The 519,511-nt window shown below is 45.5% G+C and overlaps 1 protein-coding gene and 1 non-coding gene across 4 annotated transcripts; both read left to right on the top strand.

The window, feature by feature from the left end:
* The first annotated feature begins 46,509 nt into the window (after positions 1–46,509).
* LOC129387747 (defensin-like) lies at positions 46,510–375,281 on the top strand. Of its 3 annotated transcripts, XM_055077258.2 has the most exons (6): positions 46,510–46,677; positions 210,400–210,507; positions 298,446–298,580; positions 372,780–372,848; positions 373,389–373,448; positions 375,103–375,281. In XM_055077258.2, exons 1-6 carry the CDS (start codon positions 46,569–46,571, stop codon positions 375,219–375,221), a joined length of 600 nt encoding a protein of 199 aa, XP_054933233.2. In that variant the 5' UTR covers positions 46,510–46,568; the 3' UTR covers positions 375,222–375,281. The 3 variants fall into 3 exon arrangements, with proteins under 3 accessions (XP_054933233.2, XP_072142479.1, XP_072142480.1); XM_072286378.1 differs by lacking the exon at positions 210,400–210,507 and having other exon boundaries at positions 46,520–46,677; XM_072286379.1 differs by lacking the exons at positions 46,510–46,677; positions 210,400–210,507 and adding an exon at positions 234,179–234,230.
* Positions 253,868–253,951, top strand: TRNAL-UAA (transfer RNA leucine (anticodon UAA)). Its single transcript has one exon. It is a non-coding gene; the product is annotated as a tRNA-Leu (tRNA).
* Positions 375,282–519,511: the final 144,230 nt, after the last annotated feature.

Genomic DNA, 519,511 nt, shown 5'->3' on the forward strand with positions numbered 1-519,511 from the left:
AGAAAACTAGGAAGATACCTATAAAGAAAGGGATTAGACAAGGAGACAATCTCTCCAATGCTATTCACTGCGTGCTTGGAAGAAGTATTCAAACTATTAAACTGGAAACGTTTAGGAGTAAGGATCAACGGTGAATATCTCAGCAACCTTCAATTTGCAGACGACATTGTCGGGTTGAGCAACACTGGGGACGAGTTACAACAAAGACAGTATAGGAGTGGGGTTGAAGCTTAAGATGCAGAAGACAAAGATAATCATCAATAGCCAGTCAACAGTTCAGGATCGCCAGTCAGCATCTGCAGTCTGTGAAGGAGTAGATCTACCTAGCTAAATTACTCACAGGGGACCCTGATCAGGAGGAGAAAATTTACAGAAGAATAAAAATAGGTTGGAGCACATTCGGCAGAAATCGTCAGATCCTGACTGGAAGCTTACCATCATCATTGAAAAGAAACGTGTAGAATCAATGGATTCTGCAGGAGCTAATATATGGGGCAGAAACTTGGAGACTGACAAAAAGCTCGAAATCAAGTTAAGGACCACGCAAAGAGCAATGGAACGAAAAAAATTGTTAGGCGTAACGTTAAGAGACGGGAAGAGAGCGGTGTAGATCACAGAGCAAACAGGGACAGTCGATATTCTAATTGACATTAAGAGAAAGAAATGGAGCTGGGCAGGTCATGTAATCGTAGGTTAGATAACCGGTGAAATTGTGATGAAATTAAGAAATTCGTAGGCGCTAGCTGGAATCGGTCGGCGAAGAACAGGGGTAATTGGTGACCGCAGGGAGAGACCTTCGTCCTGCAGTGGACATAAAATAGGATGATGATGACGGTTATTATTATTATTATTATTATTATTATTATTATTATTATTATTATTATTATTATTATTATTATTATTATTATTATTAATGCGCAACCCACCACCCCATTTCAAAGGGGACGCTAACAGCATCCATTTATACATCCGATTACAATGCTGTTCTTAAAATCGGATATCTTGTCGGGGCGTGAAGTTAACCAAAGATCGGTAAGCCGATTGGATATTGAAGCCCACGGTAAAACTACAAATGAAGCAGCGCAGGGCGACATCCGCTTGGGCTCTTTTGAAATCCGAGAACCGCAGAGCAAAATTAGTTTTAAAGAAAGGCTCGGGAACATGGGTCAAAATAATTGGGCGGCTGTTGTGCAGAAGCATATCTACCAGAAAAGCGTAGACACAGAATAGAGGAAGAGTCGAAGAAAGCTGGCAACCAAGTGCAGGGTAACTTAATGCGTAAATAGACAGCCGGGAGCCATCAAAAATAAAGTGAGAGAGAACAGAGCGTGAACTGGATGCAAATACTTAAAACGAAGAAGACCATGGAGAGTAAAGAATAAAATTACAAGAGAAAATCTATATGATTACACCAACGGAAGTGTCTTGCTATTCGAGGCTCGGGCTTTTTGCTTATAAGGCCAGAAGCTTAGCAAATATTCGCAATAAGATGAGGCATGCGTCCACTGCAGCAAAAATCCTGAGACCATTCAGCACATATTAATGGAACGCGAAGGTATTCACCGAGTGGGACGCGTAGGTAACGTAAACATGCCAGAAGCGCTATCATTTAATGTGGGCGGAAGCATCAACCGGTCAGCAGTCGAGATAAGCCAGGTACATTTACACTATTGATGAAAAAAAAAGCAGGAAAGAGCTTAATACGACCGGAGCTGCTACAGGCATATGTAGCGCTCAAGGCAGACAGAGAATTTTTGAGGAAGAGAAAGAAGATTAAGGAGATTTACTATACGAACAGGATGAAAATCCTGCATAGCATACCTGATTGATTCAAGCAGCCTTGGTGGCTACTTGTCGCCCGTAGTAGAAGTTGGTTGGAGTAGCGCGTCTGCGTGCGCATACACGTGGGCATCCTCGCCGCGCGTGGAGGCGAAAGCGGCGCACAGGCCTCGGTGATATCTACTCAGTGGCCAGCTGAGAATCCCTCGCGCGGCGTGCTGCGTGAAGGTAACGAACACCGATCGCTACACTCTAAGAAAAGTCTACGCCCTTTGAGTCGCATCTTGCCACACAACGATAAACGTCATATGTCTTGTCCACATTTCCGTTCTTTAAGGCTGCGAGCCCGGCACTTCGCAGTGACGAGCGGCATGCGCGTTATCAGCATGACATAGCTTTGCCGACAGGAAAGTAGCGGGCGCGACGTTTTTAAGAAAGGAAACGCAAGCAAGGCAGATGACGATTATCATTGTGTGACAGATATACACCCCAAGGCGTGTAAATTTTTTTTCGAGGGTATACTCGAACGAAGCGCACCCGCCGTGGTTGCTCAGTGGCTATGGTGTTGGGCTGCTGAGCACGAGGTCGCGGGATCGAATCCTGGCCGCGGCGGCCGCATGTCGATGGGGGCGAAATGCGAAAACACCCCTGTACTTAGATTTAGGTGCACGTTAAAGAACCCCAGGTGGTCGAAATTTCCGGAGTCCTCCACTACGGCGTGCCTCATAATCAGAAAGTGGTTTTGGCACGTTAAACCTCATAATCTTTTTCTTCGAACGAAGCGCGACACAACGCCGCTCCGCCAGCGTGAAATGGACGCCCACGCTGACTCTTTTAGTGACTTGCGCAGTCAGCGTGACCGGCAGCGTTGGACGTGCTTTCGCGCTACCGGAGCGGGAATAGAACACGCGCTATCCAACGCCGAAGCCATTCCAATGTAGCTGGACCAGAGGGCATCGCGCGCTAGCTTGGCTCGGCCGCAGTGTGCTGGCCTACGGTTCTGGTGCACCGAAAGGAGCGTGCTGAGTTTGCGGCTCGGCCGAACGAAAAAGGCCCGCGCTCGCCGCGCTCTTGTGCGCACGCGCTTTGCGGCAACAGCTCATCACCGCGCAGCTGCTGACGGGTGTTGAACGCGCCGAACGTGAAGGGGAGATAGAGGCATATAATCGGCATTTAATCGCGGAATCATTTGAACAACTATGTGCACCGTGCCTGTCTTCTTTAGCGTTAACATTGCTTGACAGTTTCATTTTTATTACTATTACTATTCCGATATTATTATTATTATTATTATTATTATTATTATTATTATTATTATTATTAGTAGTAGTAGTAGTAGTAGTAGTAGTACTCGCTGTCATCGTTCCTTTCCGAGCTTCACCTTGTTGTGTCATACTTACACGCATTGTTAAATTGCCCTTCTCATTTTCCTTTTGTATTTAAATTGCACTTTGTTGTATATCGCCAGCCCTCAGACCTTAGGGTTGTTCCTGGGCACGTTAAGTAAACACAAGAGAATATTATTATTATTATTATTATTATTATTATTATTATTTAAAGAATTTCTTCAGCATGTTACTACGACAGCTTATAAATCGTAATACAGTGTTATAATGCCCTTCTCCTTGAGTCTTGATGACCGTACCTTGTGAAGCTGCATTAAAAACCAATGGGATTTCGGAGCAATGAGCCGGCATCTGGTGATACGTTCTTGTCTTTCTATTGGATTTGCCACATCTGACAGACGTTTCTGAGCAAATAGCACTAGGTCGACAAAGTGAATTGATATGCGCGTGTTCTCCATGCCTTATTGCGCTAATGTTGTTTTTTGTGCACGTATATGTACCCCCAGAAACTGGTCTACAACTGGTTTCTACCTGCAAAGGCCTGTGGGTTCGCTCAAAATTATAGTTAAAGCTACTTCGCTCTTACCGCTGCTTTGTTATTAGTGAAATTTTGCAGTCAACTCGTATTCTATAGTCCGGATCGCTCAGTGTAATACTTGGCCCGTTCCTTGCCTGGGGGTTTAAGAAAAAAAGTTCTAGCAATTGCCTTCGTCTATTGCGAAACTAGCTGCTGCCTAGCGGACGCTAGCACAAACTCTTGTGTCGCCACCTATCGGCAGCGGCAAGAAAGCAGCCGTTCCGGGAGGGCTCTTGCGTTTTCCATATAGGAGCGGGGAACATGTAAAGACTGCATACGAAGATCTCCGACGTACACTTGCTGGTCGCCCGGATGCAGTGCGCTTGTTTTCGACGTCGAGGAAAGCGACGCGCCCGTTAGCTTCAATCCTCTATGGGGAATTCAGCTGTGCGTTGGAATGACCTTAGATGTCCCAGGAGATGTGCGATGGCTATTCGACAGATAATACAAGAACGGTCGTTGACATCGCGTTAGAATAGTTTTGGTGCAGGCTCGAGCGTTTCCAGGGCTGTTCCTTCCAGGTCTTACAATGCGAGGTTGGCACACACCACGGAGACCGACGCTCCCATTGCTGTCTTGAACAGCTCTCTGCAGCATGTATCCTTTGAAAGTGAAATATCCGTTGCCTAAGCGAAACTCCACAAAGCGGCACAGGTCGTCGACCCCGAACGGGGAGTGCGCGAAGGTAGGGAGGGGTCGTTGCTTAAGGCTTTTCTGCAGCATTCAATAGAATCAGTATAAACGATTATGAATAAACTTTCAATGATTAGGAAGCAAAAATCTGTCACATCTCTACAAACTCATGAGCAACTCGCAGGAGTCAACGACTGCCCGGAAAGAAAAGGGGGAAAAATAAATAAAAGAGCTCAACCTTGCGGCGTCTACAGAAATGTATGCCAGGACTGCCAGGCGTCTTATATCGGCGAGACAGGCAACTAGGCAAATTAAAAATTTAACAAGATCCATCTTACGATGGCTGTCGATCTCAATGCGATTAGGATTGAAGCAAAGTAGCGACAGCCCGTCTTGGTGAAGGCACCTTTATTAGCAATTTGTAGCGGGGGCAATGGGCTTAGAATATTAAGCGCATTATTTCACGCATGCGCTGCAGCGTCCCCGCAGAACACGGCGTGCACACCTTCACAACTGCGACAAAGGAAGCTCCACTAACCGCGGCCTCCCAGACGCAACCAGTTTGTTCCCGCGCTGGCAATGTAGAATTACGGTGCAGCAAATCTGCTTTGAATCAACTACAGCACGACTGCAAAGGCGTCTATTTTAGACGTAACCCGCTATACTAGAGTGCATCGCGCGCTAGCTTGGCTGGCGGGCAGTGTAAGTTGCAAAGACATAGGTTGTTCTCCGATGAGAACAACATATGCCTATCAAACATTGAGTTGCAATACCCAAGCTGCTAGAAAACTTGTGCAATGATTGACAAGTTTACTTTGTTATTTGCAGTGGCATCGTGCATAAAATGTTATCTGGTGTTTCTTGGTCTTATTCTATTTAACGCTCACTCGGACTATTACTATTCTTGTATTATTCGGTTTATGCCGCTTTTGCAGAAGTCCTGTCCATTGTCAGTTACATGTACCAATATGTATCTCATGTGCACTAAAAACTAAGTGTTAGTGTATGTTTTTGGGCGCATAGACCCGTAGTCAAGCCTGTACCGAGCCTTTTTTCGCTGCGCCTCCGAGAATCTGGGGGATGTAAATAAACATTTGATTTGATTTAATGCCTTTATCTATTGGCAGCTACAAGAGCGGTCGTTCTCACTTTTACCAGCTGGGCATTGACTTGTAGAGTGCTCGCAGCAAGTCGATAGAGGGTAAAAAGAAAGATGCCATCAATCTCTTCCTCCCGATGGGCGTTCGTGCAGTAGCGCGCTATAAAGCGTCGGATCACTTGGCTTGAGAAACGCGTGTGATGCGGGTTCGATCCGGCTTAGCACCGGAGATAAAATGTATTTTATTCTTATTATCTAAAGGCCGAAGAAAACAGACAGACACGGAAACGCCGACCAAGAAGTGGGCGAAGTATCCAAAGAATGGTAATCGCATTAAACGAAGGCTACGACAGTAACGGAAAGAAGCGAAATGACACATTGCATCAAACATAAGGAATTAACGTGGATGAATGGATGGATGCTATAGGCAACCTCTTTGGAACGGGGCGATGGGTTGCACCAACAAGTTTTTGGTATTATATTGCGTAATGTCCTACCTGTGTTATAAAAAAGAAAAAAAAAACATAGGAAGAATTGCCATCACTAAATTTTATGGATCCCTTTTGGGAATTTTCTTTTTGTACGCCTACGCTGTTTGTCGTTTGCCCGCTTTCCTTCCACCAATCTTCCTATTGCATCTTACAAATATCTTTTGCGGACATGTTCACGTTCCCTCTGCTGTCACTGAACTCAAGGGCTTCAATGAGACCAGAGGTGCCTAAATCGAGCGCTCGGCAGACATCTTCATATTATAACGAAAATGGCGGGACACCGGCAGTATGACGAGAATCCTATGACGAAACTGAAATGACGACTCTGGAACCACCACGACGGAATCATGACTACAGTATAACAAAAGCATGACGATGGCCGTAGGTTGACGACGCGATGTCCTCGATGGCATGAAAAAAGCGACGCAATCGCGATTGAATCACGACAGCCTGATTACGATGGAATGACGTCGATGAAACTGCAAAGGCGGCATGACGATTAAGGTATGAGGACAATTTGATCACGGTTCAGAAATAATGGCGATTGTACGACACAGTTGCGAGAATAACATGACTAGAACGGGATGATCATGACTGTATGACGACGATGGAACTACCATGACCCCAAGGACATACTTTTGGCATATTCGGGTGGTCGTTGGAGAGAACTCTGGTCGCCCTACGAAGGTAGTGAAAGACAGGTTTACAGAAGCAAGACGTAATCCTGCTTCCTTATATTCAGTGGACCCCACTTATGGTAGCGGTAACGCTTAGTTGCTCTTTTAAATGGCTTTTGTAGGACAGTCAAAGCGCTCTGAAACGACCCCTCGAATATGCCATTAGTGGTTCAAGTTAGTAGAAAACAATTGGATCACATGGCGTAACACAGACAGACAGACAGACAGACAGACAGACAGACAGACAGACAGACAGACAGACAGACAGACAGACAGACAGACAGACAGACAGACAGACAGACAGACAGACAGACAGACAGACAGACAGACAGACAGACAGACAGACAGACAGACAGACAGACAGACAGACAGACAGACAGACAGACAGACAGACAGACAGACAGACAGACAGACAGACAGACAGACAGACAGACAGACAGACAGACAGACAGACAGACAGACAGACAGACAGACAGACAGACAGACAGACAGACAGACAGACAGACAGACAGACAGACAGACAGACAGACAGACAGACAGACAGACAGACAGACAGACAGACAGACAGACAGACAGACAGACAGACAGACAGACAGACAGACAGACAGACAGACAGACAGACAGACAGACAGACAGACAGACAGACAGACAGACAGACAGACAGACAGACAGACAGACAGACAGACAGACAGACAGACAGACAGACAGACAGACAGACAGACAGACAGACAGACAGACAGACAGACAGACAGACAGACAGACAGACAGACAGACAGACAGACAGACAGACAGACAGACAGACAGACAGACAGACAGACAGACAGACAGACAGACAGACAGACAGACAGACAGACAGACAGACAGACAGACAGACAGACAGACAGACAGACAGACAGACAGACAGACAGACAGACAGACAGACAGACAGACAGACAGACAGACAGACAGACAGACAGACAGACAGACAGACAGACAGACAGACAGACAGACAGACAGACAGACAGACAGACAGACAGACAGACAGACAGACAGACAGACAGACAGACAGACAGACAGACAGACAGACAGACAGACAGACAGACAGACAGACAGACAGACAGACAGACAGACAGACAGACAGACAGACAGACAGACAGACAGACAGACAGACAGACAGACAGACGACGTCCGTCCGTCCGTCCGTCCGTCCGTCCGTCCGTCCGTTTACACCTAGACATTGCCTGAAGTAGGCAAATTTAAGAACGCTGATCACATTAAAACGCGGGCGTACAGTGAGTGCGGTTGATGACTGGTACCGTTTCCTTCCTGGCGGAAGAGCGCACACTGATCTGCGCAGCGTACAGCAGCTGTGTCGTGGCCTGCCTGCCTCGACTTTCCGATAAACTGACAGACGCCACTGACCTAAAATTTGCATAGGGCTGCAGTTTTTGTAGTCTTCAGCCTTATGGAGTTACAAATAGCATATCCGGGCCTTATCCGCTCCCGACTATGGCGCGGGCCTGACCCGAGTCCGGAGCCCTTAGGTCTGCTTACCTAGGCCGTTACCTAATTGCTTACCTGGTCCGTGGACTGGGCCAGTCCCGGGTTCTCGTGCCCAGCCCGGGCCCGTGCAGTGCTCTAAATTCCGAAGCCCCACATTTGTTTGCTGGCGTAAGAAACAATTACTGAAACTTAGGAGTCAGGACATACCATTGCAGTACTGATCTTCACACGCAATTAGCATTATTTGCTTACTTCAGGCGTTTTGAGCCTATCTATCGTGTCTATCCACCTAGGCTCTTGCGCCGACACAATGGCCAAGTTGTCTTACAGCTTGGGTTGTGACGTCATCACGGTTGTTCAATCATCGTCATTCAAGCTTTGTTATCTGACTCTCGTCATGCCGTCGTCGTCACGCTTTTTACGGCGAACCAGCGGGCCAATTTTTCTAATAGTTTGGACTACTAGGTATGTGCTCGTGGTGTTGATGCTGTCATAGTCGTTGCAACATCGTCATTCTAGCTTCGCCAACTGCCTCTCGTCATGCCGTCGTCGTCACCTCATCTTCGTCAGGCCATCGTCGTCATACAGACTTCGTGGTACGGTTACCATTACGCCGTTGTCGTCGTACACTCGTTGTCATCCGATTGTCCGCATATGTTTTCATGCCATCCTCATCGTTGTGTCGCCATCATACAGTGGCCGTCATGCATTCGTCCTCACATTGCGGTCGTGATTCCGTCGCGGTCATTCTGTCGTTGTCATTCTAACATCGTCATCCAACTCTCGTCGTACCGCATTGGCACACCGTTATCATCATCCCATTGTCTTCCTGCCGTCGTCCTCATACTGCCTTCGTCGTTCCATTAACGACCATCCGTCTTCATGATTCTATCGTGGGAATGATGCCGTCATTCAATCGTCATTATGCTGCTGATGTCATGCGATCGTTGTCATGGCGTCGTCTTCAGACAGTCACTATCATGCATCTATTCTTATATTGTCGTCACAATGCTGTCCTCGTCATGTCATTGTCGTCATTCCAGCTTCGTCATCGGGTTGCCGTCATACCGTCGTCATCAAAACATCGTCGTCATACACCCATCGTCATCCAATTGTGCTCACGTGTGAGTCGTCATGCTGTCATGGTTATACCAACGTCATCATTTATTGGTCATATGATCGTCATCATCGCGTTTTTGTTATACTACCTTTGTCATTCCATCGACGTCATTCCTCCTCTCATTCAGTAGTCGTTAGTGCATCTGCGTGGTACAGTCGTTGTCTTGCCGCCATGCTGAAGCGTTACTATGGCAAGTGAAGGCCATAGCAACACGGAAGGATACCGGCTTAGGCGACATATAAGCAAACCAACTGTAGTCCCAGAATGACAACTACAGATGTCAAACAAACTTGAATTCAGAAATATGGTCGGTTGCTACACGCTAGACTGCTAATCGCATTACTATCGACATTCACCGGGAGATGAGGCCTGCCGTAGCTTTGTTAAATGTTCTTTTTTTTTCACTGGAATCATTGGCTTGATGTCTTGATGCAGCAACCTCGAGGTCACTTACTGCCCGTTGCAATACTTCATTATTGGTGCTGGAGATCATGTATGAATTAAGAATAAAGAATAGAGTTTGAATAATCCGTGACACCCCCATAAATTTACGTTGGGTAGCGTTTATTTGCGTGACCAATTGGTTACACTAACTACTTACGGCGTCAAGGTCAAAGAAGACTGTGTTGATATCTTCACACTTTATTTATTTCTCTCTGTAGAGAAAGAGAGAAGGGAGGAAGGAAAGGTAGGGACGTTAACCAGACTTTTGCTACCCTACACGTGAGCACAGGATGGGGGAATGAAAGAAAGAGAGAGAGAAAGAAAACATGAGTCTTGAACGCACTTTCACGTGCACTTAGCTGTGTGCAGCATGCCTACAGTCGAGCGCTCAAGCCTGTCACCTTCAGATACTGGAGTAGCGCTTGAATAGCTTTCTGGGCTGATGAGCTGTGAGGGTAAGTTATAGATCACTCAACGACCAGATAACAGATGAACATTGAAGAATTTTACTTAATCACACTATGGTGTCGTGCTTACAATATCAAGCCTAACGTGCTTGAGTGGCGGGTAAACGAATCAAAATAGACGGATTTGTTCTAATTCTAAAGATATCGAAATGGAAACTTGCGGAGAGCATTTACGGCGTTTCACCTTTCCTCATGTTATGGCCGTGTTTCTTTGCTTTTAAAACAAGACATTGTTGACAGATACTTAAAATACTGTGTCATTTTCAGTTTAATTTATCCACTGAGTCGATAGCCGTACAATTAGTGAATGTTGATGACACCAGCACAGCGAAAGAAATTAGAAATTGCTTCCCCGCAACACCAAGTCAGTGTTCTGTTTGGTAATTATGATCTTCTGTTTGGTAATAATACCGCGTTTTTTCCCCTATGTTCATACGTAATACGAGGCACATACTAGGCATCCCCATTGTCCTCGGTCAGCTAAACCAGGCAACGACTTCATATGTTTAGAAATGGCGCACGTTAGGTCAGACCTGCATGCAAAGATTCATTCGTGTCGGCTAATTCAGGTGTTATACTCATGTTTTTAGCCGCGTTGTGAGAATGAGAATTGAAATGAACTCCGGGGCTTTACGTACCAAAACCACCATTTGATTACGAGGCACGCCCTAGTGGCGGACTCCGGACTAACTTTGATCACCAGGGGCTCTATAGCGGGCCACTAATGCACGATACACGTGCATTTTTACATTTCACCCCAATCAAAATGCGGCCGCCCCGGCCGGGATTCGATCCCGCGACCTCGTGCTTAGCAGCGCTACACCATGCTAAGCCACCGCGGCGGGTAGGGAGAACGAGACTTGTCACTGGCTTCCAATGGGGCGAAAATGTGGTTCAAGCGTGCATACTTTGCAAAATCATAAGCAGGCTAAGTTTTAAGCTGTGTGTTAATATCACTGGCAATTAAAATTCCTTCTGCAACTGTTCGACAGAAACAGCTTCGCTGAAAATTTTGCAGAATATTGTTAGGTCGTACATAGGCTGTGCGTTTCTTAGATTCTCAGGATGTACCTTGATAATATTTCAGCCGTATATTAAGAATAATTAGAGAAGAACAGAACGTCTGTAATGCATGTTGTAACGTAGCGTTTTGCAATTATACGTTGCAGACTGAGGTAGCATCTTTTAAGCTATTTAATCTAACAGTTATAAAATTACAGAAGTAGGCCTTTAGTAATTTTAGCTAACCAGACGCTCTTCTGCTTAAAACCCGGCCTTCTGCGTTTCTTCACTCTTCTTCCTTCCAAAGCAGTTTTACAAACATATCCTACCAACAAGTCTATTATTCTAACATGAACTTAAGGGGAAACCTGCCGTGGTTGCTCAGTGGCTATGGTGTTGGGCTGCTGAGCGCGAGGTCGCGGGATCGAATCCCTGCCACGGCGGACGCATTTCGATGGGGGCGAAATGCGAAAACACCCGTGTACTTAGATTTAGGTGCACGTTAAAGAACCCCAGTGGGTCGAAATTCCCGGAGCCCTCCACTACGGCGTGCCTCATAATCAGGAAGTGGTTTTGGCACGTAAAACCCCATAATTTAACTTTTTTTAACTTAAGGGGACGTTCCAGCTGGGAGAGCTCCTATCTTAGTACATCGGAAATTGGCAGTCGTACTTCAGAGGAACCACCGCCCCAAACCTGATCAGTTATCTTGAATTTAGAAGGAAAAGTTAAAATGTGGCAGTTTCTAAAAGCCGTATTTTATTTAGACTATCTACATTTATACGTAATTCTTTAAAGATTGCAAAATGTCAAAAAACGAAACCTCAAGTATACAACTCTCTGCCTAAGAAACTAAAAACAATATCGCAATTCTGTAAACTGCACCTTATTATACACCGAAAGCGGACAGCAACGATATATCATATACGTCATCCTGAAATATACCACTAATTTGTGAATGCTGCAATTGAAAACCCTTGTAAACATTGTAAAAAAATGCTTCATGCTTCTTTTTTTTTTTGCAAGTTCACCAATTTCCTGGAAGTTTTGGAAAAAAATTTCTGATATGAATCAAATTCTATTTGCTGATGTTACTGTAAGTTAGCTTTCTCTCTTAAATGCTACAAATTTTGTTCAAATTTGTTCAGCAGTTTTCTCATAAGTCCATTACTGCGTTTACATGTATTTGAGTAGCGGGCATCAGAGATAGGCTCGAGCTAAAGCTTCCTCTTAAGCAATGGGTCACGCGGGTTCCATAGGAAACCCATGAAACAGAACCCTAAATTATACGCAAGCCAGTGGTCATATTTGGGCACAAATAAAAAGAACACGCTCAAGAAAAAAAAAGAATAATGAACGGAAGTTTCGGGAGAACCCTTATCTCGGCCAGACATCCCTCCGGAATGCCGACGAGCTGTCTGGCCAGGTGTCTAGCAAATCGTCGATTCATCGACGAGCTGGCCGTCTTCCCGATAACGCTGATACATAAACGCACTCGTTTCCAAGTGCAGAGGTGAAGCAACAGTGTCAGGATGTGCTTTTTTGTATTGTGTTTTCTTTAGTTATGCGTCGTGGCTTACGTCATAGCGGAAGTTTCGAATTATATAGGTTGATATGCCCAGTGGTGGCGAAATAGTGAAACTGAACGAATTGTCCCTATTTCCTGCACAGGTGCAATGGCAGAGCATCACGAAAGTGCAGGCAGTACAGGTCCCGATATTGAACGGGAAACGACTTCTGTCATCAAAAAGGAGAAAAAGTTATCGTGTCACCTGCTTCTCGAATCATTTTGCATACAAACTACAGAGCACGCGACAAACCTGACACGGGGGCCTCTCCTTGAGTATACCCGTACGCATTGCGTCATTCGGCACGTATATAACGATGGCCGCAGCGCACCTCGTTCATCGTGCACGAGGCACCCGTATTAGGAGCCCAAAACGCAAAAAAAATGTTTTCTTTTGTTTTTCCATTGGCAAGTGTACGTGCTTTCTTTTAAACCAATATATCGGTATAATGCGTCGTGTTTTCCTTTGCTGTTATGAATTCTTGCCACGTGCTTACTGTCACAAATTACGTCAAGCACGTTTATCCATAAGAAAGGCGGTCACTGACCAAGCCTCGGATTACAGTCACAAGCCCATGTGTCGTATTTAGGGCCGGGACAGTTGCTTCGACGCTTATCACAGTGTTCTAAGCGTCTTCTATTGAGCAATACAGGGATGTGACCAGAAGGCAATACGTGATCCCTTTACCTGCCCCCTTGGTGTTGCTACGGGTGCTACTCGTTTAACAGCTCATTGCATGCCGTATAGCTGTGAAAGCAAGGTGGACCCTTTGTAGCAATCTAGAGATTTTGTTTCTTTTCCACGGATTGACATCAAGCCCGTGAAAGTAACAGTGGCGCAATAATAAAGACACACAGCATGCTGATGAACGCACAAGGGAAGGGCTATTTGCAGAGCTGAGCCCAGACCAATGATCGTCCCTGTGCACCAGGTTTGAAAACCAGGGTTTCGATGTTATCACCTTTTGCTTATTTGTAGTTTTCGTTAGGCAACAAGCACGTAACAAAGGTAAATCAATCCTTCGTCGTGGCTGAGAAAAGAGCCAAGTCCATGTCGTTTCGTCTCTCACGTAGCCAGAATACGTAGCGCGTAGCGATATAGCGGTGGAGCCCGAATACTAATGCTGCGCTAGTTTTTCGTAACATCTGTCTCCTGCTTGACAGTCAGGAGGAGGTGCCTCCTTAGGCTCTTTTTAGGTACGGTGGTAAGATAATTGAATGCAGCAGTTGTAAATGAATCGATTTTGTATGCCAAAATTGCGTCACTGGCGGTGAACTTGAACAAGAGATGAACATGCAGAGATTAGAAGACAGGTTCACGCGCAAACCGCCATCTCACTCCTCATGCTATTGGAAGGACGTTATAATTATTGAATTTACTGTTCATCCCTATAGCGCACCCTAACAATGGTCCAAGGTGTTCGATCTCTTGATTTGGAAAGATTGAAATGTGGTTCGCTAGGCACATCTCACAGATTATGAGGGACAGCATGTGTCTTTCTCCACAGTTCTTCAGATTACATTAAAATTATGCAAGTTACAATTCAGAGTGAAATTCAGCTGCCATGCCACAAAGCTTGTTCCGCTAAAGTGCATTAAGCAAATTGCTGATTACAGGCACCGATATAACAAGCGTCAATTACACTTTTTGATGTCACGACGAGAAACTTTGTAATCTCAGTGTAGTCGCTATGCGAAAACAATTTGTTGAGAGATTTGAAGAAGTCAGTCTATGAAATAGCCGGTACTGCAACCTGCGCATACCTACACGCTTTTAATTGAGCAGACGTTACATACGCCCGGTAATTACCTCCGCATATGATGTGCTATTCGCAAAGGCATGCTTTTGATCTAAAGCCAGTGCGTGAATCTTTAGCACGACTTTTCCATGGTGATGCAAGACGAACCCGAATATTGTCCTGAATTCCAATAGCCGCGGCGTTACTTTATGTTCCTGTCTCGTTTCCATGATTATAGTCGTGTCCGCTAATGTGACGGGTATCCGCAGGGCTGATTACAGAAAGCAATAAAGACAGGAAAGATAGCCAACCGCGATTCTCTATAATTTCCTCCGACTTGAGTTTTACATCTTTCTGCAGTGACCTGATTCCCTAATGATCTGTAGCTATTCAGCCTCAAGAAATGATATCTCAATTATCCCTCTTTCTGTCTTTCCAAAGCCGTCCATTAACACTCTTTCTTACTGGCTATACAGTAGAGCGAAGAAGGCTCTTTTAACACGAGGGAGCGTGCGCTCTGTAAAAGAAAAGAATAGGAAAGGAACGTTCCTTGCAGTCTAGTCACTGACCACGAAAATGAAGATCAGATCTGCCAAATCCGATATTATGCTTGCAATGCCAATATCTCTAAAAAGGGTCAGTCCGTACATTAAAAGCACCAATACATAAACGTGTACACAGTGTTTCTTGTTATCTTTTTCGCTTTGCCCTATTTCACTTCGTATAACTTTCTATTACTCCGGCACGAAAAAACAAGAGCTCTCGTTCACAACGAGCATATTTTGTCTTAGAGTCACGGTAAGTGGTTTAAGTAAAGGGAAAATGAAATTTATAAGAACAGTTTGGCGTGACAGGGAGAGGGGTTAATGGGATAAGGAGAAATACACATACAAATATACAATGTAACAAGCATCAACAACACGGAAACCAAGGGCAAAAAGGCACGTCTCTTTCGGTACCGGCCTTTTCTGACTTTGTCCCCCGAGCCAGCACGCATTAGCTTGTTGATGGATATTCGTTCGATCGCGTAGTGCCATTGGCTCCTCCCTCTATTTCTTCCCCCTAGTGCAAGAACAAGCAGAAACAACTTTGCAGGCTACGAAAGTTGGCAGAGCGTGTGCAGGCCCCTGTCACGGTCTTTCCTTGCCTTTATCAACGCACGCTGTCCTCAGTACGCGGAAACGCGAATATGACTGGAGAAAGTGTCTACAGAGAATGAAACAATACCCGTTTGACTCGCAACACTGACATTGTTTTCTGCAGTTAGAAAAAGAAAACAAATGGGTAATAAGCATACCTTGGCTCCCTTCGCACAGCGTTTTGTTTGGCTGCTTTCTTGGTCGATGGCGATATATTGGCACGTTACCAGTAAATTGACTCACTCGCTCAGTTCACTTCTTCTGCACCACCTCGGTGGGCCCGGTCTCATAGGAATGCTCTTCCAAGCCAGGGCGCTTAATATGGTGACGTTCCCACCGGGTTTGTACCTCCTGTGGAAGCTTCACTGGTGCAGTGCTGCGAGATAACGCTAAACATTGCGCTGCGCTCAGCCTCGGCCAAACCGTGGCTTCGCGGAAGGCTCGCAGCCATCTCATCGACGATGACGTGAATGGTAATATATACGAAAAATTGCTTGTGCGTTCGATTATGCACATAAAAACTTGCACATGGTAGTGACTCTGCCATAACCTGCTGTCCTACAACGGCCAACAATGTGCCAGATGCTTGCTTCAAATGAGAAATCGTTGAGAGAGAGAGAGAAACCTTTATTTGTGTTAAGGATAGCCACCTTCATCACAGGGTGGTGCCCCTATAGAGGACTCTATTGGTGCCTTATTAAATATTCGAGAGGTTCGTATTTGTATCTGTGCTTCCTCGGGGCGAATGTTCAGAACAACCTCCAAAGGCTCTCTGGTTGCCCGGTCACGAAAAATTGCTCCGTAGACAACCTGAATCTTTTCGGCCTAGGGCCTGTCGGTCTTCAATGTTCACCCCGTGAGCTCCCTTTTATATCGCTCCATGATACCTCCCTGCACTTCCCTCGTATACGGGTTCTTTCGCTGTCACGTACTGCGAACAGTAGCGCTGGTCGCAATCGACGCTGACCGAGTCCACTTTGTCACTGTGCCTCGAAACCCTTCGCCCCACTCAACGCTTCGCTCAGGGGCCTCGCCTTTCTCGTAAGGAGTTTTAGAAATAGCGAACCTAAAGCCAGGAGATGCTACTGGCCAGGGGAGACACCGAGTGCAAAGGAAGTACTAAAGAATGAAAAAAAATATACTTTCCAAGGAATTGGCGCCTTGGCTTCTGCAAACACGTACGCTTCGGAATGCCATTTCTAAAATTCCTTAATGAACGATGGTGCACGAGGCAGTTGCGAAGCGTCGTCAAGGACGTGACAGGAGTTAAACGATATACTAACAGTGCTTTGCTGTTTGTGATGTGCAGCTCTGCAGACCACCGCATTTTTTTTTGTCGCCCTTTCTGTAGAGATTTCTGGTCGATATTTGCCCTCTCGTTCACTCCTGAACCTGACCACATTCGATCGCGGAGGACTCCCTGCTTTACCGTGCCTGGTCAGCGACCTCAGGCCGATCGGTTTCGCGAGAAGCGCTCTTTGTGCAGCGCATTGTTGTCGGTGTCGCTTGCGCCCCTGTGGAGGCATGACGAAAGTCGGCTTCCCAAAATCGTTCCGCTGGGCGCTATTGCAGCACCCGCGATTGTTATCGCAGACTACACGCCACTAATTCCTTTTCTGCGCGGCGTTTCTATTGTGAACCCCGATTGTTTGCGTTTCATCACTGCCTGCAAACTGTGCGAGAGATTGTGCCATGTTCCAGCTGGCGCTGTTTTGGTTTCGTGGTACAGGGGATTGTTATTTAAATATATATATATATATATATATCTTCTCGCCGACATTTTGCAAAAGCCATATCTGTGGCACAACTCGTGACCAATATTTTTACTGACCAATATTTGCGATTTACTTTTGCGGCTGTTTGCTCACGGCTTCGTCAGTGGCTGGTGCCTGTCCGTACGGAAAGCAGTGCGGGATGTTACGCAAGAGCAACTTTTGCTTCATGGTGTGCTGTTAGATTTCGGAGATGAGGTAGCACGACGTCCACGCGTTTGTTATCTGCTGCAGTCATTACCGTAACAATGACCCGGCCGTTACCAAATGTTCGATTGGTCGGCTTTTCTGGGGTTTCTTTCTCATTTTTTTTTTCTTGACTGATTTGGCGTGTCGGCGTTTTTCCATAGCAACCGCTCCGACACCATGCTTCATGGAAGCCGCTGATTTCTGTCTGTTCCTATGTTTCTTTTTACAACGTCGCATGGCTTCTTTTTGCAAGAAACAATCGTGCGTGTCATTGTGTACCGATGCTCATGTTTAATAATAAAAGCGAGCTCACCTGGTGGTTGAAAACGTTAAGTACACTATAGTCCACTGTTAAAGGGAACACAAAATTTCTATATCGAGACTCATTAAACCCTAGTTATGACACGAAAGCTTCGCCGATATCTCTTTCTTTATCAATGTGGGTTATCTTATACGTCAAATCAAGCCCATTCTTTGCCACGAACATGATTAGGCATTCAAATTAAGTTTGTATGAGTATGAATTAGGTGTTTCTATATTGAGCGAACCACGCTGTACATTTCCTTGCCTGCTTATAGTGACATAAAATACTCAGCCCGTGTAACTGTGTTTTCAGTTCAACTACACTTACTCGAAGATCTCGACTTTGATCTCATATTTTTAAGCTACCTTCAATTATGCGTCAACAATACCCTTTTTTAATTGAAATGATAGAAGATGTTGGCAAGCAGATCTGGCGCCGGCTACCCCTTGCCTCATAAACAGGTGCTGTATGTTACACAAGTAGTTTGCTACACTTCTATGCATTGATCGTGTCAAAAAATATTACGAGAGCAGGAAATGCCTACACAATGGCATCACAATATAACAGCTAAATGCACAGTGACGTCAGAAAGAAACTCTCGAATGAACAAAGCGGACAAGTATTACAATATCGCCCTACACACAGAGCTACATAGAATGACAACTTGCACATTCATGAACAAAAGGCATTCTGCATCCGTTAGAACGACACGCTTTATTTGGCATTCGAATGATTTAATAAACATTCCGCAATTGGCGTATGAGTACTCCGCCATACAATATTACACTTCCTCGGGACTATTCCTCAGAATTTGTTTTTTTTTCTGACGCTCTATCTTTATCAAACTAAGAAACGCACAGTCATAATACCAGTACCATCTTCACTATTTCGCCAGAATGTTGCGTGGGAGGCGTTCAGGGCGAGGCATACATTATTCATTATTCTGTTTCCCATCTACCGCTTTTCTGCAAAACGGGCCTCTCTTTATCTTCGTTGTGTCACTTATTCGTCACAAAGAAGTTACATAATAATAAGCTTCAGAACTGTTGGCCATAAAGAGGTGACACTTTTCGGAAAACATTACAGTGCAGAATTCCGGCCTTTGTCAGTTTTCGGATAATAATGTTGACTGCCTGTTACGAGACGGGCAATGTAATAACTGTGGCACACCTCACAAGGCAATGTCCATTTTTATTTGCGAATTCGTCTTTGACTGCCAACTTATTAGTCCCGTTTTCATGCCCAAATTCACCGCTGTGTGCTCGAAATCTACGATCAATGGTGAGAATTTCAAACTAAATAATTGGCGATTGCGTTTCGATCACGAAAACCATTTAAAGGCACACTAAAGGCAAATATTAAGTCAAGCTAAAGTGATAGATTAGTGCTCGGGAACATCTAAGGCGTCAATATGGTCGCGAACAGAGCCTTAATAATCGGGAAATTGAGGTAAATGCTGGACATGATTAGAAACTCCCCTGGGACATTCAAGTACTTGTCCGTTGACGAAAGCACTCCTCAGTTAAATTCTGTCACCGGTACTCAACCACTCGCTGCACAAACCACCCTTGTATTGTATTATAAGACGAAATAAAATGCTGCTTGTCCAGTTCTATTTCACTTAAAGAAAAAACTAATTGAAGTAAACCTGGCAACAACGCTGGCAGTCGAAAGGTTTTGTTTTCGTTCGACTCCGCGCCACCTACGCTTTCGCGTTTCAGTAGTTTTCGCGCAGTGCCACGTTGGTTTTGCTGGCTCGCGAAGGAAAGGAAACAGAAAAGCAGAAGCCAGGGAGGTTAACCAGAATAACATCCGATTGGCTACCCTACACCGGGGGAGTGGGAAAGGAGAAAACAAAGATGACAGGGAGAGAGAGGAGGGAAGGAAAGAAGGAAATTAGCGGTGAGTTCACTGACGCGTGTGGTCTAATAGAATTGAATTGATAATCACAGACGTTCACACAAGCCCGTCGTCCTCAAAAAGCACAAAAGCGCCGACGAGCGATGGGGGCGGTACTTGCACAAACTGCAAGGAGCAGAGAATTCAACTTCCATGGGATGTTGCGGTATGCCCGAACGGTCCACGCCACTTGACCAAAAAGCAGCCGCAGCAAGCCGCAGCAGCGAATCCGCCGCTCTATCTTGGCTCGGTACCGCCGTCTGTCGGGCGCCGTTTTACTCTCCGACGGCAGCAAACGGCGGTGATGGCGTATGCAACGTCATCACTCCGCTGGTTGGCTGGCGGGAGTGAATTTTGACAAAGGTATTCTGACCTTTCAGATGCACTTTTCTCGTTAACTAAGTATTTTCTTGGCACGAAACAAGCGTTTCGAGGTTTCTGGAATGGTACTCAAACAGTCCACATCGACTTAGTATTTGCCTTCAGTGTCCGTTTAATTCCGCACAGTTTTTTTGTTAATTCGACATCTTCACTGCTTGGGCAAAGAGCAGCACCACTCACAAAGGCACTGTCACAAAAAACTGCTAGGAAGATTAGCATTCACAGTTTTACTGAACTATTGAACTATATCGCTCGCATTGAAAGAAGTCCCTCAAACCTCTTCGTTGATAATTCTGCCAAACACTGGCATATATAATAGTGTGCATTACCAGTGCTGAATGGAAATGTAGCTTCTTGCTCGCGTGTAGCTCACTTGGTTTTCTTTTTTCAGGTATTAGTCATTGTTTTGTATAGGATCACTATTCTCTCAGTTTCAGTGAAAGTGAACTGCTCTCGATCAAGTGAATGTGCTGGTGTGCAGATTGTTAACGCAAATAGACTGTACGTTTAATTCAATCGATCTTACACATCTGGTTTTTGGCTGAGGTCGGACTAGCCTTTTTCTTTTTCTCTCGCTTTGTACAAGAGCACACACAGAGTTGCTTTTTTGACAGTGCGTGAAACATCAAAGACCCTGCCCGGAAAACCATTTAAAGAACGATTGAGAAAACACATGCCATCTTTTTTAACTAAGTGAAGTTCTGGTATTTTTGTTCTTTAAGGCACTAGCACAAGCAGGACACGATCGCCTTACTTCCTTATTAGTACTGATTGGTCCAGTACATTAATACGCGTGCAGAAGAGGCGCGAAAATGGCATTACATTGCTAATACTCTAAATTTTAATGTCATTTGCGTGATGCCACACCGACAAACCTACTGTAACGTCCTAATGACATTCTTTATTTGCTGCGCTTACTAGAACTCATTCCACTGAGACATCAGTGCTCTCGAAGCATACCTTCCGCAGTACCGTGTAATTGGAGTATTTGAAACACCATCTATTATATATAAAGTAACATATATACATAAGTTCTTAACTGCGATGCTCCTGTCAGGAGTTGTACTCGGCGAATGGCTTCGGCGTCGCAGGCACCATTTTTTTTCTTGGCTTCAGAATTGACATGAAACTGCCGATGTTGCTAGGGTCGATTACAACACTGCTTAAGGCAGCAGCAAGCTCAAGTTAACGGTACCATAGTATGCTAACTTCTACATTTCACCATTCATGAAGGCAGAATAAACTAGGAAATCAATATTTATCTTTTAATGAGCACCCAAAAATTGATTACTTCAGAAGACACTGTCATCGATATATGCGTGTCAAATTTCGTTAAGTATGAACATGTGGCAGGTCCGCCCCCAAAATAAGAACGCCCTTACGGAATTTAGGGCATTTACCTTTGAATATCATTTATTGTGCTTGTGTGGCGCATGTACAACTCCGAACTTACGACACAGGTGGTATTGGGCTTTGTTTTAGTTGACAGCAGCAGGTTGCCACTTCAGCTGAGCCGCTCGACAATCGTTAGGAGGTGAAACCTGAAGCTCAAAATATCTGGATTTCGAGCATCGTCAGCAAGACACATTCTTGTAGCAAACAATGTCATTCCTGCTGCCGTGCCTGAGAATCAGACAATTTGTCTCCAAGGCTTACATGGCGAAACTAATAGATTCCACAATTGATAACTGATGAGCGTCAGGCATACCATTCCATTTCTTCAGATATTTCTTCAAATGCCAGAATGAGAAATTAAGCAATACTGGCATGAGCCAGTTGCATCTGGCACCGTTGCATAACCCCTTCCCCCTCACATCCTTTTCTTTTGTACTACACTCTGTGCTCTTTTGTTAGATCTATTAAATTATTGCTTTAATAAAATTTCGAGCCCAATATGGTTACAAGGAACCTATTTCCTATTAAGGGATACAACTAGCGCATGGTAATCGCCACCTCGAGCATGTTTGCTGAAATTTGTGCATAAGCTATAATAATGTAACAAAACATTTTCTAAAAACAAAACACTCAATTTCTTAATAACTTAGGTGATGATTCTGAACGGGCACGTTGGGAGATCTGTACTGTATTCAAATATATGCATCTAGTTATTGTTATTCCGTAGACGCAGGTGTTGAGACAGCTTTCTGATTTTTTTAGTGAGCGCAGAATGTCGGTTGTCTTTAGTTACGGCTCTCGTAAACCAAAGCCGTTGGACCCGGAGAATAAACCCGCGGCTTCCTTAGTTTGAAACGAGAGAGCATTTGCGCTGGATATCTGATATTCGCAGCTACTAACTGCTCTTACCGGTTCGCATCCTGCACTGTGTGGGCTCTGTCTGCTAACCAAATAAGTTGCCTTCCTACCTCGAGGGAATCGCATACAACGACGGGCTTCGTTAAAGGACGCCCGCTAATCGATTAACGCGCATCATTTTGTTCCACCTTTCCTTATACTTAGCCACCTCAGCCGTCCGTGGTGCGCGTAACTAACTTCCGGGTAATCATCACTGCAGGAAGCGCCCGAGGGCCAAGGGAAGCGTTGGCAATCACACAGGCAGCGAAAGGGCGACAGTCGTTACAACTCTTTCGCATCTTTATACGTACACTATACGTATTAGAAAATAAGGGTTCATTTTCTTACTAACTTCCTCGGGCTTAGCGGCCCAGCAGAAATCTGTGTAGATTTTCGGTAAAGATAACGGCCGCTCTTCGGACATGACTTTTTCAGATATCACACGAAGAAAGGCGTGACCACTTCATCAAAACAAAAGTATAATACTGCAAGAATTTTCTTTTTTTTATTGAGCTGCAAATTTCTATGGCATTCTTTATAACTGTGAGAGCTGGGGAATAGTTGGGAATACCGTTCTGGAGTGCCTTGCGCCAAAGGCAGCCTTCCGGACTAGTGGTATAATGCACATGGTGTTGACAGCGACTGGAATTGTGGTGGTATGTGTATATGCTCACACTATCAATCAAGTGATAGAGAAATGTGCAGAATATAACCAACCCTTATATATAGCTTTCATTGATTACGAGAAAGCGTTTGATTCAGTCGAAACCTCAGCAGTCATGGAGGCATTACGGAATCAGGGTGTAGATGAGCCATATGTAAAAATACTGAAAGATATCTATAGCGGCTCCACAGCCACCGTAGTCCTCCACAAAGAAAGCAACAAAATCCCTATAAAGAAAGGCGTCAGACAGGGAGATACGATATCTCCAATGCTATTCACAGCATGTTTACAGGAGGTATTCAGAGGCCTGGAGTGGGAAGAATTGGGGATAAAAGTTGATGGAGAATACCTTAGCAACTTGCGATTCGCTGATGATATTGCCTTGCTTAGTAACTCAGGAGACCAATTGCAATGCATGCTCACTGACCTGGAGAGGCAAAGCAGAAGGGTGGGTCTGAAAATTAATCTGCAGAAAACTAAAGTACTGTTTAACAGTCTCGGAAGAGAACAGCAGTTTACGATAGGTAGCGAAACACTGGAAGTGGTAAGGGAATACATCTACTTAGGGCAGGTAGTGACCACGGATTCGGATCATGAGACTGAAATAACCAGAAGAATAAGAATGGGTTGGGGTGCGTTTGGCAGGCATTCTCAAATCATGAACAGTAGGTTGCCACTATCCCTCAAAAGGAAAGTGTACAACAGCTGTGTGTTACCAGTACTCACATATGGGGCAGAAACCTGGAGGCTTACGAAAAGGGTTCTGCTGAAATTGAGGACGACGCAACGAGCTATGGAAAGAAGAATGATGGGTGTAACGCTAAGGGATAAGAAAAGAGCAGATTGGGTGAGGCAACAAACGCGGGTAAACGACATCTTAGTTGAAATCAAGAAAAAGAAATGGGCATGGGCCGGACATGTAATGAGGAGGGAAGATAACCGATGGTCACTAAGAGCTACGGACTGGATTCCAAGGGAAGGGAAGCGTAGCAGGGGGCGGCAGAAAGTTAGGTGGGCAGATGACATTAAGACGTTTGCAGGGACAACATGGCCACAATTAGTACATGACCGGGGTAGTTGGAGAAGTATGGGAGACGCCTTTGCCCTGCAATGGGCGTAACTAGGCTGATGATGATGATGATGGTGTATATGCTATCAAGTAAAAACAGCATAGTGCCATCTTGGTTGATAAAACCAGAAAAAGAACTATTCGAAATCCTAACGGCTGGCGCTGAACACACGGAGGAAGTTACACTGAAACATTACGCCATAACGTCATGTTTCGCACGGCGATGGACTTGCCGGATTTTATGGAGCTATGATCTGGTTTGATTTACCACTTAGTGCTTGAATGGCGCGACTTTCTGAAACTGTAGGAGAGGCTTTACCTAAACCATCCGAACACTATATGAGTTGTTTTCAGTGCTTATACGCAGTTTCGTAAAGGTGATAAATACTTATGCCCTATTTACTTGCATTTTTTAGATCCTTTGTGTGCAACAAGTGAGGACTGCCGCAATTATTTCACACAAGCACAAGAAAGTCGTTTCATGTCGGAGCCCAAAAGTTCTCCAAATTTGAGTTAACCATAGGATAAACGCCCTCTAGGAAATATTTGAAACTTTAGGGCTTGTCTTGTCCAACAATAATCATTTACTTTGCTTGAATTTCCTTTCTTTAACGTTGTGCTCCCGGTACTATCCTATCACGAACAGCATGCACACACCAGTGTTTTCCGACAGGAAACTGGCGAGTTCAAAGTTCTGAATAAGGGATGTGTACTAGAGATTGATGACGGTTATTTTCGTGGACAATATAAGCCCCAAACGCTGTAAAAGATTTTAAACTGGAGTCACTCTCGCATATAGGGGTGTCGAAAGTACAGAGAGAGTGACGGGGAAGGAAAAGAGAGACAGAGAGAGAGAGAGAGAGGCAGGGATATTTAACAGAAAAATAAAGCTGCTTGCTAAGCAAAACTGGAGGACGGAGGAGTAGAGGGAGGTCAAAATAAAATAGGCAGTGATTTCATTGTAGTTGTCTAAGTATGCGTAAGCATTGTGCCACCAGCACATTTCCACACAGCCCGGTGTCCTTATCAATTTTATCAAACTTATTCCGACCAGTATAAACGCTTCTCAGCCCTCATCGGTCGTTAGCAACCCCATCGGAAGAGATCCGACCCTTACCAACCTTTATCGGTCCTTATCAACCTTATCAGAATTGCTCCGATCATAAGCCCTTATCGCTCTTTAGTACCTTATCCATCCACGTTGAACCATAATTAACCGTGGTGGGACCCATGTAACCCATCATCACTCATTATCGTCCTTATCAAATCATTGACTGCTTGTGTGTCTGTGTTGCGCGGCGCCAAGCGCATAAGCTCTCAGAGGTTAGTGGCATTTCGGTCGGTGACGGAACGGCCATAACAGAAGGCTCATTTCATGACACCGAAATGCATCGGGGATCTGGCATGTTTTGTGTTCAATTTTCGCAAAATCGGGAGAGAGAGAGAGAGAGAGCAAATTATAAATGAAAGGTAGGGAGGTTAACCAGGACTGAGCCCGGTTGGCTACCCTACACTGGGGAAAGGGAAAAGGGAACAAGATTAAAAGAAGAAGAGAAAATCCACTGGGGATATCGTTCAGTCTCTCAGTCCGGATCACAGACGCTGACTCAATCCTGTAGCTTTCAAATATCGCAGCAGTGCTTTTGTAGCCTTTTGTAGCTGCGATATGCGAGGCCATGGTCCCAAGATCTTGTTCAAGGTGAACGGTTTTCTATCTAACTGGTTGAGAGCTGTGCAGAGATCTTGTCTTTCATTTTCAAAAGATCCACAGTAGCGCAGTAGATGTTCTAGAGTTTCCTCGACACCGCCGGCGTTGCACTCGGCGCTATCAGCCATTCTAATCAAAAACGTTTACGCATTCGTGAATGCGACGCGCAAGCGTAAGCGGCACAGCATTGTTTCCTCATTACGTGGAAGCCCTGGTAACAGCCGCAGTTGAATGGATGGATCGAGGGAATGCAATCGATGTTGAGTGAAATCAGGCGTGTGCCACTTCTCCAATGTCATACGGTGCGCTAGTTTGCCTAAGTGTTGGGCTGCGTCAGTCCGCGATAAAGGTATAGAAACAAGGATTGCTCCTTCGTGTGCTTTCCTAGCAGCTTCGTCAGCGAGGTTGTTGCCGGAGATACCGCAATGGCCAAGTAGCCACTGAAACACGACGTCGTGCCCTTTCGCGATCATGTGATGGCGCATTTCTCGTATCTCCGGCACGAGTTGTTCACAGCACCCGCGACGAAGAGATGACAGAAGACATCGTAAGGCCACCTTCGAATCGCAGAATATTGTCCACCGATTAGCCGGTTGGCTGTTAATATAATCAACGGCACCTCGGAAGGCAACAAGCTCCGAACCGGTCGATATTGTCAAGTGAGAAATCTTGTATCGGATGCTTAGTCATCGTGATGGTATAACCACTGCCCCGGAGGAGCTGGTCTGGGTGGAAGAGCCATCCGTATGTATGTGGACTCGGTCAAAGTAGAAAGTATGCAAACAATCCAGAGCTGCTTGCTTCAAGGCCAAGGTAGGCAGGTCGGTCTTCTTTTTTATCCCTGGAACCGTAACACGCACTTGAGGTTGTTTTAAACACCGCAAAGCTGATGTTGAACGTGCTGAGGGTGTGAAGCCCGATGGTAGGGAGGCACGATGCTTGCTGACCTTGTTGGAGAAAAACGCCTGTGGTCGTCGTTCTGGCAGCCAGGCAAGAGAGCTTGATCGCATCCGTGATACATGACGAACATGGGCCCTAAGCGTGTCAGTGCTGATGTAAGTCGTGATCAGATGGTCTTGAGCCATTATAATGGTTCCTGCTGTTGGGGCGCTCCGCGGAAGGCCTAGGCAAACACGTAGTGCCTGTGCTTGCACGCTCTGAAGTTCTCGAAGATTTCACTTGCATGTTTTAGCAAGCACGGGAGAGCTATAGCGTAGGAATCCCATAAAAAGTGCTCAATATAACTGTAGCATGGATCCCACTGACGATCCCCATGTTTTGCCGGCGATGAACTTGAAGAAGTGAACAATAGACGTGAGCCTCTTCTTCAAGTACCTGAGGGCTCCAAGAGAGGTCCCGGTCAACAATGACACCCAAAAACCGATGATATTTCTTCTAGCATATAGGCTGGCCATTGATGCATACCGGATAACCAGACATCGCTTTTCGCGTAAAAGCGACTAACGCACATTTTTCTGTTGAGATGGTAAGGCCTTGCGTGTCAAGATAGTCAGATGCCTGTGTTGCTGCTTTCTGTAGTCTTGCGCGAACCTGCAGGCGAGTGACCGCTGATGTCCAGATGTAGATGTTGTCGGCGTAGATTGAAACACTCACTGTTTCCGGTAGGGATTCAGCCAGCCCAAGAAGCGCGAGGTTGAAAAAGAATAGGGCTTAGAACAGCACCTTGGGGAACGCCTCGGCATGTGTAGTGGTCGGTAGTCGGACCATCTTCCGTACGCACGAACAAGGACCTCTGTGTCAAGTAGTTTCTGATCCATCCATATACTCGCCCTCCTAGTTCAACTGTCAAAAGTGCATCTAGAATGGTTTGATGGGAAATGTTGTCGTAAGCGCCTTTCACGTCAAGAAAGAGTGCTACTGATAATCGCTTCCGAGATTTTTGCTGTTCTACAGATGATACTATATCGATGACACTATCAATCGATGAACGGCCTTGTCGAAATCCCGCCATTGAGTCAGGGTAAATTTTGTTGTGTTCAAGGTACCATTCGAGACGCATGAGGACCATACGTTCCATGAGTTTCCCGACGCAGCTGGCAAGTGCTATAGGCCGATACGATGCCAGTTCTAGCGGTGACTTTCCTTTAGTAGCGGTACCAGGCGGCTGCGTTTCCATTCCTATGGGACGACATCATCTCGCCATGAACTATTAAAAAGGCTGAGGAGTTCTCTTCGTGCTTCTTGACCTAGGTGGCACAAAGCAGTATATGTTATGCCATCGAGCCCTGGTGAAGACGAACACCTACAGAGCGCCATAGCAGCTTCTAACTCTTCCATAGAGAATGGAGCGTCCATACATGTATCTCGTGGACCGGGGATGTCACCTAAAGTCATGTCAAAGACTAAAACTGTGCCGCCGGTAACTTTCGCACAATATTCTTCCGCAACTTCAATCTCACGGCGGTTTTCATAGAGAGCAAGGGCGATGAAAGGGCGTCATTGCTGGGTGCTTGAGCTAAGACTGCGTAGGGTACGCCACACACGGGATAATGGCTTGCGGGGGTCTAGTGACTCGCATAAGCATTTCCATCTTTGATCCGCTAGCTTATCCATTCGGTGCTTTATCTTCTTTTGCATGCGCCGAGCTTCTCTGAGGTCAAGAATTGACTTTGTGTGCCTGTACCCCCTCTCAGCTCGGCGACATTGTGCACGAAGCCTTTACAACTCAATGTCATTCTCTGTATGCTTTGATGAATGTGTGAAGCAATGCGTGCAATCTTGCATTGTGTCTCCAATTATGTCTTCTAATTTGCGTGCGATATGTTTCTTGTATGTGTCTTCTACACGAGCTTGAAAGGCTAACCAGTCAATTTGGCGAGATACAACTGGTAATGCGGCGTCTTGTCCATCCATTCTCACATAGGTCGGAATGTGATCACTTCCATGGGTTTCAATCCAAGGAAACAATTATACATCACCACATTGGATCTACTTAACACAGACTAGGGACTATAACGACGCCCTCTGCAAAACTTGTAAGCAAAAAGGTACGCTAGACCATATAATATGGTAGTCTGCTGGTTCCCCAGGGGCCAAGGAAAACATTGGCAGTAGAAAAGCCTGGGAGGTCTCGCTCCAGAGCGAGGCTGAAGACAACCAGCATCGAGCAATCCGCCTGGCCGTTGAGGCCGTGAAGACTCACCGTCCTCAACGCGCGGGGACTGCTTCGTCCTCCGCCCCTACCTACGTGTATGTTAAGAGGCGGGCACCCCAGCTCGGTGGAATTATATTCCAACATACATAAAGATCAGAGGAGTTGAGCAACGCTCTTCTACTGTCTTGCTTATAGTTGATTGGAAAAAGTTTAAGAAGGATATGGATGACGCATGTCGAGAAGGCCTTTCACACACTATCCAAGATGCAGTCGCAGAGACATTGAAAACATCCATCTGCTCGCTCACAAGGTCAGCAAGGCGAACAGACTTGAATATGGAACTGGAGAGGCTTCGTGCGGAACGCCGACGGGCGGAGAGGAGGTATCGGCGCACGAAGTCCGTCTTGGATCTGAGGGCTTCACGACGCATACAGAAGAAAGTACAGCGTCGTATAGATAAACTGGATGACAAGCGATGGAAAACTTTCTGTCAGTCGCTTGATCCCCGAAAATCGCTCTCGCACATATGGAGAACTGTTAGGGGACTTCGCTCATCTCCGCATCAAAGGAAGCCCTTTGCTGCTCTGGCCCTATACAAACTCCGCTCGGAACTTCAAGTGGCTGAAGAGTTCTGTGCACGGATTGCTGGGTCCGCGGCCACCATTACTGACGCAGCATTGAATGACATCCCTGAGGCACGTGTACCAGAAATGAACGTGCTCTTTTCACTCGAAGAGCTCGATGCTGCGTTGGCGACCTGCAGGCGTTCGTCGTCACCAGGACCTGATGGCATCACGTATGCTGCCTTATGCCACCTTGGACATGACGCACGTGATGAGCTGCTCAGCTACTACAATGAGTCTTGGCAGAACGGCGCCGTTCCTAGACAATGGAAATCGAGCCGCTTGATCCCCATTCTGAAACCTGGAAAGTCTCCACTTGAGCTCTCATCATACCGTCCGATTGCGCTTTCGAGCTGCGTCGGTAAAGTGATGGAAAGAATGATTCTTGCTCGCTTGGAATGGTACCTAGAGCGATTCAACATCTATTCGGACGCCATGACGGGCTTTCGTCGAGGTCGCTCGTCCATCGACAACGTCATTGACATCGTAACCTGGGTCCAAAATCAAAAAAGCCTCAAGCGCCTATCAGTGGCACTTTTTCTAGATATTAAAGGAGCATACGACAACGTCGCCCATGAGGCCATACTGAACTCGCTTGAGGCTGTTGGAGTTGGTGGCCGGATGTATCAATGGATTCGGGACTATTTAACTGAGAGGTGCTTTTTCTTATAGACTGAAGACGGCCGAACTTCGGAACATTACATCAGGCGTGGTGTGCCGCAAGGTGGAGTGTTGAGCCCCATTCTGTTCAACCTCGTCTTGGTAGGACTAGCGGAGTACCTACCGCGGTCAGTTCACGTTTCAATATACGCCGACGACATTTGCATCTGGGCTTCTGCGGTGACTCGACCTCAGGTACGAGCCAGGCTTCAGCGGGCGGCAACCATGACGGCGTCTTATCTACGAGAACAAGGCCTCAGCGTGTCTACTGAAAAGTGCGCATTGGTTGGCTTTACGCGCAAACAAATGTCATCGTATCCTGTTTCAATCAATGGTCAAGCGGTATCCTATTCTAAGACACATCGTTTCTGGGTGTAATCATTGACCGCAACCTCTCGTGGAGCCCTCACTGCGTCTATCTAAAGAAGAAATTGGTTGCCATTGCTCAGGTCTTTAAATTTCTCTGCGGCAAAAACTGGGGTACACCAGTATTCTATGATGCAGCTCTACAGGGTACTGTTTCTCGGACTCCTACGTTACAGTCTACCAGTGTTGTCAAATGCATGCAAGACGAACTTTCGCGCCTTGGAGAGCATACAAGGTCAAGCCCTACGCACGTGTTTAGGGCTGCCTCGGTGCACGTCAACAGCAGCAACAATTGCCATCGCTGGGGATCATATGATCCAGACACACGTAGTGTTCGACTCTCTCAGAGCGCACATTCTCCATCTGTCAAGGATCCCCGACCATCATTTGACCTCCCTACCAGCCGAAAGACCTCAAGCGAGCTTTTCACGAGTGATTAGCGCTCATCAAGAGTGCATACCGTCATCTTTTACACCGGCGACAAAGCATTCATCTCCCCTGTGGTGCCTACGACAGCTTCAAGTGAATTTTGATATTCCTGGAATTACAAAAAAGTCCAATCATCCATCGCCGGCTCTGAAGCAACTTACGCTCCTATTACTAAACCAGACGTATCATGACCACATACATATATATACCGATGGTTCGACCTCACGTGCCAGCTCAACTGCCGCATTCATCGTTCCAGCCAAGAACGTTACAGTTAAATTCAAGTTGTCGCACACGACTACATCGACATCGGCAGAACTTGCAGCTCTCCATGCCGCTATGATGTACGTCACCGAAGAGCCAACAGAGAAATGGGTCGTATTTTGTTACTCTAAGGCAGCCCTTCACAGCATCAAGTCTGCATTACGTCACAGAATATACGAGCAGATGATATCTAACATCAGGGAAGTGCACCACCATGCTCTGGAAAGACGGCACACCATTACATTTCAATGGATTCCTGCTCACTGTGGCATTGTCGGCAACAACCTAGCAGACAAGGCTGCCCGGTCTGCCCACGAAGATACCCAGACGCGTTCAATACCTTTGGCGAGGTCGGACGCTGCCAGGGAACTTCGCCTACATGCACGCAAAAAGTCGCAAGATCTCTGGAGTTCAGGTGCCTTCAACTGCCGATTATATAAACTGGACCCCACGCTACGGCTACAAGTGCCATCTAGCCTTTCCCGCGGTGAAGCAACCTTGCTGTACCGCTTGTGGCTGGGAGTAGCGTTCACAAACTCATATTCCTTTCGTTTGGGAATGGCCGAGAGCCCGATGTGCGATTCCTGTGGGTGCGAGGAGACCATCGAGCACCTATTGTGTACCTGCCCCCGCTACGATGTACAGCGCCTCCCTCTGCGGGAAACTTTGCACCGACTAGACTTACGACCTTTCACCGAGTCAAAGATACTCGGACCGTGGCCCCACCCGTCGCTGGCACGAAAAGCGAATCGTGCATTACTGCAATACTTGAGGAACACCGGTTTAAGAGACCGTTTATAGTGTCCCTGTGCATAGTGTCCCGCCCACACGTACTCAGTGCCCACTCTCTCCCTCTCTCCTTTATTATTCCCCTTTCCCCCACCCCCAGTGTAGGGTAGCAAACCGGATACTCTTCTGGTTGACCTCCCTGCCTTTCCAGTCCTTGCTTTCTCTCTTTCTCTCTCAATCATTCAATCCAATCAATATCAGTGAACCGCTGCACGCTCGAAGTCAGGCAACGTGACACGAAAGTCAAGTCAAGGCAGCTGCTGTACGTTGTTCCTAGAAGAAATGTCGGGCTTCCATCGTTTAGAAGACACAGGTTGTGGCCTGATGCAAATGACATTAGTGACCTGCCCCTCAAATTTATCCTGGAGCTTCTCCATATATGGTGGTGAGCATTGAAGCCCCCTGTTATTATCCAAGGACCGGGAGTAGCAGCCATAATATCTTCTAGTCTTTTGCTATCAAACTGACTTGTTGGGGATAGGTATACGCCAATAAAAGTAAAAGACAGCCTCTTCTTTTTCACAGTAACACAGAAGTATTTTTTACCGTCGTGTGGCGCTACGGGTTGGGAAAAATACGTAAGGTCTTTGCGAATGTAAACCAGGACTTTACTACTACGGACACACATCGTTGAAACAAAATGTTCATATCCTGATAGTCTTATGGAGGCTGATAAGTTCGGTTCACAGATAACCAGTATAGGAAACTGGTTGTCAAACACGAACTGTCGCAACTCCGAAATACGTGACCTCAGGTCTCTCGCATTCCATTGGAACATGGAGGCACTTCTGACATCATCGCGGAGCGATCGCTGTTGTTGTCGATGAGCCATGGTTTTGCTGTAGAAGCTCTCAAGCACTGGACTTCTGAAGGCTCGCAAGAACCGGATTGATCGCATCCAGCACTTGCAACGCACTTCGAGCTGTTGGTGTCTGTAGCTTGTCCAGAACAACCCGAATAGCACTCATCAGAGAGCTGATCATGACAACAACTTGTTGATCCTGGTCCAAAAATTCATCAGGAACAGACGAGGTATCCCGTGCTGTAGAGTGAGTGAGTGAGTGAGTGAAAAACTTTATCAGCTCTAGATTCGCTGGTCTTCTGCGGTCTTCAGATGGAATCGTCCATCTTTTAGCACAACGGTCGGTTGCCCTTAGTCCAGGGCTCCGCTGGATGCTGCTGCCAGTTGTGCTCGCCGAATCAGACCTTCTTGGTCGACCTGGCGATCGCTGGAGAGCACTCCCTCCCATTGCTCCGCACTCGGGTTTGGTATAACGGGTACCACGTCTATCTTCTGGCATGCCCACGTTATGTGGTACAGCGTGGGTGTTTCGTGGCACCAGGGGCATTTGTCATTGTATAGTGTGGGATAAATTTTGCTGAGTACGTGTATGTTCGGGTACGAGCCCGTTTGTAGCTGCCTCCACGCGACAGAGTCCTCTCTGCTAAGGGAGCTGTGCGGTGGTGGATACCGCTTTCTGCAGCCCTTGTAGTAATTGATTATTGCCGAATAGTCTTGGGGTACAGGTTCGGTCTCCTCGAGGTCGCCTACGTTGGATGCTCGGTAATAAGTGTACCCTCGAGCTATCCTGTCCGCCTCTTGGTTCTCTGCCACTCCCGTGTGTCCCGGCGTCCATACTATCGTATGCCTAATTGGTTCTTCTTTTGTTTGTCGTTCTGTTATGTGGTCTCCGGAGCGGAGTATGCGGAGTGCTCCGTGCCCTATTCTGCAGCGTAGGTAGTTGCGGCACGCTGTTTGCGAGTCTGTAAGGATTGTTAGAGACCGTTTAGACCGATAGCCCTCCGCTGCCGCTAGAGCGACGGCCGCTTCTTCAGCCTCGACTATCGTACAGCCTTGTAGTGATGCGCTGGTGATCTCGCGTAGGTTCGAATCGATCACCGTTGCTACCGCGTTGCTGTTGCTCTGACCCGCTGCTCTGGCGTATGTGGTTGCGTCCACATATACCGTCGTTTCTTGGGGTGCTAGGGTCTTTTGTAGGTATTCAGCCCTCACTTCTCTGCGTGCTTTGTGTAGGTTGGGATCCATGTTCCGGGGTATGGGTGCTACTTTTAGTGTGTTGCGATACTCATCCGGAATTGTTTCGGTCCTCTGTATCTCTTGAAGTTGATCGGCGCAGCCTAGTTTCTTCAGGAGCTCCCTGCCAGATGGGGTCTGCTGTAGTCTGCGTTGTTGGGAGACTAGTTGCGCCTCTTTCAATTCGTCGAAGGTGTTTTGTAGTCCTAAGGCTAGGAGCTTTTCGGTTGAGGTGTTCTGGGGAAGGTGGAGTGCGGTTTTGTAGGCTTTGCGTAGAATCGCGTCCGCCTGTAGTACCTCACTCTTGATGGGATTGTAGTATGGGAGGCTGTATGCCACTCGGCTGACGACCAAGCTTGTGACCAGCTTCAGTGTGTCCTCCTCTCGCATGCCGTGGCGTCTGTGTGAGATGCGCGTGATCATGCGGGCCACTTGTAGGGTGGATGCCTTGAGTAGGGCGAGGGTGTGGGTGCAGCGTTGGTTTGACTGTATCCACATCCCCAGGATTCTGATGAGCGTCCTTTCCGGTATCGGCTTCCCCTGGAGGTAGACGTTGAGCTTTAACTCGTCGCTGGTGGGGACTGTGCGGTTTTGCTTTCCTCTCCAAACTCTCAGGAGCTCGGACTTCTCAGTGGAGCAGGCTAGCCCTCTTGCCCTGACGTAGTCCTCTACGCAGGTGGCTGCCTCTTGTAACTTCTCTTCTTTCTGTCTGAGCGAGCCTGTGTTAACCCAGATGGTGATGTCGTCGGCATACATGGCATGGTGTATGTCGTCGATTTCATTTAATTGTTTTGCCAAGCCAATCATTGCTATGTTGAAAAGCGTGGGGGAGATGACCGAGCCTTGAGGCGTCCCTTTGTTTGGAGTAAGGAACTTGTCTGATCGGAGCCCTCCGAGGCCAATCGTTGCCGTTCTGTTTGAAAGGAAGGCTTTGACGTAGCCGTAGACTCTCCTCCCGCAGTTCAGGTCGTTCATGCCCGTGAGGATAGCCTCGTGGCTTACATTGTCAAAAGCCCCCTTGATATCCAATGCCATTATTATATTCTCCCCGCTCCTGGGGACGTTCCCGAGTACTTCTTCTTTGATTTGAAGCAGTACGTCTTGGGTGGATAATTTTGCTCTGAATCCAAACATGTTGTGGGGATACAGTTCGTTGTCCTCCATGTACTGTTGTAGTCTCAGCGTCACCACTCGCTCGTACGTGCTGTAGAACTCTGATTTCGCTCAGTAGAAGCATGTAGCCTCGGGAGTGCAGGCCAAGCGTCAGCAGCCGTGCTGTTCGATGCATGTGTTGTCCTCCATGTACTGTTGTAGTCTCAGCGTCACCACTCGCTCGTACGTGCTGTAGAACTCTGATTTCGCTCAGTAGAAGCATGTAGCCTCGGGAGTGCAGGCCAAGCGTCAGCAGCCGTGTTGTTCGATGCACCTGTGTCCTTTGAGCTGACTGCGTTTGCCCTGGGCGGAAGAGCGGGTGGTAATGTACGTGGCTGGCGTTCTGCAGAGGCTTTGGAGGTTCTTGATCGACGTCGGCGACGTGATCGTCGTCGCTTAATAGATGCGGCTGCTTCTCGGTGAGACAAGTGGTCCCTAACCATTTTTTTCAGTATTGCCATTTCCTTTCGAATCAAAGGGCATTCCTTCGAAGATGCATCGTGAGAGCCGCTACAATTTGTGCACTTCAGCATATTGGCCTCACACATGTTATTGGAGTGGGGCCCAGTGCAGCGAGAACAGACGGTAGTGTTATTGCATACACTGCTCACATGGCCATGCTTCATGTATTTCCAGCACTGTAGTGGTTTTAGTATAAACGGGCGAACTGCGTGTCGAAAGTGACCCACTTTTACATGCGATACGAGGGATTCGCCTTTAAATATGATCTTAACACACCGTGAGGTGCCGAGGCGAAACGTGTTTGTGATGATGGTGTTTTTTGTAGCCGGCTTCATTAAGATCGACAGGTCGGAGTCGACGATGGTCTCGTCAACATCGTAAATTGCGCCAGTACTGACTTGTTTGCCCAGCAGAATATGAGGGCGGACTTTAATCCCGTCAAGTTCCGTGACTTTGCGCAAAGAATCCAACGCAGCTGTGTGTTCTACGTCAATCGCTAGGACGTTCGTACGGGTGTTCACTCTGATGTGTTTGATTCCATTCGGAACAAGCGCCTCTAGATGTGAAGACACGGCTTGCCTGTTGAGGCGTCTCAGTTTGTCAGTGGCGAGAATGAGCGCGAACAGGATGGTGAGCTCCTCGGTATTGCGCGAAGATCTCATGGTGGACTCACTCGAATTTGATGATGCGCTTAGAAATCTTCGCTTTGCTTTACGACTCCGCACCAGTTCGAAGGTGTCGTCACAAAAATCTTCACTGCTGACACAGTACTGCATCGCGTCGTCGCTGTCAGCGTCGCTCTCGGTGCCGTTGCGCTTCCTGGAGTCAGCCACTGCGGGCACTGCCGAGTCCGGCGGACGCACGTGAAATCTCCATCACAGTTAAGGAGGAAACAGCTGTTCAAGGCAGAGTCTAGGAAATTCACAAAATGAGTAGAGCTGAAAGACTCGGCGCTCTGCCTGGAAGGCACTTCGTCTTCCTAATGCCTAAAATGCTCGAAGTCGGCTCTACATTGCTTTCATTTCACCATCAGCAAATCTTTCAACAATGCCTTCACAGAAACTGTTGTCCTTTCACGTTTTTTTTTTTTTTTACATTTCTGTACAACACATTTATATGGTTCAGATATATCCACCTTCTGCAAGCCTGCTTTTTTCGCCCGGTTGGCTTAAAATTGGAACCTATAATATTTGTCCTTGATCTTATATGTGCCTGCTTAGTTCACATTTATAATCTCGTGCTTACCACAGGAGTGTTTCCGCAGAGAATAAAAACCGCTAAGGTAACGGTTATATATAAAGGTGGAGACAAGGGCATTTTAGGTAATTATAGACTCATAACAATTTTGCCGGTTTTTTCAAGGGGCTGCCAAAAAACTTATTTTCATTCGACTGTCTAAGTTTTTTAATAGACATAAGTTTATTACGTCGTCACAGTTCGGCTTTCAGCCAGGCCTATCTACCGAAAGTGCCTTACTTTACCAAAAGCAATTGATTCTAAGGAATATGGAAGCAAAGAAACTTACCCTAGGAATGTTCCTAGATTTCTCCAAGGCATTTGACAGGATATATCATGCTACTATGTTAGAAAAACTGCAATGTTATGGAGTCCGTGGTGTCATTTTAACTTTAGTCAAAAGCTATTTATCTAATCGGCAACAGTGCGTCTCAGTCAACCGAGAGCTATCATCACCCATGAAAGTAAAAAATGGGGTACCTCAAGGATGCATATTGGGACCCCTGTTATTTAATATTCTTATTACCAATATTGTACAAATTGACAGCTCTGTAGATTATGTAATCTACGCGGATGATACTAGTCTATTTTTTTCGGGTGAAATGGCTGATGACCTCATCGTGTCTGCAAATGAAGTGCTAAATAAAATATAGGCATGGACTATAGCAAATTCACTACATATTAACTGCTCTAAAACCAAGGCTGTATTGTTCCGTGCGAAATCGAAATTATACGAAATGACTCTCAAGCTAACCCTTAATAATAACGAAATTGAAATTTCATAAACTGTTAAAACTCTCGGTGTTCTCTTCCATGAACATGTGGCATGGAATCACCATACGGAATACATTAGCCATAAATTTTGCAGAGTTTTAGGCGTGTTGCGTCGGTGTCACAATATATTACCTGTAAAACAAAAACTATTATTATATAACGCTCTTTTTTCTTCGCATTTACACTATTGTCATCTGGTTTGGTCCACAGGCTCTAAAGCATCATTAAATAATCTGGTCGTGCTGCAAAAAAATGCCCTGAGGCCTATTGAAGGTGTATCGTATAACGCACACACCGCTTCATTATTTATAAAGTATAGAATTTTTCGAGTGAACAGTTATTAAGAATACAAGCTCTTGACAACTTTTAAATCAGAAATACGCAGAGGAGGTACCCTCTTACATAAGTTGGCCGATTTGCAACCAAATCCGGCCAGTCGCCTCACCCGACATACAGAGAATTGGTATGTACCATAGTATGTAGTACCATGGTATGTAGTCCATAATTAGTACATTTCCATGTACTAATTATGGACTACAAACATTACATTGCTGCCTTCCGAGTTTACTGAACAAATGGAAATTAACAACTGAAAGTTTACGTAATTTGTCCAATACTGATATACTACATAGAATGTGCTGAATGTCCTATTCATGTAATATCAGGTCACTTTTGTGATGGTTAATTAATGTCATGCAATTATCTCTTCCGTTGTTGTTTAATGTTTTTTTATATATTTCAGAGTTTTATTTCGCTTTTGCTCTGACGGGCCACATGTGTGTTCCTTTTGTATTGTCGCTCTCCGCTGCCTGTAATTTTGTAATGAAATGTTTTCCGGGTGATGGGGCCAGTCAAGCTGTTAAATGCAGCTTTTTCCCATCACACCTAAACACGTCCATGTGCACCTTCATGTACCTGCCATGTGGTTGAATAAACTCAAACTCAACCTCAAACTCAAACTCAAAGCACTTGGCTCGAAACGAAGTTTCGAATTTCACCCCCTCTAACGTTATTCCTCTCGGATTTATTGCTATTTCTTATATAGAGCGCATCGTATTACGCGTTATGAACGGACAGACAGACCGACGGACAGATTTCCTGGGTAAGCGCATAAGAATGCTTACGTAATAAAAGGAAGAAAATAGAGACAGGCGAGAGATCCCAGCTCCCTTTCCTCGACGTCCTCTTCAAGCGCGAACAAATAGATCGTGGTTCAGCGTGTTCAGAAAGAGTACCCACACAGGTCGCTATTTGCATGTCAATTCTTTGAACCCTGCCTCCCACAAGAAGTCTGTAGTCGCCACACTTGTGAACCGCGCGAACAGGATCTGCAAAAAAAACCGGAAGACGCCACTGCTGACATACAACACTGTGATCGGGATCTCTCTGAAAGCGGCTTCCCTGACTCGTTTGTGTGTTCCGCGGAGCGCCAGCTGGCACTTCCTGCACGCACCGGCAGCGCGAGTCCCAGGAGTCGTGCTCCTGTGCCGTATGTTCCTGGGATCAGCGAGCACTTGGTGCCTGTTCTACGTCCCTACAGCGTGCAAGTTGCGCATGGGCACACATAAATGTTAGGACACTCCGTACTAAACATTAAAGACAAGCTACCGAAAGAAACATTTCCAGGCGTTATTTACCGCATTCCATGCGCAGTCTGCGATTGAAGTTACGTCGGCGAGACAGGTAATTTACAGCAAAGACTGAAGCAGCACATGTACAGCGTAAAAAAGAGGAACGTATTTTCGAATGCTCTCGCCAAACACACAGAAGCGACTCGCCATGAAGCAGGCTGAGACAACGCAAAGATAATGAAAATAAGAAAAGAACTGAGCTTCTCGGCTTCTTGAATCCCTGACAATACAGACCACGTAGCGCACAATTAATCGCAAAGATGGCAACTTGCCCCACGTGTACACACGTTGCTTACGTCACATCTTAAGGCCTACGTGGCCGGATCATTTGCGCCTTCAACTTTATTGTAAGCAAGGCTACCGTGCGGGAGCCGAAACATTTTTCCTTTTATAAGCTTTCGTGGTCGGCGTCCGCTTTTAACTGTTGTCAGGCGAGACATACACGCGAGCACAGGCTCAACAATACATTCAGTTTGGAATCCTTCACTGAAGGACGGGGCTGAGGTTGGGAGGGGCAGACGTAAAAATATAAAAAGAAAATAGAGAGCGCGAAAGAGAATACCGAGACACAATGTACACAGTTACTGCTGTTCACAGCACACGATGACAGTTAACGCTATGTCAATGCTAAAGTAGCTTGTGTGATCTTTTTCCCTCCTTAACAATGCATTCGTAGGCCTTTGTTGCAACGGCTTGCGATTCCGGTATTCCAGCGTGGGCGTTTATTACAATGGTATGTGATCAACGCGAGCAAATGCAGTCACGCAGGGTGGTCAATTGCAGTCAAATGCAGGGCAGTCACGCAAAACTTGTTCAAGGGTCTCCTCGCTACCGAAGTTATCGCTAGAACCTCTGTCGGGCCTTCCAATACGAAAGATAAAATATTTTGTAGAGGTTACTCCTATTCACAGTTTATAAAGCAGGACAGTCTCGCGACGGCGGAGTCCTTGTGGAAGGGTGAGTTGTGAGCACTCGATTTGTTGTTTTTAAGAGTCCGTTGAGTTGAGAAGCATCTGTGCACGAGTGCTCGAAAGCGCGAGCTGGCAGCAGCACAGAAGGAAGCTGTTGTAAGTGAAAGCAGAGAATGTAAATAAATATACAGCGAAGCTGCCCAGCAAGTCAACGTTTCACAATGCGATCTTGGGCACTTGCCTTTCATTCGCCGTTCGGCAGACAACCCGCTGCTTCCCGACTAGTAGGGAGAGTTCGTGTACTTAATATATCGCCGGAATTGCGAAAAAACAAAGTCTTATATATTCCCATAGCATGAACACGGATGGGGAAAAAAGCATCCACACTACCAACAAGCAACTCGACTTAGCTCTTTGAAGAAGTCGACAGGAGGCTATCTGTAAACAGAGCACACCGGTCTCTCACGGTGAGTTAGCACTTCATCAATCAGCTCCTGTCCTGCCTCATAAGTGGCCGCCACTTCTCTACTCCATCTTGTGCCACCCTGAACAGCAGCTGCAGGCCTCTCTATCTCCCCACTGTGGAGCTGCGCTGTGTGAGAGGAGGTTGATTTCGAAGTTTTGGTCCAAAGCTTCGTGTGTGCTTCCTTCGACAGGAGCAGCAAAGTGGCGAATATTGCAGCTCATGTCTGTTTTCTTTGCGTGGGATGTAAAATTTTGTTGCCGGCTTATGTTTGTCATACATTAATAAAAAAAACTTAGAAGATAACATCAGGCTCGGAGAGATATGTACAGGTTCCCAGAGAAATTGCGTCGAATGAACGCGGAAAATGCAGGCATCCTTAAAGTATTGTTTATATGTGGAATGTAGAGAAATTTCATGTGGATTTCTTAACTTACTGTGGTTTAGGCTGCCTTGATAGCTGCGTTGCTGAGCATCTGTCTCCATGCCTGATTACAGAGGCGGAAATTTTGGACATATTGAACCATCGCCTCTAGCCGCCGCGTGGTGGAAGTTGAAAGGAGGAAACCACTCTTGCCCAATGTCTAAGAGGCAACAAAGTGCATTCTAGTGAAGGACGTGGTTTATACATATTTAACCGAACGCTCATACGGTTTCCTGCGGCCAAATTTTCTTTACGGAAAGAACATGAAGTTTGAAGTACAGGAGTTTGGAGATCTCCAAATTTTGCGCAGAACAAATTAATTCTTTAATTAAGCAGTAAAACGAATAGAATGGAGAATGGAGAACTACCCATTAAACAGTGGAAAGAAAATGCCTTCCTACATAGTAGCTATTAAATGATCTGATATCTTCTGAATACGCTTTGACTGATTTGTTTACTCATCACCCTCCTTCGCAAATGCTACTAATTTCTTTCACATCCCTTTTCTACAAAAACTAAATTGTTCTTTCAAAATTGCGATTTTCACGTGTCCAATATTGGGTATTTATTAAATGATATTAATTTTATTGTACTTTTGTTCAAATAATCTGCTGTGAGATATTTTAACATGCGTTGTGTATAACTGATCTGTTTGGCAACTTTTATTTTCTCCTTTGCCTGGGCAGTGGAGAAATTTGGGCCGCATCTTGCTATTTTATGTAGTGTTTCTTATCGCTAACAATGCGTAACCATGTGCAATGGCCACCACTTGCACTGTGGCATAAATTATAGCAGCAATGTTCTAGGCATCCCCCCCCTTACTTCCACCCCGTGCAATGCCCAATGGGCTTTCCGGGCATTGAAAATATTTTTGTAAATGTGGTTTATGTACTCAGCGTTATTTGCCTTTAAAAAACACACAGTTACTAAAATGACCTGTTTTACTATCTCTGAGGAAGGACTGCGCACTGTTAACAGCTGGTCGTTGCAGTGAAAACTGTAAATTTTTCAACACGATCGACAGTGAGGAACGAGTGGTATATAGCTGAATGTATATATGGAACCTAAGGCAGTATGTCTAGCGTGTTTATTTCGGCATATTACTTTTTGTTATTATTGTTATATGCATGACTTAGCCGCGAAATGGGTAGAAGGGACAAATAACACCGTAAAGATGCGTCGAAAACATTGCAGCTATGGAAAGAAGAGAAACAAAACTCATATTTCTAAACTAGGCTTTCACAGAAAAATAAAGCAAGGAAAGGTAAATGCATAAAGCGGAAGCTTTGCGCAAATGTTTTCCCCTGATATTTGGAATCATTAGTTCAATATAACAAACACTCGTGCCGCGTTCCATTACTGTCCGGACCTGCCTGGTGAAAATCGACGTCTGCAAGATGAACGTTAAGGTTCGAAAGTTCTCTTTTTTTTGTTTGCTCGGAACTTTCTCCTGACTTAGATCACTCACTGCAGTAAGAAAGGTCGACAAGCCTAACACCGTGTTTACATTGTCGTTCCTTTCTTTTTTTTTTTTTTGAGCCTTCACGAGAGACCTCTTCGAGGAAAAGAAACAACTAATAATACAACAGTAGCGCGCAGATGAAGTTGCTCACTAAAGCATGGCAATATTGCGCAAAGTTTCAACAAGGTGAGGTAATACAGGGTAGCTGTGGGATGGTGAAATCAATGGCAACTATTTTTTAGTAGAAGCTGTACCACAGTGTGAAATATTTTGGATGAAATAGGCCTTGAACCGGCAGTGCTTAACGCTCGAACGCGTAAGGGAATAGGTACGTCACTTTTATAAAGATAACACGAATTAAATGCACATAATGAGCCCACAATTCATTGGTCAAAGTAATTACGTAAGAAAAAACAACAAATACTTCCCTGTTTTGAAAGTCGGCACAGCCGTAAACTGATTGAGAGACTGGCTCAGGAAATGATAAAATTTATTCCGTGCATTCACGACAATACACATTTCGCTATTAAGTGACGCTGTGCGAAGTTTCGCGTAAAATGGAAAGAAGGGGAAACTTGTGTGTTGCTGTGCAGTAGGCCTAACGTAACGAGAACAAAGCGCCAATTTGAATTTTTCAAATGGAAACCAACTGATGACAATATTATAACCAGGAAATATACTTATATACAATAAAATACTCTTAAATATATTATGGCTCTGAAAACAGAACACATTAAGAACGGAGCAAGAACTAGAACAACTGAAGAATTACATTCAAGACTATGGAATCGCAAAACATTAATGTAACTCAAAAGTTTCAAAGATAAAGTCTTGAGACGCAGGGGCTTTTTTTAAATTATTCAGGACATAAACCGCTTTAGCAAAATAGCTTTTCGCAAAGTCGGCGTTTGCGAAGTGGACGCGATTCGCAGAACTTTAGTTGCACTGAAAAATACTGCAATCAGGTATTACTCAGACTCACCAAATTCTTTCAGCCGTTTCCCTCTTCTTTCACTTGAAACTCAAACTTACCGAAATTCTACTCAGCCGACTCACACAAATGCAGATTCGCCAAAATTATATTTAGCTGGGCTCTCCCAAACTCAGCCTGCGGGTGGTTCTGTGTCTGAGTGGGTCGACTCATGAGTGAGTTCACTGACCTATGCTAACAGCCACTCTTCAGGTGACGGCCCCCCTTTTTTGTTCTGTTATCTGTTGTTACTGACTGCCAGATATTGTTTTTATTTTCTGCGCATACGATGGGGAGCATCACCAAAATACTTTTTTTTACTCTAAATCTCCTTGCCTGTCAGCTTCGCACGTATAACACGGCCGAAACGAGGGTCAACAAATGGGGTGCAACAAGGGAGGCGTGTGAAGAGATATGCTGATCAGCCTGTATGATCGATCGGCATCGGAGGTGTCTAGTTGGCAGAGGCTGGCGTGACGGCGGCAATTGTTACCGTGTGCCCTATTTGCATGTCACTGCTTGCAGTGTTTGCATTGCTGCACAAAATTTACGAGTTTACTTTCGTGACCAAGAATAAGGCCGTGTCGAATGTTGACCCGTCGCCGAGATATCGCAATGCACCAGCAGCACGTGGAATACGCAGGACAGAAAAGTGTTCTGACACCATTGATGTTGCAATGGTCCTGTCACGATCTAGAAGCCGTGGGAAAAGAAAGCGAAACAAAAATTAAACAGTAGTTCTTCCTACTCAAAAGTTCTATGTTTGAAACGAAGCTAACTGCATCACGACACATGTCTTATTCCTTAGATGTGAAGCATGCGAATGACCACATAGAAAGAAAAGCTCAAGAAAATCAGAGCAGGTTATAGCACGCAACAATACACATGCGTACTTGAGCGCTCAAATGGAACGGAGCTGAACGACACCTAAGTGTTAGGTTTCTGAATTCCTGCATGTGTGAAAAATGAGTCACAGAAACCATAACTCAAGAAAATACATGTAATGCTCTCCTTCAAAACAGACGTATCGCATGTCGCCCTCTCAAGGCTGGATATTGTATCTCGACTTAAAGCGCAGTGGTATGTAGCCTCTTGAAGTAGTTTTTTTTTAACTACGAGGTAATGAGGCACAAAGCACGAAATAACGGCTTGGTTACCGTCAGGTCTTTTGCATAAGCCGTGTACAATGTGGTCCTATCTTCAAGGGGAGTACGGTAGCGCGATTAAAAGACGGGAGAAAAGAAGACACATAGGGACACACATCTATCCTGGTCCTATCTTTTTTTTTAATTTCTGGGGGCTTTCCTTTAAACAACTCCTTTCTACTTCATCATCATTATCAGCCGATTTTTTATGTCCCCTGTAGGACGAAGGCCTCGCCCTGCGATCTCACATTACCCCTGTTTTGCGTTAGCTGGTTAAAACTAGAGCCTGCAAATTTCCTAAATTCATCACCCCACCTGATTTTCTGCCGTCCTCGACTGCGCTTCCCTTCCATTGGCGCCCATTCTGTAACTGTAATGGTCCACCGGTTATCTACTCTCTGCATTACATGGCCTGCCTATAGGAATCTTTTTTTCTCTTATAGTCAACTAGAAGATCGTCTATGGCCGTTTACTATATATAATCCACACCGCTTTCTTCCTGTCTCTTAACCTTGCGACTAACATCTTTTTTTTCGTTCCATCAGTCTTTGCGTGGTCCTTAACTCTTTCGAGGTTCGTTGTTAACCTCCAAGTTTCTGCCCCGCATGTTAATGCCGGTGCAACGGAATGATTGTAGAACTGTTTTCTTAATGTTCTTTTATTCTATTAACTCTCAGTCTACGGGAAACCACATGTCTAACATGACTGCAGTCATCTCACTTTTAACGCGAACAATTATGATTCACCAGGTTTAGCGTCAGAAAGCAGCAATAACGTTATGGAAGATGCGACGTTTTGTCGAGAGCATAGGACTAAGTTCCGACTTTGTCGAAGTCCTTGGATGCTCCACGAGTACAGCCTATGAGCATTCTTCCATTCCACCCCTTCGAGACATGGCCGATGCAGCCAGTAAAGGAACACGTGACCTCACGCTCAGCAGCACAACGCCATAGCGACTCAGTAGCCGCAGAAGTGGCAGTATACGAAAGAGAACTTCGAGAAATGTAAAATATTCAAATCAAATTCACGGAGCGGGGTAGTTGTACAGAGTGTTGATTGCGCTATCCTGGCAGCAGCCTGGCCGTAACATCGACAGATACTTACAAAACACCTTACACTTGACGTATGTGACGTATGTCACCTTTTGTTCGTGATTTCAGTGCTGCTTCGCCAATCTACTTGATTGCATACACGACAGTGCTAACGTTCACTGCAAGATAACGTAGGCTGCTTGAGTATCACGCCCTAGCTCCCCATTGGGAGCTTTGTTTGTGGGTGCATCTGCACCGCAAGTGGAGCTCGTTCTTTACTTCATAAACACTACTCGGTGCTATTACTGTGAGCTGCGTCATACAAGCGGTGACCTTCTTCAAGAGCAGATGCACAAAAATTGGTTTTCGAGTTCATCGGGCCTTCAAAACCACAGTGCAGGATCACTGGGAGTGCCGTGTGCAGGCGCACATGGCGCTCCCAGTGGTTTCAGTTTCGGTATTGGCAATAAAGCGTCGCCACGACACTAGTAGCCAATGTGAAATTCCGTAACTTTTTCATATGTGGCTCTATCTTTTCAAGCCACATAACAATAAAGTGATGCAGTTATGTGTAGAAATAAAATGTGTTTTCGGCTATTTTCTTTTTTGGCGGGCTGTATCTTTATGTAGTCGCTTCATTTCTTGGGCAACGGGCGGTGCTTTCGCTCTTATCGCTTCGGCTGCCGTTCTCTTCGTAAGCTCCTGCCTCTGCCTATGCATGTGCAGGCTTGTTTCGTATGCTCTGCAGTTAAAAAGTTTTTCTCTGTGGCCGCGGACGTTGCGGCAATGTCGGCAATATTGAGGAAAGGGCCCAAGGTGTGCTGCGCGTCTGTATGGTTTGGCAACTCGGGCAGGAACAGCAGGGCAAAATTTTCCGTTTCGCGGCGGACAAGAGGTAAGCACACTTTTATATGCAGTCGTTAGGAAGAAACAAGCGTTATCCTTATCAAAACAGCTATAGGACGAAACGAAAGGCCTTCCGCGGCTGCTTTCTAGTAAATATCTTTTTTTGGTTTGGCGCGGCTCATTTTTTCTGCGGTATTGTAAGAAACTGAAGCTACTTGTTGACAGTTGTTCACGAGCCAATTGATGCTAGCTGACGCGTGGACAAAAATTTCACTTTGGTATATGTTGGTGCTTGCTCGTCATTTCTTTGCCACGAGTAGAAAACTTGCTGTTTACATCTGCCGGAGATATTTGAATGCTCGCTGCACAAAATGGTTAAGCTGGAGAGCATTCTGGTGACCAGTTCTTTGGTTGTTACATTACCGTCTTTATGAATGCAGTAAAACAAATCAATTACGTAGCAGTCATTGTTTGCGTTTTGAATTACAAGAAGTTCGAGTTGCCTGCGCGATGGCCAAGATGCGCTTCTCCTTTCAATCTGTACCTAGAAAAACTTTCGTTTCCTTTAAGCAGAATTACGATACCTACTCTTGCCCTTGGGCTCTTCGGTGAAGCATTGCTATTCTATCACCAATGTTTTTGTCTTGGTTCCGCTTTATCTTTCTTGTATATTCTTTATTTTTCATATCGTTACTGGTATAGCATGGCCGCATTTTCCTGCGCTTACAGCTTTTGATAACACTGTCACTGCCCTCATCTGACGGACCGATGATTTATAGAAAAAAGAAACACCAAGAAGCGTTACTGCGCAGCATCTGGTAGACATCGCGGAATTATCAGTCTGTCATCGTGACATATAAAGGCCGTTTCTTTTGGTGACGTCTTCAGTCGCGCTCAAAGATGCCACAGCGGTTAACAGTGGACGAAAGGAGGGAGCTAATGGGCTTAAGGAATGCATCAATCTCTCAAAGGAAAATTGCTGCCGTGGTAGGCCGTCCACAAAAAAAAAAAAAACTACAAATCGCATCTGGAAACATTATTTCAGAGAGAACCGTATAGCGAATGCACCTCACGCTCGCAGTCCCAGGAAAACGACTGAAGACGAAGACCACCTTCTCGTAGTTTCAGTCATCCAAGACCCCTTCATAACAGAAAAAAAAAAAAATTCCGAGCAGCTCGGTGTTGACGTCAGACTGCCCGCTATCCGAAGGCGACTTCATGAGGCTGGACTGAAGAGCCATGTCGCCGCATGAAAGCTTGTTCTTACGGTAGCTCACCTTCAGAAACGGTTGGAATTCGCTAACCGTCGCAGAAACTGAACAACCCACCAATGGCAGCAAGTGAAATTCAGTGATGAGTCCACGTTTTCCACTTGGAATCAGCACCTTCGCGTCTGGAGGGTCGTCTGTTCCCGGTAAGACAGGCATGCGCATGCCTTTTGAGCATTTTGAAATTTACTTCCTTTTTTTCTTTCCGGCAGTTACGACGAGAACAACGTCCGGAGCTTCACTGCCAGCGGACCTGTCTCCGTAAATGTGTGGCATGCCGTGAGCTACGCAGGTCTTGGCCCGCACATTTCAAGGAGGCTGACAGCTGAAGCCTACAAAGAAATTTGTGACACCGTTTTCCTTCCGCATGCAATTAATGGACCCTTTCCAGATGGCTGCTTTATTTTCAGCATTACGGGTGCCCCGCACACACAGCATCTGTTGTGCAGGAGTACCTGAACAGCAATGTCATCGCACAGCTGTAGTGGCCGCCTCGGAGTCTGGACCTCAACGTAATTGAAAACATTTCGGACATTAGGAACACCAATCTGGCTCGCGGGCATCTGGAAACAGGGAATCCTGAAACGTTGTGGCAAGCAGTGGAAGCAGAATGGAATCGAATTCGTGAAGACGCGGCAATTGCAGAGTCGCTCTACGTATCATTGCCCAGAAGTATTGAAGAGCTACAAAGACAAGGAGCGTACCCTATCAAGTACTGAAGGCATGTCGACACAGTTCTGAAGCTGGCAGTATCAGCAGACCTTAGGTTCCATGTTAGGGGCAAGTGCGAAGTTCCTGGAATAACTCTTCTTGCAATAAATAAAGTATTCAGAACTGTTATGCCCTATTTCTTCTGACTCTGTAAAATCAAATTTTGCCACTGCAGGCAAATAGTAGAAATGAACGGCAGGGTTAAACAGTCAAACAGTTGATAATAGTATAATAGCGCATTTGCAACATAAGGAAGGCGCAGTGGATGTGACCCTCGTTTTCGTGGACACCTGAACCGGGGAGGGAAAAGAAGCACAGAGAAATTGCGTAGTGGAGGGTATAGCGGAACAGTTATGAGGGCACTTGTCACTGTTTTGTGCTGCTAATGCGTATGTGTTGATAGGACATGGCATATATGAGTAATTGATATTTATTCAATTGACTTAGGCAATACCAATTATGAGTGCTCAGTAACCGCCATCCTTCCCATTTGCACCACTCTCGTACCTCCCTAACAAGAGTAGCAGACACCGTGCTTCACTTCGCTGTATTTCTTGCGACGTGCACACGCGAAGTCAACTGTGTGCACGGACAACGACCTCTCGCTGCTGGAGTTGGAGGAGCAGGCATTCAACTGCATGTAACTTGTGCCAGGAAGTCGATATTTCTGCGGTTAAGCTTAGCGGCGTCAACACGCTAGCCTCCCCATCGGTGGCCGCGTCTCCCGTCATGATAGATTCCGATGCGGTCGTGGACGGGACCACCCTCCTCGGCTCCAAGGCGGTCATTGACCTGACCCCCCTTCGCGGCCTTCTCCTTCAGGCGCTTGAGGGAGTATCCCACCTCAGCGATGCAGTGGCGCAGCTGCGGAACGATAACGCGCGGTCGCGCAGGGAAAGTGAGCAGGCACCCGCACAACAAGCGAAAGCTATGGGCGCTCTTCAAGCCGAGGTGTGCGTTCTACAAGACAAGCTTACCAAAGAGCGCAAGCCGTCATCGCCCACTGCTGCCGCACCGCCGGCGCACCCGTCCAAGGCAACGACGTATGCTGTGCAGACGGCTTTGTCGAAGACCGCTGACCATCTGCCACGCTTACCTCCTGCCCTGGATCGGCCTGCTTCGTCAGAGGCTGCCACTGCTGACCAGTTGCTGTACCTACCGGCTTCAGTGGACCAGTCACCTACCAGTCAGCCAACGTTGAAGCGAAAGTCAACACTCAGTGCTGGATGCTCTGACACTGCTAGGATTGTTGCTGCTTCTCGTTCTGAGCGTCATCAGGCTATCTTTGTGACAAAGCTTGCGCGTGACACCCATCCCTTACAGCCCGCCGCCCACCTATAAGCACTTGGTGCAAATCCCCTGTTCTGCATGCGACTAAAAACCAAGTACGATTGCTACGCGTCATTTTATGTGTCTGTTGATGAAGACCGCTATCAGCGTCTAAGGGATCAATCACTGTGGCCGCGCTCTTGCTTTTACAAGCCGCTTAGAGGAGAACCTTACGATACTATGATATTTAAAAATGTTCACCGAGATGAAAAAAAGGATCAGTGATGTGAGCGTTTTCTATCCTAATGTTCGCAGATTACGCACAAAGGTCAACGAATTTTTCCCCAATGTCATCTCATCTTGTTTCCCCATCATTGCCTTAGCATAGACCTGGTTTTGCCCTGAAATATCTCCTAGTGCATAGTTGACGCAAACTTATCAAGTTTTCCGAAGAGAGCGTAATCCTTCTTCAGCGAAATCAAAGGGCTGTGGGGTCCTGATTGCGGTCAATCAATCATTCAGATCTTTTCAGCGCCTTGATTTAGGACGTGCAACGGAATGTGTTTGCGCGGAGATTTTTTGGTGCTGGCAGTAATAAGCTATTAGTATGGAATTTCTATGTTGCGCCTCATATGAATATTGAGATGTACATGACTATTCAGCCGCTATTAAAATTGTTATATCAGCCCACGCTAACCATACCATAGTCATAATGGCCAGGAAATGCTCGACGTATTAAAATCGACTAACTGGTGAAATTTCAACCCATTCTTTTTATGTGCCAAGTGCAACTCGTTACTTGATCTTATATCTTTTACATCTCTGTGCCGATTTAACAATATTTTGAATTCTTGTGGCAATGTACTAGACCTATGCCTTAGTAACGCAGAAGCTGTGAATGTGTGCTATGGCGACTTTCCCCTTGTTAAGCCAGATAAATATCATCCTCCGCTTCATATTTCATTGCAATTCGCGATACCTAGTAGCAGGAGATTAAAGGACACAGCACTACCTCGGTTTCTTAACTTCTGAAGCCTAGATTGCGTGGGTCTTTACCACTACCTTAATAATGCAGACTGGTCTTCAGTAGTAGAACTAGGAGATGTTAATGACTAAGTCACGGTATTCACGAATATTATTCACGATGGAATGTAGAACTTTACGCCATTAAAGGTGCTAAAGGCTCTAAATTTTTCCACTGGTATTTTGTTGAACTGAAAATAGATTTGAAGCTTAAACACCCTGCTCACAGGAAGGCACAGCGTAGAAACCAGGAACACTGACAGAGAGATCTTAAAATTTACAGGGCACTCTCTAAACGTATTTACAAGCGTGATAACTCCATATATATAGCACGTGTGGAAGCTAGTACTTCTAAAAATTCAGAGTATTTTTGGAGACACGTTCGTGAACAATCATCCAACAATACGCAATAATATACCTCTCTACTCAGCGGCGAGAACCAACCTGTTCCAGATGTCGCCGGCACCTTCGCTTTATGCTTCGGATCTGTGTACGGTGAAGGGTACAGTGACGGAGCTAGTGTGCTTTCAAATCACCCTTTCCTGGATTCAAGTCTATGGGTCTCAGAGGAACCTGTCTTTAAGATCATCAGACGCTTAAAACCGGCGTTTTCATGTGGTCCTGGCGACATTCCACCTGTTTTGATTAAGACGTATGGGTCCTCGCCTGTTCCAGTGCTTACTTGTATATTTAATTATGCTTTAAAGACGAATATATTTCCAAAGGCTTGGAAAATTGCGTGGGGGGGTTCCCGTCTTTAGAGAGAGAGAGAGAGAGAGAGAGAGGAAAGGGGAAAGGCAGGGAGGTTAACCAGAGAAAAGGATCCGGTTGGCTACCCTACGCTGGGGAGAGAGGGGAGGGGGCGGTAAAGTGGTAACAAAGTAGAGATAAGGAAAGGAAGGAGCATAGAAGCACAATCACAATCGGTCACTGTCACCGAATACTGTCATCGCACAGCACAGTGACACTTGCAGCACTATCACCATCTGTTCAGGCTACAGCCGCCTGTCCAATTCTGTCGCCCTTAAAAACCGCAACAGTGCCCTCGTCGCCCTCTGCTGCGATGGCTTATGATGGCGGTATTTTAAAATAAGTTCCTCTGTGAGAGGTCTTTGGTCAAAGCGCGCTATAGTGGTTGCGAGTGATTGTCTCTATAAATTATATCGAGGACAGTCACAAAGAAGGTGTTGAAAAGTCTCCTCGTTACCACAGTCCTCGTACGAGGCGTCGTCGTAAGTAAGGGGTAAACACTGCTGCGAGTATCTACAAGCCTATTTATCTCCTATGCGCAGCATGCAAATTATTCGAGTAATTTGATCGTCTATTAAACATACTATCATTCCTCTGCAGCACGAATTCCTATCGGGATGCTCCACAACTACCAACCTCGTTAGCTTCATGATGCATGCCTCTCAAGCAGTGTGTAAGAGAGGACAGCTGAATGTCATTTCTTTTAACCTCAGTAAGGCGTTTGACATTGTATGCCACAAAATACTCCTTCAGAAGTTGGCACAACTTGATGTACACCACTCTGTCATGCGCTGATAAGACGGTACTACACGACCGGTAAGTGCTACGTTAGCATAAATGGTGCGTTGTCAGAACTTTATGCGGTCAGAAGTCGAGTTCCTCAAAGTTCTGTACTGTGCCCTCTTCTTTTCTTGCTGTTTATGAACGTTTTAGTAGTCATTCAAAGCTCTTCAATTTTGTTATATGCTGATGACGCGGAACTTTCCAAAGCGGTAAAGAAATGGTAATGCTTACGCCGCTCTTCAGAAGGACATTGTGAATTTAGCGTCATGCTGTGCTGGAAACAAGCTTGTCATAAGTGCATCCAAAACGAAAGTTGTTAGCTTCACGCCGAAGACTAACATGATTTTATTTCCCTGTAGCGTTGAAGACGTTCTTCTTCCAAGTGCTCAGGGAACAAAGAACCTTGGAGGGGACTTCGATAGCTCTCTGAGTTTATCGCCCCAAGCACAACAGACCAGGCAGCGTACACTACGAACGCTCGGCACAATATATCTGGTGACGGGAGACTTCAAACAACCTGGGCCATTTATAACTTTATATAAGAGCGTATGCCTTCCAGCTCTTGCGTACGCCTCCGTGGTTTGGGGCGGCACTTGTAGGTCAAATTGTGAACTTCTCAAATATGTGCAAAAAAAGTTCCCATCTATATTTAAACATTGAATCTGTCAAAAGCCTTCCATCTTCATGGAGTTATAATACAGACACTCACGTTGCCTACCCTCAACTGTAGACGCAACATAGTGGATGTTCTTTTTCTCCACAAGTTAATACATGGAAAAATCTGCTGCTCGCAGTCGCTTTCTAGTGTGCGCTTTTACATTCCGCAGAAAGGCACAAGGAAACAGCGCGCCATAAAAATTGTGGGGTTTTACGTGCCAAAACCACTTTCTGATTATGAGGCACGCCGTAGTGGAGGACTCCGGAAATTTCGACCACCTGGGGTTCTTTAACGTGCACTTAAATCGAAGTACACAGGTGTTTTCGCATTTCGGCCCCATCGAAATGCGGACGCCGTGGCCGGGATTTGATCCAGCGACCTCGTGCTCAGCAGCACAACCATAGCCACTGAGCAACCACGGCGGGTAAACAGCGCGCCTTTCAGCCTTCAGATTTTTGTTACCATCTATCTAGAGTGCAAGCGACATATAACGCCCATTCAGAGTGTTTGGATGTCTCCAAACCTAATTTTAATATTTTCCTGAAAGTAGTTGGAGAAATTTCAATAACTGAACAAAAACTCTCATATATGTTGTGTATTCCGTCATTCTGTAATCTTCTTTCTCTTTTTCCACTACTGCTTTTTATTCTCTTGGTGTACACATTTTATGCTCTGTTATAATGTGTATTTTCGAATTTCTTTTTATGTGTGCGCGCGTGTGTGTGTGTGGGCGTGCAGTGTTGTGTCCAGTGCGCCATCACCAAGACACTTGAGGTTGTTTCTGGGCACTTTAATAAAGGCACCTTTGATTAATTTGATTGAGTGATGATTATTAAGATAATAGGAGATTATGTTGGGGAATCGACATGGGACCGTTGTAGCAACCGGCCGGTTTATCATGTGGGTATGTATGTATGCATGCATGCATGCATGCATGCATGTATGTATGTATGTATGTATGTATGTATGTATGTATGTATGTATGTATGTATGTATGTATGTATGTATGTATGTATGTATGTATGTATGCATTCATGCATGCATGCATGCATGTATGCATGTATGTATGTGTGTATGTGTGTATGTGTGTATGTGTGTATGTATGTATGTATGTATGTATGTATGTATGTATGCATGTATGTATGTAACTGTCATTTAACGTGCCTTGAGAAACCAGAGGATAGAGCGTTGTTTATGGGACGACTTCACGCTCTGTACCGCTCGTGCATAACGCCGAAAGAAACTTTAGAACTCATGCCATGCCTTGCTTAGCCGAAACACTCGCCCAAAGCCAAGAGGCGCGACCTTCTGGCATGCTAAGCAAGCAACTTTATTTCTTCTCGCTCTTTTTGTGAGCAGCCTCGTAAGATGTATACGATCGCTCGAAGTCACTGAATGTTTCATTACCGGGCGCGACAGGCCACGGTGCACGGCCTCTAATTAAACTCCCGCCGTCGGACAGCATACCTTACGACGAGAAATTAAAGTCGATTTATCTCTCCTGATCCAAATGGGCACCAGCATTTTTATTCTACTGGCTATTAATATTCCTGCCGCGTGTCCCGGGGCTCCCTTCTCCCCCTTTTTCTTTAATTGCTTTAGGTCTTCCTGGCCGTTATTATTTCTACACTTTTACTTAGTCTTTCATACACGTCTCTGTTGTGACTGTCTGTATTACTCTATCGCCTGGTCACAGCTGGTCGTACGATGTCTGTTACGTTAGGCTTCATCTGTTCGACACTGCCATTGATGTTGGGACTGCTTTTCCCAATCTTTCCTTTTTCTTTTTATTCAGATAGGCTGTTATGGTCTCACTCCCGTGGTCGTTTTGATGTATGCCGGATCCGCCGGAATCTGTCCCTGAAATCCCAGAGGGAGTTGCTAGGACGTTATCAAGTAACAAAAAAAAAATCACTTTGCCCAGTAATGTCTCAGAACACCGGACGCACAGATTGCCAGGCGAAGATCGTACCTCTGAGCCACGCCGCCAACACTGCAGTAAATAGTACTGTGATTGGCTAGACGTGAACGGCACGGTAGGAAAGAGGGGGAACAAAAAAGGTCGTGTCTGTCTACTTTTTCACCATTGGGGAGCGCCACCTAGAGGGAGAGAAAGGAACAAATTAAGGTCAAAGAAGTTAACAGGAGAAAAAAAAGTATCGTTTACTACCCTGCACGGGCAAAAATGGAAAAGAGAAAAAAGATAAAAAAAGGGCAAAAGATGAGTATAGGAGCTACCTAAATATACAATAAAGGCTTCAACTACTGACTGACTTTCGCAAGGTGCGCAAAGCGCACAAAAATTGCCAATAGAAAATGTTCGTGCTATTTGACTGACTTAATGTTTCTTATCGAAAGAAGATTGCTCGTACCACATCTGGGAATATGTTGCATCAGGTACCACAGGAAATGGCAAGACTTACTGCGCAACACTTTAAAAAATACGGTGCCAACTATCGTGGCACCGTTTCGCGTTATGGGCGAAACATTTTTTTTCATCCGATCGGTTTCTTAACCTGCATGCCTCGTACTCATCATTTTAGTTCAGTTCAGTTTCAGTTCAGTTTATTGTCCTTAAAGACCCCCGGAGGGGGTATTACATAAGGGGTGGGTTTAACATGAGTTCCACATTTGGTACACTTCATAAGTTATATTCAAAGTGATCAATCACACGCTGTAGGAATGAAGACAGGCAAGTGATGCTAACAATGTCAGCAGGAAGGCCGTTCCAGTCTTTAGCTGCTCGAGGAATGAATGAGGCGGAAAAATGAGTGGTTCGGGCACGCGGCCGTGCGACTTGCTGCGGATGACTGGTGCGGTGAGAGATGCGTGCCGCAGGAACGATGTATGGCGCATGATGAAGGGTACTGAAAAAGAACTTGGGACAGAGCTCAAGACTAGCAATGCGTCGGCGATTAGATAGTAATGTTAGTCCGGATTGTGTTTTAAGGGCGGAAATACTGACATCATATGAATATTGTGAGTGAATGAACCTAGTAGCGCGGTTCTGAACCGATTCAAGTGAGGTGATAAGGTATGTTTGGTGCGGGCTCCAGATGGCAGATGCATATTCAAGTTTTGCCCGAACAAGGGACTTGTAGGCAAGCAGTTTTACGTTTTGAGGTGCCTGGCGGAGATTACGTTTTAAAAAACCTAGTGTTTTATTAGCAGACGATATGATGTTAGAAATATGTTTATGCCAGGACAGATCATTGCATACAGTGACACCTAGGTATTTATAGGCATGCTTCTAATTTGGTAGGGAAATACCAGGGGATTACTGCTACGAGTGAAAGACATAACTTTACATTTTTGTACATTAAGTTTCGTTAACCAATCGTCACACCATGTTAGTATGTTGGTGAGGTCTTTCTGCAGGGCTGTTTGATTGCTGGTGTTACGTACAGTTCGATAAATGGTGCGATAATTGGATAAACGTGTGAACGCCAAGCGTTCGCACGTTTGACGACAAAAAAAAAATGCATGTTAAATTAAATTATGGGGTCTAACGTGCCAAAACCACTTTCTGATTATGAGGCACGCCGTAGTGGAGGACTCCGGAAATTTCGACCACCTGGGATTCTTTAACGTGCACCTAAATCTAAGTACACGGGTCTTTTCGCATTTCGCCCCCATCGAAATGCGGCCGCCGCGGCCGGGATTCGATCCCGCGACCTCGTGCTCAGCAGCCCAACACCATAGCCACTGAGCAACCACGGCGGGTAAGAAGCATGTAGGATTCCTTTTTTTATTATTGCGGTAGCAATTATATGGACACTCCAGGCGTATTTCTGCCATCGCCGTGAGGTCCCACATGAGTGAAAGCGTGTGAGGGTGAACCGGCAAACGCGGTTCGCTCTCGTGTGCCCGAGCGAGGAACGCGGCCCGGATGCGTGCCCTCTCCTGTGGCGCGCGAGACAGGGGGGTGAGGCGAGGGTAGCTTCTCCGGCGGCTACTACGCTGCCTCGATGTCCTCCTCGCCCTCCCCTTCGTACAGAGTAGAGACAACCGCAGCGTCTACTACGGCATTGGACACGTGAATCGTGGACGCCGTAGGGACGCGTTGCCGGTGTTCGTGTGTCTTGAAAGCGATCTGCGACGTGACTAAAGTGTGCGCCCACTAGAGTGTACTGGATTCTAGTACACTCTAGCGCCTACGCGGGCATCATCTTCAAAGCGATCTGTGATGTTTGCAGAGTGCGCTTGGTGCCGGTAGCTTCGTATGCGCTGTGCGTTCGACTTTTCGTTCGTGCTGAAGCGAGGCATGCATGAAGGTCAATTCGCTTGCTGCTGCCGCGATGCCCCACCCCACAATTTTCACAGCCAGTTTCCGTGCTCATCAAGTGAGATGGCTCCATGTTTACCTGTGCACGCGTGACACCGAGCTGGTTAACTTAGTTAAAACATTTGGACGGGCTAGTTGGTTTGAATCAATGGTAGCATGTGGAAGCGCGTCTGAACAATTGAGGACGTAGGAAGAAGCAGACACACAAAGATAGCCCTGTCTCTGTTTGTTTCTTTCGAATTTCTCGTTGAATCACGCTTACACATTCTGTCATTGTCAACTTAGTTAGTAAGCGAATGTATACAAGTTTATACGGCTGATAAAACTACTATCTATACTTGTTACAGCTATCTACTAATTTGCTCTCGCAATCGGTGCTTCGTCTTTCGGGGGAAATGCGATTTTCTTTTTTTTTTTTTGCGTTTCAACGTAACAACGCGCTCCTCCGGCTGTGCTCCCGTAATCCCTTGGGGAACCTGTCGCTGTCTAAGATGCTAGCTAAGGCTTAGTCCTTCTTCATGGAAGGCAGAATTTAATTTCACTGGGCTGTAACACTGCCCTGCCGCCCCTGTATAGAACTTACCCACTAACAGAACATTCGCGCATTTCGATTCTTCAGATTCGCTTTGGAGGAACTCGCTCGTGAATATTCATGACCTGGTCCAGAGTCTTCTAAATATTAGCCGTACGTGACGGCAAGAATAATAAGGTAGCCATGCCGCCGCCCGTCGCCGTTCTACCATTGGCATCAACGCTGCGGCTGTCGTGACACACGCCATCGCTGTAATCTATTTTTGTTTATGCGTACCTCAAAGGCCCGAAGGCATTACGTGAGGTGTAGTTATGACAATGACAGTAATACTCACACAAACACCTTGTTCCGTCCGGTGATGCTTTACGGAACTTCAAACAATACCGCAGCGTATAGCCAGCTACCGGGAAAAAGCTTCTCATAACATCAACTCCCGTACTGCGTCGGATTTGCATAATTTTTTTCTTCCTGTGCTTACATTTATTGTTTCTCTAGAATTATTGCGGCTGTTCTGTTTGCCAGTTCAGCCATCACGGCTATTTTAGACGAAGTGAAGAGTTTATTTCTTGAAAACAGTTCATAAGATGCTGCCAAAGCTTTGTAAATATTGGCGCGAAGGTTCTCGTTTGGTTTCCTATTATTACCATGTTTTTGCCCTTCTGACTTCCCTGAAAGGTCGTGGTCTAGCACGATGAAACTTATGTGGCAGCGAATCCACGGTAGAGACTGTGCTCCTCGTTTTCTTGCCAGCTTGTTTCGGTTGACGCACTCTGTTGTGTTGTCTGTGTTCCCGCTTGCGGATACTGATGTGCATGTTCGGTCTTCGTAAACCTTAAGATGTCGCAGTAAAGAATGAACAATTCAGGCAACAACTTGATTCGGGCGGGTTGGTTCATCTTGAAGGGTTATTGACGCAGCGCAGTGGACGAGTAGGCAAAAAAACACACACAACAACACTAGCGGCGTTCTTTTCTTTCTTCTTCCTTTTTTGATAATAGGATAAAGCCCTGTGAAGGAGAAATCTGTAGTGGCAACAACTTGCCTTTGGGGGCTCATCCCTTCGTGCTGCTTTAATACACCTTCAATTGAACATCAACCAACTCTCCCAAACCAAATAGTTACTACTACATATTTCTTTTATACTGGACTCTGTCCTATCATAAAAGAGAGGAAAAAAAGTCAGTCCTAGTCCTGTTGTGCGTTTTTTCGTTCGCGTCCAATCGCGCTGCTTCAATATACCTTCAGTTCGGGGAAGCATCGTTGGAAAAGCTTTGTGACGTTACTGATTTATTTCTATGACACAAGCATTTTTATTTACGCACATAGAACAGTTTCGCAGTACACTAGGGGCAACAGCAGTCGTATAAAAGATATGAAAAATATTTCATTGACGCGAAAGAAAGCGATATCTGGCGGTATATATATATATATTATTAGCGGCTGCTTTTGCGCAGCTGACAGAAGGTACTCGAAGAACAATAAGGTGCAGCTGCCTCATTATGCAGAAAAGAAAAAAAAATAATGAGCAGAATCGTGCGTTTCGCAGCGCCGTTTCCGCCTGGTTGGGCACTCTGATTAGGAAACTAATTTGCTTCGGCGCTTGCGCATGCGTGCTCGATTTGTTGCTTACCTCCTTAAGGCCTCGCAACTAATTTCCACAATGTTTCACCAATTTGAGCTTTGTGCCACAGGCGTCCTTTTCTTTCTGTTGATTATTTAGTTATTTTTCACTCTTCAGTAAATATAGCGAATGAAGTTGCGTTTGTGTGACAATGGTCTCCGGACTCGCTAATGCCACGGCAAACAAGCGCAGGTATATATGATTCTGTATTCACAAATAGCAGCACAATCGCTCCGCAAGCTATTAGGCTTGGTTTTCGAGGTTTAGATAATGATTGTCTTGTACTTTGATGAATGTAGTGTTTTGTGGCGCAAGGGCCAAGTGTGGCCAAAAGCGCCAGGCCGATGGTAATGCGTTCGCAATGGAGCTATGAATAACGAAGGGCAGATGTTACGGTGGCTGTAAAGGGGCCTAAAAACAGTCGCTCTAAAGTGCATAAAACTTATACAAGGTAAAATTATGCCGATGGTTAATGGGCTGTACAATGAACACGAAATACACATTGTGAGATAATGATGATATAGTCAAATATCTCACAGATATACTTTTTGCAAGAAGCACTACTGCCTTAAGAGGAAGCTTTAGCTTGGGCCCAACTCCGACGCGGCCTATTCAAATACATGTAAAACGCAAGAACGTTTTTATGAGATAACCCCTGGACCGATTTTAATTAAATTTGTTGCATTTGAAAGAGCAAGTTAAATTCTAGTGACTGTTGGAAGCGCAATTTCTATTTAGAGCTTCAATTTTCTTAAAACGATTTTCAAATACTTGACCATTTGAAAAAAATAGAAACACGAAGTCATAGCTTTGCATTAAGAACTGATATCGCGGTTCTGTAAAGGGCGTCCATTAGATCATTCAAATCGGGCGAATTCAATGTCATTCTACATCTTACGTGAATTTGTTACATGGTTTACAAGGGTATTGTAAAAGTTTTATTTCCCTATTACTGAATTCTTTATATTCATGTGTAACATATCAATTTTGTTCGCTTTAGATGTTCTGTTAGATGCAATTCACTGAATTGTATTATCATTTTTCGTTGTTGAGTTACAGAGTTGTAAACTTGATAGTTTCATTCTTTGAAAATTTTCGATTTTTGCCAATTTCTAATAAAAAATTGACGACTTAACTCAAAAATTCGCAACCAACAGTCACTAGATTTTAAGTTTTTCTTTTAAATACAAAAACTTCGTCAAATTTGGTGCAGTGGTTGCCGAGAAAAACGAATTCTCCTTTTACATGTATTTGGCTAGGAGCACCCGAGCTAAAGCTTCCTCTTAACAGAGTCCTTGGGATGCAAGTGCCTGTAGGCGTGTGCTATGCAAGTGAGTGAGTGTCAACTTTATTATTAGAAGAAGTAAGGGATAAGGGAGGCTAAGCTACGTAGGCTTCCAGGTTGTGCTTCACGATGGAGTCTTCAGCTCGTGCCAGGACCCGTGTTTGGATGTCTCGGTCGGTGCTGGAGAGAAGGGCCTCCCATTGTTCGTCGGTGGGAGGTGGCGAGACGAGGTCGGCGGGCGGTGGGTCTTTCGGGCAGCCCCAGAGGATGTGGTTTAAGGAGGCAACGTCACCGCACAGGCAGCAGCGTGGATCAATGACACCAGGGTGAATGTGCAAATACACTAGGGGGCACGGAAAGGTGCGGGTCTGGAGGCGACGCCAGGCGATCGCGGACCGCTTGGGAAGACTGCCATGTGGGGGTGGGTAGGCGTACCGTTCGAGGCGATAGTGCTGGGTAATGTCGTGGTAGGTGACCAGGGGCTCCGGCACCGGGGCGTCCGACGCGGAGGGGCCCACCGCTCGGTCAACGAATCCTCGAGCGTGTTGGTGAGCCGACTCGTTGCCGGGGTGACCCGAGTGGGCGGGGACCCAGACCAGTTCAATGTGACACGGTTCGTCCTCCAGTAGAAGTGGGCGAAGGAGCCGTAAGGTGGTAGGCGAGACGAGACCTCGGGCGAAATTGGAGATGGCGTGCTTGGAGTCGTAGAGTATGACGCTGGCGTCGGTCGAGGTGGCGGCTAAAGCGATGGCCGCCTCCTCAGCCTAGACGACGTAGGGCGTTCGAACGGTGGCGGCCGTGATTGTCGGCCCCGAGGGTGGCGAAGAGGGCGAGACGGAGACGACTGCGAAGGCGTCCCCGGGCGAGGCGTATCGGGCCGCATCCACGTAGGCGATGGCTGGGTGGTCGGCGTACTTGGCGTGAAGCATGGCCGCACGGGCTTGGCGACGGGCGTCGTGGTGTCCCGCGAGCATATTCTTGGGTAGCGGCTTGATGGAAAAGGCTGCCCGAAGAGCATGCGGTAGTGATACCAGGCCTGGCGGGTGAGAAGAGGTGTCATGACCGATGGAAGAGAGGATGTAGCGATGTGCTATGCAAGACTACCATCACAGCGGCATCCTCTAGAAAGAGGATGTGTTATGAACTTCTGGTGCTAAAAACTTGCAAGTCGACTTCGTTCAAGAAAACCAAAACTACGTTGGCGTCAAAGAACGGTTCTTCACTAAGAAACATTGCTGGATGGAGAGAGGTGTGCTGGCGATATACAAGAGGAAAATGTCTCTTTCTCTCAGCTTCGGCTTCCCGACACTCCAGGAGGACGTGGAGAACGCTCACCCTTCCACCACATCTACCACACGTCGGAGGCTCATTTCCGGTCAGTAAAAAATTGTGTGTGTCATAGGTGTGTCCTATCTTGAGTCGACAGAATAGGACATCAATTCGTTGTGTTTTCGTTTTCTGGGGCCAGTAACGTAACTTTGGCTTAATCAAGTGAAGCTTATTCGTAGTTTCCATGTCCCACAAGCGTTGCCAGTGACTTCGCAGATTCTTCCGTAAGAGAGGCTTCAGATCTGTGACAGGGACAGCAGCCGTAGGAATAATAGCTTGCGAGGTGAGTGATCTAGCCATTTCGTCGGTTAGTACATTCTCCTCGATGCCTCTATAGCCAGGTACCCAGCATATAATGACATGCTGGTTAGATATATACGCTCTACAGAGAATGGAATAGAACTCAGTAAGTACAAGGTTTTTGTGTTTACAGAGTGACTTCAAGGCTTTTACGACGCTGAAGGAGTCTGTAAATATAATTGTTTTTTGAAGATTTGATTTTCTTATATGTTTCACAGCCAACAATAGTGCATGGGCCTGAGCCGTAAATATACGTGTTTCAGGGTGTAGTACACCGGATTCCGAGAAGGATGGACCATGGCTGCGTAGGACACCCCGGCATGCGACTTAGAAGCGTCTGTGTAAAACTCTGTGCACGAGTACTTGCACTGGAGCTCCAAGAAATGCATTTTGATATGTGTCTCCGGCGCATGTTTAGTGATCTCTACAAAGGATGTGTCACACTCTATCAGCTGCCACTGCCATGGCGGTAACAGTTTCGTTGGAGCCATAAGACAATGTTCAAGCACCGGAACACCCATTTCCTCACTGAGGTTCCTTGCACGCAGAGAGAACGGTCTTCTCGCTGCAGGTCGCTCATTGAAGAGTGCGGCATTGGTCATATCGTTTATGCATGAATAAGAGGGGTGTTCGCGGTTAGAATTTACTTTGAGGAAATATGTAAAACTGCTATATGATCTCTGAAAATGGAGTGACCATACATTTGCTTCTGCATAAAGGCTTTGTACGAAGCTCGTCCTGAAGGCTCCGACCACGAGGCGAATTCGTAAATGATGGGCAGGATCCAACATCTTTAAAACACTTGGTGTAGCGGACTGATATACTATAGCGCCGTAGTCAAGACGTGAGCCGACAAGACACCTATACAAGTTCAAAAGACATTTCCTGTCACTGCCCCATGTTGTACTTGATAGAAGTTTCAATAAGTTCATTGTTTTGAGGCACTTAGCCTTCAAGTATTTAATATGCGGGATGAATGACAGTTTCGAGTCCAATATGATGCCGAGGAACTTGTGCTATTCCTCTCTTATTCGTGAAAATAACACAGGTACTTTTCTGTGGGCTCAACCTAAAACCGTTTTTTTTTCAGCCCATTTTGCCACTTTATTTAAGGCATGCTGGACATGTCGTTCGCAGATGGTTAAGTTGCACGATTTAAAACCAAGCTGCATATCATCTACATATACAGAGTATGACATTGTTCGTGGGATAGCCATGCCCAAAGAATTCATTTTCACAATAAAGAGTGTGCAGCTTAGCACACCACCTTGTGGAACACCAGTTTCCTGGGTGAGGGACCTTGACAAGGCACGGCCCACCCTAACACGAAATGTGCGGTTAGAAAGGTAACTTTCAATGATACTTAACATACTCCCACGGATACCCATAGCGGAAAGGTCTCGAATAATACCGAAGCGCCATGTGGTGTCGTATGCTTTCTCCAAATCAAGAAATACGGAGAGAAAAAGCCGTTTGTGCGTGAAGGCATCCCTTATATTTGCCTCAATGCGTGCAAGGGGATCTGCGGTCGACCTACCTTCTCTGAAACCACATTGGTAAGGATCTAGTAGTCTATTGCTCTCAAGGATATAGATTAGGCGCCGGTTTATCATCTTTTCAAAGAGCTCGCAGAAACAGCTTGTCAAAGCGATAGGCCTATAACTACTAGTTAAGGACGGGTCCTTACCTTGTTTGAGTATCGGTATTATTACAGCTTCTTTGCAAGAAGATGGAATATACCCAGTGGCCCACATGAGATTAAAAAGTGAGAGGAGTGTTTTCTGTGTTTCGGGATGCAGGTACTTGACCCTTTCATATATGATACGGTCACCACCTGGTGCTGAGCTGTTGCAACAAGCAAGAGATGTTTTGAGCTCAGCTAAACTGAACGGGCGGTTGTAATCTTCATTTTGGGCACATTTCCGATCAAGGGGCTGTCGCTCTGCGCGTTCTTTGAACTTCAGGAATGACTGTGAGTAATGCGATGCACTGGAGATATACTCAAAGTGTTCACCAAGACAGTCTGCCTGGTTTTCCAGGCCATCTCCTTGGGTACTTACTAAGGGCAGGGAGTTCGTCTCCCGGCCTTTTAGTTTATTCATCCTATTCCGCAGTTTTGCCTCGTCTTTCTAAGTATTTATTCCACATATGTACCACTCCCAGCTCTCTCTCTCTCTCTTCGCATGTCGACGTATTCTCCTGCCTTGAGATTTGATTTGTTTGAAATTAATATGGTTTTCAGCTGTTGGACATTTGCGAAGCAATCCCCAAGCTTTGTTTTGATTTTTGCGTGCTTTTCAACATTGGCCATTCCACCATGGGATGCGATGGTTCTTTGCCAGTCCGTTAACTTGTTTAATGCACTTTGTTTAATGCACAGTAGCTTGTTTCGTCCCTTCCTTTTGTTTTCTTTCTTTTTTTCTTGTAAAACACACCGCTAGACAAGTATGAATCTTCCACCAAATAACGCCGCTGGCTGTAGTGCTAAACGAGATGTAGTTAACTAAGTAAGCTTAAAATTTATAGCAAAATGGTAATTCTTGATTACAGCATTCCTCAGAAAGGTTAAAGAGCGTGTAAAAGCAACGGCAGAAACATGACATATACTGGAGCCTTGTGACATCCACGCTGTAGTTATTAGATAGTTCCAGATTAGGGTACCCAAGCATTGTGGCCACCACGCATGCAGCGCCGTTAATGTATAATCGCGGTTGCAGTGACATTTCTTCAAGTATAGAACCAACTGTGAAAGGTCAAATAAGACAGATACCTTTTAATAAACGATAGTTAATTTACACGCGAAAGTATCTGTCTACCGGAACCAAATAGTGTACACGTGCGCAAGTTGACACTGAAATGAGCCGATGCGATCCAAAATGCATCCAATACAAGAGAGCTTCTTTTTCGTATTTGACCAAACATCGTGGGCATGCGTGATGGTGAGAACTATATCTGAAATTAAATTATGGGGTTTTACGAGCCAAAACCACTTTCTGATTATGAGGCATGCCGTAGTGGAGGACTCCGGAAATTTCGGCCACCTGGGAGAGAACTATATCTGAGGCCTTTCGCTGGAGGCCTTCTCGATATCTGGGGACTTCTTTCTAGGGACTTTGCTCAATCCCGTGTAAACACCTCTGATACTTCCGTTCAAACGGGATCCTAACCATCGATGCAGAATCCGTAATGGCTAAGCGGCGGTTCTTTTCGTCAGTGAGCAGACTGAGTCACTGTGGCTTATGGACCATAAGGTTTGCTGCTTCGCAATGTGTCTTCGGCACTCTGCCAGTGCTCGCCCCGCTCGTCGGCGGCGGGAGAAGTGCTATCGGCGTGAAATGAAACGTGCACAGGGGTGCGCGTGGCCGAATTAAGCATAACTGGAAGGTACAGTGACCAGTCATCACCATTGACAGGCGCGCACAACCAGTTCCCCCTACACTGCGATATTGTTACGGGGCTGTCGCGAGTATAGAAAGACTATAATTACAATATATATATATATATATATATATATATATATATATATATATATATATATATATATATATATATATATATATATATATATATATATATATATATATATATGTTGACGACGTCAACAGGCGCACGACGCCTGTTGACGTCGTGCGCGATTCGCGGCTGAAGCCATACTTCGCTCGCAATTCTTCATTACCGTGCGCCGAGATGGCGCTTCGCCACCCAGGGGTCCTGTTACGCAAGGATGAGAGCAGAGAGAGGAAGAACAAGAATCGGCGATGCTGGCTGCTGCCTGTTGTTGGTGGTCTCCGCCTGTATATATATATTGTAAATACAGTCTTTCTGTACTCGCAACATACCCGTAACAATATTTTCGTTTCTGTTCTGGTTCTCTTTGATTTGAAAAAGAAAAAAAAATAATAAAAGAAAACATAATCTGAAAAAGTTGACGACCCTTCCACTACTATGAAAAGCGGTGCAAACGAATCCCGGAATCCGCGGCTCTTCGTTATCGGAACGAACAGCCTCTTTTTCGAGCGAGTTGCCGGCGGCGTTCATCAAATATCGCCTGCTCTTAGGCGACCGCACAATGTGCGGCCCACTTCCGCTGCCGTTCCTTCAACACAGCCTGCTCTTCAGCAGAACGAACCAAACGTGGCCTCCCCATCTGGCTGCCGGGCCTGAACTGCGGGGCCTGAACTGCGGGGCCTGAATGGCCGGGCCCGAATGGCCGGCCCCGAACTGCCGGCCCCGAACTGCCGGCCCCGAATTGCCGGCCCCGAATTGCCGGCCCCGAATTGCCGGCCCCGAATTGCCGGCCCCGAATTGCCGGCCCCGAATTGCCGGCCCCGAATTGCCGGCCCCGCATTACCGGCCCCGCATTACCGGCCCCGAATTGCCGGCCCCGAATTGCCGGCCCCGAATTGCCGGCCCCGAATTGCCGGCCCCGAATTGCCGGCCCCGAATTGCCGGCCCCGAATTGCCGGCCCCGAATTGCCGGCCCCGAATTGCCGGCCCCGAACTGCCGGCCCCGAACTGCCGGGCCCGAACCGCCGGGCCCGAACCGCCGGGCCCGAACCGCCGGGCCCGAACCGCCGGGCCCGAACCGCCGGGCCCGCACTGCCGGGCCCGCACTGCCGGGCCCGCACTGCCGGGCCCGCACTGCCGGGCCCGCACTGCCGGGCCCGCACTGCCGGGCCCGCACTGCCGGGCCCGCACTGCCGGGCCCGCACTGCCGGGCCCGCACTGCCGGGCCCGAACTGCCCGGCCCGAACTGCCCGGCCCGAACTGCCCGGCCCGAACTGCCCGGCCCGAACAGCCCGGCCCGAACTGCCCGGCCCGAACTGCCCGGCCCGAACTGCCCGGCCCGAACTGCCCGGCCCGAACAGCCCGGCCCGAACTGCCGGGCCCGAACTGCCCGGCCCGAAATGCCCGGCCCGAAATGCCCGGCCCGAAATGCCCGGCCCGAAATGCCCGGCCCGAAATGCCCGGCCCGAAATGCCCGGCCCGAACTGCCCGGCCCGAACTGCCCGGCCCGAACTGCCCGGCCCGAACGGTCGCGCCCAAACGGTCGCGCCCAAACGGTCGCGCCCGAATTGCCGCGCCCGAATTGCCGCGCCCGAACTGCCGCGCCCGAATTGCCGCGCCCGAATTGCCGCGCCCGAATTGCCGCGCCCGAATTGCCGCGCCCGAATTGCCGCGCCCGAATTGCCGCGCCCGAATTGCCGCGCCCGAATTGCCGCGCCCGAATTGCCGCGCCCGAATTGCCGCGCCCGAATTGCCGCGCCCGAATTGCCGCGCCCGAATTGCCGCGCCTGAATTGCCGGGCCTGAATTGCCGGGCCCGAATTGCCGGGCCCGAATTGCCGGGCCTGAATTGCCGGGCCTGAATTGCCGGGCGCGAGGCGGGCACGAGGCGGGCACAAGAACACGCGATCACACCATTTCTTTCCTCTGGAGGGAGGGCACGCCTGTGAGTGGCTCGCGCTTTGCGTTGCGTCTACTACTTCATACATATAAAAGCCCGCTTTAAAAGGCGCGGATGATGAACCGACAGTGGTTGAATCAGTTAGCATGGTGGTCTCGCAACCCGGATGTCAGTGTTTCAAATCCACATCCGTCAAGCAATTTTCATTTTCGCGCGCTTGGGTTTCATTGTACGGCAATGCCAACAACGAGGCCGACACGAGTGAGGCAATACAAGCTTCGCTTGAAAATTGCTGTATAGGGCGAGTATTATCGCAGAGTGCGGCGAAACCCTACGCGCTTTCGGCGTCAAATGAACCGCGGCGCTTGTTGTGCAGTTTGCGCTGTCATCGTCACTGCACCGTCATCTCTTGTCGCTCATCTCTTCTCGAGAACCATGAAGAGGAACGAAAATGTAGCAGTATAAGCGGGAGTATCATGGCACAGGGCGGTCAATTCCATTTCTGTGCGCCAGTCAATGGTTATGGCTCGACGATGCGCCCTTTACCTTCACTTGTACTTTCGCCACGCGCTCCGCTGTTCGTGTTTCTGTGACGCCTATAGTAGGTGCCACATGGGCACGCTCTGCGTATGTGTCGCCCAGCCATGAGCAAGAACTTACTTATAACCGGAGACGAATTATCATCAGCCTATCTTTATGTCCACTGCAGGACGAAGGCCTCTCCCTGCGATATCCAATTACCCCTTTCTTGTGCTAGCTGATTCCAGCTTGTGGCAAATGAATATTTTACAATAAAAGAAGCCCACCCCTTCCCCGCATGCCTCGCTCCCCTTGGTAGGAACCCTCCGTGTTAGACCTGGTGGTGAAGCTTAGGTAAAGAACAATTACTGCAGAAGTCAAAGGAGAAAATAATATAACAGGGCAAATAAAAAAAGAACGCAATAATACATCGAACATGTGATTCCAACTATAGATATCGGAATCACGAGCGCAGCGCTGTGACCGCTATACGCCAGAAAAGACGTAGGGAGACCATGTTTATTTCGCTGCATTTATGCACTGTCACCTAGTGCAGCTGGGCTAGGGACAAACGAAGCAAAGGCCCAGGCAGGTACACGTTGCGTTCTGCGCGTGCGCAGTGCTCCGTTCTTATTTCTTGCATACGCAAGCTGCATGTGTGCATTAATCTTAAAGCTTCTATTGCAAATAACTTGCGTCTGTTGCACAGCTGTGGAAATGTGATAACAAGAGATCGTATGGAAGTTCTTGCGTCGAAGTTTAGAAAGAGAAAGAAGATGGATATTGCATGGCTCTTGGAGAGGTTTCCCTGGTGGCATGGTACTCCAGATAGGTAAAATGAAAAATGAAATTATACGGACAGTGCACGTCACAGGTACACGACCTACACAAACTGGTTCCTACAACCTACACAAACATATACTGGTTCCCGGCACACTTAGGACCAAAGATCGGCGACGTCCCCAACCTTAACGAGGCGGCGCACGAGGCTGCGCGCGCGCTTACAAACCGCGTGGCTTCACCCGACCACTCGGAGAACAAGGGCGCCCCCACTACATACAATGAGATCACGAAACACTACTACCTACAACGTAGAGAGTATAGTACGCCACACCGCACGCTCACTCGAGCTCACGCGGTTACACTCAGAATGCTACAAGCAGACACATACCCCGCGCAAAACAGACTACACAATTACATGCCTGAGCTCTACGACAAGTCTTATTGCACCAATTGCAATACATCCCTTAATGTCTATCATTTACTCTGGCCGTGCTCGCAAGCTCACATAAACTTGGAACAGGACATGCGCAAGTTTGAGGAAGCAATCCGGAGCGAAGAACTAGCTCCCCCAACTATGGGCCATCCAGCAGGTCCACGACGCCGCCAGGAAACTCAACCGCCCGGTTCCGTCGTGGGAGACGCCCACTCTATGAGAGCCCAAAGCTCTCGTGGCCGGCAGGACCTCGAATAAAGTTGATTTCCTTCCTTCCTTCCTACACAAAACACATCACAACACTCACACAGACTAAAGTACTTCACTGGGACTAGTCTCTAAACAAGGTTAAAAGCGCTTTCATTGCGCGAGATGCACATACAGCGCTCATACAGCACGCACCTGCAGCACGCTCATGTACAGTCGCGGACAAAATATTACGGACCATGAAATCTAAGAAAAAGCTGAATATCTCCGCAACCTCACAACGCAATCTGGTATTTGCATTTTGGACCTCGACTAGAATATGCTAACAACGTTGTCGTGGGCAGTTTTACTGGTTACTGCTATAGGCTGCTCGGGAATTGAACGTTTTCGGAGATCCCGTGGTCCATTTTATTCTGTCCGCGACTGTACATACAGCGTTCATGGGTCAAGAATATTAGTGTCCTGCTTTAGCCATTGTAAGTTGCAAATGAAATTCAAAGATAGACGCTCATCACTCATTCAGTAGATGTTTATTTCAAACTGTTGATTCACTGATCATTATTTATCTGGAAAAAGTCTGGCTCGAAGACCTATAGAAGCGATTGGATTAAACATAAGCGAGAGGGGGAGATCACAAACAATAGGATCTTTTCCACGCCGCGCGTGCTAAGTACCAGTGCGACGGCAGCGTTTCGCCGGCTTGACCATCGCCGTTGGGCAAAACGTCCTAATGTGCCGCTCGACGTATTTCTGTGGGATGCCTTTGTAGCCGGGGCACTCCCACAAAATGTGTTTCGTCGTCCGTTGAGGGTCTGTGCGGCACGTCGAGCAGGTGACCGCGGGGCGGCAGCATAACAGTATGGCGAGTCTTCGGCTTCGTCTACTTCTTAGCTGGATTCGTACAGCTCCTCGCTCTTGTAGTCCAAGGTGTTACGGCAGGGTCCCTTCGTGTAAAAGCGCCACTTGGCTAGCAATTCCTACGTCAAGACGTAGCCAGTTCGTGCCTTATGGACTAGTGCTTGGGCGCCGCATGCTAGGTTTGGTAGTAGCGGGTGCTCCTTCGTTGGAGTTTATCAATCAATCAATCAATCAATCAATCAATCGATCGATCGATCGATCGATCGATCGATGAAAAGGTTAATTGGTTATTTATTATATAGCAGTCATTTATTTACCGTGCCCAGGAACAACCCTAAAAACAGAAAAACAAAGACTGATATACACAACAATAACAATGACAATAATAATAATAATAATAATAATAATTTTCATAATAACTATAATTTACCAACTCATTTGCTGGTGTACTTCTCGTGGAATATTCCCTGTCCGGTAAATCGGGTAGCAGTAGCCGATCTGCCAGCAGCGGAGGCTAATTGAGGATGCTCGCAAGTGTTCTTGCAACTCGGCTGGTTGCTTTTGCTTCACAGAGGTAATTTGCTTTCATACACTTCGGTTGATCGATCCGCTCTCATCTACCTTGAACTTCATACCCAAGCCTTTACTACACCGCGACGGTGGGTCGACGAGCGCTGTAACAGGCTTGCTCGAACACAGTCACAAGAACGAGATCCTTGTCACCACTGACCTCTGGTAAACTGGCCTCTGACATGGCAATTAAGAAGCCCAACTACACAAATATTTTGCACTTATTGCTCTACCTCAAAAAAGAATAGAAAAAGTCAAGCAGGGCAGATTAGAAATCGACAATGGACGAGTAGAGCTCTGTACAGTCAAGTACCTCCAATCTTTGTGTCAATAATCAACGCCATGAAAGCCGGTCAGGAAAGTGGGTGCCGCATGTCGCTTCACTGTAGTCGACAGCTATTATTCAGTGTCCGCCTTATCAACAATGACAACATTTCTCTGTTCGCTCTTTCGTGCTCACATATGTGCCGACTATAGACTCACAGGTTTCCCATCGCTGTGGCTTAGAGCCACCGTGGTCGTCAATGCTTTGCGGGCTTTTCTTGTTTTTGGCACTATAGCGACTGATTAATGCTCCTTCAGACGGGGCTGTTGCGGTGAAGCGATAAACATGCCCGATAAGTCAATGAAGTCTCCTCTCCGTCGGTGTAGGGCTTTAGAATATTGTGCTGTATTGCGCTTGTTAACTTTACTGCAAGTACATCATTTGGCTTCCTGTATGAAATATATAACGAATCGCGTGGTGATAAATACTCAGATTAGCGGGTGGAAATCTGACGGTGCAGTCGTTAAAGCGGCGTGGGAATCATAAGTAGTAGACGAATTTCCTTGAAATCTTCTAAAGGCTTTTTTACGACTTCGATAGCACAGCATAATGAAACTCATTATTTTTTTGCTCTTTTTGGTCACGTTCTGCTCAGCAACGACCTTTCAACGTTTCTTGAGCTACTAAGTATTCCAGGTTCACAATTAAATTGTTTTAAAACAGACCTCAATGACACAAAACACTTTGGTAGTTGTGATTAAGTCTACATGTTGTTGAATGAACGTGATATTCGTACTTTAACATTCACTGCAAATCAGAATCTTCATATTTTCGACAACTTTTGTTTGTTTTACGACTTTAGAGAGTTGGAAAAATGATAAGACTGCACGTAAGTGCATTAATAAGCCTTTGAGGCCAATGTAAAAACTTCAAAGAAGAAATTTTATTGTGGAGGTTGTTTGAAGTCAGAAGGATGAATTTTGGACAAATTTATTTAGTACCTCTATTCGCTGTTGTTTCTTGGCCACGATAATAAGGAGCACGCAGATAATGACACCATATCTCAATCAATCAGTCAGATACATATTTCTAGAAAAGTAAAAGCTACAAGAGAAAAATGTTATCGCAGCTGCACTTGGCAAGAGTTGCCACGTCCTAAGTCATCGTACTTGTTTAAGATTATTTTTGTCGCTCCTCATTTACTGACGAGAGCATGAAAAAAAAATAGGCTACGGAAACTCCAGTTATCCGGAACATCAAACATAAACGTTAGCTACAAAGAATGTCAGATAAAAACTAAAAGAAAAACAGAAGCAAGATCTGTAGAAAGAAGCAGATGTCGGAGAAATAAGCGCATCAACTATGCACAGTGAAAAAATTTCTACATTTTCTACAAATTCTGAAAAGCATTAGGGTAATCACACTGTATTCACACAAAATCTCTTCGACAGTAACAGTAAGGTTACAAATATAGTCAACATGTCCCATGCATGTATACACACTATACACACTTGAGCACATGTCTCGTACTTTTATGCTTGAAAATGCAAAACAAAGCATTTGCGATAAGTCACATTGGGCTACACTGTTAAGGTGCTACACGGACGACGCGTAAAAGGTTTTCGCAGTCACTGAGCAGTCCCTGTCTTTGTGCAATGCATCTGGCGCTCTTAGGCGAAACTCCATGGAGCAACACAGGCGCAGCGGTTGGCGAAAGTAGCGTTTCGCTGACGTACGCCTAAGTGCATGATCAAAATCAGGTACAAAATTTGCCGCACACCGTCGGCTGGCGGAAATAGCGGCCACACCCATAACACGTTCCGCCGAGCAACGCCACGCAGCGCAACTTGCTGTATAGGCTCAGGGCAAGCTGCCGTTACAGACGCGCTGAGCTTTCCTTTGATAGGATGTGCAGCCCGGGACTGTGAGCATGTGAGCAGCCTCAGTGCGCTGTGTCCCGCGCTCCCAGCGATGTTGGCTTCATTCCACGGACTGCCTTTGCTCGCCTGTCATCATCATCATCATCATCATCATCAGCCTGGTTACGCCCACTGCAGGGCAAAGGCCTCTCCCATACTTCTCCAATTGCCCCGGTCATGTGCTAATTGTGGCCATGTTGACCCTCCAAACTTCCTAATCTCATCTGCCCACCTAACTTTCTGTCGCCCCCTGCTACGCTTCCCTTCCCTCGGAATCCAGTCCGTAACCCTTAATGACCATCGGTTATCTTCCCTCCTCATTACATGTCCTGCCCATGCCCATTTCTTTTTCTTGATTTCAACTAAGATGTCATTAACGCGCGTTTGTTCCCTCACCCAATCTGCTCTTTTCTTATCCCTTAATGTTACACCTATCATTCTTCTTTCCATAGCCCGTTGCGTCGTCCTCAATTTAAGTAGAACCCTTTTCGTAAGCCTCCAGGTTTCTGCCCCGTACGTGAGTACTGGTAAGACACAGCTGTTATAAACTTTTCTCTTGAGGGATAATGGCAACCTGCTGTTCATGATCTCAGAATGCCTGCCAAACGCACCCCAGGCCATTCTTATTCTTCTGATTATTTCACTCTCATGATCCGGATCAGCAGTCACTACCTGTCCTAAGTAGATGTATTCCCTTACCACTTCCAGTGCCTCGCTACCTATCGTAAACTGCTGTTCCCTTCCGAGACAGTTAAACATTACTTTAGTTTTCTGCAGATTAATTTTCAGTCCCACCCTTCTGCTCTGCCTCTCCAGGTCAGTGAGCATGCATTGCAGTTGGTCCCCTGAGTTACTAAGCAAGGCAATATCATCAGCGAAGCGCAAGTTACTAAGGTATTCTCCATTTACTCTTATCCCCAATTCTTCCCAATCCAGGTCTCTGAATACCTCCTGTAAACATGCTGTGAATAGCATTGGAGAGATCGTATCTCCCTGCCTGACGCCTTTCTTTATAGGGATTTTGTTGCTTTCTTTATGGAGGACTACAGTGGCTGTGGAGCCGCTATAGATATCTTTCAGTATTTTTACGTACGGCTCGTCTACACCCTGATTCCGCAATGCCTCCATGACTGCTGAGGTTTCGACTGAATCAAACGCTTTCTCATAATCAATGAAAGCTACATATAGTGGTTGGTTATATTCCGCACATTTCTCTATCACCTGATTGATAGTGTGAATATGATCTATTGTTGAGTAGCCTTTACGGAATCCTGCCTGGTCCTTTGGTTGACGGAAGTCTAAGGTGTTCCTGATTCTATTTGCAATTACCTTAGTAAATACTTTGTAGGCAACGGACAGTAAGCTGATCGGTCTATAATTTTTCAAGTCTTTGGCGTCCCCTTTCTTATGGATTAGGATTATGTTAGCGTTCTTCCAAGATTCCGGTACGCTCGAGGTCATGAGGCATTGTGTATACAGGGTGGCCAATTTTTCTAGAACAATCTGCCCACCGTCCTTCAACAAATCTGCTGTTACCTGATCCTCCCCAGCTGCCTTCCCCCTTTGCATAGCTCCCAAGGCTTTCCTTACTTCTTCCGTCGTTACTTGTGGGATTTCGAATTCCTCTAGACTATTCTCTCTGCTATTATCATCGTGGGTTCCACTCGTACTGTATAAATCTCTATAGAACTCCTCAGCCACCTGAACTATCTCATCCATATTAGTAATGATATTGCCGGCTTTGTCTCTTAACGCATACATCTGATTCTTGCCAATTCCTAGTTTCTTCTTCTCTGCTTTTAGGCTTCCTCCGTTCCTGAGAGCTTGTTCAATTCTATCCATATTATACTTCCTTATGTCAGCTGTCTTACGCTTGTTGATTAACTTCGAAAGTTCTGCCAGTTCTATTCTGGCTGTAGGGTTAGAGGCTTTCATACATTGGCGTTTCTTGATCAGATCTTTCGTCTCCTGCGACAGCTTACTGGTATCCTGTCTAACAGAGTTACCGCCGACTTCTATTGCACATTCCTTAATGATGCCCACAAGATTGTCGTTCATTGCTTCAACACTAATTTCCTCTTCCTGAGTTAAAGCCGAATACCTGTTCTGTAGCTTGATCTGGAAGTCCTCTATTTTCCCTCTTACCGCTAACTCATTGATCGGCTTCTTATGTACCAGTTTCTTCCGTTCCCTCCTCAAGTCTAGGCTAATTCGAGTTCTTACCATCCTGTGGTCACTGCAGCGCACCTTACCGAGCACGTCCACATCTTGTATGATGCCAGGGTTAGCGCAGAGTATGAAGTCTATTTCATTTCTAGTCTCGCCGTTCGGGCTCCTCCACGTCCACTTTCGGCTATCCCGCTTGCGGAAGAAGGTATTCATTATCCGCATATTATTCTGTTCCGCGAACTCTACTAGTAACTCTCCCCTGCTATTCCTAGTGCCTATGCCGTATTCCCCCACTGCCTTGTCTCCAGCCTGCTTCTTGCCTACTTTGGCATTGAAATCGCCCATCAGTATAGTGTATTTTGTTTTCACTCTACCCATCGCCGATTCCACGTCTTCATAGAAGCTTTCGACTTCCTGGTCATCATGACTGGATGTAGGGGCGTAGACCTGTACAACCTTCATTTTGTACCTCTTATTAAGTTTCAGAACAAGACATGCCACCCTCTCGTTAATGCTATAGAATTCCTGTATGTTACCAGCTATATTCTTATTAATCAGGAATCCGACTCCTAGTTCTCGTCTCTCCGCTAAGCCCCGGTAGCACAGGACGTGCCCGCTTCTGAGCACTGTATATGCTTCTTTTGGCCTCCTAACTTCACTGAGCCCTATTATATCCCATTTACTGCCCTCTAATTCTTCCAGTAGCACTGCTAGACTCGCCTCACTAGATAACGTTCTAGCGTTAAACGTTGCCAGGTTCATATTCCAATGGCGGCCTGTCCGGAGCCAGGGATTCTTAGCACCCTCTGCAGCGTCGCAGGTCTGACCGCCGCCGTGGTCAGTTGCTTCGCAGCTGCTGGGGACTGAGGGCCGGGGTTTGATTGGTGTGTTCATATAGGAGGTTGTGGCCAAGTACTGCACCAGGGTGGCCAATCCTGCTCTGGTGAGGGAGTGCGTTACCGGTTCTGGTCACCGGGATCAGGCCCCACTCCAGGCCTGTTTTACGCAATTTTATCAACACGCGGTTTTTTTTTTTTTTTTAATCCGGTGGAAAATTGCGCGGCACCGGGATTCGAACCACGGACCTCTTGCACGCGAGGCGGGTGTTCTACCTCTACGCCACCGCTGCTGACTTGAGCAGCTGACTGAGTCAGCTGCTCGCCTGTGCACAGCCGATTTTCCAGAGCACTGTAGAGAGCGCGATAGCGATGCCATGTGTCGCGCGGAGGTTTCGGCGTTTGTGCGTCTCCGCCGCCCTCCCAGCCGCAGTCACGTTCCTCCTTCAGCGTCCCTTGCTCGACAAATTTTCGAGCGCGTCGCTGCGTAGATGTATGCGCGGTTACGTGTCCGTGCCTACTCGTGGCGGGGCATTGCGTAACGGAAAACTGCGAGCTTGCATTCCCGCCTGGCCTGTCACGCGCGAGTTTAGCGTTTTCGACGCCTGTGCCGACTGCGAGTATCTCTGGGTCCTGAAACTGCACCTTGGCCTGTCTCAGCAGTTCTGTGCAGTGAGCTTAATGTGCTTCCTCCTCCTTCTCCTCGTCTTCCTCCAATTTCATGCAGGTCAAAAGGCAATAGTTGTTCTTTAGACATACGGCTTCTTTTATCGATTGTTAGTTTCAGCTTTGAATGCTTTGTTGAGATAAGGTAGAGCTAAGCTGAACGCTTCAGTATTTTGATGACGAAAGTCCACTCCGTCACGCTGCTTCTGGACACACTGTGCAATCATTGAGATGGGTGGGAAAGTGGACGAAGCATCTGTTATCAATATACATGCGTTTAGCAAGACCGCCTATGCAACCGAACTCGAAGCAAAGGCAACCAAGCAGCCATGTATATCGCAAGTCTGTTGCATTAACATATTTCTAGATGTTGAGCTCGATTGTTCAGAGAGGTGGGCATTACTTGCACGAGAAATCGCAACACACATTTACCTAATTACCAAAAATGCATTAATTAGATTCCTAATTAACTAAGGGCACATATGGCAATTTAAGAATTATAGCCGGTGAGTTTTCAAGTCGTATCCACGTGTAAGGAATTTCCAGAATGACACTATAGTTTGGAGATATGCGCCATCAATGTCGCCGTCGTAAAAAAATGCAGCGTTGTTCCACTTCTTTCACAAAACCATCTGTTATGCATTGAAGCTCAAGTGTAACTGGAACGCCCATGTATTTCGTCCCCCACCTTGAAAGATGATAATAACGAAGGCATGCGCTTCGGCGGACCAATCATGCGACAAAAAACGCGCTACAGACAACATTTCTTTCATTTACGAAGCACAAGACTAGGCAGTAAACTGAGTTTACAGGGGACATCGTAAGAATGTGCATGATATTCTTTCTAGTTGCTTATCTCTTCCAATACGGCAGCCTTAGTTTCAAGTGTAAAGTACAGGCTTCGTAAGTAAGGATTACAAAGAACGATGTGCTCTATATGACGATTCCCCAGTGGGGGAGTTTCCTCCAGAGTTCCCCCCCCCCCCCCTCCCCGATCGGCAATCGGCCGAATTACACATGGTTAGCAGCATTCAGTAAGGAAATGAAATATCGGATACCAAACGTACACGAATGAGGGTGACATCCTGTGTAATGCTTCTCTGGGTATATCGACGCACTTCAGCTGCATGCACGCGCTGCCAGAGCCACATGCACATATTTTTGTGTGGGGAATGTTTTCTTTCTTTTTTCATTTATTATTATTATTATTATTATTATTATTATTATTATTATTTCTTTGTTCGTCGGTCTCCAACTTCGGACATTTCGGACAAAAATTTGACCAATACTTCGTGGCGCGTTCGAAATGATCTTTCATGACACGTTGCCTAGTTATATCTGTGTGTTGACTGCATATGCCGTGTTTTTTTTTCGTATTGACGACTGCAACCAATGAGCACGTACATGTAGACGGGCTGATCTAAGCGACCGAGACTGCCGATGCGAAGTAGTGAGCATTTAGACCGAGCTCTCGTAGTGAGGCTAGCAATGTGCTGTGTAGCTGTATATAGAGAGACAGCGTGGTTTCCATGGTCGACGGCAGAGGGGTTTAATACGCCTCGGCTTACAGTGCTGGCCCATCGAGACGGATCATTCGGAGTACCGGCAATGATCTGTTCGTGCTGATTCCCCGATGCGCTTTTCCTCGTGGCAGGTAGTTCCTCCAACACACTCTAAACCACAAAAATATATTTAACTCTAAACAGTTCAGACAAGCTCACTTACTTCGGTCTCCATCACATCAAACGAAAAAGATAGCAGTGAACTGTCACAATCATTAAAGATGACAGTGTGATTACATTTCAAGGATCTAGCAACGGCGTCTCCATTATATGTGCTTTTTTTAAGCGTAGCTATTAACTTGCAGCGCACTGTTTTCATTAGGGCTTTTTCACGTGCGTCGCTGGTGCCGACATTTCATGCATTCGGTGGATAACGTAGCGTCCTTGCTAAATATGTGAGCGTGGTTGACTGGAGCACGATGCACCGGCTTTTAGCTACATCCACGTATTGGCCTGATGTCACTCGTTGTCGAGGATTTACTGTGAACAAGTCTGTCAAGTAGGTCGTCCTGTACGTTTTTGAAAAAGTTGTCGCTTGTCTGTAAGTTGCAGCTGTCGTCTTTCTTCCACCCTCCTCCATGCCTTTTTCGCTTCGTTACTCTCTCTCCATGTCTCTCTTCCACCTTGCGGTGAATATGTCTTCGTTATTCGATCAAATTTTTTTTCGACTTTAAATGAAGAATGAAATTATGTAAGAGGGACATTGAATTGTGTTTCGATAGATAGTCAAAAAATGTGTAGAAGTAGAAACAAAATATAATGTCAAAATTATGAAGTGATTCAACTATAGTTCAAGAAATGTCTGCGTGCAATATACGGAATGTTTTATTCCTTATCAAGTAGACTTCCTTATTATTATGTCATTAAAATTATTTTGTTTTAACTATAGCGCAATAAGAATTTTGCATGGCCTAGCAATTGCAGTGGACTGACCGGATGGGGAGCGTTAAGACGGATATGGGAGGAACGCTGCCTTGCAACTGTTTTCGCATTAGAAAACGACAAATATGGCCCGCACGTATATGAACATGACTGTAGAAAGATAAATGAAAACTAGAAGAGATCGTGCACTGTACCTTTACACATATATTCAATCACTTTTTTTTTTATTTGGGTAGGAAAGGCTGCTTGTTATGCAGCAGCAGCTGCTGTAGTCGATTTATGGGAAAGCGTCGATGATTAGCTCGTGTGCTGCTTCGTGGGGTGAAATAACTCCTCATATCTGCAAGTGACTGCTGCTACATAAGCCATCCATCCCTCACATTAAAAAAAAAAACAATATATATCTGTCTATACAGCTTCTTTGTGTTCTACTTACTTTCGTTTTACTTTCGTTCCTGCGGTTATGCAATATAGCTAAGTGGGATTACATGTTCTTGTCGCTTTCCAATATATATACAGTTTTAAGACAGCCCTCGCCCTGCGTTAGTATTCACTGTCGTGCACGCATCGTTACTTAGCGCTGTAATTTCATAGCTTTGAATCGGCTCCACCTTGCCGCAGCTTTTCATTTGCTCGCTCCCGAGAAAGATATGCTCGTCCGTTAAAATAAATATCATTTGGTTATCAGCAAAACCACAGTCGCCATATGAAAGTTTTTACCTCTCCCTTGCAGTGGTCTCAAAGGTCGTCATCAAGATATAATACTTGCACGGCGCACGCGCTGTGCCACTGCCTAGTTCACCTCTCAATTGCCACTACCGCACTCTGTAGTTCCAGAACTTATATAATAATAATAATAATAATAATAATAATAATAATAATAATAATAATAATAATAATAATAATAATAATAATAATAATAATAATAATAATAATAATAATAATAATAATAATAATAATAATAATAGTACTAATAATACTACTACTAATAATAATAATAATAATAAGACGCCCTTGCACGGGGATTTCGGTGGACAATAAAAATTCGAGGAAGCAATACTTTCTAGGAATACTTTCTTCATGGCGTTCCCCAATGTAAAAAGTGCTAACACTGGACACTAAAGCAATTATACTTAGTTACGAAACCCGCCAATTTTATGAACACATCTATTTCCTTAGCCAAAGATGGTAGAACAAATAATTGCGAATCCTATGAACTTCCAACTTGAGATAGAGTTCGAGCAGGGTTAAATTTCGTCACTATTTGGCCAATACCTTCCAGTCCAACAACGTAGCCCTTCGACTTGAATTTCCAGAATAAACTTTAAGAGCCCGGCAGGAACTTTTCTGTCGTTAGTTCAGCACAAAATATCACTAAGTTAGCATGTGTGTTAGCTTGCGACATAGCAACTAGATCAGAAGGAGCGCAAACATTCCTCCAATTCCGCAAGCTGCTTTCAATATAAATCTCACCTCTCTGGTCTCTATCGCAGGGCAAAACAATTGGAAGCTTTATGCCGCCATTATATCACAGTGCAGACGCCGATGCCCGTAATATATTTGAGGGATTTTTTCTTGCGCAATGACGACACTTTCTTTCAGAAACGTTTATTTGAGTGGCGCAACACCACTCGGACAGCATCCCGAAGTACTTCAACCACAGCGCACGGGCTCGAATCAGTCGCGTTTCTAATGCAGCCGCACAGAGCCCCGAAGTGGCTTTTAGTGCATTTCTTCAACTCACCATCGGCACGTCCGAAAGGGATTTCAGTCTATCTTCCTGCATTTCGCGACATGTGTTCTACGATAAGAAAATCTGTTGAGCGTCTTGCACACAGCTCGTGTGCCGCATATTTCAACTCCTATTCGAGACGTCTGCATAGCACAGCACATCTGCACAGCAATGACAAGAGCTTACTCTCCGTGGCAACTTTCTTGTATAGCCCACTACCAATATTTCGCTCTTTTCTGCTCTCTTCGAGTGCGTTCTCGGCGTCGGTTGTTTCAACGGCGCACGTTCTCCGAGGCATAAAGGCGGTATTACAGTCATTTGCACTTCGTTCCCCATGAAGAGATGGTCATCGACCCTTATTTAGTCGCTTCTCATGGGGTACCTCTGTGCACAGCAGATCGAACAGAAACACCAGAAATATTTTTGTAGCGTGTTCCGTCATCTTAGCGTCCGTCATATTACCAGTGTAGTGTTCGAGTGTGTCGGAACCTTCAAGGCATTACGCGCCGTTTACTCTGTATGACTGCTCCTGATTACACAACTATACCCTCCATTTCGCACAAACTTTGGCCAAGATGTAATCACATATTTTCTTCCTTCTTTTTTGACATAAGTGCTTTAGTCATCGTCCCAAATTAAACGCACTACTCCTCTTTCTTTGCTGCAGCAATAATCATCTGCATATAGTGGCACGTTTCTCGCTTCTTTAATGACCGTGTGAACGCCACTTGGTCGCAGTATACTTACTCCACAATGAATTTAATGCGTGTGAAGTTTACCCATAAGAAGTATACATAACTGCTAATAGCAAGCTACGTTGAAGAAGCTCCATTCACGCGCATTGAATGCTACTACGACGTACACAAATGTTTGTTAAACCATACTGGCTTAGCCACAGCGCGTGTCTCACAGAAATTTATCGTTAGGGTCAATCCACTGACATGTACTTTTTTACTTAACCATGGTATTGCGCAGCTCGCACTGTGATAGTGGTAACTGCCCGTAAAAATTGAGCCAATTTCATCTCATTATGTATGTATATCACGCATGAGGTGTATTCGTGTGTTTACGTGCGCACGATTGACATTGCAACAGTGAACACTGTAACAGAGCAAGTGCCATCAGTGTTTCTTTGGTACACGCTCCGTCGATTTCAATCTGTTCTTAGGGTATCCTGCAGCAAAGCACCAGGTCCAGAATTAGATTCCCGACCGCGGATAGGGTATTCTAAGAGGTGCGGAATTCATAAACACCCCTGTACTTAGATTTATTTGTACGTCAAAGAAGCCTAGGGGGCTCCGAATTGATCAGTAGCTTGCTACACCGTCCCTCAGGGTCTACTAGGAGGGTTTGGAACGTTTAAAACTTATTTACTCAATCCATAATCTCAACAAACATACGTACTCACAAACGAGGTTAAACATGTTCTGGCACGGAAACTGTATACATTTCACGCCGGCTCCGTAAACTTCGAATGACTGCCGGCGCTTTTTCGACTGGACCCACAATATTCACATCTCAGGAGAAGCAGGAGGATACAAGGATCCCTTGGACACCTAATCAACCACGTGGGCAATTTCCAAAAGTCATTTCCAACAGTTTGCCACGCCGACAGGGAAGCCTAAGCCCAACGATAGCATCCCCGTCACCATGTATCACCAGCTACGACGGCTGACGGGTTGAGCCCAGCGCCGCGATCAGAGCCGGAGAAAGCCCCTCTGCCCTGCTCTCGCAGAGCATTAAGGCTAAACATGGAGGTTGTAAGTGGAGAGGGCTAAGATAATCAACCAGAATAGTAGTACCAAGGCCACTGGTTCGAAATTAAAAGAAATCATCGCAGTGATAAAATACCACTTCAGCGAGCTAACGAAACTACTTGGAACAAGAAAAAGGGCAATTGGCAGATCCGACAATTATTCGCTGCAAGCGGCATGCCAAACTTAGCAGTGCACGACTACAGGATCATTATTTGAGCAAGAGGCGGACTCAACGTGACCGAACATGGTACAGACCGCATCTACCACGGCGCACGACGTGGTACAAATGTTCAACGTACAGCAGATGAAGAAGATAATCTTTGCTTCAACCAGTAGCAGAACATTATAGTCCTCAGCACACCATCGAAAGAAACAGCCATAAAATACGTCGCAGTAATAACCATTCTGAGCATTAGCAGCAAGGAGCATGAAGCCTATGCCTATCACATGACATCGGAGAACACCTCGAAAGGAGTCATTCGACCGATGAAAGCCCGTAAGACATCGTTAGGAATCTGGTCACTCCCCGTAACCCCAGCGTCCTCTACGCCAAGCGCGTGGGCAATACAAACAATGTTATCGTCGATGTTGATGGATAATAAATCCCTAGCTATGCCAACTACTAAGCTGCGCTTGCTCGACACGCACTTAACACGAAACAATTTGACATCTGTTACGAATGCGGAAGACTTGGACACCGAGCGGACGCATGGCCCAATCCTACTGACAAAATTAGCTGGATCTGCGGCACCAATAATCCAAAGCAAGACCAGCAATGCAAAGCGGAATGCCAACTATGTAGAAAAGACCAAACGATGCCAAGAAAGGTACTGGATCCCATACCTCTTCAAAAGACGAAGATGGGAACGTGCCCGGAGGGAGGAACAACTGGAATACGACAACTAAGTCGGCAAACAAAGAAGCCCAAATACAGCCTTCAGGAACAGGAGCCTGAAGCAGATTATGTTCCGGCAATCCATCAAGGTCAAGGTGCAGACCTCGCAGTGCCAACCCTGCCAAGCCACTCCAGGCCATTGGAAATAGCAAGGGCTCCACCGGCAACCGCACCACCGGACCCGCAACACAGGCGAGCTGGGCTGACGTGTCTTCCAGGGCGCGCGCAGAAGCACAGGCTGCACCTGACACGAGAAATAGAGAGTTAGAAAAAGAACTAGCAGAGATGAAACAAATGATGCTACATCATCATCAGCGCATTGTCCCTCCAGAAGAAGAAAACAGTAGTCTGCGGAAAGAAAACAGTACTCTTAAAAAATGGGCGAGGTATCACATCACGTAGTACTGAGGACAAAGAGGCAGATATGAAGGAAGAGGTTAACACGTCAGCCAAACGCAAAGCCGCAGACGATAGCCAGACGATAACAGTTAAAAAGACCAAGTCGGGTAAACCGCTCGAGAAAAGACAGGATGAACTCGAAAGCAAAAATTGGCATTCTAGAAAGCGAACTAGACATCATAGATACATACTTTAAAGACTTGGGCACACAAATTACCCAGCAAGTTACATAGGCGATCATGACGCAAATACAAAAAAAATGTAACACAATCGCTAAAAAATTTGCCGGAATTGAATCTCGTATGAAGACGTGAGGACCACAAACCAGTGGAGGAGGCCCCATCAAAGCAACCAGTAAACCATATAATAAACCTTTGACAGCTACGGTGGAGGGAACCGCAGAACTGTAACTGCCACCACGGATGGACATGATAATTATGCTACTGGCAATGGAATTGTCGCGGACACAGTAGAAAATCATTCAAATTACATCTAATTAATAAGGAACATCCTGATGTCATAATGCTACAGGAGCCACACTGTATTGCCAAATTATCCGGGTACAGCTCATTCTGCTGTGCCGAAGGGGAGACGAGAGCTGTCACCACTCTAGTCAAACATATATCTATAGCTACATGGCCCTTCAGCATGATACAGGCGTTGCGGATGTAGACAATATAATAATCGAGTTGATACCTACTAGAAAAAACAATCAGAGCCCGTTTGTCATTAATGTTTATAGTAACCTAATCAACAAATAAATAAATAAATAAATAAATAAGACCGATTTCGCATTGTGCATCTACGAGAATAGAATCACAGCAGTGGGCAATCAAATCTGCGATTTCGCTGTCAACAGCATAATGCTACAGCCGCGAAATCCACGCATAAGATGTTCGCCGCTGTTTAGAAACGTGCCTTGGGTTAGGCTTGTGATATAGCCGCTACATAATGCATCTTCCATTAGACCTTTTCAGTTGTCTTGATACCATGTAACATTGTGTCATTGTGTACACGACTTAGTACACAACTCCGTGTATTCTTGTTTTCCCATCGTCGTTCTTTGCAGGGCTCAGTTAAGGGCTGGCTGCCCTTATGGTATCTGTGCAGATGGCCTTGTTTGGGCTAAAAACCCCAACTATAATGTGACCAATCACCGTTGTCCTACCGCATCCATCTGCCGGCGAAAAAAAGGAACTAAATTTGCCTTTTTCAGTTTGTTTAGTTTCTTTGGGATAGTTGTGAGCCTTGTTTGCACTTGTGGGTGAAGTTCAAGGAAGTTGTCGGTGATGCGAACATGCCCAGAGTTTTCAAGGCAGTTATGGCCCAAGGTATAAAATAAATGTGCTGTAAATAGAGCTGAAGCACTCAATGTAAAGTTGTATAACTACCCAGGACAACAGGCATTGTTTGCAATGCCTAAGGTCACAGTTAGAGGCTCAATAGGCGCATAGTATGGATACGGTGTGAAATAAGGCGTTCACTTTAAGGCCCTGGTCGTTCGCTTTTGAGAAAAGGATACAGTGGGCGAAAATCACTCTACAGGAGCAGGCCATAAGGCACAACTGTATATTAGGAATGCGCTAAATTAGGTATCCTGGTTACACCTGTTGCATGCTTAAGTCTATATTGGCATCAAAATATATTTTATATAAGGTAGAGTTTTAAAGTTCTTACGGTGGAAGTACAGCAAGTGACACGTTTACAGCTTGGTCGAGCCGTTACACAGCCGTATGTGCTTCACTTTAGGAAAAGTTAATCATGGAGGGAGATTTCCTTGGAAAAGATTGGCAAAGCAGAGAAAAGTTTCCACACAATGTTCCTCCTAAATTTCGAACAAATACGTTCTGGTCTCCCCTCTGCGCGTCTTGCCTGTATGGCCGAAGATGCAGTACTGCAGGTACCTGATTGTCAATTGAATGCAAGAGCGGCTATTATATATTCGTTCTGCCTGTGCCTGCCGCGGACGACTGAATGCACTGCATGTTGGCAATCTGCTTTCGCCCGTTATTTGTAGCGTGTGCGAACATCCCTTATGTCTTCGCACGCAGCTCGGTTCTAGTTACTTCGTCTTATGACCATTTCGAGAGGGCGAGCAGTTATGTGTTGCGAAGACCTTCGAACCACAGCAGCCATACGCAACTGAAGTACCTGATTACATACGGTTTATATGTGGCCTCTTTGTATGAATATCCTCGAGTATACCTGCCCCTGTGACACCCAAACGTTTTAACCGTGTATCGTTTTAATTCGTTTTCCTCGGATCTTCAGCTACACGTAACATTACCGCAGGGTTACCCCGACGTGCATGGACTTTATTGTACCGTCTGCGGTTCGGCGTCAAATTTAAAAATTCATACACATTGCTCGTAGGAATGGCTGGCAACCCCACGTGCAACATATCCAGCTGCGACGAGACGCTCACATACGTTATATTTGTCCACCCGCGCTGTATTGCCGAGAGGCCTATCATCTAAACAGTGCTGGACAGACTGGATAATTGTCCACTGTCAGAATAATACGTTTTACGGCAGTGCTCTCAGAGGAACTCCAGCGCCGAAGGGTATATGCGCGCTTGCTCAGGTTCCCGAGGTCTACGGGCCTACAGGGTAGATATTAAGAACGATGCCTTCTACCGCTCGTAGTGTTCGAACTTTTCTAGCGCTAGTCTCTCTTTCCTTCCCTCTAGCCTCTCTTTCTTTCTTTCTTTCTTTCTTTCTTTCTATCGCCTTAACCCTTCCCCCGCGCACAATAGCCAACGAGGACTATTACTGATTAACGTCCCCTCCTTTTTATGCATTTCTCTCTCTCTCTCTTTCTCTCTCTCTCAGGCGTTCATTAGGATCAACAGATAGCAAACCACCAGAAACACGTATTGCATGCTTCTTTAGTGTGTATTTTTGTACTATGCTTTTTCTTCTACTGCAAATGCCTCTGTACCTGATTGCCACGCGTTCAGAGCTCTCATTTAAAACAACGCAAAATCGTATGTTTACCCACGCGACATGTTGCGGCTGCTTACGGTTGGATATTTCTCTTTGGGCACTTCGTCTTTCTTTTGTCGTGCACATTGCACAAAATAGTTACGCCAACCACCTGGTAACCAGCTACTCCTCTCTGTGAAAGGTACTCTTAGAGATTGCTTCTACAAACGGCACTTTGCAGCGTCTATAGAGACCAAAAAAAGAAAAGCAGGGTCGTCACCGGTCTACAATGAGAGGCACATTGCGTGGCGGAAATGACGCGAGTTCAGCAGGTGTTGTCACCTCTATTTGCGGATTGCGAACTGGTTTGTTTTTGAGCTTCCAACGCCAATTGGATTGGCGAAAACGATAATAAGTTAAAGATTTATCCGGAATCCCACGTTGACTATATATATTTCTTTGTCTTTACGCATACAAGCGCCCAGCACAACGAACCCGTGATTCGGACGAGGCTGCAATTGGAAACTCGAGCCTCAATTCAATTCGGATTGATAGTTTCCGTGTACCGCCCGGCAAGAGCTTTTCTCCGGATCGTCTCTGGAGATGCAGAGCTGTGATGCGGCCGTGCTGAAGAAACGAAAGAACCTGAATGCGTGCTCGACGCTCGCAATTGTTGCGCTGGGAAGGTAGGTCTAGCAGGCGAGCGAGGGGCGTACTGTGCCAATCTGCATTTTTCCCATTCAATCCGACCGGAGGAACCCGTAACCACCAGGAAAAGCGGAGCGAGCGCAGAATGCAATCTAGGCCCGGCGTGGCGGAGCGCAGCAAAGTGCACTAGAGCCCACTAATGTGGTTCGGTGGTGTCGTGAATCTCTGTCTTTTCTCAATGAGAATTCTTTGCTGGCAGCATTTGCAGCGTAGGCATTTTTTTTCAACCTAACTGGGTGCGAGCGGCGTCTCTTGTAACGAGATTCGTGCGCACCGGGAGAAGTAAAAGCTCGAATGGCGGCATTTGAGTGAGCGTCGGAAGTAAAGCTACTGTTCTTGGCGTTAGTTCCCCGTCCTTCAGGATTAAAGAATTCACGATTGAACAATGGGACGCGAAAAGTGAATGATCTTTCTTATGTCTTGTTTCTCTCGACTGAAGTATATATCGGGTGTAATGCGGGCATTTGTGTAAAGGTCATCAGAAGGAACCCTGCTGTTTTGTGCATTGATTCTGAAGTGCCTTACCCTTCTTTATATATGCATAAACGACTAATGACTTAGCCACTAAGATATGCTCCTCCGTAAAGTAATTTGCAGATGACATCGTGATATACCGTAAAATAGTATCATGCAGATCTTCAGTGTGACGTATACAAACAGTGTTACGGCATGGTGTTATTTTTTGTGATAATGCAACTTATGTTTGTATATGTACAGTAAGGAGATTATCTCGGCATCTCAATGATTTTGTACCACGTAACTACGTTCTTAACAATGCTCTCGTCACTCTGGGGTTCTTACGTCCATGCATATATGGGTGTTTTCATCTTTAAATTTAAAGTTACGCGGAAAAGCCGCATCACTAATAAAATATAGTGCGTTACACTGCCTTAAAATTAAATTTTCAGTCGTCCTTCTAGTCTGCAATTCAAGACCGTCCACTTAATTTTTTTCTAACTGATCGAGGACAGCAAGTGTCATTTTATAGCAGTTTAATCGTGAGAGGAAACTTTACCTCTGGATTTGGTTTAAATACATCGCGATGGAGAAATCATTTTGCTCGCCATCAAGTTCACCGAATTCGATTAATTTTGTTGAGTTTACAAGAAAGATATACAGTCTAGTGACAGTAATAAAGACATTTTTTGATTTAGTTGTCAATGTTTTTACAAGAATTGCTAGAAATTTCATAGTAGAGAAAAGAAACCTCAAGTCACAAGTTTTCAACTCTGTAATTCAGTAAAAGCCACAATATCAAAGTTCTATAACTTTCACATATTAGCCCCTCTTAAGTAGACAACATTCATATACGTACAATGATCGCAAATATACCACTAATTTTTTGTGTGCGGGACTTTTGCGACGCCCTCGTAAACCATTGTAACATATTCACGGAAGTTGTAAGCTAATATCTAATTTGGTTGAACTAGATGCTTTAACACGTGCAATTTACATAACTGCGATATCTATTGTTGGTTCAGAGTTACAGATTTGCAAACTTCGTGAATAAATTTTCTTAACTTACCGATTTTTCGACCATTCTTGTATGACGTACGTTTGCCTTGTAAAACAAAATTGCTTGTCCTAGAGATCAGGCAAAAGGGAGAGGCAGGCGCCATCCTGATGCAGCCGTGCAGATTTATAGGACACGGAGAATGTGTACTCTTGTAAGCGTAAAGTTCAGCAACCAAGACGGTTACTTTGGTCTTTTAGCAGGAACAGCGAACATAAAGCGTAGCAGATAAGGGCGGAACTGGGCAAAGCCTCAATGAGAGCAAGGTACTCGCGTTTGGTTATAGAGTAGACAGAGAGAGAGAGAGAGAGGAACGGCAGGAAAGTTAACCAGATGGAAGTTTCCAATTTGCTACCCTGCACCGGGGTGGGGGAAGTAAGGGTTGGAAAAAGGGCAAATAAAGAGACATAAGAAAAGAAGAAAAACACGAAAAGGAGCATGTAAAAGGAAAGGCGTTCCGATTGCAGGCGTTCACAGACACCGGTCGATATCAAGGCGCGCAGTAGGGCTTTCACGGTCTTCTGGTGTGATGTTAAGTCTCGTCGATGTTGCAAAAGTTTTTCTTCCGACAGGGGCTGGTCATCCAACTGGTTGAGCACGACAGAAAGCGATTGTCGCTGCACTCTGCCCAACGGGCACTGGCACAGAGCGTGACGGCTTGTTTCCTCGTCACCGCAATGGCCACATGCTGCGGTGTCGGCTATCCCTATGCGGAACGCGTAGGCAATGGTAAACGCGACGCCCAACCATAGCCTACACAATAGAGTCGCGACTCTTCGGTTAAGTCTCGGTGGGAGACGAATGTATAAGGTTGGATCCAGGGTGTATAAACGGGTGTGCATAAAATGTGGTTCACTCTGATCTGATGTAGTGCAGTGGCGTGCAAGTAGGTGGATCATCCTTGGGGGATATGTCCTTGACAGCGGGATTAATAGGTGGTGGTCTTCTACACCAGGTAAATGATGTGAGCAGCTTGATCGGCACGTTTATTGCCGATGATACTAGTGACTTCGTAGCTACTGAAAAATTACTTCGTGTCCTTTCTCAGTCAAGTGACGTATGGTCTATGCAATTTCGAACACCATCTGTCCATACGGACTGCGCCGTAAGGATGTCAGCTAAAACAGCAGTACTGTCTTCGAGTCGCGGAAAATAGACCGTTTGTGTGTTGTTTCGTCATTAGTAAAGTGTAGTGTGACTCGAGGCGCTGCGAGGTTATAGAATAATTCCGCTCGCAGGCTAAGAGGAGGCTGCTGGCGTAAGGGATTACGTGATTTGCGTTCCGCTGACATTGCAACAAGATACCACTAATGCCATGACCACTTGCATCTGTGCGAACTCCCGTGTAAGCAGATGGGGTCGAGATGACCCAAAGCGGTTGGATATATGAGGCCAGCAGTAAGCGTTGAAAATACCTGAGCTTGTTCGGACCCCCAAGAGGAACTTCTCAAGCAGATCAGTGAGAGCACAAGCAATGTCGTCAAAGTTCTTAATGAAACGTCGAAAGTATGCATACAGCCCCAGGAGACCTCGTATATCAGCGTACGAACTAGGAGGTGCAAACTCGCTGACAGCGTGGACTTTCTGCCCTGGTTAGGCCGTATACCAGTAGCGTCGACCAAGTGGCCAATTACTCCTATTTGGCGAAAGCCGAAATGGCAAATGGCTGAACTGAGCTGTAGGACGGCCCGTCGAAAGAGATCAAGCATGGCCGAGAGACGGTGATGTCTCTCAAACGTAGGAGAAAAGCCAATCACGTCATCAAGGCTATATATGAATCTGGAACATTTAAAACCGCGCAGAAGAGAGTCAATCAAGCGTAAGAACGTAACAGATGCATTACATAGTCCGAAAGGCAAGACTTTAAATCATCAGAGGGCCATCTGGAGTCACTAAAGCCGTCCTCTCGCGATCGGTTTCATCGAAAGCAATTTGCCAGTAACCAGAACTTAAATCGATCGAAAAGAAATACCTAATAGCATGGAAGGAATCCAGTGTGTCATCAACACACGGAAGAGGACACATGCCTTCTTTTGTTTCACAAAAAAGGGCTGGTGACAAATTTGGCTGGTGGTGTTCCTCCGTGCGGAAACGACACTGTAGGACTCAGCGAGAGGGGACAGCGAAAGAGATTTCCGTTTGAAGCGGCAGTCAGGGCATGGTCCGAGTGAAGAGGACCAGCGGCTGCGGCAGTGGCGGTAGATCGGGCCGACCCGAGAGCACACATCCGGAGTTCGCCACTCAGATGGGTTCCTCTAACGTTGGTTTGAATTTGGTCTTGGTACCGCAGTTACGGCAATGACAGAAGTGGTAGCAATGAAACGCTGGCCGACTTCAGGCTACGTGTTCACATTTGAAATTTCTTGGTGGACCACTTCAATGAGCGAGATGGTTAAGTTGTGCGCCTGTGGACCGTGAGTGCGTGAAGCCATGGCCTCCGGCTTGCGACGGATGACGATGGATGACATGTGTCAGACTCAGTGGTGCTGGCTCTTGATGAAGCCTCGGTAGGTCCTCGCAGGCGGAGAGGGCAGCCGTATTAGGAAGACGATCGAACCGTTGTACAATACATTTGCTCTTAGCTTGCTAGAAGCGCGGGCTATCCCTTATGGTTAACTCAGCCGTTGCACAGCTCTTGCAAAGAAGCCGATTGAATGCATCCGTGATGCCCTTTAAAATGTTCCCGACTTTATCTGCATTTGACATATCCTTATAGACTTTTCGCCAAAGAGCCAGAACGATCTGAATGTACGAGTCGTAGGATTCCGTGGACGTCTGGGGACGAGACGCGAGCTCTTTCTTGACTGCTAACTGGCATCCAACAGGTGTTCAGAAAAGATAGCGTAACGTTTCCTTGCTTGTGTGCCAAGTCGTAAAGTCGGTTACGTTTGTCTCAACTCACATCTTTGCGGTCCCTTGCAAGAAAATATAACATTGGCCAACATAAGTGTGGTATCCCATCTGTTGTGGTTGCTTACGCGTTTGTACCACGCCAGCGATTTTTCGATGTCGTTGTTGCCGGTGAAGGTTCCGGAGCCAAATGAGCAGGAGAGGACGACTTGCTGCGCTCTCTGAGCGGACGGTTCAGCGTCGTTAATCGTGGCCGCAAAATTGAACTTTTTTCTTCTCTCAAATGCAACAAATTAAATTCATATCGCTACAGCGGTTGTCTCATCAGAGCATTTGTTAATTTTGCATCTAGTTGAATTGGGGAATCGCTGTTTTCCTTGGGCGTACGGAATTGCCATCGCATATTTCGCCTCTCCGCTACCACCTGTATACAGGATGTGTGTATTTCCACTAAAGTGGCCGAAAACAAAAGCTTTTGCACTTAGATATGCACTGTTAGTGCTCATATTTCGCACAAATATCGCATCTTGGAGTTTACTTCGTCCAAGAAAGCAACAAATGTCAACAAACAAACAAAGTCAACACGCGGCAACCCTGCCAGAGCGTCTGCTTTTTACACGTGGACTCCGAAATTCGATCTTTCTGCGACGAAATTTGGGTAATAACAGTGCCTCGATAAGCGCAAACTCATTTTTCGAGCGCTGTAAGCGAAAGTTGCACGTCCTTGTACAAAGACGGAGCGACCAGCTGGCACAAAAAAAACTTGCATTTCAGGACCTAACCACCTTCCCGCCACCGTTCTCTCCGTTATCGATGTCAATGCTTTCAAGAGTACCGTTACTACCAGATTTATGGAATCGTACCACGGTGTTTCGTTTATGTTTCGTTTACCTCAACCCCATCTCTCTGTAAATTATTGACCTTGGGCCTAAATGAAGAGATCAATGAAATGAAATTGAGGGCGTCGGAGAGGGGGAGGGGTACGACGGAGAGAGTTTCACTTCACTGCATGCCTTATGGAAACACTGTATCCATTAATTGAACACGCCGTGGTTACTTAGTTGCTTTGGCATTGCTCTGCTTAGCATTAAGCCGCGGGATCAATGCAGCCCGCGGTGGTCCTATTTCGACGGGGGTGAAGTACAAAAACGCCCAGGTACCGCGCATTCAGTGCACGTAACAGAGCCCCACGTAGTCAAAATTAACACGGAGCCCCCACTACGGTGTGCCTCATATATCACGTTTTTGGCACGCAAAGCCCTAGAATTTCTTCTTCGTCACGTGTACTGAGCCACAGGAACGTTTTCTCAGTCAGGTATTTGCTAAACCAATCTCAAACAATTGCGCGGTAAAAATAGTCATCTCATATAGGATTTTTCGGTGGTTGCACCACGAATCATTTTCTTTATAGCGCTGTTGTATGCCTGATTACATTAACCTTCACTCTTTTTCCTCCCTTTTCCTTCTTTTTAGTTTCTTAGTAATGGTGTTGGAACGGCTGCTGCAAGCTTCGGCTATTTAAAGTTTAGAGCCCCATGGTGAGATTTTATTTAATTCATGCATTTATCCGGCAACAGTGCCTACGGTGCTCTTTAAGCCAACTCAGTCTGATCACATTAACGTCGTGTACTTCGTTTTCTCTCATTATTTAGAGGCGTAGATAAACCTCGGACGCTTTCGAATACGCAGGCCGCCACGTTTATGTAATGTTTCTTCTGTTGAAATTACCATGGCTAATTCATTGTCTTTGGCATTAAAATATGCTTCCATAAAATGCGATGAAAATGGTAAAACAGTGAAAAATTGATGATAAATAACGTCTACTACGTGTCTTAAGATATTTCACATAAATTAGATTCAAGGAGGTTCTTAGAACTCAGGTAGACAAAGGTCAGACAATCTATGTGCGATATCCACCATGCCTAAAGCTGAGATATTGAAGGCGCACTTAGACGCCAGCACGTGAGATTTCCGTCTATAGAAATGTCAGTATCAAGGCCAGCATCTGCAGTAAGATGTCATTACTGCAAAACGCAATAATAGCTTCCGCGCGCTAGATCGCAGTAATGCCGCCTCCCTCCCCCTCCCCCTCTCCCCCACCAATACAAGGTTCGCCAACTGTGACCTCAAAGTTCACGTTTCACTTTTGCTTTCCGCGATCTCAAGTGCTCTCAAACTTATGTCTTGTTCAGTACCACGTTCTTAATTAAAATTTCGCTTGGTGTTACCCTGCATGCTATTCACCATTTGACTTTCTTTCATATGCGTCCTGTCGTTGGTAAGTTTAACGCGACAGCGTTAAGGGCCACGTTTTGCATAAAATTAGCGTCGTCGTCTTGCGTCGGACATCGTTTAACGAAAGATCATTCCGTACCACAAACACACAGGCGCATGGCGAAGAGGCATTACTGAACTAATTGAATTCTTCAAAGTAAGATGGGTCAGAAAATTTGTAAAGTACAACCTAAGCAAAGCCTACAAACATGATAGCGTCGGATTGTGATTTGAATATACGAGAAAACAATTCTATTAGGCGGAATCTCAAAGATAAACCTCTATTACGGCGTTTCTACCGTTCATAGAGCGGTGCGCTACGCTCGGTTCGTTGAAACAACACTATCGAGATGGCCCTCGCCTTCACATATCCGTGCCCCACGCAAAAGGCGGCGTTTCTACCAGAAAGCTCGCCTCTTGCGTAGGGCACGGAGAGCGAAGAGAGCGAAGTGGTTAGAAATAGAACAGCAGTTAAAGGACGAAGAAGTAGGTGCATACGCGCTATGCGAAGCACATCTTAGGGATCTAGAACACTCACCGTTTATTGAGGGCTACGTCTGGGAAGGGAGAAACAGAACAACAACGGAGAGGAAGGGAGGACGAGGAGGTATGCTGATACATCAAAGAAGAAATTGGCAAAGAATAAAGTCCACTTGCAAAGAACATTTCTGGGTATCAGGTACAATTTCTGGTAAAAAGACATGGCTAGGAGTAGTTTATTTAGGGACAGGGGACAAATGCAGGCAAGAGAACAAGGATCTAGTGAAGTGTCTCAATGACGATATAAAGCAGTTTGGAGAAGGTGCCGATATTTGTCTTCTGGGTGACATGAATGGCCACATCGAGGATCTGGATGGATACACAGATTGTAACGGGAAGTTGATGCTAGACATCTGTGAGCGACACAACCTAGTTATAGTAAATAGAGAAACTAATTGTGAGGGACAAATCACGTGGGAATCACGTAACAGGCAAACGACCATTGACTACTGCTTAAGGTCGCAGGGGATGTATAGCAAGCTCGCAATAATAGAAATAGACGAAGAGGGGAAGTACAGCCTCGGAAGTGATCACAAGCGTATTAGTCTACAGTTGGGAGCCCTGCTCAAAAGAGAAATGCAGGGAAGTCAAAAAGAGTACGCCACATTAAATGACGAACAAATAGCGCAAATAGCGGCCGGCATAGAGGAAGCAATAGAGAAACTTCCTATGGAAAAGTGGGCTTATAATCAGTTAGAACTACTCTTTAGTACAAAAATAAAAGAAGTAAAAGGAGTAAACCGCTGGAGAGGAAAGAGGAAGCCGCGAAGCTGGTGGAATAAGGAAATTGAACAACGACGGTTGGCATCACGGGAGCTCAGAGAAGCAAAGAGGGCGCAGTTATTTGAAGAGGAAATAGGCCAAAAATGGGAATCTTATCAACAAAAAAAAACAAGGGCAGGTCCTCGTCCAGGCTAAAATAAAGCAGTCCTCTGATCGTTGGCTGGCTGAAGTTCACGATGCAACTAAAGGGGGGTGAAGAAAATTCTGGAACCATATAAGCTGGCTGGGTAATGCGAATCACAGTAAGCAGGAACAGATTCACGATGCCGAGGGAAATTGTTTAGAGGAAGATGACGCTGTGAACTACATTGGTTCAGTTATAGCTGAGTCATTTAGGAAAGACAATAGGGTAATCGCCTCAAATGAGGGAGCAACACAGGATAGCACAATAGAAAACAGCTTAGAATTGACCAATCTTAACTGGAAAAAGGCGGAAGCCTTTTGGAGGCGCTTATTCTGATACTAAAGTTATTAACCAAGGTGTACCACGAGGCTCCATACTAGGTCCCTTATTATTCTCTATGTATATTAATGATTTACCCACTTGTCTTAAGTCGGCACATAGTGTACTATATGCAGACGATACTACTATCTCGTTGCGTAACAATTCTTTAAGAACCTTAATCCTTAAACTAAACAATGAGCTTGACCATATTGCTGCTTGGTGTTCGTCCAATCAATTAATTATCAATCCTTCAAAAACTCAATTCATGATTTTTCGATTTAGCCAAAGAATACTACCTGGCTTGCCTGAGCCAACTCTAGATGGTCATCACATTCCCGTCTCCGACTGTGTATCATTTTTGGGCATCAAATTAGATTCTTACCTTAAGTTTTATCAACACATTGCCTTCATTAAGCAAAAGTGTACCTTCGGTATTAGAGTATTAATCAAATCAAGACCATACTTCTCTAAAGACGCATTATTAGCATTATTATTTTGCCTTCATTCACAGTCACATTAATTATGGCATTGTTTCCTGGGGAAACACATATAGCTATCATATCTCGTCTATTCAGCACTTACCAAACCAAGGAATACGCATTATCACTAACAGTGGGTTTTTCACGAGTGCTACTGTGTGAAAATAACATCCTTGTTGTAACGAACTTGTTGAAATATCGTCTAATAATTATGTTTTATAAATTACTTACTAAACAGCTCTCATACCAATTCATTCATTCCAGGCTCCTCATCAATAACTATAATACCAGGTTTGCACTTAACTCTAATTTTCTACTACCTATGGTTCATTCTAACTATGGAAAATTGATATCATCATTCGCTGCTATAAAACTGTGGAATGGTTCAGTTCAGTCGAGACTAGAAGTAAATCAGAGAGCTGTTGGAAGCTTAGCACTAGGTTCCCACAGGAAAACCACAAACGAAGCAGTACAGGGGGATATGCGCTAGGCATTGTTCGAAGCACGGGAAGCTCCGAGTAAAATCCTATACGAAAAACGCCTGAGGAAATTGGACGATAACAGGTGGGCAGCTGAAGTATTTAAATACCTATACGGAAAGAGCGTTGACTCACAATGGCAGAAAAGAACTAGGAAGCTAGCCAGTAAGTATGCCAGACACGAGGACGGAGAAAGACAGGGCATTAAACGACAGGTTAAAAACGTGGAAGGCAAAAATTGGATAAATTCAATGGAAAAGATTCATAGTGTTGAACTATATATCGATACTGGAAACAGCAGATCAGGGAGGAAGCGCTTTATGATAACTCACGAAGCAGTGCCCTACTCTTTGAAGCTAGGTCAGGATGTCTTAGAACACAGAGCTATAAGAAGAAATTTAACGAAGAAGACACATGTACTGTGTGTGGTAAATCTGTAGAAACAATAGAACCCCTCATACTAAAATGTGATTGTATACATCCCCATGTCGATGCGGGCACCGTAACGCTTCCTGAGGCCCTAGGGTTCAGAGATAACGATAGTCATGTAAATAAATATGCGGTGGAAATTAGCGAAAAGGAATTGGAGGATTGGTGGCTCAAAAGCAGAGAGGTGACACAAGGTTAACAGTGTAGAAAGACGTAGTTAAAGAAAATGGCGAATTTTAATGACTTACAACACAGTTAAACAAAAATAAAAAGCTGAGCATGGTGGCAACTGCCATCCCCCCGTTTCAAAGGGTACGCTCCCACCTTCCTTCCATCCTTCCTTCCTTCCATCCATCCATCCATTCATCCATCCATCCATCCATCCATCCAATTATGAGCATTCATATCTCAATTTCTTGCCCTATTGTTTTTCTATTTAATATCACCCACGCTGAAATTCTTCAGCGTGGGTGATCCTCATTGAGCTTAGCGATAATAGATGTGCAACCGAGGTTCTTTTTTTTTTTACATATTCAAACGTGTATTCTTATCTGGAGCGCAGTTTTTCTTACACATTCCCTCACGTTCATCTTCGGTTCGCAAATATTGCGGCGAGTGCTGCGACGTTTTCCCTCGATTCTTTCTTGGCTCTAAATGACGACGATTTTTTTTTTCTTTTTCAATGCTCGCCGCGATCGGTACGGAGCACGTGCGCGCATTTACGCCACGTGTCGCACGCCATCGTCGACTCTGGTAGTTTGTGTTGTCATTCTTCTTCGCGAATGATCCCTTTCTCCGTTCTTTCCTTTGTCTTTGCGCGCGGTTCTTTCCATAACCTGTGTTTCACAGACGTCTTGCTTCTTTCCAGGCTACCTTTTCCGACTTACAGCTCCGATGTCTTTGCGTAGTTTTTCTGCCAATGTTGCTGCTCGCATATGGGACGTATACTGAATGACAAATATCGACGGTGTTGCCGCCACGCCGGAACCGACGTGGCATTTTCGCTGAAGAATGAAAAAAGAAAAAGAAAAGCCATCTCGCGTGATGTGCCCATACGTGAACGTTTCCAGCGTTACACAAGTACGCCCTGCGCTACGTCTGCGAAGGTGCACCCTCATGCACACGCTGGAAGGGGGAACACAGAAATGCTTTTTATCGGCGATCAACTAAACGGCGCTTACATGTCACCTCTGAGGCGGCTTTCGTTCCGTATCCTTCGGAATGTTTACGAAAAGCGGTTCCTCGAAATCGAGATGAGGCTACGGTGTTTACTTTCAACGCCTCACGGGAAGAATGTTCAGTTCAAGGTCGCCACTCGAGCTTATAAAAGCATTACCTCGTGCACGAACTGTGCATGTCAAATATGTACTTTGCTTGGCTGAAACATTTGTAAATATGTTTTGATAGGTACTCTCTATTTAGGCAGCTTGAAAAAGAAAACATTAGTGTGTCACGATAGGGAATGGAAACAACCAATGTACTCGTGTTTGGTCATTCATATTTGCTTGTAATTGACCGAGAAATATAAGGGGTGAAATGAGAGAGAAATATAGAGAGGGCAACCAAAGGTAATTCTGGTCGGCTATCTGTGTATAGTGGCAAGGTATGTCGGGTTTAAGAGATGAGCTGACATAAAAAAAAAAAAAAAACGGCTACGCAAGTGCATACGTCTGTGCCCGTTTGTCAGTCGACTTCCTGCAACATTGAAAGGGGTCCTGTTTATCGTCCCAAAACTGCGCAGACGAGATTATGAGGGCGGCGCGCCTAGTGGGCCGCTTCGAAAAATTTCGATAATCTGGGATTCTTAAACGCACCCCTGAGTGTAAGCAGGTGATCTTTTTTTTTATTATCGTCATTTTCGCCGCCATCAGGAACCTAACCCGCGTCGTCGGACTCGGCAAAACGCACTAGCCACTGAGCCACAGCAGCGGCCCAAACATTTACAAGCATTGTAATACGTCTGACGTAGGAACACCCACAAGATTCATGTACCGGTGGGAAACGTGCATCGGCATACGGAAGACGACGCACCAATTCGTGTCGAACTGAACGGGACTTCAGAAGTAAAGCCTTAACGCGAGTTCTCTCGTGGGTTGTGCCAAAAGAGGCCTATGGCAATATTTGTGCGTTCGCTTTACATACGCCCAATTTTGCCACATACAGACTACCGGCGCCTCTCTATAGTGGGCATGATAGATGGGGACTCCTGTCTCCTCTCTCTGTTTCTCTCTATCTATTTTCTAAGAAGGGTGAAGCAAGCTCCGAAGGAGGTACGAGCGATTACGTTTCGTACTGGAACTTTGGGAGAAAGAAAATATCTAAAAACATGGACGAATCTTGACAAGAAAAAAAATAGAGCGCCAATTATGTGCATTGCCATGGCAAAGTCACGCGAACAGAGAACGCGTTATACATTCATGCCGTGCTCAGTCATGTGGGAGCTACAAAGTTCTTGATGCCACAAGCACAGTCGATGCTACTTGCATAACATACTGGCAAAGAACATAATGTCAACGATCAGGTTTTTGCTAGTCTATATATGTAGGCACTGAACCTTACGCACTCCACGTTTGTGCATATCTGCAAAAAATATACGCAGATGCTATATTGTTCTTTCAGTCGTTACTTGACACTTTTTTCTTAATATTACGTTGTTTGTGGTTGCACTCTTTCCTCGCATTTCTCGAAAGTTTCTTGAGGAGTTCCACAAAGCTGCATGTTCTTAAGGCGCCGATAACATTGAGCGTGGTGAGCATCCCCACGTGTGCGCACGCCCGCAAAATGCAACACATGATCTTAATACATCTATTTGGACGCGCATACAAGACCACGCTTGTGCACATGCACTCGTGCACACAGTCGGCTACTGTGATAATTAGGCCTATGCTCAGCGAGACTGCAGCACACCTGAGCGCTCTTTGTCACAGACATTAACGGATAATCTATAATCTTTTCACGCACTTTTGTATGTTCGCGGGGCTGCAAGCATTATTCTGGGTAGGGCCTTTGCATGTACGATAATTACTAGCACGCTACATTCATAACCATAACCGCTACCTCTGGTTATATCCGGGTCGGCCGCGTAGTCATGTTTATTCAGGCAGCTCAATTATGGAAATCGTAAGCTTTCGTTACGTTAGCTTTCGTGTTCTCAGAACGGGTGCGCCGATGCCACATATCCATGGTAGGCGAATAAACGCGGAAAGCGTAATAGGGTTAGTACCGGCTATCTCGTTTATCGCTACCTGCACGGAGACGAGAATTAAGGCTGTCCAACGCAGTGGCATACAGATGCCCCACTTCGTTTGTCGTCGCGAAATTAGGGAGCGTCACTCTCAAAGTGAAACGGCCAACTGTCGCCGAGGTGTGTCCGCTAACTCGCTCGCAGCGCGGGCGTTGAGGTGCACAACTTTTAACAACCTACCGAAGTTTGCACCGCACCCGTCCAAGATTGCTAAATGTTGAACTTTCTTTAATTACTCTGATGGTAATAGCACTTTGCCGCGTTAGTCTGACACGCGCTCACTACTGCCACAGGAGCTTTAGATACTATATCAAGACATTCAATAACATTATTATTATTCATCAGATGTAGCTTAACCGATGGTGATGCTACAGGCAACGTTAGCCTGGTAGTCTGGGTCAGCAAATCGCTGTGATGGGCGTCTCTTTCTCGGTCACGAAGAAATCTCACTGGATATCTATATTAATTAGCTCTCCAGCAGAAACTCAAGAAGAGGGCGCGATAATATTTTGATAACTTTCTTCACTACGTTCCATGCATGAAAGCTACACTCTTATGCATGCTTGTGACGAAACATTTTTGTCAAGCAGCTTCGTTTCAACACAGATACGTTGGCATGACCAGGTGTCGCGATCCGTGTCGCCTACTTGTTTGCACTCAAAGCAACACAGAGAAGCAGCACACACCAACTTCTACGCACATGTTGGAGTGTAGCCCAATCTTGTTCGTACTCTGTACAGTGAGCTGCATCTTCCGCAGCTAAGCGCCTTCAGAATTCACTGCTGGTGCGGCGGTGTGCAAAGTGTTGAAACTATATAGCACTTAATTATTTCCTTGGAAAGTATGTGTTTCAAGCGTGTTTATTCTCTCTTCTCTCTCTTTGTATAGTAAATTTCATTTTCCAACACTGTCTTTGATGGATTAGAACTGTTCTCTTCCGCTCACCATTTCTTTCTCAACCACACTTCGTTACTCCTTAGGCTGTCTACTTCCATCTTTCTATCCTGACACCATTCTCTCTCTTTTGTGCCTTCATGCCCTCGGCGCTCTCACCTTTCTTTTAATTCATATTCTTTTGTATCTTTCTCTGCTCTTTATTCTTTCACTTGCTTTTCTTTTCTCTCCTTTTTCTTTTTGTTGAGCATTCATGTACATGAGTGCTGGGGTGCCCGCTTTCTAGCATTGACTGTAACTTCCATCATGTTTCTTACTTTCTGATGTTGTTATTTTTTTCTCATTTTGTCAGGCTTATTTTCGCATCAACCCCTCTTTTATTCTTCTCTCTTTTGAGACTGCTTTACTGGAGGGTGTGCCCCAGCAGATGTTTTCACTTTCTTTTGCGTCGCACTTTTCTAGTGTGACCCTTTTCGTACAGCAAAGGGCACATCAGCCAGAACAGTACACACATAGCTCCGTGTGGAGCATCGAGGAGGGGATGCCACTAAGGCGGCGCAAGCGCAAAAAGGAGGTGGGATGCCAATGGAGACGGAGAAGCCTGACAAAATGCCCGCCGCGTGGTCTGCGAATTCCGCCTCTGGCTTGGCGTCCTTCGGAGTTCATGAGCGGGGCCATTGCTGGATCCGCTCCACTGACCACTAATTCGGGGCCCTGCACTCTTACCGCGGGTCACGCGCTGACTGTTTTGGTGACCAGTACTGGAATGAGCGTGCCTCGCCGGTCTGCTGGACATTATTATGGGTTCAGCTTTTTTGCGAGTGCTTCCCCCCCCCACACACTATAATAAAGATAAAAAGTAAAAATACAGCAGCACGTGATCTGAGAGAAAAAAAGAAAGCGCTGAGAGACGCAAAGAGATGTCACAAGACAGATACAGAGAGAAAGAGCAATGAGCAAAGGAAAGGTTAAGTTACGAGAGTAAGGCAACGAGGTTCTTGGTTATCGCCTGGTTCTGATGCCACTGAATTTTTATTGATAATTTCTAAAACAACCTTTTTGTGTTTATTCATGCAAGACGAACATGTTCTCCGTTTATTCCTCGACTGTGAACTTTGTATGTTTAAACCGGCTTGTTAGTTCCCTTATTTTACGAAATGAACGGAGATATTGCGTCGCGCCTGCTTTTCTTTTTCAAGTTTTGGTTTCCTCATTCCATTCCCTACTCAGATTTCAATTTGTCGCATATCTATCATATCGCACACGAGCTGTGTCTCTCGCGCCTTCTATGAGTCGATAGAGAGTTTTAGCGTGTCCGGTACTCCGGTAAACACAGACAGGGCCTTGTGCCAGAGTGGTGGGAGGAGTAACCATGAGCGGCCCCAGTGGTCCAGTAACTTCGTAGTGAAGTCACTGAATCATGATACGATTGCACCGATACGAAAATTTACACCGCCAGCGCACTTGGGATTACTGCAATATTAACTCTGTATGTTTTGTTGAGCTCCGCTCCACCAGGTGACGCTACCACTCCGGTCACTCACATTTACTGCCTTTACGTCTCCGCTCACCCGGTATTCCGCTCGATCCGCCTGGACTTACCGGAATACCAGGCGTGACAAAACACTCTATTTTGTGCACAAAGTTAAGTGGAGACGTTTTCGGATAGCCTTAAGACTCTATAGTTGAGTGTTTAAGCTTAAATATTGGCGTTCACACAGACTGAGCAAGATATTTAAGTGCACTCTAAAAGTGCACTTATACACAGGTTACGCTTTCGGGCTTCGTTTACTGGTTCTAGTCGTGAGGGCGACTCATAACAAGAAGGCTGGCGTGTAGTAACAGCTGAATTTAAATATATAGGGTGTTTTTTAGTTCGCTGAAGAACTTGCAAAGCTTCACGTGACATGTCGAAGCTTTAGCGACGTCTGTCTCCTCTACGCTTTTAGATATCTATAGTTGCATAGTCTCTTACGTGCGCGCATCTCTAATTCAGGCTGAGTTTACCATTAGCATATTGCACTTACTTGATTGAAAAGGTGGCTTGCTGGGGAACTTCCACCACCCTTAATATGAGCCGCTATATGGTGAAACCGCATAACGAAATACTTCATTGAGACGCTTCTATTACATATGCGCTTCTTATAGTATCGTAAGTTTTTTTAGCGCTAGACAGTCGACAGGCGATTGCGCATGGAGCTACGAAAATGTCGCCGAGCGTGCATCATGTTTACTATAGGTAATTCTAGGGTCGTATTCGGGGCCAGTTTACACTGAGCACAACCATTAGATCATCTTACATCTTCTCTTAAAGTTGAGTTTTGTTTGCCTCTTTCTTCGAGTTTTCCACTGCACTGATACAGCTGCTGCCTGGTACGCGTGTCGGTAGATGGTCGAGAACGCGTATAACTTACGGTAGGCATTATCAAGCCCTTAATATGAGCTCACCACTGTCATTAAAAAGAGAAATGAACAATCATTGCATTTTATCGGTGCTAACATATGGGGCAGTGACTTGGAGGCTAACAAAGAAGCTTGAGAAAAGGTTAAGGACCGCGAAAACAGCGATCGAATGAAAAATGTTCGGCGTAATGGTAAAGGACAGGAGGAGAGCGGTGTGAATCAGAGAGTCGACGAGGATAGCCGATATTCTATTTGACATTACGAAAAACAAAAAACTAGAACTGGGCAAGCCACGTAATGCGTAGCACAGATAACCGGTCGACAATTAGAGTTGTAGAATAGTGCCAAGGGAAAGGAAGCGCAGTCGAGGACGGCAAATAATTTGGGATAGTTAAATTAGGAAATTTGCGGGCGCAAGTTGGAATAGGCTAGCGGGAGACGAGGGCAATTGGAGATCGCTAGGAGAGACCTTCGTCCTGCAGTGGGCATAATTATAGGCTGCTGCTGGTACTGCAAGATGATGATGATGATGACGACGACGACGATGACGACGACGACGATGATGATGATGATGATGATGTACGGGCCAGACCACGGAAGATAGGTCTATGATACCTGTCCAACGAGAACTACCTCTGCATCACCACAGTGCCCTCTGGAGCTCCATAGCTATTGCCTCAATGTCCTCTGCAACTGCCTGGCCGTCGACACTATGCCCTCTGGACGGCTGTACTTAGGCGTGAGCCCCCCAGTAAATAATTGAAGAAGATGGAGCGCTTACGTTTGTAATCAGGTGCGACAGCCTAAAGAAAATATTGCTAAAATAGTAGTGAGGAAATAGAGAAAGGAAACAGAGAATTGATAAAATCAACGTCGACACAATACGGGTGAATAACAACGTTGCCACTCTTCGCTCATGTCACCTTGTATTTGTACTAAGTGGTCTTGCTTTTATACATGGGATGATCGCAAGAGAGTGGAAAGGCTCCATGATAAAGCATGGCTCGTTTGGGACCACACAAAAAAAATGAAACGGTACTACTAGACACGGCTAAAGTTGAGGACAAACTGAAAAAAAGAAATTAATTCTATGTATGTTTCATTTCAGGTACGGCTCATTTCTGTTATTTCGGAAAAATAAACGGGGTGCATGTTTGTCCATGCCTACAGCTGAAAATCCTGCTGACGCAAAGCTGCATTAGGGCACCAGAGCGTCAAGACGACAACACGCAAGCAAGTTAGCACTTCAGCCACGATGCGATGCCTCATGTGAGGCAAGGACAGTGCTAACGTTCTCGCACACCACCAACAATGGCGCTCAAGAACGCATCGAGCGAACACGTCTCGCTGAGTGTCCTGTGCACTGCGTAAACAAAATCAAACGGTATACGCGAGAAAGCATTTACCATAACCTCACTAGCCGTCGTGCGCCGTGAACGTCACCACCAAATGTCGCCAGTATAACGGAAACAGCTCAGAAAGTTTCTCTTTCGTCGATTACCACAGTGCGTGGGTTCTGCTTCCTTTTTTTTATTCTTTTGACGGCGAAGTAGGCACGGTTCACCTAGGTATTTTATGTCGAACTTTGTCGGGGATTCATTGCTATTATCTTGACCTCGAGGCTGGCTTTGTTGCATTCATTATACGTTTGTAAGGAAACCAGCTTTACATAAAAACAGAAACTGAGTTTTCGTTCACTTAAAAGCAACCAGCTTGCGTTAGCCTTGGCACTGACAAAATTTCAGATCCTCGTGATTTTCTTTATTAAAAACAGCTAATTATATCAAATATAAGATATTGCATGCTCAGCAGCAAGTTTCTTGCGTTGAGCAACGTGCCACCACTTTTCTTCTTGGCGATGCAGTTATGAAATTGTGAAGCGATGGTAAACGCAACATCGGTATGCAGTATATTTTGTTCCAAGATTGCTTAAATCATCTCTCTGAGAAAACTGCATTCAGTGACAGTGTGTGAGAAATTCTTAGTGAAAAATTGTGACAGCGAACCTTTAATCTCAATGACACCCCTGAAATTTACACAGTGATTCATCTGACCCAACGTTTGGTTCCTGCCACCTGTAATATGACTGCGTACTGCTATGGTCAGCATTCAGCTAAATGAGCCGCTGATGTTCCGCTTGGAAGAGAGAGCAGCTTGAATGCCGAAATGTGTGGGATAAGACTGTCCCGAGTATTCCGGCACTTTAGTCGGAGCGCCTTCAATAAAATAGCCGCGTTATCAAGGAACGCTACTTAATCAGTAAGCATAACCAAATCAGTGAACCTAATAGAATGAATTTATTTCTATCTTTCATGATTGAATAGATTTCTGTTCCTGAATTTAGTATATCCGTACTGTGATCCCTACGTATATCTTCGTCCAAATTCGCGAAATTGCTCTAAGGTTATTGCGCTTTATAGCTTCTTCACAATTTCTGATAAGCAACTTTCTGTATTATAGAGTAGTTTATCTATAGCTTTCTCAGAAAAATTGCTATAACGCTGTACACGACAATAATGTTTTTACGTTTTTTTATGTCGTTCTAGGCGGCATCTCGCCTTGTTTTATTTAGCATTACTGTTTTGTGAGTGTTCTACTCATGTCTTTGTGTTAAAAATAGGTCTAGCAGCAATGAACCCACAAACTGCATCGCGGCTTCATGTATGTGTTTGGAACTCTATATAAGCGTATATGCAAAGACGCAGTGTGGTACAGCTTGTGTTCGCCTTTTATCTCTGAATGTTCATGTGTGTATACGACGCTATGCTTCAGATTTTCCGAACCTACGACGTTGTTTCTTCTTATGATAGAGTATATATTTTTAAACATTCTTACTACTAGGGGGCCAGATGTAGTCGTTGCCATTAGAGGGGGAAAGCATCTCCTTCTTTTGTTTTCTCTTCCATAAACATGAGCAAGAGATCGCAGCTGGAAATATTAAATAAATTATAGCAAGCGTAACTGTTTGCATATAAAGAAGGATGAGATCCACGTAGCATCCGCGAAAACTCACCACGTCAAAGTGACGTGTACGCGTCGAGCTGCTTGATTATTTACACGTGTACATGTTTATCTTTCTCGGGTGACGCGCCTACATGGTTTAGAGCTTATGGGAATGTTATCGTTGATTATATCAGTTTTGTATATCCTCGCCGAACCTTGTGTGGTCAGATTGCATGCACGACGTGAATCGTGTAGTAGTTTCTGGAATACACGCGGGTACTAGCGAATGCACTGGAACCTTCGACGAGAAATGTATAAAAACCGACGCGCTGGACCCGGCAGATCAGATTTTGACGATTGCTGACTCTGTTCGCTGCTATCGCTGTGCTTTGAGTGTAACTTGCTTTTGTGGGCATAGATTCGCCCAATGAAAATTTTGTTTGGTCATTCGCAGTTTTGTGAATGTTTTCTTCACCGTCACTACTACGCGACATTACGCCGAACAAAAGGAATTTTTTCGGGGGGGGGGGGGGTGGAATAACCGCGCACTACCCCTTTCTGAAAGGAATAAAATATAGTTGCCCGCCGATCACTGTGGCACTCGCTTCTTGGAGCGGCCGGGCGTAACGAGCGAATTTGTCTGCGTACAATAAAAGAAATTGCATGGTACTATAACCTTGTGGAGCCCTTCTACGACATCGCTCTGCCAACTCTTCTTCGCTGAGTATCCGTTTTACTACCATTTTCTGTGGCACTCCACGGCTATGCGTGCCCATCCATACCAAGCTAAGCAAAGGGGAGCGGACCAATCTCAGACGCCGGCACTACCCTCCTTGTCCGGTTATCTACTTTCACTTTTCCATAAGTCGGACACACAGAAACGCTGTCATCTCCTGCGCTCTCCTAGCCTCTTGGTAGCCAATTCGAGAAGAAAGACCTGCAAAGTTAGGCAATGCTATTTGCTTTCAAAGAAAACAAAGGAGGCCTCCTATAAGCGAGGAGAAGCGTTTGATTGACCAGTTCAAACAACGCTGTGGGTCATTCCCCGATCTTAGCGTTGGTGGCTACGCAAATTTGAAGTCAGGAGATTGGAATGAAGTCAGAATGGAATAGTATTACGTTTTCAGGCGTGCTAAAATTGCACTTTTGTAGCTTTTAGTCTGTGGTGTTTTCCCCACTTTTGTTGTATGGGAAAAATATAGGCAATTCTCAATTTTAAGTTACATGGTCCATGGCCTACGCCTTTGTGCACTACTACATTTCATGATATATACTTATTCAATGGTTGTCGTGCGACGAGTCATACTTAAAGTGCAGTTATCTCAAGCCGTTCGTTGGCAAGTGGTTGTGATTTCGTCTGTCGATACAAGAGCAGGTCTGGCTCTAGAAATTTTCTAGTACTTCGTACACCCACATGCTATCAGTTTCCAGAAAAAACTCAAAGGAATTGCCTTAAAGAGATTGTGCTTACTTGAAGGAAGGTTGGGTCTGCAAATGACAGGATGCACGTGCTTGACATCACGTACGAACCCCAGGACTGATGTTGGTTCTCCAGGTATACAAAGATTTCGTTCTTTTTGGAATAATTTTGAGCACAAAATTCCTCGCCCTGTCAGCCGCATATAAATGGAGAGAAATGGTAAAAAAAGGAAACGATTCTGTAGTGTACGGTAAGGAAATCCCAAGGGGTCAAACTTTAGTCGGAGCTGTCCACTATGGTCTACATCATAAACCACTGTCTGGTTGCAAAACGTGAAACCCGTCTCTTTTTTTTTTTTTTTTTTTTTGCCGACTATTGCCGATTTTTGCCGATTGAATTAACATCTTATTGATTGGAAATGTCTGAGAATACCGTACATAGAAATGCTGTGTCTTCGAAGGTTTACATAGTACTGCTGCTTTATTCCACTCGCTATTTATGAACATTATTCAGAGTCGCTTGTTTTATACTGTTTTGGGACAGAAGACACAAAAAATATGAAGATTGCGAAATACCTTACTGTGATCTCCGCAGCTCCGCGGCAATCTCTATAAAGTCTCCCATTGCTCGACTACGTGTAATATTTTTCTGAGAAGCGCCAATGTATATGTGCCCTTTCCATACAGATGTTGCGAAAGAGACTATGGATTCCTGACGACCACGGGAGAAATTATTATTGACAGATTTTTATAATAATAAACATTAGCTCTGTGTTCTCTCGCAGCATTTGTCTAGCACCGGATTTTTATACACAACGCTTTAACCAACTCGCCCAAATAATTTTCTTGAAGCACTCGCATGTCACCTCTCCGCCTATGTGCTTCCTATACTTATGATGAGTGCAAGCGCAAAATTCACGCTATAATCTGAAGGCTACGAAGCACTTCGAAAATTTTGCAGTCATATACTTAGTTTTGGTTCAGCCTATTCATGATAATTTGAAGAAAATTAATGCACACAGAAGAAATCCGTTTGACAATGGAGTGCGTACACACACTCGGTATGCGCATTCTCAGCCTCACTGATCAGCACCATAGCAGCGCATTACTTCTCTAGAGCAAGAAGTTGAAATGTTCTGTTCCATGGATGTGACACACGAAGCCAATATTAGTAGTTCTCTGTCGAGCTCATCCAATAACGAACGAATAACAACAACCTCTCCCTCATATGTCACAGCTTAGAACAATGCAGATTCGCCATTTGCATTTGTCATGCTGAATGAAACTTCTGAAGCCGCCTAACATTTATTCTTTTTAAGCACTTCAATTCAGCATCACGTACGGTCTTGAAAGAATAACACTCTGTATTTCTTACTCAGCGAAAGCTCCTGTTATTGTTCCATAGGATACATTATTAAGTTAATCTCATTTGGATGTTCACTTTCATTATGCTGCAGAATACGGCGATTCAGAACACTCAGTCCAACATCGGCAGTTACTTCGTTCTTTCATTAGGCCACCTTTGTTCAGTACAACGCCATTCATTATGACTTTCGCTAAGCTAGGTTAGTGTTCTGCTAAATCCAACGTCTCCTTTTGACTAACACTTTCCTCTCTCTTGGTTCACATTTTGTTTTTGTATTTTGTTTTCCGCATACAGATTTTGAGAGAAGAAAAGCCAAATTAGAAGAAAATAGGAATAACCTATACACTTCATTTCCTCCTCTGTTTATTCCCTTTTTGTCCGCTAATGTCTGATAAACAAAGAACAGAGCCATCTTCCCACCTGTGAAAATAGTGCATTGGCAGCGCATCGAGGCACTCCAAAACAAGGCAGCAAGCCGAATACAAAAAAAGAATGCGCCAAAACTAGGGAAGATTTCGATGAACAAGTTGTACAAACCCGCGAATCCCTGTCTGGTCGATGTTTTGATTACCCTTGATTTTTAGCTCTAAACCCCGGTCTCATCAGCATAACATAGACATTTACTTTTGTTGCTTTCTGTGTGTCTTATAAATAGCTAGGGCGATTTCGCACAGTTGCGAAGTGTTCTAGTAAGGGTAGGCGCCGTTGTACAGGTTACAAAGAGTAACAAAACGTTTAAAAAGGTTGTGAATGTAAACACGCTACTGAAACTTGCTAAAAAAAGCCACTATAAAGCAGAAAAAGAATCGGGTATTCTACACCAGTCCATGGTTCATTATAATGCACCCTCGCTGGAACAATTCTTTATAGGCCCCGCAGCTGTCGGCTATAACAAATGCATCCATTTCATAGCACAACGACCAGCACTCATTGCAAGCACTTGAAGAGGACAGATGACTGATCAAGAAGAACATTGCAAATATCCGTCGAGGTAGTTTGTTTAGCCCCGATTCCAACTTCCTACATTCTCCTCCAAGCACGCATAGATGGCGTTCTCATAGTCTTCGGAGTATTTCAAGATTGACGTTTTTCTTTGTTGTTTCTGTCGCATGCATGCCGGAATGAAAACCAAAATCAGACAGATAATCCATCTCAGGATTAATGTCGTCGTCAATGCGATTAGCATTGTAGCAATGTGGTGAATTACCCTACTCTCACCGCCGAAACGCATCAAGTATGAACTGTGTACCGCAGCTGGGCTCCTCCATTGCGCTTCTGCCTGGACACGCTGCGCCGTCTAGTGGCGCCACCTCGAAGTCAGCGTGAGCTGCGTGTCCGAATATATATGCAGACAAGAATGTCTGAATATATATGACGTGGCTCCGATTACGGCCAGCACTGAAGAAATGCTCAAGGATACTTTTTTCGTTAAAAGGGACGTATGGGCGAGTTGGTAAGCCATATTTGAAACAGAACAGCGTGGTTTTGACGAGGACAAGCAGGGAGAAACGACACGGACGAGCGCTGACTTGGAACTGAAGTTTATTGCTTGGAACGAAGAATATATATGAGCTCCAACCAACAGTAGAAAAAAAAACATACATATATTCACAGTCAATCATACATGCCGTACTTAACAAGGGAGATAACTGTAATCATCATATCCCCCCACCCCGATAAAAATGCTAGTTCTTTGGACGTAATCGATAAGGAGGGGCTACTGACGCATGTTTCTTTTGACCAGGCGACGTGCGCTGCTTCGATGATTTCACGCGTTAGTTGGTGACTATGTTTTCTTAAAACTTGTGTTCCAGCGAAGTCAGGGTGGCAAGCCCTGCTGTCGCAGTCTCTACAGTTGATTCCAAGATGCCCTTTTACAGTATTATGCACATTGTTGTTGTGCTCCTTCAGGCGTTCATTAAGGCATCTCCCCGTTTGACCGACATAAAGCCTGCCACATGACAACGGAATGGCGTAGACAACTCCCTTTTTACAAGAGACGAATTGATTTTCATGTTTGATGCTGCACTCTCTTGGAACGAAATCAGTATTAACCATTTTGCACATCTTCCCAAGCTTATCCGGCGCCGAGAACACTACTTTGACACGTGCTCTGTTAGTTAACTTTTTATTCTATGGGAGATATAATGAATGGTAGGCACTGCAATGGTTTTTAGTTTTTCCTTTCCTGTCATCGAATCTACCCGTTGTTCTTTTCTGTTTTTGCTCAAACTACTGAGGATAGTTGCTGACACTGACACTAGCAGCTGCATGGGATAAACAGTCTTTACCAGACGATCTGTTTGATTATTGAAGCTATCTTGCATGGAGAGCATGTATGATTTGTTAAGCGCATTGTGATAGCATGATTTCGCCACTGCTCGTTTAAGCAGCTTAGAATGAGATTGCGTAAAAGGTAGCAATGGCTTGTTGCTTCGTGGTTGGTAAGACCAACACGTGTGATGTTGCATTACTCTGAGATTGATATCCAAAAATCTTATGACATCGTTTTCTGGCACTTCAGTAGCTACTATGAGAGCATGAAGGCATTGAACAAAGGTGTCTTTGATCTGCGTGAAGACTGCGTCAAATTTTTCCACACTTGTGTCTCTAAGAACAAGAAAGTCGTCTACATAGCGAAAACACTGTAAAACCTTTGACCCTTTCAACTTATCTTGGAGTCTTCTATCCTTTTGTGCTAATAACAAGTCACTAAGCACGGGAGCTATGCATGAGCCTATGCAGACTCCCTGTTTTTGCAGGTAAAACTCGCCGTCCCAGGAAATGAATGTAGAACTTAGGTACACTTGAAGTAGTTCTAAAAAGCCGCCGACGGATACGCCGGCCTTGTTTAGGAATTCGATTGATCCTTGTCGATCAATACATTCCTCTATAGTCGAGAAAAGCTCATTATGCTTTTGGTTGGAGCTCATATATATTCTTCGTTCCAAGCAATTTTCAGTTGCAAGTCAGCGCTCGTCCACGTCGTTTCTCCCTGCTTGTCCCCGTCAAAACCGCGCTCTTCTGTTTCGAATATTTTTTTTGTCATTTAACAGCGGCACATGCTCATTGAACTAAGTTGACGTTAAAGAGGTTGATTGAAGAGCGGCACATACCTCTTCATCCAAGTTGATGTGAACTGAAAACGGTTAGACGCAGGCAGATACCAGAAAAGGCGTGACGTATCCTGTATAAAGGCTAATCGAATTAGATGTTACTCCTTGATTGCATGAACTGCGATAAAAAGAAGGCTTGCATCTGTTCACTGCTCGCTTTCTCTTGGATAGTTAGACTTGACTCCTCGTTTGTTGTGTTTTGCTTTTAAGCCATTTAATTTCCGAAATAGAGTGCTACTTACTACTTCCGCGTAAGCTGTTTGCCAATAGTGGCATGTGTCACTGTGTAGGAAAATATGCGGGACTCAGTATTTGTTGAAGTTGCTTCCAGGTGCACATATCATGGATTATGAGTCAACGTACTCAGTATTCCCCGCGTACACGACAATGGTAATAAAATTTCACACCTAGCAAAAGGAATCACAATCAGAGGAGGTTGGGATTGGCAGCATAATATCCTGGACGTGATAAGAGTTAGATGCCTTGCTGCTCAGGACAATTAAATGTGTCGAGCAAAGCGGCCCGTCCTCAGCAGATATTTGTTAGCTTTCAACGTGCAGATTATGTCGTGTTAACAGGTGGGATGTAAAATTTATGCCATTGGAGCTTATCTTGTCAAAGTTTTTGTTTATCAACTCGAAGAGCCAGGCTACTAGGTTTACTACATTTTTTATAATTTTAGAAGGTGCAGCCTGCCTGGTAGCACGCAACAGTCAACTGTATCCTACATTTTCGTTTTGAGTACCGTCGTAAGTTGAAACTAGAAGTATTAGTCTATTATGTGCTCAAAAAACTGTGCTGAAGTAACCTTTCACACACGTCAGTGTATAGCTTCTTATGTTGATTATTTACTTGTTGCTTTATGTAAGCGACTGTTACTCCAGTAAAAGACGAAACGCCCTTACACTCAGATTTTGAGGAATCAAACATAAAGTTAACTGGATTTGTGAAATTATTACTAATAAGCACGATGCCTACTCAGTATGCAATTTTTTTCCTGTCCGCTACCAATCCGGATCTTTTTGTTCATAACCTGCAACCTTATCGTACTACTGTTTTTCTAGCTTTATACAAGCTTTCCTTTTCTATTCGATAATAGCATGTCTTTGATGTCCCGACGGGAATATCCTCAAAAATGGGATTTCATCCGAGTGGAGTGGGTTTGATTATTCCGTCAGGCTGTGCTATGACGAACCCTAGCCCTAAGCCTGCTTGGTGGCTGCTGCGCATATCCTTTAAGGATATTCCGGCGATGTTCCATTTATATGAGCGATACCATTCATTCACCTTAGAGAATTAGTTTCAGAAGCAGGTATGCCTTATAAAGATTATTGTGGCTTTTACTTGTTTTCTTGGGTCATGAAGCCGAACAAACGCTAAGGGCGTGTGCTTTCAAACTCATAGGCTGAGCGACCTCGGACACATCGCGTGTTTCTTTCCTTGACTGTAACATTCATCAATCATTTCTTTAATTTGGTACTGTGTGAGGTTTTTGCACGCCGAATAGGTGTCACAGTTCGCAGCCATGTAGGGTAAAAGTTAGGTGCCTAATGATTCCACCGCAGCACTAAGAAAAATTTGTCTTACTTGCACACATGTATACATAGTTCTCGAATAATAGCGGTGGATTAAACTCGCGGTCATATTCTGTTTGCCAGTGTTGACATCGCCGAAGAGCTTACACCTAGGCGTTATTCAGACGGCGGACTTCTTTTTATTAAGTTAAGCAGTGTTCAACATTGTCATCGTTAGAGGTAGTGCACTTTTTGGGAAATACTTCGACACATCCTGAGATTTCTGGCGTAGCTGTGTGCCAAATATGTCAAGAATGCGTAAACATGAGCCTTGAAATACGCCTTCAGCGACGAGACGTCCTTACTACAAGGCCTCTACATTGCAGGCTACCAACGCGCGTAAATCATCCTTAAGGGTTACAGACTTCAATGAGTCGCTTTTAAGCTACATCGAGTTTAACTAGTGGCGTGCCTCGCGTGTGCTGTGTCTGGCTTGAAGCGCTTTTCCTTTCTCTCGATTTTGCTGTCATGCCTTACCTCATATATAAGACTTGGATTATTCTGTAGCTGGTCTTTATAAGAAACTGAGCACACCATGATTTCAATGCGATTAGCATTCTTTGCCTGCTTCAACCGTTTCGAGCCTATTCATCCATTCATCCATCCATCCATCCGTCCGACCATCCATCGGTCCATCCATCCGTCCGTCCTCCTACGCCGACCCAGTGGCCCAAGTTGTCTACCCGCTTGCGCCACGAAGTATGTTCACGTAGTCATGATGCCGTCGTGGTCGTTCCATCATCCTTACTCCATCTTCGTGATCTGACTCTCATCATGTAATTGTCGTCACGCCTTCTTCCTTCAACTCAGTTGTCCAAGTTGTATCACAGCTAAGGCCGGTAGGTATGTGCTCGTGGTCCTGAAGCTATCAGTGCATCGTCGTCATTCCAACTTAGTCATTCGCTTGTCGTCATGCCGTCGTTACCCCATCGTCGGCATACAGTCGTCCTGCATTCGTTGTCACACCGCCGTCGTAATGCTGTCGTGGCCTTTCAATCGTCGTCATTCCAGCTTCGGGATCTGACTCTCGTCATGCCACCATCATCCCATATTTACTCCGACTACGTGGGCCAAGTTGTTTAATAGCTTGGGCCGCTATAGGTGCTCTTGGCCGGGATGCGTCGTGGTAGTTGCATCGTAATCTTTACAGCTTTGTGATTCGGCTCTCCTCATGCCTTCATCGTCAGTCTATCTTCATTAGCAGTCATCCTGCATTCATTGTCGCAACACCGCCGTGAGGCCTTCATAGTCGTTTCATTCTCATCCTTCTAACTTCGCCATCCGACTCTCGTCAAGCCTGCGTCGTGCCGCGATTTTCGCTAGAGGGTCGTTGTCGTAGCATTTCCGTCATCCCATCGTCCTCATACTTAAGTTTAACCATCGTCGTAACTTCAGTAACGTCATCGCATTATTCTCATGCCGTTGTCATCATACCGCCTTCGCCGTTCTACCGATGGTAAACTTTGTTCGTCTCTTTATTGTAATCACACTGTTGTCATTCAATCTTGCTTGTGCAGCCGACATAATGCTATAGCGGCAGTGCCATCGTCGTCCCTCTAGCTTCGTCATCCGACTCTCGTAATTCCATCGCCGTCACCTCGTTGTCCTCTTACATGCTTCATAATACATTCGTCGTCACGCCATTGTCATCATACACTCGTCGTCATCCTCATTCTACTGATACTGTTGTGATGCCAGCGTTTTCAAACGGTCGTTGTCATGCATTCGTTGTCATACTGTCGCGGCTATTCCATCGCGCGTTATTCTAATTTCGACATCCGACTTTCGTCATGCTCTCGTCGTCGCGCATCATCATCAAACAGTCGTTGTCATGTCGTTGACTTCAGGCCGTCGTTTTACTGCCATCTTTATTTCAGTAACGTCATCCCAATGTCGTCTTGCCTTCGTCGCCATATCGCCTTCGTCGATCTATCGACGGCATTGCTTGTTTATCATTATATCGTAATCAGGCTGTCACGTTTCTATCGTGATAATGCGGCCGTATTCATGCCATCGTTGTCATTTCATCGCCGTCAGACAGTCACTATCATAGATTTACTGCCATAGCATCATCGTCATGCTGCCGTAGTCGGACTTCACCGTCACTCGTCATCTCACGGTCCTCATGTCGTCTTCATCTCACAGTCGCCGTTATACCACCGTCATAATTTACGAATAGACATCTCATGGTCGTCATGCCGCAGTCATTGTACCTCCTTTGTCGTTACATCGAAGTCATTCCTTCTTGGACATTTCAACTTCGGCAGTGCGTCGGCGTCACGCCGCCATGCTCATCGGCGACCTTGGTAAGCGAGTATCATAGGCAAAGTGGGAAGATATTGAAGTACGTCACATATAGCCAAGCAACGACAGCCGAAGAATTACTACTCCACGTGTTAAATAAAGCTGACCTCAGGAATAGGGTGTGCCGCACATTGCTGGAATGCCAATCACTGTAACGTCGACAGTAATGATGAGATGAGTTCTGACCAAACTATTATTTAAGTGAGGAAAGCTTCACAACAAGGACTGATATCTGTGGCTGGCTGTCTTTATGTAGTGCTTGCCCCCAGAGTGGCGTACGAGTGTGAGTTGTGTCAACTGTAAGCGCAGTCCTTCATCATGGACGTGGGCCACCAATAGCTGTCTCACACGAACACTCCCCGCGGCGCAGAAACCTTGGCGCTTTCTTGCTTCATCTCTAGAATTTCCAGTGAATGGGTTTACACCTGACGCCCACTGTGAGTTTGCACATCCGACAGATATATCTACGGTTATCAAATGAAATAGAAAGAAACGTTTATTGAGAGAGAAAGATTGTCGTGCTCCAAAGTATTCTCACAGTGTGTGTGAAGTAGAAGTTGGCAAGGTACGCTTAATGCAACATTCAGTTCTGGTTTTTCATATCATGCCTGCAGTATGTTGGTTCCTTCTGTTTTGGCGGTCTCCATCTGTTAAAGGGAAAAAGGGTCATGCGCTTGCTTGCAAGTAGCATCTGTCCTGAGCACTATACACGAGCTCCACTCAGCGCCAGTTAAGCAACAGCAGATAACACGCTGGTGGCCAGACTGCAAGGTCATACCACATTCCGTGTTGAAGGGCGCGCAATGCAGAACAACGCACCGAAGAGCGCGTGCAACGAGATTCCAAGCTCCAAATGGCCCGAATCCCAACGTCACATTTCGTCCTTACTTCTAGCGCATCTCGCGGCAAAAACACAGTCCTGAGAGCCAGGGAATTTCCGCTCGCTGCCTAAGAACCAAGGTTTTCTAGCGAATGTCGACGCAGCGGAATGCTAATCACTGCCTGCCGACGCAGCACACGGCAGGGCAGCAGAAAAGCGGGCGGCGAATGATGTTGCGCTTGAATGACCTTCGCTCTGCAGGGCCTCACAAAAGAACGTGCTTTGCATGGAAGACCGGTATTCCTGCGCATTCTGTGTTACGGCTTCTCTTTGCGCACTTACATGTCCCACATCTCATCCCACTTGGTTGGTTCATTTTCTCTGGAACTGGAGAGAACGGTCGCAAATGTAGCCTTGAACTGCCCGACTGCCATTCAGCAAAAAAGTGCCTCGCTATTTTGCGAGCATGGCTGCGAACACGGTAAAATTTAATAATGCCAGATGGCGTCCCTGCTTGGTGGACACGCGAAACGTTCTCATGTCTCTGGCACGCTACGTACCTCCACCCCTCACACCGACAACTTGACCCAAATTCCGGGGAATAGTTTTTGAGAGAAAAGATTCGGGCGCACGGTGTCATTAAATGAGCTTGTTTTATTAAGTCTTGTGAATGACTTGGTATTTGACCCATTATTTAGGGACACCCTCTCTAAAGGCAACCCGGAAAGGAGTATTACTTTATGATATTGTAATAGTAGATCCTTCTTAAAAGAAATAAACAAGTCAATTTGGCGTGGCTGAATTTGCCGCTACATAAACCCGATTTTAATTTTTGACGAGCATAACGCTGCTTACGGTAGAACTGATGCTAAATGAATCAATGCCCACATTGTCACATTACCCCTCCAAGTCCATTTCTTCCGTACCAAATCGTAAACTTGCGCTCTTGTATAGCAAATAAAAGAATAAGACGATTATTTATATTAAATAATAGAGTAATAACTATTTTCACTTTTTCATGGTGGAGTGTTCAAGAGAACTACATCTGCGATATTATTACAAAAGTACTATTTTATTTACTACTTACATTTGTATTAAAACATCATTGCTATACTTTCCCAGACAAAAGTTGAACGGACGATGTTCCAGAATACAATCATTCCTGTCTTTAGCTTAATGGCTTGTCATGAGTACTAGGTTCTTTGTCGAGGTCACAGCGCCAAAATAATGGTATCAGTTGCGTATTTCCTTTTCGCAGAGAGAAACAAGAAAAGAAACATAAACGAAACAGCGTAACAAAATGGAAGCTACCGCAGAGTTGAGATAACGCCTGTCCCAGGCCTCACGCGAACACTCCACGATGGTTGGCGGCAAATAGCTGCGAGCTATTTTACTCCAATAAGGATATCACAAGCGTAAGCCTAATGTTTGATTCGACGATTCGGCAACACTGAATATGAAATTGCATCTGCAGAACATTTCTAGCTGTGTTTGTTATCGTTTGTAAGAAAATTTGTCGGCGCGGCTGAGGCGGGCAGGAAAAGAGCTTGTGCTTAACAATATTCGCGCCTGCTTTGCTACAGCAGCCTATGCTTCAGGAAAACGCGAGGACAGTCCAGTCGATCAGTCTGCAAATGAAGCTAATCTATAAGGTCACACTTTTTCGTAAAGGGTTGTAACTACATGTGTTGAACTCGTGCAGTACGCGGGATGTGTTCGGTTTTAGTACACGCATAACCTGAAACCCAATGAATTTGAATGCGAAAAATGTGGGATAAAGGATTGCTTTTAGTAAGGAGTATGAGAGTTTAGCAGAATTCAGCCCGTTTTAACTCCTTTCCATAGGGCAGTGTAGCAAACGAGAAGAGCGGCTATTCAACATTCCCACCTTGCTTCCTGTGTTTCACTTTCTCTGAAGATGTTAGCCTGGCTGATGGCCTGACATGCTGCTCCAGGTACCAGGCGGAAATTATGGGATAAACAGTGATTACGCAAACTTAAGCAGTACTTACACCGACACACAGATAACGCTTTTTGAAAACAGTGCTTTTCTACAGAAAATAAAGCAGCGCTTGTATGCATCCTTGCTGAATTTTTCCATAAGTGTTTATTTCTTCTGTCAGTGGAGTCAGCATTGATATAAAAAAAAATTCACCGATGATTACAATACTCCATAACGCAAAATTTGAGTGCAGCTTTATACGTGCTTTATTCACGCGATATATTGGCTGGCGTAGACAATCTATCTCGTGCGGCGCGTTGCATACGGAGAGAAGTGAGGCGCGACTGCCTCGCTAATCGGGAGAGGCAGCGCGTGCGTGACGCGTGGGCGCGAGTCCCCGCTTGCAGCCGCAGGCAGACCTTCGCTCATGCAGCGCTGTGTTTTCGTATATGGTATCGGTGAACAACATTACCACAATTAGTGCATGACCGGGATAGTTGGAAAAGTATGGGAGAGGCCTTTACCCTGGCAGTGGGCGTAACCAGGCTGATGATGATGATGATGATGATGATGATGATGATGATGATGATGATGATGATGATCGGTGGACTGGCTTGCCGCATACCTTGTCGATGGCGTCATCGGCGAACAGACAACGCGCGCTACTCTGGCGCCATCTGGTAGCGATCGTCGCCGCAGAACACGTATTGCGCGCAGCCACACTTTTCTTATGCATTTGCCGTACCATCCTGCTCCGCTTTCGTCCTCGCGCTCTCTTCGCTATCGCAGTCTTTCATCCCCACTGCGCTACGCGTTGTCTCTTACATCCTTCGCTGTGCTCATTCTCTCTGTTATGCCGAGCGACGCTACGCTCAGCGCAGGAACGGGCGCCTAAGAGCTGCGCTCTAAAGAATGTACATGGCTATGTTCGTATAGAAACAACAAAAGACTACCACAATGCTCTTTGTACTTGATGCATGGCTGACCTTGCCGCACTTAAGCTTACAGCCGCGGCCAGCTGATAACTTCTTATCAGGGATGTAAGACACAATGAACGTGCTACAATTTTCATATCACGTGCCCAATCATGCCTCTTCAAGTATGCACGACGCCGATAGAATAGCTTATGCTGATTGAATTAGTCTTCATTGATAGAGTTATAAGTGTAAATTTGGGCAGAATATTCATAGAATAAAATAGCGTTGGTGAATTACCGGATTGAAATAGGCAGTGCAGGCTGAAACGAGGCCTCAAAGTCGTTGAGATATTTTCTAAATTGTGAGTGCATCCACCACTATGAAAACGGTAAGACCTATCCCATAAGTGTGACAGAAGCACGACCTCATATTGCAAGCCCATGTTGCATGGGTGTCGTAGCTGTATATAGAAGCTTTTGTACCAAAGGCCACATCACACACACGCTGTGAAATTCTGAGAACACCTCTTGGCCCAAGGCAAAAATATTAGAAAACTGGTGACTGAACCGCGGAGACAACCACAAAGAAATGAAAACTCAGTTTTCCACGTGGCAGTATCTTGTCCCATGAGTGCCCTCGAGCGAACCTGAGACGTAGCTGCGATTTAGATTTTAGAGAAACAGGATTCAGCCGGTATTCTCAAGAGGCCTCCACACGATATCGGTGCCTTTGAGATTCCTTCAATACACGATCCTGCTCTTCGGAGCGGAAAAGCACGCTTCCTCTGAACAGCGTCCATTCAAAGAAAAATACCCTGAGGCATGGTGCGCAGGCCTCTGTTAAAATAAGAAAAAGAACAATGTGAATGTATGAAGAACATGAGCACACGCAGAGCTTTGCTTAAGCCTTGCATGTATGGCGGTCCGGGAGAGGAACAAAAAGGCAAAGTTTACACGTGGTAGAATTGTTGTTCTCCTTCCTTCTCTTAGCATGCATGATTAGAGGATCCAGTCTGCACAGAAATAAAACAGAGAAAGTGCCTATATTCGGCCATCCGTGTCTTTATGTCCATTATCACGATCCGCCAACATGTCTTTTACAGCGTAAGCTGTTATGGTCTCATTCCAATAGCCGTTCGGTTGGCGATGTTGTTAGCCGCCGGCACCGCCGCTGCCGGTATCCGTCGCAGCTATCGTCAGGCTCCTCCTCACTGTTGGGAATAGACCAAGGAATGGTTGGATTATTTGAGAACGAAAACGATTAAGATGTATAAGAATGCTAGAATGAAAAACGTGTATAGCATACCTGATTAAGTCAAGAAGGCTCGGTGACTGTTTGTCAGGGCCCCGTTTCAAAGGGGATGCCAATAAACCATCATCATGAGCATCGTATCGTGCCACTTGTCAAGCGACCTGAGATGCACGCCGCGTAGCGTCGATGCTGGCGCACTTTGGATTGAAGTTGCATATTAATGCACCAGGTGGCACGCCGTGTAGCAATTGTATACGTAGCGGTACAAGGTGGTTTGTGCTTCCGATCAGGTATGTGGCTCCTGCTCAATATGGAAGATCGACGAAGAAATGGATGGATTGTCTTGGGGAAGACAAAGAAGATGAAGTATACAAAAATGCTAGAATGAAAAACATGTATAGGATACCTCATTAGATCAAGAAGGCTAGGTGACTGTCACCGCCTTGTTTCAAAGGGGATGCCAATAAATCATCGCCATCATCATCAACATCGAATTGTGTCACTTCGCGCGATGTGACATGCGCACCGCGCAGCGTCGATACGTGCAAGCTTTGCATCGCAGTTGCGTTGTATTCCAACAGCTGCCCCAACATGTAGCAGATACATGTAACAGTAGCGTGTTGCATGTAGCTGAAGCTGCTTAACGTAATCAGGCTAGTTGACTATTTGTCACCGCCCTGTATTAAAAAGGGATCGCAATTAATCATCATGAGCAGCAGCATCAACAGCATCATCGTCAACAACGTCGTATGATGTCACGGGTCAAGGGATGGAACATGTGAGCTGCGTAGTCTCGCTACCTGTGTTTAATGGCGCCTCTTCAGAAGATACGAACCGCTGCTGAAGAAGCGAATCGCACAGCTAAGCGCGTGGTGCAACCAGGCAACGTCGGGCTGAGCAAGCCGCTGTGCAGAGAGCAGCACAAACCGTAGCTCGCCGCCCACGCCGGGCGGACAATGAAACCGAAGCAGACTTCGCCGCGAAGACTCTCTAGTGCGTGCTGCCGAAAATGTATCTCCTATGGAACCGCTGCTCCAGCTTAAGCTGTCACTGTGCTGGGTGTGCCATGCAGGCCTCTGACACTTTTTTTTTTAAAGAGGCATGGAGTACTTTCGGGAAGACAAGCCCCGTCATTTCTGTAACCATGCATCAAAGAGAGAGGATATCTAACATTCAATTATTGAATGGACAAATATTGGGGACTTGCAAGACCTATGAAGATAATATTGTAGTCCGAAATTGTGGTCGTGCCATGAACATCTCGCTTTTCCTGTAAAGTTTAGCATAGGTCAGTTTCTACTGTTACTGCATAAAGCAGTTACAAGCTAGTAATTCTGTTCTCGTTTCTTCTTCACTTCGCTTAAGGTGAACACGTTTAAGACTGTAATTAATAGACAGAAACGATGAACTGCGCTCTTTTAGCTACAAAGGGAGTCATAAGTATAGTGCGACTCCAACAGCAATCTTTGAGAGAAAACGCTGTAGTGCCTTTAATTGTAATGGTTCAATTTTGCAGCGGGCCAGCTTCACAAAAAGTGGTGCATGAAATTTCATATTTTTCACTAGCAATCAATACATTTTATTACGAGAGTTTCAACACAAAATTGTGCGGAACAGATCTGAGGACGTGTGTTACTATATCTAGATGTTAACTGCGGTGCAACACTTCCCATGCCTGTTCTTTATATATTCGACGTAACTGCCTTTGCTTGTAACGTTCTGAATGCTCCTTGATGGTACAAGTTATTGGCTAAATGAGAACGCTGGAATTCAAATATATTGCATTGACAAGTTAGGTTTTAAACAGCTAGAATCCCACAAGGTTGCCCGAAACCATAAGCAGAAAATTTCTGCAATGTTTCGTGATGCTGCTAATTTCTCCTGCTTGATCAGTGGTCATACCGGTGGCGCAAGCAGATATTGCTTGTATTTTGCTTTTCTGTTTTCAGCATGAACCTTTATAGAACTATACTTCTTATTGCGATAGCAATTATATAGACCTGGTGATAATAGCCCAAAACGTAGAAGGGACACGAGACGAGAAGATGACCCCACAAGCGCTCACTTTCAAAAACGTTTATTTGAAATAAAGACGGCTTATCATACACTTGCCCACACGTATCACAGACACGTCATTGCATGACGTGTCACGTTGTGACACGTTGTGACACGTTGTGACAGCATTCACGTTGTGACAGCATTCACGTTGTGACCGCATTCACGCTGAGATAGTGTCTGCGGCAGTATTCGTCTGCCTCCCAAAGCAGTGGAGGATGCCCTACTATTTCACCAAAACTGTGGTGGGAGAAGGGGCGCCCAGAGACCCTCGCAAATCTCTATTGGGCCTCCTTTCGAAATGAGACATATATAAACAACAAAGTGCCAGGCCGTGGTACACCTCTGCCCATTCCAAAAACAAGGGTGGGTTTCTGGAGGTACCAGAATTGGAATCCAGTACCTGCCGCGTACGAGGCGGACGCTCTGTCATTTCACCATCACTGCGGTGCTAAAATTATATGATGCGCGCGGCTAGCTAAAGTGGTGTGTTTGTTAGTTCATCTCTTAAAGGGGCACTGATTTTCTATTCTCCGGTTTAAATTTATTGCACTAAATGAAGGTCCTAGACATCTAAGCCCTGGAAAAATATGGAGACAAGCGTCATAACGCCGTTACGAATTTATCATTATAGCTTTTCCACAGCCAGTTTCAGTTTAGTTCACCAGGAGGATACTGTGTCGTGACGGCACGACTCAGTATGTGGTCACGGAGGAGCAGGACATTGCCATTTTTCGACACTCGCTCCGTACCGTCGTCCGCTATGCCACTTCCTCGGCAGACACAACGAGTATAGCAGCGTACGAACCGATCGAGTGATCCGGAGCGATTGTCAAAGCATTGCAATGTCTTGTTGAGTCCAGAGCCTTGTACTTTATCTTGCGCACATGTGAGCCGGACATTGTGTACAATCGTGGTCTGATGTGTGAGTGTGTACTTTTGGGATCATTATTCCCCAAACCCACCTGCGGATGCTTGTTCCATGTATGTGCGAATGAAAAAAAGGTTACTCCACGAGATCAACAAGGATAAAAAAATTCATATTTTATATACCATTGAATATTTTATATTTCTTGCGCATATCACTCGGTAGCACGAAAGTGAATGTGGCCAAATGGAGGAAATCTTAGGAGGAAAAAAGAAATCTTAGGAGGAAGAAAAATGGAAAAATTCTTCAGTGTGGAGGCGCCTATTTCATGCACAAGGCATTCTCGCAAATTCACAACAATGTGAAATACAATATATTACAGCTGCAACGAATGCATTTTTGTCTGTAAAACGTAGACGTAAAGAAGGGTCAGCTAGCACAGTTTGAGGCTTCTGTGCAAAACGGGAGTGGTTTAGAATAACTGCTTAATTCGCTACAATTTTCAAAAGTTGCTATATTTACGATTTTTTATCAACTGAACCAACCCGTGTAGCCTTCTGAAATTTGGTGTACTGTGAGACCTTAGTCTATTAAACATGAATATTGTTTCTATATCACAAGTTACTATTTCTTTAAATTCGCCGCAAATTTGCAGTTTCTACAAAAATGAACGCTATTTAATATGAAAATAAAAATAACCCCATCGTAACTTTTTCTTACAATCTCGTAAGCAGCTGTTCACAGGCACTTCAAAAAGAATATTAAAAACATGTTGCATTATTTTGCTTGTAATGACAATATAGGTGGTAGAAATGAGAGCTTCGCCAGAATGCCGCAAGGTACGAAGAAAAAGGCACATCGGGGTAAAAAAGAACGTGCATAAGGCTCTGACTTGCCTAAACTTGACCATGATTGCAAGAGCAAGGCAGCTCTTGTAGTTTTAGGCAGCTGGCAGCTGCAACTATCTGCCAGCTAACCCTGTGATAACCAACACCATTGCCACTCCCACCACCGCATGTTAGCTTATATCATGACGTTTATATAATGACCAGTACGACATTTTTAGAGGCATTTACCTGCCGTACATACTGTTACCTGTGTTCATTCACAGAGTTAACCGTTAATTCTGTAGCACAGAAAGAACTACAAACCTTCATTAACCGAAGGAACAAATTATCTACGCTGCAAGCTCCGCGCATATGCTGTTAAATAAAATGAGCCAAGTGCATTAACATTGGTCCGACTTCACTTCACGCTGTTAGCCATGCAACATATCTTGGAGTAGAACTCGACAATCATTTGAACTTTACAACTCACATATCTTTATTAACCCGTAAAGCGGCATATGGTATCAGAATACTAATCCAAGTCCTCCCCTATTTTCCTGTACGTATATTACTTTCACTCTACTACGCATTCCTTCACAGCCACATCTCTTACTGCAATTTCTTCTTGGGGGCAGTACCTACGTAACTCACTTGGCGCCCATGCAACACACACAAAACCAAGCTTTGAGAATAGTCACTTACAGCCATTTTTCATCTAGTGCCTTGCCATTACTCCGCACATATACTATTTTGTTAGTAGTGGATTTAAATAAATGCTCTCTTGGTGTCCTGACGTATAAATTTTGTCAAGGAGAATTACCAATTTCGTCGATAACAAAAGACCAAACCGCACATTTCACTGGCCCTCGATTTTTACACTCTAATAAATGCCTGCTACCGAAACCAACGAATAACTACGGCAACCCAACTGCGAACATTTTGGCAACATCAATATGGAATTCACTACTGCCCTCCATTAATTCAACTCCTTCCATTCATTTATTTAAGAGGAAACTTCGTCGCCACTTGTTGGGAAAGGGATTGTTTTGTTTATTTTATGCTTCTCTATGTGGAATATTATTCCCAGGATCTACCTTTTGTGTTTATACTTTGTTGTTATTACCATGACTTCACTTTCTTTTTTAAATACTTTTTGTTTCATAGGATTGCTACTACTGTTACCCGCATCAGGTGTACTTTTTCTACGTATTTATTGTTGGAAGTCCTTCCCCGGTCTTCGACTATGGGACCTCCTAGAGGCACTTTTTATGTACACAATTTCAATCGCATCAATAAACTGAAACTGAAAGGTTGTGTTGACGCTTCTTTATTCGCATTAGAGCGAGTGAGTATTGTACTAAACGCACTTTTGTGCATAAGTATCAACCATAAGTGCATAACCGCCTTTCTATCGCAATCGTGGTCAAGTTTCGGCAAGTCAGAGCCTTATGCACGTTCTTTGTTGCCCCGATTGCCATTCTTCTTGGCAGCTTGCTGCATTCTGGCGAAGCTCTCCTTTCTACCACCTAGATTGTCATTACAAACAAAATATTCCATCATGTTTTTTTTTTAATATTCTTTGTCAAGTGCCTGTGACAGCTGTTTACGAGATGTTGAGAAAAATTTACGATGTTTATTTTTTTATTTTGATTTTTAAATAGCGTTCATTTTCGTCAAAACTTCACATCTGAGGCGAATTGTATAAATGGTAATTTGTGATACAGCAACAATGTTCAGCACAATTGCTGAGTAGTTTAAGGTCTCACAGTACACCAAACTTCAAAAGGCTACATGGGTTGGTTTAGTTGATAAAAATCGTAAATATAGCAACTTTTGAAGATTGTAGCAAATTAAGCAGCTATTCTAAATCACTTCCGTTTTGCAAGGAAGCCTCAAACTGTGCTAGCTGACCCTTCTTTAGGTCTACGTTTTACAGACAAAAATATATTCTCTGTAGCTGTAATATATTATATTTCACGTTGTTGTAAATTTGCGTGAATGCCTCATGCATCAAATAGACGCCCCCCCACTGAAGAATTTTCCTATTTTTTCCTCCTTAAGTATTCATTGGGCAAAGAAGCCACATTCGGTTTCGTGCTACAGAATGATGTGCGCATAAAATATGAAATATTCAATGGGGTCTAAAATATGAATTTTTTTACCCGTGTTGATCGCTCGTGGGACCACCCAAAAATTATTTTCTTGGCGGATATATACTCCCCGAATATTACTTATGTGCGCTTTGTGGCCTTCTTTTACCTCGCCAACATAGTTGCTTTGACAGAAGTAGCAACAGCAGTTCATCGTACGAAGTGGTGTGGGCCACAGAGCCAGAAAGCTCTCTAATCGGCAACATGTACGGTTATGTCAAAGATCTCCCGCAAATAATTCAATGTAAATACCTTGTTCAGTTTGACTGGTTGGTGCACTTTGGTGAGCAGCGAATCTTTGAGAGCGCGACATAAGACGCACAAGAACAACAGCACAGAGCATTCTGTCCCTTGGTTCAAGTTCTGTGTCTTGTGTCGTATATTTAAAAATCTGCTGTTTAATTTGTTGTAGATTGTAAAACGCTTAAATCTTGCTCTAGGATTACTCGTTGCGCATGGGACGGAATAAATTCTTTAAAAAGAAGGGGGATGGGGAGAGATACAAATGGCCTCAGTTTTTTTAATACAACATTCCCATACTAAGGAATCACAGAACTTGTTAGAGAGAGGTTTACTTGTTCAGACCATCATGCTGCGCACCACGAGCTTTATTGTTCTAATAGGTCTTGGTGTTATTATCCAAACGTCAATTATAACCAAGAAGATGCGGGAGGTTTAATGGTGTAAGGTGACAGAATAAATATGTCGGGGCAAGAGGCAAAGTGTATTTTCATTTCTATAATTTGTATTTTATGTCAAAATGGCGCCGATCATCCTGACATATAAGGCCAATTAATATCATCTTGACATAAAAAACACTTGCCTTGCCTTGCCTTCCCTTGCCTTGTTTTTCTCAGAAAAAATAAAATACCAAGGCAACTCCCCTTAGTGAATCCTTGGCACCAAATTGATGCGTCCACATTCCTTGTTCTCCTATATTTTGTGTGAGCAATGAGGAAGCGCCATGGTAAGAAAAACGCTAGGATGGACACTAGGAGAAAAAAAGCCATGACGTGCGTGGAGCGTACGGTAGGCCCGCTGAAGAACTGCAGCATTCTTGACTAATAGCGCCTATGTAAAGCGCATTTATATATAAGTCGATCGCCTGCAACAATGCCGTTTAGATAAAAAAAAAACTCGTGCCTCAATGCCATGAGACTTGCAGTCGCATGTTTACGACGGAGTCCTCAGGCGGTGCTGCCTGTATATACTATACGCGCCAATACCACAAGAAGTAGGGGAAAACTTCACAGGACGGTTATGAGTGTGTAACTATAATGTTTAAGCTGTAGCTAGGGGGTGGGCTGGGCGTTTTCGCTTAAGGTATTGAGTTTGCCGAATCGTCAGGTGGTCTGAAGGTGCTGCTTCTTCTATAACATTTCAGTGTAATATATCTTTTATGGCATTATGGTTTCAAGTACAACGCTCTTCCCAGATGCTCGAGTGCTCGCCGGCTTTTTAAGCATGCACAGGCGCAGCCAAAGGCGGTATGACGAAAATGGGATGATGATTCTGAAATGACGATGATGACACAACGTAAAGAGCTCGCCGACGATGGCATCGGGACAAGGGAATGACGATGAGTGCATGACGACGATAGTGTGATGGCGATGGCCTGATGACGATGGTGGGACGATGACGGCAAGATAAGAATAGGATGACTAAGTTGAAATGACGACGATAGAATGACCACGACGGCACGACGACGACGATATGACAAGTGCATGACGACGACTGTATGAATACGATGTATTCCCGACTAAGGCACGACAACGGTGTTATAATCACGACTGAATGAGGGCAGTACGATTACAATAAAGTTACGAAGAAGGAACGACGACGGGCGCACTCGGTGGGTTTCACCGCCCGTGGATGGATGGATGGATGGATGGATGGATGGATGGATGGACGGACGGACGGACGGACGGACGGACGGACGGACGGACGGACGGACGGACGTTATGAGCGTCCCCTTTGCGACGGGGCTGTGGGCTGCACCATCAAGCTCTTCCTATTATACTGCCCAAGGTCCTACCTAGGTTAAACAATAAAAAAGTAAAAAACTATGAATTACCACACCCAAATTTTCTGAGCCCCTATTGCGAACTGTGCTTTCGTACGTCTCCGCCTTTTGTCGTTTCTCTGCTTTTCTTCCACCAATCCTCCGATCGCCTCTTACTAATGTCTATTGCGGACATGTTTGCCTTACCACTGCTCCCGCTGAACCGAAGGGCTTTAAGGAGGCCAGTGGTGCCTAAATCGACCGCTGGGTGGACGTCTTCACATTCTAATAAAACATGCTCTGTCGTTTCCCTAGCCTTACCGCAGCAAGCACATGCTTTCTTCCTTCTTATATATCGCTTTATAGGTGCGTGTTCTAAGGCATCCCGATCTCGCTTCAAAAAGTAATCAGCTTCCCTTTGAGTTATCATAAATGGTTTGTTTCCTGATTTCGTTTTTTCCTCTTATGTAGTTACTCATGGCAGGTTTCTTTTCCATTGCCGCCACCCCTGAGATTAATTCAGCCTCTCTGACTTTCAGCTTCACCTTCTTTGTTGCTGTGTTGCCCACCCTACAGGCCACATACTTGCTGGCAAGCTTCCTAGTTCTTTTCCTTCACTATGAATCAATGTTTTTCCTGTACAGATACCTGAACACTCTCCCAGCCCATTAACTTTCTTCCATATTCCTCAGCCTTTCTTCATACTCAATTTTACAGCAAGCTTCCCTCACTTCAAAACTAGTCCTGCCTATATCACCCTGCACAGCTTCATTTGTAGTCTTCGCGTGAGCGCCCAGTGCGAGGCGACCCACTGACCTTTGGTTCCCGTCAAGTCCTGATTGTACCCCTGATTGAAAGCAAACAACCGCATTTCCAAAAGTAAGTCTTGGAATCATTGCACCTTTCCACATATCTTGGAGGACCTCGCACCTATTGTATCCCCACAGCGCTCTGTGCTTCATTATGGCTGCATTTCTCATCCCCTTTACCAATATCGTTTTTTCCTGTGTTTCCATATATACATTGCTTTCGTTTATCCATATACCAAGGTATTTATATTCTGTTACCCGAGGTATTCCTTGGCCCTGTATCTCCACTGTCTGTTCACTGTTTTCATTGAATACCATAACACCTGATTTTCTAACACTAAATTTCAAACCTAAATTGTTGCCTTCCTGTCCACAGATATTAGCCAGACGTTGCAAATCACTTTGCTTGTTAGCTAGCAACACAATGTCGTCTGCATAAAATAAACCTGGGAGTTGCTGCTCTATTACTGTACCCGCCTGTTTATATGAGAGATTAAACCCGATATTACTTCCTTCTAGCGCCCTCTCCATCCTCACCATGTGCATCATAAACAGCCGCGGGGATAAAGGGCACCCCTGCCTCAGTCCCTTGTTGATATGAACTTTCTCCTCGCTCCTCATCCCTCTTCATTCAACGCAAACGGTATTTTCTAGGTAAATCTCTCTCAAAAGCTGTAGACAATCGTTACCTAAGCCCTCCCCTTCCAGAATATCCCACAAAATGTTGCGGTCTACGTTGTCGTATGCTCGTGTAATGTCTAAAAAGGCCACATACAACGGTCTGCTTTCTGCTTTTGATATTTCAATACACTGAGTAAGAACAAACAAGTTATCATCCAGACACCTACCTATTCTGAAGCCATTCTGAAGCTCTCCCAAAATGCCATTATTCTCTGCCCATGCTTGAAGCTTTAATTTGATTTCCTGCATTGCTAGCCTGTATATTACCGATGTTATGGTCAACGGTCCATACGAGTGAATTCTGTCTTTCTCCCCCTTGCCTTTATAAATTAAATTCATTCTACTTTGCCGCCAACTGTCTGGTATTCGTCTATCTTTTAAAGACTTTTCCACTGCTTTCACCAGAGCTTCCTTACTTTTTGGTCCTAGTTAATTTATCAGCCTAACGGGAACGTCGTCTAGCTCTGTGGCTGTGCGCTTAGGAATTTTCTCTTCCGCTTTCTTCCAGTTTAAATTTGTCATCACCAGCTCTTTTTCCACTTGGGTCTCTTTCATGCTCTTTTTTTCTTCAAATACAACCTCGTCATTGCCTTGGAAAGATTCGGCTGTTATTTTTCGGATGTAATTTATTGCCGCTTCTCCTTTCAGTCTGCTTTCATCTTCGTCTAGGATATGTTGTTGCATGTTGTTCATTCATTTGTTTTACCGTCTGTCATCCTTTTATTTAACTAGTTTTATTTTGCTGACGATTTTGTAGTGGCTCTTAGGCTTTTGTTGTTTTTTGACGCAGACGCTGTTCTTAGACCTTTATCGTTCATCATCACTTCTGTCCATTTCATTGTTTGTCGCGTGGTTCTTTTTTCGCGCGGTTACATGTTCTATCAATTTTTAGGTGAGTGACTATTAGAGATTTTAGTTTTGACGCAGACACTGTTCTTAGACGCATTTTTCATGCTATTTCCGTGTTATTCGTTGGTCATTATTCCCATCGTCGTGCGGGTTTTATCACTGACTGGGTCTTAGGCGTTTGAAGTGTGTTATGTTGTGGTTAGATTGGTTGGTAGTGAAGTGTAGACGGTACTTTTATGTCTGGTTTTTTGTCCCCGTTGGCGTTGAAAAAAAGGCTGTACTAGATCAGTTGGCTCCTGTGCTGATCCACGTGTGGTTCTTGTTTGCTCTGTCGATAGCTGCGCAGATAACATTCCTGAATGGTCGATAGATTGCTGTGTTATTTTTCCTTCTAAAGTTTTGTGCGTGACTCGGCGTGAATGACCTACATAAGGCAGGCTTGTTGCGAAAATAAACTTAGTTGTGAGTGGCGCCCGTCTTGTCGTTTGTGTTCTCCTTCCTAAGTCCTGGTCTTCTGCGCCTTGCCTTTACCTACTTGAAGCAGGCAATACTGTAGCTCACTATCGTAAATGACCATTACCCATTTGTCAGAGGTAGAAAACACCTCGCGTTCCGCGCTCGGCTTTCTGAGTTCCAAAAGGCCGCCTAACCAGGTAGAAAACAGTTAAGCAGCTTCCCCTTTAAATAAGTATAACTAAAAGTATGTAACGATCTGTTTCATAGCCCACACCACAAGATCCCTCTGCTACCGCTGTTACAGTGACGAGTACTTTCCCTTCTCGAAACGTTAATTGATATAACCTGTTGGTCACGTCAATGCTTTATCTTCTTGTGGACCTCTTTCTTCTTCAGGTCTCTGCTAGGGTTGCATGTTCCAAGGAAACTACAACGCGCATCTTTAGATGTTTCAGTTCTTTGACGCCTTCTGTCAGAGTGGTGCGCCCTCACATCAATGATATTGGATTTGTACGATCGTTTTTTTTTTCTTTCTTTCTTTATTGGATGAGGTGAGTAACTCCGTAGGCTTATCGGCGAAACAGAAATAAAGACATATTATTGTTGCGGATGACAGCCATGAGTATGATTGGTGCCGCACATACTGCATGGGCTCACACCTGGCACATATTTTCAGTGACGAAATAAAATGCAAGGTCGGAAGAGAGAGAATAAAGGCCCCAATCACCTGGTGGCGTTGCAGAGAGCCTTTGTGAGCAATAATATTCAACTTGGCTTACCGAAACGCTGTGTAATAGAATATATTTCCTCGTTAGTCAAATAAAACAATGATACTTCAGGCACGAACGGCACAGACAAAGCGGCACAGTACCTTTCGGCGCCCGACCACACGCCAGTGGCATTCGAGGCATGGCGCAACAGCACATGGTACAGTGACAGACCTCGTGCTTAGGGTGCTCACATCTCGCAAGAAGCTTTGAAGAGAACCAGACAACTTTCAAATTATATACAAAATACAGCATGCATGTCATTCCTCCTCATGAATCTTCGCCACTTGGAACGGGACTTCCCAAACGTGGACAACAATCTTGCAAATAAAAACATATATAAGAATGGTGTGAGATACACAAAAGGGAGTTGCTGCTGGAGAGATCCGGTGCTGAATAAGCAATGGATCTGTTTCCATTGCAACCGTTCTTTTTTGCAACACAATGCGTCGCTCACCGGTGATCGCCGACCCTGGGCTCTTCGGCCTATGAAAGTGTGCATTCGCTTTTTTCGCTTCTCGTGGCAAGCGCTTTGTAAGAGTGGACTGGCACATTGCAAAAGTAGACCTCTTCTATCTGACGGCATCGGTGCTCTCAGATCTCTTGAGAAAGTTCTCAGCGTTGCCGCAACATGTGCCAAATACGTATCTCACGCCCAACGACAGGGCCTGCACAACACAACAGCAAATTACTCAGAGAGATCTTGTGCTGTTACCACTGCAATGGCCTCTATAACCACGGCCACGCCCACCTACGTGTTTCGTAAGTCCTGGCGTAAGTCCTCAAGGGAACCTGGCCGTGAAAGGAAGTTATTTCCAAACCGATATATCGAAGCCATCCCTTGCAGTGAAGTCTCGCATTGTCGCCTGGTGTTGCTTCCCGCGACACCCGAACTTCTTATGTCCTTGAGGCCTAATGTCTCGAGCCAGGCCACTCTTTCTTCCAAGCGAAGTTTTACTCTCCCAAGCATGGTTCGCACTCTTTTGTCACATCCATGAGGAACGAGAATCACCATGAGAATGTTTCTCAAGAGGTCAGCTTTCGTAACACCATGAAAGTCCTTCATCCTTACCACCAGCATCCCCAGCGTCAGCGGCAAAACAAAGGCAGACCAGCGTCTTTTCTTGCTTTCCTCTTCTCTCAAACTGTCATTTGCTTCTTATTCTTTGGGAAACGGATATTTACGCCCAGATAATTCCCACATCATTGAAACAATACTACTTTCTGAAAAGAGAAGTGACTATTGTAAATGTAACTTCGTCCATCATATTAAGGTACTCATTTCTAAGAAATACTTTTTGTTATTTGTTCAGAAAATGTGCGTTTTGACTAATGGAGGCTTGAAATACAGGCACACAATAAGATATGTCGCTTGTAAGTTGTCACTCATCAACAATTATTTAATTTGCTCAGTGTTTGTTAACGCAATAGCGACAGAACTACAAGAGCAGCCTCTCGATGTCCTTTGGTGTCCGCAGCGCAATGACCTTCGGTGTCCGCGGCAGCCCCATTCTCACTCGGACGCTTCCTAGTTGCTGCACGACGCGGACCGCACGAACAGCTACAATTTCAGCTTTCAGGGACGATGCATCATATAAGTGATGCAGGTCATGAAATAACTTTCCAATGGCTTCCAATTCACTGCGGGATTATCGGCAATGAACGGGCCGATCAAGCTGCCCGTTAAGCCCATACTGAGGACTGCAACGTACGAATACTACTTTCTAGAACTGACACAACACGGAAGCTCCGCCTGCTTGCTCGCCACTGCACCACGTCGCAATGGAATGAGCCACATTTCAGGAATTCCCGACTATACTCCTTTGATCCCACATTAAGTCTTCGAGCACCACAAAAGATTCACCGTGGAGACGCCACGCTTTTTTATCTACTGTGGTTGGGCGTTGCCTTTACCAAAGCCTATGCGTTCTGCATAGGGATGGCCGACACCGCAACCCGTGACCACAGCGGCGAGGAAGAATCGATTGGTCATATTTTGTGCGACTGCCCGCAGTACAGTCCAGAGAGGGAATCATTTCGCCATGAACTCAACCTGCTGGACGACCGACCACTATCGGAAGAAAAAAATTCGACACCATCGACAGGACTTAACGTCACAGAAGAAGGCGTGCAAGCGCTACTGCGCTTCTTGCGATCTAACGACCTTTGTGAACGTCTCTAGCTAGAATGCCCTTCGTGCGTGTGTCTGTGTGCGGGCATTTTTTATCCCTTTTCTTTCTGTCCTCTTTCTAACCCCTATCTCCCAACCACAGTGTAGGGTAGCAAACCGGAGACTAATATCTGGTTAACCACCCTGCCTTTCCTCTTCATCTTTTTCTCTCTCTCTCTCTCTCTCTTTGTTGCTGCAAAGAAAAAAAAAACGTGCACCTGGTGCCAACTGCTTCACGTCTGCCTAATCAACGCTGTCATGTGTCTTGTCTAAGGTACACGCTTCTGATAGAAGGATAGAGAAAATGTCTTATAATTTGGGGGGCAGAATGTGGTTTCGTTCTCTAGCTATGCATCTGGAGACGCAGTGAATGACATGGGGTAACGACAATTCGCGGCGAAAGGGGACGTTGATATTTTCAGATGTTCTGCTTGACCTCGCCGCCACACAATCAGTTAACAAGAGGCCGTCGGATCCTGCTACAGTCATCGGGTGATTTTTTGGTATAGATCCATAACACGTACGTCTTCGGACTCGGGTGTGATGCAGCATCGCCGAGATGTATTCGCTGCGCTACTTCTGCTTATCGCAATGTCATGTCAAGTTCTCCGCAGTCCGCGGTGTTTCTCACGTCATTGTGCACATACGTCCTAGTTGTTGGTCTAGTCGTAGGTCGCGCATCGCTCCTGGGATCCTGTAACTAGCCTTGCAATCAATGCCGTACAAGCTCACAAACCGCTACGCATGGAAGTCGCTTGTCGCCATAAATCAGTAGGACAAGATAAGGGTCTCGTGTTAGAAGGCTGTGGAGGGCTTTATTCTTGTCTCGCTTCGCCGAACTCGGCAAACAAAAAACTTTCCAATATATATTGAAAGAGGAAACAGTAAGATGTGCGTTCCCCGCTTTCCTTTCTTTCAAGTCTGCAGCACTGGCTGTTTGATAGATGGCTTACCTATCGTTAAATCACGGTCCAGTATATCTTTCGGCATATTCTTCTGCACTATTCCCACGCAAATCGGCCGTCCTAATAGTGTCTTTTTTTAAGTCCTTTATTCACTACTGCCGTAAAAGTGAGTTTCAGAGCCGAAGGAATCTCTGGAGTGTACTGTTCTTTTCCTAGATTCTGTTCCTTATAGCACATAATTTACTTGTTAACCACGCGCATCTTTTCAGCAAAGACAGCACGTCTTTTCTTGATATTTTTCTCCCGGCACGCATTCGATTGTAATTCATCATTCCGGCGTACCCACAATGGACACGTTGGGGTGAGGTTTTTTTTTTTAAAATAGTATTTTTTTCATGAACACAAATTCGAACCAGACGAAACGCTCTGTTCTCTGTGCAAAAACAACAAAAAGAACGCCACAATGTATAAGTTGTACGCTTCACGTCTGCAGAGCAGAAATCCAACAAGAAAAACCTCGTAAATGCGACATCATCTTTTTCCTTTTTTTGTAGTTATTTATCCATTGTTTCATAGAATGGCGAAGCACTGCGACGCAAATTACGCTTTATGTCTTCAGAAAACAGAAAAGTCACGGCCTCCATATCACGACCACCTTAAGTGTGATGCATAGCTGCAGAACTATAACTATACTTCTGGAAGAACAAACATGGGGGATGAGCTATGTACAGCGCTGCAGAATCATATTACGCGCTTCGTGAAGTTATTTTGTAACCCTATCAGTAGCGTGCCAGAAACGACCGCTTCGGTACTTTGATCGATTGGACTCCATTGTTGGCTGCTAGCCGGTTGCAGTCCATGCCCTCGCAACTGTTTGCTTTCGCGCGAAATGAAATGAGCAAACACGCAACACAAACCAGCGCGAAAGTAGGTTTGTGTACCACACAACGAGAAAAGCGACCAGCCATGCAACCGGCAGTCTCTTTCTTGGAATCCTGAGAAGATAGTTCAGCGACCGTACTGATTCTGGCAGCCGCGAACAGCTCGCGCTTTTTCTACCTCTCGCACCCGTATTTGAGAAGACGCGTGTTTGCCTTGCCTTCAACCCGGAGCCACGAGGACTCAGTCATGGGCAAGGGACTTGCGAGAGTCTCCAGGCTGAAGCCGCGCCTATATACCATTTACTACTTGACGCGTGGCATGCTTCGTTGACCATGCCTAGAAAGCACAGAACGATAAGATGAGGTTTTCTTCAAGCGGCCACTTCGGTGAAGCTGTAAACAAGACCCGGCTATTGTTTTTTGGAGTAGGGCAACCGATATTTGTGTGGAAGGCAAATTTTAATTTACCACCCAGAGAAGAGGTTCACGTAACACAAGTTTTGCGAAATATAGGACTTATATATTCATTAGTATAACTGCCTTATAGGCCTTTGTTATTCTATTGATACCAATGCACTGTTTTGTTATTGGGTGGAAACGTTTTCATTTGCGAGAACGGCGTTTATAGGCGGTTGTTATTCCTCCGAGTAGAGAAAGAGCAATCATGACTAAAGAGGTGAACCAGGTGGTCGATATAACAGGTTACTGCAGCTGATACTCTGTTCATAAAAAAAAGAAGGATACTTAAAGAAGCGATACAATTCTTTAATGCTCGCACGTAAGGATTTCTGATAACAAAAGGGAAAATGTGCTGGCAGAGAAAGCTCTTTCATATGCCCGAAAATCAGAGTACAAAGGAAATATTAGCTCCCTAATGCCTGTGTCACTCAAGCTATCGAGTCGATGACGTCAGCAGTTCATAAACATTATCGAATAAAACAAGTTGTGGCGCTGCTATACATGGAAGCCTAGAGGGTGGTTGAAAGCTTCTAAATTTCTGGCACCACACATCCAAGTCCTCGAAAGTTACAGACCCTTAAAAATTTATTTCGACGTCTAAAGCGTATATTTAGCATTTGTGTCGGTATTTTAAAGATTCTAGTGAAATAATGCATTATAATCAATTACACTTGGTGTGACTTGTATGGATTATGGTCGAGTTTATTGATGCTGCTGATTGCTCTTGGGCGAAACCAGAAATGAGATGCCGTAATTGTTTGCTTAGAGTACAACAGCCGAGAAATGCGCGAAACGTGCATTTTACTTTAACCAATAAATGCGACTCTAATTCGCCAAATTTGGAATAAGCGCCACTCATTATAATACATTATCTCAGTAGGTCATTTAAAATCATCACAGAAATGAAGATATGCTTTTTAGTCACTTGAGTAACTTTTACATTTGTTGCCTTTATAATTGCGTGAGACGGTGGCTTCTTGCTTCAAGTAAGCAAATTATTCTTGCTCAGCAAATAGCTTCTTCTTATAGTTTCTCTTACTTTGCAAAACAACAAGACAAAGGGATGATCACAAGACGCTCTTTCATGTTCGTCTTCCTTCGTCTTTCATGTTGTTTTCCCTTTTTTTTATTATTAATAGAAGAGGTGGACGCCTTAATGACGGCACCGGCTACACTCTTAGGCAAAGTTACACCCTTTGGCTTGCCCCTTCTGCCACACAACAGTAATCGTTATCTGCCTTGATGCGTTTCCTTTCTTTAACGCTGCGAGCCCGGAACTTTCCAGTAACGAACGGCACGCGCGTTATCAGAAGAGGCACTCCAAAGGGTGTAAACTGTTCTATGCTGATAACGCGCGTGCCGTTCGTTACTGGAAAGTACCGGGCTCGCAGCGTTAAAGAAAGGAAACGCATCAAGGCAGATAACAATTATTGTTGTGTGGCAGAAGGGGCAAGCCAAAGGGTGTAACTTTGCCTAAGAGTGTACTCCTTGTCACTTAGCAACGGAAACAAATATGCGCAAAAAAAGGGAGAATAATGTCACAAAATATGGAACTCCTTACAACACCAGGTGAATAAAATATATGCAGTCCAACAGTACATGAATCGCCAAGTTCTGTGCATGAGTTCAGTACACATACGCATGTATAACGCGAGATATTGTGAATAGCCAAGAGACACAACACATGTAATTACACTGCAGGCACAGAACACAGTTACACGTTGCGAAAAAGTTACAATCACCACGTAAATTAATTTTGAACCCAGAACAACATTTATATCACTCATTTACCTTATTAGGATCAACTGAAATTTAATATATCCCCAAAATGTTGGTGTCCTCGAAAAACTTTTTCAAAGAAAAAAGTACTCTTCTCTGAAGGCCCATAGTTGGCCATGGACCAAGTGTATTTTTGGGATGAATGGTCTTCTGTCTAAAAGCTACAAATTAGCTTGCAGTACTGTTCTTTGTGTATCGTATTTCGTGCACTCGAGAAGAAGATGATGCACATCTTCGTCTGGATGGCCACAAGAACACTGCGGACTAGAGGCACCTTTTATCCTGTACAAGAAGTGTCTCGTAAATGCAGTACCAAGTCGCAGGTGGCACACCAATGTTTCAAGTTTTCTGTTTTCTCTTAGATTTTCCGGAATTGACAGGTTTATACATGGGTCTCTAAAGTATATCTCCGAGTTCTTAGACTGCTGATCAAACCAGGTAGTTTTGCTGAGACGACAGGATCTCTGTCTCAGGAGCAGACGGACTTCACTACGCAAAAGGGGAGGATTGATTGTCTCTACGTTATTGTGGGCCCGATTCGCAGCTGCGTCCGCTGCAGTATTACCAGGAACATTACAGTGCTCGGGTATCCACTGAAATGCAATTACGCGATCCATTGTTCTTGTTTTTGTAAGTTCCTTGAGCGTCTCATACAATAGCAAGTGTTCAAAGACTTTTTCTTTATTGCTTTGTAGTAATGTGAGAGCGGCTTGCGAATCACTAAAAATAACTCTTTTCTGCGAACTTTGTTCTGATGTTATGAAACGCAAAGCACACAGGATTGCAAATAGTTCTGCCATGGAGGAAGAAGTATCTCGCGATGATTTCAATGTTTGCTCTAGCGCCAAATGTGGAATGAGGAATACTGAAGTTGAGGAAATTTGATCACACGAACCGTCTGTATATAGGTGGATGTACTAGGGATATAATGAGTAAATTTGGAAGAGTGCCAGTTGCTGTGCAGCGACTATGAATATGTCTCTCTTAGATATAATCCTGTCGACCGATAATCCAATTTAGGGCTTGTTAACATCCAAGGAGGGTAACTAACATCCACTTGGCATAATTCAAATCTTCATAATAACGCTTTATGTTCTTGAACAACATCATATCTTGCGTTTCTTTCGTTTGCTAAGCGCGAGGTTTAATGGATGCTTCTTGTGTTGGGTCAAGATGCAATAAATATGTCGGCATGTTTAAACCGTTCGTATGACGGGAAATAGTGGGTGACGAGTTTCATCAATTACTAGAGAATTCGAGGTCGCCTGCAGAACCCCAAGATGCACTCGCAGCCACCTCCAATAACAATAACACATGAAGAATAGGCGCGGAATAAGCAATTCTTCTTGTTTTTTGAGTGCGTTATGAACTTATAATTGTGAAGAGACTGATACTTCCCCCGTTGTGCGAGCGAGTCACCGAAGTACATTTATTACTGTACTGGTTTGCTTTTCAATTACGCGGATGTATGATGCTCATGTAAGCTGGCGGTCAATAATAACTATAAGAAATTTATGCTCTTTCACGAACATCAACGTTTGCCCTTTAAGCGTAAGTTGGAAATTTTCCAGCTATCGTCGAGTGAAAGGAAATACGGCTGTTCTTGCGTATGAGAGGCTCATGCCTCTTTCTTTTAAAAAGGCGTCGATACTATCAAGACCCTCTTGCAGCGTGGTTTGTATGTATTGTATGCGAGATCCAGAAGTCCATGTGAAGATGTAATCTTTGTAGAGAGAATACTGTAGGCCAGACGGTAGTTTTCGTGGTAAGGCTGGCATGACACAGTTGAATAAAAATGGACTGAGAACGCTGCCCTGCGTGATAATGTGATAATTACTCTATCCTTCAAATATTTCCATTTATATGTTTCCTTCAATAAATTTGATATCTCTGAAGTGTTCGACCGTGTAGTCCAAGCACCAACATATCAGTAAGGACGTGTATGTGACTTACAGTGTCGAATGCTTTTTGAATGTCTAAGAATACTGCTATTATCAGATTTCCACACATTTGTTCATGCTTGACGCACGCGACAACGTCTAATACTGCATCCATTGTACACCGCTTTTGTCTAAAACCGGTCACGTAGTTAGAAAACATATTTGTGTGTTCACACCACTGTTGCAGTCAACTATCTACCATCTCCTCCATTAGTTTGCAAAAACAGTTTGTTACACTGACGGGTTGGTAGGAGTCATGACAAAGGGGGGTCTTTCCTGGTTGAAGTGTTGGAATTACCCGAGGTAATTTCCATAAATCTGGAAGAGTCTCTTATCCAGAAATCATGAAATATCTGCAGAAGAGCTATTCTTCCTGCTCGACCGAGGTTCTTAACATTAGGGGGAGGAGGAAAAGAGATAAGAAGAAGGCAGGGAGGTTAACCAGAATCATGTCCGGTTGGCTACCCTACACCGGGGGAAAGGGAAAGGGGGAAAACAAAGATAACAGGGAGAGAGAGGAGGGAAGGAAAGAAGGAAATTGCAGTGAGTTCGCTGACGTGTGTGGCCTTACAGAAATTGCATTAATAGTCACAGTTGGTCGCACAAGCCCGTCGTCCTTAAGAAGCACAAAAGTGCCTTCACCGCTTTATGGGCCGACGGGCGATGGGGGCGGTGTTCCAGCAGCACCTGCACAGAAAGCGGCCGATTGTCCAGTTTTTGAAAAGCTTTGGCAAGTTCTTGTCTCTCAGGGGTGTATCGTGGACAGTGGCACAGCAGGTGGTCGATGTTTTCTTCCGTGCCACAGACCTCGCATGCTCCACTGTCCGTCTGTCCAATTAATGTAGAGTATGCCTTTGTGAAGGCAACTCCTAACCAAAGGCGACAGAGAAGCGTAGCTTCACGTCGAGGAAGTCCGAGTGGAGGCCGGAGTTGCAGGGAGGGGTTTAGTCGATGCAGTCGTGTGAGTCGTAAGTTTGGCGAGTTCCACTCGGTCAGTGTGAGACTGCGTGCCAGGTATCGAAGCTGCCTAGCGGCGTCTGTCCTCGAAAGCGGAATTGGAACGCTCTGATCTTCATGATGTGCTCTGCGAGCAGCGTAATCGGCGGAATCATTGCCACTGATTCCACAATGGTCAGGTACCCATTGAAAAACGACCTCGTGACCTTTTTGTTGGACATGATGGTAAAGTTTCGCGATTTCGTATGTCAGTTGGTCATGGCATCCGTGTCGGAGAACTGACTGCGTGCACTGTAATGCCAGTTTTGAATCACAGAACACAGTCCATTTTCTAGCTCTTTCAGATTCAATGAATTCCAGCGCTCGACGCAGGGCCTATAGTTCTGCCGCCGTTGAGGTCGTGACATGCGATGTCTTGAAGCGCAGTGTCATTCCTCGCGTGGGTGTCACCATGGCACCACCGGAACTGCACGACGTAGTTGATCCATCGGTATAGATGTGCACGTGGTTGCTGTACTTTTCATGCAAAAGAAGTAAGGTCAACTGTTTTAGAGCAGAGGCCGGTAGATCTGTCTTCTTCTGTAGTCCTGGAATCATTAGATGTACTTGTGGACGGCTCAAACACCACGGAGGAAACGCTGGCTTGGCCGCAGGTGCGTACCCTGAAGTAAACGACGCACGATGTGCACTGACAATGCCGCTAAATGTCGAGCAGGGCCTTGCAGTAGTGAGGCTCGCCAAGTGGTGGGAAGGGGTCCTAGCATAATGCCTGAGGTGCATGCGCATTGTCTCAACGGTAATGTGCGTCGTGATTGGGTAATCCTGCGCAAGGGCAATGGTTTCAGCCGTTGATGCACTGCGTGGTAAGCCAAGACATATCTTAAGGGCTTGAGCTTGAATACTCTGTATCGTACGCAGGTTAGACTTGCAGGTGTTGGATATTGCAGGCAGGCTGTATCGCAGGAATTCAACGAACAACGCCATGTACAGCTGTAACATAGCGTGTACAGATACTCCCCAACTTTTTCCTGCAAGGAACCTGAACAGGTGACAGATAGCAGTCAGCCGCTTTTTCACGTAATTGACGTGCGGAGTCCAAGACAGGTCTCTGTCAATTACGACTCCCAAGAACCTGTGACTTCTGCTGTATGGTATAAGTTGTCCGTTAATAGATACGCCGTAACCAGACATTGGCTTCCTCGTGAATGCCACCATTGCGCACTTCCCGCATGAAATTTCGAGTCCTTGTTCACGAAGGTAGCAAGATGTCATTGTGGCAGCCTTCTGAAGCCGAGCGCGAAGCTGAAGTCGTGTCACACTTGATGTCCAAATGCAGATGTCGTCCGCATAGAGCGAAAGTCGTACGGTGCTTGGCAGGTTGTCAACTAATCCACAGAGGGTGAGATTGAAAAGAGTCGGGCTAAGCACTCCGCCTTGAGGGACTCCTCGGCTACCGTAATGCTACCTGGGCCTTCGGTTGTCTTTGTACGGCATAACGTAAGAGAACATTTCGATTCATCTAAACTCACAGTCAAGTTCAGGCTGTGGTGACATAAAGCACGCACGAACCTTCTGTTCTGGTAATGTTGAGGAACTTGCAAATTGTAGGCAATGAAACGGAATCCCTCATCTGGATATAAGTTGACAGAATTCGTCAGCAACAGATGTTTCCGGAGTGTTTCGAGCTACGGCAAGGGCTCGGAAAGAATGGCTCTGGGAAATTGGACCACCAGAAAAACGGACAACTGACCATATTCTCGGAACTGGAATGAAAAGAGACAACGACGCGCAGTATTCCCGCAATCTTCTCGTACCTAATTTTTGTAAGCGTCTGCGCAAAATTGAGTGAACTTTCTGTGCCATCTTGGGGTCATCCAGTTTTCCACTGCGGCGGTAAGCACTTTCTGCACGTCTTCTAATTGCTCTTAGACATTCATATTACCCGTCAACTGCAGCGTATTCAATTGGGGCAATGACTTGTTTTGTGCAGATATTGTAAGACTCACACAATATATTTGCAAAACAGTGAAAGTTTGGATTTTCGCTCAATGGGTTACTTAAATGGGGACGAAAACTTTGCCAATTAGTATATTCTCAGTAGCGCCGGGTCTCCTCACTCCGTATGAAGCGATGTTTTACCAGGATCGGAAAATTATTACTACCGTACGTTTCTATGTCCATTGACCATTCAACGCCATCAAAAAGGTCTTTTCAGCGGAACGTAACATCTATACAGCTTGAGTAACGAAACCCCCGCAAGAACGTTGGAGAGCTGTCATTTAACACAATCAAATTACTCTTTTCTGTGGCGCGCTCTATAATGCTTCCGCAAGAATCATTATGTTGACAACCCCAGTTGACGTTATGGGCGTTGAAGTCCCCATAAACCACCACATGTGATTTGCTATATGCCGAACACGTTCACCAAGCTGTCTGCGGATATTTTGCTAGAACATTCTAGATAAAGACTTACCACTTGACACATCTATTTCTACAAGATATCTTGCATGCTACGAACTCCGGTAGATCTAAATCGCTCCACTGTGTTAAAGAGAACCACAGGTATTTTCTCACGCATAACATCACCCGGCTATTTCCAGTAATGTGCGATGGTTTATATATAACATAGTTTGGAAGACGAAAGTCATCTTGTACGCCTGCCTCCTGTATCCATAAAGCAGGAAAGTTATGTTGAGCTAGTTGTTCACAATAATCAGCTGACTTATTATGAAGGTTATTGACATTCCACTGAAATATAAAAACATTGTTATAACGATTATTCACTAATCCTGACGTTGAGTTGTTGGTGGTTGTGGAAGCACCAACGACTCCATAGAAGGTTGGGTGGGGCGTATTATAACCTCTGGCTGGTTGTTTGCATGTGTAATGGCACTGTGAATTACACGCAGAGCTGTCAATACCATGGTCAGGATCATCAGTGCACCGGGTAAAGACTCGTAATCACAAACCGACGCTGAAGCTCCATGTGTGAGCGGAGCAGGTCGCTGAAGAGCTGGCTGGCATTGTCGCTGGGATGACTGCTGTGGTTGAGGTGAATGCTGAGGGAGTCACTCAAATGTTAGATAAGGTTGCTGTGTCAGTGACAGAGGGCGCTGCTAACAAGGTCGGCGAATTTGACTCGATGTCCGGGCAATACGAGCAGTACTCTTTGAAGATGGACCTTGTCGCTCGCTGTCGGAACGTTTTCGACTTGTGTGCTTTAGAGCTGCAAAACAGTTCAAATTGTCCCCTTGCTCTTTTTCTTTGTTGGTTCGTAGTCGGAGGCGCATATTTTACGGTATAAAGGTTGGGTAGGGGCGCCTTACGAGGAGGCAGCCTTCTGTATTTCAACTCGTGTCTATGTAACTTTGAGGAAGCTCTGCTTTGAGGGCACCCGGAGTAGGAAGCTGTGTGGTTTCCGCCACAGTTGGCATACTTTGGCTGACATACAGACGTGCACTCTGAGTGGTTGTAGTCTTCTGAGCATATCTGGCAGCGACGTGGACTGCGGAAGTTCTTCACTAAATGTCAAAATCTCTGGCAGTTGTAGCATCTCAGAGTAGGACCATGGTATTCTTCTACTGGATGACTCGTGAAACCCAAGTGCACTCTTTGCGACATTAGTTTGTCTTATCCGAAATGAAGAATAACCGTTCTCAGAGGGCGTGATTATATTGCTCCATCTTCTTAACGATTATAGCACGCTTGACGATGGGCACATGTCACACCAAAATACTTCAGGAAGTCAACCAGTTGTTCTTCTGTATATTCAACTGGGACGGCGTATCTTGCCAACATATTTTATATAAGATGCCAGAATAAATGGCGTCACTCCAAAATCAGCCATTCCACTCATCGACACAGATGTCTTGCAGATGAGACTGAAGTAACGTTGACAGAAAACTTCCATCTCTATTCAAATTGAATGACCGTACCTCGTGCTTTGCTGCAAAAACAATTTATGACGCAGTACAGTTCGGCTTCACTTGCCAGAAGTTCAGGCATTCCTGTGAGGGTCTAAAAACAACTGGAATTCCCCTCAGGTTGCTTCTTTTTATACACTACCAAGGAGAACGGCGTATTATCACAGTCTATGTCTTCATCTTTGCTTAGCTCATAGGTGGATGTCCTGTCTTGGACAAGGGGGTGAAATGCGAAAGCACCCATGTACTTAGATTAAGGTGCACGTTAAAGAACCCCAGGTGGTCGAAATTTCCGGAGTCCACCACTACGGCAGGCCTTGTAATCAGAAAGTGGTTTTGGCGCGTAAAACCCCATAATTTATTTTTTTGTCTTCGTCAACCCGTGGTTTCTTGGCTTCACTTTCGCATGTCTCAGCCTTAATCACTGAAGGTACGCTGGGACGTAGTGCAGCACAAAAACTAGCGTCTTCGGCTTGATGACATTAGGTGCGTGTCGTGGCACTTGCGAATGTGGCGCCGATTCTGCGGCACTCATGCGCATAGGAACGCGCTGTCGGACACATGGCTCGTGGCGGTGTTTTTTGCTGCCTACCGCCGTGGTAGGCGTAGATGCGCAGGAGAGCGCAGCAAAACCACGCAATATTGTGCGTGATCTTTAGCACATCGGTATCCCGCGGGATGCCTGTTATCTCTGGACAACAGCACGAAGTCTCAAAGCAGCACTGATTCTTCGAAGAAAACAGAAAATAATATCTCACCGAAAAAGCAGCGGCCGCTCGATGGGACTTCTTTTTCTCAGCCCCAGGTACTGTTGTGCCATTTACAAACCACGACAAATAAAATGGCCCAACAATGCGTATTAATACCGTTATTCGATGGTGTCGTTCCTGGCGCGCTAGGGTAAACACGCTGCTGACGAGGATGCCCTATGCCGCCACTCGAAGGCCTTGCAAATTTCGATAGAGTTTTGAACAACTCTGTCTACTCATTAGTTGTTCGCTTGATGGTCCTTCAGGCTGCCCGTGAAGCAGCACGTACTTCGCCGTCAAACATATACACTATCGGTTCGAAAGCCATCGAAATGCCAGTGTTATCTCGGTGTAAGGCAATTCACCGTCACTTAAATTCCCTCTATACTGCTCCAGATTGATCAAATAGCTCAGACGCGATGAAACCCGCGATTTTAGACATTGCTTTCTAGCTTCTATGCAAAATTATGTCGAATTAGTATGTAGTTTCAAGAGTGCGAGCGCGAATTCTCTGCTTTGTAAAGATTTCAATGAAGAGGGCGAAGCGGTACAGTATATCGGATACTGTTCGTGCTTCAATGTCTACAGGCCTTAACCAAAATGTTTGAATAGCTTTGTCGCTCAAATTGGTGTTTGTGAGCGTATTTGCTGCTTTTCTATTTTTGTGATCATCTCACTCATCGACAGCCTGTTCAATCGATCCCTGTGCACGGAGCAGCCTTTGCTAATTCGTTCAACTTACATTTGAGGGCACTAAAAGCACAGCGCGTTAGCCGGCAGTCCCATGGTATTTTTAAAAATTTCGTGCACTTTAAAAAAAGGCTGAAAAAAATTTGACAGGGCAGTAATCGTTATATATATGAAATATTCCGATGTTTCAGAACAAGTGCTGCAACTTTTGCATTGAGGATCTTTCGCTAGAGTAATTATTTAAGAAGTTAATTAAGCAAACTTTGTTAATTACCCAGCTTGGCGAATTCAAAAATATCATGATGTGCTTCATATGGTTCAGAACACTACTGCGGCAATTTGACACGCGTAGCGCCTTTGTTCCTTTGAATGCTTGGCACAAATTAGCTGAGACACCCTGTATGACGAATTGAAGAGAAGATTTGCACATGCTTGTTCACACGATCTAGTCCTCATGGAAAGACCACGCATATTCAGAAATGGGTCGCTTCTTGTAGCGTTCTTGCGTGACATGTAAATAACGAGTGCTATCGTGCGTTGTGCTCTGCACAGTGTCGCCCAGACAGGGCAGGCAGTATCCGACACTTACTGCGGTGCTAACATCATCTTAAGCAACAACACAATTACCACAGCTGCTACAACCTCTCTGTGTTTGGAGTAAATATCGTTTATACTCACGAACAACTGTGCAACACATAGTTTTTCTGTCCTTATTTTAGGATTTGCTTATTTCAATATATATTCAGCGGTGAACTGTGACGCTTGGTTTCGCTGGCAGATCAACTTTTTTGCTAATCTGTGTAGCAGTGGGACAAAAACGCTGATTTTCCACTCGAATCCTTCTTGGGCGCTTGACATTGAAATTTCCGACTTGCATAATAGTACACAGCTATGAGTTCACAAGCTTGTTCTGGATTTAAAGGCATCAAGGACATATTAGGGTTGCGCCATGGCGGCAGCATATGCACAATGCTGAAACATGTGGCTGCTGCTGGATCGAACATGAGGTATACGTGTCGCACTCTAGGACAAGTAATGACGTTGAGTTTAACAGTGGCCATTGATGTTCGTCACTGGGATGTCGCATAGTTAGATAGTGAAAACGGTCAATATGCCGGAAATCTCACAGTGACTTTGTTCGTGCTGGCTTTTTTTCCAAGATCCAAAAATATTTTGCGTGTGTAGCTCTTCTCAGCACGCGCCCAAATCAACTGTGCTGACGCAACGCCCACAGCACTCGATTGACACAAGAAGCTGTTTGTTGTTTCCACATTCTTGTACCTACACTGAAGCCTTTTGTTTTGAATCGAGAGCCATAAAAAACAACACGCAATCGTGCACCTAAGTTTATCCTCGCGCCAGAGATAGTGGTATGGATATCAAGCAATAATTCCCACCTTTCCCGAGAAAATGACGCACTACGCCTTTTCCAATAATCGATAGCTCGTGAAAACTAGATGGAGGAGGAGTAGGCGAAGGAGGAATGTGATGCAGCAGCCAATGAACCCCCTGCAGTCGGCGCCTATGACCCATTGTTCCATTTGTAAAGCACTCGTGTCAGAGGTGATGGGCCTCGGCTGAAAATCACATCTCGTCCGTTCTGGACCTATATTTTCATTGTTTCTTTTTTTTTTCTTTTTATAAACTCGTGGATTTTTTAAAATTCTCTTGGGTTGCCACACGTCATAATCACAGCCTAAGTGTAAACATAAGCATGCAGGCACGTTTTATGCAGACACTGCAACAGTGACTTATAGATTATAGACAGCACCTATTGAAATCTACCACAGAGTGATTCGTAACAACATGTGGCACCGGAAGAACCTGGTGGAAGCGCCTGCTATGCAGCCTATGAACACTTGCTGCTGAAAACTTCTGTCTTCTCATTAATATTCGTCTGGATGCCATTCAAAATGAACGCAACGGCGTGCCAACAAGTAGGAAAGTTTCCGTTAAACCTGTTTGCATGCGGAATTTCTTCGTTTCTTGCAACTTACGCTCAAAATAGGGACTGTGTGCAGGCGTGTGCGAATTTCGCTTCTCAAACGGTGGCTGTTCAGGGTGAAATTACAAACATCCGTTTGTTTTGTTTTAATTTCCTCCATGCCCACATGCATTTTCTATTTCAAGTAATTTTCATCACTCATAGCTTATCAGCCCAGATATGCGCCTAACTGAAAAGAACTAGCAAGAGCCATGTGCTTCCAAACTCTCGACCTAATCCATCAGCTAGATATGATTTCGCATTCAGCTCCACCGCTCCGTATTTATTTCTTAAAAACGCGAGATGAGCACACATGACCACCAAATACAGTCAAAACAGACTACACTGTACGCGACTCATTTCGTGAGAAAATATGTCTGCAATCCGGAAGCTTTCATATCCAACATGGAACTTGCGACCCACAAGCCTGAGTACGCAAATAAACAATCTCAGTCTGTTGATATTATTCTTTCTGCATGCCCGTACGATTGATCATCAATAAAGTAAATCGCCTCGAGTGCTCGCGCCCGTCGAAAATAAAATTGACTTTAGGAGAATACCTATGCATGCTCACAGTGCGCGAAACTCCACAACACGATTTTTGTTCCGTCCATCATTTGTGATTTGCTTACTATAACGAAATGCGCAAAACGAGTTGCTGCAAGAGTAGCTCGTGAAGTTATGATTTCGTAGCGCAAAATAAATGGATGGCTGGCTTACGGTAACCAGTTATCATTTAGGACCCACATAATTTGTTCATTATATTGGTCTGCCCAACGTAGTCAGCGAATGACATAGTTAAGGAAGTGAATGCAAACAAGATAGAGGTTTGTGAAAGCCTACTTGCGCTCGCCTAGCTTCACAGGAAAAATCATATTGCTTTTAAAATGTATTGCGATAACAGCTTCTGTTAAACGTAGAACGTCAAAATTAATGACTTCGTTTCTACCACAATCCCGCCGTTTCGCTGCGGAGGTCTGCGGTAAAGTCAGAACGAAACAATTCAGAATAGAAGCAACGAACTAAATATAAAATAAGGAACCCACTCGAAAAAAAGAAGCTCTTGGCGTACATCTTCAGAAATAAGTTATGCAGATTCAACACGTATGTCCTAATCGTTAAGTTAAGCGATGCTTCAGCCAGGTGGTGTGCGTTAAATCCTACACTACTAATTGTGTGAAATTGTGTTTACTTTCATCCTATGTAGCGCTATACCTCACGCAATAGTTATGTTTATCCACCACAACAGGCCCAACTTTATTCTCCTGCAATATTTAAGTTTATGCGCTAAACCGCTCACAAGTTATGCCAAAACGCGAGCAATAAATCAGGCGTGTGCACACTGTGAGACGTCCACACAACGATGTCATGAGAACGAAGACGCTTTGTGATGCTCGTCGAGGGAAGAATGACGATGACGGGTGTGTGCGCAGAAAAGCACGAGACATATCTTGATTCCTTTAAGGATTCCGTACATCTTGGGTCACAGTGGTACTGTACCCATTCTAGAGGTTTGACGAAGAATGGGCACGTACCCAGTGAATACATACTGAATGGTTAAATAAAAGAAAAATCAAGTACATCAAAGTGTCCACTGAATATAACAAACTATTTCGTTAAAAAGTCGACGTGCGTTAGATGTACACTTGAGTCGGTAATGTACGTTTGTGTTTCATGCAGTAATTCATTTCTTTATTATGCTTAATGGACCTATTTTGCCCCCTCAGCCACGCAGGGTTATATAACTCGGCTTTCGGGTGCTACCACTGCGCACCTATAAACTTCGTGTGCGCATCCGCAAACATGTTCACCGATATAGCGAGTGACTCCGCAGCAAACAGCAGCAGCCACGCCAAACGACACAACATAGGGGGAAAAATTTTGCTTTGTAATATAATATTGCTGCGTCCATTGCATGGCTTCCCCGTGGAGTGGATGCTTCCTGATAGGACCACTCTATTGTTTTCATACATTCCTGTTCAGGTGCGCCTCCTCTCCACGATAAGCAAGAAAACAAAACATTTGGCTGCATGCTTGGGATGCCTGCAGCAAGCTAGGGCACTACGCTCGTAAGAGAATTGAAAAATTAAACAAGGGCTCTTCGCGGCGTGCGTCAACGTGTCAACGGGCGTTCCGTCATCGGTCACGGGCAGTTTCTGCAGAAAGCCGGCTGCTCGCACGCTGAGACGGCAAGAGTGACTGCGGGAGGCAGGTCCGCTGAGTTCTGAACCGAGGATCATCAATCTGCTGCTGAGCACTCCTTCCTTATACTTCTCGTTCGGCGAAGATTCGACGCGCGCCCCTTGTGCTTGTATTCGAACCTGCAGACACAGGAAAGACACTGTCTGTTGCGACAACACAACTGCCTAGCGAAGGTCTTGCTTTGGCGCAGGAACCGGCATCATTGCTCTGATTCCGTTCCACTTGTTATTGGACACTCACTTAACCCTACACGCTCTGATTAAATGGGGCGTATCGCGGAAGCAGCCGAGTCTACGCATTCGTCCGCGGTGTCGCCCAACCACTTCTCGAAGAGCGCAATCTTTCAACGACTCTTGTTTCCAAGACGAATTGACTCTTGTCGAGACGACAGCCCGACGCTCGACTTTTTTATTGCTGATTTTTCACTGAAACCGAACTGCTCCCAGTTCTTGTCTTGGCCTATAAGACAAATGGTACTCCTAAGCAGAGATAGGGCTCTCAGTCACTTTAACACAGATGTCTAAGCTTCAGCACAAGTCATTTCTTTTTTCGCAAGCCAATACGAAACCCTAAATCAGGGCGAAATCTTTAGTGTAATCACAGCTGCTTGTTTTGTGCAATAAGTACTGGTGCTATGCAGCGCTAAACAAGATATGAAAGTCTTTAGGCTTTATAGTGAGAAGGCAGTAATACAATTCAGTAAAATGCCATAAGAGAGACCCCAAAAAACCTAAAAACAATAGAAATCAGAAAGTACGAGGCCTTCAAATTAACGAATTAATTTTAGGTGCTTAGCTGTTAAAAAAAGTTTGGTTCATAAGGTTGCTGTAAATTAACACGCACACCGGAATAAGGACCGTAAACGACGAAGACAAGCGCTGACTTCCAACTGTCCTTTTTTTATTTTCCGCGAGTCAAACATATATCACACGTGAAATGTGTATATTTCACATTGAGCACCAACTAGCCCGGTCTCAAAGATTGTTCATAAATGTTGGGTAGATGAGGCGATTTAAAAGTGTATAATTCTCCAATATTGGCAATGCCTTGCGTGAAGTTGTTCCACTCATTTATTTATTTATTTATTTATTTATTTATTTACTTACTTACTTAATTACTTACTTGCTTACTTGTTTGTTTGTTTGTTTGTTTGTTTGTTTGTTAATTTGTTTGTTTGTTTATAATACCTTAAAGGCCCAGTGAAGGAAATTGAGTAAGGAGCATTACAGTTTGTGCAGGAAAGAGAAATGTAGCATCAAAACAATAAAAAAGTCACAAAGCAAAGCTTACAAATACTAGTACAGTGGAACATCATTATACAGTGTTATCAAAGAGCGTATTCAGGTTATGAAATATTTCGCAGTTAGACATGAATACGATGTGGTCCGGAAGATTGTTCCAATGTGCAAAAACATGAGGCAATGATGATGAGTTAAGTGCCTGCGTTTACCATGTATGCGCATGAAACTGAGCATGTTCTGAAGGCACTGCGCACAGGTGCATGAATTGGCAGACTGTGAGATCTATTGATATGAATGTACCTGTGAAACAGACTGAGGAGAGCAATCATGCGGCAATTTTCTAATGACTGAAGTGAAATTTCTTTTTTGATGCATGGGTAATGCTAGATAGATGGTCAAACGTGAGATGAATCTTTCTACTATATTCTGAACAGCTTCCAACATGCTAATAAGGTACTCCTGATATGGTGACCGTATGGATGAAGCAAATTGTTGTTCCGGACGAACAAAGGTTAGATATGCTAATCTCCGTACATTAGCTGGCCTGCAACGCAAGTTTCTAAGCAGGTAACAAAGGGACTTGGAAGATTTAGAACATGTCGCGGCTATATATGTAGCTTAGAAAAGATCACGTGCAAGGTGGACGCCAAGATATTTGTACGGTAGAGTATTAAATTTATGGTATTAATAATCGAATTGTGAAAGACCATGTTAATGTGCTTGCCACTAAACAAAATTAACTTGCATTTAGTGGTGTAGTAAACATAAACATGTGCCATGTTTTACACCAACTATAAATAAGATCAAGGTCATTTTAGAAAGTAGAATGCTGATCGAAACCTTTAATAGTGCGGTAGATGATGCAGTCGTCAGCAAACAACGCAATTGAAGATGATAGGTTGGAGAGTAAGTCATTAATGTACAATAAGAAGAGTCATGGACCGAGGACACTAGCTTTAGGGACACCGAATATGACGTCACAAAGGTAAGATGAAAACTTATTCCCTACATTGAATTGCTGACGCATAGACAGGAAGTTACGAAGCCGAGATAGTGCTAATAAATCTAAAAAAAAGGGCCGAGAACTTGGAAATCAAATGGCAAGGAGGTTCAATATTGATAGCTTTAGAGAAATCAAGAAAGAGGCTGTCAGTCTTGTCATTAGCGTTCATGTTAAAGTGAAGGTCAGTCGTGAATTCAAAGAACTATGAGTCACGTGAGTAGCCTTTACTGAAACCATGCTGAGTGAAGAAGAAAAAAATTATTCGATTCAAGGTGAGACACGATATCAGAACCTATAGTGTGGTCAAGTAGTTTGCAGAATTTGCATGATAGTGAAATACGTCGATAATTAAGAGGTGAGTGCCTGTCACCACATTTAGAAAGGGGAATGACCTTAGCTATCTTCCAGTCGTTAGGTAGTTCACCAGATGGTAACGACTGGCTAAAAAGTGAGGCACAATATGCGACTAGAAATATCTGTAGTAATCATCAGTATTTTTTACTTTATGCTATCAATAGCAGCTGAAGCAGAAAAATTAAGATCGGTAATCATGTTAGCGATTCCTTCGGTAGTGACGATGATTGACGCCATGAAAGCGAAATATTGCTCTGGAACAAACGGCACATTCCAACAATCTTCCTTTGTAAAAACAGATCAGAAATCCGCATGGAAATCAACTGGACGGGCTTTATCAGAAACCGGAGTTTGTTTTGCATCGTGTATTGTGATGTGTTCAATAGAATTATTAGAGTAAATTACTTTCCAGAAAATTTTAGGACTATTGCTGATAACTGAGGGCAGGTCTTCAGATTAATATATCTCTTTGGCTGCACCTAATGTTTTAGAATAAGCTTGTAGGCATGCTTTATATTTATCACAATAAGACATCGTATTATTACGTCTCGCGGTATTGTACAAGCCTTTCTTTTTATTTCGTAGTGATCGAAGTTGTTTAGTAAACGAAGGGCTAGTTTATCATTTGCTATAGAGATTTCAACTAACTCTAATGTTTTGCGTTTAAGATGTGTCCAGTTCTCATTCACGGACCGCAAAGCAAACGATGGCTCAAAATTCTAATTGAAAAAATTCAAATTCGGTGTTTATTCCATCGTAATTAACTCAGTTATAATCCCGGATAGCTTTAGTTGTTACACAAGAAAATGTTCACGGTATGTTAATTGTTACACAGCTGAAGGTGAGTGTAAATGCTTTTTTTAAGACGAGCAAACAGTTGGTAAAGTAAATATGGTAAATGGGAGCGGATACGTGAGGCGCTGGATAAATGAATCTAGTGGTCATTTATCGTGGTCATGGGTTTTCACGGCTTCCCTTCTTTCTATATTTATCTTTTATGATCACCAAGCTGTTGTACCATGAAGCGCACTTGCCATGCGGTGCAATGGTAGGCGGAACTAACACACTGGAACATTGCTCGTGGAAGTAAAGTGTACATATCAAAATTCTGCAGAGGATGCAATATCCTGGCGGTTGGATGGCAGGAGCTACGAGCACGACGGGATGCTCTTTCACAAGCTCTCAGGTCGCGAAGCTATGGTCGAGTCAACGCAGCTTGTTATCCTCCTTCTGCCTATAAATGAACTAGTGTGCTTGATTTGCGCTAAAAATTCGCTGCCTATTTTTGTGTCTAACTGCGCTCTTGAGTTTATTTGCCGACCAAGACCTCTTCTTGCTCGTCACAGTCCATGACATGCACTTTAATAAGGAATGCTATTGCACACCTATTACAGTAAGATATGTTGAGATGCTAGTTAGCGAAGTGACAAGTAATTGCATCTCGTAACGCTGACACCGGCTACAGTATCAGGGAATATTGGAATTGATTGTCTTTGAAAAACATTCTGTCCTTTCGTCAAGCTTCAGAAACGAAAATCATGCGCCAATCGAACTTTGTCACCGTTCTTTCCCAAGGCAAAATGTGCTGCGCTTACTAACTACGGCCATTTAACCTACGCATCGTAAAAACGATAACAAACATTTATCTCGCACAGGCCGAGCTTCTAGGCATTACATTGAATCGTTAGACCTGTGTACTAGAGGGTGCTTTAGCTGATATGTGCGGGCATCGGTACTCGACTATATGCGTCGCGATGAAGAAATTGAGAATACATGTCGATTGAGGCGAGGTGTAGATTTGACTTTCGTGGTCTCGCAAACCTGCCAATTTTTTTTCCCCGTTATCGATGTCGTAATTCTGATGCCTGAAACAACTCTACCAAGACCTACAATACGAATCAAGCATTGTAATCGTCATTAACCTAGTGCGAGAGACGTCCTCTGAACGCCCGATAACCCGCTGCTTTACATGCGGTTTGTGCAGTCTTTCCCGCCTTGGCCCCAGCGTCTCTTGGCAATGTGTGTCATGCTATACCACCTTATGCTATGCTCTCATACCTAGCTCTTAGCTGTCAGGGGTTTAAGCCTATGGATGAAGACATGACGAGGTTAAGTGCGCGTTTTAACTACCTTAATGAAGGACTGTGCACTCTCGTGTGACGTCTGTAACGCTGTTCCCTACCACATTGTATCGGCAATTATATATTGCAGTAATCATTACAACGTGATTTGTCGCTTACGCCACATGGTATTTCCTGTGCGATGAGTGGTCAGCACTTACATTTTTATTTCTAGCATACACGCCCTTACATCTGGCCACAGAAACAACGAAATTAGGCAGCTGGGGTGAATACACTATGCCATACGCCATGCACTGTGGCTTGAAGCTACTTCAGTATCACATGAATAACAGTTATTGTGCACTTAGTCGTGCAACATATTCAGTAGGCTTGGCCTTTCGTGCGACGTTATAATAGCTTCTTATATGCCTATGAATTAAGAATTTATTTTTCTGTTTAATTTTAGCGAGCGTATGCCCTGCCACTGTAGCTAAAGAAAACAGATTGACATACATGCTTCTGCAGTGTGCCTGCCAGGATGTTCGAAAGTTAGTACGTAAGCAGTGTGGACTGGGAAGGTTTAACCTCATTCAATGCGTTGTGTTTAAACTTTTTGCTGCAGAAACCACACCCCAGGTACACGGTGAAGCCTCCCAATCAGGCACAGCCTAGAAGCATTCAGACGCAGATGCCTGATGTTGGATGCAGCCAAAGTACGAATTGCTAAACAGAACTTACTACTTGAGAGGAAAAAGTAATAAGTCCCAAATATCCAAGAATTAAGTTAATTGCAAATTACCCTCATTTAAAGAATATTACTCAATTGCGGCAGTTCCGTTTGTAATCGATTGATATTGTGTTTTCCCTGTTAAACTGTCACATTTTTGTAGCGCTGTCTTCTTTACCGGAGAGCGCCTTAAACTACGTTCTATTCTTGAATTCTTATTCTCCCCAAAATTTTCCGGACAGCAGTACATACTCATATTGGAGGTGTGTTTAATTATTGCTTGCGTACTAGTTTTCTTATCTCTTTGTTGTCTACTTATGCCCCTTTATTGCACGTAGTACCTGTTGTTTGAAGTGCGGTACTAACAAGTAATTATGAGAGTGTAACATTACTATTCTGCCTTTGTAGGCTCCACTTCCCATCAATGAGATCTTAGAATTCGCGAGTGACATACTGACATAAACAGACATGATTGTGTGCTCGTTGTAGGGATGAGGTCTTTGTACCCTATGATAGTGTGAAACTAACACTTATTTGTACATTAAGATACTTCACGAATACCTTGACTTGAGCTACTGCGTCTTGAGTGCTGATCTTTTTTGTGAAGGGGGGGGGGGACGAGAAATCCTGCGGTTGAGCCGCTGGATCTCGAGGCATTTGCCGTAATTCGATGGCAGGTGCACGAAGGTAAAGGTTGGAGGTTGCTGGGACGATTGGTTTAGCCCCGCTTGGTTGGTTAGCGCCAGAACTGAGGCTTTAGCCCTTTCGTTCCCCTCCAGTCCCGCGTGGACCCGCGTCCACGTGAGTCGATGGGATTCTTCCAGGCTAAAACTTAGGATCTGAGCCGTTGGTCAGATCATACGTTGGTAAAGTTAAGGCAAGCGTCTTGCGAGTCCGTAATGACGTGAACTTCCCTGCCCACCCTGTCTTGTGGCTTTATTACTAGCGCCGCGCCTATGGTATCAGCCGCAACTACAGTCTCTGCCCTGACGGAGGCCGCGAGGCTCAAGCAGTTGTCTCTTCCGTTCACGGCGGATACCGCGAAGAGATCCCCTTCAGGGAACGCCGCCACCTTCACGTACGTTACGTACGAGTCACCCTTGAATCGTCGGCGCTGTCTGTCGATGCGACCGTTGCGTTAGCCTGCGCACGACACTGTTCGCGAAAAGCCTTCTTTCACGAAATTCTGCATTAACACAATGTCTTGCCTGTCGAAATTCTATACACTACATTCACCTCTACAAGAGCGGTGTGCTGTGCCTTTCATGAATTATAGTGTTTTGTGCATTTAATGATGAAATTACCGACTACATACCAGCTTATTTCGAAGGAGATACCTTTTTTTACGCGTCGTGCTTTTTTTAGGAACGCTGAAAGCTGCCTTAAGTGTGTGCACCTGTATACATGACTTGTACCTTAAGGTAGTAAGGCGACGAAGGTAATTTATGCCCCTGTGTGCCAGACTGTCCTAGATTAATAAAAATAAAGGATTTATGAGAAAATATTGTTTTCTGCTGAACAAATTTCATAGCAATCGCAACAACAAAATTTGCGCTATAATCATTATTACAATTATTACCAATAATTGACTAATCAGCATTTTATTCAACGCATTGTGGTCGTGTTGTAATGAGTGAACTAAAGTCAGCCGACCCTCAAAAATCATAACCAGTTGCTGAAGGCCTTGTGCCTTAGAATTGTCTAAAAGAACGTACTGTAAACGTGCATTGAATCAATCAATGTGTACTGTACAGAATCAATACTGTACAGATAGAGGTATACAGAAGGAGGTCCCATAGTGATGACTGAATAGGGACTTCCAGTTCATGGTTAACATATAAGTTCATTAGCAAGAAACAGCAGCTCAATCGGTACAATTACAGTAATGCTGTTTCAGTTGAGACTATTCTTTACAGAATCAATCTACAGTGCAGGGACATTACCTGAAACAGCAGTGTATTTCACTGCAGATTCTAGCTTTCTATTTCTCGAAATTGCTGCTAGGCACAGTTTATAGTGAATTGGTATGCTTTGAGTAATGACTGCCTCCAATCTCCACGGACGTGTCTCCTAAATCTATAAATAAAAAGGCAATTAGTAAAATGTTGTTAACAAATAATTGTATTGATGACTATCGCGCAAATTTGATTACTTTCGCTGTTATAAAACTTTCAGAGCAATGCAATGACATCTTCTCTGGAACCCCCTAAGTTTTTATTGATTGCCGACAATTGCCTACGTCTTGGTCTTTTGGACATCTTCCTCCGGCCTGGCAAGGCAGTCGACGCACCAGAAACAGGAGAACGCGTTCTCGAGACGTGCATCGATACGGTCGTGTCAGAACGGTTCATCTACGTGATCTAATAAAGAGAGACAAAATGAAAGAGAGAGAGGGAGAACTCCTCGGCTAGAGTCAGGTGCAGATGAGGCTCGCGCTGTCAATTCGTCTCGGGTATCTTTTTCGCGAGCGCTTAAGGAACGCAATGAGTATTTGCTAGCGTGATGAAGATTCGGTGGTCTGCACATACGTGCGAGCATTTCGCCATTACTAAAAGAGTGGGAAGGCCAACTTCAGTGATGCACCACAAGGCGATAAGGGCCCCAAGCCGCGTCGTTCAAGGAAGACCCCGGAAGTCCGATTGACCACGAGTGGCATGGCGAAGCTTACGGCTTTCCGGCTGTGCAGCTTCCATCTTCCCTTTTTCCGGGAACGAGGACAAGGAGCACGGAACCCTAATGCGTGCTGTCATGCTCGACGGCCGTTTACTGCTCTACTTCCGTTATTCTTTATGACATTTTCTTGATTTTGCCAGAAGGATTACATATGCACTTTACACACCCTTAATGAGAAAGCCAGTATTGCTAAATATTCTGCCATAGGAAATGCCTCTTTTCTATTTAGTTATATTTCCCGGAGTTGCCGTTCTCACTCCGAAACGCACGAAAAGAAAGTACTTTCACTGAGCGCAGTGTATCGCAAAGAAGCACAATAATGCTTTCACGCTCGTCTGTTGCTATACTGGGTCAAGTCAATTTTGAAGGATTACGTCATCCAGCAAAGCTTGGTCACCCAATTTGCTGAATATAACGGTGAGAGAGCGTCTCTGCACACGAAACTACGGGCACTGGCATACAATGTTATTGTTTGTTTCCTCTTCACCACTGTAGTCACAGGCTGTCGCATCAATGGAATGCTATCTGCTACATGTGGAAGTAACCAGACAGTGTTTCCTTGGCAATGTTCAGTCAGAGACGAAGTGAGGCTCTGTTTTGTTCTATGTATATCTAACCCCCTGTTACATCACCTCAAGTATTTGCCGCAGTCGCCGCGCAAATCTAGTCCATTAAAAACTTTTGATGAATGAAATCAGACGGACTTAGTGGCTGTGGTGTTGGGCTGCTAAGTACAACGTGGCGGGATCGGATCCCGGCCACAGCGGCCGCATTTCGATGGGAGCGAAATGCTAAAACACCCGTGTACTTGGATTTAGGGGCACGCTAAGGAACCCCAGGTGGTTAAAGTTAGTCTGGAGTCCCCCACTACGGCGTGCCTCACAATCAATTCGTGGTTTTGGCACGTAAAACCCCCATAATGTATTATATTAAATCAGACTGATGAGTTGAGGCATATTAACTCTCATATGAAACGCCAGAAAAGAGCCGCGGAAGGCTAGAAAACTGAAGGCTTATCTGCGAGTTACTATAGCTTACAACTTGTATATTTAGTTTTAATATGTTTTATTTAATATGTAACGTCACTGAACGAGCAGGGCTGTGCAGACCAACATAGTGGCTGTGCAGCCTTTGGGTTAGCACGTGGTAGCCACCAACAAGGGCAACTTAACTATTATTTTACGCGCATTACATGTATTAACAATCGAACACGTTGACGACGCTTTGTCAATACCAGGGTGATCCAAACTAACGATACAAACAAGAAGTGCAAGTTAGAATGTCACTTCGAATGTCGGGTGAGCCCTTAAGTGCTGTCGCTGCGAAGAAAGATACCGTCTACGGGTTAACCAAATGCCATTTCACTGTTCTGATACGTCCTGACCTGCGTTTTTCTCCGCCAATAACGTGGCTTTACCTACCGAAGGGGAAATGTCTAGCCATTTCCCAAATGCAATGAACATTTCGCAGTATTCAGCCACAACAACGATTACGTGCGCCTAGCTTAAGTGCCTCACATTGATATCGTCGTAAAGTGCTCATTTCCTGAAACGACGGCGTGTGGTTACCACCACCCTTCACGGTACCCTTCTCTTCCCAATCTGCTTCATTCTCTGGAACCAAGCCGATGTACGTGCTATTCATATAGCGCGTGATTACATTTCATGGCTCGATTTGAATAGCTGCTGGCGAAAATGAGTAACGAATGCAAGGGAGTATAGGAAAATATATACGCTAATGCAACAGGTCTTTCAAACAATTATATATACATGATGCATGCTGCTCACTTGGCACCCAGGTTGCCAGACATTACAATGGTTTTACGTCAGAACAATGTCCTAAAAATAACGTACACTGTTGGAAAATTCTACGAATTTACGCAGAAAACCTCAACAAATTATGTCCCATTCAGCGACGTTTCTTCCAAATATTTTCTTGCTCAAGGATAGGCCATGTAACTTGAAGAGAGTAGAATGCCACAGTGAAGCTGGTCCCTGCCTTTAAACACTTGATGACGCTCAAGAGAGGGAGCTTTAGAGCAATATTCTGACGTGTTGCTCTGGTACCATTTGTTACGTTCGCTCAGTGGAGAACGAATGTGTCACAAAGCAACTTTCTTTAAGTGCTGAAGTGGCCACCCGCTTCATAATGTCCGGAAAGCCGAGAAAATAAATCAGACTTGTATTTCTCTGGTGCACATGCTTTCTACTTAAGCAAAGGCAACATCATCTCCCGCCGCGTCAGTCAGAGAGCTGCTTTTTCAACATCTTAGCGTATTCCTAACGTTTTCGCAATTTTCGACGGTGGGATTGGGGTAGGGATTATGTTTTAAAGGCTATGGTAAATGTTGGCTGACATGATTTTTGGCAATTCCTTGACACTCGAACATTCTGCCCTGTCTCTGCTGATAACAGTGCGAACGGCCGTGTGCTAGTACTCCCTTAGCGCTTCAGAAACACGGCAGGCGGGATTATTAGCTTGCCTTTCCTGTCGGTTACCCCCGTATTGCTTTCTTCTTTCCAGCTTCATTTCTAGCTGCATACCCTGAAATTGTGCTTTCTTTCCTCTTCAATGTTTTCTAGTATTTCATGAAGCGGTGTACGGTTCTACGAGCATAATTACCTTGAAATTAAGCTTGACGCTAATTTACCCATGTTCGTTAAGGCAAGTAAATAGTTCAGTGCTATGGCGACAAAGCAATTATAAACACATCGTCGCGATGCACTCTTTGCATCTTTTGTTACGCGAAATATGCATTGCTTCTCGCACTGGCTGCCTCGTTACATTTTTCCCTTTGCAGCCCGATACTCGAAGTAAGCCATTGAATGCATGTCAAAGAGAGAATCCTGTCGGTGAGCCAGAACACGGAGCATTTAGAAGCGCGTGTAATGCATAAACTATAATTATCTGCTAAGCTTCCTTCTCTCTCTGCCTTTTTTTCCACAGTTTATGGTTTCGGAACGAGAACACTCGCAGACACGTCTGTGTGCCTGCCGGCAGCGGCACCGCTTTCGAAATTACGATTTTAATCCGCGCATTACACGGGTCCGTGGGCTGAGTCACAAACGCGCTCTTAGCACGCTATACAGCATTTTCTTTACGTCAAAGTGAAAGGTTGCAACCGAAGACCGAATTGGCAGGTGATCTCACTTGCATATTGAGAATTATGTGGCAAGAAATAAAGCCAACGTGCTGCGAAATAGAATGAACCAAGGAAAGGATAGGACGGTATCCGAGACCACCTCAAAGAATTATTGTTCTTTCTTTTTCCTTCCCGAATAAGTAGGATGGCCGATACTTGAGACAACTGAGGCGAGAAGCAGCTGGAGTTATTGGTATGAAAAGGAGCAACTGCTTTCCAACGCACTTGCAGTAGCATCTGCTCATTACTAAAGCCCAACGCAGATATTTTTTTTTCTTTTTTAGGTGTAGCGGGTTCACATAATTTACCACACCATGAAGCATTCATCTGACACATTTATCATTCGTCCAGAATAAAATATGTATGTAGGTATTTGATGTGTCTAGTCGTCCTGGCAAACACGACCCAAGTATCGAACTGCATCAGCAGTAGCGAATGCTCCTTAATAACGCAGTCGCTGAACTTCTTTTTGTACGGCGTCGCAGGCTTGTATACCGCTATGCGTACAGAGAAGCCACTCTGCCCGTGGCTGAGTCCACGGTGCATCTTATTGAATTAGAAGTTTCTATAACGTTCGTCGCCTCCGACAGGAAGTTCTTCGCGTGTGTACTTCGCCACTTCTTGTGGTTCTGGTATGGTAAGCCCCTTATTAGAGCGTAAAGGAAACGTGGATACTCAGCCATGACTGGATAAATATTTGGCACCATGTGACGCCTCGCGGGTTAACCTTTCCTTTCATTCCAGGTGGAAAATATCGCGGGAGAATCTTCGTACCTCCTTCTAGCGTTTGTTTTGTGAGGTTGGTCCTGAGAAGCTCCCTTGCTTCTTTCGCTTTGTTTCGTTTTCCTTTTAAGATGGCCTCCTCGCGATGCTGCTTTTTTTCCGCTAGTTTGTCGTGGCAATTTTGGATAATTAAAGCTTGCGTTGGAAAAAATCTAGTGCAATGACAATGCATAGCACCACTGTGAGCGCGTAAAAGGGCTATCTTACGAGTGCACTAATTCGTTATCCCGTTAATTGCACTGATATCAAGCAAAGCTAGGGGCGTTCTGTATTGAATCACATCTTAAAGTTTGGACTAGACGTAACCTTAATTTTGTATCGCGGCGACTAATAATCGAAAGAAACCAACTGATTTCCCGCCGAGTGGTGTTTTGCACCTGAATTCAAGGTGCAGGCTCTACATTTATCACACATGTGGATAGCTACTCCGGAAGTTTGCTCGTTTCTCCCAATATCTGTTCATGATTGCCGTATTCGCACTTCAGTGCGTTTCAGCATATAATGGCGATAGCTGTCATACAGACATCAAACTGGTCACGCCGTCGGTCGATCATTTGACCTATCGGTCGAGCATCACATAAACGCCGCTGAACAGAATACAACCATTGTCCATAAGCACAGCAATCCAACTGACTTTCCGGTGGCGAGGCAGGTGTTCGCAATTACACTGCACTACCACTGTTCCATTTAAGTAACCGAGTGGTAGCAGCATGCTTCACAGCCCGATCAGCTAGACCAATGTACACCACGTTGAATAGAGTAGGGCTAAGTACTCCGCCTTGCGGTACATCATGACTGTTATAGGTAGACGGCGTTGGTCCATCTTTAGTCAAAATAAAGAAATATATTCTATTCAAATAGCTGTGCATAGAGAATAACGCTGTAGGGCAGCGTTCCTTGTGGCTGTAGGCAGAATCCTCGTGTGATGAATAATCAACCTAAACAATTTGCCCGTTGATGAGCAGCCTCGTCTCTACGTAGTGGTAGCATTGTCTCAGTACATTGCAAATGATGCACATGTATTGGGAAGCACTTGTGGAAGCGAAATTACAAAAGAAAAGGTGACTTATCCTCGGCTCTCCACAAAGCATGCGGTTCGCACTAAGCAGCGTAGGATGTGTATCTGCTTGTTTTGTTCGTTTGTTTTACGCTACCGCTTACGACTCAGGTTACTAACGTGGAAATAGTTAAGGTGTGATTCCTGTGCGAGTAGGCAAGTGCATGTAAGAGATGAGAAAAGTGAGCCTTAAAATGTAACTGAATTAAGGGGTGCGCAGTAATCGAAAATTGTTCGCCGCAATTTTAACTTCGTTAAACGAGAAAATGGGACTTTTAACACGCTTGCTATAATTATTTTAAATACACACGCCAATAATTCAAATTTTGGGGTTGATCCCTCACTTTTATTTTTTCAGCTAAAAATAAATGGAGTTGCTATCACCGTTTCTTTCTTGGTCATGGGCGCCTCTTGTCCCTTAGTTAGTTATATAGAATAAGATATGGAAAGAAAAGTATAAATTTCTGAATTATAGCTAACGCCTTAATTGAACAAGACATATAACGCACTAAGAGTAAATGTCTCTCTCGAAAAGTTCTTGTTGAAACAAAATCCGCGGAAGTCTAGCGTGCACTGATTTTTCAGATGTACGAATGAGACACAATTGCACACGATGCAGTAGAATCAATATTCATCGCAAATTCCAGTGCTTCTATGAAGATGCTGGAATTTGCACTTCATTGCTTTTTGACGCATTTTTGATGGACATGGGCCTCACACTTTGGCGAGTGAAAAAGTCTTTTCCTGCTATTACAACGAAGGAAGTTTTCACATTATGAACATTGTTGAAGCCCTTGCATTATTGCCATACGTTGTTGGATTCATTGTGACTGACGCTTGCCTGTAGCTTACTCCATGATCTGAAGATGTGAGAACTACAGATGTGATAGAAAGCTTAGAATGACGTTTTCAAATTTAACGACCGTAAGAACAGTATTCCTTGCTTTTGTTATGCTTTCAAACAGGCTACTAGACAAAGCCAAGTGGCTTGGTCAACAAAGCGGCTTGATGATTGTGCGTAGTCGTCTTTATTGTACAGCGTTTTGACCTTGTGTTCCGCTTCGCTGTAAACCGCAAGATCAATCGCATGCTAGACGTGCTCTTACACAGGTTACGCTTAGCGGCAGCCCACACACTCGATTTCTTGCATCCTGTAAGAAAAAGTACATCATCTGAATACACGCTCAACGAAAGCTGCAGTTCAGCACTGCCTCACTGACTGCCCCCAACACCACCAACAGAGACAGATCCTTTACAGTCGTCTTGTCGCTTTAAACAGGCGCACTTTCTATGCACAGAAAGTTCTTGGCTCCTGGCCTCATCCGCGCAATCAGAGATTAGCTCTCATGTTTCTGTGGCATTATCTTGTGCATTTAATAAATTCCCCGCGGATAATAGGATATATATGCTTTCTTAGTTTTCTCTATATCTCCATATTGTGTGTTGTGCAGGTGCTCTTGTAGCATTTCTATTTTTTTCTACTTTCACGTCATTTATGCATTTTTTTCATTATTCTTTGGTTATGTTCTTATCAATTTGTTTTTACAGTCTACCGCCATTTCATACTTTTTCTTCGCTAATATTTTGAGTTAGCCGACTCTTTCTGTGGCTAAACTTATCGCATTTCACACTCAATAAAGAAAAGGAAAGAGAGGCAAACGCATAATGCCCCATGATGAACCAGTGCTTCTCCTGTAAGACAGTGCGCGCTGCTTTATTCATAAATTTATTTTTTAATTATTTGAGCGGGATGAATTCCCTACAAGAACAATAACAAAAAAAGTTCCTCCATAGTTTACCTCTATTAAAAGTGAATTCAGGCCTGCACTTCCGACTCCCCCACCATAGGAGATGAAAGGTCGGAGTTGCAGCGATAATATTGTCATCAAGCCAATGATTGATCGTCGCCGTTGGGGGTTTTGCTGGGGAGGGGCGGCGTACGGGAGCGGTGTGGATGCATGAATTCCGTATCTGCGCCTTTATGCTTTCGCCTGTTCGCCCGGCGTGGTGGGCACACATAGGTTAATTCACACATTTTTATCGCTTGCGGCTTCACATTTATTATGACGACGCCGGTGGTTTTCCTCTTCACACTAGGGAGCTTCTGGCTGGCGATCCATGTCACTTTTTCCCCCTTTCTTTCTGGTTAACGAAGAAAGATTGGCGATATATTTTGTTTGAACTGATCTTTCTGTGGAGGTTAAGTTAAATTAATACGTAGAGCGCTTCTACCCGACCTCGTTCGACATCAGTCAAGCTCAAGTGGGGTATAAAGTATAAAACCGCGCATTCTTTTCAACGCTATATGAACAAGAAGGTATTAACTTTATTTGGAGATAACTTTTAGTGCTTCAAGTACGGCGCATGTGCCAACGCGCATGTGCCGACGCGCGTGCAGAATAGAGGATCGTACTTGTTCACGTGCAGGGCTTTGTTCAAGTTCCGAGATCGATTACGTGACATAATAAGTAAAACAACTTGTTGAGCCCCCGAGAGCGCTTTAAGTAGTATAGGTATTTACTATATTACTATACTGCACAATACTATAGTATATTTACTAGATTAGATGTAGAAGAAAGGGTTGATAAAAAGATGCCGAAAAATCGAGTACTGGCGTCCTTGCCGCTACTGTACCTGCATCGGACACTCGCTTACAGCTTTCACTGTGCAAGATGAAAAACAGAATAAATTCAGCACGTCTATTTCATGCAAAGCGCATGATAACCACACACACACATGCGCATACACACACACGCGTGCGCGCGCGCACGCACGCACGCACCCACACGCGCACACGTCGACTGGACGACGAATTAAAAGCGGGCGGGGCATTAAGGCTTCACGCTTGAACGCACCACTGGTTGCTTGATGGACTGGGCTGTGGTCACTGCGTTAGGCGTGATCACGTCTTTGTTTCTGTTCCTAGTTGCTACCACTGGTGGATATTATTAATAAAGTATATAAAAGTTAATAAAGACTGGCTTAAAGAAAAAAAAATTGCAAGAAATTGACCGCCCATCGTAACGGGATAAAAGAAGAGCAGATTGGGTGAGGGAACAAGCGCGAGTCAATGACATCTTAGTTGAAATCAAGAAAAAGAAATGGGGCATGGGCAGGACATGTAATGAGGAGGGAAGATAACCGATGGTCATTAAGGGTTACGGACTGGATTCCAAGGGAGGAGAAGCGTAGCAGGGGGCGGCAGAAAGTTAGGTGGGCGGATGAGATTAAGAAGTTTGCAGGCACAACATGGCCACAATTAGCACATGACCGAGGCAGTTCGAGAAGTATGGGAGAGGCCTTTGCCCTGCAGTGGGCGTAATCAGGATGGTGATGATGATGGTGATGATGATGACGACGACGACGACGACAACGACCTCCCATGCACTAGTATGAAGAGCGGTGCAAGCGAAGCTCGGACTCGTGGCTCTTCGTTGTCCTAACGCCTCGACGTCGCGCTCCCTCACGGCGAGCTCGGCAAGTCGACGACGAGCCCTTTCTTTCTTTCTTTCTTTCTTTCCTTCTTTCGTTCTTTCTTTCTTTCTTTCTTTCTTTCTTTCTTTCTTTCTGTATTCATTTATTCAGGACATTCCTTACAGAAATGCCTTCGGGGACGCGACAAAAGGCACTAAACGTGCCTGACTAGGCCTCACCACCCTTGGCGGCTGCAGTCACACAATCACATAAATTAATCACAAAAATATACAGTAGAAATGTGGCAATCTGAAACACGGTAAAACGTACACATCAGTAATTTTTCTTTCTTTATTTTACATCAATAACATACATACAGGTACATACAGGTACATGATACATGTATGTCGAAGCAGCAGTCATCCGGATACAGAAAATATATCGCACTTGAGCCTGTTCCCGGCGGCGTTCATCTAACTCTGCCTGTTCTTTGACCGAACGCACGACGCGGGGCCCGCTCTCGCTGCTGTTCCTTCAACGCAGCCGGCTCTTCGGCAGAACGAACCAAACGTGGCCTCCCAATCTGACTGCCGTTAAAACACGTTGGCGGGCTAGTTGGTTAGAATCCATTGTAGAGTGTATAAGCGCGACTGTACGAGGACGTATTATTATTATTATTTGTTTTGAACACATATACACATATACACAGGTATCAGGAAAGGGAAAGCGAGGAGCAGGCTGGCAACTGCTACCGGAAGGGGCCCAACGCCTGCCTACTCCTCTGAAGGGAGGTGACAGCAACACAGAAATGGAAGATAGGAGGCAGGGGAGGAAAAAGGAAAGAGGAAAGGAGAGCAACAGGACAAATCTAAAGACCAAAGTAGAACACTGCAACAGGAAGAAGCGTTAGGGTACAGTACTGATTACAAACAGTAGAGTCGGTCACTGAAGGTCACGCTACTACAGAATCTTGGAATGTTCGTGCTACAAACGTGAACCTAAGTTAGTTAGCTCTATAAAGGTTAGTAGGGCGCGATGGGCCTGATCACGTTTAGATGCACAGCCACTGGGGTATAAACATTCCTCGAGTGTCGCACACCGCAGGCCAAGGAGATGATAGTTTCTCACTAGCGACATGCGCTGCGCATTGAAAGCGGGACACTCAAATATAAGGTGCTGAAGTGTCTCGTAGCAGCCACAAGACGTACACAATGGACTTTCCGCACGCCCTTGTCTGTATAAACATTCGTGCACGTTCACGCAACCAACCCTCAGCTTGAGCAGTTGTGCTCTAGCGCGACGAAGCAAGCCTCGACCACGAACACGGGGCGGGAACGTTCCATTTGCGACGCGCTGATCTGGATGCTGCTTGAGTAGGTGGCGACGAATCAGCAGACGAGCGTCATCAAGCTTGCACACAATTTCTGGGCAGTCACAGTTGTTATGAACGCAACTTGAAGCGAGCCGATCAGCCTCTTCATTTCCGGCGATTCCTACGTGTGAAGGTATCCATTGAGCAACGAGAGATACCCCACGTGATGTAATTTTGCTCGCAGAGTCATTAATGCTGCGCACAAGTGGACAATCAAGCTCACTGTGTTGTAACCTGCTAAGGGCAGCACGGGAGTCCGTAAAGATGACAACCTTCGATGTAATTAACTCCTCTTGCACGTATTTCAGTGCAACATTAATCGCTGCTAGTTCCGCAGTTGTTGACGAAGTTGGATGAGGTATTTGAAAGATACGTCGTAGTTGAGTTGAAGGGCAGTAAAAAGCTGCAGAGGCGCCTTGACCGTCGTTGTGTACAGATGCATCTGTGAAAACTTGAAGATAATCTGGAAACTTTTCGAACAAGTGAGACTGAGCCAATTGGAATATTGCCGAAACAGCCATATCAGACTTTTTGTGCATGTCAGGGATTGTGAGGAAAATGGGGAATACGTGTTTCGTGATACCTTTTGGAGGCGGAGACGTATCTGAAGCAGCATGTTCAGAAATGGTAGTGATACCCATAAATAATGCCGCCATTTTTCCCATGCGAGATAATGGGCGGTGAATCAGACGATCAAGGAGCGATTGACCATTCGATGTGCGGTGCAGACGCTCAATATGATATAGAGCTCTCTGATCTGCTTGCAGCCTCAGAGGTAACTCATGCGCTTCAGTAAGTAATGCAATAGATTGCGCCTCACGAGGTAATCCAAGCATTAGTCGAAGGGCAATGCGATGATCTCGCTCCAGTTGGGCCATCAAACTAGGTGGTATGTTCAAAATTGGTAATGCGTACAGCATGCCTGAAAGTACAGATGACTGGTACACCTGAAGAGCCGTTGTTTGGTCGCAACCAGCACCACGAGCACTCAAGGCGGCCACATACTTAAGGGAGTGTGATTTGCGTCGTACAGATTTAACAGCAGGACGCCAAGAGATGCGATCATCCACAATTAACCCCAAGTAACGGTGTTGACGCACCCAGTTTATAGGCGTTTCGTCAAGATACAGTCGGCTCATTGTTCGACGAGCGCGTTGTTTAGGGTGATATGCTATTGCAGCCGACTTAGCAGGTGATATGAGCAGGCCAACTTCACCCAAGTACTCCGAAGTAGCGTTGAGAGCTCTTTGCAAGCTTGCACGAAGCCGCGGACCAAGGTGCGAAGGGCCGCTTATCCACAGAGCAATGTCATCTGCGTAGACAGCTATGTTCACAGGGAAGTCAGTGTCTCGAGGCAAAGGACTTGGAAGCGCGGCGAGTACCGCGTTAAACAATAGCGGCGATAATACGCTGCCCTGTGGAACACCGCACTTCACATATCGGTATTCACTAGTTACTCCTCCGACACGCACTTTCATCCGGCGCTCCGATAGAAAATTATGCACAAACTGGAGCACACGACCCGAAATTCCCGCGGTTGCAAGAGCGAAAATAATCGCCTTATGCGGAACTGAATCGAAAGCTTGCTGTATGTCTAGGAAGAGCATGTAGGCGGAATGCTTGTTTTCTTTAGCAAATTCGAGTGCTGAGACAAGGTCAGATATGCTGTCCAGAGCAGAACGGCGGCGACGAAAGCCACTCATGACATCAGGGAAAAAATTCAGCTCCTCTAGCCTGACATCTAAGCGAAACAAGACCATTCGCTCCATTAACTTGATGATGTTTGAAGTTAGGGATATTGGTCGGTAGGACTTGAGGTGCCTTGCTGGACGCCCGGGCTTTAAAATTGGTATTACCACGGACGATTTCCACTCAGCAGGGATTACACCGGTTCTCCATACTTCATTATACTCGTCCAATATACGGTCATGGAAACTCTTATCAACGTTCCGCAATGCTTGGTACGTCACACCATCTGCGCCTGGAGCAGTGCGGCGTTTGGAGAGGCTCAGCGCGTGTCGCAGCTCCTCAAGAGTGAAATCTGCCTCGTCCGTCTGGCAAGCTGGACCGTAGGAAGCGCTTACGGTGCTGTGACTTGTCAAAGAAGGGAGGTCGCTAATTGTGGTGTCACTGGATGCAGAAGAGACGAAAATGTCTGCAAATGCCTCTGCTATTACTTTTGGTGACTGGCTAGTCGCTATGCTCAATGTAGCCGTAGGATTCTTGCAGATTTCAGGTGTGCGGAGAGCCTTCAGTATGCGCCATACATTTCCAAAACCACTTCCAGTATGCAACGAACTACACAAAGCTTCCCAGCTCTTGCGACGAAGCTGTTTTGTATGCCGCCGTATGGCTGCATCAAGGCGATTGTATATAGTCCAGTCGGTGCGTCGTTTAGAGCGCTGTGCCCGTCTATAAGCGCGCCGTCGACATGCGCGGAGCCGCAAAAGCTTTAGATCGGGATTTGGTTTGCCGATATTCCGTCTTCGTTGTACTGTAGCGTTTTGTAAGCACTCACTCATAAGTTTAAATAGGCTGTCTTGAGATGGTGCCTCTGAGATCAGCTGTCGGAACTGGTCCCAGTTAGTAACTGTATAAACGACATCCTGGCGACCCGCAGTATGTGTTGGTGTTAACCAAATGGGTAGGTGATCTGAGCCCCACGGGTCGGGTTCACATGACCAGGCTAAGCACACATCTCTCGTTGTTATCGCAAGGTCTATAGTGGAATGCTCCTTTCCTCTACCAATAAATGTAGGTGGACCGTCATTCAGTATTTGGAGATCGTTCTTGATAATGAACTCGTTAATCTCTACCCCACGATTGTCTTGGGGACGGCTACACCATCGTGGATGGTGGGCATTAAAGTCTCCGCATAACACAAACGACGCACCACACCGAGACACTAAGCACTCAAGTAGCGAGGTATCGCAAGAACGTGTAGGCCTGTTGTATATGCTTGCCACCGTCGTATACACACCTCTGAGGCTCACAGTAACAGCTACACACTCAAACTCATCGTCACAGATGCCGTCTGTGTCAATAACCGCGAAGTCCAAGTCAGCACGAACGTACACTGATGCTTTTGAAGCATTGCGCGTATGCGCCGCCTCCACACACTGGAAAGAGCCACAAGCTGGTTCCGCGCATCGAGTGTTACTGTGGACACCCACGAAGCCTGGCAATCGATATTCGTCTTTCCTTACGTTAGTTTCCTGAAGAGCTATAACGTCTGGTGGAGTCTTCATAGCGACTAGTCGAAGGGCTAAATCAGCGTGCCGCGATCGCATCGACCTGACATTCCATTGCAGCACAAAGGGGCGAGGCTGCTGACAACTGCTAGAATTGTTTCCGGTAAAACGTCTAGCGAAGGCCGTCGAGGACAGGAACGAGTGCCTCCAAAAGTTGCTCTGCTGCTGACGCTGCTGGTGTCTGGCGACCGGCGATTAGAGATCTGATGACGTTGACAAGCATCTTTAGAAGATTGACAAGTTGCACATCGTCGTTGGCTATACCGGTTTAGGTACTGTGTTTGCAGTGCTTTCCACAGTGGTCGAAGTCTTTGTAGATACTTGTTCCGGCGGTTTCGATGAAAGCGCTGGTCACGATGTGTCTGAGAGGCAGAAGGTCCGCCCCCCTGCTTTCTGATGTGTTGTTTCTTTGTCACTCTTTGAACGCGCTGCTTTTCCATTCGCTGGGGCAGCACTACGGCGACGGGAGCTCTCATCTCCTGCTGCCTTCTTTATGGCTTTTTCTTTTAGTGCCTTTAGTTCATTCTTCAATGAGGGACATCCTTTATCCGTTGCCGAATGTTCGCCATTACAGTTAGGGCACCGATATGCCTGACTTTCACAGGAATCTAAATGGTGATTCCCACCGCATTTGGCACAGACTAGATCTCTGGTGCAAAAGCCCTGAACGTGACCAATCTTGAAACATTTATGGCATTGCAAAGGTCGTGGCACGAAAGGTCGAACAGGATAGCGCACAAGTCCAGCCTTTATATGACTAGGCAGCTTTCCAGAGGCGAAAAGTATCTTCATGCACTTTGACGTGCCCAGCCTTCGAACGCTAATTATTTTGCATGGTGGCGTGCAAACGATCATGTTCTTAAAAACGTCGTCTTTGAGATCCAAGTCCACATCAGATACGACACCAGCCACTATATTTGTACCCTGTGGTATGTAGGGACGTGTGCGCACCCCACAGATTTCAGACAAACCAAGTAGAGTTTGCACCATCTTATCATCAGCCGTGTCAACGGCAATGACATTTTTCCAGGGGTTCACCCGAACCTCTTGGATTAGTCCAGGGGCAAGCTTGAAGAAGAAATCATTAAGTTTCTGTCGAGAGATAGCATTCAGGCTTACCATCGCGTCGATGGGAATGAAAGCTACTGTCGTAGTCTTGATGGTGTTGTATATGACAGTCCCTTCACTTGAGGACGACGCCGGAGACGTCCGTCGTGGGCGGCGGTGCTTGACAGGTATGAAAGCATCCGAATCTTCCGATCTTGAGTCAGAAAGCTCGGAATCAGTAGCGTCGGATCCTACTGCCGAACTGAGCCGCTTCCGAGCCGCGGGCGGTCTATGCTGACCGCCAGACGCGTCCAAGACCATATCTTCCATGGCAAGCTCCGCGGGGAGGATCTCCCAGCAGAGTAGAAGACTTCAGGGTTCAGCACAAACGTCGTCGCCTGTTACTGATGCACGAAAATAATGTAAACAGAGAAGAACTGCAGCCCCAGAACAAAACCAGCAACCGAGCACACGACGTAGGAAGAAACAGATACACAGACACAGCGCTTAAACCGTGCCTACCGTGGACTACCGTGCCTGAAATGGCGGGACATGGCGGGCGCCCGAGGCGACCGAACACGCGATCACACCCTTTCGCTCCTCATCCAGAGGGAGGGGACGCCTGCGATTGGCTTGCGCCTAGCGCTGCGTCTATTTCTTCATGCATATAAAACCCCGCTTTAAAGGGCGCGTAAGATGAACCGACAGTTACAATATTGGATTGACACTACTCATAATTCCATGCAATAAAGAAAAAAAAACCGACAGTGGCTGAATAGCTTAACGTGGTGGCCTCGCAACCTGGAGGTCTGTGGCTCGAATCCGTAGCTCGAGAAACAATGTATATTTTCGCGGTGCTTAAGTTTTTTCGTACGGCAACACCGACGCTGACACGAGTGAGGCAATACAAGCTTCGCTTCAAAAAATGAAATAACGCACGCCCATTAATTACGGGAAAGTCAGACATCCCCCCATTCGTAGCAATTGCTACAAAGGAAACCCATATGGGTTCCTTGAAAGAAAAGCCTGGCAGTTGAAGACAAATTCGTCCTGGTCCGGGATTTGAGCTCGGGACCACCGCCTTCCCGGGGCAGCCGCTCTACCTTTTGAGCTAACCAGGTGGCTACCAGATAGCAGGGCGAAGTCGAATTTGTCATCTCCACCTTTCGGGTTTCCGCAGAACTATTACATGAAAATCTTGCCTTTGCTTCGTGTTGTTGACAAATTTGAGTTCACCCTGCTAGCTTCTAGCCGCCTCGTTAGCTCAGATGGTAGAGCGGATGCCCTGGAAAGGCGATGGTCCCGAATTCGAGTCCCGGACCAAGGCGAATTTGTCTTCAACTGTGAGGCTTTCCTTTATAGGAACCCATATGGCTTTCCTTTGTAGCAATTGCTACTAACGGGTGGGATGTCTGATTTTCCCTTGATTAATTACTACTCTTCACCTTGCGGGTTTCCTCAGAACTATTACGTCAAACGCGTCCATACTTCAGGCTCATTCTGTGCCGGTGTCATTGAAGCATGTAAAAAGTGACCTCACTGTCCCAGATGCTCTGCCGGTGCTCCTGGTGTAAACATGCACTCCACGTCATGGATCACAGCATTCTCCTTTGATCTCATTGAGTTTGCTTCAATTAACTATATTGAAACGTGTCGCTCTGTTAAGCGAATGGCTCGAGATGCTGTTTCTACAATATCCAGCACGAAGGGAAAGAGAACCTTTCTTTACTAAATTATTGTCTCAGTCTCCCTTTTTGGCCTCCTCTTCTACTTTTCTGTTTTCGAGTAAAGATTTTGTTAAATGTGTGGATTTATAGACCAGTTTTCCTCACCAAAATAGATCAGGTACTCGTGACACCTGCGGCACAAAGGATGTTCCACATCTACCTCCAAGGTGTGTGAGTCGTGGCGCTGGCTAATAATCCCAGAGTTAGTTCTAATAGTAAAACATAAATACCCAAGAAAGATCGTCACGCGTGTAATGCGAAGATGTTGGTTGGTATTACCCCTGCGGCCAGTTGTTTTTTCATCCAATTTCATTTCCATTAATTCATCATTTCTTTAACTCAATTGGTAATACAATTTCCCCTATATTGTCCGTGGTGTCATTGTTTGTTGGCTTCTAATGATATCATATATATATATATATATATATATAAGTAACGTCATAAGACATGTACATGTAATGTTGGCGCATAGGTATCTCTAAAGCGCACCGCCCAGCGTACGTCTGCTCTACTCTGTTTCTTACGACCTTGCGCCAGCATTGCGGCAAATTCAACATCTGGTCGTAAAGATGACTTAAAAAGCAATGTCATTGCTCGACGCCGCGTACCTGCATGCTTTGCATAGCGCGATGTTAAGCTACCTGCCCATGTACAGCCGGCGTAGATAGACAGCGGTATGCGAGTTTTTGTTAAAACGCCGAATTTCGGCCTAGTTTCAGCCTTAAGTCAATAAAACAGCCCGACACTATATTCGTCGCATACATTACGGGGAGCAAATCTGAAATCCAGGCGACGTGCTGCGGCTCAAAAATAGTTTTTCTCGGATATCCCGCACCTAAGACTTTTGCGCCGCCTTTATATGTACTAAGCTCAGCAAACTGCTCACCCCTCTATTTTTCTTTTTCATTTATTCAGTTTCCGTTATTGCTCATCGCAACGCTGACGTGGTGAAGTCATAACGTTTGCGGACGACGCTTATTGTCATACTGTCCCTGAGCTGCTGCTGCTGCCTTCCACTACGACTATAACGCTTTAGCGCACCACGTTCCCAGCCATTTGAGTGAACTTCCGGAAGCAATGAATGCGAACTGTGTTTCTATTCCCTAGCTTTCTGGCGGTAGGCACAGATGTAACTACGGGCGCATGGTTCGCACAAGGACGTGACGATGACTCCTGGACGCATGGGCCCTGCAATTTAGGAAAGAGGGATTCCGGGGCACTGTGTGTTGGCAAGTGTATCGCGTCCTTGAATGATTTGGTCATCAAATGCATAATTCGGCTTCCTTAAGCGCGCGAGTTCAAATACGTTGCTCTCTCTCTTGAGTTGTTACCGATCACGTTACAACAGTAAAACTGAAGCAGGTGCTGCTAACAAAGCACGCCTGCTGCTGCTAAACGGACACACACCTCAATTTTGTCTCAACAAACGTTCAGCGCATGGATGGCGCTCAAGTACCGCCCAACAGCGTGTGCAGCGCCCGCTTCCGAGACCTAAATGTAGCACGCATGTTCCGTTGAGTAAGAGCATGTGTAGAGGTCACGCGAGCGAGGAGAATATCGCAAGTGCCCTTAAATGTAGCTCGTTTCTTCGTGCTCCTCCACGCGATGTGAACACCTTCTTTGTCCTTTATGTACAGAGCTAGCTACCCTGTACTATACAACATGGGGCTGTCAAAAAAAATCCCTAATAACTCCCCTAACTGAAACGCAACTCACGAGTAATTGGTGATGACCAGCTCGGCAATTGAACATCAGCGAAACCTGATCACGCTAGCCGAAAGTGCTGCCACCGCCGCTGGGGCCTTGGAGTTGAGCCTCCACCTTTCTGCGTGTCCTATCAAAATAAAGAATTATTTTTCTCTCTATACTTCGCACACATGGCATGTATAAATATGGCCACGGTCACGGTAATCTGCTCATCGCTGTGGCAAGGAACGACCTGTGAATCTTCGCATTTCCGTGTAGTCCAAATCATGTCATGACGTCTGCCATGGCTTCTACTCGGCGAATGAGATGTCAATAAGCTGGAACACTTTCTTTGAAAACTAGGAGATTTACGAATAGTGGGAGCAGTAAGAGAAACAACCCCGCATAATTCGAATCCCTAATAGATTTCAATTTCATGAAGGCCATAGGTAAGGTCATGACGTTGACACACACCGTGTCTTTGGTAACTATTATTGTTAATATTACGTGGCATCTGCCAGATAGTTAAGTGTGTCCCGGAAACACACAAATACGCTAAATTTCAGTGCTCGTTAGATCGCATTCGCGCCTTGTCACGGCATTCTAGAAGGCCACAGAAAACAAAACCAGGCGATCACTCTTTCTGTGCATTGATGCTTACAAACTCAAGTGTGTCAAGTGTGGGATTGGGCCTACCGAGCTCTTTATCAAAAGGAGTGAAATGTAATCTAAGATTGCGATTGCAGTGTTATTACGCGTACAGCGAACTCAGCTCAATATTGGTCGAGAACTCAAGGCTAATCTCCTATTATATAAAAGCTACAGAGGCTAGGAGCTATTGTAATGATTGACTTTCGTAATGAAACACGTTGACTAGGTCCCGTGTAACACAGTATGCAGGCAAGTAACACAAATGCTGGTAGCTGATATTCTACTTTAGGTTAGACGTGACAATGGAGTTGTACTGCTAGTGTAATGCATTGGTGAGATAACCGGTGGTTTGTCACAGTACCAAAATCGGTGCGCAGAGGATGGAAACGCCGTCAGGGCAGTCGGTGATTAGATGGAGAAATGAGATTAGGAAACTTATGAGGTGTGTGATTGGGGTCGGACGATTGCATTATTGTGTCAAATGTTCCTCCCGGTTACAGCATGAGCAAATGCTGTATTGGTTCTGTAAAAGTATATTAAGCTGGTATTTAATCGAATAACGAACGCACAACTGGGGTAACAACAGATCGCCGTTCTGAGGTGGACCTGAATATATAGAATGATGACGAGACCTGAAAGAAGCTGCAATGCTGTCCATATTGCGAAAAAATGACGCGTTGGCTGACCTGATATTATGCTCAATTAGTCTCGCACTGTTTGTTGTGGCATAGCCTGGAGTAAACATTCGTAGTCGCGGGCGGGCAATCTCATTTCAAGAGATAGAATAGTGTAATCGCTGGCGGACTCTATTCTGAGTCGTCTTCGTTTCTGACGTGGCGTTCCAGGGTGGCGGGATGTTAAAAACACGACTTTTCCCTCCTGCTCTTTTCCATCCTGCCTTCGGGTTCAAACCGGTGTCTTTCACAATTTATTTTTTTTCACTTGGAACCTGGCCTATAAAGTGCTCAAGAGACCAGGCACATGCATTAGTCTCCAGCCGCAGTATTCGTGGATGTTACTTCGGCGGAGTGGCCGACATGTATGATCGACGATTGTCAATATCTGGGTCTGGTGTCCGAGCCCTCGCAGGGTGCTCCGACTTTTTTTAAATATAAAATCCTTACAAAGCGCCTTGTGACTGCCGCAATGTACAGCGATGTTAGCGGCGGCTGCCGACGCGAAAACGACCAGGGGAATGAGCCGATAACATCTATCGCTGTAAAACATCCTAGCCGCCATCATTGTTATACGTTCCGTTGTTTCCTGAACACAAAAAAGCTGGCCGAATGAACCGTTCTATACTTCTCATTCATGTTTTCGGCTATAGGGTTTGTGCCTGTTCACCACTCACTGCCACGCGGCACTTGAACTGTGAAGCCCGTAGATTTACTGTGTTTAACTTTGATACAGCAATATGCAGTGCGGTAGCTGGTTGCAAGTTCTCTGTTGGCGGGTAAGTTAATAAATTTTCCAGAAAGTATAAGCCACACCACACTTAGATGTGCACAATTATAAAGCCAATTTCCTCGTAGAAAATATGATACGGGCAATAAATAAAACAGACTCGCAGTGAAACTCGATTTGTGGTAATTGATTTAATACATAGCCGATGAGGACGATAGGAAAAATGAAATATGAAAGATTGTTAAACGTTTCGCTGCCGCATCTGCGTGGGTTAAGTTCGGCGTTTCAAACAAGATGAGAGCATCACTTTCTGAGGTTACGCAAGTAGCCAGAAGTTTGAGAACTCATTACGGTAGGCGCTGTAGCATGATGTTCTGCACTGCTTTGAATTAGAGCAGCGTTTAGCGTACGTTCGCACCACGCCGTCAGAAAGTCTATCTGACGAAACAAAACGGGGCCCAGAAAGAAGAATATCGGAGTGAACTCTTAGTTCAAAGATATAAGTAGACACGCTCGCATTTACGGCTTTCGCAGCTGGGCAAACTGCGAACTAATTAGAGAAAATAAAAGGAGCAATCCGTGGATTAACAGTACCACGCGTCTGCGATGCAGACTCGTCGCACTCTCAAATGCGTCGTACTAATTGGAACTCGGGCTCATGAAATAAGATACTCGACTACTCTTATCCTGTATCCAATTAAGAGTGGCTGTTGATTGGTGGATACAGAGACATATAAAGAAGATCCAAGAAGTAGCTTCTGCCTCTAGTCAGCAAGTGCACTCAAATTATGAGCTTTCAGCGGACGACCGTCAGCCGAAAAGAACGGCTTCTGTTTCGTCACAAAAACGGCGAATCTCACTCGGCAAAAAAGGCATCGCTCAGCGATTACCGAGAGGATGTGGAGAGTCAGAGACTGTTTTAGCGCAAGTGTGAAGCCATGCGTGCTCAATGTGTACGTTATATCACAAACAGAATCGCCTTACTGCTCATGTCATAGGTGAGCGTTTGAATGAGCGCCATCGATGAGTTATCGGTGAGCAGTTTCCATGCTTGTTTCGTGCTTCGACTAGTGCGCACGAATACACACGCTTAACGGGGATATTTCAGCTACTATAGTATGAGCAAAGTGACAGCAATTGAAAGAGCAGTCCTGAAAGCGACGTTCCCTATATGCATGCGGTATGCATTTCCCTATGGTACACAACTTGTGCAACTGCCACTCGTAAAGTCAGCGGTTAGCTTACTTCTATTTTACGCCTCTCTTGACACGTTTTCCAATTCAGCGTCACCGTTAAACCACAAATGCTCGCGTGTAGGTCTAATTTTAATTTTATTCGTAACAAACTTCCCTAGACATTGACTCCAGGCTCCTACATTACAACATAATGCATTTCAAATATCAACAACATTGATATTCTTGGGATCCTCCTACTAAGGGTACTTATTCTGGCTAAGTTGAATTTACGTTGAATACTGCGGCTTCAACAAGTCTATTCGACACTATAGGCGGTTACCGGGCCATCATGGTTTAAATCTGCGCAATCGGCAGCATTGTCGGATCACTAATAACGTGAAACTTACTTCAGTCGGGAATTGCATTCAGCGCTGGGATGGCGCTCGGCATAGAATGAACGCTCTGGCATACGGGGATGCCATGTCGAAGATAAATTTAACACACGTTTCACGCGACTGGTGAATTTAATCTCGATGACTGCGCACATTGGGCTGCGAGTCTTTTATCATACCCTCTGCAAAGCTTTTAACATAGTTTAAATTTAACATACGTTTCACGCGACTGGTGAATTCAATCTCGATGACTACGCACATTGGGCTGCGAGTCTTTTATCATACCCTCTGCAAAGCTTTTCTTCCCGGCGATTTTCCTTCGTGTCCCTTTCACTAGCGCAAGTATAGAGTCTACAGAGTTAATGTATTCACTCCGATCTTGGAAAGATACTTGAGACTACTGTCTTGACTTTCCACCACGCATGCAAGCAGTATGTCGTCTCTTCCCTTTGACGTTGGCGGGAATCGTCGATTTACAAATACGCATACCGTGCGCTTGCGAATGTACATCAATCGAGTAGGTGGTAGGCAAACTGCGTTCTCGTTAGGATATTCACAATTCCCCCGCACGTAAACGGAAATTCTGATTTTTTTTTTATCTTGGACAAAAATGCAGGCTGTCCTTTGCCTCTACACGCATGTCACAAGTATGCTTATGCAGTACGACATCGACACTTGTGCAAGTCTAGGGAATAAAGCATAAATCACACAATTCATGCGGGGACACAACAGATAAGCTTTGCGTTGTTGAATCACCGACAGGCTGTGAAATTGACAATATATAAATAAGATTGCACGCACACGCAAAAAAAAAAGAAAACGTTATTCGAGCCGAGAGTCTTTTAGCAACTTAAATGCGCTATGCCGCTACCTGAAGTGACGCTATGAACACCTTTATATTATATTCGAAGATTGGCTTCTGGGCCTGAGTTGGTCCCCGCTTCCTAAATCTAAAAATTTAAGGAAGATTTTATGATCTAAAAGTGTACTGAATAAGGATGGGGCTATATGTCGTCGACCAGAAGTCATTCGGGGTCCGCAGGTGTTATGAGCACTCATGGAAGGACCCGTCTTCGGATGTCATTAGTGGCAACGCATTTATAAAGCAGAAACGCCGCATTTATCGCTACTTCTGTACTGCTGCACTTAGGGCAGGAGAGCCTTTCCTCGTCTTCCTGAGCCTTGAGAACACTGTCGTTGCCGTTCTGCGATGTCCCATGTGAGCGCGACCGCTATGAGAAGGTGCCACCGGAGCCACTTCCTTTGTTCTCCTTAGACGATGTGGAATAGTAACAAACCAAGCGCCACCTGGGGCATACAGCAACATATAATATACAATAAATCTGCAGAATCATCCAATTCTTAGGCTTTCCGCATAGGGATGGCCGACAGCGCAGCATGTGGCGACGCCGAAACGATTCGTCATGTTCTTTGCCAGTGCCCGCAGTACAATGTGCAGAGACTATCGCTCTCCCTCGTGCTGAACCACTTGGATGACCGGCCTCTGTCGGAAGGAAGAATTCTGAAACATCGACGCTGCTTAACATCGCATCAGAAGGCCGTGGAAGCGATACTGTGCTCTCAAGATCGACCAGTATGTATGAACGCCTGTGATTGGAACGCCTTTTATGTTACCTGCTCTTTTTTTTTTACTTTTCTTTCTTGTTCTTCGTTTTCTCCTCTTGCTCTTAGTCGTCTTTACAACCCATATATCTCCCACCGCAGGGCAGGGTAGCGAACCGGAAACTCGCCTCTGGTTAACCTCTTTGCCTTTCATCCCTCTCTCTCTCTCTCTCTGCGCAGATATATGAGGAACATTCTGAAAAGTCGCATTGTGGCTACAGGCATGCTAATGCATAACCCCAAAGCGACTCTGTCTAGCTACAATGCACTCAGATGACTAGATGATCATCCGCTGAGTGAACAGACACTACTGGAACACTATTGTCACTACTGCCACCGACATCACACTCTTAAGCAAAATTGCACACTTTGGGTCCTATATTGCCACACAACAATAATCGTCATCTGTCTTGTCCACATTTCCTTTCTTTAACGCTGCGAGCCCAGTACTTCCAAGTCACGAACGGCATGCGCCTTATCAACATGACAGAGAATTCTCGACAGGAAACAAGCGGGCGCGGCGTTTTCAAGAAAGGAAAGGCAAGCAAGGCAGATGACGGTTATTGTTGCGCGGCAAATATACACCCCAAAGGGTGTATATTTGTCTAAGAATGCAATCCAAAAGGTAGTGAAGGTGCTCTTGGGCAGCGCCTTTGACTGCGTAGTGCTATCTATCTATCTATCTATCTATCTATCTATCTATCTATCTATCTATCTATCTATCTATCTATCTATCTATCTATCTATCTATCTATCTATCTATCTCTCTATCTATCTATCTCTCTATCTCTCTATCTCTCTATCTATCTATCTATCTATCTATCTATCTATCTATCTATCTATCTATCTATCTATCTATCTATCTATCTATCTATCTATCTATCTATCAATGCCTTTTTTATATTGCCCTTTTCTCTTCCCCCAATGTAGGTTAGCCAACCAGACACTTTTCAGGTTGACATCCTTGCTTTTTCGCATTCTTCTCTCTCTTTCTCTGTCTCTTACGCGCAGAAATCAAAACCATAACAACTGCGCAAGCGAAGCGAAAGAACATCAGAGTCAAGTCAATGATTTATTTTCTTTATTCAGTTACTGCGAACAGCAGTTACAAGCGTGCGAAAGCTTGGTATCTTAAGATATGTACACGTGGTCATCAAAAAAAAAAAAAAAAACTCGGAAGAAAACCTTTAAAAGAACTCCATTGCCACGTAAAACACTCTTGAAGGTTTCCGAATGATGCTAAAGACTGAAACGTTATAAGCGAAATGCGTAAAACGTTCAGCGCGATATCTGTGAGTAGACAATGCTCTTGTTTTGGCAACGCGTGCAACTGGCCAGTCATCCGTTGCAATCGTGTTGATTGTGCTTTCCTCTTCATTGTGCTCTCGGTGCCGACGCTCGAAGGCCTGGTTTTCAGCTTAGCTCATCAAGGACTCGTTAAGATTTAGTGCATGAGTTTCGTGTTTGTCAGCCTCCTGAGGAGACTGGAATGGAAATATCAAACAAAGAACTTATGCCTCAATGAATTCAAGCCTTCGTGACTTGAGTTCCTGAAGAATAAATTCCGATGTCTGTAGGCCTTTCTTTTAGACTATTTGTCATGCATGCATTCACGTTCTTTTTTTGTAGACTTTGTAACTTTTGTGTGTTTGTAGTACGTGTGTGCATGTTATTGGGCAGAGGGACAGCCTCAGTTTCCTAAACTGCGTCTGGAACAAAGTATATGAAACTCCCCATTTATCTAGTTATTAAACAACACATGCAAAAGAACAGCACACTTTCCCTGGGAATAACTTGAATGAGCGAGATGACTACTGGTGTTACACCAACTGATTGAGGCCCAAGTGGGCCATATTCGCGTGTCCACATTCACATTCACAGACTCGTGCGACATTATCTTCCCTCGTTACTTCGTGTTGTTTGTTTGGCGATCTACGAGCGAACAGAATATGCTGTCGCCATCGTAGAGGCTTGACACTACAGCCACCCCTCGACTTGCCGTCTTCAATAAGCGTAGGGACGAAGTCATGCTACTTCAGGTGCCGTCCTGTAGTCTCTTACAGGTATGAACTTAAGGAGCACATCACGGCAGAAGCGAGTTCTTTCTGTGCTTTTGAATGCCTAAGCATTTGTATGCCTACCCAACGAGAACACCTGTCCGTCACCGTAAGACGAAAAACTATAAAGAAAGTAATGTATAAAATATTGTTTCTGTGTTGGTTTGTTGAAATATTTGGTCATGGTGGTGGTGGTGGTGGTGGTGGTGGTAACAACTTTATTAACAATCCGGCAAATTCGTGGCCTGGGCCCAGGCCGCCCCCGAGGAGGTCCGGAGATCCTGTCTCCTCGCCGCCTCACGGACTTGCTGGATGGCCCATAGTTGATTTTCGAGGTTTGAGCTGCGCAACGCGGCCGTCCATAGCGCCGCAGCTTCATCTGGGGAAACTACATTTTCTCGGCATATAACCTCACATTCCCAGAGAATGTGTCTAAGAGATGCGTGAGCCCTGCCGCATAGCTTGCAGTTATCATCTGAGTAGATGTCCGGATATATCCTCCTGAGATGGACGGGGTTGGGGAAGGTCTTTGTTTGTAGCTGCCTCCAGTCTACCGCTTGGGCCCTGTCGAGTTTGGGGTTAGGGGGCGGATAAACCCGCCTTGAGTTTTGATAAAATTTGTAATGTCACAGTATCTGGTCATTCTGTCCCTCTCTGTCCATGCCTCCGTTGGATTTCCAACCCCAAGAGAGAATCCTTCCTCGCGGGCGCGGACTGTGAGACCTCGCGCTACGCGGTGGACCTCCTCGTTGAGGTTGGGTACGGGGGTGTCGGAGGACGTGTGAGCCGGGAACCATATAATGTGTCGTTCCTCCGTCTCCTCGGAGGCGACATAGTTCGCGTTGGCTTTGAGTATAGCCTCAGCCTTCATCGAAATTCTGCCTTGTGCATAGTTTCTGACCGCCGCCTGCGAGTCACTGAGTATGTATCTACAACTGGGGTATCTACAACATTTAGAGCCGATCGAACATGTGGAACCATGAACATATCACTATAAACGTCAAACGCAAGTTGCACCACAATGAGTTTGCAAACGAATTCACAAACGCCCAAGCGTCCGTGACGTGGGCGGCGATGAGCATGTAAACTGGGGTGCTATGCAGGATGCGCCGAGTTTCTCGTTCACCCGAGTTTTACCCGAGTTTGCTCGACCGCAGTCAGTGATCTGAGATAGCGTGCAACGCGCTAAAGCTACAGGCAAAAAAATATGTAGACAAAAAGCCGCGTATAACAACATCAGCGCACCCTTCGCGGCTCGCTGCTTCCACGTTTCAAGCGCAGAAGGCTGCACAACGAAACGCGCGAGCGCCGCGTATTGTTATCAACGGATTATCGCAACTTAGCAATACCGTGACTGTCCCGCTGTCTGTCTGCACACTTGCCGTGAGCCGCTTGCCACGCCTTTCCCGGGCGCGTCAAGGGCGTGCCTCTTCTTTCGTGCACTATCTTTCTATCCTCCATCGAATGCGAACAGGGCTCATGCAGCGCATTCTTGCACCTACACTTTCGCTCAAACGAATACGTTAAAGTACGACAAATAAAATGACAAACATTTTTATTTCTTTAAGTATCTGTTTTTAGTTTTGAATGCTAGAAATTTCTCATGAAAAACGGAGATCGAGCAAATTATTAAGTTTTACACTTCTTGCCGCGAGTGGCGACAGTGAGGCGAAAGCTTAGAAGCGGATACATTGAAAGGGATCACACGCACGAGGGAGTTCATACGGTGATAAGTCGCCTAGGGGCGCTGCAGTGCTATTCTCAATAAAGCCAATTATGACCACTCTTTCTCTGTTAGGGGAATGAAAACGCAGCGCCGCGGTAGGGCTGTTCATCGCAGGCGCTTCACTAGACTGTCAAGGCTCCCGCTCAACCCACTAAACACGAGACACTAGCAACGGCTGTCGCAGCAAAATGGCGGTACTTTATTTTATGGTCCGTAGTGACGCAGTTCAGTTAAAATGTGCCAGTTTATCTTTGTGCACGAAGCCTCTGCGATGCATTGCGACGGAGTGCGTGCTTTCCAGCGACACAATTCATCGCTTGTCATCGCTTGCCCAGTGAAGGTGCCTCTGAGCGCATGTACGCAGTATTTGAGTGTGTTGTGCACTCTAAAGGTGCTTGCGGATTACCTCTGCTGGAGCCAGCAGCGATCGCAGATGGATATCGTAACGACACCGCAGCAATCGCATTTTGGCAGGTGAGGGCTCTTGTGCGCAGTTATGAAATGAGTCTTCGAACGCAAGAAGGTGTTGGAACTGTTGAGTGCGCAGTGATTGTGATGAAGGAATGCCATTGCACTGTGTCTAGAAGAGAGAGCGATTTTCGGTCGCTGATCGTGTTTACGACACTGTGACTCCGATACGTCACCGATGACAAAGCAGCCATCTCAATCGACTGCTGCGATACGCACTCCTCAGCATCGTCGTCCCCCTCGGCGCATCGACGCCTTGCAAGCAGCTACAGTGACGTGCCGGTAATTATTTACTGTGCGCGACGTCGCCACAATGCAGGCAATGAAACCGTGTTGTGGGGCCATCTCAGCCCGAGAATATATATGCATAAGCCAGCGACAGTCAACGCTACGTTTTTGGTAGTGCTGCTCAGTACATCACCGATGACAGTGCGTTGTGCGTGTTTTATGTCGGCGGTCAATATTGTTCATGCCTCTCAGCTCGGCACCGCGTCGCTGTTGCCGAAAGATAAGTTGGGCGTGGCCCAACCGTGGTGGGTGGGCGCACAAGAGTTAGATGCCTCGCGCGGGGCGTGACCTCTGGTTTTGATTGACAGGCGAACTCGTCCTAAACTCGTACATCGCGAAACCCCCTCCGAGTTCAACTCGGGAACATGGCGGTGGCAGCAGCAGCCTGTGTCATTGCATCCAGCGGCAGCAAGCTTCAGTATGACCGTCTGGACCCTTTCACCTACATCACCGACGTGGAGTTTCAGCGTCATTTTCGCTTGTCGAAGACCTCAGTGCGCTGGCTGTGTGACGAGCTAGGCGAAGACTCGTCTGTGGAGACGAGTCTTCGTTGCAGCGCGAGATGCGGATGTTGCGCCAAGCCGGTTGTGCCTATGCATTTGTGGCGAAATGAAAATGCATTGAGAATCTTAGTGTGTTGGCTTGCATGAAGAAAATACTTCGGAGTGTTTGCTCTGTTCACTGTTGATGCATGTGCCATAGGTTCAGCGTACCTTTTTTTTTTGGGGGGGGGGGGGGAGTGTTATTCTGGATGGACAAATCATACATTTTCGTCTCATAATGGAGCTCTAATTCTTAAGCAGTAGAACAATACAGATCCAATGCTCTGCACAACTCGGTGTGCGTGAAGATGTCATGAACCACCAAGGCCATATTACATATCAGGAAAAGTGTGGTGCAGATGCCAATGAAAAGTGGGTCTTTAGCCCGCCATGATAAAAATAAAAATTGCAGAGCGAGTAGACCTTTTGTACAGCTTTAGAGCAATAATTGAACAAAATGTAATGTGCTCAAACATGTAAAAGCTTGCCGCAATGTCAAAGTAGGATGAGCGACATGCAGCATATTTTGGCATTGAACATGTCTTGTAACTGCTATTTTTATTGTAAGCCTCGCTGTCACTCCTTTCCCTCTGGCACTCCCTTTACTGAAACGTGGCACTCTATTTCCATTGATGTCATGATGGTGATGGTGACGGCAGCAGTAAGGCTGGTTAATGCTTGCCCCTTTGATTCCTGTGAGTTTAGTAGTAAAGAATATGGCACGTGCTTGCTCAGTGGCTATGGTGTTGGGCTGCTGAGCAAGAGGTCGCGGGATCGAATCCCGGCCACGGCGGCCGCATTTCAATGGGGGCAAAATGCGAAAACACCCGTGTGCTTAGATTTAGGTGCACGTTAAAGAACCCCAGGTGGTCGAAATTTCGGAGTCCTCCACTACGGCGTGCCTCATAATCAGAAAGTGGTTTTGGCACGTAAAACCCCATAATTTATTTTAATTTAATATGGCACGTGCATACACCTGTGCTGCAAAATTTAATGCTTGTGATTTTTTGGAGAGTTAATTTGTGTTGCGCCATAGTGGCTTAATAACTAGAGCATTGGTGAGGTTGAAGACTGGGTGTATTGGTACAGAAGCTTGAAGTTGAATTGCACAACAATTAGACGGGACACAAAAAAGAGAAATACACACAGCAGAACACTCTGCTGTGTATGTTACTCTTCTTTGTGTGTTGTCGAATTGTTGCGCGATCCAACTTCAAATAGAGCATTGGGCTTCTTTGGTGCAGACCGAGGAAGTGTGAGCTGTTCGACAACATACCAGTGCCTTGCCACACAATTATGGAAGTCTGAAGATTTGCAAACAAAGCTTTGTTTTCAAGTCCACCTGCTCATCTAATACAAGCACTGATTGAAAGAACTTTCATACAAAAATAATGGTGAAATGAATGGCCTTTGAAAAGTGTAATTTGTATATTGACACTTGACATAATAGCTGCCACACCAGATTCAACAATTGTACTGAACAGAGCAGTTTATTTCCTATGTGAAGCACAAGCTTCCATTACATGCTGTGCAGATAACTAAGCTCAGTTTGTTTTGACGTGCTACACAACATTCACTGTAATCTGTTATTGATTCTAAAAAAGTGCCAAACACCACGTCTTTTTCAAGGACGTCATGGGAATATTTGGCGAAACCTTTTTACAGCCCCTCATAATGGAAGTGTGGCCAGCCAGCTTTGCTTGGACGCCTTTATAGATTTCTGTTCCTGATCATTGTGTGCTATCAAGTTGCTAAAGTCTATGCAACCAGTGCAAGGCATTACGTGATTCTATAGTCAGATACAACTTTAGGAGGCCGCAGAATCTGCACTTCAACGGCAGGTGAACACAAGCCTGCACCAACGGGCACACACTCTACACTGACATCTTGCCGCTGGACGCACTAATACCCGCTCATTGGAGAGGGACTATTTCTTTATACGTGGAGGCAATCGGCTGCTGTGCTTTGGTCATCTGGGCGGGGCCTCTCCTGTCTTGTGAAGTTGTATCCGACTAGAGGATGCCGCTTTTCATACAACACAAAAGAACAAAGTGAACAATTATTCGGCCTATGAAATGGATACATCACAAGTGAGCTATGCATGGGCTTAAGCTGTGTGAAAATTAGTACATGTAAATATATGACATTGTTAAAGAATATGTGGTATGGAACATGCATGTAATGGCACGTTTAAAGCGGGGAGTGTTGCATTCATGTGCACAGTCTATAGGTGATAGCATTATTAAGGTCATGCTGTTTCCTGTCTTTTCATTGTGAAATACACCCACCGTTCATCTTGTGGCTAATCAACACCCACTGTATTCTTGCACATAGAAAGAACAAACAGCACAATGACGTATATGCTGCATTAGTGTCTTTTTCATTTACACGGTCCAGGTTGTCTTACGTGTTTGCCCATTTTGAAGAGACATCAAGTGCATGTTACAAGTGTCCCAATATGCACAGCAAAATGTTTACTGCAATAATTTTATTCATGCTCTTGAATAACAAACAATATAATAAACTGAAAGCTCCTTTATAAGGTGTGTTCTGGGGGCTCAACTGGAGAGCAGTGAGGGCACTGATCCTACTGTTGCAGAGCAGCCCTCTGGACCTTACCACACTCTCAAGAGCATGTGCCTGGCGCTCGCCTACTGCCACCAGGCGGTTGAGTGCCTCCAGCAGCAGGATGTTTTGCTGCAAAAAAAATGGATTGTTGGAATGAATCAACCGCATATAAACCATTATTTACAAATAAAAATGCTCATTGCACTATTGGTACTAACTGCCCTTAACTGTGGAAGCCTTTAGTGTATGCATAATAAAACAATTTGTCAGGACAACATTGCTTTATTTTTTCATAACAGGTTGTTTTTTTCAGAGCCAATTGTAATGTTTATTAGTGTGCCAACAGCTGAGGTGTCCTCGAACCTTCACGAGTCTCTACTGTCAGCACCACACACCTATTTTTGTTCACTGCAAAATCAATGGCGCTTCCTACAATCCCATCTTATGCGAGCTGATTGCATCCTATGCCTACAAACATCATATTTTTGTCCCATTGCGTAATTTTCTACCATCCTCGGCTGCAGTTCTCTCTCCTTGACATTCATTCTGTAACGTTTATGTAATCACCTGTTATAAATTGGCAACAAGTGATTGAAGACGTGCATGGCCTGCCCACCGACTCCATTTTTTTTTCTTAATCTCAACTAGTATACAAGTTGCCACGGTTTACTACGCCACTGTCTTCCTGCCTTAATGCTACCTCCAACAATTTTTGTTACTTTGCTTTCTGCGCAATCCTCGACTTCTCAAGTTTCTTTGTTAACCTCCAGGTTTATGTCCCATATTGCATAACCGGTAGAATGCAACGATTCTAAACATTTTTCAAGGATATCGGTAACGTGGCGATCACGATTCGGTAATGCCTCCCAGTTTCCTGCTTTATATCAGTACCTGCTATTGATATTTCACCTGGATAAAGATATTCTTCCATAGATTCTGCGGGCTGAATGTCACTGATGAATTTCTGTTATATCACTAAGTTAGTGAAGGTTACCTTTATCTTTTCCATATTTTCGCGGGCCCACGTACATGTAAAAGCATGAACACTCATTGGCTCTCAATGCCTTTTTTAAACTGCAGGACATTCAGTTCGTTACTACGAAAGTGACTTAATCCGTGCACTATTATTATGCTAAATATGAAACAGTAGAAACATACTTATCTGCAGTTTGTCGATGCCTCCGTCACTGTGTTGGTTGCGAGATCCATCGTCGGCACCACCTCCTTGTCGCATCGTAGCTATATCGGCTGTCTTCCTTTTGCACACACTATGCAATATTCGTGACGCTCGCAGTCACGCAGAGTGGAGGAACTCAGCGCACTCACAGAAGCAGCACCGGATAAGTTGTTTGTTCAGGATTGTGCCGTGAACAGTAGGTACGCGTTGCGATCTGTAAAATCGCCTAAGCTATTCGGAGTCTTTCGGGGTGCACGGAAAGATTGCTCACAGAGGAACAGAACTATCCAAGAAATAGTGGTCATCGTCGCGCCTGATCACTACGTCGCGCACTGCAAGCTCGTTGTACGAGTTTGTTTACACTGGGCCTCTTCGATGTTTAGCCGCCATGTTCGCCCGATGAATGTATGTGATGACGCCACCACAGCGTTCCCTCGTGGTATAATGCGAAGCGTACTAAATTACAAATTAGTCGAATACACATTCTGTGTACATCTTGTAAACTGTAAAATGCTTTTAAACCACGTTAAACTAACTAATAATATTGTATTAAATGCATTTGTTTTATAACTCGCTTGTGCGTGTAATGCACTCGGTGGAACGACAAACAAGTGAAAGAAGGCGCGACCATGCACCGATGGTATGATCACGTGAGCCCCAGTTTGTCGACCGCCCAGAAGGCAACTCCCAAGGAATGATAGCCACCCAGAGTGAATCTAGATAAACCAATGAAACTGGAGGCTTGTCGAAAGATAAACTGTGTCTCGGTACCATTTGTGCTTTCATCTTGGGGTGTCGCCAGAGCTCGTGAAGATCCCGAGTTTCGCCAAACTCGGCGCATCCTGCATAGCACCCCTGATGCGGAATTGCACAGAGTTAGAATAATGCACGAACATAATTTAAAAAAAGTATAACACGTAATATACAAGCGCTCACATTTTACAAATAATAAAAGCAAGTTATGGTAACATCTTGTGACTCTTCAGTGCGATATCTAGTACTTTTTAAAGATGCCTGTCTCTTCGTAAATATGTTCAATGCGTTCAATGCTTTTCGCTGTGCAATTTTCGATGGCCATGGGCACAGAAATTTTGCGAATGAGAAAGGCCGGTGAGGATCAGTAGAGTATAGCTCTTGTTCTAGCTGCCGTTTTTGCGTCGCGAATATGGGGCATTCGAGGAGTAGATGGCGAACATCCTCACCGTCGTGGCCACAGGAGTAAGCCGAGGTAGAAGCCCGTTTTATGCGATATAGGAAATGTTTGGTGTATGCTGTCCCAAGGCGCAGTCGATTAATTAGTGTATCTGTACTTTGGGAAAGTTCTACTTCCAACTGGTATTTGAGTTGAGGGTGCACTTCATAAAGAATTTATTCCTTAGTGTTTTCATTAAACGAGGTTGACAAACACGTCTTTCTTTAGTACTCTCAATGTGCGTTTCCGTCCATCGGTGATAAAGGGATGAGTTGAATTTCTGCATCCTTATGGGCCGATTTCACCAACGAGTCCACTAATTCGTTGCCTGCTATACCAACCTGTCCCGGGGCCCACTGTAATATCACCTCGTGTTTTCCTTTATTTGTCTTAATTAAACTGTTCAGTAGTGCGTATGTTATTCCTACGTGTGGTTGGCTGTCGTAAGTATTTTCAAGACATGCTAAAGCCGATAAGAAGTCTGTGCAAATTGCCCACTTTGTTGGTGCCTCATATGTTTTGATAGAATAGATGGCTTGGAGAATTGCCACTAATTCCTCTATTGTTACTAACTACGGGTGTCCTAGTCGACAAGCGTACTCTGCCTCTAAGGATGGTACAACATAAGCTGCAGTCGCACTTTCTTTGATTACAGAACCATCCGTGTAGACGTGAATAGATTCCTGGTACTTGTGGAATAGTTGATGTAACCCAAATTGTTTCTCCGCTAAAGTGGAAGCGTCAATTCCACTTTAGCAGATTGCGCTTCGATTGACGTTTCTATTTTCAGCGCCTGCATAAACCATGGTGGGTAGCAGAGGTCTGAGTACCAAAAAACTGATTGTGGAAGTCGTGATTTATGCTCCTGAAACATGGCATGTATTTGTGCACCCGGACGATTCTCTATCAGAGAGAGAAGTGGGTGCGCAGAATACTGGGCAGAAATTCTGAAGAGATGTCTGCATCTTTCCAGGCTGCGAATTACGGTCAAATCTGGTTGGCGCGCTTCTCCAATAGTGAGGTGACTGGACCTAGCATGCAGGACTCTTAGACACACTCGTAAACTCCGAGCCAGCAACAGCTTTAGCCGGTGGAGGGACATCGCAGATAAGTTGTGCAATATAGGGGCAGAATAAACAATTCTCTGACGGACAAGGGTGGAGTGGACGTGAAGCAGGGATGAAGTTGTTGCACCCCACTTTGTGTCTGCGATTATGCGGAGAACATTTATCACGCAACTAATTGGGTCCTCCAGGGCGGTCAAATGATGAGTCCATTGAAGCTGGTGGTCTAAACTCACGCCGAGAAAACGATGTTTCTGAAACAGCTCGATCTCATGGCCGTCTGCTGAAAGACCAAAATTTCCCACTTTTTTTCTTGTGAAAGACAATACCGCTGACTTGGCATAAGATATCTGCATGCCCCGTTCTCTTAAATAATCACCTACTGCATTCAAAGCTTCCTGCAGCCGATGCTTGACAACCTCTAGAGACTTGTTCGATCAGCATATGCAACTGTCATCAACATACATAGATATGTTTATGTCTACTGGACGTTCGGCTGCTAAACCTGCTATTGCTGCATTGAAGAGAACTGGACCTAATACACTTCCTTGCGGAACTCCTTTCTTTATGGTGTATGCATCGCTTTGTCTATCATTTGTATTCATATATATCTTTCTGTCTTTCAAGAAGTTTTCGATCCATTTGAGAACCCCGCCATGCACTCCGAGTGTTGAGAGTCCAAGTAGAAGATCAAGATGACTAACCAAGTCAAAGGTCGTCTTAACATCAATAAACACAGCAACGGCAATGTTTCCACAGCTAATCTCGTGGTCAACAAATGTTACCAAGTCAAAGATGCAGTCCATTGTATATCTACGTTTTCTGAAACCAACCATTTGATCTGGTAGACAACTGCTGGATTCTATACACCATTGCAGTCTAATACCCATCATTTCTCCATCACTTTTGAAACAGCTGGTTAAACTAACAGGACGGAAAGAATCTAGAGACAGTGGGGTTTTGCCAGGTTTTAGCAATGGTACCACGTTAGTGATGCTCCAACTCACAGGAACATGTGCTTCCTCCCACATCTTGTTGAAGACGTGTAGGAGAGTGAACGTGCCTGTGGGGCCAAGGTTTTTCAAGGTGCAATAGTGATGTTGTCAAGACCAGTCGCTGTTCTTTGTTGTGTCTTCGTGAGTGCGTTCTGCAGTTCTCTTAGAGAGAACAGAATACTCAACTGGCCATGAGGTAAATTGCTAGCATATTCAATCTGTTGCTGCACCGAAAAGTAAGATTGATCTTGAATTGATACAGGCTATGCGAAATTTACTAGTGCTGCGCAGAACGTGTTTGCAATTTCGCGTTCAGGTAAGCCAAAAGCTGAAGAAAGGCTTTTCAAGGGACCACACTGTGATATCGGATGGCCAAGGGCGTTTCTTAACCTCCAGATTTTCGGTAAGGGAGGGAATTGGGTAAGTGCCGTACAGAACTCACGCCACCGTTGTTGTCCCAGTTCTCATGCCGCTGCGTTTTCCGCACGTACGCAAAGCATTTGTACATCTCCCTGGAGAAAGCACACGAAAATTAAACTTGTACGAAAAGGCACAGCAGAATTACACATTTTTCACGCCCGAACGTCTTTCCGGATGTGAAAATTACGTGCTACCTACATCTTGTGTTCTGCGCTTTGTTTACTATGTGTGCAGTATGTTTAATGATGCCTGACGAAACAAGGTGTGCGGATACTCGTTCTTGTTAAAGCATTACGTCAAAACAGCAATTCAGGAAGTGTTTCGCGTCCCACTCTTATTCCTGGTAGACAAAGGACGGGAGAAGTTTTCTATCTTCGCAGCACCATCTAATCCGCACTTGTTGCAGTAGTGGTGACAGGAAATTCCTGGGAGTAAGTGACCACTTACTGCAAAAGACACAATATGTGCGCGACATTTCTATTAGCACCTGATTTTTAGTAAGTATTGCAGCGAAAATAAAGAGAATATCGTATGAAAAGGATAAAAAACTCTTTCATCGACTTCGAAAGGGAGCAGTTCTTACTATTTTCGAGTGAAGCCAGGAGCAACTCACTGATGCTGAATGTCACCAGCAACCAGAAGACGCCGATGCGTAAAGGCAGAAGGACAACAATTTGCCTACAACTGCCTACACTGTAGCATCTCCTCATTCAGGCAGATTCCGTGATGGGAACTATCAGCTGTGCTTTCAAGAAGATGATTGCCACGACCGGTAGCCGGGAGGCTACAGGGACCTGTTCAGTGATGAGAATGGTTTTAATATGCCTTGCAACGACGATTTTGCTTAAGAAAGCGGCGCATGCAGCTCGGCAGCCTGAAACGACAACAGTACAAACAGTGCGAGCGCAAGTCAAAATGCTCTTTTTCCGGAACACGTGCTGCATCCACAAAGAGTCAAGTTTCCGCCTTCATGGGACCGCCACAAGGAACGGAGAGAACCAGGCAAAACGACGCTCTGATAAAACCAGTAATAAAAATTGGAGGACGCTTAAGCTTCACCTTCAAGAGTGGAACGCGACAGCGTTCCCGTCGACCCGCCAAGGGGTGTAAGACAATGGGCTACGGCGCAGCGATCACTCACGATGCGTCCCGCATCGGACGCGGTGAGCGTCGAGCAACGCAGCGTTCGGCGCGGCAACGAAACGTGCGCCTGAGCAAGCGGAACGAACCAAAGAACTTGGTGTCTCGGAGGGGGAAACGATGCACGCCAGCCAAACGTCGTGATCGGCACGGGCAGAGAGATAGACAGATAGTGATCTAAAGAAAGGAGGACGCTTGATTCTGCAACCCGCGAGGGAGCAAGGCGAAGCGTCGTCAGGGGAGAGGGAGTCCAGGCCGCGACGCTCCTCGCACCGGTCCCCGCACAGCCCCAATGCGCGCGTGGCGAGGCACCTGTCGGGGCAGCGCCGTACAATGAGAGGAGGGGGTCTTCTGTGTTTGCCGCAAGATGGCTCTGCGTGTGCGGAAAGCGCAGAAGAAATGTAGCGGAAACACACTTCGCTACTCGTGTAACTGCGACTTCTGTAAGTTACATGTTCATAATTGCCGATATACCCCGCAGTATAACATTCTACGGCTCGTTTTCATTCAATGCCGCCGACGCCGACACCGACGCCGACGACACCGGCTTTTCTGCGACACGAGCTCCTTAACGCTGTCGCGTTAAAAGGCACCCTTGCCCTTAAAGCTTGCTTTAACTGAATGCTGACATAGCGCCAGTCACACAGACTGCCGTTGTATAACCCCTCCCCACTCCAGACGCACACACAATTTTCTAGCTTTTTTTCCTTTTTGCATATTCTTCGTATTGCATTTATTTTCTGTTTGTTTCTGATTGTTCATGGCCCTAGCACAATTCCATGTAACCTCCCTTAAATAAAGGCCCTACGTGAGACCTTAAGGTATAATACGAGTAAACATATTAAAATCAAATGAAGACATGTTTCCTCTGCTAACGTCACTCCTCAACCGCAATAGCTCTCCGCGCTACTGGCACTACTAGTGTCAGGTCATGCGCCGAGGAGACAACACAACCAATGCGCCCGGAGGTGCGGGAGCATGGCCAAGCATGGCAGTACGTCGTTGCTATAGCAACGGCAAAGAGACCCGAGCTTGGCGCAGCCGTACGCCCACTCGATTGCAACAGCCCCCCCCCTCCCGCTCCAAATTTCCACACTTTAAAGCGAAAGCTTTATTGGCCGCGAATTTGCGATTTCGCCGTGGCCGTGCTCCGAGGAGGCACATGACGTCACACCGCGTTCCTCGTCACACCGTGTTCCTCGTCGTTGCGTTCGCCTCCACTCGCTTCGCCAGCTGCGTCGCATGTCTGACATCGGAGAATTGAAAAGGAGAGCTTGCGTGTGCCGCAACCACAGTTGAGGCGGCAGTATGGAAGGCGACAATTCTGATAAGCAGGAGGAGGCCTGGAATCAACATCGGAACGAGATGAAGCGGAAGCGAATCGCCCAGGAAACAGACGGACAGCGTGCCGAACGACTGGCTAAACGCCACAAAATAGCTAGACAACCAGACTAACCTGGACTTGCATTCAAGGTTAACCAAGGCTAACGATGCTATGCCTTAGCTTTCGCTACGTATATCCTGGCATAGCCGAGGTAAGCCACTGCCAACTTTTTCTCCCGTGCGTAGCACCGTCTCACGAACGCCCTGTGAAATGGCAACCGGCATTTCAGGACCTGTCCATCCCGGACGAGCGAGGTCGGCGCTCCTGGATATCTTACTCCGTGGTCATAGCAGAAGCGGCTGGCGTCGGCAGATATCTGGTAGGCAGCTGAAACAGCCGCAACACCATCGGGTCAGCACCCTGTTCAGAATGTTCGACATTTCCAGCGTGCCAGCCAGGCAGTGGCTGGCAAAGTCAGATACATTACGCCATCGACGCAGCCATCACCGAAAACTTGCGCATTGTATAGCACATTTCTCTTGCTACGGTACGAACTAAAACAAAGACACACAGACATTCTGTTTGTAGTTGTTGTTATTTCTCTAAACTTGAATTCGTATTTGAAGCAACAGACCGAAGAAATAACTGCTGTTTCCTTGAATTATTCTCAAAGTCACGTGCCACTATGAGAGACGTCACAGCACTGCCATGCATGTAGGAACACTCGTGCGATATACATGGACTCCAGCTGGGAGCGCGGCACCCACGAGGGAAGGGGGAAACAGCGTTTGGTTTCAAATTTAAGCTCTTTCAGTGGCGCGCAGGGATGTAATACTAAGCATGCACGGCCGTTAGCGCCCATTCCATGCACTGTGCTTGTCAGTTCAACGCAGTCTGCATCGTGACTGGCGACGAGGAAGCGGTAGGGCGTTCTTTATCTCATTGGCAGTGCTCTACCAGCAGCATGCATTTTCGCCGTCATCCGACGGGAGCCGACCTTGTTCACCGAACGCACCGTTGAGAGCAGCCCGATACCACTGCGCAAGCGCTCCGTCACGTGGCTTTTTTTTCATATTTCGTGGGCTTTCTTTGCTACCCGGAAAAAAGGACTACGTGAGACGTATCGTAAAGGAAACAACTTGATCGATGGTATCTGAAGGTGCTCTACAAATCTGAGTATTGTATTTGGGATCCTCGGCCAATAATGAAAAGGCCGAGTAATTAAACTGCATTAATGCGTGAATTACGGGAAAAACAAAAAATTGTATGAGTTGCTATAGCCTATTGCGAATAGTATGCGTTCGGTTCAATTCGCTTCCGACGCTCCTTTCATTTTTCAATTCTCGGCTCAAGTTATGTATGACACCCTACAAATATATATATATATATATATATATATATATATATATATATATATATAGCTGCCATACATAACGATATGTGTCCATCCCAGACACCGCGGCCTGTCGCGTTTTCTACTACACCAGAACCAATGCCAAGTATAATGATAAGGAACACAACGAAGTTCAGCAGGTCAGTTTTTGACACGAAAGTCAATAGCAGCAACAACAACACAGAGAACACCCATGCGTATAGCAGAGATTCTAATAAGAGCGCCATAACCGCTTGCAGCAAAGGAGAGACCACGGAGAATTCCCGTGCGTTGCCCTTCCCAGACCTTGCGGATCCTGGTCCCTGTAGGCTCGGAGTCATGATATCGTTCTCCGACAGCCCAGATTGTTGAGCCTCCCGGAGATCGAACTTCTTACTTAAATTGTCTAGCCACATAAGCCCGCTTCTGAGAAGCCACTGGTCTTTCGACATTATCGATGTAATGCTCGCACCGGAGCTCTTCGCACTGTGAGGAATTGAGAAACTCCCGAGGTACGATTCTCCATCGAAGCCATCTGAAGGTGGCAACGACCGCTATAGTTTGCTGCGCTCTAATCGATTTGACGTGAGATTTCTTACAGATCTTTTGTTCTTATCACGCTGGTCTGTTCTGGCTGTCTATCCATGATATCTGTTTCCATCTGCAAGGAAATTCGGAAGGCTCTCGCATATGATCTAGAAGATAGCCTGGACGGTGTCCCCACTACTAATATATGTCTAGGCTTCCGAAGATGCTTCCAGCTTTCTTTGGGGGAAATTCATCCAGTGCACTATTTTGTCTCTTTATTTTTCGGAAGCACGTCGAGCACCTGCCTGTAGGCTTTTCATCTATTAAATTATAACATCCAAACGACAGCAATTTTGTGTCTGTGTTACCACGTAGACGGTCGCCTTCATGGTAAAATCAATGGCTCGGTTTTCACAGGCCGGATGTACTTGAATTACGAGTCAGATTGCGCCATATAACTGCCAGCTCCAAATATAGGGATTAAATTGTGTGAGAATACATCTAGCACACAATATTATACGAAATACACACTGCACGTGTTCTTCTCTATTCTTCTGTTTTGTGTTGCCATGATTATTCATGCACTATTACAAATTATCTAAGCATATATTTTCGCGCAGATATGTAAATTTCGCAGTACGGCTCATGCAACACAAAAAGAAAATAGAATGTGCATTCGGGCTTTCGTCTTCTTTGTATCTCATCGCTAAAGCCACCGTCACCTTGTAGTCGCCTTAATTGCGAGCTGCATCTTTCTAAGATAGTTAACGAGCAATTGAAAAAAGAATCACCGCCCAAGCACTCCGTACAGATGGTTAACCAGCGAAGCTGAAATGTGCGGCCCCGGTGTTTATCACTGGGTTAATCCCGATGGTTCAATAAACGTCGACTTGTTAGGCTGCCGGATCCTCGGTATGCAGTTGCTGCTGGCGCTCAACTGCAAGATCTTGTTCATGTGCCCGGGCTGCAGCACCGGCACGGAGTAAACGAGCTCGTTCCCGATTCTGCTCACGGCGTTGCCGATCGAAGGCTGCCTGCTCCTAAGGAGGACATATGACGCGTGGCCTGCCCAATTGGAATCCGGAGAGAAACTGCTGCAGGCGCGCTCGGCTGCGACGGAGAACAATGACGTCACTACTGGCGAAGCTAATTCAACACCACCTAGATAGAACAAGGTATTTTCACTCCGATACATGACGTCATGTTACCTCGCCCGACTGCCATAGAATCTAATGGGGATGCTGCCGAATGGGCAACAGTGATTTTGACGTCACCGCTTTCATAACGCTAGCCTTGTCAATTGAAATTTCGGCCCAGGTAACGTGACGTCATGGATCGGCGTAAACAGGCGTAGTGCTATCTAGGTTGTGTTGGCTAATCTCGCGCCTCTCTTTCTCTATCTTTTTTTCTTTTCGCGCAAGCGCATGGGTTTGCGCCGGAGGACCTCTCGGCGTACAGGCGACCGACAGACGGACGGAGGGATGGACGGACGAAACGGCAAGCTTTATACAGCTTCGCCGTAAAAGCCTACCATCATTTAACCTCGTTGGTTTGCACGATCCCTGCCCTACACAGTTGCATCCGCACAAACTCATTGTTTGTTGCATAACGAATTCCAACATTGTCAAAGACCCTTCAGTTTTGCAGCTACGTGTGTCATTCTCATAAAATGAAGAGAACCACCGATCTCTGTAAATGGGTGGAAATTCGTAAATGGTTGGAAAGTATTATAATGCACTCATACTTCCGTGCCCAGCGAAACACCCCCCGCCCCTCACATACACACACACAGACACACTGCGTTTCAGAACCGCCTGTGGAACAAACGGAACGGCCAACTTCGCACTAATTCCTTTCTGAGTACCTTCCTTCATTATTTCGTTGTCGCGCCCCTATCCTGAACACGTACGGTGCGTCCCAGTGAAATGCTCTAATAGCGCTCTCTCTCTCTCTCTCTCTCTCTCTCTCTCTCTCTCTCTCTGTTTCTTTTTTGCTGATTCATGAAAACTAAAAAACGGAACAATATCCTCCTCTCACTTGCCTTCGTCCACTGCAAACGATAGAAACATTCCCTGAGGTTACTACTCTTCAGAAGAAAAAGTTTCGCGAATTATGCAGGGAGAAAAAAAAATTTGCCACGCAAGCTGGGGCTGCGTGTGGCAAAATTTTATTGGTTGTGGCTGACGAAGACCCGCCTCATGCAGTATTTTTTTTTAGTTGGAAATATTTCGACATTAAAAATGCCACTCGAAAGCAGTACTAGAACTAGAGGAAGTAACGGAACGGCGCTGTCAATCAGCTGAAAGATTTATTACATGGAAGTACAGGTTGTAGACTAAGCAGAAGGGTTGAAATCTGGGCCAGTTTGTACATACTTGAACGAAAAAACCAGTCAAAAACACAAAGGACAAGAGGAGAGGTTACACCACAACGACTGGACCATCGTACAGTCCAGTCGTTGTGGTGTGAACCTCCCCTCTTGTCGTTTGTGTTTTTGACTGGTTTTTTTCGTTCATGTAGACTAAGGGCCGACACGTGGGAGAAAAGACAGAAACAAGTCATAGACACAAGGCGACAGTCGTGCCGCTAAACAAAATTGGCTTCATAGCTCCAGCAGGTATCAATGTAAAGGTTACAGAAAAAGAAAACATGTAGAGGGAAATAAGAAAACTCCGTCAATCCGATGTGGTGAAAGTGTTGGTCATCGCAGCTTTATATATGTTACGCCTAATTTAAGGCAACTTGTCGAACACTGACCCCATGTTGTGTGCCCATTACGCACATCACTATCTAAAGTGATATTTGACAAACACACGTTTCAAAGCAGTTCACGAAACCTTTATTTTAATATTTACTTCGAAATTGCTGCTATGACAGCTTTTTTGGTTGCCATGATACGCACGTATGTTTTCTCTTCTTATTTAAAAAAGTGTATTTGGCGAAAGTTAAATTGACGCATGATCCGTGTACGGTAGTTGGTTCGGTAGTAAAATCAGATCTCTGAAATAACCGAGGCCAAAGACTTCCATGAAGTGGGTTAACCAGTGCTTTGTTTCCGGTTTTGAAATCTCTACGTTAAAAGAGGGATTAGCGGCAGCGTACGTTGATCAACGTGGTAGTGCGGGCGCCTCGTCATAAGTTATGTGGTTTGACGGCTGTTTTTGTGCGTTTCAAAACGAAAAGAAAGCTGTGCTGCATGTTCGCTTCACGCCTCGGCCTTACGGGGTGTTACCTATCGCTCTTGGCCCAGCGCTGCCGCCGGGATCGGCCCACTGGGTTTTCTGTCGACGTGACGGACGCGAAAAAATTCCGGGTCCTAGTCACTGTAAAATAAAGAAACTGACACCTTAAAGCAAAATGCGAGCTTTATTATTGACGATCTATACAGCGTCAAGGCGAGTCGCTTCCATTTCTGTGAAATGCGTACGCTTCAACCAGTTCTCTTTCCATGCGCTTGTGAATGCGAAAAATAATTGTGGTTCACACATAAACTTAGGATGACAGTCAAAATTATGAAAAATGCACCACGAAATTCATAGGCAATGATTTCCTCAAGTCATCATGATCTTCGCCTAAGAGCTCGTCGCACGACGGCTACGTTTCCCGGCGCAAAATTTGGCCCAAGAAAACGGAATCCGATATACTATTCCCAAATGACAGCTTAGAACCTTGTTTAGGTGATTCACAGAACACACGGCCCCTTGGCGTTCGCCCTTTTCTACTGCATGTTTCTGAACAAAATAGATGCATTTCGGTTTTTTTTTCCTTTTTTACTGAAAGGTCTTCAACTCCGTACCTAGACGCACACTTCTTTGTCCTATGTGACTCACCGTGAACATATGGGATGGTAGCAATCCACTTGTTATTGAGCCTATATGTGTTGCTTTTTTCTCTTATCCCGAGCGCGTGAGTGAACAAGTGAAATTCTCTCACTCCGCTGTACACAATCGAATTCTCCGGATAGCCCGATTCGCAAACTTTTCGAATCGATCAATGTAAGGAAGGAAGGAAGGAAAAAGTGGAGAAGGAAAGGCAGGGAGGTTAACCAGTTTAGCTTAACCGGTTTGCTACCCTACACATGGGAGAGGGATGGGGGAGATGAAAGATGGGGAAGAGGGAGAGAGAGCACATAGCACAGCACACACACATCGTCCGTTGGAGACCATCAATCTGGCATGGTACGTGATATCACTATCACAGCCGCTTGTCCAATCCCGTCTCTTTCAAAAGCCTTCACCTGCGATGTCTTCTGTCGGCGGCATGAGAAAATCGTGTCGAGGGACAATGGTCTAGTGTCAAGGTGCGCTAGAACAGATGCCAGGGATGTCGCTGAACATTATATTCAGGACAGTCGCACAAAATGTGTTCCAGCGTCTCCTCGCAAAGACAGGCATTGCAGAGAGCGTTGTCGGCCATTCCAATGCGAAAGGAGTAAGATTTCGTGAAAGCCACCCCTAGCCATAAGCGATAAAGCAGAGTCGCCTCTCTTCGGCGGAGTCCAGTTGGCATATAGAGATGCACAAAGAGGGCAGGTGGTAATGTAATGTAAGGCACACTGTCCATGCTATGCGGGCAAGATGTGGTCAGCGCAGACGAGACGCAGGATCGAGCTGTACCTCTCTTCGCCATGCAGCTTTCAGGGACCGGACCTGGGAGCTGTATGTAGGGAATGGATGCTACAATCGCCTAGTCTTTTTCGAGCAATCTAGAGCACTATGGTGGCGCACTTTCAGGTAGGGGAAATAGAGAGCTCGGAAGCGCTTTCACATTCGAGGTGGGACAGCGAGCGAGATCCGGTAGGATTCCGGTCATGTGACCCTTCCGATTGCTCGCGAAGTAGCCGAACGTTTCTGCTCTGCTAGGCTGTTTTCTTTTTCTTTTTGTCTCCAATCTTGAAAGGTCTCCGCATTCTCGCAAACCGAGTCGGAGCGCGGTGAGAACCGGTAGAATTCGCTGTAAGTTAGCACTGGTGCGGTCGCGGTGTACGCGGTACGCTTTTGGTTATAGAAACGAACCGTCGGGCGCAATGGGAACGCTATACGGATAAAAAGAGCGCCTTGCTTCCGTCTCAAGACCCGGAAAAAAGGCTCACACACATTTTGCGTGTTGGCTAGCGTTGAGCAAGTTGGCATTGACGCGGAACGAGGTTTAAAGCCAAATTTTCTTGGGATGGACATGACAAATGTCGGTGCCGGAGTCCAAGTATCTCGCATGTCTCCCCAGCTGATGTTGAGATCTAGTAAACATCGGATTGTAACAGAAACACTCCGCCCGATTCTACCTCCGACAAGCTGGAGAACGCCATACGAAGCCCGCTCCTTCAAGACCAGCGATGGGCCGTCCAGCAGGCTCGCGCAGCGGCCGCCAGGTACTCCCTGTCGGTCCCTGCGTGGGAGACGCCCACTGCGCGCTGACGTGCGTCCTGCAGGACTGTCATTAAAGTTTTTCCAATCCAATTCAATCGAATTGCACCAGATGTGAACGACAAGATCATATATAACACTCGGACATGACATTATCCGGGCAAATGCGGGCAGAGAAACTGACCGCTTCTAGTATTGCATCGTAATGAGGGCAGAATTTTACTTGGCGATCTGGAAGCACGTCTTTCACCGTAAGGAACGGCCGTTCCTGTGGGCTCTTTTTCCGCCCGAGCGGCTAGATCTCAACACACACTTGCCATAGTTTTCTCGTGATTAATATATTTAAGCTATGCACAGGTGCATGAAACTAATTTTTTTACACTAATACTGTATGTGGTGGCAAGCACCCGTACGTGCGCATCACGTACGTGCGCATAGTGGCACGTACGGGGTAATGATATGGGGTCGTCCACGCGGAAACCTTTTGCGTCAGATGCCGCAAGCACATGTAAGTGGCTGCTGCAAATAAACATGTTGAGTTCCGACCAAGTTGTCCATTACCTGCCCTTTTTTTTTGTCTGTCGAGGTTTACCGCATTAAATCGTTATCACTATATTTAAACGGAACGAAAGGAAGGGATTGTAGCTAAGCGATAGAAAGAGCAAAGGCCTTAAGTATGAAGCAAGCACCATTACTGTGCATGACTGTGCCATGCATAGTGTACCGTCCGGACAGATTACTGACATCTAATTGAAACCAGGCGAAAGTTCTGATCCAATGAAGCGGCCGACCATGTTGCACGCTCGAGGAATCCACCAAGCGTTCAAGCTACGACATTATCCTTCTCGTGTTATTGAAGCCTGAGGGGGTAGAGTAGCCCATCCCTCCTTCGAGGTAATGCCATGCTCAGAAAACTACATCCTCTCTACGGGAGAGGCTATACGCGTTCATACGCGAGGGCAGCATGCCCTGCAGGTTATGAGAATATCATTATTATCTTTTCTTTTCTTCAGTGGTGCTCGCCACTCACGCACACCCCTGCTTTGACCACTGAGCCATCTATTTGATTAAGTTCGTTCTATCTCTCTGACTAGAGAGACAATAAGAAAGAAGGTTCAAATTTTGTAGCCGCGGTTTGCAGTTAGGATGCGCCTTTGGAAATCCTTTTTTTTTTTCTGGAGAGGGGGCGCAATATTAAACAATCTCTTCTTCTTCATACATAGCGTGTTATTGCGATAGCAACTATATGAACACTCCAGACGCACTTCTGCCGTCGCCGTCGCCGTGATGTTCTGTATAAAGTACAATGACAACATCGTCGCCACGCGCTGTATGCCGTATGTGGAAATGAGAACGTGCGAGGATGAGCCGACGCTGGCAGCTCAATCTCGCACGCGCAAGGGAGGAAAGTGGGAAAACAGCGCGCCGTCTACAGTTGCGCCAAAGGCACCAGGGAGAACATAGGGAGGGAAGCGTTCTGCTCCGGCGGCTGCTGCTTGTGGCACCAACGCGCGGGCGGCACCTTGAAAGCGATGTGCGTTGTCTTCTCGCTGCTTAGTTCCCGTTGAAGCTAGACAGCACGAAGATCAATTCACTCGCTGCTGCTGCGGCTATTCCTCACGCCGGCGTTTTGACAACGAGTGTCCGCGCTCATCGAGTGAGATGTGTTGATGTTTGCCTGTGCGCGCGTGACACCATGCTTGTTAATTTAGTTAGTAAATGAATGCTTTCGAGTTTATACGGTCGATAAAGCTACTATCCTTACTTCTTATAGATGTTTACGAATTTATACCGCAATCGATGCTTCATCTTTCGGGCGAAACTGTAACTTCTTTTTTTTGTGTGTGTAGATCGCTGTTTCACTGAGTGCCGACCAATTTAGATCCGGCGTGAAATGCATTTATTTTGTTACCCTTGCGCAGACAACGCTTGATATGCGCACGTATGTTGCAATTCAGGCATTTAAGAAGTCTGCTGTACATCCAACACTTCACCGTAAAACCTCCACGTAGAAGCTTTTAAGGAAGTGTCCGTTCACGTCATGGGCCAGTGAACTATCGGAAAAATGAAGCACTGAGTCAGTTTAACATGGAGCCGAAAGGCACACACAGAGATACACTTTATTAGGCGAAATACAAAAGCACCAATTATAGAAGAAGTCCATCAGTCCGGGTTCCCGCCGGGTTTGGTTTTTATCTAATCAGCCTTGAAGGAGAGAAGGTGCTGCTGAAGCTGCAGATATATGTCAAAATCAACCAAGCCGACGTACGTATAGAGAGGTAGGATCCGAAACAGGATTGACAAAGCAGCGGGTAAGTACACTCTCAACCAAAGTTTCGCGGACCGCGGCGCAAGAGGAATGCACTTGCAGCCCTAGCCAACAACGTACAACTGGTGTCTCACAGCGGCGTCCCTGCCCTCTAGCTGAGACTGGATTTGTAATTTCCAGGCTACTTGTATTTATCATGAACTCGACCGTTTTCCTGACCATTATTGCGCAAATATATCAACTTACCATCTAGTAGTCCCGCTTATTTGCTAACATGACATTTACAAAGGGCCCCCGAATTGATGGCAACAGGTCATCGGTATTGATGCAACAATCAATGCTGTACGCCTACTCTGCTAGTGCTCATGAAAGGTCAGCGTGCTTTATCGGGAAGAACCGTAACTCTTGTGGACGCGTCTTAGTCGCTCGACTTTATTTTCTATTATTGGGATAACTGGCCTTTCGGTGGGGTATTGTTCTATAATGTCATCATTTACAAACCGCAAACCGTAAACTTTTCTATCTACTGAAACACTCTACTACAGCAAAGAGAAGTTGTCGCTACTCTCTTTGTCGTCATAGTAGACGGAGTAGAGCTTGCGTGCCCATTTTTTATATTGTCGCCGCGGTTGGTCGTTGCAGTTATATTCTTCGTGCCAGAGAGCCCTTGAAAGTTGGGACAGTAAAAATTAAGAAAAATTACTCATACTACCACAAGAAATCTCCATCACCGGAGCAGCTTTGTTTATTTTCAGTAGGCAACATTTATGTGCGCAACTTTCCTGTCATTAATAAATTTAGTCATGTTCTTTCCCCTCCATTTTCTTTTTATTTGCAACGGCAAAAGCTCCCGCCCCAGAGTGAGCATAATGATGTAAAAGAAAACAGCTCAACCGGATGTACTTTGAGGTCATAATCTCCTAGGAACAAACAACATCGCATATAGAACTGTGAGCCGTCCCAATAAGTGACAAATATAGAGTACTTTCCTAAAGCGAACTCTTAGTTATATTAGAAAAAAAATAATGGCGGAACTTATATAGAAGCAACGCCCATATGTAGTGAAGAATTCAAAGTCTGTCATTTGGTAACTTCACCCCTAATGGGCTCACAAAGCGTATTCGCCTCCGTATAAGCGCTGTCCAAACGCACGCCGCAGTTCACCGTGACCTCTCTTCCTGTCTTTGTCACATTTCCCTTCCTTTTTACCTTTCATCCAATGTAATGTAGCCAGCCGAACGCTCTCCGCTTCAACATCGCTGCGTTTCCTCGTTTGTTCTTTTTCTTGCTCTCAAGTCCTCCATAAGTACACGGTCACAACGTGGCAGAGCTGTCTGAGAGCTCTTCTCTTTTCTTTCTTTCTCGATGCAGTGAACAACGTATCAAATATTAACCGGGACCTTTTGTGTTTGTGCGCATATCGTGTTGCTGTTACTTCGCTGACAGAGACGTTCACCTGTGTCATTAGTGTTAGCAGCGAACAGGAAACACAGGCGATTCATCGGCGGCATTGAATGGCAAGCCGTGCACGCACCCTCACTTCACTGTCTCCGTTCTTGTTAGTTTACTCGGAAGGGGCTTTAGCGCACAAGGCTGCGACTGCGACGCTAAGCTTTTTTTGAAGGCATCGTGCGCCATCCCTAACGACCATCATGCACGCTGCTAACAAGTTCGTCGGAAGAGATCATCCTATCTTGAAGCTGGCAGTTTTCCGGGTAGCTAGTCCATCCTCGCATGTTGTCGATCCACGGTTCTTATGGCTCCGCGCGCAACAGGCGTTTAGTAGCTGCGAGGGCTCTGTTCTTTGTAACCAGCCAGAGTTTCCTTGCGCGCTTCGTAGCATCAAATTGTTTTCTGGCTCATTCCCAGTAAAGGGGGATTGGCCAAGAAACCAAGAAATGGGCGGATCATTCCAAGCTTTAATCACGTAAGCCTTCATTACTGCTGTAGAGTAAGTTCTGTCGAAAGTTGAAATTACATGTTAAAAATGAAAGCAATGATAGTAGGAAGAATCAATATTCAATAAGTTAAAAAGGGCACACAAAGAAAGGGTAAAGTATAAATTTAAGACATTCGGTCGGACTATATAACAAATTGCTCGTCTCCGAGGCAAATATTTCTGTGGCTGAAGAGCAACGTTAAACCTGGCTATCTCTGCCAATGCTTCGCCCCACGGGGGAAACTGCCACCTTTATTGTTCCTTTCCTAATCATGCAAAGCAGCTGGCAGAATATCGTTGATGGCACTATATGGCGCTGTGATGACACTATGATAACTCGCTGCTGAGTCACACTTATATAGATCAACAGCTTTCTCCTGCAAATTTAATCAGCCATACGCACAGATGTATGCTGGCTTGGGTTTTCGTGTGCGTGTGAGTGTGCGCGCGTGTGCGTGTTCATACACTCAGGGACGCCGGAATTTAGGAAGTCCGTTCCAGCCGTTTTGCCGAAGTAAGAGTAACACCTAACGTCGTACTAGTTCTACTTACGAAATTTATTATATATGCGCTTGTTTTCGTATTTTCCTGGCTCCGTATCGTGTTGTACATCTTGATCACATTTCTATTGTCAACAGCCTTATGACATGCTATACATAGGCTCAGTGATATAAACGAAGTATCCTTGAGGACCCATTTGGGAAATTAGGAAAATGTGCGTGACAGCAAGGACGAGGCAAAGCTGAAAAACGACGCGTGTGTCGTGCACAGATGTGATTGCGTGAATGCGATAGCCGTCTTATTGAAATTTTATTTTATTATCGTTTGTTTGGTTATTTGAGCTGGCCTACATTTGCATAGATGTACTATTTGGCTTGATTAGAAGGAGTAGCCGGTATGACGCATGTCATACTCTCCTACACACATATATAATAAAAACAGCCCACATTAGATAGCGAATAATAAAAATCGACAATGTCAGTATACCTATGGCAGAATGGTTGTGCGGATTGTCCTCCTGTACCTTCTCTTTCGGGGTAGGAACTATTTCCAAAATTAAGTACTACTAATTTGGCCAGCTACAGCTAGATACTGTTATGAACCATTGGAACAAGTATGCGTGTATTTCTACTCTACACGAGAAAAAGACATGGGTCTTTCGCAGGCTGCCACGCTCTGTCGCAGTTACGGGTGCAAAAACACCTTCCATCTAAGAGTTACCGGCTCCCTCAGACCTCAGCAACGGCTCGCCTTCCGCCGGGGGCAGTTAAAGGTAAGCTTAATGAGCGGCGCATTGGTAGGTGCTGATTACCCTTCGGCTTGTACCCTTCGGCAAGGAGTAATTAGGAGCTAAATCTTTCTAACGATTGCTTTTCCCTCTCTATAATGAAAACAGACAACGCAATCGGTCAATATCTAAACGCCCGGCAAGCGCTCAACTGATTGGTCTATGACCTTTAAACGATGCAAGCAACCGTCGCCACCAGAGTCGCATATCAATTAGTGCTGCAGGGTAGTTCATTGTCTCGCAGGGTCGCATATCCATTAGTGCTGCAGGGCAGTTGATTCACCCGCAGAGTGAACGTCTGAGAAGTTATCGCAGCTCTGCAGTTCTCACGCAGACCTGGGCGCCTGCTTCGGCGATTGTTCTAAAGTTAACACCTTCTTGCTTGGACACCGTTCTGAGCTCTTAACTTCTCTCGCCAATACCATATGCAAATTTATTTTTGCTGCCTGCATAAAGTTAGACACCATTGCCTATCGCCCAGAAGGCCTTTAGTCTTTGCTGTAATTTATTGGATTGTTATGTCGTTTGTTGAAACACGGCCGTCTTCTTTCGCCTTTACACTAGTAACAGCTTTAGCCATGGAGAGAGAGTTGCCACACGACACTGTTAATCATGGAGAAACAGCAGGTGGAAATACTGGCTCTCATAAAATTGTCAACTGCTAAAAATGCCGATCATTTTGGTTACATGATAGTTGCTGAAAACCTTAACTGTGCTTTCCAAAAACAGATGCAATACAGGTACTTAACCTGCTGATCACCGCTTAGTGCGTCGACTTTGAACTCATAACAGGGCAGCGCGAAAAAACGAGGACGAAGAAAGGTACGCACACAGGACGGGCGCACGTCCCGCCTTGTGTATATACCTTCCTCCGTTCCTTTATTTTTTTTTTTTTTTTTGCGGCGCCTTGTTATCTATTCAAGAACGCGTGAACTAGCCCAAGCAAGAGTTTCAAATCCAAACAGTAGTGCATGAGCTCTTCTCTTCGAAGGCGACATTGCAAACGCAAGTGACGTGATGTCAGGCTCAATATGCTTTTGCGTAACGTGCATGCGGCCTGCAGCGTAGCATAGGGAACGGGCTCGGAGAATTCCGTGAAATGCAAAGCGCGCTGAACAGCCTCTGGAAATCCGCTGCGCAGCAAGGAGAGGGAAAGAAATCGGCGGATCCCATGCGTATGTATGAAGCAGTAATTAATGAAACTCGCTTTGCCGTCTACTGAAGAGTATCTCCCTGTAGACACTTCATTCTTCAATCTTCATTTCCCTGTAGATCGACGTACCTTGCTCAACGGATGCTCTGGTCCTATTAAGTTTCCTTCACTACTTTCTCCACGTTCGGCGGCTTCTGTTGGAGACTGCCCTTCCATTTTGTTCTGATTCTCTATTCGGCACCTATGCAGTGTGTGTGTGAAAACATTTATTGGAATGAGGTCCGGAGGCTCGACTTCTTAAGACAAGGCGGGCCGCTCCCACGTTGGCACTGTCAGGCCAAGCCTTTCAGCGACATCATGGGCCCTCTGGACGGCCCTTAGTTGGTCCTGAAACAATGGGCTTTGAATCCTTTTCTCCCACTGTGTCCATTCTTCAACGAGGTTGGGGAGAATCGATGGGCAACCCGCCAGCATATGTCTGATTCCAATGATGCCGTTACAATCGTTGCAGTCCATCTTAATCTCCCTCTCTGGATATATTTTATTAATGGTGTACGGTGTGGAATATGTACCTGTTTGCAATAAGCGCCGTGAGACTGCCTGAGCCCTGTTCAGTTTTGTATGTGGCAATGGGAATTGCCTGCGTCCTAAATAGTAGTGTTTGGTAATGTCATTGTATGTTATTAAATGATCTCTAGATTCCCTGGCTTGATGGTGAACGGCTTGGTTGTGACTGTCACGGTTAGCAATTCCTCTTGCCAAGTCATGAGCAACCTCATTGAGGTTTATCCGAGTCTCGTCCACTTTTCCCATATGCGCAGGAAACCGCAGTGGCCCAGACTTATTCTGGGGGATCGGTCAAAAATTTTAACATACTCAGTGGCACATGCCTAGTTGTACATATTCAGTGTACCAAGTTGCCTGTTCAGGAACATACCCAGTCGCCCAACTTGTCTACTTGGCCATACACCTCGTGGCACATAGCCAGTGACCCAGGTTGCACAATCGTCAAGAAACCAGGCCACAGCGAACCACCAGAACCTGCAAAGTGAGGAAAATAGACTAAAGAAGCTTCGCTTTAAAATATTCAGTAGGCGCGGGTCCTTGGGTGGTGGCCGTGACAGACGATAAATAGGCGGGCCGCAAGCTGGAATATCTGAGAAGGCAAGAAAGGAATTTCGCTTCCGGGCACTGGTCGAAGCAGCTGAAGAGAACCTCAGCGCCGAGTGGGTAGCTCGAATCATAGCACCTGGGCCTCACGACATTTCTTCGCTGCTGTCTCGGACCCGTCGCGGTGGCTTAGCAAATATGGTGTTGCGCAGCTGAGCACGAGGTCGGGGAATCAAACACCGGCCGCGGCGGCTGGCGTTTCAATGGGTGCGAAACATTTGGGGCACGTGAAAGATCCCCTGGTGGTCAAAATGAGCTCGGAGTCCCCCACTACGGCGTGCTTCATAACCAAATTGTGGTTTTGGAACGTAAAACTACAGAATTCATGCATTCATTCTGCTGTCTCGGCTACTACTAGACCCTATTTAAATATATTACAACCACTCGCTGTGGGAAGCTGTCTAAGCGAAGCTTTCACTTGTGCTAGCTAAGAACGCGGTTTTTGTTTAGCGTCTGTTTCATGTTAATGTAGACGACCATGTTGGGTATGTTGTCACAGGACAACACCTCGCTCAACATAAACTTGTGACGCTCAAACACGCGGATCGAACGTGTGAAAAAGAACGAATGCCGACGAGGGTCTGACAGCGACGTAGTGACGACGATGGCATGACAACAATGCGATGACAACACTGGTATGATGGCGACAGAATGACGACAATGGAACGACCGCGATGGCATGGCGACGACTGACGGCGACGCACTGACGACGTCAGAACAGCGTGGTGACGTTGGTATGACGACAAAGGATGTTGGTACCAGAATTATTGCGACATTATTACAACGATTGATCGATAACGACAGCATGACGACGATGACATGACCAATGACGATGATGGATTGACACAGACCGCAAAAAGACAATGGTGGGACGACGATGGCAGGGTAACGCTATAGGATGCCCATTCTGCAATTATGACAATGGTATGATGATTACACCACGAGAAGATTGCGATGATGACGCTGGAACGAGGACTGTGTGACAAACCCGGAAGGATGTCAATGATACTACCAGGATGGTAGTGGGATGACGGCAACGCAACGGCAGCGCAATGTATAACAGCAACGAAATGATGACAATGGTTTGACGACGCGACGACATGACGACGACGGATGACCATGACCGAATGACGACGACGGCTTCTTGATGACAGCATTACGAGAAGGGGAGGATGGCACGGTAATGACTATGCCGGAATGAGTATGATGGAAAGACCACGACAGGCGACGGAACAACGAGAACAGTGCGGTGATGATGGAATGACGAAAACGGGATACGCACACTGGAATCACTGTGACAGAATTATGACGATGGCATGACAACGACGCAATGATGACTATAGAATGATGAAGAAGGAATGATGACAATGGAATGACTACAACATGACGACGACCGCAAGACGACAATATGATGACAATGTTGGATAAATACAATAGTAGGAAGACGACGCCATGAGTACAACGGTATGACGATGGCAGCGTCAGGACGCTGGCATGACGACAACATGTGATAACTAATTTGGTATGACGACGCTGAAACGATACCGACGGCATCGCGACGACGGTATGACCACCAATGTATTGCAACGACTGTATTGCGACCACTCAATATTGACGAAGGCGTGAGGACGACGGAATGACGACGATGACAACGACGACATGGTGACGATGGAAGGATGAAAACGAAAACATGAAAACGGAATGACGATAAAGAAATAGCATGACAGCGTGACACAGGGCGCCGGCGTAATGACGACCAAATGAGAAGGCAAAGACGGAGAGAGAGAGAGAGAGAGAAATTATGCATATGAAGGCAAGGAGGTTAAATAGAGGTAGTTTCGGTTGTTACCCTTAACGGGGACAAATGTTAGGGGGATTACAAAAGAAAGTGGAATTGGAGAGAGAGAGAGAAGTAGAGAAAGAAAAGTAACCGCGTACGCTATTAAGCGGTGGCGGGCAGCGCTCTTAAAGTCTATCATGAATACGCTCTTGTGAGACGCTTCTGGAGTTGGTGGTTCGGACTCGCAATCACTCAGAGGACCGTTTGCCTACGCCACCGGAGCGATTAAAACGTGGGAGCTGGCCTGCGTTATACCGAGGCCTCGCACTGAGCTTATTTGACGGACCCATACCGTCGTCCGTCTCTATCGCCGATAATTGCTTGTTGTCGAGGAGATCAGGTGAAGAGGTTGGAGAAAATGCATCGGTTTATTTTACATAATCAATGCTCGCAACTTTCTTAATGTATATATGAGCACAGTACGTTGGAGCACTTTACATGCCTGATCACGCTACACGTCTGTTTAAGGCCTCGTTTTCCCTAGGTCACTAGTCGAGGGAATTCGATTACTATGTCCCAGACAATCAGAAGGGTCGACATCTTCGCGGCACTCTGCCCATGATGTCTCACCAAGTTGCCAGACTCCGCCTCTGATGTTGCGCAATCACCCCCGCGTACGGCGCAACCACGAAGCAATTGGGAATCTGAAGTGGACGCTGTCCCCACTGAAGTCGTCGACGTTGGCCCCCTTGCATCACTTGATGAGCTCTCGGTGACGGTCAGTTTGTAGCGATGTGAGGAGCCTGGCCTTGACGGTACCCGCCGTGGTTGCTCAGTGGCTATGGTGTTAGGCTGGTGAGCACGAGGTCGCGGCATCGAATCACGGCCACGGCGGCCGCATTTCGATGGGAGCGAAATGCGAAAACACCCGTGTGCTTAGATTTAGGTGCACGTTAAAGAACCCCAGGCGGTCGAAATTTCTGGAGTCCTCCACTACAGCGTGCCTTATAATCAGAAAGTCGTTTTGGCACGTAAACCCATAATTTAATTTCTTTTTGCCTTGACGGTCGTTATCGCTTCCACCGAATGCTGTGGTTTCTGTCACCTCGAAGGGAGCTCCTTTGTTGACATGTCAGTAGCCATCGCCGGACCGCATCAACATCTAGACTGGTGGTGGTCAAGTGGTCGCTTCGTGAGAAACACCCCAAAAATGCTCATTGCCGTGTTGAGACGTGTACCGCAGAACCTCTGTAGCGCGAATAAAGCCGCTTTCATGCGGCGATTGTGTGATTTCATCGACATGGTCGTAGCTGTTGATATTGCAGTGTCCCGCAAGTCATTTAGAGATTATGTCATGTCCCTTGGTATGGCTGCGATGATAGCTCTGTCGAATTTCTGAGGTCAGTTGTTCATTGGGTCCATAGCGCACTGAAGCACGATGACGACGGCATGACAACGAAGGAAGGATCAGAATGTAATAAAGCCGATGAAATGACGATGACCGCGTGTTTGTGTCCGAGGTCGCTCGCGTCCGAGCTTACGTGCATCATCTCGAAGCTCGTGCTCCCTCGCTTTGCGAAATATGCAGTGCTTGTTTCTATTATCTCCAATACCACTTGATCGTGGAAGACTTGCAGCCAGCAAACAGCACTAGAAAAGTAGGGGAAAGAGGCAAAGAAAACTTCGCTTTAAAATTACAGCAGTGGATCGCGCACTGGAACGAACTTTTACAACTCCTACTGTACGACCAATATTTCCCGCGGGCTTTGGTGTGGAGCCCTTTAAAGTGCGGCTGGTTAACCCCTCCATCAGGACAATTCGTAGGCTCTGGGCATGGCTCTTTAGAACAAAATCTGAATTACACTGAGGCAATTTTCCTACGGGTAAGAGCATTGTTTAAGGCAACCAGTAATAACGAAAGTGTTTAATATTGTGTTGCTCAAACCGTTCAACCACATGGAAAGTTACATTATATCACACGATATTGCCGACGCTAGAATCAGGAAAACGGCCGAAGAATTCAGATGTGCGCACCTAGCCCCGTACGTTACTGTTGGTGCTAGAAATTTCCCTATACAATCTGTAACGCACGCTTTTACAAAGATAACTGTAATATAGAATCGTTAGTCTACCACACCAAGCTTAATCAGATTTCTAAACAACAACTGGTCGTGTTTCGTACCTAATGGCATTATTGATTCCTTGTTATTCAAATACAGTGTATTTCACGTCCAGTGAATCAGTGTTTTGTTGACCTACGCACAAGAACCGTGGGTTTTAGGTACGCACAAAATGTGAAGCACCAGCATTTAAATTTCACATTTACGCAAAGCTCACTGAAGCTGTGTCTTTCGGCGTGTCTTTCGGCAAGTCTCGCACTTACAGGCGGCAAGCTTTATTCAAAAAGAGCCCACAGGCATGGCATCACCTTAACAGCACACACAAACATTCCGTGTGTCAGTGGCTGTAGATACGCGTTACATGGCTCAATCAATAATACCTGCGCATTTGCCAAGAAAACACTGTATTCTTCAGTCGCAAATTCATCTGAAGTAGCAAACAAATCTTACGACGCTAAGGCCTCACAAGAAGTCAGATACAGCTCCAACCAAGAGCGGCCTGTTGCAAGGGTCCTATCACGGTATTTGGTCTTTTGTCCAGTTGGAAGGCCTTGTAGAAACTGCGAATAGACGAAAAAGCGCTAGTTAAAAGTGAACTCTTCTCGAATCATTCTAGTATAAGGAATGAGCCAAGGGATGCCCAATTGTCATTTCAAAATGAAATACAGACGATGTACAACATGAATTCTGGCACACTATTACCTGGATGTGCGCGTAAATATATGCCTGGCTCTTGACATAAAACCCATTTTTCTGGTAATGTTGAATAACAACTGATGGTTTCTTACCATTCTAGGTGTTATTTCTGACAGTTGTCCATGTCGTTCATTATCCTAACTGAGAGATCGATTGTATTTCTGGATGTAACCATACAAGAGTATTGCACGCCGCTGAAGAAAACGTCATGAGGAAGGCCACAGGGAATGTAATTACAAATTTGTAGTCATGTGTTTTTCTTAAACATTTGCCTCCTCCCTTACGTGCTTAATTTGTATGTGCAATAATCATCTTAGCACTCGTCAGCTGTATTGTATTATGTGAGGGAAAGTAATTCAATATCACAGTAAAGGGCACGAGACATGCCTTTGATTTATGTTTCAACAAAAGGCTTTTTTTCTTACAATAAAACATTGCTCTGCATACAAGCGCACACCAAAATTGGAAAAGGGTTCACAGGGGCCGCAAGCAGGCACGTACCCAAGGGGGGGCCCGGACAAGCCCGGCCCCCTCCTTGGGGAGCCCCCCCCCCCTCCCCGCCCACGTCACCACTTATCACACACATTCTTAAAGCGCCGCCAAATCAATGCTGAGACTTGACAGCTATTCGGCGTATATTGGCGGTCAACATTTTGCTGCCTTTTTCACTCTTTTTGGATGGCGGTAGTTATCGACCTCTCCTGGGATGTAAATGCCAGTTTCCTCATCGATTCGGTGCCCGCGCGATTAACTCGAGGTGCATTCAACTGTCACTGTCTATTCAACAGTCACGCGCATCGTTGTTGCTTCGTTAGTTCAACCTTCTTCGTTTAGACTGATCCAGGGCGCAGGAAAGGGATTCAGTTCGTGGTCAGCTGGTCTGTATGCACGTGGAAAGAGTTGCGGCCATATAAAATGTCAATTGCGTTTAAATTTTCTTTTTGTTTCATTATTTCCTCGAGTGACGGCTCGCCGCGATGCTGACAGATCTTCGGAACCATAAACCCGTGATATGGGTTAGATAAGCTGGAAAATAAAATAATGCGAGACAGCCTCCATCATCAAACCCTGCAATAACACTTAAACTCATAGGTAATATGACTGTCACCCGTTAACTCTTCTGGTTTTTCCTTGATTATACAGCTCTTTTTGTGCAAGATTGCCAACTGGAAACAAGAGTCGCAAGGGTTTGAGAAATTAAGCGATCTACTAAGGGAGAGAGCCAAGGCAACAGCCAAAGAAGAAGGAAAAGCGAAAATTAACAAATTTAACCATTGTCTATGAAAATGTTTATGGATCAACATCTTTTTATTTAAAAAGGAAGTAGCGAAAACGCCGGCGGAAGTGGAGGAAAATTCCGTGTGTTCTGAATGACGCTTCTACAGTTATCATTCGAGCCGCCTAACGTAGCCACTTCTCTGATGTGCTTGTGTAGGTGTTTTTCTAATCTTCCGCGGTGGGTGTAGTACTTCTGGAATCGCAGCGTCCTGCACCCTGCGCGGTTTTACGGGACTGGCCGCCACGTATCGTTACGTAACTTCCCAAATAACAATACGAGACGGTTGTGGCACTTAACTGGTTAGAGCAGTAAACGAAGGATCCAAAAGAAGTGTGATTGTTCCGCAAATATATATTGCTGTATAATTCTTCCAGAGCTAATTCAAAAAACGCTACTATAGTCGGATACAACATAAATCTGCAATGAAGCCCCGCTTACGCCCTCATAACCGCAAGCCACTGTTCCTCCGCAAGGCTGCAAATATTTCGTACTTCAAACTTTTTCTGTTACCCAAATAAGGCGGTAATTACAAAAATAAAATTATTAGCGTGGAATTTTATACCATTTCCGTCCCCTATTATAGTGGACGGCGAATGCCTAATTCTTTATTGAACTGAAATAACATGCTTGCAAAAGCAAGCAACAACAACTATTTGTTAATCACAACTATTTGCTACAACTATTTGTTGGAAAGTTTCACTTCAGTTGGCAGGGAAGTTTCATGAGTAAAACGGGTTCAGCAGTGCAATGAACTGCACCGCAGGCTTTTGAAGAGCGAAATGCTCAGACTCCATACATTTTGTCCATGTCTGATGCACACCTCATTGCTTCCGCCGATGAAAAGACTCATGAAGAACAGCAGACGCTCCGGAGGTATCAAGTACGACGCCATTTTGAAAAGGCCGCATGACGACGTTTTTGTTTGCTTCTGTAATAGGCTGGCGGAGTAACACAACTCCGCACGGTCCGTGTGCGTTTGATGACAACTGCTGTTTTTTTTTTAAATTCTGTTCTACTAAAGTAATCCTTATTTTACACTTTCGCTTCTTAACTTGTTCTTGCAGTGTTCTTCCTGCGCTTATTTCCTGCGCGAGTCCATTAGACGTGGTTCCTTGTTTGCCAAGTAAAGGAGAGGAGTATCGCACAGGCGTACCTGTAAAATACACCTTATTTCATTTCTCTGTTGTGGGTTTGCGCGTTTTTATGGCGAATGGTGGGCGTTATTCACATTTGTACTAGTAAAGGTACCCCCCTCATTTGCATAGAATAGTTACCTTGGGTTGCCCCCCCCCCCCCCCCCCGGAAAAGAATCCTGCGTACGTGCCTGGGCGCAAGTAGTCATAAATTGCCTCTAAGACTTGACTCTAGCTAAGCGAGTGAAGCGAGGCACTGTCAGCAGCCTTTTCACAAGAAAGAAGGAATAATAACGCATATGGGGTTAACCTACACTACATTAATTATGTTAATTATGGACTAACATGATAACAGATGCGGATCTCACTTTCCTTTCTTTTCTAAAGCTCTGGAAGACAGGCAGAAATGTGCTTCCCAAGGCCGCAGGCGAGTCATAATGGATCTTTGATGTCCCTGTGCCGCCGCCGCTGCTTTTTTGTCGTTCTTGAGACCATCTAGTGATGCGCAAGCTACTAATGGGCCGCGAAGAGCCGTATACGCGTGCGTGGCAGAGTTCGGCCATGCCTGCTGGGTCGACGCTGACCTTTTTCTTCTTTTTTTTCTCTGAGGAAATGCACATATAAGGAACTGGACAGCGTAACGAAATCCCCATCACTGAGATATTGCGCTGGTCTTTGAAACCTAGGAGACATTACAACGTGTTGTAGACATCACTTCATGTGTTTTTCGTTAGGTCATGTTGGTGCGGTTGGTGCTGTTATTTACAGCATGTTAAAAGGGCAATGTTAAAGCCTTACATGTTAAAAGGGCAATGAGCGGCGAGCTCAGTCACCGTCGATGTCGTCATGTGAGAGGTACTATGAACTTGATAGTAATCCTTACCTCTGTTAATTGTGTCATTGATTAACACCCGTAAGAATACGACGCTTTTCGTGATTCCAAGCCGGCCATTCAGAGCAGGCTGTGCAGCGTTTGTAACTTCACAAAACGTAGTACCAGTTACTAAAGAAAACCTGGGACGAGAAATATCACCATCGTACTCTCAGAAGCGGACACATCGTCCTTTAGCGATTGCCGAATCATGACGATATCGTTGGCAATAACCTCGCTGAAGGTGCTACCCTCAGGGTTCCTCCCCATGCACGACACTGCGCAGACAGTTTGGATACCTTTGTCTAGAACGAACGCTTCGAGAACACTCTCGAACACTTCGAGAACGGGTCTCTAGAATTGCCGCCGCCGAATTCTCCTCTTCCGTGAAGCTTCAGCTACCCCTTTCGCCATACAACACTAATGCGTCGCTTGCGGCTGAGTGCAGGATCAACAAAAACATATTAGTTTTTTTATTGGGATGAGTGACACACCTTCGTGCGACAGTTGCAGGTACGAAGAGTCCATAAAACGTCTTTTCTGCATCTGTCCCTATTTTGATGCCCAGCACCTTCCACTTCGCACAACCTTAGATCAGCTGGATTCAAGATCATTCAGGGTGATTCGCAAGCCCAGAAAGAGATATGTGCAGTGCTGCCGTTCCGGATGTCGACAGACTTCTGTGAGCTACTGCAGTTTCAATGTGCACCTCGAAACTAAGAGACACCCCGAGTTGTTTTTTTTTTTTTTTAGCCCCTTCTTTCTTTCGTTTCATTCAATAAAGCCCCTCTTCTTTCGTGCCCTTCTTATTCGTAGGGCACCGAACCGGATTTCCGTCTTGTTAACCTCTCTGCCTTTCCTTTTCTCCTTCTCTCTGTCATTTTAGGGAGAAGGGGGCAGTGAGCCACATCTTATAGTGCGAAGCTGTGCGTTTGTAGCAACCAACAACAAATTTATTATTGTGATTGCAATTATACGGACACTCCAGGCGCATTTTTGCCATCGCCGTCGGCGTCACCGTCACCGTGTGTTTCCGTATGAGTGAGAGCGTGGGAGGGTGAGCCAGCGAACGCGGTTCAATCCCACCTGCGCGAGCGAGGAACGCGGCTTGGATGCGTGCCCTCTCATATGTGGCGCACGAGGCAGTGGGGCGAGGGGCGCGAGTGTTAGCCAGCGCCACCACTCCCAGGGTTCTACTAGGACACATAAGTAACCAAGAAAGCTCAATTTGTAGAGCATCGCACGCGAAATGCGAAGGTTGTGGGTTCGGTTCCCACCTGCGGCAAGTTGTTTTTTCATCCACTTTAATTTCCATTAATTTATCATTTCTTCATTTCATTTATTAAGCACATGTAATTTCCCCTATGTTGTCCTTGGTGTCAGTGTTTGTTGGCTTCTTATGATATGACTAATAAAAATCGGGCACCTCGGTTAACCCCCTTTCTTCTCGTTATATATATATATATATATATATATATATATATATATATATATATATATATATATATTTATTTATTTCAAAGTACCTTACAGGCCCCAAGGGGAGCATTGAGTAAGGGGGGCGCCAATGAACAAATGAAAAGAGGAAACAGATCTATGAGCACTAAAAAATGTGAGAGCTATAAATGTTTGTAATGATCACAGGCTTCCAAAACAGTGTAAAAAAAGAAACGCTAAATCAATACAAAGAGTTATCTGGAAAGGAATGAAAAGTACAATTCACCCTAACATAAAAAACGCTGTAACACTCGCGCAAAATAACATACATAGCGCGAGTACACAAAGCAAAAAAAATTGAAACCACAATAACAAGAAGAAAAAAAAGTGACGTATTATGTGACATGACATATGTACAGATGAATATATTTGTTATGATGACTGTAGGTTTAGTAGTTGTCTGAATTTATTATTGCTCATTTGAGCGACAGTGCTATTAGGAAGCGAATTCCATAACCGAATCGCTCGTGGTAAAGCCGAGAAGTTAAATGCGTTAGTGTTGCCATAAATGCGAGTGAGGCTTAAATCATTATAAAGTCGTCGTGATGTGCAAGACGCGCGTTCCAGTGGCAAGTTTGGTGGCTTGATTTGGTAAACATATCGATGGAGCAAGGACAGGAGTGCTATGTCACGTCGGCTACTCAGTGATTGAAGGGAAAGGTCGAGTTTTATTTGGGTAATGCTTGACTGGTAGCTGTAATTTCGGGAAATAAATCGACTAGCTCGGTTTTGGATGGCTTCTAACATGCGGATTAAGTATTCATGGTAGGGAGACCATATAGGGGACGCGAACTCAAGCTGAGGGCGTACAAATGATATGAATGCCAATTTACGAATGTTAGACGGGCAATTACGCAAGTTGCGACGAATATACCCAAGAGATTTAGAAGCGTTTGCGCATATGTTTGAAATGTGAAAGGCCCAGGAAAGGCTCGGTGTAAGATTTACGCCTAGGTATTTATATGCTGATGCCCGAGATACTATATTTGAGTTTATATAATAGGAAAACCTATGAGTTGATGTTTTTCGCGTGAATGTCATTAGTTGGCATTTAGATGAGTTAAGTTTCATTTGCCAGTCTTCACACCATTTGGTAACGAGATGAAGGTCCTCTTGAAGAATGCGATGGTCATCAAGGCTGCGAATTGGTCGATATAATATACAATCGTCGGCGAAAACACGCATGCAGGATGAGATGTTATTGGGCAGATCATTGATGTAAATAAGAAAAAGCATGGGTCCTAGTACGCTACCCTGCGGTACACCGGAACTGACATATGCAAGGGGTGACGTAAAATTATTAACGACTGTAAATTGCTGGCGATTTGTTAGGAAGTTACGAATCCAGGAGAGCGTTAAGCAGTCTAATTTGAGAACGGATAACTTGGAAATTAAACGGCAGTGAGCCACACGGTCGAAGGCTTTGGAGAAGTCGAGAAAAAAGCAATCTGATTGAAGATTATGGTCCATGTTAAAATGCAAGTCTGTAGTGAATTCTAGTAACTGCGTCTCACATGACAAACCTTTCCTAAACCCATGTTGGTTAATAAAGAAAAAATTATTTGATTCCAGATGATGATATATAAAAAAAATGCAATGATATGTTCAAGCATTTTGCAGCATATACTTGTCAATGATATTGGCCGATAGTTTTCTGGGGAATTCTTGCTACCACTTTTGTGGACTGGTATCACTTTTGCTATTTTCCAGTCTAAGGGAAGCTGGCCTGATGATAACGACTGGCGGAAAATATTGCATAAAAATTTGCTAGATAGCGTGACTGTATTCTTTAAAATTTTTGAGTTAATATTATCGACACCCGAAGAAGTAGTCAACTTAAGGTTATTTATGAGACCTGCGATACCATCCTCCGTTACATCTATGGATTGCATGTACTGGTAATCTTGATCAGTGACTTCCGGCAGATTAGAATGGTCTTCTATTGTGAATATGGATGAAAAAAATTCATTAAAGATGACTGGGCATTCCTTGTCACTGATTGGAGCTTGATTCCCATCACTTAGTGAAATGTGATGCGAGCCACTATTGGGTGAAATCACCTGCCAGAATTTTTGGGGGTTGTTTTTAAGTAGTGAAGGTAGATCTTGAGAGTAGTATTTTTCTTTAGCCTCTCTTAAAGATGAACAGTAAACTTTCAAAAATGAGCTATATTTATCCCATACCACGGGTGAGTTTGTACGCTTTGCGGTTGCGTATAGCCTTTTCTTCTTGTTTCTGAGCCGTCGAAGGTACTTGGTGAACCAAGGGTTCCGTCTATCGCCTGTTATTCTGATTTGGGGGATACACGTTTCCACTAAAGCACACAGCTTTTCTTTAAAGAGAAGCCAGTTTTCGTTGACTGCCCGAGCAGAAAACGAAGCTAAAAAGGTGCCAGAAAGAAAAGTCTCAAGTTCTTTGTTGATATTGCCATAGTCTCCCCTGTTGTAATCACGGATGGTTTTCTTTGAGACGCCTGTATATTTCAAGGGAATGTTAAGAGTAAGTTGTAGTAGCTTGTGATCACTGAAACCGTCTAAGCAAACAACTTCACCAATTGTTTCAGGGGCGTTAGTGAAAACTAAATCTAAAATGTTAGTGCCACGGGTGGGCTGCGTAATTATTTGGAATAAATTGAAATCTAACATTAAAGAAATGAACTCCATTGACGTATGACAAGAGGATGATAGGTTATTCCAGTCGATCAAAGGAAAATTAAAGTCGCCAAAAACATAGACGATGTCAGCCTGACAGAGCTCAAGGGCTTTAGAAATACTATTGCGCAGTTCGACAAGAAAGTACTGGTTTGTATCGGGAGGACGATAACAACATCCTATCAGTAGCTTGTTTCTGTAGGTTTGACATTCAGCCCATACTATCTCAATACTGGAATCTACATTAATAACTTGTGAGGTAACTGTTCTTTTGATACCAAGGAGTACGCCACCACCTCTCTTTCCGGTCCGATCACACCTTAAAATGTTAAATGTGCTATCATGTGGAAATATTTCATTATCTGTTATTTCAGAGTGTAGCCATGTTTCAGTAAGAACAAGAATATCTGAACTGCAGTCATCAAGAAATGAGGCAATATCGTCGCGTTTAGGCAACAGACTTCGGATATTTGTGAAAGATATTGATAATGATGGTGCGATGACAGGTGGCTTTGACTTCCTGCAGTTCACATCATGCAGTGTGGTTTGCTGCTATTTAAGACAAGGAACAACTGTATTCCGAGTGCTATCAAAAATATAAATGGCGTCCCCAATTCGTAGTCGATCGGTTAACAACGTAAATGGCTTAGCTTCAGTTTTCGCAAAAGCAATTAGCTGCTTTCTTGCCTGCCGGGTAGCTGGCGAAAAATCCTCGCGAATTGAAAAACCAGATTCTTTCAGTTTGCGTGCAGAAGACAAGATACGGCCTTTGTCTTTGAAAAACGTCATTTTCGCAATAATAGGCCTCACCCTGCCTTACGCAAATTTCCCTAATCGGTGCACCCTCTCAAACTGCGCAGTCGTGAATTCCGTACCCAATTTTTCGGAGCAAAATTGTATCACTTTTTTTTCTGAAGCTGCCCAGTTTTCCTTAGCCTCATCTGCTATTCCAAAAAAGAGCAGGTTGGATCGTCGCATACGGTTTTCCGCATTTTCACATCTAGAAGACATTTTACACAGCTGATTGGAAACGTCACGCAACGTTTCCAAACACGTTCCAGAATCCCCAGCTGGTTGAGATGGCACAGATGATTCCAACGCTACTAGCTTCGTATTTAGCAGTTTAATTTCGTTTATAGCGGCAGCGCGTTCCTCGTTCGCTCGCACCAAGTCACTGCGCAAAGCCTTCTCATTTTCTGCATGTTTGCGTGCAGTTTCCAAAGCAGCTGCCTGTCCCTTTTCGAAATTTTTACAATCGGCTTGCATAGCAGCCACGGCGTCTTCAAACTTACTTATTCGTTCCAAGGCAGCAGCGAAGGCGTCCGCCTCAACCTTCGACATTGGGCCGGGATTCTGCTCGACGTCACCCGCGAGGACAAGTAACAGCTCAAACAAAGTAAAGTTCATGTTTGATAACAAAGCGACCGACCGCTTAAACGCGTCAGTCCACTCTGTCGGGCACGACATCGCTACGATACAATAATCGCTAGATTTAACCGAAGCAGCACCTGCCAGGTAACTAACCTGCAACAATGGCATTGGTGAGGAAGGCATACTAGAAGCGATGTCGTGCCCGAAGCGGATGACGGCTGGCTGGCTTTTAAATCCCCCGTTGGCTGTGACGACTGTAGTGTCAGTTCCAGGTTGCCAGACGGGTAGTCGAGCACGATCCATATTAGGCCTTGCGTGCGCAGCCAGGTCACAGGATGGGAGCGGTCCAGTTTCGCCTTGTTGGTTGGCCCCGAAGATGATGTAGCAGTAGGCCCATGTCGTGGCAATCTGCAACAATGGCATTGGTGAGGAAGGCATACTAGAAGCGATGTCGTGCCCGAAGCGGATGACGGCTGGCTGGCTTTTAAATCCCCCGTTGGCTGTGACGACTGTAGTGTCAGTTCCAGGTTGCCAGACGGGTAGTCGAGCACGATCCATATTAGGCCTTGCGTGCGCAGCCAGGTCACAGGATGGGAGCGGTCCAGTTTCGCCTTGTTGGTTGGCCCCGAAGATGATGTAGCAGTAGGCCCATGTCGTGGCAATCTGCAACAATGGCATTGGTGAGGAAGGCATACTAGAAGCGATGTCGTGCCCCTATATATATATATATATATATACATAGAGAGAGAGAGAGAGAGAGAGAGTGCTGCACGAAATGTGTACAAGGGTGTTGGGTCCTCTGTCAGGCATTTTGCCTTTAGTCCCAACATCGTCTTGTTCTTCAACAAGGAAAACTGATACTGACACTAAATTTTACACTTAAAGGCGGAAATGTCGGCCCAGAGATGCCCGCCGAAGGGATGACGGCGGTGATGGTGGTGGTGGTGTTGCAGCAGTTTGGGCATACATAGCCGGCAATTGTTCCGCTTGAGCCTCACTCTTCGCGTATTGTAGGCTCTCCTGAAAGAATGGTAAAGCTGACAGCAGTTGCACCGTTAATTAAGCCAGGTAAAAGAAAAAGCGACATTGCATCAAGCGATGCGATGTTGAATTTCTCCAGGCAGTTTCCTTCCGCTGAGAATCCAGTCACTGTTGAATTAGCTGCAGTAGGCCACAAATTTACGATTGAATGTACTGTGACTAACCTTTAAAGAACGTTGTGGCATCAAAGTCAAATTTTAGCAGGTAATTAATTAATTTTATTTACTCACATACATATTGAGTCTAATATTTGATCCCACTGGGCGTGACAAGGAGCATAAAGCATCCACGGCAGCTGCATTTTCTTAGCTTGCATAGCGTCCTGAATAAAACGTATTAAAGTTAGGCACTGAGGGCACTGACCATGATGAATGTATTCACCGACAAAGAAGTATCACGGGTCTCGCTTTAAGCGGTATGTATTACTTAACGGAGTCTTGATATGGTCCTCCAACTACCCTCAGTTTATCATTGTAACTGATAATAGAGGAGCCCATATGGGGCCCTATAACGTAAAACTATTTCAATATGTTTTTTATTCCAATCTCCTGACGTCAAACTTACGTAACCGCCGACGCAAGCATCGGGCGGTGACCAATCAGACCAATCAAACGCTCTCCTCGTTCATAGGAGGTCACTTTTGCTTGCTTGAAAAGCGAATAACATTGCCTACACTGAGCAGCTCGTCTTATCTAATTGGCTGACAAGAGGCGAGGAGCACGCTCAAGCGGAGAGGGATTCGATGGGGCCGAGTCACTGCACTGAAAATCGATAACCGGATGAAGAGGGTGGTGCCGGCGTCTGCGATTGGTCCGCTTTCCCTTACTTAGCTTGCGGTGGCTGGTCGAAAAGTGCGGCAGCATGCAAAGGAAGCTTAAGAATGACGCTAAAACGGATCCTCAACTAAGAAGTATTGGCAGAACGAGGTCGTAAACGTCCCGAAAGTGCATGAAAGCGTTACACGGCCACGCAAAAAGTTTCATTGTATGCAAATAAACCCATGCTCTCTGACAGGTGCGAGTAGCCAGTGCCTGAGCGATCGGCGGCAGCCATCTTTTATTTCTTTCAGAACGGGGCAGTCTGCTGCTATTCAGAAAAAAATTCAGTTTTGTTCGGCATATTAATGCACCTTTAACACGTTCACGTCGCTTTGACGCGGTGAGTTTTACGCTTTTGTGACGTCGGGTGACAGGCAGGTGAAGTGGGTGCAGCCCGAAAACTTTTGACCAATAGCCGAGGGCTAACCGCGGAAAGGCCTCGAATCAGAAATAACTATTCTTGTTTTGTTCGGTCAAATCATGCATAATCATTGTGTACACGTCATATCAGATGGGGAGCTATCGCGGTTTTCATGACGTCGCGTGACAGACAGGTGAAGGGGGGGGGGGGGGGGGGGTTCAAAAAAGTTTTTGACCAATCGCGGAGGGCTGATTGCAGAATTGGAATAGAAAAGTTTGGAATAGCTTTACGTTATAGCGCCCATGGTTACAGAAAAAAAAAACTAGGCTGTCCGCGCACATTTTGACTCGAAATGTCGATTTGAAATCACTGCCTCCAAGCCCTTCCCTCCGAGGCCGACTGCCATTCTGGTTTACAGTGCACGACATCAGCAAGTGCTGCGTCGACTGCTCCAAAACGCGGAACGTCATGCACTCAACACAGTGGCATCCGATGGCGCAGCAAGGGCGTTGCCATTGACTTTTACCCTCCGTTTTCCTCTCCAAAAACCAGAAAACTCCTGCAGCAACTATCCCGAGCTACCCGCTGATAGGCACGTACAAAAATGAAAGAACACATGACGACCACGGCTTACTTCCCATTCTTGCAATGGCTTCCGGCAAAGAAGCGCGGTCTTTGAGATTGGCTTCCGTTACTCTGAGGGACCACAGTTTAGATGCGTTCTTTCGTTACCGGTTAGTGTCGCCAGGCTGCTCCACTGTTCAAATGCGGTTTTATAAAAATCAAGTGCAAATTTTCTACTGCTTTGAATGCGCTTCGAATATTGTCAGTTTATTGTGGAACGTATGGCTTGTTATAGAATGCTTAATTCAAACTCAAAAATTTGGTGCCTTGGCCCATTTAACCAGCCAAGTCAACCTCTCTGTTCGGAAGCATCGTGTCAATTGACCAGCTGACGGTCACTATGAGGATCTTGATGGGTGCGTTTGTTTCAGTTTGGCTGTTAGTATTACGCGTATCACACTGGAGAGCAGAACCATTTCGTTCACCTATTTTTCACTAAGGAGCTGCGCTTGTGCATGATGTTTCTTTGTCTTCCTTATATTCGGTGACGCTATCATGCGATGAAAAGTTGAGGGTAGCGTTTGTCTCTTGTAGTTCGCTTATTTTATTGCGATAGCAATTATACGGACACTCCAGGCGCATTTCTGCCGTCGGCGTCACCGTCGCCGTGAGGTTCTGTATAAAGTCCGAGGGTGACAAAACCGTTCCCGTGCCGCGCATGCTGTATGTGCGAGCGAAGGCTTGCGAGAGTGAGCCGGCGAACGCTGTTCAATCTCGCGTGCGCGAACGAGGAACGCGAGCCGGAAGCGTGCCCTCTCCTGTCGCACGCGAGGCACCAAGGTCAGGCGAAGCAGGGGAGTGTTCTTCTCCGGCGGCTGCTAGGGTGCCCCGATGCAGCGCTTCGCCTTTCGGGCAGAAATGCGACTTTTTTTTTTCTCTGCCGTTCTGGCGTACCCGTGTTCGTTCTTCCCAGCATCATCAAGTATTCACTACCCGTACACGCACAGCAAGTCATTTTAAGCAGATTGAATATGTGTCAATCTTCTGCAATGTTAAACTATTCAGTTTCAGTTTCTTATTCTTTAACTACAATGAATTGGTAAGATACAATATACAGACGAGGGTCCCAAAGTCACAGACAGCAACGGGACCCTCGGTTAACAATAACATTGTAGAGATGTAATAAACAAGAGCAAGCTAACTAGAAGAAACAAACAAAATTGCGAAAATACAACATAGAAAAATCAAATCACCGAAAACAATTTGTATGCATGCAAGCCTCCAGTGCATAAAAAAATTAAAAAAAAAACTCGATACATACAAAATGGCAAATGTAGTGTAATGAATGACGTAAACTTAGTTACACATATAAAACCGCTTAAGAGCATGACTAAATGTATGAAAGGATGAAGATTTATTGCTGACGGGTAAACCAATCCACAGTACTATACCAGCGAATGATGATGTCATTTTTCCACAGTTAGAATGAACAATAGGTAGTAGAAAATTGGAGTTACGTGCAAATCTGCTATTATTGTTACTGATGAGGTGCCTGTAATCCATTAATTGGTATGAGAGCTGTTTACTGAGTAACTTATAAAACATAATTATTAGATGATAGTTGAACAAGTTCGTTACAACAAGGATGTTATTTTCACGAAGTAGTAGAGTAGCACTCGTGAAAAACCCACTGTTAGTGATAATGCGTATTGCTTGGTTTTGTAATTGCTGAATAGACGAGATATGATAGCTATATGTGTTTCCCCAGGAAACAATGCCATAATTAATGTGACTGTGAATGACGGCAAAATATAATGCTAATAATGCGTCTTTAGAGAAGTATGGTCTTGATTTTATTTATGCTCTAATACCGAAGGTACATTTTTGCTTAATGAAGGCAATGTGTTGATAAAACTTAAGGTTAGAATCTAGTTTGATGCCCAAAAATGATACACAGTCGGAGACGGGAATGTGATGTTCATCTAGAGTTGTCTCAGGCAAGCCAGGTAGTATTCTTTGGCTAAATCGAAAAATCATGAATTGAGTTTTGGAAGGATTGATAATTAATTGATTGGACGAACACCAAGCAGCAATATGGTCAAGCTCATTGTTTAGTTTAAATATTAAGGTTGTTAAAGAATTGTTACGCAACGAGATAGTAGTATCGTCGGCGTATAGCACACAATGTACCGACTTAAGACAAGTGGGTAAATCATTAATATAAATAGAGAATAGTAAGGGGCCTAGTATGAAGCCTTGTGGTACGCCTTGGTTAATAACTTTAGTATCAGAATAAGCATCTCAAAAAAACTCTTTGTCCTCTATCATGTAGGTAACTTTTTAGGAATTTTAGTACTGGACCGGTAATTTCCAGGGCTTCTAGCTTAGTAAAAAGTATGTTATGATTAATTGTATCAAAAGCTTTAGTGAAGTCCAAGAATACCGAACCAGCGAAGTTACCCGTATCAATCGAGTCACGAATGTAGTCGGTTAGGGATATTAAAGCTAAGTTGGTCCAACTGCCAGCGCGAAAACCAAATTGAGAAGATTGCAACAAAATACATTTTTTAGAGTAATTTAACTTTACTTTACTTTAACTTTAACTTTAACTTTACTAATCGACGATATAATAGAAATAGCACGATAGTTAAACACCTCCGTTTTATCACCTTTCTTGTGTACAGGAATAAGTTGGCAAGTTTATTATTACCACCATCTGTAATGTCATTTTTTGATAGCTTATTAGCCTTACTACCGTCACAGAAAAGTTATATAAACAGGAATAATATACCTCAGAAAGGCTGGCCTTCGTTTGTATAGGTGGGCCCATTCTTGAGAAAGGCGGTCCACAAATGTTTATTTTGTATAGTCTTAATACTCTAATGTACCAGCGTTCTAGACTTCTCTATTGCGTTTGTATATTTGTACTTTGCCCCTCCTGCTTGGGCCACAAGGCTTGTATTATGCTCCAAATAAATAAATAAATAAATAAATAAATAAAATTAACTCGCCATACCAACCCTGCGAAAATTGATGGCCAGCGAAGCTGTTAGGAAACTACTCAAACACGGTCGATGGGGATATGAAATGTTTTATTCTTCTGCCTAGCCTTAGCACGACACCGTTGTTGAGCATTACGATTTCGCAATCTTCGACGCTCATCGTATTCACGCTGCTCTTCGGGAGTCTTAACTTTGCGTGGTCTGCCCTAGCGGTCTTGCAATGAACTGAGTTGCTAGGCAGGTCTCCCTTTTACATATGAAGTTTGGCGACGTCACTCACTGATTCGTACGCTGATGTAGCCCCTTTCCCACCGGAGCAGGTTATGCAACCGTAATATTTACCGCGAAACACACGCAGCGGGGAGAATGAATGTGCATCGCATTGTTCACAGGTGCCTTATCATCCATCATGCGGTTTTGGCGCTTGTTTTGTGCTTTCCTTTATTGAAATAAATACTGAGGTGTGTGTTGTATGCCTGACTTCAAACAAGATATGCAATTTCTTTCAGTTCATCTCTTTCTTTTCTTTTTTTTTTCCTGACGGATACGGAAAATCCCGACCAATTAGAGGCTAACAGCTTCGCTGTAATAAAGTCCAGTGATGTGTTCATCAGTACTCAACAAAAAAGGGGCTTGAACTCATAATTCTTGGAGAAGAGCAATATGGCTATGGCGACTGCAAATGGCTTGTACCAAGCGAATTACATGCATTTAATTACTTGTAACCAGTTACATTTTCTGGCAATTGGCTAGTTTAACGATTAGTTTGTATAATTGGCAACGCTCACAGTAATGCCATTACTTTTTTTCAGTAATAAATTGCACTTAGCGAGTCACTTTATTTATGAGACAGGGGGCGCTATAACATAAAACTATTCCAAACTTTTCTATTCCAATTCTGCAATCAGCCCTCCGCGATTGGTCAAAAACTTTTTTGGACCACCCCCCACTTCACCTGTCTGTCACGCGGCGTCATGAAAACCGCAATAGCTCCCCATGTGATATGACGTGTAGACACTAATTATGCATGATTTGACCGAACGAAAGAAAAATAGTTATTTCTTATTCAACGCCTTTTCGCCATTAGCCCTCGGCTATTGGTCAAAATTTTCGGACTGCACCCACTTCACCTGTTTGTCACGCGACGTCACAAAACCACAAAAACTCACCGCGTCAATGTGACGTGTACACGATAAAGATGCATTAATATGCCGCACAAAACTTAATTTTCTTCTGAATAGCCGTAGGCTGCCCCATTCCGAAAGGAATAAAAGATGGCTGTCACCGATCACTCAGACACTGGCTGCTCGCATCTGCCGGAGAGCATGGGTTTATTTGCGCGGCCATGTAACGTTTTGGAGCACTTTCGGCACGTTTACGACCTTCTTCTTCAACTCTTCTTTGCTGAGGATCCGTTTTAGCGTCATTCTTAAGCTTCCGTTGCATGCCGCCGTGATTGTCGAGGAGCCACCATACGCTAAGTAAGGGAAAGCGGACCAATGGCAGACACCGGCACCACCCTCTTCATCCGGTTATCGATTTTCAGTGCGCTGGATCGGTCCCATCTAATCCCTCTCCCATTGAGCGTATTCCTCGCCTCCTATGAGCCAATTAGATTAGAGCTCCGTGTAGGCAATGTTATTCGTTTTTCAAGCAAACAAAAGTGACATCCTATGAACGAGGAGAGCATTTGATTGGTCTGTTTAGACAACCCTGCGGGTGACCGGCCGATGCTTGCGTTGGCGGTTACGCAAATTTGACGTCAGAAGATTGGTATAAAAACATATTGGAATAGTTTTACGTTACAGGGCCCAAGCCGTAACACGCGGTGCAGCTTTGAGAAGCTGAATTTAGCGGCAACTACAGTAAAACGTCCGAAATCGTGCCGCAACGCCACGCATGTTCATAAAGGCAAATGCGGGGGCTCCGCACGCTCCACAATATGTTCACCGATGAATTACGATGAATAGTACAGGTTCTGGTAAGGCTCAATAACGAATGCAACTTCGGACGATAATGCCAGAAAGTCACTTATGGACGACCTGTATTTTTTTTGTCAGGTTTTCATTGACTGAACCGGCAAAAAATCTCTGCAAGAAATGAAGCCCTGCGCTTCGTAGGGGACCCAGTGCAGAGTAACCGAAATATTGTACGCAAGTTCCGGATGCGTTACGACACCGCCGTACCTCCCAGCGCGTACAGTGAGCTACCCTCCCTTTTTCTTCCTTGAGCAAGCTTTAAGTGTCGCTGCTGATGTCCTCACAAGAAAATCGAGGGACGATGACCAACGAATTTTTTCGTTGGTCATCGTGCAGTGCAGCCCAGCTCTTTCTGTTTACTGTATCTATGCAAAAGTTCGGAGCAAAGTAAGGTAGAAGCAATCGATTAGTACTGAGTAATTATTCAGTTACTTTCGTGGGGGCAAAATTCGTAAATGTAATCAATTGTATTTTTTCAATGAAGGAGCTGAAATTGTAATCGGTTACTTGCCTTTCCTCTAACGTGCACAAGTCTAATCTGTAGCTGTCCAGCTCCAGTGAGACGTACGGCTGTGCTAACGGTGCTTTTTTTGCTTGCATTTTTCTTTGCGGTGTTGCAACGTCGGCCTCACAAACTGGTAGCCAGGCGCAGGCTCCAATTGGCTACATCACAAAAGAGCACACAGACGCACAATACATCTCGATTTCTCAAGAATAAGGACAAATAAGACAACCTGTTTTCTATTCCCGCATTACTATCTTTTGTTGCGGTAACAGCCATCCCTCTTGCTAACCATACTTCACTCGGCGAAGAGCTCTGTGCAATGACTGTGGTGTATATACAATTATTAAATGGGATCTTACGGTGAAGCATCGGAAGTGCTAACACTGCGCCGACAGAGCCCCGTTACCTCCGACAGAAACAGGGTAACCATATTTCATAGTATGTCGTTTACATGAACCACTATCGCTCCGATTTGATTAGATCTGTGGCTAATGAAATGCTTGGCAGCTAGCGAAGCTTTTTGAAGCTAATAGCAAAATGTTTTGCGTAAGAACCGTGGAAGTAAACTGCATTGTAGCATTCGATGCATGAAACGTCGTCTGCGCACATTAAGCATTTTGTCTATAGCATCGTTGGCCTGTTTTGCTTTGTACCGGCCCGCTCATTTCTCAAGGGGTACACGGGGATAGCTCAATGGCTCGCGATGTGCTGCAAACGACGTGTAAAGGAACGGCCACTTGCTCCAAATTTATATATGTATTTCGTGTATGCATGTTTCTGCTGCCCTGCGTCAACACAAAGAATGCGGACATCTGTGATCTCCTTTCACCCTAATTAGGGGAAGACACTTTTCACATCTTGACCATGACCTTTAGCTGCCTCAGGCAATTGATACCCCCCAACATTAACAAATATTAGCTGTGCGCTCGGAAACACTATTCGCTCACTGAGTCTTTTAATTAGCCGTTAGCACCAGAGAGCACAGTAGCCGAATTGGAATGTGAAACTGTTTTCGTCGAGCGACCCTTGCCAAGAGGTTATGTCTGTAGAACTTACTCCGCTAGTGACAAGGCATGTTCAGGCCATCTAGTGGCATATAAAACCAAAGTTTATTTCATATTTCTGTACACGTCTCACACAAGCACACGTGTGCAAAGTGCAAACGCTTGTGGAGTGCTCGTTTTACGTTCGCCATTGCTGATACAACCGCATCGATAAATCTCGTTGACTTCAATAGCTTTTCTGCAACGCTTTATAGCATGAACAAGCAAAAAAACAAGCTTTTTTTCTCTCGGTTATTATGCTGTCGTTAAGTGATTGCAAAAGAACTGTGGCAGGCGCACTGAAGCGCTGTATAGTTCTGCAATATATATGTTTTTTTTTCTCATCCCTCATCCCACTTCCTCACTCTTTTCTTCCACTGTCCTCATTTCTGAGAGCTGCGTAACAGTTTACAGCAAGCTCACTCAGGCCGACATCCTGGCCCTTTCTGACAATAAAATACACCTCTCTGTTAAATGTTTCGGCTTAATTTCGTGCCGGGTAATCAGAAACTCGTTTTCAGCTGAGCTCACACTCACTTGTAGTCGGGCTAATTGGCCTGTTCAGTGATTAGACTTTGATATAATGCGTAAAAATAGGTCCCAGGTAGTGATAGACGAAGCGAAGGGGTGATAAAGCAATTGAGTTTACGTGTGAGCGGGCTGCAACCTCTCCGATTTTGGAGCCGACTATTGGAAAAAGAAACAATCTGTGACAACTCCTTTCCCCAGCATTATACCGCTTGCTTTGCACCGATGGCTTGGAAAACGGGTGTCGTGCCTTCCAGTGAATACAGATTTTGTTTCTTTAGAAAACGTCAGTATGTCGCACACATTTTTTGATTATCAGTGAACTGTGTGTGGCGGCTCCGAAAACACGCCTCTGAGGTGATTCCTCTGCACGAGTATGTTATGATGTTTTTTTCAAGGATGACATTGCCGTTTCGCATCAATGCAGAATGCGTTAGAATTAAATTACTAAGCCTTCGTTGCTCAACCCGCTTATCCAGTACAAGAAACGCACTGCGGTCCACTGCGTCGGCTTCCTTAATCACGGCTTTCACAATTAGGAGCGGATACTTCTGCATTATTAGAGCATCGCGATGTCTGTCGCATCTGTTAATGAAATCCGAGTGTTCGTAACACAGCATCTTGAAACGAGGTGCTTGACTATAGGGTATGCTTGTTTCGCAGCGAGGTTCATTTGTAAAGTGTGCACCGCTGCAAACACACTCATTATGCGGCGAAGCTAGTTGTACCTACTGCAGGGTCAAGGGGGAAGGGGGTCAGATGCCTCTTATTCTTCGCATTATTTAAGCGATATAAATTATAATTGTTTCATCACACTGTCATTTTGCATGTCTATCCGAAAATAAAAATTTGTTTCCAATGCTGTGTGATCGACTGGCTCGGGATATCATAAATGACAGACGCTGTCGCACCGCTCAGTAAGTTTGTAACTTGTAACTTGAATGCAAACGACGAGGCGACCGCTACCAACCTAGTAGGCTAGGGCTAAGTCCTGAGCATTGCATCTACTCAAGGGGACAGCACGATAGCGTTCGTTAAATTATGGGGTTTTACGTGCCAAAACCACTTTCTGATTATGAGGCACGCCGTAGTGGAGGACTCCGGAAATTTCGACCACCTGGGGTTCTTTAACGTGCACCTAAATCTAAGTACACGGGTGTTTTCGCATTTCGCCCCCATCGAAATGCGGCCGCCGTGGCCGGGATTCGATCCCGCGACCTCGTGCTCAGCAGCCTAACACCACGATAGCGTTCGTTCTTCTTTCGTTGTTGAATCCCTTCAATGACGGCTTACACGCACCTATCCGCGTTGTGGATTCCTGCAATGGTGACTCGCATAAGGAATCCTTCCTCGAGCAGTGCACTGCTATAAGCTACCCTGACTCGCGCACCCACTCGACCATGGTGGCCAGATAAAAGAGGCGATATGTCCAGCTCGAGGCGACCAGAGAGTTTTACGACATCAGTAAGTCGGGGTCGAAGTTTGCCCGTCATAGATGACGTAATGCTGACCGAGCTACTTCGCCTCTTAGCCACGCTGTCCCTAAACCTGTAACCCTACAATAAACGCTACTCATCTTGGTGGCTCATTCCGAGCATTATTGAGTTGTGAAATTAAATATAAAAAAATACCTTGAATGTACTTATTAAAATGATCAGTTTTTTAAATGTCATCCACAGAAGCTGTTGGTGCTATTCGAACAGATTTCGTTGCGTTTTAATTGCTTCATATTTTCCTCGCACCACAGTGGGTTTTGTTTTTCAATATCAGCCCGTACTGATTACTTTGTCTCTTGGCCGAAGTGGTGTCATTTTCGTAGTGGATTAATACAAAATCACTCGCTAACTTAGATTTAGTTTCACGTAAAAAACATATTTGGTACATAGCGATTCGTTGTTAGTTTACCACAATGAGAAGGGTAGGCAGACTGGACATAGCAAGCACTCAACAACTGAATTTTTATTCTAAAGAATTTCAACCTTTCCGATGAAATTACACAAGGAATTTTCGGAGGATGCGTGATCTAGCAGAATTGTATGTGTCCCGTTCACTAAATACCCGCAGGAGCCGCCAAGCTGTGGTACAAGGTAAGGGATTAAAAGGACATAAGCTGACATTATTATCATTTGACAAAAGTTTTTAGCCGTCGTTCGCTTTGGTGACTGCGTGAAGGTCCCTCCAAAAAAGCGTGATCGTGTTACGTACATTATTTTTCTGAATACGTTATTGCTTTGCTCGTTGATTATGTCCCACCGCAAGCTATAACTTGAAAACAAATTGAGACGAAGGATTTCTTCTAATAGGACTAAAACTAAAACGTAAATTAGCCTGAGTCACTGAATGTGTTAAGAACTTACTCACCAATGCTGACAATTTAAAATTATGTAAGCATTGTTTTTCACTAATTCTAGTTTTTTTTTTTTCTTATCAACTAGCGCAACGAGTCGCCGATACCGCTGATAACGCAGGCGTGGCGTTCAGCCGGATAGATACGAAAAAAAAACGAGGGAACCTTAGCACTTCTTATGAATTGTGAATTCGAAAGCACTATGACCACTTGAACGGCTCTGAGCGATCGTTCGAGTTTTGTGTTACGATTAATGTACCATAGCGCTACGTGCTGCCCGAGCCAGCAAGCAGCAGCAGCAGCGTGCGGTGCCAACGCCGCATGCCGACGTTGCGTGGCGATGCCCTCTCTCCTCACGCAACGCCTGGCGCGCCAATTCGCCAGCAGATTTTCCCTTTCGTCCGCTCTGCCAACGCCTCCTAAATGGCTCAAGGCTTGTGCACTTCGATCCAGACGCGGCTGCCATAGAATCTAATAGGGATGCTCCCGGGTAAGCCGCAGTGATTTTGGCGTCATTGTTTTCGTTACGCCAGTCTTTACATCGGAAATTTCGGTCCAAGTAGCATGACGTCATAAAGCAGAGTGCGCAGGTGTGTTATCGAGGAGGCATTGGCTATGCTCCGTCGAGAAGCGCTCACGCCGAAAGCGAGAGCGAGGGTTACGTGGCGTCGCGAAGATGCTCTCTCCCCTTTGTTACGTTTCGCCTACGACGTGCGGTATAGCCGGCGCGGATGCAACGGACGCCGGGGCTTCGCTCAAAGCGGCGGACATTTTGGCCCGTTCAGCGCTGCCGCAACGCCTCCCCGCCAAGCGCGTCCAGGCATGTTTCATTGCCACGTGTCTTCGTGTGCGCGTGTGTGTGTGTGTGCATGTTGGTGCCCACGCTTGTCAAAGTGCGGCAGCCGGGGAGAGGAGCTCCCTCAACTGTGAAGCGAGGAGGTCTGACCGGCGCCGGCCCGGCGGATGCGTCACCTTCTAGTCTCAACGTGCCCGAGCACCGCCGTCACGTGGCCTCATCCCAAGCCGTTCCTTCTTGCCCTCGACTCCGAGAGTATAAAAGCAGCTGCCCCCGGACGCCGAGGGAGGCTCCGATTTCTTCCGTCGAGTAACGTGCTCTCCCGTCTCTCCACTTCGGTCGACCTGACCGGTCGCTCTTTTGCGATGCTAGAATAAACAAGTTGTTCTGTTAGCAGTCGACTCATGCTTTGCCAGGACCTTCGGATGCTTCCAGTTGTGCCCCAGGCCGCCAGGCCAACGCTACCCTTGGGGCTTGCGACCCATATGCAACACCTTACACAACACCTGGTGCGCTAGGGCGGCAAGCAGGCGTACCCTATCATCCGCTTTACTCCGTCGAGGCGCAGCTCGTGACGTGGCGTCGCAGCCAATGGCAATGCGAGTTTAGGGAGCGTTTCGCTGTTACTGAGGACAGACGCCGGTTTTTTCGCTCAATAGGCCATCTGACGTTTTCGCGTCATAAGAACGAAAAACTAAACGAATTGTTTCGTAATACTGCCCCTAGAAACGCGCTCTCGTCTAATGCCTTCTTTTGTAGTTCATTCTTAGTTGTAGTATACACAACTCAGGCGCAATTCCTGAGCAGAGGAAGTCACGTGTCATTCATGAAGCGTTCATTATAAACAATGCTAAATAACGACTGATTTCCTTTACCACATCCAAATGCGCCGCTCAGTGCAGGAAGTCGGTCACACAAAGTAGAAAATGTGAAAAAAAAAACGCACTGTCAGCCACGTCACGTTGAATATGGCTCTGCGTTTGGTCTGCATGCATACATACATGCCTAAAAGAAGGCCCCAGCAGAGACGGGGGCCGAAGCCCCGAGTGAAAGGCTGCCAAGGCTCGTTTGCCTTGCCGGCTCCGGTTTTTGTGAATAATGGATGTCGGCACGAATATACGCACGTGCCAGTAGAAGCGTTATGCGCATATAAATAGCTTCCATGAACACTAAGCCCCTCGAGACAGCGCAGAAACTACTACTCCCTCGTTTTCTTGCGTTTGCAATTGTTAATGCACTGGTGACAGTGAAGGAACTATGAGGATTATTCACGGCGAGCAACGCGATGATGGCTTTTTGCATTATTCTGTGCCCACCTCACTCTTCGCTTCCGCGTTGGCCTCCTTTGTGTCCAAGACAATGGCACCGCTGACCAAACATTGGATCTGTCACTGGTGGGACCATTTTGCGGTTTTCCTGCAGTAATGCCGAGATAGCGGTCAAGCCTTCGAGCTGCGATGACGTACGAGAGCCAGAAAGACGAATCGTTCTACATTGGTCACGGTAGCCCCGTATTGCATTTCATAGCCATCAACCGACGCACTACACTGCATCGTCCGATCGTAGGTAATGGTGTCTAATAGCTCTGACTCCAGACGACCATCTACGTTCTATTCCGCAATTGTGAAGTAACTGACGGAGTATCGACAATTGCTGTCCTAAAATAGTTAAGTAGAATAGATAAAAGGTTTGTTCGCTCACTTCATTTATTACCAACTCCATTACTGCAACTGAAAAAAAAAAACCTAATTATTATGTGATTCCCTGTCTTTCCAAGAGTAAAAAAGAAATATTCACAATAACTGTAACAATAAAATATTGGTAGGTTAAACATATTTTGTTGATGGTAGAACCCTGCGTAAAAGGAAGCAGAAGAAATTAAACGCCTGGACACTGCTAGACAATGCCAGTATAGTGGCCATCACATAGCGGAAGTAAGGTGCACCTATTATGGTTTCCGGTTGTTTATGCAGAGACCGAACGGCAAACTAAAAGAAGCTGCTCAGATTCTTTCAGCAAAAAAGGCTTAAGCATCTTTTAACGACGTAGTCTGCTCTATAGGGCTCGGTAGTCGTTGACAAAACAGATCCAGGCCCTTTCTCTCTATATACTCTCTTCTTTTGTTCCTCTATTTATTCATTATCATTACTTTAGTTGAGCCACACGAGTGGCGCAAAGTAGAGATGCCTACTGGTTCCTGCAAACATTCGATTTTCTTTGTATATATATATATATATATTTTTTTTTTGCCGCGAAGCGTGTCTCTCAATTTGAGCCAGAAAGAACTGAGCAGTCATTAATGTAATGGTGGTAGTATTTCCCACAAAAGCAACCTTAACATAGATTAAATATTTTCGAAGTCGTTCATCACGTCTTCATTTGAGTGAAAACAGCCGTGAACTCAGCTGAGCTTAACTGAACGGAATCAACTGAACAAAGAATTCACTAAATGCCTATTTTCTCATTATGCTGCATTATTATGCTCCCGAGGGAAACCAGAATTTGTGCTCTGCAAAGATGCTCGCAGATTTAAAACGACCTGACCTGAACAGCGAAATGTTATAGGCGCACAGTCTCATCGGCTGAAACTTGCATCAATTGCTAGCTTATTTCAGTCTTTGTGCACTAATCGGTAGAAATATGAATATTTGCAAACTCGTCTGCCATTTCTCACCTTTTCTTCGTTAGCGAAATTAAAAGAAAATACTCGAAGAAAGTATTAAAAATGCAAGAAGTCTAAATAAACAGGCGTAATACACAGCCTCAAAAAGGCAGGACACTAGGATATCTATATACATATATATATATATATATATATATATATATATATATATACACAGTTTCGGCGCGCAAGGATGCGAGTCCATTTTTTTTTATACATTCTTAGCCTTTCTTTTTTTCGTCCCTTGCGTTTTGTTTTGGACTTTCAGATTTAATTACCCTCGAATACCGATTGTACTCGCGTAAAATTTGTTTCGTTGACACTTCTAAGTTGTCCTAAGTTCTTGACTTCTTCAAATAGCAAGGTCTGTTACACTATGCGCAATTACCGTTACTGAAATGCAATGAATCATGCCACTCTGGCCAGAAGTTTAGGACTGATTAAATGCTCACTCATTCTTGCCTGTCGAACTGATTCCAAGCTTCTGCTTCTCATATTTCTCATGTCCATCCATGCACATCTATTATTTCATTCGTGGAAAAAATAGGCTTTTGCTGTGCCGGCCACATACCGAAAGTCTAGCTTACGGCTAGGCATTTATTGCCTAAAGCCGTCGGTTCGGTATACTTCCTCCAATAAGTCTCGGTTCGTGCTAGGTTCCAATATGGTGGGAAAATAATGGTCCGGCTCGAATGAAAACGTTTAAGCTCCGCTTTTCGGTTCAGTAGCTCTGCCTCGCACTTCGATGGCGTCGCTCCTAACTGAAGTCCGAGCCCGAAAAGCGAAACCGCGCAGCTCAGCATTCGCCGATATCCCTTAGTGGTTGGCGCGGCGTTCTTGAGTTCGCTGGACGACAGGAATGGCTGCCGCTACGCTCGTGGAGCTGCTGTCTGGCAGCGCTGAGTCATGTGACCAAGTGGCCGCACAGCTTCTCGTGCAGGAGAAGGAGGAGAAGGAGGGGTGTTGCTTGCTACAGGCATACCTAGCCTTGCAAAAGTTGCCGGCAGTGGTTCCGCCTGAATGCCACCTATAAACCGCGACAGGTTCTGAAACACTTCGCAGTCCATCTAACAGCACCAGGTATTAAAAACTACTTCACACGGAGTCCAATCCCATTGCGCATTTTCCGAACCACGACGACCCACACTTCTCACCATTCACTTACCAACCCTGCATTACGGAAGAAGTTTAGTAGGAGCTGAACCACCTCCCTCCTAAATATCCAATGTCCACGCGGGATCAAAAGATCACTTACATTTGAATCTAGCACCGCCTTGCGATAGAGTTAATGTACTGGTGTGTTACGTTCTGCTTCAAATTCTGGGCACATTAGTGTGCAACATTCAATGTCACCAATATCTTCACAATGAACACACGAGACGGTGATGGGTCTAGTCCTCCCTTTCAGCGCCAAGCTGGAGTTTGCGCTGACCTTGTACGAATGCAACACGGCAGAGCGGCATCCGTTTTGTTAAGTCCTTTAATCACAAAGGTTGTTGCGGTGGAGTCGACGACTCCGGCGAGTTACCTCAGGGCACTGCGGCATGCAGTATTGGTGCCGATTCCCGTAATTGTGGTGTGCGGAATGGCGGTGTGCGGTCGCATGCAGAGCCGGACTTGTTTCTGCATCGAGCCTGTCATTCTTCATCGTAGAATAACCAATTGGATAGTTATTCTCGTCGACCTCTGCGCCTTAAACATATCGTTCCTTTATTTTATTTTTTCGCACATTGCCTATCCGTGTTCGTTAGATATTTTGCATCCCCGTTAGCCCTTGGAACTACAGGGTAGCGGGCATCGCTGCTGTCTATGGAGATATTTAGGCCTGGAAATGTGGTGATCCGTGTTCGTTAGATATTTTGCATCCCCGTTAGCCCTTGGAACTACAGGGTAGCGGGCATCGCTGCTGTCTATGGAGATATTTAGGCCTGGAAATGTGGTGATTATAACACAATTCTTTTCGTTTTCGCCCTTCGTTGGTGGCCCGACCAGCTCTCACCCTATCACCATAATCGGTCGGTTGTGAGCGGTGGAGGAGGAGGAGGAATAAACTTTTATTGTAGAACCAGCACTTTATGGTGGCCGGGCCTAAGCCTCCCACGAAGGGACGTCGAGGGCTTGCCTCGCCGCCGCCTCGCGGGCGTGCTGGTTCGCCCAGGTTTGGTAGTCGAGGGCGGAGCTCCGCAGAGCCTCATGCAACCTCGACGAGAGAGTGGTGGTGTTAGTCTGGGTGTACTGTGCTGGGCACTCCTAGAGCATATGCGGAAGTGTAGCCGGGTGAATTCCACAGCACCGGCAGTTGGGGGTAGTGTAGACGTCCGGAAATATAAGGTTGAGGCGGGCAGGTGAAGGGTACGTGTTTGTTTGTAGTAGACGCAGGGTGGTAGCCTGCGCCCGGCTGAACTTTGGGTGAGGCGGGGGGAAGATTCGGCGACTGAGGTAAAATGCCTTAACGAGATCGTTATACGTTGTCAGACTGTCCCTGGTGTCCAACTCATCTCCAGTGACTCCGGCGCGGTTGACTAGGCCTCGCGCAATGGAGTGGGTGACCTCGTTGAGATTGGGGAGGTGTGGGTGGACAGGGCCGGCATGGGCTGGGATCCATGTTAGGGAGATTATGCTGTCTTTAGAGTGTGGTGCCTGGCAGAGGATGCGAAGAGCTTGGGGAGAGATACGGCCTTTGCTGAAGTTAGTAACGGCTGAGCGAGAGTCCCACACTATGGTGTGACAGGTGAGATCTAAAGTGGCCAGGGCGATGGCCACTTCTTCAGCCGTCTCCGCAGTGGGGGTAGTGACGCTGCAGGCGTGGTGTAGGACTCCATCGCGTGTGGCGACGGCCACAAATCGTGTGCCATGGGCGTATTGGGCTGCATCAACAAATGTGACGCCAGGTACGTGGGCAAGGGCTTTTATGATAGCTCCGGCCCGAGCTTGGCGCCGGGCCCTGTTATATTCAGGGTGCATATTTCTAGGGATAGGGTCTATGTAGATCCAGCTACGGATGTCGTTCGGGATCGGTTGTTTGGGGCCCTGTTGCTGATGGTAGGTGAAGCGAAGCGTGGACAGAATAAAGCGCCCCGTTTCAGTAAGGGTGAGCCGTTCAAGCTGAGAGCGTTGTTGGGCTTCAATGAGTTCGGAAAGGTTGTTGTGAACTCCCAGTTGGTTGAAGAGTTCAGTGCTGGTGCAATGTGGGAGACCAAGTGCTTGCTTGTAGACCCCTCGTATGAGGGTGTCGAGCTTGTTTTGCTCAGCCTGGTACCAGTTGAGGTACGCAGCAACGTAGGTAATGTGGCATATGACAAATGATTGGACGAGTCGGAGAAGGCTTTCTTCTTTGAGTCCTCCGCGTCGGTTAGATATACGTTTAAGGAGTCGTAGGGTGTTTTGAGATTGGGCACAGATCTTGTTGAGAGCCAAGGCGTTGGAGCCGTTGGTAGAGATGGTAAGACCGAGAACCCGGATACTAGGGACGTGTGGGATAGGACTGCCATCTTGAAGGCGTAGGGTGATGGCGTCACAGGGTCGGTGATCAGATTGGTGTTTGGGAGGGCGACCCCGCTGAATGGGCTTGTATAGCAGAAGCTCCGATTTAGTCGGTGAACAGCGCAGTCCGGTGCCTTGGAGATAGGCTTCAACTGTGTCAATCGCCGTTGTGAGGGCTGATTCCACTTGACCATCACTGCCTCCGTACGACCAGATGCTGATGTCGTCGGCGTAGATGGTATGGTTGATATTGTTGACTTGCTGTAGTTGCTTGGCAAGGCCAATCATGACTAAGTTAAAGAGCATGGGAGAGATAACTGAACCTTGCGGGATGCCTTTGCTGCCAAGGGGAAGCTGGTCTGATCGTAAATCCCCGGCCGAGAGTGTAGCCGTGCGATTGGAGAGAAAGTCACGGATGTAATTGTAGGCTCGCTCTCCCAGGTGGAGGTTGGAGACCTGGTCAAGGATAGCTGCATGGGAAATGTTATCAAAGGCTTGAGTGAGGTCGAGTCCGAGAATGGCTTTCATGTTACGGGAACGATCGTTTAGCACTTGATGTTTGAGCTGCAACATAGCGTCTTGAGTAGAAAGGTGAGGGCGAAATCCAATGATGGTGTGGGGATAGAGAGAGTTGTCCTCGAGGTGACTGTTGATGCGTGCTAAGAAGGCGTGTTCCATCACCTTGCCTACGCATGAAGTGAGGGAGATGGGCCTTAAGTTATCGAGGCTAGATGGTTTGCCAGGCTTTGGGATTAGGATAACGTTGGCAGTCTTCCAGGCAGCTGGAAGGGCACCACTGCGCCAGCAATCGTTGATGTAGTCCGTCAGATGGGACACGGACTCGTCATCGAGATTGCGAAGGCTTTTGTTAGTGACCCCGTCTGGCCCTGGAGCAGAACGACCGTTAAGCTTGCGTAGAGCGGCATGTATTTCAGATACGCTGAAATCGGCGTCTAGTGTAGAGTTGGGGCTACCGATGTAATTGCTGTGTGGACTGACTTGTCCCCTGGAGATATATCTGGTGCAGAGGTAGTCAATCACCTGTTGTGGACCTTGCTTAAGGGTCTCCGTATAAAGGAGCTTCTGCAGCCGATCCTGTTGGGTGGTGCGGGTGGTGGTATTATCAAGCAGATGTTTGAGGAGTTTCCACGAGGAAGGGCGATGAAGTTGTCCATCCACCGTGTTACACAGCTCAGTCCATTGTTGCCGGCTGAGCGGTGGATGGTAAAAAAATTAATGCACCGGATTGAGGGACAGGAATTTGTTACCTTATACTGTCCCCATAATGGAGCGCTGCTCCCGCTTTTAGATATACTAACGCACGTTGCGACCGCCTCTGCGTGCAACGCTGAAAGTGCACGTGAACGTGCGCTTTCGAACTTCGTCGTTACCGTGTTGGTCACTTTTCTGGCCTTTTCTGTCCTCACACAGCGTACAGTGGATAGCTTAGTGAGTCCCATTCTTCTTTTTTTTTCTTACGCAAGACTATTTTGCTTACCCTCCCGGGTTCGGCGTGACTAATGGCTACTGGGTGGGTCAGTGTATCAGTGTATATATATATATATATATATATATATATATATATATACATACATATATCTCTAAGGCAACTAACAGAGCAGGTGCTTATACTCGGCAAACACTTTCAACTTGCTTATAAGATAGCCTGTCACAAATAGGAGAATTCTAGTCCATCAGCCGGTCTGCTGGAAGAGCCGGACATTACTTCCACAAGAAATTGAAATACATAATCGACTAGTTAAAAAGAAATAATACTTAAGTTTTTAACTAATTACCCCCTGGTACTTATGGCAATTTTACAAATTCTAGCGGGTGAGACTAGAGGGCATATCCACTTGAAAAGAATTGTGCGGGTGACACCTTTTGCGAGATATGTGCCGTCAAACTTTGGCTAAAAGATGCGCTGTTCAGCAGAAAGTTCAGGAATTCATATCTCGAAACAAAACCGCGGCCAAATCGTTTTCCCTAGTTTCGTTTTCCAAGTCGCTTGCCATAATTCCATAATTTCAACTTGTTTTCCCATAATTGATCGCTGTTATTAACACTTGGGACAAATAGAAAAAAAAGTCTAACGTTTCCAAAGGTCGCGGCTGAGTCGCGGCAAATCGCGCCTCGATTTGCTGGCCAGGCTTTGGAGCGTGTCTTAGACGCCGTTCAGTTTTGGGTCCTTTCAAATTATTTTGAACATTGATTTCGCATTTACGTGGCTTCAAACTAGGAACCCTGAAATAGATATGCTAATGTGCTTTTCGCATGCGCAGGGATTTCAAGAAGGTCCTTGGAGTCGTTAGCCGTATTTCACTTCGAGTATTGGAAATTTCCGCGCGAATAAATTGCTAAATCCAAAGAAGTCGAAATTTGTAAGTACGCGTCCCTATACGGCCGGTAAATTTCAAAACTCAAATGCTCGCTTCTGTTGTTACTAGTAGTAAAAATAAAGTAATGCAAATAAAATGCACAGCTGCGCAGGTCTTTGTCTCAACGGTTCACGTATGTGTATCCATCCTGGAGGCCAACTTTTCTTTTCCTTCTGTTCTTCTTCTTTAGAGCCTATCAAGTGCCTCACTGGCGTAGCGTAAGCACCATTTCCCGGAATGCTTTGAATGATCGTTCTTACGGTTTAGAATTTTAAATCGCTACAGCCATTTCGAATTCTAGGCAGGTCGAACTTATATCACAAGGACGTCTGAAGCATATTGAAGAATCTGTGCAATAATTTCTCGCTTACATTTGCCTCTCTTAGCTGGCGCTCTGGCTCCTGCTCCGCTGGGCTGGCCTTTTTACTCGCATCTAACGATCAGCGTCGCTCACAGCACCCGGGCGAAAGTGCGGCACTCGCGGGCGCCGCTTTTCACCCTCCTTGTTTTCCTTCCCAACATTCATCATTTGTTTCTTCCCGAGAGCGCTCCTTACATTCGTTTGACCTAAAGTGCAGCGCACAGCGATGCATTTACGTTTATTCATGGGATAAGTGCATGAATAATGATTATTGAGAGAAGTCTGGCTACAGCCTCGGAGAGAACTAATCACAGGGATAGACGCCTGTAGCAGCGATGAAATAGTGCTTTTCTATACAAAGCGTCTCCTCCTGGCCTGGTGGGATTCTTTGTGATATCTTCCAAATTGCTTCCTCGACTCTACTAAGCCGCTCTCTCGTCGCTACCAGAGGACCAAACATCTCTTCTTATCCTCGTGCGAAGGGCAAAATGCGATAGAATATCGTTGGGCTCAACGAAGGCGTCGGCATTGATGTTAGCGAAAGAGAAATGCAGACTTTAATGAAAACCGGAGATCTTAACCTGGCATGTCCATAACGAACGCCATTTAACTTCTGCAAAGAACGCAGCACGGCGCAGACAAACACAGCACTCAAACAAGCATCCAGAATGAAGACACGTGTGCTTGTTTTCACAAACGGCCCTCTTTAAGGAGTCGACAGAGCGAGTCTAGAGACGGAAAGGAGAATTATTCGCTCATGGTGGTGCCGAGAAATCATCTTTTTGTTTGGAAGGAAAATCAAGAGCAGTAGTATGTTGTTGCTGTTCACTAGCAAAAAAGAAAGAAAACGACAATGACAACAACAACAATATGATTCCTTAGAGCTAAGTTTGCAGCACAGCCACACATGTGCGAGTGACACGGGATTGCTAGTTTCGTTCGCCCTGCTTTCTATATGCGTACGCGATAAGACACAAGGTTTGTTCCAGAGAGCTAAGGCTCGTGCGCCTGCTGTAAACCACGAGAAAGTGGTCGTTGTCGACGTTAAGGAAAACGAAACGATCTCAATATTCGGACAATGGGAGTAGAACCAGTTATCGAAAATGACAGTATCGGAATGTGTCAACTGAGCTGAATACGAGCGTGAGATACCGCTCATTAATTACTTCCTTAATGATAGCCTAATAAAGAAATTCGTTCATTTCTACATTCTAGCACTATTATTTGCTCGCGAGGAACCGGAATTGATATTGGCAACATAATTTGACCTCCTTCGGTTCTCTAGCTGTGTCTGTGTCTGTATCACTGTGTGTGCGTGTGTGTGTGTGTGTGTGTGTGTGCGTGTGTGCGTGCGTGCGTGCGTGCGTGCGTGTGCGTGCGTGCGTGTGCGTGCGTGCGTGTGCGTGCGTGTGTGTGCGTGCGTGCGTGTGTGTGTGTGTGTGTGTGTGTGTGTGTGTGTGTGTGTGTGTGTGTGTGTGTGTGTGTGTGTGTGTGTGTGTGTGTGTGTGTGCGCGCGCGCGTGCGTGTGTAATTCCATTTAGCATCCATCATCATCATCATCATCAGCCTAGTTACGCCCACTGCAGGGCAAAGGCCTCTCCCATACTTCTCCAACTACCCCGGTCATGTACTAATTGTGGCCATGTTGTCCCTGCAAACGTCTTAATGTCATCTGCCCACCTAACTTTCTGCCGCCCCCTGCTACGCTTCCCTTCCCTTGGAATCCAGTCCGTAACTCTTAGTGACCATCGGTTATCTTCCCTCCTCATTACATGTCCGGCCCATGCCCATTTCTTTTTCTTGATTTAAACTAAGATGTCGCTTACCCGCGTTTGGTGCCTCACCCAATCTGCTCTTTTCTTATCCCTTAACGTTACACCCATCATTCTTCTTTCCATAGCTCGTTGCGTCGTCCTCAATTTAAGTAGAACCCTTTTCGTAAGCCTCCAGGTTTCTGCCCCGTACGTGAGTACTGGAAAGACACAGCTGTTATAAACTTTTCTCTTGAGGGATAATGGCAACCTGCTGTTCATGATCTGAGAATGCCTGCCAAACGCACCCCAGCCCATTCTTATTCTTCTGATTATTTCAGTCTCATGATCCGGATCCGCAGTCACTACCTGCCCTAAGTAGATGTATTCCCTTACCACTTCCAGTGCTTCGCTACCTATCGTAAACTGCTGTTCTCTTCCGAGACTGTTAAACAATACTTTAGTTTTCTGCAGATTAATTTTCAGACCCACCCTTCTGCTTTGCCTCTCCAGGTCAGTGAGCATGCATTGCAATTGGTCTCCTGAGTTACTAAGCAAGGCAATATCATCAGCGAATCGCAAGTTGCTAAGGTATTCTCCATCAACTTTTATCCCCAATTCTTCCCACTCCAGGCCTCTGAATACCTCCTGTAAACATGCTGTGAATAGCATTGGAGATATCGTATCTCCCTGTCTGACGCCTTTCTTCATAGGGATTTTGTTGCTTTCTTTGTGGAGGACTACGGTGGCTGTGGAGCCGCTATAGATATCTTCCAGTATTTTTACATATGGCTCATCTACACCCTGATTCCGTAATGCCTCCATGACTGCTGAGGTTTCGACTGAATCAAACGCTTTCTCGTAATCAATGAGAGCTATATATAAGGGTTGGTTATATTCTGCACATTTCTCTATCACTTGATTGATAGTGTGAATATGGTCTATTGTTGAGTAGCCTTTACGGAATCCTGCCTGGTCCTTTGGTTGACAGAAGTCTAAGGGGTTCCTGATTCTATTTGCGATTACCTTAGTAAATACTTTGTAGGCAACGGACAGTAAGCTGATCGGTCTATAATTTTTCAAGTCTTTGGCGTCCCCTTTCTTATGGATTAGGATTATGTTAGCGTTCTTCCAAGATTCCGGTACGCTCGAGGTTATGAGGCATTGCGTATACAGGGTGGCCAGTTTCTCTAGAACAATCTGACCGCCATCCTTCAACAAATCTGCTGTTACCTGATCCTCCCCAGCTGCCTTCCCCCTTTGCATAGCTCCTAAGGCTTTCTTTACTTCTTCTGGCGTTACCTGTGGGATTTCGAATTCCTCTAGGCTATTCTCTCTTCCACTATCGTCGTGGGTGCCACTGGTACTGTATAAATCTCTATAGAACTCGTCAGCCACTTGAACTATCTCATCCATATTAGTAACGATACTGCCGGCTTTGTCTCTTAACGCACACATCTGATTCTTGCCTATTCCTAGTTTCTTCTTCACTGTTTTTAGGCTTCCTCCATTCCTGAGAGCCTGTTCAATTCTATCCATATTATAGTTGCTGATGTCCGCTGTCTTACGCTTGTTGATTAACTTAGAAAGTTCTGCCAGTTCTATTCTAGCTGTAGGATTAGAGGCTTTCATACATTGGCGTTTCTTGATCAGATCTTTCGTCTCCTGCGATAGCTTACTGGTTTCCTGTTTAACGGCGTTACCACCGACTTCTATTGCGCACTCCTTAATGATGCCCATAAGATAGTCGTCCATTGCTTCAACACTATGGTCCTCTTCCTGGGTTAAAGCCGAATACCTGTTCTGTAGCTTGATCCGGAATTCCTCTAGTTTCCCTCTTACCGCTAACTCATTGATTGGCTTCTTGTGTATCAGTTTCTTTCGTTCCCTCCTCAAGTCTAGGCTAATTCGAGTTCTTACCATCCTGTGGTCACTGCAGCGTACCTCGCCGAGCACGTCTACATCTTGAATGATGCCAGGGTTCGCGCAGAGTATGAAGTCGATTTCATTTCTAGTCTCACCATTCGGGCTCCTCCACGTCCACTTTCGACTAACCCGCTTGCGGAAAAAGGTACTCATTATCCGCATATTATTCTGTTCTGCAAACTCTACTAATAATTCTCCTCTGCTATTCCTAGAGCCTATGCCATATTCCCCCACTGACTTGTCTCCAGCCTGCTTCTTGCCTACCCTGGCATTGAAGTCGCCCATCAGTATAGTGTATTTTGTTTTGACTTTACCCATCGCCGATTCTACGTCTTCATGAAAGCTTTCGACTTCCTGGTCACCATGACTGCATGTAGGGGCATAGACTTGTACCACCTTCAATTTGTACCTCTTATTAAGTTTCACAACAAGACCTGCCACCCTCTCGTTAATGCTATAGAATTCCTGTATGTTACCAGCTATTTCCTTATTAATCAGGAATCCGACTCCTAGTTCTCGTCTCTCCGCTAAGCCCCGGTAACACAGTACATGCCCGCTTTTTAGCACTATATATGCTTCTTTTGTCCTCCTAACCTCCCTGAGCCCTATTATATCCCATTTACTACCCTCTAATTCCTCCAATAACACTGCTAGACTCGCCTCACTAGATAGCGTTCTAACGTTAAACGTTGCCAGGTTCAGATTCCAATGGCGGCCTGTACGGAGCCAGGTATTCTTAGCACCCTCTGCAGCGTCACAGATCTGACCGCCGGCGTGGTCAGTTGCTTCGCGGCTGCTGGGGACTGAGGGCCGGGGTTTGATTGTTGTATTCATATAGGTGATTGTGGCCAAGTACTGCACCAGGGTGGCCAATCCTGCTCTGGTGAGAGAGTGCGTTACCGGTTCTGGTCACCGGGATCAGGCCGCACTCCACGCCTGTTTGTGCAATTTTCTCAACACACGTTTTTTTTTTGTATTTTCCGGTGGAGAATTGCGCGGCACCGGGATTTGAATCACGGTCCTCTTGCACTGGAGACGGATACTCTACCGTCCCCGCAGGAGTTAAATTAAAAATTAATTTATGGGGTTTTACGTGACAAAACCACTTTCTGATTATGCGCGCCGTAGTGGAGGACTCCGAAAATTTCGACCACCTGGGGTTCTTTAACGTGCACCTAATTCTAAGTACACGGGTGTTTTCGCATTTCGCCCCCATCGAAATGCGGCCGCCGTGGTCGGGGTCCGATCCCGCGACCTCGTGCTCAGCAGTCTAACCACTGAGCAACCACGGCGGGTCCCGCAGGAGTTGTACGCCTCATTTAACCTACAGTGGTGCCCTATTTGATCAGTCAAAGTGGAGCAATCTGAGCTCGGTTATACCGCATGGATGGCACTCGGCTAGAGAACCTGGTATTTATTACCTGCGCATGTGTGGCCACACATAATTGAGGATATATAATTTTTTTTTTTAGGAGGGTTTCCGTCCCCACGTCAAACAAAGCGTGTTTGACGTTTTTAAACATTTTTCAGTGTCATTTTTTCTGTAAATGCGTTTTGTTCTGTTGTTCTTTCCACGTGATGTACCAATCAGCGAATAAAAAAAAAAAACAGGATGGCCGACTGGTCTAAGGCGCCAGATTTAAGCGCTGGTCCTCGAAAGAGGGCGTGGTTTCGAACCCCACTCCTGACAAGTTTATTCATTATTTTCTTTTTGCAGTTGCGAAAACAGTTTCGAAGCGCTGCACTGTCATGATGTTATTCGGATTTCAAGAAGTCACATGAAGGAGTGTGTCACCAGCATAATGAAAGTACCTTACAGCAAGACACCTCGTGTATCATGCGTGGACATTGCGCAAACGCATGATACTGTAACATAATCTTGATGCTCCTATAACAAGTCGCTTGAACATAAAAGCTACTCGTCACCTGAGCGGGTCATGACAATAAGAAGCAACGCCAGCGTACTTGTGTTGTATGCCTCATTTTCAATGAACACAGGTGATCTCGTTAAGCTGGCATGAATCTTCGCCGGGGTTCCAAATTGCCACCAATTTTACAATCACTTGCCAGGTCGGTATAGTCAGGATGGCCGAGTGGTCTAAGGCGCCAGATTTAAGCTCTGGTCCTCGAAAGAGGGCGTGAGTTCGAACCCCACTCCTGACAAGATTATTCATTCTTTTCTTTTTGCAGTTGCGAAAACAGAGTTTCGAAGCGCTGTACTGTCATGATGATATAATGAAAGCACCTTACAGCAAGACACCTCGTGTATCATGCGTGGACATTGCGCAAACGCATGATACTGTATCCATCTTTCCTCAATCCATACTGTATCCATCTTTCCTTAATCAAATGGTTCTCTCTTCATAGCGAATCTAGGTGCTAATAACCTTCTCGGCCGGACAGACAGGAAGCTCCATCACCGAGATGCAATACTCTAAGATACCATACGTGTTTGGAATGACGTTCAAGACGAAAAACGTGCTCCCGGAATATTTAATCACATGAAATGTTTATCTTTCGCATTCTGCTTTCTCTTCTCTAGGTTCTTGTGTTAAATATTTTCGTGTTTCCTCATGCTGCCTTTAGCACACAGTTACATCGATACTTGCGAAAAATTATGAGGTACAGCTACTAAAATTTGCCAGCAACATTTCCTGTGCAGCGGATCAAGGTTTCATTGAAGTGTACCTAAAATTTTCTTGGTTTTGTTACAGCTGGTGGTGCAATGCTGTATTTATTTCACCTTAGACTAAGCTTACTTGAACTTCTTGTGAACTAGAAGTGCGGAAGTTATTGTGCTGCCATTTTATTTTGATTGCATTTGTTTTACCATCATTACTTGCTGCGCAAGATATCTATGCTGTGACAAGCACTGTGCTTAGTTGAACTTTCTCTAAAGTATTCGTTAGCATGTTTCAACTCTTTACATTTTATTTTATATTCCGTCTTGTTTGTTTGTTTCTTTCTTTCTTTCTTTCTTACTTTCTTTCTTTCTTTCTTTCTTTCTTCGGACTAGTCGATCTTTGGCATGTATTATTTGTTTAAGAGAGGTTTGCATCACCTATGAAGCAAACTTCTCCCATATACGCAGTAAATTCCTAGAGAAAAAAACAAAAAAGCAGAAAAAAACCCTCTATGGCAAGCACGAATTTGTTATATTGACACGTGTACTTATCTTTATCGGGCGACCACGCTTCGCCGCCTAACAAATGCTATCACACAGCGCGGGACGCGCCTGCATGTATCCGAAGTTTCTGGAAAGTTATCGATGCTTCTATCTGCGGTCTGTTGTCGCCGAACCTTGTGTTATCTGATTTCATCGCCCGACGCGAATGGCGTAGAACTATGTGGAAGGCACGCGGGTCCCAACGATTAGTCTGGAACATTCGATGACTGCTCTATAAAAGCCGACGCGCTTGACCCGCTGATCAGATTTTCGACGATCGCCGACCGTGTTCGCAGCTATCGTTGTGCTATAAGTGCAGCCTCTTTTGTGGGCACAGGTTCGCCCAATAAAAGTTAGTTTTGTGTTCCACAGTATTGCTACTGTGTTCTTTGACGTCACGACCACGTGACATCTGGTGGAGGTGCTTTTTGTCCATGTACCGGACGCCCCCGACAAGCCGTGATCCAAGCCCGGACCGCAAAGAGAGCACCAACGTAGTCCTGGACGAGCGAGCAAGCCGTCGTCTACAACAGCTGCCCCCGGAGCACGGACTTCTACCTGAGAAGCCCAAGAAGATTGTGGCCAAGACAACCACGATGGCTGCCCCAGTGTCCCCCATCGTACTTCAACAACCCAGGGAGCCCCCTACCTTCCGTGGAGCTACGTCAGAGGATCCTGAAACCTGGCTCGAAACCTTCGAAAGGATCTCGACCTTCAATAACTGGACCTCTGAGGATAAGCTACGACACGTGTACTTCTCCTTGGAAGATGCCGCGAGGACTTGGTTCGAAAACCGGGAGTCCACCCTAGCAACATGGGACCTATTCCGCAGTAACTTCCTGAGGACGTTCACGAGCGTTGTCCGAAAAGAAAGGGCCGAAGTTCTGCTGGAAACCCGAGGCCAACTACCCAATGAGACCATCGCCATCTTCACAGAAGAGATGACCCGTCTTTTCCGGCACGCCGACCCGGAAATGTCCGAAGAGAAAAAAGTGCGTTTCTTGATGCGAGGCGTAAAGGAGGAACTTTTCGCCGGAATGGTAAGAAGCCCACCGAAGACCGTCGACGAGTTTCTTCGTGAGGCGACGAGCATCGAGAAGACACTGGAATTGCGGAACCGGCAATTCGACCGCCGCACCAAGCCAACAAGCTACGCCGGAATTCAATCACTGGCCACGGACGATCTGTGCGAGACCATCAGGGCCATTGTGCGCGAAGAACTGCGCAAGGTCTTGTCATCGTCGCGGCCTCAAGTGGCCTCGATCGCCGACGTCGTGAAAGAAGAGGTGCACCGATCGCTTGGAGTTACTGAGGTGCAACCACAAGTACCGCAGCCTCAGCCAGAAGCGATGACTTACGCCGCCGTCGCACGCCGTCAAGGTCCCCCTCCGCGACCGCGCCAGGGCCCTGCAACGCCCCAATTCCGTCGTCCGCCGCCGCCGCCAGTACGACCACCCGTCGCCCAGCGCACCTACGCGAGGAAGACGGACATTTGGCGCGCCCCCGACCACCGCCCGCTCTGCTACCACTGCGGCGAAGCCGGCCATGTTTACCGCCGATGCCCATACCGCAACCTGGGATTGCGAGGGTTCGCCGTCGATGCACCGCGCCCTCGGGAAGGTGAACGCCCTCGTGACATCGCCGACTACCTCGCCGCTACTCAGTGGAGCCCTCGACGACCATCCCGTTCGCCGTCACCAGGCCGCTACCTGTCACCACAGCGCCGACCATACACTGGCCCAGCCCGGGGCCGGTCCGTCAGCCCGTATCCGGAAAACTAAAAGCAGCAACCGATGGAGGTGCGGTTGCTGTTCGTCGAACTGACGAAGATCCTCCGCCGCCGACGAAGACGACGAAGAGACCATTTCGACGACATAACGACACGCCGCCGTCCCGACGAAGTCTGGAAGCCAAAACTACACCGACGAAAGACGACTTGACGACGCGACGTTCCAACTTCAGTTCAACACGACGCAGCCGTGATCCAACGCCAAGACCTAACTGCAATGCCAGACAAAGAACAACCGACCTCGACGTGCTTCTCGACGGCCACGCAGTCACCGCCTTAGTAGACACCGGAGCCGATTACTCTGTCATGAGTGGACCCATCGCAGCCCAATTGAAGAAAGTTAAGACTGCATGGGAAGGCCCGTTAATTCGGACCGCTGGAGGACACCTAATCACGCCGAGTGGTATCTGCACGGCAAGAATTACCATTCATGACCGGACTTACCCTGCCACCTTCGTTATCCTGCAACAGTGTTCACGAGACGTCATTCTCGGCATGGACTTCCTGAACCAACACGGCGCAATCATCGACCTGAAGTCGAAGTCAATAACGCTGTCGGAAGATCAAGCGATACCGCCGGAGAGCTGTCGCAGTCACCACGCCTTGAGTGTGCTCGAAGATCAAGTGAGCATCCCGCCTCGCTCCAGCATTTTTATTTTGGTCGGCACCGAAACACCCACTGACGTAGAAGGCGTCGTCGAAGGCGACCAACGTTTGCTGCTCGACCGTGAAATTTGCGTCGCAAGAGGGATCGCTCGACTGCACGGAGGAAACACGAAAGTGTTGCTGACAAACTTCAGCCAGGAGTTCAAGCACATCAACAAGGGCACGACGATCGCATACATCGAGGAAATTCAGGAGACCAGCGATGCCTTTGTCCTCTCGGATTCTGTTGCATCTACCCCGACGACCGTAGTTCCCGAGCCAGACTTCGACATAAATCCAAGTCTCCCCGTGATTAAGCAGCAACAGCTCAGAAGTCTGCTTCGACGATACAAAGACTGCTTTTCGACGTCATCGAGGATTCGACAAACACCAGTCGCAAAGCATCGCATAATAACCGAAGAGTGCGCTCGACCACTACGCCAGAGCCCTTACCGAGTTTCGATGCGCGAACGCGAAGCTATAAGACAACAAGTCGACGAAATGCTGCGCGACGACATCATCCAGCCGTCCAAAAGCCCGTGGGCGTCTCCAGTTGTTTTAGTGAAGAAAAAGGACGGAACCCTACGTTTCTGCGTCGATTATCGTCGACTGAACAAAATCACGAAGAAAGACGTATACCCACTCCCACGGATAGACGACGCATTGGATCGGCTCTGCAATGCTAAATACTTCTCATCGATGGACCTCAAGTCTGGCTACTGGCAAATAGAAGTCGACGAAAGGGATCGCGAAAAGACCGCCTTCATCACGCCAGACGGCCTCTATGAATTCAAGGTTATGCCATTTGGACTGTGCTCGGCGCCTGCAACGTTCCAGCGCGTGATGGACACGGTTTTAGCAGGATTGAAATGGCAGACCTGTCTTGTTTACTTGGATGACGTCGTCGTCTTCGCCGGAAATTTCGACGATCACCTTAAGCGGCTTGCGACAGTATTAGAGGCCATCAAGTCATCAGGGCTCACTCTGAAGCCGGAAAAGTGTCGCTTCGCTTACGATGAGCTTCTATTCCTAGGCCACGTCATCAGCAAATCTGGAGTACGCCCCGACCCGCAGAAGACAGCTGCCATCGCAAAGTTCCCGCAGCCAATCGACAAGAAGGCAGTGCGCAGATTCCTTGGCATGTGTGCCTACTATAGGCGCTTTGTCAAGGACTTTTCACGCATCGCGGAGCCGCTAACACATCTAACGAAATGTGATGTCGAGTTCAAGTGGGAAACGCCGCAGGCCGACGCATTTCAAGAACTCAAACGACGCATGCAGTCGCCGCCGGTACTTGCGCACTTCGACGAGGACGCCGATACTGAAATCCACACTGACGCCAGTAGCCTAGGCCTCGGTGCCGTCCTAGTCCAGAGGAAAGACGGACTTGAACGAGTGATATCTTATGCTAGCCGGTCGCTGTCAAAAGCGGAAGGCAATTATTCTACGACTGAAAAGGAATGCCTCGCCATCATTTGGGCTACAGCAAAATTCCGCCCTTACCTCTATGGCAGGCCATTCAATGTCGTCAGCGACCATCACGCGTTGTGTTGGCTAGCTAACTTAAAGGACCCTTCAGGACGGCTGGCGCGGTGGAGCCTCAGATTGCAAGAATATGACGTCACCGTAATATACAAGTCCGGAAGAAAACACTCTGACGCCGACTGCTTATCACGCGCCCCCATCGATCCCCCGCCGCAGGACGACGAGGACGACGACGCCTTCCTTGGAATAATAAGCGCGGAAGACTTCACTAAACAGCAGCGAGCAGACCCGGAGCTAAAAGGCCTCGTCGAGTACTTGGAAGGGAACACCGACGTTGTCCCTAGGGCATTTAGGCGCGGGTTGTCTTCGTTCACGCTACAAAACAACCTGCTCGTGAAGAAGAACTTCTCACCAGTCCGCGCCAGCTACCTTCTTGTTGTACCGTCAGCGCTGCGTCCAGAAGTACTGCACGCCCTACACGACAATCCAACCGCTGGGCACCTTGGATTCTCCCGGACGCTGTCGAGGATACAGGAAAGGTATTACTGGCCGCGTCTGACCGCCGACGTCGCCCGTTACGTCAAGACATGCCGAGACTGTCAGCGGCGCAAGACACCACCGACAAGGCCAGCAGGGTTACTACAGCCGATCGAACCTCCTCGTCGACCATTCCAGCAGATTGGGATGGATTTGTTGGGGCCGTTTCCGACGTCAACATCCGGGAATAAGTGGATCGTCGTGGCGACGGACTACCTCACCCGCTTCGCTGAAACTAAAGCTCTACCAAAAGGCAGCGCAGCCGAAGTGGCGAAATTTTTCGTCGAGCACATCCTGCTGCGACATGGTGCCCCAGAAGTCCTCATCACCGACAGAGGAACGGCTTTTACAGCAGAGCTCACCCAAGCTATTCTGCAATACAGCCAGACAAGCCATAGGAGGACAACTGCCTACCACCCGCAGACGAATGGTCTCACGGAACGCCTGAACAAGACCCTCGCCGACATGCTAGCAATGTACGTCGACGTCGAACACAAGACCTGGGATGCAGTCCTGCCGTACGTAACATTCGCTTACAACACGGCGGTGCAAGAAACAACACAGATCACGCCGTTTAAGCTGGTTTACGGCAGGAATCCGACGACGACGCTCGACGCCATGCTGCCGCACGTCACTGATGAGGAAAATCTTGACGTCGCTAGCTATCTCCAGCGCGCCGAAGAAGCCCGACAGCTCGCCCGCCTCCGGATCAAGAACCAACAGAGGACCGACAGCCGACACTACAACCTCCGACGACGCTTCGTCGAGTACCAGCCCGGCGACCGTGTTTGGGTATGGACCCCGATACGCCGACGAGGACTCAGCGAGAAGCTACTGCGACGCTATTTCGGACCCTACAAGGTCATCCGACGTATTGGCGCTCTGGACTATGAGGTCGTGCCAGACGGCATTTCGCATTCACAGCGGCGCCGCGCACGATCTGAAGTGGTCCACGTGGTGCGCCTTAAACCCTTTTACGGACGCTGACGAACTTCGTTATTTTTGTTGTTTTCTTTGCTACGAGTGCTTTTGTGTATTACTTTCGTTTGTTTGCAGCATCGGGTCGATGCTTTTTAAGAGGGGGGTATTGACACGTGTACTTATCTTTATCGGGCGACCACGCTTCGCCGCCTAACAAATGCTATCACACAGCGCGGGACGCGCCTGCATGTATCCGAAGTTTCTGGAAAGTTATCGATGCTTCTATCTGCGGTCTGTTGTCGCCGAACCTTGTGTTATCTGATTTCATCGCCCGACGCGAATGGCGTAGAACTATGTGGAAGGCACGCGGGTCCCAACGATTAGTCTGGAACATTCGATGACTGCTCTATAAAAGCCGACGCGCTTGACCCGCTGATCAGATTTTCGACGATCGCCGACCGTGTTCGCAGCTATCGTTGTGCTATAAGTGCAGCCTCTTTTGTGGGCACAGGTTCGCCCAATAAAAGTTAGTTTTGTGTTCCACAGTATTGCTACTGTGTTCTTTGACGTCACGACCACGTGACATCTGGTGGAGGTGCTTTTTGTCCATGTACCGGACGCCCCCGACAAGCCGTGATCCAAGCCCGGACCGCAAAGAGAGCACCAACGTAGTCCTGGACGAGCGAGCAAGCCGTCGTCTACAACAGCTGCCCCCGGAGCACGGACTTCTACCTGAGAAGCCCAAGAAGATTGTGGCCAAGACAACCACGATGGCTGCCCCAGTGTCCCCCATCGTACTTCAACAACCCAGGGAGCCCCCTACCTTCCGTGGAGCTACGTCAGAGGATCCTGAAACCTGGCTCGAAACCTTCGAAAGGATCTCGACCTTCAATAACTGGACCTCTGAGGATAAGCTACGACACGTGTACTTCTCCTTGGAAGTATTGCTACTGTGTTCTTTGACGTCACGACCACGTGACAATATCTTTCTCGTCTCTTCTTACAATGATTTGAACTGTTCTTTTTTTCATTTGCGAATTGAGCTAAGTAACAACGCCAATGCAGCTTGTTTAACGTCTGAGCTCGTTATCGAAAACACGCGTGAAACATTCGGCCTATAGTAGCGTGTATACAGCGCAGTGGCGATGTTTACCGTGCGTTGGGGCGCGTATCCATGGCCTTAACGAAGACTGATCAGAATACCACCCCGCTCCTGCTGCCCTTGGAACTGAAATTATTCTTCGTTGAGCAAAGGCTGTTGCCTAATTTCCTCTGCGCTATGCTTAGACCCAACACTAGCATCGTTAGAAAATTCTCGCGTTCGTGCTTGATGCATATGTAAACACGACTAAACGCACGCGCCTATTAGGAAATAAGCGTCCTGATTTGGGCGGTGATCCAGTCGAGGTAGTCTTTCTAGCTAGTGCAGCGAAAGCGAACGTATTCGCACTCACGACGCATGCAAAACTTGACAGACTCCTCGTGTTGTCATTTTTTTTAACTAGTGGCTCATGTGCCTGCTCATAGCTGAAGGACCAATACCTGAGTGAATGAGTGACATTTGTTAATGCGAATCAAAATTGAGCATAGTTACCTTCGCACATAGTTTTAGAAAGAGCCATGTATTTCCCCATGCGTGGTGTCTTCCAACCGCAGGCATAGCTGCATGGCAAAATTTCTTTACCACAATAGCACTTGTCTATAGATTTTTCTACTGAATTCACCTAGTCTGATATTGTGTCCCTGCAATCGGTATTTTTTTTAATCACTGGAAGAAATTGCTTAAAATCTATTTTACAGTTCCGAGTTTTAACTATAACCTTCTTTACACTCCGCTTGATGCCCTGCCCAAGCAGACTTCCCGCTTACATCTGTTCAAAGTGCGATTATCATATACGTTGCATGACAATCTTCTGTTATTCTCTAAATATATTGTGATGACAACCTGAAATCCTTATTACAGTCTATCCTCAACTCTTCTCACGCATTGTATGGCTACATCTGTTCTCAAAAGCGCAGCAATGGTCTTGCAACTGTTACAGTAATAATAGGGAGATCTCAGATTTACGCCACTTTAAGCCGTTCTTAGCTGCGTAAATAATAGCACGCTCCATGCTCGCGAAAAACGGACTTAAATAAAAGGCAACATCGCAATCTATTCATCACCCCAGAAATGTTTTTTCCTTCATCAGAGTTTCCTTTTCATTTCGTTCTAGTTGCGCTTCGCGACTCTGCCTTTCATATAGAAAGAAAAATGATTTTCAAAATCAAATATATTATTCAGCCAGCGCTTTGCATGCTTCTCAAATATCCATTTTAGCTTTGCCGATTTCACCTGACGTCTTCGTCTACAAATAGCCGCGGAGTCTGCGGTAACGTTGTTACGCATTTTCTTGTAATACGTTCGAAACTGCGTTTGCCATATCCTCTAAAGCCATTACAGCTAAAAGTGAGCTGCGTGGTAAAACCATTCCTGAGGATTCTGCAAATGAACCGAGCTCCCACCAAATGGCACTTTTTTTCTATTTTCAAAAAAAAGCGACTTTCTTTTCCTGTGTCTTATACTCCATGGCGCTAAAGTGATGAATATGATTCAGAAGCTACACATTGCGTCAATCAGGAGACGTATTCCGAACGACGTCTGTATGCGTGCACAAGTTATGAGCGCAGCCGTACACGTATGTTCGCGTATCCCTCGGTAATTCTCTTGCTGGAGCGGCGGAAGGTCTACTCAAGGCCAACGGGCGTCAGTAAAAGCTGTGCGAGATTTACGAGGGGTTTCATATAACTTTGTAATTGTGTACTGCCAAAAGAAGATGGAGTTGAAACGGAAAAGTAATTTTGCGTCGTCCTCTTGTTCCCGCATATTGGGTAATTGTGCGATAATTATTAATTAGCTATTTAATTCACAAGACATGGATAATCAGTTAACAATTGCTGTATCACAGAAAATACATTGCAAGTTACTGTTGTGTTGATGTGCTGTAGTTACAGGATGGTTTAGCCTGGTGATCGAGGGGGATAAATGCTCAGACTGAACGTGTCTTGTAGTGTCAGGAATATTCACCACCTTTCAAACAGATTAGTGTGTCTTAGAAACGTAAGAAGGCGTGAAGCTTCCTTGAGAAGGGTTAGAGTGCACGCTTTTAGAAACACTAGGTGTTGCAAGCATCTCTCACCGCAATAGCACGGGCACGACTACAGAAAGTGGTCACAGGGTTCGTATGGTTTGCAGTGTTCATGTTTATAGGACAAAGAAACGGTTTGATTTATCCTGTCTGAGTGCAAGATGTACAGAATGCAGAATCTGTACGTCCCATTTTGAATAACCAAGAAGGTGTATAGGCAGATCCTGTCCTTTTCAAAGCAGTAGATAGGCTTCCTTTGTATGTAGCTGAGGGCGCATGTGTCCAAAGCAAGAGAAAGTGGGAATGGATGTCGGATTCCGTGACTTGATTGCTTTTTTGCTAATCTGACTTTAGGGAGACGTAAGAGTGCTGGATATTCAGGAGCATTACCTTCGTAATTCCCAGCAATCCCTATGTAAGAGGGCATTGACTCAAACTTCTGTGTGAAGCCTTTGTTGTTGAGAGATCTTTGACGAATGATAGTGACTTTCGTGTGAACTTTTAGGACGGCAAACCGCGACTAAATTGTTGCAATGCAGACTTCGAGTCTGTAAGGGGCATGACATCCTGTGCACGCAAAGTCTTTAGCTTTCGTAGCGCAGCAACTGCTGCCACATCCTCGACAACCACTGGTGAGACCAGATGGTCCAGCCGGCCAGACAATGAAGCTTTGAGGGAAGGTATGCAGAACTAAGCTGGCGCAGCTGACCTCGTCAGCTATGACAGACACATCTGTGTAAAGTCGGAGGTGATTCTGGCAATCCGCGGCCAAATGCTGATCCACAACGAGGGCCCTTCCATCTCCACTTGGAATAAGCTGTTTTTGAAGGCATGGGGCGCTATAGCGCAAAACTGTTGTGATTTTATCCCAATCTCTTGGCGTCAAATTTAGGTAACCACCGAACAACGCAACAGGCGGTGACCCACAACGTTCTTTGAACAGCCCAATCAAGTTATCTCGTCCTTTAAAGCAAATAACGTTTGTTTAATTTCAATGCGAATGACACTGCCTGCCTTGTATGTTTTCCTTATCTGTTAGGTTGACAAGAAACGAAAAGTGCGCAGAAGTGGAGAGGGTTTTAATGAGGCCGAGCTTCTGCAGTAACAGTAGACAAGTGGACGAGGAGATTGGTGCCGACGCTTGCGATTGGTCCGCTTCCCCTGGCTAAGCGTGCAGTTGCTGGTCGAAAATCATGGCGGCGTGCAACGAGAAGATAAAAAATGCTGGCTCTCCCGTAATCGAGAGTAGATGCAAGCATGAAATGGCTACCGGCAAAGCAGATTCGTTGAAGTAATTACGACGATTACTCACAACCATCTCACAACTATCACGACCATATCACATCCATCCGCGGCGCGCCGGACGCTGCCGGCCTGGTCACGCAGCGCGGCGTGATCTTTCGGAGGAGGTGGCGCAGAACCCGCGCCTCGGAACACACGGACCACTAGCGTTGAAAAGAGCACAGGCAATCCTGCATTCGGGCGAAAAGATGACAATCAAGTGTATGCTGCGCTGTATCTGCCCTTTGAACGTCGTTATTGGAAACAAGTTAAACTTCAGCGTACAATAACCTACAGCTTGAGTGATATTGTGAACAAACATTAGGAAGAAATCAGAAGCAGTATATTTTTAACATGTTTAGGTAGCAACTAGTGCATGTAATGCGGTTCTCTGCAAAGGGTTGGAGGCCAGAGGCTGAATTTTCTTAAATTTTGACTGGTTTCCCTAATGATCTCGTTTTGCGTTGGCAACAATGCCGGGATGGTCTCGTTTCATTCTCGCCCATTCTCTTCTTCAGATCCCGGATAACGGCTCTGGATGTTGGCTCAAGGTGCCTTAAGGCTCACCAACAACGGGAGCTAAAAGCATTTCATGCTTATAATGCCGCTGAAACAGGCCCTCAGCGGAAACGAGTTGGCAGAGTGATGTCGTGTACGTGCCAAAAGGGCTCGATAGCGTTATACTGCCCCTAGCCGGCAACTCCGAATACACAATGTCAGAGCGATCAGCGGACAGCCATCTCCTATTCCTCTTAGAAAAAGGCCGTGTCCGTTTATTGCGATATCGCGAAAAAAAAATCGGTTTTGTTGGGCATGTTAATGCATCTGTAGTGCACACGTCCCATTGACGTGGTGAGCTTTCGCGGTTTTCTGGCCTCGTGTGACAGACACGTGAGGTCAGCGTAGACCAAAAAATTGACCACTATAGTAAAGGGCTAATGGCGAAAAAGGCATGCAATCGAAAATTATTTTCCCTTGTTCTTCACTTTCCTTTATTTCCTTTGTCTCATCTCCCTCCTTCTTTTTAATTCTGATATTTCGGAGGCATGTCTCCGAAAAATCGTGGTGAAAGCCAATTCTCTCCTCAGAATACTGTGGCAAAAAGCCGTGCTTCTGCACTGCTGAGTAACACTCAAACACGACTGTGACATGTGTGAGGTGTTGTGGCCGACTATCTGTTTCAAATTCGCTGATAGTCTAGGGATTTCTGCACAGTTGTAGCCATTGATAACTGGCAGGTTTAAGTCGCACAATCGCAAAACTAGCCTGAAAGAGACTAACATTATTTGTTGAGGTGTAGATATCTAAGTAATATTCAGCACCTATTCCGCAATTAGTGGTGCAAAAACTTAATCGCCGAATAAACAGTGTTGTCTTTTCTCAATTGATTTGAGAATTCCTTCGTGCAAATATCCTGCAAGGACACTTCGGTCAAACATAAGTATAGATAAAAAGCAACAATAAGTTGTCCTGTCATAATGTCATCTGTTCGCGTGTCTACCTTAAGCACGAAGGTTGCGTAATCTAATGGGGTCTACATCATGTGCAATTCTTGGCAACAAAGAGTACACACAAAAAAGTTTTTAAAGAAAGTACGGCAGCACGTTACACTCCTGTAATACGTGAAGTCGAAAGTGCGCTGCACACGTGGCAATCTAATTAATTGTACTTTTGGCAAGTATGCTCAACCATAGCGTACTATCGAAGCCTGCTGCGCAATCCGCTAGACCCGAAGCGAGCGTCCTCCATCGCCGTCTCTATCGCTTCGCAGCACGTTTGTTGATCTGAGCGGGGGTGGTCGAGTAGTATGCGGACACTCCCGTAGCAGGTGTAACGCTTCACACTCAAACCTGGGGTTGAGGTATTCTGCTGGTGTTCAGCTAGAGGACATGTTTATTTTGTCTGCTGCTGGAGATCTGATTGGCTGCGCTGGGGTACGCGTCAGACGGACACAGGAACCCACTAGCCAATCGGAACTTCAACAGCAGACGAAATGAACATGTCCACTAGGTGGATACTTACAGAATAGGTCCCCTGTACTCATCGAGATACACAATGCTTACTAGTGTGCAATATGTTGCAGAAATTTGATATCTGCTCGAGTATGGCGCCCTCGCATCCAATATGCAGGGTCCAGAAATGGTCCCTGCATATGCAGGGTCCAGAAACTCGGGCAGCGAGAGAAATGGATGCCAGTTCGCACCTACCCACTTTGACCATGCACAGCGGGCCCACTACGAGTAGGGATCGAGCACGATAGCGAGATTGCATACCCACTAGCTGTGTCATAAGTTGAGCATGTAAGCTTTGTAATGTGGTAATAAATGTCACTTATGTATCTGGTTACGTCGCTTCTATACCATAGTGTACATATACTCTCAGCAAAAGTTTCAAACTACGTTTCAAGTAGCCCTCTGAGGCTGCGTCCCCGATTCAGTCGACCTGATATTTTTTGCTGCTTGTATACTGCGACAGTATGGAAAGCTCAGTGGGTGCTGAAGAGGCTACTTTGCCAACATATTACCTCAAATAAAGAAAGCGAAAACGCTAAACGAGAGAACAGTATAAGTAGAAAAAAAAATATGCAGATCCCAGACACTGTGGTAACAGTGTAAGCAAAGCTTTTTATGCTGCTTGCTTTGGCTGACGGTAATTAGGGGTGACGTCGACGACGAATGTTAATTTCTTCAGCGTTCAATCTAATACGAGGGTGATGAGTGGATCTTAAGCGTTACCTTGCGTGCACCACTGCTGTTTGTCTGCGTAGTACACGGAACACACGGTCAGGCGTGTTTGCTTGAGGCGTAGTTGTGCGTCAATGTTCACATCTGAGAAGGTTAGCATTCACATTGCTTCACAGGACACTTGGCATCGTGGCAGAAGTGTTAAACTTTGATTGAATTGTGGGGCTGTACGCGCCAAAACCACACTCGAATTAGGAAGCATGCCGTACTGGTGCACTCCGAATTAATTTTGAGCCACTGTGGTTCTTTAACGTGTGCGTAAATCTAAGTACACGAGCGTTTCTGTATTTCGCCCCCGTCCAAATGCGGCTGCCGTGGTTGGGATCAGACACGTGAGCTCGAGAAACGCTATAGCCGTAGAGCTACCGCGGCGGGTTGAGTTGACGTACGACCACTTCTGTAGTCGTCTAGGCGCTTTCGTGCTTTAATTTAGCTTTGCGTCTGCTCGTCATGCGTCAGTTGTCTCCTTGACAAATTTGCGTGGCGTTTATTTTTCAGAAATAGTGTAAACGTACCGTACCAGGCCTCGAAGTTAAACTTAGCCAGTTTCTCTGCAATTGCTGTCGTGTCTTGTATAGTTGCGTTTCTTTGTGTTCCCTATTGAAACATCCATACGTCCCATAACTCCCATGTGCAATAGTACGATATGAAACATATGTAAAACTGAGGTTGGACAGCGCGAATAAGACAAAGACACGAGGAAACAAATACCACAGACAAGCGGTGACTGCCAACTGGAAGTTTATTTGAAATTCTCCAGCCATTTGATACCTTTTTCAGCATACGCATGCGGACATGAGTCGCAAATAGATCTGCAAAATCAGCTACATCACAATCTTTCATGCAAAAAAGCTGTTTCTTCTTGCGACAAGGTAGGAGAGGGAATGCTTACACATTTATCTCCTTCCTTTCTAATGTAATAAGCCTCTATTATTTCCCTTTCCCTCTTACCTTTCCCTTTCTCTAGGAGTTTTGTTTTTTCAGATATGGGAGTGCAGGGTCACTTGCTACAATGTCCTGCTAAATTACTCCCATTGCCATTCTTTAGGTTACTGCTGTGCTGACAAGCTCTGTCACTGAGACACTGTTCCGTTTGCCCTATAAAAGTTTTTCCACAACTCAGCGGCATCTGATAGATAATGTTGGGCCTGCAGTCCGTGAAATGATATTTATGATTTGTGGTGCACAGGGGTCTTTCTAGCGTTTTTATACGATTGCATATTGAGGAAAGCTTGCACGGGGCACTGAAAAGCAAAGTAACATTATGTATACTCGAAACTTTCTTTAGATTGTGTTCCAACTTGTGAAGGTATGACACCACCTGCCTGGTCTCTTGTCTTTATTGTTTTCTTTATGTGTTGGTTCCGAACTTATTCTTTTTTTTCTTTCTGCAAGATGGCTTCGCATACGGAAGTGATGACAGAACGTTTCGAATAGACATAATGTAAATTCGCTTTTCAGAGCGCGGTGAAAGCTTTCCTCGATATACAATCGTATGAAAACGCTAGAAAGGGCCCTGTGCACCACGAATATGAAATCTTGTTTCATTGACTTCAGGCGCAACGTTATCTACCAGTTACCGCTGAGTTGTAGCAACACTCATATAGGGCAAGCGGGACAATGTTTCAATGACAGAGCTCGTCAGCACAGCAGTAACCTAAAGAATGGCTATGGGAGTCATTTGGCAGGGCATTGAGAAAGTTCCCCTGCACTCCCATATATTAAAAAAAGAACAGAGGGAAAGGAAAAAGTTAGGGGGAAACGCAAATAACAGAGGCTTTTTACATTAGAAAGGAAGGAGATAAATGTGCAAGCGCTCTCTCTTTTGCCTTGTCGGAAAAAGAAATAGCTTTTTTGCATGAAAGATTATGATGTTGCTGATTTTGCAGATGTATTTGCGACTCATGTACGCACGCCTGTCCTGTAAAAGGTATAAAATGGCACGTTAGTAGAAAGGTAAGCGCTGGAGTTTCTGGAATGTTGTTGTAGAGGATCACGGATAATTACAGCTGTCAAAAGGGTATTCTGACGATGCCGAGGGAGCTGCAGAGGGCATTGTGCACATTCGACGCGGTGGAAAGGTCCATACTAGTTTCTCGCATCGTCTTTTCTCTGTCACGCTCCTGCCATGTCTATACACGCTCTGAACCACCTTCCGACGGGGCGTGCAAGGCAGTGACAGCAGCAGCTGTGGAAAAGTAGAAGGAAGTGGCAAATGACGCTCCGCTTCAAAACCGTTTCGGTTGCTATGTCCGCCACACAAGTAGCATATGACACATTGTCTTTCTCTTTGTTGATTTTTTCGTTTTCCCATTTCTTAAGGGAATGAGGTCCTTCCGTGCAATTCGGATGCAGCAGCGACCAGTGTTAGCCAGATGCCAGCAGTTAGCTTACAAGTTCTTCTTCTTCTGTTCTTTTTTTCTTCGATATTGTTTAGCTTACGGAGAATGAGAGCATTGTGGTATATCTTAAGACTGCCTCAGCCAGGAAAGAGGAGCTCTGTGTTAACATTCTCAGCAATTTCGTCGGCCGATAATCCTTTTGTGATTGTTCACAGGCCATACAGGGAGGATGCGAGACTGTACGTTGCTTGAAGCGAGCAGCACGAAAAAATACTCAATAGGAACGCTAGGAAGACGGACACAGCACTGAAAGAAGTTTATCGCCCCCCAATCACACTTCGTATCAAACCTTTTTACGTGCTCCTCGCCTAAACAATGGAATACTAAGTCGCCCACTCAATCGTTCTTCAGAACTATATGTTGCCATTTCTCTAAGTTGTCGTTTTTCCTGTTCTTGTAATAACGACGTCAAATCTACATATATCGATCCTTCCTTTCGAACGATGAATAACTTGATAATGCTTATGGGCATGTACTTAAAAAGGCACGATCAAACCGTGATACATTCATAAGCCTACAGCGCTTGTGCAATGAAGATTCTCCGTTGCCTCTTATAAAAGAATAACAGTAGCGAAACACGAAACCATCTTATCACCAGGGTTTATTCAAGATGGCCAAGAATGCCGAACAAAAAGATTGCTGTCAGGACAATATTGAAAGCGAGATGCGGGTGAAGCTCCCCACGACGACAGCAAGCATCTACGATGATCGATGGGGTATCCCGTCCTCGGGGACGCATCCTAACGGAACGACGCAACGCGAATTACTTACAATAGTACCCAAGTGCATGGCAGCGAAATAAAGGTGGCCTTTCGGAAACTTCCTAATCTGGCTGTCTCACAAAAGAATGCGAGGGCAGTTTAGGTATTTGTATCGCGCTAGTTCTTGCCACATGTCAGCATGCAAGATAGAGCAGCGAAACGCTAGAAGATGCGATCATAAAAAACGGCTCACCTACGTGTGAAGAAATAGGCGCGTCTGATTGTCACTGCTATAAAGGTGATAAGGCGTTTCCCGTCGTGTGTGTCTCACTCTAGTCGCAGTAATCCTGCTGAGGAAACGCTTGGTTGCTGATGAAGTGATTGATGTGTCTGTGCAATGGGGCATGCTTCCGCCCCCCCCCCCCCGGTCTGGCAAATCAGATCGCCATGTTTCCCCCCCCTCTCCCCTTTATAAGCCATACGCAAGAACAGTGCAATCACCGTTTAGCACTGTAATCATTGCACGCGCTCCCGGTTTCACGACTATTTAATAACAAAAGTAGCCTTCAAAGTTTCTCACTCGTTCAACTAACAGTCTTGTATCACATGGATCATTATACTTATGTGATTGTGACAGCCGCGCTAAGCATAAGCGAAGCGCGCACAAACTTCATCTGTGACTGTCAGATTCATTAGAAACGCAGAGGCAGCCGTCACCGTTTTTTATGAAGTTCTTCTGAGAAACGTCGAGAACTTGTATGTTTGTGTTAGAATTATTTTTCTTTTAGTTTTGACGGCATATAAGTATACGTAAACATTCAGTGATATAAAGTCATCTGCTTCGATAAGACTTTCGAGGCCTCATAAATTTAAGTTAACCACACCTTCTCGAGAAAGAAGTGGGAAATATTTATTTAGGCACCCCGAGTTTTAAATTGTTACAAGCAGAATTAATTGGAATTTCACTAATTCATACATCTAACGCCGCCAGTAAAAGGGACAAACCATTTACCATGTTCATGGTCACAGATGGAACCTGCAGGACTTTTGTAATGTATTTCAAGGTAAATGTAGTGCCATTACTTATCACGTTTCTTTTGTCGACTTTTTTTTGCGCCGTATGAGGCCCGTATGCTTAACGGAGAAATGTTCGTTCTGCTTCGTTATTCGTATTTAAAGCGCCAGCTTGTGTGATCGTGCCCCAGAATCAAACCGCGTCATTAACACCGTCGCCGCTAACCACTCCACTCCGCGAAAAGCTAGAGCACGTGTGTGAGCTCTCCGGCTTTGTGAGATCTTACTTTCTAACGTTCATTAGTCACTTCTGATCGCCGAACATAAGGATCAAGCGTTTCCTAAATTGGTCGTAAACCATCGAGTGACCAGCACGATATCACTATAAGAACCCAGTTACCATGTCAACAAAAAAAAGAAACAATTTAAATATACAAGGCAACATGACGCTTCCGTTTCACTTTCGTCAACAGTCTCCTTGTGGAAAACGGCCGGGACATTTCAACGCGCTATGACGACATCCACGGCTGCAGTTGCTTATCCCGACCAACGATCAGCCTTGCTACCGGCGCCCTGTTCGCCGCGGATGTACAGCTGCTTCTCTGCAGGACCCCTCCTCCCGTCCTACCTCTCTTTCGTTTGCGAGCTTTGCTCTTTCGTCGCCGCAAGTGCCGGTGGTGCGTGATCGATCTGATGACGTGAGGTCGTAATAAATGCGGTCTGTATCCGTTGCTTCCATCCCGGAGGCAGCTGCATCCGTCATGACGAGGGCAATTTTCCCGCACAAATACAAGGCAGCTTTCCGCAGCCCCGGCTCAGCTTTTAGCGAATGCGGAGACCATAGCGTGTGCTGGATGGCGCAAGAGAGATTAAGCGGGCTGCTCTCTGAGCTGTGCCGAGTGAGGAAGTGTGGACGCCGCGTGTGCCTTAATCTCCTTTGTAGATAAGACACGTCGTGCAGGTGGGCTGTTCGTACGGAGCAACGTTGTGATGAGAGTTTGGAACGTCGCTCAGTAGAGGATATTCTAGTTGGCATATGCTCTTCGTCATTACCTCCCGCTTCCCTTTGCTGTGATGCCAAGAGAAATCAAGGGGAAGGCTGCGCTTTAGCTGGAACAGTACCACCACCGGCATGAATACATACCACAGAGAACGAAGCTGACACCGAGCGGCCCTGTGATTACTCATTCGGCTATTGCGAAAGATGCATGGCGTGCACGTCTTTGGTTCTGTGTAATATCAGTAATTATGATTATTCTTTCCGTAACTCGAGCAACGCTGCCGTTACGCAATTTAGAAGGAGCTTCTGTAACGTGGCCGGTGGTTGCGTGCTGTATAGCGACCATGACCCTCTGGTCACGATGCTCAAGCCCACGTGATTTTCCAGTCACATACTTGACTGGCTGAATCTTAGCTTCTTCAAGTCATATTCAGGTGTCATATGCAAACGCTTTTCGCAATTTCGCGCTTCGCAGAATAACGCAGTGTAGAAGTCAGATGACAGAGGCGATTAATCGTGCTTATAATTTGCTCATACTAAGTGCCACCTATAACAGCGAATGTAAATGCTTCGAGGAATTGTACAGTTCAACATTTATTTATTTCTGCTTCCGACATTATTGAAAGCAGAAGGCGATAAAGGCCCTTCGGGCAATACACAAGGTTCCGCCCCGCTTAGGGCAAGATGAATTCTTGCTCTTAGGCCGTGCTTGATGACATGAAGATGCATAGCGTGAAAGAAAATCACAGAACAGTCTGCTGATACGCAGCAAGATACGCTGTTGATCAAGACAGTCTGTTGATATGCACCAAGAGGCAAATGGTCGAACGGCGTCAAGGTATGTGATGAAATTCGTCATAAACGCAGCTCCACCTTTCCTAGAAGGGTGAGGGACTGAACTACGATGGCAAAAAAGAAAACGGCCTTCAGTGCCATGCGTCGCACTTCGCGTTTGGCATTTCCTTAACAACAAATGACACTAGCCGTCAAGGGCTATCCCAAATTTTGCCTTGCCATAGCAATAAAGTTCAAGCGCGCTAAAATCTCATCTAGTTTATTAAGACTGTGGATTATGGAAACGTTCCTTCTTGCTACAGTGCTTTATTGCGTATAGCGCTGTCATTCTACCGTCACCGCTACCATCTCCACCACATGCCAGCTTTGCGTGTGCTATAGCCAAGCTGCGTCAGCTGCACGCTCAGTAGGAACAAGCTTGCAAGCTCAAGGCTATAGTAGACAACTCGAGCTGTAGTAGTTATCGTAAAGTGACAGTGTGCGACGCTAAAACACCCGAAAGCCGCAAACAATGAACCGTGGACCCGCAAATTCATAAGCTATGTCGCCACGGGTTCAAACGTTTAATCACCTCAAGGAACTTATCGTTCTTTTTTGTGCCTAAAACGCGGAAGAGTCGACAGCACCATGCTTACGCCTCTCTACACAATCGCGAACGTTACTGCGATTTCATATCAACGAATACAGCTGAAAAGATTTCTTGATTCACTGCAGCTTTCACGCGACACACCTAATATCTTACACTACAATACCAATACATGCACTTTCTATTTATCACTGAAAAAATATATCACAGGCCGGCGTGGCACACCCGGCACAGTCACAGCGTAAGCTGGAGGAGCAGTTTCCATAGGCGCTCTGTTTTCGGCAACACGCACTAGAGGGTCTTCGCAGCGAAGTCTCTTTGCGTCGTTTTCGCGAGAACAATTTTAACTACGTGCCCTGTGTCGACGACGAGCTACTACTTGTGCTGCTCTCTGCACAGTGGTCTGCGGAGCCAGACGATGCCTTGTTGCAGCTGCGCGCGAAGCTTTAGGATTCGCTTCTTGAGCAATGGTTCATACTTTGCGAGGAGGCGCCATAAAGCGCACCGAACAGTAAATACACATATCGAGAATAGGTGGCATGCAGGTCACATCCCTCGACCCGTAGCACGATACAATGCTGTTGATGATGATGATGATGAGGAGGAGGAGGAGGAGGAATATTTATTAGCATCTACTTTGATACATGACGCTAAAAAATAGTTACCTAGCCTACTTGAGTTAACCAGGTTCAGGTAATCGCAGTATGCATCTACTACACACATCTCCTATATGTCGGAATAGCCGGTGGAATACAACGCAACTCAATGCAGGAGGAAGAGCAGGAAAGGAAAGGAAGGAAAAGTAGGGAGGTCAACCGGAAGCACGTCCAACGCAAAGTTTGCACGTATCGACGCTATGGGGTGCACATGTCACATCGTGGGACTTGTCGCACGATTCGATGTTGACGACGCTGCTGCTGAAAACGATTATGATTTATTAGCATCCCCTTTGAAATGGCGCAATGGCAAACAGTCACCAAGGCTGCTTGACCTAATCAGGTATGCTATACATGTTTTTCCTCCTACCTTTCTTGTACACTTCTCCTTAATCTTCCTCTTTTTTTACTCAAGACACTCCATCCATTTCTCGGTTGGTCTCCCAGAGTGCGTAGGAGCCACATACTTAATAGGAAACACAAATAATCTTGCACCGCTACTTACGCTGGATGGACGGATGGATGGATGCTGTAAGCGTCCCCTTTGGAAGGGGCGGTCAGTCGCACCACCAAGCTCTTGTTAATATATTGCCTAATGTCCTACCTAGGACTAAAAAAAAACAAATAAAGAAAAGGAAAAAAACACGTAGAATTGATATCACCAAACTTTCCTAACCACCCGCTGTGGTTGCTCAATGGCTATGGTGTTGGGCTGCTGAGTACGAGGTCGCGGGATTGAATCCCGGCCATGGCGGCCGCATTTCGATGGAGGCGAAAGGCGAAAACACCCCTGTACTTAGATTTAGGTGCACCTTAAAGATCCCCAGGTGGTCAAAATTTCCGGAGCCCTCCACTACGGCGTGCCTCATAATCAGAAAGTGGTTTTGGCACGTAAAACCCCATAATTTTATAACTTTCTTAACCTCTATTGGGATATTTTTCTACGCTTCCGTTGTTTGTCGTTTGACTACTTTTCTTCCACCAATCATACAATCCTCTCTCACTAAACTATATGGCTCACATGTTTAATTTCCCCCTGCCCTCGCTGAATCCAAATGCGTCAAGAAGGCCAGGGGCGCCAAAATCGACCACTCGGCCGATATCATCACATTCTAATGAAACATCCTCCATCGTTTCCCTAGCTTTACTGCAGCCAACACATGCTTTTTCTTTCTTGCTGTATCTGGCTGTATAAGTGCGTGTTCTAAAGTGTTCAGATCTTGCCTCGAAAAGTAACGAGCTTCCCTTTGAGTTATTATAGTTATTATAAGTTGTTTCTTTCCTGATTTCCTTTTTTCCTCCTATGTAGTCACTCATAGCAGGTTTCTTTTCTATTGCCGCCACCCATGATATTATCTCAGCCTCTCTGACTTTCCGCTTGACGTTCTTTGTTGCCGCATTGCTCACCATATCGGTCGCATACTTGCTGGCAAGCTTTCTAGTTCTATTCTACCACTGTGAACCAATGCCTTTCCTGCACAGATAGCTGAGCACTCTCCCAGCCCACTTATTTTCTTCCATATTCCTCAGTCGTTCTTCATAATCAACATTAATCTGAGCTTCCCTTGTCCAGCCCATATCACCCTGCACAGCTTCATTTGTAGTCTTCCCGTAAGCGTCCAGCGTGAGTCGTCCCACTGACTTTTGGTTTGCATCGAGTTGCCACCAACTTCATTTCTAAATGTAAGTCCTGGCACCATTACACCTTTCCATGTACCCCGGAGCACCTTGTAGCTATTGTATCCCCATAGCTCTCGGTGTTTCATTATGCCCGCAGTTCTGTTCCCCTTTGCTGTTATTGTTTTCTTTTCCTGTGTTTCGATGTATTTATTCCTTCGTTTATCCATATGCCAATGTACTTACATTCTTTTAACCGAGATATTTCCTGACCCTGTATTGAAACTGCCTGTTCAATATTTTGATTGATTACTATAACAACTGATTTTTAACGCTAAATTTCAGACTTAAGTTCTCGCCTTCCTGTCCACAGATATTAGCCAGATGTTGCACATCACTTTGCTTCTTAGCTAGCAACACAATGTCGTTCACGTAAAAGAAACCTGGAAGCTGCTGCTCTACTACTGTACCTGCCAGTTTGTGTTAGATTAAACCCAATATTGCTTCTGTCTAGCGCCTTTCCGTCGTTACCATGTGCATCATAAACAGCAGCGCGGATAAAGGGCACCCATGTTCATTAATGATATCAACTTTCTCCTTGCTCCTAATCCCTTCCCATTCAGCACAAACAGCACTTTCCACGTAAATCTTCCTCAAAAGCTGTACGCAATCGTTGTCTAAGCCTTCCCCTGCATAATACTCTATAAAATGTTGCGGTTTACGTTTTCATACGCTCGAGTAATGTCTAAAGAAGCTGGATATAACAGTCCGCTTTCTTTTTTGGATATTTCAATACACCGAGTAAGAGCAAATAAGTTATCATCCAAACACCTACGGATTTTGAAAGCCATTCCGAAGTTCGCCGAATATGCCATTATGTTCTTCGCATGCTTTTAGTTTTAATTTCATCACCTGCATTGCCAACAAGTATATTACTGATGTAATGGTCAATCGTTTATATAAGCGAATTCTATCTTATTCCCCCTTACTTTCATAAATTAAATTCATTCTACTTTGTGACCAACTCGATGGTATTCGCCTATCGTGTATCGTGCTTTTTGTACTGGTTTCAGTAGAACTTTTTTACTAGTTCAATATAGGTCTAACGGGAACCTCATCTAACCCTGTGGCTGTGCGCTTAGGAATTTTCTCTTCGGCTTTGTTCCAGTTGATATGTGTCAGCACCAGCTACTCTTCCATGTGGTCCTGTGCCGTGCTCTTCTATTCCTCAATTACAACCTCCTCATTGCTTTTTAAAGATTCGGCTGTTACTTTTTGTGTGTAACTCAAAGCCGCGTCCCCTACCAGTTTGTTTCCATCTTCGTCTAGGATATGGTATTGTATTGTTGTTCACTTCCTGCCTAATAATTTTGTGTGGTTCCAAAGTATTAAAGGTGCGGCCTTCTTTTTTCTCACGTATTTCTGACAACCAATGTTTACTTTCACCATTTATTTTCGCTTGAATCAGTATTTGAACCATAGATATTTTCCCGGTATATTTCTCATATTCTAGTACTTCATCCTGCGGCAACTGCGTTCTTCGTGCTGCCTGCGCTCTCGCGATACCTTCTTTCGTTCGGAGATCGCTTCTTGTATCTCCCTGTTCCACCAACTGTTTCGTTTTTTTTTTCCTTTCCAACGAACATGTTTCTTGTCTTTCCGTATTTCTGTCGTAACTACACTGAGAAACTCACTACGTTCCCACTCCTTGCAGTTCTTCCTTGGCTCTTCTGACTATATTTGTCATTTGCTCAGTGTTCAAATTTGGACTGGCCATTCTTCGCTCCTTACTCTTTTTCCTAACTACATATCCAATTTTCAAAATTATGCGTTTATGGTCACTCCCTGTGCTGTTATACCCTTCGTCGCCAATGACCATTTCTCTCAACTTATCATGAATTCCTTCTGTCATCGAACAGTAATCAATGGTTGATTGCCGGTTTCCTAATTCTCATGTGATCTGCCCTTCACACTTAGGCCCTGTATTCACGATAACGAGGTTATGTTGCTCACGAAGGTCTAGCATTGACTTCCCGTTGTTGTCGGTAGAGCCATCTAAATCCTGTATGTGGGCATTGATGACCCTAGTAATATAACTTCAGCATCATTCCCGAAATCCTTAATATCAGCACTTATGCATTCCACTAACTCTTTATTCTTCTCTCTGCAATTATTTCCGGTCAGGTGGCACGTCATGCATGCAAGTGCTACATGCATGGCGTACCACCTCTGGTTGTAACATGCTACTGCAATGAAAAATGCGCATATGTCGACGCTTCACGGCGCGTATCTTCGATCGCGTGACAAGTGGCAGGATACGATGCTGATAATGATGATAATTATGGTATTTTATTGGGACCCCCTTTAAACTGCAGGCAGTGACTAACAATCACCTAGCCTGCTTGATTTATACAGGTATGCCATACATGTTTTTTTTTTTCATTCTGGTATTTTATATACAACTCCTTAATCTTTTTCTTTCTCAAGACCCTCCCCAAGTCCAACCATTACTTTCTCAGGAATAGCTGCTTGTGCTATATTTTACTCTTTTCAAAACACGGAAGTACCATAACTATGAAATGCATACTCTTAACCACAGCTCACCCACGCATCAACACTCTTCACCAATGGATTACGCCCGCTGCAAATAATGAGACGCAGAGTGCGCGCTGCAGTTATAGGATTGGGCTATTTCGTATTTCATCATTGGTAACATTGAGCTCTGTAACGATGAAAAGCGAGGAAGCAGAACACGTGTATCGCTTGTACGTGTCTTCTTCGTGTTTTATCATTACAGCGCTAATTTCGCACAGCACGAGAACTTTTGAGTTCGAGAACTTTCGGAGAAGGAGTTACAATAGATACAGACATTCGGATACAATAAAATTGGCAGCCGTCCACTGCCTGTGTGGTGCAGTCATTCATGGCGTTACTTCGGCGGATCTCGGGCATGTGATAACAGCTGTAACCTTTGTTGACATTGCATTAGATAGTGAAGCACGACTAGAGTCTCCTCAAATTATATGTTTACTGCGTCGATTACCACGCAAGAAGAGAGTAGGTACTGGCTGAACAGTAAGCTGACACTCTAATGACACATTCAACCCTGAAATGAACAACCCTGAAATGAACAACCCTGAAATAAAACGGTTATCGGCTGCTCTTAAAATGCGTTCGATGGCACCGAGGACTTCAGGGTGCGCGCGTTCACAGCTCTTAATTGGCCTTGACAATATCGAGAGACGAGTCATAAGGGGAAGATAAATTAGATCCGGACAATTAAATGTAACTATTTTAGTGGCACAAAGGCGTCATCATCATCAGCCTATTTTGTGTCCACTGCAGGACGAAGGCCTCTCCCTGCGATCTCTAATTACCCCTGTCCTGCGCCAACCGATTCTAACTTGCGCCTGCGAATTTCCTCATTTTATCACCCCACCTAGTTTTCTGCCGTCCTCGTCTGCGCTTCTCTTCCCTAAGGCACCCATTCTGTAACTCTAATTGTCCACCGGTTATCTAACCTACGCATTACATGGCCTGTCCAAGTCCATTTCTTTTTGTCAATTAGATCATCGGCTAGACCAGTTTGCTCTCTGGTCGACACCTCTCTCTTCCTGTCTCTTAATGTTACGCCTAACATTCTTCCTTCCATCGTTCTTTGCGCGGTCCTTAACTTGTTCTCGAGCTTCATTGTTAACCTCCAAGTTTCTGCTATTGAGCGAATCTGATGTTTTTTTTCCTTTATTTCTTTGTCTCGATAGCCTTGTGTCTGTTCGAACCTCTCATTTTCTTTTTTTTTTCCCTTCGTAATCTGTCGTTTTTTTTTATCCCAGGCACACCGAGTATTGCTGCTCTTCCGCAATACTTCTAATTCGTGTTGCAAGTTTCCTTTTCATTCGTGATTTCGAGTCCATGTACTGTCTTCTATGTGTTAGAAAAGATAATGACTAGGCTGCGCGATAGTCCTTGTTGAGTATGTCAAGAGTGCTCGAACATTAGGCACGCAGTTCTTATTTCTACACACATTTTTGGGGGGGGGGGTTTCTGGGACCCTGCTCCTGCCCTTCTTGCTGACGCAAATTCCCCCCTCTCCCATTTGCTCTCTTCCGTATAGCTATTTCTCACACATCTCTCTATACTTGCAACACTTTCTTAGCCAATCTCTGTCGTCCTCGTGATAATGAGTGGCCCATCGCGCTCACAGTAGATGCCTTCTTTTTCTTTCATTGCTGCCAACTCGAGGTACTTCTGGGCTTGCTCTCGCGCCTCTCGTTCTTCTCTTTAGAACAAGTTCGGCAACTGGACTTCCATTATCACATTCCTTCGAGGCTAACTTTGCTGGCACCAGATTCTTTGTCCCGTTGTCCTTCGGCCGGCAATGTAGCCATCAGGGAGAGGCCGTTCGTTCCATTTGGAGCGCAGCTGACGTTTCTCGCTTTTATATCTATTTGAGAAAATCCTCACGAGGAGACGCATTTGAGGGTCGTGGACAGATTTGTCTGTCTCTAACATGGAAGTTACTTGTACCTTTAATTTTATTTAATGAAATTGTAAAGTAATGAAAATGAAAGTGGATGATAAAACAACTGGCCGCAGGTGAGATACCTACCCACGTCTTCTCGTTACGCGTGCGATGCCCATACCGAGGTGCCATGTTCCCCATCCACTTTCTGGAGTACTTATGTTTATCTACTAGAACTAAACCTGGGAGTGTTAGCCAGCGCCACCGCACACAAGCCTTGTTCGTTGTATTTTTATGATATGACTAATAAAAATCGGGCCCCTCAGTTTCCTTTCTTGTCGTTCACTAACATGGAAGGGGTTTTGAAAAGGAACGAAGAGTTCTTTATCGAGTTAGACGGTCGCCCATCACCTGTCACTGACGAGAATCCGCAATGTAGGCCCTTTAAAGGTCCGCTGTGCTGGTTCTTACAGTTTCGATCGTCGATCCAGCACCAAGACTAGCATCGCCTGCATTGAGGTACCCCACGCCGGAATAAAAAAAAAAGCGCAGCCGCTTCAGCTCGCCTGCTCATTCTTTCTCTCTCCTACGTTGCGCGAAACACTTGAGTGCAGCAGTGAAAGTTATACTTACCAGATGAAGAAGCTTAAAGCATGCGTTTCTTGCAACCCGATTTCACTTCTATGTGGGCCGAGGCGCTACAAGTCATCAAAACTACAGAAAAACAAATGACTTCCACAGATGTATGTCAGCCTGAGAAACTCAGACAGTCAAAGACTGTGTCAGGTAGTTTCCACACCTTCGGGAAGTCGTAGAGGTCTGTTGTGCCACCGTCCCAAATCTGCACGAGACTCCGCAAACGACTCACTATACCCGGTGCGATTCCTCATATATATTCGAGCCTTTTCATATGCTTCACGATATCCCAGCTTTGTGCTTCTGTATTGTCTGTTATGTCCAACGCATGTTCCTGCATGCTTCACCAACTCAACCGATGCCGGCAGCATCTGGCTACGCGTTCCGACAGCCTGGTAGTGCAGCGTTGCTGGTGTATGACATTTGGTGCAGCACACGACGCCGCAGGTCGCCATCACTGGCTGCTATAGGACTCCCCTTATTAGCACCAATGTAAAACGCTGATGGACATAGACAAAATAAAAAAGGAGAAACAAATTGTGTAAGGCAAAATTTGACATTTGGGCCCACGAGGATGAAAAAAAAACTGCAAAATTCAAACTTTTGCACATTGTCAGTGTTTTCAGGCTAGGTTGCACGAAACAAACAAATTACGCGAGGCACATAATCTTCGTTGCAACTTCTGGTGCAGACCATGGTCGGAGACCCTAAGGGAGCGCAATATACTCTTTGCTCTAAACTTGACGCACAGGTTTCGCCATTGCTGAGCAAAGAGCGGACAAATGAACAGCACACGTGATCTAGTCCACCACAAGCATATGATGACGACGGTGACAACGACGCTGATGATTGTGGTGGCGGGAAAAAGTGATGAAGATAAAAATGACGAGGATGACTGGGATGATGACGACGATTATGATAGGGATAGGCTCTGAATAAAATTTATTCAATGTTCACAGCTTTGATTTATAAAAATCGCTAGTCTTATATATTTGACCAGCGGCTGCGCCACAAAGGGAAGAAAATGGTGCGTTCGCGAGTATTCTCAAAGAATTGTCAATCAGCTCTACATTTTGCATTGGCCTAACAGTTCATGTTTATTCATTGGCCTAACATTTCATGTTCATGATCATGTTCATGTAACGCACTCCCCTTATACGTGGGCCAATCCCAGAGACAGAGCAGTGCCGGGCCGACCCGCGGTGGAGGTGAAGCAGTCGTTAAGCACCCCCCATACGTGGGTCGATCCCGAAGATAGCGCAATGCCGGGCCGACCCGCGGCGGACGTGATGCAGGCGTTAAGCACTCCCCATACGTGGGCCAATCCCAGAGACAGCGCGATGCCGGGCTGACCCGCGGTGGAAGTGAAGCAGTCGTTAAGCACTCCCCATACGTGGTCCGATCCCGAAGATAGTGCAATGCCGGCCCAGCTCGCGGCGGAGCTGCAGTTCACCATTAAGTGGCCCACATACACAGCTTCGCTGGTCACCCTTCTTCACAGAGTGGAAGGGCACTGAGTTTTTTTTTTATCACTCCAAAGTCGTTAATGCTTCTGTTTCTATTTTGGAGCCACTGTTCGCAGTGTTAAAAAAATCCACCTGTTAAATCTTGTTTGCTAAAGCATCATGGCTTTTACCTGTCCCACCGTAAAGTTGCAATCATGAAGTAATGTCACGAAGCAACACCAAAAAATACTTCTCCAGGAAACAATCTCTACACCACAATGACAATACTTTGAATACCCATGAGTTAAAATAATGCGTTTCTTGCCTTGCTATAGAGTGCAGCTAAATATAACCTTTTTCCGTTTTCCTCTGTACTGTAATTCTAACTCGTTCTCAAGTTATTTATCCCAAACACGACCTTAATCATGTTACCTTAGATAACGATAACAAAAATCAAGTACCTGTATCTGACCGCAAGCGTAAATTAAGCATCTAGCTTTCTTTGCTACTTTGTTAGTCTGCATTTACAAAGAGGATTATATGTTTCCATGTGCCAAATGTCCTTGAAACTGGCTACCACTTCATAACGTCTGTCGTTAAAACCCTGTGAGGTGGACAACATGATTCACCATTCTAAAACTTTTCAAGCTTCTCAAACCCTTCTAAGTTTGTTTGTTTGTTTGTTTGTTTCTCTGTCTGTCTGTCTGTCTGTCTGTCTGTCTGTCTGTCTGTCTGTCTGTCTGTCTGTCTGTCTGTCTGTCTGTCTGTCTGTTTGTTTGTTTGTTTGTTTGTTTGTTTGTTTGTTTGTTTGTTTGTTTGTTTGTTTGTTTGTTTGTTTGTTTTTGTATATCAGTGTCTACATTTATTCGACATCCCTCCTTAGGGAATGCCTTTGGGGGCCTGTAAGGTATTTTTTTATTTAAAAGATGTGAGACCCTTTCGCCTTTACCATGATCTAGACTCAACAATTTTTTTTTCATCCAGCGCACATATTATCAAAGAAATTCCTTCTAGCAATACTTCGTTACAAGAATTTACCACCGACCTTTGCTCTAACATAGGCGATATCAAACACATCGGGATCATCTTTCACGATCTTGAGAAAACCTTTTATCACGTAGTTAACTCCAGCCCTATATCAGAATTAACTGCTGCCCAACTCGATTCTTTAACGTTAACTTTGCTCAGCAATGTTCTTCACTCTCTGTTCTGAGCGCACCGCCGTGGATCACTTCGAATCACTGTTTCTTTTTTTTTTTGAAGGCGCATGTCGTGTGTGTCTCAGCGCAGTGTCCTCGATTCTCTCTTTTTCTTAGCCTGTTAATCACTTGCCTTCAAATTTGTATTCCCATTTGTGATTTCTTGCCTATCGCTTGCTTAATTTATTCTACTTTTAATACCACCAATGTTACCATTGCCCCACTGTAGGGTCCTGTATCAGTGGTGCTTCCGAGGGTAACTGACACGAAACATATTCAAATACCAAGTTATCTCTTTTGGTCGTAAAAGATCAACTCGTTTCTAACATTATACATTCCATTTTTGTTTCTTGTGTTACCACTTATAAGTACCTAGGCGTTCATTTGACGCCATCTTTCTTCTTTTTCCTCTCACATGATGGTGATATGTGCTTAAACAACCACGACTCTGGAGTACTTACAGAGTAACATTCATACCCGTCTGTCAGCGTTCTGAATATCTGCTTATCTTTCCTTACTTACCACTTCTTTGTTCAAAGCTGAATTGGGATTTCTTCATGTGGGCCGCACATCACAACAGCTTAACTTACACATAAGGATCAGGTCGAAACGAAGCCGGTTGTTTCATAACGCACTAGTATTATATATATTCACTGTAACATCACCCCAATTAAATGGGATATCTCGCTTGTGTTTTTATAAAATCTGCCGCTCCGCCTTTCTCTTCCCTTTTTATAATGAGAGACATGGTCGCGTCGTACTTCGCGTGAAACCCCGTGTCACACATCCAGCTGGTATCACACTTCCTTTGGTTTTAGGCTCGCGTTTGCTTGAAAGACCTTATATCATTCATCGGCGCTGGCCCATGGAATTTATCTTTGAAATATGCTTGCAGGAAAGCTCGTTTGCATATTTGGTTCCGTGTAGCCTTTCGTGAAATGCGACAGCGTATGTTCAGTCCAGAGAGAGAGAGAGAGACAAAGGAGAGGAAAGACAGGGAGGTTAGCCAGTGTAAGTCCCGGCTGGCTACCCTGTGCTGGGGAAAGGGGTAAAGGGAATAAAAGGAGAAAGAAGAAGAAGAGGAAAAAAGCTTTCTGTTGTGAGCATGACATATCTACACACTTTCTTTTTCAACATATAACTTTCATTTTCCCGCGGTATATTTATGTTTCCTTACGCTCTATTGTCGATTATATTACTGTGCTTTCTCATAAACAGTGCTCCCTCATGGATCCTGTAAGGTATAGCAAAAATATAAATAAGTAAATAAATATTTGAACAAGATTACCGTTTACGTAGTCATTCCAGACAACGTCACATTTAACCTTAACAATTTTTTCTTCTGGCTTCTGGCTTCGTTTATTTCTTGCGTATTTCTTCCATTAGCTCTCTTTCCATTTTTCTCCGTGGCTCGGCCTGTGGGAAGGGTGAAAGCTTCGAATTTATTTTTCTTGTCCCGGTGGTGGTGGTGGTGGTGGTGGTGGTGGTGTTAGTTTGCCATACATAGCCGGCAATTGTTCCTCCTGAGCCTCCTGTGAGTGTCACTATGTGTGTCACTAGGTGTGACACCAGGTGTCGAAGAGTTCCGCGTCACGCATGAAGGCAATCAGCAGTCGTTTCACTCTCTTCCTGACTACTGGACGCCCTCCGGAGGAAACAATGTCTTGAGAGGTCCTGTGTGAAAAATTATTCTTTTGCTGGCTTTCAACCATCACTTTTCTTTCTATGTCGAACTGCGGGCATAGCCAAATGAAATGTTCGATGTCGCCGATATCACCACAGAAGGCACAGAGTGGAGAAGCGCATCGTCCAGTATTCAACAACCAAGCCGTGTTGTACGCGGAGTCGTTTCTGATACGGTAAACAGCGTTGTCTCTTCGCTAGTAAGTCCATCGTTCACACAGGCTTGGCGCGGAGTCTGGTGCATAGCCCTAAAATGAATGCGGATTGCTCCCTTAGGGCTCTGAAATATGTTTGGTGCTCTTACTTTTGGGGCACATGTCAGTGCTAAGCATGCAAGAGCGCCTGCTTTCTATTTTTCCTAAATTCCTACGTGTTATGTCACCCATTAAAATATTTCGTTAAATCCCTTGCTGATTAGAAAACTAATCAGTGCCAGAGATTGCCCTGCAAACTACTCTCGAAGTAGGTTAAGGTGTAATCGTTGTAACGCTGGCTTTGAATCCATCAGCACCACGACATCACGTGCCGAAAAGGCGTGTAGCTTTCGAATGGCCGTGGTAACTACGCGAATTTCTACTGTTGTAGACGAAACTACGCCATCCAGGTGGCCAGACCATGACACATCAAGGGAGGATATGCAAAATGCCGCTGCGCCGCTATTTGTTTGCCCACACACCGACCCGTCAGTGTACACTTGAAGGTGGCATTGAAACGCTTGGAGCGAGTTCTTGAGCTTAGCCACCCCGTTGTTGTCCCGAGTACTCGCGCTTACACTAGGTTCTGTGGACTTCACTGCATAAAACATGAGCGTAGGAAGAAGCCGAACCTACAAACAGATTAGACTTCTGTTGTGTAGAGGGGGGCGCGGTTCGCTTGCAAGCTGCAGCTAACTTACAACTTTAAGTGATTCTTAAAAATCAAAGGGCTTTCGCACATTTTCCACCTTAGAGCAGTACGTTGTTCAAGAAGGTGCTGAAGGCAGTCACATGTGCATTCGCAGAAAAGGTTGGTTGCATACTTCTGCCACGAGTTCCGTTCTGCACTATGGCCATGTGCCATTCACCGCAAGCTGCGATGCAAGTTAATGGGCTTTGATTTCGCTTAATAACATTTAAATGCGTGAAATCAGTATGTCACCGGTCTCTCCACACCGGCAAAACTGCTGCGTCTATAAGGAGATAACATGAAGTGACGTTAATCCTAACAGGAAATATGGATTTCGGTACCATACGTGTAGCAGTCATTTCCGTAAAATAATCCACCAAAAAGCAAAAAAAAAAAAAGAAAAGAAATTTCAGTTTATGGCATTGGCGGCATAGTCTGCTTACGGCGTTCGCCGTAGATTACAAATGGGCTATAGCATCACAATAGAATAGAAAGCCCTTCATGCATGGACCGGCGATCGATGCTGTCATTCATCCAGATGGCATGGAAGTCACCAAAAATGATGAGATCCTACGCTTATGTGGGAATCGGTGCTAAGCGAAGCATTATTTGTTTGTCTATTTCTTTCTTCAGTTGCTCGAACGTATCTGTGTTGCCAAAACGGCAGCTAAAACATATCGCTGCCTGCACGAAGAACTGGTGCATGCGCTTGGTCAGCAGGCATTTGACAAATGTGCTACGGTTTGTTTATAATGCCCCAACGAATTTACCAATGTAAACCGAAAGGATCGGTCGTGAGTCCTATGACCGAGAGGTTTTCGGGACAATCGTGCGAACACGTGATGCGGCCATACACGTGTGACAGAGCACGCTGAAGAAGTGTAAATTTCCATACACCCCTATCAATAAAATTGAGACAGTGTCCAAGATCCTCGGTCATGTGGTTGGACCCGCGGACGGCTCGTGATCGTTCTTGGACTGAGGCTGAAAGTTGAACTGAGCCCGCAGATGTATTGGAACTACTGGGGCTTACCGGTGTGAATAACTTTCAGGCACTGATTCAGTGAATAAAAGAAATAACTGCAAAACGCGCAAAAATTCGTTGCGCTTCGCTCTCAGTTCAAGAACTGTTGAAGGTTCTTCGGAACTGGCGAAACGTGCCTTCGCGCGTGAACTGTAGAAGTTAGCTCTTTCTATTTTCTCCCTAACTGTTGCTTCCAATATTTTCATCGCTCTAAGGAGAAATATGCCCGAGAAAAGGAGTAGCCAGTACCACCTACAGTAAATCTCCTCAAATACAGCTAACAAAATTATCTTGAGGGAGCACGGCATCAGTGAGCACCCACTTCCTTTTTTTGTTCTGAACGGCAATCTGTTTTTGCCAGTACGAAGCACCCTTCGTTATTTTGTCAACCTTCGTTTCTTTTTACGCGCACATGTCCGGTTATTATGAGCGTCAACCTGGAATTATTTCTCGGTATGCGAAAAACCGATAGAAACCTTTTATCGGTACTGCCTTTCAGTGCCCCGAAAGCATCTGTCGCCTATCTGTTCTCATGGTGAGATTGGCATTGAGTCCATTCATGTGAGAGCTCATGGGCAGGAAATCACGGTGCTAATCGAAAGGAAATCTCCTCGCTCCGCATCGGTGCTCCCGAGAGACATCGGGGAGACGAAATGTATGTCAGCGTTCTGAGATTGCGCGGGCACATTGCGTGGAAGCAATCTTACCTTGCCGACGACAATCCACCGGATCTTGGTTTAATTAGAACCAGCTGCCCCTACTAATATTTGTGTGTGGCTTCACTGCTGTATACGGGGAAAGGTCAATGACTGCATCGCTGTGGCTATACAAGAGGTTTCCTCTTTTTCTCTTGGAATTGCTCTTTGCTTACGTTTGCCCCAGTTGAGGTAGCCTTTTTTTTTTTCTTTTTATGTGCCACACTAGCATAGACATTTGGTAGGGGCAGAGCTGTTGATATTCCCTCTTCCTTTAGTGCTCACCGGAGTGGAAATTAAAGCGCATCCAACCTTACAAGGACGAAGAGAGGGGGGATGCATAGTGTCATGTTGGCAGCGTTTAGCCGAGCTACCTGAAAGTGGATGGTACGCTCATCACCATTACCAAGTACGCAATATGCATTTTTTAGTTCCCTAGACTTGGTTCGCACGCTTACCTTAGAAAGGAAAGCTCTTCGATTCTGATTTTCTACTCCATAGCTGTTAAAAATATCACAGCATATATGCTGCTGCCTTCCAGGAATCTGTGGCTCGCAAGTTTTCAGAATTCAATGAAAAAACCGCGATCTTTCCTAGATGCATGACGCAATAACGATGGAAAGTTCCTGCAAAAGTAATTTGTATTCTATTATGGCTGCTTATAAGAATACCGCACGCTAGTGTAACTGCAGCATGCGCAACCTTTGCAATAGATTGATGAAATAGCCAGAAGATCGCTTCAGAAGGCTACGTTAAGCCGATTTCTCTGCTTTTACGACATACAACGTTTTCACTGTCCTAAGCAAATCCAGTTTAACCCAGATAATGGCCCTGCACTATCATAATGGTGCCTTCAGTGTCGAAAAAAAAAAACATTGCACGCGACAATTAAACGTCTTTATATTTTGCAGCGCTAACCAGAGGACTTCTCACTGCAAGTCTAATACCGCTTTCTTCGCTCTCCCTCTCTCTCTCTGTCCCTCTCCCTGTCTGTCTGTCTGCTTCTCTCTCTCTTTCTCTCTCTCTTTGTCCCTCTCCCTGTCTGTCTGTCTGCTTCGATCTCTCTCTCTCTCTCTCTCGCTCTCATACGCGGGGCTCCACATTGATATTGTTTAGCCGCGAAAGTTCGCGAAAGCTTGCAGGGTTGGAATAATGCAACAATTCCATCCCAATTATTTTTATTTCCAGGCTTGAGTGGTCCTAGTGGTGTTCCACTCACGTTATCAATATAGATCGGCCGGTCGTGAGCGGCCGATGATAATAAGGGCACAGAAAGACTGTGGGACACCAAAGCAATTCCTATGTGCAAATGCGAGAGCATTACTTGTCACTGAGTCTGTCGCTGAATTATGTTGCTGAGTTTAGTGTAGCGGCAAAATGTTGCTGAGTTGGATGCTGCTGCGTTATGTCTCTGAGTGTAATGTTGCTGCTTATGAGGTTGCAACAACGCATGACGACCGACCGGCCATATTTCGATCTCTCAATGGAGTTTTATTTGGAGAGTTTCCATTACTGTGGTGTTTCACGCAGATTCCGTTGAGTGTTCCTTCTCGATGACACAACTTTTCAGCACGATGACACCACTTTCCCGAGCAGTGAGAATACTTTTACGAGCGACACCACGGTGTTGGCACTACATTTCTTCATCGAGTTCGTAGGCGAACTCCTCCACGTAGTCTAGGGGGATGTCGTAGTCGCTCGTCGGGGACTTGTGGGGCGCACATTGCCTCGCTGCAGCAGCTCGCTTCGCACGTTTCGCTGCGTTGCGATGTTATTGTGCTTCGTCGGCAGTGAACTTTGCGCCTTCGGACACGCTTTGCTGTCCCACCTGATGATTTAGACGCGAGCGGCTGAACTTCGGATGATGAAGACTCCATAGTGCCGACAGTGGCGCCACTCCTATCATGCACCATCTGGAGAATCGCCCGCCAGCCAGAGCCCAACTATACGCGCACAGCCCCGAAGATATTCGTCAATGTCGCCTGTTTCAGCGGTGGCGCAGTGCAACGGTGGCGCAGTGGTTAGCGCGCTCGCCTACGGTGTGGTAGCAGGATCTGTGGGGCAGGGGACCGAATCCTCAGCATGGTCACCTTCTTTTTTTTTTTTAGTTGATGAAGATGACGTAATTTGTTTGCCTACTTTCTGCCACGCTTTCTGGAGGCGCCAGGGTCGCACAATGCGCGAAGTAACGCTCTAGCATCAATAGAGCCAAAGCCATTGAATGAACAGCTAGCTGGTCCTGATCTTGCATGTCACCACTAAATATGCTGAGGACATCTAGAGCTCGTTTTTGGCTCTAAAGATTCTTTTTCCACACACCTAGCTAACATCTGGACATGCTTCTTCGCGGCTACACTGCTCCCGTGTTCAACGATTGCGACTGTTCCGGCTGAGATAAACGACTGCGCGCAAGCACGTGCACAAGGAGACCGCGTGCATGACTGTGCTATTCTTGTCAACTGCTCAAGACCGACTGCTCGTACTCGCGTGTCGTTGATTGGGCGTCGCTCGTGGTTCCCGGACTAATGAGCATCGCAATCACTACACCGCAATTGCAGTCGCCGCCACCACCGCCGAACGCTTTGACGCTTCGCCCCCCATAATAGCGTGCTCCTTTCAGCTTTCGTTCACCTTCCTTCCTGCTATAGCCTCTTAAATTCTCCTGATATTTCTGTTCTCTTCACTCGCTTCTTTTTTTCCTGACCTCAGCAAGGCTTGAACGTGGGTGTGGGCCATACGCAGGAAAAAGTGGCTCCTAAACGGCTCATCTGGCTTCTAAACGAGCACTTCTTCGCCTCGGAAGAGGGCCATCGATTATGAGCTGCTATACCCAATCTGGGGTTTCCCTCTTCGCGTCGCCTCTTTCTGTTCATGCTGTATCTGTGAGCCCGCAGCCCACTGCCGTGGTTCAGTGGCCATGGAGTTCTGCTGCTAAGCCCGAGGTCGCGAGTTCGATACCGAACGGAGGCGGTGGCTGCATTTTTGATGGGGTTGGAATACAAAAAGAACGTTACTTAGGTTCACGTTAAAGAACTCCAGGTAATCTAAATTAATCTACGGACACACCCGACAACCTCTCTAATAACCCGTAATTTCAAAAAAGTTTGAGACGTTGAACTCCGTGATTTGAATATAACCTTGAGCCTGCGTTCGCCAGGCGCCTTATTGCTATTTTGGCGATGACACGAGTTTTGTGTCGAATTGATAAGATGACTCAGATGCTCGACCTTGTTTGTTCGCCACGAGCCCACTTTCATTCAACTCGTTTTAGTCAGTCATCGCGGCAATTTTTTATTTATTATTACTTTGTTTTAATTTAGGCTGCTTCTTCCCGCTCAACGTCATATATGTTTCTCGGGTGATAAATAACTCACCTGGATGGTGTTAAGGTGTCAGTTCGTTTTACAGTGCTGACCTAAACAGACACTTCCTGGTTGCGCTCTGCGTCTGTTGATTGGCGTATATGCAATGCTTATTTAGCACTACAACAAGGTATCAGTTATGACGCAGCAAACCCATTCGCCAGTTACGTAATCGGTATGTAAACTGCGCATGCGGTGGCATTGACGTCACACACGAATTGAACGTGAGAAAGCCAGGCCGATGGGAAATGTTGGCGCACTGGCGTTCGCATGTGACCGCAGTGATGTTAGCGTGAGGGTTCATGCCTGTGTTGGTAACATTTTTCAGACAAAGTCGCTGCGTCGCTCAAAGCGCCGTATTTTTAGCGCAAAGTCGCTGAGTGACGATGATGATGACTCTTCGTAATTTTGTCTTTTTTTTTCTTCTTGTAGTTTCTCCCAGACGTCTTCGTCATATTTTTTAAAAACAGTATCCAAAAATTACCTCCGGCGCTGGCGAGTCGACGATCGGAGTGCTACAAAGGAGAAAGAACCGCCGATTGGGCTCAAACCGTATCACAACTCAGGGCTGCGCTTTGCATAGAAGCTTTGATGTACCCAGATGGCTCACCGTTCGACAAGCCTTCAGATGTTGCGGAAAATCGAGGCGCGAAGCCTTTTGGGATAAAATGAAAAGACTGAAAAGATTTCTGAAAAGACTCTTAAACGTCGCCAAGACTCCAAAAAGAGAAAGTTGTCGTTAACGCGAACGAAAACAAGCTAAAGTGGCAAATGTGTAGCTAAGTTACCAACACTGGTCCAAACCACGTCCAGCACGTCTGATTACCGCTGACATTACAGATGGTGCGGCTCCGGTGGACGCTCAGATGTTCGCACGCAGCAGCGTTGGTGTCACAAGCCGAAGGGGCTGTGCTGGCGAAAGGAAGTAGCACGCACCCGCGCCTAGAGTGGCGGGATACCTCTGAACCTAACCGAAGCTAACCTAACTGAACTCGCGTTGAATAACTTCAACTCACCTAAGACTGCGTCCAAGTCAGTCTACTCGCGCGCTCCTGCATGGCCGACAGCACCAGAGTAGCAGCGACCAATCTGCGTAAGAGCCGGAAGTTAACGTAGCCGGAAGCCTGAAAGAATTCTCGTTGAATTAAAGGTGCGAGAGAACGAGTGAAAGTGTACCGAAAGCGTCACAGGCAGAATTCAAGCCTCGTGGAGGCTTGCCCGATGGATCCGTCGTGTTAAGGTGTGGGAGAGTTGATTGGGTGGAGACAACATATTGAAAGGTATATTGGGGGGGGGGGGGGAATCTTTGAGGCACTACACAATGCTTAGAGAAGAGATGGAGGTGGTACGGGATTTGTCTAAGAAATATGTTGGAGATGCGGTAGCGAAAACAGTTGCTTCGTGCTTATGTGGGCTTGTGTTTGTGTGTGCGTTTTTTAACTATAGCCTTACGAACTTTAGCGCACATAATCTCATAGAAAACACAATGTAACTACAAGCAAGATAAGGAACATACGGAGAAAAACGAAGCCACTTTGATTCACTTTTATTAGTGCAATATACAGAGATATAAATAAAATCCAAGAAGCTATACATGGGGTGGCTACAGTAGAGCTGCAATGCAGATGCATAGGTGAGAAAGAGGGAGACTGTTTACTATTACGAAAATTATTCCCTCCTGAAAAAAACTATTTCAGTGCTTTCAAATGCGTTTGAGTTCGACAAGGTGGCTAAAGTAAGGGAGAACTTGGGAGCCTCCAGAAAGTACATAGATTCACAGATTCCATTCTACGTACGCTATGTACCGTATGCACACTTTGTGAAATGGTGACTATATCCATCACTAAATAATACTATGAGAGTCATGTACATTTACGATCAGATGTGCGCAGTCTGAACGTGAAGCACAGGTGACAAGTCCCAGACATAATATACGCTGTGAACGACATTTGTATTCAAGGTGGAACAAACTTTTACACTTTACGTTTTCGCTGTATGCCTTGTACAGGGGGGCTCGGGCGTCCCTCAAGTGATTGTGTTCACTTTTTGCCCGGGCCTACCCGCATCGTTGATTTTTTGGCGATGTAAATAAACTTCAACTTCAACTTCAACTTCAAGACAAAAACTTGACAGTAAGCAAAGTTTTGTTTTTCTCATATGTTATCGGTAAGTGGAAGCTCGCTTTGGAGGGTAGTGTCGCGCATCAGAGTGACCTAAAACACCAAGGGGCAATACTCAACCAGTTTGTGTAGAGCCGAATCAACGGTTCTTCGCGTGGCACCGAACTCAGTGGTAACAACAACCAAATTCAAGAAACAACACCACTCTGGCAGCTCACCAGAAGCTGTGACAGATGCTTACCAGGAAGAGACCCTGCGCTGAGCGTATGCAACAAAATGATAATACACAAGAATTCGGGCTCTAATGACTACGCAAAAGAAAAAGCTAAGAAACGCGCGTATGGCGCAACGAACGGAAGCGGATGTCACCAGATGCCTTCCGTTTCCGCTAAGACGCTAGTTTCCGTTAGATACGCCTTTTTTTCCAGTATTTGTTTCTGTTAGAAACACCAAGCCCCTAATTCATCGTATTGTTACAGTCTGTGTGCCCCTCCCCCTACGCTTGCTTTCCTTTTTGTTTCTTTTTTTTCATTATTAATGGTTGCTATTGTTAAAAGGCAATTGTGAGCTTTCTTTGAATTTTCATCTTTCTTAAGGCTCGCTTGCAAAAAAGACTGACCATTTCCATGACACATTTCCGCCTTTTTCATTGGTTTACTTTTTTTACTCTACTTATAAAACTACTTCTTGATGAATGTCCTTTATTTGCTCAGGCTACAGGAAAACGAAAGGGAAGAAGAGAAGCGACGTTTTTCGGTTCATTTGCTCTCCTTTGCCATTCGACATTTATTAGTCGTACTAGGCCCCTTTGCCCGCTGTCCACTATTTGTTCTCTCGACAGTTTGATTGCTTCTAGTTTCATTCGTTCGAGAGAGAAATAGCTCGGCATTTATGGAAAGCTTATATACCTCTGAAAAAGGAAAGCTAGACCCGCATCTGTGGAAGCATAGTAGCAAAGGTAAAGCGCATGCCTGATCTGTAAGGTTCCACCATTTACAGAGTTGTGCCCCATTTTATTTCCTATTGCTCGCCACTCCCACAAAATGAAAAGCAACAGTACGACGCAAAGAACAAAACACATATTCAAGAAAGTCTAATTGCACGCACTGTTAAAACAGGCGTTTTAAGTTCTTGATTTCGATAACTTCAAAGCAATTGAGACTTTTTTTTAGGTTTCTGAATGTAGCCTTCAAGTAATGTGAGTCGTGCAATTCATAATTTATTGCGGAGAGGTGATCCTGCTTTAAAATTTTGGTGAATTAGGCACACTGAGCTTCGATACTTATTACCTGACAAATTATTCAGATTTAGTCAAGCTGTGCTATTTACCTTATAACCACGTTTTGCTCCATGCTTATGTGTTCTCAAAACGGATTGCAACAAGCCGACGAATTTAGAACGATCACCGGTATAAAAACAATCCGAGACGTGTTTAAGCAACCTGTGGACGAGAAATTCCAGTGTACAAGGAATAGAAACAGAGAAGCGATATCTGTGTTCACGAATTTGGGAAAGACATTCGCTGAAGCAGAATTTTGTGCCGGAGAGAAACGCAAATAGGGGCAGGGATGAAAGGCAGGGGCTGATGACCCCTGAATTTGACGCTTTTGGTCTAACAGTGAGTCCGTTAGGGAGCTTGAGTTAATCAGAACCTACCTCCTGTCACGACTTCTCTCTTGCTTTGTCCAGACTTCGCTTCACGGGCCCCAGAAAACGGCGTACTAATGACATCGCGAAAGGATCTCGCACTATACCACCCTGACACAAGCTCCAGCCTGAAGTGAATGAACTGTCATCCCACACCTTTACTCTCCGGTGCTGTTATTCCCGACGTAGCCTTCGAAGGAGCAGTGACCTCGTTCTTGTCTAATTTTGAAGCTGCAGGACACGGTGTACTGCAGGAGTACAGATCGCGTTCCTTGCAGCTCTTTGTTCCAGTAAAGTCATTTACAATCAAGGCAAATGTTGAGCTGTACGCATGCTTAGAATCCCCTATCTTCCGGCTCTTGTTAACCCGCAAATCACACATGATTCGCTGTCAGGACATATCCTGCAAAATACTGAGCTGCCAATGATCACGACGCTTGTTTTAGTACATTTTTCTTCGCTAACCTTCATCTTATGTCTCTTTTCTATGCTGTGGTACACTGTATCCTTAATGTTCTCCTGTTTTGGTTCAATTTAAAACATAATTCATCCATTCTCATCGTTGCTCACTTTTTTCTCTTTTAGCCATCGTCTCAGTGAGATGGTTCTGGGTTATACACCAGCCCAGTTATCTCGGGAGACACCACTGTACAATCCATGAGTACATGAACCATGGCCCAACCACATTGCAGCGCTGACTGCATATATTGCCTGCGTATGAGATACTGAGTACAAAAGCTGTCTTCTTTCTCTACATCTGTTTTTATTGCAATAGCAATTATAAGGATACACCAACCAAATTTTAGCCGTCGCCATCGCCGTGAAGTTCCGTACAAAGTCTAAGGGCGATCGATAACGCCGTCGCCGCGCTTCGTATGCTGTGTGTGCGAGTGAAAGCGCGCTGTGGAAGCCGACGACCACGGCTCAATCTGGCGCGCGCGAAGAAAGAAAGCGGAGAGCAAACGCGCCGTCTTCCGTCGCGCGAGAGGCCGTGAGGGGATGGTATATAGGTAGGCAGGGAGGGACGGGGTGGGGGAGGGGGGTGCAGTGCGACGTTGTGTTCCTGCAGAAACAGAGCACTTCGCGACCTCACGCAAGGGGAACTGACGACCCTGGCTCAATCTCGCGTGCCATTTATGGAGCAAAGCGTATATGGGGGAAAGCGGGAAGGCAGCGCGGGAGGGAGGGGGGGGCGGCTTCGAAGTGCGTACATGCACAGTCAGCGCGCCGTATCTTGAAAGGGATCTGCAGACAGCCCATACTTTTGTGCGCGCTGTGTTCTCGCGACTCTTGAGTTGAAGCTATAGACCGCACGAAGGTCACTTCGCTCGTTGCTGCTGCGCTTGCTCACACCCGCGTTTTGACAGCGAGTGTCCGCGCTCGTCGATTGCGATGTGTTCGTTTGCTGGATCGCGCTGAGAGCCTGCTTGTTAATTCAGTTAGTAAGCGAATGTTTCCAGGTTTATACGGCTGATAAAACTGCTATCATTACTTCGTATAGCTGTCTACTAATTTGCTATCGCAATCGATGCTTCGCATTTCGGGCGAATGGCCACTTTTTATTTATACTTTCTTCTTAACCCCACAAAGCCGGGACGTCATTCCGTGCGTCAAAGAAAATTAAAACAACTTGCTCACGCTTATTTGTCTCCACGGAGAGTATATTGGTAGAAAGAAAACAGCGAAATGATAATTGAGTAAGAGTTCGTGAGTATGGTGGTTACTTAATTAGTAAGTGATTTGCTGAACTATTCAGAACTTATCACTCCCTTCAGAGTATTAAGAACGCTAGTATGGGCTTTACATTGGGTTTATAGCACTAAACCAGAGTTTTCAGGCATGAAATTAAGCGTATCATAAATGATACGTTGGGCTTTGTGGGGTTAACTGAGAATGTAAAGCCCGATTCCCGTTGCAAGTTATCGATTTACGTAAACTTTAGTGCATGCACGCGATTGCTTACATTTCCAGCATTCGACGTGAATGCTTTGTTGTGTGCAGGATACACCTAACCAACGCTCCGAAGTTGGAGTGATACCGATGAAGGATACACACATCGTATGCAGTTAAAGCGCCGTCACGCTAATAGGTCGCCACCACCGCATTTACACAGCCGCTGGCCAACACGTATCATGTCTGTTCGCGTTTTTCTGCCAGCGCCTGGATCATGCATCGTTTATTTTTATCACTTGCTATTAGCCCAATCGAACCACCCAATGAAGAATAGCAAATGAAATGCCCTCAACTTTGTTGACAGTGTCGTCTCCTGCATCACTTACAACAAGCCGCTCAGGCCTCCACCCCTATCAATTATTCATTACGCGTTTCGCCAAGCTCCGCAAAATTTGAATAACCACTAAACAATCATACCTTCCAACTCGAAAGTGTGCGTGCATGATCTTTGTTGATTAGTTAGATTTATAATTTTATTTCGATAAAATGTGGGATCCCGATAACACCTTGAACAGAACATACGTTTATAGAACCTGCTCTGCGAAGCATGATTCTAAAATATAACTAAGAGCAATTTGCGCTTTTAAATTTTAGGAGAACTAGACATGGTTCTCGCGCGGCGAATCTGAGGGCTACGCCATGTTCAGATCGCACCTTTGAATGGCATCTTTTGCGGAGGCCTGTCACAGATTATTTTGTTCATTCAGCTGCAGGATTGTGGCGTGAAGCTACATCACCGGCGCTGTGACTTCCTTGTGCGGGATCCTTCCTATGGTTATTACTTAGATGAAGAGTTAGAGTTACAGAGATAGATGTAAAAGATAATGCGCTGGATGAACATTACCATTCAGATAATAAAAATAATTTGATATTTCATTTGAGTCCAGCTGTTGTGACACTTGAAAAGTTGTGTAGCCCACGTAATCAGATGGCCCACCCGCTACCAAGCCGACTACAGATCGTAAGAACGCCGACTTACGATCTGTAAGAGGACTTGTTCGAAACCTCTTAGAGTCCACTACTTCATGAAGCTTCTAAAAACTGCTAACGGCGTCCTAATCCACAATCTCGTTGCCTAGGCAACACTCCTAGGGCTTGTTTCACCGCATGTGCAAACAAGAATATCCAAAAAGGAGGACGGACGAATAGGCACCACCGTTGCACAATTGATGGAGCATCGCACAAATCAGCGCTGGGTTCGGCTTCCATGGAGGGTAAGTTGTTTATTTTTCTACATTCATTCGCCCCTTCTCTTGCGCTTCATATCGCAAAAGGAACACCGTACAACGCTAGAGTCAATGTTTTTAGATACTCTTTCTTTCCGCGCACAATAACTCAATGGGATTTACTCGCGACTGATCTACTAACCAGTATTGGTGCCTTTGACAAAATTGCTTATAGACAGTTGCATAGTTATTGTTTTCTGTTACTGCTACGTGTCATTCTTTACGTATTTTGTTTACTGCAATGTAATTTGTTGTGCTTTTTTGTTGTTATTGTAGTTGTCTATTTATTTTGCCCCTCCTGCAAGGACCCATTTAAGGTCTGCAGTATGCTGTAAGTAAACAAGTAAACAAATATGACGCTTATAGCAAATTAAACATGATTCATATTTCCTTTTATATTTCAATTAAAGAAAAGGTAAATTTCCCATAAGCTTTCCTTGCACTCACGGTCGGTTGGCTTTATACTGCTACGACTAAATTTTGAGCCCCTCGCTTTCCCTCATTTTTCTCACTCAACGCAACGTGTAATGTGTAGTAAACACTTTTCCTTAACTGAGGTTTTGTACATTGACATTTTGGTTGCTCACAGTACAAGCGAAACTTCGAGGACGTAGCTACTGAACATAACAAGCATAAGCCGGGAATCAAACCACCCAGAATATGATTGCGAAATTCCTCGCTACCTTCGTTTCACGTGTCGCCAGGTTCGGTGCAATGCAAACTCGTCACGCACTGCGCCTGCGTCGACATTTGTACGAACTCCGCTGAGACAATATACGTCGAAAAGGGAGTATGCACAACGTGAACTTCGCGTTTCTTTCTGGAAACAATGGTGGAAAAGGAAAAGGCCTGTTTCATTTCGCCTGTCTTCAACTTAGCCGAATTTCCAACTTCCCGTTCGGCTGTTCGAGTATTGTCTTGTGGTGGTCTCTAACCCGCGGAGGGGGGGGGGGGGGGGGGGGGGGAGGAGTAAGCTAATTAGCTCTTCCTCTACGTGCAACGGGGTGTCAACGTCTGCTGCTCAGCGCATCAATAGGAAACGAGCTCTGGCGTGGAGTCAGACTACCCGGGCCCTGGCACATAATTAGTTTACACTTCACAGCTTTTATTTTTCGTGTGAGCCCGAGGCTTCGAACTAAGAAGAACTGGAAGTGCTGCTACACGGAGGCGTCATGGAGGTGATTTATACGCTTGAAAACTTTGTGGCTTGGAGTGTTTGAGTGTTTGCAGAAGAGCTGTCAGGTTTCCCATTGACAGCAATAGCCGTAGGGACTCCAGTTATTTACACTTCTACTCCTAGTCCATTGTGTGTTAAGCAATCACATTTATTTTCGCCCTATCTGACATTTTCGTTTTTTTTTTTGATGTTCATGGTGCTTTATGCCGAATTTGGTGACGCCCATTGCTGAAGCGTTCTCGGTATGTTGTAGAACGTAATGTATAATGTTTTTGATACCGCATTCAATATTTTACGGAGCTACGCCTACTCCTCATTCTTGTACGTTTTGTTGTATTCACTGTTGCTGTTCATTTATTATTACCTGAAAGGTCCTAATGTCGGACATTACACGAGCGGTGGGCGTTGTTGACGGTTGATTTTGTGATGATAATTGTGGATCGGCAAGAAGATATATCAAGGAAGCAAGTTCCGTTGTAGATGCGATGAGAGCAGGAAGATCATCCCAGTCAGTCCTGCGCAATCTGCAGAAAGAAAGATAGCAGATACGTAGTGGTACGGGCCCGTGATGGTTACACCGTGTTCCCATGGCTGGTTGTAGTGATGGGATGAGCTGGTGTGATGAACGTGTTGTCATGAAGCGAGGAAAAATGAAATCTTTGATAAAGTCAAAGATGGGCAATTCTACGGTGAAAGGTTAGCAGGAATAAATCAAGCTGCTATTTTAAAGCCGAAACATTGGTGCTAAAACAATAACCAGAAACTATGAATTGTGTGGCTTTGTTCTTGAGAGGCTCGAGGGTGTTAAGTTTGATTGGTAACGGTCAAACACAGCAGGTGTGTATTCCAGCTTACGTCGCGCCAGGCTTTCGTAGGAGAAAAGTTTTGTATTAGGCGGAACTCAAGCTATGTTACGCCGTAAAACACCAAGAACACGATTAGCGCAATCCAGAACGTTATTAATATGGAAAGACCCTGTGAGATCTGGAGAAATGTACAGACCTACACACCTAAATACATCAGTCGGGAACAGTGCTGTTTTGTTAAGAACGCATACGTATTTGATGTACTGTTCAGTCTACTGTGAAAAAAGGATACCACTGACTTGCTTACGTAAAAGACATTAGCCATCTCCTCCAACATTTTTTTTCATTAGCATAAGGTTATGCTGCATAATAGAGGCATAATTTGATGCGGCGATCGGGCCTTAAATCACGCAGCCATCGACAAAGAGCGTGTTTTGGAAGAAAGAGTAAGGAGAAGGTAAGCAATGTATATTAAGAAAAGGAGGGGCCTAAAACGGCACCTTGAGGTAAGAAAAAGCGTAAGTGTGAGAGTTGGCTTAATTAAATTGTTGTCGATTTAGCTATCCATGCAAGTGCATGTGTTTTGGTGTTTATTTTCTTTAAGCACAAGACAGGATAAATAAAATTGGCGTACTACCCACAATAGACATTTACAAAGACATCCATAACAAACCTCCCCTCCTCTCCATTTGGACTTTATGTCTTCTTTCTTTATTGCTGTTAAAGTCAAGTCAGCGGCAAATATTGCCAATTTTGCAGCAGAACTCATGACCTCGATGGTGATCTTACGTTATCAAATATGGACTTCGATGTTTTGAGGAAGCATTTTCATGCTCGCTCAAAATGCCACAGTTCATTTTCTTTGTTTGTGTGCTCTTCTGTGCCGAATCTTATGAGCTATGATTTGCGGAAGGCGGTTATTTTTCGACAGCGCTATAGACTACGCAGCTGCGGCAGAGCTATTTCGTCACATTCAAAAGAAGTGAAACAGGGGACATTTCCCGTTTTCTTCAATAGGTATTGACGCACGCTTGATTGATCCGGGTGGAACCATGAAGCTAAAGTTCGCTCAGAAATCCTGGAGTGTCGACACTTTTTACCAGGAAGAAAGTTTAAATGAGGACCAAGTTTCTCGTTGTTGTTTCAAAGAATATTTACCCCTTTACATTGCTTACCTCTTTATTTCCTAGGACATAGAAGAGAGCGGCCATGTTCCATGACAACGAGAACGTTCTAATATAGGTAGAACAGAACAGAACAGACATCTTATAGCCCACATTCTGGTAGCGAAAAGAAGGAAATAAATCTGCGTCAATGAGTGTTTACACTTCGAGAAACGACGAATAAATCGAAGAAAACGCCTGTGTTTTGTATTGAGTGGTCATATTTTCAAGAGAAGAAGGTGTTGAAGAGACCCGTAATGAAAGGCTTCTGAATTCACTCTCTATAGAGTGTTCTAAGCAATAAATAGCAGCAACTGCTCACAGACCTGCACCTGAATGTCGACTTGTAGTTGTCTGTTATTCTGTCCGCACGGTGCACGCGAAATCTTACCTGCCGCCTCGTCCTCCTCATGCTCTTAAATCTCTGTCAAGAAAGAGAAAAAGTATTGTAAGAGCCTGTGAGATTCCTACGCAAATACTTTGAGAAACATGCGTATTCTGCATATTCGCGGCCTCCAAATGCGTGGTAATATTAGCCTGAGAGGACGCATTCCTTGAGAAAGAACTTGTCGCTTTGTTGTGCTTCGCAAACATTTTAAATTGCGATATTCTCGTACAATAAGCGGTGATGCTACAAGAGAATTCTCCAGCAGTGACGGACAAGGGAGACTGACGCCTTTAACCCGTAGCAACGTCTCGTCAAAACAACTTCTCTTTGTAAAAGCAAATGCAGTAATAATATTTGTCGGGGTTTATGTGCGTTAAAGACCGAGTCGCCTTCGTGAATTATTATCCTCAAGAAGCGCTGATTTATTTATTTATTTATTTATTTATTTATTTATTTATTTATTTATTTATTTATTTATCAAGATTATTTAATGTCAAAAATGCGTTTCTATACTTCTTCCAGCATTGATGTTGCAATCAGTAGTAATATTTAGTTCCTCGAGGAGAAATGCGAGTGTGTGGGTACAGCGCGTTTTGACTCTCCTTTCAGATCGTGGGCCACAGTCTGTGCTGTAAATTTCATCTCTGCCACTCTAAAGATTACAACCTGAAAAGCAAGTCGACAGTGGCAGGAATATTTCACGATGACTTTTTGTTCACTTCGAGCATGCGTGCAAAGCGTTAGGGCACGTTGCGCATTTGATAATTAAATTTATTTTATCGGGTAGGCTGTATTAGAGACGACGACGCATGCAGTTGGGTACGTGAAACGTCTCGTCAGTGCTACAGAATGGGTATGGGTACAACAGCATACAAAAATTACGCAGCCACTTACACAACTTACGTTTGTTCACGCATTAAAAAAAAAAACGTGCATATGCTCAACCCATAAACCAGATACTGAGCGCCTTACGGTGTAATTTGGAAATCATACTGGCAATTCGTAGTGGGCCCGCTTCCTTTGCAGAGAGCTTTCCTACAGTATAGCGCAGAGAAGTGACCCCCTTACAGGTGGCGTTCTAGACTATACGCTGCGCCGCTGGAGCCATCCGCATTCGCAGATGCTTCGAGCTCTTGCGCATGCCTCAGTCTCCTGCACTTGTGTTCTCTTTGGAGACGCCATGGTCAAAGGCGTCGGGTCTCTCTCTGTCTTGGTGCCCGAATACCTACACGCAATTTCTGGAGCGTATGTACGTGTCGAACGCTGGGGCGCCATAACCGAGCAAGCGTGAAACTACTGCAACAAATTGCAGACTCGTAGGTCTTACTACCTCACGATGAACTCCTGTTTCAGTTTGATTAATTATGCCTGCTATAGGGGAAAGTGATCTCTCTCAAACGCGACCACTCGCGCTCGGATCGACAAACGCACAGCCGAGCTACGCCTCCCTGCACGCTGCGCACGAGGCTAAATTTAGCTCCTATTGCGTCATGCGTGGCACGTGGCACATGCATTCTCTAGTAAAGGCTTTTTTCCTCTACTTAACGATACCAATATAAGGTGCGTGAGTAGCATGGCTGCAAATATATAAGCAATAGTAGTGTTACATGTTTTCGTTATATAGGGTTTTAGAAAGCGTCCCTATATGCAAACCGGAGTAACAGACATTCTGTGTCAGATTTTTTGTAGATTTGTGTGCCCTAGTAGCAGTACGCTGTATCTTTTTTTTTTTTCTAAAATGCAATGGAGTTGCTGGAAGAGTGTTGCTTGCGACATCTTCATCTGGTAGGCTGCTATACTTAAATCTGTCTGATACATACGGAGCCCGGCTAAAGCGAAAAATTACGGACACATTCACTTTCCTAACAACATTAATATTATTTGCAGAGGTGACAGTTCTTCAGCAAATTGTCCAAACAGAACACCCTCTATTCGAACTATGAGATAGTAAAATCACGGCAAACGACGTCTTTTTTGGTTGAGCCTTTCAATTCCTGGGAGAACTTCCAGGCCTTCCGAAGAGCAAGCGCTGTCGACCGTAAATTAATTACGGGGCAAACCTCTTCGCGCTGTTATGGCGGTGTTTGGGCAGCCGCCTTCCTCGTCCCGGGCAGCAGCGCTGACACCTGGCGGCGCCTAGCGGCAGAGCTAATGAGATTACGCTGAAGCCCTAGCTCACCATGAAACAGAGTACGAACAGTTCAGCGACAGTAGCTTGGGAGAAGAGACGAAACGGACTGGGAGATAGGCGTAAACAAATGAATCTTCTTTTACTATTTGCACTCTATACATTTATAGAAAATAGGCGCATCAGAGCACGCATGTCCGCACTTAGCAAGGTTTCTTAGAAAGCCAATGCTACCTAAAAAAGTCATAAATTTTGCAGACCTATAATGAAGACATGTTATCTGCTTTTTGAAGAATGACTCTGGAGATTGAGTGCCTCGTGCTGTATACTGAGGCGAGACCAGATGTTTGCGACGACTTTCATGCCTCGTCGTTTTTGCTGAGAGTGTCTGAATTGCAAACATTAGAAATCAGGCAGCTAAACATACTCGAACACTAGCAATATACGCTGTGGGGATGCGCCACTCTCACGCGTCCCCTGATATGTTGTTTTTCTGCATAGCTCCTGTCTCCTGTAACCCAGCTTCGCCGCGTGGCGTTACGGCCGCGGTCGGTATGCTTGCAGGGTAGTACGAGAGATGGCGCGAGTGTGGCTCTGCTAACGCCGCCTAACGACGGGGTTACATGGGCGCAAGAAGAAGGCTCTTCCTCTTTGGCTCGGTATTGGCAAGCAGCGCGGACGTTCTGCGCGTGCGCTCATCCATGCTTCTGCGAGATCGTCTCGCGAAGCCTACCCCGGAATGGACGAACACAATCGTTTGAACGCGCCACCGTTCGCGTGGGCGTACGCGCGAACGACCAGCCGCTGGTGTACAGCATGGTGCGAACCTATTCGCTCGCTATGCGGTCGCGGTGAGTCGAACTTACGCGATTTGTCGCGCGCCCATCGGCATGTTTTGTGGATAGCAACTCGGCTAGCAGGTATTAGCCTATGAAAGGTGCAATAAATGCCCTTGTGATTGTTTGCACTACTGTGTTGTCGTTCCTTTGTCCCAAGAGCCCAAATGAGAACCCCACAACGCTTAATTGAGTTCGTAATTGTAATAGCTCGCGAACGCACGCACGCACGCATGCACGTACACACATACCACACGCGCGCATGCGGATAGGTGTTCTTTAGGTCCATAATCAGGCGTATTGTTAGAAGCTATAAAAATCATGTCAACTGTGCACTCCTGTCTGCCATCAATTGTGTCAAGAGACGGAAAACGAGACAGCTAGACAAACACAATATAAATAAAGATCTATACCATGGTTTGGCAGTAGCCCAGCCATCAATAAACCAATGGGCAAGCTAAATTTAATAAGGGTATGTTGACACGCTAGTCGGCTGGACGTTGTTAAGCATACAGTGTACAGCGGGTGGGCCCTGCGCGTCCTCTGTTCTTGTCCTTCGGGCGTCCTTCATACCACCGACACTGTCTTCGTGCAAAAGCCACAGGGCAGGAAAATCGTGAAGGAAACTGCCTGTCACGTACAGACAAACATTCTTGAGCTAGCTCTTCGGTTGCAGTAATACAAAATCCAAGATCAAGACACTTTCTAAGAAGTAGTTGGCCTTTGAAACACCCACGAACGCACGCACGCACACGCACAAGCGTGCACAAAGGAAAACACACCATCCTTACGGAACACAGCTTCTTTTTACAAGCAATGGTCACACGGTTTCACCCACCTGGTGGAAAACCTAAGATATGTACAAGACCGCGATCGCATGGATAACCCTTTTATCCTTCTTGATGGACGCCCTCTATCAGTGAGCATAGTGCGTGAATCATCGTAGTACCCCGATGAGCAAAGGCAATCCTTCGCGACTGCTTTGTGGACAGTTTTCTCATTGACTGCTTCTGGGTCCCAGTTGCGTGTTGTTTTTAGAAGAGAAGAGGATGTATTTATTTCCATATCACAAAATACAGTAAACAAACACTTACCGGACATGCAGCCAATGCCTAGTTGAAGGTCCGATAAACAAAATCAGGCAAAACCTAGCATAGTAGGAATATGTGACACAAAGACAAGAACGTATGTCATGACAACAATGGAAGAGATAAGAATGGTATACAGAATAGTATGTATTCGCACCTATTGACATAACTATTGATGGTATTGTTCACCTTATTAATAAGTGGAAAGTTTCGTCTTCAGCAGGTATTGACAAAATAAATTCTAAATTACTAAAGATACAGTATCAGTAACTAGCAAGTTTTTATTTCACATGTTTCATCAATCTTTAATGACAGATCAGATACCCCAAGATTGGAAAACAGCCAAAGTCATACCCATCTTCAAGGACGCTGACAAAAACTTAGCTGAAAACTGCCGACCGATATCACTAACGTGCATATGCTGTAAAATGATGGAACATATTATTGCATCTCATGTTTACCAACATCTAGAATCGAACAACTTCTTTTTTCATAATCAACATAGTTTCAGGAGAGGTTTGTCGTGCGAAACGCAACTGCTTGAATTTACGACAGATTTACATTTTAACATGGACTCAAACCTTCAAACTGACAGCAGCTTTCTGGATTTTTCTAAAGCTTTTGACCGCGTAACTCATTGTCGCCTGTTTTTGAGGTTATCATCATTAAGACTTGATTCACTAACTCTATCCTGGCTTCGAAATTTTCTTTCTAACAGGCGACAGTTTACTTTCATTAACAGCTTCTCCTCGCCCCTTTCAGATGTTTCATCCGGTGTACCACAAGGAAGCGTTCTTGGTCCCTCACTCTTTCTGATATACATTAATGACATACCCAATAACTTATCATCATGCATGCGCATTTTCGCTAACGACAGCGTTATCTATCGTTCTATTAACACCTCCGATGACCACCTGATCCTCCAAAATGATCTTAACCAAATTATTAATTGGTGTGACCCCTGGCTAATGACTCGAAATTCATCAAGATGTAAAGTGATGTCCTTCACCCGCAAGCGCACTAACTTGGACTATTCTTACTGTATTAGAAATGTCCCATTATCTCGGACCTCATCATTTAAATATCTGGGCGCAAATCTTTCAACAAACCTCTCCTGGACTTCTCACATTACCACCATCTGTGCCAGTGCTTCTCGATCACTGGGTTACCTGCGACGTAACCTTCAGAACTCACCTCCACTTATCCGCAAACTGGCATTTCAAACATTTGTTCGCCCTCGACTTGAGTTCGCCGCTCCAGTCTGGTCTCCCCACCAAAATTACTTAATTACCATGCTGGAATAAATCCAAAATAGAGCCGCACGTTTCATTTCCGGGAATCATGACTACCGTTCTAGCATAACTCAAATAAAGATTCACCTTTCACCTCAGCTGCTAAGTAATCGTCGCGACATAGCCCTTTTGTCATTATTTCATAAATACGCCCACCACACTAACAAACATTCCCTACACCTAGAAACGTCATCGCACACGTCGCACAGAGTATACAATCATCATAGCTTCACGCGCATCTATGGTAAAATAGAAGCATTTAACTCGTCTGCAATCCCACGTGCCATTCGGCTCTGGAACAACATCCCCGACAACATAGCTGCGGATGCTGACCGTGAAAAATTCAAGCACTCACTGAACTCGCTTAACCCTTGTTAACCATGAATATCACATTCACTGTTCTGTGTTATCTTTTCTACCTTTTTCTTGCACTGTTATACGTTTGTTACAAACTTATAGATTTCCTTTTTATTGTACTCGTATGCAGCTTTATGTAGGTGATATGTTTCTCTGACATTTAGGCTGTGCACTTGCCTGCTGTTTTTTTATTGTTGTTACTAGATTGTATGTACTTGATTGTATGCCCCCATCACTCAGTTCCCTTGTAGGGCCTTGTGAGGTATTTTACAAATAAATATTGCGATTAACAAACTATAACATTAGGTAGGTAAATTACATACAATAAGAGCAAGGATATTAAAGTTACTGTGCTGTGCACAGTAGAACAAGTGCTTTATAATTCAAGCTTATAATGTTCTTAAAAGCATACCAGAATGCATAATTCATTTTTACAATATTAGCACAACAAACACAGCACTGCATCTCCAAATGACCACTGTATAATCTAAAGACGTGATTATTGGATCGGTGTAATAAAAACAGATTATGGCATCTGTGCAAATTATTGTGATGTTAGCAAGGTTAAGTAGTATTGTCTGAGAGCAACTTGGAATTTTGAGGAATTAATGATTACCTCTGGCAGTTTATACCAAATTTTGATGCCCGTAAATTCTAGAAGACATTCGCCATATGGCATTATTACATGGTGCAAGATTAAAATGTCCTGCTTTAACAGTTCTGGTTTCACAAGAAGAAGAATAAAATGTGGAAGCGTTAAAGGGTGGTTGTACCTCACGACCCTATAAACTCACATTGATAAGCTCTGTTCGCGTAGTAAATCAAATGGTAGTACATGATACTGGTTGAACAATGAGGTCATGTGCACAGAATGTTTAGACGAGAAGAGAGGGGGCGCCGCGGTAGCTCAATTGGTGGAGCATCACACGCGAAATGCGAAGGTTGTGGGTTCGATTCCCCCCTGCGGCAGGTTGTTTTTCAACCACTTTAATTTTCATTAATTTATCGTTTCTTTATTTCATTTATTGAGCACAAGTAATTTTCCCTATGTTGCCCTTGGTGTCAGTGTTTGTTGGCTTCTTACAGAATGTTTAGCGACATAATTCTAGTCACTCGTTTTCGAAGTTTCCTAATTGGATTTAACATGCTTTTATATGACCGGCCCCAAGAGCACTTACATACAGCACCTTAGATGACTGTCTATAAAAACAAAGTCCATAAAGCGCAAAACTTTGGCGTCGAAGTGCTGGCGAGCATGAATTCGTAGCACCCAAATGCTAACCTGGAGTAAACACTGTTTACGTGATTTGCCCATTACAAGTGCTGATCGAAGATCACGCTGAGTTACTTGAATAAAGTAGTTTGTTCGAGTATGACATTATTTATCGTTAGGCTTAATGTTGTGGTATCTACAATTTTCCAGCCAGACTGGAATGTCACATATTTGGTTTTGTGTGTGTGTGTGTGTGTGTGTGTGTGTGTGTGTGTGTGTGTGTGTGTGTGTGTGTGTGTGTATGTGTGTGTGTGTGTGTGTGTGTGTGCGTGCGCGTGTGCGCGTGTGCGTGTGTGTGTGTGTGTGTGTGTGTGTGTGTGTGTGTGTGTGTGTGTGTGTGTGTGTGTGTGTGTGTGTGTGTGTGTGTGTGTGTTACCCTGTTTTCTAAGAGCCAGTCCGAAATTCTGTTTAGCTGAATGTTTACGTATTTACTAAGTTCGTCGACCTCATCCGCTATAACAATAAAACATGTGTAGCCGGTGAACATTATTACTTCTGCAGAGTCAGGCATTTGTTGTACGCCATTATTATGAAAACAAAAAAGAAGGAGACCTAAAGCAGAATCCTGCGGAACGCCAGTACAAACATTTTCTTTAGAGGATGTAATATTATTGATTGGCCCGACCTGGCAACGATATTAATTCAATGTAACTTGAAAGCAAATGAAATACTTTCCCGCGACAGAAATAGTGTTTAAGCTTGTCTAATAAAACAATATGTTCCACAGTGTCAAATGCTTTCTTTAAATCAAGAAAGATAACAACAACTAGCTTACTGTGTTGCAATGTCATGTTTATTTTTTGCGATAACGTGGTAGCTGCAGTAGCCGAGGAGAACCGAGATGTGAAACTATGTTGCTGATTACGAATGGTTTTGTATTTATGTTGAAACGTTCTTATCCATACTGATATAACTTTCTCGAAAATATTATTTATGATACTTAAAATAGATATTGGTCTGTAGTTCAAAGAGCCAGAGGGATCACCTTCCTTTTGAATGGGAATTACTTTAGCAGTTTTTAAACAAGTTGGATACTTAGGTTCTTCCATATGATGATTGAATGTGCGACATAATTCTGGTAGCAAAATATCAATGTTATCCTTAAGCAACCTCACCAGAATACCACCTGTCCCAGTAGCATTATTGTTTGGCATATTTGAAATAGTGGAAATATTGTCAGCAATGACCATCTCTCCAAGAACAAACGAGTTTACTATTGGGTTTGGTAGTGGAGGAGGTTAGATATTAAATTTAGAAAGCTGGACTGCTAGAGTTGGACCAACTGTAGCAAAATAAGTGTTGAATCCTCAACAGTTATCGGTAACGGTAGAACACAATATATAATACAAGAATACAATTTTTTGAAGTGTCACCCATAACTTCCTTTACTATACTCGCCACAGTTATTTAGAATAACCCGCAGGTTGGTTGATCCGTCCTTAGTACAAGTACCTTTTTCGAACCCCCATCATGGACACAGTTCACCATGACACTGTTCAGTTCAGTGTTATGCATTCCATTTATGAAGCTTGCGTGTGAGCTTCGACGATTGCGTCAGCTAAGAGTTGCTTGGGATTTTCCAAATCTGATGGGATGGCTGCATTAATTAACTGAGCCGTATTTCCGGCGCTTGTGCCCGCGATTACGGTGTTTGTGTGATCGTGGCTTGTTTTATAATATGTACAATGTAGGTTTTATTATTTTGTTGTTTCTTGTTTTCATCTTGCTTCATCCAGGCTTTTTTTTTTTTCTTTCATTGCTGAGTAGTGCTTTCTGCTGGTAATAGCCGTTCCTAAAGAAGCCCACCGTTGCAGTTTCTATTACTTCTAAGAATGACAATGATATCGCTGCGTGTGATCACTGCAAGATAACAACCAGACTAAATAACATACTAGCGATGTTGCTAGTACAAATAACGTAGACTACTGTAAGCTAGAGGAACATAACGGGTTATCCGAGCGGCTTACCTTGCCGCTAGTCAAAACCGAAAGAAGTAAGAGGCAGTGAAGTCAGAGAAAGCGTGCACTGTTCCTGTCATCTGCTTCCGAAACCACCGTAATACTCATTCAACATAGCCGTGAAAGGAAGCTGAAGTTTTAACAGCGGAGCTGTTTAAGCTTTTAGTTCCGCCGTGGAGCGTGAGCAGAAAACTCAGCCCAGCTGTGCACCGCCTCGCGTTGCCGGGCAGCCACCTGCGAGAGCACCGGGCCACGTAACCTCCTCGCACTGCACGCGCGTAGGGCTTAGTCGTGACGTCACAGGGGAATAAAAGCTCGGAACAGACAGCGCGGCAACACACCTCTCGCCTCCTCTACTCCGTGCGTACCTGCAGCTAGCACGGGAAGACCGAAGAAAGTCCAGACGCTCGAAGAGGAAGAGGCTTACCAGGAAGAGCGCCGTACTACCAAGCGAGAAGTGATGCGTCGCCGCCGAGTTGACCCGGAGCACTGCGCCGTAGCTGCGGCTGAGAAGAGGCGACGCCAAGTCGAGGATCCCGACTTTCAGTCCAGGAAACTCGAGAGTCGACGCCTTAACGCTCGACGTCACCGAAAAAACGATCCAGGTCTGCGTCTGCTCGAAAACTTCCAGCGTCTAGCCCGCCGAGACAACAACTTAGCCAAACCTAGCATAACTTCTTATAACCTAGAAATAACTTAGGCAGGCCATGAGAAAGCTAGGTGATCACAAACTCCGCTGTTGGCTCCAGTCTGGCACCACGAGTGCAAGCTGCGCACGTTTTTTGCTGTTGCAAAACGTTTTCTGTATGCTATTTTACTCGTTTAGTGGTTCACGACATGCATCATTTTGCTTCCTACCTGTTTAATGCTTCACAGTTCGCTCAAGCTATCGGCACCCGTCTCTCGTCGCTCGGCGAAGTCGCTTTGAAAGGGGCCTTTTCTTTTAGGAAAAATTGTATGGCACATTTGCATGCAGATCAATCTTAAGAGTTAATTAAATTCTGGGGTCTTGCGCAACAAACGTTGATATGATTTTGAAGCATCACGTAGTGGGTGACCCGAGACCTCGAGCTCAGCAGCGCAAGGCCGTATCCGCTCATCTACCCCGACGAATGCATATGTATGTATGTATGTATGTATGTATGTATGTATGTATGTATGTATGTATGTATGTATGTATGTATGTATGTATGTATGTATGTATGTATGTATGTATGTATGTATGTATGTATGTATGTATGTATGTATGTATGTATGTATGAATGTATGTACCTCACTAATGCAATGATCTCCTCAATGAAATGGCCCTCAGTCCCCAGTGGCTGCGGAGCACCTCACCAAGGTGGCGGTCAGACTTGCAACGCAGCAGAGGGTGCTAAGAATATCTGGGTTCGGACAGGCCGCCAATGGAAACTGACCCTTGCAACGTTTAACACCCGAACCCTCTCGAGTGAGGCAAGCTTAAGGACTCTTCGACCGCGCAAAAAACGATGGAACGAAGAACGCTAGGCATAACTTTAAGAGACAGAAAGAGAGCAGTTTGGATCAGAGAGCAAACGGGCATAGACGATATCTTAATATACATTAAGAGAAAAGAATGGCGCTGAGGAGGTCATGTAATGCGTAGACTAGATAACCGTTGGACCATTAGGGTAACAGAATGGGTACCAAGAGAAAGGAAACGCAGTAGAGGACGGCCGAAGACTAGATGGGGGACGAAATTAGGAAATTTGTGGGTGCTATTTGGAATCGGATGGCGCAGGACAGGGGTAATTGGAGATCGCAGGGCTTTCGTCCTGCAGTGGACATGAATAGGCTGATGATGATGATGATGATGATGATGATAATGATGTATGTATGTGTGTGTGTGTGTGTGTGTGTGTGTGTATGTATGTATGTATGTATGTATGTATGTATGTATGTATGTATGTATGTATGTATTATTTACTGTATTTTTGTTTGCAAGAAAAACAAGCAACAACAAGAAAGAACAAGTTTGCTATTCATAATTCGAAACTATATAATCCGAGTGATCCTACTTCTACAACCAGTACACCTTTCTTTCGCTATATGCTTTCCTTCTTGATTAGCAGTATGGTACGTGGACTGTCGCAATTTCAAACTTCGCCGCTTCTTTCCCCTCTCTTAAGGTGTACATATAACCCTACCTTTTTCAGGAGGGGAGGTGATGTGGACGGAAAACGTCCATAGAGTTGTGGTTGGATGACCAGCAACGAGAAGCCCTGAAATAGTGCCCTCCATGGGGGGAAAAGGTGCAGAAGGGTGAGAGGACGAAAAAGGTGACATACGCGGCAGATGGGCTCAACTGTAGGATTGCAACATGAGGGTACCGTCGTCGAAAATCTTCAAATGTCACCGTCTGTGCCGCAAGGTGTGAGTGAGTTCCGTTGAAAAATGAACCTTCAGTTTTTCGAGGCTTTTATTCGCCCCGGAATGCACCTCACCATACCAGGAATTAGAAAAGAAATCCAAGCTGTTATCTCCAGCTGTCTCTGCTCCTTTTGCGTGAGAGGTACATCGACCACGTTCGCATTTCCGCGAACCAAACCGAAACACGTGACAAGTGTTGTAAAAACAGTGTAATCATTACTTTCGCTAGAGAATGTATTCACAAGAGTCGCTAGTCATCGCCATGCTGTCCCTAATGTCGAACGAGAATTGTTGCTGGGCTAATCGTTGTGAAGTGGTTAATAAAAAAGAGCCTTCCACAATCACTCTTCTTACTGTGTTCTTACGCGTTGTTTGATTAAATTTGTAGTTTTGCTGACCCGTAACCTTAAAGGGGGGCGCATCCACGGACGCACATTTTTAAGTGGCGGATAACCCTTGCAGTTTACTGAAGGACAGGTACAGTGATAAAGAGAAGTCATAAATTTAAGGCAGGGTGTTTAGCAATGTAGGCGGCTGCCTGTTGGCTATCCTACACTGGGAAAGGAGAACGCGGGACAAAAAAATTACATGAAGGAAAGTAAACGGCTTGGCTCGTGCAAGCATTCGTCGTTCAGTCAGTAATGAACGGTGCCACGTAGTCGCGTTATATATAAAAAAGCGCAGCAGCGCCTTTGTGGCTTTGTGCACCGCAGACATACGTAGCCATGGTTCAAAAAATTTCTCCTTTGTAAACTCCTTGTGGGTCATTTACTTCCCCAAAGCGACACAAATCGCAAACCTGTGATCAATTTATGAAGAGCAGTAATACAAGACGATCATTAAGGTTTCTTCTGTGTCGCATCATACTGGCTTCAGCGTAGTGTGGACGTGAAATGTCATGATACAGAGTCTGTACCGGTACATGGCCCACAGCATGCCCCTACTCTATATATGATGCAAGAAACTAGAGCTTATTTATCTCCTAGCTGTTGTTGATGTTCTTGTTCGTGGGCACTATGTAAAATTGGCTCGGGCCTTAGTGTTAGAAAAAGTTGCGATGAAACAAGCGACATCACGAACAGTAATGCTGTTTGGGCCGAAACAGACAGCTGGCGCCGAAAAAAGGTGCGCGACCGATAGCCCCTTCTCCAGCTTGCGTTTCGATACATCACGTCGTCAACAAAGTCGGCGCCATCGTAAAAAGCTGACCGGATGGTGGAACCACACGGAACTGCTTCCAAATAGCCAGCGACACTGAAGAAGAAACAAGACGGCCACCTGGGGGAGAGGGAATAGAGGGGGGGGAGATACTGAGCAAGAAAATATTTCGAAAAATGAACGGAAAAACAGGACACGCAAGTGACCTGGGGGGATTTGTGAGCCGGAAGCCCCGTTGATGCTGCACAAGGCAGGACGCAGCGCCTGCCGGCCACAACAACGAGAGGTAGTTTCCGTGGTTTTCCCAGGACGCGCACTATATCTTCTGCGCAAACATGAAAGGTCGAGTTCAAGTGCCGGGTTTTCCACGACGCTCCAGTTATTTCGTCTCCCGTCTCTGAAGTTCTCTTCGCATGATGGTAGCGTTTGCTGCCTGAATGGGACGAATGCTCGAAAGAGAAAGGTTTTTTTCGACGCAGCTTGAATTACGAAACGTACAGTTAAGACAAGAAGTTAAAATAACTTACTGCAAACGAGAGCATGGGTATGTTACCTCTCGCAACATAAACGTTAGATACGTCTGCTTTTACCTTCATTTTGTAGGTATTATATATCCTCTGCATGGTAGCAAGGAGTGTTCGCCTGAAGCCAATATACGTCTTATTTCTGTCCTATTAGCTTCTACAGCGCTTGAAGACATAAGTGGATCACGATAGCGTGCAGCTTTTCACTGTTCTGGCTGTACAACCCTGTGGCAGCCTCGATGATGTCGGTGGATGCCTCCTATACTAACCAATCCATGGCTTATTGTGGACGCGAAGTTCAACAGGCTCTCACCGTTTCGTGTCAGTAATGTCTCGAAAAAATGACAGGTACATAATATCGCAAACACATCTCACTTTGATTTAAATTAGAATTCAAGAGAACGCATGCCACTGAGCTTGAGATAAATAAGTAATATTCCAGTTAAGAAAAGCGAAAGCATGCGTTCAAACAAGAGTACCACGTTCCTAAAGCAACTCTCCTTCCCTCAAACTGTATGCGATAGTTTCTGAAGGTCTGATTTAATTTCTTCTGTTCACGTTGGTAAATCCCTTTTCGGAAAAAAGCCAAACCATTAAAATCATGCACCGCATTTTACAACTGCAGCCACCTTAAGTAGAGATTTCTCGAAAATGAACGGTCCTAGAATGTCAGCTCACAGAAATACCACCAAGTTTTTCACAGGGAGCCTCTGAAGGCTGCAATCTAAACAACGAATCGCTATTTTCCTTCTCCGGCCCTTTCTACTGCCAGCACAGCCGTTATGAACACTGGCGATACGGGTTAGTTATGCCGCTGCGAAAAGGCGCTTACTATTCAAAATGCAGGCACTTGAATCAAGCTGTAACCCCTATTCTCATATAGCTTACTCAGCCTTCGAAGACTCGGTCATTAAGGAGAGTTCTTCTAATGACAAATGCATTCGTTGGTAACCGGAAAATTGCTCAAAAATATCTCCCCTCATCCTCGTCCACTTTTGGTGTACATAATTTAGGAAAAATAAATGTTTAGGCACAATAACCTTTTTAATCTTTTTCTGTTTCTCTTGATTGCCTTGTTCTACAAAAAAAAAGCAAGCGATCGTATAGTGTACGACCACATCTGGAGAGCGGCGCAATACTCCAAAGTGCCATTTTCTAGAATTTCTTCGGAAATATTTGGCATCTACTCAGGAGCCTGCTTTGGTAAGATTTACACTTTTTCCCCACATGTCGTACGCCACAATCTCGCAGCAGTCATGAATGAGTACTGCTGTACTAGCAGATGACGTTCTTTGCCAATGAAGGGAAAGCTAAGAGGACGGAGCTTCTGCACGGGCGCTACTGCGCCAAGTATTCTGGCCGAGTTTGAGAGCACTTTTCGCTTCTTGGCCCAAAGCGTGACTTCTATGTGCGACGGTTTCGCATTGCCTCAGATATGGAAGAGAACACCAGACAAAGACGTGGAATTTGACAGACAGTGTAGTACTTTGACTCAGTTTGCTCTTTTGTTTTAACAATAAGTCTATGTCTTCTGCTTCTCAGCTTTAACTAAGCTTTAACTAACGCTGGTGAGTATGCGGGACTTCTCTCATGAGCACTTTTATTGTGCGTGCTTTTCCTCCGTAGCTTTCCCTTGTTGCCACTGAAAGTTGTCCGCGAGAATAACGCCACTCCTATTTGGCCTAATCAAATAAAACCAAGCACGATGTAAAGGCTCAAAGGCAATCACCTTTCAGAGAATTCCGTTTAAGTAGATTGTAACGTTATACATGCCGCCGTGAGCTCATCATATTGGCTTTCTTTCTTTACGCAATGAAAAAGAGGACAATATCAATACTTGTTCATTTTGCTGCATTTGTATTGCTCGTTCAGTGTAGTCAGTTGGATGAAAATTACACAATGAATGCCATACCTTGTGGGCTGATGAGTGAATTTGAAGTGAGGAATGAGAAGTTCTTGCAATTACAAGCCTATCCAGGTTGTCCACGCAGAAGCTTGTTAAAGTATCGACAGTGCGCTGGCCTCGCGATGGTATGAGGATGTTAGTATACTTTCGGTGTGTATGCCACGTAAAAATAGGCAAGCAAGCGTTAAGTCGTAGATGTGGACAAACCGACATATATATACAAAAATTCATTGCAACGGTGATACAAATTCAATCTAGTTATTATCTCCTGAAAAAAGGAACTATGGCATGTAAGATGTATTTGCGCCCGCATTGAGTGGTGAAGCAATTTCACAGATATGACACGTGATTCATGAAGCTTCAGAAGCCACTTTTTGTCTTAGAGAAAATATGTTTCCACGGCAGTTGGGGCGTCATTCACAAAGCTCTCGTTCGCATGAGTGCTCCTTCCCATTGACCGTATGAGGGGACCTTTGTCTTCTTGAGGGCGGCTGGCCTATGTGAACGGCTTTGACTCGCTCAGGCCCTCCGCGTGCATGCGCTAGGTCACCGCCGGCTTTCTTCCAAAATTCTTCCTATTCCCTTTTTCCCGCCCCTCAAAGTAGGTATGTGCTTTCGATCGCGCACACATCGCAATATCGCCAATAAATAAGACAGTTTCTTGCCATCGCACAGTACAGTCGTGTAGTACAGTAGGCACGCTGTCGCAATCAGTTTTTGCAAAACAGCGTTACTTTTGGCTTGTACGACGTCACGTCTCTGAACGGAAAGAATATATAAGCAGCGGAATGCTGTTCTTGAACTTCACCTGAATGAATAGAGCCAACACGTGCAGAAACGCTCACTGCCGGCGCACTTAATTTGCTTGTATTATTCACACGCTGAATGTGGGAAATAAATAATTTGCGTGTTCTGTTTGATACCTTTCAAAGATGGCATTAAAGTTCGGAGCTCGCAGCCCGATACGCTAAGGTTCTCAGTGCAAATCCTTCATAGACTCAGAAGGGTTTGGGTGCGATCTAGTTGGTACTGATCCGTCATATTTAAAACAGTGTCAAAAAACACGGACAAGGGAGAACACAGGACGAGCTCTCGTCCTGTGTCCTCTCTTGGTCGTATTTTTTGACGCTGTTTTAAATATGAACCTTCACAGACATCAGCTACGCTACCAGGACACCTGTTTTACACCGCCTTTCGCTATAAGGCGTACGCGATGAGGAAGAGGAAGACCAGAAAAGCAAATGTCGATGAAATATCCCAAATCTACCGGCCCGTTTTCGGAATAGTCTGGGACTCCTCACACAGAGAAAGAGAGTGGGGACTCCTAACCACCACGGCCATCTTTTCCGACGGAGTGATGATCTCGCAAAGGGGCCCTGGAGGTGGTTTTCTTTTTCCGTCTTTCTCTTCTCATTCTTTTCTCTCTGTCTCCGTAGCGCGACATAGAAAGACGCTAACAAACAGAAGGGAATAAAATGAATGACCTGTCACCGTCAAGATGAGGGAAAACCGCCTGGAGGAAGAAAACAGATCCGGAAGGAGATTGTAAACAAACAAGCGTCAACAGACGATGGCGGTCAGGTCTCTGTCAACACAGCACGAGAAACAGAAGGGTCTGCACACTGCGTGAGCGAGAGGAATGAACACATAAGTGAGCAAATAACTCTTCCACCAAAAAGGAGCACGAAGGGAAGGGTATAGGGACGAAAATAAAGAACCACTCTCGATGCAGTTCCTTCGTACGTAGTTTCCTGTTTCATACTCCACAAAGAACAGTATCAAGAAATAACAAGAGGCGAGATAAACCACAGGCTGTACCTCTTCAGCTTTCGGTCACTGCAGATCACAGCCGGTAGGAGGCTTACGGTGAAGCGTTCTCGCAGTGGAGGCCTAAAAAGGGAAAAGATCGCTAGGCAGCCGCTTCTTGCCGCTCTCGCCGTCAACGAAGAATCCTGGTAGCGAATGTCTTGCGATTTATCCGTTCACGTGTTAAAGACACGATGCCTGCCGTTTTCGACGTCAGCTGAAAAAGACCCAGCATGAACGCAGCCGCATAGCTTCAGCATCGCTCGCTGCGACAGTCACGGTTCAGTGAAGAAATAAAGAGAAGAATTGGAGTAGAGAGGAATGGAAGGTAAAAAAAAAGAAACAATTAAGCAGTCAGTCAACCAATTGATCAATCATGCCCCGGTAACTTGATTTGGCCTTGATCTTTCTACGCATTCGTATTTCTTATATTTTCTATACTTTTTCACATGCTCCAGGGAGCTGCTGTGCCAGATTTCATCTCATCCTGACCCTTTCATTACTTCACATGCAAAAGCAAACAAAATAGGAAATGCGACCTTCTCGGTGAAGCTCAAATAACTTCAGTGCCTAAGGACGTCGTCCTGCTTTATTTTTCTATCCACTACTTTCTTATGTAACTCTTCAAGCCCTGTGAGGTCAGGCATTCATAACGCAGCCCGTATGCCTGTACGTATATCACCTTTTTTTTGTTTAACTCACTTCTTGAAACGTCGCAACACAGAGCTCTCAATTACGGCCACGCTTGCGGCTTGCGCATAAGCCTTCTGTATGTATATGTACCTTCTCGCGCATTATGGAATGTTATGGTGCACTCTTTAACGTAAAAGTGTGATCTCACTGCCTTTGTTAATCAAGAGAGAGAACCTCATTAATAAAAACTCTCAAGGATGGCCTGGCGACACGCGTACGCATGACCCACACGTAACAGATCATTCAATATTAAAGTATTTCTTCTAGAGCCTTATTTCTCCGTCGTCATATTCCCTGCAGAGTAGCATGTAGGCGACAATACCCTGACTATTCACTCTGCTTTTTTCAATAAAGGGACTTCTATCTATCTATCTATCTATCTATCTATCTATCTATCTATCTATCTATCTATCTATCTATCTATCTATCTATCTATCTATCTATCTATCTATCTATCTAATCTATCTATCTAATCTATCTATCTATCTATCTATCTATCTATCTATCTATCTATCTATCTATCTATCTATCTATCTATCTATCTATCTATCTATCTATCTATCTATCTATCTATCTATCTATCTATCTATCTATCTATCTATCTATCTATCTATCTATCTATCTATCTATCTATCTATCTATCTATCTATCTATCTATCTATCTATCTATCTATCTATCTATCTATCTATCTATCTATCTATCTATCTATCTATCTATCTATCTATCTATCTATCTATCTATCTATCTATCTATCTATCTATCTATCTATCTATCTATCTATCTATCTATCTATCTATCTATCTATCTATCTATCTATCTATCTATCTATCTATCTATCTATCTATCTATCTATCTATCTATTTCAATGAGAACAGTGTCTCTCAGAAAAGGTTCAAGTAAGCGATGGATTAACAGCGGATCCTTATTTCAGATAGCCATGTGGCGTTTAGCCATGAGTGAGCAAATTCTATTTTGCTCACTCATGTTGAATAGGTTGCAGATTGTCTATTGCTTAGACGAAATAGCTCAAATTTAGCTTTATTGTGTTGACAATAACATGTAATCACCGATACTGTTTATGCCAAAGCGACTTTTCCGGATAATATTGTTACGTGCAGAAAGATACAGACGGAAGAGGCTATTTACAAGCTATTTACACTGGACTGGAGCCAGAGCGTCAGGCCGACATTTTTCTCGCGCCAAGGGCACCGACCCACTTCGTCGTCGTTCTCGCGGCGGCTCGTCCCTCGGGTATCTACCGATAATATCGTAATACTACCCCCGGCGGCAAAAGCGCCGTCACAGTGCTGTTAAATATCCAAGGCACGTGGAGAGTTGTAGGGCTTGAGTCGAGTGACGTGGACAATGTCGCTGGTTGTCACACCGGAGGACGTAGTGGGCGTGGCTAGAACAACTTCATAGGTGACATCGGTCACTTGGTAGAGCACGCGATATGGGCCGGTATAACAGGAAAGCAGTTTCTCACAAAGGCCAACTTTACGCGATGGTGACCAAAGCAACACGAGGGTTCCGGGCGCAAAATGGACATCACGGTGATGGAGGTCGTAGCGTCGCTTCTGTTTGTCTTGAGAGACTTGTAGACGAACGCGCGCAAGTTGACGAGCATGGTCAGCACGGGCGATTGCATCACGGGCATAAGCGCTAGTTGAAGCTGTGGTGGACGGAAGCACGGTGTCTAGTAGTAGCGCCGGTTCGCGGCCATACAAGAGCTAAAACGGGGAAAACCGGCAGTTTCGAGACGGGAAGAGTTGTATGCAAAGGTTATGTAGGGTAGAGTCACGTCCCAGTCACGGTGGTCGTCTGAAACGTATTTGGATAACATGTCTGTAAGGGTGCGGTTCAAACGCTCAGTGAGGCTGTTCGTTTGAGGGTGGTAGGGGGTAGTAAATTTATGCTGAATGGAGCAGGCCCGCATGATGTCGTCAATGACTTTCGCCAAGAACGTACGGCCACGGTCTGTTAGCAATTGACGCGGAGCACCATGCATCAAAATGATATCATGTAGAAGGAAGTCCGCAACGTCAGTTGCGCAACTGGTCGGAAGAGCGCGGGTTACGGCGTAGCAGGTCGCGTAGTCAGCCGCGACTGCAACCCACTTGTTTCCTGATGTAGATTCCGGAAATGGGCCGAGAAGGTCTAAGCCAACACGATGGAAGGGCTCGGCAAGGATGTCGAGCGGCTGCAGGTACAAGTAACCAGCGGGGGGCTGGGAACGTTTCTTGCGTCGTTGGCAAAGTTCACAAGCGGCGACGTAACGTCGTACGGAACGGGCAAGGCCCGGCCAGAAAAAACTGCGACGTACACGGTCATAGGTTCGAGATACGCCGAGGTGTCCTGCCGTTGGTGCGTCGGGGAGCTCTTCTAGAACGGTTAAGCGGAGGTGTTTAGGTATGACAAGTAGGAACTCAGAGCCGTCCGGATGAAGGTTACGACGGTACAGAGTACCGTCGCGGAGGAGGAAGAGGCGTAGAGTGGCGTCGGCCGGAGAGTGTTCAAAAAGGTCGATGAGTGCTCTAATGTTGGCGTCACGACGTTGCTCGTCGGCGAAATGACGGAGCTGCGACACAGAAAATACACAAGCAGCACTGGTAATATTGAAGGACTCAGGGTCGTCAACAGGGTAACGCGACAGGCTGTCAGCGTCTTGGTGCAGGCGGCCAGACTTGTAGACCACAGTATACGAAAATTCTTGTAGTCTCAAAGCCCATCGACGAAGCCGGCCTGTAGGATCTTTTAGGGATGAGAGCCAGCAGAGAGCATGATGGTCAGTGACTACGGAAAAAGGGCGACCGTAAAGGTAAGGACGGAACTTCGCAACCGCCCAGACTACAGCAAGGCATTCTCGTTCCGTAATGGAATAGTTGCGCTCCGATGGTGTGAGGAGGCGGCTCGCATAAGCAATAACGCGATCCTGGCCACGCTGACGCTGGGCTAAGACGGCACCTACGCCATGACCGCTGGCATCTGTACGCAATTCTGTAGGGCATCAGGGTCGAAGTGGGCGAGAATGGGTGGTGAGGAGAGAAGAGTGACGAGACGAGAGAAGGCGGCGGCTTCTGTAGTACCCCACGAGAATTGTACGCCTTTCTTCAAAAGACTAGTGAGGGGTCTAGCAATTGCCGCAAAATCTTGAACAAAACGGCGAAAATACGAGCATAGCCCGACAAAACTTCGAACTTCTGCGGCTCTGTTCGGAACCGGAAAGTCTCGGACAGCGCGAGTTTTGTAGGGATCAGGCTGTACTCCAGAAGCGTCAACGAGGTGGCCCAGAACAATAATGTGGCGGTGGCCGAAACGACATTTCGACGAGTTAAGTTGCAGCTTCGCCTTTCGAAATACATCAAGTATAGCTGTTAGACGCTCAAGGTGAGTGTCGAACGTGGGCGAGAAGACGATGACGTCGTCGTGGTAGCAGAGACATGTGGACCATTTGAAACCACGGAGCAAGGAGTCCATCATACGCTCAAAGGTGGCAGGGGCGTTGCATAATCCAAACGGCATTACATTAAATTGGTATAGGCCATCAGGTGTGATGAACGCGGTTTTTTCTCTGTCCATATCGTCAACAGCAATATGCCAGTATTCTGGTGGAGGTGAGCAATCCCCGTTCTCGCCACGGAACTCCGGAGTGGTCGGTACATCGAGCTTGTCACCATGCCTCCCGGTGACGAGACCACCTCTGCAACGGCTTCGGATTGTACGACTGCTCCCGTCGTCACGGTTGCCCAACATCGCGACCCTGGTGTGTTCTCTGGCCTGGAGGGACAGGACGTTGACGAATGGATCAAGCTATATGAACATGCCAGCGCTAATAACAGGTGGGACGCAACCATTATGCTCACCAATACCATCTCTTATCTCGGCGGCACCCCACGCGTGTGGCACCAGACGCATGACGACGAGATAACCAGTTGGAATAATTTCAAAGAAAAGCTCAGGGAACTGTTCGGCGACCCCATTGGCCGCAAGGTTGCCGCGAAAAAGGCTCTTGCGTCTCGTGTTCAGACATCTACAGAGCCGTACGTTTCATACATCCTCGACGTCTTGGCTCTATGCCGAAAAGCTGACGACGCTATGTCTGAAGCTGATAAAGTGTCACATGTCCTAAAAGCCATCGCCGACGACGCTTTCAATTTGCCTGATTTCGGCAACGTCTCGACAATCGACGCCATCATTAAAGAATGCCGTCGCCTTGAACAGGCTAAGAGCCGCCGTATCACACACCACATCACGCGGCTACCCAGCACCTCCACCAGAATGTTACGTGTAGAAAGATACAGACGGAAGAGGCTATTTACAAGCTATTTACAATGGACTGGAGCCAGAGCACCAGGCCGACATTTTTCTCGCGCCAAGGGCACCGACCCACTTCGTCGTCGTTCTCGCGGCGGCTCGTCTCTCGGGTATCTACCGATAATATCGTAATAATATCACACATATCACTATAGCCGCAAAACAGAATGGTACTTACCAGCAGCGTATATGGCGGAATTTGACAGTGTCCAGTGTAGCGCCCCGGATCTAGAATAGCACGCCGTATAGCAGATGCTGGATGAGCATAGCTTGCCATTTGCGATGGCTTCGTAAGCGTTGCAAAATGCGGAACAACATCGATAAAGAAATACGAAATTCTAATTAACACTGAATGATACATTCTTATGTTTTACATGAGAATAGGTGATGTATGTGATGTTTATGTTTTGTGTTCCCCAGCTTAAACAAACATGATTGAGAGGGTGATATAATTCTTAAGCATGCAGCGGTGTCATGCACGCGCTAACCTCTACCTTTCCTTTCATTGCAAGATGAAATCATCGCGAGGGTGGGTGAGAATGCATTCGGGAAAGCGCACAGTAAACTACTCACACGTGCCAAAAACAGCCTGGAATTGGAAACATAATAGTGCTATGCTGGTCAAGAGCACAAAAAGTTATCACGCAGTAGTTATGTGAGCTTCTATGCTCTTCGGTACAGCTTGCGAGTGCAGCGTTGTGACGTGCGCGACATTGCAGTGCACTAACGCGTGTGTTTTTTTTCTCATAAGTGTTTGCTCAATGTGAGTGCGTGAGAAATTTACACATGGAGTAAACGAACGAGTCACTGACAGTGAGTCAATGAGTGAGTAATCTTTTAGCATTATACGGATGCACAAGATCGCCTTTTCTCGTTCTGATGTGGTTGAAGTAAGTGCAAAAGGCGTGAAATCCCCGTTGAAAAAAAAATATGAAAGAACAAACAGTACTATGCCTCATAACTCCCATACCTAATTTTCCCACATCAGATATGGGTACATACCAGTTTCTATATGGAATCCCACGTGTTTCATACGGGATAGATATTGGGGGTATGGGAAAGATAGATTTGTTGTTGTCTTTTTTCGACAGGGAAGCAACCAATGTAAATGGCTCAGAAAGAAGGACAGCAGACTTGTGCGATTTTGCAGAATCACAGCTGAGTTTCCAGTGAAGCGGTTTCTCTTGAGCAGTCGCATAAAGAATTTAAGTTTTGTGTAATTAAATCGCAGGCTAGAAAACATTTCCCGCATATTATTTACACGTTTGCAAAGTCGTCCGTATATAACGCTTTCGAGCATTTCCTCAAGAATTTTTTTTATCAAATGCTGTATTACTTCGCCCCCAAACAACCCCATTCACGTGCACATCAGGCATAATGTTTCCCATTTTCATCAAGTTTGATCTCGGTGTCTGGTATAGCTCTCCCGGGCACCCCACCTAACTTCTACGATGCAGTTGAACCCCACACTTCAAACTTTGCCTACGCATCACGCATAACCTGCTTTATATTTCCGTAAAAAAAATACAGAAGGTGACTTGTTTGGTTCGCTGGTTAGATCGTAGGCCCTTTTTATAAGTATTGTATACAATAAAAAAGTCGATTCAATATTTCAGCAATTATTTACACTGATCCTAATTAAGCCAGAAACGCTAAAATGTACCGACACAACACCCTTACCATTGCTCCCATTTCCCAACGGCCCTATAACGCTTTCAAGCACTTGCTAAAGGAATACTTTCCGAAAGTTTCAGTTTATCGGCACGCATCAAACTTCACACGCACATCGACGAGGATATTATCCTCATTTTCAATAAGTTTATTATGCGGCAGAGTTATAATTATTCCAAGGCACAGGACAGCGGGCTGAATTCTGCGCCGTTCGTAGAACACACTTGTAAAGCTCCACAAATCTTGTAAACATAGTTTACTGCGAACTCTGCAAGTACCAATAGCGTTCCGGCGAGCTTAAATAGGAAACTTATTGCAGAAGCAATAATTAGCCAACTCTGTAACACGTTTAGTTCTTCCCGGACTTTGGAGAAACTTCCAGAGCGTTCGAAAAGTACGTTTATAATGCTCCGGAATGTATGTTTCTGCTCTTTGCCGTAGACGCTGTATTCAACCTACGCTCTTCAAACTTTTGGTTCGCGTCAGCCGTAAAACGGCACTGATGATCTGCAAATTGGCTTGCTGCCATTTTTGGTTGCCCTAGGGCCGCGGGGAGACTATGCAAGCACTTGATCTAAAGCCTCTGAACAGGCTCAAAACGAGGGTTTAGCCAATTTCATCTAGCCCCCAAATGGCACATCACCCAAAGATGCCCCGCACTTCCTCTAAACATAAACTCTGTTAACTATATTGTTCTCTCAAGAAAGTGTCAAAACAGACAACGATCACTCATAGTTCGCATTAACAACTTCACTGTAAAAAAGGAGCGCCCACATATAGGATGGATGGAAGAGATGTTTTTATCACTTTTGAAAGGAAGGTCTTCAAGCCATCTTTAGTTATACAGTTGCCACTTGTCCAGCAGCTGCGGCACAAAGCATCACCTTGCACATTTTGTACATTTACATGTGCTTGACTCATAAGCTCAAAAGAAAGGCTCTACAGATAATCTAAACGATAAGTTAAACACGTTAGCCCAACTTGAGTGTTATCGGTTGTATTAGTCGTAACATTTGCCAAGGCTGTAACTGGTCAGCATTTTTTTTTCTGTCTCTATACGTTCGAGAGTTGTAATGAAAAGTGAAGAAATGGTCTGCGCTCTGTTGGATGGGTCTAATCAAGATTAAATTTTAAAGAAATTGCTGAGGCATACATGCCTTTTTCATTGTTTGTTTGCTCTTTCTTTCTTGCTGCTGTTTTACCATTCACAGCAGTTTTTTTATCTATTGTTTAACACTGGGCCCCCTTTCTTTCTTATCTCGCCGTTCATTGTTCACCAGGCTGCCTGAATTCCTTCTCACTCATTATTATTTCTGTTTTCATTGCTTTCCCTCCTTCCTGTTGCTTTATAGCCGTTACCGTATCGTATGTGCGCTCTCTCAAGGCACATTTATTCATTTATTTGCAAGTACTGTTGGTTGGTTGATTGGGCCGTTACAGAGTTGGGGTACAAATATGGCACAAAACCCGCCATTGCTTACATAAAGCAGCAACGTATAGCTATACATAGAAACACAAATCACGGCGTGCCATTATACTTAAAGGGGAGCTGAAGAGTCTGTCGAATTCAATAAGACGCTCATATACGGATGCGGGAACCTTATAAACCATGAAGGTAAAATTTTGGGGGGGATTTTTTACTTAGGAGCGACGCAATCGTCGGTTAAAATTGCGCTGGTGCTCCGCCCACCGTCGAGCGCCGCGCGCTGCTGCTGACGCTGACGATGCGAGCGAAGACCGGAAACGGCGGCGTAGTGACGTCAACACTGGTGTTCCGCTCCTTCGCAGCCTCCGCGACCGTGCCTGACCGGGCTTATTTCTGCGTGCGTGCCGTCCTAATCTGCTTCGCTCGACCCTACATTCCTTTATTTGTGTGTATATAGGAGTGGTAGTTGACGTGCGCAGCATCAATTGAACTTGTAGGCCGATCATGCCGGCGTTCTGTGGAGCCTACGCTTGCACGAACACTAGTGGCCGCGACGACGTTCCGATGTTCCATTAGTTCCTGCAAGACAAGAAGCTTTCAGCTAAGTGGGAGGCTGCTGTGAAGCGAAACAACTTCAAGCGCTCAAGAACAAGTGTTGTGCTCTAACCACTTCCGTGACGATTACTACCGCATTTTATCAATAATGCGGGCTTTGGGTTCTCCTAAAAAAATAGTTAGCACGCTGAACGAAAGGTGCATGTTTATCGCCCACCCTTGACGCAGGTTTCATCGCAAAGCGCCGCGAATTTTCTATTCGCACGTGTGTTGTGAAACAGCCTGCATACAGCTACCATAACGCAGTGCAAGCGTAAAGTTCGCATGTGTTGGAAAGCCTGCTCACGCCAAGACGCTGCACTCCCCCTTCTCTCGCACACATAAGAAACCGACCATCTCACGTAGCCGACGGAATTCGCCGGTTACGAGTAGCGTGCGGATGGCGCGCTGATGAAGGTTCTATACTACACGTGCTACAACAGCCGGTAAACTTTTCCCGCGTTTAAACCGTCTGTGTAGATTGCCGACAGCTCTGGGGCAGCGCACAAATGCTGAAGATCGCATCACCGCTTACGTTCTACGAGGAGGCATGCAGGAACATAACACTACAGTTGTTTGTCCGGAAACGTACTCACTGGAACGCTGAATGCAGCTTAGCAAAATACATACTCGCCAAAGAACATTTCCAACACAAGGAGATGCTAACACTTCGCCTTCGTTCGCGTGGAAAGCAGTGCCTGCACCAGCATTTTTTGCTTCTTGGAGAGGCCAGTTCTTCGCAATCGGCTCGTGCATGTAGTATGTACAAGTATGTACGTACGTGTAGTATGTACAAGTATAAACCCCTTACAAGTGATCTTGCACGCGACAGCGACAGCGCTACAAGCGAGGCGATGGCTGTCGCGTTCACTCGTCGTCTGCAAGCCGAACTCCACGCGAGCGACGGCTTTGAGCGACGACTTCCCGGAATGGGGGCAGCAATATACGCGCCGAAACTAGCGTGACGCATGCTTTATCAATTTAGGTTGATGTATTTTACTGAAGAAGGAGCATAAAATATTTCTGAAGGTCTTGCACTAGGTTCCTATTCTTGCACCTGTACAATTCAATAGTTTCCTTGTTCCGTGCGACAAACAGCAGTATTTGAGTTATGTACATCCAGTTTCGGCTTTGCACAATTGGCTAGTCGCTCATATCATTTCCGGGCGACGAGCGACGAGTTCTAGATTTCTAGAAACGAGCGATCGAGCGACAACACCGAGGGATTTGTTCAAGCGACGGCCCGTTTTGTCGCTCGAAGCCGTCGCCCGTCACCGTCGCGCGCAAAATCGCTCTCGTAGGGTTGGGACTTAACGCCGAACTCCCCAGGGAAACGCAAGCTCTCGAAAATTTCCATGACCGTCTCAGCAAAACACCACCAAACTACTTTGCACCGTGCTTCGTGTGTAGCGGCAGCAGTCGGTCCGGACGAACATCACTGTTGACGTCACGAGGCGCCCGACCAATCACAGGCGGAAACGAGGCGCGCGAGCTGGGCGTGTCTGCTGCTGCATTTTTCGTCGAAATAAAATACGTTTGCGCTTTCTTTCACTCAATTTCGATGCGATATTCGAATTCAGAGGGTTGAAAACCACGGCGTACTGCTCTTCACTAATTTTTTCTGGAAAACCTTTCAGCTTCCCTTTAACTATAATACAAAATCTTACATAACAACCGTCATGACAAACATAAAGCAGCATATATATATATATATATATATATATATATACACATATATATATATATATATATATATCCGAGAAACCCATCACGATACTACATTCTACAACTTACATGATACATGCTACATCACATACATAACAAAATTATACATAAGAATACTACATTCTACAACTTACACGAGATGTGTTAGATCATAAGGATTCACAAATATTTTGTAACCTTGATTTCAATATGTTCTACAGTTTGAGAATGAGATATAGCATCCGGTAAATCATTCCAGTTTCTTATGGTTCTCGGGAAAAAAGCGTACGCATATGTGTTCACACGAGATTGAAAGAATAGAAAGTTTCTGCGGTGGTCACTTCGTAGGCTCCGGACTTGTCGCGGAATTAGGTACAGCGCTTATTCAAAGTTAAATAAATTTTGCGGAAGCAAAAACCAGAATTTTAGTCAGGCTATGCCACGGCGTTCCAAGAGGGGGGTAAATTTAGTTTTGCAGCATCTCTGTTATAGAATCAGTACGGGAGTACCTTGAAAGAATAAATCTAGTCGCCCTTCTTTGCACCCGCTCATTTTTATGAACTAATCCTTTTTTGGTAAGGGTCCCATATGATGCTTGTATATTCCTGTGTAGGCCTTACTATAGTTAAATACACTGTTAACTTTGCGGGGGCTGAAGCAAGCTTTAATTTGCGTCGTAAGGACCATTACTTCTTTTCAGTAGTAGAGCAAATATTAGTGATATGTTGAGTCCAGTTGATGTCTTCAGATATTGCAACTCCTAAGTACTTACATTTGTCAACGGTAGTTAGCACAGTGGCACTTAATTGATAATCAAAATTTAGGACGCGCTTAACCTTGTTTGTAACACGAAAAACAACAGTTTTTTTCGTTCTTTATTTACTTGTATTTTCCAAGTTTCACACCATTTTTCAATAGACGCCAATGCGTCGCTGACCATTTCTTGATTATCGCGGTTACATATTTCTCGATAAATTGGGCGGTCGTTGGCTAACAACCGTACAGTAACGTTTCCATTACTATATGAACAAATATCTTTAATATAAACGAGAAATAATACCGGTCCAAGGACAGATACTTGGGGGACGCCTGAAGTTACAAATAAACGATCGGTCTGGTAGCCGTTTATGTCCACGTACTGCGCCCAAGTACTACGTGATAGATTATGTCCATGTACTACGTGATAGATATGACCTGACCCCTTCCACTATATAGTTATTTATTGCAAGCTGTTGAAATTCGAGAATTATTTTTTAAGAGGAACGCTATCAAACCTTCTTGAGAAATCAAGGCATATTGCATCAACCTGTTTTTTCGTTATCTATTGCTTTTGAAATGGGAATGAAATGGGAAGCCACAGATGTGGTTTTGCGTGTGGCCGCCCTTCTTCCCCATCGCTCACGTCGAAGGGTCTCGGAACGGTATAGTATTCCACCGCGAAAAGCAGAGCTCTGGCTGGAATATTCGATGATGTTCACATCCGCCGCTCTATCTGCCAGCTCTCAGCTTTGACAAATATATGTGTATTGGCTTACGTTCCGTGCTACGGTGTAGGCTACGCGCCTATATATCCGCGAGTTCACATGAGTGCAGGCAGTGGTGTTGAATAGGAATATGAATTATTCATTTATGCGCAGGTCCTAGCCATTGCACGTGTATGTACTTTCCACGCACTACACTGTGGGAGACGCCTACACCATTTCGGACGCAGTTCGCGCCGGTGGCGTGAGTAAATAAACAAAGGCCACTGATGAGAGCACACTAATACTTGCGCGCAAACGTTGACACGCGTTCAAGACAAACGGAGAGACAACAGCACTTATACATACGCCCAACATTTGCACGAGCGCAGGAAAGCACACGTTGACAAACACAAAACTTCTGCAGCCAAGTCTAAAGCCAGGCACGCGCGGTTGAAGAGTGCACATTGACTACCATGACGACCCACGCTCTCTGCGTAAATTGAAGGTATACTTACAGAAGCACCGAAAGATTGGTTTATTTCTTTTACGCAGGTCTCTAATAGGACAAAAGGAGGACTATGGAAAAGCAAAAAAAAAAAGAATAACGGCATGCATAAAGCACTCCCTCGCCGAAGTATTGCCGCGGAATGTGTTATATACAACCGCAGAGTGTGGTGTACGCTCTCATGGGAGATGGAATCGGCCGTGACAGGTTGCGAAGCACGCATGGGAGGGAGCCAACATTGCTTGTTTCTGTTGCCTGACAGTTCATACCACGCAGTAAGTGTTGACGCAAGGTGAGGGATTCTTCCGCACTTCTGCACTTCTGCCGACAAGCAAGAAAAAAAAAAGGACTGACTCTGGTGGATATCTAAAAGGGAGAGAAATTTAACATAATCGCACGTTTGCACGAAACAGCGTGTGTGTGTGTGTGTGTGTGTGTGTGTGTGTGTGTGTGTGTGTGTGTGTGTGTGTGTGTGTGTGTGTGTGTGTGTGTGTGTGTGTGTGTGTGCGTGCGTGCGTGCGTGCGTGCGTGTGCGTGTGCGTGTGCGTGTGGGCGTGCGCGCGCGTGTGCGTGTGTGTGTGTGTGTGTGTGTGTGTGTGTGTGTGTGTGTGTGCATGCGTACTCGTTCGTGCTTTATCAACTAGTTTATGAAGTGATATTTTACAATTACATTATTGTTGCGATAGCAATTATATTCACAAACCAAGCGAATTTCTACCGCCGGCGTCGCCGTGAGGTTCCGTATAAAGTCCAAAGGCGATAACCGTCGCCGTGCGCCCTACGCTGTTTCTGCGAGTGAAATCATGAAAGGGGAGCTGACGAGCTCTGCTCAATCTCGCCCGCACGAAAGAGACAAATGCAGGGAGGAAGCGCGCAGTATTCCATCGCGCGCGAGGCAACCAACGTTACGAGGCTACGGGGGGAGGGGAGGGAGGGGGTCCTGGCGTTCTACTCTGGCTGCAACTGCGCATGTGGCGGCTACGCGCGATCGCACGGCCGGGTCTTGAGAGCAATCTGCATTCGGGCAGAGTCTATGTGCGTCGGTGGCTCGTAGCTTTTTGCGTGTGTGCGTTCTCGGTGCTCACTTTGCGTTGAAGCTATAAACAGCGCGAATGTCACTTCGGTCGCTACTGCGGCCGCGTTTCCTCACCCCAGCGTTTTGATAGCCAGATTCAGCAGGATCGAGTCAGATGTGTTTATGTTTGCTTGTGCGCGCGTGACACCATGCTTGTTAATTTAGATAGTATGCCTGGGTTGACACGTTTTTGCGGCCGATAAAACTACTATCGTTCGTATAGCTCTCCACTGATTTGTTATCGCCATCGATGCTTCGCCTTTCGGGCTCAAGCTGTGACCTTTTTTGCTAAATCCACTTGGATGGCGCACACTGTATAAGATGTCCTTGCAGTTAGGTTGCCGGTAATGGCTACGAAAATAAATACGAGAATATTAATATATAGGTTGACTTACGCTTGTATTTAAGGCCAAATAGAAATATATATATATGCTAGCTCTACGGCGGCATGCACTGGGGGCCGTAAATTGGGACTTACAACAACTACAAATTAATACTACTACCTGCCATTCAGGGATTGGAATTTCGGTACTTCTCAGCTCAGAGACTCCTACAACCACTACAAAAATCTTGGCATCAAGTTGGAATGGTAGGGTGGCCGAGTGACAGCCATGGCGGTTACGACTGCAATGCGACGTCTGGTGTCGGCAGAGAAGTGTGAGGACAAGGTACGAAGGAAAAAAAACTGCTGTGTTCTAATTATCCTAATGAACTCTGCCAACTTAATTGACTTGGCGCTAAGTAATCAGCGGTCTAAAACTGACGGGTCATTAAACATGTTTTTCATGGTTCCTGTTCCCTCTTATCCATCTTGCGGAAATGTTGTACCCGCCATGAACGTTGTCGACCAGGAAATGGTTTCCTGGAATGCGGTGACGCTTCTCCTTCTCGGGCACAGCAATATAGTGCATTGTTTGCTCGTGTGACGCTACCATGATGAGTCATGCACTATGCCATCCTACGGTGCTGCTACAGAAGAAATGTCTTATAATAATAGATTACAGATCAGAACGTTTCGGAGCGTAGTGTTTTAAGAGAAAATTTGCTGATGACAACTATACGTGCGGTTCGTGTGGATATAGCACGGAAACAACTGAACATATTGTTACAGCACATTTGTCATTTACCAAGAGCAGGCATATCATGATTCAAGGGACGATGAGGACGACTACGATATAGCCTGGCACGGACTGTTCGTTCTTGGCAGGGCTACATGCATACGCGCTTGTAGATATACTTGTATATAGTCATTCCTGCGCATCTTCATACATAACATATTTGGTGGAGGTTTGCGGTCCCTGTCCTCTCCATAGAGCTCCGCAGCGGACGGTCACTCGAGGCTTCTGCATTCTCGCACATCATCAGCCTGCTCACGGCTCATCCGATACTTGCCCACTTTGACCCGGCTGCGCTGATGTCCGTACGGCTACTATCAGCTATTGAGGTCCGTACGGATGCAAGTAGCCATGGAGTCGGTGCAGTACTAGTCCAACGCCAACGTGGCCATGATCGTGTCATCGCCTGCGCTAGCCGCCTCCTATCAGCCGGTGAGCGCAATTATTCCATTACAGAGCGCGACTGTTTCGTTTGGGCGCTTGGTGAATTCGGACCCTACTTATACTGCCGACCCTTCTTTGTACTTACCGACCACCACACGCTGTGCTGGCTGTCCTCTCTCAAAGATCCTTCCAGACGACTTGGTCGCTGGGGGCCTGCGCCTGCAAGAATTTTCATATTTAGTCGCCTTCAAATCCGGCCGCCTGCACCGGGATACAGATTGCTTGTCCGGGTATCCGGTCAAGAACCCTGAGAACGCTGATGAAGACATCAGCAACTCTATTATTCCCGTGTCGGGCATGATCGACATCGGTGAAGAACAAGGTCATGACCATTCATTGCGATAAATCGTCAATCACCTAGAATCATCGCCTAATGACGCATCCGTCCGCAAATTTGTGATTCATGAGGGTGTCCTATACCACCGCAATTTTCAACCCGATGGACTTGATTTCTTTATTGCCGTGTTTAGACACTGAAAAAGAAGTGCACTCACGGAACTTCATGATGCGCCCACTGCCGGACACATTGTCGTATCTCGCACCTACGAGCGTGTCCAGCGTCGTTTCTTTTGGCCAGGCCTTGCACGTTCCGTCCGCGGTTACGTGGCCACTTGCGAATCATGCCAACATCGCAAAACACCCACCCTACTACTTGCTGGTCACCTTCAGTCAATCAACGTACTCACGGAACCATTCTTTCACGTTGATTAGATCTTGGCCCTTTTCTCACATCCATCTTGGGAAACAAATGCATAGCAGTGGATACTGATTATCATACGCGCTACGCAATTATCCGCTCTCCCCACACCATTTGTGCAACTGATGAACTTGCTCAGGACACACTGGTGGGCTAGTTGATTATACATGTCTGTTTGATCACAGCGCACAATAAATCGACACGGATTGACAGAGTGGCGACACCGCAAAGCACTGACCGCAACTGGCTTATTTTCACGCCAAGCGTTGTAAATATACAGTTCGAGGAAGGCGCGCGCGCAGACATAAAAACAAATCAAAGACAGTACGTGAAGCCCCTCCTCGATGGCGGTGAAAAATCTTGCGCGAATCGAAGTCACGCTACATACAAAACAAAAACAAAGGCAAGACTCCACTACTAATGTACTCTGCAGACCGAGTCACCACGTGAACCGGCAGCCTTGAAACAACCGCTACTGGTTCACTATGCCTAAACATATGATGACCACGAGCGAAATAGTTAAAACAGGCGCGCTCTGCCTTGATGTGGTCTCTTGGGCCCATGCAGTCGAGCTGTTTCGCACACCTTCTTGCCTGAGAGCCCCAACTATGTGTATGGTGAAATAAACTTATTAAAGCTTACAGAAATTGCCAAGCATGTCGTTAGCGTTAAGTGATAAGGAGCGCCTATTTGTTTCGGCGTAATGATCCAGCAGCACTTGTTTCATAACTGCCGGTTCACATGGTGACTCGGTCTGCAGAGTACATCAGTAGTGCAGCCTTGCTTTTGTTTTTGTTTTGTATGCAACGTGGCTTTGATTTGAACGAGATTTCTCACCGCTATGGAGGAGAAGCTTCACGTATCGTCTTGGCTTTGTTGTTGTTTCAGCAAGCATGTCTGCGTCGAATTGTATATTTTCAAGCGCGTCGCGTACCAATAAGCCAGTTGCAGTCAGCGCTTTGTGGTGTCTTTATCAGTATCTGTCAATTCATGGTGCGCTGTAATAAAAGAGATGTGCAACTGATGTCGCCGACTTCTTGTTACGTGACGTTATATTGCTTCGCGACGCCCCGAAACAACGCGCTCAGTGACCGTGACCGTTACTTTCTCTTTGAATTCATTTCCGGCATACTGCATTCCCGTTCCACTCCAACACAAACTGACAACTTCTTACCATCTCCCGACCGATTGCCTGAAGAAGCGCTTGAACAGCACTCTCACACGTGTTCTTTATGTTTCACCGGAACACCGTGATTGGGACTTTGCTCATCCCTACGTAACTTTTGCGTACAATTCCTCTCGTCATGATACAGCTGGATTTTCGCCTTCCTATCTATTATATAGAAGAGAACTGTTTTATCTCTCGACACTATGCTCCCACCATCTGCTGCCTCCACTTCCGAGTTAAAAAATTAAATTATGGGGTTTTACGTGCCAAAACCACTTTCTGATTATGAGGCACGCCGTAGTGGAGGACTCCGGAAATTTCGACCGCCTGGGGTTCTTTAACGTGCACCTAAATCTAAGTACACGGGTGTTTTCGCATTTCGCCCCCATCGAAATGCGGCCGCCGTGGCCGGGATTCGATCCCGCGACCTCGTGCTCAGCAGCCCAACACCATAGCCACTGAGCAACCACGGCGGGTGCCTCCACTTCCGAGTACGCGCGTGTTTCCATCGCGCGGGCTGAACACGTCCGTCTGCTTGCCCGCGCTCGGCTTATGGCGTCACAATGCAACCAGAGACGCCGCTATGATGCTTCGTACCGCGAAGCGACTTACCCTCCTGGTGCGCTTGTACTTCTCTGGTCCCCTTTCCGCCGTGTAGGCCCCTGCGAAAGACTTCTTTCCCTGTACACGGCACCCTACCGTGTGCTGCGCCAGGTGACACCTGTTACCTACGAGATTGCCCCTGTCAGTTCCACCTCATCGCTCCTCGCGTGCAGTGGCGTCATGCGCGTATCAAGGCTAAAGATATACCAGTGTGCCTCTGACGATTCCCTTTAGATCTCCAGGACGGTGCTTCTGCCGCCGTGGGTAATGCTACGGAACACTTATGTATTTTACCAAGAGCAGGTATATCGTTATTGAAGGGGCGATGAGGACGACGATGATATAACCTCGCACGCACTATTCGTTCTTGGCAGGGCTACATGCATACGCGCTTCTAGATATACGTGTATACAGTCATTCCTGTGCACTTTTATACGTCGCAATATTGTGACGGAGGCGAGATGTAGCCGAAGGTTATATTTACAAAATATTTACAAAGAAACTAGGGCACGAAAATATGTCTGATCCGGCCCACGTGCAAGCGACCTCATCGTCGTCTTCATGGCTCTGCCAAACCTCGCGTTCACCCACGTAACAACCGCTCCGCAACAATATTATTGCGATTAGGTATCTTATAATACGCACTTCACTCACTTTCCGGGATGCTTGTTTGTATGTTTGTTCCTATGTACCTAACCGTGTTCCCGCCAACTTGGATCACTGGGCACTTCAACGTCTAATGACCTGCTGTGCTAAGAAGCCAAGGAAATGGTCTTCGAAACCAACCGTTCTGCCAACTTGGGCGACTAAGTACGTGAAACTGGGTACGAGCGCCTCGTCAGCCAACGTCTTTCGTGCCAACTTGGGTAGCTCTGTGGGTGCCACTGGGCGTGTGCCGATTTTCAGTGACAGAAAAGAATCCTTTAAGATTTATCCGGTGCTGGACAGAATCAAACCTACGGTATACATTCGAAGACCCTTGTATGAATCTGTAATCCGACAGCCACCACTCTACGACTTCGCGGTGGCACCACCGGATTGCACAGCGTGTCCAGAGGGATATGGTGAGGGAGGAACCAGGCTGCACACAAGTCTCATGCGTGGCGCGTTTTGGAGGTGGCAATAGTGGGTCGCTGCATTGTTTCATTGCTAATCGCATTGACATCGACATCCATCGTGAGATGGGTTCTGGAACTTTTTGTTTGCATTTCGCAGTATCCACCCCCAGGTAAATGAAGGTGTGCAGCTAACCTGGCCGAGGTGTTGGGCGGCTCTCGATACTAGAATAAAGGTTAACAAATCTGCGGCACAGTGAAATACATCTGGAGTATTAGTGGCGCAAACGAAGGGGAACGCATAGCAAGAAAGGAGCTTGCATTTCAGGGGAATATATTTCTTTCGGTTTTGATGTTTGTTAACACGAGCACCAAATCTCATGGACCGATAATAAATGCAGCGTTGAAGTAAATATAACAGGCATTGTGACAAACACAACAACTTTTTCAAGTGAGGTGCTCATAAAATCTAACCATGCATCCATCAACCCATCCATTCAACTACGCATCCATATATCTGTCCGTCCGTCTGTCTGTTTTCCTGTTTGCCAATCAGTCAGTCAGCAAAAATAACAATGAAGGCACTACAGGCATTCTTTGCCCACAGCGCCAAACATGCTCAATGTGACTCATTATAAAACGAAATGGAAAGGTGTAACTTTTGTAATTATAGGCACCAAATCAGGGAACAGATTATAAGACGAGAGTAATCCGCGTTGATTAAAAGCAACAAGCTTTATCAGCCCTTTCTGCAATTCTTGCAGTAGGCGTTCTTCCCTGCTTTCATGTAATTGCGGTCGTAGACCACGTAACGAACATTCAAAAACAAGGAGAAAGTAAATATTTAGAAAGACAGCACCCACCACAGTCAAAGAACCAACCCAAGGAATCGAGACTTTATGCGAGCGTACTTCGGGTGGAAAGCCTCAATAATTTTTCGTAATTCATTTTGTTTCCACAGCTGTTCTCTTTTTTGCCAGCTTCCCGAACATGTTGGGAACATGTTGGTGATCAAGTAATACAATACTTCTTATCCTCCTAAGGTTTCTTCCTGAGACAGCACGTACAGTATGCTTTACGATACATGGCAGGATTACTCGAACAGTTTACTCATGTATGTGCTAATGACTCATGTATATGTTAATGTATTCAGCATTCACAACAGGGGCTGGACAATACGAAGTCCTCTAACGCAGAAGAACCTTCATTTGACTATTAACTCTAATAATAAAATGAATATACCCCTGGACGTCATTTAGGCAGGTAAATTCCTTGGAATTGACCGGCCTAGATTGGCGTTCAAGTTACGCATCGCGGTCATTTACCCGTTTTGCTTGGCACAAAAGAGTCCAGCGGCAATGGCCGCGCTGCATTCTGGCAGTGTCCACGGGTGCACTGCATCCGATTCCTAAATCTCTTAAGCTGCGAGTAGCAATTGTCGCTGCCTCCGCAGCTGTTAGCCTCAGTGTGCCGTATTACCATACTTTACAGGTAGTAACTATGTTGCTGGAAAAAAAAAGTCATGTTTTGACAAATGGCTGACTTTGATTCTGCACTTGCAACCTGCCCCTTTAGGTCAGAATTGAAAAGTTTAACCAGTAAACTTTGTTAACCAACGGTAGGGGCAATAATTGGGCTAATTTCGATGTTCACCACTGTTACTAAACTTAGTCAGAAAAAGATATATAGGGTTTTCAAAAGTACCCTATTTTTACTAATCCGCAACAGACGTCTTAAGAACAAGTCGCATTCAGCACTCTGTAGGATTCTATTCCATTTGACTCGGAGGCCACGGACCAGCACACGAAAAAACAAAATCAGCGTGCTGCTCGATACTTGCGATCGTCACAACGGCGGGAATGAATGAATGAAAAACTTTATTTTCACAAAGGAGGTATACCGGCGAAGGTGGAGCCCTCAGTCCAGGGCCCCTGTGGCCTTTGCCATCTTGCTAGCTCTGTCGATCAGCTTGAGCTGTTCTTCAGGCTTCGAGCAGGACAGCGCAGCCTCCCACTGCTCCGGTGTTGGTGTTTTGTGTACTGGCGCTACCTTTGGCTTTTGGCAGGTCCATGTAACGTGGTAAAGCGTTGCGTGTTCCCCGCATAGCGGGCATTTATTGTCATATATTGACGGATACATTTTGCTGAGCAGTCTCAGATTGGGGTATGTATTAGTCTGCAGTTGTCTCCAGGCAACCGACTGCTCTCTACTAAGGTCTTTGTGGGGAGGGGGGTAGATCCTCCTTAGGGCTCTTTGGTTTTCTAAAATTGCTCCATAGCGTCTGGTGACTGTGTCCGGTTCCCCGTCGTGGTGCGCCCCCCGGTTGGCGTATGCTCGGGCGTTGGCGTCGGCACGCTGGTTCCCTGTCACAGTCTCATGAACTGGCGTCACAACGGCGGGAGTGAGAGGCCGACAACTATGCATGCATCGCGCATTCGAACATTGGCGTGGACTGTAACACAAAAAAACTTGAAAAAAAAATTCTGGGGTCTTATACGTGCCAAAACCCCGACTTCATTATGAGGCACGCCGTAGTGAAGGACTCCGAATTAATTTCAACCACCTGGGGTTATTTAACGTGAACGCAGTGTACGGTACACGGGCATTTTTACACTTCATCCCCATCAAAATGCGGCCACTGCAGCCGGGATTTGAACCCGCGCCCTGGGGTTTAGCGCAACACTATAGCCGCTAAGCCACCATGGCGGATGTAAACAAACTTCTGCTCAGGAATATACTCGAAAGTTAGAATGATGCCAGCACCATCCTCGTGTTTTGCCTCTTCCATTAGGTTGCTGATGTGTCTCCTTCCTTACTGCAACTACATGTATTGCTGCGCCGCATCCCTTGCCCTATAGAGTTATTTTTGCTTTAAGACGATGTCTTCTTGGAGATTTCAAATAGATTTGGCGTTCGTGGGATCTAGATGTCTAGCTGCCACATTCTGACCACTTCCGTCAAAATAAGGTGATTTGAGGCCTTCCAGTACATGTAGGGTAATAAAAAATGGTGTCAAAATGAAGCTGGGAACGAAAAAGACGCAGCAGGTAAATCTCGCGCTTAGCGAAAGAAACAAAAGCGAAATTCGGGATTTTGTTGAAGAACCTACAGCATTATAACCAAGATTTGAAATATGCAAAGCGGATGTTAGTTAGCAGCCTTGGAAGTTAACAAGTCCTAAAGTAGAATTATCGGTCCAGGATATTATATCTAAGAGAGACATGTTAATAGTAACCACGCAGCAGATGGCACTGTTCCAAATTTACTTATTATATCCCCAGTAGATTCATGTGTATATAGACGGTTCTTGTCATAAAAATTCCTCGACTTCAGCATTCGTCATTCCACATTTGGCGCTAGAACAAACATTTAAATTATCTCAGGAGACATCCTCCACCTTGGCAGAACTGTTTGAAATCCGGTGTGCTTTGAGTTTCATAATATCAAAATGAAGTGCGCAAAAAGGGGTTATTTTTAGCGATTCGTAAGCCGCTCTCACATTACTACAAAGCAATAATAAAAGTTCTTTGAACATTTTGGTATTGTATGAGACGCTCAAAGAACATACTAAAGGAAGTGCCATGGATCACGTAATTGCATTTCAGTGGATACCCGGGCACAACAATATTCCTGGCAACACTGCAGCGGACGCAGCTGCAAATAGGGCGCACAATAACGCAGAGACAATCTTCATCTTTGGCGCAGTGAAGTCTGTCTGCTCCTGAGACAGATATCCTTTCGTCTCAGCAAAACTACCCGGTTTGATCAGTGATCTAAGAACTCGGAGTTATACTTTATAGACTCATGTACCAACCTATCAATTCCGTCAAGTCTGAGAGAAAACAGGAAATTCTAAATATCAGTACACTGCTTGCAGTTGGTTCTGCATTTACGCGACAATTTTTATACAGTATAAAACGTGCCTCTAGTTCGCAGTGTTCTTGTGGCCATTCTGACGAAGACATTCATCATCTCCTCCTCGAGTGCATTAAATATGATCCTCAACGAAGTGTACTGCAAGCCAATTTGTTACCTTTAGATAGAAGACAATTCACTCTAAAGAAGATGCTTGGCCCATGGCCAACAGCGCGTCTTTAGAAAAGAGCACTTCTTGATTTGAAAAAGATTTTCGAGGACACATACATATTGAAGAAATATTAAATTTCAGTTTAGCCTAATAAGCCAAATGGGTGATATAAACGTTGTCCTCTGTTCGAAATTGATTTTTGTCGTGATCGTATTTTTACGATATGTGTTCTATGCTTTGGCGATTGAAAATATTTGACTTTATATATGCGCATGTGTACTGCTCTCATGCAAGAATTTCTCGATACATGTACTGTTGGACTGTATTGTTTTCATACATATGGTATTCCAATGACTGCCATAATTTGTGACATTATTCTCTCTTTTTGCGCATGTTTGTTTCCTTTGCTAAGGAGTAGCCGGTGCCACCATAAAGTTGCCAACCTCTCCTATTATGCATTCCAATAAGAAAAAAGATGCACCAAGTTGGCGCACAGCTAAGTTTGGAGCCGTTATATTGCGCATTTAGCGCAAGAAGGCCGAAGTTAAACTCGGATGTAGTCGTTCGAACTAGGCACGCATAAACCTGCAATCGGAAGTGTGGATTTACTAAACAAAAAATGTCGGGCGATTATAGAAGTAACGCAGTCAAAATATTGGGCCAATGTCTAAGATAGTGCAGACTAAACAATAAAAAACATATGGTACACTAATGCGTCAAAAAAAGGCCTTCTCTTTCTTCGACGTGAACCGCAGCTCACCCGCTTATCTTATGTCTTTTTTTTCTTTTTTTCCTGTCTTCCCCACTGCACATCCGGGATCCTGAAAACACATCTATCACAATAACACCCGCACGCCTCAAGGTCGTTCTCGTCCTTACTTTCCACTCACTAAAGTGAATCATTCCTCGTCTCATATATCGGTTCTTGCCCACTTGCAAGGTGCCTACATACGAGCTCAGTGATACGACTTCAAAATGATGCTAGTATGGATTTCATTGTACTCTGCTCTGTGCGCTCCAATGACGAATATAAAGACTGTTTCACCGACAAATTCCCATAGAAAATATGCTCACCTAGGCTCCATAGTTCAAATCCTAGCAGCAAAACAAACAGGACCATGGAAACAGTCCGTGACGTCTGGGCTTCGTTGCACTGGACGTTGCAACGCACCATATCGCCTGCCTTATCACAGCACTGAAATAACAAAGTTTGCCTCCGGTACGACAGCTGCAACGCATGTGATTGTTTGCTCTACTGAGTACAGGTTAACTGTTCTCAAAACAACCAATTAAACTGCAAGGTTTCAAGCTCCCCGTTTTGAATATGAGAGACACCGCAGGGGCAGTTTCCACGTTAATTAGGACTGCGCGTGATTCTTCACCACGCACGCGAATCTAAGAAGACATTTTTGTGGGTGTCATTACTTATTTCTTTTTCTAATTTTTAATCGCATTTCGCACTGGTCGAACTCAACCGCCATTGTCGATAATTGAACCCGCAGTTTCGGGTTCTGCGGCTGCACGCCAAAGCCACTGAGTCACCGTGAAGGATGCTGATTTTTTTCTTTTTATTCTAACAACATTTTCTTTCAGGAAAACAACACGCATCGTTTGTAACAGGGAAAGGGAGCGTGTATCCGTACAACCGCTTACACAATGGCCCGACGTGGAGACATTAGACAAACATTATTTGTTCGACCGTTTCGTATCTAATTCGATTGCGTTCTGGTCTGCAGCTCCTTCATGTTTAGACGCTTATCAGAACTGCAATGACAATCACGTCCTTCTTGTACGAGAGGTGGCTGCTGTGTGTATTTTCGGAAAAGGCAAATGAATCTTCTTGTACATATTGCAACGCTAACAAAGTGCGCTGGTAAGAACATTTGGTTAAGATGCGAAAGACCATTCTCGTGAATTCCGTGGATTGCATATATATAGGTTGGCACAATATTTCGTTACCGCTGTACCTTTGTTCATTACACACTTCTCTACCCTCACGTATCTCTTTATTCAGCTTTAAAATTTTAAATTATTCCGTGTAAGCAGTCCCATTACCCCTGAGCTCCATCGCACTGGGCAGACAAGCACGGCTACAGTTTCGATGAACAGGATACCGGCTAGCGAAAGGGAATTAACGTACATTTATCTTATAACGCTGCGCCATTAAAGGCATAGGCCAAGACAAATAAACCGGTGAATACATTCTCAACGCAACACAGAAACCAAGGAGAGCCGGCGAAACACGGGAGTAATAGCGTTAGGAGATCAGAGCGCACTAGAGCGGCAAGTTCAGGTGCGCTTCGGTGGAGCAAACTCAAGACGCAATTAAAACCGTCGAGGCATTCGAGACAAAAGACTAAATTTGCTTTGTCACTACTCAACTTAAATGCATGAGTGCCGGAGATAGCGAAAGATAACTAGAAGGAAACAGAAGCTGACAGCCGCTTTTTCGCCGCCTCAATCGCGAAAGCAAGCCCCAGCTGGAAACCTGTCTCACATCTGGGTCGTCCAGTCGCGTTGTTCAGGAAACGCCGCGCGGGATTTTCCTTCCAGCTGCGCTTCTGTACGCCTATTTTCACTCGCCTCGAATTACTTTGCCACTTTGCACCACAGTAAGACACATGAAGACCGAAAACACCGTGTGTGTAAGATGTTGAAGTGTCTTAGCTGACCGTCTCACTGCTCTTCTTTGCTTTCAGCCAGGCGAGTTTAGCACTAGAGCAGCGCTGTGGAGATCTGAAATTTAGCGAGAACAGCTCCGAGAGCTACTGTGTATAACACGAGATGGGTGCACCAAGATTTGAGAACAGTTTTCTTGTGAAAGATCCTTAAGCTCTTTCTTTTTATTGGCTCTCTGTCTATCTTTCTTTCTTGTTTTTCTTCTTTATTTTTAATAGACCTTACTTTCCCTAGGAGAGCGATACGAATGGAACACATCTCTTGTCGTTGTCATCCCAAACTGGGATATAAGAACGACACGTCTTTCGCTATATGCAGTCGTCCCCAGTTTCTTATTTCTTCTCTTATTCCGCCTCGGTGCTGAAACTTGTTCATCGACATGCTAACGAGAAGGCAAATGACGACACTGTGGTTGCTCCAACCTCCTGATTTCTTTTTTTCTTTGCACGAAGAGAGTGTGATATGCGGTATCTGTGCAGAACGTCGCACTGATTCATTTTGTTTTACGATATACTTTGCATACTGTCGCCAGCAGTATACCTTGTCTCGCTGATCACGGATGCTCTCCTGAAGAAGGGACAACCAGTCAATCACTGCGGTTAGAGTATGTCATCATGCATAGTTATAATGGAATATCTTTTCGATATCTTCATCCAGACGCTCTCGTCATTTTCCCCCTCATTTGGGCCGCTTCTTCCTACCTTAATCGCCGTGAGATGACAACTCACATTTGGGGCTTTCTTACTTTTACAGCGCAAGCTTTTATGGGCTCAATTTGACAGCCGTTGCGGTTGGCGACGTTGTCCGTCGTCACCGCCGCCACCGGTGTCCGTCGCAGATATCGCCGGGAATCAGAAAAGATGCCCAGTTCCCGCCGGAATCGAACACGGACCTTCTGCGTAGGAGTCAGCTACTCTATCACTCCTCCACGCCATCGCTTGTTAGCAGAAACATGCCTTATGCAGGCGTCCTAGCGCACGTGGAGTCACGCGATGTGTGAGGCGCGCCTCGTATAGCGTCGACACGTGCATATTTTGCATTGCAGTTGGATGTTACTTCACCAGGTGGCATGCCATTTAGCAGTTGCATCGTATCATGCCACTTGTCACTCAATGTGAGATGCGTAGCGTCGATACTTGCAAACTTTGCATTGCAGGTTCATTTTATTCCACCAGGTGTGGGAGATGTAGCAGTTGTATCGTATCGGGCCACGTGTCAAGAGGTGTGATAGGTGCGCAGCGTAGTCACGATACCTGTGTCTACTCTTCAGTACACGTTATGGCGCCTCCTCGCAAGGTACGAACCGCTGCTGAAAAAGCGAATCGTAAAGCCACGTTCGCCGCTGCAACTAGGTGACGTAAGGCTCAGCAGGTCGCTATGCAGAGAGTAGTACAAGCCGCCGCTGCAACTCGCCGTCGATGCATGGTGGCCAGGTCAGTCCGTTCTCGTAAAAGCGACGGAAGGAGACTTCGCCGCAATGATAATGAAAACATGTCTATTGACAGGTAAGGGGAAGTCAGGAAGAGTCCCCTAGTCCAGGGCTCCTATGACGTCTTCGGCGGTGGCCCCTGCCCGTCAGATTAGTGCCCGGCAGACGTCGGAGGTGCCGTCGCGAAGGACTCCTTCCCACTGTTATGTGGTGCCGGATGCAAGAAGGATACGGGGAAGGGACGGGAAGCAAGGAGCAGTGCATTGGGAAGTAACCCGAAAGGTCGTGGAGGAAACGCCACATCCCCGACAAGCGTCGGGAACACCCTCTAGTGCATGCTAAATGTATGTAAATTATAACACTTCTTTCCGTACATTCAGTACTTGCACTTACCGTATTCAAGCAGTTTGCGACGGTGTGCTACGGAGCCGCTCCTGCAACTTGCGCTGTGACTCTGCTGTATGTGCTGCGCGGGCCTGTAACTTTTTCTTTCTATGCATAATAAAGCTAGAAACCACCTAAGCACGCCTAGGATGTGGATGTCTTCCGGCCAGGAAAATGGCATCGAGGATAGAACAGCAGGTACGTGATGCGACTCGAGATTGCCGGGCAAAGCCCACGTACTGCATTGCATATAAAAGAAGATGACGACAATTACGAGCTGATAATTACCTCGTCTGCGTTATGTTTTTTGTGTTCCGTTAAGAGCACGCGTAAGGCTATGAAAGGTGTACTTTGGCACACACAATGTCACAGCCTCGATTAACCACAACTCAGTGACAGCGTTGCTGTGCTGCTTACCACGAGTTACTCGGTTCACCTCCTGGCCACTGCATAACGCAAATAATTTCTTGCACTTAGATTTCAATGCAGGGTATAGAACACTAGGTGGTCCATGGATCGATGGATGGATGGATGGATAGATGCTATGAGTGTCCCCTTTGAATCCGAGTGGTAGGTTCCGCCGTCAAGCTCTTGATCTTATTTTGCCTAATGTCCTACCTATCCTTTTTTTTTTAGAATTCCCGCCATCAAACTTTCTGAACTACTATTGGGAACTATGTTCTTCTACGCCACCGTTGTTTGAGGTGTCCCTACTTTCCTGCCACCAAACCTCCTATCGCCTCTTACTAATCTCTATTGCGGACATGTTTACTTTCCCCCTGCTCTCGCTAAACCCAAGGGCTTCAAGGAGGCAAGTGGTGCCTAAATCAAGCGCTGGGCAGATATTTTCGCATTCTAATAAAACATGCTCCATCGTTTCCCTAGCTTTACCGCAGCAAGCATATGCTTCTTCTTCCTTCTTATATCTCGCTTTACAAGTGCGCATTCTAAGGCATCTTGTCTCGCTTCGAAAAGTAGTGGGCTTTTCTTTGAATTATCGCAAATGGTTTCATTCCTGATATCGTTCTTTTCCTCTTAAACAGTTACTCATGGCAGGTTTCTTTTCCATTGCCGCCACCAACGAGATTATCTCAGCCTCTCTGACTTTCCGCTTGACGTTCTTTGTTGTTGTGTTGCTCACCACACAAGCCGCATACTGTTGGTAAGCTACCTAGTTCTTTTCCTCCATTGTAAATCGATGTTTTGCTGTACAAATACCTGAACACTCTCCCAGGCCATTTACCTTCTTCCATACTACTCAATCATTATTAAAAATTAATTTTACTGTGAGCTTCCCCCACGTGTACAACCCATATTATCCTACCCAATTTTATTTGTAGTCTTCCCATGAGCGCCCAATGCGAAGTGGCCCACTGAGCTTTGGTTGCCATCGAGCTTTGATAGTACCCCTGACTTCAAGCAAACAACCGTATTTCCAAGTGTAAGTCCTGGAACTATTACACTTTTCCATATACCCCTGAGCACCTCGTACCTATTGTATCCCCATTGCGCTCTGTACTTCATTATGGCCGGATTTCTCTTCCCCTTTGCTATTATTATTTCTTCATGTGTTTCCATATATGCAGGGTGATGCCATCCGCATGAAACAAACCTGCCAGCTACTGCTCTACTTTTACGCCCGCCTGTTCGTTTGAGAGATTAAACCCGATATTGGTTCCTTCTAGCACCTTTTAAATCCTTACCATGTGCATCATAAGCAGCAGTAGGAATTAAGGGTACCTCTATCTCAGTCCCTTAGTGATATCAACTTTCTCCTCGTTCCTCATCCCTTCCTATTTAACACAAACGGTATTTTCTCGGTAAATCTCCCTCAATATCTGTATACAGTCGTTGCCTAAGCCTTCCCTTTCCAGAATAACCCACAAAATGTTGCGGTCCACGTTTTCATACGCTCCAATATTATCTAAAAAACCCACGTACAACTGTCTCCTTTCTTCTTTTGGCATTTCAATACACTGAGTTATCATCCAGACGTCTAACGATTTCGGAGCCATTCTGAAGTTCTCCGAATATGCCGTTATGTTCTGTCTATGCTTATACATTTCATTTAATTACCTGCATTGCTAAAATGTATATTACTGATGTAATAGTCAACTGTTTATATGAGTGAATTGTATATTTCTCCCCCTTACGTTTATAAATAAATTCATTATACTTTATCGGCAACTGTCTGGTATTCGCCTGCCTTGTAAGCTTTTTTCCACTGGTTTCAACAGAGCTTCCTTACTAGTACATTAATCAGCCTAGCGGGAACCTCGTCTAACCTTGTGGCTGTGCACTTAGGAATTTTCTCTTAGGCTTTCTTCTAGTTTTAATTTATAAGCACCCACTACTTTTTCGTCTGGTTCTCGTTCATGCTCTTCTTTCTTTTCTTTTTCCAAAAGACCACCTAAGTATTGCACTGAATTTATTAAGTTGTTATTCTTCGAACCTAATTTTACGCCGCATCCCCTACCTATTCGTTTTGATCTTGGTCTAAGATATGCTGTTGTATTATTCCAGACTTCCTGCCTACATATTAAGTTAATGTGATTCCAAAATATTCTAGGTACGGCATTATTTTTCTCACTTATTTCTGACAACCAACGTTCACTTTCACCATTTCTCTTGAAGCAGTATTTGAACCATATATTTTTTCTCCCGATTTCCCATTTTCTGTCTACTTGATCCTGTGGCAACTGTGCTTTCTTTTTTTCCTGCCTATGTTCTCGTCATTCTTTCTGTCATTCATCGATCGCTTCCCCTATTTCCCTGTTATACCAGCTTTCTGGTTTCCTTTTTCCTTTCCGACAAACGTGTTGCTTCATTTTTCTTATTTCTCTCGTTATTATGCTTAGAAGCTCCCTATAATCACACTTCCTTGCTTCGCCATTTCCCAAGTTCTTTGCCGACTCTTACGACTATATTTGATTTTCTTCGCCGTTCAAATTTTTACTGGCCATTCTTCGCTCCTCACTCTTTTTTCTAACTACATCCCATTTTCAAAATTATGCATTTATGGTCGCTCCCCATGCTGCTATACCCTTCCTCGTCAATGACCATTTCTCTCAACTTTTCATAAGTTTTCTTCATCAGGCAGTAATCAGTGGTCGATTGCCTATTTCCGACTAACCATGCGATCTGGCCATCACATACAGGCCGCGTATTCACGATACCGAGGTTACGTTGCTCACAGAGATCTAGCCTGAACTTCCAGTTGTTGTCGGTACAGCCGTTTACATCTTGTATGTGGGAATTGATGTCCCCTAACACGATAATTTCGGCATCATTCCCGAAGCCCTTAATATCAACACTTACGCATTCTGCTGGCTGTTGATTCTTCTCTTTGCTACTTTTTACCATCCACAAATACGTTACGCCCAGCAAAGTTTTCTTTCCACTCACTGTGCCTGATAACCAAAGATGCTCTTGACACTTTAAATTTACTCTTTCCCATTTGGCTCTCTGATGCATAAGCATTCCGACTCCCCCTTTCTTTCTTTCCGATTCAGTTCTTTCGCACCCTTCCCAAACATAATTCTCAAACACTGGTGGCTCTTCCAAATCTAGAACGTGCGTTTCTGTAACAGCACGCCCACCTATTTGTTCTCCACTTAAGTGCTGCTTAATCTCTAACTCCTTTATTTATTTTCTCTGCCACCCTGCATGTTAATGTAGCCTTTCGCATGGTGAGCTCTCTTTCTTTTCTTCCACACCTTTTCCTGTAATTTACGGTGATGCTAGTACTGCGGGTTCAAACTAACCAGAAGCGCACCTCTCGTAGTTGTATAGTTGTACATATTCGATCAATTTATCAATGGGCACCTAAGCATGGTTTACATACGCGTGAGAGCAGAGGGTCCAGTGCACACAGTCGTAAGATGCTAATTATGTTTGTAAACAGGGGCGCTATAACGTAAAACTGTTCCAAACTTTTCTATTCCAACTCTGCAATCAGCCCTCCGCGATTGGTGAAAAACATTTTTTGAGCACCCCCACTTCACCTGTCTGTCACGCGACGTCACGAAAACCGCGATAGCTCCCCATCTGATATGACGTGTACACGCTGATTATGCATGACTTGGCCGAAAAAAGAAACATAGTTATTTCTGATTCGACGCCTTTTCGACACTAGCCCCCCGGCTATTGGTCAAATGTTTTCGGGCTGCACCCACTTCTTCTGTCTGTCACGCGACGTCACACAACCGCAATACCTCACGGCGTCAAAGTGACGTGTACGCATTAAAGATGCAATAATATGGCGAACAAAACTGAATTTTCTTCTGAATAGCCGCAGGTTGCCCCGTTCCGAAAGGAATAAAAGATTGCTGCCGCCGATCGCTCAGCCGTTGGCTACTGGCACCTGCCGGAGAGGAGGGGTTTATTTGCGTTTAATAAAACTCCTTGCGTGGCCGTGTAACGTTTTCGAGCACTTTTGGCACGTTTACGACCTCATTCTGGCAACTCTTCATTGCTGAGGATCAGTTTTAGCGTCATTATTAAGCTTCCGTTGCATGCCGCCGCGATTTTCGACCAGCCACCGCAAGCTAAGTAAGGGAAAGCGGACCAATCGCAGACGCCGGCACCACCTTCTTCATCTGGTTATCGACTTTCAGTGCAGTGGCTCGGCCCTATCGAATCCCTCTCCACTTGAGCATGCTCCTCGCCTCTTGTCACCAAATTATATGAAACAAGCCGCTCAATGTAGGCAATGTTATTCGTTTTCAAGCAAACAAAAGTGACCTCCTATGAACGAGGAGAGCGTTTGATTGGTCTGTTCAGACAACCCTGCGGGTGATTGCGTCGGCGGTTACTCAAATTTGACGCCAGGAGACTGGAATTAAAACATATTGGAATATATTTCACGTTATAGGGCCCCAGATTGTTATTTGACCTTTGTTCAAGATTTAACATGCGTCATCTTCGTTTCTGATATGCAGGCCCCTCTCGATGCAACGAATGCGGCGGATGTGTCGGGCTGCTACGCGGTGAATTGAGCAAGACATAACGGCGTCCCCTTCTCTCTGATACAGTGCGGTCACATCTCATTTGAATTCAACTAGTATTCGGTTCCAGGAGAGAACGCAACAACCACCCAAAATAAGGGGGAAGACGGTGTATTCGCATATTTTCGCCGCCAATAGAACGCGTTCAAGTATTTTACATACAAAGAAAAAAAAAAAGAGACAGCTCCCCTGCAGTGTTCCGTCCCGCTTGTTCATGATGGTATGAGAATAAGCTAGCGAACTTTCAGCGGAGCGAATCTACATTATTCCCACGTGCCGTGAAGTACGGCGGCAGCGATTTCGACGAGCCCATTAAGAATTCAATTAGGCATGGCACCGACACCGTTGTGTTCCCGTTAGGCCCAGGAGTGCACTGAGTGCAGCGGCAATGGTCTTTCGTTTACTTCTCTTTCATCTGGCCTCCAATGTTGGTACCCGACATATCTCGACGAAATTTTAATGGTGCGCAGCATCCGTGATTTGAAAACGCGCGTTTTGCGAAGCATCCTGTACACGAGTTCGTCAAGCTCTCTGTTGTGCATGCTAATGGTATATTTGTGCAAAGCAGTTCGACGAAAATAATGATGTTACGACGAAACTTACGAAAGAGGGCAACAAAACGTGAAAAAGGAAATGGCGAGTACATAATACGCGCATTTCTCCTGAAGGCAGCAAGAATATAGAATGAGATCGCTTTCGGTCCTCTTTAAAAGGATACGGGAAAGCAAGATGTCTCGGAAGCGCGGGAATAGCGTCCAGCTAAAAAATAAACGCGCTCGGAAAACATTTATTGTCTAGATGTTTAACTCGCGTTTCATTATGCAGCACGAGTAACGAAACGCTAAAGTGCATGTATACTATCCCTCGTCGGTAATTAACTCAGGGCAACCATCAAAAGCCATGATTGAAATGAAGAGGCGAAGGTATAACGAGCAAGTTCACAAGACCAATCGAGCTCATAAAGTAATTTGTTTGCCTGCGCGCGAGTGCGTAGGTGCATGTGGAAAGCAAAATATGAGAGAAAGGGAGAAAAGGTCAGAAAGGGAAATGTAAATTTTCTTTTTTAAACGGTAATTTCAAAAGCAGATGCTTAATGCATTATGGAGAACTGAATTTGGAGGAATTCTCGACACTCAGCGTGCTCCTTTTCGGCCATGGAAACTCTCCTTTACAAACTATTTTGCTTTTAGCACTGGAATGGCCGACAAGGCAGCGTGAGATGATTGTGTTCGCGAGAAGCCAACAAACACTGACACCAAGGAAAACATAGGGGAAATTACTTGTGCTTAATAAATTAAATAAAGAAACGATAAATTAATGGAAATTAAAGTGGATGAAAAAACAACTTGCGCAGGTTGGTTTGTTGGCTGCTCATGATATGACTAATAAAAATCAGGCCCCTCGGTTAACCCCCTTTCTTCTCGTTCATTATATAACGAAGGTCTCGAATCCGGCTACATTGATGCATTCAGGTAGCATATGTGGGTTTATTGACCAGTTGCCTTCATCCAAAAAGATCACGTTCTCGTGACGCCTGCGGCAAAAAGGACGTTCCACGTCCGCCGCCAAGGTCTGTGAGTGGTGGCGCTGGCTAACACTCCTAGGGTTCTACTAGGACACACAAATACCCAAGAAAGTGGATGGGGAAACGGCGCCGCGGTAGCTCAATTGGCAGAGCATCGCACGCGAAATGCGAAGGTTGTGGGTTCGGTTCCCACCTGCGGCAAGTTGTTTTTTCATCCACTTTAATTTCCATTAATTTATCGTTTCTTTATTTAATTTATTAAGCAGAAGTAATTTCCCCTATGTTGTCCTTGGTGTCAGTGTTTGTTGGCTTCTCATGATATGACTCTATCATATGACTCAGAGACTTCCCTTTCCTTCCTTCTTCGCCTCCCTTAAACTGGCTCTCTCAACTACTACACGCAGAGACAAAGCAACAGTGCGCGCATTAGATCCCGTAGATGAGATGAATATTTACAATTATTATTAGGGTTATAATTATATTCGAGTTCTGATTGCCGTGTTATAGTTTGTTAACGAAGCTTTCCCTCAAGTCTAAATATTTTAAGGCAGTTTTCCTTGTCTCTAAAGCCGCTCGAGTTCGCTCTTCTCCTCGGGCGGCCATTTTTCCAAGAAAGTATGCCTTCCAACCACTATCCGACTATCGACTATCATTGACTATCGAAAAACCGACTATCGCGGACAACATGAGTCCCTTTCCACGTAAGTGTGAGGCTCGGAGCAGGAGCTGTGGCGCTTGAAAGTAGCCTGGGGCCTGACGAACCAACCGACTGAGCTATCTTTTCGGGCAACATCGAAGGGTCACGAGTTCAAATCACCTGTTATGTTCCATTTTTTTCGCCCCTTTTTCTTTCTTTTTTTTTCTTTCTTTTAATGTCTTTTCCTTTATTTTATCACTGTACGGGAACCCTCCTAAAATAAAAAAAAGAAAGATATATATCTTCAAATATGTATGGCCTCACATGTGCAGGTCATAAATACCAGGTTCTCTAGCCGAGTGCCATCCGTGCGGTATATCCGAGCTCAGATTGGTACACCTTGACTGATCAAATAGGGCACCACTGTATATTAAATGAGGCGTACAACTCCTGCGGGACCCGCCGTGGTTACTCAGTGGCTATGGTGTTAGACTGCTGAGCACGAGATCGCGGGATCGGATCCCGGCCACGGCGGCCGCATTTCGATGGGGGCGAAATGCGAAAACACCTGTGTACTTAGATTTAGGTGCACGTTAAAGAACCCCAGGTGGTCGAAATTTCCGGAGTCCTCCACTACGGCGTGCCTCATAATCAGAAAGTGGTTTTGTCACGTAAAAGCCCACAATTTATTTTAAATTTAACTCCTGCGCGGACGGTACAGTATCCGCCTCCCGTGCAAGAGGACCGTGATTCAAATCCCGGACCGCAGAATTCTCCACCGGAAAATACCAGAAAAAAAACACAACCGTGTGTTGAGAAAATTGCACAAACAGGCCTGGAGTGCGGCCTGATCCCGGTGACCAGAACCGGTAACGCACTCTCTCACCAGAGCAGGATTGGCCACCCTGGTGCAGTACTTGGCCACAACCTCCTATATGAACAGAACAATCAAACCCCGGCCCTCAGTCCCCAGCAGCTGCGAAGCAACTGACCACGGCGGCGGTCAGACCTGCGACACTGCAGAGGGTGCTAAGAATGCCTGGCTCCGGACAGGCCGCCATTGGCATATGAACCTGGCAACGTTTAACGCTAGAACGTTATCTAGTGAGACGAGTCTAGCAGTGCTATTGGAGGAATTAGAGGGCAGTAAATGGGATATAATAGGGCTCAGTGAAGTTAGGAGGCCAAAAGAAGCATATACAGTGCTAAAAAGCGGGCACGTCTTGTGCTACCGGGGCTTAGCAGAGAGACGAGAACTAGGAGTCGGATTCCTGATTAATATATATATGGACATTCTTATTTTTCTACCACCCCCATGCTCTCCTTGACGTACATATTTAGCAGACAGTGTTTTGCCGAGGTCCCCGTCTTTGCTATCAGACAGTCGTGCGTGGTTCGTAGGTTTGAAGAGGACAAATAACTTGCCGTTATTAACCAGGTGATAATCGTTCGACGCCAGTAGTGTCAAAGCGCGCCTGACGCGTATTGTTACGTGGAAGTCCACTTTGAAGCTACGACAAATCGTATGTGTGCAAAAAGAACGGCATCATATATTGCCTGATGTGTATGCGGTGTATATGCATGTTAGTGTAATCAAAGAGTTACACATCTGGAAATACCCTCATGATGGCGTGATAAGCCAGAACAGCTTGCAGACGTTAGGTGGATTCATGTTCGGCCACCTCTAGACGCATATAAATTAGGCGCGCACTATTTAAAAGAACGAGTTTTGGCACTGCAATGTTACGCTCAGGCATTCGTTCCACACCAACTTTTCACTTTCGGAAGAGCTGAAGCCTGAAATAAGTTCTGGCAGCAAAATTTACAACGTATTGCAAGTGATTCATTGTGCCAGGCTTTACATCCAACATTTTTACCAAATTTTTGCAACTTTCGTATGGTCTTCAACTTCTGAGTCCATGAGGTGGGACAATATTTTTAGGCCAGTTAGTGTTGTTGGGCTGGCCATAGTGCACCTTTACGTGTGGCAGATGGTGTCTCGTTTCTTCTTTTTTAGTGGTACCTCGCATCATATGATTCAGTCATTCATGCAATTCACACTTGTTAATGCATTGCTTCATTCGGTTGTTTCTTCAACTTCTTCGCCTTTATGCATGTAGTAATTCATGCAAGAGGTTTACTTGACGGTTCGTTTCCTGACAGTTCGTTTTTGCACTGAGTACTTGTACTCCGTGTCGCACAAAACGTTATAAAAACATTTGCTATCCTTGCTATTCTCGCCTCTCATTTACGGATCACTATACATCGAATCGCCAGGGCATGATGCAATAAAGCGAGTTCCCAAAATGTGTATATCCCCTTGCTGTCAAACATTCTTTTGTAAACTGCATAGCGAAACCTTACCGGTAAAAACATCGCTACAGAAAGCGGGTATCTTTGCGTCTACTGTTGACTGTCATCTTTATAATGTGCCAGAGACATCTGAGCATAACTTTATTAGCTGCAAAGGCGCCATCCTATTTTGGGATGTCCTCCAACGGACTCTAAAGAAGGACTTCGAGATCAACGCTCGTACAGTGCGGTACCTGTTGGCGACCTCTGATTATAATGTACATGTTAAACTGTTTTTTTTTTTTCCTCGTGGGAATGCACAGTTTGTGGAAAGCGCGAATGATGGACTGCAACGCCGAATCGATTCTAGACCTACAAGAGTGCATATTATTTATATGGCAGTGAACCTAAACATGTTTGTGATGTATGCGACATTCAACGGGGCTCTTACCCCATCTTAGTGAGCTGCTTATCCTTACCACCCTTCCCAAACGTTTTGCCCCTTCCGGTGGCAGTTGCCAGCCTGCTCCTCGCTTTCCCTTTCCTGTTAACTGTGTATATGTGTATATGTGTTCAAAACAAACAATAATAATAATAATAATAATAATAATAATAATAATAATAATAAGTGGAACCTGAAGTTCCACTTAAAGTATGAACAGTACTTGTGATTGTATTGTGCCTCTTCTGTGCGTGACTGTCATCGTACCCGCCATTCTATGGCTATGCACAATTAGTGAATGTTTTATTGTGTTACAGGCAACTGTAATAAATACCATGAAAGAAAAAATAGATGCTGTTGTTTCCTAGTGGTTAGAGCATGGGCTGCTGCGATGGGGGAGGGGGGGTGGAGATTGGAATATCGCCGCCGGATGTGTTTCCTTTTCTTTCTTTTTTTTCTTTTTTTTTTTTTTGAAGTGAGTGCGAATCTACTCAGCGACAACAAGACCAGGGGCGCTATAACGTAAAGCTATTCTAAACTTTTCTATTCCAATTCTGCAATCAGTCCTCCATAATTGGTCAAAAACATTTCGGGCCACCCCAACTTCGCATGTCTCTCACGCGACGGCACGAAAACCGCGAAAACGCCCCACCTGGTAAGATATGTGTACACTGGTTATGCGTGATTAGACCGAACGAAAGAAACATATTTTTTTTTTCCTGATTCGACGCCCTTTTCGACATAATTATCTACCATTGATCAAACGTTTTTGGACTGCGCCCACTTCGCCTGTCTGTCACGCGACGTCAGAAAACCGCGATAGCTCACCGCGTCATAGTGGCGTGTACGCGTTAAAGACGCATTAATATACTGAACAAAACTGAATTTTTTTTCTGAATAGCCGGAGACTGCCCCGTCCCGACAGAAATAGACGATGGCTACCCGCCGATTGTTCGGGCACTAGCTACTGAGAGCGGCCGGGGAGCATGGATTTATTTGCGTATAATAAACATTTTTCCGTGGCAGTATAACGTTAGCGAGCCCTTTCGGAACGTACACATCACTAGGCCAACTTTTGGTGGGGATCCTCTCTGGCGGCAGTTTTAATGTTCCGTTGCTCGCCGCCGTGATTTTCTATCAGCCTCCACAAGCTAAGTAAAGGGAAGCGGATCAATCGCAGACGCGGAGCACCACCCCCCTCGTCCGTTTATCTACTTTCACTTGAACGTGCTCCTCGCCTCTTTTCATCCGATTCTATGAGAAAATCTGCTCAATGTAGGCAATGCTATTTGCTTTGAAAGAAAGAAAAGTGACCTCCTATAAACGAGGAACGCGTTTCATTGGGCTTTTCAAACAACGCTGTGGGCTACCGCGCCATGCATGCGTCGGTGGTTACGTCAAGAGATTAGAATAAAAACTGATTGCGATAGTTTTACGTTATAGGGCCCCAGCTGCCCACCGACCCAGACGAAACCGTAGAATGGTAGCAAAGAAAGCTTCGCTTTGAGAAAGCTCAGTCCACAATTCCTTTTTATGTGCGTGCTCTCGTCAAGAAAATAAAAACGACTAACGTCCGTCGCAAACTGCACCAATCGCTTTTTATACCACCACTTTTTGACGCTCGCTTAATACTTACCACGACGTGTCTGAATAACTTAATTGTTTATCGCTGTCCGTCATTTATCACCATTTTCAAGCGTTAACGTAAAATTATATCGATATTTTCTTTGCGTGGATGCAATAACAAGAATGATAACGAATATTGCGAACATAACCAGTGCAGAACTGCACCGTTAGCATATTCCATTGACTGCTTGCTTTGCACTTCTCCAAAGCATAAACGCAGGCATACGTGAACTTCCCCAGCTCGTTATCAATATAATACAAGGCTGCCTTGAAATAACCGACATGTAAGGCTGTTTACTTCAGCCGCTCCGAGTACGGTTAATCTCCTCATTGCCTGCGGCGTACGCCGCTAATTGGTTCACGACTTTGTGAAGTTACAACACTCTCACAAGTTCCTAATTTATCTGCACATGGTGCTGCTGTAGCTGTACTTTAGCGCGAAATACTTTCTTTCGTGGTTTGCATAAGTATGTTCTGTTTTTTTTTTTTTTTTTTTTGATCCAACGAAGATCCTCAATTAATGTTTCGAGCGCTGCGACCAAGGTTCAACAACCGCCTCAGACAGAATCTCTGGCGCAGTGGCGCCTTCCGACAAGAACAGAGCAATAAATGTGACTAGTTGGTTTCTGTTAATTTTCAGAAAGCCCTGTCTCTAAAGCACTGCACAAGTAATGCAGACAGAATTTCCCCCAAAACTATAGAATATGCTAGGGCGAATAAAACATGACAAAGAAAGAGTGTTTTCGAATCGGTTGTCATGGCTGCACTGGGAGCAGAAAAGTGCGTCGTCTGCAAGCTTGTTATTTGTAGAAATTGATTTGATTGTCGGTGCGCTTCACTTCACAAGGTATCACTTCAACATATTTGAGTTCTGGGGTTTTACGGGCCGAAACTACGATCTGGTCACGAGGCAAAGTCGTAGTGTGAGACTCTGAACTAATTTTGACCGCCCGAAGCTCTTTATCGTGCGCGTAAATCTCAACTACGCGAGCGTTTGGATTTCGCCCTCATCGAAATACGGTCGCCTCGGCCCGGATTGAACCTGTAACTTCGTGCTCAACAGTGCAATGCCACTGCGCGATGGGTCTCGAAAGAATGATGTAGTTTAACGGAGGGTGGGTGTTTTATCATTTCGTCCCATCCTTTTACAGCTATATATGTGACAACGTGTGAAAAAAAAAATAATACAGTTGTCTGGTAAACTCGCGTGTCTGCCTCCATTATTCGTAGCCTGCTTTCAAGGCAGCGCGTCCTGGAAATGTCTAACAAGATGTGCCGTGTTTATTTTACCGATTATGAAAATGCGCAACACCACCGCATCTATCGTATCACGCTGGAACAGATGGAGACGTTTTGCGGCATTGCGCCATTGTTACTGCCGCAATGCTTGTTGTTGCACTTGCTTCTGAATATAAAGTGCGTTCTCGCTTTTTTTTCGTTTTTGTTTTTGTTCCTTTTCTGTGGCAGATTGATTCTACTGGAGACAACCAGTTGATAATCACTCAGAAAGGCGGAGTTGCGCGTGTCCAGCTGGATTACTTTATGAGGTAGAAAATTGCGTGCATGAAAAACGTTAATGCTCAGTAATGCAATTAAAGAAGATTCACTCATTGAAATATTGTACTTTAATTCTAAGGCTAATGCTGCTATTGTCAAATATAGGCCGCTCAGCAATGAAGCTGTATCCGTTAAGCTGAAATCCCGACACTATAGCCAGTTCAGACCTATTCATCCTCTATAAAAATGCTACAAAATACGTTGATGTTCAGTTTGATAGCTACATTATGTGCACCACATGCAAGAAAAGGTTACCAGAAAAGCGAGTAATTTGGTAGCAAAGCTTTCTGGCACAGGTATCTTAAAGCTGCCTTTCAGCGGAGCACAAGAGAAAGCAAGAAGAGATATGATATAAGACAGGGAGGTCAACAAGACTGGCGTCGGATTTGCAAGCGCACACTGGGGGTAAAGAAAAGTGGGAGGGGGAGGAGGAGTAGGAAGAATTCTTGTTAACTTGATATAGCTTCATGATTGTCTGGCATCAGTTTCGCCCTTTCAACATGTGCTTCAACATATATAAACCGAATATCTTAATTGAAAAAAGTTACTTAGCGAAACTTTGCTTATTGGCTGACATCATGACTCGTTGCACAAGCAATTTTCGTTCCGTGGATGTGTAATAATAGTGTCAGCACGCTGGGATATCCCTTCACAGGCTATCCAATATTTTTTTTTATGTACATGCACGAGCCCGTCCGAAAATCTTTATCTGACTGGTGCACTTTCTTTGGAAGAATTGCAATTTTTAATGTCACTTTACAACAGGCGAAAAAAAAGCAACACAATTGTTTTCATGTGCTCGAACATACACATTGTTACAATATCAAAATAGATCTAAAATAAATTAAAAAGAGGAAAAAACAACAAATGAACACGAAGCACAGTGCATAAAGTCACCTTTCTTATTGTGATCACAAGTCCGTACTAATACAGAAGTCTTTCATGGCTCGACAAGCTGTCCAGTGAAGGCCGTTACCCTTACAAAAATGACTTTAAACTGTCTATAGAAAGTCTATAGAGTTTTTATAGAAGACCTTGCCTCTATAGATTTGGTATTTTGTTGATACAAAGTCTACAGACTGCCTACAGACAAAAGTCGACAAGGTTTCTATTTCCTTTTGTCTATTCGCAGTCTATAGACGGTCTATAGAAAAAAGTCGATAAGGTGTTTGTTTCCTTTTGTCTGCTTCCCCTCTATAGACTACCTATAGACGAAAGTCGATACAGTTCTTTTTGTCTATTCTTTGTCTACAGACTGTCTATAGATGAAAGTCGATAAGATTTCTATTTATTTTTGTCTACTCGCAGTCTATAGACGGTCTATAGAAAAAGTCGATGAGGTGTTTGTTTCTTTTTCGTCTACTTCCCCTCTATAGACAACCTATAGACGAAAGTCGATACAGTCTCTATTTATTTTTGTTTATAGGCTGTCTATGGACGAAAGTCGTTAAGGTTTCTATATCTAGTTATAACTAGACAAGTAGCTAGTATTCTCCGAAGTGACAGTGGATGTTTTCTAAGCGCCTTTAGTTTGTTGCGCGGCCATTGCGTTCTTTCGACCTCCCTCTGCATTTCCCACCTCTCGTCCTGCTTTTCTTCCTCCTGTCATCTTTCAGCGTCAATGTCAAAGCCACTTCATCAAGCTAAAGTATGCACTTGGCAGCTTGACTGCTCTTGATGCATTGAAGTGTTTTGATCATGTTGTGTGGAAACGTCTGGACCTAGGTAGCCAATTTGAAAGAAAAAAAATCCATGCATCCTAGGCTGGGTGATAGCCAGAGAGAGCATGAGGACCACAAAAAAACACGGAGAGAGCGAGAGACGAAAGAATGGACAATGAGAGAAAGAGAGAGAGGTCAACCATCACGCAAAATTCTGGTTTGCTAACATGTACGCATGGGACGGAGCAACGAGAGGAAGAACTACCGAAACGAAACAGAAACAAACGACCACAGCCGGTCACGATCACCGCACACTATAACAGCGCGGGATCGCGGGCACGGCAATGAACTCCAATTCAGGCTACAGCCAGTTTGTGCACGTCTGCTGTTCTTAAAAACTGTAGCAGCGCCTCCGTCGCCCTCTGCTGTGACGGCTTATGAGGTCGGCATTACAAAAATGGTTGACTGTGAAAATGGTCTGTCGATTAACGACGTGCGCTAATTAAACGTCCCCCCCCCCCTTCCAATTCTGCCACCCATCCTTCCTAAGAAACTCTGGCCCCAGAGATCCCTCATGATTCAAACGAACGATGTCCCGCTTTCGCTGCTGTCTGGCGTTGGACGGTACGCTTACGGCTGTAAATGAGGAAAGCGCAAAGCAAGGTCATGAGAAAAATAAAAGGTTTAGCTAACAGCGTTTACAGCGGTGAGGCGGTCTCTCGAGCGAGCACTCACACAATAATGAAATCATTGACTGGGCGACCTTTCGTCTGGTCGGGAACCGAACCTATAACACAAAAAAAAGGAAAATAAAACATAACTCCCACAAAACGTACAGTTAAAGCGGGAGCCGATGTTATGGATTCCACATGAAAGCCTTGTTCACTAATGCAAGTGTCCTAGAATGCCAACTTTCAACAATTTCCTCAGGCGCATTGCTCAAGGGTGCTCTCAGGGGGATCACTGTCATTACGATTCAGCCTTTCTTCATTATCGGCGTCGTTAGCGATTCGTGATACTTCTGTTGCGACCAGGTTCCTTCTGCCGATGACTGAAGCCCGATCCCAGTCGATTTAGAACTTGTTTCAACGCGTTGGGCGAAAGAACTTGAAATTACTTTGTTAATCGGTTATTTATATTTACTAACTTCTACGTGTTTCCTTCGGTGCCTCTCGAAATCGCAGTTCACATCGTAGCGTAATGGAACACTTCCGTGGGGATTTCTTTTTTCTACTTTATATTTCACTTTGCGTGCGCTTACTGTGACCTAAACAGCTGTGGTAGCACAGTGACTATGGCGTTGGGCTGCTGATCACGAAGGCTCGGGTGTGATCGCAGCCGTGGTGGCCGTATTCCTACGGGGGCGGAATGCAGAAACATGACCAGTGAACTCTCACTTGAGTGACATTTAAGGGACCCAAGGAAGTAGTTCACTTAACTGAAAATTCACTAAACTGAATATTCACTAGAATATGGAACTGCATAGGGCACAGCATAGGGCACAGCAACAAAGTGGAAAATGCAATTCATGGAGTTACGTATCCCAATATATGCAAAGTGGATAACAGTTACGTTGCATCCTACCTCGTTTTGAAAAAAAAATCTTTAATTTTCATTTGCACTGGTGCTCTTAAAGTGCAAGAAGTAACAAAGCTGTCCAAAGAGTCCATGTTTTTCGTGCACTTTCTCTGGCAAAAGCTTGTTGGCACGAGGTCTCGAAACTTTCAAAAGCATCCTACAGCCTCGGCTAGCGTTAAAGGATTTGAATCTGCCTCAGCCATTACCATCTTCCTCTTGTGTGTGCACGTGTGTGTGTGTGTGTGTGTGTGTGTGTGTGTGTGTGTGTGTGTGTGTGTGTGTGTGTGTGTGTGTGTGTGCGTGTGCGTGTGCGTGTGCGTGCGTGTGTGTGTGTGTGTGTGTGTGTGTGTGTGTGTGTGTGTGTGTGTGTGTGTGTGTGTGTCGCGCTGGTAAGCACAGCTCAGCGCATCAAGCAGCCAGCGGTGCGTTCAAGCGTGAAGCCACAGTGTGCCGCGCGCTTCTAATCGTCGTATAGTTGATTCTTTGTAGGTGTATAGTCTGCAGCTCGAGCCTTTCTGCGAATTGCCTTGTTCTGACTTTCCTGCACAGCGTTCTTGCATTGCGCAAAAGGCGCTTGCAGATAGCCACGTGCAAAGTTCATAGATGCTTTTGACTGCTTATATGGTGAAGGAAAAGACCCTAACTGTTAATAGCGCGGCGGCACCGCGATGGGCCAGGAGTTCGCTTTTACAACTTCGCAGTAATGTAAAGGTATCCATCGAACGTGGTTGCTTCACAGCATGGTTTTGTTAAAAGAAAAAAAAAAAACAGCTACACACTTTGAGGATCGTTGACCTTCGCAGTTGATTGCTCTCACTCTCTGTTTTATTACCTGCTTTCTCAGGCAATCGCATCAGACGGAGATCCCACCCAAGTCCATCACATGCAACGTCGAGGGCCGTTTTCGTACGCCACTCTTTCTCAAAGACTCGAGAGCCATCATAAGTTATTGGCAACAGAAAGGTTCTATGCATCTCCCGTACTCTCTCAGCTGTTAGTGCATCCAGCCCACGCTACTTCTCGCTCGACTTTTATTCCCCTGCCGCGGGCGAGCCTAGGAAGGCGTAAAAAAGGACTGTCTAGGAAATCGCGGGCCCTTTTGGTAAGTTTCTTCTCTACGTGTGTGCTCGTGCTACGTTCTTTGGGTGCCCAAATGGGTTTGGTCATTAAAAATATAAAAGTGGCTAGACGAACGGTGCGTTTTTCTTGCCGCAATTTCTCAGACACGGTAGCAGGCAGCTCCATCCATATACTTCAGCGTTCCGCATTGGCTCCGCGCTTCCACATCATATGGCTTTTACTGCCGGCTGTCTTTCTGAGCACCTAGGGACAGTGGACTCGGTGCAGTGTGGTCTGGAAACGCGTCGGCCACTAGCGTTCTATATACGGAGCGCGCCCGTCTCCTTCTCTTACGCTGCATTTTAGATACCACACTCTGGCTAACAGTGGCTTGAGCAATCAGTGGCAGGCCCATCTTTCGCATGAAACGGTTCAAGACTTCGAAACGACTCCGTACGTGAAAAATAACAACAACCGCGCTGCAATATACGCTGAGGCAAATGTACGTCCCTGACGGCCCCCTCGTGCCTGTTATTGCTCAGTATATTACTCTCCTTTATATTTCCGACTTCTTATCTCGATACTTTATTTCGCCTACGTCATTCTTCAGAAATTACTCGAGAGGACCACAGTATGGGAACGATAATATAAAACGAAGCCAGATTGCTAGGGTAAATGATCGTTGTATACCGCTGAAACGACGACTAAAACGTTATTGAGATGCTGTTGATAACGATATTGAAACGCCATCGGTCAAAGTCCGCGTAGACCCCATTATATTACGCAGCACTCACTTTGAACATTGCGTTTTTCATCTCGCTGTCGAACATCCGTTCCTCGTGTGTTCTTCGTGTCTCTTTCTTATCGTCGTCCTCGAGTTTCTGCTGGTATAAAGCAGTAGCACCCACCCTCGTGGGTGTCCCAGGAGGTACTCCACGCACCTCTATATGAGTCTGATTAACATGTGCTGTTCGCATTTTTATTACATAAAATTTATTGCCCCGCACAATCAGAGTGGTTCGTCTGATACTTCAACGCACAGGCGCAACGTTTAACCAAAAAAATTTTTTTCCACCTTTTTCAGGCGAATAGAGAAAAGCTTGCTCGCGCAGTTACGGCACGCCTCTAGTGGGAACGTGCGTATCAGGCGGACAAAAACAACTCCAAGAGCTACAAGCTACCGAGCGGGACAAAGAAAACATTTCGGTCGCTTCAAAACGCCAAAAGCACAGTGTTTACAGCGGTGAACATGAGCGAGCGCACTCGCCCGTATAGGATGGGTGTACTAGCCGCTCTGATATATAGTCGGTCGTTCTGATATATAGGTATCAGTTTGTGCAGAGTGTTAGTGAGTTCAGATCCCTCTCCCCTTCTCTCTCGACACATTGCGTGTGCAAGAGCGAGCGACTTTCCCCTCATGAAGGCGCCAGCATGGCGGCTATAGGCTGACGCAGGCGAGCCCAGCCATGATGAATGAGTACAGCGGCCTGTCCTGCGCCTGACAGCTCCTTCCCTCTTCTGAGAGAAAGTTATCCCGTGAAAGGACAAAAGCACTTAGTAGCACTAGTTAGTTAGTTAGTTAGTTAGTAGTAGTAGTAGTAGTAGTAGTAGTAGTAGTAGTAGTAGTAGTAGTAGTAGTAGTAGTATTTATTTAAAAGCAAGAACGTTTCATTTAATTTCTTTTGTGTGTGTGTTCCCGGGCAACTTTCGGAGCTTACCGCTCCTTCCGCAACAATGTAAATAATCGTCTTGTCTTTAGTTATACGTTGCCTTGACACTGCCCAGGCACTCTCCGCTGATATACCTGGTGAAGCTCCAGGCCACAGGGTCAACGATACCGTGACAGCAACTGCTAATAAGACGCTGACAAAGCCTTAACAGATAGCACGCGCCCGCCCGCCTCTTACGGGATACCTTTTACTTATTAATCTACTATGTTTCGGCTTTTCGTGAAATTTTCATTTCGAGGCATTCCTTGCCCCCTCCTAGGCACTTTGGGGTATATGTGGATAGGTCCCTGTTTTGCATCGTTCCAGGCATCTTCAATAAAGTTACGTGTCCGATGGTGGGATCGAACCTCGCTGAAATCGAAACGCTGCCTCGCTGCAGCCGCTGCAACTGGCTGTGCTCGCTCCACAGCCGCTCGTTCTACGTTTCGCGTTGTGGAGGACTTTGGGGATGCACGTTGTCTCTCTGCAGCAGCTCGCTTTCGCCGCGTTGCGACGGTCTCGTACGTCGTCGGCAGGGAACGGGCGCCTCCGGCCACGCTTTGCTGTCTCGCCTGAAGTCCACTCGCTCCACGGAAGCGATTCAACCATAGAACTTCAACTTCGGACGATGGAGACTTCACAGCACAGACAGTGGCACCACTTAGCATTCGTGTAAATGCTCCCGCAGGGAGCAGAGTTGCGCAAAACTTTTCCGGCGCCGTTCGCACCGCTATACGGCGAGCGCTATCACGTGGCGCGAAATGACGTCAAATGGTCAACCATAGAGAAAGAAATTGTTCAACTGCGCCGATTCGAAGCCAACTTTTCGGGTGCGATGCCGACTCGTCGTTTTCGTCAGTGGCATCGAGATTGCAATAAGCGGACCATCGAGTGTGCGTTGCATTCATCGGCTCCGGTCTGTGGGTACGGTATTCTACGATGTAAGTCAATGACATTGGTGAAGTGATACTAAACACATATTGACACTTGTATTCTAGTATGACGGGGTGCTGCGCACAAAACTGCACAAACCACGCGGAAGGTGGCAATCTTTACCACTGCTTTGCCACGCGGTGCTGCGCGAACGGACAGATGTGCGCCCGCGATTGTTATGGCTACTGCGTATCAGCCGAGACCGGCCGGCTCTGAAAGGGAACATTATATGCGAGATGCGTTCTTCTTGTTTACACTAAAGCAACATTTGTCTCGAGTAACACCCCTGTTGACGCTGAGATGCGTACGGATGGCATGAAAGGTTGATAACTTGTACAATTATTGGCGTATATTAGAAGCGCGACACAGACGCGGGACAAAGAATGAAGGACACGTCTGTGTCGCGCTGCACATATACGCCAAGAAGGTTAACTTACCAACTAGCCCAATTCGCTGCGTTGTTTGTACGATTGTTCTGACTATGCGGCTCTAGAACAGTGTTTTCAGAAAAGAGTAAATGCTAGCTGATGCAATTTGCCCGCTGCAACCTGATTTTCCTCTGCTCTGTTTTCATTTTTTTCCTGGCGTTCTGATTTGTTATGTAACATTCATTCATGTGCTAGTGTTCATTGTTTTGTATTAAGTAAATGTAAGCACTCCCGCTTATGAGACAGCTGTGACAGGGCGGGGGGGGGGGGAGTCTTCTGCGTTTACCGCCCACAATATCTTCCTCGTTGGATCGGCCTTAGTCGACGTGAGCAATGCAAAATTAGGCGTGTATGTTTAATAAGCGCTATATTATAGTAAATTGACCCGAGTAGTATGAAGAGATGAAGAAAAATGTTTTGTCATTCTACACCCTGCAATGTGTGAATAATTATTTGCAAGTTTGCCATCTATCTTGACGGGATTAATGCAATAAAAATAACCTGTTGTTATTCTTAATATCTATTGTTATCTTTCCAGTTGCTTTGAAATCTACCCCCCAAGTCTCCAAGAACCAGCACTCTTGCCATTGGTCATCGATTCCCTTGTGCGAAATAAATTTTATCTAGACGCTCGTTCATCGTAAATCTTTTTCAACTTGCAGATTTGCTGGTACAAAGCATCTGATTAGTACGCGGTATGAATGAATCGTAAAAATAAGCTTTGTGTAAAATGTGCGCGTGTGAGCATTTGAAATGCGTTTAAATGTACGTGTCGGCACCGCATATATCGAAAACATGTAGCTGCTGTGAACGAAGGTTAGTGATAAATGACGCTCTGTTAACGGTGCCTGACGTAACTGCATACACAATAGTTCTCCTGGCAATGATCATTGAACATATATATCCACCTTACGTGTGTGAAGTTTTCTTTAAACACCCTTTAAAACATTTCTTTCCTTCAGGCCTCGGTGGGAAAACTTCATATGCATGCTGGAAAACATTGCATCGCTTTCTGTTGCAAGTTAAAGCACATTGCAGAGTACTGGACCAGTTGGACAATCATCCACTATTAGAACTAAAAGCTTTAGGACAATGCTCCGAAAGAACATCCGCGTTGAAGGCCTTACTCGCGTTATTAAGGTTCCTGCGGTCTACGGGGCTTCACGACAGACTCTAAGAATGCCGCCCCCTACCGCTCTGTAGTGTACGCGCTTTGTTCGTGCTTGTCTCTCTTTCTTTCTATCTCCCCCTTCCACTCTGTTTTGCTTTTTATCCCCCTTAACCCTTCCCCCTGCGCAGGGTAGCCAACCGGAACTACCTCTGGTTAACCTCCCTACCTTTCTGTGCATTGTCTTATCTCTCTCTCTCTCTCTCTCTCTCACACACAACACATTTGCACGTGAACTTTTGAGCTGTTCGAGCCACGGTCGTAGTCAGGATATTATTTCGCGGAATCGAGGGGGGTCCTACCCCCTATATGTAAGTTCGTGCGCGTGTTTGCACACGCATGTATATATACGTACATACAAACAAAGTTTCGCGGGGTGGGAACCCTACGCCATTCCGGCTACGCCAATGATTCGAGCGCAGCCTACATTGAAAAATGCCATCTTGCTCAGCGCTAGGGAACAATTGGCGCATGTAGTTCGCGACCATCAGACAAAAATACAAATGGAACACCGCGTGCAATTCCCTCCTGCGCGCGCGAGGAGTGGTTTCCCCGCATAGCTGGAACATACTGGCGGACCTATGCGCAACTCTGCTCCCTGCGGGAGCATGTACAGTGACACTAGTGCCACTCCTGTCATAGTGCCATCTAGTGAATCACCCGCCAGGCAAAGCCTAAACACGTGCACAGCATCGAAGATATTCATCACTGTCGCCTGTTGCAACGGCGGTGCAATGCAACTGTGACGCAGTATTTAGCGTGCTCAGCTACGGAGCGGTGGCAGTCGTAGAGTTTCCTAAAATATGCTAGAGGGAACTCTGGCGCTGCAATCACCGACCCACTATGGGAATGATAGGAAGTACATGGATTTGTCTGATTTTCGTGCTTGTGGATTCAGACGTTCTTGTGGGTTCGTTTATTACACTTTGTATGGCTTCATTGTCGTAAAATTCTGAGCACTCTATACCTTTTTAAGTGCAGAACACGCTGCGAAGACGCACCACCACTACTAATTGCAACGGTTCAGCTTTTCGAGCCAGTTTCAGTCAACAATGCACTCGCCTCTCAGAGGCAGGGCACCCGAGACAGTTGTTAATTTCTGTAGCCGAAATAGTTCTCAAGGCCATAAGGGCTACCAGTAATGTTGTACGTCCCGCTCACAAAGAAAAAGGAACTTTTACGCTACGCCTTATATTCATAGGGTATCACACAATTTAAATGAAATATACCAACATATTGATGTAAATGTGCTGTTTTCTGCTTCCGATGAACTCGCAAAGCTATGCAAAATGAAGGACGCAGAAAACAGGGAAAGCTAATTGTGCAACATACCAGATCCCACCAATTACGTTGCGTGCAATGAAAGCATAGTCTACCGTATATAGTACTATCATGTAAACGTTTGATACATAAGACAATCAGGTCGGCACATTGATGACAGGCTACATTAGCGTGCGAATAAGAGAGAGAGAGAGAGCAAATGATAAATGAAAGGTAGGGAGGTTAACCAGGACTGAGCCCGGTTGGCTACCCTACACTGGGGAAAGGGAAACGGGGACGGAAAGATTAAAGAAAGAAGAGAAAGTCCACCGGGGATATCGTTCAGTCACTCAGTCCGGATCACAGACGCTGACTCAACCCTGTATCTTTCAAATATCGCAGCAGCGCTTTTGTGGCCTTTTGTAGCTGCGATATGCGAGGCCATGGTCCCAAGATCTTGTTCAAGGTGAACGGTTTTCTATCTAACTGGTTGAGAGCTGTGCAGAGTTCTTGTCTTTCATTTTCAAATGATGGGCAGTAGCACAGTAGATGGTCTATAGTTTCTTCGACACCGCAGGCATTGCACTCGGCGCTATCAGCCATTCCAATTAATGTTAAAAATAAGACAGGCGGCTAGTTAGCCATTCATTGCAGAGATTGCAGATGCAAACCCAGGTTCGACCAGTGCACAATATTAGCTAGAAGCAAAAAATTAAATGACTCGCTTGATAATAGAAGCACATAATATTTATAAATTAGGAGATAGGTCCATCAGTGAGGCGTGCGCGCGTAAAACCTTATTAGCTAGAAAAATCACAAGGTCATTAAGCGGCTAGGAGCCCACAGGGCCTGGCGGCCTCCTCAGCCCACTAGACGACCCGATGTTGTTGGTCTGGGTCCGAGCTGAGCAGAGCAGCCTCCCAATCCTTGGTACTTAAATTTGCGAGCCCTCATGGCGGCGGGTTGGCCGAGCAGGCCCATATTATATGATTGATGTCCGCTTGTCTGTCATGGTACCAGGGGCAGACTTCAGAGTATTCCCCATAGTAAATTCTGGAATATAGCTTTAAGTTGGCGAAGGCACCTGTTTGCAATCTCCGCCACGTAACTTCCTGTCCCTTACTTAGCGATTCATGCCTGCAGGGTTCCTGCTCAGGCGATATTGGGTGATGATCTCCTGGAAAAAAAACCATCCCATCCCTCCCCGATGACAGGTCATCGTGGCCAAAAGCGCGGTCGGTAAAACCTCGCGCTCAGTAATGCGGAAAGTTGGGCTAGTTGGTGATTAATCACCATACTTTGCTGCTGAAGCAGCGCAAGGACACGTAAACAGTGAAGACTCAGCGAGCAGCTAGTGTCGGCTTGTGTGTCTTCACTGTGTCCATGTCAGTGCGCTGCTTCACCAGCAAGGTATGATGAAAAAATCTCGCGCGATGGAGTGGGTCACTTCGTTCCCGGGCAATGAGGAATGCACCGGTGCACAGATAATCATGACGGGGCGCCGATATGAGTTTCGTTTCAGCATATTATAAGCCTCGCGGAAGATACGCCCCTTCGAGAAATTGCGAACAGCTAACTTGGAGTCGCTGATTATAATCCTGCAGTTGGAAGAGGCGAATGCCAGGGAGATGGCTGCCTCCTCCACACACTCAATGCTGCGGATATTAATCGTGCCTCCGGATGTGATAACGCCTCTGTAGTCTACCACGGCCATGGCATGGGCACTACGGCGTCAATTGCACTGTCAGCAAAGGAGAGAGCTTTTTTGAGTGGATGGACACGTGTGTGAAGATATGCGCTCTGTTGTAGCAAGTGTATAAAATTCTCACGTTCTTTCAGAAATAACATTGTTGTAAGTTTGCACCTTGTGTGTCCTATCGTTCTTTATTTTGTCCGTGTCTTTTATGCGCAATTCTGCAAATACTTATGACATACAAACAGGCCCAAATAGACAACTTAGTCTGTATACGCTTATGTGTAGGCACTCAGTGTCGTGAACGGTTCCTCATGTTTTATCTCTGTATGTTCATGTGGGTGCAGGACTGGACATTCTGGATTGTTCTAGCCTTTGGCGTTCTTTCTTCTTATCATGCTATACTTGATATTGCGCTTGTTACTACTATGTGAAAAGGAGTAGCCGTTACCATTATAGAGTTACATCTCCTTATTCTCAATTCAATAAAAAAGAGCGTTTTCTAACTGAGCTAACAAACAGTAATGTTAAAAACTAGTTCTCTTACACCTAGGAAGGACATGCCCAATAGTTATAACATTTTTAATTTTTTAGCGTGTTGTCAATTCATTTGCCACCGAACAGGAAAGTAAATACAGCACTTTGCTCGGTTCATAACACTACCGACTATCTTCATTGTACTAGCTTGTTGGTTTATATTTTTTTCTTCTTTTATTGCATACAGTTACGCTGATTCGTTCACTTTGAATGCGTTTTGTAATACCACAACTTGACTTGACACTTTACAATACCAGCAATTTGACGGCGCTACAACTTGAGCCCCCCCCCCCCGTAATGCTACAACTTCAGACATTGCAATGCCAGCAGTTTCATATGCCTGGGCTCTCCGAGCTACCGCCTTAATTTTGATCGAGAGGACGCTGCTAGACCTAGTTCAGTAGGACATTTCGTTGGGCTAGCTCGTCTTGCGTTAGGACTTTAGTAGCTTTAGCTCAAAGAATAAACGTACGCATAAAAAGAGAAAACAGACACGCATGGTTGATTCTGTTTATCCCAGTTGATTCTATTATTGCGTAGAAAACCTGTGTTTGATGCTTTCTCTGTGAGCACATTTCGTGCCTCCAGAAAGACCCGAGGCATTTAACGGTCGCCTGTGTTAAGTGGGTACCGTATTTCACACACAATACACACATTGAGAGCTCTGAGGAGCTTTTTTCTTGTGCAACAACGAAAAAAACGCCGACAATATAGGTTCTCAGGCAGAAAATCCGCTGACTGCGGCGCAGTTTTCGCACCGCCAAAACGTTCGCGCTACCTTGGGAACACTATCAGCTGTACAAAGTGCAACGCAAGCGCTATCAATGACCTCCTGAGCAGAATTACCCCCGATAAGAAAGACTGTTCGGTTTTTCACATCAGTAGGGCAACACCTCAGGTGTCATATGTTGTGTTCTTATCTCACATTGAGTCACAGGTATTTTCATTGACGGAGGAGCCTTTCTGGTGCGCTGATACGTGCATCGCTATACTCAGCATGTGGACGCGTTCCCACTCACTAAATGATAAGAGTGCATATAAAACGAAATTTTCGCCGAGATCTGCTACGTTCTTCGCCGAACTTCAGCCTCCGCAGGTAAGTGCACATTGGGCTTTCCTCCTCTGACGAACGCTCAATGCGTACGTCACACAGTTTTTCTCAGCTTATAAAATCATTCTGTTAAGTGATGTCCTTGCTTACAGATTTACTTGCTAGTTCTTTTTTTTTTTTTAGAGAGGTAGAAACATTCAGCTCTTTCCTGCTCGGCTGATAGGCATGTCGTAGAATCAGAGCATGCTGAATATTTCATCGCCGCACCTACGTTCTTGCCGTATGCAGTATTCACAAAAAGCAATTGCTATGCTTGTGTCACAAGAGTGTAGTTGAAATAGCTGTTGTGGCTACGTTTACTTCCTTAGTGACACCCTACAGCTGCATTGAAATCCCAGCACCGCCGACCAGCGAACGCTTTTACCACCGGATATTTATATTAGTCGCGCGTGTTAACTTTTTCATATGAGTTACCGCTTCACCATAAAATAAAGGAAGTCAAGCACATTATTTAACTATGTACACGGTATAATACTGCGTCATGGGACCTATGCCGACACTATTTATGTTAGAAAGTTGGTTAACTATAAGAATATTTTTTCGCGCTGGTGTACCCAACGGCTTATATATTTCATCGACTTCTAAACAATAAGTGAAATATGCCCTTTCGTCTTCTTTTTTCGTACTTTTTAACACCGCGTATATAAGTATTCACTTCTTCGCGCAGGTACCGGTGTAAACGCGACTTCCAAAATGCGGTTCTTCTCCGTCCTGTTTCTGCTTGGACTGCTGGTTGGTGAGTTCGAATCGTGTGCTAGACGGTCTATGTTGCTAACACTGCGTAGCGTGCACGGGTGTAGACCGGGCCACAGTGCCCAGTACATGCGATTTTGGGTGCGTCGAAATATTAGAACATTGCTAGATTTATGATGGTCCGGTATCTGTTATACGCCGCGCACCTTAAGTAAGCTAAATATGGCCAACTTTATAGTGTTCTTTCCTTCGTTCACGTCACATACCTATAGTTAACCCGCCGCTGCGAAACAGCGCCATACTCTTGAGTATGGCGCTGTTACAGTACTACACCCGCATTGTATTACGAGAACGCCACTGCTTTACATCCTCAGAGTGACCGGCGCTGTGGCGGCAGAGCAGAGGCGCGGCGATCTCGCGGCCCTCGGCAGCCTGCGTACGATTACCTTTATTAGGCGCGTTAGAATCCCTTCCTCAACTTGATGTTATTTTGACGCTCAATTACCTGACTAACGCGTTTACTATTCGTACACTCTTTCTTCGGTTGGCTGGCGCTTATGAAACATGCATGTTATGCGTGCAGCATTCCTGACTCTAGCCTCCGCCACCGAAGATGAAAGCACGGAGCCGCACCTTCGAGTCCGTAAGTATATCCTAACAGTCATTTCCATGGTAACTACATGTCATAGGGTTTAGTCGGAAGTCGGGTTAAGACGGGTCCCTCCGAGAGCATTTACGCTCACTTATTTCTGGCGAGTCGACGACTGAGTGACACTGTATGCCGAGGTGATAGATACGACAGAGCTTACGATCAGAGCGCCAGGTTCGTTAGCGATGGCTTTCAACCCTGAACCCGACAACCTTGCCGAGCTGGGTCAGAATAAATCGAGCTATGCAAAGCAGGTGGGTTCACCAAATGCGACTCGGCACTCGCTCAGCCCCTGTAAGTGATTTGCGTTCATAAGAGTCAGATAGCTAAATATCACTTTACCATGCCAAGTCGACCCGCTGCTCTCGAGTTCCCCCTGAATACTAACGTAGGATTTCAAGTATAACTTGTTCCAGTCATTAATATTAGATCTGAGCATTATGTCGATTCGATTGGCAGCCGCACCATTGATTTCCCCATGGGGATCTTTTTTTTCTTTTTTCTTTCTTTTTTGCGAGAACGTTAGCCTACTCAGCATGCTCAGAAATCTCAGGTGGTAACAATTATTCCGGGGCTTTCCAATGTGGCTTCCTTCAAAGCTCACTCTGCAATTTGAAGACATGCATTTATATCAATTCAAGCCACGTTTGCACTAGTTGTAGTGGGGTTCCCGGAGTCGGCAGTACTTCGACCCGTGCATTACTTCACTATAACCATGAAAAATGCTCTTCTTACTACCTTTTGCAATGCCAGCAACATTATTGTTTTGCCATATTCGATCTGTAAACAAATTAAATAACCGGCGTACTTAATATACACCGTTACTTCTTTGAAATGCAGATATATTACTAGGACGTGCATGAAAATTGCGCTAGTATGTTGAAGGCTGGCTATTGGAATCATGCGACGCATAGGTAATCATAACTTTTCGCGTTTTTTTATTCATGGTAGCCTTGGTCCATCATTTCGGCATGTAATGCAATGTTTCAAGAATCGGGATCAGTAAAGCAAGCTTTGCAACCAATATGTGGAATGTGTCACAAAAATGGTTTCCATGTTATTGAGCATGCGATCGGTGTACGCTTTCAGAGTCCTCAAGTTCAGCTTTCCGCAACAGGTAAACCAAGAGAAAGAGCGAGAAGCAAGGAAAGACATGGTGGTTAACCAAACGCACGGCCAGTTTGTTACCCTGCACGGGGGAATGAAATAATGGGGTGAAAAGAGAGAGAGAAGGGAAGAGAGAGAGAGCACTAATTGCGTCCACTTTTCAAGCCGCACACCAAGTCTTTAAACAGTCGCACAGACTTGCCGACTTCGAATACAGCAGGAACGGCCTCGTTGTTTTCTGTGCCAGCGATCTTGGCTTCTGAAAACGGTAAAACAAAACTCAGGGTCACATCAGCAACTCCTAGATAAGAGAAGGCCCACACATCGTGACTCTGAGGTCTCATTGCAGAAAGCCCACGCACCCGAGCACCTCATACGTTGGATAAATAGACGCGCAAAGTGTCCATCACTCGCGTCCCACACTAAAATATAAAGCTGCGAGCATACCCGCATAATATCGCAGCTGAAATAGCAAAAAGCATTGGGCTGTCCCGGACGTCTCGGTCAAATGTACCTGTAATCATGACCACCTCATTTTCAGGCCGCGGTTTCGGCTGCCCAATCAGTGACTTCTGCCACAAGCACTGCCTGAGCATCGGCCGCCGGGGAGGATACTGTGGAGGAAAATGGAAGCTCACCTGCATCTGCTACAAGAGCTGAAGTGTTCCCGCTGTAAGGTTTCAATAAATCTTGCGCGCGCAGTCTGCGCATACAGTGCAACTTTGTATTATGTCTCAAACGCATGAAAAGACACCTTCACTCGTCCTGCTCAGCCATTCTCGCTTAAACTGCATCGAACAGATATCCATGACTGATTACAATCGAGTGAGCAGTCTGAGTTCGGGAAAGGATTAGCAATCACGCAACATATATTTTATGTTGTACACGAGAGAGAGAGAGATGCAAATGAGAGAAAGGCAAGGTGGTTATCCAGAGTTAGAGCGTCCGGTTTGCTACCCTGCACTAGGGGAAGGAAAAGGGGAAGTAAAGACGGAAAGAAGAGCGGGGACAAAAGAAAGGCGCGAAAAAAAGAGGGGGACAGGATCTATATAGTCTTTCTAATAGGCCACTGCCACGTAAAAAGGTCAACAAAGCCTTCGCCGACTTTCGGTGCGACGGCAGTTCACGTAGGCATTCGGCATTCCAAGACTGTCTGTTCTGAAAGTGGCCTGTCGTCAAGGCGTTCTAACACGGTCGCTAGCGATAGCCGGTGCGTGCTGTCTCGAGGACAGTGGAAAAGTACGTGTTCTATAGTCGCCTCGCCGCCGCAGCGACTGCAAACCACGCTCGCGTCCATACCGACTCGGAAGGCAAGATATCTTGTGAGAGCCACATCAAGCCACAGTCGATAAAGTACTGTTGTCTCGAGTCGAGAGAGTCCAGGGGGGGGGGGGGGGCCGAACTCGAAGGGACGGGTCCAGTCGGTGCAGACGTGTGTACTTCAAGCTTGGTGTGTTCCGTAAGTATCTTATGGCTTTATTTGCAAGCACACGAATATGTTGTACACGACTGTTTCTTTATGCGTACCCACCTCACTTTCGTTCAAACTTAGCGGCAGCAAAAACGTGCGTTAATTTGACTCTTAATATGCGTAATTACTTTCGGTCGTGGATCGCAACTGCATAAAAAATTTATGCTTCAAACTCCCAACTTCGCAAAGTGTGCCCTGCATAATAAGTGTTGAATGTTAACTAGAACATATTTGTCCTACTGAGACAACGTACTCTTCTTAACGTGACCTCCTTTGAGTAGAACAATCACCGTATGCGATGCCCTTCGTCACTCAAGAATATAGAGGTACAGTAGTTACCACTTAAAACAGCTAATTTTCCGGAAAAGTGAGTATTACGTTTCACCTGCTTTGCTTTCGGGAACTGTTTCGCTAATTCGTCTTAAGTCTTGTTATTCCTCTAGGTATACACAACAGTCGATTTTATCACTTCTGATTGTATAAGTGAGAAGTCGAGCAGCTGGTGTCTGCTTTCTAGAACTCGACGCTGACGGCCTGATGTAGACATCACGTCGAAAACATGCTACATTTCTTGGCTCTGGTAACTAGGATGACTAACGACATATGCTCATATTGTGAGCCCATGTTATGTATACATTGTTTCTCTTCCTTCCGAGGTGTCCAACAAGAGGTTAGAAGGGGTGCTGAGGTGTGTCGTTTTCCGGGGCGATTACAAGGACATTTATAGTTTGGAACACGATGTCGGATTGAAGCCAAATGAAGTGACCCATTAGCACTTGTCGATCGAAAAGTATTAGGCTCACAAGATTAAAAACATAAGCAGCTTTAAACACAGACATTCTGTTTTGCATTTTGCTCACCCATTACTGAGATCATCTGCGAACAGTGGAGCATCACAACATGTGTGCGTTTTCAGGCATCGAGCACTTACTCTGCGATTTGACCATGCCGCTGGTGTCACGCATGCACTATTCCTTCTTCAATCCATGTGCTTTTTCTTCAGGCGTGTTTATAGCACATCAGCACGTACTTCCCTCAGAAATGTCCTTTTCTCTGCTATTAGAAAACTTGCGGTGCACCACTTCTTTATGCGTACACCGACGGCAGTAAAGATTGATGAGGTGACAACATGACTGTGGCTCTAGGAAGAAACGCTTATGTCGAGATAAAAACAGTGGCGAAACTGCCCAGGTCCAAGCGCCAGCTAAATGTTTACCAAAGCTGCAAAACTCAAAATGTAACTGACTTAACGGAAAAAAGAGATTTACAGCTTCTACGGCACTTTTGCACACAAAATTCATCGGCACTAACGAGCAAAATCCCGTCACGTAGTTTACGCTTAGTCTGGCCACAAACACTTTTTTACCGTTAGTGTATAAATAATCAAGGAACGCGCACACCACTAGCACATGCCATCTACTGTCGAAGTGTCCCTCTCCTAGAAGAAATCAATGCCGTCTGTACTAAAAGCCGGCAGTGTGCGCCGCACTTTTCTTCCTCTATTCATCTTCAAGCCATGCCACTCAGTCATTTTCTCGATTTCATTGATGTTTTGCGCCACAAGACTGCACGCAAAGCTATGAACAACGCGGAGTTGAATGCCACGCGCGTTATCTCAAACTGCACAGGGTTCACCAACCTGCAGGCAAATCGAAGTAATTAGGAGTTTGCATCTTGCCGCCTCCATCGGTATGCGGCTGTCGCCACAGTACCAGCTGAGTCCACGCGATTATGGTGAGCCCTAGAGTGTCATAGCCAATGAAACATTTCTGCAGTTCCCTGACTAACTTGCACACATCTTTAAGCCCAGGCTGTGCAAAGGTCCAAAGCTGTCTTCCTGTCATAAGCGAAGTACACCGTCCTTGGTGGTGGCCTGGACCGCAATTATTGCTTACCAGAACACTATCTATCAAAACAAGTGAAACGATTTATAATTGCTCTGCGTTGAAAAAGAAAAAAAGTAAACGAGAACGTTGTGTTTGCAATATCTTAATGCGATTAGCATTTTTGGCAACTTTAACCACGTTTCTCTTTGTCCGTTTGTATCTAACCTTTTTCACCCAATGACCCAAATCGACTATTAGCTTGGGCCACTTGGTGTTGCTGGCTGTCTGGCCTAGTCTACAACTTGGGTCAATGGCCATGCCCGGACAGACAACTTCGCCACTGAGTGCGTGATAATGGCATGTGCCCAATCTTGGCAAATCCTCCGGAATGAATATGCCAAGTGAACGCAAGGGGTGTGTAGCCTCAGATATACTACAGCGATAGCGCCCCGGCCCCGATAGACTTCAACGTCGAACGCGGCTGCTTGCTTGGTGGGTAGTCGTTGCAACGACGTTGCAGCGAGGGTGCTATACCCTCGGACAGTTTTTCTCGGCTATGTAGCGAAAGCTACGGGGCGGAGCTTTTGCACATGCATGAGTACGCAATGTAGTCCGAGGAAATTTGGCACCTCTTTCTGTTTCGATTTCTTCGGTCTTACGTATCACCTTTACTTTATGTAAAGGTGATTTAAAGGTGATTTAACACACATTTAACTCGGCATGAATTTCTGAAGCTAATTGATGTTTACACACATCCAATATGGATCGAGTGTCGGGACAGTGGGAAGCGCAGCCTGCGTCGGGGGCCCGAAGCGGCCATGCGACCTCGATAATGGTGACAATGCGCAACCCATACACCGACGTCGGTAGACCGGCGCTGCATAAGTCAGCTTTCACTCGTTTGTACGCGTCGACGTCTGCGATTTCCACATGCGTTCGCCTAGGTTCCGCGTAGAGTCTGCCAACACTTGTTTTGCGCGGTTCGGCAACCATTCGTTGCTGAAGCTGGTCATGAGTCTCTCGGAACAGCTCGCAGGTGGAACAGCAAGCGACAAACACTCAACACAAGACATTGGCGTCATTTTTCCTTCGAGAAATGGGCAAAACGTGCGACGGTCTCGCGTGTGTGGCAACTTGAAAGGGTAAGCTATAAAATGAAATAAAATAAATGTAGCGAACTGAGGAATGTTACGTATCGTTCGAAGTTATCTGTCGCAGAAAACTAAACAATGATACCATCTATTTTTCACGCAAGAAAACGTGAACGAATTTGCGCGACTGCTTGTAATAGATGTGCCACAGGCATGCTTCGGTTCCTTAGCTTTCGCTTCATAGTTTAGAAAAGCTGTTTTGCCAGTATAGGGAAGGGGGGGGTCGTTAAACAGTTTCGATTCGGTTGCAGTGATCACAACAAGATATACTGTGTCGTGGTGTCGTTCGTGGAAGCGAGATTGCCACTTCAAGTCTGCTGACGTGCCTATAAGGTGTCGTGAATGATGAATAGTATAGGGATGCGACATAAGGATACAGTGATCATCATAATAATCATCCCGACAAAATACTTATCATCACCAATTACACATCTATCATAATATTGCTAATCGCTTTAGCGCTGACACTCATCTCTGCCGGATAGATGCGCCACGAGTTTTTTTTATTTCTTTAGTATCATTATTATTTATTATTAGTGAGTTGGAGTGGTGTGACTTGATATGTCACTTATAAGAACTATACGTTTTTCCTGTAGAAACAATGAAATAGCATAAGTATATTTGTTCATGAGACGTGAAGTCGCCGTCTCCCTTACAGGACGCCATCACATTCTCCTATGAATTTGAGTGATTTACACATTTAAGTCAATACTTTACATAAAAAAGGTGTACTGGAAAGTGCTTAGGTGCCTAGAGGTTAAATGTATTTGCACGGAATTTTTCTCTCTCTCAAAACGCTCGAGCATAGAGGCTTCCTGTTCGACATGCACCCGCTTTTATAGGCCTCATCACTTGAAGCACGGAGAGGCAGTCAATGGAGGACCTGCTGCTTCAAGGAGACCCACGTTCTGCCTTCCCACTAAATCAGTTTTAAATGCTCTACTGATTGAAGGGGACATATGAGGTACTTTTGGTGTTCCCTTTGTAGTGACATAGCAATGAAAAAATAATAAGTAGTCTATTTCTCTCCTCTTTTGTGGGATTTAATGACACCGAAATATTCTGAAATTTATTTGGTCTTCTGCTAACGCGAAATCCACAATAAGGAGATAGCCTCAAAACTATTGGTTTTCAAAAGCACAATGTGAAGCGGAAAACACCCAGTTGCTATAGCTCCTTTTTTTTCTTTCGTGTGATCTTTTTCTCCTTTTTGTTTATTTCTTTATTCTCAATATCCATGCGGTAGGCATTTTTGCAGAAATAAGATGTATGTGCAAAGAATTTTGTGCTTCGTGACCGAGGCTGCTCCCGGACGCCGCCATCGGATGTTATTCGGCGCCTGTCGATTTCACCATTCACTGCGTCTTGCGCTTGGCAATAACTGCGAAATGAAATGCTTATGCATGCGCTCCTCCCCGCCGTTGTATTTTCCTGTGACTTTCCATTCGGGACGTTCCTTGCTAGCGATTGTTTACCGGGGCAACCTTTGCCTCAGGCACAGGTTGTGGAGAAGCAGGATGAGTTGAAAGGGACAGAAGGATTGTTTCTGTTCTGAATGTTTAGTTTCGGAAGGATTTCGACGTTGGAGCTTGCACGATCAAAAGAAGCAAGTGACAGAGAACAGCGATTTCTTATTTGTTTGCTTCTTGGCTTGTTTGTTTCCACTCTATTTTTCTGGTTACATGCGCACTGGTTGTGTCGCTCGCTCTTCTGTTGCACTTAAGGTACCTCCAGATTTAAAGAGCAATGACACTCCGCTTTGCTTTGTCAACCAGAGTAACTACAACTTCTCTATAAACAATACGCTTCTCAGTATCATTATTTTTTTGTTCAGTGGAGCAAAGCTTGCGCGATCTCTCACAGCAATACCAATCTCATAACAGGCTCATGTTGCAAGTGGGATATTCGCGCCGTGGGAGAAGACAATAACACGCATGACATTTAGTTTTGTAGCACATGATTAACCATTTAACGATAGCTTAGCTTCACATTGATTGCAATAAGCGCGTTAGATCTGCATAATTCTTCTTTCTTTAAAACTTTCTTCTGACCGAAAGATACAGGGCCCTCAACGTAAGGCCAGAACATAGCGTGTTAATTATCAAAGAGAATAAATGAAGCGCCACGGTGCTGGAGAAAGCCATAGGCAGTCCATGCCCAAACGAAAGGTTTCCGAGCCCGAAACGCCCATTCATCGCAATGTCTACAATTAGTCCGCCTATGGTTTTCTACTTCCTTCTCCGAGAAAGAGTTAGTTCCCCAGGGAGCCGCCATATAAATCAAGTCCTTTTTCATATTACGCAATAACTCTTTTCTAGTGGTCGACAGCATTAATGCTTTGTATCAAGAAGGCGCACGGCCCCGCCTGTGTAACTTTAAGGTCGCGCTCAACTTATCCTGTACCACCAAAAAAGCATCGATAGAAAGAGGGAGACGTGCAAGAAACTTCTCCATAGCCTAATGTTATTTTCTCCCGTTTCGAGCACAGAATGCATCATTTTTCAAAGCAGTCCCTCACCATTAATCCTCGCGCGCGTCCCAACCATCTTCATTACTGCCTCTGCTCATGGCTTCGCTTTGCTGCAGTTTCTATTGTTTTTTTTTTTCTTTTCTTCCGCAGTCGCGATTTCCCATTCCATTTCGCTTTTTCACGAATCAACCACCACCCTCCTCGAACGGCTTTATTCATTCTGTACTACCCCAAATGTATTTCCAGTGAAATGGAAGCCGATGGAAATGAATAGGGAATCGACCTTATAGTTCTCAAATTTTTTCTCAACCCCGGCCTCAGTGGGTCGTTTTCCTTACCTTCCAAATCTGTAACGTGCATCATTTACTTTTTCCTACTTACGCCGTAATGACAGCTAATAGCAAGAATTAGCACGTTCCTTTATATTGCTTTCTTTTATTGCGATCAGCACTTTGGGGGAGCTTTACCCGCTTTGCGGTTTGTGTGCTTGTATCTGACCTCTGTCACCCCGCAACACAGTTTATCTACTGGTATGTGCTGCCTACTGTCTGGCCTAGTAGACAACTTGGGTCACTGGATATGTTCCACTAGGTATGTGCCTGAGCAGACAACATCGTAACTGTGTATGTGACATTGGTATGTGCTCATTACATGTGCCAAGGTGACACAAAGGGTATGTTACTCTTAAACATATTAAAGCAATTTGCAGCCCATCCCCAACGGACGCTTGCTCGTCGAGCGCGGCTACTTGATGAGTAGCCATTGCAACGAAGTTGCGGCCAGGATACTACGGATACTACGGAACTTGAAGTGGGTGTTCTTGTCCAAACTACGTAGTTTCACTACTGGCTTCGTAAAAATTGTAGCACAACTTCTCTCAACCACAGCAAACTTCGTGCAACGCATGTGTTATACATTTGTAAATGCTTAAGCTTCCTGTTTTTTTTCAGTGACACGTTCAATGCAGCTAGTCTAGCGCTTGGATGAGCCTGGGGGAACGAATAAATCCCGTACAGATCTTATGCTCAGATTGATCGATGTATGCGAATAACAATCTACGCCATTTCTGTTCACGAGTAGCATCTGCTACATGCTTCCCTTTCTCCCTCCGCATCTGGAGTACTACGCTGACTCGGCCGTAACTGTTTCAGTTCATTTTGCCGAGCCCGTTGCTTGTCGCTGCAATTAACCCGGCCGACCCGAGACACTGCCAAGTTATTTCCCGCTCCGCCTCTAGCTTTTCCACTCTCAGATTTTGAAAGCGGGACGTGCAGGCTTCGGTGGACTGTGCTGACGTCACGCGAAATCCTCTCAAAGCGCACATCTTTTCTCTGTTCACACTGCTGCGTGCGCTGCACCGATGATATTTTGTTGTTGTTGTTTTGTTTTATTTTTGTTTTTGCTGTTTGTTTCTAATTTTAGGATACCAAGAAGCTTTGCATCAACTGCTGATTGAAGTATAGTTATTTCAGCGACTATCAAGCGCTTCTTTCTCTCTCTTTTTTTCTTTAGGAAACACAATACCACGTGCGGAAAAAGATTTATCCAATCTATATAACAAAACTCAATTTTCAAATCAATTTCCCCTTGGGTTTTAATCTTAACGCTTGAGAAAAACCTGATCGAAATTGGGGCCCCATAGCATCGGAACAATATTTGACCCCCTTGCGTATGAGCGAAAAATAATTCGCGATCCTGCTTTTCTGGCACCCGATAGTCTTCAAGGGCGAATTCGCGCTGATTATGTTTTCCAAAACATAGCAGCCCTATACAACCCTCAATTATTGCCAAGATATGCTCAAAGGGAATCAAATTAGTTTTTCTAAACTTCTCCTTAAGGAGAGAAGGAAGAAGAAGTTGCGGAGCGGTTGTGCTGCTTCGCATGTCTCCCTGCAGTTTTTCGTACTTATGCGCCTCACGCTGTTTGTCCTTTTGCACAATGAACTTCTGATCATCGGGCATGATTTTAGCAACAGCTGTGGCGCTCCCGGGACAGCATCCTAGCACGCCTCCAAAGATTCAGCCTGATATTACGCCAGACTAACAACTCCTGATGCAAGCGGTGATAACTAGCCTCTAAATAACCTCTGGCGCTAGATTCCAGCCTGGAACAGCCGCAGGGCCCAACTATACTCCGCCTTTTGGGAATTTCTCGCTTCCATCAGGCCAAGATCATCCCACTGAGACCATCTCCAGCTTCGGTGTCAATCTGCCTGAAGGTCAGGACGATTCTTCTGATACGTCAAAATCATCTGATACGGTTACCTACACAGACGCTACCGCGAAGAACACACTGAAATACTGCCCTCCAAACATTGCTGCGGATCGAAAAGGTGGCTCATGCCAGTGAACTCTCTGTCAGTTGAAAACATACCTAGGCTTAACCCTCATGTATAAGCCAAAAAAACTTGAGCAAGTTATCACACGCTTCGAGTCCCTCACATTGAAGACAGCCTTTGACGCAGTAGCTTCAGATGGAGTACTGCGAGTACGACCAAATGAGCCTTTGAAACTGCTGGCTGTCGACGCACACAATGCAGAAGCTTCTAAACGCCTTTTGAAAATCTCAAGTATTGCTGAAAGACCTATTCCAGCCTACGAGCCGTGGCCCAGCATTTATGGAGTAGGCGTTATCCAGTGGGTTCCTGTAGACCTTGATCAAGCGGATATATTTACGGCTCTTCTTCAAAGGGCCCCAGTCAAGTCTGTACGGCGACTGGAAGCGCCAGAAAACGTTCGTATTGGGTTTGCCACAGAAGGTGCATCTGAGTACGTCAATTTGGGCTAAACATGTTACCGAGTGTACGAATACGTTCAGGCGCCGAGACAGTGCTCCAAGTGCCAGCGTTTCGGGCACGTTACCGGTGCCTACAGGTTACAAGCACGGTGCCTACGCTGCGGGGGAAACCACGACCGATCTGCCTGTGGAAATGAAGAGCCACAGTACTCCGACTGCGGAAAAAAGCACGGATTCACGTCTGCTCGCTGTGCTATTTTTCATAAAGATAAACAGATACACAGTTACAAGATGGAAAACAACGTTGGTTACTATCGGCAAAGGCTGCAGTACGCCTGCAACAGGAACCTCGAGGTAGAGGCCAAGTAAAGACGCCTGCAGACGGCAAGCATACATTTAATGAGGCAGTTATAACCGCCTCCAATCCCCCACAAAATGAAGACACAAATTATCTCCTATCACTACCGACTCGCCTACCCGCTCGAACTCCTCCTGTGCGAGCTGGTCAGGAGAGCACAGCTAGCCCGTCGAAAGGGCACGGATCTCAACGTCCCGGGTTGGACCACACGAGTGCGGTACTCGAAGAGACCACGAAAGCCCATACTCATTGCTATCAACGCTTGTCGACGCGGCTCTCGGTTTCCTCGCCCCGATGTCGTCACCGACGGCTAAGGCCATCCAAATGCTGCTTGAGTTTGTTTTTCCTAACTTTCAATACTCATGCCATACCAAACGATGAATCCAACGATCGTGTTGCAGTGACAGTGAAGTGGAACAAGTTGACCTTTACGATTACTGTGGATAGGCTTGAGGACACAATAGATGGAACACCTGGACCGCACATACTAAGTGGAGACTTCAATGCACATCACCTCGGCTGGAGCGGTAGGAGGTTTTCAGTCCGCGGTCGACGCCTTTTTGATATAGCACATCGAAATATGCCGGCAATTCTTAACGACGCACAGCCAACCTCTTACAAGAGAGACCGATGTAGCGCAGTCGACGTCACCATCCTCTCCTCGCACCTCATGTAAGGCGACCTGGTTCGCGGACGTCGAATGTCATGGTGGTGACTACGTACCAACCTAAAGCATTTTAGGCTGTCCTACACGGTGCATACAACGAAGCGCGGTTCGTTGCACTAACTGGGAGGTATACAACGCTACAATCGAGGATTCAGACCTGTATGTATTGACGTACGATGAGTTCGTTAGCGTGCTAAATCGAGCAAAATAAAGCAGCACTAAACATCTGGAGCTACCTCGAACTCATTCAACGGCTGACATTGAGTGTGAGAGGCTCTGGGCAATTCACTGCAGATCTTAGAGACGTGCTCGTAGGACATTGTCTGTATATGACGTTCGCGACGCTAGGCGAATGCAAAGGACATATCCAACGTCGCCTGGACAAGCTGGACAGGATGCAATGGCGGGCCTTCTGTTCCAAACTTGATCCCAGAAAACCGCTGTCGAGAATGTGGAGCATCGTGCGCGACCTGAAAACGCCGCCGACTCAACTGTATACTTTTATTTCTGTTGCACTATCCCGTAACAGCAGCGAGTTCAACGTGGCGGAGACCTTCTGCTCTAAGATCACTGCTGCAGCGGAACTCACAACTTTGCCCCGCGCAACACAGAAGGTTCCAACCACAGTGAGTATTATTTTTTTCGATCATTGAGCTGCTTGGCGCGTGGGCGTTGGGGAACAACGCGACTTCTCGTGGCGCTGACTGCGTCAGCTACGTCGCATGATCACATTTATAAGGCAAGGCCACAATGTACCTTTTCACCATATTCAGTGCCAGCTGGGAGAGGTGGGGGCATTGAACCTTGCTGGAAACTAGCTCGTGTTATCCCTGTCCTTGAGCCTGCCAAGTCTCCAACATACCTAAACTCCTATCGTCCGATAGCTATTCTCAGTTACATCGAAAAGCTTATGGAGAAGATGGTATTAACGCGCCTGGACTGGTTGCTGATGGACATGAATCTCTACCCTCAACAAATGTAAGGGTTTAGAAAGGGCCGCAGCAGCATTGACAACGGGATTAGCATTGTCAACTATGTAAAACTCAACAAAGCTACAAGCAACATCACTATCGGCGTATTCCGCGCCATCAAGGGAGCGCTCGATAACATGACTCACGAGGCTACCTTATACGCTCTGAAGTCCATTTGAGTTGGTGCTCGTATTCAACTGCTGGATCTCAGATTACCTACCTGATCGGTCAGTCTAAATGTCACCAAAGAAAGTGAAACAGCTCCGTAGACAATGCGTCAAGAAGTTCACCAGGGCGGTGTTTTAAGTCCAGCCTTATTTAACATTTCTCTTATTCGACTGGAGAAATGCATTTCCGAATCAGTTGAAATCTCTCTAGATAGTGAAGACACCTGTGTACAGGGCTGTGGCCACAACAGACTTGTCATGCGAACAAGCTTGCAGGAAGCTATCAATCCTATTGAAACATTTCTATTCGCGCGAGGTCTAACGATGTCGCGAGAAAAGTGTGCCGTCGTTGCTACCACTAGGCGGGATGTCTCGCTCTACACGTTAAAGGTTGCGCACTCTCCCATTCGGTGTCTGTCAAGTCACACCTTTCTGGGCGTGCCAATTGACAGACTAATGACGCGGACACCCCATGTTTGAATATTAAACAAAAAAAATGGATCATTTGAAAGCATCTTCCGTATGCTATCAAACAACAGTGGGGGATTCTCTGTGACTGCTCTGCTACGCATGTATACGGCTCTCTGTAAAGGTCTTCATCGACACAGCGATCCGATGCTACAGAGCACTTCCAAAACCAACACCAAATCAGCCACTGCTACGCAACCAAAAGTCCTGAGGCTGTGCCTCGGCCTACCCAAAAACACATCAAGTGTAGGAACCCTTGCAGAAAGCAGACGCCTATCGGTTCCAGTGCTTCTGCAGCAGGAGCTGGTTCGAGTCGATATGCGTATGACCCGGCTGCCAGAGTGCCGGGTCAGAGTGCCGGGCTTGCTCCCGACAGCGGTCCTGTCGTACGGAGTTTTCTCCCGGCGGATTATCACAGCCATTTTATGCCGACGTAGCCACCGTAGAAATTTCCTTCGTGGTCAAGTGTCACTTTCATGCCTGGGTTCAAGAGCAAGAGAAGTACTCCTGTTATAGCGCTGACATATTTTGCTATAGAGCATATTCACATCACCTACTGGGTCACCATCATACTTTCATTGGTAGTTCCGTTACACGTACATCATATGCCATTGGTGTGCGGATTCTGTCTCCGAGTGATACCATCTCTCCTACTCTCAGTCACCGCACTTAAGCTACAACCACTGAACTAGCTGCATTGCGGGCAGCTTTTATTTACATCATAGATTAGACAGCTTAGTCTTGGGTCATCTTCATCGACTCATGAGCGACCTGCTGTCCCTGAAGTTGCCACGGAAGCAGGACCAACTCGTCATGGACATTAAAGCATGCAAAATGCATCACGGCGTTGTGTTGTGATCTGCACACGCTGGGCGTTCTGAGCGATTCCTCTGGACAGATGCAAGGCATTAGTACGGACCCCTATATAAAATTGATTCATCGTGTGATTTTTATAAGCCGCGAGGTCCTACGCCGCGAGGTTTTAAATGATTACACCGCATCATAGTCAACATGGCGTACACGAATTACTTCAAGTGCAAGATTGAACTGACCGACATTCTCGGCCAATGGCAAAGCATCAGCTGCGCGTTACGCCCCACGAAAGCGCTGCTGACGTTCCTTGCGGGCCACGCACCTTAACAAAATTTCGTAAATACCTCTGTAGTCTGCGTGCGTGCATGTGTGTGTGTGTGTGTGTGTGTGTGTGTGTGTGTTGTTAAGTATTTATCACTGTATACTTCATAATCATCACCCAGCTACACACGCGTCAGCGAACTCACCGCTAATTTCCTTCTTTCCTTCCCTTCTCTCTCTCCCTGTCACCTTTCTTTTCCCCTTTCCTATTCCCCCGGTCTAGGGTAGCCAACCGGACATTATTCTGGTTAACATCCCTGCCGTCTGCTTTTCTCTTTCCTTCATTCCTTCCTTCCAGCACCTGGAGTAGCATGTCAAGCGAACAGCCACGCGAACATCTCCAGCATATCATTAAAGCTTGTATCTCTCTCTTATTGGGTGCGTAATTTCTGAAGCATGTTTGAGTTGCCCCTGCACGATGCCGTTCAATGTGCTGGCTCAAGAAACATCGGCAGTGACCCTTCCCGTGAATCCAATCGCTAATAGGAAGTTGTAGAAGGAATGTTTCTTGATACAAGCTACAGCGACACCTATCAAGTGTACCAGAGCTTTCACTACCATACATCCTCTTCGCTGCGCTAGAAAATTACTGCGCAAATGCTTGGGGCACCACTTAAGAAGACGCATAGAAATAGTGAAATGTAGTGTGTGGTAGTGTCTTCCCCTGCGCTGGCCATTTATTCGCATTCTTGCTGTAGTTAGTATAGCAGGCAAACAGAACTTGGCTTTCAAATTCAGGAGGGGTAAGAACAAAATAAGGAACAGATATTCAGAGATAGGTTATGAGCAACCGGAGAAAGCTTGTGTAGACCAGGCCACAAAGCGCACTGATGGACGTGTCCTTTTGCCACCTGTGCTTAGCACACTTGATTTTACTTACTCAGTCAAAAACAAGAGCAAGTAATTAAATGCTACGATCAATCTAACATACTGTAACTTCCCTAACGCGTACGCTTAATCCACTGTGCCGTCTTTTTCTTATACTACTGTCTTTTTTCTTGGTTGCTTGTTTTTTTTTCTCTCATATGATTGGTTCCGTTCTGTGCAGTTCGCCATTCATCCTCTCCAAATGATAATTTTATTGCAATTGTGTATGGTTCAAAGAAGGAAAATCGTTTCTCAAAATTTTTGTGCTTTCATGCACTCGTGTAAGCGAAGTGTATGAATGCCAAAAAAATAATGAGTTCTCCTGGGTTCTCTAATGTTCAATGATTTTATTTAATCTCTACTACTCCTGTAGTAAAAGGCCGGGATGTAAGATATGTATGTGTAGAAAAAATATTTGAATCAAAGGCGAATGACTCAGGCCCGCAAGAGAATACAGTCATTATTGCCGCCATGTGTTAGCATTTCCATTTTGTCCTTGATAGACCGTCAGCTGCTGAATATTAAAAAGGTAGAAGCACAGTGTTCACTGGCATCGTAACAGCACCAGAACTGGAGCAGCCATTTTCATCTCATACGTTCTTCCGCTCGCGCTTCGAAAGTAAGAGTCATTTATAACACTACGCGTGTTCATTGAATATTTCTGAACGTCACACTTGCACTTTAGTGGAAAATTGGTAATGCGACAGGTTTTCTTCAGGCGAAGGCCCCCAACACTTCATTATTCACTCTGAAGGAAAAACTTGGGTCCCTTAAAATGACATTGGGTGCAAGAAACTCACAATTCTAAAGCTTTTTCTTTAGATAGATAGATAGATAGACAGACAGACAGACAGACAGACAGACAGACAGACAGACAGACAGACAGACAGACAGACAGACAGACAGACAGACAGACGGACAGACGGACAGACGGACAGACGGACAGACAGACAGACAGACAGACAGACAGACAGACAGACAGACAGACAGACAGACAGACAGACAGACAGACAGACAGACAGACAGACAGACAGACAGACAGACAGACAGACAGACAGACAGACAGACGGACAGACGGACAGACGGACAGACGGACAGACGGACAGACAGACAGACAGACAGACAGACAGACAGACAGACAGACAGACAGACAGACAGACAGACAGACAGACAGACAGACAGACAGACAGACAGACAGACAGACAGACAGACAGACAGACAGACAGACAGACAGACAGACAGACAGACAGACAGACAGACGGACAGACGGACAGACGGACAGACGGACAGACGGACAGACGGACAGACGGACAGACGGACAGACGGACAGACAGATAGATAGATAGATAGATAGATAGATAGATAGATAGATAGATAGATAGATAAAGAGAGAGAGATAGATACAACGGAGATTATCGCACACATCTCTGAGAGTCTCTATCTTGTGACACCTTCGACTAGCCGTTTCGGAGCGCTATAGACCACTCTCGCGTGTGGCGTTGTCTTCGGCTGGTTGAAAGAGGGTACGCGCCTTGCGTTCGGCCGGTTCTTTTCGATTTCAATCGCTTTCCTCCACCTCCGAGCGCTCTGAGGCGCTCCGAGTCCTGTCGTCGGAGCAGTCGTCGAGATTGAGAGCGTTTCCAGCAACGTCGTGACAACACAGCGTCGCCGCTGTTGGCGACGGTCCACCGTAACCTAGACAACCTAGGCCTCTGCATGCTGGAGTCTCGACGCATCCTATCCCACTGGCGCGTCCACCGGTTTTCCCAGCAGTGCCGGTAGCTTTCGATAGTTGAAACCGCAGACGTTGGCAGTAGTCCCGTAGTTATGCATCTGCCATTTCGTCCTCCTAGAGAGAGTCGCACGTTTGGTTTGCGCACTTGTCCTGTACCTCTGAGTTCGGGCAACGCACTATCTGCCCGACTTTGCTTCTGGACCATTAGTCTATGTCACAGGGCCATAGACCACGGGAAGCGAACTAACGCACTAGCGGCGGGTTGTGCATATATTCGTGCTAACCACGGTTGTAGCTGCCAGGCCTACCACTGTCACAACAAAGGCTTGCTACATTTTAATGTACTTCGGAAAGTTTATTCACCTTAGCTTTCTAAGCCCCCGGACTTAAATATGCTGTTGTGTGTTCATATATATAGAGTTTAGACTTCTGAAAGAATAGCGCTCGTGCTTGTTCAGGCATCTAGGTTCATCAAAAGAAACAAATGCTTGCAGTATTCTTGTTCTAGCAGCTTTTATGAGGCATAGCCAACGACATCGGGCAGTTATATTATATTTCACCGTTTATTCTTGCCAAAACGTTTCTTCAATCAGATCTACGACTTGTTCCTGCCACATTATCTTACTTTATTTATTGCCTTATTTTCTGCATGAAGCAAGCTAACACTTCTTATTCGTTTGATTTCGCAGACCACTTATACGTAATAAGAAGCATAGGCCACTTAGCATGGAAAAAAAACCTCTTCTTAATCATCGATTTGGATGAAAAACAAAAAATATGAACGTTCAGCTTTGCGCTGCAACTCATCGGATGGTTTTATGACTAACCGCAGGTGCGACATGTTGGCGGGACGCTGCACGCAAAAGAGCTCCGGCTAGGGAGACGCGCCAGTGCCCTGGCAGCTACAGTGATGATGATGATGATGGGTTCTAAACAGGGCGGAGACAGGTAGCCACTAGCCGCTTGAGCTAATCAGTTCTTATAACCCCATTTATATCAATCTAGCATTTTGCCTATATCTCTTTGATCTTTCCTCCCTTCATCTAAACTTACATCTCGATATTGTATTACCTATACCTTTGACTACTACGGCCCCATCAATATCGTCTCTCCTTTAATCTAGAGACTCTAAACGTCTCTAGCTCTGTCTCGACTGCTGACGACTTTATGCTCCCCTCTACTTTCAATCACAGCTCTTCTCGAAAATGGATGTTCGCTACAGCTCTTGCTGCGAGAATACATTGGCATTCCGTCACGCTGCGCTCAGTCGTCTCAGCACAACGACTCATCATCGACTCAGCTTGAGGATTTTGCTGCAACATCCACATGCCTCGTACTGTTGTGAATAATTGCTTCGGCATGATCTTGTACTCGGGCAGCCATCTCGGGCTTCTTATTGCAAGTCAGTGCCCTTTGTGTTATCGTAGAGAGTTTTGTTTCAGCATTCGGCGCACTGCGTCCGCATCGCAGATCGCTTTCAAAATAGGGCGCGCGCGGCCGGCCCATACGATGCCAGAATACGCTCATGGTTGATAATGGTTCATGTCACCGCAGCGCTGTCGTTTATACTGGTCGGACCAAGCTTCATAACATTGATAATGACACCGGCATACGTGTAGAATAGGAACTGGCGCAATGCTTACGCAAGCTTAGACAACTCGCAGAGGAGTTCCTTCTTTAATCTTTTGCTTAGCTTACGTTTACTTGAACTCATACTGGCCCTACAGCTACCAGTCTTCGTGTTATATTCGAACATGTTGCTATCGCTATGTTTCTTCACCCTTACGGCGACACTGCGCTATTTTTAATGCGTAAGCATTTTTATGCCTACCCAACGAGGAAACTCGTCTCTCCGTCCATCACTTAAGACAATCGCTTTCAAGAGAGGGCTCGCCGCAACGAGCGAACTCAACTTCGCTTCAACAGGAACTAAGCGGCGAGAACACAGCGCGCACGAAGCTATCAGCACTGGGCACACTGTGTACCCATCGCAGATCGCTTTCAAGAAAAGGTTCGCGCGTCTCGCTTCAACGTAAACAAAGCGGCGAGAACACAAGCCCACGCGGCCGAGCCGTGCACCGCCGCCGCCGGAGCACGGTTGATCGCGGTTGATAATGGTTCGAAACGCATGGATAAGGCGCTAAAGAGCGATAACGGCTTACAATGGTGGGAACTTCATCAGCCCACCTAACGCTAATGACGTTCATAACTTTGATAATGACACCGGGCTGTGTGGAAATGAGTGGCACAATGTTTACGCATATTTCGACAACTCCCAGAGGAGTTTCTGCGTAGATCTTTTTGTCGGTTTTTTTTATTCGTGATGGAGCGATACTGCTCAGTGGGCCAGTGAATTATCACTCCTTGAAGAAAGGAGTCGACGGAAAGCATGTATGCGCATTGCTCAAATGGCGACACCCTTTGCACTTTTTTCTTGAGAGCGTCGATACAGCCACGACTCGTGCGTTGCAGCTCATATCGAACGCGATAGTATGTCTACTCCTCTATAGGAAGATCTGCCATGAAATTTTTGTGTATGTCTGTCTGTTTTTGTGTTGTTGTTGTTGTTGTTGTTGTTGTTGTTGTTGCTGTTGTTGTTGTTGTTGTTGTTGTTGTTGTTGTTGTTGTTGTTGTTGTTGTTGTTGTTGTTGTTGTTGTTGTTGTTGTTGTTGTTGTTGTTGTTGTTGTTGTTGTTGTTGTTGTTGTTGTTGTTGTTGTTGTTGTTGTTGTTGTTGTTGTTGTTGTTGTTGTATTGAATTGTATTTATTACTCGAACAAGCAAACACCTCTACAAGCGCGACGTATAACCTGTCGTGTCATTAGAGTCAAGCTGAACGTTGCGCTACCAGGGCGCGGAGACGTTGCTCTTTTTCTTTTCTTTTCCTGCGATCAACAATAACATTTGACACTACCCTTACACGCGTAAGCCCTACCGAACGTTTTGTTGTAAGGATGCAACTTTTTGCGTCTATTTTACGTGCAGATACATAAAGCGGGCCAGCAACACAATGTTCCAACAAAGAATTACATTAATGTCAACCAACAGGCTTTTCTGAAACGTAGTGCGAAGGCATCAGCACGTACCTAGGAACTGTACCTGTTGAGTCCCCCCTTATTCAACTTCGCTCCTAAACCTCGAAATTCCAACGAGGTCATATGATGAGGTTGAAATATTTATGTCGACACGCCATTTTACCTTCTGGCGGAAACAGGAAGCATAACAAAGAAAACAGGCCACTTCTTATTTTTGTTTGTTACTTTGCCTGTCACCCGCCGCTTGAGGTCGTGAGTTCGATGCCGACCGCAACGGCCATAACTCAATAGAAATAAATGCAAAAACGCTCGTGTATTTCGTTTTACTTGCACATTAAATAACTCTAAGTCCTCAAAGTTAATCCGGAATCCCCCACTATGATGTGCCTCATTATGAGGTAGTGGTTTTGGCACGTAAAACCCGAGAATGTCCTTTAATTTAATTTACTTAGTGGTTTTTAGTAGCACTAGACGCGTCAGGTAAAATTGGGGAACGCCCCATGTAGTCATCTTCAACGTGTCTTGTTGCCTTGTTATTTAGCTCGTCTTTCCGTTCAGCAATCATCACGCCGCATACGGGTAATCTCCTCCCCTGTTTCGTAACTGGGACCTGGCACACCGAGCGATGCAATACCGAGCCAATTACGGGACCGGAATTTTGAGGAGATTGCGTGGATGATCGATAAAATACGCCCTGTACGTCAGCAGTACTGCACTATGCCAGTCAGTCTAACTCAGGCTACGAAAGTTATGGAACTTTTCCGTTAAAGTAAAACTGCCGGAGGTCTAAGCCAAAGCAATCGCATCTCCCGGAATATATTGCACCAGATTCATCAGACAACTTCATAGTCGAAGAGGTGTGGGGAATTTGCGTCGACACTTCCCGTTGCGGAAAGCCGACTACGATTTAAAGCGCCACATAGGCGTTGTTCTAACGCACGTTTCAAAGTAATGTCTTCTGCTACATTCAAGGCTAAGAAAGTAGAGGAAGAAAGGATTTGTAGTAGTGCACATGCCACGCAGAATGCACCCTATAAAGCTTTAGTTGAAACAAACTGATAATCGAGGAATGAACCGTTGGTTCTCGCTTATTTGAATGCCTCGTCCCCTCCTGCCCCTGGAGCCTGCTCTATTTCGCACCAAAGCGTCTTGCTTTTTCAGGGGCTAGGTGTTTGCGAAAGGCAGGTGCCAAAGGCGTTCATTCATTCGTGCGGAAAACCTTAGAGATGGAAAACTTAGAGCACAGCGGCTCATTGACAAGTTATGTGCTTTCGCACCTAGTATCACAACGTAGCACGTGCAGGTCTGAAGCTTTGTTTTATAAGGAAACACAAAACTGTCTTGTATCAGCCAACCTTCGATGATACTATAGGGTAAGGAATATGCCGCGCACCGAAAGTTGAGGTTATTGTATACCTTGAGGTCTATCTTATATGGCTCTTTATCTGGGCTCTTGACGCTCGTGTTCGTGGCTTTCTCGTTCACTAGGAATTGACATTTGCACATGTATGTGCGCATGTCGGCACTGTCGTCCATACAAACCGATACCTTTCATACGCTATGACAAGATCCAGAATTCGTTGAGTAATTGCGTGCTCATCATATGTTCGCTGTTTCAGTGAACGCGTGCAGATAAGACCGCGTTTTTGCCGCGAAAGAGGCCATGGTCACTGACCACAGCTACTATAGGACTGAGTCATTTCGCATGGCAAGGGCGATGTCGTAAGTTTCTTCCATGGAGTAACAAGGGGGTGCCATGGTGCAACGATAAGGTATTAAAGGCAATACGAGGCCGCTTCATCTGCACGCTGCAGGATTACTATGCAGCTGCTTTACATTTGATGTGTCACTGCATGCCGTGGTCCCGTCTGAACGAGATGCCGCCTTTGTTAGAAACTGCAGACTTTCCTAATCACCCATCCAGATGAAGGTGGTGGAACAGGGGCGTACCTGATAAAGACTCATGTGGCCTTATTTGCCGAAGTGCTTTTCAGGCAGCGGCCGCAGTTTCACAATGTTATCGACCGAGTAGGCACGCGGTCTTATTGGCTTTCTGCAGTTATATTTTTTTTTGTATTGTGAACAAATGTAGGGACTTCTGTCGTTAGTAATACAGCAGCTAGAATCCCTTCTTTTGAGCATTGCCTTATTCAGTCAATGATGGAGAGCGACAAGGCGACCATGCCGACGACACAAATTTGGTCTCGCCGCCCATTATCATTCAATAAGAACGGCCCAGTAGATCCCTCATTTCGTGGACACGTTACAATGACACTAGTGCAATGGCCGGGATGTATGCGGTCAGGGAGCCTGTATATTTATTGAATAACTCTCTCTTTTTTCTTTTCCTCTGTTCCTCTTTCTTTTCCTCCTTTTCCTTATCCCCCGTGTAGAGTAGCTCGTGTGGGTGAAATCCCTGCGTTTCCTCTCTCTCTCTCTCTCTCTCTCTCTCTCTCTCTTTGATTTGTTTTGTTTTGTTTTGATTTTACAAGAGCGGGGTACAATGCTTTTTATGCCGTGCTATCAACAAAACATAACTCAAGGCGGGAATTTACTCCGCTTTGTTTACCACTCGAACCCCACGGACGTAATGCGGAGATTGCGAGACGTTTCCAGATGCCCTTTCTGCTATTTTCCTTCACGATATCTCCAACTGCAATGAGAGAATGTAGTTAACTTCTACTCACAATAGTGGACACAAGTAGTACTGGCTTTTCTGATAGTTATTAATAATAAACACATCTGTTGCTTTATCCTTTCTCGAGAGCTTGGAAATTTCCGGCAACGTTACCTGGCTTATCTTGTAAAGTAACTTGCGCACTTTGTCGGGCCGAAACGCATTTTGGTTTCTTAGTAGTATATAAACGATGACCTTGTATATATATTGTATTGTAGACTGCTTCCTCGAACAACTTCTGAACTGCGAGTGACCGTAGTCGTTTTACTTCATCTCCTTATACTAGCTGACATCGCTTGCTATGAAATTTTGGGTTGTGATGTGTATGATGTGGTAAGTTGAACTTTACGTGAACTCTATGGGAAGTATGCGTGAGCAACTTCCGACTTTCATTTAGATTTTATTTGGATATTCCGCTCGTTAGTTTGTTAGAGCCGGCTTATCTTTGCAACTGCTGCTCACCTTAACGAGAAGAAGTACCGGGAACCACCCATGACGCCAACATCTGTTACACACACATTCGATTTTAATAATATAGTGGCGACAGCTTTAGTTCACAACGCAACACGCTCAGAATAACCATTGTCGAAGGTGGAATGCCACAATTGGTATTCACTTCAAAGGTATCAGTACCGCGGCTTACACGTGTGTCAGTTATATCTACGAAAACAACTTATTTTCACTTATCGAGTGTCGACACGCCCTCCATTACGAGGCACGTCCTGTGGTTGAATGAATTCTCGCATCGCATAATTTTCTTCTTTCTGTTATTAGAAAGAGGGGCTTCTCACTAGTGGTTACAGTTGAAAACGCAGGGATTGCAGGCTATGTTGTGCACTGAAGAGACGCAGACTTTCTGCATTCAGCTAATGTTTATAATAACAAATAAAAAATGTTGAAAATGTTGAATATATTATACAGACACTTTCGCGACGTTGCGAGGTACATGATACATTTAGTTTTTTTTTTTTCATTTGTAGGCAAGGAAAAGTAGAGGAAGCGGAAATATTCATTTTTTGCAAGAGCTGTGTTGCACTTAAAGCACACGAAAACATTCGACACACAGGGTGCCTGGGTGTGGGCCTGCTTGAGATTCCTTAGTGTGATTTTGTGTTTACGAATGTACTTGGCTTATGAACATCTATGAAGTGTGAGTGTAGAGCCCACACGTCCGGCTATACGGAATGCGCTGTAAGTATTTATTTTTATTTATTTATTTTCTTTTATTTATTTATTTATTTATTTATTTATTTATTTATTTATTTATTCCTATTGACTTCCTCTGTTTGACTACAAAGTTCTCAATAGCTGAAATGTTTCAACTCGCCAATCATCGCCTTTCATTGTCCACCTTTCCGATTTATAATCAATCAATCAATGAGTCCCGTGAAGAATTGCACCTGCTCGTGGGTTAAAGTTTCGAATACTTAATAATCAGTTACATTATTGTGCTAGGAAACCCTGATTCACTGCTTTTGTGCTTAGGTAAATACAGCGAGAAAACACGTGAATTGCGGAATTATAGTCTTTTGTTTAGAAAAATAGCAACCAAAAGCCACCTTGCCGTGATATATTCCTTAAAAAATTCGCTTGAAATCGTAATTCATTAAAAAATAACAATTAAAATATTTCTGTATCACTAAGTCAGGGTTCATATTTCTTTATTTCATCTTTTAATTTTTATGTCATTGACCTATGTGATCAACTTTCTTTCTGTTTTCCTATTTCTGTTTGTTTGTTTGTTTGTTCGTTTGTTTGTTTGTTTGTTTGTTTTTAAGCAAGGAAAGAGCGTATGTTAGAGTCCCAGCAAAATTACTTGGACAAGGGTTGCTTCTTGTACAAAGTAGACGACAAATTAGATTGCAAAGAAATCGGCATAAAGGCCATTTGTATTTCTTCTGTGACAAAAAGAAGAAAGAAAAAGAGAGGTCCGGGGCTAACTGCTAACATTGACATAGTTTTACGAAGAGGAATTACAGACAGCTTCCAAACTCAACGGTGGTGAAAAAAAAAAAGAAACAACGCAGTCATGACAAGTAGCGAGGCAGTATTTCCCATTTATCTCAGTTCGTACAGCAACGTGCCGCCAATGCTTTCGACAGGGTATATAACGTAGACAACAAGTGTGCGCGGCAAGTGGACGTGCGCGGAATGCGCGGCGTGCACGCACAGAGAACTCGAAGAAAAGAAGGGAATGGGGACGGCGACAGGGGTCTGGTTTATTTCTTATCGACTGCAGTATGCGAGGCACGTCGGAGTCGGATGAAAGAATTGACCTAAGAAAAGAAAAACATTTATACCAAACTGTATCATAAGTGCAAGAGGTCCCTATCTGCGCCTACCATTTTCTTCTCATTATTATTTTTTTCGTTCCCTCTGCCTTTGGTTTCCTTGTCTTTCCTTCCTTTTTTCACTGAACCGCATTTGTTTTCTTTCTACGATTTGTTCTCTTTCTGCATAACGATAACCGGTCGTAACTGGCCCGAAATTAAATTTGTGAGAGGAATTCGGCGGAGCAATAGGCAGCATCAGTAAAAGGACAATAAGAGAGCGTAAAAGAGAGAGAGAGAGAGAGAGAGAGAAATATAAACAAAGGCACGTTCCTCTAGAGGCGAGCTTTTCCTGTCTTCGGCAGCGGCCCGATGTTGTACACATTAGCTCCTTGATGGATGTTCGTTCGATCGAAAGTAGCCAGCTAGGCCCATTTCTTCCGCATGGACCGAGGCAAAACAAAGAGTTGCGTCAGAAGTGCAGGTCTCACACGTGTTCTCTTACTGCTAGGTCATTCCTTCCTCCAGGCATGTATGGACATCGTATATGGCTGTGTGGTGAAGCGAGTGATTGATTAACACAACGCTCCCCCCTTGCCCCGATGAAAATAGCCTTGCTATCCCACCTACGGAAGTACAGGCAAGCATAAAACGGCTCTTTGTTTAAACACCATTGCAGCACTTCTTTTACTGCGCCAGAATGACAACTGTAACGCATTCGCCAACAATGTACCACCGCTTAACAGTTACGATAGGCTCGTATCAAATATATTGCACCATCTTCAAAGAAAATGACTGAACGGAGTGTTTTTATTAGGCGACGCAACAAGAAAGATGAATGGATCACTTCAGAGGTGATAGCGGCAATATAAGAGAAACAGTCTTGCTAAGGACAAAATCGTAACATGTCCCTGGCTTATTGCCCCTTTGAAGTTTCAAATAAGTGAGAAATGTGCTTAGTGCAATGAAATCGCAGGCTTAGCGTATGCACTTCCGAGGTATGTTTAATATTGTCACTCCTTCAGATAGTTTAGGAAGACTACGTCTTTGATCAAAAATGACAGTCGCATGAGCATACGCCATAGAAAGTGAAGGTGAAGTCCTGCGCGGCTCAAGAGACGTTCATTAAACTACTTGACATTCTCATTCGAATGCGTTTTTACTTCTTATTACTTGTTTTCTCCCATCAAAGGTCATGGGTTCTAGTGTCCTAAGTGACGCTACGTTAATTAACTTCGACCTAATTAACACCATAGGTCCTGGGTTCGAGTGCCTTAAATAAGCGTATATAAGTTAACTTTACCTTAATGAACTTCGCCTTAACACCAGAGGTCGTGGGTTCGACTTACACATATGCTCGAGGGTTCGACTCCCGCCGAAGGTCGTGGGTTCGAGTGCCAGCAGTAATATTGCCTTAATTAACTTCTTTTAGGCATGATGAGGGGCATCGGATCCAGCTGTGGAATAAGATGACGACGAACGCGCGAGCAGTGGCACGAGCACGTGTCGGTACGAGGCGAGCTCAGATGACTTTCTATGCCGCACGCCACGTTTTCCAGACCGTCGGGTGGACGAGCCACTCAAGGCTTTCACCTTAATAACTTTTGAGACGTTCACTAACTTGGCAGTACACTGAGAGTGGCGTTGTTTTTTGCTGTACTGGTCGACCTATTGCTAATAATATCAGTGAGGTTTTCTCTCGAGTACCTAAACAAGTGAAAAAGAGGGAAGGGAAGGCAGTGAGGTTAACCACAGGCTGTCCAGTTTGCTACTCTACACTTGGTGATGGAGGTGGGAGAGGAAGAGAGAGAGAAGACAGGGCTTCAAATTTTGCGCTTTCACTGGACGATGCGCAGCGTTTGTACGCAGTGGGGCAGTCAAGTCCGTCGTCTTTAGATATCGCAGATCTCCTGTGGCCTTCTGGGAAGAGGAGCTGTCCAGTGTTTCAGGACATTGCTTTCGGTAAAAAAAAAAGAAAAAGAACTGTGTCTATAAGTACGTACGCCGCTGCAACCAGCATCTTGTTTTCTCATTACATTGTGTTACGATCGACGTACTTATTCTTAATTAGTGAATACAAAATAATGTGGGTACTTTCATTCTTCTTCTAAGCGCAACGAATCGCAGGGTTTTGAATGAATATTAGGTAATGGCGTAAAAAGGAGCCGCCTTATTGCTTTGCTGTATTTTAACAGTAGTCCATCGAGAGGTGAAAGTCCACAAATTGGAATGAGAGCAGCGCAATCGTTATTTTCGCAACGGACACGTGCGTGCAAGCATTGATAATCATCAAAAAATTTCAGTTTTGCCAGCATTTTTAAAAGGCTAATTGTTATAGAACCATTTATTATTCATCACGACTATATATAGCTTCTTGGAAAATCGTGCAATTCTTTCCAGTATGGTTTAGAGGCACACTAACAAAGCTTGCGGCTCAAGTACACCGATTATTATTGAATACTAACTGCACAAGTGTTTATTACACGTAAACAAAAAAAAAAAGATCTTCGTTTTTATTATTGATTTCGACATCTTGCTTCGTTAGAATGGGAAAGTACAGCAAAAAATTTGATAAGGATAATTTCGAAATGCTATCCCGCAACCAACCTTGTGCGGGTTACGCAACACAAGCTACGAAACGGGTACATTTTTCTTAATTCAAATCTTTTTTCACAAGACATAACCTTGCCGGAAGCCAATACGCGCAGTAGTCCCACACGCGGATCACGTCATATTCTTTTGCTGATTTCTATTTATCTATGTTGCCCTGTCATGATCGAAGCGAAAGCGCAAGAGTTTAGCATGTGCTTGTGCACAAGCTTACCTAGAATAAGGGCAAGCTTTAGCTAGCGATCTCCTATCTAAATACATAGGGAGGGAGAAAATCATTTTATTTAACATCCACTGAAACGATGTTCAGGAGACTTGTAAACAGGAAAAACTAGATTTATCGACTATGGGAAATAGATTTCCGTGCTTTTGCCACAGATGTTTCTTGCAAAACTTGTAGAAAGTTGGGAAATTTAAAAACATTGTAACATGCATCACCTTATAACGCGCCGTGGTTGCTCAGTGGCTGTGGTGTTGGGCTATTGAGCACGAGGTTGTAGGATTGAATCCCAGCGATGACGGCCGCATTTCGATGGGGGTGAAATGCGAAAACACCCCTGTACTTAGGTCTATAGGTACACGTTAAAGAACTCCACGGGGTCGAAATTTCCGGAGTCCTCCACTACGGCGTGCCTCATAATCAGAAAGTGGTTTTGGCACGTAAAATCCCATAATCTTTCTTCGCTTTATAGCTGTATAGTTCCGCAGTCAAAACGGTATCACAATTTTTCAAGCGCTACTTATTCGGAAATATAAAGCGGACAAAGGTGACATGTTATACGCTGGAATTCTATATTACCAACTTCGGATTGCGTCATTTGCAGAAGTCGCACAAACAGCTTCATCTCACATGAGCTCTACGCTAACGTGTTATTTGCTTCAGGCGATCCTATAGATACAGCTCTCAAAATTGTACTATCAGTTTTGCTGCACGTTTACGGAGTCATTAAAGGCGCGCTTCAAATATTTTTGTAGAAATTTTGTAGGATTTTCGGCAACTTCTATAAAGTAGGTGGAGCCTTAAAACAACACTCTGCTTTTATTGCGATATCAATTATATGGACACTACAACCGCATGTATGCCGTCGCCACTGCCGTCGGCGCCACCGCGATGTTCCGGATAAAGTCCAAGAGCGATAGCACCGTCACTGCGGCCGTGTGCTTTATGTGCAGGCAACATCGCGCGAGCGTGAGCCGACGATGGCGGCTCAGTCTCGAGCGCGCACGGAGGAAAGCGGGGAAGAAGCGCGCCCTCTTCCGTCCGCGCGGGCGGGGCGGGAGGGGGGGGGGGGGGGGGGGGGGGGGCGTTCTACGCCGGCGGCGGCTGCATGTGACGCGGATCTGGAAAGCGATTTGCGATGAGTAGTCTAGGTGCGATGGAGGCTCACAGCTTCGTGTGCGCTCTCTTCTCGCCGCTTAGTTCGCGTTGAAGCGAGAGGCAGCACGATGGTCAATTCACTCGCTACTGCTGCAGCGCTTTCTCACTCCAGCGTTTTCACAGCGCTTGTGCGCGGTCATCGAGTGAGATGTGTTCATATTTGCTTGTGCGCGCGTGACATATTTGCTTGTCAATTTGGTTAGTAAGCGAATGTTTACAAGTTTATACGGCCGATCAAACTACCATCCTTACTTCGTACAGCTGTCTACTAATTCGGTATCACAATATATGCTTCGCCTATCGCGCAAAACGGCGACTCACTTTCACAAAAGAGCGTTTCTGAATTTCACACGTGTTATAAGCAGTAAGGTCTGAGTTGCGCCAAAGCTAAAGGTTCTGCTTAAACTGTAGGCGCCTGCGCCGCCGCTCTCTCCTCTTATTGCACTCAATATTTTCATTGATTGAAATGATTTATTTATTTATTTATTTATTTATTTATTTATTTATTTATTTATTTATTGATTGATTGATTGATTGATTGATTGATTGATTGATTGATTGATTGATTGATTGATTGATTGATTGATTGATTGATTGATTGATTGATTGTGAATAAGAAAATGTTGGCAACAAATAGAGTATGTAACCGGCTTCTCCACAGCATTAAACTGATAAATGGACAAGGGCGACGAAGCATTTCAGGTAATTAGCAGTTCACAACCAACGGCGGGTCAGTCACTTGCTATTAAGAAAAAACACCAGGAAAACATTAATTATACTGTATTCCTCGGAGTCTGACGCATAGACTGTAAAAAACTCTCTTTTAATGTTCACAAAAAGGGAAGAAGATAAGAGGAAAAAAATTTGTTCGTTTTATCACCCAGGGGCTATGACAAGACCTTGCTAATAGAATAAGTAATCTCGATATTGCGTCGCGGCAGAGATGACAAACTGGCCTCATTATCTTCATGTCGGTTTATTAACCTGCCCTGTGGTTTCATGATTTTCCATCCTCTTTTTTCCTTTTTCGCTTATACCCGTCCTTTGTGCGTAATTCATCTTTTTCCTTCAGGGTATCATTTTCTTTTCTGCCGTTATCCATATTTCGGCGTGACCTGGCCACAGCTGGTCACACGGTTTTAATTACATTAGGCCTCTGTCGTCTTAATTTCCCCGGCACACTCACCGCTTCGTCTCCTTCCCATTTTTCATATTCTTCTTTTTTTCTGTAATCACCAACTCTCTGCCACAATCTTTGCTCTTAGAATATTTTTTCCACTTTTGCTTTGTTATGTTTTTACCACGCAGCTTCTTGCATTTTCCGCGTAACCGGATTTAATTTGTCCCTGACGTAATTGCGTTCATGAAATATTCCATGACTCGCATCGTTTCGCCTGTGCTGTCAGAGCGGCGCGACTCTATTCACTCCATTGGCTGTTTATGCAAGCTGTTTATGCGAAGGCTCTAGGTAATATTTTAAAATGTCCATTTGGAAATAAAAGGACGATTCCTTCGGAGACATGCCGTCAGCGGTGACGACCATGAGGTGACGAGTGATGCAGGGCAATTTTTCGCTAATTAACCAAACTGCAATTATTCAATTTCGAGCTTTTAGTTTCAGCGGCCTCATCGTAATTGGGAAATTGAAGCGATTTCTGCACGCAACCACTATCAGCGTTTAGATACAGAAAAATGCGATTACCCGCGGAATTCTGACACGACGAAATTCGGTTGACGTAGCGTGCGAAACCGAAACAGGGAAGCTGCAGCGAGCGCGAAGCTGAGCCCGTAGAGGTGACTTTCTACTTACGTCACCCAGCAGTGGGCATCCAGGGCGCTGGGCTCCGTGTGTTCCTAGCATTCGCAATAGATTTGTACTAATTCTCATCTAAAGTCACACCCGCTCAAGCAGTATCAAACTCGTATATAATGGACGACACATACGTGAGGACATCCATTCAATTTCATCTAAATTATTTGGTTTTCTTTTCAGAAACGCTGCCAATAACAACGAAAAAGCACATTCAGTGAGCCAACAAAAAAGGCAGTGAATGCGAAAGTATGCTGCGATTAAAGACAGTTGCAGGGGATCATCCATTTTTTTTTCATCAAGGTGATGTGGTCGTGAAATGAATTGTAAGCCTGCCTGGTCCTCCTATTTGCGAACATATTCGCGGATCAGAAACCAGTAACTCACAAAGAAAAGGCAAAGCAATGATCTTGAATCTATGCACAGCATGTAAACTTTGCGGTGGCCTAACTAATAAGGAAAACTGAAAACTAATCACAAATCGACCTCGGTTAGGGGCTTAAAAGCGTAAAACAAGGATGGGCAAGACAGTCATTTAATCCTGATAATCGTCAATAAAAAGGACGAAGAAGCGAATTTTCTTCCCGAGGTTTTAATGTACTCAGGGCTCTAAGGCAGATATTACACACCTCAAGGATAGAGATGACAAAGCGGTCGACGTGACCCATTCCTGGTCCGTTCCGTCGCGTTTAGTTTCCGGGGCTCGAATGTATAGACGCTGACTCATACATGCACGTATGTGCTTAGAAACACGCAAGAAGCTACAAAGCTTGAACCATGGGCCCTATAACATAAAACTATTCCAATATGTTTCTATTCCAATCTCCTGACGTCAAATTTGCGTAACCACCAACGCAAGCACCGGGCGGTCACCCGCATGGTTGTCTGAACAGACCAATCAAACGCTCTCCTCGTTCATAGGAGGTCACTTTTGTTTGGTTGAAAAACGAATAACATTGCCTACACTGAGCGGCTTGTCGTATCTAGCGTCTGAGTTTGGCGACGACGACGAAGTGTCCTGTGTGGAACGCTGCCTTTTTGTCTCTGAGAAATTGAAGCTACTTTGTGGGAGACGCCACTCCCTTAACTACGGCGATGGACGTGGAGTCGCCTGGAGAGGTTCCTGGTCCTTCTACGTCAACAGCGACCGCACCAAGAAAGCGGTCTAGTCACCCGAGTGACACCTACAGCGAGGACACTGTGATCTACTCAGGGACCAGTGATGAAACCTCCGATGACAGCGACTTCGTGCCCGTAGCGAAGCACAAAGCAAAGAGAAGACTCGTCAGGACGTCTCCTTCCACAAGTAAGGCAACTGTGATCCCGACGCGAAAGCCATCAGACCTCACCATTTTATTTGTGCCTGTGGCTTCTAGCGACAACCTAAACCGGATCAACCGCCAAGCCACATCTGTATCGCTCGAGGCACTTGTTCCGGGTGAGATCAAAGATATAAGGATTAACGCCCGTAAGAACATTCTCGCTATAGATGTCACAAACAGCAGCGCGCTAGACATTCTGAGCAACGTTAAGGTGCTGGATAGCATCAACGTACGCTGCTATAAACAAGACCATCATGACACTACGGCCGGCGTTGTGTATGACGTGGATAATTCCATAAGCGATGCTGACCTGCACATACTCATCAAGCCGGCGACAGAGGGAATTGCCATATTGCAAGCCCGTCGCCTGGGAAACTCGCAGTGTGTCAAGTTAACTTTCAAAGGAGACACCCTACCGTCCCACGTCAAGGTCGGTCACTTCCGACACATTGTACGGCCTTTTGTGCCAAAGCCGCTTCAGTGCAGGAAGTGTCAAAGGATAGGGCACGTTAGTGCAGTTTGCACAAACGCTGCCGTGTGCTCACGGTGCTCTGGGTCGCACAGCTCCGATGCCTGTCGTGCAGAAAACCAAAAGTGCGCCAATTGTCAGGGCTCTCACGGTGCAACTTCGAAGAATTGCCCACATGTGAAAAATGAGGCGAAAGTCTTGAGGCAAATGGTCAGGGATGGTTCCTCGCACAGGGAGGCTGCCGCTAAGGTGCGACGTCGACGTTCACGTCGCAGGAGATCTAGAAAACCCACTGCTATTGCTAAGGATGCACCGCGTCCACTGACAGTCCAGAAACTTACGCATACAACTAGCAATAGCAGCAATGAGATTCCTCAGCAGAAAGTCTCCAATATCATTGCCTCAAGCGAGGAGTGGCCGCCATTGCCACGGCTAGATCCACCAGCGGAGCGACAAGATGTAGCACGCTCGCCGAATCATGCTTCACCTTCTGGCAGCAACCAAGACAACGACAAACAAGTTGTCACCATGATAAGGGCCCTTATGAACACGCTACGAGCACTGCTGACCGCCATACACACTCCGGCGGCTCGAGGCGCACTTCGAATACTGGATGCCCTGAATCCGGTACTGTCCGGTCTTGAGAAGCACCATGGCTGCTCCTCTACATTCGTTCCTTAAAGAGGTCAAGGAAGCGTCTATCTTCCAATGGAATGTCAGAGGCATTAAATCGCGCATTTCGGACTTTCGTCCGTTTGTTTTTAAGAACAAATTTCCAATAATCGTCATTTGTGAACCCAACGTTGAGAGCGCCATCCGCCTATCAGGATATGAAGCTTTCATGTCTGCTACCTGTAGCGACCGCAGCAAAGTCATCGTTTATATCAGATGCGATTTCACATATGTTTTACACCCAGTGGCACCTGATGACGACAATCAGTATGTGTGTTTGACTATAAAATGCAAGAACATCGCACTCACGCTCATAGGTGCCTACATTTCACCTTCGAGTCGATTTGACAACGCCAGACTAGGTGCAATTTTAACAGGGACACCTGGACCATGGGTTATTACTGGCGACTTCAATGCGCATCATCCGCTATGGGGAAGCTTAAAGATGGACTGTCGAGGAAGACGTGTACTACCCTTCGCGTCGGACCATGAGCTCTGCTGCCTAAATGATGGCAGTCCCACTTTTCTGCGGGGATTGACATACAGCAGCTGCCTGGACTTGACTTTTGTTTCAAGATGCCTCAGTGCCAGTGTGAAATGGTTCACGGACAACGAAACGCATGGTAGTGACCACGTTCCAACATATGTTAAAATCGACGGCATACGCAAGTCACACTCTACTACAGTTCTTCATCACATCGACTGGCCTAAATACACGTTGCTCATGGAGAAGAATTGCCAAGAGATCCAGGACTGTCTGCCTGGCAACATCGAGAAGCTAATTAACGCCGCTGCTCAAGAAGCCACAAGATCTTTTATGCCTATTCCTAAGTTTTCTGAATTCGAAGCAGAATTGGAGCGGCTTCGAGCAATCCGCCGTCGCGCGGAAAGAAGGTACAGGCGCACCAAGTCCATCTACGACCTAAGGGAGGCGAGACGCATACAGAAGAAGATCCAGCGTCGGATCGACTCCCTGCAGTCTCTAAGATGGAAAACATTCTGTGATACCCTTGATCCGCATAAACCCCTGTCACATATATGGAGAACAGTGCGTGGTCTTCGAACATCACCGCAACAACGCCACCCCTTCAAATGCCTAGCTCTCTACCAAGGTCGCAGAGAGATTGACGTAGCGGAAGACTTCTGTTTCAAGGTTGCTGGTCTACCGCCATCGTTCGCTACACGTGATCCCCGTGATGTTTCAATCTCGCGGGATTCTCGTATGGACAATCTGTTTTCCATCGAGGAGTTGCAGGTGGCGTTGGCAGCGTGCAGACGTTCCTCATCGCCTGGGCCTGACGGGGTGACATACGCAGCTCTTGGAAACCTCGGTCACACAGCCCGGCATGCACTTCTAGACGTGTACAACAATTCATGGCGTGAAGGAGAAGTTCCTGCTGCATGAAAGTCCAGCCGCCTTGTGCCTTTGCTCAAGCCAGGTAAATCACCCCTAGACGTGGCGTCTTATCGTCCCATTGCTCTGGCCAGTTGTCTAGGAAAGGTGATGGAGAGGATGGTGCTGACGCGTCTAGAGTGGTATCTAGAACATTACAAGTTATATCCTGACGCTATGGCAGGCTTTCGACGCGGACGCTCTTCTAAAGACAACGTCATAGATCTTGTCTCGTCCGTTCAGCACGAAAAAAGCCTCAGGAGACTGTCAGCGGCGATGTTCCTGGATGTTAAAGGCGCATATGACAACGTAACCCATCAAGCCATCCTGGACGCCTTGGGCGATGTCGGCCTAGGCGGCCTTGTTTTTCGGTGGATATCTAGCTTCTTGAAGGACAGGTCATTTTTTGTGCAAACAGAGGACGGTGCGTCATCACAACGCAACACCTACCGAGGCGTACCACAAGGCGGAGTCTCGAGCCCCACTCTGTTTAACCTGGTGCTCATGGACCTGGTTCATACCTTTCCCGAATCCGTCCATGTGTCGATCTATGCAGACGATATATGCATTTGGTCATCAGGAGCGACGCGTCCTCAGGTGCGCGCCAGACTTCAAAAAGCGGCCACACTAACATCAGGTTATCTTCGAGCACGAGGTCTGGAGCTGTCCTGCGAGAAGTGCTCTACAGTCGCTTTCACGCGTAAAGCAATGAAACCGTACGTTATCAGAATTAATGGACAGCCAATTGCCTACGAGAAGACGCACCGCTTTCTAGGAGTGATAATAGATCGAGACCTTTCCTGGAGTCCTCATATCTCCTACCTAAAAAGGAAATTAGTCATGATAACCCACGTGCTCAGATTTCTTGCGGGAAAGTCATGGGGTGCTTCTGTGAGTGCGATGCTCCAACTCTATAACGCACTGTTCCTCGGTCTCCTGCGCTATAGCTTACCTGTACTGGGTGGGACCGGCAAGACCAACCTCCGTGCCCTCCAATCTGTACAAGCTCAAGCTCTGCGAATTTGCCTTGGTCTTCCCAGATGTGCGTCCACGGCAGCAACAATAGCCATCGCGCATGACCACCCTATCAACACGTATCTTCAAGTCGACACTTTAAGGATGCATATCAGGCACTTCGCCCGACTTCCATCGCATCATCTCGCCTCCCTTCCTGCCGCTCGACCTCGTTCAGCGTTTAGCAAGATTATTGCCGCCAACCATGGAATTTTACCGTCAAACTTCACGCCTGCAGCACGACCATCTCAACCGCTGTGGTGCCTCCATGCACTCCAGGCTCTTCTTGTTATTCCCGGTATCAAAAGGAAAACGGAGATGTCAACTTTCGCCCTCAAACAAACCGTACTTTCAGTGCTACATGAAAAGCACAGAGGACGCATCCACGTTTACACGGACGGTTCTGTCTCCTCTGCAAGTTCAGCTGGAGCAGTGGTGATTCCAGCAGAGTGCGTCACCCTCAAGTTCAAGACATCTCAAATTACATCATCGACGGCTGCAGAACTCGCAGCTATCCGTGCTGCTCTGGAGTTTATTGTTCACAAATCATCACATTCATGGTCCATCTTATGTGACTCAAAGGCAGCTCTTCAGTGTCTGATGTCCCCTTTCAGCCATGGACCAAATGAGCAACTAGTCGCAGACATCCGACTACTCCACCATCACGCAATCAACAAGGGGCACAACATCATCTACCAGTGGATACCGGGTCACTGCGGAATTTCAGGAAATGACAGTGCGGATGACGCTGCCCGGTCGGCTCATGATGGTGCCCAGATTATACCCATACCGCTGTCAAGAACAGATGCAGCCACAAGACTTCGCTTCCTCGCCCGCGAGCTTACACAGAATTTGTGGAACACCAGTGAATTCACGAACGCACGTCTCCACAAATTGGATCCACGTCTGCAACTCCGCCTACCACCAGGTTTGCCACGAGCGGAAGCAACACTTCTGTGCCGCCTGTGGCTCGGCGTGGCCTTCACGAACTCCTATTCATTCCGCATTGGAATGGCCGACAGCCCTACTTGTGACACCTGCGGCTGCGAGGACACGATTGAACACCTCCTTTGTGACTGTCCCCGTTACGCAGTGCAAAGAAAAGTGCTCGTGACCGCTCTCGCAAAACTGGACAATCGCCCCTTTACAGAGGAAAAAGCTCTAGGACATTGGTCCAGACGGGCTTCGGCACTCAAGGCCTTAAGGGCTTTGTTGAAGTTTTTAAGGACATGCGAATTGTGCGACCGCCTTTGAACGTTGTAGCGCGTAGTTTCGCGTTACTGTGTGAATTTTCTTTTTTCAATTTTTTTCCTCTTCTTCTTCTTTCTCCTTTTATTCCCTTCAGCCCTTTCCCCAGCACAGGGTAGCCAGCCGGTACTTACACTGGCTAACCTCCCTGTCTTTCCTCTCCTTTGTCTCCTCCTCCTTGTCGTATCTAATTGGCTGACAAGAGGCGAGGAGAACGCTCAAGTGGAGAGGGATTCGATGGGGCCGAGCCACTGCACTGAAAGTCGATAACCGGATGAAGAGGGTGGTGCCGGCGTCTACGATTGGTCGGCTTTCCCTTCCTTAGCTTGCGGTGGCTGGTCGAAAATCGCGGCGGCATGCAACGGAAACTCAAGACTCACGCTAAAACGGACCCTCAGCAAAGAAGAGTTGGCAGAATGAGGGGGTAAACATGCCGAAAGTGGTCGAAAACGTTACACGGCCACGCAAGAAGCTTTATTATACGCAAATACACCCATGCTCTCCGGCAGGTTCGAGTAGCCAGCGTCTGAGCGATCGGCGGTAGCCATCTTCTATTCCTTTTGGAACAGGGCAGCCTGCGGCTATTCCGAAGAAAATTCAGTTTTGTTCGGCATATTAATGCATCTTTATCGCGTGCACGTCACTTTGACGCGGTGAGTTCTTGCGGTTTTGTGACGTCGCGTGACAGACAGGTGAAGTGGGTGCAGCCCGAAAACATTTTACCAATAGCCGAGGGCTAATGGCGAAAAGGGGTCGAATCAGAAATAACTGTTTTTCTTTTCTCTGTCAAATCATGCATAATCAGTGTGTACACATCATATCAGATGGGGAGGCATCACGGTTTTCGTGACGTCGCGTGACAGACAGGTGAAGTGGGGGTGGTCGAAAAAATTTTTTGACCAATCGTGGAGGGCTGATAGCAGAATTGGAATAGAAAAGTTTGGAATAGTTTTACGTTATAGCGCCCCATATTTCGTACGACTTATAGGCGAATCTTGTTGAATTATGCATGTATGCATATTGAATATAAATGTTTTCCGCCTTTTTTTTTTCTTCTCTTTTCGCTACCTGCATTCCTAATCTATCAGCAGTTCGCTCGAACGAAAACCAGGTCAGAGAAAAGAATATCGCTGACCGCAATTTCCATAGCCGGAAAAGTTGCGAAGAGCTTGGCCGTCGGCAAATGGTTGGGGAGCGTGAACTCTGACCGCGCTCGCGCTATCTGTTTTCTCTCTCTCTCTCTCTTTGCTTTTCTCTTACTCTCATTTCTTCGCCACGTTAGTGAGCAGCTCGATGCCAAAGTCCATCGTAAATCACACCGCGAGTTATTCCGCCAGAGATATACAAGGACGCCCGTGACCACGGCGAGGGTTAATAGCAGTCGTCTTAAAAGCAACCGTGGGTTGGCTGATCCTCAAAGGAAGGGCACTAACTGGAGCTCATCATTCTTCTAGCGTTTTTTTATCTTTTTTAGATTTCTTTTTTAACTGAATGTGGGCACTTTACCAAAGGATGTCGCCAAGGAACTTCTCCGTCGACCAAGAGCAGTTTCACCATCTCTACTCATCCCCACCAGAGTTCTTCCCCGATACCTAGCAAGCTGAACCATTATACAGCTCGGAACGTGCGTGTGACACTCAACTGCTCCTGGTGCGCTGCGCCCACATTACGACGACACTCCCCCGTAACCCCACAAAATAAAGGAAAAATAGCTTGACGGCCGGTTTCGTTCACCACTTGAATACCTAATTGCCCACACGGCAGGGCTCTCTTGACGATGGACATTTTAGCACGTCTGCCTCTCTCTCTGATTTTTTGGAGGTTGTCACCAGTTCGTCGAGTTTCAGAGAAATTATTCCTTAACTCTGGCTCTTCAGATTTGCAGTTTAAGTATGCTCTATATTTCTGCAATCGAAGCCTCTGGCTTATCTGTAAGCGATCACGTCATTATTCTCTCAAGTTGTAGAAACGTCCACGCGAATCCTAAAAGCAAGATTTACTTAAATAGCGAAGCTTTCCTTCTTTTTTTTAGGGGCCCTTCTCAAAATATCAACCTTAAAAAGAAAATTGACGCCTTTTACAAAGAAGCATGCGTGAGTATAACCAGGCCTCTTTAGGAGTGTTGCTGATCGTTTTATCCGCCCGCGTCAATGTACTCTCAATTCACTGCTTACGAAAAACTGAACCTGAACGCGCGTGTTCTGCATTGCCGAAGCGCCTACAAAAGAGCCTACAAAAGGTATTTGGGTGACTTCTGCTTAAGTTCGAGGTTATCAGCTTGACTTCGCTAAACTGTTTAGAAAACATTAAGGTCATCATTGCGATGGCTTCTCAGGCTCTTCTGCGCGGACCTATTCTCGAGCAACACGAGTGGCAATCCGTAATAACCTGGCTATTGATACCTTTGCTACCACATAGAGATGAACAGGTTTGTATATGTGCAATCTCGCTGATTATGCCCACTGAACATCTCTGAACATCCCCCGTTCCCAACTACCTCTTTCTTTATACTGTCATTGCTGCCTCAAATTTCTTCTTTCAGTCCAACGCCGCCGTTTCACACCCATTTGCTAGCTACCCCACGCGTGTTTTATGTTACGACATGGAAGGGTACGAATTTTAACAGCACGTCATAAGCGCCAACGAGGGTTTACAAAGGTGTGCTAGAATTTTTTTGTGTGTGTTCTCTTTACCGGCTTTACTCTGTGCTCTAGCGGGACAACACTGGACCAGTGCGCCCCATTTTAGACTCCTATAGGCCACTTGGCTTGTTTATAAACTCTATATTTTGGTCATCTTGTTTCTTTGTTCCCTCTTTTACTCGCATTCTTGCGCCCTTGACTTGCTTGTATTGTTGAGATTGCTGTTCGCAGCTTCAAGAGCAGTGGAAGGGGTTTCTCAACCATGTTACCGGATACAAAGAGGCGAGGCAGACACGCAGTCTCCTCTTTCGGTCCCGTTTTCTTCGCGCTCGTAACGTGAATGAAGATTCTCGCAACCAACCAGCCCATTTAACAGCACATCTTACAGCCGAACGTAAGCGACAAGGATTAATAATAGCCGTTTAGAAAAGCTTCAAGCGTGAAGACTGCAAAGAGCACAGCGGCGCTGAATTTGGCCCGAAATTTGTAGTTGTAAAAGTTGTCACAACTTATGCAACTTTTACACCTTATAGAAGTTGTTAACAATTTGTTACCCTACTATGCTGCTAATATAATATATATATATATATATATATATATATATATATATATATATAAAATACCACCCTTTCCTATGTGTAATGCCTCGGCCCTCAGATAAAATAAATGAATCCCTTCATCACAGTGACGGAATGATATTGACCTGGTTAAGAGATGAAATGGAAAACGTCAACGAGACGAGAGTACAGTTTGCTACCCAACACTGGCGGTTGGCATAGGGGGCAATGGAAAGTGGAAAAGAGAGGGAGAGAGTGAGCACTGACCTCACTTGCGGGAGGTTGCGCAGTGGGGCTATAAGCGGTCACTCAGGGCGCTGCACTCGAACAACTGCACTAGAGCGCGAATAGCTTTTTGCGCCGGCGATGGATGTGGCCATGGTCCCAGCATCTTTGACTCGCAAAATGCTCTCGAGTGCAGCCACTTGAAAGCTGACGGGAGACAAATTTGTAACATGCTTTTATAACACGGGCAAGTACGTGCAGAATCCTGGCAATGCGTCCTTAAACATTCTTCGCAAACTGGCGCTAACGGAGGTAGCGTGGGGACAATGAACGTCCCATTTGTTTCGATAGTTTTGTTCGGCAGCTGTAGGTGAACAACACAGCTCTTTTGTTATTGCTAATAATGAGCAACTACAATGCCTGCGTGTAACACGAGTGCGTATTTCACTGACTATGGCAAAAAAAGAAAAAGTTGACAGCCACCTTAGCATACGCTGCAGATGATGAAGGCGAAAGCCTGCGCGCTCATGAGAAATTCATTACATTTGCTTGACATTTTCGTTCGAATGCGTTGTTGCTTCCTATTACTTGTTTTACTTGTTTAATTAACACCAAAAGCCATGTGTTCGACTGTGGACCTGCACGATGTCAATTGGAATCCAACTTGGAAATATTGCCGGTTCGCCCATAGAAGAAAATATTTCGGATTGAATTTGCTATTGAGTAACGTCTTCGAAACATCTTTTTATATAATTATTATTTTAATTAATCCTGTCATTTGTTTTTGCCTGTACTGATAGCTTTACTTGAATGCGACAGGCAGAAACGAAGCTTAGTGCTTTCTAACAGCATTGATGAATCTTGATAGAAAGTTTTCCGATGCCTACACACACTAATGTCTGTCCGGTTTTAAACAAGGAGAAAGGGAGTTAACCGAGGGGCCCGATTTTTATTAGTCATATCACAAGAAGCCAATAAACACTGACACCGAGGACAACATAGGAGAAATTACTTGTACCTAATAAATTAAATAAAGAAACGATAAATTAATGGAAATGAAAGTGGAGGAAGAAACAACTTGCCGCAGGTGGGGAACGATCCCACAACCTTCGCATTTCGCTGTTTGTTTGTTTGTTTGTTTGTTTGTTTGTTTGTTTGTTTGTTTGTTTGTTTGTTTGTTTGTCGCCTATGCCAGTAAAGCAGTCTATAAAATAAGAGTAAGCACTTTTCATTCTCGACGTTGTTCTGTTCTTTCTGCGCAAGCGCCAAACACACTTTTACAGTTCTACACGTAGAGTGTGCTTGCAGCTTCGCTGCATCCCTTCCCAGCTCACACTTCTTGTAAGCCGCTTTACCCTTTGCAAACGGAGGTGGTAAAAAACGGCACATTGCACTGTCTTCCGGAAGAAGCAGGCTGGGAAGCTCCGGTCTGTCAATGAATAAAAAGAAAGAAAGAACCTTGTGCGATCCTACTAAGGAGAAAGTGTTGGTGCAACGTCAGGCACGCATATTAATTACTTATTTACGAAACCTTTCTACCCTAAGCTACGGAAGACGCACACGAAGAGGGAGAGAGAGGGGGGGGGGGGCAAAGTGCTAGGCGGGATACTGGAGCTGTTCCCTAGATGCCGAAAATTACCCTAATGGATTTTAGATGAAGCCTGCTCCGGCGCAGTTTGCTATAGTTGCGTTGCTTATCAAGTCTTCCTTTTTTTTACTTTTTTTTCTCGCCAGCGGCGTGGCCAGAGACAACGAGTATGATGAAAAGTAACATGTGACCCTCCCTCCCCCACTCCCCTCCTAACCTTTCTGTGTAATGGTCGCAGGTATAGGGCGCACTAACTAGACAGCGCTGGAGAGGGCATGTTACCGTAGCACCTATCGGCGTAAAGTACTTAACCACACTGTACTTTAACGACTGCTTTGGTGTTGCTTTAAAGAAGGCCCCCTAAATACCCTTCTAACGTGTTTTTATGCGTCAGCACTGGAGAGCTAAACAGGGAAACAGTATTTAGAAGAGAGACTTCACGGTGGCGGGCAGGGACCAATAAAACCTTTCCAGAGTATAGGTGCAGGTGCTGTTACAGTTCCAACCATTGCTGCGGGTCACTGAGTAGTTATTCTGTTTTGCTTCCCAGAGCGACGTCGCTAATTAGTCTCTGTACTGCGGCGGCCACATTCCAGTGCTGCCGGAATTGCAAAAACTTTCGTATACACATTTTAGGCGCGTGTTAAGAACCCAGGTTCCCGAAGTTAATATACGACCCCCCTTCCTTCTTACTAAGGTATCTATCCTAACGCTCGTGTTGCCTTTGGATGTTTAACATTGTCATTCATTCATTTGTTCAACTCATCAGCCATATAATCGAAGAATCAATTAGTGGATTATACATTTCAACTTAGGCTTCCAATAACTCTTTCAAGGAAACCTATGTAACGGATGTGCCATACACTTGTAGTACGAGCTTGGTGTTCTCGATAGTCGGAGCCGAAATTGGGTTTCATTTCTCATCGCGTTGCATTTTCTCCGGTGACAAATCAACTCTGCTGTGCGCCGATGTGTGGTACCATGTCTGGCGCTAAATTTCTTTCTCACAATTCGTCAGAAGCAGTTTTTCGATCACTCCGCAAGCTTCAGTGGAGCAGCCTCTCCTGCATTTTGTCTGAACTTCCTTGGGAAAAAAACCAACAAAACGAGACGATAAGTATACCCATCCCCTATTAACGGGAACCCGCCGTGGTTGCTTAGTGGCTTTGGCGTTGCGCTGCTAAGCACGAGGTTGCGGGATCAAATCCCGGTCACGGCGGCCGCATTTCGATGGCGGCGAAATGCAAGAACACCCATGTACATAGATTTAGGTGCACGTAAAAAAACCCCAGCTGGTCAAAATTACTCCGTAGCCCCCCACAACGCCGTACCTCATAATCAGATCGTGGCTTTGGTACATAAAAATCTATAATTTAATTCTCTTTATTAACGAGACAAAAGCGGTCCTATTCTTGTGAAGCTTACCAACAAAGCAAAATGTTTAAAAGCTGATAAAATGCATCGCCTTCGGTGCAAACCCCTGTACTGGCATCAACAAATCAACTGTGTTTTCACGTTGTTTTTGTGCAAAGTCGTTGTTTTGTGCAAAAAGTCGTCATAGGCAAATCTTATCCTTCTGTGACAAGCATTTTTTCCTCGCAGCTGAACAATGTGGTTTTCGACAGAGCTTTATCAACTGAACACGCCTTATTAGCACAAAAAGAAATAAGTTTAAGCGGGCTCAAAAGAAACAAATGCTGAAATTGGGTATATATGTCGATATTTCAAGGTCATTTGATAGAACACATTATGAAACTCTGTTTACTAAACAAGAGCACTACCGTTTCCGTTGTGCTGCCACAAATCTAATAAAATCTTACCTAGAACACAGAAATCAGTGTGTAAGCATCAAAGACGAAAGCTCCTACTTGCTAGAAACGATCACTTCCGTTCCACAGGGCAGTGTGTTAGGCCCGTGTTAATCAACATCTACGCAAATGACATAGTACGAGTTAAAGAGAAGAAAGGGGGTTAACCGAAGGACCCGATTTTTATTAGTCATATCATAAGAAGCCAACAAACAATGACACCAAGGACAACATAGGGGAAATTACTTGTGCTTAATAAATGAAATAAAGAAACGATAAATTATTGGAAATTAAAGTGGATGAAAAACCAACTTACCGCAGGTGGTCGAAGGTTGTGGGTTCGGTTCCCACCTGCGGCAAGTTGTTTTTTCATGCACTTTAATTTCCAATAATTTATCGTTTCTTTACTTCATTTATTAAGCACAAGTAATTTCCCCTATGTTGTCTTGGTGTCAGTGTTTGTTGGCTTCTTATGATAGTACGAGTTAGTCAGAATGCCGAATTTTCAGTTTACGCCAGCGATACGAACCTGTTCTTACAATCGGAGTATATATCTCAACTCGAAGTATTAGCTCAAGACACGCTAGAGAAGTTACTGCATTAAAGTAGGGCGAATTATCTGTTTATCAATGCTGTGAAAACGAAGGCTGTCCTATTCAAACCAACTCGTAAAGATAATTTATCATACATTAGACCTACATTCGGTGATAAAACGATTGAGAGAGCAAAGGATGGTAAAATAATTTAAACTGGGATTCCCATGTGTATAACGTTGCCAAGAAAGTTGCCAAGGCATGTGGCGTGCTTTCAAGATTTCGAGCTCTAGTCACATGTAAAACCAAATTATTCATTTATAATGCCCTTATTGAACCACATATGAATTATTGTAGTATTGCGGCTCGGGTGGCGTTCAGGGCATGGGATCCACCAAGCCTATCGACTACTACGTCAGGTTGAAGAAAATGAAGGAAAAAGGGTTTATTTAGCATAGTTACACGGCTCCAGTTACGGAAGCCTACTTCATGCCGGAGCAAGTTAAACGTCCAAGTCACACATCAGGGCCCTTTGTCCTCACTCTCGAGGAGTCTCCGCCTTTAGTACCGTCGTTCTCCCTAAGCGAGTCGACTAGGGAATCTGAAGACTGTCCAGCAGCAAATCACCCTCGTCGACTCCGTTGTGGTACCACGCCCATGCTCGCAATAACCTACAGTAACTCCGCCTCCAAAGAGACTGGTTTCGAATCTGTAGCAAGAAAGCAACCGGCGACACCCTGTTCGTCGTTGTTGTCCCCCCTCCTTTTCTTCGCCCAGGTTGCCAGGTAATCCACGCTGCGTTGACGTCTGGATAAGCGCTGAAGGATGAATGGTGGTTTGACTTGTGTTAAACGTCTAATCACCTGTGACTCCCAAATCGTCGTCGTTGTTCTCCTCCTTTTCATCCTTTGCTGAGGTTTCAAGGTAATGGTGGAGTGAGCGCCCTTCGTAGAACCCTTTAGTGGTCGGTGTCCATGCTGCGTTGACGTCTGGATAGGAAGAGTGGTGGTTTTTACGCGTGCCAATCGTCCAATTAACGCCTTTGGGGTGTTGAGACGTAACAGTAGCCTTGTCTGGGGAAACACCACGCAAAAGAACAAATTAAAATTGCTCGCGCTACAAAAAAAGGCACAGCGACATATTGCAGGGGTCCCACATCATGTTCCTACATCTAACTTATTCAAAACATTTAACGTGCTTCAAATAGAACAGCTGTACAAGTTTAACCTTTTCGTTAATGCAAAGATTGTCTGACAAATAAAAAACAATCACTTTCTTACACTATTCCAACTAAGAAAATCACCCGAAACATCTTATAACATCAGGCAAAGAGACACATGGTATACACGTTTTTCACGAACAAGCGACGGTTTAAAACGCCTACAGTAAATTATGACTAACATTAAAAATTTCTTATACAGCAACGTTAACCGCTAATACAATGACAAGGAAAGTGGGGAACGAATACTTAATTAGAAATACCATGTAAGACCGATGAATGCACTCAATCATTACAGCGACGTTCTTTTTGGAAGTGTGTGTTTTCTTATATATGTATGTGTTTTTCTTTAATATGTGATATAATCTTTATGTGTTAGCATTTGTGTGTTAGTATAATTACTGACCTTTGTTTCTTTATGCACATCTATATTTATTCACTGTTTCATTTTAATTTTTTGTTTTATGTAACCATTATCATTGCATATGAATAATGTATTATTTTATTTCAACATTGGTTTTGTTTTAACATTTAATACTAACTACTACTAAGCTAATCTAACCTAATCTATACTAACCTAATCAATGTGTGAACAAGAATGTTAATAAACTGAAACTGAAAATCTAACATGGGGCAGAACGCACCATTTTAAGCAGACCGTTTTCTATGTCCAAAATGCGCAGTCTGAGAGGCGTGATATGTAGTACCGACAAATGTAATTATGTATCAGTTTAGCTCAGCTAGAAAGCTTCCGTGATTGGTCAATGTGCACTGAAAGAAAAAATGCCCACTGAGAGGGCTTGAGCGGGCGGCTCGACCAAAAGAGGCCCCAATCAGCTCACTTTCTTTTTCCACATGAGTATATCGGTCTGGCGTGACGTCACACGGTCACGTGACGCGCAGCTGCGTAAGGAGGCGCCACGACCGCCGATGGGCCGAAAGTGCGAGCAGTATTGCTTTCGCAATAAAAAGTGTTCTGCCAGCCAGACGGCTTGCACGAAGGGCAATTGGCCATGTTTGGTTTGCTGCAAGTTGGGTAGCAAGAGAGCGCCAGGCTTTTCGTCGATTCAACGCAAAGTTGCAGCGAGTGGTTCCATGAAGCGTGCCTGGTGGCCCACGGGATCTACTAAAAGTGCCGCGTTTGCAAGTAATGAATTATGTCATTTTCTGCGCTTGTCTGATATTGGCCTCTTTATCTGCCTCATTTCACACCGGGCGTCGGCCAGAAATGAGACATTTGATCATTTTTTTTAAACGTAACTTCTATTTTTGTTAGGCTCATTCCAGTACCCAGTCCATTTATTTTCAGGAATAGTACATCCTTTCCAATTTTTTTTGTCCCTCTTCTTGTCGATCGCTGCTTTTCATGTTCAAGCCATTTCAAGCCTATGTAAATGAGTTGTAATGTTTCGCGCTTTGTTACAAAATTAAATGTTACTCGATGTTATGTAATATTCGTCGATTTATTTGAACTCTTTGTGCATGACTGACCGTCATCCTGCTGTTTTGTCAACTGTAATGCGGTCGGGACTTCGTCAAGCTAGCTGCTCAAGCTTTTAGTCCCGTACTTCTCCTATCGAAAGGAAATATTTGTTTTGTATTGGTTTATTTTATTTTTTTCATAACAAGAATGTAAGAATCCAAGAAGCAGTCTCGTTGTAATTTGTCGGTTCAGTTTTCATTAAAAACAAGAAAATCAACATCAACTTGAAAATAGCTGCCTAATTTTGCACCGACTTACCCTACTCCGCTCTGTGTCTGACGTTGAGTAACATTCCCACGTATAAACGTACCTTTACTGGCTCTTCCAGTCGCAAATAGCGTGATCGTAACCATAAAGTAGTTTAATATGTTGATGACACTGGGCTCACTTCCTGTAACAAAACTTATGATAAGGTAACTGCCAAGTTGCAATCAGAAATGCTGCAAATAATGAAGTGGTACCAGAGTAATCGTATCTGCATAAACCAAAATAAAACTAATGTATGTTTTCATAGCCCTCTAAATAAAATTTTCACCTAGGTTCCTTTGTTTATCCATAGCATATGTCGCCAAGGGTGCAATTGTTTTTTCATAGAATATGTCACTTCGCTGAAATATCTTGGTGTACCTTTCGATTATTACATGTTACGGAATAGTGACTTATCGAACGTCTGTAACCATCTCAGAAAAAAATGTTATTTACTATGCTGTGTTGATGGACTTCGTTCGCTGCGAATTAGAAAACAAGGTTGATTAGAGTCTTGCGCATTCTCTACTGAGCACACATTGCCCTGTATATTTCTTGCTTTCTGGTTTGATGGATGCCTAGCCAGTGTTGAACGCGCCGCTTAGTTTGATGTCTCAAATGTAACGGGCACATCGTGTTGCCCTCCGTGTCATTCTTGGCTTACCTCGTGAGGCACAGTCTGTTCCATTATTCACTGAAGCACGCCAGCTGCCCCTGAGGCCGCAAGCAGACCAGAGAGCGTTATACCACGTACAGCGTCTGCACCGAGCATCAGATGCACAAGCACTTATTAACCGGCTGATTCTGCGACCGTTCTCCCGCATGGGGCAAATGGCGGCATTGTTCGATGCCTTTGCTGGCAGTTCAGAAGATACTACATCACTGACAACTCCGAAATAATACAACAAATGCCCCTTCCCCATTCTTCTTTCGATTCCCGAGATACACAAAAAGTCTGACCAGCATGTGTCGGCGCTATTTCAGTTGGCCCAACTGCACTTATGCGAAAAATATGGAGGCCATCTTAAAGCATTTACGGACGCATCGGTATAAGCAGCGACGCTTAAGGCTCTGCAGCAGCTTTCTTCTGCCATTCGACTGACATAAGAAGGTTGTTTTCGAATACCACCTCCATCCTCATCAACAACTGCGGAGCTGGCAGCGATTGATGTTGCTCTGAAGTACGTACAGAAAGAAATAAGCACATCGAAGGTCGTCATCCTTACAGACTACCGTGCTGCCCTTAGCAGGCCGTTGAGAAAGGATGCCAATAGCCCAATTCTACGCAGTATAGAGTCCGCCGACAAAATTACTTCTCGTGGGGTGTCCCTCATTGCCCAGTGGATACCTTCGCACGTCAGTATTGCTGAAAATGAGGAGGCTGATCGCCTTGCTTCAACTTGTGCTCACAACGGGAGTGACTGCCCAGAAATTTCTTGTATGACTGACAACGCCCATGTGCTAATCCACCGATACCTCATAAAGCAGCACCCAGACTACCGTGTTGCGAACGGCTCGTTCCCTTCCCGTGTTCGTGGTCGTGGCTTGCCTCGTAGTGCTAGAGCACTGTTAGTGAAATCAAGAGTTGGCTCCGTGTTGCTGCGCGAACGCTTGTATCCGCAAGGACGTTTGGACAGACCGTCGTGTACGTCCTGTGACGTTTTTATTTCCATGTTCCTACTTTCTTTTGTCGATGTCGCTGTCATTTGTTTATTTCCTATTTTCTTTCCTATTTCTTTGTTTCCACATCTTCTTCTCTTTTCATTCCCTCCTCCCGAAAGAGTTGGCAGGCGGAGTGGGCAGGCAGGTGGCAGTTGTAAGCTTGCTCTCTCCCTGTTTCCTTTGTGTGCGTGTATGTTTTGATATAATAATAATAATAACAATAATGATAATAATAATAATAATAACAAAAATAATAATAATAATAATAATAATAATAATAATAATAATAATAATAATAATTGTTTTTATTTTTCTTCTTTTTCGCGCTGTAATAAGTTTACAATGTCGTGAAAAAGGAATTGTCAATGTCAATAGGTGAAAGTAGGGGTTTTCTTCTCAAGCAAGCCCGATTTCGCTGTGTTATTTAAACAAACAGCCATCTTAAGGTATCTAAGGTCCCGAAAATATTGCACCCCTTATGTACCTGGTCGTGATCTCCGAGCGCGGGATAGCTTTGTTGTTCCTGAAGCGCGGAGTTGTTTTGGAAAACGTCTCAGAAAATGTCATCTGCTTGCAGTTCTTAACCCGGCGTCACATGAACTACTTCCTCTCCACGGTCACGGAACAGTTAAACGTTTGTTTATTGTTTCAGTCTTTCTTTGAGTAACTTCCAAATAGCGTTTTCGTAAACGTTTTTTTCTTTCTTTGTAAAAACATATGTGTGTATAACTTTTTTTATATTACCGTTTCCTTTTTTTCTTTTTTTGCCTTTCTTTCAATTTTTGTTTCTTTGTTCTATTTTTGTTTTGCATAAAAGCAGTGGTCAACGGTGATGTCGCCAGTTGCCGAGCGCTGACCCACAAGTCGCTGTAACTTTGGCAGGCCAGAACGTTCTTGTACTTTGTGAAATACGATGACAAAGTTAATATTATTGGTAAAAGAAAGCAACTTTCCACTTAGAACATGAATATTTGCCAGTATAGATCAGAAGCAGTAATACAAGGTGCACATTGGCACACGCTCTGTGTACATGGCTGTGAACAAGACAGGACAAAGTTCCTGCAAGAAACGGGGCTTTCATCCCTCTGTCTAACGTTCGCGTGAACCGTTGAATAAGTTGTAGAGCTTGTACGGTCCCTCAGCATCACATGGGCTATGGGACACGCCTTAGGTAAACGGGCTCCACAGTATCTTTAACTTGCTGCAACCGTTTAGCGCGCACCTAAATCTAAGTAGACAAGTGTGTCTTCCTTTTCTTTTCTTTCTTTTCTTCTTCTTGTGGGCATTTCGCCACGATCAAAATGCTGTCGCCGTGGTAGGAAATCGAACCGTGGTCCTAGAGCTCAGTAGCAGAATGCCATCAGCCACGGTGACGGAGTAGCCGTCACCATCGCAGGGTGACTAAAGAAAAAACTTTAGTCACCCTACGATGGTGACGGCTACTCCGTTTCCACGTAATAGAAACGACAACCGAGAATATTGCCAGGTAAGAAACAATGTGATAGGTTCGAGAAACGTAGAGCAGAGTTTGCTTGAAAAAAGTATCCCTGTAACAAAGCTTCTTCTACATAGATTTTTCTTTCCTACGGAGAAAAGTGCAATGACAGACAACGACCCAAGGAGGTTATTTTTTTATTATTATTCTTTCTAATAATACGGAGCCGTCGGATAACAATTTTATGGCGAGAGATAAGTTACGATAATTGAGCAGATGGCAACAGCAACGAGTCATCGTCACCTCCTTCCGCTGTCTTCGCACCGCGACAACGCCACAGTGTTTGCCATGGTTCTGTCCACCGATTAGCGCGACAAATGTTAGGAAATGTGAAACAAATATGGCCTTACGGCAAGAGGAAAATGACGCCCTTAAAGTGGAAATGGTACTTTGTTTTGTTGTGTTTCTTGTGATACAAGCCCTTCACGCGTGCCCATGCACACGATTAGAGAACACGAAGCGCGTCCTGCGAGAATATGAGTCCTCCATATTAGTGTATACTGGAGACACAGTCACGGACTAAGTTGGTTCGTTTTCACCAAGCAGGCGTCACGTTTCTCAAAATGCCATTCGATTCGTCGCCATGTTTCTTCTCGCCCGTTACCTGGCACAACAGTTCTACTATATACCGGGAATTCTCTCCCGCCCCACGAAGCTATTTTTGCAGAGTTCCCAGAAGCTATAACAAGTTGGGAATTTTCTCGTGATTCATGCTTATGTTAAACTTGCTTTAAACGTAATATACTTTAGCTCGTGTGTGTGAGCCTAAGAGGAATATATTGGTTTACTTATAATGTTTTCGAAAATATTGGCAACACATACAGTGCATCACCGCCTTCTCCACAACGTTAAGTTGTTGTATGAGTTGTAATGAAATAAATCTTCTACAGGGTGTCGGCTCTTCAAACTGCCAAGCTATACACCACAGCTATACACCACAGCTATACACCAGAGAATGGTAACCACAGTATGTTCCAGTGGATTTACTGCCACTGGGATGTGCATGAAGAAGGCACTCGAAGACACAGAGCCATTGCTTGCAATTCCATTTTCTAGGCCGCATGCTGACCGCCTTCCCTCAAATATCGTACGAAAAGTGACAGAACATTAATCACCGAGACTATACGGAAGATTACAACAGACGGCTGCAGAGATTGGACCCTAACATAAAATTTTGGCTACCACCGAAAATTCAGCGCTGCTGTGCCAGTCTTGTGCACCGAACTGGGGGTGGCACTCACGCGTGGTTCATCATCAGCCTAGTTACGCCCACTGCAGGGCAAAGGCCTCTCCCATACTTCTCCAACTGCCCCGGTCATGTACTAATTGTGGCCATGTTGTCCCTGCAAACGTCTTAATGTCATCTGCCCACCTAACTTTCTGCCGCCCCCTGCTACGCTTCCCTTCTCTTGGAATCCAGTCCGTAGCTCTTAGTGACCATCGGTTATCTTCCCTCCTCATTACATGTCCGGCCCATGCCCATTTCTTTTTCTTGATTTCAACTAAGATGTCGTTTACCCGCGTTTGTTGCCTCACCCAATCTGCTCTTTTCTTATCCCTTAACGTTACACCCATCATTCTTCTTTCCATAGCTCGTTGCGTCGTTCTCAATTTCAGCAGAACCCTTTTCGTAAGCCTCCAGGTTTCTGCCCCATATGTGAGTACTGGTAACACACAGCTGTTGTACACTTTCCTTTTGAGGGATAGTGGCAACCTACTGTTCATGATTTGAGAATGCCTGCCAAACGCACCCCAACCCATTCTTATTCTTCTGGTTATTTCAGTCTCATGATCCGGATCCGTGGTCACTACCTGCCCTAAGTAGATGTATTCCCTTACCACTTCCAGTGTTTCGCTACCTATCGTAAACTGCTGTTCTCTTCCGAGACTGTTAAACAGTACTTTAGTTTTCTGCAGATTAATTTTCAGACCCACCCTTCTGCTTTGTCTCTCCAGGTCAGTGAGCATGCATTGCAATTGGTCTCCTGAGTTACTAAGCAAGGCAATATCATCAGCGAATCGCAAGTTGCTAAGGTATTCTCCATCAACTTTTATCCCCAATTCTTCCCACTCCAGGCCTCTGAATACCTCCTGTAAACATGCTGTGAATAGCATTGGAGATATCGTATCTCCCTGTCTGACGCCTTTCTTTATAGGGATTTTGTTGCTTTCTTTGTGGAGGACTACGGTGGCTGTGGAGCCGCTATAGATATCTTCCAGTATTTTTACATATGGCTCATCTACACCCTGATTCCGTAATGCCTCCATGACTGCTGAGGTTTCGACTGAATCAAACGCTTTCTCGTAATCAATGAAAGCTATATATAAGGGTTGGTTATATTCTGCACATTTCTCTATCACTTGATTGATAGTGTGAATATGGTCTATTGTTGAGTAGCCTTTACGGAATCCTGCCTGGTCCTTTGGTTGACAGAAGTCTAAGGTGTTCCTGATTCTATTTGCGATTACCTTAGTAAATACTTTGTAGGCAACGGACAGTAAGCTGATCGGTCTATAATTTTTCAAGTCTTTGGCGTCCCCTTTCTTATGGATTAGGATTATGTTAGCGTTCTTCCAAGATTCCGGTACGCTCGAGGTTATGAGGCATTGCGTATACAGGGTGGCCAGTTTCTCTAGAACAATCTGACCACCATCCTTCAACAAATCTGCTGTTACCTGATCCTCCCCAGCTGCCTTCCCCCTTTGCATAGCTCCTAAGGCTTTCTTTACTTCTTCTGGCGTTACCTGTGGGATTTCGAATTCCTCTAGGCTATTCTCTCTTCCACTATCGTCGTGGGTGCCACTGGTACTGTATAAATCTATATAGAACTCCTCAGCCACTTGAACTATCTCGTCCATATTAGTAACGATATTGCCGGCTTTGTCTCTTAACGCACACATCTGATTCTTGCCTATTCCTAGTTTCTTCTTCACTGTTTTTAGGCTTCCTCCTTTACTGAGAGCCTGTTCAATTCTATCCATATTATAGTTCCTGATGTCCGCTGTCTTACGCTTGTTGATTAACTTAGAAAGTTCTGCCAGTTCTATTCTAGCTGTAGGATTAGAGGCTTTCATACATTGGCGTTTCTTGATCAGATCTTTCGTCTCCTGCGATAGCTTACTGGTTTCCTGCCTAACGGCGTTACCACCGACTTCTATTGCGCACTCCTTGATGATGCCCATGAGATTGTCGTTCATTGCTTCAACACTAAGGTCCTCTTCCTGAGTTAAAGCCGAATACCTGTTCTGTAGTTTGATCCGGAATTCCTCTAGTTTCCCTCTTACCGCTAACTCATTGATTGGCTTCTTGTGTACCAGTTTCTTTCGTTCCCTCCTCAAGTCTAGGCTAATTCGAGTTCTTACCATCCTGTGGTCACTGCAGCGTACCTTGCCGAGCACGTCTACATCTTGAATGATGCCAGGGTTCGCGCAGAGTATGAAGTCGATTTCATTTCTAGTCTCACCATTCGGGCTCCTCCACGTCCACTTTCGGCTAACCCGCTTGCGGAAAAAGGTATTCATTATACGCATATTATTCTGTTCTGCAAACTCTACTAATAATTCTCCTCTGCTATTCCTAGAGCCTATGCCATATTCCCCCACTGACTTGTCTCCAGCCTGCTTCTTGCCTACCCTGGCATTGAAGTCGCCCATCAGTATAGTGTATTTTGTTTTGACTTTACCCATCGCCGATTCTACGTCTTCATAAAAGCTTTCGACTTCCTGGTCATCATGACTAGATGTAGGAGCGTAGACCTGTACAACCTTCATTTTGCACCTCTTATTAAGTTTCACAACAAGGCATGCCACCCTCTCGTTAATGCTATAGAATTCCTGTATGTTACCAGCTATTTCCTTATTAATCAGGAATCCGACTCCTAGTTCTCGTCTCTCCGCTAAGCCCCGGTAACACAGTACATGCCCGCTTTTTAGCACTGTATATGCTTCTTTTGTCCTCCTAACCTCACTGAGTCCTATTATATCCCATTTACTACCCTCTAATTCCTCCAATAACACTGCTAGACTCGCCTCACTAGATAGCGTTCTAACGTTAAACGTTGCCAGGTTCAGATTCCAATGGCGGCCTGTCCGGAGCCAGGTATTCTTAGCACCCTCTGCAGCGTCACAGATCTGACCGCCGCCGTGGTCAGTTGCTTCGCGGCTGCTGGGGACTGAGGGCCGGGGTTCGATTGTTGTATTCATATAGGAGGTTGTGGCCAAGTACTGCACCAGGGTGGCCAATCCTGCTCTGGTGAGAGAGTGCGTTACCGGTTCTGGTCACCGGGATCAGGCCGCACTCCAGGCCTGTTTGTGCAATTTTCTCAACACACGGTTTTTTTTTTTTGTATTTTCCGGTGGAGAATAGCGCGGCACCGGGATTTGAATCACGGTCCTCTTGCACTGGAGACGGATACTCTACCGTCCCCGTAGGAGTTAAATTAAAAATTAATTTATGGGGTTTTACGTGACAAAACCACTTTCTGATTATGCACGCCGTAGTGGAGGACTCCGAAAATTTCGACCACCTGGGGTTCTTTAACGTGCACTTAATTCTAAGTACACGGGTGTTTTCGCATTTCGCCCCCATCGAAATGCGGCCGCCGTGGTCGGGGTCCGATCCCGCGGCCTCGTGCTCAGCAGTCTAACACCATAACCACTGAGCAACCACGGCGGGTCCCGCAGGAGTTGTACGCCTCATTTAACCTACAGTGGTGCCCTACTTGGTCAGTCAAGGTGGACCAGTCTGAGCTCGGTTATACCGCATGGATGGCACTCGGCTAGAGAACCTCGTATTTATGACCTGCACATGTGAGGCCTTACATATTTGAAGATATATATCTATTTTTTTTTTTTTTTTTAGGAGGGTTCCCGTACAGTGATAAAATAAAGGAAAAGACATTAAAAGAAAGAAAAAAAAAAAGAAAGAAAAAGGGGCGGAAAAAAAAAGAAACGGAACATAACAGGTGATTTGAACTCGTGACCCTTCGATGTTGCCCGGAAAGATAGCTCAGTCGGTTGGTTCGTCAGGCCCCAGGCTACTTTCAAGCGCCACAGCTCCTCCTCTGAGCCTCACACTTACGTGGAAAGAGACTCATGTTGTCCATGTTAGTCGGTTTTTGCTGATTCCGAGTAGTTGGAAGGCATACTTTCTAGGAAAAATGGCCGCTCAAGGAGAAGAGCGAACTCGAGCGGCTTTAGAGGCTAGGAAAACTGCCTTAAAATATTTAGACTTGAGGGAAAGCTCCGTTAACAAACTATAACACGGCAATCAGCACTCGAATACGACGAGAGAAATTACTGAGACGTGGAAAATTCCCTTGAAAAAAATCTGGTTTGCTAGACAAATGCTCGTATGTATTGGACCTCTTAAAAGATGAGGGGTGAAATATGCGCTCACCGAGAGGGCATCTTCAGCGCGAGACATCCACAAGGCACCTTACAGAGATGTGGAGAGCTTCGCGGCCGGAACGAAGCATCCCTTCTCCGCCGGCCAAGAGGGGGAAACGTGCTTTCCGATCGCTCAAGGTTGCGCGGACAACGCATAGCTCTAGCGTCTAGGAAAAGCTTAACCAGGTGCGATGGCGGCACGCATAGCGTGGGAAGCTAGCCGCCAGAATAACTATACCAAGGACTGCTGCTGATGAGGGCGAAGTACCTTCGTGTAATTATAATAACCCTAATAGGACTACTTTCGAAAAAAAAAAGGAAACGGCCCAGAGGGCTATACTACGAGAGCTATGACTGATAGTTTTCTATATATATATATATATATATATATATATATATATATATATATATATATATTCATCTCATCTATGGGATCGCATTCGCGCGCTGTTTCTTTGTCTCTGCGTGTAGTACAGTTAAGAGAGCCAGTTTGAGGGCGGAGAAGAAGAAAGAAGAGAAAAGCAAAAACTGCAGCGCCGTGGTTTTAAAGCGCACCCGTGGTAGAGAAACGGAATGCGATATAAGCGTGCGTAGCCATGATACGCACACGACAAACTGCCTTAAAATATTTAGACTTGAGGGAAAGCTTCGTTAGCAAACGATAGCACGGCAATCAGCACTCGAATATAATTATAACCCTAATACTAATTGTAAATATTCATCTCATCTGTGGGATCTAATGCGCGCGCTGTTTCTTTGTCTCTGCGTGTAGTAGTTGAGAGAGCCAGTTTAAGGGCGGAGAAGAAGAAAGAAAAGAAAAGCAAAAACTGCAGCGCCGTGGTTTTAAAGCGCAGCCGTGGTAGAGAAACGGAATGCGATATAAGCGTGCGTAGCCACGATACGCACACGACAAACTGCCTTAAAATATTTAGACTTGAGGGAAAGCTTCGTTAGCAAACGATAGCACGGCAATCAGCACTCGAATATAATTTTAACCCTAATACTAATTGTAAATATTCATCTCATCTATGGGATCTAATGCGCGCGCTGTTGCTTTGTCTCTGCGTGTAGTAGTTGAGAGAGCCAGTTTAAGGGCAGAGTAGTTGGAAGGCATACTTTCTAGGAAAAATGGCCGCTCAAGGAGAAGAGCGAACTCGAGCGGCTTTAGAGGCTAGGAAAACTGCCTTAAAATATTTAGACTTGAGGGAAAGCTCCGTTAACAAACTATAACACGGCAATCAGCACTCGAATACGACGAGAGAAATTACTGAGACGTGGAAAATTCCCTTGAAAAAAATCTGGTTTGCTAGACAAATGCTCGTATGTATTGGACCTCTTAAAAGATGAGGGGTGAAATATGCGCTCACCGAGAGGGCATCTTCAGCGCGAGACATCCACAAGGCACCTTACAGAGATGTGGAGAGCTTCGCGGCCGGAACGAAGCATCCCTTCTCCGCCGGCCAAGAGGGGGAAACGCGTGGTTACGTGCACTTAATTCTAAGCACCAAGTTTCCAGGATGTGAGCTGTGCTGTGTGCATGAGACTATAGTACATGTGCTCCGTGACTGCCCTCAATGCGTGGAAGAATGACAGAATTTTACTAATGAGCTTGCGCGCGTCGACAACCCATCGTCGTCGGAGGACGTTATTTTAGGCCCTTGGCATGACGTTAAATTTAGTTTTCAGGTGGCCCTGCTTTTTAAAAAAGTATGGGTCGGGGCTATAGGATATGAGTAGACTTTGTTATGTATTTTGAATCTTCCTTCTGTCATCGTCATCCATCATGCCCGTCTTCCTTTTCCTTTTTTTTCTCCGTATACCCCTTTCCCCGGTGATGAATAGCTGGCCAGATGAATGGACCACAAGCCGACTTCTGCATTTCGTATCTTTAAACATCTCGCTCTCTCTCTCTCTCTCTTTCTCTCTCTCTGCTGTAAGAGTGAAAGAATGATGATGAGGCTTTGATGTTCAAGAATGGCTGTACCGGTCACACTAACTGATGAACACAATTAACAAATGGGACAGTTGCACTACTCACGTCCTCACCAAAGCACATCTGTAATTTCTTTCTTACATTTTTCTTTATTGTTATATTTTTAGCGCGCATTTCTTTCCAAGGCGCCTACCAACTGTCGAAACGCTTCCCGCCACCTATCTTTCGCTGGACGCTTCGCAGCTGATATAACCCAGTATGAATGCTTCAAGCGCACCAGAGGGAAATCTGCATTGCAAAACGAAAGTGTGAGAGAGATATAAAGGAACTAACTCATCATATATGAGCAAGAACCACATAAAGATCAGCAACTTATCACACTGTTATCGATGTTACTCGATGTTATTCGGTCTTACCCACCACCAGACAAAACCTTAAACCTATGAGCTAAGAACTGAAGTTAGCAACTACCTGCAGCAGGTGCGGTAGCTATAAAAGATACGACAAACAAATAATGTCCGCAAATTGGCAGCCGTGATGCCATCATTGATTTCGGTGCCCGGTGTTTTGTATCCTTGTTTTAAAATGGTTGCTTAGAAGTTTACTCTCGGCTATGCGCGCCTTTTACGCTTGCTGGGTGTGTTAAAAGCACTGCGTAACACGTCCCTTATTCAAAGCACTGGCGCACCGAAGCTAAATTATCTTTATACAGCTCGACTCTCCGTAATCACAGCGACTGTATGTGGTTTCAGTACTACCCGAATTCCCACTGGCGAGGCATCTCGCCGGCCTTACAATAGTGGCGTTTTTTTAGGATCCGAGAGAGAGAGAGAGAGAGAGAGAGAGTAACAGAAGAGAGGAAAGGCAGGGAGGTTAACGAGACGCACGTCGAGTTTGCTACCCTGCACTGGGGTAAGGGGCATGGAGATGAGAAGAGAGAGAGAGGAGAAAGAGAGAGCACAGTTTCGCGCCCATTTGAAGGTTCGCTCCGAGTCTACACACTGTCGCCAAGACCTCTCTACTTGAGGTACTGCAAGAACGTTTTTGTAACTTTCTGTGTCGTAGACGCGTACAGCCATGGTCCAAGGATCTTCATTTCCCAAAATTGTCTGGAGCCTAGCCCACAGGTATTTTGTCGCAGTTTGTGCCAGCCTCGCTCATTGTTTTCATCGCGGAATTTACTCCTTCTTTATTCTTCCCAATGTGATGTTAAAGAGAAAACAATTCGGGCTCATCCAGCTCTCCAGCATCGGCACTGACAGGAAGTCAGTGTCCGCACGTCAAAACAACGCATGTGCTAAACCTGTACGGTTAGATAACTTTACTACTTGTCCGATTCTCTAACGAAATCATTACCATCACATCAGTCATAATCACCAACACACTGCCAACGGCAACGTATAAGCAGCAATCATCAGTGCAACAGGTAAATTTTAATGCTATGACGCTATGTTGATGCCACGATGCTTTCATGCTATGTTGTTCAATCGAGTAATAATACGGGCAGCTATATACAGAGCTTACAAATGTTATAATCTCTACGCAGCCTGTAATATTGTAACTTACGACTCGCGAAATATTACAGAATATTTCTCTGCTTATACTCCGCAAAATTTTAAAATGGCTTCACTTGGTGCGAGGGTAAATGAGAAAATTTTTGTCCCAATTTTTTAAAGCCAAATTACGACTGTAAACGTGACGTCAACATATCCATTCCCAGCGGTGGACCTTTCTCGGACCGGCGTGGCCTTATGTGCCTGTAGCTCCGCGGAATGGCGCTGCTGTCGCTTGTTGAAGATGGCGGTTGTGCTTCACACGTCTACGGCGTGCGAGCAACGAAGTGTGACTCGTTTTCTACGGAGCAAGGAACGAACGCCTATCGAAATCCCCCGCGAAATGCAGCCCACGTATGGGGTAAGATGTCTCGCTTTGAGAAGTGTGAGGTGTTGGTGTTGCGAGTTCGCAAGAGGCCGTGAAGCCTTGCATGATAATGAGCGTTAGAGGAGGCCGCGTGCGTCGCTGACTGAGGACAACATGGCACAGGGGCATCTCAATTTTAGTGCTGCGATGGGACAGAGGTTCGAACCGGTATGAGGACTATGTATAATATAGTGCAAGGTACGTAGAATAGTATGTATATTTCTAATTACTTGTATGTGCGTTACTTTGGCTAATAAAAAATAGGGGCAAAATCTTTCTGATCCGCCTTCGTACTTCCTAACAATTTGAGCCCCTAAAATGCAATCTCTGTTACTTATGAACATTGTTCTGACTGATATAGTTCTGGCAAAGAGTTTACTGCACTATAACGCATGACAAGAAAAATCAGATAATTAATCGATGGCTGTTAACTCATTCACTTACAAAGAACACGTAGAAGACAACAATAAGTTCAAGTCATGTTTTTGTTATATTTATGAAATGTAAATAAAAATATCACAACTAGACCACAAAAAGTAACTCGTAATATTCACAACAACGAAACAGGTTAGAAGATACCCAAACGGCCATTGGTTTTGTTCGTAACAACTTCCGCGGCGTTTTCGGTGCGCCGTTCCTTGGGAATTCCAGTGAGCAAGGATGAAAACATTCTAATCATAGAGAGCGAACTAATAACAGTAAACCGGAAGGCAACGGAAGACACCGCTGGCAGCCAGTTTTCACAACTTGCACAGAGATACCGCATGACCGAATTCTCCCCCGTCTTATGTGTGCCTAACAGACATTATTGGTGTTCATCGTCTGCTGTTTTTCATAAAAATTGAGGCTTTGTACGTTAAGCAAATAGTGTTTTTCTAACGAACTATAAGAACAAAGACGTCTCTTCATATGCAGAGTCATTAGACCCTAATGAGTGTATGTATATTTGGGCAGTGTGATTCGCGCATCTGGACCGTTCCTGTCATCCTTTATGGGATCTATGCGTTACGCTGTTTAGTGCTCTATTATGTATTCTTTTCTTGTTCTTTCCTTCCGGTTTCGAACAAGTCAAGTGGCGACAGCTCGGGTGAGCGTAATGCCGTGTTAAAAGCATGCCCACATTTGCTTGTCTGGCGACACAACGATACCTGGGAGGGGGGGGGGGGGGGTTCGTGGCTAGAAACTGGGGCTAGCATGTAGCTTTACGCTCCGATCTAATGGCCTCGTGTGGGGGTATCTGACCTGCACTTTAGGCAGGAAAATGCTCGATAAGCTTACTCAACCGACCCTCTCATTAATCTCCCTCTCTACTTCTTTATGCACTCTTGCGTGCTCTCTTTGAACAATTTTTCTTTTTCTTTCGTTTCGGGATTTGTTTTTTGTTGTTAGCCGCTTGGCATGCTTTCTCTCACGCTTCCGAGTCTCATTACACTCGAACACTGATCGTTTTTTTTTCCGCGTTTTTTTCTAGCTGTCTTAGCTTTATTCACCGTCATTCGCCACCTCTTCTCAGAACAATGGGGATAAAGGCTTCGATGTCCAGGTTTTTGTCGAGAAATTGAACAGCCACTCGTCCTAAATGTCGTCGTGGCGGTGGTGGTGTCACAAGAATCTAGCCAACCAGGCACGTCCTTGGTTAATCTCCCTACCTTCCCTTCTTTGTTTCTCTCTATCTCTCTCTGTAACCATGCGTCCGTTACTCTTTTTTAACTGTTAGCAGAAGATGTGAGGCCTCTTCCCCCCTTATGCATGGTCCTTCCATAGAAAACATTTGTTTTATGCAGGCATAAGAAAAACTTTCTTATCAACGCTCCTCTCTTGGTGAAAATCCATCGAATTGACTTGTTCTCGGTGAGTTTGGTCGCAAGCGTAAGTGTCGCGGCGATGCTGTCACTTTCCATATTTAGTACTTCGCTTGCTACAGGTGGGTGACGTCTTTAACATTTCAAAATTCTACTACGTCAGTTGAGCACGACTTGTTTCATTCTTAAGGGAACTGTTGCCAAAGGGTAGTTGGTGCGTTTCGTTTTCATTCAATCACGAATACGACCGCACAGAAAGACGACTCCTCGTTATGCGTTCCGTACGACGTTTATTGATTGTATACGTTTGGCAGTTTACTTAACTCAATGATTGCACATGGCGCGTGCGAGAAGGCTGATTGGGCAATTACGAACCGCGAACCAGCCAGGCTTAAATAAACACAGGCTAACCATCCTGGTTGAAAATTTCAGAGCACAGAATTTACAGGCTTGTCAACTATCCGACGCAGTGACACACCTGCCGTGCGTGCTCACTGCTTTTCTCACCGTTCGCTAGACCAAGCCTTACATGTGACTTTCTTGATGTTCGCGCCTTAGTTTGGGTTCTCTCTACCTTACCCGGATAAACAGACCGACATTCACCTTATGCTCCGCCCAATCGGCAACTACACGTTCATGAAACAATTGAGGAAACATATGAGGAAAACCGGAGTGAAGATGATGTGCTAACGTCTTTCTTTAACGTAACTCTTGAATCCAAAAGCATTTGCAATTGCTGGCACTGTTTCGCAGGCTTCTTTCCGCGCATCGCAGAAAGAACGAGAGCAAGACGAATGGGAAATACCGGGAGGTTAGCCACGCAAAGGACCGATTGCCCTTTTTGATGGGTTAAGGCGGCAAAAGGAATCAAAATCTGCGCGCATTACACATCAGCGCATTCATATCGCTAGAACACTGATGAAGCCAGCACATTTGCCCGCTGGCAGGTGACAGCACGCAAGGCAAGTTATTATTAGACGTTCTATACGAATCCCCCAAAACCAAAAAAGCACAGGCCACACAAAGCAGTGACTGCGAGTGCTGTTCAAAAAGCCCTTATTTCTCCATCTTTAAACCAATCGGTGCGCGCGGGGAGGGGGCAATTTTTGATCAATCACCATCCCGGTGGTAAGACTCGCGTTATATCTACTTTGACTTACAGATCGCTGCGGCAATATTAAATCTGAGAGCGGGAATTCTTCTCACACGCACACTTAAGGGCAGTGGAACGATTACAGTGATAAATCTCCCCTTCGAAAGCTCCTTTTCGTTGTGTGTATTTCTTTGGCTTGCGCCGCTGCTTCCGTTGATGCCTCGATTTTCTTCGACGAGCATAGCTTAAAGCACTCGTGCAAAAAGAAAACTTGCTGGTGCAGCCTCAGTTTCAGGTAATTCGTATTACTCCGCGCATTCGTCAAGCGCTATATACTGACTTCTCGGTGCCCTCACGTTGCTATCATTTCGAATACTCCAGAAACACTGCCTCTTATACAAAGTGTGCACGCAAAAAAAATTTAATGTATGCCTGCTTGCGACGTTCGGGATAACTAATGGCCCAGTTAGACGTTCATGTGATCAAAGACGAGTTCTTCGTTTTTCTTTTCCTCGTTCCTCATTCCTGTTAACGAAAGTCAGTCAGTGGTGGCCCTTTCGCGTAATCTCTCTAGGCAAGTAGCAGACGTCTAGTTTATCATATACGTTGCCACAAATGCGAACTTAAGCTGCAGTTTTACTGGACAACGTGTCTAACGAATTTTGTGAACAATGGGCATGCATGATTATATGTCGTTAAACTGAACATGTTGGTTGCAGTACGCACCTGGCCACTTAATTTAACTGATATGCGAGAACATGTTGGCTCTAAAATGAAATTTAAAAAGAAATAAAAACATTGTTCACTAAAAGTCCACTTTACAATGAGGCTAGGAGAGGACATTCACAATAGGACGTATACAAGAGGGTTAGAAGAAAAAAAATAACGAGACTTCTACTACTAATTTATGCACCCCATAAAATCTTCCCTGTAAAGTATAATGAGCACCTGGCCGTACTTATAGAACAATATTTCACTGAAATGAACCTTCTCTTTCCAAGACCACCAACTGGCCATGTTACAAGTGTCGTCCCAAATGAGAATGGATGATTGCCCGGAGCTCTAAAAGTCACTCTGATCTTTGTAACTTGTTATGTGACACACATCCAGCGATATCATAACAAGCCAACAAACACTGACACCAAGGACAACACACAGCAAATAACTTGTGCCTAATAAATGAAATAAAGAAGCGATAAGTTAATGGAAATTAAAGTGGATGAAAAAACAACTTGCCGCAGGTGGGAACCGAACCCACAACCTTCGCATTTCGCGAAGGTTGTGGGTCCATTCAGCGAGTACTTTGTACATCCGAGTACAAAGTATGAGTACATCCAGCGAGTAATTTGTAGGTCATTTTCCACAATCTGTTTCTTGAAGTCTTCGCCGTCTAGATACATATCGCTTTGTTATTCTCGCAGGTCAGCACTTATAGTGTTGCGCATTTGTTTACAGTCAGCAGCAAATGAAACGCGGACGTCACACGTCAGACAAGGACGATACACACATATACAGAAAAAAGCAGTGCTGCGTATCGATGTCGAATAAATGTGTAAATAGTTTATCCCACTCCAAGGTACCTCTAACGTAAAACTATTTCAATATGTTTTTATTCCAATCTCCTGATGTGAAATTTACGTAACCGACGCAAGCATCGGGCGGCGACCCGCAGTGTTGTCTGATCAGACCAATCAAACGCTCTTCTGGTATGTAGGTGGTCACCTTTGTTTGCTTTCAAAACGAATAACATTGCCTGCATTGATCGGTTTTTCTCATCTAAATGGCTGACGAGAGGCGAGGAGCAGGCTCGGGTGAAGAGGGTTTGGATGGGGCCGAGTCAGCGCACTGAATGTAGATAACCGGATTAAGAGGGTGGTGCCGGCGTCTGCGATTGATCCGCTTTCCCTTAGCTTGCGGTGGCTGGTCGAAATTCGCGGCGGCGTGCAAGGGAAGGTTAAGAATGCCGCAAAAGGAGATCCTCAGCAAAGAATAGTTGGCCGAGCGATGTCGCACACGTGCCTAAAGGGCACAATAACCTTATACGCCCACGCAAGAAGGCTTACTAAACGCAAATAAGCCCACGCCCTCCGGCACAAGCGAGTAGGCAATGCTTGAGCGATGGGCAACAGCCATCTTCTATTCCTTTCGGAACGGGGCAGTCTCCGGCTATTCAGAAAAATAAGATACGTTTTGTTCGGCATAATAATGCATATGTAACACGTGCACGTCACTTTGACGCTTTGAGTTTTCGTGGTTTTGTGACGTCGCGTGACAGACAGGTGAAGTGGGCGCAGCCTGATACCTTTTGATTCATAACAGAGGGTTGATGACGAAAAGGCGTCGAATGCAGAAATAATAGCTTCTTTTGTTTGTTCTGAACATGCATAATCAGTGCGTACACGTCCAATGAGAAGGGGGTAGGGGGCTATCGCAGATTTCGTGACGTCGCGTGAGCGACAGACGAAGTGGGGGGCAATCCAAAAAAGTTTTTGACCAATCGCGGAATGCTGACTGCAAATTTGGTATAGACAATTTTGGAATAGCTTTACGTCATAGCCCCTCAAGAGTATTATATGGGACCAGCACATGTCTCGCGTAGTCGGACTAGCCTATAAGAACCCGCAGTAGTAGCTTAGTGGCTATGGCGTTGCGCTGCTCAGCTGGGGGTCACGGGCTTGGTCCAGGCCGCGGTGCCCGCATTTCATTGGCGGCGAAATGCAAAAGCGCTCGTGCACTTAGATTTAGGCGTGCTTAAAGAAAACCTCAGCGGGTAGAGGTTAACTCGGAGCCCCCTTCCCCCTAGGCAGGCCTCATTAACAGATCGATATTCCTGCGCGTAAACCCCTAGAATTTATTTTAAATAGCTCAGCTTATTTGACTGTCATAGCATGCGTATCAGATTCCTATACAAAAGCAGATTACGATATTTCACGTACCTCGTGCGCCTTTTTGTGCTGCTGCTCTTTCGCACATCGTCGAAGCCCCATGTTGGGGTAGACTTTGTGCCTTCTGCGTCCGGAAGGAAACCTGCCCGAAAAATTCTCGCTCTCCTTGCCACTTTCTTTGTACTGATCGTTTTTAGCGCTGATTCTCCTCAACAGACTACCAAGTTCACATCGAACCCACTAATATCTCACACATCCGGAGCACGCGCTTCTGAAATTTGTTTGGTGATTTCAGTTCTCCTGCTGGGATTTCATTTGCAAATGACCTTGGCAAGAGTAACAAATCCCTGAGCGCACTAATGAATTGAATTACCCGTGTCACGAACTGCCAGCAACGTAGAAATTCGTGCCATACTAAAGTTCTGCAAGTGCAGAAGCCACCTTTGTAGTGGACGATCGCATGGTAAAAAGTTTAGTACGCTTTGTCTGTGTCAGAAGCACTTGTACTGTCACTGGAATCTAATTGTGATAACAGAGCGACGTGACTGAGTTGGCTATCTTGTGCGCATGTCTTCCGTGTTAAACCCGTCGCGCGTGTGCCGATAAGCGATACATCGCGCTTACATAAACCCTTGTTTTTTGTGCAATAAAGAAATCTTGCAAAAGCTGCTGCTGCGTCCACATCGGTTATTACACTAATTAAAGTGGACGTCTCTATTTATTACATTGAAATATACGCTTCATGTTAGCATATAACTAATGAACAGGACACTTAGTCACTCCACACGGTATCTCTCCACACGGTATCGCATTTCTCACTTATAGGAGGAAGAGGAGGCAAGGAGATAAGTAGAAGGCAGGGAGGTTAACCAGCATGACGTTCGGTTGGCTACCCTACACCGGGGGAAGGTGAAAGGGGGAAAACAATGATAACAGGGAGAGAGAGGAGGGAAGGAAAGAATGAAATTGCGGTGAGTTCGCTGACGTGTGTGGTCTTACAGAAATTGCATTAATAGTCACAGATCGTCGCACAAGCGTGTCGTCCTTAAGAAGCACAAAAGCGCCTTCACCGCTTTATGGGCCGACGGGCGATGGGGGCGGTGTTCCAGCAGCACCTGCACAGAAAGGGGCCGATTGTCCAGTTTTTGGAAAGCTTTGGCAAGTTCTTGTCTCTTTGGGGTGTATCGTGGACAGTGGCACAGCACGTGGTCGATGTTTTCTTCGGTGCCACAGACCTCGCATGCTGCACTGCCAGTCACTCCAATTAATGTAGAGTATGCCTTTGTGAAGGCAACTTCTAACCAATGGCGACAGAGAAGCGTAGTTTCACGTCGAGGAAGTCCGAGTGGACGTCGGAGTTTCAGGGAGGGGTTTAGTCGATGCAGTCCTGTAAGTCGTAAGTTTGGCGAGTTCCACTCGGTCAGTGTGAGAATGCGTGCCAGGTGTCGAAGCTGCATTGCGGCGTCTGTCCTCGAAAGCGAAATTGGAACGCTGTGCTCTTCTTGATGTGCTGTGCGAGCAGCGTTATCGGCGGAATCATTGCCACTGATTCCACAATGGCCAGGTACCCATTGAAAAAGGACCTCGTGACCTTTTTGTTGGACGTGATGGTAAAGTTTCGCGATTTCGTATGTCAATTGGTCATGGCATCCGTGTCGGAGAACTGACTGCGTGCACTGTAATGCCGGTTTTGAATCACAGAACACAGCCCATTTTCTAGGTCTTTCACAATCAATGAATTCAAGTGATCGACGCAGGGCGCTTAGTTCTGCCGCCATTGAGGTCGTGACATGTGATGTCTTGAACCGCAGTGTCATTCCTCGCGTGGGTATAACCACGGTACCACCAGAATTGCACGACGCAGTCGATCCATCGGTATAGATGTGCACGTGGTTGCTGTACTTTTCATGCAAAAGAAGTAAGCTTAGCTGTTTTAGAGCAGGGGCCGGTAGATATGTCTTCCTCTGTAGTCCTGGAATCATTATATGTACTTGTGGACGGCTCAAACACCACGGAGGAAACGCTGGCTTGGCCGCAGGTGCGTGCCCTCAATTAAACGACGCACGATGTGCACTGAGAATGCCGCTGAAAGTCGAGTAGGGCCTTGCAGCAGTGAGGCTCGCCAAGTGGTGGGAAGGGGTCCTAGCATAATGCCTGAGATGCATACGCATTGTCTCAACGGTAATGTGCGTCGTGATTGGGTAATCCTGTGCAAGGGAAATGGTTTCAGCCGTTGATGCACTGCGTGGTAAGCCAAGACATACCTTAAGGGCTTGGGCTTGAATACTCTGAATCGTACGCAGGTTAGTCTTGCAGGTGTTGGAAATTGCAGGCAGGCTGTATCGCAGGAATCCAACGAACAGCACCATGTACAGCTGTAACATAGCGTGTATAGATACTCCCCAACTTTTTCCTGCAAAAAACCTGAACAGGTGACAGATAGCAGCCAGCCGCTTTTTCACGTAATTCACGTGCGGAGTCCAAGACAGGTCTGTGTCAATTACGACTCCCAAGAACCTGTCACTTTTTCTGTATGGTATAAGCTGCCCGTTATTAGATACGCCGTAAACAGACATTCGCTTCCTCGTGAATGCCACCATTGCGCACTTCCCGCATGAAATTTCAAGTCCTTGTTCACGAAAGTAGAAAAATGCCATTGTGGCTGCCTTCTGAAGCTGAGCGCGAAGCTGAAATCGTGTAACACTTGATGCCCAAATACAGATGTCGTCCGCATAGATGGAAAGTCGTACGGTGCTTGGCAGGTTGTCAACTAATCCACAGAGGGTGAGATTGAAAAGAGTCGGGCTAAGCACTCCACCTTGAGGGACTCCTCGGCTACCGTAATGCTCGGATGTAGGGCCATTTTCTGTGTGCACGTAGCATGGTCTCCTCTGTAAGTAGCTGGACAACCACATATATATCTTACCACCAAGTCCGACGGCTCCTAACGTGCTAAGGATGGCTTCATGGTTGACATTATCATGAGCCCCTTTAACGTCTAGAAACAGAGCAGCGGATAGTCTTTTACAGGCCTTTTGGTGTTGCACAAATGTTATCAAGTCAACAACATTGTCTGTTGACGAACGGCCACGTCTGAATCCGGCCATAGCATCCGGGTAGATTTCATAGTACTCTAAGTACCATTCCAGACGTGTTAAAATCATCCTCTCCATTGTTTTTCCGACACAGCTGGAAAGTGCGATCGGACGATATGAGGAAATGCCGCCAGCTTTGAGAAGTGGAATGAGGCGAGTTGACTTCCATTCTTGCGGAACCGTACCCGTCTGCCAGGAGTCGTTGTACAGGAGCAAGAATGCCTTCCGAGCTTGGTCTCCTAGGGGACACAGGGCACGGTATGTAATGCCGTCAGGTCCTGGCGCTGAAGAACGCCTGCACAAAGCCAGCGCAGCTTCTAGTTCTTCCATAGAAAAAGGGCATTCCATGCGGGGATCGCGTGAGATCAGTGAGTGGTCGAGCGTTCCCGTACCCGTTCGATCGGAATTTGCTTCGCCAGCAATCTTGCTGCAGAAAGATTCAGCGACGTCAATCTCTCTACATTGTATATGGAGCGCCAGAGATTTAAACGGGTGGCGCTGACCGAAGTTTGTGCGAAGGCCACGAACAGTCCTCCATATAAGCGACAAAGGATTTCGCAGATCCAGGGATTCGCAAAAGGATACCCATTGTCGCGAAGCCAGCTTGTTCATGTGACGCTGTATTTTCTTTTGTGTTCGTCTAGCCAATCTCAAATCATAATTGGACTTCATGCGTCTATATCTTCGCTCCGCACGACGGCAAATTGCTCGAAGTTTCGCTAGTTCGACGTCGAAATCGGTGCGGGAAGAACTCTTCGAAAGCAAATGCGTGGTTGTTTGTATGGCATCCTTTATCGCACCGTGTAGGTTATAGTAGGTGCCGTCACGACAACAGTCTTCCCTTATTATGTTGTATTTAGTCCAATCAGTGCACTGGATGGTTCTGGCGAACTTGGAGCTGGTCAAACCTTCGATCTTCATATAGGTTGGGATGTGGTCGCTACCCCGCGTTTCTAAATCCGAAAACCAGTGCACTCTTCTTGAAAGCGAACGTGAAACGAAGGTAAAGTTCAAGCAGCTACTATACGCTGATCCACGCAGATAAGTAGGGCTTCCATCATTTGACAGGCAACATTCTAGCTCATAGGCAAAGGACACCGACGTTCTGCCTCTAGAGTTCACTTTAGAGCTTCCCCATAAGTAATGGTGGGCGTTAAAGTCACCAGTGAGCACCCACGGCTGTGGAGTCGATGTCGAAATTCCCCGTAAGCGCTCACAATCTAGACGGCTTGTTGGAGATAAATAGGCTCCAAGAATTGTGAGCGTGAGCTTTTTCTTCCTCACTGTTAAGCAAACGTATTGATTTGCTTCGTCAGGACGCACTGGGTGATGTACATAAGTCAAGTCACGGCGCATAAACACAACGACCTTGCTGCACTCTCCGTGGGTACAGGACATAAAGCACTCATTCCCGGACAGTCTGATGGGAGCTGACAGGTTGTGCTGGCAAATCACGATAATGGGGAATTGGTTCGTAAAGACAAACTGTCTAAAGTTGGACATGCGTGACCTAAGCCCTCTGGCGTTGCACTGAAAGACAGATGCATTCTTGACCTCCTCTTGAAACGATGGCAATTCTCGGGCCGGGGTTTTACACTAGAGCCGCAAGCACCGGACTCAAGGTGTCCAGCACCTGCAATGCGCTATGCGCCGACGGGGTTTTCATGCTGCTCAGTAGAATGCGCATGGCGTCCATAAGTCACTTCAGCATCACTATGACTTGGCGATGCTCAGTCGTCGTCGCATCCGCGGTTTGCGAGGTCATTGAGGGCACGCAATTTGATGCGACTCCGATGCAAGTTGAGCTCGTAGAAGTGTAGGCCACTCTTCAGGAGGTGCGAGTCTTGCCCCTTTCTTCGTTTTCGCAGTGTCTGTCTTTGTGGAAGTCGGCTTTATATATATATCTATATATAACTTATATGCATATATATATGCATTCATATAATATCTATGCATTCCACAAATTTTATGTGTGTTCGTGCGTATGTATCCTTTTTTTCTCTCTCTCCTCTCATCGAGTACTTCTCGTTTACATTTTTTCTGTCTCCCCTTGCCCCTTCCCCAGTACAGGGTCGCAAACTGGACGTTTATCTTCCGTTTACGCCCCTCTTTTCGCATTGTATTTCTATATCTTTCCCTCTCCACGACATATATATTGCTACGAAATTGCTATATATACTAACGAAAGTCTGAAAAGCTTACTACATGCTCCTCCAACATATTGTTCAGAAACCACGAATTTAGCCGTTCACATCCCACAATGTACAACTCTTAATTCATTCGTACCGAAAGCAGGATCATGGTGACACTGCCTTTCAATCTCCACTGCCTCCATCCCAAACATGTGAAATTCTGGAAAGCGATTTGCGATCAACAGTTGTAACCACGCACTTGTACTATTGTTCTACCTTTGTTCATTCAGATTATAAATGCAGCCTTTCGGTGACGTCTCACCAATCCCGTAACTAACGAAAACAAAAATAAAAGCCGGCCAGCGAGCTCTTCTCCAGCGAGAAAGAGCTAGGAACTTTAATGGGAGAAAGGTGAACAGGGCGGCCTGCGTGACTACCTCTAAGCTACTACTCTATGCTGGTGGGAAGGGACATCGGTCGACGACAGAGACAAGGTATGAAGACGATAGCCGACAATGAGTCTACTGCTTCTGTGCAACACGTACGTTCGCGCTTCCCAACATATCCAGCTTCGAGATCAGAGGTCGAGTCCACTAAAGCGTAGCGAGGAGACCGTCTATAGCGCCTCCTTTAGGGCTTTCAAGCATACAATATCAAGGTAGTTGGTGACGTGAAAGGGGACGCTCACAACTCGGCCGGCGCCATCACCTCGTGCGTCCGCGACTTTTGACAGGAGGTGATGACATGGTCCCGACTCACTTTTAGTTCTTACTCCACCGTCAGCGACGCTCGTCGTGTGCATACTGTTCCTACAAAAGCCACTGTAGTGTCGCTTCACTTGCGTCACTCGCCTTGTGCGCACTGCTTCTGCAACAACGGGCATTTCAATTACTTTAATCTCTGCAACGCTCGTCGTGGGAGCAAGCACGGCGCGCCTCCGCTTTCCCAAAGCACTCTACGTGCTCGGCATCGAGGCGCAATCGTAACGAGCTGTCATCTCCAGAGATGCCGCGTGCGAAACACTGAGGAAGGCGCTTCGAGCACACGCACCGTTACATTTCAATGCACGAAGATGCGTCAAGGCGTCAACGACATGAAAACGACCCAAAACAAGAAGCTAAACGAAATAGAAACCATAACTGTTTTGGTGTCGGGCCAAGAGCAAGGAAAGCGGTTATTAGAGTGCGACAAAAGGAGCACGAAAGAGAACGACAAAATTCCTTTGCGTGCAGCATTGTGAGGAAAGCAATCAAAGGCGTAAAAAGGGTGCCCTGCTGGAAATGAAGTCAGAGGCTGCCGTTTGCGTAATGAGGATTGCTCACTCAGCAACGACATCAACAGAAGGAACTCATTCTTCCCATTCATACCACTGCGTAGTGTTTTGTTGGGTTATGCTGTTCTGTGTGGTCGGGCTGCTTTTGCAAAAAAAAAATGAAAATAAGAAGACGCGCTCTGCGAGCACTGATTTCGTAACGTTCATTTCACTTGGGAACAAGAAGAAGAACAAGAACGTTATCGACTTCGTGCAAGTGGCACGGCAATGCGTGTTGCGCTTGAGCCGGGGCAACTGTTCTGTACGTAAAGTTAGGCAGCATCTTTGTTTGGAAAAGCCAATACCTGGGGTGAACCTCCTGGAAAGAGTAAAACTGGTTGCTTTCGGTTTACCACAAGAATAAAAATTTACTTCAAGAATAGCGTGAGATTACAGGAGAAATGTCGTTTCAAATAATTGTTTCATTATTATTTTTGGAATTGACATGGTGAAATTGTAAGGCTCATTGAACATAGTTGAATAAATCTTAATAGCAGCGTGTTTGTTTTATTGAAGAATATTGCAGTAATAAACAAAAAAATGACAGCATTACCTCGAAAGCGAAAAACAAAGCTATATTTATACAGTATCGCTCACGTACGTATGGTTCTGTAACATGTCTGCAAAAATAGCTGTACATGTCTTTTGTATGTACTGGCTCGCAGTGTAAAACGAAACGTTGTAAATCCTGTGAACGAATCAATGCTGGCGTTTCCTTGCCCGTGAAGTAACGTTCGAATTGGGTGTGCGCACTGCGCGTGATCACTTTTTTTTCGCTTGCAACTAGTAATTTGGAGATCCAGCACATGTGTTTACTGACTGAAAGTGAAGGATTCCTGTTGTACTTGCCCGCCGTCGCGACGTCTCAAACAACGCTAACGAGCTGGCACTATGATTGCAGTGCCCGGTTTTACATTCTAGAGGCGCTCGTGCGCCAGAGGTGCCGAATTCAGAAAGCTTTTCGTCAGTAAGTTCTCTTTGTCATTGGTCGACCGCCACTGCTAGTAATATATGTTCAGCGTCAGGATTGGGTAGCATTTGTTCTCCAGAAAATACATTATTTTTTATACGGACACATTAATTTACGAGGTGCTGAAGAAACGGCAATCAAGTCTGAAACCATCGCCATCCAGGTGTCTCAGAGCGCAAGTACAACTACGTTGTAGCTCCGTCCTCTGCCCGTGATTTAAAATTCAGCGGGTACCATAGCAGCAGAGATTCGCGCTTCTAGTAATTTTATTCTACGAATCACGTCGTAGCGTTGCGCAACTGTCGACTGTAATATATGTGTACGCGTGTATGTGCGTAAGTGTGAAAAACCGAAAGTGCAGTTGTCTGTAATCGCTTACAACTTTTTTTCTCCATGAGCGAAGCAAGTTCACTGGCGAAACTACCTGCCCTGTAAAATTCAATTTCGAGTAGAATTCTAGGACACTCAATGGAAGTTCTCGGCTGACAAGATACGACAAAAATTTTCGTGTTTGTTATTTAGTCCTAGCGAAGTTATTGTGATTATTCGGTGGGATAGCAATGATTATATCGTACAGCATATAACTTCACTCTTGTTTAGCCTAACTTATCTAGCGTCGCGAGGCGACGAGTGTAATCATGTTGAGCAGAATCTCTGGACATCGAATGCATACACTGTGCCTAAATTACGTCCTCGCAACAACAAACGAACCTAACACATTTCCTTTTTTTTAACGTCACGTGAAAAAAAAAGCCTTTCCGTCAGGTCCGGCGATCGTATGTCACTTTTGCACGCAGCGGCACTTATTTGCGCGATTACCATTGATGACGTCACCGATACCTCATTTTTAGCTTCAAGGGCCGAATTCACAAAGCACTTCGTTCGCAAGTGCTCGTTGCCATTAGCCGGCTGCCTTCGCTCAGGATCAGGACCCAGGGTCCTGTGACCTGTGAAATATTTCGCGCTGTAATATGGCTGAGTATACAGAGCTGCCGGACCTAGGACGTTGCCTAATGGGCGCTCGAAAATTCCCGGACTCGTAAAACTACCGGCTTCCTTTTACTTCCACTTCACTGCAATACACTCCAGCCATGCTTATGTTTCTGTTAGGTGCGTGTGAGTTGCTGACATTGCGCGTTTTTGTTTGTTTGCCTGCTCTAGTTGCACAACGGAATATAGTTTTCTTTCTTTATCTGACGGTAATTTTTGCTAAACAATGGGCACAGAAAAGTAAGACAACATTAGGTATTTCAAAACCGTTTACTCTTGAATGCGCGCTTTAATTAGAGAATGGTAATGCTTACCGCTCCTTATTAGCTGTATTGTTTCGCACCAGTTCCCAAACTTTAAGCAAAAAATTTCCTTTGCCAGTGCAGGCTTTTCGGTGGGCATTTATGCATACTTTTGTTTCGAGCAACTTTCGTTCCCGCTCTGTGCTTTCAGGAATGCTTAATTACTAGCGGCTACGTTGCGTGTGTGTTAATGGTGTTTCTACTAGGTAGCACGAAGCGTTCAGAGATTAGCAAGCATCGCTCAGCAAACTTATTCAAGAAGCCATGTTTATTGAAAAGCACCGACACTCATAGGAATGCTAGTCTAGGTTCACATGCACCAACCTCGACGAGCCGACATGCACCAATCGCGACGAGCCTACTTGGGGGGCCCCTTTTCCACAGCTGGCATGAGGTCACGTACAGCGAGCGCCCCTCGCGGCAGCGGCGCGCAGCTGCAGCATGGAGGATTCGCTGGGACCATCGCGACGAGCCGAGTTGGGGCCCCGCTTTTCCACAGCTAGTATGACGTCACACATAGGTCACGCTAAAGGTCAATGGTAGATTCTCCGGGACGACGGCCAAGAGCGGAAACCTCGAGCAGTATTGCTTTCGCAATAAAAAGAAACTATATTTTCTCCAACAGTTTTTTTAATGTTCGTCAACTAGTAGGCCAACGTCACTGTTGATGAAGAACCCGTCACGCTGCACACACAGCAACAGAACACCAATGGCAACAGCAGCGATTCTTTTCTCGATGCTACATTTGCGCCAATTAAAACGAGCTTTAGTGCTGGCCTACACGTTTAGCCATGTTCCCTTCGCTATACCGCATGAGTCAATAAACGCGTGACTTAGAGAGTAGTGGAGCTAATACCATATTTTTTTCTTCTTTTTGTGTGTGTATATATATATATATATATATATATATATATATATGTGTGTGTGTGTGTATACACACATATATGTGTGTGTGTGTGTGTGTGTGTGTGTGTGTGTGTGTGTGTGTGTGTGTGTGTGTGTGTGTGTGTGTGTGTGTGTGTGTGTGTATACTTCGTAAGTTTCTTTCATAGCTATAAACACTTAGTTTCCCGGTTATAAATTAGGAAATGGTAGTAATGCCATGACAACGCCGGATCGTGTGGACTTTGTGGCCGTTGGGTAGCTAGAAGTCGTTTCAGTAGTCCGCTAACGTAATGAACGATGTTACGTATAACGTGCGTCATGTAATAAAACTAATGAAAAATTGATGTGAGTTAGAATGAGGCGTATGCGCTGACCTCTTTGTTGCATGTTTGATTATTGGCTGTTCTATTTTTCTACTTATCTTCTCTCTCTCTCTCTCTTTCTTTCTTTCTCGCTCGCTCGCTCTCTTGCTTTGCAAGCAGCCACATTTCCTTTCAAATGGAGTTGTTTTTCTTTGTCACTGCAACGCAAGGGAATGCGCTTAAAACTGCACCGCACGACATTAATAAATATAACAAAGTGGCGGGGTCACTGCATGTTCGATTGGAGCACTTGAGGTCTCGCGCTGTTTCCTTAAATGATATACAAGATTTGTGGCCTAATTTTTTGGACTAAATGAAACTGACTGAGCAACGTGCGTGCAAGCGAAAACGATGAGAAATCGACACTCGATGATCAGTGTTTGATGATTCAGAATCTGAAGTGAAATGACGACGACCATCTGATGCCCGTCTATGTCCGTTGCGTGGCTCACGTGTTCAAATCTAGTTCGAGCAATCACTTGAACGTTTGTCTTTATTGGAAACAAGAATCCTGCGTGGAAGTCGAAACGTGTTTATTCAATTATACCATCTATCTATCTATGAATCTTCTTAATTGACTCATATTGAAGAATGAATGCAACATATTCAAACCGTTAGCCACGAGGCTAATGGCGGATCTAATTCGGTAGGTGGCTTTGTTTTCTCAATTGTTGTTTACTGTGGCTGCACTTCCTCAGAGTCATCGCCAACTAATCATAAAGTGCGGGCAAAGCCTGGTGATCACCTTGACGTGAGAAACTAGAGAACATCAACGCTATGGCCCTGTAGAGAAACACAGAATTCAATAATCGTAGAATATTTCTGGTGCACGATGTTAGAATAGATGTTGATGCAACTAGGCACCGCTTCCGGTTGCAGTGAAAGCGCAAGGGAAACGGCAGCATAGAACGACAGCCTTAATTTAAGCGATTAATTGGCCGTCTGGGGTCACGAAGCTTGTTCGAGCGAGAAGCTCCTTGGCCCCGTCTTTAGTCGTGCCTCAGTACCTCAATATCTTTTTCCGACGCCCTTCGTTAATAAGGCGCTCCCGTAATTTCTATTCTCGCGAAGTCGGCCACTGTCCAAGAGCAACCACGTATACAGCGCCATCCCAATGCTTCTCATCATTTATTATGCTGCAAAGCATCCTAATGACAAAGCCGGATGGCTCGGTGACAGATTGCAAGCGACGTCAGCTGAGCGGTAAAGTTCTTTGTGCGTTTGCATGCTTGCGGCTAGGAGTAGGGAGGCGCTGAGAGAACACGAGGTCATGAAGGCGAGGACACCGTGTCCCTGCTATAAAGGAACGACGATTAATCAGTGTCCTTATCTAGTATTGCATCAGCCTGTAATTAAGCTCCTTGCAGACCCCCCCCCCCCCCTCCCGCCCCTTTTCGGCAGGACTGCCGCTGACGACTTCATCGGTGGGACTTGCTTCCGCCCGAAGAGAGCGGTCGGTGGTGCTTTGCAAACTTTGTACTTGTCACGGGGAACAGTGATTAATGCCCCCGCGATCGGCCCTTTCGTGACGAAGTGATTAAAATGCACGACTATGGTCACTGGCGTTTTCTGGTGATCGGCGTAGTGACCTGAACGGTGCACGTGTCCCATCGCGCTTTGTTGAGGTCACCTTTAGAGGGCTAGAGCCCCCTCCACTCCCCACTACCCATTCTTTCTGCCCAAGTCTTCAGCATCATTGTTCCTTCAAATTCCATGGCTTGTAAATGCATAAATGATCGTTGCCCCCACGGAAGAACAATGTGTCCATAGGAGAGAACGTGGAAAGGGACATGATCGAGTTCACACAAAATGGAGCGTGCTATATGCAGGTATATATTTCTCATAAAAGCGAAAAAGTGATGAACTATTGAGACGAAGTTTGAGCTTCGCTACATAATTTCTGTCACTTCTCAGCGAAAGCTTGACATGTAAGAATCTTTTAAGGGCCAGGTACTTTAGTTCACCTGAAACACGAGTCTCGTGTGCATTTCCTTGCACTGTCGACACATTTGAGTTGTTGTCACTGTTCTCCCCATCACATTATTGCTAAGGAAGCAACTGCGTCATTTGCACTCCAACGTAGATGGGAACTCGGTCGAACATCTACATAGTTTCATTTCTTGCGAAGCGCTATCTTTTCTAATTCAAACAGGAGTTATTCAATTCTGCAATCAGCCCTCCGCGATTGGTCAAAAACATTTTTGAAACACCCCCGCTTCGCCTGTCTGTCACGCGACGTCAAGAAAACCGCGATAGCTCCCCATCTGATATGACGGGTACACACTGATTATGCATGATTTGACCGAACGAAAGAAAAATAGCTATTTCTGATTCGGTGCCTTTTCGCCATTAGCCCTTCGCTATTGGTCAAAAGTTTTCGGGCTGCATCTACTTCACCTGCCTCTCACGCGACGTCACAAAACCGCAAAAACTCAGCACGTCAAAGTACGTGTTAAAAACGCAATAATGTCACGTGGTCGTGACGTTGAATAACACAGTAGCAGTACTGTGAACGACAAAACTAACTTTTATTGGGCGAACCTGTGCCCACAAAACAGGCTACACTTATAGCACAACGATAGCGGCGAACACGCTCGGCGATCGTCGAAAATCTGCTCAGCGGGTCAAGCGCGTCGGCTTTTATACAGCAGTCGTCGAATGTTCCAGACTAATCGCTGGGACCCGCGCGTATTCCACAATGTTCTACGCCATTCGCGTCAGGCGATGAAATCAGATAACATAAGGTTCGGCGACAATAGACAGCCGGGTAGAATCATCGATAACTTTCCAGAAACGTCGGATACATGCAGGCGCGTCCGTCGCTGTGCGATTACAGTTGTTAAGCGGCGAAACGTGGTCGCCCGATAAAGATAAGTACACGTGTCAATAATATGCCGAACAAAACTGAATTTTCCTCTGAATAGCCACAGGCTGCCCCGTTCCGAAAGGAATAAAAGATGGCTGCCGCTGATCGATCAGGCACTGGCTATTCGCACCTGCCGGAGAGCATGGGTTTATTTTTGTGCAACAAAACTTTTTGCGTATACGTGTAACGTTTTCGAGCACTTTCAGCACGTTTACGACCTCGTTCTATCAACTTTTTTTTTGTTGAGCATCCGTTTTAGCGTCATGCTTAAGCTTGCGTTGCATGCCGCCGCGATTGTCGACGAGCCGCCGCAAGCTAACTAAGGTAAAGCGGACCAATCGCCGACGCCGGCACCACCCTCTTCATCCGGTTATCGATTTTCAGTGCAGGGGCTCGGCCCCATCGAATCCCTCTCCCCTTGAGCGTGCTCCTCGCCTCTTGTCAGCCAATTAGATAAGAGAAGCCGCTGAGTGTAGGCACACTGTGATATAAAGTTTGTAAACAGGGATAAGGTGCCTCAGAAAGGCTGGCCCTTATCCCTGTTTACAAACTTTATACGAAAGTGTGCTATTCCATCTGTCAGCCCCTTTCTCGATTTTGAGTGTAGGCAATGTTACTCGTTTTTCAAGCAAACGAAAGTGACCTTCTATAAATGAGGAGAGCGCTTGATTGATCTGTTCAGACAACCCTGCGGGTGACCGCCCGTTGCTTTCGTCGGCGGTTACGAAAATTTGACTTCAGGAGATTGGAATAAAAACAAATTGGAATAGTTTTACGTTATAGGGCCCCTGATCTACCGAATATTAGGGACGATTTGACGATTTTATGCACAGTGACCCACGCTAATTGGTGTCGTTTTACTTTTGCTTCCTCTATATCTAAGAAGTGTTATTTATTGCGTCTTCCGTTGCGTCCATGTGTTTGTGTTCATAATTGTATCTTTCTATGCTTTTTTCTTTAATTTATGCTTATTTTTCATCAGAGTTCTTCCCGCTAAGTAAAACTGAGCACCAAAAACTATGCTGCTTCCAAGCTCTTCACTAAACTCTGGCTACCAACTTATCGAGTGAGAAACACTCTCATTCCCGAGCTTCCGAGATAGGGGATTAATAGGCCTATTTTCTCCCTAAGTACCGACCGGGCCAGTGCCCTCGTCGTTCCGCAATATCGGATGGATAATTAGAGAGAAATGAAAGGAAGAAATATTTCGTTGCAAAAGGATCGTTATGCGCCAAACTGGCGTTATACCTTATCTCTTGTGTGTGGCGCGAAGATCGTTTCGAAGCCGCCTCCGCGAGCGCAGACACGCGTTTCATTTTGCTTTCTTTCGTGAGAAACGACGGTGCGCACAGACGCACCTGTCTGCCGCTTTTTAGCTATCATTGCGACGGCGAGTTGCAAAGAAGTTCACGTGTGGGTTGAAGTTCTGCTATCTATATGTTTAGCTTTCTGTTTAACGTGATTAGCATTCTGGAAATCGAAGAAAATGTCCTGTAACTTCAATTCCACTGTTCTAGCTGTTACATCACGGCCATTTTGTGTAGGCAAGCAGGTAATGTCTTGTGCAAGCCTTCCTGGACATACTTCTGCAATTTGTCTTTCCTCTTTTTCTTCTTCTACGACTACTACTTATTATTATTATTATTATTATTATTATTATTATTATTATTATTATTATTATTATTATTATTATTATTATTGGATGGCGCCTTCTTCCGACCCAACATGAATAATGGCATGCTATCCCTGTGCCATTCATCAAAACAAGTCTAATTTAGTCATAAAACACAAATGCCGACCCTAGCTTAGAAGACTGCGGGAAAAAAGTGTCAGGGTAATAAAACATGTCAAACAACATGTTAAATTCGTTTAATTTCTGTAAAAATATGCATGAGGTTATTCTTGAAAATAGAGATTCGAGCAAAGCCGAAAATGTTTTCGGTACATGTCATAATGATCTTGTGAGTCCATGAAACCGTTTTCAAACGGTTTAAAGCAATTAGGAGGACTTCTTCTTTCCCCTGAGATATGAATGTCTGCCAAGAGAACTGTTACTTCAACAACTTTATTGTTTCTTCAGCGCACAAATCCATATGAGCTGAACTTAGTCTAATCCTAGGTTGACCCCGATGATGAGGAGTAGCAAGCGAAGTCCAACAGAACAACTTGTTTCATTTGCCTAATGGCACCCAACCACCCATCGATCCCTGAAGAGCACGAAGAACTCAAACACAACAAAGGTCAATCATTATTTTGTAAGGTAGATTAAATAAATACTGCCACTTGTGGCTTTTCTTGCCAAAAAACATCTATTGATGGTCCATGAAAAGCAGAACACGTTCCACTTATCTTTCTCAAAGTGCTTGAGAGTTAATAATGAAATATTAGCACAGCTTGGGTCTCCTTTCCGGGATAAAACAACATTTGCGTTTTTCACGCAGTGCATTTTCGCCAAATAAAGGCGTTTTTCTGAGCCCGGGCTCTTACCGGATGTCTACTCGAAATTCATTCTAGTATTTCCATCAATGCGTAAACAAAGCATTACTTTGGCAGCGGCAAAAGTGCGCAGCCTTAAGTTACGCGTTACTCGGCTCGCTGGCTCAATCATAATGGGAAATAGTGCTAAACAGTTGTCCTGTGATTCGCTTTGTTTTCTTTTCTGAATATATTATGAATGAACCAGCGCAACAGCACGCTCTCTTGAAGCAAGTTTTATTCATGCAGATTTTGACAAGTGCGTACTTTAAAGACAGCCCGAAAGAAGGCAGACATAAGACAAGCGCTTACTCACAGTTAAAAATTTCATAGAGCAGACGACATACGCACAGATAAGCAATGAAATTTCCTAGACCACTCAGCGCAAAAGGGGAAAAGGGGAAAAGAACGTCATAGCCATTTTGAAATTCAGCAGTGCCACTAAATCGCAGGACCCAGGATGGCGCTTATCCTGTGTCTCTCTTCTTTCGTCCTATCTTAGGCTTTAGCTCTTTGAAAAATACCAATTTGAAAACGACCTTTAACCTGTGTTGTCAGCGGATCAGTATAGGCTTTGGCAGCTCTCCAACCAGCGTCACTGAAGCTCGCCTGAATGGTGCACGGTTCATCAATGATTCACGATTCACAGTTTTAATTAAAGGGACGGTTAATAAGAAAAGCATTCCAAAACCAATCCCATAGTGTGCCTCCCAATTCCTGGCTCTATAAAGATTTCGTCCAGCACGCCATCTGTGCAGAAAGAAGAAGCTGTCTTTTACTCTTATTGGCGTCTACCTTTCCCCAACAAGTCAGTTTGATAGAAAAAGACTAGAAGATATTATGGCTGATACTCCCGGTCCTTGGATAATAACAGGGGACTTCAACGCTCACCACCATATATGGGGAAGCTCCAGGATAAATTTGAGGGGCAGGTCACTAGTATACTTTGCATCAGGCCACAACCTGTGTCTTCTAAACGACGGAAGCCCGACATTTCTGCGAGGAACTACATACAGTAGCTGCCTTGACTTGACTTTGGTGTCACGTTGCCTGACTTCGAGCGTGCAGTGGTTCACTGATATTGAAACCCATGGAAATGATCATATTCCGACCTATGTGAGAATCGATGGACTAGACGCCGCATTACCGGTAGTCTCTCGCCAAATCGACTGGTCAGTCTTTCAAAATCGCGTAGAAGACACATGCAAGACACATATTGCACGCAGATTAGAAGACATAATTGCAGACGCTATGCAAGATTGCACACGCTGCTTCACACATCCATCAAAGCGTACAGATAATGACATTGAATTGGAAAGGCTTCATGCACTACGTCGCCGAGCTGAAAGGAGGTACAGGCGCACGAAGTCAATTCTTGACCTCAGAGAAGCTCGGCGCATGCAAAAGAAGATCAAACGCCGAATGGATAAGCTAGCGGATCAAAAATGGAAATGTTTTTGCGACTCACTAGACCCCCGCAAGCCATTGTCCTGTGTGTGGCGTACCTTACGGGGTCTTTGCGCAAGTCCCCAGCAACGACACCCATTCAACGCCCTTGCTCTCTATCAAAACCGCCGCGAGATAGACGTCGCAGAGGAATTTTGTGCGAACGTCGCCGGCGGCACGGTTTTAGTCCCTGACATGGTTCTAGGCAACATCCCCAGCCCACGAGATGCAAGTATGGACGCTCCATTCTCTATGGAAGAGTTAGAAGCTGCTATGGCGCTATGTAGGTGTTCGTCTTCACCAGGACCCGATGGCATAACATATACTGCTTTGCGCCACCTAGGCAGAGAAGCACGAAGAGAACTCCTCAGCCTTTTTAATAGTTCATGGCAAGATGGTGTCGTCCCACAGGAATGGAAACGCAGCCGCCTGGTACCGCTTCTAAAAGCAGGAAAGTCACCGCTCGAACTGGCATCGTATCGGCCTATAGCTCTTGCCAGCTGCGTCGGGAAGCTCATGGAACGTATGATCCTCATGCGTCTCGAATGGTACCTTGAACACCATAAGATTTACCCTGACTCTATGGCGGGATTTCGACGCGGTCGTTCATCGATTGACAGTGTCATCGATCTAGTATCATCTGTGGAACAACAAAAATCTCGGAAGCGATTATCAGTAGCGCTCTTTCTTGACGTGAAAGGCGCTTACGACAACGTTTCCCATCAAACCATTCTAGATGCACTTCTGACAATTGAGCTAGGAGGGCGAGTATATCGATGGGTCAGTAACTACTTGACACAAAGGTCCTTGTTCGTACGAACAGAAGATGGTCCGACTACCGACCACTACACATTCCGAGGCGTTCCCCAAGGCGGTGTTCTAAGCCCTATTCTTTTCAACCTCGCGCTTCTTGGGCTGGCCGAATCCCTACCGGAAACAGTGAGTGTTTCAATCTACGCCGACGACATCTGCATCTGGACATCAGCGGTCACTCGCCTGCAGGTTCGCGCACGGCTACAGAAAGCAGCAACACAGGCATCTGACTACCTTCACACACAAGGCCTTACCATCTCAACAGAAAAATGTCCATTAGTCGCTTTTACGCGAAAAACGATGACTCCTTATCCAGTATGCATCAATGGTCAGCCTATCTCCTACAAAAGAAATCACCGGTTTTTGGGCGTCATTGTAGACCGGGACCTCACTTGGAGCCCTCATGTTGCCCACTTAAAGAAGAAGCTCACATCTATTGTTCACGTCTTCAAGTTCATCGCCGGCAAAACATGGGGATCGTCAGTGGGCTCCATGCTACAGTTATATCGAGCACTGTTCATCGGATTCCTACGCTATAGCTCCCCCGTGCTTGCTAAAACATGCAAGTCAAATCTTCGAGAACTTCAGAGCGTGCAGGCGCAGGCACTACGTGTTTGCCTAGGCCTTCCGCGCAGCGCCTCGACAGCTGGAACCATTATAAAGTATAAACCCCATGCAAGCGATCTTGCACGCGACAGCGACAAGCGACGCGATGGAGATGGCTGTCGCGTTCGCTCGTCGCCTACAAGTTGCACCCCATGCGAGCGATGACTTCGAGCGACGTCTCCCCAGTGTTGCCGGTATGAGGGCAGCAATATAGGCGCCGAAACTAGCGTGACGCGTGCTTTATTAACTTAAGTTGATGTATTTTACTGCAAAAAGCAGCATAACTAATTCTGAAAGTCTTGCAGTAGATTCTTATCCTTACACGTATAAAAATTCAATTGTTTGCTCGTTCCGTGCGACAATCGGAAGTGCTGGAGTTATGTACGTCCAGTTCCGGCTTTGCGCTATTGGCTAGTCGCTCATAGCACTTCCGGGCGACGAGCGACGGATTCTAGATTTGCAAAACCGAGCGATCGCGCGACAAGACCGAGCGATCTGTTCAAGCGACGGCCCGATCCGTCGCGCGAAGCTGTCGCTCGTCGCTGTCGCGCACAAAATCGCGCCAATGGGGTTTAGCCTTAATGGCTCAAGACCATCCGATCACGACTTACATTAGCACCGAAACGCTTAGAGCCCATGTTCGTCATGTTTCACGGATGCAGTCAAGCTCTCTTGCGTGCCTGCCAGAACGACGGCCACAGGCGTCCTTCTCCAACAAGGTCAGCATCCATCGTGCCTCCTTACCATCGGGTTTCACACCCTCTGCACGTTCAACCTCAGCTTTGTGGTGTTTAAAACAACCTCAAGTGCGTCTTACGATTCCAGGGATAAGAAAGAAGAACGACCTGCCTACCTTGGCCTTGAAGCAAGCAGCTCTGGATTGTTTGCACACTTTATACTTTGATCGAGTACATATATATACGGATGGCTCTTCCACTCAGACCAGCTCCACCAGCGCAGTGGTTATACCATCCCGTTCACTAAGCATCCAATACAAGATTTCTCACTTGACAGCATCGACTAGTTCGGAGCTTGTTGCCCTCCGAGTTGCCGTTGATTATATTAATAACCAACCGGCTAATCGGTGGGCTATATTCTGCGATTCGAAGGCGGCCTTACAATGTCTTCTGGCATCTCTTCGTCGCGGGTCATGTGAACAACTCGTGTCGGAGATACGAGAAATGCACCATCACATGATCGCGAAAGGACACGACGTCGTGTTTCAGTGGCTGCCTGGTCATTGCGGTATCTCCGGCAACGACCTCGCTGACGAAGCTGCTAGAAAAGCTCACGAGGGAGCAACCCTTGTTTCAATACCTTTATCGCGGACCGACGCAGCCCAACACTTAGGCAAGCTTGCGCACTCTTTGACATTGGAGAAGTGACACACACCTGAATTCACTCACCATCGCTTGCATTCCCTCGATCCCTCTATGCAACTGCGGCTGCTACCAGGTCTTCCGCGAAATGAGCAAACAGTGCTTTGCCGCTTACGTTTGGGCGTCGCATTCACAAATGCTTATGCATTTCTGATTGGAATGGCTGATAGCGCCGAGTGCAATGCCTGCGGTGTCGAGGAAACCATAGAACACCTACTGTGCTACTGCCCATCTTATGAAAATGAAAGGCAAGACCTCTGCACAGCTCTCAATCAGCTAGATGGAAAGCCGTTCACCTTGAACAAGATCTTGGGATCATGGCCTCGCATATCACAGCTACAAAAGGCCACAAAAGCGCTGCTGCGATATTTGAAAGCGACCGGATTGAGTCAGCGTCTGTGATCCGGACTGAGTGACCGACTGATATCTCCAGTGGACTTTCTCTCTTTTTTTTTTTTAATCTTTCCATCCCCCTTTTCCTTTCCCCAGTGTAGGGTAGCCAACCGGGCTCAGTCCTGGTTAACCTCCCTACCTTTCATTTATCATTTTCTCTCTCTCTCTCTCTCTCTCTGCGCCGCGTTATTTCCTTACACTCCCTCGTGCCACATACGTCGCCACAGTCTCCCCGAGGGGCTTTAAACGCGGTGGCTGTTGCGAAAAACCGTTCGTGAGCAGAGTCTGCCGCCGCAAACAGTATGGTGCTGACGACGGCCGTTCTGCGAGTCCAACGTAACCGTCGGTTTCCACACGAAAATTTCCTTCTTTTTTTTTTCACACTGCGCAATACAGGAGCAAGAGTACTCTCACTTTCAAGTTTCATTTCGAAATCAGGCCGCAGGCTAAAAGAAATAGAACTGTGCGTACTGAACACAATTAGGCACTCTAGGGAAGCGCTGCTACATTAGCAGCCTTCTGTAAAGCCAAAGGTTTCCGAACAACCTGCGCCATCTATTCACGCGTGGGGGAAATGTGGGAGTGCGGTTGACTCGGTTTTCCGTAATGAGGCAGCACCGTTCGGTAGGAAATGCTTTTTTGAGTTTGCTTTCTTTCAGCAGGAGTTTCCTACAACAATTAATAGAGGGAACTCGGGGCCTAATGCTTACAGGAGCTGCAAGTCTTGCGGTTCAGCCGTTCAACCAGCATAGGCGCGATGAACAGGAGATGAATTTGCCGAAACTTCATCCTTCATTTGTGATGGTTTTCAGCAAAACAATGTGGTATATTGGCAATGTTTGCGCATCTTCGCAGATTATAATTGCGTTTGTGTGTCTAGTAAATTAGGAGTGCTTGGAAATTTAAAAACGTGATCTGCAATAAATAAAGTCACAAGAACGTTTGAAAGGCATAAGCACAAGAATGAGACGAATCAACGTAAAATTTTCATGGTAGCTGCACGCTCGCAACTCCAGAGTCCCTCTCGTAATGTTTGTAGGAAACCATGTGCTTCTTCAATCGTATTTCATTTTTTTGCACTTTTTCTTAGGCATTAAGCAGTATAAGAACATTATCTGTACAACACATTCAAACCTCTGCATGGCATAAAAGGACCCAGAACAAGTGCAAGAATGTTGCATTTGCAAAATAAGAAAGTAAAGTAACAATTTAACGCTTTTATAATCAAATTGGTGAAACTTCGTAGCTACTGTCCTGGCCCATTTTGCACGCAGACGCTTTTACAGCGTAAATTGCATACCCTACTACTACAGATGCAGGGTGTAGGGGAACAACAGTTTTACACAGCCCCAAGGAAAAGCGTACTTTGTGGCAAATATTTACCGTCTATGTAATTAATAACTGTGGCAAACAAAATGTTTTATACACTCTTATTTTATGTAAATTAACTCCACGCGACGATCAATATTATAGTTTGGTTGCTACAAGAAAAGAAACAACAGTTCAAATGTCCTTGTTGTGTTTTCTTTTTTCTTGTTTTCGCTTTTGTTTTTTATGCTGACACCGGCCTGCATTTCGTACGACACGATATTTCCAAAACGTTTTGCTACCGAAGAGAACTTAAATACAGTGTCAACTGCTTTTCTGCAGCAGCTTGGATCTAAGCAGTTAACAGTCTGATCCCTTGTGCACGTGCTGTACACTGATTAGATATATTTAGCAGCAGGTAAGAGCTTGGAAGACATCGCAGATAATTATTATCAGCTGCGATGAGCTGCAAGTAGCCGAAAGGGCCCCGCCGTATGCCCCGCTAAAGCAACATATATATCACTAATTTTGCGCATCACTTAACAAGCATAGATGATGAATCATGGCAGTAAAGAATTGTTTGTCAGTGAACGGAAATGTACAAAATCATTTTTTTATAAAGGATAAATATCGGAGAGAACAAGTTCCGCAAAAGTACGCGCGTGAACATGTCTAAAATAGTGCGATGACAACTATCCAACTTTAACTAAATTAACAATTTAACAAGTTTAAACTAAATGTTAAATGCCGAGTAATATTTTTCAACTCTGAAAAGCATTCGCATATGCTAGCTTGGAGAATTATGAGCAGCTTACCATGCACTGCTTCGATCAATAACACGTATACTGGACGCACGAACGTGGTAGAAAGACTCTAAGGAAAGTTAACCAGATTTCAACTTTGTTCAGTGTGGTCGTTATTGCAGTAGTAAAGATGTTCCGCGCTTATTTTGGACGTTATCGAACAATGGTAGAAAAAAAATGAATGCTGTAAGCGAACCGAACACAACTAGCGCAGTCCGGTCATGTGCGTTTTCTGCCCTTGTCTTTTCGCCCTACATTTCCTTAAAGTCAATAGTAGTAACCAACTAGCCTGACCTGCTGCTTTAATGTCACGTAAATGGTGGAGGTAGCCACGCTCATGCACTTACTGATCTTGTGGGAACTTCAGCTGCTTCCTCTGCATTTACGCTGAGCAACTGTTTTTTTTTTTTTTTTTTTTTTTTCTTGACACAGGGAAGGAACCGAAATTTTTATGCTTATTGAGTGACTGACGCACGTTCCCGCTGTCACTGTAAAGAGTGCACCGCCGCACTTTTACGCAATGTGTGGCGAAGCTACCGTTGCGGAACTTCTGTTCTACGCTATTTGTGCTTTTTAAATAAAATTATGATTTTCCACACTTCCGTTCACTTACAAAGCATATAAAGCATACAAGTTTCGCGAAACAGCTCTTCAGGCAAATACGCGAGCACCATTCGGGACCATGCCTTTTCGGTACACGGAACCGCCATACAAAATTATATTGTAGGCCCGCGTGATAAGAAATTAGATTGTCGTGAAAACGGAGCAGTATTTTACAGTTCAGCTTCCTGCTCATTAATAATAAATAGTTCTCTCTCTCTCTCTCTTGTTGTTATTATTATTGTTGTTGTACTTATACTGGATATATCTTACGAATGTGTTCAATGACGTTCATTTTTTCTTTTATTTGATAAAAGCCGCAGCTACGTCTCGTTCTTGCATGTAAGACAACGTTACAGATGTGTGTCTGCAAAATTCATCAACGTGATCTTTCTGAGAAGCCATACTAAGTATGTTTCTCAGCAACACGGACTCGGATCCACAAAGCGCATGGATACAACAGATATCCCTTTGGCTTATATATCTGCAGTTACACCTTTTATGACCTCAATCCTGGGAACAGTTCCTTTTCTTACTATTTAGATATCGAAACATGGGAAGGTAGGCTACGCCAGGGCCGGCTATCCTAAAGTCACAAATTCTTTACTCAAGCAACAGTACAAACGAAAATAAATATGAAAATATAGAAAAGCACGATACACACACGAGCACAAGCGCACAAAGAATGTCACTATGAACGCCAGCTGTGAAAACTGTACAATAAATATAGTATGATCAACCATTACACAGGAGTGAAAGCGTCCACGCAACTCTCTTCATGTATACATAAGGAGAATAAAACCGCGATATTCGCTACTTAAAAAAAGTTTGACACTGTATTTATGCAATAATGTCAAAGCATTAATGTAACTTATAGGCAGCCTATAAGATCAGCCACTACTAAGCGAGCAGCCGACCACGGATATGCTCTACTGAAGCGCCAGAGTAATCACAGAAGCTACAATGTGGGTGCGTTCGTCTTTTGATGCGACCCAATATGTTAGGCTTGTAGGCTACTTTCTTAGCGTAAACGGTGGAGGAGCATGTCGAACGTGCGGTCAGTCTCTTGGTTCGGTGACAACCGCAGGAATGGGTCAGCTCTGTACAGGTGGAACTTCTAAACTTCTGCTGAACTTCTGAACGCGCTGCATGTTTATCGAATCATGTGTCTTTGAAAAGGTTCTCATGCAGGGTGCAAGAAGCATTCTTGGCGTCTGATACAGAAAATGTAATAGACGTCAAGGTACCTAATGGGTGTTCTGCAGTAGCTAATCTTCCTGCCGCCTAGTTTCATTTGCTGGAGTTAATGTCACGGTTATTATGATAACTGTTGTTGTGGTTGTTGTTATTGTTGGTGGTGGTGGTGGTGGTGTCTTTGTGGTGATTGTTGTTGTTGGTTTGTTTGTGTCGTCGTCGTCGTCGTCGTTGTCGTTGTTGTTGTTGTTGTTGTTGTTGTTGTTGTTGTTGTTGTTCTTCTTCTTCTTCTTCTTCTTCTTCTTCTTCTTTCGGTTCTCCGCTGAATCTTTTATTCCGACCTTCGACGTGCACTCTTGCAGGGTCTCGTACAAAAAAAAAATGAATTTTTACGCTGTCAGACTGCGGCGTATCTCGCTATTCGCTACTTGCCCACAGACCATGCCCGCATTGGTCGACCAAAGAAGATTGAAGGAAAATAAGAACATGCAAAGAAATACGCTGAAAAGCAACAATGACGTGCCCCCGTCGTTTTCACGGAAGTGCATCGCTCAAACTAGCGAACGCTATTTGTTCAAGATCGCGTAGAATTCCCGTTGGTCCTCTCCCAGACGAGACACACGGCTTGTTCTCAGGGGACCTAGAAGCGAGTCGCTCACTTCGAGTGCAGAAAACTCACACCGGTACGCTACCGGGTAGAACTTAGTGCTCCGATACTTCCGCGGGCTGTCGACCCATCTGCTTCATCTATTTCTGCTTTTTCTTTTTTCGTGATGCCAACGTTACACGGTGTGCGGGCGGATCTTCTCAGATGAAAGGGGGCAGCTACTGGCAACTAATTTGGTGGCCAGCTTTCGTGAAAATGACGGCAGCCGGTTGTGGCTACCCGAGGATGACGTGCCGTTAACACTCGGTTCCACCTGCTCGCCCAAGCGTGTAAACTTTTGGAAGTCTCTGCACTCGATCGAAGAGCGGGCTTGGGGCAAAATTCGGCAACATGAACAACGCAATCGAGAAGTATATCACTACTTCACAACCTTTCGCTTCACTGCCGCCTGTTTTCCGCAGTCGCTATATTTATGCTGCAGCAATTTCCTGCGTCAACCTTGAAGCGCCGTCCAGTCATTTTACGAGTTTCGCGAAGTGGCGGCTGATGACTTTTTTTTTTTTTTTCGAGAAAGCCAGGACGCGTAGAACACGTAACGTACTATTAATAAAATAAATACACATTTATGTGGTTTGAAAACTACCATTATGATAAAGTATAGAACCAGTAGCTTAGGTCTGAATGACGACAGTGCATTTAAGTTATTAAGCTCTAACATTCAAGTTAATAATAAAAATACTCCAGTATGATGAGCGCAGCAGCGAAATCGTTAACTTCGTTTTTCTAACGTTAAGTCAGGAGAACATTAAAAGCTTAAACAGGTTGTATTCGTGCGTGCAGCTACGCATGGCTTAGCTGCTTTTACTCGTCATCCCATGTACCAATTTCATTTCTTGTTCCTTCTGAATGTTCTTTGCTTGAAACTGAAAAAAAGAAAAAAAGAAAAGGCAGCTGAACTTGAGCATTTTGCAGTATTTTTGCCAGACTTATTTCAGGGAAAATAATGAAAGTAGATCACGGATCTTGTTGGCGTTAATACTGGTGCCTGTTGAAATGGTTCGTCAATTTTCTCAGTATAGATAGCTTCGGTCTTATCTTGCTCCGTTGTCTCTCTCTCTTTTTCTCCCACTTTCTATTACCTGATATGTCTTTCCTCCACAGTGGTTCCATTTCTTGTATGTTTGTTTGTTTGTTTTTCAACATCTTCCCGGCGCAGTCATGTGATTGCTAGAATGCTTATGTGCAGGTCTGCCTGCCGCATTTATTCCCAGGACTGGTGTGGTCACCTCCACACATCTTTTTTATCAGAAATAGAAGGTCATGCTCGTGGTGCTGGTGCCCGTGGTGACGCTACTTTATCCTTGTAACATCTGTTCATGTGTCCAATGTTTCTTCTTATTTTTGTTATTTTTAATTATCATTCATTTCTCAGTCGTGTATTTCGGATTTTGTGATAGCTGTCACTAAAGAGGCTTACCTTCCCATTTTTCTTCAATTAATAACAAAGAGTCACTAAGTAGGTAATGCCATTTTAACGTCATCTAATATTATCACTTTAGCAATGCACCTCTAACGTGTAGAGCTATGATGCTATCAAAACTATCAGCTATCAAAACATTGGCAAGTGCATTGTGCAAATCACGGGCACACTTGTGATCATGGACGCAGCTTCAAAAAAGTAGAGTTGCTCGATATTGTCGGGGACGGTACGAGGTTTCCAAGAGCACACAGAGTGAAGCGTTGAAAGAAAACGAAGCCAAAGCACGTTTAGACAGTAACGCTCTCCTTGAATGACTCTCGTGAAATTGGCTCGGTCGCTCCTGGTGAATTGTGCGCGTTTGTGTTTGCACTTCGAAAACTGATCAGGCGAAACTTGTACCTCGTTTTTTTTTTTTAGTTCTTCAATTGTTTGTGCTGTTAGAGACAATTCTCACTATTCCCCCTTTTCATTGACATTCCCATTACGGGCTTTCTTCGCCGCGCTGTCTTTGTCCTAGCGTAGTGTTCCTTCTTTTTTTTTTCCCCTGTTTTTTTTTTATTTTACTCACCACCACCAACGATCGCTTTAAGTCCCTCGGTTTTTATGCAAGAAAAAGGGGCGAAAATTTTCAACGCGCCCGACCCGCGCGTGTCCGGCATAAACACGCTACCTGCATCATTCACAGAGATTCTGACGCAGTGGTGAAAAGCCCGAACGCCGTGCCGTGACTTCGTCGTTAGCTTTCCTGTGCCAATCTGCTAATATCTGCGTGACCTGAGTTGGAAACAGCAGAGCCGCACCACGTGCCGATTCTATGCGTTGTTAAGAAAACAGCGTGAAAAATCCGTCGCCTGCACAAACGCGAACGCAAGTTTAAAAAAAAAAGAAAGAAAAAAAAAACGGTTGTAGGGAAGCACTCCGGTTTCGGAGCTTCTGCAGGTCTGTGCTGCCATCTCTTACAGAAAAACGCAACCAATCACGTCTTCTTTTCTTTTTTTTCTTTTTTTTTTGATTGCAGCGCTCATTTTTGTCAGAAGGCAAAAAATCAGCTCTATAGTGTTATCAGGCCTGCGAAATCGGCGCCGTTACTTCGCGCCTGAGTCACGGATGTCATGAATAAGATTGAGTGGAGTACTTTCCGTTGGACACGCAATGCTCCTTCTTTTCTTTTTAATTACGGATCGTAGAATATGCCCTGCTAAAGGGGAGAGGAGGTCATAGGTTATAAAATTTCCTTCGTTAATATGGCAAATCAGTTCTGCGGAAATCCGCAAGGTGGTGGAAGATTGGTGAAAGCGGGAAATTGTAATCCAATCGAAGTGATCACGAATCTACAAAGGAAGCCTTTACTAGTTTCTCCGAAGGAAAGCTGTGCAGTTGAAGAAATATTTTCGACTAGAGCGAATGGAAGTTCGGTAAGGCCGAACGTATTCTCTATAATTGATGTGCAATAGGAACGCTCCGATCATTTCTTTGCTTGTGTCCGCGTTCCTTTTACGCATCAGTAATAAAGAATTCGACTGGAAAATCTTTTTTTAGTGAAACCGGACGATAGAGAAAGCAAGCGAATAAAAGGCATGGAAGTCAACAGTCGAATGTCCTGTGGTCTACCGTACACGGAGGGTAAGGAAAGAAGGGAATGGAAAGGAGGAAACGGGCAAACAAAACAAGCATAGGTTTTCGCTGCTGCTTAAGGCTGTTTTTGAGTAGATGACAAATTTCCCTTTCAAGTACCTCCCCCTTCCTTGTCCGCGGCGGGGCCTTAGTGACCGGTGCCGTGGGGTAAGTTCTATCCCCAGTACAAACGAGAGCAAAACTTTGAGGTCGAGGAGATAGGATCACTATGGCACCCGCTGCGTCGTAACGGTACCGGACGGAGCAAACCTAATTTTGAACTGTTAACTGCTTTCCCAGTAACAGCGACACTCAAAGGGATATACAGGCCCCCATATTCCGAGCCGCGTCATCTACACATTTCCATCCCTGACGACAACGCGATAGAGAGGGGTTGGCATTTTGACAAATGCATTCCTTCCACCACCGGATTTTCTCAGAATTTGCAGCAAGATTTCTGTGCCAGAGAGGCCTGCTCAGCTACACTTAAGGGATGTGCAGGTCACTTGAGCTCTCTCCGCCCATCCTAGAAGATTAGCAGCACCTTCAACTCCCAAAAGCTCTACGCAGCAGGGCGCTTACCCCACCTGATAAGAAGAGGCACATGACATGGTGCTATGTGCCTCTTCGCTTATTACTCACTTTTTTATGTCTGCTTTCCTAGTGCTGTCAGTGCCTTCTCTTGCGGTCATAGCGGCAAAATTTTTCCTACAACTAGAACCATGCATTTGAGTCTGTATTATATTTTGCTGCTCTTGATTGTGTGCCGTATTTTCTATGTTCTAGAAAGTATTGCCACGGTAACACGTAGGCACCGAACGCACAGCTTGGTACTACAGAAATGCCCTCAGAAGCGATTACAATTATGGCTGCGGGAGAAAGCTATACCCCCAGACACTGCAACAGTCTTTAAGATGGTTCGCCACCTAGAAGGGCAGTGGTACTGCCCATAGTGCCTGTTCGCTATACGAACCAGAGCGCCGCCTAGGATGAACCGCCAAACAACTATGCGTATTGTCTGGCCGCCATCTTTTGTTTGCGTTAGTTTGTCATTCGGCACCAAAGCTTTTGCTACACGTGATTATGAGGCTCTGTTTCGTGCATAATGTTCAAGAACGAGCTCTTGACATCCTATGTTGTGCGGCCCCAGCCATCAAAGAAACCATGCGCTCAAAGAAAATTTGGGTTATGTAGTTCAGCCTGATGTCAAATGTTTCCCTTCCTACTTTTCAGTTTTCGTGTTTTTGTGTTTCTTCTTTGGGGGGGGGGGGGGGAGGAGGGGGAGTAGGAGACGGGATGTCGGGGAAAAGAGGACAACTTTATTTATTTATTTATTTAAGAACATACTGCCAGTCTTAATGCTAGATTTTTGCCCGGAGTGGGCGATTCGTTCAAAGAACACATATCTCATACATGAGATAAACGGTGAGTCGACACGTTCACATTGAATGTCAATGGGTCAACCTACCAATTATGCCAAAAACAACACAAGTGTGGCCGAGCGAATGACATTCGCCTGGCTTGAGGTTATGTCAACATCCTATGAAAACATGATTTTGCAATGCTGCACGAAATCAGCTTACTTCTGAAAAAAAATTACATCAGTTTCCGAGTGCCAGTGCTTTTAACTTTCACATATATTTAAATACTTTTATGACCCGAATTAAGCATGCACATCGCGCAAGAGCAATACATACGTTGAATCCGTTTATTTCAAAGATCAAACGGGGTCAAAGATTCCTCTGGCAAGTGAGAGGTTTGTTAAAATAATTGTGATTCCGTTTCATAGCATAAGGTGCCGGGCAGACCATCACTAGTTTTTCTGACATAAGTTGAAATAAATTTGTTCAGTCGAAATATTTCAACAATCTCAGTATATTAATTTACAATCACCGTTTTCAAATTGCATTTGTTAAATTATATTTCACTCAATCGTAGGTGAAAAAAAAACACAGAAACACTTACAAACACGCGCGCCATCCCATGGTCGCGCCGAGTAATAATTTTACCTTCGTTTCACTTATCGCCGCAAGATGCCACGCCAAACTCAGCATATTTGAGAATCTGCAAATTTCAACCGACTAAGTGGCTCTTCGTCTTCAACGCAGTAAATTCGGCGGGTAATTGTTAGCCGCTTCATAAACTACCGCGAGGCGAAAACTTGTGCGATGCGGATCTGCGCTACGCTTTTGTTTTTCTGTAAGATTGCGAATTTGTAGCTGGAATGGTAGCTGGAGAAAAGCAAACTGTTGGTGGCTGAAGGATTTCTTCCCTACTTGAGTAGTTGACAATTAGTGTGATACTAGAGAGTGCAAATAAGTCATAAGAACCGAATGAGCACATAAAATAATGCATGTATTATTTTACGAAAACATAACTTCCATCAAGCAGCGAAGTTTCTTTAGCGTAATGAATTGGTGGCGTTGAAGATGAAGTGGCAGGTCGGTCAACTGGACAACTCGGTCATTCTTCCGTGCCATGAGGCCTGCGCTATTTTTGGTATAATGAGTCGTGAATTTAGTCCGTCGTGCTTCATTAGTGACCTTGCGTGGCAGTGACGAGCGTCAATAAAGAATGTTTAAGAAAGATGTACAGGTTATTGTAGCCACGTGCTTGAGAAGCTACACTGATTGCATGTTATAAGAGAAGAAATAGAAACACATACGGGTAAAAAAATACTGTTGCGTGAATTCTGATGGCAAGCAATGCAAAAACATTTGTGTGCTCATGTTTAGGAGGACGTTAAGGAACTCCAGGTGGTGGTAATCAATCCGGAGCACCCCGCGGTGTTTTTCCAAAGTCCCATAATTGCTTTGGCACCTTAAACGCTACCATATAGCTTTTTTTTTTTTTTGTAGTAATGTCTTGCTGTTGGAACCGTATGTCTCGTGAGCTATGTCAAAGGTGCTTTTTTCCAGTTTTTTTTTTTTAGTATTCTACACGTTCAATTCACACGGTGCAAGTAACATTGTACGCGTGGATAGCAGAATAGTGGATCGTTGAGTTTTATAGTATAGACATGCGGTGTACTATTTTGTTTTGTTCGCTCACAAATTGTACTTACTCGAAACCCTATTGCACTGCGGATTATTCTGCCACTTCGCCTTTGTCGTCGCTCCATCCTCGCCACCTTTTATGTTTTCGCTATGTACCAACTCACTGAGCACAGCCCAGTACAGTTAATACGAGCTGCATTTGGAACACCCAGCTCGAGCAAGCAAAAGCTACCAGAGCTCAATAGCCTTGCCCATTGATTCACAGTGCGCTCTTTGAAACTGCATTTTTGTGCGAGCGTCCCTGAGAAGTGACCGTAATTATAGTCAGTTAGCACGAGTAGACGGAAGCTTGAATTCATGGGGCCAGTTGTTACTGTCAGATAGCTTCGGAGGTGTCACATATCCCCATAGCGATGCAGGCATACGACCTGACGTGCTTCGTGGCATAACTGACACACCTAGGGTCCGTTGTGGCGCAAAGCACCGAGTCAGCTTAGACCGGCATATAACTCTTTCAAATATGAATCGGAACCATTCAACCAGCAAAGGATTGGCAGTTTCTGCAGAAAATCAAGATTATACATTTCGGTCTAACCTTTCTGTCTAGCCCTGGCGTCGGGAAAGCATGCTCGTCTTAGACCACGGAGGCCCGGGCTCGATTCCCACCCAGATCCCAATTTACCACATTTTCTTTTCAAAGCTAATAATTTACTTTGTTTACAGGAACCACCCTGAGAAATTTGTCGTCAATCCGAGCATTTATTGGCATCTTTTTACTCTTTGCGCCGTCGGCCATTTTTGGTACCATCATTCGGTCCCGCGATTTCACACGATTTCCCAGCCAAGACCCATATAGTCATGGAAGCGCTCAGAGCACACGTAGGATACATTGCTCGAACCTCTGCCCATCATCTAGCCTCACTGCCAGATGATCGACCACGTGCCTCCTTTTGTCAGACAATACTGTCCTATCGTGCCTACCTTACATCAGCTTATACAGCTCCAGCGAGAGTTCTGTTTCCCCTATGGTGCTTGGCTCAAGCAAACGTTCGTCTAATGGTACCAGGAATGCGAACAAAAGCTCAACTCTCGTCTCCAGCACTCAAGCAGCTTTCAGTGCTCTTGCTGCACGAGACACAACGAGCATCATCATCTGTATACTGACGCTTCAACCACGGTGAGTGGGTCTGCAGGATCGGTGATCTTTCCTGTAAAGACCTCCATCATACAGATTCGACTATCTCACCAGACTACATCTACTGCCGCGGAGTTTGCTGCAATTCGTTGTGCACTTCGTGTAATTTCTGATGAACTACCCAAGAAATGGAGCGTGTTCAGTGACTCCAAGGCTGCTCTTCATTGTTTGGTTTCTGCCTTACGCCGCGGGCCCCACGAACAACTAGTTCTAGAAATCGGACTGCTGCTTCACCACCTCGTCAAGCAAGGACACGACACCACGTTACAGTGGATTCTACGCCACTGTGGCATAATGGACAATGAACATGCCAATGTAGCAGCACGATCTGCACGTGAGGAGGGCTTGCAAGACTCCATTCCATTCTCAAGAACAGACGCTGCAATGAAAATTCGTGTGCTTGCAAATGAGGCCATCAGAACTTTATGGAACACACCAAGCTTGAAGCACACACGTCTACACCGACTGGACCCATCCCTTCGACGTCGACCCCCATCTGGACTCTCTCGACTCTAGACAGCAGTACTTTGCCGACTGTGGCTTCGTGTCGCTTGCACGAGAGCGCGGCTTGCAGTCCCTGCGGCGGCGAGAAGAATAGAACACGTACTTGACCACTGTCCTCGATACATCGCGCACCGGCTGTCGCTAGCGGCCGTGTTGGCACGCCTTGACGACAGGCCACTTTCAGAACAGTCAGTCTTGGAATGCCGACATGAACTGTCGTCGCACCGAAAGTCGGTCAAGGCTTTGTTGACTTTTTACGTGGCAGTGGCCTATTAGAAAGACTCTAATGATCCCATTGCGTCCCTTTTCATTTTCGTTCACGCTTTTATTTTTGTCACGCTCTTCTTTCCGTCTTTACTTCCCCTTTCCCTTCCCCTAGTGCAGGGTAGCAAACCGGATGTTTTAACTCTGGTTAACCTCCCTGCCTTTTTCTCATTTGCATTTCTCTCTCTCACTCTCTCTCTCTCGCTCTCTCTCTTCGCGTAATAGGGCACATAATGATTTCGCATTAATAATAAAATAAAGGGAAAATGAAAGTGGGCAAAAAATTAACTTGAAGCACCCATCTCTGCATTACGCGTGCGGTGCTCTTACCCATTGAGCTATTCACAGCGCTCTTTTCTCATCCACATTCATAAATGAGTATTATGTGTGTGCTATATCTAGCCCTGGGAATGTAATGCGAAGACGTACGTTCGGATTAAACTTGTGGCAAGCTTTTTTTTTTTTTTTCAACTTTATTTCCCTTTACTTTGCACGTTCTGCATTTCAGTTAAAGAGAAATATTTTACCCTGTGCATTCCTCGGTTCCATTGTCCGTTGGGTTCACATTATTTTGTGTAACAAAAAATCGAGCCCCATTTGTTCCCCTTCTTCTCGTTCATGATCATATGAAGTAGAGAATGAAGCCAGAAAAATCATACAGGGGAAATTAGTCGTTGTGTTTCATTGAAATGTAGAATTAACGATGTAAAAAGAAATTAAAGTGCACGAAATGGCAACTGTCGACAGGTGGGAGCCGAACCCACGTCTTACTCATAACACGTGTAGTGCAAAACGGTTCGCTTAAGCAAAATAAGAAGGGGGGGGGGGGGGTAGGAGGGAGCGGGAGCAGACAGAAACACGTGTTCTGACTTTAAGTGTAAGTATTCCACAGTAACATGCGTGAGGGAGAAATATTGACTGGGTTGGATGGGAGTGGTGCATCACCTTCTCTCACTACAGAAAGAACAAAGCTCTCCAAATGGTCTTACCCGCTAGCTGAAAACTTCGGCAAAAAGAAGTTTTGGCAGCTACAAGTCAAAGGGCACAAATTGGAGTACTCACCTCATCCATACCAATTGTTATACAGGCTGCCATAAAATCTGAAACGGTTTGCCTTCCCAGGCAAAAGGCTTACATTGAGAAAACGTCTAGATATAAGCCACTTTTCGCATTAGACTTTTGTTTCTGTTTTTAGGGCCAATAGCTTTCTTTACCTCGTTTTCTCGTTTTCGTGGTTGGTCGGATTCGGCATGGAAAACGTTCGTTCGTTCGTTCGTTCGTTCGTTCGTTCGTTCGTTCGTTCGTTCGTTCGTTCGTTCGTTCGTTCGTTCGTTCGTTCGTTCGTTCGTTCGTTCGTTCGTTCGTTCGTTCGTTCGTTCGTTCGTTCGTTCGTTCGTTCGTTCGTTCGTTCGTTCGTTCGTTCGTTCGTTCGTTCGTTCGTTCGTTCGTTCGTTCGTTCGTTCGTTCGTTCGTTCGTTCGTTCGTTCGTTCGTTCGTTCGTTCGTTCGTTCGTTCGTTCGTTCGTTCGTTCGTTCGTTCGTTCGTTCGTTCGTTCGTTCGTTCGTTCGTTCGTTCGTTCGTTCGTTCGTTCGTTCGTTCGTTCGTTCGTTCGTTCGTTCGTTCGTTCGTTCGTTCGTTCGTTCGTTCGTTCGTTCGTTCGTTCGTTCGTTCGTTCGTTCGTTCGTTCGTTCGTTCGTTCGTTCGTTCGTTCGTTCGTTCGTTCGTTCGTTCGTTCGTTCGTTCGTTCGTTCGTTCGTTCGTTCGTTCGTTCGTTCGTTCGTTCGTTCGTTCGTTCGTTCGTTCGTTCGTTCGTTCGTTCGTTCGTTCGTTCGTTCGTTCGTTCGTTCGTTCGTTCGTTCGTTCGTTCGTTCGTTCGTTCGTTCGTTCGTTCGTTCGTTCGTTCGTTCGTTCGTTCGTTCGTTCGTTCGTTCGTTCGTTCGTTCGTTCGTTCGTTCGTTCGTTCGTTCGTTCGTTCGTTCGTTCGTTCGTTCGTTCGTTCGTTCGTTCGTTCGTTCGTTCGTTCGTTCGTTCGTTCGTTCGTTCGTTCGTTCGTTCGTTCGTTCGTTCGTTCGTTCGTTCGTTCGTTCGTTCGTTCGTTCGTTCGTTCGTTCGTTCGTTCGCTCGCTCGCTCGCTCGCTCGCTCGCTCGCTCGCTCGCTCGTTCGTTCGTTCGTTCGTTCGTTCGTTCGTTCGTTCGTTCGTTCGTTCGTTCGTTCGTTCGTTCGTTCGTTCGTTCGTTCGTTCGTTCGTTCGTTCGTTCGTTCGTTCGTTCGTTCGTTCGTTCGTTCGTTCGTTCGTTCGTTCGTTCGTTCGTTCGTTCGTTCGTTCGTTCGTTCGTTCGTTCGTTCGTTCGTTCGTTCGTTCGTTCGTTCGTTCGTTCGTTCGTTCGTTCGTTCGTTCGTTCGTTCGTTCGTTCGTTCGTTCGTTCGTTCGTTCGTTCGTTCGTTCGTTCGTTCGTTCGTTCGTTCGTTCGTTCGTTCGTTCGTTCGTTCGTTCGTTCGTTCGTTCGTTCGTTCGTTCGTTCGTTCGTTCGTTCGTTCGTTCGTTCGTTCGTTCGTTCGTTCGTTCGTTCGTTCGTTCGTTCGTTCGTTCGTTCGTTCGTTCGTTCGTTCGTTCGTTCGTTCGTTCGTTCGTTCGTTCGTTCGTTCGTTCGTTCGTTCGTTCGTTCGTTCGTTCGTTCGTTCGTTCGTTCGTTCGTTCGTTCGTTCGTTCGTTCGTTCGTTCGTTCGTTCGTTCGTTCGTTCGTTCGTTCGTTCGTTCGTTCGTTCGTTCGTTCGTTCGTTCGTTCGTTCGTTCGTTCGTTCGTTCGTTCGTTCGTTCGTTCGTTCGTTCGTTCGTTCGTTCGTTCGTTCGTTCGTTCGTTCGTTCGTTCGTTCGTTCGTTCGTTCGTTCGTTCGTTCGTTCGTTCGTTCGTTCGTTCGTTCGTTCGTTCGTTCGTTCGTTCGTTCGTTCGTTCGTTCGTTCGTTCGTTCGTTCGTTCGTTCGTTCGTTCGTTCGTTCGTTCGTTCGTTCGTTCGTTCGTTCGTTCGTTCGTTCGTTCGTTCGTTCGTTCGTTCGTTCGTTCGTTCGTTCGTTCGTTCGTTCGTTCGTTCGTTCGTTCGTTCGTTCGTTCGTTCGTTCGTTCGTTCGTTCGTTCGTTCGTTCGTTCGTTCGTTCGTTCGTTCGTTCGTTCGTTCGTTCGTTCGTTCGTTCGTTCGTTCGTTCGTTCGTTCGTTCGTTCGTTCGTTCGTTCGTTCGTTCGTTCGTTCGTTCGTTCGTTCGTTCGTTCGTTCGTTCGTTCGTTCGTTCGTTCGTTCGTTCGTTCGTTCGTTCGTTCGTTCGTTCGTTCGTTCGTTCGTTCGTTCGTTCGTTCGTTCGTTCGTTCGTTCGTTCGTTCGTTCGTTCGTTCGTTCGTTCGTTCGTTCGTTCGTTCGTTCGTTCGTTCGTTCGTTCGTTCGTTCGTTCGTTCGTTCGTTCGTTCGTTCGTTCGTTCGTTCGTTCGTTCGTTCGTTCGTTCGTTCGTTCGTTCGTTCGTTCGTTCGTTCGTTCGTTCGTTCGTTCGTTCGTTCGTTCGTTCGTTCGTTCGTTCGTTCGTTCGTTCGTTCGTTCGTTCGTTCGTTCGTTCGTTCGTTCGTTCGTTCGTTCGTTCGTTCGTTCGTTCGTTCGTTCGTTCGTTCGTTCGTTCGTTCGTTCGTTCGTTCGTTCGTTCGTTCGTTCGTTCGTTCGTTCGTTCGTTCGTTCGTTCGTTCGTTCGTTCGTTCGTTCGTTCGTTCGTTCGTTCGTTCGTTCGTTCGTTCGTTCGTTCGTTCGTTCGTTCGTTCGTTCGTTCGTTCGTTCGTTCGTTCGTTCGTTCGTTCGTTCGTTCGTTCGTTCGTTCGTTCGTTCGTTCGTTCGTTCGTTCGTTCGTTCGTTCGTTCGTTCGTTCGTTCGTTCGTTCGTTCGTTCGTTCGTTCGTTCGTTCGTTCGTTCGTTCGTTCGTTCGTTCGTTCGTTCGTTCGTTCGTTCGTTCGTTCGTTCGTTCGTTCGTTCGTTCGTTCGTTCGTTCGTTCGTTCGTTCGTTCGTTCGTTCGTTCGTTCGTTCGTTCGTTCGTTCGTTCGTTCGTTCGTTCGTTCGTTCGTTCGTTCGTTCGTTCGTTCGTTCGTTCGTTCGTTCGTTCGTTCGTTCGTTCGTTCGTTCGTTCGTTCGTTCGTTCGTTCGTTCGTTCGTTCGTTCGTTCGTTCGTTCGTTCGTTCGTTCGTTCGTTCTATTCGCTCGCGTACATCCAGAATCACTGTCGACGGTTTCTGCACCATTTTGCTGGGTGTCACAGGTAGCCCCATGTGGTTTCAAATGGTGTGAAATTATTTTAGTGTTTCAAATGTTTGCTTCGGGTAAAACAAAACTTTAAAACAATAAGAGGCTAAACAAGGTCAGCGCTCAAACAATGTCACAGCTCATGGAAATCAATTTTACGAGCATGTCGTAGACAACCGTGAACGTGCTTCGCTCGTGCCAAGCCAGCCTTGACCGAAGTGCAGCTATCGTCTCCAGCGTATTCGCTTCTGTCGTTTTCTCTGAAAGCAAATCACTATAAAAGCAGGTGAAATGATTTTTAGTGGCTTATGGCAATCGCTTCATAACGTTGAGAGCACGTTTAAGAAGCATATGCATGCCGAATCCCGGTTGAAAATAATTTTACTTTTGTTGTGACAGTTACATAGAAACTTAATGTATCCCTGCCTTCTCTCTTTATTTCCTTCTCCTCCTAACATATGTGCATGCGTGGTGCCTCTGTCTTCGCCACCGAAGATGATCGCCGATTTAACGGTGGTTGTTGTCGTAACTTGGTCATAATTATTATAATTACTCGTAATTACATATAGCTGTTGTGCATTTCGACATTAATAACGGGAAGCCCCATTTACAGTCTGTTGACTTTAGGACTTCCCTCTGTACGTATAGTTCACATTTTGTGAGCTTATTATGTGCAATGAACTGAAACTGGGCTGAAATAACGAAGTGAAAATGAACGTAACTTCATCATCCCAAGTGTGAAAAGAAACGGTGATGAATGATCGAAGACATCAAAGTAGCATAGCCGGTGTCAGAGGCAGCAACTTCGCTATAGGATCCTTGCTCTTGTGTTATTTCGCAGGTTCCTCGGTGGCGATACAAGAACCCAAGATCGTTGACACGGTAATTGAGGTCTCCATCAAACACACCCTAGCTGTCTTCAAGTGCACAGGGCTCGAGGTGATTCTACGAAAGTTTACAATCTTAGCTTACAACCAGCAGGCTCACTTAATGTTCCGTCCAATATCCTCGCACCAACTCCATTTCAATCCCTGGTTTGCGCCATTAAAAATTCCATCCGGCAGCAGCACACACGAGCTTTTACCCGTCGCGTGCTTCCTCCTTCCTTCATCATCTTAAAAGGGCAGATGAAATTGGGCTTTGAAGACTCCAGGCCCCCGTGACACGTGTATACGCTGTCTCCTGCGCTTATAGCTGCGTGAAAGTACTGCCATAAAGTACGACATTCTGCCACTATACCCCCTTCCAATGACCCGCCGGCGTGGCTTGGTGGCTATGGTGTTACGCTAAGCACGGGGTCGCACGTTCTATTCCCGATGACGACGGCCCCATTTAGATGGATGGGAGCGAAATGCAAGAATGCTCGTGTACAGTCGGCTGCATGCTAAAGAACCGCAGGTGTTCAAAATTTATCCAAAGTCACCGCCGAGTGCGTCATAATCAGATCTATGCTTTCGGTCGTAAAACCCCAGAATAATTTTCTCCTCTTCTAACGGAAGCAGGTGGCCGGCCGTGATATTATTAGGCCGTATAAAGTGAATAAATATGCAGCTTTAGAACAAGAAGATGAAGATGACATAGAGGTAACGAATGAAACCGAAGCTAGGTTGATTACAGAGTAAGACATCAAGCTCTACCAAGTAACAAAGGACCTAATAAAGAAACGACAAAGCATGAAAGGGCCTAACTCAAGAGCTCAGATACAATTCGTTCAACTGTTAAAACTTATCAACACGGAGAAAGAAATGGCTACTGAATTTAATTGAATACTGGGATTTTACGTGCCAAAACCACGATTTTATTATGAAGAACGCCGTAGCGGGGAACTTTGGAATAATTTTGACCGCCTGTGTGTCTTCAGCCTGCCCCCAATGCACGGGACACGTGCGCCTTTTGGACTTCGCCTCCATCGAAATGCGGTCGCCGCGGCCGGGATTCAATTCCGTGACCTCGTGTTTAGCAGCGCAACGCCAAAGCCGCTAAGCCACCGCGGCGGGTTGGTATATTCGAAATTATCACGTGGGAAATACTGAGGAAGCAGTAAAAAGTGGCCACAGCATGAACTAGCTCAGAAGAAAACTTGGAATAGGACAAGGCAAGATGTATGCACTGAAAATTACAGGGTCTCTTAAGCTCTCTCTTAAGAGGTGAACGGCGAAAACCTCCTCTTCCTCTGCTTATCATTCGCCTCTTTCTCTTTGCCTCGTCTTTTTCTCTTCTTTCTTACAGTTCACTACTAAGCATTTTTAGTCATTTGTAATCAATTGTGGTAATTACAAGCCGTCGTTAGACATGTTGGTCATGTCATAGTCATTAGTAGTCATTACAAGTCATTTCAGTCATTATTAGTCATTACTGCTCAGTGGTAAGCAGTTTTAGTCATTTGTAATCAGTTGTGGTCATTACAAGCTGTCGTTAGACATATTGGTCATATTGTAGTCATTTGTAGTCATAACAAGTCATTAGTAGTGATTTTAGTAATTATTACAAATTACTAGACATTTCTAGTCATTTCTAATCAATTGGGGTCATTACAAGCCGTCGGTAGACATATTGGTCATTTCGGAGTCATTAATAGTCATTACAAGTCCTTAGTAGTCATTATTAGTCATTACTAGTCATTATTAACCTCTACCAGTCTATATTATAACGTTATCATTCATTAACTGTCACTATCAATTATTTTTCATTCTTTAATCTGTCTTTAATCTGTCTTTATATGGCGTGATGACGCTTCGGCGGACACTCCAGCTGTCAGGTCTGCTGACACAAACTTCACCATGAGCCTAGAAAGGCTTTCGCCTTAATAAGCAGGGTAATGTCATCAGCAATTTCTATGATATAATAAACGCAGCAGAAGAATTTTATTCTGGTCTGTACAGTACCAAGAGCAGCCACGCTACCTTCATTCGAAGTAGTGCAGGAAACAGAAGCTCCTTCTATGCCTAGCGATGAAGTTAGAAGGGCCTTGCAAGACATCACCCAGGGAAAAGCGGCAGGAGAAGATGGAATAACAGTCGATTTAATTATTGACGGAGGAGATATGCTTGAAAATCTTGCGGCTCTTTATACGCAAAGCCTCACGACTCCAAGTGTAACAGAGAGCTGGAAGAATGACAACATTATACTAATCCACAAAAAGGGAGACGTTAAAGAACTGAAGAATTCTAGGGCCATTAGCTTGCTTTCAGTATCGTATAAAATATTCGCCAAGATACTTTCTGATAGAATCAAGGAAACACTTGACTTCACTCAATCAAAAGAACAGGCTGGCTTCAGGAAGGGATATTCTGCAATGTCCATGTCATAAGTCAGGTCATTGAGAAATCTGCTCTCTATACCACTTTCGTAGACTATTAAAAAGCATTTGATGCAGTTGAGGTACCAGCAGTCATAGAGACATTGTGCAATAAAGGATTACAGAAGGCATACGGGAATATCTCGGGAAATATCTACAAAGATTCCACAGCTACCTTGTTTCTCCACAGGAAAAGTAGAAAGTTGCCTATCATTTGCATCTCTCTCTGCCTATCAAGAAAGGAGTCAGATAAGGAGGCGCAATCTCTCCAATGCTAGTCACTGCATGCTTAGGAGAAATATTCAAGCTATTATACTGGTACGGCTTAGGAGTGTGGATCAATGGCGAATATCTCAGCAACCTTCGGTTTGCAGACGACATTGTCCTGTTCAACAACACTGGAGACAAATTACAACAAATGATTGAGAACGTTAGGCGAGCAAGCGTAACAGTGAGTTGGCAGATCAATTTGCAGAAGACAAAGATAATGTTCAATAGCCTGGCAAGGGAACAATAATTCAGGAGCGTTAGTCAGCCTCCAGAGTCTGTACCACGACTCTAGAGGCTGACTAATACGTTTATCTAGGTCAGTTACTCACAGGGTACCCTCATCAAGATAACGGCACAAAACTAGACGGGGTGATGAAATTCGGAAATTTGTAGGCGCAAGTTTAAATCAGCAAGGGCAAAACAGGGGTAATTGGAGATCGCAGGGATTGTCCTGCAATGGACATAAAGATAGGCTGATGATGATGACAATGACTGGGATGATAACGGAATTATAAATTAAGCTAAACTTAGATATTAGTGCTCTAAGATAATTTTACCTTATAATTACGGCTCTTAACGCCTCTCCACCCATCACGAAAGAGCAATGGCAGGAATCTCTCAAGAGCAGGAATCTCCACATTCAACTCCAGGCTGTCCAGAGGGCCTAGGACATTGTGGCGGGACTTCATCTCCCGGTCCCATCGTGGGCGGAGCCACCGACTTGACCTTCGGGAGCCTTCGGTTTTGGCTCCCCAAGATCTCAGTCCCTCAGGGCTCAAATAATGTTCTTGTCACGTCATGCCATGGCATTCCTAGTAACCACACGCTTAAGGCTATGAGACAGGCCATGCAAATGCGGCAAATAAGGCGCCTAGCTGACACGGTGGCAGAGGTGTACTGGAAGGACATTCGCAAGAATTTTTCGAAGAAGCCTCAGGAAAAACATGAATCTGTGGGTGCCGTGTATTTGCAAGGAGCTGACCTACCTGCGGAAGTTGACAGGCCCCTTAATAAAGGTCCGAAGTTCAGCTTGGTGCCGCTGGCCACTGAACCGCAGCTTCTGTCTACCATTCACTAAATAGCGGAAAAGGCCCCGACGGATGAAAAGGGCAGGCCCATTTCCGAAGGACTACACTGACTGCTGAGGTGTCACCGAAAACAGCGTTTATTTGGTGATAAAATCTTCAGACCAGTAGTTCAGCACCTCAACAGCAATGAGCTGAATCTGATACAGTCCGACAAAGAAGGTGAGTTTATCGTGCTTCCAAAGGTTCTCCTTCAAAGAAAACCCGGTCTTGTCATTGATAAGAATTTTCGGCATGTGGATGTGTCACCCAGACATTAGAAGGCTCTAGCAATAAATCTCCTTGAGAAACTGCAGCTTGAGGGCTTAAAGAAAGCCATAAAACAGAGTAAGGAAGATGTTCTTCATGTGTTTGTTGCGGCTAAAACTCGCAAGCCACAGGTCCGGTTTCGGGCTATCGTTACAGAAGGCCCATGGCACATAGTGGTTAGTGGGTTCCTGTAGCGTACCTGCAGAACTCTGGATAGTTCGGATTCTTTTGGCGTCGAGAACGCCTTCGAAGTCGTGGACTGGTTAAAGTGAGATTTGTAACAATTCTGCGATGTCTGTAGATATTGGAGACAAGTTTTATTCTATCCCACACGAAAACCTGTTTCCAGCTTTACGTGATTTCAGTGAAGAACGCGGGGATGTAGCCTCTATGAATTCATGCTCTTCGTCACTTTATTCTTTTATGGAACTTCTCTCGTTTTACCTGTCAATTATTGTAGTGTCCTTTAAAAAGGTTGTCTTCATTCAGAGAAAAAGCACCTATAGCCATCGGATTGAAGGTTTGGCAGTAAAGTAGTTCAAGTTTGGCAGTGAAGTAATTCACAGGCTGCAGGAAAAACGAATCGTGCAAATTTTTAGCTATCTGGGTAATTTCTTAGAGCTCTTAGACTTCAATTCCGATGATAGCCTAGAATCAAATGCGAGGAGGATTTTAAAATGCTTTTAAAAGTCTCCCTGGTATCTTATGTTCGCCTATCAACCCTGCAAAGAAATGTTTATTCGATTTTTCGATTTGGAAATCAAATTTCAAAGTGAGAGTCATGAGTGCTGGCGTTACGGCCCTAGATCGAAAGAAAGCGCTCCTCCCGTACGAATCGTGGCGCTTCAAGTTAATAACGCGAGGTATAGCTTCTTCGTGAATCGCGATTGCTCTTAACAAGAGCTGCACCCACTTTTTGCAGGAGAGTTTTGATGCCCAGAAGGCGAGGTTAACGTCGGCAGGGTGCTCTGCCTCACTTTTGATGACTGTGGCTGAAACCTTGGTTTAGAAAAATGACAGAAAAGAAGTCCGTGAAAACCGAAGATGACAATGAATCCTGTAAAAGAAAAAAATGCGTAGTAACGCCGCATTTTCATGGCGTGATGCCACTAGGAATGGCATCACGCTGGTGTTTTCGGCGCCCAGCAAACTGGCTAGATTGCGTAAAAGCATCACAGGATAGAAGAAAGATGAGGAGTAGCTGTGAAAAAAAGAAAGCATACCACCTTTTTCACAAAAATTGTGCACCATCGGTCGTGTATCACATACCTCTCTCATGCGGAATGTCCTACCTTGTCCAGACAAGTCGCTGTATCAATGATTGCATGCGCGAGCATCGCAATTTGCTTCCTACTGGTACAGGAGGGAAGCTGCCCTTGCATGGCAAAAAAAAGGGGGGAATGCAACCGGTTTTTGATAGTGGTAAGATTGCGGGGAGAGAGCGCAGTACAGTGAAAGACAAATAACCGAAGCGCTCCACATCACAAAGTTGGACGCGCATATATATTGTGTGAGTGAACTTTCTGTCCACCTCACTTATGAGGAACTTCACTTTTTAAAGTTACCACGCCAATCCAAGTGTTGGTGCCCTTGTCTGGAGGGGCTGTGGCTAGGCTTTTTTTGTGTTGATCTTGGACTGTGAACCTTGTTCTTGTTCTTTGTTTCCTAAGCGTGCGGCGGAAATTTGTGAAATGTATTCGCAATAAACTTCGGTTGTAAATCCAGCGTTGTCCTTCGCGTTTCTTTTTATTCTGCTGACGTCTGTACTTGCAGGAGCCCGCAATGACCTCCGAAGTCGCAAGCACCAATATAGGACTCTCCTTCTTCAAGTACTATTCTCCCTGTAAGATATCTGTTGGAGTTAAACAAATGTTGTGAACTGGCTAAAGAGGTAATCAACAGTCTAAAGCAATTTAATGTGAAATCAACACCTACATTTCCCACATTATAATTTAAGCAATCTCGTATTTCGTGTCTTGCTGGGCATCTTATTGCCTTGGTTTGGCCCTACATAGAGCTATCTGCACCAGTTACACGATAACAGATAGCAAATGATACTTCCTGAATTCATACACAACGTAAGCTTCGCAGCATACATATGACACATTATCAGATAGGAAAAAACTTTCGATGAAGGAAGAAGAAAGATTAACGAGAACTCAGGGCGATGTTTGTCGCTGTATCCGCAGAAATCATGGCGAAAAAACATGTCAGAAACACTGCCTCCCAAAGCTTATGATACATAAAAAGCTCGGAATATATGCAACAAGCCGAAGCTGCTCCTCTGACGCGCAAATCCAATTTTCTCCGAAGGAAAAGTGCTCCTCGCACGACCAGTCCAGATAAGTAAACATAGTAAACATTTCCTTCAGTAAGTATCACCCGAAAGGCACTATATACTAAAACACGCGCTGGGAGAACTTCGTTCACTTTCTTTTTTCGATGTTGTGTTATCCCTCAGACAGCGCCGAGTGGCTACCTCTCACTATCTGCTTCAAAGCTTCTTGGTTCATCCATCAACCGCACCATATGCCGATGACAGCATTTCCAAATATCCCGCTATCTCAAGGAGTAGACTGGAGCTCAAAATGCCAGAATTTTTGCACTATATTGAGACTCTGCTACGCTTACGCTTTGATTCTGCTCTAACTTAGTAAATCACTTGATCTGAGTCTGAAGAAGTTGATCCTCGCAGAGTGTGGTAGTCGTTAGCTGCAACCTCCATTCAGCACCGCATTTTAGAGGATGCATCTAGCGCTTTAGTATTGGAAGGTCGACAGCATGTTTATCCGGCCCTGTGTGTAAGTGGTGCATTGTGAAGCTTTCATGGTTAATATCACGCACCGGGTTAAATAGGCACCCATATACTGCCCATATAAGGCGAAATTCGGAATGGCCGCGCGTTGGCATTTTGACCGGGAAAAAAAAAAAGAAAACCCGAGGCACAGGAAATCACCTGAAGTCTCCCACCATGGCACATGGTCAAAGGGTACCGCTACTGTACGCAGCTGTGTAACGTGTTTATGAACGCTGTCCTTTGCAGCCAGCTCCCACTTGAACGGGCACGGCGAGAGGGGGGAAGAGGGGAGGGGAGCTTGGGAGGCCGCATACAAGTAGATAAATTTCGAGGGAAGGGGGGGGGTGGGGAGCACGTACGCGGTTTGCCACTCCCTGGCTACGTGACGGGTGCCACTGCGGTGGCACCCGTCACGAAACTAACCATCCCCTTTCAAAAAGAAGGCTCGTATAACTCATCCATCCATTCAACACTCAAAGCGGCGCGCAGCCCCTCATTTAATTGCTACACTTTATGTGCGCGCAATGCAGTCCATCACGTCGCACGAACACGAAATTATGCGCTCTCTTTAGTACTCAATTACGCGCGTTCCGGGTCCTAACAAACGTCCTTGTTCTTAATACATAGCCGCTTTATGTTTGCCTTATGCGAGCGCGTCCCGCCGCAACGCGCCCTGGTTAGCTCGTCATCAAGCAGGTTTCGCTGCTAAACAAAACGAGCCCGAATTTCGCAAGGTGGGTGACAACACTAAAAGTGTCTCTCCAACCATGACAGAAGCCCGCGAATACACGCAAAGTGATATAGTGAATACGCGCAATTAAGTGATATTATGTATCACTTAATCACTTGCCTACCTGCGAGAGCTGTTCCCGACTTTCCGTTAGGTTTACGAATGTGAACTTGTTTTACGGATTTACGAATGCTGCGTGAAATTGAAACTGTTCGCGAAAAAGCTACGCACGTCCGTCGATTAAGTGATATTATGTATTACTTAATTGGACAATATTGTCAGACCACCCAGCAGCTTCCTTGACACCATTCTACATTTTACTCCTCATGCGGACTCTTATTGCCCAGACTCTCTGCCGCGCTGAGGAAGCACGCCGCATAGCCCAGCTCCGTACGTTGGCATCGCAGGACCGCTCCAAGATCAGCTATGACTCACGCCATAAGAATGTGTCGTACGACAAAGGGGACATAGTATGGCTTTGGACACCACTTCACAAGCGCGGCCTGTGCCAGAAGTTTCTGGCTCGTTACAGCGGGTCTTTCGTCATCATCAATCGCCTAAGTAATGTGACCTATTCGATTGCTCGTCTCGTTTCTAAAGGCTACCGTTCTAAGAAGACGCAGCTTGTTCACGTCGCCCACCTGAAACGCTGTCATGTCCGTGACTCCGAGTGCACGTAGTAGTTACTCGCCCAGCGGGCTTCGTCTATGAAGGGAAGAGTGTTACGCTGAAGCTGCAGGAAGAACGGAGGAAGGCGAGAACGCAGTGCGCTTGTCTTTGCAGCGGCTCGGTGTCGGCGCGGCCCCTTTTCATCAATTCATCTTTAAATAAATGCACCCCATCGTAACAATATGTATGCTATCTGTAGAATTACTTCAGATGTCTCGTAGGAGATTGAATTCTGCCTCGCTCATGTCTTCTTATGCAACGCCTGCTTCAGTGTTGGAACCCTAAAGAATCTCGCGGTTTTCCGTACGCTGTGGTGGCTACGTACTTATGGCACATTTTGATTCCGCTGGATTGGTCACTAACCAGATAAGTTCTTTTCAGTGTTTGATGTTACAATTCTTATGCATTGGCAACATTTGAGCATATTCTATGCCTCTAGTACATTTGAGGTCATGAGCCATTGCGCCTGGAAATCTATGAGCTTCTTTATTTCAAGACGTTCACCGTCTAGCAGCCATCGTCGTACTCCTCGGCCGTCTTTTATAGGAGTATATGGCGGGCTCCGGCGCTTGTGGCTCAGGCCTCGTGCCTCGTACCTGGTGCCGCGAGCGGCCGAGGTTACGGAAAAAAAAGAAGAAAAATGAAAAAAGAGAGCTTCTGCTCCTGCCATTGGTCCGAACGGTTCTCAAGCCTTTCTCTGGCCGACTGGCACAATGTTGTAGTGGACCTAAGCTCGGTGCTTATAACGCGGTGACCCGGACGTGACACAGCCGCGGCGATAGACAGGCTGAAACCAGCCTACCTAGCGACCTCGCCACCATTATTCGCTCTCAATGCCTGACATCAAAGGCACTTTCTTGGGCGCCGCTGCACCGCCATTCTTCTCCTAAAGGGGGGGGGGGGGGGGGGAGTGCCTTTCATTACCATTCCATTGCCGTATTTTATCGGATACACCGTAGCGCACATTGCATAGTCCTTATAACTTACCCCTTAGTTACACACTGGAGCTTCATATCTTTGCTGCCACTCCTAAACGCGGCTGAGAGGCTGCTCCAGGTGCTATGAAATTCAGCGTAGAATTTGCCTGCTGTTCTATGCCACGTAATTGCCCGATTACAGCAACTTGCAGGTTTGTTTATACTTTTGACCGCATACACCTTGTTCTTGCCTTCGCCTAGTCTTCTTCATCATAAATGCTCTCCATTAACAAGTTTGCCAGAATTTACACTGTGTGCCAGGCACGAACTCGTTACATGGAATGAATAGTAATTCCGTGCCCTAGTTTCTCGCATACTGACCATAATTCTCACATATCCGTCGTAAGCTGTATCAACAGTATCATCTTAACGAACGACAGTCCTTCATTACTCGTAATCGGTATAAGACGTTCAAGACAGCATCGAATACACAAGCGACACTAAGCAATATTTTTTCTTCAGTATAGTCCTTTTTTTAATCAGAATGCTCAATCCCAATTTCCTTTCTCCCAGAAAACCTTGACAAATCCTTAAGAGCCACCGCTATGCATCATATATTTTGTTGGCTCAGCATTGAAAGGCTTTATGGATTATTCCTTGTGTTCATGATCCTATTTCTTCTCATCTGTTAAGGTGTAGCATAACACTTCGCGCTGAAATGTTAGCTCTCTTATTCTAGTCCGCTTTGTAGAAATGTAGGTACGTGTATAGCAAACAAACAATCTGAAGAAGAATACAAGCTTTATCAGTTTCCACTGCTCAAGAGTACAGCGTCTCTTCTTTGTGCCTTTCCTTCTTTCTTTCTATCTTTCTTATAACGTGCCTTCACGACACATATCTTCATTTCACCAACTTATGAAAAAAAATCTCACAGGCCAGCAATTTCCTCTGGTTCCTTCGTACCGTACAATTCTATTTCGGTGCGAATGCGCTTCGTCAGCTCCTGTCGCCACTTGCACCCACAGATGCCTCGAATAAACAGGGGACCACCAGCCAAAACTCTAAAGGAGGAAAATGGAAACGTAAGGACAGAGCAGTTATTACGAGAACTGCAAAAGGTAACAGGAAGCGGCAAATCCCCGGCCGCTCGCCCGTCGGCCTCTCTGCTCCCATAGCGTTCATCCCAGGACTGATCGAATTCTGGGCCGCCCAGCGGCGGTCGAACACAGAAATAACGGAGTGCGCCCAGCGATCTCGCCTTCTGGAGGTCCGATCGATTCTTCGAGCTACAAATCTTCACGGCCGTGAAATTTTCGGAAAGACAGAATCATTTTTTTGTTCATTATTGTTAGTACTATCGCTATTTTTTTTTCTTAAAGAAGAATCTCCAGAGTGGACAAAACTGAAGAACGGTATGCCATGCCAAGGAATCTTCGTTAGTTCGTGTAGCACTTATAACGACCACAATCCGGGGAGGACATGCTATAGCCTTACATCTGTTGTAAGCATGGAGCTTTCAGTCGTTGCTGGTTTACAGCTCTAAAAAAGTAAAAGTCCAGTGGCGAATTCCGCCCTCCCCTTCTCCCTCAATCTGGAACAGTCTTTGTTTTTTACAGTCTTTGACGAAGGGTTGACGAAGCGGTTTGGCTTCGTCAAGGAGGCGCTAAATACGATCTGATTTCGATACCATTCTACGTAACCCTATAATCTCGCGCCAACTCAACAGAATAAATACGTGTTTTTTATTCACGTAACGCAAAAACCAGAGGTGCCCGGGAATATCTAGGCTTCAACTGCTGGACAGGCATCGAACACGAAATGTCTATGGGAGCCAACGTTCGGCCAAAGTGATTCGTCTTCGCCGTAGACAAGTAACGTTAGCTCCAGAGATATTCCTTGTTCGGTCACTGCTCATTACTAGTGGGATTCTAGAAATTTATAAAAGAGAAATAGCAGATTTTCACACCCGCCGCGCTGGCATAGTCGTTGCGCTGCTGAGTTTTAGGTCGCGGGTTCGATCATGACGGCGGGGGCAGCATTTTCGTGGGGGAGAAATGTAAGGACGCGGCGTACTTATATTCAGGCGCACATTAAAGACTCCCAGGGGGTCACACTCAATCCGGAGTCACTCACTACGGCTTGCCTCATAATCAGATCATGGTTCTCGGCACGCAAAGTCCAATAAAATTGCATTTGGAATGTAATAACGAATGATAGCACGGCTATCTTAAGTATTCTGGCACGCAGCCCAATTCAGTCACACTGCGATATGGCGTCGTCCGCTTTTCCTGCATGTCAGAGGATCTTCGTAGATCTAGCTCCGGTGACGTCACCGATATCACGACAAATAAGTACATTCCGTATGTAATCCCATAACAAGTGCGACATCAATTTAGAAATGGATCCGTGACCATAAGTGCTTTCGGGACAAGCGTAGGAACTCGCTTGCCTTGCGTCGACACCGTGATTTCCACGGCATCCACCCGTCACGTAACGAGTTCTTTCATGGCGGTGCCAGGTGAACGGACGTCCGCGATATAACTTTGGCGTTATCTTCCTTGCTTCTTCGCAGCACTGGTATTGGGTGTTCAAAGCACTTCGCTCGATCTGTCCTTTTATGTTTCTGCATCCATATGCATCAGATTTTTTTGTCCTCATTTTTTCTGGCGTATCCGCGACAATGTGGGGTTTTTCAGGAAAGCTTAGGCTGCACCGGCAGGACATTTTCTTAGAAACCCGATAAGGCTCTTCGGGTAACGCTCGTTCTTACGAAATAAAAAAGAAATAGCGGGCTATATAGCGGACATTTTACGCCAACCTAATCTGGATGTCGTTTTCATTATAGAGAAAAGTGCTGGTGGCCCAGCGAAATTCAAGCTAAGATGAGGCAAGGAAACGACGCTGAACAATGAAGACTTGAAAGTCCATTTGCAGCGTGCACGAAGCCTTAGACCTGAAAGCATCACCACGTTCAATCTTCCGGGAACGCTTTAATGAAACTTAATGGTATCTGCTCTTTCTGCAATGTTGCTGTTTCTCTACTGTATCCTTAACAGTTCTTTGACGATGTTTTTCTTTCTACTTTTTTTTCCGAACTGTGCTTGTTCCATCGGCCCTTTCAAGTTTCCCCTATTGACATAGTCAATCAGCTAAGGACCCTATCACAATACTGGCGTGCACTAAAAAAAATTACTTTCTTGCATCTCCGCGGGAAATTGTGCCATATTCATTTTCATAATATAATGCACTAAGCTGGCAGAAAATAATTGTTCCGATTTTGTTCTATATACGATAAAAAAGAGAAAAGATTGGCTGGAATCATATTCAAATTTACGAGTTTTTCTGTTCTAGTAAAGAGTGTATCATTCCAGTTCATCGATGAAATTTTAGCAGTGCTTCATTAGCATTTTGTATGTTCTGTTGTGGGGACTCGCCGGTTTCCTTGCCTTTTTTCTGACAGTACCGGACTCCCTACTAGTCAAAACAGGAGAAACCCATTGATGCACAAGCATGAAATGATCCGTTCAGTGAAAAAGCCGGCGTCTGTCGTCTGATCAAGCGAAGAACAACACCTGAATTCCCATTCGCTGCGACGTCACGTCATGGGCGCGTCTGTACGGGGCAGAGTGGCCGAAACGAAACGCCTGTTGTTGCGATAGCGCGCAAAGGGTTGCGTGAGTGGAGAGGGCATCGGGGCGACACCACTTCACCCTCACTCTCGCACTCCGAAGCCTTTCGTGTCCGCAGGTTCCTTGTCCGCGCAAACTCTCGCCTGCGTTCTGACTGCGCCTAGGTAATCACTATAAAGAAATTAATGTATAAGAAAAAAATTTCGAAATGAAAAACATTGGTGGTAGTGAGTTTCGAACCTACGACCCCACGCTCACAATCCGAGTGCCGATTAATATTATTATTATTATTATTATTATTATTATTATTATTATTATTATTATTATTATTATTATTATTATCTTGGCACCCTCTTTGAAATAGGGCGCTGGCAAATAGTCACCTAGCCTGCTTGAGGTGCTCACGCATTCTATTAACCCACTGAGCTATAACCCACTGGGCTGTAGTCAAGAATTCGACGAAAGTTCGTCTGGTCAGGTAACATGATGATGAAGAAATTGCGGTCACACTGACCAAGTCAAGGTGAAAATAACACAGGCGTTTCGGGACCCATACGGTTTCCTTGATCACACTAAAAGCGGGCAGGAACCGCAGGTCGTTTTTATGTCATAATGTGACGTAGAGAACGGGTGTAGTTGGCAGGCAGGTTTCCATCAGTCCTGTTGATACTGTTGTCCACAGTAATAAATAAAGATTCTAAGAAGAGTCGCGTCATTGGATTCTTTTCCTTAGCTATTATAGCAGCGTTTTCTCAATCGATCCGGGGATTGCGGTTATCGGCGTGTTCGGCTCGGGCGTTCGAGGCTTTTTTTCTTGTAGGAGACGTCCCTTTGGTGCTCTTTTAATCTTCTCGTGAATTTGCCAGTTTCGCCAATGTAACTGCAGCTGCAGTCGGCGAATGGTACCTTGTATAATGACACCGGGGTAATTCTTGCTTTCAAGCCGATCCTTTACGTTAAAAAGCTGATTTCTAAGCTTGTTGGATGGTATGTGTGCTATTCTAAGATCGTATCTTGAGAATACGCAGCTAAGAGCTCCGCTGACGCCAGGCACATATGGGACGCCAGCGCGTTTCGTAAACGACTTGCTTTGAGACAGCTTTGGATGGAGGACACGAGCTTCCATTTGGAAGCTCGTGGAAGCTCGTGGAAGCTCGTGTCCTCCATCCATATTTATACAAACTGTGGACAACAGTATCAACAGGACTGATGGAAATCTGCCTGCCAACTGCACCCATTCTCTACGTCACATTTTGGCATAGAAACGACCTGCGGCTCTTGCCCGCTTTTAGTGTGATTAAGGAACCCGTACGGGTGCCGCAATGTTTCTGTGTTATTTTCATCTTGACTTGGTCAGTGACCGCAATTTCTTCATCACCCACTTGGCTAAACCAGCGCCTCCTGGATAGCAGCCCCGTACATTCAAGAGAAGATTCCAAGAGAAGGGATGCGTATCAGGGGGCGGCAGAAAGTTAGGTGGGCGGATGAGATTCTGACGTTTGCTGGGACAACATGGCCACAATTAGCACATGACCGGGGTAGTTGGAGAAGTATGGGATAGGCCTTTGCCCTGCAGTGGGCGTAGCCAGGATGATGATGATGGTGATGGTGATGGTGGTGGTGGTGGTTGTGGTGGTGATGATGATGATGACATTCTGCTTTATGGCGTCATAATACTTAGACTGAAATTTCCACAGCCAAGCCCGGCGTGACGTCAAAATCACCGCGGCTTACTCGGGAGGGTCCCCATTAGATTCTGTGGCAGTCGGGCAAGGTACCATGACATCACGGATCGAAGTGCACCGGCCTTGCGCTATCTGGGAGGCGTTTCAAAGTGCTCGCTTGATCGCGAGGAGCTCAAAACTATAACGACCACTCAGCGGCGTTCAGTTGGACAGTAATGCTTTCGCATTCATAACTCATAAGAATTGCGTCGGTAACATCCGATTTTCTTAATCGTTCTTTCCAGCCGTCTTATATGCCCCAAGGAGCCCCAAAGTACACGTATTTCGGCTTAATTTCTTCGAAAGATCTCCAAATTGTAAGATCTTACAATGAATTCTTAGACTTGCGTAAGGAACATGCGGACGATTTTAAGCATTTCACATTATCGCAGTTGCAAGGGTTTCGCCTTCTAGCCGAAGAGTGTTGCTTGTGTCGTAATTATTTCAACATAAGTGGCAGAAATACTCAGGAACTCTTCCATTCCTTCTGACTGCAGCATTTTGTTCTTCAAGTGAAAATTTGTTCGTTATTGCTTGCATATCTGGCAATTTCAGCGTCACTGGCTAAAATCTTTTTCCTGGAACTAGCGGGTCTCCGAGCCACCATACAAGTGCTTACAGAGAAGCTTAATGACGCGAAACAGCAGATTCAAAACCTTAAAGCTACAAAACAAGCACCACCCCAAGAGATAAACGTAAAAGTAAGCACAGCCAAACGCAAACCCCCTCCGCTCCCAGAGACGGAAGAAGAGAGTCATGCAGCGCAAGACACCCTAGGCGAAGTTCTGCGCCTCACGCGAGAGCACCTAGAAAGTATTCGTGCCCTAGCGAATCATGTAGAGGTGGTCGAAAACAAAGTCGCCATAAAAATTAATAACAAAGCTAGTCAGCCACAACAGATGGACACGACGACGCACCCTTCGCCACCAATAAATCCCCCGCAAAACCTTCATGGCTAACACGACACGGGATACCTTAGAAATTTGGCAATGGAATTGCGCTAGCTACGCGAAACGCAAATCCTCGCTGCAACAGTACCTCAAAATTCAACCCAAGAAGTCGCACGTAATACTATTACAAGAAACCCTGTGCGAAACCGACTCTTACGTAGCTCTTACGTAACCGACTCTTAAAACAAAGCGGTTTTGTACTAAACGTCTACAGCTCCCCCGCGCACTACGATCAATCCTTCCACGCGATCTTTACTAAAGCCACATCATTGGCACGAAACTCACCGCTCATTATCGCAGGTGACTTCAACGCCCCCCACCCGTCGTAGGGTCACCCCACAATCAAGCCTAGCGCCAACAACCTCTCGCGCGCAATAGACGACCTGTCCCTCATCCTGGTGACGGACCACAGGTTCCCCACCAGATTGGGTACGTCGACGCGACGCGACGCGATACTACGCAGGACCTCACGTTACTCCGGAATGTAGCAAACTACACATGGACAAACACGCAAGAGAACCTGGGCAGCGATCAATTCGTCATACGCACAGAAATACGAAACACGACAGCCCCACCCCTAGCTTTCACCCTCACAGACTGGGATACCTTCCGTAAGTTACGGAAGGAAGATACGAACACGTACGACTCCTTCGCGGAACTCCTCTCTGCGATAAAGGACGAAGCAACTAGAGCCACGAACACCATACAAACGGAACTGGAGGTCCCTAGGGTTGACCTTCGCCTCGCACACTTACTCGAGGCCAATCGCGATGCGTTTGCGCAAGACGATACTTGCGCGATGGAGAAAGTAACGTCTGAACAGAGGCCTGCGCAAACGCATCGCGATCCTCAACCAAGACGCCGACCAATACTGTACGGAACTCACAAGACTCCAATGGCACGAACTCTGTTCGGCGGTCGATGGCCGCAAGCAGACCGGAGGTAAGTGGAACCTCCTGAAACGCATGTCGGACGACAGCCAAACGAAGGATAATCAAAGCCACGCGCTAGGCCGACTTCTACACTCACATAAAGAGAAAGGGGGAACGGAAGAGTACTTCCTGGAAGAAATTGCCAAATGATACCTTCCGATAGGCGACGCTCACCCCAACGATTACCCGCGCATAAAGTGCGAAACCACTCCCGAACTAGGCGCTGCCTTCCCGGAAGCAGACGTCCGAGAGGCGCTACACAACCTAAACAGCAGGTCGGCCTCAGGACCCGACGGGGTAACCAACCGAATGTTACGTAACTAAGACGACTAAGCCATTACATTATTCACGAAAGACACCAACCACGTGTGGGAAACAGGAGAGGTACCAACGCAATGGCGCACTGCCACGGTGGTCCTCATCCCCAAACCCAGCAAACCGCTTAACCTGGACAATTTACGCCCCCATCTCTCTTACTTCATGTGTGGGTAAAGTAGCGGAGCACGTCATTCAAAACCGACTGTCACGCTACATTGAGGAACACGAACTCCTCCCATACAACATGGTAGGGTTTCGACCCCACTTATCCACCCAAGATGCCAAGTTACTCCTAGACAGACAGATCTTCGACCTTAAAACAAGAGACGTTCGAGGCATCCTCGCCCTCGATCGCATGAAAGCATTCGAAACCGCCTCGCACCGCTTCGTACTGGAGTCTCTTGCAGGCCTCGGCCTCGGCCAGAGATTTCAGGAGTACGTACGCCCCTTCCTAAAAGACAGAGAAGCCCGACTGCGAGTCTCGCAACTTAAGTCGGACCCCTAGACGCTGGGCTCCGTCGGAACACGGCAAGGCTCAGTCATCTCTCCATTACTATTTAACATAGTGATGAAGGGACTCGCAGACAAACTACGAGACATCCCGAACGTAAACTGCGCTTTAAACACAGATGACATCACCATCTGGAGCACGGGAGGCTCCCTGGCAGACATGAAGCAGGCATTACAGTCTGCCCTATATGCCACGGAGGACTACCTACTAGACACAGAAATGAAACTATCCTCCAAGAAATCGGAACTCTTACTATTTCTCAAGTCTTGCCAAGGAGTCCGCTACCTAACACCTCTAGACGAACTTCCGATCGCACTACATACAAGAGACGGACAACAGATTCCGCGAGTTGACCACATACGCATTCTTGGGCTCCTAATCGAAGCCACCGGATGCCACAGACACACGATCAAACACTTAACCGCCCAAAACCGAAAACATGATCAGACTCATTCACAGAGTCTCGGGGCGCAGGAAGGGTCTCTGCGAAGATAACCTTTTGCGCGTAAACCACGCGTTCCTTATGAGCCGCATTAATTACGTCGCCTCTGCCCACAACTGGACGAAAATAGAAAAGACGAAACTAAACATACTCATGCGCAAGAGCATCAAACAGGTCTTGGGCATTCCACAAAGAGCAAGTACAGCAAAGGTTGACCAGCTAGGCATGCACAACAACATCGAAGAAGTGATCGAGGCTCAGACTATGGCGCAAATACTCCACCTATCCTCTTCCAAAGCCGGTAGACTAATCCTAAAAGAAAGCTAATGTTTCCCCATCTCCCTATCTTGAGCACGCGGTTACCCTACCGAGCGAAATTAGAAACAACTACAATGTCTCACTGTTTCCCAGAAACGTCCACCCACAACACAACGTGGGCAGGCGCCGGTCCCGCGCCCGCACGATTCTCGACCGCACCGACACAGATCGTGAAGACACCGCATTTGCGGACGCGGCCCAGTACGGCAACAAATCCACTTTCGCGATAGCAGTCCTGGACGGCAATAGAACCTTACGATCATCCGCATCGGTAAAACGACCACCAGCGCTAAAGCAGGACAGATAGCCGTAGCCATCGTCATGGCAGACCCCACATTTACCCATGTCCTCACGGACTCGCGTGCCGCAATTCGGGCCTACGAAAGCGGCAACGTATGTAAAGAAGTAGCGCATATACTCCTAGCGAGCTCAAAAGAGAGCAAACGGTGCCTTTCCTGGTTCCCCGCTCACATGGGGAAAGACATTCACCCGCAAAAAGCTAACCTCAATGAAACGGCCCGCGACCGTGCGCGAGAACTTGCCCGCCGCGACGGTCCGACGGCCTCCGAGGGGCTGGACATTCAGTTTAATGACTCGCTACTCCCTTATCAGGAAATCACTCCACACTATCGAAAAGGCAGAATCAAATACCCGATCCCGCACTCCAAACTCGAACGCGCGCAGGCGGCCGCGTTTCGAATGCTACAAATGGACTCGTATCCGTCACGAAGCCTACTAAGTCACTATAACTCAGACATCCCGGCAAATCGCCCAGATTGCCAAGAACTCTATTGCTCACTCTCGCACATGCTATGGCAATGTACCGCGTTACCAAGGGCACTCTCTTCAGTGAGCCCGAATGGGAAGAAGCCCTCAAAAGCCCAGACCTCAAACTCCAACTCAAGGCCGTCCAGGGGGCCCAAGAACTGGCGGAGCGTCACCACGTTCCCATCCCGACTTGGGCGTCGCCTACGGTTTCGGCCCGAGGAGATCCCCGCGTGGGATCTCCAACGGCTTAAAACTCCTCAGGACCTCGATGAAGTTCTTGACTGACTGACTGGTTAAAATCTCGGGTTACGTGCCGCGATTTTGTGCGCTCACAAATCTCTACGCGTTCCTTCATGGCCTTCATGGCCAAATTATGTGCTTCCTTTCCGTGTATTTCTTTTATTGTTAGTTGTTTGCCAATTTGCAAATCCTAACAAATGTAACTCCACTCTGCTAAAACCCCAACTCAGGGTTGCAGTACTTATAAATAAATAAAATTATTTAATTAGTAAAGCTCAGATCTCTTCGGTGACTACAAGGAATGAACCGTAGCCCCAGTGATGGTAATTTTATAGCAGACTGATGACAGCTACTGTTATGACCTCATGCAGTCCTTGCGCATCTAAGTCATATGCGTGTGAACGTTACGCCTCTGCAGCATCTGTTCATCTGCTACGAAGGTGTAGTGAATAGTGCTCTCGCCTATTCCCCGTTGGAAGATAGTACAAGCAGCTGCAACTTGAGAAGAGTAATGGAAAGGAGCAAAATTTCATTATGGGATTTCGTCGTAAAACATCGTTGAGTTCCTTCTTCTCGATGATTGCAAAGTACCTTTACAGCTTTCGGTTCTCCGCGCTTTTTCATTAGTAATGCTGCATTGAAAGAGAGTCTTCACAAACCGGTAAATAAAAAGAAGCATTCGAAATACTTGGTTGTTGTTTTTTTTCTCGTCCCGCCTGTTTCGCTTCCTGCAGCAGAGAACTGTAAATAAAGCCCAGCATGGTGTCTTGCTATTGACGCAGCGTTGCTTAAAGCCAGCCACTTGGTCCTTTTCATTTCTAGCCCCCTATGGGTGGTTGCGACTAGTGCGTGGGAAGACACTTCGCATGTCCCAATACCTGCCGCAATGCCAAAGGCGCCCGCAATCTCCCGAGAAACCTCGGCTGCGGGTGAAAGCTTTGCGCAGTCCGCAGTAGACCCGGAAGGAAGGGAGATCGGTTGAGTGCAGTGACTTTCGCTTGCCTAGCTAACGCGCATTAGGGCATGAGAGCTTATCTGCTTTTCACGCACCGCAGCTTACCGAGCGCGCCGAGAGCCTGTAACCACCGCTGCAGAACGTTGAATCAAGAAGCGTGTTGCGAGGTTGGGATCGCAGTAAAAGTAAGGATACCTCTGCACCTGTCTCTCGTTTTTTTTTATGTTTTCAGTCGTTAGCTGGGTGTTTCTGTAGAATAGAGCCATGAGTTCCTTTCTCAATCCTTCTGCTCGCCGACTCTAAATATGGCAACAACATTTGAAGTTAGTCGAGAATTACCGTAATCACGTTAACATGCTAGTTTAGACGTTGACGGCCGAAGAATCGTTGGTGGAGACATCTCGTCATGCTGTGTTCGTCTGGAATGCACTGAAGGATATTCGCAGTGCCAACTGCGATTTCTCAGCAGCGCAACGTCACCATGATGGCGCTGAGTGGAGGGGGATCATTTCCCCATGTTTTGTTCATCTGGGAGGAGGAGAAAGGAAAGGTAGAAGGTGCAGTTGTTAACAAGAAAAGCGTCTGGTAGGCTGCCGTACGTTGGGGGAAGGGAAAGGAGAATAGAAAGAAGAGACAGACTGTATTCACGTGATGCGCTAGAAGATATTCGCACTGCAAACTGCGACTTTGCGACTTGTTAGCAGCGTAATAGCACCACAATATAAAGCGCCATCGGCATGCTGCAGCAGACGTGCCTGTTGACGTCACGAACACACTTACATCTATGATTAACGTCATTTAGGTCAGTTCTGCACATCCGCGGTCTTCATTCATGGTGCTCGACCCCGGAGGTGGGCACAGCTAAAAAAAAATAAAAAAGAAACCTACGAGGGTTTGGGGAGTGGAATGGCCATGTGTTCATGCAGAAAAACAGGAATGTATATATGGTCGTGCATAGCGCCGGTACTTGGTGAATTGAATTTGGCGCTTTTTGACAGAAAGCTGAGGGAAACGTTGTCTGGCCTCAAGGCCACAGAAATATTCCAGTTTATTGAAGACTTCTTGGTGGTACTTAGCAGTGACGAAAAGTGCTTTCACCAAGACGCAACGAATATTGTCACAGTATTTGAAAGGTGTCTTCAGCCACTGCAGTCGCAAGAGGTTCCTGGAGGCCATCGGTTGAGGGTTCATGACCTGAAGCTCGTACTTGTTTCCGACCACATGTGCTGGATGTACGAAGCACAAAGTGTAAAACCCATTTCACCATTCCTATTCGCTTATATGAAATTGGCAAAGAGAAGGATCACACATACGTGAATGCATAACGCGTTGAGGAAGTCCTGTGCGCACCTTCCAAGCGATAGCTTTTAAGTGCAAGCGCAACGCCTGAGTTTGACAGGCTAACCTCAGCATTTGAATGTCGCAATGGCTGAAGCTATTCTTCGCAAGACGAAGAAGACACGCATTGACGATCAGCCATGTGAAAGACATGAAGAGCCCGGGTGGAAGATGACGGCCCGTCATTCCGTACTTACAAAAGATCACATCATCTTGAAAAGATTGCAAATAATGCTGGCGTGAAAGCCGCCTTGTTTGCACCAGATAAGTTGATCAAACTCTGCGAAATGACGATGACACCAATAGAGAAGCTCAAGAGAATGTGTAATGTAATACACAAGAACAGGTTCATTCCCACTCCGAAGGCGTAGTATACAAAATTCCAATAACCAATCTCACCGCAGGCGTCGGGCAAACCGAGCATTGCCTAAATTAACGCCTAAACGAGCACAACAAGAATGTGAGGAAAAGAGGAGAAGGCCACCTTTCATCTCACTGCCGTTATTGTGGGTGTTACCCATATTTTGACAATGTTGTGATTTCGTTCCAAAACCGAGATCGCTTCACGCGTGATTTTGTCGAGGCAGCCGCAATAATGACTGACTGTTATGACTGAGTGAGCTTGCCATTGGTTTCTTTAACAAGAAAAGAAATCAGTTTCCTTAATGACAGCTGGTGACAGTTCAACTATTGTCGACAATGCATGCATGCGATTGGTTCGCTTCATTTATCTTGTTCTTTAATAGAGCGCAGCTCTTAGGCGCCCGTTCCTGGGTTGAGCGTCGCCGACACTTCGGCGTAACCGCGCAAACGCGCTCGTAAGACTACTCGCGCGTTCGTCGTGATCGTCTTCCACAGCTGGCTCCAATGCTGCGCATCATGCCAGCGTTCCCATACTTCCCCTCCCTATGCGAAGGGACTGACGGCACTGTCTCACTGACAGTCGGTGCGGTGATTTCGGTCTCAAATTCTGTTCTTCAATATATCGCGAAATGAAAGCACCTATACCGCAGCGCTCAAATTTCGTGTTAGGGAGTATCGTGATCGTCGGAACTTGTTTTTATGCGAAGGCATGAAAGAAAGGCTCATGAAGGAAAATAAAAATAAAGGAAAAGCTCATGAAGTGAAAAATCCGGCGGCGTGGCCGGAGATGCTGCAAAAGGTCACGTGGTCACTGCCAATCGACGGGAGGCGTGCGCCGCGTGGGTGACTGGGTTCCTTGAAGCACCAGCAGATGGCAATAACGCCCGCGCATCCCCGAAAAGAAAAATGGAAAGAAAACTAGCCTGGGCGTAACGTATTTGCTGACCACAAATAATTGCAAAGAATCAAGAGTTAGCGAAATGCCTAAGTGCTGACATTAGGGGTTTAGGGAATTGCGCCGAAATTATCCGATTAGGTGACGTGAATGCCCACATACGGGATCTAGATGGTTATACGGAAAGCAACTGGAAGTCAATGCTAGATCTTTGCGAGCAACATACCCTCGTTATCGTGAACACAGGGGCTAAGTGTGATGGGCAGACCACGTGGGAAGTGGGAAACCGGCAATCGACCGTTATTACTGTCTGATGGCAGATGGAATGTATAAGTTGAGAGAAATGGTCATTGACGAGGAAGGGTATAACAGCATAGGGAGTGACAATAAACGCATCATTTTGAAGATGGGATATGTAGTGGGGAAAGAGAGATAGGAGCGAGGAATGGCCGGTCTAAATTTGAACGCTGATTAACTAACAAATATAGTCACAAGAGTCAAGTAATAACGTGGCAAATGGCCAAGCAGTGAATAGGAATATAGTGAGCTTCAAAGTGTAATTACGACAGAAATGCGGAAAGAGAAACAACATGCTCGTCGGAAAGGAAAAAAAAAACTCCCGAAAATCTGGTGGAACAGAGAAATACGAGAAGCGATCGCCGAACGATAGAATGCATCAAATGAGCACAGGCTGGCAAAAACATCACCGTTTCCGCTGGATGAAGTTGCCATAAAAGGGGAAATATACGGGGAGAAAAAAAAAGTATGGTTGAAATACCGGTTCAAGCAAAGATAAAAGGTGAGAGTGAACGTTGGTTGTCACAAATACGTAAGAAAAAGAAAGCCACACCTAGAATATTTTGAACCACACAAATTTATTGGGCAGGAAGTCTGGAACAACGCAACTACATATCCTAGACGAAGACGAAAACAAACTTTAAGAGTACGCGGCATTAAAATACATCCAAAAAATACCAGCCGAATCTTTCCAAGGCAATGAAGAGGTTATATTTGAGGAAAGAAAGAGCATGAAAGAGAACCAGATGGAAAGGAAACTGGTGTTGGCAAATTTCAAGTGGAAGAAAGCTGAACAGAAAATTCCTAAGCGCACAGCCACATGGCTAGACGAGGTGCCCGTTAGGCTGATTAATGAACTAGGAGCAAAAAGTAAGGAAGCTCTGCTGAAACCAGTAAAAAAAAAAGCTGAAGAACTAGACATTTACCAGACAGTTGGTGACAATGTATAATAAATTTAATTTATAGAAGTAAGTGGAAAAAAGAAATAATTCCCTCATACAGACCGTTGACCATTACATCGGTAATATACAAGTAAGCAATGCAGGCGATTAAATTAAAGCTGCAAGTATGCAGTGAATAATGTCATATTGGAAGAACGATTCTGAATGACTTCAGAATTGATAGTGTCTGGATGATGACTTATTTGCTGTTATTCAGTGTATTGAAATATCCAAAAAAGAAAGGAGACCGTTGCGTGTAGCTTTTTTAGATATTACCGGAGCGTATGAAAACGTGGACAACAATATTTTGTGGGATAATCGGGAACGAAAAGGCTTAGGTAACGTCAGCGTACAGCTTTTGAGGAAGATTTACCTAGAAGATGCCGTTTGCGTTCAATGGGAAGGGATGAGGAGCGAGGAGAAAGTTGATATCAACAAGGGACTGAGGCAGGGGTGCCCTTAATCCATGCTGCTGTTTATGATACACGTAGTAACGATGGAAATGAAGACGCTAGAGAAGAACCAATATCGCGTTTAATTTCATATAAACTGGCGGGAACATTAGTAGAGCATCGGCTTCCAGGTTTCTTTTATGCAGACGACATTGTGTTGCTATAGCTAAGAAGCAAAGTTATGTGCAACATCTGGCTAATATCTGGGGACAGGAAGGTAAAAATTAGGTCTGAAATTTGGCGTTAAAAATCAGACGTTATAGTATTCAATGAAAACAGTGAACAGACAGTGTCAACACAGGGTCAGGAAATACCTCAGGAAAAAGAATATAAATACCTTGGTATATGGATAAACGAAGGCAATATATATATATATGGAAACAGGAAAAAGAAACAGCAATAGGTAAGATAGAGCGGCCGAAATGAAACACTGAGCGCTATGGGGATGCAATAAGTACGAGGCGCCCTTTGATATGTGGAAGGGTGCAATGGTGTGTTTGTTATAGTTCTTCCACTACGTATTATTACATGATGGCAGTGTCTTCTAGCAAAGGTGTACCTTATCAAGAAGAAGACCTGCCTCTTTGCTGCCAGCTCTGCATACCTGAGATTCCGGAACCACTATGTGAGGACCATTCACAAATAATGCTATATATTGTATCGCGATCAGCAAAACCCGTCTATCATGGATAAATCAAGGGAGTTTTTAGGCATGTAAGACGGACGAAAAGGGCTTAGACTGACACTACTGACATACCTTGCGTGGACGTTCTAGTAAGAACCTAAAGAATAATCTAAACTGGACAAATTCGTAACATCTGCCTTAGTATTCATCCGCCGGATACGCATGCCGAGATGGCGTTGTTTCAAAAAAAAAAAAAATGTGGACGAGATTTCTTCTTCGTAAGCCTACCTACTTGTTAGTTTACATATACCTATCTCGCAAACGCATTCGGAGAACTTAATACGTGATCAGATGTTAGAACTGTACATAATGAATGCATTATGTGAGAAATATGAGCGGGACCACGCGAATGCGTGACAAATAGTCTCGAAACCGAGTTAGAGCGATACGCGGGTGGCACTGTCGAATACGGGTGGGAAAGAGGGGTGCTGTTCCGCTAACTGTTGGCACTCCCACTGTGCCTGCTTTTTTTTAAAAGAAACGGTAGCTGACGGCATTTCACTGGCCGCCGTCAGCTGATAAAACGGTTATGTGTCGCAGTGACGTACAGCTGGTCATATTTTTTTTCTTTCATGCTTTTTATATCTTAGGCGCCCGTTCCTGCGTTCAGCGTAACGTGCTTTCATGTATATCCTATCGGACGTCGTGTATACCTTATGGAGTGCATCCTGTCACGCGTTACAGGCAGACGGACAGATTTCACAGGGAAGTAGCTCTAGAATGCTTACGCATCGAAACAGTGATACTCCACGGGGCACAAAGTTACCAGTTACCGCAATATCAAACAGCGTTATCAATGTGCCCTGGCGATCGGAAATTCCGCAATTTGTATAAAGAGGCGCATGGTGGGAGTGCCAACGGTTATTAGAACGGCGTCCTCCTTTCCACTTTGCTTCCGACAGCGGCCGCCGCGTATCACCCATAGCAGGGTTCGAGGCTATCTGACACGCGCTTCTGTGTTCCTGCTCATATTGCTCCCGATAGCCAAAACATTTATCCGTAGCAACTTCCGAAACCCGTCTATCGCGGATAAATCAAGGGAGTCATTAGTTAGGTAATATCCCCTGGGGGGGACTTCTTCGCCATAAGGTGGACTCGTAGCCTACAGGGTTATCTGACTGAGCTATCTCGTTTGCTCGGTTGCCATAGTCAGAAGTCCAAATCATCGGTTTTTTTTTTTTATGTAAGAGTAGTAAGCTCGAATTCACCTCCAGTATACTACACCTACCTGCAGACTTGGAGCGGCGCCTGCCACCGGCGAACAATTCCGAGAACAAGTGGGGCTATAATAATCCAGGTACAGCCAAATTAGGAAGGCCCACTAAGCTTAAACAAAAGACCCCCCCTCACCAGAACAGGAACTGGCCACCCTCGTGCAGTATTCGGCCACTACCTCCCTGATGACTCATCCAATCAACTAATGGCCCTCAGTCCCCAGCAGCTGCAGAGCACGTGGCCAAGGCGGCGGTCAGACCTATAACACAGCGTAGGGCACTAAGAATTTCTTGACCCGGGTAGGCCGCCAATGGAAACTGACCCTGGGAACATACAATGCACGAACGCTCTCGAGTGAAGCAAGCTTAGCAGGACCCTTTGAGTAACTATCAGGCATTGTTTAGAAGATCATTGGCCTTGGTGAGGTTAGAAGAACTGGTGAGGCTTATAGTGTGCTGAGTAACGGCTACGTCTTCTGCTACAAAGGACTCCCAAATGAGAAGCAATGCGGGGTAGGATTACTAATCCATAAGGACATAGCGGGTAAAATTGACGAATCCTACAGCATATATGAGACGGTAGCAGCCATCCTAAAATAAATCTAAAACTAAAATATGTGGTATAGAATATAGGTAATACAAGCCTTCCCTTCAACCTCCAGCCACAATGATGATGAACTAGGAAAATTTTAGAAAGATGTAGGAATAGTGATGAGAGAAGTGCAAACTCAATATACTGTAGTCATGGGCGACTTTAATGCAAAAGTGGGGGAAAAGTAGACTGGTGAACAAGAAATTGGCCACTATGGCATTGATTCTAGAAACACTAGAGGAGAGATGTTGGTAGAATTCACGGAAAAACCTAAGCTGGGAATAATGAACACCTTATTAAGGAAGCATAGAAACAGAAAGTACAGCTGGAGAAGCCCTGGTGAACCAAAAAATGAAATAGATTTCATGCTTTCTGCTGATCCCAGCATAGTGAAGGGCGTAGAAGTGTTGGCAGGATAAAATGCAGCGATCATAGGTTAGTGAGCTTTAGGATTCACCTCAACATAAAGAGAGAAAGAGTCAAATTAGTCAGGAAGAAACAGGCCAACCTAGACGCAGTACGGATAAAAGCAGACCAATTTAAACTGGTGCTTGCAAATAAATATTCAGCCTAAGAACAGAGGGATGAAGATGACGTAGAGGTAATGAAAGAAACAGTAACTAGACCGGGTTCAGAAGCAGCAATTGAATTAGGAGTTAAAGCACGAAGACAACCGGCAGGTCAGCTCTCCCAAGTAACGAAAGACTTCATAAAAAACGACAAAGATTGAAAGTGTCTAACTCAAGAGACGAGATAGAACGCGCGGAACTATCAAAACTGATCAACAAGGAGAAAGTAAGGGATATTCGAAATTATAACGTAAGAAAAACCGACGAAGCAGTAAGATATGCACGCAGCATCAAATCAGTGAGAAGAAAACTTGGTATAGGAGAAGCCAGGATCTATGCACTGAAAGACTGGCAGGGTAATTTCATCAGCAATTTCGAAGATATATTAAAGGTAGTGAAGGAATTTTATACTGACGCGTTCAGTACCCAGAGCAGCCACGGTACCTCCATTCGAAGTATTAATGAACAGGTTACAGACTCTACTTCTATAACTAGCGATGAAGTTAGAAGGGCCTTGCGAGGCATGAAACAGGGAAAGGCGGCAGGAGAAGATGGAATACCAGTCGATTTTATCAAAGATGGAGGAGTTTGAAAAGATGGAGGAGTTTGAAAACAACATGCTTGAAAAGCTTGCGGCCCTTTATACGAAATATCTCCCGACTTCAAGGGTCCCAGAAAACTGGAAGAATGCCAACATTATACTAACCCACGAAAAGGAGACGTTAAAGAATTGAAAAATTATTGACCCATTAGCTTACCACCAGTATTGTATAAAATAATAAAATATTCACGAAGATAATTTCCAACAGAATAAGGGCAACACTTCAGTCAACCAAGAGAACAGGCTTCCTCAGGAAGGGATACTCTACCATGGGTCACATCCATGTCGTCAATAAGGTAATCGAGAAATCTGCAGAGTACACTCAGACTCTCTATATGGGTTTTATAGATGACGAAAAGGCATTTGATTTCAGTAGAGATACAAACAGTCATGGAGGCATTATGTAATCAAGGAGTACAGGAGGCTTACGTAAATATCTTGGAAAATATCTACAAAGACTCCACAGCTGCCTTGATTCTCCACAAGAAAAGTAGAAAGATACGTATAAAGAGAACGGCCAGGCAGGGGACACAATCTCTCCAATGCTATTCACCGCATGATTGGAAGAAGTATTCAAGCTATTAAACTGGGAAGGCTTAGGAGGGAGGATCCACGGCGAATATCTCAGCAATCTTCGGTTTGCAGATGACATTGTCTTGGTCAGCAACACTGGGGATGAGTTACAACAAATGATTGAGGACCTTAACAGAGAGAGTGTAGTAGTATATAGGGCGGAAGATTAATATGAAGAAAACAAAGATAACGATCAATAGCCTGGCATGGGTACAAGTGTTCAAGATCGCCAGCCAGCCTCTAGAGTCTGTGAAGGAGTACGTTTACCTAGGTCAATTACTCACAGGAGACCCTGATCGTGAGAAGGAAACTTATAGAAGAATAGGCTGGAGTGCATACGGCAGATATTATCAGATCCTCACTGGCAGCTTACCATTACCACTAAAATAAAAGGTTTGCAATCAGTGCATTCTACCGGTGCTAACATATGGGGCAGAAACTTGGAGACTGACAAAGAAGCTCGAAAACAAGTTAAGGACCGCAGAAAGAGCGATGGAATGAAGAATGAAGGGCGTAACGTTAAGATACAGGAAGAGAGCGGTATGGATTAGAAAGCAAACGGGCATAGCCGATATTGTAATTGACATTAAGAGAAAAAAATGGAGCTGGGCAGCCCATGTAATCCTTATGTTAGATAACCGGTTCACCATTAGGCGTACCGAATGGATGCCAAGACAAAGGAAGCACGCATGAGGACGACACAAGTCCAGGAGGGATGATGAAATTAGGAAATTCGCCGGCACAAGTGGTAATTGGTTAGTGCAGGACAGAGGTAATTGTAGATCGCAGGGAGAGGCTTTTCTCCTGCAGCCGACATAAAAGATGATGATGATGATGGTGGTGGTGGTGGTGGTGGTGGTGGTGGTGGTTATGATGATTATGATGATGATGATGTAATGGTTCCAGGGCTTAAATTTGGAAATGCGATTGTTTACTGGAAGTCAGGGTATAATCACGTCAGTGAGACGAGGCCTCGCATTGGGCGTTCACGGGAAGACAACAAGTGAAACAGTGCAGGGTATATAGGCTGGACAAGTATTGATGTGAGGTAATCTCAGAGTAAAATTGTTTATAAAAACGACAAAGGAACACGAAACAAAGTAAATGGTCTGGGAGAATGTTCAGATATTTGTACAGGGAAAACATTGACTCACAGTGAAGGAGAACTAGGAAGCTTACCAACAAGTATGCGACCGGTATGGTGAGCAACATGGCAGCAAAGAACATCAAGCGGAAAATCAGAGAGGCTGAGACAAACAATCTCATGGGTGGCGGTAATGCAAAAGAAACCTGTTATGAGTAACTACATTAGAGGGAAAAAACGAAATCAGGAAAGAAGCAACTTATGACAAATAAAAGGGAAGCTGCTTACTCTTCGAAGCGAGATCAGGATTCCTTAAAACAAAAATTTATAAAGCGAGATACAACACGAAAGAAGAAGCATCTTCTTGTTGCGGTAAAGATAGCAAAACTATGCAGCATATTTTGTTTGAGTGTGAAGACATTTGCCCAGCAGTCGTTTCAGGCACCTCTGGCCTCCTTGAAGCCTTTAGGTTCAGCGAGAGCAGGGGGAAAGCAAACATGTCCGCAATAGAAATTAGTAACAGGTCATTGGAAGATTGGTGGAAGAAAAGTAGGGAAACGACAAACGACGAAGGCGTACAAAAACAAAGTTCCTAATAGGGTTTCAGGAAGTTTTGTGATGGGAATTCTTCGTCTTTCTTTAAGGCAGGTGGGGCGTTATGCAATATAATAACAAGAGCTTGTTTGCGCAAGGAGACGCTCATAGCATCCACCCAGCCGCGGCAGCGGCCGCGCCAGCCGGCTGCTTTGGACGTCGAAGTAAGTATGCGAACGAGGCCGACGCGTCATTGGAGAGACGTCGCAATGCAGTGCGGGGGGAGAGAAAGTAAAGAACCAGGAAGCTCACCTTTGCGCATACCATTCGCCAACTCTTCATTGGGCTTTAGCCACAGGAACATCTGCATGGCCATTTGCGACTACCTCTGTGACTCTGAAAGGCTACCATGTTAATTCTCGAAATCTATAATTGGATAGCTCATTAAATCGCTAATTCTGTGTTCGAAATTATTCTAATACCAAAAAAATATTTCTGTTTATATACGATTGCAATTACTTTCGTTTTTGTATCTGCCTGGTACACCTATTTCATTATTATCATAAACGTTTTGCCTCACCCGCCACCGTCAGCTTCTTGGCCAATCCGCCCGCCGTAGTGGGCAAGCGCCACGAATGACGAACAAGCAAACGAGCAAGCGTCCGCCGCAAGTGTTTCAAGGTAACGATTACGGTTGCATACGGAGCATTTGTGGGGCTGGTCTATATTAGAGCAGCGCGTTGTCAGTGCTGTGATTTCGGTGATACGGGCCATGCGCTCGTGCTGAACCTTCGGCTTCGACTTCTGAGTCAGTAGCTACGCCCGGCTCCTTTGGACGACCAAGCAAGTACGCGAGCGAGGCCGTCGCGTCATTGGACAGACGTCGCAATGCCTTCGCATTCATCCACGTAGGAATAACTAGATGCCCTTGATTTTTTTACATGTGTTGCTCTGAATATTCATTTGATGTGTGGGGCACTAAACTTCAATTGCAAGTTAGCGCTTGTGCCTGTCGTTTCACTTTTCAAGTGTCGTCCTAAAGTACCGCGCTGCAAATCTAGGAAATTTGAGGGTCTCTTCAACCTACGAATCCCATAGATAGCGGAAGAAATGCAAGTATGCAGTCGTGACGTCTTTCTCATATGCCGCCGTTTCCACTGGAAAACACGTGATGACGGAGACATGTAAAAAATAAATGTTGTTTATCTACTGTTGGCATTACCATTTCAATGTGCGAACTGTCGACCTACTAACGCAATAAAGCACCTTATTGCGTTTTTTTTTTCCCAATCTGCGTTATCTGGGCTGCCTTGCTTTAAGATACAGCAGGGACGGCCAATCAGCTTTAGACCACTGAAATTTATTTCAGTACTTTTTGTTCTAAGAAGACGTCACTTGTTCAATGACACCCCCCTTACTCAATTCTTCCCTTGGGGCCTGTAAGGTATTTTGAAATAATTAAATAAAGAAATAAAAGTGTCAAGGCTACTTCTTTCTATTACTTGAGAATTGAAGTTCACAAACATTTGGCTTGGTTGCATGGACCGCTCACATATCAGTGTGGTTTGTTTCGAATTAAAAAGACTTGCCTCAAGGCATAGTGTTAAAAATGAAATGAATTAGACCCCATCCAGCTATGCAAAACTTCAGCAATGAAGGTTTTCGTGTGTTTGCTTACGATGCCGTCAGTGCGAACAGACTTTGACACAGAAGTGCATGGGCGTTGCACACATGCTGCACAAGCCGCGCCCCTTTACGGCTCACTGTCACAGCAGTGAAGAGACAATCAGGGAGGAAGTCGAAGATAAAATGACTCATTGCAGTGACGAGTATTCGAGAAATTCTCTAATAGGAGACTGTGGCTCTGGTAGTCGTCCAGTCGAAAATGAAGTACCTTTGACCGCGTTCACTACCTTGTCAATCTACTGCACCTAAGCCTCACCTCTGTCAGCATCCCCACTTCTATTTCTCCAACGATTCCCATTCACCTATGTGCATCTATCTCACTCCTGCCCCTCCATGTCTGCAGAAAAAAAGAATGCTTGAACATAAACCAGAAGCTTTAAGTTCGTTTTTTAATCATGTTATCCCAGTTATTGTTCATTCTTGAAGGCGTCCGATTGCAATGGGAAGTTTTTCGTTCCTGCATCCTCTTTCGCGGAGTGGTTATGTGAATCTACTTATTTAATAAGGAAACAATTCTGTTGATCCCCCAGACCTTCTAAAAACTTATTTGCATATGCTGCTTGCCACGTTCTGATGCGCTAAAGGTTAAACTGGCCTCATTGCTAGGCGCAGTACTTCGTGGCCCGCAATTAAGTGAAAGAGAGAGCCGCTGACTGCAGCGCTTCGTTTATCACAAAATAAAGGTTCCTCTAAAGCAGCACACAAGCTGATGCCCGCTCGTACCTTATCAGTCAGTAGCAGTGCGTCCTTCGCAGGCACTTTCCCCCTATAGAGCTCACGCAAAATGTACTTCGCGTTATCGCAGGCCGACTGGCGCGCAGTTTATCTTCTAAATATGGCACACCTCGCTCTCGGAAACAATTTACGACCGAAGAACAAAAATTAATGGCATCGAATGTTGTACCGGCGGGAAATCCCCAGCTGCCAATCCACCTGATGTACTAGCCCGCTAAAAATGCTCAGTGGACCGTCTAAAATAAATGGGACTCGCGAGAGATCAGGGAGGTCGCTCCAACTTTGTGTGCGCATTACAGCTACGTTAACCTCTTCCTTCCCGTCCTCATACCCTCTAAAAAAGGGAGAGGGGACTCTAAATTTCATCAACTAAACTTTTCGTTTGTAAGAGTACCTCTCCCGGAAACCGGCGTTCTCCCTGTTTCAGTCCCATCCTTGTGGCCTACAAGCAATTATCATATTGAAATTGCTATTTCTGAAATAGCTTATCTACAATCTCAGGAACATATATCGCTATACTTATAGCGCATGAAAAGACAGTCATATGATATTTACAATGTATATTGTACTATTTACAAAGTTTATTTACAAATACAACTGCAGCGCTGGCCAGTTCAGCGGGAAGCTCGAGACCCAAAAGAAGTTCGTCTCCTTCGTGGGGGCGCCCGCGCGCATCGTCCAAAATCAACGCGCATTATGCATGTGGCAATATTGTTCGCTATCGTAATGTTTTATGGTAAAAGTAGTATTCTCCGCAATTTATATGGTCTCTGAGCAGTAATTGAAAGTGTATGGTTGGCTGTCCTGTTGAATGATGAAGAACAACTACGGAGATATCGGTCGCTCTTTTTTATGAGCTACAGGGATATATCAGATGAAAGAAAAATGTATAATTCACACGACTGTAGCACAAAGTTACAAAGCAAACCCAATACTTGTTTTTTAGAAAAAGAACCTTCGCTGGCCCAAGCGTTGAACCTTAGGCAATGCCTTTCTGGTGTGGTCGCTCTACTATCTGAGCTAAGCAGGAGCCCAGCCGATACCAGAGTAAGGTCGAAATAATCGAACACTCGGAGCACAGGCAAACAATTTGGCTCAATTGCTCTGCTCAATTTGGCAAACAGATCCACGCGACTGTAGCACGAAGCTACAAATAAAACCAGATAAGGAGGGAGGAAAGAGAAAAGTAGAAGGCAGGGAGGTTAACCAGAATAACGTCCGGTTGGCTACCCTACACCGGGGGAATGGGAAAGGGGAAAACAAAGATCACAGGGAGAGAGAGGAGGGAAGGAAAGAAGGAAATTGCGGCGAGTTCACTGACGCGTGTGGTCTTACAGAAATCGCGTTAATAGTCATAGATGGTCGCACAAACCCGTCGTCCTTAAGAAACACAAATACGCCTTCACCGCTTTATGGGCCGACGGGCGATGGGGGCGGTGTTCTAGCAGCACCTGCACAGAAAGCGGCCGATTGTCCAGTTTTTGGAAAGCTTTGGCAAGTTCTTGTCTCTCTGAGGCATATCTTGGACAGTGGCACAGCAGGTGGTCGATGTTTTCTTCGGTGCCACAGACCTCGCAAGCTGCACTGTCAGTCATTCCAATTAATGTAGAGTATGCCTTTGTGAAGGCCACTCCTAACCAAAGGCGGCAGAGAAGCGCAGCTTCACGTCGAGGAAGTCCGAGTGGAGGTCGGAGTTGCAGGAAGGGGTTTAGTCGATGCAGTCGCGTGAGTCGTAAGTTTGGCGAGTTCCACTCGGTCACTGTGAGACTGCGTGCCAGGTGTCGAAGCTGCTTTGCAGCGTCGGTCCTCGAAAGTGGAATTGAAACGCTGTGCTCTTCTTGATGTGCTGTGCGAGCAGCGTTATCGGCGGAATCATTGCCACTGATTCCACAGTGACCAGGTATCCATTGAAAAACGACCTCGTGACCTTTTTGTTGGACATCATGGTAAAGTTTCACAACTTCGTATGTCGATTGGTCATGACATCCGTGTCGGAGGACTGACTGCGTGCCCTGTAGTGCTGGTTTTGAATCGCAGAACACAGCCCATTTTCTAGGTCTTTCAGAATCAATGAATTCCAGTGCTCGACGCAGGGCCGTTAGTTCTGCCGCCGTTGAGGTCGTGACATGCGATGTCTTGAACCGCAGTGTCATTCCTCGCGTTGGTATAACCACGGCACCAGAAGAACTGCACGACGTAGTCGATCCATCGGTATAGATGTGCACGTGGTTGCTGTACTTTTCATGCAGAAGAAGTAAGCTCAGCTGTTTTAGAGCAGGGACCGGTAGATCTGTCTTCTTCCGTAGTCCCGGAATCATTAGATGTACTTGTGGACGGCTCAAACACCACGGAGGAAACGCTGGCTTGGCCGCAGGTGCGTACCCTGAAGTAAACGACGAACGATGTGCACTGACAATACTGCTAAATGTCGAGCAGGGCCTTGCAGCAGTGGGGCTCGCCAAGTGGTGGGAAGGGGTCCTAGCATAATGCCTGAGATGCGTACACAATGTCTCAACGGTAATGTGCGTCGTGATTGGGTAATCCTGCGCAAGGGCAATGGTTTGAGCCGTTGAGGCACTGCGTGGTAAGCCAAGACATATCTTAAGGGCTTGGGCTTGAATACTCTGAATCGTACGCAGGTTAGTCTTGCAGGTGTTGGATATTGCAGGCAGGCTGTATCGCAGGAATCCAACGAACAACGCCATGTACAGCTGTAACATAGCCTGTATAGATACTCCCCAACTTTTTCCTGCAAGGAACCTGAACAGGTGACAGATAGCAGTCAGCCGCTTTTTCACGTAATTGACGTGCGGAGTCCAAGACAGGTCTCTGTCAATTATGACTCCCAAGAATCTGTGACTTCTGTTGTATGGTATAAGTTGTCCGTTAATAGATACGCCGTAACCAGACATTGGCTTCCTCGTGAATGCCACCATTGCGCACTTTCCGCACGTAATTTCAAGTCCTTGTTCACGAAGGTAGCAAGATGTCATTGTGGCTGCGTTCTGAAGCCGAGCGCGAAGCTGAAGTCGTGTCACAACTGATGCCCAAATGCAGATGTCGTCCGCATAGATGGAAAGTCCTACCGTGCTTGGCACGTTGTAAACTAATCCACTGAGGGTGAGATTGAAAAGAGTCGGGCTAAGCACTCCTCCTTGAGGGACTCCTCGGCTACCGTAATGCTCGGATGTCGGGCCATTTTCTGTGTGCACGTAGAATGGTCTCCTCTGTAAGTAGTTGCACACCCACATATACAACCAGATAAGAAAATCATTTTTAACTTCGTGCTACAGTCAGGTGGCAGACAATTTTCCCTTTCATGAACCTTTCTCCACCTTACGCGCTTCCGCAGAACTGATCTGCCATATTCAGGAATATTGCGATATATAGGGTTATCTATTTGAGCAGAAACTGTTTTACAGCGAAGCTGTCAGCCTATAGATGGTCGGGGTTTTTCGTGACGTGTTCACCAAATTAACGGCAGCTGGAAAAGGGGTTCGTGTTTGAGTTCCCGCGTAACAGAATTAAACTTTCTCGTATATTCAAATTACAAACCTACGCTGTCATGTCTGTAGGTAGTATGTCAGTTGTACTTTACGAATTTTTCGACACAGTTTACTTTTCAACATTAATTTTGTTCAATAAGGCACTTGCACTTGGCGGACGGCCTAGCAGAATGAGGATGTATGCTGCACTTCCGCACAAGTGTGTGCGCGCGTGACGTATATCGCTTGAGGTGGTAGTGGTGGTTGTGTTACACGTGTAACGTCACTTAGGCTGCCGCATGGTACTTGTCTAACATCCACACCAGCTTTGCTGTACATCCACTTTCACAGGGTGGAATGGAGGGTGATTTTTTTTCAATAAGATTTAGCCTATGAGAGGTCATAAGTCATAAGTCATCCATCCGACACAGCCTACACATGACAGGTATTATCGCTTCAACGACATCCCCCCCTCCCCCACCTCCTTCCATTCGTTCTTGTGTGTAATGGAACTGTAACAAATATGCTATGTCTGTCTTTGCAGGTGACGCTAAGTGAATAATTGAAGTGGCTAATTCTATTGTTATTGCCCTTACGTTTCCATCTGCGTTGCTCTAAAGCGATCATGTCACATAAATCTGATCCTGTATCGTCAGTTCCACATATGAACAGAAGACGCCCCCCCCCCCCCCCCCCCACCGCTTTCGTATTGCTACATCATGCAGGGCAATATACCTTCGTAAGACAGCCGCCATCTGATGCTTCTTACAAGTAGGGTGGAGTACCAGACATATTATTATATGTAGGTGGACACGGATTACCTCCTTGCAATAGAGCAGTACTAATTTAGCAGCACGTAGGGCGGGCAATTGTGAATTTATAACAGCGGTGCAGGCAAGGATGGGTTCAAAGTCCGCCCTGTGCTATCCGCGGTGTCACAGAAAGGGTTAGCCATGCCCATTGTTTCGCGCTTAGCGTACTGCACCACACAGGGACTATACACACCATACACTATACATACTACACTATAGGACTTCCGTGTCTTTCAATGGAAAACAGTTTTCTATCTGGTTCGCACTTCGATGCGCCCTTTTTCTTCTGGTTAAGATTTACAGATGCCTTGTGAGGCGCTATGAAGGTTCCAATGTGACGCTCAAAGGGCAATCGGTACTGTTTACCAACAAATGCGCATCCCCATTTAGGTCAAGTAAGCGGGCACTAAGAACTTAGGTACAAGATGTTTCCTACGTGCTATGCATGCGTGTAGAGACGAGGCCGGGGGAGAACACGAACCCTTGTCCGGGCGAGAGTTTGGTTTGGTTTGGTTTGGATCCTGTAGATATAGCACAACCCACTACGGGGGATTGGCCATGAATCGGGCGGCAGTGGGTTCAAAAAGAATAAATGCCTAAATAGGATTTTTTTTTACTGAAAATGTGATATTAAATTAATTCTAATCGTTAATAATAATTTTCATGCTATAGTTTCTTAAAATTAGAAGTTAATATCTTTTTTTTTTGTTTCTTGTTTTGGAAAATAAAACAGTAAAATTAGCATGCAAGTCTCCTTGTTTCCGTTATAAAATTATATATGGCATCACATACGTTCCTATTACAGTGTCCTAGTGCCGACGCCCCCAGAGACAGAATGATAGGTAGCGTGATGGCTAATCCAAGTTGGCGGAAGGGACCTTCTAGAAGTCGTTTTCTATGCACTTTGAACCTACGACACTCAATAAAAAAATGATCCATAGTTTCAGGTTCATTGCAGTAAAAACATTTAGGAGAAGGTGCCAAACCAGACCTATAGGAATAGAAATTAAGCCGTGGTATTCGGCAACGCAGAGGCGTAAATGAAACTTCAAATTTTCTTGTTGCGCACCATACGCTGTGCCAAGGAAATCTAAGGTGCTGAAAATCGGCGTTATCTAATACACATGATTTGGCATGTTCTTCTTGAATGGAAAATTTTTTAAATCTTGCAGAAGTGACGTATGCCGAAGGTTTTAAGATCCTCAGTACCGGGCCTTTAAGAGATGCCGCTGCTAGTGCGTCTGCTGACTCGTTTAAAGTGAGCCCCACGTGCCCTGGCACCCATACCAGGTGGATGAGGCGTAGATGTTGGGGAACCAGTGAATGAAATTCTCGGAGAATGATACTTGGATTGGGCACAGATAAAGCGGAGCAAACAGACAAGGAGTCGGTTAAGATTACGGCTGAAGAAATAGATGTGGGAAGTTTGCGTAGAGCTAAGATAATTGCCAATAACTCTGCTTGAAATATTGGCGTAAAGTCGGGTAGTCGAAGAGAGAAAGACCAATTTAATGATGTCGAAAAAATGCCCACTCCGGCCTTCTCCTCACTGACAGAAGCATCTGTGGCTATTACTGCATTTATTTGGAGGGTGTCAAGGTGGTCATCTAATAAACCTTTTAGGTATCCAATAGGTAGGAGCTTAGCGTTATTGGGAAATATATGGCCAAATTCAACACTTGCTGTCGAAGTAGGTAAATTTTGAAAAGCCACATCACGGATTGATATTTGTAATGGCTGTAATAGCTTCTGCACAAAAACAACCTGGGGACAATGCAGCCTGGGCCATTGATTCTCAAAGAATGCATGTTGGTTCTCGAGTAAAAATATAGTAGGAGCGTCTCTGGGGAGAAGCATAGATGTTTAGAAATGTTTGGACTGTCAGTATACGAAATCGAGTTTGAAGAGAAGGCAGGTGAGTTTCATGATATAAAATATTATTTGCTACAAATTTTGGAAGGCCGAGACACAGACGTAGTGATTCGCGTTCTAAAAGAACCAGAGGACGTAACTTATACGTAGGACCTCCTGAAAATAACACGCATCCAAACTCTAGAATGGGGCGGACATACATACAATAAATCATCAGCAAGGTCTCCCTGCGCATTCCAAAACGACTGCTGCAGACTCTTCGTAATAAACCAACAGCGCGTGCTCCCTTAGATGCGATGTACTCTATGTGTGTCTGCCAATTTAGCTTTTCGGTGTAAATCATTCCCAGATATTTTAAAGAATGTACCTGCGGAATAATCTCCTGGCCATATGACAGTGTTATTCGGATAGGAAAAGTCAAGGGAAAGACAATGATCGCACTTTTGTTGACATTTAGCGACATTTGTATTCCTTTTAGCCAAGTTTCAATCTGATTCAGATACGACTGCAAAGATTTATATAGGCTATGTATATCATTCGATACCGTGAAACATGCGATATCATCAGCGTATACGTATACCTGTACGTCATGATGTGTCGGGATGTGATTTAGTAGAATATTGAATAATACTGGGGAAAGTACTGCACCTTGAGGGACGCCCCTTGTCTGTTTGTAACTTTTAGAAGAAACACCGTTTTGATAACAATAACATGTTCGTCCGCTTAGAAGATTTTGAATCCATGCAATTATATACTGTGGAAGATTCACACTATTGAGTCTGTTGATTAAAGTACTGTGGTCGACACTGTCATACGCCTTCGCAATGTCTAATGTCACTAGGGCCGCGTACTGGTTGTTGCGGCGAGCGAGTTGGATTCTACTCTCCAAGTCAACATGAGCACACCAAATTGAGCAGCCGGGCCTGAATCCTATTTGAGAATCATTTAATATTTGGTTCTCGCCTATCCACCTATCAACGTGACCATAGAGAACTCTCTCGATTAACTTTACAAGATTTGAGGTTAGAGAAATAGGTCTAATGTTGTCTATTGAATATCCATCGCCTGGCTTTTTGAGTAGTGGAATTATTTTGGCAACCTTCCAATCTGGATGAATCCATGCATTCTTAATCGAGTAATTTATAAAATTAAGCAAATCCTGGGGAGACAATTCGAATAATACTTTTATCATTGCTGTAGTTATGCCATCAGGGCCTGGGGCTGAAGCTGGCAGCATCTTTACCTCTCTCATTAATTATTCTAATGTGACCGTTACGTACTCATTAGGTGGTTCAGGTGCCGGTATATGATAGGGGCGAAGTGATGTGAATCGACGCTCTAAGCCTTTTGCAATATCCTCCAGTGACTGCACTAATTCGTTGGAAGTTAAGCTAACAGACTCTACATTTATTGGGGCTGAAACAATCTTTTTAGACCGAAGAAACAGAAATAGGGCTTTGTTATTACTAGGCTGCGATAGGTAACTGTAATGTTTGGTGTTATAATTTTCTTTCGCTTTGTCAACTGTTTGCCTGAACGTAGCTGCAGCAAACTTATAGTCATTCCAATTACGTGGACATTGATTATACAGTAACTTTCTCCAGGCTGCCTTTCTTCTTCTATATTCGCGTGCACAGTCCGGATTTCACCATGGAGAATAAGTACCACCTTTAGTTGACTGCATACTGAACTTGCATTTTTTATAACTGTCACTTAGCACTTGACACAAATTAACTGCCTTAACTTCATCATTTAGGCCAACCTGTTTTTCTAAAGCTGATCGCAGCGAAACTTGAAATTTAGTATAGTTAACACAGGTGCGGACATGCTTTTCAACCAAATTAATTGGGCGCGTTATTTCAAAAGTTATTGGAAGATGGTCGCTATTTGTGGCCGAGGTAATAGCAGACCAGGAGGAGATTACACAGCCCGAACTGGAAAAAGTTAGGTCTAACACCGAACGCAATGTGCCGGATACATAAGTTGGGGTTCTCGAATTTACACAATAAAGGTTATTTGACGAAACCCAGTCTAACAATCGTTTACCACAAGAGTCGGACCCATAACCCCATGATACATGGTGAGAATTAAAATCACCAGCTATGATTATATCCTTTCTGCATGCTGCAACCGCGGCATCAAGAGAGCCTGTATTGCGGACTCCTGTAGGGAAATAAGCATTGATTATCGAAAACGGGGCGCATCCAGGAAGCGTTACATCCAATGCTAGAATCTCACTTTCAGTGGAGAATGACTGGTGACTAATTTTAGCTCTATGACAAATTTTTGTTGAGATGAAAAATGCTAATCCCCCTCTACAAGAAGGACGATCTAGACGAAAACTGCGATAATTCTTTAAATGATAATTCTTTTCTGTGGATAACCAAGTTTCTTGCAGAATAATCAAATCAGGAGAAAGATCTTCACAGAGATATAAGAGATCAGCGGCTGCAGCAAAAATGGAACGACAGTTCCACTGCAGCACTTTCAAGCTTCCTATGTTGACGATATTCCGGCAGTATTAACTGCCGTCTCTAGAATGTTATCGTTTAGGAAATCATCCTTTGATAAGCTCTTATTTTCACTCTTTTTAGCTTTTAGTTTGTGGAGGGTAGTAGCTCTCGGGGAGTATGGGGAAGCACGACGTTTATAAGTTCTAGCATCCAAATCCATGTTCTCCATGGTATCTGAACCGGATTCGTGACTCTGAAAGCCCTCATGTTCTACATGAGTTGCGTGAGCTTCGGAGGCATCAGTACTGCGAGGCGAGATCTCTGCTGATACGTGTTTCTCTATGTTCTCATCGGAGACTGTGATTTCAGAGGCAACACTTGGACGAGCAGTAACATGTAAAAGTTGCGACAACTGAGAGGTGAGAACTTGTCCAACGGTCTCTGAAAGGTTTGTAAATAAAGTGTCAAGGGCTTTTGCCATAGCTTTCTCAACGGCAGCAGCTACAATATCACCAAGAGATGCATCCATTGCTTTTGAGTGACGAGCAGCAGCTGCAGCATAGCCACATGATTTCTCTAATGAGAGTGCACGAGCCTCACGACGCGAACACCGTTTCCGTTCTATAATTTGTAGAATTTCGAGCTCTTGGTTTCTCGCAGGGCATTGCGCACAGTCCGCAGGGTGGGAATCTTCACACAAACAGCATCCTTCGCTCTGAGAGGAACACGTTTTTTCATCGTGGCCTTCTCCGCAAATGCGGCACCGAGGCTCTGATCGACATCCCTTAAAACTGTGGCCGTATCGCCAGCATTGAACGCATTGCAATGGGCGGGGAGAAATCGCTTCCTCCCTGTATATTAATGGCCACGCCTTGATCTCTGACGGCCTATTTGTGCCTGCAAAGGTGACTATAACCGACTCTGTGGGGGTTCTTTGATTCTCAAAAACGCGTGAACATCGGTAGACGGAGACGGCACCTGCCGGGGAGAACATCTGCAGGACCTCTGAAGCACACAGGCTCGCGTCGACTCCACGTACTAGACCCTTAACGCAAGCTAGATGAGCAGGAATAAAAGGCCTCACCGGGTGGTTCGCGAACATTTCGCACTTCAGAAGGTCGGAGACGCAGGTCTGGTCAGGCGAACAGCAAAGAATGCCCCCTCTGCCAAATTGTCGGACATCGGTTATGCTTTGGAAATGCGGGGTTGCTTTCCGCAGCTCTTCTTGAATCACCTTGGGATTCTTCACGCGGATGAATCCCCCATTGGTCGGCACTAGGGCCACTGGAACGCTGTTAATGCCACTGCGCAAGAAAGCCTCTATAGGCATGTCATTAGTGGGAAGCGAAGCCGTCCAGAGGAAAGATCTGTGGCCGGGAGAAGAAAGAGACATTAGGAATTCTCAATAAGAGGAAAGTACAAAATAAAACTAAAGAAAATTAAACCGCCCTATACTTGACCAATTCCCCGCAGAGAACAGGACAGTCCAGGGACAGGACTGGGGCCCATTTATCGTAATTGCGAGAGTAAGATGATGATGATGATGAATCCTCAACAAATGGCACAAACCCACTATGGGAGATAGGCCACGAATCGGGTGGTAATGTGATTGAATGAATAAAAGAATTTGGTAAATAAATAACGAATTGCTGCAGCCCCCAAGATACTTCGTCTTCTTCACCCCAGTGTAACCAAATATGTACAATC

This window comes from Dermacentor andersoni, chromosome 2 (assembly GCF_023375885.2).
Source record: "Dermacentor andersoni chromosome 2, qqDerAnde1_hic_scaffold, whole genome shotgun sequence".
Lineage (NCBI taxonomy): Eukaryota > Metazoa > Arthropoda > Arachnida > Ixodida > Ixodidae > Dermacentor > Dermacentor andersoni.

Coding starts and splice junctions, on each gene's coding strand:
- LOC129387747 (XM_055077258.2), top strand. CDS start 46,569: ATGTCGGCAATATTGAGGAAAGGGCCCAAGGTGTGCTGCGCGTCTGTA. Junction 46,678..210,399: donor CGTTTCGCGGCGGACAAGAG/GTAAGCACACTT, acceptor GGTCTTTCGCAG/GCTGCCACGCTCTGTCGCAG. Junction 372,849..373,388: donor TCTGCTTGGACTGCTGGTTG/GTGAGTTCGAAT, acceptor TTATGCGTGCAG/CATTCCTGACTCTAGCCTCC.